The following is a 574,240-nucleotide window of genomic DNA, read 5'->3' as shown; positions in this document are numbered from 1 at the left end:
AGTATTATTAATAAAATGGCATTTACTCAAAATCGTTGTTAAATTGAAGGTAAGCTAAGTGAGTAAATACAACTTTAATGAATTTTTCTAGTTAATTTGATTGCGTACTTGTTTTTGAAATTCTATGGAAATTTCTAATAAATTCACTAGAAATTGCTTTAGATTTCTATGCGTATTTCTGTACGTACTTATACGCATATATTTCAAGTAAATAAAGAATTTAATCTTTTACTAAATATGTTCTCGGAGTTAGATTATTCACAAAACCAAATAAAGGAGGAAAATATATCTGCGCAAATTGGACCGTAACTACGATTTAATACATACAATACTGGTAGAAAAAAATGCAAAAAACTCTATTTACATATTGTCTGTATATTTTAAATATCTTATTTCAATGTCTTATGCTGAGAATTTTTGCTAAAATATTTATGATAGTTTTTAGAAGTTTAAATAATTCTTTTAAAAAGGTGCTTTCAGTTTGCTTAATTTTTATAAAGACTGGTAAAACAGGAACATATGATTCTTCTTTCGTTGCAAACGCGTCAAATTTAATTAATAGCTAGAAATATATTTTACATATTCTTTTTGTTACATTGCTTTGAAATTAAAGAAAATTATTATTAGTTGAATTTCTCTGGAGGAATTTTAATTTTTAATAGAAAATCACTAGATGGTTTTGATGAAATACATTTTCTGAAAAATCTGTCCAATATTGATATAAATTATCTAGAATGTTATAAAATATATTTTAGCTATGTAATATATCAATATTTCTATCTCAAAGAGTGATATTATGTAAATTTGCTTCAACTTTAACAAGGTGTTAAATTGAACCTTTGTTAAGTCAAATTTAAACCACAGTATTGTATTAGCAAGTTCAAGAATATTGTACAGAGCACATAGGTTCATTTCAATTTTGGATTAATAAAACAGTCCTTAAGGCACCAAACATTTATTAGCAGAAACTTGTAGAAAATTCAGCTATTTCTAGCTCTCAAGTACAGCTTAGTACACAAGCTTTAAGACTTCAGAGGGTTCAGTGAACTTAGTAGAGATTCGCAAACCAGAACACTATTGCAGTCTACAAACAGACTAATACTCTAGTATTCTGCTCTGCGAGGCACACTCCTATTTTTAAAGGTTTGGCGACGAAACACCAGAACTTTCGATATGATTTTAAACAATTCTCGTATAACTACGTATAACTATTAGTCCAACCGCTACGAAACTAGATTTTTTCAGAGCTATCATTTTGTCGCCAAAATGGTCTCAAAGTATCCCTAAGTTGCCATCAAGTTGTCAAAAATGTCACCAAACAGTCTTCCATTAGATTAGAAATACATCAGGAGCTATTTTCTCGCCAAATTACGTTAGAATTTGCAATCTTCGTGTAAATTTTCTAGTTAACCGAAAATTTAGCTACTAAAAAGGAAATCAAAATTTATTCACACATTTACAAATTTATAACAATATACACACGCTAGCCAATGAATCGGAAACCTTAGATTCAAATCTTATTTGATCTCTTTTTACAATAATAAGAACCCCTATTGGCTAGGACATTGATTCTACTGGATGATTCATTTATAACCAGAGAATACCATACATTGGTTACGCAAACTGTAGCATGATGAGATAAGAACATGTAAATTTGATCGAAGATATTTCTGTCATATGTGCCTCTCTAACACACTGTAAAAAATTCTGGATCAAATTACGGTATAAAGTACTGCCACTTTGGGTGCATCATCAGTAAAATTCATTTTAGCACAATTTGTCTTAATTAGAGTGATTCAGTGATTTTACGGTATTTATTACTGAAAAAATTTCGGTATACCAAAGTCTTGTTCTTTAACTTGGCCCGGTGGATTGTATTTTTGCCTCTCAGTTTCAAATAGAGGCAATCAATGAATCAAATCTAATCATATCTAATCTGAACATATTTAATTTATTTCCTCTACTATCGCCGAACCCCTATCAGCACATTGGATAGTTATTCTAAGTTAAAATTTGACTCCCCTAATAGCAATTATACTGATAAGATTTTTGGTATCACGATGTATTGTAAAAAAGCGATATTTTCTAAATTATATATATAAAGGTCCATATTCTCGTTGCTTTAAATAATTCACAATATCGTATACACGATCGTGATACTAAAATTTTCGTTAGCTAAAGTTATAGTTTATAGTAGTTATAGTTTAAAGTTATTGTTCAAATAATGATAGACATTCAATAGCTATTGTTATCGATAATATTCTCTTATTTAATGCACCTGTGTTGTATTGCAAAAATATAAATATTATACTTCAACTAGTTTCTTATCTTTACAGTTATCAATTTTTTCGTAGATGGGATTCCGCGTACTACGCAAATGCGTTAGAGTAAGCATCCGCTTTAAATTGAACGTTGATTTAATGAAAGATAGTAAAAAATTCTACGCCAAACAAACTCTTAGCACAAGCTGTAAAGATATAAATACAGCATTAAGAGTATAATTTAATTGTATTGTTTGAATGCGCAAAGAGTCGTTCAAATATTACGAGAACATTAAATGGGGGAGAGGTTTGTGTTCTGATTAAGTTTGCTTGCAAGGGGAATGGTATCTGCAACGCTAAAGTAATACATTAAAACTTAATTTTTCAAAACTTTGGTTAAACTGTAAAATTATAGAAGAATTTACATTTATAATTATAAGTGGAGAAAAGTGGAATAATTTTTTAATGTATCTAGATTTATCAAAATTTCAGAAGTTTGAGTTTAAGAGTTTTGGCCATTAAAGGTAAATGCAAGATTCCTAAAGAATACTAGGCTCAAAATTTTATAAAGTGAATTGAAACACGAATTTTAAAAAGTTCCATCCTTTAAATTTAATCCGGGATTTTTCACTGATGTATTCTTGGTTTAAGCTGAAGTTATTTTTTAAAAGACTTTCTAACTAAGCCCGGTTACACTTAAAAACAGATACTCAAATTTCAAAAAACTTATTTTTGGCAAAACAGTTACCTGGTATGATCCGAGCGACCATTTCGTCAAAGTGACTAAATAACTATAGACAGTTCGAAGAAACTAATTTTATCAGAAGTTAAATTTTTAGTTTCGATCGTTTAAATTCGTCATTCCGGTTAACAATCTCCCACAATGAATTTGTGATGAGGCTGCGAATTGAAAAAATTTTCATTATACATTTCAGAGTTAGTCCTCACAAATTACGTGACGAAATGTTTCTCAAAATTAACGAAATAAAGCTCAAGGATTGCTGAATCGTCAAACGGGAATGTTTTATTTTGAGAATGGAGAGGGTTGCGATTATTTTGCAGACAAGAGGGGTGAGTAAAATTTCCCCAAAAAGCTTACGTGATATTTGAACGACTCTAAAAGAATCGGAATGTGCTATTTAGAAATAATGTTGAGCAATACAAAAAAAGTTTGCCATTCAAAATTACACAAGTTTATTTAGAGACATTCACAGGAGTTTAACATTTACAGGAGCAGTTTGGCATTTAATAAATGCAGTTTATGTAAATACACGAGAATTGTATTTCCTAAAAATAAACTATTACATTACAAGTTTTGGAAAACAGTAACAAATTTTCCGTAAGAGAACAATTTCTATAACACTTTTCATTCTATTTGCAAATGTTCATGTGCAAATCTCAACTGCCATCTCGAAAAGAAATTAAATGTATGTTAATTTTTTTAATCATTGTGAATATTCTTAAATTCATCATTCAATTTAAAAATCTTAGTTTACATGCTTTGTACAAATTTCCATCTTAATTTTAGACAGCAATTTGAAGGTTTTGCATTTGAGCTTCTGAACTTTACAGTAGTGAATTAGTATACATAGAATTAAGAAAAGAATTCAAAATACTAATAAAAATAAAAATAACAACCAAATGGAAAAAATGCGCTAAGCAGCAGAGAAACCAAGAGGAATAAAACAAATGAGACGAAGAAAAATTAGTAAAAATTTAAAAAATATGACAATCAAGGCTGATGTCATCAGCATTTTTGACATTTGTCTTAGCTTTCTCGATAGAAAAAGTTTTGCATTTTTATGACAATTCAGGGATGGTACCCCCTGATGACGTCAGCCTTGATTGTCATATTTTTTCAATTTTTACTAATTTTTCTTCGTCTCATTAGTATACGTACATAGTTTATTTCAAAATGGACAATACCTTAAAATTGTATATAAAAGTATGGAAGTAAAGCTTGAGTAAATACTTAGATGCTGTAAGTTCATATATTTTAGCTTTTTCACAATAAACGACTTAACTAAATAGCTTCTAAACAATTTTACAAAACAATTCTACAGGTTACAATTTCTTCTAGTCAATTTTACAGGTTACAAATACTAAATTTTGAAGTTTGATATTTAAAACAAATTCTAGACACAGGTAGTTTAAAGAAAGCTTATTTTTATCAAATATTACTGTCTTAAAACAACTAAGTATGAGTAAATTGTTAAATCCAAAGCATTTTATATGCGGTAACATTTAGTTAAATTTGAAACCATTTAAGCAGCTTGGCATTTAATTTTATTTAAGATTTTTTATTCTTTCATTTTCGACCTAAAAATTCCAGATTAAAATTAACATCTTACACCAAATTTGTTAGATCTTATTTAAAAGCATAGGATATACAAAATATTTGTAACTTTAGCAATATTTAATATTAAATGTTTGATATGAATGCAATATTTCTAACCGAGAATTGCTAATAATCGCACTTTTTCTAGAGTTACTAATTCTCTTAAATTTACCAGAAGCTTTCTACAGAGTATGAGGTTATACTGCTCTGCTACAGAAGCTTGCATGGATGAATCGAGTAGTTCCGAAACTGCTGAAAGAGCGTGAAACAGGAAAAGAAAGCAGAACGACAGTCCACCACTTCCAATTCTTACCTCACATTCTCCCGGCAATGACGAAATTTCACTCGCGAGCTTCTATAGTAGATAGTTGTCCCCGTATCGGGTAGACTTCAGTAAATTTCAGAGTTATCGAAACATTAAAAATCTAAATATTTGATACGGAATTTTAAGCTTTGAGGATTGTAGAATGCTTTGAGTTTAACTATCCAAATTTACTCTGAATATCAGTTTTTTAAAGATGTATATTAATTAATTTGCACATTCTAAGTTTATATTGATTATAACGGATAGCTTAGTTTTTGTAAAGGCCTATAATTCCCTAAATTTAAACATAGTTCATAAAATTTTGTTTTATAATTTCCTTGCCTACTTAATGTAAAATTACCCGTGATAAAGTTTTACACACCAGTAAAAAGTAGGCATAGGTTTAATTTAAGCACGATAAAAATTATCCGTTAAGTTTAATATTCTGAAAGTTAGGATTTCATTGAAAGTGTTTTTCTCATTTTTGTTAAACAGCATTTAAGAATTCAGAGAAAACACACGCTTAAGTCAAAAATAGTTTATCAGCCGATGCATCCTTTCAATGTTATCGAAAATTCATATTACTGAAATCATTTAGTATAAAAAATTCTTACGCATAAATGTATCAAAAACTTTTTTTTAAATAAAAAAAGTAATTTAGTTAGATAGAAATTTCCTGTTTAAAGACTAATGTCATTTTAAAATTCAGGGTTTTTAATTTAACGCGTTTAATCCCATCCTGGGGAATGAAAAATTAAAATTTCACAATTTAAGTCTCGCTTCAATGCTTACATGTTTGAAAAATTAAATTCTAACAGATATTTTGTCAGGTCGATATTTAAGTCTAATTTTAGTTAATAAATAGTACTCAATTGCTTTAAAAATTTAATATATCAGCACCTTTTAAACATTTATGAAATAATTCGCTGTCTAATTCTTATATATTTTGACAAGAATTTACAAAGCATTTTAATCTTCATTATACCTATGAAGCTAGACTTATTTTAGAAACGGCGAGTGTGTTGAACTTTAACAAGACATTTTTCGAAATGGACAAGATATTTAATATTTTACAAATCATTCTAAGTTGACTTTATATTCCTTGAGGCGATTTTTACGAATAAGAGGCTCCGTAGTTGAAATATCTCATAACTCCTGAGTCAATAAATGAACATTTGCTTAAGTGTTATAGATTAGAAATTAGTAAGGAATTGCTAAAGTAGCGAAATTCCTTAATGAAGCATCAGATATTTTAACAATTACCAAGCGAAAAGTCAATTATTAAATAATTCTATTATATCATATTTCTTACATAATCATAAATATAACTAATTTATAAATTATAGCTACATCTAATCAAATAAAACCATACTATGATTAGATCTAATTATCTTATATCATAAATCTAAATATGCTTTAACTTAAAGTATTATCGTATTTCGCAAAATATGATTTATCTTAGCCATGGCTTTTTAATTAATGTGGGCACAGGTGGTTCTTCACAGGAATTTCGCTACAAAAGACTATTGATCTCGGAGTATAAGATTAAAATATTCATTTTTTCTAGCAAAAAGTTTATTGGGAAAATATTTTATCCGTTTGATTTGAAAAAAAAATTCAGGAAAACTATTGATAAAATCCACTCGTTAAATTAGGAAATGATTCCTAATTCTATAAAAGGTGTGTTTAATTTTCAAAGATAAAGACAGATTTAACGGACAATATCAAAATTTCCTTTCACGCATGCAAATGCTGGACTCTCAATTTAAAATTTTAGTTAAAAATATAACTACACTAGTGCAGATAGACTAAGATATTCGTAATTTTTAAATTGGTTTTTATGACTAAGTTATAACTTCCAGATTTAATGCTCTTTCAAATTTTACTCTATAAGTTACGTAAACTGAATGAAAAACGTACGATGTATTTGCTTGCAATGATGCTCTGTAAGTAATGATAAAGTTGAGAATAACTATAAAATAATTGAGAGATAAAAATACAAATATTTAAGAAGGTGTTGATGAATTTCAACAAAATTGGATTTGCACAATAGTAAGGGACCACACTCCCCCCCCCCAAAACCCCCACTTTCAATTTAAATGTTTTTGGTCTTTTATATTCTTACTTTTAACATATTTGAACCATTTATTCTATTAATGTTATGCTAAATTTTGCGGATTGAGATAGATTTTTATAAAGTAAAAAAAAAAAGGCTTAACTATAATTTTTGATTTATAAAGCAAAAGAGTGTAGAAAGAGTGAGATTTCAAAATGCTACCCGCAGTAAGGAATTAACCAAAAACTTGAACTTCAGACCTGATAAATACCCGAATTTATAAAATTTTGTTTGTTACTTCAAATAAACAGAGAAATTATCTTTTTAACGAACGCATAACGCAAGAGAAGATAGCTCTTGAGTGTTCAATCTCTTGATCCCGCGCTAAACTTTACTGTCACATACGAATGAAAACAAAGACAACAAACAACATACATTAATGAAAACAAAGCCCTAATTGACATTTTGTTTAAGTCGCCAGCTCATGACTGCATAAATCATAGGCGAGAAAATAACTTCTCATCGATATTTTGAAATTAATGAAGTGGGAAATATCCTTCCCAAGACCTTATATAAAACTCGTTTAAACTTTTATTCTGCTGTAATTCTAAATATTTTGTCTACTTTTAAATACTTCATATTATGACAAATAAAAGGTAGTAAATAGTTATAGCTCCATGGAATGTAGGGAAAACTAACGCCAATAAATCAAAATTTGTTCCATCGGAACAAAAGTTAAGCTTCTGTTAAGTTTACTTCTTAAATCTCAACTGAAAGTTGTTTGTTACTAACTATAAGATCTGATTTGAAAGGCCATAAAGAAAGTTTTAATTTCAAATTAAAAAGTTAGTTAAAAAATAACTATACCATATTAAATCTAGTTTAATTTTGAAACTTCAGGCTTAAACATTTAAAAGTATTGTTGCAAAAATTTAATTAAAGGTTTGAATTAACAACCAAAATGTATACGCCTAATAGTATGATTAACAAATGTTAAAGCTATTAATACTAAAACAATGAGTAATAGATTTGAAACTAGGTTATTGATTTTAAAAGAAACAGCTTTAAAAATACAAAGCAGGTATTCAGAGCAGTTGAACTTAAGTAATTTGATTAAGCTGAAGTAAATTTTTATTTGAACTCCTAATTTACTTAAATTTTAAAATTTACTTTAATATTTAAATATAGAACAGTTAGAAAATTAAAAGGTTATTAAAATACCAACGTTTAGGTTTTACATAATTTAATGAGTATAATTTTGTGAGACTTCCGTAATTTCGAGAATACTGAAATTAAGTTATTAAATTAAATGCCATTAAAATTATAGGAGCATTAAAACAAAATATTCTGATAAGTTTGAGTAACCTGTTCGCATTTAAAATACTTCTAATTTATATTGATGACATGCGGGCATTTAAATTACAGTTCTATGTTTCTGAAACTAGGAAGTGTTTAAGCAAAGTTTCAAACAGTTGGTAAACAAAAGTCTAAAGAACATAAAATTTAATGAGTGTTTCTAAAAATGGTGACATCACGATGATCATCTTGAATGGACTAGATTGTGATCACGGTTTTCCTACTAGGACAATACTGAGTTACTTGCTAATACCTGAAACAAAAAAAGGACATCAAGAGCAAATAGATATGTTAAATACAATAGATTTTTTTCAGTGTAAATATAATTAACACCCTACCTTTTAAGAACATCTCTCATGTTTACCACTTTCTGATAATTTTATGATCAGGTGTAATTTGGATCAGGGATTTTCAAACTTTTGTGGGGACTCTTTAAAGTTTGCAAAATTTGTGGCACCCCATAAACATTCCGCAAATCTGACACGCGTGTGAAACTAAGCTTCTTCATTTGAACTGTAATGTACTATTACAGTTTTAGGTCCCTAGCTTTAATTTTAAATGCACAGAATAATGAAAATGTCAAATAAAACTTAAATATATTATAAATATATTAAATTACTTTGATAAATTCTCATTGGGCAAAAATATTTGGTAAAATTATAAGCTAAAAGAAACATCAATATTGCTAAAATTTGCGACCCTCATTTGCGAAAATGTTTTTAAACAAGAACAGTTGGAGGGAAGGAGATTTTTAAAACTTTTTACATCTCATCTATACAGCAGTTTCAGAAATTTTCAATTCTGAAAATAATCTTATTTTTAAGACAAACTCGTGGCCATAAAACTGAGTCCTAACTTGAGAACCCCAAGAAAATATTTCTTGGGAGAAACTGGAAGGGGGGGGGGGCTAGGGCATTTAGGAGTTAATTAGGATCAGCAGGGATGGGCAAATGCTTTTTAATGCACAGAAATGTAGATTCAAAGCTTTTTATTCTGGATTTTGCTCAAATAAGTAAGGAAAAAAACGAAACTCCAAAAGCTCCTTTTCAATGTTCAACCCAAATATAACTTAAGGATGAATTTTATACTGACATTCATTTTTTAAGCATAAGCATTACGGAGTAAAGCTCGGGGTGACTAAATATATTAATTTTCACGTGATTTCTTAGTGTTTAAAATTCTAAAAAAAGTAGTGTTTAAAATTAAAACCTAAATTTCTACAACGTCGTTTTTCAACTTTATAAGTCTACAGCACTCGTGGAAACATTTTCGAAACTGATCAATCTCTTCAAAAATATTCAACTTAAAAAAAAATTTATTTAGTCAAATAGGCACTACACAATACGAATTCGCATCCATTAGTTCAGTCTTTATTAAAATAACAATTTCTGTAAGTTTGGAAAACTGAATCAAAAGCCAAGTCCCTTTTTTCCATAGCAAACATTTTTAGTTACGCATTTTGATCTATGCCCAGAATAAGCTTGGCGACGCTTTTAGAGGGATATTTTAGTAAAACTGATGAACATTTATTAAAGGTTTAGTAAGGGTTTAGCAAATACATTTTGGAGATCAAAATTTCCTTATGAAAACATTGAATATTTCATTTTCTAGGCATATTTAATTTCTTAGCTAACAAAAAGAAACTAAATTTACTTATTTTGAATCTGGATTGTTACATATCAAGTTCGTCTTATGATTTGAGTGGCTAAACTTAAATACGCTAAATTGGGCTTTGTTTGCATTTTCAAAATATGAGATTTGACACAAAGCACTTTTTTAATGCATTCGGATATTCGAAATCTAAAAATGGCAGTTGTTATCTGAAAAAATATCATCTCAAAAGTTTAAGCAGGAGTGTAGTCAAAAACTTAGAAACCTTAATGTTAATTTCACGTTATTTACATGCTGGATAGCGTTGTAAAACTTATTTTCAAATTCTCAAGAATATTTGGATGATTCCAATAAGACTGGATATCATTTAAGCAAAAATGATTTCGAAACTTGCATCTTTTAATCCAAACTATCGGTATTAAAATAGGACATTTATAGAAATTATCACACCGTCAAAAATCCAAATCCATAAAATAAACAGTATGTTTAAAGAAAATAAGTTTTCGTGCCCAATTTCGAGACTTTCTTTCAGATTAGCTTAGTTAATTGTAGGCCCCTAAAGCTATCAAGATTGAACTTTAATTCCTAAAAATTCATTCAGTAGCGCAAAAATAGTTATAGTTCTAATTTTTATTTTGCGAATTGTGCAAAATGTGTTTCTAAATCCTCCCCATTTAATACCTTCCCTTTAATGTCTTCAATTATGGCAGAATTTCAGATAACTAACGTAAGCAAAAAATTAAAAATTCGCTAAGACATCACTATACCCTAGTCAGCCTGAAAATAGTTTTATAATTGATCACTTAAAATTTTAAAAAGTTTCGTAGTCTTAGAAACTTAGTCAATAAAAATAGATCTGAACTACTCAGACTTACAATTCTCTACTATACTAGTGGGTTAAGCCCCATTGTCGCTACCGCTCACCAACCCTCACGACTGCTTTGTAATGATTGTTTCTTTTAGTCCTTAAATAATTCCAGATAAAATTACGGTAGAAAGTACTGGCATCGTGAATGCAACATCTGTAAAATCAATGCTACCATAAAATCCATTTTTACCGTAAAATTTAATATCGTAGTTTTAGCAGTATTATTTATTTAATTAGAATGATTTAGTGATTTTAGAGTAAATCTTTCTGCGTTTTTTATGCAGAAAGATTTACTGTAAGATACACTAAATTGTTCAGTAAAATAAAATTTTTACTGTTAAAGTTCTGGCATACAGAGTGCCAATCACTTAACGAATCTTATTTATAATAGCATAGTTTGCATTAAAACCGTTAGCAAATTTAGACAAAAGTTCAAATAAGTTTCTTCAAATGTAACATAAGATAATAGACTATAAAAAGAAACTCTCAAAATCAAAACCGCAATCTAGTAGAAAAATCAAAATAATATTTTTAAAAACCACGTTTTTGTAGTGGAAAATAATAATTAAAAAACAAAAATTTGAAAACGAAAAAAGTGGGGCGCATGCAATACATAACAGTAACATTATGTGTGCTCATGAGAATATGTGTATGTATATCTGTAATTGTATCTGAATGTGGATGTGTATGTGGTTGTGCATGTGTATGAGTAAGAAAATCTGTATATGGGTGTGTATATGTATGTGTATATGTACTGTTATGTATTTCATGCCCCCCCGTTTTTCGTTTTTCAAATTTTTGTTTTTTAATTATTATTCTCCACTACAAAAACGTGGTTTTCAAAAATATTATTTTTATTTTGATTTTTTTTGTATTTACTTCCAAAATTTCAATTTTTTCACTCACTGTTCACAAAACTTTTCAACTGATATGTGACACTAATTTGAAATAATCGAATCGACAACAAAAGACAATCGCGAAAATATTAATTTTTCTTTAATTTTAATTTTATTTTATTTTGAATGCCTTTCTTCTCTTCATTTTCATGCATTGTCATCCAATTCTGAACTATGTGTCAAATTTGAAGTCGGGAAGTTAGTTCAAAATCGGACATACACGAAGACATACACGAAGGCAAGTTGATATAAACGTGGTAATAAAAGCACTGCCGTGCAAACGAAAGATCAAAGCAAGCGAAAAAAAAAACACATCAACATTTAGATTTTTATATATTTGGCATCTTTGTATGTTAAGCTACGTACAGCAAAAAGACTTTTCAAAATAAAGATTTTTCTTTCGAAATTCTATTTTAGAGTTACTAGGTATAAGAAAGAAAATAAAAAGCATTAAATTAAGACTATGAGCACTTTAGATACTAAGGAAGGTTTTAATAGATCTAGAACTATATTACTGGTACTTATTGGTTAAGGGGACCATGCGTTGGAGACAGCTCTGAGTTGTCGCCTACCCAAACATTGTTCAATGTAACCTACGAGTAAGAATTTTGGTATGTTGTATTATTTATAATCTAAATTCTTAATTTACCATGATATTTTTTAAATTTGGACATTATTTCAGTTTTCCAAAATGGTTGAAACCTGGAAGTCACCGAGGTGGAACAGCTGATCGAAATTAAGTTTACGAGTACTAATGTTCAATTCCGTAACCTTGTAGTTTTGAACTCCATACAGAAGACAAGGGAACTCCTGGATCAAGAAGAAATGTCTTTGTGGAGGTTTTGATGGAACTAACCTGCATTTGCGTTACATGGAAGATTCACGTATACTTCCCACGGTTAGCCTGTCAGCAAAGAGATTAACCCATGACTTGTCTACCTTTCAGGATATTTTACTTTAGCACGGAGGTTGGAGTCTATATTATAGTTAATGATATTATATAATATTGTCCTATTTGATGCGTACTATCAATAGTCTGACTTGCGCAAAGCAGAATCTGGCATTTTTACGTGTAGGAGAACATAGCTTCCTTGTCTGTTCTACAAGTTCCATATTTCTGTATCTTTATTTGTGCTGCAATCAAGTTTTATTCATATGTACCACAGAGTAACTTATTCTCATTTAAACTAGACAGGTGCCAAATTGCCAACTGATACGATAGTTTGGAAAGATTTTGTTAATTGATTAAAAGAATAAGACTTATAATTATAAAGAGTCATTTCCTCATATATAATAAAACTAAGTACTTATTTCCCATTTGTTAAAAATAAATAGAATGCTAACGAACTTGTAACATTTTGATCATCGAAAGGAACAAAAACCTACAAAATCCATGAAGCCATGAAAAGAGGCCTCTTATGAGGACGCTATACTGTGGTAGGAACTACTTGTAACAAACTAGCTTTTACCTAAAATTTAAAGTTTGGAGAAAAGTGTAGACCTAGAGTAAAGCATGAAGTTTCAAATGATTAAAATGTTTTTAAATATATCACAAGTCAAGCAAATTATGGGCAAAATTTTAAGCAATCCTGCCCATTGCGGAATCCTAAGTAATCCCGCCATAATTTGCATTTTGATACATGGAACATTTAAATTACATAGTTTACCTCTGCTTACTTTCTATACTTTAAATTTTATGTTACGTATGTTACGTAGTATTTTATGTTACGTAGGTGAGTGATTTCTTCCGCGGTATAACTTTCTCTCGAAGAAATTTAAATTTATTGCATTATAAATTAGATAAACATAAAGTTTTCCAGGCTTAAGATTGAAAGGTAGTATTCCGAATTCACAAAACTTGCGAAAGTCAGGAATCTGACTGTTTAGTTATCGTTGATTAAAATTTAATTCAAATCTTAAAGTTTGTAAGTTTTGCAAACGGCATGTAACTTCTATTGCGCAACATGCTATAAACCAGTTTATCTTCTAAAATTCAAATTATAGAACCAAAAATATTTTGCACAAGTTACACGATAAGAATTTGTTATTTAAGCTCTAAAAGCTTAAATATTAAAATTGATATTTTTAAGAAATAAAACCGAAATGCTATAAGTTTTAATTCTTACGAATAAAACTTAAGCTACCCAATATTGGTTGAAAATTTACAAAATTCATGAATAATTTTAATGTTTATAGATTTTAAGATTTGTATAGCAAAGGTTTTATTTTTACTTAAAGTGTTAAGAGTTTATTTAGCTTTAGTATGAGACTAAAAAAATACTCTTAACCATAAAGTAAAAGCTTAAAACAGTATCATTAAAATATAGGTTGAAGTTTTTACGTTATATTTTAAATTTCAAACACCTGAAAAATATTCTAAATATTCTTTTAAAACAATCTTCAGTTCTCAATCTTTCCAGAATTTAAAGTTCGTGAAGTTTTCTGGTTATGCTAACATTAAATAAAATCCTTCAATAATTGTCTAAAATGAAGCGGAGCTAAATTTCCTTAATTTGTTAAGTAATTTCTAATTATGCTGCTGTCAGTCGGGAATAAGTTTTAAAAAACTCAAATGTCAACTGCATCAGTCTATCCGGATTCGTTAAATATTAAGATTACTAAGTGCTACATATTGTGAAAGAAATAAGTGTAAGAGGAGAACTAATATCATAACTTAATTCTCAAAATTTAGAATCGATAATTAATGCTTCCAGATTTATTGTACAAGATTAAAAATTAAATGTTTTGAGAGTGAGAAAAATGTTTGAAATCGAAAATGCGTATGTTCAAAGTGTAACTTTTCATGAATAATACACGTTTCTAGAAGAAATCATATTTAAATTAAAGGCCACGAAATTTTTCTTTCCGCAATGAGACAGTGAGCTCATGATACTTACCATAAAATTATGCCTTAGGGCAATTAACAAAGTCATTCTAGATTACCCGATTTGGAGCACAAGAGTCACAGTGAAGCATAGAGGAATATTAGAGGGAATTTATAAAAATTATAAATATTTAAAGATTATGCCGCAGTTAAAAACTTCACCAATATCGACTAATAATCGGGGTACTGTATCAGAGATTGATCGTGCTTTGGTTCAGGTTAAAATTATGATCTGCGGATGAATGGCTGGCATGTGAATGTATCGTCCCTGTAAAACGGGATGTGACGTGTGTATGTTGTTTGCAGATCATCCCTAGGGACATCCTCTTACTTTGCATCCAAGTTATTCCACGCTTTACCAATGACGTCAGTGAGGGGGCATAAATAATAACTTGTTCAATTTTAAATCTTCTGATCAAAATAAATCAATCTGTTATGATCGATTTGTCAATTTTGTACTGCGTTTGATTTAGTTTTATGATTCTGCCTTATGTAAGTATGAATTTATAACCCTAATCGATTTTTTGGCTGAAATATTTATTTATAAATTAAATAATTGAAAGCATTTTATTTCCATTGAACAGAACAAAAAAGACATTTATAAATTATTTGGTGAATACATTTAGAGGTCCAAGTTGAGGGATAGTAATGTCCCATCATGTTTTGATAGAAATGTCTTAATGTCTTAATAATGTTATGAGATCGTTTGGATATGCACATTTAACTAAATAATCATTATTCTATACGCATTTTTTTAACATCTGCTTTAATAATTTTTATTTCCATTCATTAATACAAATAAAACTTTTAAGGATATAAGATTCGAATAAATTTTTTTATGGTTACTATTTGCATAAAAATTCCATCTATTCTTTTCAAACTGGTACCAAGGGATTTAATTCCTCCACCATAATTGAGGAGTTAACTCGTGCTTGGTACTCTGTGAAACCAACGGCTTCTATGTATAATTAATCAATCATGAAATTGTAGAAACGCCCTCAGAATGGAAAATGTCCATTGTCATTTCCATCAGAAAACAAAGAAAAAGCTAGTTCCATCCAGTGCTACATATGTATTTTTCTTACCAGTATATCTAGTAAAGTAACGGAAAAAATGTTTCTGACAAAACATTATTTCTGGGTTTTAACATTCTGATACTCTTAGCAATACGGATTTCGAACAGGGGACAGTACCAATGTGCAAGTTCTCGATTAGTTCTCGTGGCATACAGGTGATATAAAGATACAACCCTTATAACCACTTCTATGATCTATGGCATTTGATAAAGTTTGGAAAGATAAGCTTATCATTAAATAACACGATGTCTTCATTATTAGAGAAAAATCCTTAGTTTGGATAGCCGGTTTTCTGAGTCTCAGATCTATTTGGGTTAAATTCAATAACACCTTCTCCTATCCCATTTGGCTCAGCGAGGGTATGTCTTAGGGTTCAGTCCTGAGCACAAAATTTTTTTTCGATTTATTTTACCGGCATTGAAAGAAGCATACCAAATAATGTGGAGATAGGTATCTTTGCCGACGATATTTTTCTATGGAGTTCAGAAGAGCGGAAATAATCCAAACATGGCGTTCAATTTAAAGCTGGCATAGTTAAAAAAAAAAAAAAAAAAAAAAAAAACAACTCGATAAATTCAAAATGAAAGTGAAAAGAAAACTATAGCTGAAAAAAAATCTATCGATGAAAGCGAAATAGAAAAATTAAATTATAGTAAATAGAGGCAATTTTAAAAATAATTCAATTAAGCAAATTAGCAATTAACTCATACATATTTGATGCAATTTCTATTAGTTTTAAAACCGATAAGTTTCATTCTTGATTAGTTAATTTTTTTCCCTTCTCTTATTTGATTTGGGGGAAAATTTCAAGGGGAGTTTTTTCAACTCTGCTGACTAAACATTTTTAATTATAGTGTAGAATCTTTTTTCACTGTGCAAAAAATATTTGCTTTGTTTAAACTTTGACAAATAATACTTCTTTTAAATTCAAAATGTCTGCTAGCGTTTACTTTAATGTGACAAAAATAGTGCTTGCTTAAATAAATAAAAAAAAAGACACTGATGGCAATTAGTAATCAAAGTAGACACTGATTTCATGAGTCATATTCAGAAAAAAAAAATAAAAGTAAAAAAAAAACAAAAGCTAATATTTTTTAAGTGTGCAGGAGACTTAAAAATGTATTTAGGTTTTTTTTTTATCGCCAACTTAAAAAAAACACGCCATGCATTGTCATTCTTTTTTCTATCAATTAATGCCTTTTAAGCAAATATTATAACGTCTATTGTTTCCCTTTTTTTGATTTAAAGTTCTCAGATTTGTATCTTTTTGGAGCCTGCTTTGTATTCTTTTTAACAAAATTATTCTACATATGGTTTTATAAAATATTTCTCTCCTCTTATCATCATTTTAAAATTTAAATAAACTGTGTTTAAAATTTCAAAAAAGTCTAGTAAAACATTAAGCACAATTATTTACATAATACAGATGAAACACATATGATGATGTTTTTGACACTTACTAGGCTTATAAAATGAAACATTTTCACAATTTTTTGAGTAATTTAAGTAAAAAACTTTTACAGAATAATTTTTTCTGTATTAGAAGATTAGATTATGTTTCTTTATTTAGTTTTAAAGCTCTCTGATTCGTATCTTTTTGGGAGCTGAATTCGTGTTCTTTAATAACGAAGCATAATATTTTTTTTATTATGTATATCATAATATTTCCGAAGCATAAGCTTCTTTTATATATAAGAGGGTCCACATTTTAAATCTCAATTTAACAGTAACAGCAATAATTTAATAGTATGTTGAAATAACGATGAAAAGTTGTTGAAAAGTATGTTAAAATAAAGATCTCACAATTTACTAATTTTTCCTTCACTTCGAATATCTGAAAAAGAAAAAGAAACAAATGAGAGTGACAGAGAGAGTTTATTTTTATTTCTTTTTTTATATTGTTTTTCAAAGTTTAATTTTCTTTTCAAGCACTGCTGATTAATTTTCAAATCTAAGAATGATGAATGAGAAGCAACTACAGAGTTCGGTGAACGGAGCGAGCAAAGGATGGAATCCCCTAGTTATTAAAATTATACAAAAGCTTTAGTGCAAAACTTTGAAACCAACTTGCTTTATTTTCAATTTGATGAAAAAATTTACATAGTTGTTGAACAGCTGTTGTCTGTATTTATCAGCGTGAATATGTCTTTTGATGGCTCTGTCATCAAAGCTATTATTTTTCTGAAAACAAAGAATAAAATTATAAAACAGTGTTAAAAAAGTACAGAAAATTTATTAAAAAAAGGTCAATATTCTCAGAACTTTCAAGGTAATAAATGTATTATTTAAGATATTGATGAATGTATTTAATGCTAACTCATTACTAGCCGTCTTTGGTGACCATCTTGGTCACCTTTTAAAATTAAGTTGCACAACAAATAAGCTTTAATGGTAATCCAGCCGAAAGCACAGCGCAACTGTATTTGAATATTCAACCCCTCCTCCCATCTTTCATTAAATTATTCCAATCATTATTGTCCTCCAATCTTTCTTTCAAACAATCATTTCAATTAGTTTTAAACATTATATTAAGCAAAATTTTTCACCGTCTATCAGTTATCAGTGGCTTTGTCGAAACGAAACTATTTATTTCGATTAGATGTCTGCGATATTATCAAAGCTCTTTATGCACTGAATTTCAGTAATAATTTAAAATTTGACCGGCAACCTTTAAATCTCACGAACAACCGTAGGTATGAGTTCATGACATTTCAGCATTTTAGGCTGAAGATAGAATAGACATTTCACATTGAAAAATCATCCCAATGCTTCATTACGCACTGTACTGCTTTCTCACCCACTTCTCTATTCATAACATGAAGCATGGTATAATATATATATATATATATATATATATATATATATATATATATATATATATATATATATATATATATATATATATATATGCTGTTGATTAAAAGAGGCTATCTTCGTCACCAATGATTGGTGTATGACTCCATAGCAATGCTTATGTTTCAAATTTTTACAGTCATTTTAGAGAGGATCAAAAATAAATTTAAATAATTGTTTGTTAACTACACTACTAAAATGTTACTTTAGACATATCTGATATATATATATATATATAAAAAGAGAGTGGAATGATAACACATAGCCAATCACAAAAGACTTCCGGTTAATAACGCGCAAAACAGCCAAACAAAATTGAGAACGCATGTGTGCGAAAAAGTAATAATTTTTAATAATGCTGTCTGCAGAAATGTTACAACTAAACTTACCAGCTGAATCTTGTTGCGATTTTTATTTTGTATTTAATGTGTGAAATATATCGAACAGTGTTTACTTTAAAATACTTATATCTTTTATGAAAAATGGATCGCCGTGAATATCTTAGGCGATATCAACAGCGGCATACTGCTGAACATAATTTAGCAGTACAAAATTACCGGGAAAATAATCGTAGTGCTATCAATACGCGACAGCAGAATGCACGGCGAAGAAACGTTGAAGAGTCAAGACGTTCAAATGAAAACGAATAATATGGAAAAGAAATTGATAAAAAATGTTGTATATAAGGAGGTTTTGTAAATAATTTTTAATTTCATCATTGATTTTCCTTACTTTTAATTGTTTTTTACTTACTTTCAAAAAATCGTTCAGTCAGAAATATTAATTAGCAGTTCATATTTTTTGAGATGTTTCTTAAATAATGCATAAAAGTGCAAATCATTGGTACACAAAATGATGTGAAAAGAAAAATCTATGAGAAATGTACATAGCTAGGTTTTGTGAATATTCAGAGATCTATTGCAAATAATTTTTTATTTTATTGTTTTCATCTTATTTTTTTATAACAATTCAGACAAAAATATTATTCTTTATATTGTAGTCATATGTTTTGGCAATCCATTAAACATTCAAAAATTATGAAACATGCTAGATAATTCATCGATTTTCATTAAAATGTGAGAAATCTGTGGCATATTGGAAATGTGACTAAACAATCAAATTTTATGAAAAGTTACAGCACGATCAGTATAACATTCAATTAAAATATGATAAGATGATCTATGATACTTTGAGACATATGCTGGAAAAGCAAAAGTGTTAGGCTGAATGTAAAGTTGAACAGCGCAAAAGCTAAAACGTGAATGGTATTGTTTAATCTATTTTAGTTATTTATTTTATTTTACTTTACAACGGCAATTCTAGCCACGAATCGAAGTAATAATATATTAATGTCATACTCAATAAAAATCTATGTGACGAAACCTTTTTTGTTTTATATATTGACAGTTCTATTTTCTTTTCTTTCATTTTTCTTTATTTTCATATTTTTTATCTATTCAATTTTTACTTTTACTTTGAAAGTAAATAAAATCGTAAAAGAAAGTAGATTAAAGTAAAATATAAAATGTTATAGGGGGAACTTGTATGATTTATTGTATAACCAACCAAATGGGATTTGCATTAAAATTGATCTAAAATCTTACCACACTTTTCTTTGCACTCCTTCATCGACTTGAAACTGTTTTCATTGCCACTGCAACCATTCAATATGAATCGACGGCATAGATTTTGACTTTTATCATATGCAAAACTTGGTGGTGGATTCTTGCATTGACTTATCTTGATTGGCAAATTACAGACATCATCATCTCCTCTTACTATGAACATCACCACATAAAATATAACTTTGTAAATGTCCAATAAAATGAAATAAATACTATACTCTGTAAAAAGTTTCAGTGCATCTCAACATCAAAAATTAAGGCAATTACTTTTACATAATGGCGCAGTGAAACATCGTACACTGTACACAATTATACACAAGAAGCACCGTACATAATTCTTGGTTCTTAGTGCAGTAAAACACCAATAATGTTCTTTTACATTATTTGATGTTAAGTAGTTGCCACCATGTTCGTTATACAGTAACAATAAAATTTATAATTACAGTAAAATCTATAATTATGATACACATAAGATTATGATACGCATAAGGTAGATTTACAATACAATATAAAGTAAGAATCATTACTTTAAGAAGCATACCTACATACTAATTCTTAAAATGAAATTAGTTTGTTAATCAAACATACACACAGTACAGAGACAGTATGATGAATTTACTGTGTTGAAAAAAACAGAAGTGAATAGAAATAAAATGTTATAAAATTATTTAATACTAGTGACAGATTTATGTAAATCTTCTTATGTGAACATAATCATATTTGCTATGAAAAACACATCTTCCTTTTATAATAGTTTACTTCTAATTCTGAGGAATGTGAGGCTTAAACAAATTTTCAACTTTACAACAAACTTTCAAAAACAAATTTTAAGGTTATTTTCTGACGATTTCCAAACGCATGCCAAAGTTAGCAAAAATAATTCATGATGGGAATAAATACACCAGACCCTATACCTCCTAGAAAAGAGAAGGTCTCAGCACAGGTTACCATAAATAAGAAATTTGATCCTTTAATAGTCCAAAGGTGAAGACATCTTGCAGATCACTACTACGAGCAGATCAGCACTACTTAGTCGTTATAGATCCTTACTACTTAGTCACTACGAGGCAGATCACGGCGCAGCTTCTAAGCTGCGCGGTGATCTGCGCGTAGTGACATCTTCCACTTAGGTCATTAAACCTCCACTGCGCAGTTTACGTCATTACATCGGAATACTAAATTGATCCGTGCTGAGGCCTTCTCTCTTCTAAGAGGCTCTTGTCTAACCTTGGAGTAAGCTATCTCAATAATTGATGTTTAAATTTAACCTCACCCTCTAAAGTGCGTATGAACCCTCGATTCGGTATTTTCTTAAAATAAAATATTCATTCACACAATTTTTGGAGCTTTTCAATCTCGAAAAATTTTGTTAAAAATAATTTAATAGTAAAAACGCTATAAAAAGCAAGCTGGTCTATAAGTTATTTTTTTTCAAGACTGTACCAATTAGTAGGTCAATTTAAAAACATTAGGAAGGGCCTCGGAAAATTTGGTAGACCTAATGCTCACTTTTGGTCATAATCGGTCCCTTTTTAAACCCGTCTATCATGTATTATTATGTATTAAGTCACGTGCTTGTCCTAATTCAAGCCGATCTTTTTCAACACAATTAATTAGAATGAAGGCTTGTAAATATTTTTATATGCCTTTTTTCAGTATCTTTCAATTTCGTTTTTCCTATTTATTAGGATAAAAGTCCTCAATAAGATTATGAATCCAGAAAAAATATTGTACGAACACTAAGAATGAACGACCATTATATTTAAGGATGGACGAGTGAGATAATGAATCCAGGGAAAGCATTATACGATCACTTCAGAATATGATTTCATTTCAGTCGTCACTGTTTTAGTAGAATGTATGGACATAGTTTTTAAAAAAATAATGTGAGGGTTCATGCTGTTTTTCAGTTTGCTATTTCAATATTGAGAAATAAATTTAAATATCATTTTAAGGTGCTCAAATAATTTCGTTTTGATTCATATTTCATTTTATACCACCAAAAAATCCCTCTCAAATATTTATGCAGGGTGTCAAAAAAGTATGGAAACGATTAAATGTCTAAAAATTACGTATTGGATCAAAAACTTAAAACTACACGTGGGAAATTTATTCAGCAGATGTATTTAATAATAATATATTCAACTTATGAATGCTCCTTTGAATATGAGCAACTTAAAAATTTGAAAAAGGTTGGAAAAATGAATTATTAATTTCCATTGTAGATTTGGATTATCCAGAAAGCTCCGAAATTTGATTTTCGGGTTTTTATTTCATGTTTCAGAGATAACACTATAATCACCAAATGAAAATGGAGTACAGATTGATTAATATGGAGACATTTCGAGAAATCCATGCCAGATCGAAAAAATAAAAATAGATGTGTTTTATATTTTGAGAAAATCGTATCTAATGATATCAAATTCGTGGTTCCCAAGGGTTGGGAATTTTGCAGTATATTAGTTTGGTGTATTATTACCCGATTCGAACGGAAACACTTCTTTTGACTTCATTTTTTTCGAAAATTTAAAAAATACATATACGAAAATTTAATGCGCTCATTATTGTACCCTCAGTAAAATATTTCAGCAAAATTTTTGAATTAAAGAACTTTTCACTGATTTCCAATCGCAAAATTGAAAGCGAAAGCTTATACGACCTTGAATTAACAAATGAATAATCAAATTATCTTAGTAGACTTTGAGAATTTACATGACGTGAATTTAGCAAATTTCAATAAATTATTATAATATCTAGTATACTTCAAGAATTTACATGACGTTAATTCAGCAAATTTCAATAAATAATCAAATTATCGAGTATACTTCAGGATTTTTGATATTTCTGAAAGTGAGCATATTAAAAAAACTTCCATTTATTTAATTTTTTAGGATTAATTTTCAAAAATTTTTTAAATCCATTAATTTTGATTGTGTAAATTATAATTAAAATTTTCTGCTTTACTCACCCCATGTTATAGCGCCTATTACACAAAAGAGAAAGAAGAGAAACTTCATGATAGTGACTTGGCTATATTTTAAATTGATTATTGAGTTTATGAAGTCGGATTTTATAAGAAAATATTTTATAAGGGAATTGACAGCTGAAAAAACTGCTTAACGATAAAATACATCTTTGCAAAAAACCAGGTAATGGAAAAATTAATAAAAAAATTGCTTTTAGATTTTGATTTATTTGAGCAGTTTTATAACTGGTCTATAAATACAGTTTATGAATGTATGTGAAAGAGTTTTTTATTTGAACCATAATAATCTAACTACGTCCTAACTTGGTTTGTTGAGGAAGTTTCAAAATAAAGTAGTTTCACACGTCTTTAACCCTTTGACGCAAAATTTTTACTAAACATGCTTTTCACACTTCTTTTATTATTTTATTTTATTTTATAACCGTCGTTGAACAGCCGAGCCAGTTTTTGAGTCTACGACTACTAATGTTCAACTCCGTAGCCTCGTAATTTTAAACACAATCCAGAAGACAAGGGAACTCCTGGATCAAATATTTATCTGAAATTTGCCTTCGTGGAGGACATTTTCAAGGAACTAACCCGCATTTGCGTTGCATGGAGAGGAAGACTTCGAGAACCACTCATGGTTAGCCTGACGGCAAAGGGACTCTAACCTATGATCCGTCTACCACTGAGGATATTTCACGTCAGCACAGCGGTCAGTGCAAGCTGGATGCGGATTCGTATCCATCGCTAGGGATTCGTGAATTAGTTAAGTCAAAATAGTGAAAAATATTGCATTAATATTTTAATAATTGATGATTATAAAATATAGCAATAAACACCCGTGTCTATTTCTGCTTTGAAGGTAAAATCTTCCAAACATGGATCACTTCTAAACAGTCATTTTTCGAATTTGAACTTATTTGCTGTTATTTAGATCTAAGAGAAATAGTTATTCCTCTTTGAAATTTCTTTGAACAAACAGTTATTGTTACAAACAGTAACAGCAGTTACAAACAGTTTGAATAAACTGTTTGTAACAGTTACAAACAGTTTTCTTCAAAAACAGCTATTGATAAATTTCCGAATGTGAAAAATTTTTTTTTTTCAAACTACGCTTTTTAGATTTTATATAGCCGACCGAACTGTGTAGGGGTTAGGGAACTGCCCTTGCATCAGAAAGGTTTTGGGTTCGAATGCCGGGCAAAGCATGGATGTTCTTTCCTTCTCTGTACTATCTGTCCTTACTGTGGGAGCAACGTTGGCCCACCTAATATGGTGCCCCTGAAAGAAAGGCCAACAAATCTGCACTGTAAATGCCTGAATTGACACAGGTGGGCATTGAAAAAAAAAAGATTTTATATTTTAGCACAAATGCAGTTTCGATATTCTAACAGAATTTTTAGCAACTATTCAACTGTTTTTTATGATCATAAAATACCAAAATATATTTTTGCTTGTAATTAGAGAGTTAGAAAAAAATATGAAAGGGGCACCGGTATCCAATTTGCGTCAAAGTATTAAAGTGACACTTTAGTATGTTTACAAATAAACAGCTTTAAGTGTCCGAGACGCCAAAAAAACCAACGTTGGCCTACTTTAGCTATCACCAAAACTTTATTAACATCGAATAAGAGTTGACGAGAGTTTGTTGTTGTCATCAATGCTACTATACACTTACTTAAACATAAATACACCAAATTACATCATTAAGGTATCCGACTACCTTAAAAAAGAGGATTTTCACAAAAAATCACTTTTTTATTTTATTGCTTTATAATAATGCCCAATTTTTCTAGTTTTAAAAACTGTTTTGTTTTTGAATGCACGTCAAGCAGAACTTTAGTTATAGCTATTTTAGTAACAGATGACAGCTGTCCAACTTACCGGAAATTACAAAAATGAAGCCGGTAGTAGGTAATAGTTTCGGTTCCATTTCTATTTGTGTGTTTATTTTTCTTAGATATTTAATTTTTAAAAGCTCTTAAACTCACGGCTAATAATCTGAATTATATTTTAATTAGATTTTACGTCTCGTGGTTACTGTTTGTGGGTAACATGAAAAGTTAGCATATTTTCTGATAGTTTGTTTACATTTGAAGCGTACTTTCTATATCTTGATTTTGATTTGTTTTGAAGAAATTTATTGATTTCTTTCAAAAAAATTTGTTATTTATTTTGATGAATTTATTGAAATGGGTAAAGGACGTACTTCTCGATCTAAGAAACGTAAATATTACGGTAATCAACATGCCACCAAAAGCGATGATTTGAGTAAAGTTGATTATACCATTTATTCAAAATTGTGTAAAGCAGATGAATCTATTACTTCAAGCTCTTCAAATTTATCGATTTCTATGGATGTCAATAAAGAACTGATGCCTTTGGATAAAAACAATCTGTGTGGCAATCGAATAATTGATATTGAGATCCTAATGGTGATATTAGCTTCATTATGTTGTCCGGTTTGCTATGATAACAAATTGCACTTAGAAGAAAATTCTAGATTTGAGCTATTATAAATATTATAAAAAATATTTTTTACTTCTAATTATTAATAAAAACTATATTTAGACATATATATTAAAGTGTGAAAATACAGTAAGATGGTTGTTTAATAAAAAATTGTTCCTGTGTTAAATGCTTTATAAGTAGTAGAATTTTGATGTTATTCACTAAATACTTTAAAATATCGCTAAATAATACGTTAAAATATCGCTACGTTAAATAAAACTAAGAAAATGTGTGAAGGAATGTGCCCCCTATAAAATATAATAACTTCCTACTGACAAACGTTCATAGTTTTTAGAAAAAATTTAATTATAAACTTTAATTGTGTTTTTCTCAAAATGACAATTTTTCTGTTTTTTGTCTACGGAAAACAAGATAACTCAACTAATTATAATAAATTTGTCTTCAAACTTTCAGAGATTGTTTCTTGTATTGGTGGTTATGTAACAGACCTCCAGAATTCAGATAACTGTATTATTTTTTGTTTTATGAGATATTTTGCAGTAGATAATGTGAAGAAAATGTGAAAAAAATGGAAAAATATGCTTAACACTCCATAAATTTTTTTAATTTCATGCTATCATTTAAGTTGAGGTTCATAACACTTCAGAGGGTTATACGAAACGGCTCAAAAAGTTTGATAGCTGCATGTATAATAGTTTTTTGTGTAGAGTGTTTTCCGTTAATGAGTTATTTTCATTAAAATTATCTAAAAAATACTCTTTAAACAAAGAATTTCCTGTATATTAATATTTTCTCGATTAAATATGTTTATTTAAATTAATATACAATATAAATTGCAATAATGTTGTGAAAAATAATTATTTTTCAAAAATTTTGTCCCGAAGGTAGTCGGATACCTTAAAATAGGTAAGTTTTCAGTTGTGTAATAAGGAAATTCTCATTTTAGTTTTTAAGTTTGTCTTAACTGTATTAAATAATTTTACAATGTATAAGTTCAATTTGCTTTGGTCCTTTAAAGCCTAATTTGAATTCGCTTTAATATACTTTCTCTATTATACATATGTTTGATTTACAAACTAATTTTATTTCAAGAGTTAATGATTATATGAATCCTAAATTAATGATTCTTACTCAATATTGTCTTGTAAAAATAACTTTACGGTATCGTATCTTACTGTAATTATAAATTTCAGTGCTACTGAATATCAAAAATGGCGGCAGTTACTTTACACCAAGTAGTATAAAAGAATATTCTTAGCGTTCCACTACAAGGAACTACAAAGAATCCTTGTTTCTGCAGTACTGTGGTGTAAAGTAGTTGCCTCGATTTTTGATGTTAAGATAAACGAAAACTTTTTACAGTGTACCTCTTACATAGTTAAAAAAATAGAAAAATTTGGTTTCAGCAAATAAATTACCATTAAACGAAAGTTACTTCTTTTAGTATATCCAAAGATAAACATTCTTTACACAAAATTGAAATTGAAAAATAAAATAAAAAAATAAAATTCTTTCAATTAGGGAAAATGAAAATCTACACAAGTTAATAAAAATTTCATGTTAAAAATAGACTATGATTCGGTAGAATTGGTAAATGAACTCAGCCAATGAAAGAAAACACATGCTTATTTAAATTTTCTTTTAATATACAGTCAATTCGCTATAACTCGAAATACGATAACTCGAATATTACTATAACTCGATTTTTTTATAAGGTCCCGACCCTTTTATCTTCAATTTCATGTTAATTATTCTCGATTACTCGAATTTTACTCCCTTTAGCTCGATTTTTTTTGTGTGGATCTTTTAAAGCAAGAAAAAAAACCTAGGAGCTGATATCTTGCCGCCTCCTTTGCAACACGCACACAATGTCTTTCGGGTGACATGGAGAAGCTAAAGCTGTCTCTTTTGAAGTATGTGAACAGTGGTAAATGAAACGTTACCAAATTTACTTCAAGGATACAGTTAAAATAATGTTTTCAATATTGATAAAATGGGTTTATTTTTTAAATGTCTTCCAAATAAGACTATGATGTATAAGGATGAAAACTGCTCAGGGGGTAAAATGAGCAAGGAACGTCTGACTGTCCTAGTTGAAAGAAATGCGTCTGGGACAGAGAAATTGCCCATACTTGTTATCGGAAAATACCGAAATCCCCGATGTTTCAAGAATGTAAAAATGTATCCTTTGGATTACAAGTCTAACAAAAAGTTGTGGATGACATCAGTTTTATTTGAAGACTATGTAAGAAAATTGGATCGGAAATTCTTCGCTAAAAAAAAAAGGTGATACTCTTTATGGATAAATGCACAGCGCATAGTGATCTACCTAATTTGAAGGCAGTAAACTTGCAGTTTCTCCCGCCAAGCACAACAGCAAAGTTGCAGCCGATTGACCAGGGTATTATAAAGTGCTTCAAACAGTCTTATCGTAAATGGCTTGTCAGAAAAATGATCTTAAAGATTGTAAGCATTTAGAAGATTTGTAATTAATAAGCATTAATTAAATAATCCGAATTTGAAAGTCCAAAACCGAAACTAACGGTAAGTCGAACTTCCGATATGTCGAAGTTTTTCGTCAGTCCTATCAGATTCGAGTTATCGCGAATTCACTGTATTTTCTTTTGCAGTTAATTTTTCACGCTATGCCTTAAATTTATTACACCTATTTCTCTATTTAACATAAAAACATAATGGCTTAACACAGTTTTTCATTCTTATTGGTGCTTTTCTATTGGCCATAAAATCACATGATAGGAATCAGTTTTAGTACAGTAATTTTCAGATCTTTTGGTTGTCATAAGCATAAAGTTAATAAAAGTCAGAAAGGTACTTTCCTATAGAATATTTTTATTACTAGTAATAATAGGTTCTGTAATATTTCTTTTCCTATTCAGTTTCTGTATTATTATTATTATAATTCTGTATTATTATGTTTTTGACTTTGATTGCATTTTAAGTTAAAAGTTTAAAAATAAAAGAGCTGTTTATTATTATGGCATAAATCTATGATTTTACAGCTACTTTTTAATAAAACACTTGTTTAAATCATTGTCGAAATATGTTAATCGTTTTATAAATATTATTTTTTGGTCATAATTACATGAATAAACTATTATAAATTACAGATAAGAGCTTCGTTAAATAATTAAGAACTTAACTACCAGCTTCAAATACAATGCGATGCACGCGTAAACTGTATTTAATGTATAACCCTGGTTGAAAAGCGAAAATATTAAATTACCGACGTGAACTCTCCAAATTTGTTTTAAAAATATGCTTTTAATTTCGAATGTTATTAAGAATGTAATTAAGAAAAATCATTATTAAGTAAAATTATTTATGCTCACCTTGCAGTAAATCGTACTTGCGAAGACTGAGTAAACCTTGGCTTGTGCTATGCTGTAGTGTTGAAGAATAAGAATATATTCTAATCATAAAGAAAAAGTTTGGACGTGGGAAGTAAGATCACAAATGTAAGCAAACAGAATTAATTTTAGAACATGTTTTTTCTGTTTTACGCCAAGAAACAACAATTAATATGAAGCAATAATCGGGGTTGGCGAGCAGCAATGAACGGTGAGCTTAGCCTAAAAGTAAATTACATAAAGACAAAGGAAGCTAAATTATAGAAGAATTATTCGTTCTCAGTTTTTCAAGAATAACAATGTTAGTATTTAATAAACATAAAAGCAAATAATAATTAATATTAGAAACCAAATTATCAGGAAAACTTAGTTTTACATACTTAATCAGATTTCTATTTTCTGATACTTGAGTAAGACACTGAAAAATACAATAAGTCAGATTTGTTACTATGTAATGCATAATAGTGTAAATAAGTGGAATAGAAAGGAAAGTAAATATACAGTCAAACCCCGCTATAGTGAACACGGTTTTTAGTGAACTCCCGGATATAGTGAACGAAATGTTCGGTCCCGTGCCATGCTATGCACGTATAATGTTATTTTTTGTGGATATAGTGAACCAAAAAAGTGAGGAAGTTGGATATAATGAACTTTTTCTGTCTTCGACTGATTTTTTTCTTCATTTTTTTTAATAATTTTGAAATTTCTACTTCAAAATAAATACATATACAAATGTTTAAAACCATCTATAGAATGGAATGTAGCGATAAGCATTTTTTCTTGTTTGCTTCGTTTATTTCACTTTCCAATCCCTAAACAAACCCTGGCAGATGATGCACCTGTAAGGTGTCAGTGGGATCAATATGCATTTTCTGTCAGAGGGAATGAGTAATTATTGGTCAAAGGGTTGGACAATAATATGTGTTGATAAGGACCTCATTTCAACTCCTTTTTGCTCTCAGTTCAGTTAAAAAAATGTCTGCAAACAAGTGTCTCAAATTTGACTATGGTGACCAGTAAACTTAAAACGTTCTCCATTGATGATAAAATGGGCATAATCTGAAAAATTGAAAATGGATGCAATCAAGTTGATATTTGCAGGGAATATAAACTATCCAAATCTGCAGTTTGTAACATATGGAAAAATAGGTAATTAATAATTTCTGCCCATGAACAAAATTTGGATAGCAGAAAAACGTTGAGAAAAGCAGATCACAAGGATGTTAAAGAAGCATTACTGAAGTGGTTCACCATTTGAAGAAGCCAATATTCCAATATCTGGACAAATGTCGATGAATTTGCTAAGCGATTTTATGAAACTATTTTTATGTTCTCGAATGGCTGGTTAGACAGCTTTAAAAAGCGGAATAATATAAATTCAGGAAAAATTATTTGAGAGTCAGGAAGTATTTCCATATCCGATGTTGAGGATTGCTCATCAGCTAAATATTACTAACTTTTGTTTTTGCTCGCAAGACGAAGAGTAATGAAAAATAACTAATTTTTTGCTACTACATAATATTTTTCAGTCATTTATTTGAATAATGTGCAATAAAAGGGCGGAGTTAGGGAACCATTGGTTAAATTGCCTGCTTAACGGATATAGTGAACTCCCGGTTATAGTGAACCAAAATTTCAGGCCCCTGAAGGTTCACTATAGCGGGGTTTGACCGGAATTGATAATATTTCTAACAATTAAAACTCTTTGTCTTATACAAAACATTTTTTTAGAGAATAAACACTTTATTCACTGTTTGAGTATACTTGCAACACTTTAGAGCCAGTTTCTTGACTGTATCGCAGAATGTTTTGTAACTACCGTACTTAATATATATATTTTCAGAAAATTTGCCTAAAATAAAGATAAAAATTATGCACATTAGATAGATTTCTCAAGTTGAATACCAAGTTTCTCATTTCGTTTTTCGCTCATCCCACTCGAATGGTTTGTCGTAGGATGTTTTTATGTCAACAGTGACCTTACTCGTGCTTTTAAACATCTGTATGACAAATTTCATTAATTTTTATGTATTAATTTGTTTTTATGTATTTAGACGACTATATTTTTGTCAGTATTTCATATGTCTGATATCTGAAAATATAACGACATTATTAGTTTTCAAGTTGAGCTTAGTAAGGAAGAAGTAGCAATGCACAATAGCCTCCCCCCCTGTAAAAAGATGAAAAGCTTTAATAAATTTTTGATTTAATGATCATATTCAATCATTATTAATATCCCATATTACCGTATGTTTACAACACATATTACGATACACACATATTACGGTAATATTGTCATACATACATATTACCATATGTATGTATGAAGAATCTTCTTTCTTCATCGAGCAAAATTTTGCTTCAACTCTTTCTAGTGTATGTGTAAATTGACCTTTAAGAAAACATGGTTGGGAAGTCGGGGAGTGAGGTACGGATATCAAGTCCTTCCGACATTTGTTTTGTGATGAGTATAATGCACCTAGGAATCATTACTGATGTTGAATCCCGGATTGTCGGCATTTACTCATTAGTGTAGATGGAGCATTAACAATTAAATGTAATTAAAATAAGTTAAAATAAATAAAACCAAATTGTGTTTCAATATTTATTTCTGGCTTTTAAGACTGAAGCTGTATTGAATGAACTAATTTTTTAATTTGAATAAATGTGATTCAATATTTAAGTTACTTTTCAAAATTTCAATTGGAAGGCGAAACTAATAAAACATATATTTTAAAATTTCCAACAATATATTGATTCAATATTGAATTTCAAAAGATGAAGATTCCTTAAAGTTTTCATGCATTGCGAGCAAAGTATTTTAAAAGTTTTTGAGTTAATCTGTGCAAAAAAAATACACATTATGCGGTCTACTCGATTTCATAAACGCGAGTTAATAAAATGGCGAAATCTGAAGATGACGTAATTGCGTCTAGACCTACAAAGACGAAAAGGTTTCCAAACTTATATCTTAACCTCCGCTAGAAAGTTAAGATAAATATTTATTCAATTTTTGCTGCATTGAAAAATATTTTACTTAAATACAAAGTATAGTAAATTACAAAGAGGGTGTGCTCTCACAATCTCCGGACAATTATTTTAAAATCGTTTTCATTGTGTTAAACTACGTAGAGTGATTATTAGTTTGAAAAATAATCGAAACGTGTCTCTGAGTTTCCAGGAACTAACGAAAGTAGAAATCTGGATGTAAATAATAGGAATCATATTTTAAAATGATGAAATAAATGATAAGGAATGGCTATCTGAAATGCAATGTAAGACTTTTTTTAACATGACAAAAAACAAGTACAGTGCATTAAATTAAAAAAAAAAAACCGAACAATCTAAATAACTTATAAACAATGCAGACAATTTCTTAAAATAGAAATTAGGCACAAAAAGTATGCTCTCTTAATAAACTTGTCCTTACTAACGGAAGTAGAAATGTGTATCTATATAATAGAAATAGTATTACAAAATGATCAGATCTATCATAAGCAATAGTTAAAAATCTAGAATGTAATGTAAAACAATTTAAAGGTGGCAAAAAACGATTACGTCACACAATATAAGGAAAAAAAAACTGAGCATTCTAAATAATTTGTGATTTAATGATCGGATTTCAGGGTATTAGGATGTTATTTTAATGACATGAAATGTGAATGTCATATACGCTAAGTAATTAATGTAGAAAAGTTTTTAAAATAAGAAATTAGACTCAAAAAGTACGTTCTCTGAATAAACTTTCCCTTAGAAACGGAAGTAGAATTGCTGGTGTATATAATATAAATCGTATTATAAAATGATAAGATAAATGATAAGGAATAGTTAAAAATCTAAAATGTTATGTAAAGTTTTTTTTAGCGTGGTACAAAACAAGTACAGTGCCCAAAATTTGAAAAAAAAAAAAAAAACTGAACATCCTAAAAAAATTGTGATTGGATTTTTGGGTGTTATGATGCTATCTTAATGATTTAAAATGTAGAGCTCATATAAGGTTTACAATAATTCAGAATAGTGTGTAGAAGAAGAAAGTAAGCTCAAAAACTTACGTCCTCTAAAAAAAAACTTACCTCTTTCTTTTACGAAATCAGATTTTTGACCTTTACATTAAGAGGGTAGTTAAATTTAGAATATATGTTTCCAATAGTTAGTCATCTTTTTCATCTTTTAGTCAATTGAATAATATTTGTCGTTAGTATGAGAATCTTTATTTTAATTTTATAGAATCCAATTGAAGTTTTAAATTAAATACGATTCTCTACAAAATGAAGAAAATTGTGATCGTCGCAAGGTAATCATAGGTTACCCATTGGCTAAATGGTTGTTGTCTAATTTGTTTAGAAACTTTAGAACATTTTTAAGAAACTTTATTATATTTTCATCTTGGATATATTTAACTGTTAACCCTGAACTGCGCAGTACACAATTTCGTAGTCATATTTAAATGCAGCTCAGACATATTCTGTGCAAATTCTTTTGATGAGTGAATAGACATTGAACAGTCAATCGAGATCAATATTAAAATTTTCGGATTGGTAGAATGGTGTTTGATGGAGATTGTAAGCTACATCATACACTCGTTTCGGATTCACAAGTTCATACATGAAATATGATTTGAAAGTTAGGCTTTTTTTTCAATTTTACATGAATAGTGAATGAATCATTTATATTGCATGGAAGACAGTCTACGGTCTTGTGCAAGTTATTGGGTACGTTGACAACGGATCCTTTTATCCCTAACTGGTGATCAACACCCAGTTCTCGTATTTGCATGAAAGGGGTAACATTCGCTCTTCGGTAGGGTTCAATTCTCTCAACCACATTGGTACTTTTGTGAAGGTCACTTCGTTAATTTTGTTTCGATTCATGTTTGCGTTTGTGAACGGAATCCTTTCGTTTTTCAGTTAGTGTGTAACGCTTAAGGTTTCCCCGTCTACGTTCTTTGGCTTTTTCATTCTCGGTAAGTTTAGGCCTTGGCATCGCTTTTTTTTTCTTGCTTCAACTCTAACTTTTGGGACCATGTCAATCAGTTTGGACCCTCTTTATTTGTGATATTCACCTGAATTAGTATTGAAAACGATCCAATTTGAACTGTAGGTTGGAATTTCTGATTCTTAATTAAAACAATAAAAACAAAAATATCATTCAAACCATTAAATTCTCTTTTATTCACAAATCAAGAAGTATTTATGGAATCTCTCTGGTCCCATATCTCAAAAATAAACTCACCAACTTAATGCATAAAAGAAATTAAAAGTGAAAAAAGGAATTCTAAAAAAATTATCAAACAGCAGCGGTCGCCATAGCCTCTCATGCGCACTGTTATTCTTGATTATTGTAGTTGAAAAGTGAGGACGCCATGAAATCCAAACCAAGACCTATTTTGCTAACGGTTAATAAATTTTAAGAGTAAGATTTATTTTTTCGAAAATAAGTTATATAAATTATTTATATAGTTGTTTATTAGTTGATTAACTTTGTTTAATAATGAATGAAAAGTTTGTGAGTTTAAGTTATACGAAATATTAAGTTATTTGAAACAATGCAAATTTATATTACAGTATCAAAATTTTAATGGAATTAATCTAGTAAATTATGAGAAATAAAAACCTAAAAATGTGACTCCTTAAAAGTTTTATTGCAACCAAAATTATTCCACTAATTGTGTTCTAAGTTTGTAATTTCGTAAATATTTTTTCAAGAAATTTTATATAATTTAAAATATTAACCATCCAACGAAAAATATTATATGTGAGTTGTGAAGTTATTTAGAAATTCTTCATCTAAAGTCGAATGGAAAAAAAAGGTTTAGTAGTTTTATAAAAAACAATAACATTTATGGAAGCTATCTTTTAATTCGATCCATTAATTTGAATTTTTTTTTAATAGGACTTTCTAATATAAACAGCTTCTAATTTTATATGTTAGGTGATTAATACAGTCAAACTAATGTTTAAGGTAGACAAATTACAAGCCAAGACCTATTGGAATTTGTTTTTAGAAGCCTCGTGATGCCGCACATGAAAATCCTACAAAATTATGTGGCGGTTTTTCTGCAGGAGGTGGAGGGAAGAGGTATAAAGGATTTAAACAAATAAGGTATTGTTTTTGATATATTTTTTTTTAAGTTGAATGCAATTAGACCTAACTTAAAACGATAGGGCAGGATAATAGTTAAGAAGTTATACAAATTTTATACACAAAATGTACTTGTTTGGACTTCAAAGTAACATATCTATCTAGACAAGTAACATATCGTTTCTTATGTATTTTTTGAAGTTAAACTGAATGAGACTATTCCCAAGTCAATAGAGCAAGTTATTCAAAAGCTAAAGCGTTCTTTTAATTATGTATCCACTTAACATTGCTACCGAGGAGTTATCTGAACATGTAAGGTATAATTTCTTTGTGTACTTTTTACGCTGAATTGAACGATTTTAATCCCAAAATAATCGGACATATTATTAAGAAATTATAAGAATTTTGTGTGCAAAAAGTACAATCTTGTACTTGCACTCTATCTGCGCCAAACAAGTAAGATTACATAATATAGACCAAGTCTTTAACTTATACGATTTTCTGTTAAATTAAAACCCTGAACATTATTAAAAATTCAATGTAAAATTGATCTTCAAGCCACAGGAGGGGATTTTAAACAAGCAGTCGATGATGTAAATACTTTAATTATATTAGAAGCCATCAGGATAGCAGATTCAGGTTCATCCGTACTTGTTGAAGATATTGATCTTTTTGCTTTGTTTTAATTAACCATGCGACATACAAAAAAAACTTTTGATGTTAATGCCTGAGAAAAATGGAAAACATGATCATGGAAACAAATCCCAAATGGGTTTCTCTTGTCATTTTGAACGGTTGGGTTTGGTCAAATTTTAGCCTAATTTGACTGTAGTAATGGTAAAAACTTTTTTGATATTATATTATAACACTTGTCTGTGCAGCAACTTTTAGGTTGTGTGAAGTGCGAGCACAGAAAATGCACTTTTTGTACATAAAATGCTTGTAACTTCTAAATGAGCTTATAACTTCCGATTGTCTCAGAATTGATCTCATTCAATTCAGCGTAAAAAGTTACATCTATCAAAAAATATACCATGCATGTTCAGATAGCTACAGGGTAGCAATCTAAAGTATAAAGAACGCAATAGAAGAATACTTTTTATGCATAAAGAATCCTGTAGATTTTGAATTATTTGTTTTATTGACTTGTGCTTAATCTCTTTCAATGCAGCACGTAAAAATACATTAGAAACAACACTTAAATTAGAAACAATATATTACCTAGACCAGTTTGATGTAAAATGCTTAAACATGTACAAGTACATCGTGTACCGTACCATTTTACCGTACGCTGAAAAAAATTCCGGATCAAATTACGATATAAAATAGCTGTACTTTGGGTGCATCATCCGTAAAATCCATTTTTACAGTTAAATATTATACCGTAATTTTTACAGTAAAATTTATTTAAATAGAGTGACCCAGTGATTCTAGGGTAATTATTACTGTTGAAATTACGGCATAACAGGTTTTTTTTGTTCCGCAATAAGCTCTGGTTAAAATGGATTTTATCGTAAGAAGTTCCGGCACTGGTACTTTTTATATAAATATGATTTGGAATTTTTTACAGTCTTTGAGACTTGGAAGCTGTGAACCTGGCTCGTTTTTAGCTTGTTATAGCTAATTCAATGGAATTTTAGTGTATGTAATATGCTTAACTTTTTATACGCATGTTTTATAATATTTTTTGTCAGTTCTATTATAATGATACTAATATTAATATCAATTGAACTAATTGATTCCAATATATACTAATGAAAAAAAAACCACTGTACTAAAGCATATAGGTTGTTACGTAACTATTCCAGTTCATATATGTTTTTTGAGTTCTTTTACAAAAATAAAGTAATAGAAACTCCGCGTTTTAAGGATCACAAAAGTTAAAATAATTATTGTTGATTTAAGTGAGAGCAAAAAACTAAAAATCCTTAAAATTTGTTTGTGCTAGTAGTTTGTCTAGTGGTGCAGGAGTGTATAAATCTTTGGCTAAACGCCATTTTTAAGTTTAAAGGATTAATTAATTTAATTAATAATGATGAATTAATTTTACCCTTCCTTATCTAATTTAAATATTAATTTTATTACCTAAATTTTTTAGGATTTTAAAAATATACACAGAGAGATCTATATGTAACACTCTGCATATAGTGTGACATTTTTTTCTAATGGAAATTCACTAAAAGTAGATAAACTTGTACTTTCGATTTATTTTGATGAGTTATCAAAGAAAGGTGATATGAAACACAAATAAGCCAAATTATCGACATAATATCCACATGTTTTATTAGAATTAGTTTATTTATATTGAAAATTAGAAAAAAAACACCAACATTTTTTGAGCATAATAATTCAATTTATGTTAAAAATACATTCAAAAGATCAAAATATAACATCTTTTTTTTAAATGGTGAGATTTAAAAATTTTATTGAAAAATACATAATAATTCTTTTCTCTGAACTTTTAACATTAATTAAAGAGTTTAATCAATGTGTTCAAGGATATATTGTGGTATACAACCAATGCTACACAAAGTTTTTTATTGTTTGAAAACAAAACAAATTTAATTAATTTTAAAAGAAAAACAACGTCTTACATAATCTCTTATTTTTAAATTACATTGGTGAAAAAGATAAATTTCTGTTTCTTCTTTTAAACCAGATAAATTGAGAATTTATTAAATAAATCAATAGTGTTATGCAATATTTCATGCTTGATAAAATTTCTAGGAAATTAAATGTATAATAAGAGCATGATAAATAACAATTACATTACATATCAAAATACTCTGTATCTATGACTTCTCTTAAAATTGGATGATGCTAATGCAAATTGAAGAGCTTAAAAGAAAAATATGTTAAGTAAAACATCGAAAAAATACTCAAAATAACCATTTGAAAACATTTTGCACAATTCTAGGCATTGAATATTACTTTATTTTTGCGCAATTTTAACGTTTTCATTTCCATGAAAATTATTTGTTTACAGAATTTAATTGCTTTCATAAAGATTTTATTTTATAAGCAGAAGTTTTACAGATTTTTTCAAGTGTTTCTGAACAAATTTTTAAATTTAGGCTCTTCAACTAATATTAGGCCAGTGAAGAGTTTTTTTTAGACACAATTTTGACTTTAAGAAAATTATTGACTTCAAAATTATTATTGCTTGAATAAATTCCACATGCTTTACTGTAAATTTAGTTAAATTGTAATAATATTTAGATACTTTAAGTAAACAACGGATTTTAGGCGAAGCTTTTAATTAACTTGCACTTAGTTATTACGGAAAGATTAATTTTACTTCAAGATACTGAAAGTAACTTGAAAAAAAGATAATCTATAAGAGAACTAAGAGAAATGCTTCGCAAATTTCTGTATAGTATTGTAAATAAAGTCAGAGGAATATCAAATTCATAAAAGTAAAAAATAAAGAATAGAGGGATAATTAGTATATGAGACAAACAAAAATTATAATTTCGAATGATGTATATGTGCTTTTAGTAAACAATGAGTTAATAATTAAATTAATATTGGATAAATAATTGGATAATTGGATGAATTTTTAATAAAAAAAATTTCTGAAAAGGTAGCTAAAGTAGAATATTTTTTAAAGTTTCCAATTTTAGACTTTAAATTTTCCTCAAAGTTGCTTTTAGAATAAGCAGAGCTTTCTCTAGTAGCAGACTTTATTATAAGTATTAGAATCCTTGTAAAAATGAAGTAAAAAAAGTATGCATAATACGGGTCACAACTTAATAATTAAAAAATAATAAAAAAATGTCATGGAATTTAAAGAAATATATTTATACGGAGAGCGGGAGTAAAAGAATCAAAATCTGTTTGATTATTGGATTAAACAATGAAACAGGGAAAAGGGGATTACTTTAAGTACCTTCAAATTTCATCTGGCAATCAAATTTTTTTTGATGTTTTCAATACCATCTACCTCAACAGTTATTAGTAAGATATTGGAAATTTTTGGTGTTTTTCTCGCTGATACATTAACCCTTAACGGTCCGGAAAAATTTCAAATTTACTTCTCACCTGGTATAATTATAGTGATTAATTATAATTATAATATATTAGTTAATTTCGTTAAAATTAAATATATAATTAATATCTAATTAATTATAATTAAATTAATTGCAAATATGACTACAATAAGTGTGAAAAAATAGCAAAATAGTTTTAGCCATCATATGCACTGTAATGGACTCAATAATTTGAAATGTTATGCTACTTATGTGGCCACATTGGTTCGTTAAAGGTTAATATGCGATCACAAATGTGCATACTTTTTAAAATCTTTTTTGACAAGATTTCTAAAATGGATAATGAAGCTGGGAATTATTAAACTATCTTCATATATCTGAACTTCATATAAATTTAATGTGGACAAGATGGCTAACCATAATTTAGTCTTGTAAGATCATGTCTCAAATATTCAAATTGCCTCTTTAATTTTTAAATCAAAATATGGTATTAACATTTGGATTACGCTGGCCTAATATTATAAATGCTATAAATAACTAATATAGACTCTAAATATAAAATTTATTTTTACGAAATAGCACACAGAGAAAAAAGTATGGTTAAAACTACCAGAATATGGTAAAACTAACCATGTTTATGGCTAGGAGGGAACACCAAAGAGCTCCATATTTTTTTCCGAAGTGCTCTGGTAAGGATTTTTATAAAATTAACAATAAAATACGATTTAATATTATATGATAAAATTTAATAAATGCTTTAAAATTTGGCATTTTTATCTTGATATTTTAGATCATGGTATAAAAACTATTTATTCGGGGAAATGCACTTTCAAGTTTCATTTTTTACGAAATGTGTGGTAATAAGAGCTATAATTTTGAAATCCAGAATTTTTCCGGTAAATCGGTACCATGTAAAAGGAAAAATTGCCAAACGAATGGTTTAAATGCTGTGTATTTTGGTTTTAATAATCAGAATAGTACGTTTTTATTTTTTTTGTTTCAGAAAATGCCATTACTATATAGTACGGTAATTTTACCAGAATTTTTTTCTCCGTGCATTCTCTTGCTTATAAATGCATTAAACAGTTTTTTCTTTAAGAAAATATTATCATTTACAAAAAAATAAGCTACTTTAGCAAGAATATTTCTCTCTACACAATGATCATTTTTTGATGAATTTTTATGAACAAAGGCGTTATAATTTATGTTCAAAATATCTTGAAAATGTTAGTTCATAGTAAACCAACAAAATACATAGTTACAATATATGCAGCACACTAAATTGATTGTTATAAATTCGTGAAGATATATAATATACCTGAGGTGATTAGAGAACATAAACCTTCAGAGAATGAAAAATTCTCCCTCATAAAGAAATTATTTAATAAACGACAGATTTTCCTTTATAGATCTTTAATAAGGTAAAACTAATAAGGTAGCTTTATAAAAATTGAAATTCAATAAATTGAATTTTAATAGTTTCATGAATTGAGTACTATTTTAAAGCATAGATTTATTTTAAAGATGATGTAAAATTGTGCTTATAAACATTTCAAATGCAGTGAAACGTATTATATTAACATCGAAATGTTTTAAGACTCAAACTATACACGTAGTATTATATTTACAAATATAACATAAAAAATCTATTCTTTTGAATAAGTGCTATAACTGCAATCAATTCTTACATTCTAAAAAATTCCGGATCAAATTCCGTTAATAAATATTAGCACCCTGAGTACAACATTGTTAAAATCCTTTTACACAGTAAAATTTTATGCCGTCATTTTTAATTAACCGCAATTCTTTTTGCCGTAATTTTTACAGTAATATTACTGTAATTCAGTGATTTTACAAAATTACTGAATATCAGAAAAATTACTGAATATCAGATTTTTTAGCCCGTAAAATTTTTCGGTAAAAATTTCTGGCAACGTAAGTGCCGGTACTTTTTATCATAATTTGATCCGGAATTTTTTATATTGTATTTGGTGTTTAAATAAGATTAATTGACAGTATTTTAACGACATAAAAAGTTTAGCACAATTATTATATTACATTTATAGTTATAAATTCATAATTCTTTAATAAACTTGATAAAATGTAAGGGAAAATGGAGCATGTTGGCAAAATGGATAAGGTGGCACTGCTCTCATATTTTGTACCACAATGAGCACTGAAGGCTAGTACCTCTAAGTCTAGCGATTTTATGGTACTTCTCAGTCAGTAGTTTCTGCTTGTTTATAAAGAGAGATAGGCTGTACTTTTCCGATTTTTTTAATAGGAAATTGTACTTGAACAAAGCTAAATCACTTAGAAATATCTCAAATAATGCCAAGGACCAAAAAATATAGTTTTGGTACAATAATAAAGAACCTTCTTTAATATTGAAACACAGATAAAAATTGGGAAACACAGGTAAGGAGAAGAAAATTCCATATGAGTTACAGCAATAAGAAAGAGGGTTGATCAAAAGCGTCTGTGGAGGTGAAGAGGATTAAACAAGATAAAAGTCTTCTTCTCCCATTAGTCAACCTCTTTTTTTCTTGTTGTAACTTATTTGTAATTTTTTCTGTATCTCTGTGTCTCGACACAGAGGAGTAGTAGAATTGAAACTAAAATTCAAAATAAAACTTGAGTATGTTTGTTTATTGTATCCTTATTTGTCCTATTTTTATGTTATGTAGTTTCATTCATATATAACACAAATTTGAGTTTTTTCTCACTTGGCAATGTTCTTAATTTTCTGAAAATTAGTTAGTTACGTAGAACTCTAAAAATTTTTAAGAAGTGTTTTAAACAATTGGGATAGGGTAGAATGGGTAAAAATAAAAGCATATACAGGGCTCGCGCTTAGGATTTCAAATTATTAGGCAGTAAATTAGCCAAATATCGAAAGTATTCGCCAAATCTAAATCTTAAAAATTGTTTATGATAAATTTTTTTCATACAGAATATTTCATTTTACGGTAGTTTGTTTCAGACTTATATTATTCGAACCCAATTCTTATTGGTTATGTGGTGAAAATTACTGTAATCGAATAAAAAATACTGATTTGTTTAGAAAAAATCATTTTGACGTCATTTTGAGGATTGAGTTTATAAATTTTTATTTCCAGTGGAAAAAGTCATTCACCAATCTTTTCGCCAAAACAAAATTTTATTCACCAAATTTATACATATATTAGTTGAAATGATACTAAAACATTTTGAGCAATAGTGATTCAGCTATTTGGTAAAGCAGTCATGTTGGTGTATTGAAATTCTAGTTGAAGGATAAGTTGACATAGTCAGAAGCTAGGATTCATCAAGCAATTTATATGGTGATTTTCTTAAATTTAATAAAATTTTTTCTCTTCGTATAAATAATTTATGTTCTTTTATTGCAATTTCAATAAATTTTCATTTAAATTACATTTTTTAAACTTCCAAATAGTAACTTTAGTTCTTCGAGTTCTTGTTATTAGTAATTAGTACTTGCTTTAAATTAATTACAAATATGCAGTTATTTTACTGGTTCTATATAATGATTATGCTATACCAATTTACCCGTATCTGGGGTAGATGGCACAAATGCAACTTCCTATAGATTCAAAATTAAGATAAATTTCTTTCATTATTATTTGGATACATAATTAGCCATATTTAGAGAAATACTATGGAAATAAAAATACAGAAACTAATAACTAAAAACCATGTTAGCACACGCCGCCCTTTCCTTAACACTAGATTGTCCAAGGAAGTCATTTTGACTGCTTCTTAATTTCAATTAGAAAAACAATGGTGTTAAAAAGGACACAATTTCTTAGAATTTTGCGACTTTTTGTACAGCTTATAGCTTTTTTATTGTTAATATTTTCTAATAGCTTGTTATGTAACTGTAAATAATATAAAAAATATTAAAAAATAATTTAAACAAATTTCTTTGCTTTTGGGCAATATCGGTAAAATGTTTTTGGGCAATATAGGTATATACTAAGTTTCAGTCTCTCTAGTGTTAAAAAAAGATATTAAAATTACAGCAACAAATTTTGTTTCCTTTAATTTATATTTATAAATGCTTTTCTGATCTGAAACAACAAAATATTTCGAATTAATCTTTTCAAAAACATTATAATTAAAATATTATAACGTATTAAAACAGTTAGCTTTTAAAGCTATAAAATAAATAAATTTTCATTTAGTAGTTTCTGAATTTATCAAACATGCAACTTGAGTTTTAAATTAATTTAAAAGCAAAACAAAATCTATTAGTAATAGCAATTAATAAAACTATCATATCTAAGAAGATTTAGATACTAATTTTATAATTGTTGCTAATTGTTTACTGTTTTATGAAACTTTTCCTTACAATAAAAGGAGCTTAATGTTTTTTCAACAGTTTAAATTCAAACAGCTTCTTTCAATTTACGAAAAGTTGTGAACATAAATTTTAATTGATTTATAAAATAAAGAAGTGAGGCTTTTGTGTTCTGCAGAACGCGGAGCAATTATTCATTTTTAATAATCTAGAGGCGAGAGTAAAATCGCAAAATATTTCAATTTCAGCAAAATCGTTAATTCCTTTTTCTGAATATAACGAACTTCTTAAAATATTCTTTTGATATATGTGGATGATAAATAAAAGTATACAAAAATAGACAAGTGCAAGATAAAGGTGAAAAATCTTTATATACATATGCACATTTAATTTATGATTTATTTTACAAGAATACAATATCAAGCTGAACACTTTTGGTAGCATATTTGTATACTTTCAATCAGATTTAACGATTAATTATTTAGATTTATCTTTTAAATTTAGGGTGGTATTATTAGGAAGTTATAGGAAAAATCCCCTACCTGATAAAATTCAATAATAAAAAAAAAATATTGTTTAAAAACATTGCTTATAGCAAATAAATCTAGCATAATCAAGTAATAATACTTTAAAAGGTTTTCAGTTTACATTTTGATTGGTCCTAAATCTTATAACATATTTGAATGAAAAATTTCTTAAAAGATATGAAATTTAATATTTGTCAATTTATTATAAAATCTCGCGACTACCTTCAGATATTTTTTTGATGGGCTTTGCTTGCCAGTTGGTTAAAGCATTAGTTTTTTGTGAAGAATATTGGATAAATAGCATAGCTAAGAATTTTGTACTTTTAAATGTTTTGTTTTTGGTTATGATTTTCTAAAAAAATTAAAACGTTGAAGCTACTTCATTTTATGATAACTTCAGTGCTTTTATTGAGTGCCTATGACTTGAAATAAATCCTCAACTTTAAACTATATGTAATATGGTGAAAAAAATATTGGAATTTTTATCAATTCATACAGTTTAAATATTTAAAAAATATTAAGCATTTTAAAATACACCAATGTGGAAGGGTTTGTCCACCTATATGGATATTATTATTACAATGAATAACTTTAAATATTCCCATATTTTTATGACATCGAAAATGTATTGTTGGTGTACCTTTCTAAATATTAAAACATTAGAACGCTTTTCATTTTCATAAAACTGTAGTTTTTCTACATATTGATGCTTCCTTCATTATTATAGAGAGTGAGACAGTTGGTAAAGAAATGGAAAAAATTAATCTAAAATTCATAAATAATTGGTACAAACATACAACAGTTGCAAAAATATCATATTATTATCAAAAAGATAACGGAGATATCGAAGAAGTGTTTTAATGAACAGTTAATAATCTTTTTATTTTATGACGAAGTGAAATTAACTTTTATCAGAGATCATTTCAAAAACGTAAATGTTTGCTACAACTTTGCCTCGAATCTAAGCAAGTGTCGTTTTAAAGCATGATTGTTCCTCTCACACAAGCAGGGTTCGATACCTAACAGATCTGGTTGAGCCTTTTTCTTGGCTTCGAAAAATCAACGAAAGTTGAGGTAAATATTTGCAGAGAAAACGAAATGGTTAAGAGGTTTCAGCCATCAGGCAGAAAATTGAGAAATATTACTGAACTTCTTTTACTTGAATGCAAAGTAAGCTATTAAGGAAGGGGAAAAATTCATTAAAGGTTTGACTGCTATTTCATTCAATATTTACAAGTATTATCGAAAAGTGCAAAAAGTTGGACGAATGATAAATTCACAAAAAATGCTTTTATTTCACATTGCAAAAAAATTAAGAATGAACACGAAAGAAATCTTTCAAAATGTATAAAAATATTTCACACATCGACTTTTTACCCGGTTGTAGAGATGAGTGGGCTAAATTTTAATTCCGCATGCATATGAAGTTAGTTATTTTAAGGATAAAGTATACGTTTAAAATATACATTTAAATGATATTATCTATTCTTTTATCTTTTCTTAAGAAAAATAGGTGTTTGTTTAAAGTAAAAGTTTTGTGGAATGCTATTTTACAAAAACAGTAACAGCTATGAGTAATGATTCAATCACAGTGAGGATTTATTTTGCAAAAAAATGCATCGTCGTAAACAAAGTCCCCGTGTTTATATTAAGAATCATGAGTTATGCAAAGAAAAAAATGTATATTCGTAGGTATAATTAAAGAAAAGATTAAAATTTCGCATAAACAACGAAAGGATTACCTTTTCGTATAATAAAAAAATTATGCATTTAACTGATGTCTATGCGAATTAATATGAATGCACGATTAAACCTTAGTATTAGGTACAGTTCATAAGTAACAACCGAAGAGATATTATACAGAAATAATGGTATTCAGAATTATGAAATCAGGCTTCAAATGTAATACTTGATGTGACGAAAAGATTTTTGTTTGTTATGAAGCAGTACTTGTGACAAAAAGGAAATAACCGACAGCTTTCAGTCCATTTATTTTGTTTCTTAAAGTCCAAATGATGTCCCCCCCCCAAAAAAAAAGATCTGCAGGTGGAGGGTAATATACCCGAGAAATGTGTGTAGGAAGTTGTTAAATTCATCGGCAAATAAAAAAAATTAGTATGGGAAATAATAAACGGAACTGTCAATGATTCCGAAGAGGAGCAAGAACTTTAATCAAAAACGCATGTCGCGAGCGATGCATAAAATTTAGTAAGATCAGCATGCTGCGAAAGTTAACTAAAAAAGAAGGATCATCTTGTAATAGTAAACGATATTTCGAGAGCAAATCTTTGGTGCTGTTTACGTAAGGAAACATTGAAATTTCAGTAAGAGAACGTGCAATGGATCCATCAATACTTGACATCAGAAGAAGACCTGTGGTCCATATTTATCCTCATGCGACTTCTACATCTTTGACGCAGTCAAAGAAGCACTATGGGGACAATTGTTTCAAAAGAACGATGATGACAAAGATTACATAGGCAAGTTTTCAAATAAGCAATCATTTTTTCACCATACATAGCATTGTGCTATTAGTTGTACAATGTGATCCAGGTTTAAACAGTTCAAGATCAAAGGGGCAGAATTGCTTATGTCCATGAAAGCTGATTCTGAGAAGAAGTGAATTCAGAACAAGAGTAATTTGTTTTTCAATGATGCAGGAGAGAAGTAAGCATTTTCACGAAGGACACATCTCACTAGCGATGCGCAAAATGTGGATCACAGATCAGCATGCTGTGAAAGTGGATGAACTCATACAAAAAGATCGTCGTACAACAGTAAACGACATTTCTGGAACAAGAGAGCTTTCCGTTGAAGACATCTTTGGCGCTGTGTACGTAATCACCAGGGACACATTGGAATTTCCTTAAGTGCACGTGCAATGGGTTAATCACAACTTGTCAGCAGAATAAGTCCAAATGTCCAGATTTATCCTCATCTGACTTCTACACCTTTGAGGAGGTCGAAGAGCACTATGGGTACATTTGTTTTAAACGGTCGATGAAGACAAGGATTACGTGTGCAATTTGCTTAAATAAGTAATCAATGTTTTTACGACACATGGCATTGTATGATAAGTTGTACATCAATTGAACAATTGAGGTTCAAAAGAGAAGTATTGTTTACGTCCATGAAAGCTGATTCTGAGAAAAAAACAAATTCACGATAGGACAGGCGCCGTTATTCTACAGTACGGCCCATCTTCACTGTCGTACAACTCTGGTGGAGAATGAATTTTCCACGTTATTGATTTGTCAAAACTTCTTAATCCTCAAAATGCAATACATGGTGATCAAGTCGTCATTTTTGTGAAAAATGAATATAAATATTTCTTTCCTCTTGATATTCAATTGGGAACAAATTCAATTATGAATTGTGTTTCATTAAAGAAACCGTATGATATAGCATATCACTCGTTATTTATTGGCTATATCCAAAATAATTAAAGTTATCAACTATTATAAGAAATAATAAGCAATGCGAATAATGTTATCTAAATGCTAGTATTTAAAAGGTTGACTATTTTGATACGAATATAAAAAATACAGATTAAAAATTTCAACTTCTTTTTAACTATTAGTGATAATAATAGCTCAGAAAGGACTAGCTATCTATTTATATGATTATATATTTATACAAACAGTTCAAACAGAAAATATTCTCAGGTTGCTAATAAATGGGAGGGAATTGTATTGGTAGAAAAAATGTATGAAGTTTGTACTTAGAATGTTTTCTTATGTTTGGAACTTTTTATCTGGAGTAAAGTAAGAAACAGGTATTTACTTAATTTGATCATTCCCTTGTATAAAATCAAAGTGAATGTTGCTGGACGTAGTCAAGCTAAATCAATCAATATAGTTCTACTTCAGGCGTTTGAGTTGTTGGTATTTGTGATTAGAGTATCTCATTACAGGTTAAAATTTCATGCGGCTCTAATTCTTTGATGAGAGCAATATCCTTTTGTTTAAGGCAAATGATTCAACATAAGCGAGTTTGACTTATAGTTCAGTAACTCTTCTTGACTCTAGATATGACATTAGTTCAGTAATTCATGAAACTTGATGGAAAAACATCTGGTTTATTTGTAAATAACAGTTGGTGAGAGACACAGACCTTTTTTCATGAGATTGGCCTTGTTTTCATCAACATAATTCACCATTTCGCCAAGATTTATCCTCGTTGTTGAAGAACGGAATATATTATACTTTAAAACTTCCTTTTAGTTAATAATATAATGTCAAAAGCAGGAAAGACCGGTAATTTCCAGTTTAGAAAGTAGTTAAGAATTAGAAAGTTTCAGTTCGGAAAGTAGTAATTTCAAGTTTAAAAAGTATTTAAGTAATTATATCGTGGTTAAGTATGATGTATCTCTTATAGTTTTTAATGTATCTTTAGACTTATAATAAACATATTATTGTATACATATTATACATATTACAAAAATGCGTAATTGTATCTTAATATTATACCTCCTCACATTATATATTTTTTTTTATTCATGAATTTTTCGGGGCTTTCTAAACCAAATTCTGTTTGAAATAGCGCAAAATTTTTCAATCGACAGCTAAAAGACTATATTAAATTTATTCCCTATTACTACGCTTATTTCTACACCTTGAATATTTAGTTTTTCTGAAGATAACTAAGACATATGTTATAAACATTTAAGACAATATTAATTAATTTTAAATTAATGCTGAGAAAAAATGGTTAACGAATAAATATATACTATCAAATAACTTGGGTACCTTCAATTGAAAAATTCTTCATCAGAATTTTTATCAAGGAATAAAGTAAATTTTGAACCATTAAAAAGGAACTATCAAGGCTTATGAGGACAAGTAATCTCAGAATGTTTTCGATTTTAGACTATATCACATGCAATAAAGGAATAAGGAATACTGCAAATATTCTCTTATCTTTCTGTTTGACATTTGAATGTATAAGTAGAAATTTAAATTAATATTTAGGGTTCATTTAATCGAAGATTTAAATGTTTCTCTTTCCTCCTCGATTCGAAAGGATTATAACCAATAACAGAGAAATATTTCAAACAATTCTAAACGTGGAATAGTACTAATATTTTCCTTATCATGTAGATAAATTCTTTACATGTTAATGCATTAAATAGTTTAAAAAATAACTACATTTTAAGTTTTTGTTATAATCATTTAAACTATTTCATTAAAATATTTTGAAAAATGCTAACAAGAAATGCTTGAAAGTGCACTGAGTAAAAAATAGAGTTTAAACTACCAGAATATGGAATAATTTACCGTGTTTCTGTTAACCGAAGTGGTTTGGTAATGATTTTAATTAAATAAAAATAAACATGGTTGATTAAATTTGGTAAATTAAGCAATTGGAAAGCTGAAGTTATTCCAATAATAGAATTATCAAAATAATTATTAGAATTTTGATTTAGAAAAAAAAATAAGGTTCAGTGTTTAATTTTCATACAATAAGGATTCGAAATAATTTATGTTCTGTTAAATTGATTAATAATATTGTGCGTGCAATAACACCTAATATAAATTTTGTTGCTTTTATGTGTTTTAGCGAAATGAAATGCTTTTTTTAAAATTTTTTTTTCAATTTCTTTAAATTAATTTTTTTAATATAATTTTTTTGTAAAGAGTTAGGTTTGTCAGTGATTTTGCAACAAGCACTTTCCTCTTTTTTTGTAGCATTTCAGTGAAATTATTTGAATTTGAAAGTGAAATTAATAGTAAAATTGAATTTGAAAGCAACCCTTTGCATATTTTGTAACGTTTCTGGGTATTACTGAACTATAAAAAAGAAAACCAAATTCTGAGGGTTGTATATGCCAAGAAATAGGAGCTCAGAAAAGTTTCTAAAATCTAAAATATTTATTTTTAGAAACAAGTTTAAAAAATAACTCCTTAAATGTAAAACAATGACGACCGATAGAAAAAGAAATGAGCTAGTAAGTAGTTTGTGAATATGAGAACTATTAGTGGATTATTTCCTCTTTTAACTACCATTTCAACTTTAAAAACTCATGTCAAGAGAGTTTCTATATCATAATAAAATATTTCAGGTAAATATGAATATTTTACCTGCTGTAATTTCCTCATAAAACGATTGAAACAGAGAAATTTTACCATCCTTGTTTCAGTTTAGTGTCATTGTCTTCAAACAAGCAATTCAACCATTAAGTAATCTATTCGAAAACTTTATATAGCTGATTGATAAAAAGTTTCAGATGCAAATATATCCAAAGTTAATGAATACCAGGAATTAATCATTGATCACTTTGATTATTACAAAAAATATGGTCTAAATTTGATTGAAAATTACATTAGATTTTTCTCAAATATCAAATTTTTAGTATCTGCCATTTTCACACTTTGGCTCGGAAAGTTTTTATCTCGACAATCTAAATATACAGCCGAAGGTGAAGGTGTGACACATTTCTTCATACATTACTACAGAAGTGTTTGAGACGGATTGCAAGCAGGTGATGCATAAGTTATAATGTTTGCGAATACACTGTTAGAATTTCCATTATAAAATTACGGTGAAATTACTGGCAACAGTTTGTCCATCAGATAAACCGTAAAATTAACGAGTCGGAACATTTCTCTACCTTTACGGTTTACAACTGGTATGTTAAAAAAACACGAATACTAAACTATATAATTTTGTAATCATTTACAACTAGCATTGTTTCAAAACCGTAAAGTTTAAACTGAATTGAACTTTGGAGTTAGTTAATGTTAAGGAACGGATATCAGATATAGGTTATGGTTGAGTTGTATTTTGTCAAATGATCCGTAACATGTGGCATTGTGGTGTCAACATTATGATTCAAGCCCTCGTTCATCCAGTCATGAGATTAACAGAGTGGCTTTTCGGCTATAGTGACTTCATAAAGTAACTGACATCATAAGATGGGCCTAGTGGCATGGATGAATCTCTAGTTGTTTCACCATATTTGGTGAAAAAAATCAATGAGCAATTTTTCTCACAGTTAACACATTGATAACCATTTTTATTATGGTTATTTGACTGTATATGCTGAATATGGTAAAATAACGCTTAAATAAATTGTTATTTGAACTAGATATTTCTAACAGTGTGTGAGGAAAGATAAAGTTAGTGTTGCAAAGAATGTGTTGTAAAGGAGAATGACTTCATGAGATTAAAAGGTAAATAAAAAATAGTCCAATGAAAAATAAATTAATACCAGATGATAATTTCAAAAAATATAACAATAAATTACATTAGACTTTTCTTAAATATCAAATTTCCGTAACAGTCGTTTTTACACTTTTGCTTGGAAAATTCTTGCTTCTGCAACCAAGATATATAGCCGAAGGTAAAGGTGTGCCACGTTTCTTTTTGCAGCATGAAAGAAGTGTTTGAAACTTTTGCCTGAACTTCTGGCAAAATATGCTGTAAAGAAGAGGATTGCAAGCAGATGATGCATAAGCCATAATGTTTACAAATATGAGAAAAGACCAGGTTTCCTTGAATAGTGTTGATGAGAATGTGTTGTATAAGAGGAGGACTTGATGAGGAGAAAAGCTTAAGAAATAGACGGTGACACCAGCCACCAGCATTTTTATGACACCTTTTCTTGCTTTCATGGCTCCGGCAAATTTGTCTTTTCCAACATTTGGTTCCATAGCTCTTAAAGTTTCCGAACTGAATAACCGAAGTCCCATGCGGATGTACAATACAACCTGAAATAAAAGTAAATTTAAGTCAATGATAGTAATTTGATTGTTATGACTCATTATTCAATACTAAGATTAGTTAATCGCATCCGGATGTTGGGTCTCCATATTTATCTTAAGGGGACTGCAATTGAGGTGATTCGGGTCACTGTGACTGGCTCGTTGACGTCCGGGAATGACCACCGATGACAAGCTCGTCATCGAAGTGGACGGATCGGTGATGGATTTGGATATTCAGCAAGTTTAAAATATCTGGCAAGGTATCGGTGATTTTCTTTATTTGCCATCATACTTTTAGCGTCTGGCAGTCGAATGCTTGTTTACTTCCATAGTTGTCTTGTGTTTGTTATTAGAATACTTAGAGAAAGAAGAGTTTTCAACTTCCGAATCAGAAATGATAATTGAACATTACAGAAGTGAGTTTAATATTATTAATATTATTATTGATTTTAAAAGTCACAACAATATTATGATCAGTTGAATAATTTCAGTTTTTGAAAATTTTTGTCAGTTGAAGTAAAATCGTTGAACTAGCTGCTAAAAGGCAGTTCTTTTCGTTATCCAATTAAACTTTAATATGAAAATAAATAACTAAAAACTATTTCATGCTTGCAGTGATGGAATTATATAGATAGTTTATTATTGAACGAGGTGATGTCTCTTGTTTATTAATCCGATTGTGAACTGGAAACTAAATTCTTTTTATCACTGAATCCGTCAGTACGTCACAACAAAGTACGAAATGACTGGGATTATTGTGATAGAATACGTATGCTCGATTTGCTTTTTTTTTAAAATTGATTTCTAACTAGCGAAAAAATTAATTATTAATTTCTAATGTTACTTATTATATTACAATTTAAAATAATTTTTTTTATTTCTTTAACCAATATTTAGCCCGATTTTTTATACTCTTGTGATGTATCTATCTTACTGTACAAAATACTATTGCGTATGTATGCAGATTGCTACTGAATACTAAACACAACTAAATGTTTAATGTATCATTCCTGAAAAGTTATAGAGTCATTACTTTATTTTATAAATGATTTTTTCCCCAGAAAAAGTCAAATCACCAGATCTTACCCCTACACACTGTAAAAAAAAAATCAATCAAATTTCGGTGAATGTACCGGAACCCAGGGTCAGTACTTTTTATCGCAAAATCCATTATTACCGTAAAGTTTTACGAAACAAAAAATTTTTATATCGTAATTTTTACCAGTAATATTTATTGTAAAATCACTGTTAAATGAATCACTGAGTTATTACTGTAAAATGTACGGTATAAAATGTTACGAAAAAAAAAAGATATTACGGATGATGCACCCAGAGTGCCGGTTTTCTTTTCCGGAATTAAATCCGGAATTTTTTACAGTGTAGTAAAATCTGTCTCATTCAAGTCTGTCTGCTAGAAAGCAGAATTAATTTCGTCAGAATCGAGCAACCCGGTTTCATCCCACTACTTATACTACCCGGTATTTCCTACTCTTCCGTAAATAAAGAAATGTGGAAATTTAAACTGTGTTTTTGTTCCTTTTTTTGAGATAAAGAAATAAAACAAGGTAGATCTTGTATTTGTAAAATTTTTTTTCTTCTAATGTTTCTAAATATTAAGCGAAATTAAAACCAAAATCTGATTTTCGTTTGATTTTTGTGTAAACTTAACATATAACGATCTAGATTATCATGTTTCGTAATTATTATAAAAATACATTCTCATCTTCTTTTACATAAAGCAATCTCTCTTTGTGCAAGATATACTCTGAAATACTCTAAAAACACTCTTTGTGAAACAAATGAGTATTTTGCATTTAAAAAATAATCTTTCATATTTTATTTTTTAATTGATCGTTTATGCATTTTACCGCAAATATCCAATGATAAAACTAAACTAGTTTCTCATTTGAATTAAAAGGTTTTGGGTAATATAAAGCACATTTTTAAATTATTGAGGAAAGGATATTTTGGTGAAAAACGTCACAACTTCCATGATAATAAGATGTCAATGTATATTGTACTGTTATCCAGTTGCAATTTTAAAAACTTATCTGTAAACAATTTGGTTAAAAAAATGTCAAAAAGCGTGACTTATCACTATAAGACCTCAAATCTTTCAACTGTTTAAGCAATATACTTTTTAAAAAGTAAAACTCTTAAATAACAGTAATTATTTTATCAGATGTTAGTATTAATAATACTTTGCGATGGTAAATAATGGTAAAGCAGTGTTTCACTTCATATATTCTTACTCTAATATAAATGTAAATAAATGGAAATAAATAAGAAACGCATAAATTAAATGTTCAGTCCTCTCTCGACCTTTAATTAAAAGATTTAAAAGTTACATGTCTGTGTTAATGAAAGCATGGAAGCGATAGTTTAGATAAAATAAAATTTATAGCAGAGAATAACGTTAACAAATGATTTGGGAAGAGAATAAATTTATTCTATTATTTCTAGTTTTTAGATCATTACTTACACCAGTTTATTTATATTTTTAATAAAACGGGATATTAAAAAGCAGTACTAGATCTATATCACAATGAATTACTTCATTGAAAAATTCATTTCCATTAAAGTTAACTGAAATTAGTTCAAATTTGGGAATTCTTTAATTGAATGATTTCTTAGAAATGTCATTTTGGGTATCAATAAAGTAAAATTAAAATAAAAACGATTTTGTCTTCAGCAACACAGAAGGCAAGTCAAATTTATTTTAAAAAATAACAAGGACAATCATTTAATATTTGTAAAAGATTTAACAATTTTCCAAAATACATTGTCCACCATTTTATAAAAAAGGAAATATGGCGTTAGTTCAAAATTCAGGTTTATTTTATCGAATCAGCTGTTTAGATATGTTAAAACTATTTTATCTTAATGGACATGAAGTCAAATTTAATTTATTAAAAGAAAAAAGGACAACTATTTAATGATTTTTAAACTAGTTAGCAGTTTTTCCTGAAAATATTGACCACTATTTCATGGAAAAATATTATGTGAGTTCAAAAAATATCATTATTTTAAATCAAAATATCATGATAGTTTAAATAATACCACTATTTTATAGAACCAATTGTTTTATGTATTAATAAAATAATATTTATGTTAAAGCAATTTATCTTAAACAACACTGAAATCAAGTATAACTTATTTAGAGAAACAGGGACAAATATTAAAAAGACATTTTAAAACAGTTTCCAATTCACACAAAAATAAAGTGCAATTACTTAGAAAATTTTAACTCTTCCACGTAACAGTAAGCAAAATAATTTCCATAGATTTCACTGAATTTAAACATGATATATTATTGCAGTTTCATCTGAAAGGTTTGCTAATTTTGAAATATGGCTAACTGGTCAACTGCGAATTTATTTAATTTTTATTTCAGTAAAATAATAGTATGAAAGGTCAAATGTTTATAGAAAACATTTTACTGCAACTGGTCTAATTTGAGAGACTTAAAGACAATATTCTTACTTAAAAATAATTGTCACGAGAAAATAATTTCAGTTTAGTTAAAAAGGGGAGAAAATTTTTTACAGTACTTATGATCAGTCATTATGGTGCATTGTGGGAATTTCGCGGAAATTGTTATGTAAAACAAATCATTTTGCTAGCAAAAATATTTTGATTTTATTGCAAGTTTCATAAATTGAGCACTAACGTCGGTAATACTTGATAAAAAAAAATTAAACCCAATAAAATAATGAAATTGTTAAACTATTTTAATGCTGATTTACTTCTTAAAATAATTATTTGTGTCACGGCACAATGCGTAAAAATTATAATAATATAATTATAAAATAAAGCTTATTAATCTATCTAGATTTTTCAAGATTTTAGATTATAATATTTAAATCCGTATAAATTTATCAAATATTTCTTATCAAAATTTGAATGCTAAACAGATTTTTGTATTAAAAAATGCTTATTAAAAATAATGAATATTAAACATCTTGTTTTCTGTAGCTAATATTAAATCTGTGAGAAATGAGACTAGTAGCACAGATGTATAAGATAAATGCAAATATATTGAAGTACATTTTTGTATTTTAAACGAAACAAATATTATGTAAAATGTGTAAAATTTCATGCTTGAAAGGAAAGTAAAAATAATCCAACAGAAAAGCGCATAGTAAGGAATCTTTTTCGCATTATAAATAAGGCTTCTAGTTTCAAAACAAGTATATAAAAACTTACATTTATTATACTTAAATTTAAGCTTCTGTATTTAAGATAATTATTCATAGAGATTTAGTTTAGCTTAGTGGATTCAGTTTAATTTATTAGCGAAAAAAATATTAATGGGATGAGTTAAAACATAACGTATTATATATTAACCGTTTCACTTGATTGCTTATGAGGGCTAGTTGGAGTGCTGTTAATCTAGAAAGTTCTAATTTTAGCTTGTAGGAGGAAATTAAAAGCTAAGTTTTCTGATTACTACAAGTAGAATTTATCTGCAATCGAAATGTTTCCTACATAAATCAGTAGGTTAATACTCTAAAAGATTCATGTAAAATTCGAACTATTGACTGTTAATTTATACGGGTAGCTCTAATTTTTGAGAAAAAAAGTCCAGTGACCGCAATCGTGATGAACAATATAATTGACCGTTAATTTATACAGTAAGCTATTTGACAGAAAAATTATTATTTATTTCCCTAAGAGTTCTAAATTGTGACAAACTTCACTAAAATTATTATAATTGACTGTTAAAGTATACGGTTATTATGTAAAGTTTCTAACTCAATTAGGGAGTGTGCACACTTTTCCATGGTGGTTTCAGCATCATGATGCGGACTCAAAGGTTCGGGTTCAAACTCAATCAGTGCCAAAGAACATCTCTCTCCTGCATTCTATCTTCGATAATGAATTGATCGTTGACAACGGTTACGCAACTCTTACACTCTTCTGCAGATGGCAGCACTACAATATTGCGCTTCGTGCCACGGTTCGCTTTAATTCGACAAACAAATTGGCCGAGTCTCAAAGAATGTTCAGGTCCGAATTGAATATAACTTTTATGATAATAAAATTAATTTAACGTCAGTAGTCATGCTTTTTCAAAGAAAAAACTTACAAGTAGACCTGTATATTTACGGTCATGATAGATTTAGTTGGATGTTATTTTTACGGTCAATGGCTGAAGCAATTTTTGCCGGACCCTAACCGTAATCTAGCGGTGAAATTTCTTGGAGTTAAGTGAAGAAAATTATGCAATATGATAAATTTTTAATTCTCTTTGACACCCAATTAAAACGAAACACATTTAGCTTATTACTTTCACTGAAATTTTTTTTGACGATGATTGCCTTTTGTTTTAGATTAGGAAAAAAAAAGCAGAAATATTTTAATAATCGGATCATTATGATCCCTTAACAATGTAGTTTTGAAAACTTTATTTTTGTATTTCATAACTGCTTAAGTTGTTCAAATTTAAGCTTTTATTTTTGGAAAAATAATTTTTTTCGATGTAATTTATCCCATTTAGAAGTTCTTGTGAAATTGGGTAAAACACAATGGTTGGTATAACAATTAAACGGCATAATAATAAATTATAGTACTAAACCAATTAAATATAGTGTTAATTTTGAATATAACTTTTATTATGGTTTAAATAAAGCTTTTGTATTCAGAAACATTATGTTTATAAATATTGATTATATTTACCTGAAGCACTAGAGGGATGAGATAAAACAGAAAGAATTCACAATATTTGAAGATAACAAAATCTATCAAATCTGGGAATTGCATTACACATGGAGTAAATTCTTCATCTGCTGTCATTATAACATGGAACACAAGGTTAGGAGACGCACATATCATGGCTGCTGGCCATATGATGGAAATGACATGAAGTATTCTTGTCCTGCAGCATACGATGTGAGCTTTGATAGGATGCATAATGGCGACATACCTGACAATAGATAGATTTATTAAATACAAATTCGAAACTGATTTTTTTTAATGTTAAAAGATGAAAAAGTAACAATGAGAAAAAAAGCATGGTCAAAATTACCAGAATATGGTAAAATATACCGTGATTCGGGCTCTAAGGGAACACCAAAAAAGCTTGGTAATTTTAACTGAAGCGCTTTGGTAATGATTTGGTAAAATTAACAATGAAGTATGGTTTCATAATAAATTATAAAATTTTGTAATTTTATTATGATATCTTAGAACATGGCAGAAAAACCATCCAATCGGTTAAATCTACTTTTCAGGTTTGTATACTTACTAAATGTGTAATAATAAGAACTATGATTTTGAGAACCAGAATTTTCTATAAACCATTATCATATAAACGGAAAATTATCAAATGGATAATTTAAATACCGTATATTTTGGTTTTATTACCCAAAATTTATCCACACTTGAGGTTGTTTTGTGGTTGATGGAAATCTACTTTGGAACAACCAGTTTAGGTAGGTTATTTTTGAGGTGAATTGATTACTTTTTCTACAATTCAAGCAAATGCGTACATTTGAGGTGTGAATAATTTCCACCGATTTCAAACTAAAATTACTTCTGAGTTATATATGAGGTAGATTTTGAAAAATGCAAATGAGGTTGAAATTAATACTTATTGAGGTTATTTTTGGTCCAAAACATAACCTCATTTTTTACTTCAGGTGCAATTTCTCCCATCTGTCCACTTCACATCAACCTCAAAAACATCTTATTAATTTTTACACCTTATTTTCCTTAAAAACACTTCATTATTGTTTATAAAAACACCTTACTTAAGGTTCACCATACAGTACCATAATTTCACCAGAATTTTTTTCTCCTGTGTATAATCAATGTATTAGATTATTTCCTTTTCTAAATTAGATAAGCTTTTTCTATAGAATCGATGAGGATTATGATCTTAAATTACCTTCTTTTCTTACGATTTAAAATCATTTTTTAAAAAGCTATTAATACAGATTTAGAATTTCTTTAAAAAAGGGTAGAAGATAGTTTTTAAAATAATAACTCCTAACTACCTAATGACAAATTGAAATTATTTATCATGCATGCGATAATTTACACCATTACGAACGACATAGTTCAAGAGATATAGGAGCACATTCAGTCATTTTAATAATTTTATTCGTTATATTTGTTAATATAATCTGTGAACTAAAACAAAAGAAATGCATACGTCTAATGGTCTGAGCACGTTGCGTTAAAATTTGAATAGAAAAGTTTAAAGTAACTTTGTAGGTGGTGGATCTTATGCAAATGACAGGATAAAAAAATGACAGGATGCAAATGACAGGAAAATTTGCTTGCTGCCCCGTCGACGGTTAATTTCCAATTAAATTAATCGTTTCAAAATTGCTAAGAGTGTATAATTTATATCAAACATTCATAAGAATTAGCAAAACATAGCAACTGCAAATTTTAAGTTTTCTCTTAAAAGTAAGCATCTTAAAAGGAAAATTTTTTAAAATTTTAATCAGAAGCTTCACTATAATGCTCATTAAACCAATTTTTTAATCAATTATTTATAATTAATTTCCTATAGCATCCTAAGGGTCCACCACCAATTGAAATAATTTAAAAACACTTAGTTTTAGCACTCATAATCCACAAAGGTCAGATATAGACCACCCTTATTAGTTTTATTTTTGTATACCTATTATATAAATACAAGAGATTAAGAAAAATTAAATTATTCGTCTTATTTACAACGTGTTATTTCAATTCTGGCTATTTTAGAATATTTTAAAAATAACAAATTAAAAAAAAAAACACTTTTATAAATGTCTTAATAAAATATAATTTAATTTCTCTTCTGTAATTTATGCAATTTAGTAATTATATGCCTCTAATTATTTTTAATTAATATAATTATTAATATAAGCATGATTATAGATTTCATCCAGATTTAGTATCAATTGTATACTTTACGTCTATATCCCATAAGTTTACGACCATAAGTATACATTTAACATTTCCTAAAACTTAAAAGTTAGAAAAATAAGTATTTTGTCAACATTTATTTCTAAAAATTAGAGTTTTATAATTCCTCTGAGTCGATAATTATCGATCTAGAATATGTTTAAAGCAAAATTTAAAACTTATTAATAGAATTAGTTTTATTAGCAGTAAAAAGCAAATATATTGAATTATAGCTTAATTATTACCGCTATGTAAGTTATATTAGAAGGAGAAGCGAGTTTGCATTTTAATTAAAAATAATTAAAATGGTGTTCAGTTTCCCATACAAAGGAGTCAGGGAATATTTTAATAATAATTATTGAACGGAGTTGACTCTTTTTATTGGTTTTGAATTACGAGGTGAAATTAATGATATAGTGGTGTTTAGTAACCAAAACATCTAAGTAGTAACCGAGTACACCCGTATCTACTAGACGTAAACGAAAACCTAATTAATTTAGGTTTAAGGAAATATAAAATATTCATATCGATTTTCTTTTGAGTATAAAGATTAAAAATTAATCGATAATTATTCTTGCATATTTTTACACATGGTATTTTAATTCCATTTAAATTTTTTAGAAATATTTTATATGTTTTTCAGAAGAATAGATTGTAATTAAATATTTCGAAATATAATCACTTCCAATTATATATTTCTTGATAATTTTCCGTGATAAATTATACTTTTTAAATTGCAGAAAAGTCTCAATCAAGAAACTAAATAAAAGTTTGAATGCACCATAATAGATGCCATATGAATATAGTATCATTTAGTTTGAATGTTTTATAAAAAAAATGATTGATAGTCATATTTGTAATTGTGTGATATTTTAAATAAGCGCAGCTGATTTTAAAATAAAAAAAAATTAAATAAATAATTAATTTAACTAAAATTTCATTAGAAGAAGTTCGAAGTTAAATATATATTGTGAAAGAAAACATTGAGATTAAAAACATATGCATTAGATCAAGTTTTATGAGACTTAGATAAAACTTTGTACATTAGTCATTTCCTACTCTATTTTTCAATTTAATTTGGATTTTACATCCTTTACAACGGTTTACTGAAGTTCTCAATAAAATACTCTTCGTATTTTAAATAATATTTGATTAATAATATTTGATAATTTGTTTTTTAATTTTAAAACTTATAGTTAATTTAGCTGTTTTTTTTCAGTGAAAGTGGTAGAAAACTTAATTAACCGAGCAACATAGAAAAAATTGTTCAATGAAATGTAATAACAGCTATTATGCATAGTTAAAGATTTTATGGAGCATTGTATCGTGAATAATGTTGGTATCATTAAAAAATAACTCTTCACAATTTTAATAAAACTCAATAAATACAATAAAGGTTAGGATAAAGTTAATAGAGTGTAAATTATAAATATTAAAAAAATTATAAAAAAAATCACAGCTCTAAACTTACTAATTTAGAATTTAAAAAAAATTAAAATCAAATAAGACTGAATTCTTCAATTGGTTACGCTGACAAAACTACAAAAAATTAATAATGAATCTCAGTATTATTAAAAATTTTTTCTTATGATATTTCTAATAATAATTTATAAAACCGGAGGACTGGCAGATCTCTTATTTTGGTGATCGCCATATAGTTGTGGCTGAAATATTTATCTCCAGAGAAATTAATAAAATCGTTTAAGCAAAAATTTGATTTATTAAAGTAAGAGTTAGTATATTTAAGAAAATGGCCATATCCAAAATATACAAATCATAAAGACAAATTCCCTTAAAGGGATCAAGACAAAACACTCTCCTACATCGAGAGTTTTTGTTAACATGAATATATATAACAGTTGGGACAAATTTGAAATTGAAAGTGAATGAATTCATTCCTAACGGACATTAGAAACATTGAGAGGAGATCCCAAATTGGCGAAATATAACATAGCCAAAATAAAGTCAACCCCGCATAATCAATATTAGGTTTGAAAATACCTTGGCGATCGCGAATCGTCAACAAGACTGTGAGAATTATTATAATCATATAACTGAAACATACACCGAAGAGCCATTAGATTATGACCACCCTCCATCTATAACAATGGTCTCGCCCAGGTTTTCATGGTTTCTCGCCCAGGAACAATGTTTTCATGGGGCACATTAGGTTCCATAATCCTCATGGAACAATCCCTGACGTCTGTAAGCTACTTGAACATAATTGCAGATCAGGTTCACCCATTCATGGCAACAGTTTTTCCTGCGGGGGAAGGAGTTTACCAACAGGATAATGCACCATGTCATAAGGGTCGAATAGTCGAGGAACATTCCAGTGACTTTCAAATCATGTCTTGGCCCCCAAATTCACCTGACCTTAATCCAATAGAGCATTTGTGGTCCTACTTGGAAAACCAAATTCGTGCTGCCATGCTACCCCCTCGCAATGTGAGGGAATTGCAGGACCAGTTGGTGAGCGCTTGGTACCAGATATCTCAGACTACCTATCAGCACTTTGTGGAATCAATGCCACGGCGGGTGCTAGCAGTTTCGAGGGCTAAAGGTGGTCCTACATGTTATTAGCAGAGTGGTCGTAATGTAATGGCTCTTCGGTGAATTTGCAGTAAGAAATTAATAATAAAGAGTTATAAATAGATTTTTGTTTTCGATTAGGTGTGACAATGAATTAATGAGTCTACATTAATATTGAAATAAAAAGTTAGCCGTTACACTGATCGACAAGAAAAAAATAAAATATTTCATGTCTCGCTTTTATAAAGGTTAACTTATTGATTTAATTTAAATATAATTCGATTAATATGATTAGAAAAATAAGTTTAAGTTATTATAGATATTTTGTAAGGTTGGAAATATGTAATGCCAATTTCCACAGCTCTCTACTCGCTTCACTCGCCAACACCCGTTATTGTTTCTTATTCATCATTGTTTTTTTCCTTTTGAACGTCAAATTTTTCTAAACACAGAATATTTTACTTTTAAAATATATAATTATGTAGTTTTATGTTACATGTTAATCTTAACGATATGGATGATTACCTGGATTTGAAAAATAATAATAAGAACTGGAGAAAAAGTTTAATCTGAAGATCGCAGAATGTATGACTCAGTAAGGAGAAATAAATGAGAATTTTATTCGTTGAAGAAACCTTTAACATTTTAAATAGGGAACGTTTCGAATCTCACTTTATTATATTTGTCTTTATTTTTAAAAATTTCGTCATAAATTTTAAGATCTGGCAACACATGATCTTCATCTTACTCTCTCTCTCTCTTTTTACTACTTTTGATTGATATCTACTCAAGCACAATAGGTAACTAGGTAATATTTCAAGCAAAATAGCAGAAAAAAGTCACGAAAAAAAACATAAACTTGTAAAAATTTTAGAACAAATTGAAAATTTGGAAGCAAAATTTGCATTAATTTCTCAAATATCAATGGTACTTTCAGCACGTCAAATTTTAATTTTGTAGTTACATTTCAGCCAACTACAGATTAACTGAGCATGGTATTTTCCCCCTATAAGTTTAACAGCTAATAGTTTTCGAACTAGTTGTCGAATCTTAAATTTTTATTCCGTCATACTCCCTGCACTTTTTTCTACATACATAATTAATAATTTAATTTTCTAAATATTATAGATTTTGTTCAGCAAATTTACATAGATAAGTAAAAAAATAAACGCCTAAAATTGCAATAACTCTTCCTAATAAATTGGAATTAAAAAAAAAACTCTGTGTTAAGTAAATATGGCCCTCTGTATTAAGTAAATATGGTCTAAATAAATATGGCCCTTTCAGCAAACCAAATTTCAACTTCGAAGCTGCATTCCTGTAGCCTGTAACGTAAGTAAGATAAAGTAAAAATGATAAATAATTTAATAAATAAATAAATAAAAAATAAACACCTAAAACTGCAATAATTTTCGAATAAATAAAAATTTCGAAAAAAAAGACTGTTAAATTATAAATAAACATGGCCCTTTCAGCATACCAAGTTTAAGCTTCTAAGTTACAGTCCTGTAGCCTGTTGAGCGGTTCGTTTAGTGTTTTTTCTAACAGTTAATAATTGTAGAATGTCAATTTTTTTTATTTCATTGTACTTCCTATGCATTTTGAGACACGCCTTTGTAGTTTCAAATTTCTAAGTTTTATAGATTTTGCTTAGCAAAGACAATATAACGTAAATGAAAACCCTACCTGAAATTGAAGTAACTTTAAAATAAATAAGAATTTCGAAAAAATAGGATCTGTGTTAAGTTTATAAATATTCAAATATTCCTTTTCAGCATACCGAATTTCAACAGCGAAGTTTCATTTCTGTAGCTTGTTGAACGGCTCGTATGGTCTTTTTTTATAAAGCTAATAATTGTCGAATTTTAAATTTTTTTATTCCATCGTACTTCCTATGCATTTTGCAACACATTTTTGTTGTTTCAAATTGCTAAGTCTTATAGACTTTTCCAACAAAAAGACAAATGTAACGTAAAGAAAAAAAAATAAATAAATGAACCCCCCCCCCGCCTAAACTTTAAATAACTTTCGAATAAATAAGAATTTCGAAAAAAGAGCCCTGTGTTAAGTTCATAAATAAATATATAAAAATTTTATTTAATTGTAATTCCTGTGCATTTTGCAGCACATCTTTGTTGTTTCGAATTTCTAAGTTTTATAGATTTTGCGCAACAAAACAAAACGTAACGTTAAATTGGACACCAAAACACCGCAGTCGGATTTTGCGATATTTTAATAGAGAATTAATAAATTAATAATAACAATTAAATATAGTAATAAATATGAGTATTAAATCAACTATTAAATGTAAAATGTGGTATAATGAAGCAGTTAAAATCCACCATCTAATCAAAAAGTTATTTAATGACAAATTTATGAACGTGAAATTTTCGTTGAAACAAAAATTTATTTCATCAAATGGTTTTATTTAACAACTTTAAAACGTTGCTTCTTAAAACGTTTTCAGTGGTCACATCATAATTTAGCTTAATCTTTTTCTGAGTTTAACTTTTTCTGTTTTGTAACTATAAAACTAATATGAGGATATCCAATGAATAAAAGCAATCGTAAGATTGAAATACCCATGCAAAATTGAAAAGTTAAACTTTCATTATGTTATGCGTTGAAATAATTTCCACTCATATCTATTGACTTTGCTTTTTAGGTTTAATTAATTTCCTGCCTTATTGTGTTCCCACGCAATTTATGCTATTAGTATATTTTTTTACGTAATTAAGGATCCTACGCAACTACAAACAAAATTTAAATGCAAGAACAACAGAATTTAAGTTTTTATCCAAATTACAAGCTTCGAGAAAAAAAGTTCTTGCGAAATCATTATGCTTTTATGGATCTATTTCTATTTATGGTAGAAATTCTGGTAAATAAATCAAAAATTATGGTATTTAAATCACTCATATGGTAACTTACCCGCTTGTTATGGTGATGGTTTACTAGAAATTTTGGTCTTCAAAATTATAGTTCTCATTACCATACATTTAGTAAAAATACAAAACAAACAAATAGTTTTCGTGCCATACTGTGGAGTATCATGATATAATTACGAAAATGTTCTTCTGAACTATTATTTATTTTATAATTTAGTTGGTAATTTTTATCTTTTGATGTCTATGCCTTATACAAATTAGAACATAATTAGATCTTATAATTTTTTTTTTATAAATCAGAACTGAATCATGACTGAAATTATACAATTTCAGTCAATATTGTCAATCTTTGTTGTTTAAATTAGTACATTTACTAACAAACAGCATGATAATAAAGCCATACTTTATTTTTATATTTACCGCCTCGCTGGTAGGGTGGTGGGCCCATGTCCGAGAGGTCATGAGTTCAATCCCCGACAGCCGATGACTCCCTTTGTACAAAATGGTGAAAGGTGCATGCTAAATCTATCGGGTTTTCAAAGTCCTCCAAGTTTCCATAATAAATAAATACCTCTTGGGGTACTGGATCAGAGATTGATTGTGCTCTGGTTCAGGTCAAAATTACGATTTGCGGTGCGACATAAACAAAAAAAGTACCAAATAATTTTACCAAAAGTCATCACTAAAGTGCTACGGTTATTATTACCTTATTTTTTGGTGTTTAAATCGAGTCAGGAAACACGGTAAATTTTACCATATTCTGGTTTTTCTACTTTTGATCACATTTCTTTTTCACAACGTATTTTTAAAAGTTTATTGTACAAATATTTCGTTTTAAATTTCAAAAAGCTGAAGTAGAAACTTCAATTATTTATCTCTGACAACAGGGTGAAAACATAATTTCATTTAATTTCTCTGGTTAGAGAATAACGGTAATTTCTCTAACCAGAAATCATTTTACCGTATTTCTACTTTAGTAAAACTTGGCTTTCGGAAAAATCTTTTTTACTTTTACTCAATTTTTTGCTTTTCCCTTCTTTATTTATAATGACAAATTTCTTTTCGGCCAACCAAATAGTGAAACTATTGTGTATAACTATTGTACTATCAAATCAGAGAAAGTTCAATTTTTTTTAAAGTATCATTACCTACATTTTTTACACCAATACCGCTTTTTGTTGTTCTCCACTCAGTTTTAAATAATAAAAGACTCTTAAATGTCAAAAACATTTTTTTAAAGTCGTTCATCTGATATTTTCTAATTCAATTAAATTTTTTTAAAAATAATACAGCAGTTAATATTTTGCTAAAATTAAAAAAAAGTTAAACATTCTTTTTCCTAATCTTTTGCCAGTATCATTACACAATCGTCATTATTTATTCAAAAATCATTATAAATCTTCTTTCCACATAATGATAAAACAAACAAAATAACAAAAAGTATAGTATAGACAAAATGACTTTTCGAATCGCTGAAAAGTTGAAAAGTCATTTTATCCTCCGTCCATATCTTTTCAACCAATACCTATCTAGTTTTCTCTTTTGATTTGGAAACTTTTCCACCTCGTTGTGGTTTCCACCACCCACGCAGTTTATGAAAAATAAATAAATACGAGTTTAAAGTTACTCTAAAATGTCAAAGGAATATTTTCAAAGTTACAATAATGAAAAAGAATTTTTTTTTACTTTCAATTTTAAAAGATGTAAGACAAAAATTTATTATCTTTTGATAAAGAACAAAAATTGTTTATTATTTTAAATTTTCTAAAAAAAAAGAAAAAAAAAAAGCGAAATTAACTAAAAAGATCTCGGATTATTTATATTGAAATCTTTTACTATTTTAATAAATTACTGGAAATTACACTTGACTTATTATACATCACAGGAGAATAAAGCTTTGTTCGTTTCTATTTAACAAAATTATTACTGAATAATATATATTTCATTTACAACAATTCTTATTACATTTTAGGTGTTAGTGAAGAATCTATTTTAAGATAATTACATTTCTATTTTAAGCACGCAAGTTAAATTTAGATTTCTAAAATAAGAAATGATAAATTTGTGTGGGCGACGTTATATTTCGTTTTGCTTTAAATAATAAATGATTTGATTATTTCAAATTTATTTGAATGTTGAATTAGTTGAATTAATTGCTTTGTTTGCTGTGATAAATCTTTTATTTTGTGATCTGATAGTTTTTTATTCTTATGTGCATGAATTAAATTTCTTGAGGGTATCAAATACAGAGTATCAAATACATTTTTCAAAAGTATTTCTGCTATTTGATTTTATTGAGAGCAATTTTCTAAATCGATAGACATATAATATTTTAGGTTTTTGAACTCCACTGACACCGCGAATGAAAAAAACAGGAATTTATTTCAATGCAAATAATGTAATATTTTTTTCGATTTTCTTAAGTTCTCTTAAAACATGAATTCTTATTATTGCGATACATTTTATTTTGAAAAAAATCTCTATTTAGTTAAAGAAAATGTTTTCAGATTTAGCAAATATAAAAATTTTCATAAAGCATGTTTCAATAAAAATAAATTCATTAAAGGAAAAAGTATTTGAATATCTTCAGTCGGATGATTTTTGACAACTGTCATACTTGTAATTTTTCTTCTAAAGTAAGATGTACTTTAAGAAACTCAAAGCTTTTTGGATTAACTAAACAATAAAATTAATTAATAATGCGTACTTATGTATGATATACCTTAATGAAATAACATTTCAAGTATGATCTAGTTTCACGTGTTTTATAAAATTTATACAGACTATAACTAATATTTTTATTGTATTTATATTTGAATTATGTATAATTATACAAATATGCAATTATATATTTTATTTACTTAATTACGCATACAAGGAGAGAGTTCTGTAGAAAATATTTGATCATATTACGGTATAAAGCACTTGTACTTAGGGTACACTATGCGTAAAACCATTTTACCCTACATTCCATCTTTACAGTAAAATGTTATACCGTAATTTTTACAGTAATAATTATTGTAAAATCACTGCATCTCTCTTGTTAGATAAATATTGTAATTATTATAGTTTTTAAATAAATAATGTATTTATTGTATTATTAAATATCATTGTAAAAATTACGGTATTTCAGATTTTTTGTTTTGTAAAATGTTCCAGTAATAATTGATTTCACCCTAAAAAGTATCGAAAACTCAAATGCAGGTACTTTTTACCGTAATTTGACCCAGAATTTTTTTCAGTGTAGTTAAGATATAGTAAATTGAGTTTATCTCAATTTCAAATGTGGCAAAAAGTTAGCGCCTGCAAAATATTGTATATTATCATACCATTATAAACATAACACATTTCGTAGCTTTTTAATTTCGCTTAATTTTTAAATTTATCCATAGCTCTACAGCTTTTTTCCATAAAAATATATATCAAATATTTTTCGCAGAAATTACTTTTAGCAGAAATCTAATTCCATAGATAATCTTTCCTTAACTTGATAATTCATCAAGTTAAATATTCAATAGCGTTACAGGTTACCAAAATTAGCAACAATCACTGAGTTTTATTTTTCGATAAATATTTAAAATTGACTTGATATTTGATAAAAGACGCAATAATAGATCTCACATAGTATTGAGTGGTCGCTGCCTTCCCAACACTTATTAATCTAAACTTTAATAAAGCACGTCCATCGGTTCTAGTTTTCCGTAACGATCTTTACTCTAAAAATAAAAAAACCTCTGACTTATGACACTTCCGCAATCTTGAGTTATATTTCATTTATTTTGAGAATCATTTTTTCATGAAATCATGCGATTTGTAATGAAACACGAGCTCAAATATTTGACGAAAATGCTCCCTTAACTTTGGAACCTCCAGCAGTGCATTGCGGGAGATGGTTAATTAGAATGACGAATCTAGAATGGAGAGTAGACGATAGAAACTAGGATAACTGCACAAGTCGCTCGATCTGTACGGTGGTCAAGGAATTGGCTTCATACCAAGAAGATTCCTGGTTCGAATCCCGCTACTGTCCTGGATATAATTTATCTCTCTGTTTAATCCGTCCTTTTCCGTTGTTAGGTGATGTTGATCTACCTATATGGTTCCCACGTAAAAGTGAAAAACAATGGAGTCAGTTAGATACCATATGGCATCACGAGCGCTTCATGGTATCTTTTTGAAAAATCAAATAAAGTGGCAAAATATTTCCTTACTTTTGACGAAATTGATTTCTTCAAAAAAGTAGCGATAGTTATTTCGCTACTTTGACGAAATGTTCGCTCGGAGCATGTACCTGGAAATGGAGTCGTCAAAAACGAAGAAAGTGTTTCACAGTGAGTGTTGCCATAAAAAACGTTTTTTAACCAATTTTCCGTATTTAGAAAAGGCTGTAGAGATCTTCAGGTAAACTTCATAGAATTATACTGTTTTTAGAATAGAGATAATTTAATGAAAAAAAAAAGGAATCCAAAAATGATTCTTTATTCTATATTTACTCTGCATTTTCCCGGCAGAAATAAACAACCTTTGACGTTTCATTGTGACGTCACTTCTGTCCCTTATACCACAATATATAAACAGGAATATTTTACAAATAATGAATTTTTATTTACAGCATAGATGATAATTCTCTTCAACGATATTTATTTATTACATACGACTTAAAATGCGCTTTTCTTCTGTTATATTTTCACACAATTGAAATTAAGCTCTTGAGGTCACTAATTTGTAATTACAACAGATTAATTTGTGTCTTCAAATGTTTCATTTGTACATAAATTTTAATTATATTTAAAGAGATATATACCAGCTATTTTCAGTTTTTATTTGATTTCAAATGAAAAATGAGAAATATTTCGTACAAATTGCTAAGGGCATTGTTAGTTTATATTGATATATAATTATTTTTTGTAAACTAGAATAGGCTATTTATTATTTCTTTTTGAAAGAGTCCAATAGAATTTCCTATCATTTCTGACACAGTTTGGGGGCACATACAAAAGGAATAAAAAAGGAAAATTCAAGTGAGGTAAAAAAGAGAGGATGAAGTATAACATTTTGTTGAAGATCCAAATGTTAAGTACTCTAATATTTTATTCCCTGAAAAGTTTTTTTTAACAGAAATATACAGCAATGTTTGCAATTTAGACAGTTAATTTTAAAATAATTTCCTCAAAATTGTGTTTTTTCATTTGTTCATTTTAATAGTTAGTGACATTTTGTTCATTTTAATAGTTAGTGACATTTTGTTCATTTTAATAGTTAGGAGCATAAAATATACTGGTTCTGCTTGAAACACAGTTTACCTATTTTAAATCTACAGAAGCTGCTTATTTCTTCTTTAGAGTATGAGTCAAAGTTTGATTACTTTCTTAATTATTGGATTGCTTAAAAATGACTTATAATCCCTTGCATTATATCACATTAGAAGTGCTATTAAAGCAATAACTTTAGTTCTTTTTTAAAATTTCAATTCAAAATAATTTAAGTTATTAAAGTATAAATAATTACAGTTCTTTTAAAGTATGTATGTAATTGTGCAATTTAATTTTATCCGCTTCAAATAAACTCTGTAAATTCTTTCTATTATTTTGTACGAAGGAAATGTTGCAAATTCAAAGTTATTGCTAAAAAAAGAATCTTATTATTTTCTTTAGTTGCACGATAAATGCAAATTATTTTCGGTATAAAAACTTCTGTGATGTTATGAGATGTAATTTTATTTTTTAAATGAGAATTAAAATTAACTATTCTTATTTAGAATTGCATTGTATGTTTTCTTTAACAAAACTCGACGTTTGAGAATACTAAAATATATCTTCGGTGAATAGAGAACGTTTGTGCCACTTGCGTGCGAAAACTATATATATATATATATATATATATATATATATATATATATATATATATATATATATATATATATATATATATATATATATATATATATATATATATATATATATATATATATATATATATATATATATATATATATATATATATATATATATATATATATATATATATATATATATATATATATATATATATATATATATATATATATATATATATATATATATATATATATATATATATATATATATATATGTAGCTGAATAATGCAGCAGTTAGGTAGTTAGCACAGGTATAGTGCTTATGGATCCCGCATACAGCCCACGGCTGAAACCAGTATCTGTCCCGCATGCAGGTTTGACATGCTGAGTATCTGGAATTGTCACAATTTACAAATTGAGCTTATTTCAAAATTTGAAAGATGAATAAATCTTATTAAATAATATTTTGAAGATATTCAGTAATTGATCTATGTAATGATATTTAGCGTTTTAATTGTAATTAAGACTATAGTTTTTTTTAAAACGTTGAATATGTTATGTAATATGATAATATGGAAAAGCATACGTTATTGAGAATTATGCTTAACGACAATTTGTGATGTGATTTTTTTCCTGATTTCACGCGTTTTTTTATATAGGTATTAGCTAATAGTGTTTAAATTTTTTATGTTGTTTATGGTATTCATAGTACAAAACAATAAACTTAATCAATATAACATGACTGGAAAATTACGGCGAAAGAAAACACAATTGAATTGTACATTGATTACAAAGTGAATTTTTGAAAGGACGAAATTTTAGAAAAAAACTACTACTTTCTTAACTACTTGTAAGTGTTCTTTCCAATTCTAAAATTGACACAAAAAAGAAACTACGTAAAGATATTTTTAGTTCTCTTCTTAGAGATACTTTATCTTAAAACTTGCTCCTAATTTTTGTTGTTTTTTAACTCATCGAATTTTTTTTGAGTTAACGTTATTAGCATTTAAAAAACTATTCACAATAAGAACGGAATAAATAATATTTATCATTTTTAAAGAATTCTTTGGCAATCAAATTTAATTTATTTGTCATTAGAAATTAAGGAATTGATCTTTTAAAAACAAAAGTTTTAATAGGGAAAAAGGAAATATAATTTTGCTTCTCTAGCAGCTATAAATTGCATCTTTAAATAAAATAAGGTTTTATTGAAATTTAACAAATTAATTAGTAATGACAATTTAAAGTTGATTTATAATAATTTCTGTATTTAAGAAAAAAAATTATTTAAATGATATGTATTACTATAATTTTAAGAATTCTCTTAAATAGATTTCTTTATTAATTTAAAACTATATTAAATTTCCCATTAAGACACTATTTAATGTTCACAAAGCTCATTATGTAATATTTTTGCTGAATAGCACATTCAAGATTTCAGCTAACAATAAACTATACTATAGTATAATAATAATTTAAAGTTGATTAATAATGATTTATATACTTTACCAAAGGATTTAAATCTTTATTACTATAACTTTTAACGTGTTTAAAAAACAATTTTCTCCAAACTAATTTGAAAGGTATTTTAAGTTGAATACACTACAAAGCACTATTTAAAAATTCTAAAGCATGTTATATAATAATTTTGCTAATCAGTACTCTTCACTATGTCAATTTTAAAGATTCATCAGCATAATTTCCTCTTATCTTTAAACTCGAATCAACAATTATTGCCCACGCCAGAAAGAAATATAACACTTATTAATTCCACAGATTAATTAAGCTTGATTTTTGAATTTTAGATTCGGGAACATTTTGCTAGGTTTATATTGACTTAAGTATTGAATTTAATAACTTCAAAATCGAAAAATGTTTCTTAATAACTGAATATATCTGAGGCATTGCGAATTTTAGTTTTTGTAATTAAATGTATTGTTAAGTTACTATTTTAAACTTTTCTTTGAATGACTAGTTTATCAAATTGAAATGAGTTGAAAAATATCGAAAATGAGAATATTATCTAAAGGCATTATATATATTTGAATACGGCCAATTACATAAGGAAATATCCGCTTGCATTGTATTTCTATAAGATTCGAATTTTCCTTTTAAATTATTTTACTGGAGCGAAAATAGAAAATTGTAAATTTATTTTAAAAGTAATAATAACAAAACAAAATAATAAAACAAAAACAATAAATTTTGAATTATGGAACAAAAATTCTAAGAACTTTGTTATTTAAAAACTTTGTTTCAAGTGAACTCAAAAGGTAAAAAAAAGAGAAAATCTGTTTTTTTTAAAAATTTTTTTAATTTTTATTTATTTTTCTTTTTTTTAAAATCAGACCTAGCTTTTCCTTTGAAAAATATAGGGGAGAAGTTTCGTTGGAGACAGAGGTTCATCTCAAAAATGATGCGTCTTTTGATTTTGGAGTTCTTGATTTTTTTGTCTACTTGAAAAACGTTGATCCCAAAACTTTTAATTAATTTATTTATTTTCCTATTAGTATTATTTTACGCTTACGTTTAGGTCGAAAAATACTCGATTAACGACAAAAATGCCACAAATTTTACAAGAACTATTTAGGAAACAATTTCAATTAACCAAACACCGAGCTCAAATTAAAATTTGAGAATTATGATATCAATTGAGAATATGGACAGTGATCATAAAAATCGATCGACTAAAAATTCTATAGAATAGCGATATAAATCCTACATGTAGTCGTCAGAAAACGATTACTATTAATATCAAGCAAAGAGCTATGGATACTAATTAGTTGAAAGTTGATTGGATTTTTAATTGATGATAAGTTCTACTTGGTAATAAAATAATGATAGATTCTGCTTGTTATGGTAAGAAAAAGTTAAAGTCGAATTGGAGTGAAATTCTAAATTAAGTTAAATTTTCGATGTAAAAGTCCACTCTCATAGGCACAAAAGCTAAATATTTAAACCGTAAGAAGCTAGGAAGGGTAAAGCTAGGCAAGACTGCCCTCAATTCAATAAAATAATAATAAAACATTTATAAATTTTTTTTGCTAAACTAGCATTTAATAATGGTGACAACATTAGCTTTTAACACATTTTTATTGGTATTTAATTGCTATGCTTTAATGCATTAGTTGTGATCCAATGAAGAAAACTCTTTTGTTCAATCTGTCTTTACAGGCTTAATGTGGTTATAGAATTGGGTAATCAAGATCTCAATTAATTCGCTACTGTAGTTAAATCGCTAACAATATTAATTCTTCCTTAATGACATCGCTGTAAGGTTTTTATGAACAAAAGTAACAGAGTTAGGAGTAAAAGTTCAAAGTATTAAAAAAATTAAATATTTTCAACAAATTAAAAGTATATTAAATATGGAAAAAATTAAAGAATCTAAAAAAATACTTTTGCTTAAATGAATTGGTGATTAGTCATCATACTTTTGCTATTCTATCTTTTGACTGCCTGAACATTATACTATTAGAAATATTTTGGTAAAAATGGTTAAATAACAATTTATTTAATAGTTATTTAACCATATTTAGTTAAAATGGTCAAATACCCATTAAAGAAATGATATTCAAACTGTTAACTGTGAGAAAAATAGTTTATTGACTGTTTTCACCTAATACTGTTGAACAACCGGATTTTAATCCGTGCTAACTAGGCCCACAGCAGCAAGAAATAAGAGCACGTTTTTTGGAAGCTGGAAGTAGAACTGTGTGATAAGGATTACAAATTCTTATTTTTATCTTCCATCATCAGATGACTAACAGAACAACGAATAACTAATTATCTCACAGTAATAATTGTATAGGGAACCCCTTTTGAAGCCACAGATTGTTTTCTTTTGTGAGGAAGAAGGTAATTTAGTCGTTGGTCACTTAAACAAGCATGCTTTATAAACATATGAAGATCAAGGGTGCACAGGTTTTGTTCATGAAAGCTCTGGTTTTTAGAAAAAACGAATTTCAAGGCTATTGAATTTCATGAGCGATTGAAATCATAAAAATAGAAACTTACACGGATGTCGTAAGTACTTATTTACATCCCCTGAAATTTTAAAAACAAAATTTGCAATTTTCGATATTGCAAAAAAATAATAATAAAATAAAATAAATAAAAATAAATAAATAAAAATGAATAAATAAATAAATAAATAAATAAATAAATAAATAAATAAATAAATAAATAAATAAATAAAATTTGGAAATCGGGTTGGAGTAGAACCGCTTATCCCCAAAATTCCCCTCCAATTTAATACTTTGTCACTAGCACTCCCATTGTCTTCTTCACCATGCATTCTTTGGTTTATATTATCTACCCATGGATAAGAACCGTTTTTCCCCAGCACGGCTCAGTTTCACCGCGTAATAACTCTCAGGAAAAACTGATATTCTATGTCATTGATATATCAAAACTTAGAATTCCTCAAAATGCAACAGATGGAGATTCAATCGTTATTTTTGTAAAAAATGGACAGAACCCATTCTTCACCTTTGATCTTTATATAGAAATATTTTTCGCTTTTTTATACTGACACAAATAAAATTGTTTTCCATTTTCCCCTTTTTTGTAATATTTCTCTCAATCAGTGAAAAAATGTATTTCACGGGAAAAAAAAAGTCTAGAGGTTAGTAAATTTTGACTCGTTTGAAATACATAATTCTTCACGGTGACTTATAAACTTGTCATATAATGGCTTATATCTTATAATATTCCCTACTTGTTTCGTAGAGCTTTTTATTACATATATAATCAAAATATTCAATAAATTCCTCTTCAAGTAAGAAGAGTGTAATTTTTCTTCATATTTTAAAACTTTTGTCATATTTCCTTACTTTTTCCACGAGTCACGAAACTAGAAGGCTTGTCAAAGATAATATTAAGTTAAAGTATGAAAGAATGAAGTATGTTTCGTATTTTGGCTTAAAGCATTCATTTAAATATACAACTTATACCAACTAATTCTATTAAGGGAACTATCAATTAATGGAATTTTTAAAACTGCTTATAATTAACCATATGTCACATTTATGCAATATGTCACATTATTTATTCATATTTGAAAACTACTTCGAAGAGCCATATTTTTAATAGCTGTTTGCTTTAAAAGTTAAACTATATATTTGTTATACTTAGTTATTAGAAAATGTAAATAAAAGTGTAGTCTGAAGAACATAAAGCGAGGCTGAATTTTAAAGATAATTTCATTTCCGTCTCTGATGTCGAAAAGTCATATAGCGATATTTCAATTATTCATGATATTTACAGATTTTTGAAAGTCTTTTAGATATATATGATCAAAATGGTTTTCAATAATTTAAAACCAAATGACTCTATTAGGAAGCTATTAATCTAAAAAAATTCGAAAGTACTAGAATTGACGATTGTAATGACAATGTAATTGACAATTGTAACATTTTGAGACATGATTCATCAAAATTTGAGAACTGCTTCGAAAAATTCCGTTTTACCTTCTAAAAAAAACTAAAAAGAAATTTGTTAATTCATAAGTAGTTATTAGAAATATGTGAAAAAATGGAAATGTGCAGAATATAAAACGAGACAAACTTTTAAGTTTGAAAATAGATTGCATTTAAATGTGCTATTTTTATGTTATTCTTTTGAATTGCTTTTTTTGTTATTTTATAGAGATCGATTTTTAGTAAATGATTTATTTTAATGACTATAATGATTTTCAGTACGTTCGGACTTTTTTGATGGTTTTAAATTTTTTCAAGCCGCAATATAGCTAAGTAGTTGCGATTTAGGAAATGTGGCACTCTTTAGTTTTTAGTCAGGAATATGGCACTCCTAATTTAGTTTAGTTATTTGGTTTTATTATGTTATTTTACAGAAATTATTGATCAAAATGATTTTAACTAAAGTTTGGTAAAACATTTTGGGTTTTAACGTCAGACTTGCAGCGTAAGACTGAGTAAAAACAACAATTGTACAAGTTTACTCTTGTAGTTCGTTAGTTCAAAAGACTAAGATCGTGTTAAGAAAAAAGATCTAGAAACAATGTACAATTGAAGAAATTAGGTTAATAAAATTAGGCAAAAAAATGCTACTTTCCGATCTGTTCCTTATGATGTTCTGACTTTTTTGACGGTTATAGACGGTAAAACATTTTGGCTTTTAAACGTCAAATTTGTAGCGTCAGACTGAGTAAAAACAACAATTGTACAAGTTTACTCTTGTAGTTCGTCAGTTCAAAAGACTTAGATCGTATTAAGAAATAAGATCTAGAAACAATGTACAATTGAAAAAATTAGATAAATAAAATTTGGCAAACAAATGTTACTTTTCGATCTGCTCCTTATAATGTTCGGGCGTTTTTGACGTTTATAGATTTTTTTAAGCTGCAAAATAGCTGAGCAGACTAAATTTAAGAAATATGGAACTCTTAGTTTAGTTAAATGCACAAGCAAAGCTTCTGAATGTGTTTTAATGTTATTTTTACTTTTGGACATTTTTCTATATTTATGTTATATCCCAGGTATGGAACACAAAACCTTAAAATAAATTTTGACCAAACATTTTTATAAAGTGGGAGGTTATTTATTGATTAGATACTTTTACATTGATTAGACAGTCAATACTTATTGATTAGACAGTTAATTATCCATTCCTATTAATCTTTAATATTTTTGTGTAAGTTTTCTTAATTATACTTGGTCCTACTTTAATTTCGGAATATCTTTAAGTTACCATTTATAATTTTTTCCACAATAATTGCTCTTAAAATATACATTGAATAAAAAGTAATGTCAAACACCATGATATTTTATGGCCAAGTAAATATTTTATGTTGTTACTTATTTATTTAACTAGAATTGAAATTTTTCAACTTTTTAGAATTAAATTATTAAAATTTTCCTTTTCAAAATGGAATCAATTTAAATATATTGCATTAAATATGAAATGCTTGAAACTATTTAATATATTTTCCAACAAACTCATATAAAAATTTTATTGTATTGGAAAAATATTTTTTAATTTTATCAAAGAGATAAATATGTATTTTGCTTAAAATAGCACTTCCTCAAAAATAAATAATCAACTAATAAAAGAATAGATATGTTTTAGGATAGGGGCAGTTCCAATCTCAAAAAATAATAATTTTTTGATGGAATTAAATTGATTTAAAAAGCAGATTGTGTCTTCAGAGCTTAAACAAAATCTTACTGTAAGGCAAAAGAAATAAATAAAGTTTTATTGACTCTGAAATTTAATTTAAGAATGCATTTGCTTTGTTTTAAAAGAAAACATTCAGTAACTAAATAAAAACACAGATAAAAATATCTCAGAGTAACATTTCATTTTGTTTCAATGAGATAAAGTTAAAAATTATTATTTACCTTGTTTAAGCAAATTGAAACGCATTTTCCAACTTCCTGTTCCTGAGAAATTTATTTGGAATAATTCAACCTTACAGAAGTACTCGAAATATAAATTTATCAAGTTTTTGTTGATATGTCGTTATTTAGAAACATTTTTCCATTTCTAATTATTTCGAAATGTTTGAAATTTATTCTACATCTAGTTTTGCAATGTGGAAACATTATTTGGCAAAGAAATTCTTAATTGTTAGTGATTTTGAAAATGATGAAACGTAATTTTATTATTTCCAAGTAAAATACTTTGATGTTGTAAACAAAGCTTTTTAAATACATATTATTCAGATAGTGCCTAAAGAAATTACGTTGAATCCATTTGTCTTAAGTTTAGTTTAGTTGGATTCTATACGTAAAGGCATATATTTTTAAAATTTGACTGGAGTTTTGAAATTTGACCAATGGATGTATCAGAGAGATAAAAGGTTTAAGATTATGGAAACTTACCACGGAACATGTTTGAACCATGCCGAGAGGTTGAAAATGATGAAAAAACCAAGCAGGTTTCTACGTCATGCTGGAAAAAACTGTAAAAGATACTGCAGACTTTGAGATTACAAACCATTTGTACCGTACAAACGAATGGACAGTTGAGAGGTTAAAAATGAGAAAACTTAAGTAGGTTTCGTCGTTACTCTGGCTAACAACTGTAAATGGTTCTACAAATTTGGAGACATTGAGAATACAAACATTGAGAGGTTGAAAATGGCAAAAAACCCAAGCAGGTTTCGACGTCACTCTGGAAAACAACTATAAATGATACTACAGACTTTGAGATTACAAATCATTTGTTCCGTACAAACGAATGGACAGTTGAGAGGTTAAAAATGAGAAAACCTAAGTAGGTTTCGTCGTTACTCTGACTAACAACTGTAAATGGTTTTACAAATTTGGAGACATTGAGAATACAAACATTGAGTGGTTGAAAATGGCAAAAAACCCAAGCAGGTTTCGATGTCACTCTGGAAAACAACTATAAAAGATACTACAGACTTCGATATTACAAACCATTTGTACCGTACAAACGAATGGACAGTTGAGAGGTTAAAAATGAGAAAACCTAACTTGGTTTCGTCGTTACTCTGGCAAACAACTGTAAACGGTTCTACAAATTTGGAGACACTGAGAATACAAACATTGAGTAGATGAAAATGAAAAAAAACCCAAGCAGGTTTCGATGTCACTCTGGAAAACAACTATAAAAGATACTACAGACTTCGATATTACAAACCATTTGTACCGTACAAACGAATGGACAGTTGAGAGGTTAAAAATGAGAAAACCTAACTTGGTTTTGTCGTTACTCTGGCAAACAACTGTAAACGGTTCTACAAATTTGGAGACACTGAGAATACAAACATTGAGTGGATGAAAATGAAAAAAAAACCCCTATAATCCTATCCTGTCCTCTAATTTTATTTTACCGGATTATTATTTTTTCTAATCCGGTTTCGATATTATGCTGAAAACAACTAAAAAAAATACCACAAACTTTCTGACGTTGAGACTAGAAACGTTGAGAGGTTAAAAATGGCGAAAACCCTAAGCAGGTTTTGACGTCAGGTTGTAGAAACAGCTATAAAAGATATTACAAATTTGGAGACGTTGAGAATACAAAAATTGAGTGATTAAAAATGGCGATAATGGCGAAGACTAAACGCTTTTCCCGGACTACAGCTTAATTTTAGTGCAAATTAATGAAGCCGTGGTGGCTCAGGGGATAGAGCGTGTGCCTTCCAATGAGGTGAGCCAAGTTCGAATCCCAGCGATGGGTAGTCGATACGAATTCCACACCCAGGTCCCTCCGACCACTGTGCTGACATAAAATATCATCAGTGGTAGATGGATCATTGGTCAGAGTTCATTTGCAATCAGGCTAACCGTGGGAGGTTTTCGTGATTTTCCCCACAACGCAAATGCGGGTTAGTTCCATCAAAGAGTCCTCCATGAAGGCTAATTTCTCCCGATACTTGAGTTCCTTTGACTTTTGGATTGGGTTCAAAATTTCAAGGCTACGGAGTTGAACGTTAGTAGTCGTAAGTCCAAAAATTGGGTCGGCTTTTAAAAATGCTAAATATATAATATAAATAAAAATACTAAAAATACTAAAGAAAATAAGTAAAAAAAAAACATATATTTTTTCGACAGATTCGGATTTTTGCACCTCAATATATGGAGGCAACAGCAGTCTGAAAAAAATGGTCCCATTAGTTCGGTCAGGAAGAAAGGTCCAAAGTTTGGATCTCTTAATGTTAATTTTATACTTTGGCAAAATTCTCCATGTCTCTAAAACTTTTTTATCGAGTGAAAAACTTTTTGCGCTAAATTTTAAAGTTCATTTATCCAAAGACAATTCCATGCGAAAAATAATTTTTAACAATTATTCATTACATTTTAAATTTTCTTTAATAACAGTCGAAAAAATTTTGAATTGCAAGTTAAAAAAATTTTTTCATGATTTTAAAGAATGTAATTTTATATAGAAATTGAAATATAGAATTTTATATAGAATATAGAAAATGACGAAGTCTTAATAAAATTGATCGAATAGTTTCTGCTTTATCAAATTTTAAAAAAAGTCGTATTCTTAAGTGTATATTATTTTGCAGCTGTTTGACACGTTACAGAAAAGAAACTCTTAGCCCTTAGAATCAGGCATGTAGGGCTATTTGCTGTTGAGTTTTAGCATATTTTTATTTATATATCTTTTAAAATGTCTCTGCGGTGCCCTATTTTAATAAGCGAAAATTTTTTCTGTATCATACAAGTTGGATTATGAAAATTAAATGTTTTTGTTACAAGCCAACATAAGGTTTTCTACGTTATATTATAGTGTTTATAACTAATTAAAACTTTCAGTGTATTCTAAGGAATATTTCAAAGAATAGATTGGAATACGAAAAATATTTTCGAAATGTATATTAAAAATATACTTTTCAAAAACTTAAAAAAACTTCAATTTATATGGTTCAATTTATATGATAAAAATACTACTTGCTATGTATTATTTCAAACATGTTTTAATATTGTATATTGAACCATTTCTTGTAAAAATATCAATAAATATTTACAGACTTTAAAAATGCTTCCTGTTTATTTTATTGTTGATTGGTAATACATGTCTTGCGTCAGTCTATCGAAAAATAAGATCCTAGAAAGATTTCATGAAGTTTTGTAAGGTTATTGATTTTTATTTTCCACCTGGAAAATAGTTTGGAGATTTTTCGTTTTCAATTTTATTACAAAGGCAGTGAAGTCTAAATTTTCAAAAATGCTTTCGAAACATTTTATTTAGTCTTTTGATGTGTCAATATCTAGAGTAATAGATATTATTTTCCGCTATAGTCTGTCCCTTTACATTTGTTAAAATCATCCGAATGTTTTTGTATTAAACGGTAAAATTTTTCCATCACACTTTAGAAGATAAACTAAGTTTATCCACGCATAGTTTAAAGAGTAAAACTTTAAGCACCTTCATATTTGAATTTCTTTATGTGGGATAAACATGTTTTTTTAAAAAATTCTATTATAATGTTTTCCTATTCTGTTTTTTCATTAATAAATGAGACACAATAAAGGTAAAGACACAATAAAATTTAAGGTTATTGTACCAAAATATTGAAATCGGAAAAATGTAAAAGGTATAGCATAATATGTCGAGTGCGATGCTTAACGCTAGAGTTGTTGAGACATGTATGAGCAAATGATCTTGTGTGCTCAGTTGATTAATGATTTACTCACTCCTATAAAACATTTTAGTAAAATACTATCATTATTTTATTGAAATATTTTGTATAATTAATGTAAGAAAAATAATTAATGGAGTTTTCAATATAAATAGTTGAAATTGTTACTTATTTAAATATAATAATTTTCAATGAAATTTGCAAAGGGTTATTGACAGTTCAGGAACAATTAGAAATAAATGTAGGCCTAGCAACCAAAGAATATGCTCAAAATAAGGATGTTTTCAGAATTTTCACTGCTTCTCTAAAAACGTATAAGGCGTCAAATGATGGTAGATTGAATAGAAAAAGAGCTGGACTAGCACTCTAGACTGCAGAAAATTAGAAAAAGAAGCATCTTATGGGGATCTGGTATTGATGCATTATAGTAAGTTGCAAAATTTTATCACGAAACTTCAAACGCTATTCACTCGAAACTATTTTCTCTTTTTTTCTGTATTTCCAATCAGTGCAATTTTCAACCGATTTTATGTCAGATTTAAAACGCCTATATTTGGTGGAATTGTTTTTTTAAAAATCCTACGTGCAACATAACTACATTCATGCAGTTTCAAGAATCAAAATGGAATCAAGTTTTGGACGATTTTTTTCTATTTATAAGTACAGCAAGTTATGAATAATTAAAAAAAATAGTAAGAAATATTGTAATATATAAGCAAATTTTTAAAAGTTTTGTATTTGCAGCATGATAAAACGAAAATTAAAATCTGTACAATAGGATAAAAAACGTATTAAGTTTACAACAGCTGTTGAGGAATTCATTTTTCCTTTTCACAGGCTTCCATTATGCTGTTTCTTCTTAAACAATGTTCATTCTAAATTATTTTGTAAGAAAACTTAAATAAAATGGGAGTAACTTTAATGAAATAAATATTATGATGCGGACCAGTTTGCCAGTTCCTTAAAAACCAAAGCATTTCCCTAAAAGAAAATTCAGTTTTTGGAAAAGTTCATTAGCTTTATTGCTTGGAAAAAAAATTAGAAGTAAAAGGGCTAAAATATGAGGAAAAAAATGCGAGAAATGGAAATGTAGTTACCAAAGATTTGGATGAAGTCATTTATTTCCTAAAATTAATTTCCGCAGTATTTAAAATTTTATATATATTTCTAGAAAAATGGAATTTTGTTTAGGTGGTTTTCAACATGCATAGCTTTTTCTTTTGTTTCCAAGGTTTACAAAGATTGAAAACAACTAATTTAACTCATCTTGAAGAACTATCTCGTTTATGTTTAAAAAAAAGTTAATACTGTCGTCATCACTGTTTCAGAAAATTTAAGGCAAACATACCATATCTCAAAAAATGTTTACTGAAACAATATTAAATATTACATATTTCTAAAGAAATGTTCAAGGAATATTTTGATATCAAAATGTTTTTGATGCTGTCAATAGTTGAGTTATTTAGTCAAACTTGAGATTTTCTTGCGCCACGTGGTTCAGTTCAGCTGAAACTATTGGTGGAAGAATTTTGATTTTTTTTGCTGTCACGTAATCTAGTATCTGAAAAAATTCTTGAATTTATTTTAGAAAAATTGAAATGTTTATATTAATGGGCTTTGGGATGCTCGATGTAAAGGAAATACTAATCAGAGTACAATTATAATTTTTTAGCCACGTATTCTGAATAATAATAATAAAAAAAAACTGCAATTTTGTCATTTTATCAGTTACTATCTAAAGTGTGAATTGGTTTGAAAAGAACTTTGGAAGCAGTTTTAAAAAATGATGAGTTAAAGCAAGTAGAAAATATGACTTATTCTTGTTTTACTTTAAATTATATTATCTTGATAATGTTCACTATACCTATCCAAGTATCTGCCTTAAAAACAGTTTTGAAAGGTAGTTCTTCAAAAATGAAATAAAAAATTACTTTGCTTGTTACACTGAAAAAAAAGTACGGTAAAAACTACTAAAATATGTTAAAATTTACCGTGTGTCTTATTTTATGAGAACAACAAAAATCTCAGTAATTTTTATTGAAACGTTTGGTAATGATTTTGGTAAAATTAACAATAAAATATGGCTTTCTATTTCTTTGTCAATCATAATGAACTATTCACTGAGGACTATTCCATTCCATGTTGTTTCGTTATTATTATTGAATTTCAGTTATTGAGAGTGTTGAAAATTTCTATTTAATTTCTTAAATTGAGAAAAAAAATTATGGCCAAAACCAACAGAATATGGTAAAATTTGTCGTGATTGTGACTCTATGGTAACTCCAAAAAGCATGTTAATTTTTATTAAACTTGATAAAATTGACAACAAAATATTGTTTTATAGCATGCTTTAAAATTTGAAAATTGTTTTAAAATTTGGTAACTTTATTTTTATACCTTAGAAAATGTCCTAAGATTATTTTTAATATTAGCCGAATAAATTATCATCGCAAATTTATTCGGTTAAAATTTTGATATTTTTTACTAAATGTAAAGTAATGAGATCTATAATTTTGAAAAATGCTATTTCCAGTAAACCATTACCTTGTGAATGGAAAAATTGCCAAATGAATGGTTTAAATACCATATATTTTGGTTTTTATTACAGAATTATGTTTTTTTCTTTACCAGAAATGTAATTACCATACAGTACAGCAATTTTATCTGAATTTCTCTTTTCTGACTAGAAAAATAAAAATAATATTTCTATCTTTTTCTTACAATATTCCGATGATCAAAAGCATTAAAAATGATATCATGCTACCATATTAAGTATAGAAAAAAATATAAGTTCATACAGATATAAAATATTTCCAACCAATTTCTTTTCCTTTATAGTGGCTATTTTATTTAAGCTCTATGTATCATATTTCTAAGAGAATATTCTCTTCTTTTCACTGATTAAATTGTTAAAAATTCAGTTAAAGAAAATAGGAAGTTTCAAATATGATAAGAAACTTAACATAAATAATAAAACTGTATTGTGAAACGGAACAGAAATAAATGTTTCATTTGCCTTTGAGGGAAAATTCAAATAATAGTTTTTCTTGCAAAATTTATATGCAGGTTTACGAGATAAACGATATGAATAGAATTTGAATCTATCGAATATTGCTTCAAATATTCGAACGTGAAGAATTGCTATTAGAGTTTCTATCTCCCTTACACACTATTCAAAATAGTGTTTTATTATTTCTAATTAAAATTGCTTATTAATTGAGTCTTAAGTACTACTGTCTGCAACTGGCTAAAACTTTTTTTCGAAAATTAATTCATCAGTTACTGAAGACGAATGCAGTCTGTTTCAATGATTTACAATTTCCCCCCAAGCTTTCTAGCATCTTAATATTAAATCTGAAGCATTCAACCATTAAAACTAGAATATTTAACTGGAGTATATGTTTTTTTTGGAGTATTTTACCTTAACAACATATTATCGATTACATTATTCATTATTTTATCCATTATAACTATAAATAACGTGGATAATAGAGTTTAAATTTTTTTAAAATGACTAATAATTAAATCTGAAAAATACTGTAAAGTAAAAAATGGCAAAAAAAGAGAAAAAATTAATCATTTGATCTATATTTTTATTTTTAGAGTATTCATCGAAACCTATTCATCAGACTAAAGATAAAAAACGCTTTGCCACCACCATCACCATTGAAAGATATGGGGTGATTTTTGGGTGGTGATAGATACTTATAACGAAATTTTTGTGATTTAATATGGTTCGCTTTGCGAACCGAACTCACTTCACTCACTACCAAGTATATAGCTTCAAAGTATTTAAATGTATCCTAGTATTTAGCTACTTACGTTAGTAATAATACATACTAATTTAATAACACACAAAATAACATTAATATCTTAAATATGAATGCGCCGACCGGCCTGTGTAGGGGGAAGGGAACTGTCCTTGCATCAGAAAGGTTCTGGGTTCGAATCCCGGGCAAGGCATGGATGTTTCTTTCGCTCTATCTGTGTTCTATGTCCTTTCTCCTTTGTGAATGTGACCCGCCCTATAAACGGGTTGTGGTAGTGCGACGTGGGCGACGCTGCTCCACCGCCGTGGCTTCGCCACAGGTGCTCACTGGGTAATGAAAAGAGAGTTAGCAGTTTTGACATTTTCTGTGGCCGATGGACAATAGTTCCAAGTGCCTGCCATTAAAAAGAAATATGAATGCAGTTTTTTTAAATCTTAAAAATTTGATGAAAAATAAATTTACTATTCTGTACAGTAATAACTAATTGAAATACTTTGTATACTCAAATAAAAATTTACTAAAAAATGTTATTTATACCGAGGAGCAGAAGTCTGTAATCAAAGGAGATCTCGAAAAATTTATGTAAATTGCATTTTTTTACGTACCTAAAAATGTGAATATTTTTTGACGAATAACAGATTTTTCTGAACCATCTGACCAAATCATTCATAATTGTCTTCAAGAACTAGAATGCATGTTTTAATTTGTGATTTTTGTAAATGTCTGTAAATTAAAACTTTATATCAAATACCTGATCACTTACTTATTTTTTGATCATTTTGAATGAAAACTAGTAATATTTTTACGTTATTTTCAGAAAAAAGTTGCTATTCTACTTTCCATTCAATAACATGCATCTAAAATTGATCCTATGTGTTACAAAATTTTAAATATACCGGCGTATAGATACAGCAAATAAATGAATAACTAAAAAAAATATATAGACATATAAAAAACAAATTGTTATAATTTAAGTTTTTCAGTCCATATTTCAGAAAGTTTTTCCACATATCGTTCAAGAATTAAAACTATGAATTTGGTATATTGATTTTTTCATTGCGAGGTAGTTTACAAAATTTCACTTATCTGTCAGAGCAAACTTCATTAGTAAAGTTAAGTCAAAGAATCTTTACAAACCTAAAATTTGTTAACGAGCTTTGTAAATTATACAATGCAATATGTAAATTTTATTTGGGACCAGCAGTTTGTAAGCAGTTAGTGGATTGATTTGTTTCAGTTTAAGATTAAGTTCACTTTATTCAGTTTAAGTTCACTTTATTTACAATTTAAAATGACCTGTTTTTAAAATATGAATTTCTTAAAGAACAATCTGCTATATAAACTTTATTTTTTATTGATTTCATATTTGATTTATGAAGTTTTTGACGTCAACTGTACAGGCTCTTAACGTACTACCCTACTTAAAAAAATTGTTAAGTCTAAAGATTTTCTGGATGATTTTGTCATAGAAAATTTCTCCCACCTTATGTCTTGTAAGTAACATATTTAAAATTTCTGGCAATTTTGAAGACGGAGATTTTCTGTCTTAATAAGGTATTTTTTTGCAGTAAAGTTTTTACATTACGTCAAAAAGACTCAAATCATTTCTGTTTTGATAACGGATCCTGACTCTTAGGTCTTTTGCACTTTTCTTTCTTGCACTACTTATTTGTATTAGTGTTAATACTAAGAAGTTAATACTCGTATTATGTCCCAAAAACTATTCTTGAAAAAGAAGTTTCTCTCGATTTTATCTGCACGATCTAAAACAGTGATTTATAACAGTTTTCTTCTATGATAAATAAGCTCCTTAATTCGAAAATACATTGATTTCGAAATTAAGAATTCGATAAGATAGATGCCCAAAATGTCACATTTGGCATAAATGTTTTGATCCTATGTGTGAAAAACGAACTGTAGATTCGGCATTGATTGTGAAGATATTTGTCATCGAAAATGTATTTATCGCATAAGAACAACTGTCTCTCAAATTTAGTTGGAGCTCTTATAGAAAAGTAAATATGATTTTCACGTGATTGTAAGTACTGCTTTTCTCGTATATCGGGTACTAACAGTGAATAAAATTTTGAAATATGCATTGACTGTTAATACGAAATTTATTTTTCGTGTATCATATCAGATACGTAAATTAACTGTAAAGCAATTACTGAAAAGTTCTGAACGTTGGAGATAAAACATTTTGAAATGTAGTAGACATTATTAAATTTCCTTAAAACTGAATAGCATAAATGAAATTTCCTTTTACGCACGTAAAAGTACTAAAATTTTCCTTATCTGAGGAAGTATCTGAAGAAAACAAGATTATGAAACAAAATATTTGGTATATATATTTGGCAAAAATAAAGTGTGAAGAGCTTTTTTTAAAAAATCCCCGGTTTCCTCCCTTCCTTTTTTTTTAAATCAAAATCAATAGTGATTGTTTTCATTTCGTAAGTCGAAAAATATTAAAGGGCAGAGAAGAGTTTTTTTAAAAAAAATATTTGACTTCAGAATTTAGAAACAGAAATCGTTTTTTTCCTGACACTCATTCACATAAAAATCTTTGAACTTCTTTTTCATTTGTCACAAAATACGTCTCAGAATAAAGGATTTGATGCTTTTTCTGTTTACTACAAAGTTTTGATTTCCATTCACGTTTCGAATGTTTTTTTCTGTAAGACCTGTAGCAAAGTTAAAAATAGATGTGTGTCTGTTAAGAACATTTGTTTTAAGAAAAGATTTTTTTGAGATTTGATTTCCTTCCATTTTTATTGCTTTAAAATAGAAACATCAGTAGGAAGTTGAGTATATTTTTAGAAACTGAAGATAAAAATTATTTTATACAGGAAAATCATATCTGTCATAAAACAAGGAACTATAGAGAATTTGTTAAATTTTCTATTTTAATGTTAAATTCTCTGTAACATATGACAAAACATGGTTGTTGTCACGTTACGATAATAGCTTAACTTTAAAGCTCTTTCATTCAAATTCCCTAAAAAGTCACTTACCTCATTCATTTTAGCTAATAGTTCTAATTTTAAAATGTATATTAGTGCTTAAAAATAATTTATAAGTCATTATATTTTATAAATTTTTTTATGTGAAAATGGTATAAACTAATTAACATGAAGGTACTAGAACCAGCAGTGGTAAATCAAAGTCGAAAAAGGTTTTTGTCAGTTTCTTCATGTTAAGAAAATACTTTATTTTTAAAGGTACATCAGAAACTAAAGATGTCGATGATTAAGGTTCTGTCATATCTTCCATATTTTACTTCTTCTAAAATTTCACTTTTTTAATTGAATAATCACTTTATAAGTGATAAACATAACATTCTTAGCTGAATTAGTTGATTCTAATTCAGATGTGTTGTGTGTAAGTGAAATATAAGTGCTTTGAAACTGATTGCGGAAATTCATTTAGTTAGATAGAGCATTATTTGATTATATATTTACAAACAAATTGTATTTGTGATGTTTAGAAATTTGTGTAACAATTCATTTTAAATGGAATGATCTGGTGTATTGGCACTTCAATTTATCGTAGTTATTATTAAAACCCCTTTAAATTAATATTTGTGCCTAAATCAAGTAAATAAAAATATGTAATATAGATATGTAATGTATATATGTATAATCTTCGAAGAATATATAATTAAATTATGCTAAAAATTACAGTCAATAGAATAGCGTATAGTCAAAGAAAAATAAAACTAATGAGTAATAAGGTCGAGATAAATTGAAAAAAACGCAATTATATCTTACATTAACGGTATTCAAGAAAAATAGTGAGAACATAAAAATTCATATTATTATAAATACTTAAAAATGAACAAAATAACTTTATGCTATTTAATACATTAAACAAAAAATATTCACCCAGGAAAGAATTTACCTTTAACATAGGATATACCTCATATATTTTATGCTATTTATTTGAACTTTAAGGGTAAGCGTGTATCGTATGAAAACTATTATAATTGTTTGAATATTTAAATTTGCGTAGGGTGTATTTAAATTGACGTAAGTTTAAAGCAATTAAATTGCATTTGAAATACGCTAAAAAATAACACTCTTAACTTTAAAACTATATTCTTGAATTACTTCAATTATTACGCAAAATAGTAATATCTTTGTTAGCATATTTAATTAGATTATTTTTATTATTTATTAGAAAATTCAAATAATACAATTTTCTTTATGACTATAGAACATATAATTTAGTTTTTAAAAGGATCGTGAAACAAATTGAAGTTTATCTGAATATAAATAACAGTTTACTTAAATTTAAGTCAAATTTCTTAATATGTTAGAAAAGAATTTGGCGCATTTTTCTTTCTAGCTGAATATCCGTTCTATGCACATGGTGAAAAAAAGGTGGATAATCAACAAATAAGTTTTTTCCAAATTTTTTTATTATTTGCTGCTTTTTCCAGTGGCTTTATGTTATGAGATTAAGCGAAACATGTTTTCAGAAGCTTATCCCTTCAAAATAAAGATTAATTGCATTCAATATCATTTGCCATGATGCTGTTACTTGAGATCAACTGCTGATTGTCAAAAATTACGGTAATCAAAATTTTTATCAAATTTTGAATAATTTTTTTTCATTATTTCTTGCTTTTCCCAGTGGCTTTATGTTATGAGATTAAGCAACTCATGTTTGTAAAAGCTCATCGCTCCAAAATAAAGATAATTATATTCAATATCTTTTGACATAATGCTATGTCAACTCCTGTTAGCTAGGTCATGCTATGTCAACTCCTGATAGCTAGGTCATGCTATGTCAACTTCTGATAGCTAGGTCATGCTAGGTCAACTCCTGATAGCCCGATGCTAGGTCAACTCCTGATAGTAACTCCAACATAATGTAGACTAAGAATTCCTAATTTATGATGCTTACATATATGATGTCTGAAAATGAAATTAGTGTATTAATTGGTAATACACACTGAACAGAGAGAATAATAATATAAATTCGAACTATGCTAAACAAAACAGAAGAAATTAAAAATTAAATATTATAGAATTATTTAATATAACTGACAGATTTATAAAAATTTCTTTATGAGAACATAATTATCATTATTACAGAACTAAGAATACACATGTCTGTTATAGAAGTTAACTTTTGTTTCTGCGGAATGTTCAGAAGCGACAACAAACTTTCACCTTCTCATCCTCGATTGCGAACAATCTACCGTTGTCATTTAACGGTTTCCTAACATACACAAAATCGGTGAAAATGATTCATAAATGGGGTAAAGGCAGAAGAGCTTTGTGCAAGCTTTCTCAATTTTTATTTATGTTTAGATTTAAGTAGGCCCTTTAAAGTGTGTGTGAACTCTTGATTCGGTATTTACTTGAAACAAAGTATTCCTTCGAAATTTTTGAAGATTTTAACACCAAATTTGGACAGTTTTTGCAATGTAGGTTCTGAATCTTGAAGAAACTGAAAGTGGAGTTTAGTTGAGGGATTTCCGATTGAAATTAAGCACATTATGACATACAGGTGAGCAATTACCTCTATGTTACATACTCAAATAAGGGTGAGTAGGACTTATTGAATTGCTATCATGCTCGATAGCTGCATCTCCGAATAACTTTTTCCTTTGGATTTACTTTAAATCACCAGTTTATACGATGCCTGCGAACGCACCGGAGGATCTGAGCATTGAATATCATCGCTTCGGTAGACATAAAAAGCACATCTGGTATCTTCGAGTGTTTCCGGGAATCGTTTATACGTCATTGTAGATTGTTCAAGGGTGCAAATGGACGTCAAATTGAATCACTCTTGTAGTCATCACTTTTAGCAGGCTGTAAGTTTGTAGTGACTTTTGTAGTTATTTTCTAGCATGAAGTCGAAGTCCACATTGACCACTATGACTCAGAGAATAAAGCGTTCAATGGATTAGATAATTTGAATCAATAGAACAAGACTACTTGAATCAATTGAACTTGGGTCAATGAGGTGACCCAAGTTCGAATTCCAGCACTGTCTGGTTATTATGAATTCTTCTCCCGGCTCTCACCAACTACAGTGGTAGATGGTTCATAGGTAAGAGTCCCCTTGATTTCGGATAAACTGTGGGGAAGGTTTCGTGATTTTCCTCTCCATGTAACGCAAGCGCGTGCTAGTTTTATCAAAAAGTTCTCCACAAAAGCTAATTAGCCTCAATGTATGATCCAAGAGTTCCCTTGTCTTCTGGTTTAGGTTCAAAACTACAAGGTATTGGAATTGATTATTAATTGTCGTACAGTCAGAATCGGGTGGGCTGTTAATTATAAAAAAATAAATAAATAAAACTGCGCACGATAATATGGAAATATAGTATAATAATATAAAAAATAAAACTGGGTGTAATAATACGTAAAATAGGGGTTTTCTTCGATTTTTACCCTTTCAATGTGGTTTGCAACCCTACTTTCTATGGTAAGATATTTATATGGTTAAATATTGATAAAAAAAATTTGAATTTGCTTTCTTGTGTTTCTTTCTATTAAAATACGTCGACGCTATTGTGGGTGTTTAGAGTAACACAAGTTTTTGATTGGAACCCTAAGGGAAATAGAAAAAGAGGAAGACCTAAAAATAAGTGGCAAATAACGATTTTAAACGAATTGAAAACAACAGGAAAGGCATTGAGAGAGGCAAAATATCTGGGTACAAATAGAGGTAGATTGAAAGCTATGACAGATGTGATAATGGTTAGAATCCTTATTCTCAGAGTAAAAAGGAATATGGGTATGGGTGTTTTCGGTGTTCAACTTTACGTTTCGAATTGGTTTACAAAGAGATTGCTATAAAATTTTAAAAATTAAAATTACAATGATGCATAGAAAAAAGTGCAGGGAGCGCGATTGTATAAGAAGAGTTGATATTTAATAGCTAATTCGATAATTATTAATAGATAAATTCGTCGTATAAAATACAACACTTCCCACACTGCAGCCCACAGAAATGCGACTAAGAAGTTAAAAATTACACGTGCTGAAAGAGTTGTTTTTATTTGCGAACTTAACTGGAGATTTTTTAGAATTTTGAATTTTTTCGAGAGTTATTGCAATTTATAAGTGTTTTTTTTTGTCACACTTTGCTTTAAATAACCTTGTGTCACATTATATTTTTCAGCATAAACGCTGTAAAATTTAGAAACTTGAAATTAAGAAGATGTTAATAAAATGTACAGGGAGTATAGTGGAATAAGAAAATAATATTTGATGGTTAGTTGTAGATTGACTAACCTATAGATAGATAATGCACTTTAGCATCCAAATAGAGTCTCGGTGCTGCCATCTAGTGTGGCAGAAACTAGACGTCCAAATTAACATGGCCAACGGTATCTCACCCATTGTGGTGGTCCTGAAAGAGTGGATACCACCTCTGGAGAACGCACTAGGTCTGCTCATCGGCAAGACCGATTGTGCAGCAAATAAGAAATAAAAAAAAAGTTATAAATTAACTGTAGTAAAAATAAATCATATGGACCGTTCTGCGACTCATAGGCATGCTACAACAAAAATAAAATTTGACATGATGGAAGATCCATTTTTCTTTATTGAGTTGCTTTTTTAATATTCTAATTTGAGCCGCTATGGCTCAGGTGATAGAGCGTTCACCTTTCAATGAGGTGAACCGGATTTGAATCCCAACAATGGCACTTCGATACGAATCCGCATCTGGCTTGCTACAACCACAGTGCTGACGTTATATATCCCCAGTGGTTGACGGATCATGGGTTAAAGTCCCTTTGCCCTCAGGGTTACTGTGGGAGGTTCTCGTGGTCTTCCTCTCCATGTAACGCAAGCGCGGATTAGTTTCATCAAGAAGTCCTCCACGAAGACAGATTTCTCCCATTACTTGATCCAGGAGTTCCCTTGTCTTCCGGATTGGGTTCAAAATTACAAAGCTACAGAGTTGAACATTAATAGTCGTAAACCCAAAAATTGGGTTGGCTGTTCAACGACGTTTATTAAATAAGATATTCTAATTTGTTTCGATTTCAACTGCTTTTAGAATTTATCACATTGCAATTTTAGATTTTTTTTACACCGAATTAATGGTGTTTTAATAGTTTTTTTATGATTAGACTCTAAAAGTATATAATTATTCTGACTTTTTATATGATATAAATGTGTCTTTTTTATTCACTAGTAGCAAAAATACTTTAATATTGTATCATATGTGGGTAAAAAAAAGTTAAATTTTACATTAGTTGAAAAATAATCATTTATTTTATTTAAATCAAAAAGTAACAGGTTTACTCTACATTAATTTTGCAGAATAATTCATAAATTTTTTTGAAGGTTTTACTATATTTTTAAGAATAAAAAAGAAACATTCCTTGTGAAATTAATATTCATAGTTTCAAAAGAATTGCTAATTTGATTGAGGATATGCATATCTAATAAGTCCGATTCTAAACTTATTAATTAGAATGGTATTTCTTATAATAATTCAACTATTTTTTGCATAAACTTTTCTCCTGATTTCTTTTTTCTTTAATGTAATTTCCTTGGCTGTTTTTTTTCCCGTTTTAACAGTATTATCATTTCTAATTACAACTTTAGTAGAACACCAAATGGTAAAAATAACAGAGCATATTCTAATGGGGTCTAGGTATTAATGTGTAATGTTTAGTTAAATCTAAATATTTAATCGGGAATAGTATTAATATTAGCTTATTATTTCGCTTGTATTGAGAATGAAAGTTTACAAATAAGTTCTGAAGCAATAAACAGTTTTTTTAAAAATATTTTTAAGCATTAAATTTAAAACTTATTACAATGTTTCCTTAAGAACATTGAAGAAAAGATAAAATAAATATTTATGTGAATGGTAAAATTGTACTTTATTAAATGAAAAATGAAATAAAATTAGTAAATATTAAAGAAAATATATTTTTATGGTAAGTTAATATTTTTCGGACTCATTCCAAAATCTGGTTTTATTCAAACTGGTCAAATATATGTACAAAAATATATGAAAACTAAACTTTCCCTACAAAAATATTTACTGATAATAAAAAAATAATATTTTGATTCTCCTATATTGAAAGAAATATACTGGGTTTTTAAAGTCAATAGATTTATTGGAATTAATAGTAAATTACGCAAGTTGATAAGTTTTAAAAACATAAATCGCAAATTAAACCTTTATCATGCTCCTTTGCAATGCTACAAGCTTCATGTGGTCATTATTTACACTTGAGACACTGTATCCAATAGTCTTGGAATTTTGACTTGCGGAATATAAATATTGTGAAATAAAGTTACCCTGTTCAGTCCAGCTGATCACGTGATAATGCCATTTAACAGAAAAAAAACTGAAATACGGTAAATGCTCCCATGCTATGGTAATTTTGTGTAGAATAGCCTCATCACCTCAGTGCAGAATAACCTCATTTTGCTTAATATATTCTGAAGTCCTGTAGATACATGCTCAGTAGCAAACTATTCCTAGAATTTTCAACAATTATGTCTGCTTAAATGAGCTCTAAAAGTTTGAAAAAAAGGAATACTAATAAGTAACCTAGTAACTATTTCAAAAGCTGTACATTAAAGCGGCATTCAAGTAACCTGACAAAGATATTCAAACACAAAACCTAATTTATAATGTTTTGAAAATGCTAGATATTATAAATATTTGCCGTGCAATTCAAAAAATAACGATAAGTGCCTCACAGAGGACTGCAAGAAAAGTGGTTTGACAATTATTTTCCTTCTATTGCTTATCCTTTGAAAGTCAAAATAAAATTTAAAAAATAAGACAACAATTTTGAAATTTTTTTTTTTCAATAAGTAGCTTATTATACAAAAATGCCGAATATATTAAAATATCAATTTTGAACTTTTTGTTGCTTATGTTGATTTTTCTATTGCACATCAGACATCTCAATAATAAAAGAATTATTTCTACGCCATTTTGTTTGAAATCATTAAACTAAAAAGTTTTAACATAAAATTTTTTTTCATTAACCTGCATCGTAATAGAAAATTCTATACAGAAAGTTAACACATAATTTTTCTAGAGGGATACTCTTATTTGGAAATTAGAACATCGTTTTTCAAGTAATATTATTCGAATTTGTTTAGGTTAGCTTTTTAAACAGATTTAGTACATATAGGTTTATTTACACAAAAGAAATACATGAATAGTTAGAAAATGTGAAACAATTTGGGAGAACTTTATTTTTATAATGATGACATATTTCTTATTTTAAGTGGTATATTATTTTGCTTCTTATTTTGATGGGTTATCTTACCTGGAAATAGAAATAAATATATCTTCGTTAATTGGTTTACTATTCAGCTATATTTATCAACTATATTTTCACATTTTAATCCAGATTAATAGCATTAATATCAATACTCTATCATACTTCTTTTCAAAAAAAAAAAAAAAAAAAAAAAAAAATGGGCCACCTTGTAATGATCAGCATTTTGTAAAATGTTTCCAAATATTGTAGGAAATGGTTAATGGATTTCATGAACTTCAAAAATATCTGTGAGTGCTGTCTCAGATAAACGTGTTTTTCAATTGTATTCGAACTGTAGATTGATAAATGGGACAGAATGCACACAGAATGCAGATCGACGTAACTTAACTTTTTGTTTGTTACATGAATTTAAATAATAGTTTGTTATGAACATTTTTCACTGATTTCAAATACATAATGACATTTTTCTTGAAAAATCGAGTTACTAGCATGAACACTGCGGAAAAAAAGAAACTGTTAAATTTACGGAAAAACTGTTTATTTTGCAGAAAAATACTGTTATTTAAAAACAAATGCTTGGTTTTAAGTAGATATGTTCGGTTATTTTGACAAGCAAACTCTGTCATTTAGTAAGAAAACTCTATAAAATATCTATGTCAGTGCGATAGTAGGGGTCAGCATTCGTACGATCAGTCGACACAGGGATTCGAGCCTTGATCACCTCATTGAGAGGTGAGCGCTCTGTCCTCTGAGTTACCTAGTGTCTTCGTATGAAGAAAAATCAAACCATTTTTATCGTAAAAATCTTACTTATAGAAATAATATTTAAGGGTAGAAACGTTTAAAATAATAGCAGCCAGATCGTATAAAAATGTTTGGCAATTTAACTTACTAAAAAAGCGTATCTTAAGAAATATAATAATCACGTAGTGTATCAATTTTACAATAAAACTGAAACACGCAGTTTTACTTATACGATGTTCAAAACCATAAAGAAATTGCTGAACCATTGAAACCATATAGTAATTGCTGAAAAATAAGAGTAACTAAAGAAAATGATCTCAAAAGGATGTAAAGCAAGGTGTTAAACAAAGGGGAGTTATCGGTTAGAGGAATTGCTTGACATAAACAAGAATTTGAATTGATGGTTTTTATTGGCTTAGGACCAGGTTAAAAAAAAGAGAAAAAACTTTTTGTCAACAAAAAACAGCTTAAACCGTCTAATATGCGAAGGAAGTCAGTAAAATGAATGTGATTTCATTTTACGGTGTATAAATACGATCCGAAATGTCATTTGCAACAATTTTTCTATTGAGTTTTGCTTGCAAGTGTATTTGGATTTCAATTTGCTTGATATCAATTTTCCAATGTTGAAATATCTTGGTGGAATCGTTTCCACTTGTTTACCTCTCACAGTGTGGAGATTTCGTAGTGCGGAGCGAAAAGAATAAATTCTAAACGTAATTCTAGAAAATTTATCATTTGAGACATGTTATATCTCAGAACTTTAAAGCTTTGACGGAAAACAGTTCTCTATAGTTTACAGCTTTGCTATTGCCTAGCCAAAAAATTTGGATGGTTTTCTCAATAAAAAACAAACCTATCACAAGACACATTTTTTTAATAAATATTTTTAACAAAAGTAAGAGTAAATTTAAGACCGGTGGCTAACTTTTGTAGTTATATTAGGATTTAGCATAGAAATGAGACACTGCTGCAATAATTCTTTTAACAAAATCATTGGGGACCAGTGTAATGTAAAAAAGTGGCCAAATATTAAACATTTAAATGATTATTATGATCTGTCAATTTTTTGAGGCCGTTGGGATACCGCTGTCTCTTTTATAATTTTTTCTAACACTCTAATTACTAGAATAATATATTTTGGTACTTTTTAAGAATAAAAAACACTCTAATAGTTTCTAAAAAAGCCTGTTGGACTATCGGAATTATATTTGTACTGAAATATAAAATCCAAAAAAAAAAAGAGTTAGAAATTCATATTCAAAAGTCAATTTATGATTGATTTTGCAAATGAAAGGAATTTTAATGATGAATAACTGTATCTATTAGATCTAAATAACTGCAAATAAGTTCAAATTTAAAAAATTATTATTTGGAAGTGAGTCATGTTTGAGAGATTTTACTTTTAACACAGAAAAAGACACCGGTGTTTTATGCTATATTTCATAACCATAAGTTTGTTAATTGTAATTGACAACTATAAAAAATAGCAATTAACGCTTTTACTTATAGTTTGACTTTTTATGCTTTTTAATACTTTTTATGTCAAATCATAGAAGAAATAAAAGTTTGGTTTTAAACATGGTATCTATTAATGAAAAATCTAAAAAAATAGTCTCATTATGAAAAGTCTAAAAATAAAAGATAACCGTCAACAAAATGTAGGCAAGATTCCACATTCTTTTATTTACGACTTCTATACGTATTTTCCGTTTTATCCTACGTTGTAAAGAAAAAACAATATACAAAGAAAATAATTCTTTTTTGGAATTTACATTAGAGAAATAATAAATATTTATTGTCAAGGATATAACGTCTAAGTTTTTTTTACACAGTTTCTTCGTAATAAAAATGTTAGATACTTATATAAGGGTTCCTGTTCTCAAATAAAACCTTATCGAAACTAATATTTTAGCTGCGATGTATATATATTTATGTATATATTTTTTTATATTTTATATATTATATAGAATTTATTTTATTTGTAATAGCTTTCAACAACTAACCATTTTTAGTTTCATTTTCCCTTTTTTTTGTGATACAATTCAAAAGGTAGTTTTTTGTTCACTGCAATTCATTTCACTAATGCATTGACGAACTTTTTCAAGTACAAAGTTTAGAATAATTTATTAATATTCATTTTTATTATAAAACACATAAAAAGCACTGAAAGAAATACAAATGGACGTGAAAAAATATGTAATACTAGTTCATACTTTTTTTACTTGATTTTCAAGGGAATGTTCAGATTAGAAGTTACACAGTTAATTGATAATCTCGAATATTTTTAAAAAAAAATCGTCAGTATATAAAATTTTGATCATCTTTTAAAATTTTTTAATCACATTGTGTAATTCAAGTATATCTTTTATGCACACTGAGAAAAAAATGTATGGTTTAAGCTACCAGAATATGGGGAAATTTACCATGTTAATGGCTCTACAGAAACACCAAAAAGCTCGGTAATTTTTACCGAACTACTTTAGCAGTGATTTTTGTTAAAATTAACTGCAAAATTTAGTTTTACAATATGTGATAAAATTTGGCAAACGTGGCAAAATTTGGTAATTTTGTGGTATCTCAGAGCATGGCATGAAAACCATCTATTCTGTTGAATTTACTTTTCACTTTTGCATTTCCTACTAAAAGTGTGGCTACAAGAACTATAATTTTGAAAACCAGAATTTCTGGAAAACCGTTTTTAAAGGATGGAAAACTTCCAAATGAATGGTTTAATCACAGTATATTATTTTTATTTTTATTGCCAGAATTATGCTTTTTTTTCACCTTTCTTCTGTTTTTTTTCCTTTTTTTTACCACAGATTATATAATCTTACACTGTTAATTTCTTGGAAAAAATGCCAAAATAACAATTTATTTAATTGCTGTTTTACCATATTACAATTAAACAGACAAATAACCATGATATAGTATTCAAACTGCTAAATGTGAGAAAAATAGGTTATTAACAGCTTTCCCCCAATAGCATTAAACAACCAGAATTTTATCACACCAACTAAGTCCACATAATAGAGTAACTTAGTTCCTTGCAGCTGGGTACATATTATAGCCAAAAGGGCTATTCTGTCAGCCTAATAACCGATAGAACGGGGGTTCGTGTTCCAATGTTGGCACCGAAATATTTTCTCCATTTCCTCCGATAGATGAAGAGTTTCCAGTGTCTTTCACTCCCCAATTTGTGTTCTGAACTCTCCAATACCCATTATCTAATGAAGCTTAGCTCCATTGTCCAGTAATTTGTTTAACAGTTTTGAAACCATGTTAGATGCAAATGGTTGCAAAACCGTAAACCATACAATTATATATAAAACCATACAGTTTTGCAACCATTTGCTTTTGCAACCATTTGCATCTAACATGGTTTCAAAACTGTAAAAAATTGTTGCAAAACCGTATGGTTTTATATATAATTGTATGGTTTACGGTTTTACAACCATACTAATTGTAAATGGTTTCAAAACCATAAAAGGAAAAAATGTTTCTGGACCTCAATTTGTATCATATTTAAGTTTTGTTATTGAAGACATATTTTTTAAAATTTTTTTTCGATTGAAGTTGTATGTTTGATATCTTAAGGTAAATCTGTCTTTTTTTATAAATAAAGGCTGCGTGTGAAATATTTTCTATAAAATTCGGAGAATACTGTGATTTTCAATAAAGTTTGATGCTCTTTCAAAAACAATCTTAAAATGTTTACCCCTCAGTAGAAAATGAAAACAATGCGGAAATAGACATTCTACAAGAAAGATTCCATAAAAAACTTTAAACTTTCATTTGAAATAAAACATGTTCGTAGGTGTTGCTTAGTTTTTCGAAATCATCCCACAGTAAGAAAGAGAGTACTATATTGTTTTTGTCCGCTATTGAAAGAAAGATTTTTTTTAAAATTTTACTTTTTTTAGCCATAAAATAAAAGAGGAAAGAATCAAATTTTATAATTTAACAATGTTTTTAGTTTTAGAATTAATAACATCCCATCAATAAGTCATCAATATCATAATTAGGTGATTTCAGCTGCAGAAAGATCTAATTTCTTTTAAGCATAAAAATTAAAGTTACTAATTTGTTAAAGTTGTAACGATTTATGATAGATTATTTAGTTTTTAATAGTAAATTTGTGATAGTTTGAAATCAAAATGGGAAGAAGTGTATTCCTGTTGAATTAAAAAAAGCTGATACATTAATTTTGTTAGTTTTTAAATAAGTAGAGATTTAACATTTGAGTTACTATTTTTTTAAAAGTACAAGCTGAATCTAATCAAAACGTAATTAAAGACTTAAATTAAAAAAAAAAAACTATCATCTTTACTTTTATTTTACTTCCATAGAAATAAGAGACTGAACATTTAAATAACTATCATCTGAAAAGTGTAAGCTGAACCTCATCAAAGACGTATATTAAAAAAACTAACATTTTTATGATAGCTATTTTTTGAAAAGTATAAGCTTAACCTCATTATAGACGAAATTAATGACATAAATTTAAAAAAAAGTATAACATCTATATTTCTCTATTTTATAAATGGGAAGTGAACATTTAAATTACTATCTTTTTAATTGTATAAGCTGAATCTCATCAAAGTCGTAAATTAAAAAAAAAAAAACGCATTTATGTTTTTTATTTTTATGTAAACAGGGACTGAGAATTTAAGTTGTTATTTTTTTAAGAGCATAAGTAGAAACTCAGCAAAGACGTAATTAATGCCATAAATTAAAAAAAATACAAACATCTTTATTTTTCTATTTTTATAGAAATACGGACTGACCATTTAAGTATCTATTTTTAAAGTATAAGCTGAAGACGTAATTAATGGCGTAAATTAAGAAAAAACAGACAAGCATCTCCATTTTTTATGTTTATAGTAATAGGGACTGAGCATTTAAATAATATATTTTTTTAAAATTATAAGCTGGACTTCTTCAAAGGCATAATTAATGACGTAAATTAAAAAAACAAACAAGGAAAAACAAACATAAATATTTTTTTTATGTTCATGGAAATATAAACTGGGCATTTGAGCAACTCCTTTTCTTAAAGTATGAGCTAAAACTCATTAAGGTGTAATATAATTTTCCTTTACACACATATAACTTGAATTATTGTCAGCAGACTACAAATATTGTTTGTTTAAATCAGTGTTTTATAAAACCTAACTCGCAGTTATGTTTTTTTTAAAACGCATGCCTTAGCTTTCTAATAAAAAAAAAATAAAATTTGATAATATTGATTTGTAGTAATAAATAAAAAAAAAAAAATTTGAGTAAGAAGAATCGTAAAAGTGTTTGATAGCTTACTGAAATACTTATAAGGACTAAGTATCAAAATTTAATAAACTTTACTTTAAGAGACAACTATAAAACATTAAATTATTTTTAAACTTTATAAGACACCAGAAAAAAGTTTTGAAAAAAAAAAAACTTTAACGTGGGCGTTTATATGATTATTACTACTTTTATATAAGCAGTTCTTTACAATGTATGCAAATAATGGAGTTTAAATAATAGTCAATGTTTATTTTTTCTATTTAATTTAACTATAATGAGAAAGAATATTTTATTTGCATTAACTATTTTGAATAATGTATGTTTTATGTCAAAGCACTTTTGTAAGGAAAAAAGAACTGGAAATTCTCTAATGTATTAATTCAACTTAGAACTTACACCAAAGTTTAAGAATTTAAAGTATAAATTTAATTTAATTTTAAACGCTAATAGTTAAAAATACTTTAAATCATGGGATTATATTTAAAATCTCAATCTTTATAAGTTTTCGTAAAACTAAGCTTTAAATAGTAATTTTCATTTTAATTATTTACTATTATTTTGCTTACTGAGTTTCTTCGCTGATATATTACTCACAATCTCAAAATCAAAGAATATAAACGATCAAAAAAAATTTCCAGTCAGATTTTTGTAGAATTTTCTTATTCTTAAAAGTACTTATGAAAATTAAAATTTTGAAATTTAAGAAAATAAAAAAATGTGTAATTAAACTTTGAGTTTTATTGAAGCATTTTTTAATTGATTAAGGTTTAAAAAAATAAGAAATATTCTACTCTCTAAGAAATATTTGTTTTATATTTAGCGAATGGATATACAAGCAATAGAAACTGATCTTTAAACATAAGTAATTCTTCTTCAGAAAAGCGTTTTCACTTAGCCGATCATAAATTAATGTGCTCAAAGTCTATAAACGAAGGTTTTCAAATAATTGAAAGTAAATTTTTTACCTAGTTGAATGCAATTTTGCGTTATAGAACTTTCTCTATTAAGCTCTTTAAATAATTTTAATCATTATATTTTTTATTCGGTAGGTTTAAATAAGAAAGTTTTGAAAAACTAAATGTTGATACATTTAGTTTGATTTCATATTGATGAAGGATATGGTAAAGGATTTTAGAACAAAATAATTAATTTTGTTGACTAGTGAAGCATAGGTGAACCATTGTTTTTTATTATAGTTATTTAACAGTAGTGCTTAAAGGATTTAAAGACATATTGAATCAAATATACGTTTATATAAATCAAATATTCATTAATATTCTTTTTGTCTTTCATCACAATAAAATTGTTTTGAAAAATTGATGAAAAATGACATAATTTACTATAGGTAATAATTTTTAGATATTCATTATATTTCGCGCTTTATGTACTAATAGTACCATTTTGTGCCTATCTTACAATACCATACAGACATTTGAGGTATTCCTTCCTATGTATAATAGGTATTGCTATGTAGTTATGTTTTTGATTTATTCGGATGAGACAAAACACTAAGAAGTTAAAAGGGGTTTTTCCGTATAAAAAGTAGTAATTTTGAATTACTCTTATTTTGAAGGAAACCCTTATAGTTTCTAAACTATTAGTTTTGTTCGATACATCACTCCTTGTTAAATATAGGTAGCTGTCTCATTGGTAGTGCTATAAACTTTAATTGTGTTGTTGAGTTTCTAAAAAAAATTAACTTCATTTTTTTTTCTCGCCACCCTTCCTTTTCTAACTCACAATTCCTCATTTAAAACAGGTCAAATACAATACTTATCTCCAATAGGTTTATTTATCACTAATAGATTGTTAAATAACTTCGATTAGTCTATGACGAACTGTTGAGTTTGTAAAAAAATTTAACTTTATTTTTTTTTCTCGCCACCCTTTCTTTTCTAACTCACGTTTCCTCCTTTAAAACAGGTCAAAAACAATACTTATCTCCAATAGGTTTGTTTATCACCAATAGATTGTTAAATAACTTCTATTAGACTATTACGAGCAACATGATACTGTTCAGAAGCACAAAAATAATTACAATAATATTTATCAGTTTTGGCTACTGCTTCTTTGCCAAAGTCTTGACACTTGTTTTTGCCCATCGATTGCTATTACAATGATTGCTATTAGTCAATGACGAGCAGCTGTTCAGGAACACGAAAATAATTACAACTTTGATCACAATAACAAAATAATTACGATAAACAAAACAATTACAATAATAAAATAATTACAATAATAAGACTTTGGCCAATGATTAAAACAGTTAGAAAAAAATTCAGTTTCATAGAAAAATTAATTAAACATTTTCAAAAGTCTATTATTATCAACATTTCGAACCTGGAGTAGGATTTCAATAAAAAAAATTAAACTTAATTTTTTTCAAAAGTAAATGTTGTATTTTTTCTCAACTATTGTTCTAAAAACAATGGTTAAATGTTTCATCACCAAAAAAGGATGCGTGGGTTTTAACGAAGAATTTATAATATACTGTTTCATTTTCTGGTTTTCTGAAAAAATCTTCAATAAAAATAAAAATGTCTTAAACGTTTCGCTTCATTTCAGTGAACAAAGAATTCTTTTGAGCCTAACAGAAAACTTTAAGACAGATAACTTTGTCGGACATAATTTATTCATGAGACTTTTTACAAGCTATTAATAAATAAATAAACAGAACTGGATATTGATATGTATATTCTGTTAACATTTATTGAACATATTATTAAAACATACCTGGGAAATATAAAAATGCATTACCTAAAATCGTCCTTTTAGAAATTTCACAAGATTTAAATCTGGGTCATTCTCAGATATTAGGAAATTTGCCTTTGGATAGAATGTTTCAAATGGGCAAGTCAATCATAAATTTTTAAGAAATTTATTATCAATTCCTTTCAAGCACTACTTTGTGCTTTTTCCTAGACATAAAAAGTAAAATTTAAGTGAATAAAATTTTAATTTTATAATTGTTATTGTTTTATAAAGCTTAAACAATATTATATTAATCTTTAGTTTAATAAAATTATTAGAGAAAAATTAGAAAAGAAGTAAGTGTCTAAGAATATTTTGTATATTTACTAAAATACAATTGCTTAGACACATTTGAAAATTTTTCGATTGATTATTCTTAGTTACAATTTGCCAGTAGAGTTAATTGTCATTACAATAATGCGTGATTTTTTTCAGTATTTGTCAGCTAGATGTCGTTGTGTTAATTATCAAAGTGATGAAGGTACCAAACCACATGTTCTTACAAGCAGATAATATCTGCTTTAGTTTATAAGTAACACTATTACATTTGGAAGTTTTTGTTCCAAAATTATTGATCAATGTACTGTGTGTCATTATCGAGCTCATTATGTATTGAATAATAACTCTCAAATTTGTAAAATGATTTAAAAAGAGCTAAATGATTATATTCAGATTAAAAGATAAATAAGCTTAATGCTTATTTATGTTATTATATTTGAACTCTAAGTAGTCTTAACAATAAGAAATTCAGAAAAATGGTTGGTATTTAGAAGGCACTTAGTAGATTACCTAGATGCATAGAAAACCCGACGATGATGCATAAAGACATTGAGAATTTTAATTTTAATTAAGTAATTAAGAATTTTAAATAAGAATTTAATTAAGAAACGTAATGAAGAATTTTAATTAGTAATGGAGAGTTATAATTAAGCATGGTAATGATGCCTAAGGACACATCAGTGGCAGTTTCAAATCTTTTTATTTAAGATGTGGTGAAATTGAATTTCTCAGAGGCTAAAATTTCTCTAAGAATCATCAAAATATTGAAGTGTCAACAAGTCTATTTTAGTATTAATTGTAAAGACATTAAAAAAGTAAAAAAGGCATGAAAATTTTTAAAAAAGTGAAAAATAAATTTAGTGAATTTTCTTCAAAGAATGTGAATACGAGAATTAAAATTAATACTGTTTGACAACGCTGACAGAATAAAGAATAACGACTTGTGCAAGTCTTTTTATTTATTATTATTTTTTTTTTAATGTTGTGTTGTGTTAAATTTCTAATTATTATGCGTCAACAAAATAATTTCTTAAGAATAAAAAAGTTAAATTTCTAATCATTATTGCCAACAGTCATGTCTTAATTATGATAAAAATATAATTAAGACATGACTGTTGGCAATTTTTTCGTGGTAGCATGCATAAATGCGTGCGCTAACATCAAAAAACTTAAGAATAAAGTATAATTTTGTAAAGTCAATCTTTCCTATTATATGAGAATGACAGATTTATGTTGATTTGGAAATTTTTATTAAGACATCTTTAACCTCATGCAATAATAAATTTCATTCAAATCATTGGTTAAATAATTAGACATTACAACTTAATGGAATATTATATTTTTGGAATCAAGTTAAAAGTTATGAATAATTTTTAAAAGAACTTAATATTTACGAGTTTACAAAAGTGGTCAAGAGAGTCTAGTCTAAAATATTGCATTAATTTATCTTAAAAGCTACAAATTTGAGATAATTATTTAAATTTGGTTTCAGAGAAGTTTTGAACGTGTTTAATTTTTTTTGAAGAAGATTTAGAAATGTCTATGAAAAGCACATATTTTAAAGGCATTCACAAAATTTACGGATTTATAAACCAATTCAGTCTTATAAGAGTTCTGCAAATGAAAACAGAGGAGGAAGAATAGTTTATATCCATTTTTTTCAAAACTTACGATTGAATCGATATCTGTTACTTTCTGAGGATTACTAAGTTTTGACAAATCAATAACGTGAAAAAACGGCTCTTTCCGAGAATTATTACATTTTGAAGATTGGCCTCCTGATTACAAGGCAAACCAATAAAAGCATGGTGAAGAAGACGAAGAGAGTTCTTTTGAGGAACTATTGATTGGAGAGGAATTTCGAAGAAAAAACGGTTTTTGTCCAACCCGATTTGCATACTTAATTTTTTTCTGGGCATTAAATACAGTAAATTTTGTTTTGAAATTTTTAAGGGATGCAAATAAATACTTGTGATATTCTTATATATTTCTATTTTCACGATTGCGTATGCTAGCTTCTGAACATTTTCAAACCTTTAAATTCTTTTCTTCTCAGAATTACCTTTCATGGACATAAACCGTTTACCCCCTTGGTCTTCAAAAATTGGTCGTTAGAATATTTTACGTCTAGTTGATAAAGGTTTAAATTCATTTCCACCTGTCACTTTTAATTTTAGTGAAAACTAGTACTATATCAAACATATCAAGTTCATCCGAATTTCTGAGAAGGAAACTGAAGATGGCAGCAGCGACGAAATTAATCTAAAAGTATACCATTTTATGCTAACGAATTTCAAGAAAAAATAGAATTTCAAGCCTTACAGCTACCATATGATTATATGTCGTAATAAGTTGTCAAAATAGATTTATGCTCGAAGAAGATTTTATAAGTTATAGTTAATTTCAATAAATCTGATTTATTACTGAATTCGCGATAATTCAGCGATCTGTTTAAAATAGTTTTAATTAAAATTTTGAAAGCAAATATTTGTATAGCACCAGAAAAATAATCAAAATATCCTTCACATTCAATTATTCTACATTAGAAATTATTTGTATGGTTGAATTAAGTTTCAGGTACCATCTCTATTGGTTTACCTATTGAATTATAATCATTATTCTCAATCCTATTAATAATTATTAACTGCTAAAAAAAGTTTTTTTAATTCAGAATGTGTATTCTTATACAATATCTTGATAATTTTATTGATTAGAAATACATTTAATTAATTCCACATAACACTTTTTTCTGTTTTTTGAAATACAATAGAATCTTATTACGAAAAATTGATTCTTCAAGCATATTTAATTTCTATGAGGCATATTTTAATTTGTATAAAGCCTTAGGAAAATTCTTTTGTTGAGCATTGTTAAATTAGTTTTGGAAATATTGTTTTCAATAAGTAGATTTAGCGAAATAGAATTAAATACTACAGAGTAAATACTCAAACTAATAAATGATTTTTAAATATATTTATGTAACGAAATTGTTAATGTAGTATTTATGAAATTTAATTCTAATATTATTTATAAAATCTAAATAATGTAGTATATTTTAATAAAATAAGGTGCAATTTACTGACTTCATTAATTTCGTGTTTTGTTCTTCATAACATCATAATCTCCACAACCAACCGTCACTTTCACAATAAAAAGCACTTTAACAACGCATAATGATTAGAAATTTAACGCAACACAACATTAAAAAAAAATGAAAATAAAAGTAAAAAGACTTGCACAAGTCGTTATTTTTTATTCTGTCAGCGTTGTCAAACAGTTTTAATTTTAATTCTCGCATTCACATTGTTTGAAGAAAATTCACAAAATTTTTTCTACATGTTTTTTGGTTGAGGATAGCTAATTTCTGCTAAATTAACAAACAGAAAATAAATTTTAAGTCACTTTAATTTTAATAACCAGTTTTAGCTTGATGTTGACATAGTCGGAATGGAGATGGGAGTGCATGACTTAGTGATATTTTCCTCTCTAGACAAATCTCAAGATGGATTTGAAAAAGAAAAGACGGAACCGTTTGATAATGTATGGCATGAATTATGTATTTCAAAATGAATCAATGTACGACAAAACTTAAATGTATACCGAAACTTTGTTTTATTCTTTAATTTATCTACTTTTAATTGAATTCTTTTTAAAAGTTTGATGGAACATCTTCGTTAAATTTCTCTAAACGTTCAAAAAGGGAATATAAAGGTCCCGTGCTAAGTGTTTTACTTGAGATTGGAACTAATATTAAAAAAGGTATATCATTCTGTAAAATCAGTCTAATTTAGAAAATAAATAACATCAAACGTGTTAAATTTGTAACCAATTCATATTTTTTCTATTGAAAGTTTAATGGAGTTAAATTGGGCATGTCCACAGTAGCTCTATCCCCATGTGTCTGCAATAGCTCCACAAAGACATGTGTTTGTTTATGTTTAATGCAGGTTAATTGAAACTATGCAAAGCAAAAGTAAATAATAAAATAGGTATAAGTTGCAACCTTTTTAAGTCCTAAAAATAAAATATGCTAATATAAGATTAAGGAGAAAATTTGAATATTACTTTTGCACCTTAACTACCTTCTGTTACAAATACCTATTTAAGTATTTACGGTGTGATCATGCAACTACGCATGCAAATGTACATCAGTGTTGGCTATCTACTATATTTCGCATAGGAAACGTGACCAACAAACAAAAAAGTTATTTAAGATATTCACTTCAGCTCCATGTCTAGTCCCCTCTCTCCTCTTTCGATTTTTATTTTAATTCTGTATTACTCCGAATTGACAAATACGCCAAAATAGTTTCATTAAAACGTTAGCTCAATTAAATAATATATTTAATAATGATTAGTATAACAGTTTGTGTATTAGTACTCAACTAAAGTTAGCCAAATTATGAAAGTAAAGGAGCTAAAAAACATAATCTTTTTCTGAAGATCAGAAAAGCATTTATTTTTAAATTAAAGGCATTATTTTTTTCAAAGTCTTAAAAAACCATATGACTTGAGTGGGTGTATCTTTTAGCACAGAGTTTTAATCTCCGTTTTTGTACATTTCGATAATTAATTTTCGTCTATTGCCGGAACGGAAAAAAATCAAGTTTTAATTAATTATAGTGTTTTTTTTTGTATAAAAAAGTAATTCAAATAAAATTATTGAAGAAACATCAGATTCAGAACGAGTATTTCTGGAATGTCATTTAGGTTTTATAACTTTAGAATCTTGCGTAAGCTGACCAGCGTCCTCAAGAAACTAAAACACTCGTAGTAAAATTTCTATACGAATATTTGAAAACCAACTACTTTATTTTTCAAAATTAATATTCTTGTAACAGAGATTCCTCGCAGGGTATTTTCAAGCAGAAATAATTTGTTTAAAAGGGTAGAAAAAGTGAATTTTCGAATGTCCTTTTGAAAACTTTGAGAACTAGTTTTTTTATTTTTCAGTCCGCTGGTCACCTTAACCTTACGTTCATAGAATTTCTTTTAAATATGAAGAAGAAAATTAAAATAGGCAAAGAATAAGCTTTTAAGTCAATTAATTCAAAGATATCGTCCTTTATTGGGAGATTTTAACCGATACGTGTTAGGAACTTACATCCAGTAACCTCTATTTTATTTAATAAACGCTTGTTAGCTCTCTTTTTCGTCCATTAGTTGCTTTTATTTCTATGTAAGCTATAAGCTAACTCTACCAACCTTTTAAACAGTAAAAAATGTGTTTTTGTAAACATGCAAATAGCTGGACTAAGATAAACGATATTAGTAGCATAAATGTTACGCTTCAGAGCTGAACATCCTAAAATGAAAGCGTAGAGGTAGCGGGTACGAAACCTACAGCAACGCTAGAAGTATCCATTTATTTATATTTATTTATTTACATTTATTTATTTATTGTTACACATACTTATACATGCTAGTGTATTTATTTCAAAACTTAATTTTATACGTCCGTGTCAATATGAAATACAGGTAGCACAAGATAGAGAAGGCATCACGAACATATATTTAGGTTATATGGTGTATTCTGAATCTGTTAAATCCACGCTACAATAGATGTAGCTTTATAATGTCCTTTTCTAATTTGAGCTCTCTGTTCATCAACTCGAACAGAGCTTATAATTATAATCGTGCTTTGTAATGAGCATACGAACCTGCATATGTATGTATATCAATAAATAATGCTTGGGATAGTAATTTTTTTATTTTAATCATTCGTTTTTCAGGAGCCCCCTGGGCCCACTCTCACTGTTCTGGCGAACGAGCATTATGTAAAATATGAGCAGCGGGTTCGAATACCACTGTAATCCTGTATGTGTAAGACAGCACAATAATATTGAACCCACACTTTTACGCTTCGCAGCGTTTGGTTTAGGGAATCGAACGCTTCAGTAATGCCTGATCGTTTTACTTACAGAGTTTTCGTGGGGTACCGCTATTCCGCTAACCGCTCTATAGGTTGTGATTAGAGGGACTGTACCCTGCGATAGCAAGGGATGTGTATTCTTGCGGTCATCCCAAAACTTGTGTTATCAATTTTTTAAATTCCACAAGCATTTTTTTTTGTACTTATAAGGAGACCCACATATATAAGTAAGTAAATAAATAAATAAATCTCACTACCTTCATAAGATATGCATACAACAGACACCATAGATTGATCTATTCGAGTATGGTGTTTTCAATATAAATGTAAACAACAGCAGTCTCGAGCTCTTGACCTGCTCTAGTTCCGGTTGGAAAGTATACAGCTTCTTACTACAGCTCATTCTGCGAGGAGATATTTTCAAACAGGTAATTTTGTTTTTAATAACAGAAATTAGTTACATGGTTTTTGAGCACAAATCTGCTGCATTTCATAAGATATTATTAATAATAAATAATTCTGTTGAGTTTGAAGAGAAAATTTATTTAGCTATTTATAGATGTATTTTTAAAAAAAAAAACGTGATAAGGTTGCTTGATTTAAAAAGAACTCGCTTTTTTGGTAGTCCCGATTTGGCCTCTTTTTACTTGCTTATTATCGCTTGTTCTTGCTGCAAGCCGTGCGTCATTATACGCTAGTGTTAACATGTTGTTCGAGCAGCGAGATTAAGTTCAACCAAGAGATTAAGTTCAGAGATTTATTCCTTTCTGCCATTTAAATAAATCACCACTTTAACTAAACCATAGAAGAGTAAATAGTCTACTACTATTCTATTTGGTAAAGCACATAGAAATCAAAAGGTTTAAATTACCATGGTAGAAATAGTAAAATAAAGGACAGTTGTGTTGAAATTGTTAGTAATTTATCATATCTTAGAGCATGGCATAAAAATAATTTATTCGGTTAAACATTTAATTTTTAGTTTTGTATTTTTACTAAGTGTGTAGTAATAAGAACTTTAATTTTGAAAATCAGAATATTCTGGAAATTGTTGCCACAAAAAACGGAAGAAATACCAAATGAATGGTTTGAATACCGTATATTTTGCTTTTACTGCTTAAATAATGCTTTTTTTATTTTATTATTATTTTGTTTAAAATTAGAACTAGAAATGTCATTTTTATGCAATTATTAGTAAGTTTACCAGAATTAATTTTTTTTGTTCCTGTACTAAGAAAATTTTCTGTTGTTTATTCTATTATCATCAATTCTTATTTTAGATGAATTTCATGTGTACGATGAATCGATGAAGTACAATAAATAGTTTCATGTGTGTACGAGAAAGAGAAATTTTCTGCAGCTGGATTAAATATTTTCTTTTTTTGTTCAATGAAACAAATTAAATTCATCTGCTATTATAAAAAAACTAAAAAAACAGTGATGTTGAACAGTGCTAATTAAAAAATAAAGATTAACGAAAGAGCGAAAGACAGTTTATGAGAAAAATGCATTATTTTTGATCTTACAATCATTCTTTTATTTTTTGATGAATCATGCGTGTTTCGTTTAAGAACTAAATCAATTAGACTTTTGTTACAATTACAAACACGAAATTATGTAGATGAAAAACAATTTAGATTTTTTACATGAATAGAATTTTGTTTTTGTTTTTACGGTAAAAATGCAAATTACTAAAAAAAATAATAAAATTTTGATTGTCGTGATAGTTAACTGCTCTAATATAAAATGCAAAAAAGCTAGAATGTATTGATGAATCAGACGCGTTCTACTTACACTCAGTAAATGATTCTTTCGAGCAGGAAAACATATTCTTATATAGATACAGTGAAACAGTATGTTGAATTCACGTTGAAGTATTGCATTCCAATTTCTAATTCAAAATTTCCTAAAGCAATTTCATTGAAAGTTCAATGTGATTAAAGGACATTTTGCAGCAATTAGAGATAATGTCGAGAGGGAGATATTAAATGCATTTGTGTATATATATATATATATATATATATATATATATATATATATATATATATATATATATATATATATATATATATATATATATATATATATATATATATATATATATATATATATATATATATATATATATATATATATATATAATATGAACATATATTAATTAAGCTATATTATAGGATGCGTTCATTTCTATCATGTTCTACCATGACGAAATCTAAGCAGATGGTTTTGAATAGTGTAAATATTTGCTTAACTATAATAATGAGTGGTTTGTATTGCAACAAGTAGGAGAGGGAAAATTTATATCGTTATTACACATTAAATATGCTTGTCGGCATGTGAATATATTGTAATCCGTCAACGATTTTGATAAACTGGTGCATCATAACTGGAAACTCACCCTAAGAATAAATATTCGTTAACTGAGATAGTAATAATAATAAATGAATGGAAGTACAAGCATTGTGTAACTTACATGACTTCTGTTTCTTAACCCTTTCGAATATGATGGGACATATACACCGAAGAGCCATTACATTAGAAAGATAAAATTAGAAAAAAAGATCTTTTAGAATCTGAAGTTGGAATTCGTAAATAAGTACCAATGCACAGCAAAAACTAATGTTATGATATTTTATTCGATTACTTTAATGAAAAATTCCTTCCATTTCGACTTATCTATGTAGGGAGTATAATTGCTGTTTCCTGATCTTTATAAAGAAAAATTATATGAAAATATTTATCAGAATCTAAACTTGAAGTTTGTAAATAAGCACTAATGTGCCTCAAAAACGAATGTTAAGTAATTTTATTCATTTATTTTAATTAAAAATTCTTTTCATTTTGACATGACTATGATTCAGTACAGTACGATCCCCTATAAGGAACATCCTGTTCGAGAGCCTTTGATTTGGTGCTAAACATTATAACAGTGTGTCCCATAAATATTACGTCAAACTTCAAGGAGAGGTAGGGCACATCATTAGGACACGACCAGAAATGTCATTGTACGCCGCTAGGAGCGGGACAGTATTATGAGCTGTTTTTTTTTAGTAGGTACTTCAGCAGGTACTTTTATTTATCGAAATTATTTTAAATTCATATTTTGCCATTTGTCGAAAGTTGTATTCACTTAGGTTCAATATAAGCTGTTTTATCGTAATTTCATAAAATAGCTAATGATGAGCCTATTTGGGTGCACTTTATGACAACAATTAATCGAAAACAAAATTAACATAAAATTCAGGTATTTTAAGTGAATAAAAATGCGCAAGATATGGACATACTATGGTCATGTTGCTTCCAGTAAGAGTGGTTAATGACGTTAGACGTCATTTCCTGGCATGGTTCCTGTGGTTATAAGTTTGGATAATTTCACTTTCTATGTATTTCGCCAGATTTTAGAATAATTTTAAACGAGTCGAAAAATTTTGAACCCTGTAATAATTTAACATATCTAAATACATTTTCATGTAAAAATCATTTTTAATATTATTTTGGCTAATGAAGGTCGAAAAAATACTGAATTTTTACGTCATTTTAAATGGCAAAATGCAAAATTTTAACAAAAGTGATCAACTAGTTCTTAAATATATGAAATTTTAAGAACTTGGCTCTTTTAAAAATATAGAGATATGGAAAATATTAAGAAAATTAAAAACTGTTCGACCAATTTCCATTAAATTTGGCTTTTGTCATTTAAAATTTTCGAATTATGGATGTCATTTGAAATTATGGGGGAGTTTAAGATTTGCATACTTTCCAAATTAATAGTTTTGCAATCCTTACTAAAAATAATAAAAAAAACCTGTTTAATATTATTTTTTTTAACTTTATATAAAAGATTTATCCTTGGATAAACGGCTTTTGTAATTGGGTGCCAAAATGTTTTTTGAGACCTTCGGAGATATGGGGAAAGTGAAGTTAAAATTGAAGAACCCTGAGTTTCGACACCTTTTCTGCCGAAACTATCGGCACCATATTTTCCAAATTGCGGCTGTCTCCCGTGTTTTGACAGTAAAAAACAAACCCGTTAAAAAAGGCATGCTTATTTAGAGAAGATGCATTTCTTGTTAATACTGGTAGAAAAGTGACGATTTCAATTATTCTCAAATTCCCAATTACACTCAATACTCAAATTCAACTTAATAAATAGTTGAATAGTTGAAATAGAATTTCTGAAACTCAATTAACAGTTGGTGCTAATTAATTATACATTTTATAACCGTCGTTGAATAGATGACCCAATTTTGAGTTTATGACTACCAATGTTCAACTCCATAGCTTCGCAATTTTGAACCAAATCCAGAAAACAAGGAAACTCATGTACCAAGTACTGGGAGAATTTCGCCTTCGTTCAAGACTTTTTTTGACTAGCCCACATTTGTGATACACGGAGAGGAAAACCACGAAAACCTTCCATTAATAGATTGTCGGCAAGGGGACTCTAACCAATGATCCGTTTACCACTGAGGATATTTTTCCGTCAGCACTGTGGTCGGTACAAGCCGGGTGATGAATTCGAATCTACCAGTCAAAGCAGGGATTCGAACCCGTTTCTCCTCATTGGAAGACGAGAGTTTTATTCCCTGAGTCACCACGACTCTTGGTCCTAATTATTTAGCGTATTTGAGGTTACCTTTTATATCCATTAAGATTGTCACTTTGTGAAATTTTCACTATTGGAACAAAAATTGTTTAATGCGTTATTATTAATATTTCATATTTTTTGCACTTTGTGCACATTTAAATTGCATTCCATATAATTTATATTAAATTGAAAATATAAATTTCTCTAAATTAATATTTCGAATGTTTTTCTATAACATGTTATTATTTTTATTATTATTTTGATTTACGATAAGGAGTAAAAAGTAATTTGAATGTTAGATTTGAGAAAATGAAGAAAAAACGTATTTATACCATTTTTTCCTTCTCTTAAAGTAGAGTCATTTGAGAAATTCAAATAGTTTCCTTTTTTATTTCTGCTCCAAAAGTTTTTAATTCGAGAAATTTTTTTTGGAATCCATACAAAAAGTAAATCCGGAAACATGTTTAAGATTCAGGTGTTTATAAGCAACTTATTTATTTTTTTCCGCCTGTGTAGTAAAAATATTTTATACTTTTTCAAATTTTCTCTAACTTTACGTTTTAAAAAAAATAGGATTTTGAATTACAAAATTCATTCATTTTTTAAAAACTAATTTTTATTACTGTTAATTACTTAAATAGAATTTTTTACTTATTATTTTTTTTAGATGTTTTCGTTTTCGTTAATGCGTATATGAAAAATATTGCTCTTATTACGTTAAATGTTTTATTTGAATGTTTTTTTTAAAAATTTATAATGTATAGGATCAAAAAAAATTAAAAGTTTAAGTATATTAAATGATAAAATAATGAAATGAAATTAGCTCTGAGAATTTTTGAAAGGCTTTGACGGATTTAATATGTTTTTATCTGCTCTAAATCTATTTAGAATTTCCATTCAGAAATTTTTCAAAAAAACTATTTAATAATATTTTATTTATTTTTAATTTAAAAACTATGATTTAAGATAGAAAATAAATGTTAGATTTAAACTTTATTTAACATAATATTAAATTGAATTATTTCTTAATTTTTTACGAGGGCGTTTTCGGATATGCTTCTTCTTAATTATCTTTCTTTAATGAATATTAATTCGCGTTCTTTTATCATTTCTTTTTCTCATTACTTTATCTATATTATTCATTGTTCTGTTATTATTTTCTTATAATCTAATTTGCTTTTTCCATAAATTATTTGCTATAAGCAATTTGGTTAGTCGCTAATAATTAATAAAATTTCAGTTCTAAATTAGGTACTTGCACTTCATGAAGAAGACCACAGATTCACACACATGTGATCTATGACGTGCCAGTTGATCGTTTATATGCAAACTGGTTTGTTAAAGTTGAGCTAACTTTCTCTACATAAGTTGGAATGTTAATTAATGTGAAGGTTATTAAATACTGTGCAGAATCACGCATCGAATTCGATGAAATATAATTCTTTCTCGTTTACGTCTTTTACCTAACTTAGATTTATTATTAGTTTATGTATTTTATTGTAACAGTGATATATTTTTGTTTTGTGTACCTGGCAACTTCGATGCATAATTAGTTTGTTTAGGTTCTACGTGTCTTCGCGCCTGTCTTTGTGTTAAGTAAGAAATATATAGTAAAAGAATTGAAATAACGTAAGCAAATGCCACGTTTCAACAACCAATCAGGATCGAGATACGTCACTTGCTGGTATCCCATTGTACTGAAATACCATTTTTAAATTTCAAATGTCTTAAGGTTCTCAGGGTTCAAATGTTCAAATGTCGATTTTCATAGAAGAAAATCTAAATCTTAAATATTTCGGAACAAAAGTGTCTCAACATTTGACTTTTGTGTGTAATATCTTCATCATGAAATAATATTTTGACTATACTAGATGGCTTTACGTAATCGTTTACTATCTTTGAATCGGAGAATATCTCAGTGATTCGTTCTTCATTCTCAGTGAATCACTTTTTGATTTTTCTCTTCTCGTGTTTTTATACACTTAAAAGTATTTTAATGTACTAACACCGAAATTGGGGAAACTGCTTTACACCATAGTGGTATAGAGCATAGTGAAACACCAAGAATGTTCTTGTTTGTCTTATATGCAAACAATTCTACACTAAATGATACACGAAAACTTTTTACAGTGTGGTTATCATGGTGAATTCGTTATTAACAAAGCTTTATTGCTCTGTAATGTGTATTCTAATATTTAAAAATATATGTATGCAATTCGTTTCATGGTGTGTTTGAAGAATATTAAAACCAAAAATTCTACGCATGGTTGAGTATTTGTGGAACATGGCTCGGAGGAAATGCGATTACTACCATTATCTGACCTCGGTCCTAAACTTTTAGTAAGGATTTCCAATTACAATCCAACTAAGCAAAATACTTGGTTTCTGTTGGTTAACAGAGGAATGGAATTCTCGATGAATGAGAGAACGATAGGTTATCCTTCAAAACAGAGGTGCTGGAAACGGGATACCTGCAAGTGACGTAGTGTGGATATCTCGATCCTGATAGGTTGTTGGAGCGTGGTATTTGTTTACGTTTGCAACTGTTATTTCCATTCTATTTCGAGTAAGCCAAGCCCGTTAAGCATCAATTCTCTTAAATGATGCATTCTATATTCTCACACAAAGATTCTTTCACAAAGATTTCAATTATTTCACCATATATTTCTTACTAGAAAATAAACAAACTAATTATGCATCGAAGTTGCCAGGTACATAAAAATATCACTGTTACAATAAAATGCATAAGCAAAAAATAAACCTAAGTTAAGTTGGAGACGTAAGAGAGAAGGAATTTTATTTCAATCGATTTAATGTGAGATACGGCACTGTGTTTAATTAACTTCAATAATTAAGCACGTTAATAAACATTCTAACTTGTGAGCAGAAACTTAGCTTAACTTTAATACTCCATTTTGCTTCTAAACGATCAGCTGGTGCTGACGTCATAGATCACAAGTGTGAGTGTCCTTGGTCTTCTTCTTCTTGAAGTGCAAGTTCCCCATTGAAGACAGAGAGAGATAGTCATTTTTTGATGAGTCATGGCGAGAAGTTGGTTACTCTGTAATTTCGATCTAATCTGTTGAAATTCTTCAACGGTGTTCAAAAATATATTTTCTTACTTGTAAATAAATGATTTTTGTTAAAATAAAAATTTATTAATTATTTATGGAATTAAGGTTGATGCCAAGCTGAGATATCGAAGTTTTATGTCAAGTTCTCAAAAGAAAAAAAAAGAAACAGCTCTACCGTTCCGACCTCACAGATAGGTGTCCTATTCGGGGTAGAAAATCCACAAGAGTGAATAAAAAAAATCAACTACGTTTCCATGGTGTTGGCGAGAATATCAAGTATGTTGCCATGGAATTGGTTAGCATTTTTTTTTGTTGCACCAGGAGATGCATATAGCTTTTAAGGATAACATTATAACCTTGTAACGATACACATTTTCGGTTGCCATATTTGTGGGAATTTGTGGGATATAAGTTTTAGTTTTTGTTTATTAAAGTTTACCACATTTATGGGGACAAAAATGGCGACATTGATGATCTACATTGGTGGAAATGATGGAAAGTTGTTTCGATAAATAAAATATTGCACATCCATGTCGAATAAAGTCTTATTTGCTTCTTGTTATCAAATAAAAAATATTTGTTGGTGCAGAGAAAATTGAAAATTTTAGGGTAACCAAGAGCTTATAATAACAGTCAGTAGTAATAATTGTTTAAGAAATAGAAATTGCTTTAAGATTAATAAAGGGGTTAAAATATACGTGGAATAATAAATTTGGTATCACCGAAAACGATGTTCTCTAAACATGATACGAGATAGCCAGAGACTTGAAACGAATAGGTTTAAAAAAAAATGAAACAATTTTTGAAGACACTATAAACAAAAGTAAACTTATTTCAATGAACGAATGTTCAACTCCTTTGACTTGTAATTTTGAATCCAATGCAGAAGGCAAGGGAACTCTGGGATCAAGTATTGTAAGAAATTTGCCTTCGGGGGGGGGGGGACTTTCCTGATGGAACTAATCCGCATTTGCTTTACATGGAGAAGAAAATCATCAAAACATCCCACGGTTAACCTGATGGCAAGGGGACTCTAACCCATAATCCATCTACCACTGAGGATATTTTACGTCAGCACTGTGGACGATGCGAGTCGGGTAAGGAATTTGAATCAACCAGGAATCGCTGGGATTCGAACTCGGTTCCCCTCACTTGAAAGTGAACGCTCTATCCCCTGAGCCAAAAGTGAACTAGTCGAAAATAGCCTTTGCTAAAAAACTAATCGCTGCCAAAAAATCCCCTTTTTGAACGTTGGGCAAGAAAATAAATTGGTAATTCGTCTAAAGATTTAGAATGATAATCCGCAGATACAAATCAGAATAAAGATACTATCAAAACTAATGCTGAATTTGGCAAAGGAACTAAGAAAAACTGAGCTCGGATGAAAACCGCGCTACTCAAATTAATGCTGAAGGATCTAATATGTTAGTTGAAAATAAGGAAAGCTTAAAGAGATTAATAGGTGGTTTTCAGGATGATGAAGTCATCCAACTATTCGTTGATAATGAAAAAATACAAATGAAATGCCTAGAAAATATATGTCAGTAAAAGAACTAGCCCTAGAAAATATATGTCAGTAAGAAATTTCAAAACGTCGGAGGAAGGAATTTAAGAGAAAAGTTATGAAAGAACTAACATTACTTGAGTGTAAGAGAAATAAGAAATTAAATCGCATCAGAAAAGTACAGCATATGGTTGTAGTAGAATTAAGAAACCGACAAGCAAAATAAAGATTGGTGACAAGTCCAGTAAGATGGGAAACCTCAATATGACGCCAAGAATACCAGCGGCAAGGAATCATGTTGAAATTATGTAGAAGGTACGATTACGCAGAACGTGGACACAAAGATGGAAACACGGTGAATATTGGGTAAGGTCAAGAAAAGAAAAAAATGGTTTGATTGGTTAATACACACAAAGGTTAAACAGATCAAAGTAAAAAAAATTACATTTGACTAAGAATGCGAGTTCATCAGGAAACAAAGGAAATCGAAGTATAATAAGTTTTAGCAAATTTTCCATTGAGAAGGTTAAAAAAAAACATAATTTTGATCAAGAGTTAGCTGGATATACTACAAGTAGACATGGGAAATTCAGAAAAAGAAATGTTTTTAGTGCTAGTAGAAAACAAAGAATTGAAGTCATTAGATTAAGGTGTTGGAAATATAGGAAAAGAAGTATTGTAAGAAACCAAAAGATTTCGAAGCCTCATGACTAGGACTGGGCGATATTAGAAATTATATATCGTGATATATCGTCAGTTTTGCATCGCGATATAGCGATGTATCGCGATATAGTATTTTTGAATTTCATTTACTTTAAGGCACAGAAAGTCAGATTTCTATCAAGACTTCATACGCATATTGATTTAAATCAATTTATAAATTTGAAAATATATATGTTTTGCTAAAGAAAGATATTAAATAAATTGACTAAGATGTACAAATCTTACTTAAAATATTTATTGAAAAAATGTGTGTAGATACAGAATGAAATATTTGCACTTCTTTATCGTTTATAAGGTATAAGCAGTCTTAATTTAAGTTAACCCCTAAAACACCCTTAATGAAAAAAAATATTGTTATTAAACAAAAGCTGATTTTAAAATTTCAAAATATATTTTAATTAAAATAAAAGTTAGATTGACTAAAAGCCGAAGTTTAAAATTAAAAATGTTCGAACTTTAAACTAAAAAGTAAACATAAGATTTGTAATAATTTCTTAAAATTTTCGTTCTCTGAAAGATTTCTCAGTTTAAAAATAAAAAGGGAATTTTATAAAGATATCTAGCTGAAATTATTGAAAGAAAATTTAAAAAATTAAAAAAAAAGCTTGTTAAGAAATTCATTATACACTTAAAACAAAGTGTTAAAAATATTTTTTTTTTTTAAATACAAGAAACTTTTTTTAACAAATCAATATTTGCTTGTACTATTATGCGTAAATAATTACAGATATATTAAGTTCGATCGTAATGTTCAAATTCTTAATGAAGAAGTAAACACAAGTTTTGTTATATTTTCTAAAAATGATCACGTAAATAGCAAAAGATTTCTTAGTTTAAAAATAAAAAAATAAATAAAAGTGAAATTTATCAATATATTTACCTAACAGCATAGGAACAAAATTTAAAAAATAAGTTCGTTAAAAAATTATTTGTATGCTTAAAACAAAGAGCTAAATAAATTTAAGAAAAAAAATGCTTCTTAAACACTATTTTTATTATTATTTCATATAAATAATTAAATTAAATTAAATAATGACCGAATTATGAACGAAAAACAAAGTAAGGCAAAGTTTCTTAATTAAATTCTTAAAAATAAAAAAAGAATTGTGATATTCGGTAATATATTTAGCTAATTAACTAATAATATAAAACGAAAATTAAGAAAAATTAATGATTTTACTCTCTAATAAAACGAAGTAGTAATTGATAAAAAAAAAAAAAAAAAGAAATGAATAAAATTCGCAAACTTTTCAAATTCTTTTGAACAAATAAAGCTTATTGACTTATGTCCAAAAAATAAGTTTTGTTTTAACTTTATTTCTAAAAATAAAAACAACTCAAGATTTATAAATTTAAAATCAGTAATAGAAGCCCATTAAATTATTAGAAGTTTTATCCGAAAGGTTTTTAATAAATTAAAAGAAAGTAAAAAAATAACCTAACAAATTTATTTACTTTGTAATTTAATTCCTTATGGGTGCCTTAAATTAGATTTCCGATAATTTTCACATTTAAAAATATAAAAAAAGTTTTGTCAGAAAATAAATAAAATACTTACCTAATTAATGAAGAAACTTTTCTTTATAAATTCTTTTCAATAATAGATTGCGTTCAGAACAAGGTTACGACGGCGATCACGAAGTTAATCCCATTGAAAATAATCTACAAGAAACGATTTCAAATCGCGAAGGTGCGAAAACGAACATGTGATATAACGATATAAGGTCTCAAAAGTGATTCTGATTCTACCGCTCATCAGTCAAGGCCGTCTCAACATAACGAAACAATATCGTCTTCCACAGCGCGAGTTGGCATCGGAACGTAAGAGAAAGTCCTTGCGTGTATCGCTATATCGTTATATCGTCTTCTTCACTCGACGGCTTAAATTAGATTTCTGATGCATCGCTTGGAATGAAAGTTGCTGTATCGGTTTGCCGATATAGGCGTTAAATCGATATGTCGCGATATATCGATTTATAGCCCAGTCCTACTCATGACAAATAATTAGAGAAGGTTAAATGGGAGAAGGAGTTGACAGAAGCCGAAAATTTTTTTGTTAAATTAAGAATAATTTGGAAGGAAAAGAAATAAAAATTGCAAATTTAATATCACCGAAAGATTTAAAAGATACCACTATAAGTCAACTCTATTTAGGTGTTGCCAAAAGATTTTATAAAATAATAATATGTTTTAAAATTTTTTTTCATTTTCGTTGCGAAGACTTTAATTTAGATAGCAGGAAAAGGTTTTAAAAAATAATATTTAATTTTTCACTAGTATGCGTCACATCAAGGTATTGGATTTCAGATAATTTAACTAGATAGTTTGATAGTTTTGTGCATATTTTGTGCAAATAAGAGTCATTTTAATCTATATCTAATCCATATGGAAATTTTCATAATTTTTATTTAGTGTTATTTATTTCGGTGAGGTTCGAAGTTTTAATGATATGTTTTGGCTATTAAACTAAAAACGTCTGTTAGAGATAACGTCTACTAACGTCTAATCTTACATTGGAATAATGGATTAGATGGAAGGGTGACATTCACGAAGAATTTCAAAAAAAACTAGCAGTTTTGCCAAGAAAACTAGCCCATAAAAAAGGCGTATTCTTCTTTTAAGGGCAGCATGTAAAGATTCCCAACTGTAATCCAACTAAGCAAAGGACTTGGCTTCTATGGGATAGACAAAGAACGAAAATAATGGGCAAAGTCTCGAGGAATGAGGGAACGAGATGCGAAAGGACGACTTTTAGAACAATGGTGCTGGATATTATAGATCGAGAGTCATTTTTTCCTGATGTTCGACTGGGAGAAGCTTGTTACTCTGTAATTTCAATCATATTTGTCAACATTCTCCAACGATGCGCAAAATGATATTTTCTTATTTCCAGATAAATGTATTTTTTTCCATAAAATTCTATTAAGCATTTATATAATTAAAGTGAACGCCAAGCTAAAGTATGGAAGTTCTATGTCAAGTTTCCAAAAAAAGAAAAAAAAAACGCTCGACCGTTCCTGCCTCACATTTTGATAGGACAATGTGCCAGTAATGTCTTCGATTCATCATTTCAGATGAATCTCAGACCGTGTTTTACGTCCGAAAATTAAAATTAGTGTATGACCTTTATATAATGCTTAATTGGTAATTAAAATAGACCTTTTTTAGTTAAATAGTTTATGTTAGTTAAGGTTTAATTAAAATATGTTAGTTAAATTAAAATGAATTTTGTTAGTTAAGGTTTAATTAAAATATGTTAGTTAAATTAAAATTAATTTGGTTAGTTAAATTTACTTAAATAATTGCAGCACAGAAAAAGTGAACTTTTGTTGTTGAGAATTTTTATCTTAATATTGATATCCAGGAGGTAGAACACAACTAATATAAATTCTAAATGGGTACGTAAACATATTTTCAGAGTAAAAACTTACTATTACTGTAAATATATCAGTTGCCTAACTTTATATATTACGTTGGTGAAACTGTGGTGCAATAATTATCCGAATTTAGTGTTAAAAAACTATAAAAACTGTGTAAGAGATGGCTATATTTCAAGTTAATATCAAATCATGTATTTTCTTAGCCTAGTTAAATCTTAGAGAGAGTAGTCAAATATTAGCATCAGTAATTGATAATACTTACACTAAGCTGCAGCTCGTTGGTAAAGAAGTCTTATTTTTCGGAGCTTCGTAAATTTGGGGAGTAATTGTGTATTTAAACTCTTTAACTGAAAAGTGTGAAATGGTGATATAGTATGATTTGAACGTAAAGCAAATGCTTTCGGAACATTTGTAGAAATTCAAAGTTGAATAATTGTGCAATTTCAAGATAGTGGCAGTATAGTCAGGATAGCTGTCTGTTTACGTTGTTGGCGTTGGCGGCTACCTTACTCTAAGAAGTATAAAAGAATATACTGCATGTTTTTCTACACCAGGAACTTTTCTCAACTTTGGAGGAACAGTTTATGAAACACCCAAATCACTATTTTTGATGTTCAGACACACAAATTTTTTTATAGTGTAGGTATCTATTAACACACCATTTATTATCTATTCCCTCAATGCTATTCCTATAGCCAAAATTAAAGCATCACAGCCATCAGTAATAGTTAAGCGATTTATTTCGATCCTTTAAAGATATCTCTAGGTACCTTTTATAGTAACTCGAGCGTATAATTTATGTACATTAATTTAATGCATGTAAACTTCTTTCATGTCCGATTTCTCTCTTAAAAAATCATGTATTTCTTCTATAAAGTTTATATTTTATTGATATATATGTGATATTTTAAGGAAAATAATATAGGGTTCGACTCCATTTGATTGGCAGTAAAAACTGAAAATTTTATTGACGTGAATTGTATTTTCACATGTTTATGTGGCGTCAAATGCAGTAAGAACAATCATGTCTCCTTAATGTTGGAAAATATTAAAAATTTTATGCCTCCTCCAAGACTTAATAATTTAGGATTAGGATAAATATCTCAAACATTTTTCAAAACTTTTTTCAGATAACTGTGTCAATAATATATAACTGTGTCCATGGTAGCATTCACTGCAATAATAGTAAAAGGAACACGATTTTTACAATATTGCATGCTATGTAGAGAGAAGTAAAATGTTACGAAATGATTCAAAAATACTCAGAATCTCGAAGAAAAATCACTGGGCCGATAGGTGAAGATATTAAGAGATTATTAAGGAATGTTAAATTTGTAATAATGGGTTTCAACAATACGTTTTTGCAGTTTTAATATTGCCCATGAAATACACGAAGACGTTGATTTGCAAAAAATACCGTGAAAACTGAAGATTCAAATAGATCCAAATCGATGCTCTCGTTCATGAGTTACTAACGTACATACATACGGACAAAATTACGCTGTTATATACAGAAATGATAACTACGATATTTTTGTTGTAAGAATACTTTAGCTTAAAAAATATTTTTTTGAAATAAATTGCATTATCATAAAAAATAATAAATGCGAAATTTTTGGTGCTGTCCAGCTGGTAAAGTTTAATTTATCTATACTTTTAATGCAATAAGTTAGAAATTATATTTTAATACAGCTTAAATTTGGTATGGCTAGAGGTTCTAGCACGGTTTTTAACTATGAATTTCATTAAAATATATATCTAATAAACATGCAATTCCAAAGAAACTTGAATATCGTATTTTTATATTCTCATTTACTTTAAATTATTTTTGTTCATTTCCAGCACTTTTATGAACTAGTTTCTTATCAAATGAAGGCTTAATAAATAAATAAAAGAAGCCAGTCAAGAATTCTTCAAATATAAATTAACAGATTTAATATATTATCTTATTTCTTAATGTATTGCCAAAATTAGTACATTGCCATTTACCTCTTAACTCAATAAATCAACACTCTTAATTAGTTAATATTTATTTACCCTCGAAAATATAATAACTGAATTGTCTACCATGTACATGATTTCAATGTTATTCGATTTGTTGTTAATAGTAACGTCAAATACTTTTAAAAACATGCATTTGACAGTTTGACGAATCGCTACAGAAACACGTGGTTGGTAAGTTAAGTGATTTCAGAACCAAGCATTTAATTGTGGAGATAAATGGTTTGGAAGTCATGAAATGCATAGTGAAAATTAAATTACTTCAGAACTATTTAGCACTGAATCAAAAGAAAATTATCATCAGTTTTAAAACTTTTCAACTGTTTAAGATAATAGGTTTACAGGTATATATATTTTTATTGAGTTAAGTAAATATATAGCTAGTAAAGAGGAAAATTATTTTTAAGATCAGCTGACTTAATTGAAAAAATAATCGGATATCGACTATGTATCTTTTACGTTCCAATAATCATAACCACAATAATAATAATAACAACATTATTATTATTATCATTAATAATATTAATAATAATAATAATTTCATTATAATTGATTGTGGTAGCGCAATTCATAGGTTTTGACTTTTCCATATATTTATGGAGTGGTTTTGTTGATTCAATGATTTCTCCTTTCATTGATTCACCGATATACCCTTTCCTCATAGTTTTCCTTCTTTTTACTTAGACATTTTATTCCTTTACTACCTGACTTCCTGTTCTTTGCACACTACTTTCGGTACAACTTTCGGGAAGCAGTAAGAAACTCAATATCACAGTACCTTATAGGTACCTTGGTTACAATAATAAATATCCTAATTACATTTGGTATGTGCTTAAATCATAAATATTACCACAATGCCAGTAGTGTCTACTTCCAAGATTATATAAGTACTAGGAGGCTCCGCCCCCTGCTCGCTAACGCTCGCCAACCCCCGAGAATTGCTACGCAATCCTATGCGGTTCACGCCGTGAACCATGGCTCGCTGCGCTCGCTTGCCAATGAACACAATGTTCTAGCACAAAGACATAGTACACTCCTCAAAAGTGAAATTGCAACACGAAGAAATAATGCACGTAGCGTCATGCAAATTTCAGGAGCGATAGTAGTGAGATGGATATGCAAATGATTAAAAAAACAGACTAATAAAATCATTATAAAGCAATTTATTCAATATCTAACGTGGCCACCTCAGGCAGCTATACAGACCTCAATCCGGCGAGGCATGCTATCAATGACTCCATTGATGGTTGCCTGAGGTAACCTTTGCCAAGCCACATCCACTGCTGTGCGCAGATCATCGATGGTTTGTGCCATTGGTCCTCTGTTCATGCCACGTCCAATGAGATCCCATAGGTGTTCTATGGGATTCAAATCTGGAGAGGCTGCCGGCCAGGGAAGGATGTCAAATCCAGTCAGGCTGTTAAGAGTTCGCCGTGCTTCATGCGGCCTGGCATAGTTTTGCTGGAATAACGTGTTGGGTGCGCCCTGCAGTAAGGGCAGATCAACGGGATACACAACTTGTGTAACGTAGCGGTCCGCTGTCAAACTGCCGTGAATGTGTACCAGGGGCGTTCTGATATCAAACATTATGCCACCCCAAACCATGATGCTCGGTGTAGGACCGGTGTGACGCTCGGCGTAATGGGCTGGTTCATAGCGTTCTCCGGGTCGCCGCCATACCCGTCGACGGCCGTCATTTCTCCACAGACAGAAACGGGATTCATCCGTGAACAATACCCGATGCCATTGGATGGTTCAGGTACGATGACAATGACACCACGCCAGGCGTCTAGCCCTGTGTAAAGCAGTCAACGGTACCCCAGTTGCTGGTACCCGTGCACGTAACTGTACTTCATGCAATCTGTTGCGTATGCTTTGGATGGACACAGATCCACTTGCTCCTGAAGGCAACCGGCTTCGGATGGCACGTGCCGTGGAGAAAGGGTCTCTAATATTCAACTGGCGAATACGCCGGTCTGTGCGCTCTGACGTGCACCTGTGCGCACCACTTCCTCTTCGGCGTGCACGTAGACCTTCCTGAATCCATCGTGTGACACAACGTTGGATGGTACTCACGTTGTGCCCAACACGAGTTGCTATTGTGCGCAGCGACAAACCAAGTTCATGGAGTTCGATAATACGGTCACGTTCCCCGGTCGTTAACTGATGGTATTGAGCTCGCCGACGTCTCAGAGGCATTTTCTACGCTTTTTCGAAAGTCGCAAATGCTACGCAAAACCTCAGATGCCGTTTATGAGAAGGGAAAGTTGCTGGCCTTTATAGCCCGAATATGCGTACCACGTGATCTGTTGCGTGCGCAAATTTAATCATTTGCATATCCATCTCACTACTATGGCTCCTGAAATTTGCATGACGCTACGTGCATTATTTCTTGGTGTTGCAATTTCACTTTTGAGGAGTGTATATTATCATCAAAGACATAGTATTTTATCATCAAAGATATAGTATTATACTTATGTAGAAGAATTCTATCAATGTTCTTATTGGCTTTTAAAAAAGTATATTAGCTATTTAGATTGTACATGGTGAAAAAATCAAAACATTAGCTAAATGAGAAACATATTGGCAAAATAAATTATCAAATATTGCAGTTACTCACCTAAATTCAACTAAATGTGTATAATAGATTAGTTAATGCTAGAAATTATGAAAGTTTTTGAAAAAAATTTATTATTTAAAAATATAAACTTTAAACCCTAACTTTTCCTTGTGAGATAATAACCCTCAAAAAGTCCTTAATTTTCAAGAACACAAAAATTTGTTTTATCGCCAAATGAAATATTTTTTGGTGATCAGCATTATTGAAATCAATTTCTATATTAATTAACATTTGCGTACATAACATTTTAGAACAAAATAAGGATGTTTTACATACAATAAATTAAAAAGCATGGCTGTTAGCATTACCCGAGAAATACCACGTGGAGGTCGCCATGCTGCATTTCTAATCGGGGAGTTTTGATTTTGGCAGTTCCCTTTGCCTACTACCAATAGAAGTTTCAATTAAATTTTACCAAAAAACCATTTCATGCATTATCATGTTTTTAGGGCATGAATCTGAATTAAACAACCTGATAATGCTCACTCTGGTTATTGTTTCCGTTTTTAAAAGCGCTATGTGTTGAGCCAGTTTAAATTAAATATCATGTTTTTAGGGCATGAATCTGAATTGAACAACCTGATAATGCTCACTCTGGTTATTGTTTCCGTTTTTAAAAGCGCTATATGTTGAGCCACCTCATCTTGATTTGCCATGTGACATTTTTAGCTGCAATCATTGGTCGATTTTCTAACGTTGCCATTCGGGGAGTTGTAATGAGGCTTTTTTTTGGTGCCGTGTAAGAGAAATATATATATAGATTATTGTCGTCAATAATAGTATAGCAAATTTTTATGGTTTCTCGAAAAGAAGAAACGGAGAAGTTACTTTTCTCCGTTAAAAATTGCTTCGTTGTACAAAACTTGTTTTTAACTCAATCACCGTTGATTTTAAATTGTTTAGTTTCATAAAAACATGTTTCAACAGTGTAACTTTAAACAAAGTAAACACGTGATACTAATTTGGGGGGGGGGAACTCGCAAATCTTACCACGTTTATAGGATGATTGAGGTAATATAACATAATGGATGAAAAATAGTTAAATATTACTGAACGTGCGTTAAAGCCTTTTAAATTAGAGATTTTAATTTTTTTAATAATGTTATTTCTGAAATATTTGAAGAGAGAGAATCGTCTATAGTTTAATTTAAAACAATGACTAAGGCTAAACTGATGAGAAAATTCCAATTTTTAGATGCTCTTCTCGAAAGATCTAATCAAAAAAAAAATTTTGATATTCTTTTTTGGGATCGAAGACTAAAATTTTTCCTTCTGCCTTCTGTTAAAATTTTTAGGGAGATAACTCAAATTAATCTGGAGTTATATGAGAGACACACACACAGACACGCAAAGTCTTCTATTTATTATCATAATATTTGTTTTACGCATTCTTCCACGCGCTGATGTATAAATTAATTCATGATCTCATTGTTACGTTTCTTAGGTTTTCTGACTAATCTCATTTTATCATAAATTATTTTTTATATTTGAAATGAGAAAATATTGCTAATATAGAATTATAATTATGTAATAAAGTTGGAGTTTACTCATTAGAATGGAAAGAAAATGTAGATCAAACTTAAAAAAAAGCATAATTATCAATATAGTTTACTTTATTACTTGTTTTTAGAGTTGATTGAAATACAGACTGCTTAAAATTAATCTTCATAAGGCTGAATAACATATAAGTTGCAATTAGCTATGTTTAAATAAATAAGTATATAATATCATTGAATTTCATGAATAATATGAATATTTTTTTAACATACATTTCGATATTTTGTATTGATATATAAGAATATGGGGATTTAGAATTATTTAAATATTCGTAAATTTTTTTTAAATGTTTAAGGTACATTTATGCTTAAGAATGAATTAAAATTTGTTTTTTAAAATAGTAAGTTAAACAGTTCATAGAAAATTTATAATAAGATCAGTTAGTGCTTATTACTGTCACTTGTGAAAGTACTAATCTTATTTTTTAACAAGAAAATTACTATTTAATTCAACCTTTTAAGAATGAAATTTGAGGAACAATTTTATTCCACCTAAGAAAGGAATATCACATAAGAAATTAACAGCAAATGTATCGCGTAAAAATTAATTGTCAGAAATCAAAATATGGTTAATTAACTTTGTTTCCTTTAAATTTATAATTAAATTTCCCTTTCATTCATAATATAATTCCTTATTTTATTTATGATTTAATTTATTAGATTCGTAAAAAAATAAAATTCACAAGAATCCCCCATAGCTTTAAGTTACAGCCAAAAAAAAAATCTTAAATTTACTAATAATATGAATTACTTCAAATTTTTGTGCTCATGCAACTTTAATTCACGAGATTAACTCTTAACTTTAACTCAAGAGACTCACAAATTCATAAGATTCACCAATAACTTTAATTCGTGTGATTCTCAGAATAACTTTTATTTCCGAGATTCATAAAGGATTAAAATTTACGAGAGTTTCTAAAATATACACATATCAATCTTAAAAATACCCTCCTTAAATAAAATACCCTTCTTAAATAAAATACCCTTCTTAAAAATACCTTAAAAATGTCTTAAAAATACCCTCCTTAAATATCCTAAAGAAATTAAATTCACTTACCTTTCGATGCAAACGCTCACAAGAGTCATAACTGAAGCATAGAGTGCAAACACTTCTGTGAACCTAAGTGCCTTACAAAGAGGGAGTCCCAACTTCCAGCCTTTGTTTCCAATAAACTGAATTATGTCTGGAATACATGAAATCATGATGATCAAGTCACTAAAAGCCAAGTTCATAATCAGTAGATTAGTTACTGACTTGCGCATTCGCTGATCACCAATGATTGCGAATATTACCAAAAAGTTACCAGCGATGCCAATAGCACCAATCACGAAAAACAGTACAGATAAGCATATTATGGTGCTTTTAGTTGCTGGAGTAAAAGTTCCATCTAATACAGTAGTTGAGTTCCATTCATAGAAAAGTGAGTCAGAAAAATTGAGATCTATCTTGAAGATATCTACCATTTTAAAGCAAAGTACTACAAGTTCAATAACTATATCGAAATAATGGTTCCAAGAAAAATATGACGATAAATATATATTTCAAAATATTTTATTTTTAGTTATTATGACTACTTAATTACATTAAGTTTGAGAAATGAGGACCTATTAACGAGAAATTAATTATACCGATATTTAAGCATAAATTTTTAGTTAAAGTGATATTAGATGAACAACTTAAATTTCAATTAAAGTCATTACCATTGAATTAAATAATCTATAATAAATGAATTAATATATAGATAAAAAGCTTAAATAAAGTTAAATCTCAAGAAATGAAAAAGTATTTGTACTTTGTTCAATATTTCACAGTTTATTATATTACTGAAAAAATTCGGAATTTTTTTTACCATAAACATTTATCATAAAAGCTGCTACTAATAAAATATTAAAGCTAAGAATGACTTTATATTAAAACATCATGCTTAACATTATTTGTAAAAGTTTTTGAATTTCACGAACTTCAGTTTTTAAAATAGATACAGCTCTTGAAAAAATTTTCCACGGGTAAAACTTTTTCTAACTTATTTAAATTTTTTTTCACGAAATAAACTGTCTTACTTAGATTTACACAATACCGACGTAATGCTTCAAATACTTTCTTTTCAACATAGAATATGAAACGAAACTGTCTTAATCCTTTGACGAGAGTTTCTTTTCGTAGTACTTGAAAGACATTCAAAACTGTGAATGAGAGAACGAGTTGCGTGGGAAAGATGCTCCCGCCACTAAAGATGAAGAACAACACCGTCGCCATCTACAGAATTTTCTAGAGGGGCTCCTGTAATAAAACTCTAGTTCAGAGAAATAAGTGGTCTCATATTCAGGAAATAAAACAGTTATCATTATTTGTACATTATGTACACGTTTGGTTTATGGAAGATTTGCTTTATTAATCTTCTAAAAATGTATATGCTTGAAATTTGAAGCTGTCCTCAAATGCTTATAACTTTACGAAAATTGAGAGTACTTAAAGTTATTTCGGATAAAGGTATTTCTACTTTAAAGTGGTCGAATTCTTCTACATTAATATTAAAGTAGATTGTCTCAGTGATGTAACTCAAAGAAAGCTACTCAAAACGTAATTTTTGATAAAAAAAATAAAATTTGATAAGGTGGTATGAAAACTTTAAACTCCGACTCACCGTTGAATAGAATTTTAATTACAAAATCCCTCCTATAAAGAAGTATTTCTGATAAACATTAATGGCTTTAATAGTATAGTTATTTAATAATTAGTTAATAGTTTAAAATTAACTTTTAAATAATGGTCAGTAAATTTTATTTTGTTCAAGGTCATGCCTGAAATAGCATGGTTTAATATTAACTTTCAAACAACGGTAATAAAATTTAATTATGATCAAGCTTACGCATAGAGAAGCGAAAAATTACGCATAGCGATGTACTTCGGAAAAAAATTAATTGCTTAAATAATGCTGTTTAATATTAACTTTTAAACAATGGTCTGTAAATTTGATACTGATAAAGGTCATGCAAAAAGAAGTAAAAAATAAAGCAGAGAGGATAAACATTCATGGCTTAAATGAAATTGTTTAGTTATACATTTTAAGCAATGGTCAGGAACTTTAACATTGATGGAGGTGATAACTGTAAAACTGTTTAAACTTTTTATTCATGTTGCTATCCAGGAATTACTTGTAACATGTAAGCTATATTTTCCTACATAGTTTTCCTGACTAAATTGAATGAGACCAATCCTATGGACTAATATGGATTAGTATAAGCTTTTAAGTTTTTTTTTCCATAATAAGTGCAATTCAAAAATAGTGCTTTTTGTGAAAAAAAAAACATTTCATTTTCTGAAATATCATATCATTTTGTTCATGTTTAGTCTAGTTTAATTAAATGAGCAAAAATACACAGAAAACAATGCCTAAATTGCCTCCATAGCAATGTAAGATTTGTAAATAACGGCAAGCACAAAATTGTACTTTCAGTACATGAAAGGGTTATAATTTCTAAATTACCTTTTAATTCGATCCTCTCTTACTTGACTTCATTCAATTTAGAGTAGAAAAATTCATCCTTCCTATACTTAAATTAATCGGACGATTAATATAATAAGCTTTTAAGTTTTATTCATTTTAAGTGCAATTCAAAAATAGTACTTTTTAATGAAAAAAAACATTTAGTTTTGCGAAATATCTTATCCTTTTGTTCATGTTTAGTCTAGTTTAATTAAATGAGAAAAAATACACCGAGAACAATGCCTAAATTGCCTCCATAGCAATGTAAGATGTGTAAATAACGGCAAGTACAAAATTGTACTTTCAGTACATAAAAGGGTTATAATTTCTAAATTAACTCTTAATTCGATCATCTCTTACTTGACTTCATTCAATTTAGAGTAAAAAAATTCCTCCTTCCTATACGTAAATTAATCGGACGAAATTATTTCAGTATATTTGATTAAACTTACTATTCTTATGAAGATATTTATTTACTTATTCCAAGAGAGAGAAAAGTGCTAAAAAACATTTAGGTAATGAGACGTCTGGACAGACAAGTAGTGACATAGTAATAATTGGTCAATATAGTGATTTGATTGACCAATCTATCCCAGAACCTCTTATGGAAAAGACTTATCAATTTATTTCTCAATTTCTAAAAATTAAAAAAGGAAAATTGGTTATAAATTAAAGAAAAAGTTGCACTCTTAAAAAAAGCAATATAAAATTTTCAATTGAATCTCATGATGTTACCAAGTAAACTCATCTTCCTTTATAAATTTATAAGCTTGTAATATTATACCTGTAACCAGCTCAAAAATTTTGAATCTCATTATTGATTAAGGTAAAAATTTTTTTTTTGGACTGCTTAGTCTCTTAATTATAAAAATTCAATATTTTTGAAGATGATATAATTTAATGAACAGATGGTGCGTATGAGGCAAAGGTATCTTATATCGTATTACTTTTCAGACCTTGATCAAATAATTACTTAACAGTTAAATATTAACAGTTAGAAGCTACATATTGTTATTTAAAACAGTTAATTTTAGCATTAAGAAAAAAAATTCAAAATAATTAAAGCAATTAAAAGCTATACTTCCTGTTTATAACCTACCTGACTATCTATACATTTGATTTTTGTGAGAAGTTCAGTTGGAACCGGGATTAAAGAATTCAAAACTGGTTAAAAGTTTTGATTATCACACTATGGAAATGATAGTGCGATATTCCCTCCACACAATTATCGAAGGATGATTGTGTATGAAAAATTTCGGTAAAAATTATTGGCATCCTGAGAGAAGCATCTGAAAAAAATCATCTTACCGTATAATTGACTTTTATCTTTTTATTTTATTATGTAATTTGCAAAGTAGTATTTGTTTAAGTGCAGTGGTTTTGTGATTTTAAAGTAAATATTGCTGTAATAAATACGGTAGATAAGATTTTTTGTTCCGTAAATTTTTACAGTAAAACGTACCAGTTCTTAAAACGTGAGTACTTTTAACCATAATTTAATTCTGAATTTTTTACAGTGAGTAAAGAACAAACTCCTAAACCAAATGTTAGTAGTTTTTGTTTGATTACTCATTATCACAAAAGGCTATGAGGATTGGGAATGGGAAGATACAGGATTGTTTAAAAAATCAAAATTACAATGAACTCGAGAATTTTTATAAACATGACTAGGAAATAGACTTGGAACGAGTTCAGTCCAGTCGTCCTCATAAGTGAGCTCGAACTTATTAAAAACACGTAGCTTTCACTATAAAAGCCTAATACGAAAAGTTTAAGAACTATTTTTTTATTAAAAAAAATACAATAATACGATAGAACTTTTGATCTTTCTTTAATGAGTTTTTGAAATAACAAGGACAGAATTTCCTGAACTGTCAATTTTGAACTAATGAATGTGACAGTCGACTGAAAAACAATGACAGCTAATTCTATTTGTTTTATTTTACAATATCTTTATTGCTTATTATAGATACTATTTTCAGTATAAAGTATACTTGACATTTTGCTACGATCTGCAATATTCTTATTACATTTTATTTTGTTTCAGATAAACATTATACATGATGTGGTTAGTAAAGCAAATCTTTTGACTTCATTATCAATGTTTTGATAAATTATTAAGATTAGTGAAGTTTAATGTTTATTATAATTAATGTTTAAGATAAGTGAAGATGCGGCTACTTTGCTTCATTTTATAGCTGGCATTGAATAGCCGACACTATTTGGAATTTACGACTATCAATGTTCGAGTCCACTGACTTGTAAATTTGGACTCAACCCAGAAGACAATGGAAATTCTGGATCAGGTATTGGGACAAATTCACCTTCGTGGTGGACTTTTTGCTAAAACTAAAAGCATTTGTGTTACGGGGAGAGGAAAACCCTGAAAACCTTCCTCAGTTATTCCGACGGCAAGGAATTCTAATTCATTATCATTTGTAACTGAGGTTATTTTATGTCAGCAGAGTGGTCGGTACGATCCGGAATGGAATTACAATTGGAAAAATCCAAGAAGAATATGAAAGTGAATTTGTGATCGAATTTGACAACTCATTCAAAATAAATCATACATTCAGTGCGGAAACGCACATTGAAGGAAGTCATATTAAATTATCATAGTTTGAAAAATAATAATGAATGTTTCTTTCTTTTTAATTACACCCATTCTTCATTACCTATTTTCTGCTTGCATTTATTCTTCAAATGTTCTAAAATATACGTAAATCATAATACTCATCATAAATAGATAAATCAGAAAAAAAATAGAAATATTCAATAATTGCGCAATCCTGTTTGCAAGGACAACATAAATTTATATTATTCTTTCTCGAATTAAATATAAATGATATATTTTTCAATAACACATTCCTAATTGTGTTTGCAGAAAGCTATAATTATTCTAATATTCAGGCTATTATCGACACTCTATATCAGGGAACGTTGAAAAGTAATCTATTTATAAGGTACTTTAGGTATTAATATTTATTAGTCTCATGGACATAGGGATTAAAGATATAATATTACAAATTATTCTAAATTTATTGAGATCTTAAAGAGCATTTCAAAGTGAAACTTGATAAAGTTTTAAGTAAATATTTCTGTTTTTCATTAATTAAATTTCAGTTTAAATATTTAACAATAGAATTTTTTAGAAAATAGTCATTTTTATTAAACTTGATATAATAATCTCAAAAAAAAAAGCTTCAACAAGTAAATGCGTTTAAGAAAAATATGTATACTATTACTTTTCAAGTTTAAAAAAAATACAGCAAACACAGCTATAATTTTTACAATTATATTTTCCACAGTATTTTTCAGACGTTATACATCTTTATTTGTCATTCTTTTGGCATATTTGATCATCCCATGAATTTTTCTCGGAGAGCTTTTTTATTATGTACACTCTGTTAGTGATGAAGTGTTATTGAACTATTGTCTTATATCAGAAAAATGCTTTTCCAGTTCTTAGAAAACATATTTCATATTACTTTTTGTAATATAAAGCAAATTATTAGCATTTTTATCCAAAATAGTTTTAATTAGAGATTTACGTATAAGTGTTTCTCTTATGTTTCAGAAACACTTTTAAAACTATTTTTTTTTCTTCATTTTTCAACATTTAATAAATTTAATACATATCTTTGTTACCCTATATATCAATTATATTTGAGTAAAACGATAGCTATTTTATCATAGTATTGTAGTACATAACGGTATTTTTAAAATAACGATATATATTGAGACTTATATACAAATAGTATTAATGGAAAAAAGCTAACTTTTTATTTACATTTTTTGTACTTAGTTGCAATTTTGGTAGTTAGAAAACACTACAAACACGTTTTGCAACGGGCTACTTATAAATTAAATTGAGAGAACAGACAAAAAATGTCTTACTTGATGACAACATTTCTAAATAAATATACTTTTTACTGATGATTTGATTTTCCAAAAATTAGAGGTGACTGACAATTGGAAAATCTGCATGCAATAATTAATTCAAAAATAAGGCTAAAAGTGAGATTCCAGTGAGCGCATAGTTTTTGCTTTCATAATTTTGTTGAAGTCCTTAAACAGAAAAAAACATTCTGGTAAAGTTACGGAACTGTATGGTAAAGACATTTCTGGTAAAAAAAAACATAATTCTGCTAATGAAAGCAAACGGTATTTAAACTATTCATACGGTAACGATTTTCATTCATATCGTGACGGCTCATCGGAAATTCTGGTTTTCAAAACTTACAGTTCTTATTACCGCACAATTAGTAAAAATACACAACTGAAAAATAAATTTAACAGAATAAATGGTTTTTATGCTATGCTATATAGTATCATGATTAAAATTATCAAAATTTATCACGTTTATTAAGTTTTAGCCCATCCTAAAAAATAATAGCTTATTGTTAATTTTTCAAAAATCTCTACCAAAATACTTCAATAAAAATAACCGTGATTTTTGGTGTCCCCATGGAGCCAGAAACATGCTAAATGTTACCATATTCTGGTAACTTTGACTATACTTTTTTTCTCATTGTAAAAAGGAAATGCTGAATCTAAAATATTTGACGTTCTTATAGGGAATTTAAAAAATTTTCTAATTAATATTTTATCAATGAATTTTATAAAGATTTAAAGTAATAAGTTATGAGGTGAATATTTCACAGGAAGTCAATGAATTCGTTTTTTGTCACACAATTGAACTACACTCAATAAAGTTGAGTACTAGCACTACAGTTTTTAAAGCATAATTCAAAATTAAAGTGAAGTACAACGCACCCCTCATGTAGAAAAATCTTTCTGAATTGGAATTGACTTTATTTAAATCGATGAAAGGAAAAGGGGTGCAGATGTCGATTTAAAATAGACAGCATACCCCTAATGATCTTTGACTTTGCATTAATAGGATTTTGAAAGAATGTAAGCTTACGAGTCTCAGCATGAAATGATTTTCGTAATCTTGAAACGTTCTGAGATTTTAAGTTCCTTTTGAAGTTTGTGAAGTTAATGTCTGAAATGGAAAATTACTTAACTTTCATGTTACTAAACAACCATCGTCCATGATTCTATAATTATCTAATTATAGTATTGTAACTTTAACTATTTTAATAAATACTACATTTAAACTAATACTAAAACATATTCTTGCCTATAAGTAGATAATTATTTCCTTACATGATTTAAAGTATTTTACACTTTAAGTGCATAAAGTACATAAAAGCATTATATTTATTGAATTCTTATGCATGCTATATTTTGTATTGAAATTAAAATCATATTCAGTAAGAAGACTGATTGGTTATACAAAGTGGCAATTAATTAATATATTATTAATAAATTGGTACTTTATTAAACAAGCGAAAGATGAGAAAGGGAATTTCTTCTATACCCAGCATTGCTTGGTTTCCAAGACTTGAATTAGCTGAGTTATCTTGAGTAATCTGAGTTATTCCAATGTTATCTGAGATGAAATATGGATTGTTTGAGATATATTTATAAATAATGCATGCGCTGTAGTGTCAAAGAATACTTAGAAGCGTGATTTTATCAAAAATATACCATTGTTGGTCAGAATTACAGCTTCATGGGGTTTGGTCAAAAAAATATTATGGGATAATCAGAAACCTCTAAAAATTTATGGATTTCGAACTTAAATTAACTAGAATTTAGCAAAGCATGTTATACAATAACTTTTTTATAATACAAAGAGATTTTCAGTAAAAATTAAATGCAATCAGTTTGCCCTCATATCCCTCTGAAATTTCCCTTGAGGTAATTTCATCCTGCCTCAGTATTTCACAGTCATTCGACTATGACAAATAAAATTCTTTACCAGGCACAGAATTGTCATTATACGGGATTGGGGTTCGATCCCCAGGGACGGGCTTATACCATCCCAACCCGCAAGGGTGGATTATGCTCACCCAACTTCAGATTAGTTAGTACCAGCTTTTCAGTGAAGTACAGCTGGTGTTTGTGACATGAACTTGATTTAGCTTTGATAACAGTTGAGGACTAGAAACAATAATATGATTGGGGAAAAAATAATGGAACTGAAATCTTCACGGGCTTCCTGGCCTACAACGGGCTGTTGCGGGAATGCTTTATATACAGTTTTTGAGGCATTCTAAATACGTTTCGAAAATTTTATGAAGTAGTAATATAGTCCAAGAAGTTCTATAAAGTTATATAACGTAAATATATAGTTACATAATTTTATAAAGTATTAGTCTTAAATGCTTTAGACGAAAACAATTATTGTTATTTGAATAAAATTTTATGCACTTTTCGACGGTTTATTTAATATTGCTTTTGAATGATACAGAAATTAAGTTCCAAACACGATGTGACATGAATCCTCGTTTATAATAAATTTCAACTAAATTCAGAGTGTTCTATTATTGTAAAGAAATTTTTGAACGAGTTATATTTATTTGGAGAATTGTAAATTCTATTCACTTTAGAGAGATAAAGTTTTGAATAATAAGTAAATATTGAAATACCTATTTCAGTTTGCATGAATATGATGTATTCTTTTACAAATTCACCACGGTATCGATGCGAATATGTTTCAACTAAATCTATTGCAAGGAAACGTATTCGAAAAATATTTGATGTTTTCTATTTTTAAAAACCTGCGTGACTCGAAACTTCGTGTAATGTGATGCGTGTGACATTAAAAAGAAATTGCAGTAATGTTAGAGAAGGTTTTAAAATATAAATACAAAAATTATTTGACTACATCATATAATTTTGTATACTTGATTTAAAAGATAAATATAATTATTTAAAAGAATAAAAATCCTATTTATTACTGTTTGATATACATAATAGCGAAATGCATAATTTCAGTTCCATAAGAAATTATTAGAATATCTATAAAAATATAATATTGTTCAAGAAAAAAAAAACATTTCTGTGTTAGTGTGAAAGAAAAGGTAACAATCTAACATTTTTCATTAAATGAATTTGTTGTCAGTATCATTTGATGAATAAAATGTCGTTAATGAAACGAGCTCGAATTTATAATTAAAATAAGAGCAAATAAATCTTTTTTTTTTTTTTTTTTAAAAAAACTGTATTTTCCAATACCCTTTAACAGTAAGTTTGATAAAAGCTTTTTTCCATATATAGCTTCTAATAAGTTTTTGAAAGTTTAAGAGAAGAATCATTACTAATTACAATATTTTTCAAATAAAGGAAAAATTCATAAATCATACATGATGCACTATTAAAAACGTATATAAAACATGAAACAAAGTTAAGAAAACAAAGTTATGAAACAAAGTTAGATTGAAAAGAAATTATTTTAAAATTTTTTATCAGTTCATAATGGATTATGATAATTATGCCTTATTCATGTTATATAATAGATAATTTTCTTACGCAATTCATGCTTTATTCTGAGATTGTTTTCTTTTTATAATCTGATATTTTTTATTGATACTACTATATTCTTAAGAAAAAGTAAAAGATTTGTATAATTTTTTTTACATTCTGTTTTGAATGAAAGAGCTCATAATTTGCATATATTATATTTGTTAAGTTCATTTATTTTTGCAGCATTTTTAGAAACAAAACACTAAACATTGTTTTACCTAATAACATTGAAAATATCAATATTTTATTAAATAACACGGGAAATAAGATTGTTTCACTTAACACAACATTAAAACAAACTTGCTCACATACATAAAAATGAGTCTTATTGGAACTTAAAATTTGCAAATTTGATATCAACCTCAATCTTACATTTGAAAATAATGCTTAATTTTTCTTTTACACTAATTTATGTTACAGCTTGTCCTCAAACGAGATTTTAGTCATTAAACGTATTAAAAAATACTTGTCGATTTTTATGAAAAGAAAAATTTGAAACAGATTCCGAAATAGTTTCATGAATAGAACGTTAAGCTAGCTAGGTTGATTCGTGCACTAGAAATTATTAATTTAAAAAAAAAATAATGTTAATTTTTTAAAAAAATAATTAATAAATTTTTTTCTGATAGAAAGTAGTTTGTTTCAGGCTTATGTATTTGGATCAAATTCTAATTGGTTATGTGGCGCATCCAGCTAACATTACCGTAATCGAAAAAAAGTACTGATTTGTTTAGAAAAATTTATTTAGACGTAATTTTGAGGATCGAGATAAATATATATATTTTTCTTTCAAGTGGAAAAAATCCTTCGCCAATACTTCAGCCAAAACTCAATTTTATTCTCCAAATTTGCGATTATATCGGATTTTTGGAGATGGTGAATGCTTAGCGCGGGCCCTGAGAATATTATTAGTTATTACGTATCGTAGGGTAGGAAAGATATTTTTTTTGAAGTTCCTAGATTTATTTTAAACACGACTATCGACACTTTTGTTTTTCTAAGACATATAAAATATCGTTTTGTCTTTCAGGCGTAACATTTGTTTAATTCATATAAATAATTAACTTAAAGATGATGCAGCGTAGAAAAATGCAATGGTATAAAATTCTTTATTAAGGTTGAGATGCAACGGACTAACAACTTTCAAACGGTCTTGTAATAATAAAAAAAAAAAATGAAAAAATTAAGAAGCATAGTCTATAAATTCATTGAAATATATAATTTACTTACCCACAATCGAAAGTTTTCTTAAAAATAGTTTATGAAATATCCTTAATTTAAAACGATGTGCTCTTGTAAACGTTCCTGGAAGTCACCAAACACCAACTTCAACACGTCACTTTTAATGGCTGCAACTGTATCAACTATGGCTTGTTTAGGGCTCTATGTTTGAGATTCAACATATAACGTGTCTCTCAAAATTTCTCCAACAAAGCCAATATAGTATTCCGAGACGAATTCTTACCATGGAGACTAATATTCAAGTGTTTTTGAGAAAATGTTGCACTTCTGTCTCAGACTTAGGTTCGTAATAATAATGAATTGAAGTAACGGAAAGAATGGTCTGTGCTCTTATGTAATTGACCACACAACGTTGAGGGTTTTCTTTACCATTTTTCAGAGCGTCAAACTTTAAAAGTAATTACAAAAGCGCAATATTCAAGCATGGTATCAAGTACGGTTTGTTAGCCGATTCGGCATGACGATGTCGGCTTTTTTTGATTTTTAAAAAATTGCATGCATTTAAAATACACAAGGACTCTATTTACTTAAATATTAATGGAATAATGACGTATTTAAGCAGCATCGCACTTTTTCTTATTGGGTCCCATACCGTGTATTTTTGGTCAAAAAAAACTTTTTTTTATCCCATCACTCATATCGTTGTCCTATTTATAAATGAATTCAATTAATAATAAATTAATTATAATTTTTAATTATTATAATAATGCCTGAGAACTAAATTTAAAATACTTCTGGGAGTTAATGGTTAATTTAGTTGTTCGAAAGGAAGTGTTCCCGTATTTTCAGATGCAAAGTAAATTCAGGGAATCATAAAAAAGTTAGATAAAGTTTTTAAATATTATTGAGAATATTGTAGAAATATAATATTTTACATAGATTCAAGAAACATTTTTATTAATAAATGAGGTTATTGATGTTTTAGTTTTATATTTTGTATTTCTTATTAAACATTTGTATTTGATCAAACAGTTCTTATTTTGAAATAGTAATTGAATTAGGTAAAAAAAAAGGAACATATAATTTTGGTCACACGTTCAATAATTAATTTTTCAAATTCTTTATGGAAATTTTTCAGATAAAATATTGTTAAAAAACGTAACACAATTTTTATTAAACATTTGTTTTATCAACAGAAAATAAAAAGTTTTATAAACAGTAAATGATGGTTATCGGTAAAATGTACTGAAGAAACAATTTTTTTTAAATAATCATAAAAATCAAACGCATACAGTTTATCAATTGAACAAGAAATACATATATATTTAATGACACACACAATGAAAATTTTCATTACATATAATTTATTTCATTCACTGAGTTTTCTTCAATAACTAGCTGAAATCCATATTCAATTACTCAACGAAATACAGAATCTGAAACTCTTCAACAATATAACATTGGCTTTATAGTGGTGTTGAATTGAACAAACTATTGTGGGAATGTTTATATTATATTAGACGCGACTTTAAATTAAGTCAAATAAATCGATGAACGCATTTCAATGATCTGAAAGAATTTGTTTAGTATTCTATTCATAAATTTATGAAAGGATATAGTTTGAAAAGTTTACAAATCACCATTATAAAGTTCTTATGAAGTTTTAAAACTTTTTGCAAGGCTTGTAGTTTACGAAGGTTATTTACGTTACTTTAAGAACGCTATAGTATACCACCAATACCAAACTGATTAATGTAGATTAACCTTTTTCGGGTATGAACCAAAAGTCAACATCAATCATTACCAAACTCATGAGATGACCTACTATGGCTTGTTTAAGATTCAAAGTGCAACGTGTCTCTTAAAACTTTACAAACAAAGCCAATATAGTATTCCGAGGGGAATTCTTACCATAGCTACTAACATTCAAATATTTTTGAGAAAACATTGCTCTTCTATTTCAGACTTAGAATTGTATTAGCAATGAATTGAAGAAAAGGAATGAATGTTCTATGCTCTAATGGGATCCACCATACAACGTTGCGTTTTTGTTTTTCGTTTTCAGTAAGTTAATCTTTAAAAGCAATTACACCTGTGCAATATTCAAGGATGGTATGTCAGTCGACTCGGCATGTAGATGTCAGCTTTTTTGATTTTCAAAAAATTACATGTATTTAAAATGCATATGTACTATTTATTTAACTATTAACGGAATAATGTCGTATATAAGCAGCATCACACTTTTACTTATTGATTCCAATTTCGCTTATTTTTCGTCAAAAATCTTCTTTTATCTTTTCACTCGTATCGTTGGCATATTTATTATTAAATACAATCAATGTTCATTAAAACTAAAAAGTTTGAATAGCTTCATTGTAAAGCAAATTTGTAAATTAAAAGCAATTGAGATAAAAAAAAACTTCTGGGAAATTTTATTCATTATGTTTTTGAGATTCTATTAAGCTGCAATTTGTTACATCCCATTTAAATATTGGACTGTGGAGGCATCATTTCAGTTCTTTAGAAGAATTGGTTGAAGTAAGTGGGATTTTTGGTACATCTGCGTATCTTATGAAAGATGGCTTACTTCAAAGATGCATCAAATGAAATTGCTTCATTTAGGGAATATTTTTAAAATGAACAAAGTATGTGAATATGAACAAAGAAATAATAAGAAACATATATTTTTAATCTTACTTAATGGTTTATCATCTCTTCGTTCCATCCTGGTTTATTCAAAAATATTAATTTTATTAAAAGGGAAAAGAAGATTTAGTACTAATATTATTAGTTAATCTACTTGATGAAGAATTTGTTTTGAAACAGATACATTCTTTCATTTAATTATGAGATGCTTGTATCTTCAAAGGAAGAAAACTTAAAGCAGTACATTTTATTCCTTTGCTTGCTGTCAAATGCATCCGTAAGAAACTAATTCCTTATCTAGAAATGGACTGGATTCTTTGAATAAGTTAATATAATTACTTCAACTTTGATTGCGAGAGTTAGTTCGAACTTAGTACTTTTTTAAAATAATACAGTTAGTATAACGACAATTGCAAATGAAGAACGTTTTCAAATAACTTTGAAAATTATCTATCTTGGTGTTATTTCAACTTGAAGCACAAATATCAAACTAGAAAATTAATTAATAGTTGAACTATTTAGATAATCACATTTCTTAGTTAAGAAATTCATTCTAATTATGTTTTTTTTATTATTATCTAAATTTTGATTCAAATGACTTAATATATCAATTAATCACAATGTGTTTAAAATTATAATGAATAATTATTGGGTTTTATAGAATGACCATCAATAATACAGATAATATTTAATTATTGCCAAAAAATACAACGCATTAAGGATCGCAAATGAATATTTAAGTTTCGTGAAAAAACATGAAAAATCAAAGTTTAGCGAATTACTACTACAAAAGGTAAATGAATCAAAACCTCTTTTATTGCCCATGAATACAGAAAGAAGTTCGGTGATCTGAATATACGTCTCAAAATTTTACTAAATAGTAAAACTGGTTTTGATGTTTTCCATTTCTCCTTCTTTACTAGTAATTCAATAGAATTCGACATTATTTTTTCTTCTTCAATATAATGCAATATCAGATAAACATACGTCTTCGCTATTTCTTATAAATTTTCAAAAATTCCTACGATAGCAAATAATTATTGATCAATCTGCATAAATATATAAAATTAAGTATTTTTTTATAAAATATTTAGCAAGACAAATTTTAAAATGATTGCAGTATATTCAAATATCAGGAATGCAAATGCAGTATATTCAAATCAGTCGATCAGATTTATTTTATAAATGCACATCATATATAAATAAGGTAAGTCTATAGAGATGGCCATAGTTTTTTTTTAAACAGAATAGAAGTGAAAGAAGTGTTTGTGTATATATGGTGCAATATGGCATACAGCTTTTGCTGTTAGTCAAGCTGCTATAACGAAATCCAACACTTCTTCCTTCAAAAGGTATAAGGTATTACTGGCTACCACATTTTATTGTGTATCAAACATACAGGTATATTTTAAACTAATTAAATTGTATCGCTTCTGAATTATAAATAATTACATCAAATAAATCAAGCATGTATTTTATGAATTTTAACTATTGTGAATATAGATAGTGTACGTTATTTCCGTCATCAATATACAGGTGATTATCAAAATAATGGAAACACTTGTGAATAAAAGGGACATTTGAGAATTCGCTTCATAAGCATTAAAATATAATCTAAGCTACCAGTTTTTTTTAATATAAAAAGTACATATATTAGGTGGTATGAGAGAGCTTTAGCAGAGTTGTCTACGTTTTGATTTTTTGTCAGAAGCATAAAATGTCAGACCTCACAGATTTTCAGAGAGGCCAAATTGTAGGAGCCCGACTAGTTGGAGCAACAGTGACCGAAACATCCCAGCTTTTAGGCGTTTCTAGAGGTACGGTGTCTAAAGTCATGACAGCATACACACAGCGCGGAAGATCACAGCGTAGCATACACACTGCATACACACAGCACACTCACAACAAAGCAAAATAGTGGACGGAAGGAGAAGCTGAGTGAAAGAATTCGACGGGTATTGAAGTGGATTGTAATGTCTTAAAAGAAAACAACTGCAGCCAAAGTGACCGCAGAGCTCAATCAGCGTCTGGATTCTCCAGTGTCAACAATTACAGTTTAGAGATACCTTCATAAAGAGAACATTTACGGCAGAACAGCAATTCCCAAACCACTTGTCACTGATGCTAATGCCAAAGGTCATGTAGAGTGGTACCACAATCACAAAACCTGGTCGATTAATAAGTGGAAGTCTGTTATATGGTCAGACGAATCATCTTTCACACTTTTCCCCACAACAGGACGGGTACATGTCTGGAAAACACCTGCACAAGCGTATGATCCTGATTGCCTCCGTCCAACTGTCAGGCATAGAGGTGGATCGGTCATGGTATGGGCAGCCGTGTTATGGTTTTCTGCTGGTCCAATCATAACCCTGAAAGGAAGGATCACTGAGGAGAAGTATTGAGAAGTTTTAGCTGACCAGATCCATCTTTTGATGCAAATTTTGTTTCCTGCAGGAGATGGAATTTTCCAGGATGATAATGCCCCTATTCATGCAACCAGAGTTGTCCAATCATGGTTTGATGAACATGAGGATGAAGTGGAGCATCTACCTTGGCCCTCACAGTCCCCAGACCTCAATATAATCGAACCGTTGTGGTCTATTTTAGAGCTTTCAATCCGGAATCGATATCTTCCACCGGCATCTCTCACGGAACTTTCCCAATATCTCCATGAAGAATGGTACAATATTCCTCTGAACACTATTCAGAATTTGTATGATTCGATTCCTAGGCGAATCCAAGCTGTTTTACATGCCAAAGGCGGTCCTACGCCATATTAATAACGGATTCCTTCAAAATCTAGGGTGTTTCCATTATTTTGATAACCACCTATATATATATATATATATATATATATATATATATATATATATATATATATATATATATATATATATATATATATATATATATATATATATATATATATATATATATATATATATATATATATATCTATATCTATATATCTATATATATATACATATATATATATATATATATATATATATATATATATATATATATATATCTATATATATATATATATCTATATATATATATATATATATATATATCTATATATCTATATATATATACATATATATATATATATATATATATATATATATATATATATATATATATATATATATATCTATATATCTATATATATATACATATATATATATATATATATATATATATATATATATATATATATATATATATATATATATATATATATATATATATATATATATATATATATATATATATATATATATATATATATATATGGCATACGCTTGCACACACACACACACACACATATATATATATATATATATATATATATATATATATATATGGCATACGCTTGCACACACACACACACACACACATATATATATATATATATATATATATGAATATTTGGCCAAAAGTGTGGACAGTTTTTGAAAGTTTCATGTTTTTCAACTTTGTGTGCATTTAGAATATATTAATTTTCACTTAAATACAAACTTTTATATATCAAATTGAAGGTAATTTAATGTGAAATTTAAAAACAAAAACAGAATTAAAATATCTGTATTACAAAAAAAGTTATGCCCATTTTAGTAGAACAAACAAACACAAATCGTTTTGAATAAAGACGTGTTTTGTAATAAAAGAGTACTAGCCAATCGCAAACACTGTTCTCAGGACCAATAAAATGTCTGTAACTATAGTTTAGGTTATTTGGATGGCAAAAGAGTTTTTGTTGTGGAAATATTTTGCGGAATGATGCATACTAGCACAATTAAATAGAGTACTGCTGTTTTTGAATATTTAAAGTCATTTTTTTAATTGAACTAATTTTAAACAATGTCATAAACAAGAAGAACTAATTGGATATCTACAAAAAGAAGCCGAATTGTCATATTGAGAGAAAATGGCCTCTCTTATGCTGAAATTGCAAGACAAGTTGGTGGTTCAGTGACTTTTTCTGGTGTACGAAAGTTCTGTTTACATTATGAAAAAACGAAATCAATGGAAAATAAAGCCAAATCAGGCCCAAAAAAATGTACAAGTGCTACCGCCGATAGAACAATTAAACGGCTATGCCTTCAAGATAGAAAAACTTCATCAGATACCATTAGATGTGAAATGAATGCAGCGGGTATTCCAATAAGTTCAAGAACAATAAGAAGAAGGTTATCAGGATTTGGACTACAAGCTAGAATTCCAAGGAAAAAACCATATTTAAATCAAAAGCAAAGCGAAAAACGAGTTAAGTGGGCAAAAGAACACATTAAATGGTCAGAAAATCAATGGAAGCAAGTAATCTGGAGCGATGAGAGTAAAATATCGCTCTTTGGTAGTGATGATAGAAAATACGTGAGACGTAGAGTAGGTGAAGCACTTCATCCAGATTGCATTAAAGCAACTCCAAAAAACCCAACAAATGTTATGATTTGTGCACGTATGTCTGCAGATGGTGTGGGCCGAATTCAAGCGATTCTTGGCATCCTGAATGCCAAAAAATACATCGAAACTGTCCTGAAACCAAAATTGATACCTTCCATCCGGGATCTCTTCCCCAAAAACGCACCATTTATTTTTCAGCAGGATCAGCTCCATGCCACACAACAATAGTATGCAAAGCATGGTTTCAAAATAAAGACATAGATATATTACCATGGCCAAGAAACAGTCCTGATCTCAATCCAATTGAAAATTTGTGGCGACGTTTGAAAATTCTTGTACGAAAAAAACTTCCATCCAATAAAAGACAACTCATTGAAGCTATAATTGATTCTTGGCTCCATGTGATTACGAAAGATTAACTTCAAACAGTCCTTCACTCAATGAAAAGAAGCTGGGAAGCTGTCTTAAAAAATAAGGGTTATCCTACTAAGTATTGATTGTGTAAGTATCACTTTAAAAAAATGCAAATCTAAGATAGATCTTACTATTAGTTGCATAACTTTTTTTGTAATACAGATATTGTAATACTGTATTCATTATTTTACTTTTACATTAAATTACCTTCAATTTGATATATAAACGTTTGTATTTAAGTGAAAATTAATATATTCTACAAGCACACAAAGTTGAAAAACATGAAACCTTCAAAAAGTGTCCACACTTTTGGCCACCACTGTATATATATATATACACAGTCCAGTCACATTAATGTGACCACCACCTACTTTCGACGTCAAAGTGAAATAACCAATCGCAGAGTGTAGGTGGCAGCACATTACAGTGTAGTGTTTATATTGGATGTCCTAAGGCATCGAAAAGCATTTCAGTCGTTGGCGCAATGCAGAAATGTAGCGATTTATCCGACGTCCAAAAGGGCATGATTATTGGCTTTCGGGCCAAGGGTGGAAGAATTTCGGAAACGGCTGATTTTGTGAACTGTTCGTGTACCGCCGTGGTAAAAGTATACCGTGCATGGCAAAATGGCACTATACAAAACGAGCGGCGTGGCACATGTGGTGCACCACGGGCCAAAGATGGCAGAGGCGAATGAAGGCTACGGAGATGCGTTCAGACGAATAGACGTGCAACTGTTGAGCAACTGACCGTCCAGATGAACCAAGGGGCTACCAAGAGTGTATCCTCAACAACTGTTCAGCGAACGTTGCTGCGCATGAGCCTCCGCAGCAGACGCCTGTTTAATGCACCTATACTGACTGCTGTTCATCGGTGACGAAGGCTGGAATTTGCACGCCAGTACCGCAACTAGAAGTCCACAGAGTGGCAACAGGTGGCGTTTTCCGATGAATCACATTTTATGCTCCATGGGACAGATGGACGTTGGCGTATACGGCGTGAAACGTCTGAAAGCAACACCCTGCAACAATTGCCGGAAGGCTGCAGGCTGGAAGAGGGATTGTTATGGTTTGGGGAATGTTTTCCTGGCATTCGCTGGGTGCACTCATCATTGTGGAAGGCACGATGGATCAGTACAAGTACGTATCTGTCCATGCGGACCAAGTCCACCCCTACAGGCAAATGATTTTTCCTCAGAAAGATGGCATCTACCACCAGGACAATGCGAGGTGTCATACAGCTCGCAGTGCATGTGCGTGGTTCGAAAAGCACCAGGATGAATTTACCGTACTCCCCTGGCCGGCAAACTCACCGGATTTAAACCCAATCGAGAATCTGTGGGAACACCTCGATCAGGTTGTTCGTGCCATGGATCCTCAACCGCGTAATTTAGCGCAGCTGGCCACGGCACTGGAGTCGGCATGGCTTAACATCCCAGTGAACACTTTCAGAAACCTAATTGAGTTTCTTCCTGCACGTCTCGTAGCGGTCCGCTCTGCCAAAGGTGATTATTCTGGCTTTTGACAGGTGGTCACATTAATGTGACTGGACTGTATATATATATATATATATATATATATATATATATATATATATATATATATATATATATATATATATATATATATATATATATATATATATATATATATATATATATATAAATATATATATATATTCTATAACAAAAAAATCGACGCACCAAGAAGCAATCATCCGATTGCTTTGAAATTTCGTATGCGTGACTGTTTTGAACAGATCAGGCTGGAATGATACCGACTGGGGACGTATAGTCTTTAGCGACGAATCCCGCTTCCAACTGTGTCCTGACCATCATCGAAGACGTGTTTGGAGACGCACAGGGCAGAGGGGGGATCCTGCCTTCACTATTGCACGCCACACCGGCCCTCAACAAGGCATTATGGTCTGGGGTGCCATTTCCTTTGACAGCCGGACCTCTTTGGTCGTCATTAGAGGTACACTTACTGCACAGAGGTACGTCGACGACATCCTAAGACCTCTTTTGCTACCGTTCCTTTTGCAGTGCCCTGGGCTGGTTTTTCAGCAGGACAATGCCAGATCACATGCGGCACGTGTTGCTATGAACTGTCTGCAAGCTTGTCAAACTCTTCCTTGGCCTGCCAGATCACCAGATCTCTCTCCCATCGAGCATGTCTGGGATATGATGGGAAGGCGATTGCTTCTGGCACGGAATGTTGATGACCTCGTTCGACAATTGGATCGAATTTGGCAGGAAATACCGCAAGAGACCATCCGGGAGCTTTATAGATCTATGCCACGCCGTGTGGCAGCTTGTATACAGGCTATAGGCGGGTCAACACCTTATTGAACTTGTTGCCTTAACTCTGCAATAAATTATTCAATTGTTCTGAAATTTTAATCATTTACTATTCTGTACATTGACTTCCTATCCACCAATTTTAATTTTAATCGGACAACTCCTTCTTGGTGCGTCGATTTTTTTGTTATAGAGTGTATATATATATATATATATATATATATATATATATATATATATATATATATATATATATATATATATATATTTATATATATAAACATAACATAACTAAAAAAATATTAAACTAAAATATTTATGAAAAAAATATTTAAAAAAGAAATACTAAAATACTAAAAATTGAAGACTACTAAGAATAAAAAAACACAGAAAATAAAATAATAGAAGGATATCATCTTGTCATCAGCTCATACGATTATATCCGCAAAAAATCCTTTTTGGTGATATAATCGTGTCAGCTGAGGATGAGATTATATCATTTTATTATTTTGTTTTCCGGCTAGTTAAATTTTTCTTTTAAATAAATTCTTTTTTTAAATAAATTTAAATATATATATATATATATATATATATATATATTAAATAATAATATTAATAGTAATAATTACATATTTTTTAAGTATTTTAAATGTCATCACAAAAGCTGAATTGAAATAACTTGCGCAACTAAACTGAACTTGTGTAAATATTGAAATGTATTACTTATTTTCAGATATCATTTGAATAATGTTAAATGCTTTAAAATGCTCTACTTCCCTTCAAAGTATCTATTATTCAAACTATTTACAAAATATGATTGGATGTAGAATCGACAGACAGACGCTGACCTGTTTCGACATTTTGAGCAGATGTGCGCTCCATGCATCGCAAAAATTGATACGTTCAAATTCTTGAAAAAAGTTATTGAAAATCTCTGATTATGTGTTCGTGTAACACTTTTATCAAAATTTATTTAAAAAACAAACTAAGCATATCTTTCGGTTAATTAAATTTGTTACGCTGATGAAACAAATGCTGATGAAAACACGTATCTAACAAACGCTGATGAAAACACGTATCTAATTTCAAAATTTTTATTAGATAATGAACAATCACCGTGCAATAGTGTCTGAAGAAGAGCATTTGCAAAGCTTACATAGCAATAATAATAAGAGACACGAATAGTAATTTAATTTTTTAGTTTCATCTAATTCATAATAATATTATCTTGTCGAACTTGTCAAAAATAAAAGGCAAGAAATTAATAATGACATTTCCTTTGCTTCGAATGAAGCAATACACAAATGAGCATCGTTTCAAACTTGATATTTAATAAATTATTCAATAAAAAATAGAATACTTTAGTATTAATTTGAAAAGTAAATATTTATCAAATTAATAATTCTAAGTTAAGTAGGTATAATAAATTAAAACATAGTTAAATACAATATTGAAGAAAAAAAATAAATGCAAATGATTGGATATGTATTTTATATCAACTATTATTTTTAGTAATATACTGTATAATAAAAATTTGAACTTTTTTCAATTTTTATTTTCCAAATAAAACAATTGATTAGTAAATTTCTTATTTTACTTGAAAAATTAAAAAAAAATCTTCCTCTAATGAAAATGAATTTCTGACTATTGTTTTTACTCATAAAGTAATTTTAGTTTCTTTATCAATCATCATCTTTCAATCTAATATTACTTTCATCCGAATATCCATTATTTATTTTTGTCAGTTTTATTCTACTATTTTCTTATTTTTTATTTCCTATTTTTGGGTTTAAGGTGGGTATATCCAACATTCATGTAAAGAAATTCGCAGATTTTTTCCCCTCTCATTCTTAGATAACGATTTCCGATACATAGTGCTTGTGATCTAATATCGATATTTCAGATTAATAGGTATTCACACTTCAAACTTGTTTTTTAGTAGCTTGCATAAAAGTAAAGATATTTAATGTGTTATTTACAACAGATATTTTATATAGCAGATGATATATACTTTTTATAACTTTTATTTATAACTGATACTATATACTATTAATGACGTTTATTTATAATAGATAAATACGATCGTAACATGGAGGTAACTGGTTAAAATCCCAATGGCATGAAAGCCAAGTTTTGTACTGAGCACAGAAGCCTACGTACATAAAAGTAAGCTAGTAAATATAAATAAATATACATAAATAAAAGCACCTGTGGTTGTTGAGTGATTACACTATCTCTACGCTTCCATCTTTAATCTATTGGGACAGTCCTGTTGCTTAACAGTTAAGCTACTGATTTAATTTATCCATGTCCAGGCATTAGGTACATTTGTAAATGCATTTTTCTAGTTTTAAAGGTTGATAGGTGTTAACTTATAGCTTACATAGAAATAAAAAAAATTAACCTATGTTTACTGTTTACCAACTGTTTACTAAATAAAATAGAGATTATCAAATTGTACGTTTTTGCGTCATCTCACACTGTACTACTGTTAAAATTACCGATTTTTGGTTAAATTACCACATTTTACCACATTTACTACCAAACAGCATGGTAATGAAAACCCATTTTTTATTGTCAATTTTACCAGAAAGTCATTACCAAAGAGAATCAGTAAAAATTACCATGCTCTTGGTGTTCCCATAGAGCCAGAAACACGGTAAATTTTACCATACCTTTTTTCCCAGTGTAGTATCTATATTTGGGTCACTTACCCTTGAATTTTTTGCGTCCTAAGTTATTCACGGTTACGTTGTAGTCCTGTATATGACAAACTAATTTATCTGTCTTATGATCAATAAGAATTTTTATTCGAAAATTTATAGTTTCACTGATAAATGGTTCACAAGGAAAACTATGATCCCACAATTATAGTTCACACATCGTAGGATACGTTTTCCTGCACATCACCAAAGTCAAGCATTACTGGCTTTGGTCAGTGAGAGGAGATTACCTCTTTGATTAGTCCACGAAGGGACCGAGAGTGGGCAGTATAGATACGCGTTAAACTATTCCACTGTAAAGTGCCGATTTCACACACAGCTCGTCAGGTTATTAAAGCGGGGTAGCTATCTCCTCTGCAGAGGATCAAAATTTTTATGGCATGTCCACTGATCATCTTCAGAAATGTTGCCCAGACCACCGCCAATAGCCCATTGTCAGTGCAATTTAAATAAAGTACTACTTTTACTACTTGAAAAATTAGAGGAATATTTTTCAGATATTTTATTTTTAGATTACCAAATATAAGAACTTTTTTAAAAGAAAATTCTAGACCCTATATTATAATGAATGCAAGTCATATGCTAATTAAAATTGAAAACTTTCGAGAAACAACAAATGTCAATCTAACAATGAATCCTGCTTTAGCTTCTTAAAAATTCTAATATTTTTTTAAAAAGAATTATTTATTTCATGACAAGAAAAAACTGAAGCTGATAAAGTTTGGTTAAGAGGTTTCTATCAAGATTAATCTATGAAACGTAATTATAAATTTAAAGGATTTCTCTTTTACCTTTTATGCAATGTTGATAAAGCCGTTTTTGCGTTTGACGAAAAAAGAACTATTAATTAGTCTGAATGTGGAAAATAACGCATTGTTTTTGAATTTTGTTCTCGTTTTTAAATGGACAAGGTTTTTTCTGTGATCAGTAATTGCATTTGAAGTTTTTTAAAGGTAATGTTTTGAATATATTTTAATGAAACTATTCAAACTAGAGAAAGACGGTTGAGGTTTAAATGAATGTATTTTATATTCAAATATTGAGTAAAATGTATTTTTTTTAAAATTACTTGTTTAAACTAGGAAATAAATAATGCGTTCTTTTTAAATTTAAGGAAATCATTTGTTATTTTTATATGCTTAAAGTAAATTTTATTTATTTATTTTTCACAACTAAACTCCAATCTAAAATGACTTAGAATAACTTTGATGCTTATAATAGTTATTAATCATCATCAGCATTGGCACGACAGCTCCTTGTGAGCCTGGGCCTTCCTCAGAAGCTTTTCCCATTCTGCCCTTCTCCCAGCAATTGTTTTCCAGTTCTTTACTTTTAGGATGGCAAAATCCTCATCTACACAGTCCTTCCATCTCTTTTTGGGTCTTCCTCTTGGCCTTTTATTGGAGGGGGTTGCATTAGAGACTCTCAATGCTGTTCGTTCTGGGCTCATTCTCACTACATGCCCGGCCCATCTCATTCTACTTAATTTAATAGATTTAATGATATCATCGCCATCAAAGATCCTATATATTTCAAAATTATATCTTTTCCTCCAGTTGTCGTTATCGAGTATAGGAACAAAGATGGTTCGTAGGACCTTCCTTTCGAAGGTTGCTAATAACTTTTCTTCCCTTTTTGTTAAAGTCCATGTCTCTGAAGCATAAGTCAAAACTGACTTGATTAATACCTTATAAAGTAAGATCTTAGTCTTTCTTTTTATTAAGTGAGATTTCAATAAGGATCTTAAACCATAGAAGCAGTGATTGGCTGCGATTATTCTTTTTCTAATTTCAGGATTGATGTCATTTTGATAGTTTATTTCTGATCCTAGATAAGTAAAAATTTTTACAGATTCAAATTTAAAAGAATCTATTTTAAACAATTTAGGGATGGTTTCCTTTGTACCACAATACATATATTTTGTTTTCTCTACATTCACTCTTAAGTTAATTTTTCTAGCTGATTTTTCCAGTGCCAAAAAATTTTCACTCAGTGCTGTCCTAGATCTTGCGATGATATCTACATCATCGGCGTATGCCAAAATCTGCACTGATTTATTAAATATAGTACCTGTAGTATTTATGCCAGCATCTCTAATAACTTTTTCTAAGGCTATGTTGAACAGAAGACATGCTAATGCATCTCCCTGTCTAACTCCGTTATGAATTTCAAAAGAAGTGGATAGTTCCCCCTGAATTCGTACTGTTGAAATGGTTTCAGTGAGTGTGAGCATTACAAGTCTGATTAATTTTGATGGAATATTAAAATTCTAATATTTTTTTAAAAAGAATTATTTATTTCATGACAAGAAAAAACTGAAGCTGATAAAGTTTGGTTAAGAGGTTTCTATCAAGATTAATCTATGAAACGTAATTATAAATTTAAAGGATTTCTTTTTTACCTTTTATGCAATGTTGATAAAGCCGTTTTTGCGTTTGACTAAAAAAGAGAACTATTAATTAGTCTGAATGTGGAAAATAACGCATTGTTTTTGAATTTTGTTCTCGTTTTTAAATGGACAAGGTTTTTTCTGTGATCAGTAATTGCATTTGAAGTTTTTTAAAGGTAATGTTTTGAATATATTTTAATGAAACTATTCAAACTAGAGAAAGACGGTTGATGTTTAAATGAATGTATTTTATATTCAAATATTGAGTAAAATGTAATTTTTTTTAAATTACTTGTTTAAACTAGTAAATAAATTATGCGTTCTTTTTAAATTTAAGCAAATCATTTGTTATTTTTATATGCTTAAAGTAAATTTTATTTATTTATTTTTCACAACTAAACTCCAATCTAGAATGACTTAGAATAACTTTCATGCTTTTAATAGTTATTAATCACCTAAGCAGAATCTCTTTCATAAGAAGGATATTTTATGATCCTTTATGGAAAGGACACTTTCTGGATTAATCTTTGATAAATCAGTAGAATTCTCTGATAAATCAGTAGAAAATTTTTAGTTCGAAGCATACTGATCAAAAGTTCTTATTGACACAAAATCCAAAGTTGATACTCTCCGTGATACGATAAACTTCTAAATAAGCATTGAAAGTTAGAACAAGCAAATGAAAGTGCTAATAGCATGCCAGAACGTCCAACGCTAAAACGTCCAACGCGGAAACTATCAATTTTTAGACTTAGTGCCAGTGAAAACTTTAACTCAGACTGCTTTGAACTATTTGAATGTTTTGAACTACAGCACATATTGACAGATAATTATTTTCATAAACCATAAGATTTGCGTGGTGTTGTCTTTTATAAAAAAAAGTTTTAGGTATCCGTAAAATCGCTTCGCTGCGTAACCACATCGCATTAAATTGCTAAAACGGAAGACTTGTACCTCCTTCATCTCATTTACATTGTTTTGAAAGTATATACTGCCCTCTACATTTAAAATTATAAACTAAATTTTTTTATCCTACGATAATAAGTGTTTGGCCCTTATTTGGTAACTTACCAGATTAAACGTGTGCAAAATAAAAGTATTCAAAAGTTTCAGAAGAAATCAGAAAGAATAAGAGTCATGTGTCTAAATATATGATAAAATTTACTGCAATTTATATCAATTTAAAGCAAGTCCTGCAATTTAAGATTAAATTATTAATATATGAGAAAATACTAAAGATGTGCTTCATAGATCACAATTTATTACTGAGAAAATACATTCGGCGCTAATATACAGCATAAAACGAAAAATAAATACTTAAAATTTTTTTTTAAAATTTCGTTTCTATATTTAATGTTTAATAGTAGTATTTTTAATAGCAATATTTAATAGTAGTATTTTTAATAGCAATATTTAATAGTAGTATTTTTAATAGCAATATTTAATAGTAGTATTTTTAATAGTTCTGCCAAATTTTGAGAACTAGTACTTTAATTCCCATCGAAGACATACTATTGAAACGGGATGAAAAATTTTTGACTATTGTAATTGCAAAGTGATTTTAATAATTGTAATTTTAACATTTAGTTTTGCTCTACTCTTTAGGTATTACAACAATATTTATATCATTTTATTTCATTTGAAGCATATTAGAATTTTTTTTGGGATGAGTTTTTTAGTTGTCCAGAAATGTTAAAATATTTTGTGTGTTAATGTCAAATGTTAAAACAAAATGCTAATAACAGGATAGATAACTTTACATTTTAAACATGACTGCAGATTTTAAGTTTTGTAAAAGGAAAAAAATTGTTTTAATGCTTCACAAGCGTTACAAAGATTAAAATTCTTAAGCGTTATTAAATGGTTGTGAAAAATAAAGAAAATAAGTAAATTTATGATTCTGAAAATCAACTATTCAAGTTATTCAACGATTAATATGTTGATAGACTGTTGAGAGTAGTTGAAAACATCCAACTTCATAACTGTAAAATTAAAAATTATTCACTTTAATAACTGCAAAAAAATTAGATCTTTAAAAGCAAGTCAGTGACACTAAGTGAATAAGGGCGCTTTTTCATTACACGACACGATAACGACAAAACGGATCCGATTGTCGGCGAACGACATAGGGTCAAGTAAAATACATGGTCAGCAACGGAGCGCTTTTTCACTCACCGATACGATAACGATTATGTCGTATCCGACAAGACGATAACATTTGTCGGAATCAAATGTCGGTTAGGCAAGAAAATTTCTCCTCAAATCGTGGCGATTTTATTAGTTGTTGTGTATCTTTCCTGTTTTATCTCCTCTTTTGATATCATTATTTTATTCTTTTAATCAATTTTAATATTTTATTATATCATGTCAAATGTAAAATTCGAAAATAAAAGTTTTATATAATTTATTCTCATGTCTGGTTATAAATTTTTAATTTCATGAAGTTGCATTTTTTACATTATAATGAGGTTGAAAGACGTAAACATCATAAAAGTTTCATTGGAAATTTTTATAAATTCATTATATGCTTTAATGAAGGGATGGTATTTTTTCTAATAGTAATGGTTTGATAAAAAGGCAAATAAAGACCCTTATGTATTTCAAACAGAACTCGATCTAACTACTGGTTTCTGCTTGATTGAATAATAAAAAGTCTGTTCCCTGATTCAACTGAAACATTTTTTTGAAACATGATAGAACGGCTTCATAAGATAAATTTGATATAACTCATTTAAAAAATCATCTAAAAAGATTATTTTAAATGAAACTAATATTTTAATTCGATTTGAAAAAAACGTTAATACTTTAAACATTTAAAGAATTTAAGTAATGTTAAGTGATTACAGACATAATTTTAAGTGTAGATTGGCGGCACTTAAAAACCGCCAAATCTGTAGCTGCTGTGGCGTTAATACGTAAGTACCATTTCGTGCACCCAAAAACGTTTCTGCACTGCTAGCTTTTTTCTTCTAAAATAAAGTAAGAAGTTTGAGACGACGATTATCATCCGGCATATTTAAAGTCAAATCACAGCAGAACGCAAGCAACTGCTCACTTGTTGGGTCTTTGTGCCAACTAAATCAAATGAACGCCAATTTACGATACTACCAATAATTTTATCAAAAAAATAGCATATTTTATTTCTTAAACATTTTAGAACACAACAACATTTATTATGTATCTAACTCCGTTGCCAAAACGAATTCAAAACTAAAACTTATAATTTTTCGAAACACGTTCAAATAAATTATTTAAATTTTATGTCTCTACACGATCAAGTTCAAAACATTGAATGAACAAGAATTTCTACTTCTCGGACTAACGATATCGGACAAGTGAAAAAACAGTTGCATTAAAGATCCGGCAACGACATTGTCGTTCACACATTTGTCGTCCGATTTTGTCGGTATCGTGTCGTGTAATGAAAAAGCGCCCTAATTAAGAAAGAAGAACAAAATCTACCAGTGTTTTATCGATTGTTTAATGCTGTTAATAACCTCATTTTTTAGGATTTTTTAAAAAATAATATTCTTTCGATAGAAATTCAAAGGAAGTCAAGTTTATGAACTTCGTTTGCATAATTGCATATTTAAAAAAAAGTGGAAATTTGACAATGAATTTGATTTTTAAAATTAATCCCAATTTACTTATTTCCGCTTATTATTGTCGAATTATTAAAGGATTCAGTTATCCAAGGGTTGTTCTAAAACCATACAATTTTATTATTATAATTATACATATATATATATATATATATATATATATATATATATATATATATATATATATATATATATATATATATATATATATATATATATATATATATATATATATATATATATATATATATATATATATATATATATATATATATATATATATATATATATATATATATATATATATATATATATATATAAATTGTGTATATATATATATATATATATATATATATTTGCACCATTATTAATTGTATAAGAACATTCTTGGTATTTTACAGTACCAGGAAGTATTCCTGGGTTTTGGTGTAGGAGAACACTTAGTGGAACACCACTTGAGTGTGAAGAAGTTGCCACCATTTCAGATGTTCAGCTACATGAAATATTTCTACAGTGTTGTCCATCACACAATAATAACGGTTATAATAATTTTTTTTACCTTGTCTCCGAAATTAATTTATAACTATAAAATTATCAGAAAGCGATAAAAGCAAGGGAGGGATATTTTCAGAAAATGATGGGCGTTGGGAGAAAGCAGGGTGTCTCTTTCGAGTACAAGAGTTCATTTTATTTAAGAATCAGCTGGACCGGTGAGCTTTTTTTTCATGCTGAGATATTATTGGGGAAACATTTCATAATTGTCACTTGCCAATCTTGTCGTACATATTGCTCGAAGTAAGGAAAATTAGATAAATAATTAATAAAACGAGTTTCTTACTTACCATCGGCTGAGAATATACTTTTGGGAACTTATAAATTACACTTCATTAAATATTGAAAAAAGTATTGATAAAACAATATATATATTTATAGAAGATTGTATAGGAGATGTATTTTAGAAAAATATGGATCCAAGTAAAGAAACCCATATATATATATATATATATATATATATATATATATATATATATATATATATATATACAGGGTGTCTCAGTTAAGCGTTTCAGAACTTTTAAGAGGGGTAGGGGGCATCCTGACGACTCGAAATCATATAGCAATGTGGGGTCGGAAATGCTTTCCTGAAGCGGTGGCGTACACAGAAACACCATAAAGAAAAGAGACCGTAAGTGAAAAATCGCTATAATAATACATTGAAAAAATTATATGGCCTCCTCGGTCACCCGACCTATCATGTCTTGACTTCTGGAGTCATATGAAAACACTGGTTTATGACACCCCTGTTGATAATGCTGGTTGCAAGAATCGCAGTAGCTGCCTGCGAGATATGCCTGGAGTATGGCAGAATGTTCGAATGTCCATCCGCCGGAGATGTGAGGTGTACATTGTAGCAGGTGGCAGAAACTTCGAACACTTACTTTGGCCCATGTACCATATAATTTTTTCAATGTATTATTATAGCGATTTTTCACTTACGGTCTCTTTTCTTTATGGTGCTTGTGTGTACGTCACAGCCTCAGGAAAGCATTTCCGACCCCACATTGCTATATGATTTCGAGTCGTCAGGATGCCCCCTACCCCTCTTAGAAGTTCTGAAACGCTTAACTGAGACACCCTGTATACACATACACTCTATAACAAAAAAATCGACGCACCAAGAAGCAATCATCCGATTGCTTTGAATTTCGTATGCATGAATGTTTTGAACAGATCAGGCTAGAATGATGCCGACTGGGGACGTATAGTCTTTAGCAACGAATTTATTTGCCCGCTTAACCCGCTTCCAACTGTGTCCTGACGATCATCGAAGACGTGTTTGGAGACGCACGGGGCAGAGGGGGAATCCTGCCTTCACTATTGCACGCCACACCGGCCCTCAACCAGGCATTATGGTCTGGGGTGACATTTCCTTTGACAGCCGGACCCCTTCGGTCGTCATTAGAGTTACACTTACTGCACAGCGGTACCGCGATGATATCCTAAGAACTGTTTTGATACCGTTCCTTTCGCAGCTCCCTGGGCTGGTTTTTCAGCAGGACAATGCCAGACCACATACGGCACGTGCTGCTATGAACTGTCTGCAAGCTAGTCAAACTCTTCCTTGGCCTGCCAGATCACCAGATCTCTCTCCCATCGAGCATGTCTGGTATATGAAGGGAAGGCGATTGCATCTGGCACGGAATGTTGATGACCTCGTTCGACAATTGGATCGAATTTGGCAGGAAATGTCGCAAGAGACCATCCGGGAGCTTTATCGGCCTATGCCACACCGTGTGGCAGCTTTTATCCAGGCTAGAGGAGGATCAACACCTTATTGAACTTGTTACTGTAACTCTGCAATAAATTATTCAATTGTTCTGAAATTTTAATCATTTACTATTCTGTACATTGTTTTGCTATCCCCCAATTTTCGTTTCAATCGGACAACTCCTTCTTGGTGCGTCGATTTTTTTTGTTACAGAGTGTATATATATATATATATATATTATTCACACTGCTCTTTTATTTCTAAAATAAAGCTGTTTAAAGGTTCTTGTGGAATACTGTCGTTTTAAGAGCCTACGAGTGTTCAAGTATGTTTTTTATAATTCAGGTCTTGAGAGCAGACTTGAGAATCCATCTGAAGAATGTGTTGTCGTTCGTTTAAATAAAATCTGGGCAAGCTGTCTCTTTGAAATGGCTGGAGTAAAGCTTTAGAACCGTATCCCTGTGGCGTCTTTTAAAAAAATGTAAGCGAGTACGTTAATCCAACATGCTAAAATGCTTGTCTCCAAATCTCCATTACTAAAAGGATTGATTTCTCACACATTGAAGGGAGGGTAGCAAGCCTCCGGATTTGTACGAAATGTACGAACCATATAAGCGAACCATAGATTCACTTCTTCACCTTTAATGTCCAAAATGTTTGAGTTTTGTTTGAATTTAAAAACCAGACTTAGAAACTAGAGTCCTATACTCGTTTTTTTAAGGGCACAGCATGAAAAGACTCCATTGACATCTAAAGCAGCATGCATTTACCATACATCTCATCTGGTCATGCCTGTATGTACTTCTTTGAAGAAAGTTTATTTTTTAATCGAAGAATTTCAAACTTTCCTCTCTTTCGAAAGGCTAATGATGGATTTTAAATGAAAAAAAGTCAATTTTGATTAGATATATTTTCGTAAAGGAAGTGATAATGTATCTAAATGATCTTTTGGTGCTATGGACGAGCTTTATTCTCAGCCTAAATTTTTTTTTTCCGATTTGTTCTTTATATTTTCTCATAATAATTTGTACTTTATATCTTCTCTCCATTAGCACAAGAAATTACCTTAAAAACACCTTCTGTATAAAATCATGTCCAAGAAAATATCTCCTGTCTCTTAATTCGTTGCAAAAATGTGCGTTAAAACACTTAAAAACTGTCTCATTAAAGAACGACTTTGGAGAAGAAGTTTAAGAAATTTCTGGCATATTCTGTTAATAAATTGAAAAAAATTCTTCGTTGGAATACGATTTTAAATTACTTTATTTTACCAGTCCTCTATATTAAAAACCAAACAAAAAATTCAAAAATATAATTTCAATAGTTTGACTGTAGCATTTAATGTTATTTTTTATCAAAGAATGTCTGATAAAATACAAGTTTTAATATACATTTCAACTCCAAAGAAAAAAAAAAGGGAAGAGAAAAATCTATATTATTAAAAGCTTTCTTATTGATTATAAAAAATTTCTATTCATTTTACATTTCCAGCATATTTATAACAAAAATCTATATTATAAAAACAAAAAGTTTGCTTTTAGCATAGTATTTTTCTTGTACTTAAAAGTGTTTAACGATTAGAAGCTATGAGGAAATACTTATGCCTGATAAATTTTTTTCTGTCAATATTTTCGAAAGAATATTTTGTGTCTACTTTAATCCACGACTTTAATTGAGCCGATGTCATAAAATATTTATTCAGTTTTTTTACCTGTGAAAATAATGAACGTTAGATTAAAAAGTCGTTTGAAAAAAAAAGTTTTATTAAGAATATTGTGTTTGGATAAAATTGTTTTTGTCCACAAAGAACTTGATGCTACGCCTAGGGGTAAATGAGATATGAATTACTGCTTAACTTCTTGAAAATTGTTAAGTGTTTAAATAGCACTGATAATACATATAAATATATATATATATATATATATATATATATATATATATATATATATATATATATATATATATATATATATATATATATATATATATATATATATATATATATATATATATATATATATATATATATATATATATATATATATATATATATAAATATATATATAATATATATATATATATATATATATATATATATATATATATATATATATATATATATATATATATATATATATATATATATATATTCATTTTGAAATTACGATAAAATAACCAAGGAAGCAGTATTTTCTTAAAGTTAACGGTGAAGAGTATTTTTTAACTTGGAGGTTTTGAAATCTTTTACAACATGTATGATTAAAAACTCATAATACAACACTGTACGATTTTATTACCATTTATAACTGACACGGTTTCAAAACCATAAAAAAATTAATTGCGCTTTTGAGATTTTTTAGGCTTTTGTTATGTTTTTTGCTAGTTAATGAGAATTACAATTAGGTTGCGGTTGAGTTGTGTTTAGTCAAGCAAACCGTGAAATGTGGTTTAATTAGTTTTTCAATCTGTTTAACCTATCGTGAAGAGATGATACATACTAGACATATTGACTAATGTTAAGTAGGTTTATGGTGCATTAGCGTGAATGAGAGTATAATATTCGAATAAATCAGTTTCATAAATTGGGTAGTACCGGACACTGGGAACTCTTTATGTAAAAAAAGGAAAGAAAGAAGTATTGTGGTGTCAACGCTGACACTCGAGAACCCATTCTGTCGGTCATGAGGCTGACAAATTAGCCCTCTCGGTTATTATATAAACCCAGTTGAAAGTGGCTTCATAAGGTTGTGTGATAAATTTCTGGTAGTTTGATTAATAAATAGTTTTTCTTACAATTAGCAGTTTGAATACCATTTTCTTTACGGTTATTCATTTATCTGTTTTGTTTCATTATGGTTAAATCATAATTAAAGAAATTGTAATTTAATTAATTTAATTGTAATCTTTATTACATACATATATATATATATATATATATATATATATATATATATATATATATATATATATATATATATATATATATATATATATATATATATATATATATATATATATATATATATATATATATATATATATATATATATATATATATATATATATATATATATATATATATATATATATATATATATATATATATATATAAATGTATATATGTTACGGTGAAACACCAAAATATGGAGAATGTCAGCATTCACGGAGTCGCTTTGTGTATGTCCGAAATATTTGCTAAATACCCTTATTTCTGTATCTCTCTGGTGAACGTTAACAACCACATGGTCGTTTTGGTGAATGTCCAAAATATTTGCTATATCCAATTTTATATTAATTTATTCGTTAATATTATTATATTTATTTGATATATTTATATTTATTCTATATTTTAATACTTACTGATTTGATAGATTAGAGGAAACATCAGTGTTTGGAGTATCGGGCAAGTATATACCGGGCAATGGCACTTGACCTTAAAAAAACTTCAGTGTAGGGTATACCGAGCAAATGTATACCGGGTAGTGGCACTTAACCTTAGAAAAAATATCAGTGTAGGGTATACCGGGCAGTGGCACTTAACCTTAAAAACACATCAGTGTAGGGTAAACCGGGCAGTGGCACTCAACCTTAAAAAAACATCAGTGTTGGGTATACCGGGCAAATGTATATCGGGCAGTTGCACTTAACCTTAAAAAAAACATCAGTGTAGGGTAAAAATATCGAATAAATGTAATTATATCCACGAATAAATTCATATCAAATCGAATGTAATAAATATTTCGGACATTCACCAAAGCATATCTGTGATTGTCGACATAAACCGGTGAGGGTCCGAATGTACAAGAATGTAATGAAATATTCGTCAACAACCACCTATTTCGGTCTATTATATATATATATATATATATATATATATATATATATATATATGGTGTGTGTATATAAAGATTCCTCTGAAGTAAGAAGAAAGTAGAGTAGTATTTATTCCAAGTGATTCCCTTTTAGTTGGTTTCCTCACAGTGTCAATCCATTTCTTTCTCTGGCGTGCTCCTCAGATTCAGAAAAATAAAGTTTCAAAGGAGACGTACCCTTGTGAGTAGTACCTCATTATAACACCTAAGCTTCTTCCTAAGAGCTTTTGCACAAAGAGCAAAAAGAGTATGTCGGTTGATAAAAGCAATTTTATCCATGAATTTTTTTGTGGTTTTTCCGTTTTTTTCAACAGCGCTTTTAAAAAATGAAGTTCAAAACACTTCAAAGGGACAGAAAGTCTATCATATGGTATTTTATATCACGAAAACTTTAAACTGTTTGACATTACATTTTTATAATCTAAAATATATATTTTTAATTTTAATTTTTTATAATTTAAATGTATCTACTTTCTAATCTGTTGACTTGGATAAACAGTTTTGCTTTACTTTATATAAAAATGGTAATTAGCGTTTAGTGTTAAAACTTATATTATGACTTGAAGATTTTAAAATTATGCTAGCGTCTAATTTTCTATTAAAATTTTTGAACCTTAAGGATTGAAATATTTTTTTAAATAAACTAAATACCTATTTTCTGCATACTTAGAACACTATAGACTATTCTATTCATGTTTAAAAAGTATTTTTTAACTTAAAAATCGTTAAAATGTATGGTTTAAAATTTACAAATAAACTTAAACTATCGTAGTTATTTTAGGATATTTTTGAAATATATTAATTTTATATTCTATGGAAAGCCTTATCCTATTATTTTCAATAAAAAATATTTTTAATCTCATCTGTTAAAAATTTAGACAACAAGTATTTTTCAATGATGAAATAACAATTTCACAAATGATGTATTACGAATTTTAATTTAAGGTTGTAAAATGCTGTTTTTAGTGAGGAAAGAAGGAGGTGCTTAAGAAATTTATGTATATAAATCATTCTTCAAGTTGATTGTTAGAGGTTAAGAAGCTGTTATATATATATATATATATATTTCTCTTACGCGGTTACAAAAAAAAAGCCTCATTACAACTGCCCGAATGGCAACGCTAGAAAATCGACCAATGATTGCTGCTAAAAATGTCACATGCCAAATCTAGCTGAGATGGTTCAACATATAGCGCTCTTAAAAGTGGAAACTGAAGTAACCAGCGAGAGCATGAGCTAGGCAGAAGTGAGTAGTCTTTGTCGATAGATCTCTATTTTAGTATTTTGTCGTAAGCGCTTTTTTTCACGAATTTATATATTACGAATTTATTTGACAATTTTTGATTTATATCACGAATTTATTTGTTTTGCTGGAATTTATTTGTTTATGCAGGTTTTCCATTGCAATTCACTTATTTCAATTCTTAATAGACTTAATTATAGCCAAAATTTTGACTTTTTTAAAGAGAAATTTTATCTTAAGATTTTATACTAACGCACATTTCTAATAGGTTTAACGAATTACTTGTCATTTATTTGAATTCAAATTTATTTTAATGACTTAGTATTTACTAAGAAGATGTAATTTTTTTTTTAAAAAAAGTTGATATATGGATTTGAATGATTGTTTTGAATTCTTAGAATTTTGTGCATTTGCAATGTACCTAAGTTAGTAGCGAGCGAAGCGAGCTTGGTTTGCGAAGCAAACCATATAAGATTGCGTAGCAATTTTAGGGGGTTTGCGAACGTTAGCGAGCAGGGGGGGGCAGCCCACTAGTTTTCATCATTTACGAATAAATTGATTTTGATTTTGAAAGAATAAAATGCAAGAAATGAAATTCATTTTTTAATTATTGAATAAATATAAGGCAAACTTAATTTACGTTTATTTTTGTTACTATTATTGGTAAATGCTCAGCATGATTTGTTTTTTGAACTTCGAAATCAGGATTTGATTGGACCTTAAAGTTTTTAGTTATTTTTTTCATTTTTAATGTTCAGTTTTGTTTTTCGCGATGTCATTAAATGTTAATCTATTTTCCACAAAAATTATACAAATGCAGTACGAGGTGTTTAGGCAACATCATGTACCTAATTTAAATGAATAAAGACAATTACCTTGCCGAAAAGAGAATCTAGGAATTTCATAGAATTACGTTAATTATGTTTTGAATATGAGAATTATAGAATATTCGTAAGTATTAATATTTAGTTTAAAAATAAAAAAAATTGCTATAAATAAAATAAAATAGCCCAAATTTTGAAAATTATATTATTTTGGTCACAATATACCTATTTTTTCTTAATTCTTTCAAAATAATATAAATTTGAGGGTAAAGTTAACGATAAAAATAGAGTTGCAGTTTATATCAAACAAAATAATGGAAGTATTTTTTTACTGAAGTCTTTTACATTTGAATAAGTGCTAGACTCGATGACTTTTCAAACTTGAATTAATCCAAATTTTTTAGTGATAAATCGAAAGTTTGTACTTTTTAATGCAAAATAGATCTCTTCAAGGGAATCTTATTATAATTTATGAAAACCTTATTTAAAAGATTGTTATGCATGATTTGAAAAGTTATGAGATTGAGATACTTAATCGTTTTTTTAATTTGTGTACTTTAAAAAGAACAGGGACTCAGTGTGCCGCTACTTTCATTGTCAGACGTGAATGAAAAGAAGCAAAAATTATTTGAAATAAAAAAAAAACGTTAAGTTGCCAGCGAAAAAGGAAAAAAAAAAGGGGGGGGAGGCAAAACTAGAAAAACCACAGATGCCTAGAGAAAAAACAATGAAAAATAGAACAAGAAAACTCACAGTTGCCGAGAGGCAAATCAGGGTATAATGCATTTCCACGTATTATGGAGAGGAGGGACGGAACGAATGTCGTTAACAAGGGAATCAGAGTTCAAGTGAATAAAACAAGATTCCAAGGCATCAAGATGAGCCCTGCTTTAGCTCTGATTTCTTTCCTAGTCACTGTGATTTTTCTTGTTCTGTTGTTCATATTTTATCTATCTCGGCTTGTGTGCTTTTTGTAATTTTGCTTCTCACCTTTATTTCTACATTTTTCATTGGCAACTACAAGTTTTTTTTAAAAATCATTTTTGTTTTTTTATATATTCACATCTGACAAGTCTTGAAAATGGGCTCTGTCACAGTTACACTTTGTGTAATGTTATAATTACTCTTATTTAATACTCATTTGCTATATTATTTCGCTATCTTATTTAATACTTAGATATACTTTATTTAACTCTTATTTTATAATTATTTAAATATTTTTTAAAATTTTTTTTAAACCTTTATTAACTTCTAATTTTATAACAGTTTTAGTCAATTCTACGTGGAATTTTGAATTGATTTTTCTTAAATTAAGGGATTTTTTTCTCAATGTAAGCGCAAATATATTGAATATATTTTGTCTGCCAAAATTTCCCTTTTCTTTTCAAAAAGAATCTCTTCACCCGTTTTGGTCAGGTCAACGGTCATTACACCTGCAGTTTGATCTTAAATTTCCTTTGGGGAGAAACACCCTCTCACCTTTCCTCTGATGTCTTACCGTCTTTTAGAAGAAGATGTCATTGAAAGTAGTTTAATACCTTATTTTTCACTAAACCACCACATTAAGGCCCTATTTTTTTCTTCATTTGTTTTGGAGTGGGAGGGGCTTACTTAGCCAATCTTAGTCGTCCCCTTTTTAAAATCTCTGCTTCTTGAATTTTAATCGGTTATCGCTTATCTGGATTTTTCTCAGTCAACGGTCAACGAATTTTTCTGAATATTGACACTCTCTGACTGACTCGTTTTTGTGTACCTAATGCCCTTTCTGTCCGAGATGAGGATTTAAATCCTTTTTCTTTGGCATTTATATTGATACAAATTCTCAAAACCATTTTTTTGCTAATTTCAATATCCTTCATATTTACCTTTTTAAACCTTTGAAAATTTCTTTAAATATTAAAGATCCTTTCAATTTAAGCAGCGTTTTTATCTTCTTATCACCATTTAAATTGATTTTTCGTCCTTATTTTTTATACTGTATTACGTTTAAATGCTAAACCTTTATAAAGTTTAAAAAACTACTGTTCTGTTACCCATTTCTCGAAAGATTTTAGGCATTTACTAAAATACTTTCTAACCTCGTGTTTCCTGTTTTGGGAGTGTTTTAGTCTTTATATATTTTTTATTTTAAAAATTTCGCCTGTTTGTGATATAAAGAAATATAAATCAAAAATTAAAGAAAACTGCTTTGAATCAAGCGTGTTTTTTTTCGGTGCATCCTTTTTCTTTGTCTCTTGTATGCGGTGAGTACATATTTTGTTTCATGGGCATACTTTTATTTCTGATTGGAAACATCACTCGTCAGTGCGTCAAATCGTATGCTTGTATTTGGAGATGTCAAGTCATTTTTTTATTATCCAACATCTAAAATGTTGATTATTTGTAGCGTTCAGCTTATTGTAAATAAGTGATACCAATCTGTTCAATGCTTACCTCACATTGAGTGACCATTGAACCAATTGGGTATAATATGAAAAAAGCACAACTACTTCCACTTACTAGGCATAACATTTACCTTTTAGTTTAATTAAGAAACTGAGTTTTAAATATGCTTACTAAATTCATAAACTTCGGTAAAATAACAATATAAATTATTTCCAAAGGAACTAGACTAATACAATTCCAACCTGGCGAGTAGCGACTTATAAACAAGACACTTCGTTTGATGCTTTTACTTGTTGCTAGAAATCAGGTTCGCAGAAAATGCTGTTTACTAGTTAAATTTAGTAGGAATAACAGGATCTGTGACGTAGGCTATAGTATACCCAATTGGGTTAATGCTATTCCACGATGTTTTTGTACTACCACTTTTCATGAACAATCACGTTCCCTTTAATTTAATTACTTTAAATCCTATTTCCGACCTTTTTTTGCTTCTTTTTAACTTCAAAATCAATATTTATTTTTCTCCATTTAATGTACAAATCCAATTACAATATCTTTCCCTTTCAATATACCCAGAAATCATGTAACCTTATGGCAACCTTTTGCCGGAATTTTCCTTTTATTGTCCCGAAAATGTTTTCACTAAAAACCTTTTTTCAATAAGGCAAAAATATTGAAGTTTCAAACCTTTTATCCTAAAAGGATTAAAAATTATTTCCTAAATCTTTCTTAAAAAGAATTACCCCTTAGGTCCATAATGACGTCTTAGCTGACGTCACACTAACGATACGCTAAAATTGCCTAGTCCATTAAAATTTCATGACAAGGTGGATTTTAGCCGAGCATACCTGCATACAAGACTTTGTGAAAAGAAACCTTATAATTACCTAGGTTTAAGATTATTTTCACCTGAGACTAACTTTATTAAAAAAAAAATTTTACGCCAACCTTGTCAACCTAACTGAGTCAACCTTGATTTAAGGTTTTTATATAGAAGGTTGTTTTCCCTGGTTTTGGATTAAGGTAATGTGCGTAGAATGGAGCAGATTGTCACATATCTCATTTTAAGGTTAGAAGGTTTACAAGTAAACCGCATAACAAACCTTTTTGGGTTTACATTAAAAGATTTTTGCTCAGTGAAAGTAAATCTTATTTTGCTATCTGGGATATAATATTATTATTGTGAAGTATCCTTTAATACAATTCTGAAACCATCATGTAATCTATCATCAATCAAATTATCCATCTCATTATCTTCTATAGTAAAATAGGATATTTAATTTGTGAAAATGTACAATAGTTTAATATTGTTTTTACTTTCAATAAGCGCCTACTTTTAAGCGCTTGAAACATGTCGATTGTTGTTTCATATTTGTATGTTTTTGAAGCAAATGAAGTTTTCAATCGGGTCATGTCGTTCCGCTTCAGTTTTTTGGGACTATTTATTTAAAACCCATCTAATTGTCCTAAAAATAACTTCTTTCTGAAAATATATTTCAAGGATATAAGTTAAAAATGTGATAAATACACAAGTAAAAGTTTTTGTTTTATAAGTCACCTCTATCTCATATCATTTATTAATAATTAAGTTTTTTTCTGATAATCTTATATGAACTATACGGTTTTAGCACAACAATCTGAAATCAGAAATATCTAACTATATAAATTATTTATAAACGACGCTTTTTCTAAGATCTGACTTGATCTTCAAAAAATTCGCAAATTTATTAATGATGACTGCAATTCTTTTCTCTCCTAAGCAGAATTGTTTTGTTGGGTAGGGGGCAAATTATTATATCTTAATAAGTCAGAGAATAACATTGTTTGGTTTCGTTGCATATAGGTTCTCAAGCATCAGAACCTTGAATAATAAAATTGGCAGAAGTCACTAAATAATAATATTTTTATCACGGAAAAAGTAAAACATATTATTATATAAAATGTCCTCTTTATTGAGTATGTTTAATGTATTGAAACAAGATATAATTTTGATGGTACATAAAGTGAAATACAATGCATGATGCGTAAGATTTGAAAAGAAATGTCCTTTTTCGTGAAGACACTTGGATGTTTTCATTATCTTACTCTTTCTGAAAAAAAGAAAACATAACTATTTTATAAACATTGAACGTATCTATTAATAAAAAAAATATCTTGGCAAGACCTATAAATGTGTTGGAGTAATGTTTCTTTTCCATGTTTTTTATTAAAAAAAATTAAAGTAACATGAGCCTATTTCGAAACTGTGATCTGGCTCTAATATTTCTACGGCGAACATTAGGAAAACAAAACCAATGTCTCTAAAAATAATTACAAAAAGAATAAATTATATTCAGAAAATGCCAATATTAATGCCAATATGAAAATTAAAGTAAATTATGCTAAATATCAAGGTTAAGTGAGACAAGTAGATGAACTGAAATTCAAGAAGGACCATTATGTATCATTGTACTACCAGTAGACTGAGTGTATGACATGGCTCCTAGTAGTTCATCGAAGTCAAACATCACTGGTTGCGGTGAGTGCACGGGCTGGTGTCCACTTTGATAAAAATGCAAAAAGATTGAGGATTCATTGTATTGATCCTCGTTAAACTGTTATACCGTTAATTTTTTCACTCCCACGCAGGTCTTTGGGCTACGAAGGCGTCATGTCCTCTGCAGACGATCAAAATTGTGATGGCATATCTTTGAATCATCCTCAGGTATGTCTCTCAGGTCGGGACTAAAAACGCATTGTGCTGCTTCAGAGAGACGTAAAAAACGTACTAGTCACGTATCGGGTTTTACCAACCTTTGTTCCATCTAGTAATTTGGAATGTATGGTTGACAGCTTCAGATTACCTTTTGAAATTTACCTTACATATTGAAATTTTTGACTTAGTCTGTAAAACAAAACACTTCAACCCTTTATTAAAAAACGTAACCATATTTTTTGCCACAACTGAACTTAGCCAATGCGGGCTTTCAATAGATGCTTAAACCATAACTAAACACCGAACCCTGTCTAGATACTGAAGCTGACATTCGTCTCCGTTTGATTAAAGTTAAATGAAGTGTTCCAAAATTTTGTCAAATAAAACGACGTCCTTAGTTCAGCTAACTCGATGTTCAAATTGTTAATTTTGATATTTTTTCGTTTTGCACATTTTAGTCTTTTAATTTTAATTTCCGTCTTTAAATTTCGTCAAAATTAGGTTGAGGTTTCAATTATTTACCTAAGGTTTATTTATATAGTAATATCATCAAATACCACCTAATTAGTACTTCATGGTAATGACATTTCTGGTAAAAAAAGAAGCATAATTCTGGTTTAAAATATACGGTATTTTAGCCATTTATTTGGTAATTTTTCCTCTCATCTGGAAGTGGTTTACCAAAAAATCTAGTTTTGAAAATAATAGTTCTTATTACCGCACATTAAGTAAAAAATACAAAACTGAAAAATAAAATTATCCAAATAAATGATTATATGCCATTCTTAAAGATATCATGGAAAAACTAAGTTTGATCATATTCACTAAGTTTTATTACATAATATAGGATCATATTTTACTTTTAATTTTATTAAAATCATGACCAAAGGACTAAGTAAAAATTTACCTAGCTTTTTGGAGTTCCCATAAAGCCACAAACACGGTAAATTTGATCATATCCCAGTAGCTCTGACCTTACTTTTTTTTCAAGAGTAGGAATATTGTAAATTTGTTTAATGAATGGAAGTTTGTTAAACTTTATTTCGCAAATATTTGAAGGAAGGTGTTTAGCACTGATTTTAGTTCTGTGAGAGATTTCCGTGTGGTAAATTTCTGGGAAAATGCTGGATTAGAGTATTAAAATCATTACCAGTTCATATAAACATTTTATGAGAAAGTGCTCAAACTGTATTCGAAGATATTCTTATGATTTTTTGGAACAACTATTATAATATAATTTATTTATATAATACATAAAAATGATATGCAATAGAAATCTTATTGCTTCATTTGTAGAATAATTTCTGTACAAAAACTCAGACTTAATTTTTTTTTATCAGTTTAGCGTTGATTATTTTTACGTGCAGTTAGGTTTAGTTTTGGTACGCAATGCTAGGTTTAGTTCAATATCTTATGCCTCATTCTATAACGAAAAAAATATAAATAATATTTGAATTTCAATCTTGAATATATAGACATGCATGGCTTCGACATGCCTCAACCAATTCAGTAGAGAAAAAAGAGCATAAATATTGATGAAAAATAGCACTCAAATTTTTAATTTTACTCATTAATGAAAAACCCTGTTATTTTAAGGATGTATTAATTAAAAATCTGCCTTTTTAAAATGTTAAAATATTTTTGTATTTTATAGCAACATATACAAGCTAAAATTTAATTTATACGCTAACATAATTTAGCTAATCAAATCTATTAAGGTAAAATAAAGCAACTTTCTAAGAAAAAAACATTTTCAAAATAATATAATAGTGGTTCGATGTTGAATTTAGTTTCAGAGTATAAGAAATGGTAATAAGAAAAGTGCTTGAAATAAATTAATTAAAATTTAATATGAGCATAATTTCAGATACACATTACATTATGCAAAATTTTTTTAAATGTTTTATTATCGATCTTTTTTTATAATCTTTTGCTTTATTTTAATATATATATATATATATATATATATATATATATATATATATATATATATATATATATATATATATATATATATATCAAAACTATTTGATACATATATTAAAAAAATTCAAATTATCTATAATTTGAAAGAAAAGTATTGAAACTAATGCTTAAGAAATAGATTGAAAATTTCTTGAGATATATATTTGCGTTTTAATAAATGTAATTACATATTTTTTTATTTAAATGATCTAATACGTAAATATGAGTAAATTATTTTAAAGCAATCGTGACAGTTAATTTAATACTCAGCGTAGTCCGAGGTTAAGTAATTTTCAATGTTGAAATAACTAAACTTTGTAAAATATTGGATTTCAACAACTAATTGTTAAAAGTGTGTTGATTTATTCGTATTCCGACTAGACATACATAAGTTTTGGAGTTACTTTCTTTAAAGAATAATTTCTTTTAAAACTACTTTAATGGTTATTTTATAAGATTATATTTCATTAGATTTGTTAATATTTAATCAAGTTTGTTTATGTCTCATTCGAACATTTATGATAATTTTAGAATGATGTAACTTTTTTAAAACTTACGATTTGGAACAGATTATTCAAAGTTTTGTTCTTAATGTTTAGTTATTGACAAAAAATATATCCCTCTGTAAGAAAAAAACATCTACTATTACAAACTATTGATGCATAAAAAGTTGTTATTAATAATCATAATTTATTATTTTCATTGCGTAATTTGTTTGAAAATTGCTTCAATATTTTTTTTTAGATTTTGGTTAAATTTAATTTGATTATTTTACAATAAACTTAGAATGATATAACTTTTAAAATTTCTTTTATTTAGAATCAAATAGCGAAGGCTTTGTTCCCAATGTTTAATTATTGAAAAAATATACATTCCTCTATAAGAAATATGGTAAATATTGTATTATTCTTTCAGTTTTCAAACTATTAATGTATAAAAACTATTATTAAAAATTTACAATTCGTCATTTTCATCACACAATTTCTTTAAAAGAGTTTTGATGATTATTTTATAAGGATTTGGTTAAATTTAATTAGGTTACTTCACAATAGTTTTAGAATGATGTAACTTTCATTTCCTAACTTACGACTATGTACAATTTAGTAGTAGTTAAGTTTTTGTCCTACAATGATAAGTAATTGAAAAACTATATATTTCTCAGTAAGAAAAACGATAAACTTACTTAATTTTTTTCTGGTTACAAACTATCGGTTTATAAAAAGATTTAATTAATAATTTATTAGTTTCATTACATAATTGTATTAAAAATAATTGTTATTTTATAGGGTTTAGGTTAAATTTTATTACATTATTTTACGATAATTATAGGATATAACTTTTAAAACTTAGGATTCTATACCAATTATTAAGCTTTTTTTCTACAAGGCGAAGTTACTGGAAGCATAATAATTCCATTGTAAGAATTATGATAAGCTTAGTTTTTTTTCTTCAGTTAATAATCTATTGTTGGATAAAAAGTTATAATTTACAATATTCATTTTACCCCAGAAAGCTCAAGTTCTAGATATAGAAAATGGTTGAGAGATTATGTTTGTTACAAATGCTTAAGTTTCAATAAGTCTTAGAAACATTTTTATTTTCTCAAAAATGTTGGAGTATCAACATCTTAAAATCATTATAAAAATATTCCATTTATATTTATGAGACAACTCAAAAATCTTGAATAATGCTTGAAATGTTTTTTATTTAATCGATATAATTATTTCTATTAATCTATCATTTTTTCTTAAAATTATACACTTTAAATATTTTAATGCCATTTATTTATTTGAAATCAAAACTTTCAGTTTGAAGGGATCAGATATTTTTTTATTCTTTGTCTCGACACTGAAGATGTTTATTACTTTTGGTAATGACATGATCAAATAATAATCTTTCTTCCTAATTTGTTTATTTGTGTTTATTACGTTGTTCCTAATTTGTATTTCTACAAGAATAAAAATCTGTTGCTCCTAGGGAAAAATAGGTTTTCTCGTTGGGTGCGAAAAAGGAAATTATATCTGTTTTATTTAAATAATCTTATTTGCCAACAGCTCCATTTATTAAAATTTGCTCTTAAAAGAGCTCAAGTTCTAACCAATCTCAGTTAATTACATTTTATATTTGATTACTGAAAACAATACTAAAAGAGAATAAAATTTTGCGAAAAGAAAACTTGATGCATTCATTCAGATGCAATATCGACTGAACTTTTGAACTTTTTTGGAACTTAATTGTCACTTAATTCGATTTAATTATTTACTTTTTAAAGCAGCAAAAAAAGCATTTTTGTACGAAAAATTTATTTTGCATTTTAGTATAAAAGGTTCATAGGTTGTAAAAAAATAAGATTATATTTTAAAATTTTCAAGGAAATGTAAGTGATTCTAAGCAAGGAAATAACTTATTTGGAATATATACTCGGGGGATAGAGTATTCGTCCCTCAATGAGGTGATCTCAGGTTCGAATCCGAGTGGTGGCTGGTTGTCACGAATTCTGCCAACGGCTCGCATCGACCACAGTGCTTACGCAAGATCTTCTCGGTGGAAGACTCATCTTGGTCTCGAATCCCCTCACCTCTGGGCTCACCGTGGGAAGTTTTCCTCTCCAAGTAGCACAAATGTCCTCAACGAAGGGTTGGATGTCTACAGGCTTGATTCAGGAGTTATCTTGTCTTCTGGGTTGGGTTAAAAATTACAAGGATACGGATGATAGGTGTAAACTCCAAATTGATTAGGCTGTATAAATCCGGTTATATAATAAACTATCATTTATTTATTATTATTAACTAGTTGTTAATTTTGGACCATTATTTCATTCAGTATAAAACTATATATATATATATGTCTAGAACAAAAAGCATCAATAGCAGGCTGGATGTATTGAAGGTTTATGAATGACTTATGCGTTGAATTTCGCCTTTTTTTAATTTTTTTTATATTCATAAAAGAAATAATGCAGTCGAATCTCAATCTATTCTTCCCGCATCTTTAGTTTTCTCGTGTGCATCGTCTTGTACTAACGGTCTCATCAGAAATGCCATTTTTACAATGTTCATAAAAACCATCTGGATCATTTTGAAAACTAACGAATTCCCACGTCTATCATTCAGAAATTTTAGCGACATTTAACAACATCGAAGTTTTTTCCATTTTGAGAGGAAAAAAAAATTGCAACTTCTCATTTTAAGGATGAAGAAAATAAGGATGTGTTACAGTTTAGGTAAAACAAAAGCATGCTGGATGTTAAGGTACTAGTTGATGAAAATGCTGAATCATGAATCATGTTAAGTTCAGAAGCGGTTGTAAAAGCTACGGCGAACAATAGCTGGCGAAATGGAACAGCATGCAATGCCAACATTTGCAGAAGGCTAAGAATCAATGAGCAATGGCATGTCTCTTATTCACGCGAGTATGTACAAAATGAATAGCAATCTTTTACAAATATCATAAATTTGTTATTAGCACAAAGAAGAAAATAGAACATTCAAACCAAAATTTTAAAATTTTTTAAATAAATAAATTTGCTTATTCTTTAGCGTCGTAAGTAATTTTACAATATGGTCATAATTTTTTCAACTAAATTTTCTTTTGCTTATAGTAAACTAGTTTTCTTCTATATTTTCCATGCTTTTTCATGCTTTCAAGTCATTAATTATTATTTGATTTATACACGCATTTACCGTTTCTCCGTATCTACTGCTAACAAGGAACTGTTCCCATGAGATACGATTAATTGAGGTTCTACTGCATAAACATGGGGAATAACAAATAATATTGATATAGTAAATAACATTATTTAGCTTCTATCAGTTTAAAAATATTATATGTATATAGGTGCAAAAAGTTTATTCATATTTAAATAACTAAGAGTAATACCTATATTTTTTTCATTAAGTTGAATCTCAACATCATCAGTAATTTGTTTTTCTTCCGGAAAGTGAAGTTCTATAGCCAAATAATAGAACCAAGCCCCAATAATGCAGCCTATATGGGGACCCAATAAACCAATCCACCAATAACCATAGTTTCTTATGCTGCAAGAAATAAACAATACAAAAATTGAAAGTCGGTTTTCATTTTTATTTGTTTAATTACAAGAATAATTATAAAATAATTTTCCTTATAAAAGCATTTCCTTATATTTTTTACAAAGAGATAATTTACCAGTTTAAAAATGCTTCTATTCTAAACATATTGTTCCTTATTTCTTTAATTTATTTGAGTTTAAGAGAATGACTGAACTGCAGAAAAACATAAAACTAAAATGCCCTGAGCTTTCTATAATAGACTAATTAAAATTCTGGGTTTTATTAAACTAGGTTTAAATTAATTACCAGAATCTTAAAATGAGGCACTATATAATTTAAAAATTAATAGTGAATTTTAAAATGACGTAACTAAATGATAATGAAATTGGTTTTTGGTCATTCATTCAAATATCACTCAAATATCGATATAACAAAGTCTTTTAATTGAAAACAGTTGTACAATTTGTGTATTAAAATAAACAATGTATTACTTAGAATGAATAACGCAGAGGGACGAGTTTTTCTTTGTATTTATGTAAATACTTTATCTTACCTAATCGAGTGTGAATATTTGAAATCTGTAAATCAATCTTCGTTAAAATGTACAAGATAAAAACCGTTATCTATAACAGTGGGTCATGCAAATGTTGCAACAAAATTCTAAGTGAGTTAGGATACATCATCAATGTAATAACTCATGTCACCGTACGCGGCTAGTGGCGCTTTCCCTACTATGACCTGGTCAGAAGAACATCAAGAAAGAGTTCATAATAGGAAAGCGTCCGTAGGGGCGTATGACGTCATTTCTGGGAATGGGTTCCGATGTAATTTTGGTTGGTTAGTTCTAATGCCACTTGCCATCACAAGCGCAAGCCTGCTTGGTGAAACCGAGCAAATTTAAGGCAAAGTGTGCGTTTCTTGTTTTTCAGTGGCGCCATCTATGGCCAGGAATTCGATTTCTGCCACACCATACATCGCACCCGCTTTCATCCACAGATCGTAATTTTGACCTGAATCAGAGAACGATCGATCTCCAATTCAGCACCCCAAGAGGTATTGATTTGTTATGGGAACGTGGAGGACTTTTGCGACTCAACAGATTTAACGCGCATCAGTCACTTTACTACACGGGGAGTCTTCTACCGGCGGGGTTCGAACCGACGAACTCTCGGACATGGGCCCAGTGCCCTACCGACCAGGCTATCCCGGCCACTATGCAATTTCAATCCTGATGATGAGCCTTAACTCTCCTAGAAGTTTATCGTAACATTTACGCTGGCCCCTGTTATAAATAAAGCTCTTAAACTTACACATTTTGACAAAAAATACTAAAGGTGTCATTTAAAAAATATTGTGGTTTGAAAAGAGAAGCCGATTTCAGATTTAGAACCAGTGTCGTAAAAATATACAAGTTCGTTAAAAAAATCTCATTCGAAAAAAATATGTTCCCTTATGTTGTCATCGAATAATGTAAAAAATATGGTATAAATATCAAAAATTTTAAAGAAATATTTGTATCACATTTAATCTGTACTCAAGTAATTGAAAATGTAATAATCACGATTGTTCAATTTTTGCGCTAAAATAATTTATGTATTAAGTAGATCATAAAAATATAAATTTAATCTGAATTTAGTTAGATTTAAATTTAAAAACTGCATAAGTTAAATTTATGCCAACTTAAAAAATATTACCTGAATGTTTCCTTTCCCCAGCCAGCTATTGCAGTAAAAACTCTTGTTGGAAAATCACGAGCTGGATTGATTGGAGCCATGCAATTCAGCCCAAACGTCTGAGCAGTTGTTTGAATCATAAAACCAATGAATATTGGCCATAAATATTTAGGAATGTTTAAGTTCTTGGAGTCTACAATTGCCATGACAGTGAACATTAGCAGTCCTCCAGCAACTAACTTTACAAGAAAAAAAGAAAACTATGATCAAAATGAAATTATAAATTACATGTATATTATGAATTCAATAGATTGAAAAGTAAGTTACACATGATGCAGATAAAATAGCTTAAGCTGCACTATAAAAAATTCCAGATCAAATTACGGTATAAAGTATAGGCACTTTGGGTACATCATCCATGAAATTGATTTTACCATGAAATATTATACTGTAATTTTTATAGTAATATTTGTTTAATTACAGCGATTCAGTTATTTAACCGTACTAATTACTGTAAAAAATACGGTTTATCAGATTTTTGGATCCTTAACGTGTTAGGGTAAAAATTTATTTTAAGGTAAAATGTACCGGCACTGTGTGGTTTCCCGTAATTTGATCCAGAACTTTTTGCACTGTATGAAAGTACTAAAAATAATGCATATACACATTGAAAATAACACACTTGTTACACATGAATTATTATAGATAAATATAAAAAAGATAATTCGTATAAAATAATAAAATCCATACAGATATATAACTAATACCTGTTATGTTTTTATGAAAAAACTATGACGAAACAGAGTTTGTCATTTTTTGTTTTTATTTTAATCTGAATAGACAATTTTATGAAAAAAGTTTTCAAATATTGGTTATAATTTAATTGTAACCTAGTGAGGAAACAATATTATGCATCATGAATAAAACTTGAATTTAGATGATACTTCGCGATGAAAAATCTTTAAATTTTAAACTAATTTTCATGATTCGTTGAGGAAACGAAGGATAGTTAAATGATATTAAAAAAATAAATTATCATAAATTTAAAATAACAAATAAATAAATTTCTATCCAAATAAGTTGGCTAAAAATATACCATTTTTAACTAAAAAGGGAAAGAATTAAGCACAAGGTCTTATTAAGGGACATTAAGTTCAACAAGAATTCTTATTTCATACTATATACAGCCTAATTAAACCAATTTTTTTAAAACATGATTATAAGTTAATTAATGATCTTTATGTATATAAAAACTCCCAGTCAAAGGTTTGAAAAAAATATATTTCTTCCATTTCAATTAATTATTGTTCAGAATTTTAAGATTTTAAGAATGAAGCGTGATTAATAAAGTCTCTTTTATGGGCTTTAAAACTATTAACGAGTAAATAATCTATAATTACCTACTTAGAATAAAGGTGCATAAATCTAAATTTGTGAATCCAAACATGATCCAATAAAAAATACTTATTTATAATTTATTTTAATTTTCTAAAACATTATTTTAGAGCTTTAAAAAATTATAAAAATGTATATTTTATCTTTTATTTGACATGCTTAATTTAACGTTGATTTTAATATTATCCAAGGGATACAAGATTAAATCAGTGACAATCTAAGATACATTAAAATACTGTAAAACAGGTAATATCTTTCACTCTAGAATTTAAAAAAATACCTCGTGAAAAAATATGGAAATAAATTTTATCAAAATTTAACAAACTCATAAAAATACAATAAAATCTTAATCAAGATAAAATAAAATATTTTCAGAAAATTAACAAATAAACATAATTTTGACTAACCTCACCAAAAAAGCAGTCAAATATAGAGATTCCATCCCTTGGATATGTTGCAAAAACCCAAGCAGTCCTGGTTTCTCCAACAACAGTTCGCGTTGGATCATAGAGCATAAAGGCATCTAATGATGAAGTATAATTTTGAAACAAAATGTTTTAGAAACAAAGCATGCAATTTAAATTGATTTATTCTACCTTTAATTATAAAATTAATACTTTTTTGAGTAACAACAATATTTTTAAATATTTATAAAAATATTCAGGTGAAATTTTTTTTTGCCTTGAGTCTGTGTTATTCAGCTTTCTTTAAACTGTACCATTTTTAAGTGTTATGAAACCCATTTTCTATTTCCCTTGCTGTTGCTACAGTTGCTATTTAAACAGATCAATCTGAGCTTTGAGCTTTATTCTGTTTAAAAGCAAAATAAACAAGCAAATCAATCTTAATTAATTAATTTTTATTAATCAACTTTAATTAATTAATGTAAAAATATAGTATTTTCAGAACATAGTATTTGGTATAAATATAGTATATGGTATTTCAACCTTAAAAATCCATAGTATTATTTGATTTAGACGGTGATTTATAAGTAAAATGCATGATTTGATTTAGATGGCAATTTATGAGAAAAATCCATGATGATTTAATTTAGGCGGTGTTGTATAAGCAAAATCTATGAGGATTTGCTTTAGATGATGTTTAAGCAAAATTCATGATGATTTAAATTAAACGGTGATGCGAAACAAAACGCTTGATGATTCAATTTGGACGGAGATGTATAAGCAAAATCCATGATGAGCTTTTCATGAAAAAATTTTTGGTACTGGCACTAAAAATTTCCAAAAGAATTCGTGATATACTTTTTTTGCCGGTCTTAAAATTAAAATTTATGTGTAGCTGAAAATATGAAGTTTATTAACAAACATTGACCCAGAAACAGTGAATATGAAAAGTGAACAGTTGAAAAAATCTGGATTGAATCATAATATCACTCACAATAATTCCTGAATCATAATAGCAGCAATGTAAATAATTCTTTAAAACGGTGATAAGAACATTCAAATGAGCAAAGACTCAAAATTCATCAATACTACTCTTAATTTCTTTAGGATCCTTATGGATTTATGTTAATAAAATTTTGTAGTTTAAAGAAAATGAACAATATTTCGCATTATTACTAATATATCTAAAGTAAAATTTTTTAAAATAAATCATAGACTGTATACTTTAAATCAGTATGTTATTTTAATAGTATATATTTTTAATTAAAAGTTATTAAGATTTAATAAAAATATAGGTAGCATATTCAAATTAAAATATACAAGTTCAAAGTACTTGAACGTATTTTTAAAGCAATTTTAACTCAAATTAAAAACTACTTTCCAGTTTTTGTTTATAAGAAATGACGTTTGAAAAAGAACTAATAAAAGAAAAAAATATTAAATTACTTTTTTTTTTTAAAGTTGAGTTACTTTGTAAAAATAAATCCCACTGCCTCTTTGCATTTATAATAAAGTTTTATCATAATGACTTTCAGCTTAACGTTTCAGTGAAAATGTAAAGTTAAAGTAGTGCCATGGGTAAGGCTAAAAATATTTATTTTATCATAAAAGTAACTAGTATATAAAGTAATGAGTTTAAAAGTTGAGTTTTCCTTTTTTTCTGCTTTAGCAATTTGTTTCATTTTTTGTGAATATTTTTTAAAACTATTCCACTTTTTGAGTAAAAAAAAAAGTAAAAAAAAAGCAAGTTCATTTTGATATAAGTGTTTTTTTGCAATTAAGTAAAGAATAATTTGTTTTAACTTTAAAATAACGAAATACTTTCTGAAGAGTAAAATGTTCTTCAAAAATATGTGAAACAATTTTCTTTTATCCTTGAAATTAACGAAAGAACTGTGCATTTAATTTATAAAAGTAACTCTCCCTTTGGGAGTACTATTTAAATGTAGTTGATGTTGACTAAGTCAAAATTAACATTATTTTCAGTGTAGCAATGTATTTTATGTAGATATTTCTAGTCAAGTTTTAGAATTTCTGTTAATTTATTCTGGGTAGCTGCAAGCATTTGAATGGTATGTAGAGTAATTTAAACACATACCCAAATAGAAGTGTAAAATTGATGTTAATGTCAGTAACTAGTCCAACAGGATTTATAAATGATTAGCAAATAAATGAATGAATAGAATATTTGAATTTGCCTTAACAAAATAAAGCTAGTAAAGTCTTTTGAAATCGAGAATTAATCATCATTCACAAATCAATCGTAAAAAGTGTTCTCAAAATAAGAAAGAATTCACCTTCTCAATTTTTTTTAAAGATTTTTATGACCATTACTGAAACAAGGTTTACTCGTGCAGATTTTTATATTCTGGATAGTTTTCACTTTAAAAAAGAAAGTTGGCCTAATCATTAAGTTTTCAACACAAACAAAAATGTTGGATTTGAAAGCCTAGGCAAAGCTAGAACGAAAAAAGGCAAAAACAAGGTTATATAAAACAAGGTTATATATAGATTAGTGAAATCATCTTTATTGAGAATACCCAGTAATTAGATAATAACTGTTATTCTCTACCCAAATGTTTTTTAGTTTAAAAAAAATTTTCTCAACATAATCTACATTGATTGTTTTTTTAAAGTTAAGTGCCATTTCTCTGCATCATCCAGACTAATTTTCTAAAGAAGTTAAGTGCCATTTCTCGGAATACGCTTGCTTGGTATTTCTTACACTAACGTTTTTTTTAGGTTATGTACCATTGCTTATTATATAATCTATATATTACCTAGTATTAATCAGTAATAGTAAAAGTTAAAAAAGTGACTTCTTTTTTGTAAAGTTTTTGCATGGCTTTATTCAATCTTTAAGGAAACAAGCTTGACAAACTAATATTTCTACTAAGTTTAAAAATGATTAATTAGTCCACCTTTCTATGCCACCCAAATGAAATTCAATATGCGATGTTTGCTGTAAAATTACCTGCAATCTGGGATATAAGTTCTCTTTGGAATTGTTTAGATTTTAATATAGGTTAGTTTTTTTAAAAAGACAGTATTACTAATGTGTCTAAAATTGACTTTACTTTCTAATGACTTTTCAGGCATTTAAGCTGCTTCTTTTCTTATTTTTTGATGCATAATTATAAAACTAATTATATTTGATAAGTGCGTCTGATGTATAATTATATTTGATACGTGTGTCAAAACAACAATAATTGAGCTCAATGCCTTAAAATATTAAACAACGGCTCATTTTATAACAGAATTTATTATTTTTACTCTAACCTGATGCTACCTAAAGTTTATAGAATTAAATTTATTTTCAAAAATCTGTTTTTAAAACAACAAAATGGATCTTAATGATTAAAATATTTTACCATAGTAAGTGAAATATAAAACAGCTGATGCTAAAAATCCTCCAAGATGTTGTCCAGCCAGATAGTGAGGAACTTTTCTCCAGGGAAGTTTACCTACGGCGGCGAAACCAACAGTGACTCCAGGATTAATGTGGCCACCTGGAAAAATAAGTTATTGAAATTGAATGTTACGCATGATAGCTTATGAATGATACATATGGAACATTTAGTGAAATTAAAGTTTACAACTGATGATATATTTATGGAATATGTATGTTACATATCAAACATTTAGTGAAAGTTATAACGGATGACATATTTATGAAATACAATGTATACATATGTGTACATTATGTTTCATAAATGTCTCATCATATTTCAAATGAGTGAAAATAATGACATCTTATAAGGACTTATTTAGGAAATATGATGACACAATCAATTACAAATTGACAAATGTATAATTAAGATGATGAAATATTTGTAAACATTTATTAAAATTATAAGTTATACCTTAAATTATAAGTAAAATTAAAATTATAAGTAAAATTATAAGTTATACACATTTATGAAACATGATATACACATGTATGAATGATAATGCTGATACACTTACGAATATATAGAGATATTTATCAAATATGATGACACAATCATGAAAAACATTTATGAATTCTGGATCTCTGACCCTTGCATAATTTAGGTCTAGCATTACTTTCATTAATGAAATTATATTTCGTTAAATGATTCCTTTTTTAAATCTTTAAGACGAAACTGCGAATATTGAAAGTAATCGAAACATACTTAAATAGGAAATCACAGAAACGTTTTAAGACTATAACCACTTAATATTTTTTTTTCTAATCACAGCGATACATCTTAGTCTTGTAATTTTGAACCTGAACTTGAAAACAAAGGAATCTGAATTTGCTCTTGTAATTTTAAAATTTTTGTGGAGGACATTTTATTGGAACTTACTCACAAGTGAAGGAAAACCACGAAACTTTCTCACTGTGAATCAGAATGTACAGTACATCGGAATGCACAGTACAATTTACACAGTATGCAGGAATGCACAAAGCACAGCAAGGAGATTTTATGCAATGATCTGCTACTAACTGGAAGCAATGAGACTCGAGATCATCATGCAAATCAATCAAAATATTTATTTGCATAATGATGTCGAGAGTTGTGTGTACTGGGATGGTTTTTATTTGATGTCTATTTTTTACTAGGATACTAAAAACGTATATTAATAGGAAACTAGGACTGTAATAAAAGCTAGGACTGTAATTATTGAAAAGCCTTGTAGTTTTATTTTTATTCAGAATCTAGATCGAATCAAATACTTTATCAAGCAAAATTAAAAGAGAACAAAATTAAAACCTTACAAATGATAAGCATTTTTCCCAAACTTAAAGTTTGCTTTACTAAAACAGTTACCATTTGGTTCACATGCATTTATTTCCGTACTGTGTACATTGTAATCGTAAAGAGGTTTTAAGACAAAGAAGAGATTTAACATGCTTTTGAAATTCAAATATGTAAAATCAAGCATATTAAGAAACAATTGTCTAACTTAATTTTGACTGTAATTTTAAAAATTAAATTATGACTGTTTATTTAATTATATGGCATCAATTCCGAACACCTATTTTTCATTATAGTATTTTATCAACAAAAAAAATTGTAATCATAATACTAATCATTTAACATGGAGGGAAAAAGATGGTAAAATCATCATACTGTTTAGTATGACCTGTTCATTAAAAAAAAGAAAAACAACAACAACAGCATTATTTTGGTTAATAAAACCTAGATACACAGTATTTAAACCATTTATTTAGTTATTTCTTTTTGTATTGGTTTTTAAAATGATGATTCTGGATATTTTTCAGGGTCAGCAATTTACTACAGAAAAAATAAATTTAATGGAGAGAGTATTAACTCGGATATTTTAATTTATTAATTTTCAACCCTGTGTTTTGTTTAATTTCTTGAAGGAACAGAAAAAAATCAATATCATTCAATTTAATTTGAATTCAGCTAATTTTTTTACTGCTCCAATAGGTGGCAACAAATTAAGATACAGTGCCACACATTTTGTAATAATAATTACAAAACTGAAAACTTTAGCCTAATAAATGACTTTTATGTCATGCTCTAAGGTATCACAATAATTCCTCATTTACTACCAAACATAGGATAAAAAAAAAAAAACATTTATATTGTAAAAAAACCCACATTTTATTGTTAATTTTCTGAAAATCACTGTCAGTGTGATTCGGTAAAAATTACTGAGATATTGGATCTCCGATAGAACCAAAACACGGTAAATTTTACCATATACTGATAGTTTTGACTATACTAATTTTGTCAGTGAAAGAATGATATAGTTAACACCATTGTTTGAATTAAGATTAGAATATATTATGAAGTTCTCAACTGGGGTTTAAAACTAAACTAATTTATTTCCTTAAATATATAAAGTGTTTAAACTTGATTCTAATTTAGAGTAAAATTAACTATTTCGAAAAAGTTTTGGTTCAATATAAATTACTTTTGCATTCATCATTTGTAAAAGTTCAGCCAAGTCTAATACAATTTCCTCTGTGTATCAACATTTTTTCGAAATATTCCAAGGCATTTTAAGAACTTACAAGTTGATTCTTTATTTTTGATTTTTGACAATTAAAACTTGTTCCGCTAAAACTCTACTCAAATCTTTTAAAGCTCCACAGTACTCATGCGAAAAATCAATTATTGTAATTTAAGAAGCACAGTTCCAGAACTTTAAACGCTTTTAACTCAGTGCTCAAGTCAATTGTCATACAAACAATCTCCATTCTAGACTGAGTGATTCTTCGGTATACTTGTAGCAAATCCGTAGGGAAACTCTCGTGGCAGAGTTTTATGTATCTTATAGTTAGTCTTTTAAATGAAACTTAAATACTTTTCTGTTGTATATTTTATGTATTCAAAATTGGACGAAATAGTTAAAGGGTATGCAAATGGGGGAAATAATATATAATGCAATTTGAGCAAAATATATTAAAACTTAAAGTATCTTTACTTACTATCTCTACTTTGATTCCGTATTTTCTTTAGAATTATCCATTATTTAAAGGATTTCAAATTGTAGTTAATGATAATGTCAGCAAATTAAAGCGTAAAAGCTATTCTTTGTATTCGTATTAAGAATCTGATTAGAACATTTTCTGCAAATCCTAATATTTATGCTCGAAATGATATAGAAGTATAAGCATTCATCTCAGTCTCATTGCTTGAAAAAAAAAAGATAACATGTATTTGCTTCTCCAAAGACAAGAGAATGTCGACTTTGATTGTTGAATGTCAACAGTAACAGAGTACCTTTTAAGAGTGCCCAATTTGTTATGTCCGATATAATATTTATTCATTAATATTTTAGTTTCTAATCGATTTGTTATTTCAGCATCCGATCAGGGAAAATTAGTAAAAACAGTGTTGAAATTAAAGAATAAATGTATAGTGGGTAATGACACTTAACCTTAAAAAAACGTTAGTGTAAGAAATACGAAGCAAGCGTATCACAAGAAATGACCCTTAACTTCATTAAAAAATTAGTCTGGATAATACAAAGAAATGACACTTAATTTAAAAAAACCCCATCAATGTAGATTATGTTGAGCCAATTTTTTTTTATCTGAAAAACATTTGGATAGAGGTGAACGGTTTTTATCTAATTACCGGGTATTCTCAATAAGGATGATTTTTTCTAATCTATTCTATTTGAATATTCAACTATTGAATAAATATTTAAATACTAATGAATAAATTAACATCAGATTAGATCTATCATAGATTATAGCAGAATTAGATCTCGAATCAGATCGAATTAGATCTAACATAGATTACAGATCTATCATTGATATTAAAGTTGAAAAACGACAACCACGAATCACGGCCTTTTAAAGTGATACATCGATTTGTCACTATAATAATTCGTCATTAATGAAATTGTGTTTACTGTTTCATGACGGTAGTTTAATGAAGGTCAGTTTGTTGTTGTCAGTTTGTTTGTAGTTCACAAAAAGAGAAAAAAAAACGAAACAAAAAAAGCGGACCAACCTGAATAACTTTTGATCTAATAAACGGATCTTAACGTTCTAGGACTCAATCTTAATGGCTCAAGAGAGTGATCTGAAATATATTAATTAAGAAGTGCAGGCGATATTTTAAATTACGAAATCAGACACAAAAATATACTTTCTCTGATTTCTCTACGAATTTGCATTTCTGACCACCAAAATATAGGGGGTAGGTGCAATCTGGAAAATATGATCCCCTTAGTTTGGTTACGGAAGCGATTCAATTTTTGGACTAATGTTAATTTTACTTTTTACGTATTTCACCAAATCTCTTAAACTTTTTAAATATTATTATTATTATTATATTATTTTAATGAAAACTTCTGCACAAAGCTATAAAATTCGTTTATCCAAAGATAATTCAATACAGAAAACAGATTTCAGTAAATATTTATTAATTTTATTGTTTTATTTAATTGAAGTCGAAAAAATTTTGAATTGTAGGGTATACAATTTTTACATCATATTAAAGTACTAAATTTTATATGGTAAAATGCAAAATTTGACTGAAATCCGTTGAATAGTTTTTTTTTAATAGTTTCACGAATTTTACAAAAAGTCGTATATTCAAAATTAAATTTCTCAGAAACTATTCAACCGATTTTGTTTAAATTTTTTATTTTGCCATATGAAATTTAGATACTTTAGAATTATGCATTTAAAATTATGTGCCTTACAATTCAAATTTTTTTTGATTACTATTAAATTAAATATTAAAAACAATAAATATTCAATTCAATTCGCGTAAAAAGTTATCGAGATATAGCGCAAAACGCCATAAAGTAAAATTAGCATTAAGGAGTCCAAGCTTTGAAGTGCTCTCCTCATCCAACTATTGAGACTATACTTTCTGGATTATTTTGGAAGTTAGTCCAAAAAGCATGTTTATTCAGAGAAAGTTCTTTTTTTCGTCTGATTTCGTTAGTTAAATTATCATCTGCACTAAATATTTGGCATATTTGAGATCACCCCTTGAGCTATTAAAATGGAGTCTTAGAATGTGAAGATCCGATCATTAGATCAAAAGTTATTCAGAATGGTCCGTTTTTTTTCGGCACTGCGGCCTATAAATAACACAGCGTTTGAAAGTGAAGTTTTGAATTCCATTAACACAGACGTGTATCCAATGTTTTTAAGGAAAACATCGAAAAAATAAATATGCTGAAAAATTAGCATTTGTTATGTTGAAAAAATTCATATTTTTGAAAGATTTTTTTTTTTTTGCTGTTTAAGACGACAATGATTTATTAATTTCTTAAATTTTAAGAATTTTTAAAAGTTACGAGTCAGGTGAAAAACTTAAGTTACGAAAAAATATAGTTAAAATTTTCGCTTGGGAATAAACATTTTGTCACGTGAGTTGTGGAATGCGCATTTATTTGCTTATATAGTGATGACATCTATCGGGAGAAATGCGATATATTACTTGACATTTTGTGTTGAGCAGCTCTGCTGTGCTGCCATCTACGCGAGTATGAGTGTTTCATGTTTCAATAGTCCTAAGTCACCAATTGAAAAGTGCAGGACACTGTTTACCCCTCATGTTTTAAATAAATGGAGGAAATACTGTGGTATCATCGCTGGAATTCAATCTGTTCAGCTGTCAGATTATCTCTCTCAGCTAAACTATATATCCAGCTGCAAGGAATGAAGTTGCTTCATAAAGTGTTCAACACATATTTAACGCTATAAGTTAATAAGCCAACAGCTGTTTTGTTCGCATCCGATGAGGAAAAATAGGAATAGATATCTTAAACCTTATCACTTGGCAATCATTTGGATTTCGAAGAACGTGCGTCCGATACTCATTTTTTGCGAGCCTACACTGTAAAGAATTCCGGATCCAAATACGGTATAAAGTACCGACATGTTGGATGTATCATCAGTACAATGAATTTAACGTAAAATCCACTTTTCCGGTAAAATATTACACTGTTATTTTTACAGGAATATTTATTTACTTAGAGTGATTCAGTGATTTTACAGTAATTATTATTGCAAAAATTACGGTATATTTAATTTTTTGCTCCATAAGATGTTCTGATAAAAATTGCAAGTACCAAAACACTGAGTGACGGGAATTTCAATCAGGAACTTTTTACAGTGTTGTTGGAGCTAGAAAAATACTAGGTGTTTAACCGTATAAGGTAAAAACTGTCAATAATCGATTTTTCACGCAGTAAACGCGTTGAACACTATCTTCTTCACCATCTTGAATATGGTAAAATAATATTCAAACAAGTTATTATTCAACCATTTTATCAAAAAATTTCTAAGAGTGTCGTTATTAACTGTGAGAAATTTATTTATTTGACAGATACAAAGAAAGTTTTAAATGGAAAAAAAAGTATTGAAGCTACTATAATAAAAAAGCATTTTCAATCTTACCAGAAATGCCTCCGGCAGTAGTTACTCCCAGTATCACTCCAACACCCCAGGCCCAAGTAACTCCAAACACATCTGGAACACCTTTTCCTTCTAATATTGTTGTTGCAAAAGCAGCATCACCATATATCTGGAAGAGATGCATGTTTATTCTTATTTAAAATGTTTCGTGAGTTTGTGGTAAAGTAAATATTTCGTTTTTTTGCCTTTGGATAAACTAAATTTGCTTCTTCAACGTAAATTCCTATTTTTAAATTTATTGCATTGTAAGAAAATATTAGTTAAAGTAATTATAAATTTTAAATTTACAAATTATGTTTGTAATTAGAGGTATCATTAAAGATTGTTTTGTGTTTCGCTTTTAATTAGTTCAATTAAAATTTAATTACACGCGTTTCATTCATAATGAGTTCCTTTTTACACGATAGTAGCTTTTAGTGTTGTTTTAATATAGTGTGAAGTATTCTTTCTTTTTTTTTCAAAGATAATATATATTTCTATCTAAATACCTATAAATTGCATTTTTACTGTTATTTGATAAAAATGAGTTTGGTTCACTTTTAATTCATTAAATTCATTCGAAATTTTACAAATTATTTTTTTAAATATGCCTTTTATATCGATTGGAGATAAAAATTGGTTATCTTTATAAGTTCTTAGTAAAATGACATTTTACATTCAAAGAGTGAAGTTTTTTTAAATTTATAAGGGTAAAAATATTTTATGATGTGTTGGTACTCTATTTTGCAATAATAATTTCTCATATGTAATATTACTGTGAGTTAAAATTATAGTTATTATATAAAAAAACTTATATAAATCTTTTGAAATTTAATGAACGAAAAATTAAAATTATGTTTTTTAACAAGTTATAGAAATGCTAAATTTACAGTATTTTTATCATTAAAATTTAATGCGTAAGTATTGGCTGCAATAAATCTCAAGTTATTCAAAAGGATTTTTCATAATTAATTCGTTTTTCTTGTGCCACAAGTAACGTGAAGTAAATGTTTGATTTTTTTTCCAAATTTTGGTTTAATCAACACTAAATTGATGCTTCGAAGTATCAATAGAGAATATTCGTCAATTGTTCATTTTATTTTAGATATTAGAAAAGTAGGCTTTTTTTATTTGAGGAAAAAAGTCATTTTCCTTATAAGTCAAAATTAATAACATATTCTCACACTGTGAAAAAAAATCGAATAGAAATTTACAAAATATGGTGAAATTTACAGTGTTTCTGGCTTTATGGGAATACTAAAAGGTTCAATAGTTTTAACCAAAACGTTTAGATAATGATTTCGGTAAAATTAACATTAAAATATGGTTTAATAATCTGTGATAAAATTTGGTAATTTATCATAATTCTTTAGAGCATAGCATAAAAACCATTCATTCGGTTCATTTTTCGTTTCCGTTTTGTATTTCCTACTTAATGTGCGGTAATAAGAACAATAGTTTTGAAAATAATAATTTCTGATAAACCATTACAATATGAACAGAATAATTACTGAATGAATGGTTTCAATACCATATAATCAAATCTTGATAATCAGAATTACATTTTTTTTAAAACCAGACATGTCATTTCCATACAATACTGCAATTTTGCTGGAAATTCTTCCTTAATGCAAATAAGGATTTTCTCAGAAACAATTATAGTTTTATAAGTCAAGTATAAATAATTTAAATTGTAATAATATTACAAAATATTTAAAAGGTTTAAAATTATAAATTGCCCCTGGCATTTTATCCCTTTTTAGGATAGAAAGATAGATCTCTATCGTTCTGATCATAAGATAAGTTACTTAGAGAAAAACGTAAAATAAAAATTTTTATGGTGTAAGTCTAAGCGCAATTTGAGGAAAATTACTTGCAATCAATAAAAAAAAATAATATGCTATCCTACAAACAATATTGGGCATTTTCCGTCAACGGCAGTTTAAAACTAGCTGAATACTCACTTTTCGTACTGGTTGAGAAAAGTAAATCTATACATAATAATAAACGCGGCTGTGTGTGTGTGTGTGTGTGTCTGTAATCACAATATATCGCCCCAGAAGCCTCGCCCGGGCACGAAACTCGGCCCATAATTGTGTTTTGACATTATGAAGAAGTATTTTTTTTCTTTTTCAAAAATTTTGATTAGTTATTTAGTTATCAGTCATTTTGTAAGTCTATGCTTTTCGTCTGCTTTTTCGTCTTCAAAGAGCCATATTCAAAAAACTATTAAAAAATGCATATACTTTTCCCCACTCTTATAAATGTATGCTAATGCGAACCTCACAATTTAAATGTTAATTTTCGACAACTTAAACCAATAATATACGAAGGAATTAATAATTTAATTGTAAAGTTCGCATTAGTTTACATTTATTAAAGTGGAGAAAAGTTTAACTTTTGTATTAAAAATGTGGCAACATATTCGATACGTAAATAGAACGCTTCGCTTTGATATATTTGTCGCTGTTCATAATTGTTATAATAAGTTTTTCTTCTTCTTTTCACGCTCTATTTTTTTTTCTTAAGCGAAGACGATAATTTTTATAGCGATATTGTAGTACTTTGTACAACTAAAAATTCTTTTCACAACACTTTAAAAATATTTACTTTATTTTCCTTATATATACAGAGAACAGTCGGCAAAGAATTCGATTAGGTTGAAAAACATTTCGCTAAAAAGGAACGAATTCCAAAAGAAAAAATAAACAACTTAAAGAATAAAAATGCTGATGCCAGCCAATTTTTTGAAAGTTAACTTAGAAATAACAAACCAAACGATGTTAAATAACAAACCAAACGATGTTAACAAAATGACGTAGAAAGCGCAACTAGATCAAAATTATACAAGCACAACTAGATCAAATTATAATACCTGAGTGCTTGACATAACAGATATAGAAATAGAATTTGATACTATAAAAAATTACATAGAAATAGAAATTGATAGCATAAAAAATTTATTCGTTTTCGTGTTCTTTTCATGTATTTAGCATTTTAGTTTTTTTTTTCTTAAGCGTTGTAGCTATATAATTTCAAACATCCTCAAGAGCTATAACACATCTGCAGCAGAACTGGATATGAAGACAAAATTGCTGGACAGGAACACTTTAATTGTCCACTAATCTTCAGATTTCCTGCTATGTTTTAAAAAACTTTATTTGTGAAACCTTCAGAGTGGCGGACAGCTGGCCGCCTTAGGTGGCTAGTAACCAATAAAGCAGGATTATTTAACACTAAGAAATGATGCACAAGTGACATAAACTGACATAATTAATTAAGCTTAAACAATTCCATTTTTTAATTTTATTATTTTTTGCTTTTTCCGATGGCTTTATGTTATCAGATCTTTATATTCCGATGACTTTAAGTTCATCTCTTCAAAATGAAGATTAATTATGATCAGCATTATTTGGCACAATGCTGCTGTTTGAGGTATATTTCTGATAGTCATAAACAACCATTTATACACTTATCTAAGGTATCTATGATTTACTTATGCCCTTCCTGGTAGCTTTATGTTATCAGATTAAGAAAATCATGTTTTTTGAAGTTCATCCTTCGAAATAAACATTAGTTATATTCAGTATCATTTGGCGTAATGCTATTGATCAAGGTCTCAAGGTCACATACATCAAGGTTTTCTACATAATAGTAAAAAATTATCATGATCAACAATTTTTGTTTTAATTATCATATTAGAAACTTTTTCCCTTTCAAGGGTCCATAAAACCCTATTTCCACACAGGTATCATCACTGAAATTAAATATGCATCATTGGTGTCATAAGGCAATTTTTATAGTTTTTCTGGAGGAAAAATTATAGTTTCTCCGTTATTTTTGCAATATAAAAAAATTTTTTTTAAATTTTTATTTGTACCTATAACACTAAAACTAGTCAATTGTAATCCCTGTCATAAAAAATCTTCAAACTAATATTGAGTTTAATAATGTTTAAGTAAATATGATATTAATTACTTCAATATACATTTTAAAGGAAACCAGAAAACCAAAGGAAACCGACGATAGCAAAGATAAATAATTAGTAAAAACATGCAATAAAACTAATTAATAAACTGAAGCGCGGAATTTTGGTGCAGATTGGTTCAGAATTCCGGATTTGTACTATATACGTATAGAAAATATTAATATTCTGCTTTTTTTATATTGATTATTAAAACTTTCAGATGGTTATAAGTTTTTCTGGTTCACTATAATTTGCTTCTTACCATCTGCAAAAAGTTTTTGTTGAAAATCATCAGTGAACAGCAATTTGGCTGATATAACTATCTTCGCTGCTAGATATCATATATTTTTTACTTTATATCAGGCGTTGAACAGCAGACAAAATTCCGAGTTTACGACTATCTATGTTAAACTCCATAGTCCTGTAATTTTCAACCCAATCCAAAAAAATAAGGAAGTTCTTGGATCAAGCATTGGGACAAATTAGTCTTCATGGATCACTTTTTAATGGAACTAACCTGCAATCGCGATACATGTGGATGAAAACAACGGAATTCCATGGTTAGACAGATGACAAAGAGATTCTAACTACTAATACATCAGCAACTGAGGATATTTTACGTTTGTACTGTGGTCGGTGCGTGCCGGGAAGGGCAGAATTTGTATCCACCTGTCGTATCGATCACTGGTGTTCAAACATAGGTCAACTCATTGGCAGGCGAGCCCTCCATTACCTACCACGATTCTGTTGGATATAATATGATCTTAATATTTCTCTAAATACAATATTTGTTATGAAGCAAATGATAAATCAAAATGGTAGTCATTAACCGACTGAAGGTTCTGCGCGTAAAAAGTCGTATTTTAACTTGCTGTCCTTTCTGTATGGCAAAACCTGTATTTCCATGTTACTAGATAGAGAAAGAGAGTATAGGGAGAAACATTCTCTCAATTTTGTCATTTTACTAGACCACCAGGGAGTTGAAATCACAATAGAAAATTTAAAAAAAAGAGAATTCAGCGTTGGTTAGGAGAAATATCTGTTTAAGCTGTGTTTTTATCGGAAAAAATCACACCTTTTATTAACTTCCTATCAATAGCATATATCCATCAATTCACACACATTAAAGAAAAAAAAAGTTGAAGAATTTTTCTTTGTGATAATAAATTTTTCATAATTCTTATTTTTCAAATTTTTTTTTAAATAACTCAATATTATAAGGAGAATCTTTCAAGTTCTATTAAATTATTTTCAGAATTTCTACATTAAACGTGAATGGAAAACAAATTATTTAATATTATAAAAATATGTCTTTACAATAATTAAAATATTTTTCTTTGAATCAAAGGGAACTCTTTTATTGATCGGATGGTCATTGTTTCGAATATAAATTTTTATTTTGTATTGAGAAAATAAGACTTTCCATTTATTTCTATATTTTTCATATTTCAATTCCTTTTTTGTGTTTTTTCTAAATCTTACGTTTCTCTTATAAAAGTAACTATTATGATTAGTTATTAGAAATAAAAATAGGTTTATATGCTTTTTTCTTACATGATTTTTATTTTGTTTCATAAGGAAAGAATTTAAAAAATCTATTTTAATTTTGTAACAGGAAATTTGAAATATTGCGAAATAAAGATGATATTTATTATGCTTTATGCACTTCAAATAAAGTTCATTTTTAATATTTATTGTGTAAATGCACTGCAATTATTTTGATTGAAATATTTGTATTGTTCCTCATAAAATTTACATTTAATTATACTTTACAAATTAACTTTAAGAGGTAAAGTTGAAAACAAAATTAAAGTCATTCAATCGACAATTTTGCTTTTGGAGATTCGAATTCATATCCAATAAATACAAATGTGGTAAGCTCAGTTTTCTCTAAAAGCAGCAAAAAGTATATTTTTTTAATAATTTAAGCCAATTATAAATTTTTTAATTAAGCATGACTCTCAGTCAGAACGTATTAATACTAAAAAATGGAATAGCATAAACAATTAATATTTTATTTTCTATTAAATGCTAGAATTGATTTATTTATTTTCTATTAAAGCACTTTTTTGAAATATTAAACAATATACATTTAGAAATTTGTATTTACTTTATAAACAAACAAAGCGATCTGCTCCAGACTTACAAAAAATTTCTGATATTGCTCGGATTCTTTTGAAAATATTTTTTTTCCGTTTTAGTTCGAAATTAATAATGGTAAAGTTTTTTTAGTTAAAAATGATTTTTGTATTAAAACTATGCTCTTGAGATTAAAAAGTAACGTCATGGTTTGTATTTAGATTTGGTATGAATTTTTAACTGAGAAAAATAACCTTGAGTAAATAATTTGTTCAAGATAAGTTTTTTTCATTGATTTAAAATTTTGAGTAAGAACATTAATAATGAGGATTTTATTAGTAGATATTTGTTTTTACATACTTTTTACTCTTTAAATAGCTAATAAGGGAAATAATTCTAAAATTAGTAAACTGTTAGAATTTTCATTTTAAAATTATGATAAATTAATCAGTAACAGTTTGCCCATCAAATTAATAATAAAGAAAATATTTTACCGTTACGGTTTTGAAACTGTTTACAAATAGTATGGTAAAAAAAGCATGGTTTAAAAACCATAAAAAAAAACTTAACTGAACATTGCATCAAGGCCCTTCGTTTGGCAACGGGAGTTAGGCTTAGGTTTTGCTTGAGGTATGCTTTATCAAATGAATTGTGGAATGTGGTTTAATTAGTTTACATGCTTGTTCCACATATCTTAAGAGATAGAAAATACTTGATTTTTGTGTTCAGCAGGTTTATGGTGCTGTCATCTATGTGTGAATGAGAATATCGTATTCTAATAATCCAGGATAGCAAACTGGGAAGTGCAGTATACTAGAAACTATTCATGTGTTGCAGAAAATGGAGAAAAAAATGTGATGTTAATGATGGGACTCGAACCATTGATCTGTCGGTCATGAAATTGACAGATTTGACTTTTTGGCTATAATATGTAACCAGTTGCAAGGACTAAATAGTCTCATAAGATGGGCCTAGTTGGTGCGATGAAATTCTGTTTGTTTAACCATATTAGGTGAAAGCAGTTAATAAATTGTTTTTCTAACAGTTAACAGTAGAATACCATTTAATTTACGGTCATTTGACTGTTTTGTTCGATATGGTAGAATAACAATGAAATAAATTGTTATTTGATCATTTTCCCAAGAAATTTCTAACAGTGCAGCTTAGTATCATTAATTTATAGATTCTGCGCAATATTTTCAAGGATTATTATTTGGAATACTGATGGTGATTATAAAATTATTGTAAAGCACGATTCATAGTTAAATAATTAAATAATTGAAAAGTCGACACAACTAATTAACTAAACTAAACGTATTTATTAAATTGATAATTGTTTGTTAACCACTTGAATGTGATGTTTCATAAAAATGTATATTTTATTAGCAATAATTATTAATTTGTTTCTATTTTCCTTGATAAAAATTAAAATTTCATTTATTTATTTCTGAACTCAACCTTATGTTGCTAGTCCGTAATTATTTCTAAATTAAAAAGTAAGTTTGAAAAAGATCTACAATAGCTATTTAAAACAATTATTTTCTTATTTAAGTATTTGTTTGCATAAAATCTTTAGCTAGAAGGTCTCAAACCATATTAAGTTACTGTACCCTTAAAAGATTTAGAATTGCCTTATGGCATCCCAATTACTTGATATTAGTGTGGTGTATAATATTTAACATATAATTTTAATTTATGTTGTATAAATGTAAGATGGGGGAATATAAACACAGGGAACACAACTCACACTTAAAATGTACTTTTAAGTATTTTAATTGTAATTAATAAGGATGTGTTAAGAATAATATTTAATATTATAAGTTATGCTAACATAAGAGAAAATTAAGATAGATTACCAATCAAACTCGAAGGTACATTGTTGGAAATTTCTTTTAAAAAAAGGTTAAATTGTTATTTGGTAAATTAATATGTTACCATACTCAAACAAAACAGTCAAATAACAGTTAATAAGATGGTATTCAAACTATTAACTGTGTGGAAAACCATTTATTAACTGTTTTCACCTAATATGGTTAAACAACCAGAACTTCAATGCACCAACTAGGCCCATCTAATGAGACCACTTAGTTCCTTGCAAATAGGTGCATATAATGGTCGAGAGGGTTAATCTATCAATCTCATGACTGACAGAACGAGGTGTGAGTCCCAGTGTTGACAACACAATATTTCCTCCATTCCCTTCAACACTTAAAGAGTATCCAGTGAAATGCACTTCCCAATTTGAGACCCTGTGATTAGAATACGATGCATTCATTCACGCATAGATGGCAGCACCACAAAGTACTAAACTATCTCCAATATAGTTTAACATTCATGGTTTTTAACTATACTAGCTGTAAATAGTTTCAAAACCGTGAAGGTAAAAAATGTACTATACCTTGAACTTTACGGTTAATTGAACGTACGGACTTCTACTGGTTATTTTACGATAATTTTAGAATGAAAATTCCAACAGTGTATACTAATTAGTTTTGTGCGATTGGTTAGCCCTTGCTGTTCATTATATTAGGAAGACAGGAAAATAAAGTCATTTCGGCTCATTAAATATTCGTTATTCTTAAAAACCAATTCATTTTTACGATCCATTTCGATTTATTTTCGATCCTGAATTTAATGGTTATTGCTAATATATTATTGAATAAAATATTGATATATGAATATATTATTGAATAAAATATTGATATATGAATATATTATTGAATAAAATATTGATATATGAATATATTATTGAATATAATATGGTGAATATTGTATTATTGAATAAAAATAAAATCTTGATAACAAATATCAAATGCATCGAAACTACATTACTTTCCGGTCCCCCTAATATAAAATTTTAGACAGTGGATAAAAGCTGTTAGCATTTCTATTTCTTTATTTATTTTTGGGCGTTTTTTGCTCTTTAGACACAGTTAAAACACCAGCTTTGGACATACTTTGGAGTAGCACAGAAAACGAGAGTTTCCCCAGTTTCTCAACGTATAATATAAAATGCATATTTTGCATAAATTTAAAAATTTATCAACTTTATCAATTCTACCTTGTAACTATTTCCCCCTCTTTTTAAAATGTAAGAGGTTATTATTGAAATACAAATATTAGACTTAAGTCTAAAAACACTAAAGTTTCTTTAACTTCAGGTCTAATATTCTTCGTAGGTTTTCTTCGTGTAATTAGTGGTCTAATTTTCGTCTAGTTCTAATATTCTTCAACGGCTCTTTTTCTTTAGCTCTATTGCACCTCAGGGTTACGGTAGACACTTTGGAAACTTCTTCATTATTACTATTATTAAACATTAATTTAGGATGCATGCACACTAACTTTTGAACTAAAATTAATCTTTTAATCAAACATGAACGAGCATAGAGAGTATATTGATATAAATTCAAACTAGGCATGAAAAATGAAAAAGTGAATAGGAATTAAATGTTATAAAATTACATTACATATATATATATATATATATATATATATATATATATATATATATATATATATATATATATATATATATATATATATATATATATATATATATATATATATATATATATATATATATATATATATATATATATATATATATATATATGTAAAATGTTGCAGTCGGACCGAGCAGGAAAACAGACACAGGATTTTAATTAAATCAGAGTAACTTTTATTTGAACATTCTTAGTTGAGTGAGAGCGAAGAAGTGATGTTTACTCCATCAGCAAACAGTCTTTCTGGTAGGGAAAATCTTGCAAAAAATCCTAAAATGTCTCTATTTAGGGAAAAGAGGGAAATCTCAGAAATTACAATTGGTTAATGAACTTGCTCGAGTGATTCCCACGGCTTAAAAGGGAAAAAAGATCTTTATTTAAATGTATGCATACTTTGGCTAAAAATAGATTTAGAAACAGGATGTGGCTTTTAAAAGTGTGAGAAAGTATTTCAAATAGAATAATTAATTAGTAATAAAGTAGGAGTTGTTTTATAGCAAAGAAACTAACATAAAAAGATTAATAAAAGCTTTTTATGTTACATCCCCCCTCGCCGAAAAATTTTGACTAATATCTAAAATTTTTTAAAATTATCCCTTTGCAGAACTTTCCCTATGATGACACAATTAAAATAAAAAAATAATAATAATATTTGTAATATCAACAAGATATAAAGTAACATGAATCATAAAAAAAAAACACACACTACTATTAAAATGAAGTGTTAGATCTCCATTTTCAATAATTTTTTGTGATTAAGTTTTTTCAGTCTTTCTTGATAATCACAGTAAATAAAGTTATTATTCCTACTAATACAATTAAAATAAACTTTTCACGAAGACTTTTCACGACAAGAAAATCTATAAAAATTTTCTAAAAGATGTAAATATTCACATTCAACAACATGAAAGATAAAAAAAAAATATGAAAATGCAAGTGAAATGAGATATCAAAATACAAATTGACACTTTTTATCAAAAAAAAATTTCAATAAAAAATGTAAAAAAAATTTGACACAATGGTCTTTAATCTGAAATTTAGGATTTCAGTGTTGTTAGGGGAAAATTTTGTATGCTCGTAAGGATACTGGTAAGTCTGATGTTAATCTTACCCTTTGAGGTTCAATTCTTATTGTCCCTACATCATATTTATCTTTAGCAAATATATCTGAAAAATCTTCTAAAATTTCCTGAAGTTGGAAACTTTTTCATCATCTTGAATTTGCATAATTCCGTCAACATGGATTTGACAATGTTGCGCACCATTATCACGTTTAGTCTCAAGAACATTTGAAAACTCAACATTATTTTCAGTTTTGCTATTTAAATCTTTATTTTTAAGTCTATTTTTTTTATTTTTGTTTATTTTTACGTCCAAAATCTTATTTTCCATAACAAATTCTTCCTTTTGTTTATTTTTATTTGATTTAACATTTTTTCTTTTATTTCTACTTTCCTTATTTTTATTCTTAGCTTTATTTTCTTTATTGATATTTTTGTTGCAATCATTAACCTGGATTTCAGGAGAAATGTGTAAAGACAAGTTGCTTTTATAATCCGAAAAAGTGATCAGTTTTTTCTGATTTTGCATTACAACTCGTTCAACACAATCTATCACAAATTTAAACCCATTACATTCCTTTAAACCCAATATGGCATAAGGTAGATCAGTATTTAAAATGTAAAATTCCACTGACCTAGCTATATTTCCAATTTTTAAATTTAAAGTACAAGTGTGGTTAAGTTGCAAAATACCTTTTGTTTGTTTTACATTAACAAAGTTCTTTCTTTCTTTTCGGACATTTAGTTTTTCAAAAAGTTTAGTTGGGATGATATTTAAAGTACTACCTGTATCAATATTTAACAAGATAGTTTTATTTATCAAAATCGGGTATTTGTCACTTTTATAGTTTTCATCTTTATTTTGTATGTATCCGGATACTATTAATTGTCAATTTTGTGGTTGTTCACTTTCTTGTTTAGGCTGGGTTTGATTCTCAGCCATAAAAGAATTAGGTTTGTTTACACAATTTTGGCCCCAATGATAAGCATTGGTTATACCAAGCTTATCACAGTATTTACATGGCTTAGGAGGCAACTCCTGGGAAGCCTGGGCGAAATGACTAGTTTGTTGATTATTTCTTTGAAACTTTTCATTTTGAATTCTAGGTCTAAATTGAGATTGTTGGTTATAACTTTGACTAGGCCGGGAAAAATTTTGATTTTGTCGAGGATTATAATTTGGATTACTTGAGTTGTTAAAGAATGGCCGCCTTGGTACCCAGCCTTGATAGTGTGGTCTATACCCATTAAATTTAGACTCTGGTAATTTTTCAGTTTGGGGTAAGACCGTAGGTACATCATGAATTATTTTCGAAACAATAGTGAGCCATTCAATCGGGGTTTTAGGTTCTTTTAAAACCAAAAGTGCTTTAATTTGGGGAGGCAAACCTATAGATAGACCCTCAATTATATGTTCATTACTTAAATTTATTTTTCGACCTAACTCTACCTTTTCGGTAAAATATGAATTTAGGTCTTTAGCTTGGCCAGAAAATTTTAAATTTTGAAAATCATTAAAGCCAAAGGGAGGTGAAAAATAATGCTCTCTAAAAATTTCAACTATTTCTTGATATGAATTACAATTAAGACAGTTATTAATATACAATTTCAAAGCTGAACCTTTAATGAATTTTTGAAAATTTCTAATTTTCCATTCGTCATTACATTTAGCATCTAGAGTTTGTTTTTCAAAATGTTTGAGCCAGGATGTGAATTGAACACCAATGTCAGGCTCAAAGACTAGTATGTCTGGTTTATCTTGTACACTTTGATCCATACTTAATTTTTGTAAATTATCACTCAATTCTGTTTCAGAATTATCTGTATTGCTTTTAGCGTTTTCATCCATGTTAAAATTGTAGTTTTTGCCACTCCGTAAGGGCATTCAAATAATAATCAAATTTCAATAATTAAATATAACATTTAGAAGGGGAAAAAAAAACTTAAGTATATGAATAGCACATCTTTTGTTTTTTTAAACACCATAATAAAATAAAAATTTAAATTTCTCTTCTACAATTAATATAATATACACTGTGATATATAATGCAAAAAAAAGAGTGATTCCTTAAATAATTAAAATTATAATCATACTGAATCAAAAGTGAAAAAAAAATATGATGGAAATACTAAATTTTAATATTATTTAATTTAAACAAATAATATGGTAAACCATTGAATAATAATATCAATAAATTGAAATATTATCAAAATATAAATAGCCATAAATTTGTTTGTTTTAATTTCGAGATATGAGCGTGAATGATTAGAAAGCATTCACGTTTAAAAATTTCATCATTAATATCAATCATTAAAAATATCAGAGCACGATTTGTCAAGTAAGTATAATTGATATAAAATGTGTAAAATATTAATCCCCCCAAAGAAGATTTTCATAGCATTCATCTATTTTTGTTCACAAGTTTTCATCACTAAGCACGATCCACTAAAGTTCACACACTGAACACATAGCACCAACAGTTGAGGATTTTGTTAACGGGTGTTGAAAATCATTCAAGGTTTTGTTTTTGAACATATGAGCAGACAGACTATCTGACCTCTGACGACGCATCGCGTTGCACAAACCTATCGTAAAATCATTTTCTTTTTATTATTATTTTATATGATGACATTTCCATCAAGTTGGTATACACAAATGGGATTCCGTCAAAAGAGAAAGTGCTTCTAGCATTCAAGTGGGTGAGTATCAAACCAGGCAGCGTTGAGATCCACTTCTGTAATAACGGAAACGAAGACGTCAGGCACTGTTAAAATACAGTTGAGACCACTCCAATGGATACTTGAAAGAGAAGTCCCAAAAATCTTCTTTTAATTATTTTTGGCATCAAATTCCTTTAGTCCTGTTTCAAAAGAATAATATGTGTTTCACGAACAATGTCAGTTCAGCAGCAATTTTATGATTCCGACAATTGTATTTTTATTTTCACTTTTGAATTATATTTTGAAGAAGCATTTTAGCAATTATTATCCTGCGCCCATTTCATCAGTTCTTAATATCCTGCTCGGCTTGTAAAATGTTGCAGTCGGACCGAGCAGGAAAACAGACACAGGATTTTAATTAAATCAGAGTAACTTTTATTTGAACATTCTTAGTTGAGTGAGAGCGAAGAAGTGATGTTTACTCCATCAGCAAACAGTCTTTCTGGTAGGGAAAATCTTGCAAAAAATCCTAAAATGTCTCTATTTAGGGAAAAGAGGGAAATCTCAGAAATTACAATTGGTTAATGAACTTGCTCGAGTGATTCCCACGGCTTAAAAGGGAAAAAAGATCTTTATTTAAATGTATGCATACTTTGGCTAAAAATAGATTTAGAAACAGGATGTGGCTTTTAAAAGTGTGAGAAAGTATTTCAAATAGAATAATTAATTAGTAATAAAGTAGGAGTTGTTTTATAGCAAAGAAACTAACATAAAAAGATTAATAAAAGCTTTTTATGTTACATATATATATATATATATATATATATATATATATATATATATATATATATATATATATATATATATATATATATATATATATATATATATATATATATATATATAAACTCATGTTTGTGAAAATTGCAACACAATGAAGGACTTATGCGAGTGAGCTGAAATTTTCAGGAAAGGCAAAGTAGAGCATGATACGCAAATGATTAAAATTTCTGATCCGTAGCGCATGCGTATGCTGAGCAGCGAACTATGAACGGCTGATGGATCCGAATAAATAGACGGCTGTAGTGAGGCGTGTATGGTTATCACTGGTTATCTGCTTGTGGTAAACGTTAGCTTAGTCGTTATTTATGCCTCTTCGACGAAAGAGAGCGAGTTTTCAACAACTTACGGAGTTAGAAAGGGGGAGAATCATCGACATTCAGGAAGCTGGATTATCTTATCGTGCAGTAGCCGCTCGTGTGCAGCGTAACAGCAGCACAGTGATGCGTGTTTGGAAGCAGTGGACAAACGAGTGTCAGATAACTCGGAAATCCGGAAGTGTACCCCGAAATGTCACGTCAGCTCGCGACGATAGACACCTGGTCCGCATGGCGCTGACGGACCGTACGGCTCCCTCTACACAACTGGCAGCACAGTGGTCAATAGCTACAGGTGTTTCATTGTGTGCTTCATCAATTCGTAGACGTCTGCTGCAGCGTGGACTGCGCGCAAGGACTCCTTTATGCAGGATCTCCCTCACGCTAAACCATCGCCGCCTGCAGCCGCAATGGGCCAACCAGCATAGAAACTGGAGTGCTGATTGGCAGCGTATCGTGTTTTCTGACGAATCCCGCTTTAGTTTGTGGTACCGTGATGGCCGCATTCGTGTCAGACGCTATGCCGGTGAACGCCACCTTCCGAAGTGCGTTATCGAAAGCCACGGTGGACGAACACCCTAAGTTATGGTCTGGGGTGCCATAGCATATCATGGGCGATCTCAATTGCTACAAATTGTGGGTCATCTGAACAGCAACTGGTACATCAGTGAAGTTCTACAGCTCCAAGCTGTTCCCTTCCTTCAAGCCTTGCCAGGATTTGCATTTCAACAGGACAATGCCCGCCGTCATATTGCTTGGACTCTTCAATCCTTCCTTGCATCGAGACGGGTACAACTTCTTCCTTGGCCTGCGTATTCCCAGGATATGTCACTGATTGAACATGAGTGGGATTTCGTTGGTCGGCGTCTCGCTCGTGATCCAAGTCCTGTTGCTTCTACAGACGAACTTTGGGTACGCATGCAAACAATATGGAATGCTCTTCTACAGACAGACATTCAGAATTTGCTTGAGTCCATGCCACGTCGTGTAGCAGCACTTGTTGCGGCTCGTGGTGACTACACAAAATACTGATTTTGATCTCTTGTTATTGTTTGTTTGCTTTGAAAGTTTAATCACTTATTTGTACCACTACCACTCAACTGTGTATTAAATTTCATTTAATTATGACGATTCCCTCTTGGTGTTGCAATTTTCACAAACATGAGTTTATATATATATATATATATATATATATATATATATATATATATATATATATATATATATATATATATATATATATATATATATATATATATATATATATATATATATATATATATATATATATATATATATATATATATATATATATAGTGCTGCTTATTTCTGTATTTCTTGTTCGCATAATTTTCCAATTTATAACAGTTTGGAAATGTATTATTTTAATGAAATGTTTAATACTTCAAAATGACTTGTGTTAATGTTCCAGTTAAACTTATATTTTTATGGAAAAAAAAATGAATATTTATGATTCAAAAACATAAATTTAAAAAAAGAACTAATATTGTAACAAAGGTTATGTAGAGATGTATAAATCAATAACTGAACCATGTTAAAATATTGAAATATTTTTTTAACTATTTCTATTTATTTAAAAAAAACTTAGTTTTTTTAAGCTGAAGAAAATCACACCATAAAACATATCATGAAAGAAAAACAAATCATATCTCAAACTTATAGGAAAATATAGTAATGTGTCATTATATTAAATTTTATTTATCAGTAATTACATTTTACAATTATCTATTTTAAAAGTGTATAATTTTTTAATCTGTTTGATTGCAGATTAATTATTTTTTAGAACAGTGCTTAATGCAATTTTGTGCAACCTAAACCTGAAATTAACTTTGAGAAAATACCATTTTTTTTCAAATTTATATATTATTTAATCAGTAATAAAAATTTCCACCTAATAATTCACTTCCACTGTTCTGATTTTCCCATGTCTTACAACATAATTAATTATATTGGCGATATTAAATATAACGTCATGTCTATATTCACTCACGTCAATGATTACAATTAATGATCTAGTAAACATTTATCTCGTTCGAAAGTGATATGGCGTGCGTTTCCTCTTCAATGATAATTGAAACAGTCAAGTTGTTTGAGGTGTCAATGTAAACGAAATTATTCACGATTAAGCGAATAAACATATCAATTTAGATAAATAAACTAGCCTTCTAATTACTTTTACATATATTGAAGAACTAGAACATTCAAATAAGCTTATATACCAGCTGTGTTCTGACTTAATATTTAAGGACTGTATTTAATCAATGTAAGCTAACAATATTTTTCAAATAATTTGTTTTATTTATACTATTATTTTCATCATGTATTAATCTTGTTTTGTGTTATATTAAGCCTGTTTTGTCTTGTTAATTATACATCAATTGTGTTATGTTTGCATCAAGCATCGTATTATAAACACTAAGCCACTAAGCGATTTTATATAAAAGCAATTTTTATAATGATATCGTATATGTTTTCAAAAGAAAAATGAATTAATTCTTGAAAATAAGAATTAAAATTTCATAATTAATATTTTGAAGTCTAAAGTCGGGACTTGGTAGCCCAGTGGTTAGAGATTCAGGATCCGGCCCGGAAGGAGTTTGATCTTTGACTTCGCTAAGGCCCACCGAGTTCATACGATTTAAGCATTTATAAAATCTGTGGAATCCATCGAAAGTGACTGCGCACTATCATGGGTGCAGAAATCTGGCGAAAATTTCTTACCCCTTCAGATAGGAAGTGGTCTCACGAATGAGTGGTGCTGACATCTATCCGTGAGGTTCTAAACTAAGATGTACTTTCACCCCTGCGACAACAATAGCAATTCTGAAGTTACTATTGTCTTAATTATTTTTGACAATACAACAAACGAATGTTAGAAGAGGAAATGCCGACATAATTTCCAAAGAGACAGGAATGTTTTGAAGCTGTTGAAATGCTTAATGGAGGAGTAATTCACAGGCGAGTTCGTCTTCCATCCACATTTAGCGTAATGAAAAATATATACAAAAAGTATTTGCTGACTGAAGTTCTTTCGTAACAAATGTGGTTTATTTATTGAAATGAGTAATAAGAGACGTTATAAAATCTATTGGCATATAATCTCAATTTCATTTCAAAGAAATAAAATAACAAATTGAATGTACTAAATTCCATAATTCGTTTAAATCTGTAAATTTAAGTAAAGATAACTTTTTACTTGAGAATATATGATCTTTTATATTGCTATGACAGGAGAAGTCACCTTTTTTATTTCTTATCACCAGAGAGTTGATACGTTATTGAGATAATAAAGAATCTAATTAATTAATAATTTAATTAATACATGATTTAATTTATTAATAATTTAAGTAATTAATAATTCAATTAATTAATAATTCAATTAATTAATAAATCAATTAATTAATAATTCAATTAATAAATAATTCAATTAATTAATAATTTAATAATTTAATTAGTTTACATTTTAATAATATAATTAATCAATAATTTATTATTGAATCTTCTTTTTAAGTTTTTGTTAACAAAATATCGAAACATGATCTTATAATGTTTTAAAAAAGTAACACAGTAACTTTTACATTACATGAAATGCTTTTTAGTAAAACATTCAACTTACTATTACTTATTATATTACATTAGTTTACTATTTACAGTAGTTTTGTCTTATTTTACTATGCATGAAAAAAATTTTCCCCTTGAGCACCGTTCAAGATTCCGCATGAGTATTTTAAACTATATTATAAAACTATACATATGTATTTATTTTTATAACTATAACAATTTTTTATATATTTAAAATATATAATTTTTTCAATCATAAAGTTTTAAAAAAGAGTGTCTGTTGTATAACTTATTTCCAATAAAACACCCTCCTAAATTCTAGAAAAATTTGAACTTAATTATTAGCGATATAAAATACTTTGATGATGTTAACATAAGGGTAATAGATCTTATATAATATTGGTTATTCAAATGAGCTTCTTTATAGAATCTTGTTGATATTAATTTAAATTCAAAAGATTTCGTCTCAAAGAATCTTAAATCTACAAAATAATGGTTATGACATTTTGTTCATTAATCTACATAAGTGACTTTTGAATAAATAATGAAACATTACTTTTAAGAAGCTATCTTTGGATGATTATTCATTGTTTCTTGGAACTTAAGAGATCAGTTTTCTGAAAGATTATTTTATCTAGCAGTATAAAAGCTGGATCAATGAAATGAACTTTTTTCTGAAACTGAATTGTTTGAGAATATTTTTTTAAATTATTTCTGTTAAAAATTCAAGTTTCAATCGGAAGCATCTAAGAGAGGAATCTAAGGAACATCTAAAAATTCCTTACATGTAGTGCAAGTGAAATAATAAATTATTGTCTTTAACCCATTACACTGTTAGACGGTAAAGCAACCGGCAGCTGTTCGTCCATCCGATTAATCATAAATTTTATGCTTAGGAGCATTTTTTTCAGCTTTCTGGTTTTGAAACTGCTTACAATTGACATGGTTTAAAAACCGTGAATACAAAACTATACTTTTTTCTCAGTCTACTAACATGTCTACTATTATTTCCTATTTTTATTTTTTTAAGCGAAGGAAGTTTTTAATCAAGTAATATCTTATCACTTCAGTTTCTTGGTAATATTTAGCACCCTATTATTAAATACTTTTACTTTTGTTTACATATGATTTTACTTTAGATTGGAGCTGATGGTTAGCTCATATTGTTTTCTCTATGTAAGGTTATTCATTTTCCAGTTTGACTTTCTTTCTGAAGTCACTACCTAGCCACCCGGAACATTCTGGAAGTAAACAAATTTAAATTTACGTTCTAAAATAATTCATAAACTTATATTTTAAAATATTTTAGAGTTTGGCTAGAATCATGCTGTTCATATGGAGTATGTAGAGAAAGATATATAGAGATAATATAATTGTTGCTATGAATAAGGTTTAAAACAATTTAAGAGTTAATTATTTTTTCATTACTGAGTAGATATTTATAAGTCATCAGAATAAGAACACATTCTGTTAATAATAATGATTATATTAAAATTGGGATTTCTGTACAGAGTCAGAAGTACAAAATGTGAAGTCGTGAACAATTTACTTAATTTATATTATATGCTTTTTCATTTACATTTGGAGAATTTCATGCCGAACTAAGCTTTTTAAATATACATAAATTATACATAATTTAGAAGCTAAAAGACAATATGACTAACCTAATTTGTTTTCATATTGTCTTTTAGCAAAATAGTAATTGCATTTCCCAAAATAGTAATTAATTAATTAACTAACTGACGTTGCGAATAGTTTAAAGACATAATTGTAAGAATATTTTTCCTTTGAATCAGTTATAAATGCAGAATACTATTTTTTTCGTTACTTAAAAATTTTAATAACAATGAAAATGAAATTTTTTCTGTTCTATAGTTGATTTCGTGAAATGTTGAGCCAATCATACATAATATTATTTCAAAATAAGATTAGTACATTAAAAAAAGAAAGGATTTTTACAAGAAAATGCAAATAGGTAATAAAAAAATGAAAAATAAAGGAAATGAATTTCAAGGAAGCTAATAAAAAAATCGCTAATTACGCACAAATCTTTTATTTCCTCCAAATCTATTATCTATTATAAATAGTTTGCTAACTCAAAGGTTTAGGGAAAAGTACTTTCAAATGAATTAAATGATAGGAAATTATAATTTATATATTTAGTTCCAGTGTCATTTTTTGCTATTGCTTAACAATGTGATGGTTTTTTATTTTGTTGAATAAATAGCTTCAAATTTAAAAATATTTAATTTATTTAAAAAAATTAAAACTTTTTATGTTATTGGTATTTGTATAGATATAATTGGGGTAAATAGATTAGAAAACAAATATATTAAATGACTGTAGTTGGTAAATATCCTGAAAATATATACTATAAAATGCATTAGGTAATTCAATCTTTTGTTCATCAACTTCTTGTAAAATCAACTAAATTCAAAAGAAAATCATAATTTTCCTATTTTATTTTGTAAATTTATTTTTAAAAGACAACTATATCTTATTTTTTTTAACTGATAATTCGATAAAGCTTAGTTTATATTTCATAATTGATACAACGAAAAGATCTATTCATATACAATCAATCTAAATATATATATTTGTGTTTATATGTATATTTACACGTTTTGTTTATATGTTTATTAAACGTTTTTCCAACGGAATGTATAATGCAATTAATACTACAGCTAAGAAACATTTTCCCTTGTTTCATTAAATAATTTATCTGGAAGTGTTTTTGCACTCCCTAAATTTTTAATCGTTGCTTTCAAACCTGTATTTTTATTATTTCAAATTTTTGTTCTTTTTGTTCCTTTCAGACCTGTACCGCAACGACTTATAGAGTATGTGTTGAATCATACCAAATTAAAAAATGCATTTTTCTGAAAACAATTACAATATGCAGTTAATATTTTAACTTCGAAATATTCAGTTTGTGATGAGTTCGGCGTAATTTACTAATTAAAAAATACGGTTTGTTTTAAGAGATATTTCATTCATTTGGATTTAAAATAAATTTCATTTTCATAAAATATTGGAAGTGAAAGTAAACATTATTGAGTTGTTTACGTATAAGCAATCAATGAAAACTCGCTTGTAACGCTTATACTGTTTACTTTACCAATAAAGGATCAGTCAACGAATGATGAAGATAAAAATCTCGCCTCTAGCTACTTTTACAAACAAAGTGATGGGAAACAGCGTTGCTCATGAGAAAATGATAATATCTCTTTCACTGTTTATTAGAACTTAGAACTTGCACAGTTTTTATATATATATATATATATATATATATATATATATATATATATATATATATATATATATATATATATATATATATATATATATATATATATATATATATATATATATATTAGATAAGTTCAAAATGTAGAATAAAACAAAGAAAAATTATGGACATATGAAAAAAAAGGGGGGGGGGAATAATAAGTAAAAAATAACAAACAACAGCTTAAAAGAAAAGAAAAAAAAAGGATGAAATTTTAATTAAAAAACCGGAAAAAAAAAGATTTAATCATTTCATCAGCCCACAAAATTATATTCGCAAAAATTTCATCCTTTCTTTTCTTTTCCTTTTTTTTTTGAAACTGTTGTTTGCTATTTTTTACTTATTATTCCCCCCTTTTTTTTCCTCATATGTCTATAATTTTTCTTTGTTCTATTCTACATTTTGAACTTATCTAGTGAGTTCTGCAGCTTAAGCGCAATACACTTAAGCGCAATAAATGAGACTTACTGTTTTTCTTAACTTTCTTCGTGTTTTCTTGTATTTATTATATATATATATATATATACCCAGAAGCAAAAAGTGCCTAAAACTGTGACGTACTACGTCGCAGAACAAACGAAGTCCTGCAGAACAATTTGTATCTTGTATAAGTGACAGCGTTTTCCTGTGATAATAATTTATTAATAATTCATCGTCATTAACAAAATGCTACACGTCATTAGTGATTGAAAAAGTAACAAATCAAGAATGTTTGCCTTGATTTAAAAATAATGTAGAGTATCTGCGTATGATCCTGTATTTTAATGTAAAGCTGACTTTTTTTCGCTGCGAAGTGCTTGCAGAACATTTCAAAATATTCTGCTTCTGGGTATATATATATATATATATATATATATATATATATATATATATATATATATATATATATATATATATATATATATATATATATATATATATATATATATATATATATATATATATATATATATATATATATACTCTCTTAAAATGAACGAGTGAAAATAACTCAACTTGAGTGCTATTTAACTCTTTCATCTAGAAAAAACCGGCCTTCTCATCTTGAGTTAAAATCACTCAAGTGAAAGAGTTATATGGAAATAGCTCAATTTGAGTGAAAAAAATTTCACTCAAACTTGAGTTATTTTCACTCGAGTTAGAGTGATTTTCAGTATTACCTGAATGAATCGTTTTCACTCAAACTTGAGCGATTTTAACTCGTGTTTGAGCGATTTTCAGTATTTCAGTTTGTTAATTGCAGTCAAAATTTTTACTGTTAATATTCGAAATTTTTGTATTTAGTGGTGCCATCTATCGTAAGCGATAAAAAAATACTATAGTTTTCGTTTCAAAAAAATTCCTTTTGATAGAGAAAGCCTTAGATAGGAATTTTTTTTATCTTAATGTTTATTGAATTTAAATATCGAATTAGATAATACAGTACTTGCGAAAGCTTTCGCTGTGAGCATATCGACACTGGCTGGGATTCGAACTGGCTTCCCGTCTGTCGTGAGATTGACCGATTAACCATCTCGGCTGCAGTCCTGTGACAAGACGGCTACAAAGAACTAATTAGTTTCATGAGCTGGGTCTTGTTGGCGAGGATAAAGTTTTAATTTGTTAAATCAAATAAGGTGAAAACACAGTTAAAATTTTTTTTCAGAGTTAGCAGGTTGAATAGCAGCATTTTGTGGTTATCCAATTATTTTGATTGTATACGGTAAAACAACAATTAAATTAATTATTACTTAAGAGGTTTTTTTTATGAAAAATTCCTAACCACTGTAGATTTGAGTTTTTTTTTTCTTTCCCCTAAGTTACGTCATTTTTCTTTGAAGTTTACTTTTTAAAAGAAAGGAGCTCTAAACGAATTTTTAAAGTAAGCAGTTTTATAAATATTATGCTCCTTTAGGTTCAAATGAAAATACTATGAGTCATTTTTTTCGAACAAATTTATTCGTTTAATTTATAAAGCTTTATTTTCAAGCAAAAAAAAAAGGTATATTGTTTTAAATTGCCTAAATTTTTTTAAGACAAATTTCTGAAACTAAGTGAAATTAATAAATTTTTGAAGAGGACGTTAAAAGCTAAAAAACCTGGATTAAATACCATTTTTCAAACTCAATTTTGCAAACTCTTTTGATATAAATTTGTTTAAAATCCAAACTATATATTTATTTTGATTAGAAAAAAATAAGTATAATTTTTGTTCTGCAATAATCCTAGTTTAGTATGAATTCGAATAAAAAAATTAACTAATTAACATTAACTACTTGACTTTACTTTAATATTGTTTTCACCATAAACTTTGCTCAAACATAGTTTTCTCAAGTCAAAAAGAAATAAATAATAAAAATTCATGAAAACGACATTTTTAATAAAATTACTAAAATACGGAAATATTTAAATACCTAATTTTAGGCATATTTTAAATTAATTAAATTGCATCGCTTCTGAATTATAAATAATTACAATTAAATCAAGTATGTATTTTATGAATTTTAACTATTATTGTAGCAAATCTGTAGCAACCAAGCGATGCCCTGTGGTGTCACCTATGTCCTCACCACCGAGACTCAGTTCAAGTTCAGATATGAAACCTTAAACATGACTTTTCCCCTATCCCCGAGTTTTCTTAAATTTTAATTCTTTCTTTTACTTTTTGTTTAAGTGTAATTTATGTTTGTGTCTGTGGTTATTAATTAAAATTCTTTATTAAGTGCACTTTTAGTCACTTTTGTCGTAATTTACAACGTATTTGAGCTAGCCGATATTCCGTTACACTACATAAATGGCCCCCAACGTGAGGCGCCAGTTGTAATAGACGCAAGATGATGAAATAAAAATATCATCACTATGAGCTCAATATTTTTAATTATAAAATCACATTGAACATTTAACAACGAAGAGTAAAAAAAACGTAACATTAACTAACAAAAAGAACTAGAAAGTGTTTACTCAAAATGAGTAGGAAAAGGGGAACCAGGATGGTTCACAGAGCTCGTCCTGCGTCATCTCATATTAAGTCAGAAAAAAATAGTTGTTGATATCGTTTTTGGGATAGAGGGGTAGCGCCATCTAGTGCTACAAATAAACTACCCGTTACATGATAAATATAGATAGTATACGTTATTTCCGTTATCAATATATATGTTTAGAATTTTTACCTAATTGTAAGAAATTAATATATAATCAAAAAGAAAAAACATTATAAAAATTTAATATACCAGCCAGGAAAGCAAGATTGAAGACATCAAACTCTTTCAATTTTACAACAATGCAAAGTAACTGCAGTTTTTCTGCAGATTCATCAGAAAGTATACTTCTGAAACAATGACTGCATAATTACTTCAAATTTACTGCAGAATGACCACGGATTTAAAGTTTCAGTTTTTTCTAAATTTATGATTTTCAAGTGACCTCACTTAAACTACAGTAATTTTGTAGACAATAGCTAAAATTTTTTCGAAATAAATGACTGAGAAATTACTTCGCATTGGCTGCAAAATAACAGCAGAGTTTTTACAGTTAAGATTGCACTACAGAAAATTTGCAGTTAACTCTAGAAAAACTACGAAATTACTTCAGTTCTGTAGAATAACTACAGTTTATTTTCAGCTGGGATATAGGTATATAAATTCAAATAGAACTATATCTCATAATAAATATTACTTTTAATTTTGCTCCTATTTTTTTACTATTATTCTATAACTATTGTAAAATTCTAATTTATTTGCATTTTCAAATACTTTAATTAGCATAGTACTTTTAATTAAATATTAATTCTGCCGTTTCAATTTTGCCTCGAAAAATGAATTTGAAGAAAAGTGGTAAGAACTTTTATGCTAGCAACAAAGGAAAAATAGTTTGTATAATGTGATAAATACTTTATGAAATAAGAAGATAGTATTGATTCTGAATTCCAATTAAATAAAAGCTAAAAACAGGATAAAAACAGAAAAATTCAAAATGCTGCTTAATTTTTTTAAATATAATATTTTCCACTTTTCCTTTGAATGATATATTTATAATAAAATACATTGAACATCTGAAGATTCTGATTTGAATGAATGGATGTTGCAGACGTGAACTTTCATAAATTAAAGACAGTCAACTTTATTAATAGAAAGCAATTTAAATAACAGCAATTATGGACTGTATGAACAATAATTTCGTAAATATCCTTTATAAAAGAAGTATAGAATGATATGAAATTAATTATCCAGAAATGTTTTGTACCAAAATTATACATCAAAAAAACTAAAACATGGATATAAATTTATAATATTAAAATAAAATGTTAAAACTTTAATATGAAATCTGAAAAAATTCTAAAACTCTTATCAGATGTAATATATTCCCTCATGCTTTGACAAAGATTCTAGCAAGGAATCAAATTTTTTTAATATTTCATAATCATCCACATTTAACACTTTCAATTTTAAAAATTTTTTTTGACAAATAATTTAAAAGAATAGTATATTTTATTAAAAAAACGCTGAAAAACAGCTAATTTAAATGAAATGTGTATATAACACATTCAAAATAAAAGTATTTTCAAAATAAAAACAACAAAGTATATCTACTTACTGAAAAGTAAAACAGCGTCTTCTTCAGAAATACCGCTGTGAACTAAAAGTTGTTTTAATTCTTCTTAATTCAAAATATTAAATGACATATTCTCCAGAAAAAAAAGAATTAAACGTAAAATAAAAAGGAAGACATAATCTATTTAGATCACAGAACATAACAATTTTATTTAGATTTATTACTGTTTGCTTTCTAAAATAAAACGATAGAAATTCCAGCTTATATCTCGCACACAATTAAATAATAAATAAATCACTCAAGTTTGAGCTGAAAGCACTCAAATATTGCTTAATAAATACCACTCAAGTTTGAGTTAATGCAAAGCAAGAATTTCGCTCAAATAAGAATGTATTTCACTCAAGTGGAGTTAAAACAATTTAACTCTTTTTTGAGTAGGGGAAATAACTCTTTCATTTTAAGAGAGTATATATATATATATATATATATATATATATATATATATATATATATATATATATATATATATATATATATATATATACACACTGGTTATCATAAATTAAGGAAAATTCACAAAAATCGCGATAACTCAAGAAATTACACATGGAATTTTATGAAACTTACCCACAATATACAACACATAGTAAGGTATTAAACAACATAAAAAGAAATTATCAGACATTAATAGTAGTATAGAAATTAGCACATGTATAAAATAAACAAATTGGAAGTATCGGTTTGCAATAGAAAAAGTACCTTTAATATGGAATATGATTGCCTCTAGAAGCAATACAGCACAAACAGCGATGTGTGATGCTTTCAATTATGCGGTCTATCAGTTCAATAGGAAGTGAGAGCCATTGCTCTTGTAAAGCAGTTGCAAGCGTGGCAAGGGTCTGAGGGGGCGGATTGATGGCAGATACACGCCTCCCTAGAGCATCCCAAACGTGCTCGATAGGATTCAAGTCCGGGGATCGAGCTGGCCACTCCATGCGAGTAATTGTTTCCTGTTGAAGATAATCATCAACAATGCGAGCTCTGTGTGGTCTTGCATTATCGTCCTGTAACAGAAAGCAATCACCAATTGCCCCGGCATATGGGCGCACATAAGCATCAAGGATGTTGTCTCGATAAACCTGAGCATTCACGGTTCCCCTTGGAAAGACATGGAGGTATGTGCGCCCTCCTAAGGATATGCCTCCCCAAACACAGACACTGCCTCTTCCGTATGCATCTCTTTCACGGATGTTTGATGGATGATAACGGGTCCCAGGTTCTCTCCATATCAAATAACGTCTACTGTCACTTTCTAGACTAAACCTGGACTCATCCGTAAAGAGAACAGGCCTCCATTGATCTGACGTCCAGTGGACATGTTGTCGGGCCCACTGCAAACGGTCTCTCCTATGGCGTGATGTGAGCGGCACGCAAATGGCTGGTCGTCTCGCATACAGACCACCTTCGTGGAGCCTTCTGCGCACAGTTGACGTTGACACCAACCTTCCGGTGGCTGCAGCAAGAGAGGATCTAAGATGTGTCGGAGTAGCGGTTCTATTCCTGCGTGCACTTAATGTCAAATATCGGTCATCGGCACTGGTCGTAACAGTTGGCCGTCCTTGACTGAACCTCCTAGATGCCGAATCTGTGGTTTGAAATTGCCTCCAAAGTCTATGAACCACAGATGGACTCACATTTAGCCATCTGGCCACTTCTGATTGACTCTGCCCTGCCTCTAGTCTCCCGATGGCTCTCCATCGTAGTTCTTCAGGCAAATGATGCCTAGAGGTCATTATTACGAATTGGCTATCTCAGATTTTCAATGTCGCAATCACAGTAAAATTTGTGTGCTTTCTCTCAAACTTGGACTTTTATGCTCCAGGCAGATGACGTAAGCCGAGTGCAGCGCCACTAATTTGCATATTGCAATTTTACTCAGCTACTCTTAGTGGACAACATATGCAAATTTTGCACGGTTTGGCTTACTTTTGAAAGAGTTATCGCTATTTTTGTGATTTTTCCTTAATTTATGATAACCAGTGTATATATATATATATATATATATATGCAGTTACCTTTGGCTTAATATGCATTTAAGGTGCTAGTTTTGAAGGAGGTGAAGGAGGAGTTAAAAATTAGAATATTTAAGTGCAGTTGTGCTGTGTAATAATTTATTTATCAATAAAGTTCATTTGTTGAAGAAGACGATTTTGAAAGGTGACCAAGCTGGTCACCAAAAGTGGCTTGTATTTTCACATAATTTTCAGAATTTTACATAATGCGTATTACTGCTTTCAATAACTTAAGACGCATAAGTTTGTCGCCTAATGTCAAAATGCCAGATGATTTCGGTCTATGTAAGAGAATTTTGCTGAAATAAGAATACTAGCCTTCTATATTTTGTTATCCGTTCAGCTTGCAAAGCGAGCACAGATTACGCAGCTTTCAAAAAGGAACAGCAATATTTGTTCCTGGGGTTTAGTTCGGTAGCAAATAGGATCGGTAGACTTTTAGTTGGCAGTAATTATTTTAGTTGGATAATTTATACGCGGGAAGAACACTGTTATAAATTTGTCCGAAAAAGATCATATGACATTTTATCTAATTGTTATTTTACCATGTCCAACCGAAGCAGTAAAACAACTGTAAAAAGTGGTATTCAAGCTTTTAACTGTGAGAAAATTCGCTTAATGACTATATTTCTAAAATAGTGTTAAACAATAAAAATTTTATTTGTGCCAACTAGACCCACCTTATGAAGATACTTTGGTTGAACGGAGCTTTGAATCCCAGCGTTGATACCATATTATTCTAGCAACGCATGAAAAGTTTCCAGTTTCCTGCATTCTAAAATTGCTGACCTTGAACTGAGAGCATACGGAAGTCTCATTCTTGCTTTGATGGCAGCACCACAAAGCTGTTTAACACGAAAAGTCTAGTATTTATGATCTTCTATAATAGATGGCACCGCTAGAGATAATAGTTAAACGGTTCATTTAACAAAATACAACTCAACCGTAACTTAACTTCAATGCTCATTTTTTAGCGAAAAGCGTAGCCCAACCCAACTCTAATGTCCATGTAAATGGTTTGTTACGGTTTTAAACGGTTTCTTATGGTTCTGGTTTTGTATGGTTACAAAACCGCATTGTTTTGCTTTCATGGTTTTTTCAACCATACTAGTTGTTAATGGTTTCAAAACCGTAAAGGTTAAGAAATGTTCCTAACTGTATGTTTTTATGGCTATTTGGATAGACAGATTGCTACTGGTTATTTTATCTTAATGTTAGAATGGAAAGCTCCCCAGTGTTCAAGACAATAAAGAATGAAAAAAAAACTTTTTCGCTCTTGTCTAGCATATTTTTCCCATGCTGAAAGTTATCGTTATAAGCTTGGTTTCAAATAATAAATTTTCGTATTTTTTCTTCAAACACAAGAGAAAAGTTTTGTCTGTTATCTGTTTAGTTGCATTTAGTTACTGAAAATATTACAAAACTAAATAAACGACTAAACGGGAGATTAAATAATAACATATTGCAAATCAATAAAACGATATTGCGGTATCTTTTTATCAGCTTTCTTAGTATATACATCATTAACTGAGTTCAGCTACAAATGAACGTCGGAAATAATTATGAATAATAACTATTAACGTTGTATTTTGGACTTTGCCAAGGTTTCCAAATAATCTAATCTACGTTCCTTGAAATATTGAATGCATAGATAGAATAAGATAAATTTCCTAATAATCTAATGACCTACAAAGAAAACGCTTAGAGCTAAAGTGGATCAAGTTGAAAAGTATAAAAAAAAAGTTTGTTTATTAGGGATTAACAGTTGATAATGATTTATTTTCAGAGCCCTGGTGAACCAAGTTCATTAAATGAAACAAGTTCTTGAACCAAGTTGCAAAAAATCACTGAGAGATTTAACTAGTCTTAATAAATTATAACCTTGATTATCTCCCAACCATAGTTTATGAACATCAACTGCTTTATCTATAAGCGCCTCGAATGATGATGGATTTTTTATCTTTTGATATTGTTTGTCTAAGAGAAGATCTTCATTTTTCATAATAGGTTTTATGTAAACGTTACGTTGTTTAAGATGTCTATTTCTCTCAATCTATTTTGTTGAGAAACTGGAATTACGTGGGGAAATATCATATTTAGACCGTGAAAGATAACTCAAGCATTTTGAACTGTATTTGAATGATTGAATAAGTTATTCTTATTTTTAAGTAAAAGAAATTATTTGATATTAAAAGAAATATTTTTATTTGTTGCTTAATTAATATTTAAACACAAAATAGTGAAAATAAATAATATTTTAAATTTAGAGGCACAGTTTGAAAATTTGAAATTAAATATTTATTTTAATAATACAATTTTCAACAATCACACTGCGTTAAAACTGTTCATGGAACTGAGTGAACGTGATACGAAAAACACGAGTTTGGTAAGGTTGAGAAAAAAATTTAAAACATTTTAATGAATTTTAATATTATAAAAATACAATTAGCATGTAATTATTTATGGTATTTATTTTAATGTTGAAATGTTATAAATGTGAAATTTTATATTTATAATTTGGCCGACCGACCTATGTTGAGGTCAGAGAATTGGCCTTGCATCGAAAAAGTTCTGGATTCGAATCCCGGGTAAAGCATGGACGTTCCTTCATTCTCTGTACTATCTATCATTACTGTGTACAACGTTGGTGGCCCACCTAATATACGCCCCTGAAAGAGTGGCTAACAAATCTGCACTTAAAATGCCTATATGATGTAGGTAATTCTCCAGCTGGGAATTGGAAAAAAATTATAATTTTCTTTTTTTTTTATCGATTAAACACACCACGTTTTATCGATTAAACACACCACGCAAAAAATAATTAAGATACGACTTTGCTTAAGTCTAGGATCTCGCATTCAAAATAAATTGAATTGTACAGTTATCGTTAAGGAATGCTGGGTTTTAATGAAAAAAAATCGTATCCAATTTAAAATCCATAATGAAGATTAAAAAACAAAATAAAGTGTTCGTACATTTTAGACAGAATAACAACTTCATAAAATATTTTACGTTTTAACATTTTGTATATATAAGCTGCAAGTTAAAACAAATCACGTGCTGCTAGTGTGCTAGTTCGAGTGATGTGCGTTGAGTGTCAAAACTTAAAAGCGTTAAGAATCTTTTTAAAAGGCGGAAGTCGTAAAATCATTGTAATAATTATATTAATTACATTACGTTATAATTATTAATCAACTTATTATCAACTAATTTTGGTGTAAATGGACGGAAATTAAAAATAATAAATTTAAAATAACATTCATCTGCAACCGTTTTGAAACTTCAAAATGCATCTACGCTGCTTCGCTTCACCTAAATTATGGATGTGCCTTATGCTGGTCATCTGCAGCTTCAGGACAACGAACCGGTACGGTCCATGGATCTCAAATAGTACCAGGCTGCCTAAGGATCATTAAATTTATTTTACATTTATTTATTGAGGCATATTTCTCTTGGGTTTGTGTGATTTTCCATGGGCGAGAGGTTAACCCTGAGATTGATACAGCAGATCACAACCAATCTGTGTGAAGCGGGGATTTCTGCAGTGACAGCAACTAAAGCGAAACACCGGAATATACTGGACATAAGCAACACAATTCGGGTGCCATTGTCTCCTATTACCCTTAAATGGAATCGTCTCGTTACAAAAAACGAGCTCAGGGTTCTAATTGATTTTAACTTTCTAGTGAGTTAAAATATTAAATCACTTTAGATTCATTTTTCGATGCAACTGTATTTTACTTAGAAGGCATACATGTTTAAATGTAATTAATTATCAATAAAAACTATCTAAATTATAAGTCATCAACGTTTCCTCCCCTCAGTGGGCCGTGATTAAATTATCAAATGATGACCACTTCCCGATAATAAAACGGTTGGGGACCACTGCCATGGGATGTAACATAGAGTTAAAGGGTACATCCATTCATGAAGGGAAAGATGATAATTATTCAGTTGTTTAGAAGCACTTATTCAGTTATCGTTGCAAATAAATAATTTAAAATAGATGACTAAATTTGGCTAAATAAAAAAAATAACGCAACAGTAAAGGGTTAGTGCATGTAACTGATGATTGGCTTAAGGAATTTCATCGTATTCATACAGAAGATCTCTATGAAATATCACCCAAAGGGACACCAATTTATCACCAACTACTATTTATAAATCATGACGCTTCAACATGCAATCATGATTGTTTGTGTTTGTGTTTGATTTAAGAAATCAAATAGTTTAAGAAAAAAAAACTGATGGCTACTAATTTCTTTCTTTGAGATTTCTGATGAAACTACTAAATTAGGGTATTGTAGATTTCTACTTCTTTCCCAAGTTTATAAGGAAATTGAATCATTCGATAGTTCAGAAAAAAGCATTGAAAAAGAGACACAGTGAAAAAAGCACAGTATAAAAAGCTATGTCTTAGAACTTCCGAGTAAATTATTTTTTTAAAAAACTTCTGTTGTATACCGTTGAATTTAAGTGAAAAAAAAATCTTCTCGCAATAATAAATTGCTTCAAATTGAAAGTTTAATTTAAATACATGATAGAAAATCTACATAGAACAAACGATAGTGCTAAAACTACAGCAATCCATGGTAATGACATTTAAAAAACTGTAATGTAAATTTTACCAAATAAAAAGTTTTTATTTAGTAAAGCATCTGTGCTACACAATTTTTCCAAATATATCAAATTTTACCGTACTTTATTGTTAATTATAAAATTATATCTTATTGTTAATTTTAAAGATAATTACCAAAGTGATCTTCGGTAAAAACTTAGCAAGCTTTTTATTCCCATAGATCCAGAAATACGGTATATTTACCATATTTGGGTAGTTTTCCTATCGTTTTCTTATTGTAGGTTAACCAGATAAAATTGTTACGTTTATTTAAAAGCCTTATTCATATTTATTTAAAAAAAATAATTTATGTTATTATAAATAGTACACTTTATTCGTACGTAATCATTGTTTAAATTTAAAAATGGAAATATATATATATATATATATATATATATATATATATATATATATATATATATATATATATATATATATATATATATATATATATATATATATATATATATATATATATATATATATATATATATATATATATATATATATATATATATATATATATATATATATAAATATATATATATAAATATATATATATATATATATATATATATATATATATATATATATATATATATATATATATATATATATATATATATATATATATATATATATATATATATATATATATATATATATATATATATATATATATAGATATATATATATATATATATATAGATAGATAGATAGATAGATAGATAGATAGATAGATAAGTGTGTGTGTATATGTAAATATAAATAAATGTATATATATATATAAATATATAAATAGGATATCATTGCTTAGAGATTTCCCTCAAAGATAAACAACTTTTTAATAAAGTGATTTTGGTGTTAAAAGCACGGCAGAATTTGAAAACAAGTTCTAAAGAAATATATATTGCCATAATACTCTACTATAATACTCTAACACAATAACAGAAATGAAATAAATGGACTTACTATAAGAATGAAAGTCCCAAAAAATTCAGCGAGAAATTCCCGAATTGATTGATTCTGAATTTTAAGCTTTTTCAGGAATTGATACCCGGGTGGAGATCCCATACTCTAGCTAGAACAAGAACGTTGCTGTGTCTGTTGATACCGAAAAAGCAATAAACCAATCTTAGAAGATGCGACTGTTAGACGATTTATTGGATATGATTTCAATCAACGCAGAAGGTCAATTGGGCGACACATTCGTGGAGGAAAATTTTATCTTCTTTGTGAATTCTTTTTGTCTATTATATCACAGAAGTGTACTCTTGATTTTGATTTGGTAGAAGAGCATTAACCCGAGACTTGATTTCGGCACTTTGAAGACTATAATAGAAAAATTGGTGTCGTTCATTTCTCTTTCGTTTTGTCAATTGTGTTTAATATTAACTGATTCTTGTGTAATTTTGTTTGGTATTTTTCTCTCGCTTATAGTTTGAGGATGTTTGAAAAATACAGAGACTTAATAAAAAAAATTTTTACTTTAAAGAAATTATTTCACTTTGCTGTTTTCAATTACTTTTTTAAATAAAAATATTCACATTACGAATAGAAATTTCCTTTTCTTGATATACTGGGCAAAAAAATGAATTAACCTGTATACCTTTTAATTTACTGTTCGGATTTTTGAGCACTAGGGCTAAACCTTATTGATTTGCGGGGTTGACTTCAAGTAGGCTAATTAATTATTCCAGACGATATTTTAAGTTACATAATCGAATCGAATTCAAAACATAGTCTCTCTAAAAAAACATTCCATTTTTTTGAAGTTTTAGTTTTTTGATCCCCAAAATAAAGAGGACCACAGTTTCAATGGTTCGTACAAGAGAACAGTCCAAAGTTTAGATCTCTTAATGTTGATTTAGTTTTTGCGTATTTCGAGATAGATCTGGAACGTTTTGAGAGAATCTAAAAATTTTTGCGCACAATTATGAAATTAGTTTATTCAAAGATAATTCCAGGCAAAAAAGCAACTTTTAGTAAATATTTATTATTTTTCATTATTTTATTTAATAAAAACTGAAAATATTTCGAATTGCAAGGTATATAATTTTTACAACTTTTTAAAGAATGTAATTTTAGATGACAAAATACAAAATTTGTGCAAACTCACTTAAATACTTTCTTAAAAATTGAGTATTAAAAAGTCGTATTTTTAAAATGCAATTTCTCAGGAATTATTCGATTAATTTCCCTGATTTTTTTTTTTTGCCATGCAAAACTTCATTCTTCAAAGTAATATAAAAATTGTATAATTTACAATTCAAAATATTTTCGTCTCGCATTAAATAAAATAATTAAAAAAAATAAATATTTACTAAAAAGTGTTTTTTGCATGGACTTATCCTGTGATAAACGAAGAAAGTAATAATTAAAATAGCACTGGTTAGTAAAAAGTACATGTTCTAATAGAGATAACCATGTCATCTAATTTTTGCTAGAAAATTGGATGTTTTGAACTTCTAGATGTTAAGTAACCAGTACCCTTAAGATATATTTTTCGAGTCCTTTAGTATGAAACTTACACTGTATTGGTCGAATCAAAAGACGGAAATGCTGTCATAATTTGACAGTTCGCTATTGAGGAAGGAGAGATTTGAAAAATAAAAACTGGTTTGATTGTATGTCGAAACTTGAAATGTTTTTACAGTCGCCTTTCATCATTTCTTAGCTTACTTCTGTAATTAAAAATATTTTGATGCTTTTAAACCAGCCTTTCTTCTTAATGTTTCTTCAAGTTTGGATAACGTTTTCTTTTCATCTTTGCTTAAATATTTATTTTCAAACCCTATTATACAAATTATTCCAATTTCAATGTAACAAAAATTCTAGAGATATTCTAGAAGACATTCTAAAGATAAAAGTTGTGATTATAGAGAATTCGGCATATTCTCATTTTTTTTCTTAAATCATGCGTTTAATTCAATGAATTATAGAGCTTTGATTTAAAAGAAAGTTAGAAATAAACTTCAGTACGGGCGCATAAAATATTCAAAGAGTACTCTTAACAGAACGTGCAGAGGAAAAATGTATGAAAATAATGTATGCAAAATTGCTTTTTCTTACGAAAGAAAATGGAAAAAGTTTCTAGGATACAAACATCTTGAAAGCTGAATTTTAGATGCAAAATTTATCAAATGCATGCAAAAGAAAAATTTTACTTTTTGTACATTCGAGTTTCCATTTGCATGAAAGACAATGTATCTGCATAACTTGCTTTATGGATTTCATAACATATTTTATATTCGTGTCTCAGCGAATAATTTTCAGAAATTGTGAATCAATTTGAATTGTTGAGTGTGTTCTTGTGTCCTTATTTAATAAATGTGGTTTAAATGCTGATAGGTCTTGACAAGTCCTATTGATGTACTGAGATACTTAGGAAATTCCAAAGGGGAATCGGAATCGGAAGTACTTTAAAAATTTGTATAGTCTTGAATGATAAAAAGTTTATTTCATAATTTTAATCACTGATCTTTTGTTTGTTTTTGTATATTGTAAATAATGCCGCTAAGTAATTTCAGAAAACTTTTTAATATGCTTTTAAATATTATTGTAAAAGAAACATTTAAAAAAACTAATTTATGGCGTTAGTAAAACTTTATGATAACATATAAAAATAATTATATTTAATTAAAGAGAAAAAAAATAACTTGAACACAGGGCTCGAAAAACCACCCGTCCGCCCGTCCTCGGCGGTCAAAAATTCTCCGCGGACAACGAATATCTCGAATCCGACGTCCGCGCTGACGGCCATTTTCCCGTTAATGTTGTTGATAAATTTTCAATTTTTGTTATCTTACAAGAGTGTAGCGCCTCACTTCTAAAATGACCCTCTAATCTAGAAATACAGCAACATACTGCGCATGGTGGAATTGATGTTTTCTCTGTCTCGCGTACTGCAGCGGTTGAAAGGGACTTTTCAACTATGAACATACAAAAAAAAAAAAAAAAAGGAAACATTACGTACTGGTCTTAAACAAGAAGCGTTAAACGCAACTATGACCATCTACCTAAATGGAAATCCCCTTTCAGATTTTTGTGCAAAAACCTCTGTAAATCATTAGCTTGATTGTGGAACTGGCAAACGTCATATTTGATTCATTGTAAAAACGCAGTACCCTCGGATAAATTGACATTCCAGATAACTTGACATTTGTCATTTAAATTATTTCATAAAAAAAATAAATTATTTTATAAAAGAAATACTAGGTTCCTATTAGTAACCTAGTATTCCTTTTATTACTGTATAATGCAATCCTAGTATTTGTAATCCTAGTAACTACCAATTCATTGAGCAATTTATATAAATGTTTGTAATAAATAAGAGAAAATTATATTTTTATTTATTTAGAAGCGACGGGTTAGTTTCAAAAGAGGACGGGTACATTGTTGGGCAAGCCGTCTTCGGGGACGGGTAAAATTTTTGAGTTTTTTCGAGCCCTGCTTGAACATTTTATAATAATTGTTGAATAAATTTTTGTTAACAAATTACATTTAAAAAATATTGCGTATTGTTATACTATATATTTAGTTTAGAGGAGCACGGGGAACTGCAAATAGAATAGTAAAAGTAACATTTGGATAATGCATAGTCTGTCTATGTAACGAATTAATCTCACCTGCCATCTGGAGCACTAAAGATAACTATGGCTGCAAGGTAAAGCTATTTCAAGTTGCTGTGGGAGGCAAATATTTTTTCGACCCATTTTGTCAGGGATCTGTGGAAGAAGCATCGAAATCTTTCACAGATCCCTGGCAAATCGAATCTTCCTAAGAAATATCGAAATCTTCTTTCCTGAAATGCACTCTTTCTGGTTTCCATTGCAATAGACAATTCCAGACTCTATGGCGGAAAAGTATTTTAGGTGGATTTGATGCTGTGTAATATATTCAAAAATTATTGAACAATATATTTGTTATAGATAACTCACAAAAGTTTAACTCGCAAACATTTGTAACTTGAACATTACAAGATATATTTTGCAAAATATTTTAATCAAAAAAGTTTGACATCCGGTGAGTATGAAGTTTTATTTAACCTTATAATCTTCACCTATTGCATGGTTACTTTTCTTAAATATTTTTATATTATATTTGGATTGGAATGGCTCAAGAAATAGAGACAACCCAGTCCAATGAGGCAACCCAGGTTTGAATCCCGAGAATGACTCTAGTTAATATTATGGTTTTGAAAGTATACTAGATGTAAATGGATAAAAACAGTATAGTTTTCTATTCCTACTTTTTAACAACAGTAGTTGTAAACGATTTCAAAATCGTGAAGGTAAAAAGTGTTCTTTACCGTAAACTTTACGGTAAATTGGATAGACAAACTGCGGCTGGCTATTTTACCATAATTTTAGAATGAAAATTCTAAGAATGATCGTTGAAAAGTGTTTAAAAAATGAAATTTAAAAGAAACTGCGTATTTAAATTAAAATTTAAATGTTTCCTGAAATAAAGATTAAAAAAAAACATTATTTTCTTCTGATACTGAAAGCGCTCCGATCAGTTTGAAAACAACAATACCGATAATTATCGTAAAAAATTTCTATTCAAATAATTTATTCAACAAAATGAGTACAATACATATACAAGTCAACAAACATACGATGAAACATCAATAAACTTTCAAGTACATTTTGAAAAACTGATTACAAATTTGCAAATATTTGGCAAAAATTACAACATTATCTATACTATGAAAAAATTCACTTTACCAAAGTATTTTTTAAATCGGTTGGCACATTGGCTTTTTTTAAAAATTCTTACATAAACAGTGAAACAACAAACACTGTCCCAAGCAAATTTACATTGAACAAATATATCAATATTTTATGTGTACATACATATTTATATACTTGATATATCAACATTCAGTTCTGAAGGCCATTCATGTAGAAGCTTTAATGTATAAGCGTTTACCATATACTTTTAAAATCGGAAGAAAAAAAGTACGCGTACAAATTGTTAAGTTAACCGAATTCATAATTAAAATGCATAAAAAATAAGATATTAATAAGCTATTATGTTGATTTTTTATTGTGTTATACACTGCCTTGATAAAAAAAAAGCAACACAGCATTTCATAGTTTTCACTTTTAGACATAAAGCTTTTATTTTTGACTGTTAGAAAATTCTACGGCAGATTTTCGTAAATGTTTCATGGTAGATATATAAGGAAATGCTTCGTTATTTTTGCCAGTCTGGTGATTTCTTTTCTTTCAGATTTCTTTTTTGGGTGTTCTCCTACATTTTTATTTCATTTTTAAAATCAATTGCTTTTATATAATTGAATCCAATTGATCTTAAATTCAAATGAATCCTGGTAATGATTGAAAACTCGTGTTGTTTCCCATGACACATGGGCAAGATAAGCACGCCAGTCATTGGCTGTTGCGAATTAAGTCATGAAAGTGCGCTTTTCGTTCCATAAAAGATCACAGCAAGGTGAAAGTACGTTTTAGCTCAGAATTTCACTGATAGATGGCAGCACCACTGATTCGTGAGGCCAGTTCCAAAATTTTGACACAGATCTGAATTTGATGAAAATTTATTACAGAGCCCTGTACCCATAATACAGGATGCAGTCAATGATGGACCACAGATATCGCATATACTCGGTGGGTCTTAGCGGAAACGCGGATTGAACCCCGGTCCTTCTGAACCGGAATCCGATTCTCAAAGCACTGGGATAACGTGGTCTTGTAAACTCATTAATTCATATACAATTCTTTTATTTTATGTTCTATTTTATCTTGTTAATCGCTTTCAACTCCAAGCCAAATAAAATTCGCGTCCTCACACAAATAAAGGTAGCAATTTTCTCCTTAAATGAAATGGTTTAATCAGAAACGAAGAAATTTCGTGAATTCGGAGTATCCACTTTTTACAATGTAGTTAAGGGAGGAAAATTCTGTTCAATACCATTACTTTTATTCTAACTGAATTAAAGGGAAATGATCTGTCTTTCTTTTTTACAAATTGCAAGTTCTATCAAAACATTTCATTTTTTTATGTTTACTAACCGGTTTAATAATCTTTGCGGTAGATTAAGGATTCTAAAGAATAAAACTCTTATTGGTTTTACGATCAACTATCTTAGATCTGTATTTCATCTCTTTTTGTCAGTCATTTCGTCCCGAGATCACACAATTTGTGACTAATCATAAACTAACAAATATTTATCAAAACTGCTTACTCACTCATACAAGGAAAGATTTCACAAAAGTTAGTAAAAATGTGTCAAAATAGTTCCTAAGCAACAATCTAATTATAAAATCCTATGTATTTGAAATGGAACAGCATATACTCTTTTTTGAGCAAAATTCATAATGAGAGAGAAGCTCATTATTTGTCGGTGATATTTTGGTTAATAATTTAGGCAGGGACAGTATATGCAAAAGTATGGACAAAATTACCACATTGTGATAAAATGTACCGGATTGAACCCCGGTCCTTCTGAACCGGAATCCGATTCTTAAAGCACTGGGCTAACGTGGTCTTGTAAACTCATTAATTCATATACAATTCTTTTATTTTATGTTCTATTTTATCTTGTTTTATGCCACTGTAGAAACATCGGAAAGTACGGTACTTTTAACCGAAGTGCTTTGGTAACGACTTTTTGATAAAATAAGCAATAACATAAGGTGTTATTACCAAGCTATTAGGTAGTAAATGTGATAAAAATATACAATTTAATTATGATAAGAAGCATAATTAGGAAATTTTTATTTACGAATAAAATCTGGTTACCTAAATCGCTGCCATACGAACGGAAAAATTACGAACTTAATGGTTTAAATATTGTATATTTTGATTTTATTAGCAATTTTTAAAATTTTTTTTAATCTGAAATGTTATTACCATACAAGTGTAGTAATTTTATCAGATTTTTTTCTCCGTGTAAAAAAATTTAAAGTGAATGGAATGTATGCCATGATGTGTCATTGTGGCGACCACTATATAAAGCTTCCCATCTCTCCCCAAACTGAACAAAATTACATACAAAATTATATAACAAAAATTCACTATGGTGGCTAGAGTCGGTGATATTCGAACTGATATTCAAAAACTGGTTACCCAAATCATTACCATACAAGTGGAAAAATTACCAACTGAATGGTATGAATATTATTTATTTTGAATTTATTAGCATTTTTTAAAAATAAAATGAAAAATAAATCAGAAATTTTATAACCATAGAATTGAAGTAATTTTATCAGTTTTTTTCTTCTCCATGTTAAAAAAAAATTAAAGTTAATGGAATGTATGTCATGATATGTCAATGGGACAACCTGTATCTCGCCCCGAACTGTGGTGGTTAGTATCGGTGATATTCGAACTGGTTTTCGAAAACTGGTTATCTAAATCAATACCATACAAGCGGAAAAACTACCAACTGAATGGTTAAAAATATTGTATATTTTGAATTTATTATCAATTTCTTGAATTTTTTTAATCAGAAATATTATTAGTTATTACCAAACAAGTGCAGTAATTTTATCAGATTTCTTCCTCCATGTGAAAAAAATATTAAAGTGAATGGAATGTATGCCATGATTTGTCATTGTGGCGACCACTATATTAATCTTCCCATCTCTTCCCGAACTGCAGTGTATAACTATGGTGGTTAGAGACGGAAGGCCTGGGCTCGGCAGCCAACAAACATTTCTTCCTCTACATCATTTTAGAGACTGTTAATTTTGCTCAAAAATGGATATAGGCTGTTTCATTTTGAATACATTAAAATTTGACTCGTACGTGTTTCGAAGTTATTTTGACACAATTTTGCCTTATTTTAAGAAAACCTTTCTTGAAAGTGTTTGCCTTCTTAACGTGCATTTTTATATTTGAATTTAAAACCTATTACAAAAAATTTATGTCGGGATGATATAGGGGCTAGCTCTCCGTATAGTCAATAAGGCTAATGAGTTTGGTCACTACTGATGACTGAGTGCTCGTTTACTCATAGTCCTTTTTTTATTTTTATGTTGTACTTCATAAAATAATAATTTTTCTTTATCATCCCTAATGTTTTTGACTGAATTCCCAATCTTATATAAGTAAAGATAGAAATATCAGGCATCTTCATGATAGAAATATCATGAAGATATAAATACCATATCATCTTCAAACACTCGAAGCACTTCTCAGAAAACAATGACATTTTCCTGAATCTTAATAATCCATTTCTTAAAATAAGTAAAAAATTTTATGTTGTATTTTTTTTTCATGGTTAAAAATAGCACGCTAACGGTTCATAAATTAATGTCAATTATTGCATTAACTCATTGGTAGATATTATTGTTTTTATTCTGAATTATATTTTATGTAACATCCTATAAATAAACCTAAATATCCATAATGTTGGAAATGATATAATAAGGATTACGTTTGCATTATGTGGGTATACTTTATGTTTATGTCTTTATAACTCATGTATGAAAACTCACATAGTGCAACATATTTTTTTTTACCAAGCAGTGTATTTTATTTGTATGTGAACTGTCGTAAAAAAGCACATATAGATTATTAAATACTAAGCGGTATGCTTTAATGGCTAAAAAAATAACAAATCTAGTTTTCTTAGTTTTTCATAATTTTTTAGTTAATTAATGTTTTTCTTGTTAATTAGTGTTTTTCGTTTTAATTAGTGTTTTTAATGTTAATTAGTGTTTTTCTTGTTGATCAGTCTTTTTCTTGTTAATTAGTGTTTTGTTAATTAGTGCTAGTCTTGCTATTTATATGCAAAACAAAAGCAGAGAAATATGTTTAATAAGTGAAATTTTTTTATAAAAATATATTATCAAAATTGTCCTTATAATACAAACCAAATTCTAATTCTCAATAACACTTATAAAACACTTCGATTTCTAGAAATTGAAAAAAAAAAGGTATTATAAGCCTTTTATTATACTTTTGAAAAATTTAAATAAACTAATATCATATATTTGTTACATTATCCGTTCGAATTCGTTATAAAACTGCCTTAATGGGAAAAATTTACTAATATGTTCAATTTTTATTTAATTATTATTTTTTAAAGTGATATTTTATCGCTGAAACATATTAGCGTATTTAAACCAGAGCTAATATATTCGTATTGTTGCGTTTAGAAATTTCACTAATATTTTTATTGTTAGAAATCGCTTTTTAAAAATTCTATAACTAATACTGGATGTTTTTTTTTATGTATATTACAAAAAGTTCATTAAATCAGTATTGTTTGGTTACTTTTATTGTTTTGTTAATTTTATTGTTTTGTTACTCGTATTGTTTTGTTACCTTCAACAATGCATTTTGCATTTCTTGAATTAACAAATTTAGACGAGTGATTGGCAACGTAGAAAGCAGGAATTAAATTATATTCACCAAAATTCCTGATAATAATGTGACTGTTTTGTTTTCAGGTTGTATCAAAAGAAATAATGAATTTAAAAAGAAATAATGAATTTTTAAGTTTGGATGTATAAGAATAATAAGTTAAAAATTTTGGGAAAAGATGGAAAATAATATAATAACGATTAATGAAAAGAGAAGAAAACTTCTTAAAGTAAGATATTTTTAAAAATCTTTTACAAAAATCTTTCTACTTAAAAAATTTATTTAAAAGCCGGAAAACAAAATAATGAAAAGATATAATCTCGTCAACAGCTAACTCGATTGTATCAAAAAAAAGGAGTGCTTTCGAATATTGTGTTAATATAGGCAAAGCAAAAATTACCAGTATGAAAGAATTATTATTATATGATTATTATTATTATTATACACATTATTTTTTTATTAAAGATTACATTAAAAATTATTCTTCCTAATTTTCTTCTTTTAAAATGAAACAAAGCAAAATTCTTTGAACTAACATTTCTAGTTTTTATGTCCCTTGGTGTTCCAGAAGAAATGAAAACTGATTGAATGTAAGAATGCTTTAGGCATATTTGCAATTATATTTACAAAACAAATTAATATTATATTATTTCAAATTCATTTAAATATGATATAGAATGAATAATAGGTAGATATTAATGATTTTGGAAATCTTCTGCATTATTTCGTATGCAGTGTATAAATCGAAATTTACTTAAGAAATAAACATTTTATAGTTCATGCTACGATTCTGTTAAATTCTCAAAATATTTACTGTAAAAAACTTTATTTTAAAAGTTAAATTTAATATTTTACCTTTATAGACGATTTTTTATTATATTCGATGATTTTTTTAAATATTGGTCTTACGCTCGTTAGGTTATAAATAAAAGAAAACAAATTTATTCTTACAATTTACTTCCTGGGTAAATAATATGTTATGAATATAATAAAAATATATTAATACCAATTAAGTGAAATTGCCTAATTAAGTGAAATATTGTTTCATGCAGCAATGTTTCGTATTGCATGACCTGAAATTTTAAATAATATGCAAATTATGATTTTTTTCTCACAAACCGGAGAAAATAATATCCTCCTGTTTTCGAAACAGTTCGGAACATTCTTTTGAAAATTCTGTTTCGTTTGAAGATTTAAATATTCCAATTTCATCTTCTCTTGGTTGGAAAGTAAAGTTCATGTGAGTTTTGTTAATTACAGATGAGCCGCAGCATGGCTTTATACCTTGTGACTTTCACTGAAAGAAAATAAATAATTATAAAAACATGGTTTTCAGAGTAGAAACTCTAGATGGCGCAAAGTATCGCATTTACATTTTGGGAGCATGTTTTTAATAATGCAGGAATGTACTTTGATTCAGAATTGTTTCTGGAACGTAATGTTGGCAATGTAGCATATGTTGACAGCGATGAACTAGATCCTTAATTAAAAGCGATGAACTAGATCATTTCTTTGAAAACGACTATAAAATAAACAGTGATCCAGTTTCGACATAGTTACGATGGGTGATCTAGTTACGCCACTGATGTAGTTTCTGACGCATCAGCTAGGTTAACTGTTACTGTATATTAACTATTTATGTTTAGTTTCAGTTTGTATTTATGTTTTAGTTTCAGTTTGTGTTCTATGGTATAATTCTTTCTTTGCTTTACGTTGTTATGTTTAAAATAATAAAACGTTGTTAAGTTTAATAACGCTGTTTTTCTTTCAAAAATAGAGTTGTGTTGCAGTTCTAATTTTCGTGTTTTAACAGCATATACACTGTTAGAAATTTCTTGGAAAAAATGGTTAAATAACAATTCTACCATTCCGTTCAACGCAAGAAGGGTTTCCAGTATCCTGCACTCTCCAATGCCCATTACCTAGTGAAAAGTCTTTCGCCTATGTCCGGTAAAATTTGTCTTTCGCGCTTTTTAAACCGTGCTAGTTGTAAATGGTTTCAGAACCGTAAAGGTAAAACAAAATGTTACTTACCATAATATTTACGGTTAATAGGAAGGAAGGACAGCTTCCGGTTATTTTACCGCAATTTTAGAATGAAAAATCTATCAATGTATGTAAAGGCAAAGATCTATTTGTGAACACTATATTTGCAACTACATTTTACGGAGGGAGTTCTCTCTCGGATATTGCCTTTCCGATTAGATTCCTGAGTTTAGATTTCCACTCATCCTCTAAGTATATTGATGACTTATCTCTTACCTTGATAGCAATAACGAAAGTCCCATGTTTATACCCGATTTCTTATTGATTATCCAATTACCCAATATTGATTATCCAACTTGCATTGATCATCCAATACATGCTGAATAAATGTATGTCAAAAATTTAAAATAACATAATCAGGGTAGTTTTATTAGGCATATTTTATAAAAGCGCAGACATTGTATTTTTATGCTTATAGAAGTGACTAAAATTTAAAAACAGAATATAAATATTTTACATAACATTTTCTGCTATCTTTAAGATTCTTTTTTATTATTTTTTTAAATTTTCACTGTGTGAGAAGCTTTATGCTTAGTATATTGCAAACTAGTTCAATTATTGAACGATAAGCATTATTATTTTTTACTAATATAACAACTATCTTTTCAATGCCACCAATTTACTAATCACAATCTACTTTTAAATTGAACGTATTTAATAATAGATTTGTAGAAAAATTATTTCTGGTTTGATTTGAAAAAGTCGCGGGACAAAATTCTGTCTGGGAGGAAAAAACCTTCGTAACGAGATCACCGTTATGAAATGTTTTACGAATAAAATATTGTTTTAGCATGAATGCAATTTATTTTTTCCCTATTCTTTTTTTTACCCATTTGCAAAATGAGTCTCGGTTTGGATTTCATGGCGTCCTCACTTTTCAACTACAATAATCAAGAGTAAAAGTAAACAGTGCGCATGTGTTGCTATGGCAACCGCTGCTGTTTAATAATATTTTCAGAATTTTTTTTCCACTTTTAATTTTGTTACGCATTAAGTTGGTGAGTTTATTTTGGAGATATGGGACCAGAGAGATCCCAAAAATACTTTTTGAGTTGCGAATGAAAGATAATTTCATCATTTGAACGATATTTTCGTTTTTATTGCCTTATTTAAGAATCAGAAATTCTAACCTACGGTTTTAAATGGATAGTTTTCAATGCTAATTCAGGTGAGTATCACATATAAAGATTGTTCAAATTGATTTACACGGTACCAAAAGTTAGAGTTGAAGCAAGAAAAAAACGATGCCAAGGCCTAAAATTAACGAGGCTGAAAAAGCCAAAGCCAAAGAACGTTGACTGGAATACCTTAAGCGTTACACACAAACGGAAAAACAAAAGGATTCCTTTCGTAAACACAAGCACGCCCGTGGCACACAAAAGTACCAAAGTGGTTGAGAGAATTGAACCCTACCGACGAGCGAATGGTGACTCTCTGAACTCCTTTCATGCAAACACGAGACCTGGGTGTTAATCACCAGTTGCAAGTCCCAATGACTTGCACAAGACTGTAGATTGTCTTCCACGCAATATAAATGATTCGTTTACTATTCATGCAAAATTGAAAAAAAATACTAGCTTTCAAATCATATTTCATGTATGAGCTTGTTAATGCGAAACGGGTACAGCTTATGATCTCCATCAAACACTATTGTACCAATCCGAAATGCTAATTTTGATCTCGATTGGCTGTTCAATGTCTATTCAGTCATCAAAAGAATTTACACAGAATGTGTCTAAGCTGCATTTAAATATGACTACGAAATTGTGCACCGAGCAGTTCAGGAATAACAATTATATATGTCCAAGATAAAAACACAATAAATTTTCTTTCCTAAACAAAATTAGACAACAACCATTTCGCCAATGGGTAACCTGAGATCGCTGCAAGGCGATTACAATTTTCTTCATTTCGTAGTGAATCGTATTTTATCTAGTGTTTCAAAGTTATTTTTAATTTTTACTTTTACAAAACTCTGATAGAACAAAGTTTCCCGTGTATAAAACTCATTTAATAATACTATGAACTAAGTTCCAGATATATTGTAAATATTCCAATTAACAAATTATTTTTTGAAGTGAATAAGTCATAATTCATAAAAATATGTTCCTTAAGAAAATCCCTAAAATTCCCTACAGTCTGTATGGCGCCATATATACTCCATAACAAAAAATTCGACACTCCAAGAAGCAATCATCCGATTGCTTTGAAATTTCGTATGCATGAATGTTTTGAACAGATCAGGCTGGAATGATGCCGACTGGGGACGTATAGTCTTTAGCGACGAATCCCGCTTCCAACTGTGTCCTGACGATCATCGAAGACGTGTTTGGAGACGCACAGGACAGATGGGGGATCCTGCTTTCACTATTGCACGGCACACCAGCCCTCAGCAAGGCATTATGGTCTGGGGTGCCATTTCCTTTGACAGCTGGACCCCTTTGGTCGTCATTAGAGGTACACTTACTGCACAGGGGTACGTCGACGACATCCTAAGATCTGCTTTGCTACCGTTCCTTTTGCAACGCCCTGGGCTGGTTTTTCAGCAGGCAATACCAGACCACATACGGCACTTGTTGCTATGAACTGTCTGCAAGCTTGTCAAACTCTTCCTTGGCCTGCCAGATCACCAGATCTCTCTCTCCCATCGAGCATGTCTGGCATATGATGGGAAGGCGATTGCATCTGGCACGGAATGTTGATGACCTCGTTCGACAATTGCGTTGAATTTGGCAGGAAATACCGCAAGAGACCATCCGGGAGCTTTATCGGTCTATGCCACGCCGTGTGGCAGCTTGTATCCAGGCTAGAGGCGGGTCAACACCTTATTGAACTTGTTACTGTAACTCTGCAATAAATTATTCAATTGTTCTGAAATTTTAATCATTTACTATTCTGCACATTGTCTTCCTATCCACCAATTTTCGTTTCAATCGGATAACTCCTTCTTGGTGCGTCGATTTTTTTGTTATGGAGTGTATTAAAATGAATCGAGATAGTTAAATTTTCCCTTTTGGATGACTTTCGATTACGTTAAGGATAATCTTCCAACTCATTCACTTTCAGAATCTCTAAATGTAAGTCGGGACAGACCATTTTGCGTAGCTTTTTCATGATGTAACTGATAACAAAACTACGGCCCAATTATTGTAATAAATTATTTTTGTTTTTTTTGGCAAAAATGTGGCTCATAGCTCCCTTTGTGTTCTAAGTTTATGTAAGGTAACCCTTATGAAAATTCTCATCATATTTGCTATATTCTAAGAAAATGGAGCTATAGTGAAGTAAATATGTTTTATTATTTTTACCCACTGTTACAAGCATATGTGTTTAAAATTTATGGTTTTATTGTTAATTTATTTTTTATAATGGTAACATAAAGTTATGCCTGTTAATTTTGTGCAAGCACTTCTGCTTTTCAATGGAACCTATCCAAGGAAATTGACTAGCAATTTCCCTTTTTACCAATTTGTTGCTTTTTCATTCTGTTACTCTTCCACTCTATTGCTTTTCCACTCTATTACCATGCACATAGTAGTCAATTGTATCGTAGATTGCTTTAAGTTAAGGACTAGTTTCATCATTTTTTATCTTGTAATTGTTATACTGCTAATTTTTCTAATTATATTTAAATTATAGAAATAAAAAAAAATTAAAAATGGCTTATTTTCTAATACTGTTTTAAATTTTATGAGCAAGAAGCATTTCTGCAGCAGCAGAAATTAATGAATCAAACGTTGAATTTAAAAAAAAAAATTCTATATTTCTTTCAATTTTGAAAATGTCTCATGTAGGAAAAATTTGTTCAGATACGATGACGCTAGAAAATTTCTGCGTTGTTAAAACTGTGAAGTTTATATCACACGTATTTTTTGATTTATTAAATACTTACAGATCTTTAAGAAGCGAAGTACTTTTTCACCTCTGAGAATATCGATAAGATTTTCTCTGTCCACCTGAGTGACTGCAATCTGCACAAAATAAACAATCATGAAAATTAAATGAGAAAGTAAATCGTGGTTAGTTCAAAATATGCTTAACCGTTTATAATCTTAAATGATATTCAACTATAAAAATTCATGTTCTGTATTTACTTAATTCACAAGTTCTAATTTGAACATTTGCTTGAATTTCGATATTTTTTTTTAAATCAAAATAACGCAATTCTTTGAGGTATTAAAGAAAAATTTAAAATTTTTAGTTTCTATCTTTTCTTATATAAAATTTTTAGTCCTGAAAAAGCATTCTATTAAACAATATATACCAGTGAAAGAAATGGAATTTTCAGTTCAGTTGTTAATGGAAAATTCTATTATTGATTGAAATAAACAGTGCTTTTTTGCAGTTTCACATCATATAAAATAAATATTACTTTTCTGTAAAGTATTTGAGATTGAGAAATTACGTAATGTTGTTACAACAGGTTTTCTTTAACTAATTAGCGAAAAATTAGTTAGATATTTCGCTGCTAAGTTGATAAAATATTTAAAATAGTTGTTAAGACATTTAGAATATTAGAATACATATTTAGAATAATTGCTAAGATATTCAGGTTATTAGGATAGATATCTAGGTTAAAGCTAAAATATATTATTACCGAAAGACTAAAAGTAAAGATTAAAAGTAACGACTAAAAGAAAGATAAAAAGTATTTTAATTTTGAAACATAAAACGGTGTAATCTGAATAGCAATTGCAATAATAAAGTAAATTCTATACTCTTTATAACCTCTAGTTAAAGGTACTCATTCATGGCTTAAATGGCCACTTAAGATATGCTAAAACCTAATGCAATTGTAACATAAATTAGCATTAATAAATCTACGCAGTAAGACAAAATCCTGAAAAATTACGATAAGAAATTCAAGCACTCAGGACGTAAAATCCATTTTCATAGTAAAATCTTATATTATAATTTTTACAATATTATTTATTGAATTACAGAGATTCAGAAAATATTACTGTAAAAATTACAATAAAATTTTTTAAGGAAAAGGTGGATTTTACGGTAAAAAGTACTGGCACTATGAGTACCAGTATTTTTTACCGTAATATTTCAGGAACTTTTATTTTACCGAGCAATGGTGCATTTCAATTTTTGTTGAAACTTGATAAAGAGTCGATATTTTGACAGTTGACATAAAACTCTATATTTATTTGTATATAAATATATATTAAAGTTGTTCTTTTCCAAAAGGGGAATTTTATTTCATAAAAATGGGAAATAGATTTTTTTCCCGTTTGACGCATCGTGTGAGTTTTATGGGGACAAGTGTAAGTAATGGATGTTTTGTTTTTGGCTTCAACACACAATAAATACTTTTTTCAGGAAAAAAAAAAACATTTTTCTATTATTGATCATTCAGGCAAGAAAAAAATCTTACTGTATGGAATCAATTTAAAACCAATAATATTTTTTCAAACGACATATTTTTTACTAGAAATGCTTTGTACTAAAAAAATTGATGTTTTAAAAAATATCTTTATACTGGATAGTCAACTTTATTTTACTTTATGGAACATTTTATCTCATAGAAAAAAAAATAAAACTATTAACAACAACAGCAGACAAAAATATTTCACCTTGCAGCATTTGATCGCTTTGATAATCGTCCTTGAGTTTTGTATCTATCGATTCCTTCCAAAGTAAGCTACTTGATGAGGCCCCGACTTCATCTAAGCACGATGCTTTACTAGCTGGAAATAAAAAAAAGTAGAAAATTAAGATCTTGATTCTTTTCAAGTTGGAAATTAAAAAGAAAATAGAAAATAAAAATCATGATGTTTTACGAGCTAGAAATGAAAAAAAAAATTTAAAAAATTGAACAAAAATTTAAAATTAAAATTTTGATACTTTTACAAGTTGGAAATAAAAAAATAGAAAATTACAATCTTGATGCTTTACAAGCTGGGAATGAAAAAAGTAGAAAATTAAAATCACGATGCTTTACTAGCTGGAAATAACAAAAAAGAAAACGATCACGGTAGAAATATCATATGTCAAACAACAATCTAAATTCTCAGAAATGATCAGAACGTTTTTATTTGTTTTTGAAAATATTGTCAGGCGTAAGAGAATATTTTAATTAGCTTAAATAGGCAAATAGGTTAAGAGGAGTCCATTAAATCATTATATCCAAACTGAAATTATCCATTTATTAGAGAAAAAGGATAATGGTTTAGTTTGAATTAATAACTGTTCTCTGTTTTTTATGTATGCATTATATTAAAAGATTAAATATGCATTAAACTTATTATGTTATGAAGTAGTTTACTGTCTAATAATTACAGAAATATTACAAAATGAAGTAATATTACTCATATTTCATTACAATATTATGTAATATCTGCTTCAATATATTTAATATAGTTAATGCAAGTTATAAAGTACATAATTATTTCTTAACACGTTACATTTTTCTGAGAAATGTTATTATATAAAATAGAAAAGCATTTTTCTTTAAATTAAAAAGAATTTTTATTTCTAGATTTTAAATTTTATATATAAATATATAAATATAAAGAATTTGAAATTAAAAACGTTTTTAAATATGTAAAAGTGACTAAAAATAGAGATTAAGCAATAAATATACTTGTTAATAATAAGTTAGAGTGCGCAAAGTTTCCATTTGATATTATTAAATTTAGAGCCTCGATAGCTCAGTAGATAAGGCACTCAATTCTATTGTGAAAGATTGGAGTTCGACCAAAAGTAGTGATTTCAAGCCAACTCAGCTTCAGATATTTGGGCACCAGCTTATCTAGGAGGTAAAGGCACTGTGAGTGTCGTGCTGTCCACATTGCCGCAATCATGTTGTAAGTCATGAAATTGTGGAGCTTCAACTTCTATGCTCCTTCTGGTCCATAACGGAATGCGAATGATTTACTTTTATTACACAATATAAGTCAACTTATTTACGCTTGAGATATTTTTATAAAGTTTTTTAAGTTTTTGTGAAGTAGTATTTTGGAATAAATGCATCAACGTTCACACTTTAAATATTTCAATTATTTTAAAATAGGGAAAAGTTACGTTTTTTAACGTATGCTTAAAGATCTATTTATTTAACTAAAAATATAATCTTATTGCATCAATGACATTGTTGCAATGAGATAAGATAAGATACCACTCTTCATTTTCATGATTTTCTTTATTTCGAAGAAGGTATTGACTTCGATGAAACAATTAAATTTTTTGACAGTTAATTTGTAATTAACTAAATTCATTAAAATATTTAGCTGAGATGTGATTTTTTTTGAATTGAAAAATAAATATTGGCAATTAAGACGCATATTGGTAATTGAAATGCTAATTATGAAAATGCAAATAAACCACATTCGATAAAAAAATAGCGTGCGAAGTTCTTACCTTGAATGAAAAATTCTGGCATTTCGCCTGAAACAAAATAACCAAGACAATAAGAAAATAATTAAAAAAAACTAATACTATTCTAAAATTTTGGAATGCATACATTTGGAGTGTTACGTCAAAAATGTTTTTAAAGTTTCGCAGACACGAAACATTTCTTAAAATGAAACGTTTTCAATATATTAGGGTTTCGAAAAACAACATACTAAACCATGCCCAATTATAATAAAAAAATGGTCACTCTTCATTTAGTATATGGTCAATACGCTTTCATACAAGCCGATTCGAAAACAGCTGTTAACCACCATATTATTCTCCTACGATATTATTAAATATTTAAAAATGAATAAAGTTAGATTTTCTTTCATTTTAGACGTTTAAGAACACGCATTTTTGATGTAACAACAAGAAAGGGTAATTAATTACAATTATTTTTCTTCACAGAATGTATAATTTTTAATACTCAAATTTCAGATTTCATATGGTCCAAACAAAAACCAGATCTCACATGTTTTAACAACTCAAATCAAGGACAACTACTTGCAGAATAATGACATCATGCTGTATCTGTGTCTGATATGCATTCCCAAGAATGAAATTTAAATTGAAAAACTTCCCTAGCCACAATTTTACCTTGGCCCCAGTTGGGCTCAAAATTGGCTCAATACGGGTTCTATAAGAACATGCACCGAGGGATCAATATTGGCAAGTCAAGATTTTTCAATTTTGTTTTTAGAATAATCTATATAGGGCCTATATTGGCTAAATAAGGAATTAAAAATATCGAATAAATCTAATAATTCTGTCTAGAACCAAAATCAGAAAAAGAACTGCCTTTTGCACTCTTATTTAGCGAAGATTCGTGAATATTGGTCCAATGACGGCCAAGTTATTTTGCCTGCTAGGTTAAATTTGCCGATTAATATACACTGTTAGAATTTTCATTCTAATATCATGGCAAAACAAACGGTAGCAGGCTGTACATCCGATTAACTGTAAAGTTTACGGTAAAGAAATTTTTTTACCTTTGTGGTTTGGAGACCGTTTACAACTAGTATAGTTAAAAAGCCATGAATAAAAAACTATTCTAATTCGCCACTTACAGTTAGCATGGTTTTAAAATTGAAAAAAGAGATGTAGCTGGGCGTATGAGTTAGGGTTTTTGCTGGGTAATGGGCATTGGAGATAGGTTATGGTTTATTAACAGAAAAAAATTGTGGTGTCAATGCTGGGACTCGAACTTACGTTCTGTCGGTCATTAGATTGTCAGATTAGAAATCTCAGCAATTTGTACGTAAGTACTAGAAACTTAAGTGGCTCCATTAGGTGGACTTAGTTCGGGAGATAAAAGTTGCTTAACCGTATTAGGTGAAAGCAGTTAAATAACGGTTTTCCTCACAGTTAATAGTCTGAATACCATCTTATTTATGGTTATATGCAATTTCACTTTTGAATATAGTAAAATAACAATTAAACAAATTGTTATTCAACCATTTTTCAAAGAAATTTCTAACAATGTAATAGGCAAATAATTCAATAAATATTTGTTATACCACTATGCTGAGAACAATATATCTATCAATAGAATGGTGCCCTTGAACCCAATGTATATTTTTAAAACGTCCTTGCTGAAAAGAAATCTTGATAATTTACGGAAAAAATAATCTCTAAAAGTGTCATAACTTCCTACCATGAATTTATTATTTACCGTAAGAATTTGTTTAAAAAACAGAAAAGGTTTGCGTTAAATATTAAGTACTCATAGCCATGCCAATGTTTAACTGATTAAAAAGTCCCAGCATAAACACTTGTACAATTTTGATACAGATAGTGTTCGGTTTTAAAATCAGGTAGAATGTTTTAGGATAATGTAATATTAGCAAACAACACTATATCCCTTAATGAACATTAGTCTTAATTACTTTTTACTTATAAACTCCAAAAGTTAAATTGTACTTAAGAGACTACATTTTATAGGAATTTACCTTAAAAGTTTTAGGAATTACTTAGTTTTCATGTATTAAAATATGACTTACCAGGATAATGATACACATGGAAATCTGATCTAGGTGGACGAGGGGTTCTTTTTACAGTTGCATACAATGGTTCTTCCATTGCTGCCTGTACAGAAAAAAATGATCCATATTATTATTTAATGACATAAAATTACTCTATTTGAAAATTAAATATCAAGAATTAATTTTTTAAATTTGACGTAAGTAAATGTTGAGTTAAATTTTTTTAAAAAAAGTATCATGCTGTAACATAGTTTATAAAATTGCAATGTGTATAACTAAAAATAGTTGTCTAATCTGTGAGATCATTAAGGAATGGTGTAATTTAATATTGGCATCAGTTTTCTTAGTTTTAATAATGTATAGTTTAATATAAATGAACTCTATCAACAATGACTTTTTAATGATCTATTGATTATCATGCAAAATGATTTAAAATTTGAGTAAAAAAACTTATAAGAAGAACAGGGTACACATTGACAACTCAGAACCACACAAACAAATGCATTATTCTCGACTAACAATATACTATACATAACAGTATAAACAAAGGTTGTTAGGTACTTTCGACTAAGTATTACGATGTAGAATATAAATTCCTTGTGAAATGGACTGATTTTCAGGGATTTTCACATAGGTATTAAGATGTAGAATGTAAATTCTTCGTGAAGGAGAAGTAGTTTATGGATTTTCACGTAGGTATTAGGATATAGAATATAAATTTCTCCTGATAGACAAATATTTTTAGAGACTTTCACGTAAGTATTAAGATGTAGAATACAGAATTAAGATGTAGAATAAGTATTAAGATGTAGAATAAGTAATGAGGCTTTTTTTGTCGCCGTGTAAGAGAAATATATATATAGATTATATACATTTTTTATACTTAGATGTATGTTTTTTGCTTTTCCACTTCTGATAAATACAATTTTTTAAATATCCAAAAAAATATTTTGTTGTATTAGTAGACGCATAGGTTATAAGTAGGTATGAAAAATAAATTAAAATGCAAACTAAGAATGAAATTATTGTTTTTATTTATGAGTAAATTATTCGTATTATTTAAAAGCTTTATTTTTGAAGAACTTTTCTACTCTTTCGTACAAAATAATGCAAAAAGTTAATTATAAAACAATAGAAGAGAAACTAAGTAAATATTTTGGTCGTTCGCTAAAAGAGATTTCAATACCCTGAAGCCAGATTCGGGAAAAAATGTATTCATCATAAGAAAAGGAAGTAATCCAGAAAAAAAAACTTCACCTTTTTTCTTACTGAGACCACCAAAACAATTTGCAACATTAATTGAAGAGTTGCATGTGATCAAAATGTTATTTTAGTGATTTGTAGGAAATAATCTCTAAAGTTTTTCGTGAACAGAAAGCAATGTCAAATTCGTCTTGCCATTATTTCTTGTTTTCAAGCTTTAAAATAGACAAAATCTTTAAATCCTTAACTTTCATTTAAGCTATCTGAGTCAACGATTTCACATGTTCGGCTTTTTAATTTGCAGCCAAAAATGTTCTCTTAGTCAATTATAGTTTCCTAAGTCAACTTTTTTAAAGCCAACTAGTAATCATGATTTCGGACCACAAAACATGCAGCATTAACTCATAACATCAATGATAAAACCTTCATTTTAAGGTATTTGACATAAAAATAGGGTTTGGTTGTAATCCTGTGTGCATAAACGGATTCTGCCCGTATAAGAAAGACGGAGGTGGAAACTAGTTATCATGATTTTATCAATGCATGGTCTGGTTGCAATGCATGATTTTATCAATGCAAAAGATCTGGGTTGTTCTTTTATACCTCACTGTCAAATTCTTATTTGAAGGTATTTGTCAGAGAAGAAAAAAGCTCTTGGCTGTAGATATGAATATCCTGAGTGTATAAACGAACTCTACCTCTAGAAATAATCTAGCACACTACAGTTATATACTAATAACGTGAATTTGTGAAACTTTATCGTTCAGCTTAAAAAGTGGTCCTTGTTCATTAAATTATACGGTAAAGTAACGGTAAATTACATAATTTTGGCTGGGAAGACAACAACACTCAGGCCTTCATAAAATATGTCATAAAGGAAACCATGGAATATAACTTATTGGATTCATATTTCATTCATTCATTTGAATGCATTTGACAGAGAAAAAAAGATCTGGGTTGTAGATATGAATACTCTTGGGGCCTAAACGGGCTTTGCCGGTATAAACCAACACCTACTAGAAAAGAGCAGGCCTCAGCACGGGTTACCATAAATATCCTTATGTAGTCCAAACGTAATGACATCTTTCTTATTTTTCATCTACTGCGCAGTTAACTTCGTTACATCGGAATTGCTACTAAATTGATCCGTGCTGAGACCTTCCTTCTTCTAGGAGGTGTTGTATAGACACTCTAGTGCGCTACAGTTATACACTAATAACATACATTTTTAGAACTTTATCATTTAGCTTAAAAAGTACGCATTTTTCTTGAAATTATATGGTAAAGGGACAGTAAATGCGTATTTTTTGATAATTCAGACTACACGCGTTCGTAAAATATATCGCAAACGAAACCACATTATCAAAATTATTGGATTCATACTAATGGGATTATCTGCCTGATTAATTTTGTAAAATTGTTGGTTGAATTTTTATTTTGCATTCTAAAATAATAAATTACACTAAAAATAAAAAAAGCAACTTTTTTTGTTAAATTTTGTAGCTGAATGTAAGATTGTTTTGTATTAAAGGCACGCTAAATTCCTCTATAAAACTCCTCATTACTTTTGACGAGAGGTTTCAAATATTTGCCTAAGGAGATAAAATACCGCTGGAGTAATATTTCCATTTTACGGCATCAAATCAATTCACTTACATCATGTCTAAAATAAATAAAACTCTCAAGGTTATTTACCGACTGATAAATATATCAAAGACTTTTAATCGATTATAGTTAATCTTAAAGTAGTTAGAGAAAATTATCAGAAATAAAACTAATAAAGCTTTTAACTTCTTTAACGCTTGAGAACAACTTTTTAATTAATTAACGTAATGAGTCTAAATGGATCGAAGATTTTTGCACTTTTATTCATATTTTTTCCTAACACCGATCAAAAGTGGAGAAGGAATGTTATTGCTCGAAGCAGGTGCTATAATAAATTTCGATAACTATTTTTCCTTTAGTTTTATGAGTATAAAATTAAAAATTAAACTTACAAGATATGGACATTCTTAATTTCCTCTAGAAGTTTTATATGAACTCTGTTCATAAAAAAGATTCAGCTTTTAAAGGGAAAAAAAAGTCAATCAAAAAATTTCATACTTTAAAACTTGTTGGATTTAATTATACTCGTTGGATTTTCTATTGCTTTTACTATTTTTTATTCTATAATCTAAAAGCCTAAAATTTAAAGAATTTGATTTGAAATTTCAAAATTGGACTATATCGTTTAATTTTTATAGATCTAAAAATCTCCTACTTGATGCTTTAAAGTTAATCCCATTTTTTTATACCTTTCTTTGGAGTTTTATACCTTTGTATCTAGTGAATAAGCCTATGATTCCTTTCTTACAAAAAAGAAAAAAATCCTAGAACAAATGTCTCATTATTTAGAATTTATTTTGAAGAAAAAAGCTGGTTTAGTCTACGAAAATATATTATCTTTCCTGTGCATATAAGAGCGAAAGTTTGGAATATTCTCTAATAACACGAGAATGGGAGCACCTATTTGAAAAAATTTTTTCTCTGTAGTTTACAAATTTTTATGGGGCAATTTGTAAGCAATCACCACTTCCTGCCTTCATTTGTTTCGAGTGCAACATAGAAAATACAAAATTCTATTGTTGAAACCAATTGTGTAATTACTGCACATTGTTGGAATACCAAATACCATTATTAATCGCTACAGTAAGGAAATTACCGCAATTTTTGGTGTTTGTATAGAATCAAAAACATGGTAAATTTTGACATGTTTTGAACATGCTCTTTTTTTCAGCGTGATTAGTAACAGAAAAAAATATCTACAAACATGGATTTTTGTTTTCTCGAAGCGAATATTCAATTTTTCTGCAATGTAGCTTAGTTGTTGTTTTTTTTTCTTTTCTTTTTTTTAAATTTTTCTATTTTCGATGCTTATAAATGTCTACAAGAATATGTGATTTTCTTTCTTGTAGAAAAAAGTCGTATACTTGAAATTTGATTATTCAGGAGCTACTCGACCAATTTCACTCAAATTTTGTATTTTGCCATATAAAATCATATTCTTTAAAATGATGTGAAAAACTGTATACCTTAAAATTCAAACTATTTTTTTGACTAATATTAAATAAAATAAGAGAAAAATTATAAATATTTATTAAAAGTTAATTTTTTGCTTGGAATTATCTTTGGATAAAGGAGATATGATGAAATGTGAAGATTAATATTTTAAAATTAATATTGAAGGGTCCAAGCTTTGGACCGCTCTCCTAATCAAGCTATTGGGACCATATTTCTCAGATTGCGGTTACTGCCTATATTTTGGGGACTGGAAAACCGAATCTGTTGAAAAATGAGTATGTTTACTAAAAGAAAGTACGTTTTTGTGACTGATTTTGCTACTTAAAATATCGTCTGCACTAATTAATTAGCATATTTGAAGTTACCCTCTCGAGTCATTAAGAATAAATAGTAAAAGGTGAAGATCCTATATTTAAATAAAAGTTATTAAGGGTGGTCCGTTTTTCATATTGCGTACTGTACATTCTATAAAGCTTCTAAATGTCCAATACTTAATTACTTAATACTTAACTGTCCAATACTTAATACGTAATTATCTGCTATCGAAAAAATGCGTCTTTGTTAAAAAAAATAACAGAAAGGTACCATCTACGAAAAAAATTTTGATAAATTAAAATAAAAAGGAGAAAATAACAGAAATATACAGTTGCGGAACAACTGTTGCAGAAAATTGCATGTAATCTAAGAAAGTAAAGAATAATGCAACACTTAATACGTAATTATCTCCTATCGAAAAAATGTGTCTTTGTTAAAAAAAAACAACAGAAGGGTACCATCAACGAAAAGAATTGTGATAAATTAAAAAAAGAAGAAGAAAATAATAACAGAAATATACAGTTGCGGAACAACTGTTGCATAAATTGCATGTGATTCAAGAAAGTAAAGAATAATGCAACACTTAATACGTACTTATCTGCTATCGAAAAAATGTGTCTTTGTTAAAAAAAAACAACAGAAGGGTACCATCCACGAAAAGAATTGTGATAAATTAAAAAAAAGGAGAAAATAATAACAGAAATATACAGTTGCGGAACAACTGTTGCAAAAAATTGCATGTGATCTAAGAAAGTAAAGAATAATGCAACACTTAATACGTAATTATCTCCTATCGAAAAAATGTGTCTTTGTTAAAAAAAAAAAAACAACAGAAGGGTACCATCCACGAAAAGAATTGTGATAAATTAAAAAAAGAGAAGAAAATAATAACAGAAATATGCAGTTGTGGAACAACTGTTGCAAAAAATTGCATGTGATCTAAGAAAGTAAAGAATAATGCAACACCTAATACATAATTATCCGCTATCGAAAAAATGTGTCGTTGTTAAAAAAAACAACAGAAGGGTACCATCCACGAAAAGAATTGTGATAAATTAAAAAAAAGAAGAAAATAATAACAGAAATATACAGTTGCAGAACAACTGTTGCAAAAAATTGCATGTGATCTAAGAAAGTAAAGAATAATGCAACACTTAATACGTAATTATCTCCTATCGAAAAAATGTGTCTTTGTTAAAAAAAAAAAACAACAGAAGGGTACCATCCACGAAAAGAATTGTGATAAATTAAAAAAAAGAAGAAAATAATAACAGAAATATGCAGTTGTGGAACAACTGTTGCAAAAAATTGCATGTGATCTAAGAAAGTAAAGAATAATGCAACACCTAATACATAATTATCCGCTATCGAAAAAATGTGTCTTTGTTAAAAAAAACAACAGAAGGGTACCATCCACGAAAAGAATTGTGATAAATTTAAAAAAAGAAGAAAATAATAACAGAAATATACAGTTGCGGAACAACTGTTGCAAAAAATTGCGTGTGATCTAAGAAAGTAAAGAATAATGCAACACTTAATACATAATTATCTGCTATCGAAAAAATGTGTCTTTGTTAAAAAAAAAAAACAACAGAAGGGTACCATCCACGAAAAGAATTGTGATAAATTAAAAAAAAGAAGAAAATAATAACAGAAATATGCAGTTGCGGAACAACTGTTGCAAAAAATTGCATGTGATCTAAGAAAGTAAAGAATAAAACAATTACGAAAAAAAAAATTATTATCTGGAAAATTTTGTCGAATTCAGAAAAAAGTAATGGAAAAATACCACTAGTCAGAATAAAGACAGAATTGTTCAACAAGCTAATCAGATAATCTTAACATTACTTAATATTCATAGCCGTTTACCAAATCGAGGCTTCGTTTGTCTTGATACTTCTGTAATATCCCCAGAGAAATCCGTAATGCTAGTTCAGCGTTAGTAACAGAACTGGGTAAAAATACTTTCAGATTACCTGACTAGTGAATTCATTCTCACAGAATATAGATGATATCAGAGAGTAAAAATTTGAACTACAGCTTTTTTAGAAATTGTTTTACTTTCTTGATTTAGATATTTATAAATTTATCAAATCTTAAATGTAAATTATTTGAATTTCATAGCGAATCAGCAAATGGTAAGTTGGAGATAATTCCCTAAAATGGTGTGTGCATATTTAACCCACGAGTCAAAATGATTTAAGTATAAAATACAATTGAGTGGTATTAACTAATGTAGAATTAGTTAAAAAAATAATAAGTTTCAAACAAAGTCTTTTTTTTTTCATTTGCCGAGATAAAAAAAAAATTTATGCAAATTTGTAGAATTATGTTTTGACATGCACAGTACCGAACTAAATTTAAAAAGAGAAATTAGTTACATTCTTAAATAAAACAAAAAATACAAATTATTTTCTTTCTAATTTAAACTAATGGATAGAAAATACTTAACCGTAGTCTATTCCATGTTTTCTAAATATCAATATTAGAAATCAGGTTGCTATTTAGCAGAAAAATGACCTGATTTCCTAGGCATGTTTAGTTATTGTATGTTCAAAAAATATTTCCCTTGTGTAAGTTCCTAATGAATTAATATATGCAAGCATAAGCACTTTTTTTTGTTTTAAATAATGACTATTCATCTAAAATTGTTGAAAAATGTTTTTAGTTCTCTAGAGACTCTTTATATATATATATATATATATATATATATATATATATATATATATATATATATATATATATATATATATATATATATATATATATATATATATATATATATATATATATATATATATATCGCATTTATTTCCTTATTTCTTCGTATTTATCACACATTAAAGAGTACAGTTTTTTTCAAATCCAGGTAAACTTTAATTTTGTTACGATTAACATTGCGAAATGTAATCGTAACAAAACACTAACAGCAAAAGACAAGAATATAAAAATCACGTGAGTTGGAGTGAGAAGTGAGCAAACGGTGGAACTTCGCATTAAATTTAAATAATGCTCTAAGGAATATGTTGGTAATTATGTTATAACGTCATTTGTTATAATAGAAAAAAAATTATAAAATTTAATTACTTTTGTTTTAAGAAGAAATTTTTATATCACTACGTGAAACGAAGATATTTATAGCAAAAGACAAGAACACAACGTTCATGTGGTTTGGAATGCAAAGTGAGCAAACGGTGGAACTTCATATAAATTTGACATAATGCTCTAAAGAATAAGTTGGTAATTATGTTATAACGTCATTTGTGATAATGTAATAAAGTTTATAAAATTGAACAACTTTTGTTCTAAAAGGAAATTTTTATATCAATTTAAGAAACAAAGATGTTCATAGCGAGAAATAAAAACACAACACAGACGGGTCAAAATGCAAAACGAGCAGAGAGCTGAAATTCATATTTTGAAATAATTCTCTCAAAATAATTCCATTAATTGGCTCTTTTCGTTTTTAAATGAACTAGTCTTGCAGTTTTCAGCGTTTTCATTCATATTAATGAAAATTTTAACTAGTATTCACGACCTGCTATTCAGAATTGTCCTGAATTTAAATAGCTTATTTATCTAGAGATGAATAAGCTATAAGCAGATGTGCAAGGCGACTTTCGGAAATTGTTTTTTGTGGTATCAGGTTCAATATTTTGCGATCAAATTTTGTATTAAAGCATTTAAAGCTGACGGAGTGCTGCGTGTCTATTTCCTGGAATTTAAGTGCAAAATTATATTTGCAGACATAACAAAAAAATGAGTATTTGTTACCGTTAAAAATGATTAAAATGCAGCATATTTATTCTTCATTCTAGATATTATGCTTTAAGGCATTTTAGAAGTTCTTACATCAATATTATTGAAACTTATTTTAACATAATTTAAAATTACTGATAAAAAACACGTTTATAAATAAAAAATATATTTCTTTTTATTGTTCGTTTATTACGTTTTGTATTCACATTTATATAGATATCAAAAGACTAGTTTATTTTTAGATATTTTGCAAAAAGGCAATGTCATAGCAAGAAATTTTCGTTAGTTGACAGTAAACGATCTAACAAAACAAACAAAGCAATTGAAATTCCACGGATCAGTCTAAATTTCTTTTACTTCAGATTCAGCTTTACAAACACATTTTTACTGCAAATATATGTTGCAGAAAAATAGAGAAAATAGAATTTGATGGAATTCTTAAAGGAGATTATCAATTCATAGAAGATGTTAAAATAACTACCCCGTGGGGAGATTTCCAGAAAAAAATGAGTAATTTGATCAAATACCTTAAAAAGAGGAAATAAACAAGTCTGATGAAAGTAACAATGATCAAATAAATGAATAAAAAATGCAACATTTCAGTAACAGAAGTTTCTTCATCTGTTTCTTTAAACAAATTTTAGTTACTTGTTCGTAAAGTTTGACAAGATAAAAATTTTATTTTTGTATTAAAGAAGTAGATTCTTAAATCGCTTAAATAAATACTTAATTACAATTGTTGCTTGTAAGACTACTACGAGTGCTTGTGATATTTATCAAATCCAGAAAATTTTTTGTATCTGTCACTGTACTTAACAAGCATATATGTGGTCCTTGTTCAAGTCTCAGGCATCATCTTAATAGTATTTGATTGATTTGTTATTATACAAACGTAATGACATAAACGTAGTCCTACTTGAGATTTTCTTATGTAAACGAATGCAACCCAACTAACTAATTTGAAATCAGAAATCGGGAAGTCTCTCAAGGAGTAGTAAAGTAAGATTAGTGCTTTTAGTGTAGAATGTGAGAAAATGGGTCATTATATTCGGTTAAGTTGATCGATCATCTGCCATGAGTAACATGGAGAATTTCATTGTTCAAACAGCAGAACTGTCTCTTTAATAGCATTTTGAAAACAATTTAGAAATGTAACTAATCAACCCAGGTGTTCTACTGATAAAGAGAATACTTGCCTTTAAAATTGATTTAATCATATTTTTTCTACTCAAATTATATTTAAAAAGAGTCAGAAGAATGAAAATATTAAAAATGTCTTTTATTAAGAAGTATTTCAAAACTGTGCATTATTTGGAATTATATAAGATGTTTCTACAATATAATTAATACATACTTTAAGAATTATTTAGAAAAACATTTTTAAGTAATTTATATAGCTTTTTTTTAAAAAAAAATTTGAAGGATAACTTAAAGTTATATTCCTAAATATCTACACTACTACACATTAATAATGCATCGTGATACAAACGAAATTAATTTACTTTAACTAATTTAAAAAATAAAATATAGCTCAGTTGATTTTGTTTTGTCATTAAATGTGTATTTTTTAACAAAGACATTTTTTATCTATGGCAGTTCAACATAATATAAAATCAGATATAATGCTAAAACTTAAAAAAATGTTAAAATAATAAGAAAAATAGGGAATAAAACCAAAATTGCAAATTACTATTAAAAATGCTCATTTAGTAAGGGCTAAGAAAATTGAATGATAAGCCATACTTTTTCCGAAGTGACAGTTTTTCACTAGATTTTACTTATTAACGTTTTCAGTTAAGTACTTTGTAAAGTAATTTTCAGGAATTGTTACTGTTATTGTTATTGTATTCTATTTTATTGTTATGTATTTTAAATATTGCTATTGTATTGTGTATGAGGAATTGTTATTGTATTTTAAATATTGCTATTGTATTGTGTATGAGGAATTGCTATTGTATTTTGTATAGTTATTTAGAAACTTGCAAGTTTTCTAAATAACAATACAATACACTAGAACATCTCGCAAAATTTTTATTTTTTTAAAAAAAAATTTTTTTTTTACTTGCCTGCTGTTTTTTTCTTTCTTTTATTGCTTCGAGCCCTTACGTTCTATTTAATTACTTTTACAGAGTTTTGAGTGAAAACTATCAAAACATTTATCAAGATATTGCTTAAGCTTACACTGTAGAAAATTCCGAATTAAATTACAGTAAAAAGTAATGGCACTTTGGGTGTATCATTCGCAAAATCGAAAAATCCATTTTACTGTAATTTTTACAGTGATTTTTGTTTAATTAAGTCTATGAATCGTACTTTGAGAGTGTATGTGCGGCCATCTAATAGTGCAATAATCGTAGCTCATTAACTAAAGTACCTGTAAATAGGCATTGATGTTCTTCCAGCGCACAGAGTTGAGAAAGAGGGCTCAACTACTATCTCAACTCAATGTTCTCGCGCGGCAAATGTGATTGAAGACTGACAAGGCAAACGGTCTCTTCTTTTGTGTTATTTGATTTGTGCTCGGTCCTGTATTTGTTAATAAATGTTTGATTAAATTAGTTACGGCCGTTGCCTTTTCCCACGTTAGAATGATAGACTGATTTAGTGATTTCGTGGTAATTATTACGGTAAAAACTGCTGTGTATCAGATTTTTCTTTCCGTAACATAGTCCGGTAAAAATGGATTTTACTATGAAAAGTACCGCTACCCAGAGTGTCGAGAGTTTATACCTTAACTTTATCCAATTTCCTTTTACAGCATGCGTCTAAGCATTATCTTGCTAAATGTTTTGATATTTTTATTTAAATTTCTTCACAAGTTATTGAATAAAATGGTAGGGCTTGAAGCAATATAATAAAGAAGAACACAAAAAGTATATTCAATAAAAAACTCTACACGATATCATACATTGAGGATCTATAATAAAAGAAGAAGAATTTTTTCCTAATACATTGAATAGCCTAATGTATAGATTTCTGAGAAATCTGTTGTTTTCTTGTCAATTCTCGTGCTGAAAGTGTCTAAAAGAATCTGTCTAGTTTAAGTGTAGAATAAAATAAATATTATGTACCTGTCTGGCTGCTGCTTCTTTTTGTTCTTCTGCGGAAATGCGCGTGGTAGCGTATGGTGTTGGATAATAGTCGCTACGATTTACTGGGCCAGACAGGGCTTTCTTTAGAGAACTTTTTTCTACTTCTGTCATTTGGACGTTTTCGTGAACTTGGCATTTGCGATTGCTATATGTATCGCTGTTACCTAGTATAAAAATGAAAAATAAGAAAAAAGATAAATGTTAAACATGTTTTAATTGAATAAAGTAATGCTTAATGTTAAAAATCACATAAAGAGGAGATTTTATTAAATAGCATAGTTTGATATAGATATTTTAAAAAAGTTTTGTGCAGTAGTGATATGTTTTAAGAATTATTTTTAAGCATTATACAATTTAAACTACTTCATTAGATTTAATTTTATTAAAAACAAAAAGAAATAAAGCACCTTAAATCGGCTGGTTGCGGTTTTTATGATAGTGACGTATGCCTTCAATATTTTCATTAAAAAATTTCATAGAATGCGTAATTTAAATGTTATTGCATATGTGTTGGCAACTAAGTTCCCACTTCTTATGTTAATTTTGTGTGAGCAATCCTTTTATCCACAAGTTCCTTGTCACTTGATTCAAATTTTCATACAAAAAAAATGGCTTAATCATTTTTTGTCGAACTCAAAATTAGAACCTGAACTATGTTTAAGGTCGAAATTTTCACCTTTAAACTTGGCATAACTATCACAAGTGATTCTTTCAGCTATTTCAATTTCTCTATACACAGCACAATTGCCACTAACAGCTTTTATGGTCCTAGAATCCTGATTAATCTTGATTAAAAGCTAAAAGAGGGAGGTGTCTGATATTTTTTTATCAATTTGATATTTCTTTTTTAACTAACAGAAACATAATACAAAATTCATTCAAATTAACTTGAACAAAAAAAAGCAATTTATAGGTTCTGGTAGAATTAAATATTCTCTGCATACATTAAGCAAATGAAATTAATGACATGAGAAACGCTAAGATTTAAAAAAAAATTAAAAAAATAAATTAATAAAAATAAAAAAAAACAGAGGGAGCTTAGTTGCCATCTTAATGTATTTTAAATTCAGAAAATAAATTTTTTTTTCTCAAATTTACATGCAATCAAAGTCTTACGAAGTCTTAGCAAAAAGAAGGAAATATTGCCTCCATCGAATTAACTCAGTTGTAAGTTTAAGCTTTTTTTAGGAATATATAAGTTTATAAAACGATAAAAAAAACAGTTAATGATCACCTGTTTGGTTTGTATCTTGAGAGTTTCTTTTATACATAATGATACAAACTAATATTATCAGAGCAATAACCACAGCTAAAGAAACTGCAGCAGGCACAAGTATATTAATGTCGAGGTATAAAGGAAGTTCTTGGGCACTGTCATCACTTATAGGGTATATTGGAGGTGAATCTGAAAAATAAAACTTGTTTTGTTATTTAATGTGCCTGGGGTTAATGTTATAAAGACGAATAATAAAGTGAACTGTATTAATCCTGGTTGTTATCATTAGCTCCAGACTTTGTTTATAATCAAATCAAGAGCAACTTATAAAAGTTACATATAAAATATCCCATATATCTCTTTCATAATTGTATTATGAAAATTGAAAATGCACTTGAAGATATTGTATTGTCTAACATTAAAGTTTAAAGATAAAGTGAAGTCGTGAACAGTTTATAACTACAATTTTCTCAGGAACAACAAAAAATGATAAATGACTCCATGATCAAATATTATATTCATACTCTTAATTTATGAATACTGCTACACTTTATTCATTGAATCCAACATTGCTTAGTAGTTTACTTATTCAGCGCGTTTAATAAAAAGCAGATGTGTTTTATTCCTTTATTGAATTTAATTTTTGGATCGTAGAATAATTGATGCAAAATAAAATGAAATCGTTCCTTTTTAGACATTGTCAAAGTCATAGATTTTGATAATGCCATTATAGGAACATAAAAGCAGTACCTAACATCCTAGTACAAGACATGAAATCCTAACATCTTAGTACAAATCTGTCACAAAAAGCACACTTGACACAAAAGACGAAAGCACTTCCGGAGAAAACCTACCCCTCAACCAGCTTCCAGATATTCTTTTGCTAAATGTGAGTGTACTAAACTATTTCTCAAGGTTAAAAAAATTTGAGTATTTAATTTAATAATTAGGTAAGGGTAACTGTAAAAAAAAACTCAGATGAAATTATGGTAAAAAGTATCGTCATTCAGGGTGCCAGTACTTCTTTACCGTAAAATCCAATTTTACCGGAACATGTTACGGAATAAAAATCTGATGAGCCGTAATTATTACAGTAGTAATTACCGTAAAATCACCGAATCACTAATATTAAATATAAATTATTGTAAAATTTATGGCATAATATTTTACGGTTAAAATGGGTTTGACAGTGAAATGGATTTTACGGATGATGCATCCAAAGTGCCGATATTTTATTTAGTAGTTTGGTCTGGAATTTTTTATAGAGCAACCTTTACCGTATTATAATAACTGCAATCAGGTCTGAAGAATTGATTTTAAAATGAAATTTAAACTTTACAATGTTTTGAAACTTTTTTATGCAAACTTTTTGGGGCTGAACAAATATTTCGAATTATCCATAATTTCGAATAAAGCACGTTCGAATAATCTACGAATTATTGAATATGGCTTAAAAATTATCTTTATACTTTACTTCTTGATTGCATTAGTATTATATCAATTTCATTTAATAAAATATCGCAGTGAATCGAATTGCGCATTACATCTTCTAAACTATTTTTAAAATACCAGGTTATAGTTTTTAACTAATATTTATTAATAGCATCGATTTCAATGCAATTCTCACTTTTTACAGTTCAGTTTTCAAGTATTACAGATTGCCAAGATTCATAAATGTTTCGAAAATAATTCTTCTTCAGCCTCTTACGGGAATTATGTATAGCCGTTTGTACACAGATTTGTAAAAGTAACACATACGAGGATTAAATTCAGTTTTATATGATTTGCTTATAACTCAACATTTATATGATTTTTCGATAGATATTTCTCAAGGGATTTCTGTTTCATATATGTGGAGAATATGTGAAATTTCTTGGAATATATTTTTTTGTATATTTTTAAACACATTTTCAACTTATTTTAACATATTTTAATTTTTGTATTTGATAGGGACAGATAAAATCTTGTCTTCGATGCTCATACGATTTTGATATCTGATAATCATATATTAGTTTTTTGTTGATACAAAATGCAAATTAAATGAAATTACTTAAAAAATATTTTTATTATGGATGAGCATGAATGGAAGTTAAAACATAATGAAAGATTCTAACAAGAAAATGATTTACATTTAAAGCAAAATAAAATTCTCTCAAAACTGCATCGGTCATCATTTTCTAAGGATAAAGAAGGAGTTTCAAAGTAAGTCTGTAATTGTTATTACTTCTACAATCGGGTTTGTTCCTCAATTCATAAAAACATACTACATTGAAGTCTACTAACTACAGTTACATGTGATATCTATTCTTATTTGAAGGACAACACCTTCCACAATAAGCAGACATACTCCGAATATTGTAAATAGCACTCATGTTAATGCGATAGTAAACAAGTCTTTTATTTATAACAATAAAATGTTAATAACGATGTCTTTTGGGGATATATGTTCCCGTATTTAATACAAAAAGCACAGCTTTATATCAATTTATCATTTAATGAACAATAAGGTTTTGAAATATAAGTTTAAATTACATTATTTCATTTTATAAGGACAGTAATAAATTCACAGCTTCCTTTCTATCCATAAAATTAAAAGTAAAGCTGTTTTAAAGAATTAAATAGTGAATAATTTTAATAAAATAATAGTTGAAAAGCTTATTTTATGCACATATTTTTGTTGTAATATTCTCTTAGACTTACTAGTACTTTATATTACATCTATATAAAAACTATATATTGCATTGTCTAGACACCGCCAATGATATTAGCATAAATTTTATGCAACAATTATAGTTTTATTAATTTTATAGAACTTCATGTCAAAAAATAAAATTATTGTAATTTTATAACAGCGTTGGTTTGAACGACTTATTTAAGTAAACTGTTTATTTATTACGTTACTCTAAATCCTATAAACTATAAATGCATAAAAATTTTGAGAAAAAAAAATAACGATAGTTATTTCAGTAATTATTTTATAGCTTTGAAAATTCTTAGATTAAAATATGAATTTTACATTTAAAAATCGTTTTATTTAAATATTTTTTAATTTTCTTTAGTGTATAATGTAATTACAAAGCTATTTTATAAAGGTTTTATAAAATCTTTTTTCTAATTCTAATATTCCTAATCTTAAATGTTCGAAAATTCGCTCCTATAGACTTCAAAAGATTTTTCTTCTTGGCAATAGCCCTTATTTTCAAATCCTGTTTCTCAAATATTAAATTAATTCTTTTTTACATTTTGCATAGTGAGTTATAAACATATTGAACAAGAAACTGTGAAGCGTTGAAGAAAAATATTGAAAAGTATCAGATAAAAATATTTACTTAAGCTGTACCTCTACGTTAATATTTACTTCTGCAACACAAATTATTTTTAAAATAAACTTAAGAAGCTCACTTGTACTTTTACGGTATTAAGAGAATAGTTCCTTAGGTAAAAGCTTTTATTATATAATGCTTAAACTTAATGTTTCTTTTTTATTGGAAGCTTTTTAGGAATAATGACTGTTGCTAGGGCTTATGTAACGATAGTTAGATATCGACCTGAACATAATGAATAGTAAATAATTTTACATTTATTTAGTTCAAGGATGAGTCTATATCTCCGATTTTTATTTTAAGGTTTAATATATGCTTAATAAAATAATAAAAAGTATTGGAAAATTACATGTATCGGATAGAGGTCTTATTCTTTCGGAAAAGATTCCCACTCAAAGACAAGAATGTATACCGGTATCAATATATACAGGTTATTGGCTTTTTGAATTTAAAAAAATGTAAAGAATATGAGGCAAGAGTATATCAACCGATTCCAAGAGTATATCAACCCTGTATAAAAACAATGGCTCACACTCGATGGAGTAGTTATTGTGATATTGTAAACAAGGTATTTTCAATTATTGTTATTTTTCACAAATCCTAGAGCCATATCATTGTTTAGAATATTAAGGAAAAATAAAAGGTAATTAATTTAGATCAATTCGCAGTTTTGTCATATTCACGTTTTTGTTCCTTTTGAGGTTTATTCATTTTACAGGATAGCGATTTTCTAATCCAGTTTCTTTTAGCAATCCGCTCTCCTGTTTGACATTTTCTTAAAAAAAAGTTAGGAATCATTTGATTCTTGACTTTGTTTTAGTTTAGGTAGCAAATTTTAAGAGAAATAAAAGTTTTCATTCTAATTGTGACAAACTAAACCCAAGAAAAAATATCTAAAAAAGAGAGTGAGTCGTTAAAGGCCCCTGGATTGTAAATTAGCAAACGAACCTCATAGAGAAAGAATAATATGATTATCTCTGCTAAATTCATAGATTCGGCCATATAATCTTCATAATTTCTTTAATAGTAAGAGTATATTATTTTAATCGAAACAATAATTAGTACCAAACCATTGCTCACCAGCACTTAATGGGCTGGTGACGAATGTATATTCAGCATCAGTCGATCCTGCTTCATTGTGTGCTGTTACTTGAAGTCTGTACCAAGTTCCTGGGCTCAAATCGTCTAATATTACTTGGCGCTTTAACTTATCCAAAGAACGTCCACTGCCTTCGGGAGCACCTTCTGTCACTAAATTCCATATTTGTTGACGCTGTTGTCTGTATCGAACCACGAAAGATTTTAATGGACAGCCGCCATCATGCCACGCATCCAAATGAACTGCGGCAGAAGTTTGATTTGTGCTTACCATTGACTGTTTGTCAGGAGCTACGGGAGCTGTGGGATGATACAATAAATCAGGTATATCAGGATAATCAATAATAAAATTATCAGGACAATCAGCATCAAAGAAAGAAAACCCAACTGAATAATAAGTATTCTGGGTGATCTAAGAAAGACTAACCATTTGGAAAAAACAAAACAAAACTATAAGTCATAGAAATTTACTGCTTTAAACTTAAACTTTAACTAAGGATTCCTCCTGTATAATATAAAAATTAGTTACAAAGTTAATCAAATGGTGTTACTACATGAACAATAAATTAGTGTTTTCAGAACTATTACAACAGAATGAACTAAAATCCGTGCAAATATATCAGTTGGAATGGTCTATAATGTAGCATAACATAAATTTTTCAATCAAAGGCACTAGCTGTTAAAGAGCTCTGCACTTGAAAAAATTCTGATTAAAAGTACCGCTGCTAAGGGTTCCAGTACTTTTTACCGTAAAATTTATTTTTATCGAAACATATTAAGCACCAAACAATCTGATAAACCGTTATTTTTCCAGTAATAATAAAAGTAAAATCACTTAATTTCTCTAATTAAATAAATATTCCTGTAAAAATTACGGCATTCTATTTTACGGTAAAAATTGCCTTGATGTTGAAAAGAATTTTACGGATGATGCACTCAAAATGCGGGTATTTTATACCATAATTTGATCCGGATTTTTTCGCAGTGTGCAAATACGTTTTAAATATGAGAAAAAACCTGAATTCCTCACAGAACGCAGCAAACAGTATGCTTCCATTTGTCCTAAACACATTTTTCAAATCCTGATCTCGTGATTGCTAGAATAAATTTTACGTTGCTTTTGTTAATTAATGTTTTCCTCTAAAAATGAGTATCGTCCTAATTTAAAATCTTCTTTAATTTTTTGATATTATTATTCTATTCTCTTTGCCTAAATAAAAATTAAATAAGTCATGTATAAGGTAGATATAAGTAATAGTAATAGTAAGTATAAGTGATTGTATGACATACGTAAAGTCCTCTCGTATAAAAATTAAAGAAATAAAGAAAAGATAAATTCTGTTATGTGAAAGTTTAAAAAGGCAGTACATTTAATAAGGAAAACGTTTGAGCCTTACATAATTTGTTGCTACATATTTCACTCTAAAAAGTTTAAATTTCTACAAACATTACACAGAGTCAATAAAGCTTAACTTACTTTATAATGCAGAAGAATAAAAAGAAGCTTACTTTTTATTCGATTCTACAGAATATTTAAATGAAAGCTGTTGGATTTCTTTTTTTATAAAACTAGTTTTAAATTTACGATAAGAAAGTAAAATAAGCAAAAAAAGGAAAAATACTTCTTCATAAACATACCGTAAAATCGTTCAAACAGTGAATAAAATATGTATTCCTAATTTATTATTCAAATTGTATGTTTCATGTAAGTTCTTTCAAAAGATAACAACATGAAAATAAAAATACCCTTGAAGATTTTCTATTCTTTCTTTTCCTTTATTTTTTTGCTTTGTAAGAGAAAAATCAATACATACTTCTTTCCGTGTGATATAGATAAAAATATTTCTGTTATAGAAATATTTTATAATCAAGCGTATTAAATATCACTTTAAATTTTTACAGAAAAGGTTTTATTTCATATTTTTTTGAAATTGAAAATTTACGTCGTGTAACGGGCATTTTCTTACTGTTAATTTCAAGTATAAATCAGACTTTTCCCCAGAAATATTCAGTCGTTTGGCATTAAATGGTACTAAATAACTAGACCATTAGCAGAATTTAAAAAGTTTTGTATTTTTAATTTCGCAATTTGAAGCGTTTAGTTCACTGAATTCAAAAAAATATTTTTAGTGCAAATTTTTTCAAAGTTGTTTTTCAGCTAATGAACTTCTCTAGTTCCAAACGTGCTTGGAATTGAAAATTTTTAAAAATAAATTCTTTGAGCTTTAGGTAAGAAGTTGATAAGAAATTTTGGCGTTAGATAGAAAATAAAATAAAATTCTTTAGCAATCAATTTTTTAAACTTTTTTTCGATTTCATCAACTAGTGCTTCGATTTCTTTAAACATATCTTTATATAATATAAAAACAAAGTAATATAGCAAAGTTTTCCATTGTCGGTGCGTTTCTATTGGCCGGAAAATTATATGGTAGGATCCAGTTTTCCCACATTAATTCTCTATATGTTTAGTTGTCATCAGTATAAAATGGATATAAGTCATAAAGGTATTGTTTTCTTATAAATATTTTTGCATTCCTCTATTAAAGGTATTTACCTGTACTATCAATATTGCGATTTTGATTTTGTTTGTTTTCTAAATTATCAGTTAAGAGGATTTTTCTTCCTATTATTATTAGAATAATATAATTCTACGTTTCATTTTGAGACAAAACTATTTAAATTGGTGTCTGATATTATTAATTTTTTACAGTTATTTTCCGGTGCAAATTACATTAATATACTATGATGAATTACCATTAAGGAGATTCCTTAAATGACTTAGAACTTCATGCACAAAGTGATAAATGCAAAAATTGTTTTTAAAATATAACATCTGTTCTTTTGATGATTAAAAATATTAAATTAACGCTGCAAACTCACGAAATTTGTTTCAACAATTTAGTTTCAATTCTAAATGTTATTTCAAAACATGACTTATGTTCACTAATAGATCTTAATGGTATCATAAGAGAAATATTTGGACGTGGTAAGTAGCGGGACAAATGTTAATTTTAATACATATATGTATAGTTCAATATTTTCAGCTGTCTTACGCCAAAAAACAGAAATTATTGCGACGCAAACATCGGGGTTGGTGAGCGTCAGAGAGCAGAGGGGCTTAGTCCCCTAGTTGTTTAAAAAAGTTTTATCGCTTTTGTCAGGTGTTCATAAGAGTTTTATTTTATGATTTCTTTCATAAGATTTTTTTTGCTTAAAAAAATTTACGAAAAAAAAAAAAAACAGGTAAAGAATGTTAAGATTGAACTTAATTTCTTTTTTCTCATAATTCATAGTTTTAAAATGAAAACATTTAATTTTAAATCAAATAAAATAAAATAGAAAAATAAAGTGAGTTGAAAGAAAGCAATTCCATATTTAAAATATTTAATAATATTTTTTAGTGTGTACTGTATATATATATATATATATATATATATATATATATATATATATATATATATATATATATATATATATATATATATATATATATATATATATATATATATATATTTATATATATGTATAAAACTTGTTTGAGTAATAACGAAAATAAAATAAACATCTACTACGAATTTTTTTTTTTATCGAGAAAAAATAATTCTGGTTAAATTGTCATTCTGTATAATAATGACATTTCAGCAAAAAAAAAAATTTGTTTAATAAAAAAAAATAATATAAATAAAATATAATTTTATATTTGAATATAAATATATATATATATATTTTTTTATGTTTAAATATATGAAAAAATATATATTTAAAATATTCATTTGGTATTTTTTCTTGTTGTTATGATAATGGTTTATCAGGGATTCTGGTTTCAAAATTATAGTGCTTATTGCTACACATTTCGTACCGAATACAAAACTGAAAAAGTAAATTTAACCGAATAAATTGTTTTCATGGCTTTTTTTAAGATACCATGATAAAGTTACCAAATTTTACCGCGCTTACCAAATTTTATCACAGATTATAAAATCGTATTTTCTTGTCAATTTTACCAAAATCATAACGAAAGCGTTTCGGTTAAAATTACCGAGCTTTTTAGAGCCAGGAACACGCTAAATTTTAAACTTATTCTGGTAGTTTTGACCATACTTTTTTTCGCCGTGTAAAATACGCAAACTGAAAGTAGTATCGAATATGTTCTAACATACATTAATCTTGCTTATTATTTCCTTTTAGTTTCTTGTCAAAAAAGTATAAACATTAGGTGCCTCAATAGATATTTGAAAGAGCCGGACAAAAACTGATACCAAATTCATTGGAAATGCTAGAAAGATAGTCACGATAACAATGAAACTAGTTTTAATTACTGATGACAATGTTTCTATTAATAGCTTTCAAGTCGACTTCCAATAATAGCTTTTTTTTATCAAATTGGCCTCAACAATTTTAGTCTCACCTTTCACTCTATTGATTTCCTGTATTTCAATAACGTTTTATTACTCTTTTAAATAGTAATTAGTGAGACACAAGACGTGATTTTTTAATATTATTTTTGTCACCGATTCTAAAAACAATAAAAGCCACTTCACGAACAATTTAGGATTAATCCATAAATTTAGTAATACTTATAGAAGCCAGTCCTTCAGATCTATGAGAGTTTTTAACGTTTATTCATCATATTCATCCATTGAATGACATCATATGTCTTTGATTTTTGGTATTCTTTCTCAATCCCTTCTTAGAAATTGATAATACCTCATTCATCTTTCACGCTCTGAATAATATTTCCTTCACCTATTGATTCCTTTGCAATAAGATATATTTGCAGCTTAGGTAAGTTATAAATATCTTCTTTCAACCATATCTCTTAGCAATTACTGCAGTACGGAAGCCATACAGTCTTATATAAGAACTAGAACTTATAAAATCATTACCTATCGTTACACAATGACGAAAAAAAAAGTGCAATGTAAATAAAAGGTTTGTTGAGGGAATAGCACATTTATTTGATAAATATATAGTTAAGATAAGAACGTTTCTTAAGTGACTGACAATAAATAATGATATTTTATAGAGAAGGTTGAAACAACACTATTTGACTTCTCGTATCAATGTACATTTAAAGCTTTCATTTATACGAAACTCAAGTTCAAATTTGAATAAGATTAAGTAAAATTATAAAAAAACTATTATTACTGGTAAAAAATGTTTTGGAGAGGATTATCGAAGTATAATTGTATTAAATTGAGAAAAAAAGACTCCACATTATTTTTCGTTTAATGAGATTTCCTTAGACGGAGAGTGCCACGATATTTTATTTATATAAATTTATAATTTCATGAAATTTTAAATATATATATACATAATTTCATCATCAGCTCACATGATAATATCAGTTGAAAATAGTGCTTTCTAGTATTGAATTAATATAGCCAAAGCAAAATATATCAATACAATTGTGAGAGGAATCCCCAAAAAATCGAAACAAAAATAGATCATATTAAGTAAGAAATATACTAAATAAAACTCATCGAGCGAAAATAGAAAATAAAATTTAAAAAAAAATACAGAAAAGTATGAAATGTAATCTATAAAGTGAGCAGCAAATTCAAGTGAAATTACTAATGCTGAAATCTTTCAATAATGATTTAAAATATTTTCGTAACAAGTTTAGCAGATTACAAAATATGAAAATAGAAGCGTAACAAGAGGTTAGAGCAGGGTTTCTTAACCTGTGGTTCATGAACCCCTAAGGGGTCCATGAGTTATATTTTGGGGGTCTGCTGACTACTCCTAATTTTTAAAACGTTTGGAAACCTACCCATTGCTTGTAAAGCGAGTTATGGCAGCTATAATTCCGTTTGCTACAGTGTATCTTTGCGATGCGGGATTTTCCACAATTGTGACAGTAAAAACATAACATCAAAATCGATTGAATGTTGAACATGATATGCCTGTTTGCTTTGTTGAAAACCATCCCCCAATTCAATTTGTTAAGTAAGGAAAAGCAGCAGCAGCCTTCACATTAAAAATTTTAATTTTAAAAATTTTGTATACTATTAAAATAATAAAATTAAATGTTTTCTAATAATTGACGTTTTTTGCAATTATTTTCTTCACAGGGGGGTGGTCCGTGACTTCTTAAAAATTTTTAAAAGGGGTCCATTATATCAAAAAGGTTAAGGAACACTGGGTTAGAGGCTTAATTAGAGGGTTTTTTTTTTGACGCGTTCTTACTTCAGTACTGAAGCACGTTCGATTTTTCAGTTACCTTGGATTGGCCCGAGACAAGATGCGGGACAAGATGCGAGCAAGGGACTAATATTGTACTGGATAGTTCAAAGTTTATAATTAATAAATTTGATATTTAATAATAAAATCTTAATGATTTTAGAAAATTAATTTTTAAAAGAAAAATTATTTGCCCTCTTTACACAGATTTCTAGTCACGGATCACTAGTCTAGTTTAATATCAAGATTATAATTTTTTTCATAATAGTACAAAAATAAGTTATCTAAGAGATATGAAAAAATAGATCCTTGTGGTATTTCGTCAATTTGAATAAAAATATGTTTTCTATTGTGAAGATAATTGTTAAAAAGACAAAAATTAATTAGAATTTTCCTATGAATTTATCTTCTTTTCCTTAATAAGTTCTAAAATCTGTTGAATATTAGTGATAAGCCAAGATAAACCTTCTTAAATATTATTGTCATTAATTTTATTAGAAAATGGTGCCTGGCTTAGTTAGGTAAGTATTAGACCCACATGTGATGGCTTTGAATTTAATAGGAATTTTATGAAATTTTGGACTGATAATTAAGTAAGGATATTGTATATTGCTAATTATAATTTTTAACCACTTATATAAAGATAAATTTTTTTAATTATAATGTTATTATTTAAATTACTAAGCCTAAAGTTTTTACTATTCTTCAACTCCTTATTTAAAAGTTCAACATATATTTTTTTGACAGAGGATTGCATAATTACTGTTCACTTTGTATATAGGGGCAATTAAAATTTTTTTTGCAGTTTAGTTTATCAATCAAATTTAGAAACATTCGGTGGTTACTTAAAGTTTCCTTATTATTGAATACAAAGGTTTTAAAGTAATAAACAGTCCATTTCCATTTTGTTAACATATCTAAAAGTAAAGAGAATCTATTTGATATTTTTAAACAAAAATTTTTGAAATCATTAAGAAAATATTTTCAAATATTATTAATTCATGTATGGTAAATGAAACTAAATTTGTGCCTTTTGTCATTAAATTTCTAAGCTCTCAGTTTTTTAAAATATTTAAATTACCAGTAATAATATGCTTATGATGTTTATCAATAAATTCAAAAAATTTCTCTTCTTCACAGTGACATTCGTAATCGAATATATTAAGTTTCCCTAAATTTTTGCAAACATCATTATAATTAAAAATAGTTCTACCAAGAGATCTATTATATTTAAAGCTCTTAATTAAGTTAAAATCTTTTAATAGAAATTCCTTTTTTTAAATTTTAAAAATATTATGAAATTTAATCTTATTAAAAATAGGATTTTCAAAGTCAACCTTGAAATAAAAATTATCTAAATAATTTTTTTTTTTTGGGGTAAAATTCTACTTATTTTAGCTAATACGAGTTCGAAAAAAAAAGAATTTTGAAGTGCAAATTAACAAAAGAAAAGTTAGCAATAAGATTTTGAAGCTTATATACATCATTATACTTAAGGAAAAAAAAAACAAAATGTTTCATTGGTTTAATATTATAATGCTTATTGAAATCTTTTTCCATATTAGAAGTAAATTCTTATTTTATAATAATATTTATGTACAATAATACTTATATATAAAAATATTTATATATATTAATATTTTATTTACAATTAATTTGTTACTATTAAGAGAGTTTTTATTACTTCCTGGTATCCGTTTACCACGATTCGTACGCCTTTCTTTAATGTGAAAAAGCGAGTTAGTTAAGGAGTTATCTAAGTTAATCTGTGTTTGTTGGAAGGTAGCTTTCAACCCATATGGCAAAATCGTTTTGTATAAAAGCATGCAGTAATTTTTTTTGTAGTCTTAAATCGATAGCTTCTAACTATACTAAACTCAGTGGCGCGACAGCTCATAAAGGGACCAAGGCCTACTGTGCCCATCTCAGTCTTCTTGACCTTAGGCTCTGGGGTGCAGGATAAAATGTTTCGGACAGGTGGTCAGTCGAACGTGGAACCCCCAGTGCTTAGTTCCCAAGCATGCTTGGTATTCATTTATCGACCCACTGAAGGGATGAAAGGCTGAGTCACCCTTGCCCGGCCCGAGGATCGAACCAGGGACCTGTGGCACGACAGCGCGAAGGGCTACCGCTCAGCCACCGGGCGTCAAGCTTCTAACTATACCTAAAATATTAATTTTATTGCTGTTAAAATTATGTACTCTAAAATGATTCAATTCTAGTTTATTGATAATTTTATTACTGTTTATATCTGAAAGATGTTGATTGTTTTTAATATTAAGAAAGTTCCTTTTTTGTTCAGCAGATTTTAATTACGAAATCCACAGGTTATCATATAAATAACATTTTTAATTTTACAAAGAAATTTGGAGCTATAGTTATCCTGAATCATATTTTTTTTTTTATCAATATTAGAGCAAGTTTTACATCTTTTATCAGCACACGCTTTATAAGATGGAGAAAATTTTGGATATGAATGCAATTCAAAAAATCTTCTGTTTTCAGAGTGGCAGATTGTTGATCCGAATTTCTCCTCTGAATCAAGAATCGTCGCGTATGGCCGACATGGTACAATATGTAGAATAACTAAAATATTCAACATATTTTTTACCAGGTGCTTAATTAATATCACTATCTAAATCCATGAAAATAGGCTCAAAGAGCTACGTCCTAAATACACGAAAAATAGTTTGATATATATATATATATATATATATATATATATATATATATATATATATATATATATATATATATATATATATATATATATATATATATATATAACGAAAAAAACGTTAAATGTTTTTTTCTGAAATAAATCATTAATTATTTTTATTAATATTATTATTATTAATTTGAAGTTATTTATTAGCTTTTTATGAATAATTAAAAAAATATATAATATTGTATTAGTAGTTAGAAGAATTTCACAAATTAAAGATATAATCTCGTGATCAGGTCAGGCAATTATATCCTCAAAAATTGCGCTTTCTTATGTTATATTAATCTAGACAAGTTAAAAAAATATATCAATACAATAGTATGAGTAGCATCAAAAGAAGAGTGTCAGGGAAAGATTGATTCGCAAACATAATTTTATCAAGTAAAATTGCAAGAAAAAAGAGAAATAAAACGCAAAGAATAATGTAAGAAATAATTAAGTATCAATAGGTATCAAAAATCATAATGAAGTCTTAAATATCTTTATCTAAAAATAAGTGGTTTCTAAAAATGTATTTTAATTCTAATCAAAATTCATTTAAAAGCTTCTTTTTCTTCTCAGAAATGGTTGATTAAATATAATTAAATTATGGCTTATTACGTTATCATGAGAGGAAATTGCATTAAATACTAATAAATATTCCACCGACGCGTGTAAGATATTTTGAAGTAGAAGATTAGTTGTCAAGGTTAAATCTTTCTTTTTAAATCTTAGGACGTTTTAGAATGATTAACGGTGATTTGAGCTCCTGCTCCGATCTTAAAAATGCTTTAAAAATTATTCTCTCTCTCTCTCTCTTTATATATATATATATATATATATATATATATATATATATATATATATATATATATATATATATATATATATATATATATATATATATATATATATATATATATATATATATATATATATATATATATATATATTCCTAAGGAATAGGGTTTCTTCGCAGGGGCTTGGGTTTGGCCACTCGGGCCGTAGTTTTGGTAGCAGTTGCATCATGAAAAAGCCACTCACTTTTGCTAGCATCCTGATATTTAAATAGGGATTCTGAAAGGGAATTGGATTCAAAAATATACTTAATTTAATCAAGCGTCATTCAAATGGGAAAATTTAGAGATTTTGATTTGTTCCAAAGATGACGCCAGTCTGACGAGCGAGAATTTTTCGAATTTTCTTAATGCCTATTTTTTTCTAAGAATTATTACTCATTAATTTCATAAATAATCTTTTAATTGGAATCTTGACTTCTTATGGCTCTTTGTGAAAGAACGACTTCTACATCTTAAATTTAATAAGAGAAATCTATCTATCTATCTATCTATCTATCTATCTATCTATCTATCTATCTATCTATCTATATCTATATATATATATATATATATATATATATATATATATATATATATATATATATATATATATATATATATATATATATATATATATATATATATATATATATATATATATATATATATATATATATATATATATATATATATATATATATATATATATATATATATATATATATATATTAGCAATTCTGTGTGTGTATTGCTTACTTATATTATTATTATTAATTCTCTATAGTCTATTTTAATGGGAGAGTTACAGATGAAAATACAATGCGTCTTTCAGATCCGTACCTCTACCATCGGTTTGCGTCCGAAGTATATCAGTTGGAGTTCCTCGTCCAACAGCATTGAAGGCTGCAATATAAAATTGATATCGAGATCCGCATCTCAAATCATACAGAGCATATTCAGACTCAGTAGCAGTCATCTCAATTTCTTGCCATTCACCCATATCATACTTATAATACAGGACGTAACCTTAAAAAAATAATGATACATAAATAAATAACATCTTGAATGAGTACTTTAAAGATTAATCTCATCTTACAAAATCATACTTTTCTCTATATGTGAAAAAATTACACTGAATTGCTTTTGAACTTTGATTAGTCAATGCTGTGATTGTGTAAGTTGCGTTTCTCATTTGGGGGAGCTATTTTAGTCTTTTCAATTACCAGTGTATGCAAAACTACAGAATTAAAATTTTGATTTCGATAGTTGGCAAATATAGATGATGAGCGATTTTATCTTCAAAAGCGCTAGAGAACTTAAACTTTCCAGGTCAGCAGTTTCAAGGCTAGACCAAAATTACAAGGATGGTAAAAAACTAGCAATCGGGCAAGCAGCAAAGGATTATAAGCCATGAATTAACTAGGGGTGAAATGTCCCAGCCGTATTGTATGTAGCCAAGAAAGTCAAATATTTGCCGACATTAGCAATAAACTATCTACCAGCTATAAAAGCTGTAACCTCAACTACCTGTCGTGTGCATAAATAAGCAACAATTAATGTTATATATATGCAATTAGGGGGTACACAGAGTGAATCAGAGAAGTATCTCAGTTCTACGCAATTTGAATAGCATTGTTTATTCCTAATTCAGAGGCACTTTAGAGTAATTATTTGTATTAAAACTGCAAACATTCAATAAAAATATGCATAAATATATATGAAAAATATACATAATATACATAATAAAAATATAAATAAAAAATATAAATAAAAATATAAGTATACATAGCATAATCTAACAAAATTTAGCATATCTAACTTATCCGATTTTCTTTCATTTTTTTGTATTTAAAGTAGTAGTTTAATTAATGGTTTTTTATTTTATTCCAGATTTTATATATTAGCTATAAATTATTGGCCATTTTTGTTCTTAATTTAAACGCAAAAAAATTGATAATTATTTGCAAAGTGTGAGGTTTTGATGAATTTAAAAAAAAAATCTAATAATCGAGGGTCGTTTTGAATAAAAGCAAATTTCTTTCTTTAGGTAAGTTGAAAAAATAAAAAGAAAGGAAATTTTACAAGAGTCGTAAATATTATGCAGCTTGCAGAAAGTAGGATAATGAAATGTCCCTTAAGGTTTGGGTGATAATGAACAATAAACAGAAAATTCAGAAAGCTTTTAGCCATCAAAATGGTGGTTTCAAGTGTTTAATATAAGAGTTTATTTTTCTTTCGCGAAGTTTAATACGACTTAGTCTTAACGAGCTTATAAATAAGTCTTATTCCCTATTATTTTCTCGTGTTCCATACCGGGTCGACTTTTCATATTTTAGTATATTGCAGATTTTATTCTGCAGTAGAAATGTATAGAATAGATAGAAACACCGGCTAAAAAGGGCTTATAACATGTACCTGAAGAAATAATCAGAATAAATCTTTGTAACACAATATACATCATCATCATCATATCTGGTTAGACTGCCCAGGGTGGGCCAGTGCCTTCCTTTGAATTCAAATCCACTTCTCTCTACTTTTGACGCTTGTTCGCCAGTTTTTCTCCTTTTGAGTAAGGAAATCAGTCTCAACTAAATCCAGCCATCTTAGCCTGGGTCTACCTCTTTTCCTGTTCGTTAGGGGTTTGTGTAATAGGATTTTCTTTAAATTTGAGTCATCATTCCTTCTGAAAATGTGAGCTGCCCAGTTCATTCGATTTATTTTTATGAATTTCACAATATCTGGCTCTCTGTAGATTTTATACAGTTCAGTATTATATCGTCTTCTCCAGGAATTATTTATTTTTATCCCACCAAGGATGGCCCTCAAAACCTTTCTCTCAAAAATGGCAATATACAAGGAGTACAAGGAGAATGGCAATATACAAGGAGTACAAGAAGTACGTAATATACAAGGAGTTATAATTGTACTATTCATATCTCTCCTTAATAAAACATCGTAAGTACCAATGCAACTGTTGTTTTGGGTTTTGATCTTAACGTTACATTTTGTTTATCTCCATAAAAACTATAAAACTTAGTAACTTGAAATTATGAAAATGTGCAGGAAAATGTACAAAGAGTACAATGAAATAAAAAAATTCCCATTCGATACTTCGAAAATTATCAACTGTTAATCTCGTGAGGAAAAAAAGTATGTAGACTGCTCTATAGGGCACAGGAATACAACTAGAGTTGAATTTTGTCAGACTGAAATGGCTATTCTTATTTATGAACTTAATACGGGCTTTTTTTCAAAATTCTAATTTGTACGAAAGTTATTTCAATTTTAGCTGCTTTGTGATTTTTTTTCCTTTTTTTGAATTAAATAATGATTATTTATTCATTATTGTCAAAATTTTATCACTCATGAGATTTTCATTTTATTTGATCGCACTTGACTTGATGACAAAAGTGTTAATTAAATAAATATAAAAAGAAAAAAAAAACTAGAAAAAATGATCAGATGTTACTAGATATAAATCATAACATTAATATTTATTTTTTTCTGAAAATTATAAATGTATCAAGTCAGATATTTTTTCCCCGTCTGAACTGTTATATGATATAAGATTATCGTTTTAGAGTTGTAACAAATAAAATTAAGTCCCCTTTATTACTTCTTACTGTGTCTCCAATTTCGTATTCTCAAGTTTAAATTTTTTTTTTCTTCCAAGAACTATTGATTAATTTAAATGCCAGGTAATCGAAATGTTTTCTCATAAAATTATATATTTTATAAACAAAATTATATATTTCATATGCAAAATTACATATTTCATAAACAAAATTACTTTTTTTTCGATTGAAAAGTATCGAAATTTAAGAAAAAAAAAGTTTAATTAATGGTATTAGTGGTCATGTTAGCAAGCGAAGCGAGCAGATTGTGGAGCCTAATAATTTAGGAATAAATTAAACTTTGGTTTCCGCCATATTTAAAAATAGCTAATTAGTTTCAAAAATATTAAAAAAAGGAATACAATACGGAGTGGTATTTATAACAAAGATTTTTTTTAATAAAAAGGATACATCTATTGCATAGTTTTGAGATTATATTATTCAAAGTCTTAGCAAGTTTTGTTTTACCTTGGACTGGATTATCTTTTTCAGTTTGTTCCCAAGATAATCCGATAGAAGAATGATTTGTGAACATTACTTTCATGGCAGGGCTTTTTGGAGGATCTGAAAAAATTTTTTTAATAACATAATCATAATATTAAATATTATAGTTTTATACTCGACTATTATAAAACTATTGATTGACTTAGTAGTTTTTGATCAAGTTAAATGGTTTTTAGGAGTTTATATGAACTATAACTTAATATGCAAGTATTTTATTCGTTTTAAATTAAAATTCTAAAATACAATAATTAGAGATGTTTTTTTAATATATTTTTGACATTTGAAGTTTCATTAAATTTATTTACTTAAAATTTCCAAAAATTAATTCAATAATTATTTCAATAATAAGGGAATAATATATCAATTCTATTTAATAAAAGAATTAGCTTAATACTAGTGTACCACATTAGTTAGCAAAATTAGGTATTAGTAGCACATATTAAGAATTATAATATCCAAGCATTATTTTTAACATTTGCCCATTATGAATAAAAATTTAAAATTACAGAGTTCGTCCAAAAAGCAATATAAGAGATTATACTGTGAAGCGAATACGCAAAACAACGTGCTTAGAGCAGTCAAGATTGATATGAAAGTGAATTAGATAAAGCTTGCATATAATAATATCTAGAATATTTGAAACAGCATTAATCTAGATTTAAGACGGAATGTATTTTCTTACAAACGATGACGCATAGTCGTTTCACATCAGATATTTTTAACTTGAGTTCCTAATTACCGTTGAAATTCTAAATTTATTTCGATTTTTATACTACTTTATTGGGCTTCTTATAGTTTCATCATAATAAAACTCTATTTCAATAAGAAATATAAAATTACGAATTTTAAATAAAGTAAAATTTGCTAATTAGTTTAATGCAAAATGATATTTTAGAAACGCATATAGTTCATCATTTAATTTCGTTCTTATTCTTGTTTAGACTCTGAATTTGAAGAGAGGGATTTCTATACTAATAGATAAAATAATATTCAAAATTTCGTTCCATGAAACATATATTATTAACTACTTAAGCCTGTAAAGCTATTTCAGGTATTTTTTTACAAAGTAAAGAAAATGATATAGTTCAGATGAAGAGATTTTAGGATTGGAGTAAGTAATTCACGTTTAAGTTTTCAACTTTAATACTTTGATATCAAAGCGAATGAAACTTCAGTTTTCTAAATTATATTATACTTCAAGTGCAATTTATTTTATCACTCTCTTAAATAAGTAGTTGGAAATTTTATATTAGAATATATTTATCAATGTTTACCTCATAAGACTTAACTATAATAAAACTTAAACTTCTTTATAATATTTGCATTAGTAAAAGCTTTTAAAATTGCTGATAAAGTTTATTTGATATAGTTAAGAAAATATCATGAAGAATGATTTTGTTTATGTAAATTTCCTGGAAAGTTACATTTAAATATTAATATTTCACATACACAATAAAAACTCTTTAAAGTGTATTAATACTTATTTTTTCTTTTAGTTCTACCAACAAGTCAAATTTAGTTTAATAATATTTTGAATAAAATAAATGTATAAAACGGGATGAAATATATAAAGCTGAATTTTGAAAGCTTATGCAGTATCCAACCAGCCTTAAAATATGAAATGGAATTATATGATATAGAAGTTTTCAATATTATGTTTAAACTCTTTAGAATTGGAAATCTTCATTTTTTCAAATAAGTCCGTCTTCGAATAAAAAAATGTGCATTAATTGCAAATTTAATTAAATCTTATATGCTTATTTTACGTTGATCAATAAGTTTTAAATTATACTTGAAATGATCAGCTGTTATATAACTGGCGAATTATTTCTCATTTCGATCTTGACGATTAATTGAATTTTCCTTCGAATTACTTAAATTTGAACGGCAAGAAATATTATTATTTTTGTACTTGAATTTTGTGTATGATTTATTTTTTGCAACACAGAAATTTAAAATAAATAAACAAAATTGTGACTCATTTTAGAGAAGCTAAATAAAAGGTAGACTTGTCACACATTTTTAAACACGCGTTTTACAAATAAAATTTCTAAATAAAAGCACCTAGTTTAAGAAGTGTAAAGATTTTTCTAAAATAAAGTAAAATAATAGCATAAATATTAATATTTATTTTAAAAATCTTACAAACAATTAAGGATCTATTTTTTTGATAAATCAGAAAAGTTTGGTAAAAATAAAATCACTTAGATTTTGCATGCGATATGTAGAAATTGATTATTAAAATTTCAGTTATCAGAAAGAATAAAGGCAATTTTTTTAGCATTTTCATACATTTTTTGTATACGAATAAAATTCCTTTATCTGTAATCAATATTGTTTCGTCTTTAATTTCTTGGTAAATCATTATGAATAAAATATTTTAATTAATAACTGTGCATTTTTTGGAGAATTGTATTGCATTTTTTCCAAAGGGACTTAAATTTTTGTGTATCGTTTTGTTTTTAAATTAATATTTAAATTTAATTATGTCTTTCATCGGATATTTATCTAAATGAACAGAAGAATAAAGTAAGATCGAATAATCTGAATTCTAAGCTAGCCTTAAGCGAAGGGCAACGCAGAGAAATTTGTAAATAAATAATTATGACTGAATAAAGAAAAGTTGGTTTTCAACTCTGAAATACCAAATAGGATTGCAATTAATGACTAAGTAAGTAATCAATAAGTTTTAAATTACTAAGCAAAACGGTTTTCTTTAGTATTTAATCTGCCATATATGTTTTTATAAACATTTCTGTCTGTATATTGTCAGAAGAATGACTGAAAAATATCTGCTTTCTCGCTATCAAATTGTTAAAACAGTGTTATCTGAAAAAATTTACAAATTTACTTACTCCATTGGATAGATGACAGCTAATTTTTAGCAATTAAAAACTGTTTTTTGCTGATGCTGATATTGTATATTCACAATTTTTATTTCAATTGTTAATTATCGTTAATTATAGCACAATAAAGACAAAAATGATAAAAAGAGAAAAATAAGAAAATTAATAAGTTTCTTTTATATATATATATATATATATATATATATATATATATATATATATTGTATATATCGTATTTCGCTATCTAAAAGTTTTATTTCGAATAAATTGTGCCTAAAAAATTGAAGAAGGTTCACATAGCTCATCTCGTATGTTGCTCAAAAAGGGGGACTTCAAAAGATACTGTTTAACTTCTAATGTATTATTAATTAGAAAATAAATTTCATACATAAAAATTTAAACATTTACTTTTTACAGATATATGCAATATTTTTAATTATTTTAATTGATCAAATTATTTTTGATAAAATTGTCTCAGTATGAGCACTTAAAAAGTAATTATTTTGCATTAAGTTAATTATTAATTATGTACATTTACCATTTTCCAAGGTTTTCACTATGACTTGGTCAGACGGCGGTCCTGCACCCTTTGCATTGAATGCTTGTACAATCACAGCGTATTCCGTGAATTTCTTAAGATCTGTGAGTTGCGTTTCCTCGATGAAATTTTCTCCACCTTTTGCATTCAGCGTTTTGTATATGAACGTTTCTTTAGACGTCGATTCTTTGTATCCTACATAATAACCTTTAATAATTCCAAATTGGAGATCTTTTCTTGGAGGCTGTGGTAAAAAATGCAAACACTGTATTGTTTTGAAAATATGAAATGATATTTACCTGGCATGCAATATTTGGCATGTTTTTTGTCGAAAAAATTACATATGCACGTAAAACTGATTGGGAGGTTCAAATAAGAGGTGGAAATTTTTTTCACCCTCTCAAAAGAATTTATTGTAAGCAATGCATTATTTGTCATTATTTGAAATGAAATTGAGCATTTGTGATGCGAAAAACATCCTTTTATTAGTTGCTTTAACGTCTAAGCAGTCATGCTCAAAACAGAGTGGGTTGGTTATAGTGATATTTATCACAGTTTTTCTAATTTAAGAAATATTCGGTGACTTTGTTTATACATATAAATGTTTTGGAGAAGAACTCAAACGGAGAACAATTATTTTTTTCTCTCAACAATAGAATTTAAGGCAAATAATTTAGTATATCTTATCTATTTGTGTGCATTATTTCAGTATAACTCTACAATTGTTTTTATGAGTCAATTCATTTATTTTTTCATTGAAATTTTGGTATTGTAATAATGTTCTAACAACGGATAAAATAATTGAAACACTTCAGGGTCATGAAACGGTTTTATTTCCTTTTAACTTCAAATAAATAAATGATTACAATTCTAATGAAACTTTCCTTTATCCTACCTTTATCATACAGAATTTTTCTGTTCATAGGCAAAGAATTACAGTCCCAAATTGCTAGAAATTTGGATAGAAAAACTCATCAAATTAATATTTTATGTCCTTTTTTATTTTGTAATAATTATAATTCTGTAATTAATTATAATTATATTAATTATATATTATAGTTATATTAATTATATCTTAAAGTTATATTAATTATATATTATAGTTATATTAATTTTTATATTATTTTGTAATAATTATAATAATTACATGAAAAGAACTTTCTTTGTCACCACATTAAATACTGTACACTATCAAAAATTCCAGATCATATTACAATATGTCGTCACTCTGGGTTAATCATCCGCAAAATCGATTTTACCATAATATCCATTTTTACCATAAAATATTATATTTGACTTTTTACAGTAATATTTATTTAAGTATAATGATTTAACCGAAACTTTTTCTGCAAATCAGTTTTTTTTTCTGGAACGCGTTGCGCTAAAAACAAATTTTATGGTAAAAAGTGTCGGACCCCTGAGTGCCAGCATTTTTTACTGTAAGTTGATCCGGAATTTTTTACAGTGTAGCATTTAAAACTCTGTTAAGCTGACGAAATTTAAGTACTGGTATTTGAAGAACTCACTTTCCATGATACTTTGACAATATGAGCTCCAACTGCTCTTGCCTTCAGTTTTTGAGGTGGTCCTCCGGGAGCTGAAAATGAAATATTCATCCATTTTAATAATGGTTTCTTACAATGTCTAGGAAAAAATATAATAAATCCTAACAGTTATTGAATGCATTTGCAATAGTGATTGTGAAAATACAAAACAGCAGTTTTTTTTTATTAGTGGAACAAATTATTCCGCTTAAAAAAATGAGTAATAGTTTGTAATTAAAAACTTTCAACTCTCATTTTGTATGTAGTAAATATTTTCGCATTTCGCTATAGAAAATATATGATAGAAATTATTATATTTAAAAATGATATTTAGTTTCTTTAATACATTGGTTTCATCGGTTCATTTGAATGTTTTGTTTTTTAACTAAGTTTTATCTTAAACGTTTCACGATTGCATCTTAAAAAAAGACTAAACTTTAATGGTTTCATTGTTTTAAAAAATAAATACTAATTTAATAATTATATTGAATTTTAGTCTGACATAGAAACTTATCTGACATTTCCACTCTAACTAACATGGAGTCTGATAAGCATGGATAGAAAGTAGAATGCTTTTAAGCTAAAATAAGTAAATTAAGTTTTTCTTCTCTATAAATCTAAGAAATGTGTAAATTTTAACGTTTTTTAAATATTAAGATCATTTACAGAATGCGTAGCAATTATTTTTTAAGCAATCATAGTTGTATTTAACTTATTTTATTTATCTCAAAAATGCATCAGTGCTCATTAAAGTAAACATTTAATTTCAGTATTTAAAAAGATTATTTTTTAAACATTATTTATTTAAAAATAGTAGATATTACTTAAAGGTATTAAATTATATTTTGAAAGTAAGTGTATTAAAAATGCTTTTAAGTGACTCAATAAACGAAAATGATTAAATTTCCACAGTTGTCATGAGCTTCGAAAAATATTTCTTATTTCTCGTTATACAAACATTCCTTAATTTATCAGAACATGCCTGAAAAGAAACCAGTATCATTCTGCTATTTCATTAGAAAACAAAGTTTTGGCGACTTTTTCTTTAAATGCATCTGACATTAAAATAAAAAAGTAAATTAAAGATGTTGTTAAACTATAAACAAAGGGCTTTTTCTGAATTCATTTTAGCTTTATTTCCCTCGGGCCAAAAAACACTTAAAGAAATCTAAGAAGATTTACCATAAAAGGAAATAATGAATTCTGTAATCGCATTTACGACACTTTGTTTATTCGCATGTACTTAATTTTTTCAGAGATTAAATGTTTAAAATATATTAGAATTAACTTTTTAGCAGTTGGTTCTTAGTTTCGAGCAAAGTGAAACATATTGTTTTTCCACCTATTTTGAGAGGATTATAAATATAATGAGAATATGATATCCCGAATTCGAGGATATTCTTTATAAATATATATTACTCATAATAGTTATGTTGGCTTTCTAAAAGTGAAATAGAATTAAACATAATTTATTAATGTCATACATTTATTCCTAGATATTTTATCATTATTTTAACACGAATGATTTACTTAGATTTTATTATATAATTCAGACTTATTAAACATTTTTTTACACTAGAATTATGTTTATTTTTTTATTTTATGTATTTGGCAAAGCTCATCTATTATATAACAAATATAGATTCAATAAATTTTCTGAATGTAGCCATGGACGTTCATGATTAAATACTTTAACTTTGATTATTATTTATGAATATCTTTCATCATTAGATACTGTAATATTATAGTCTACATTTACATTTTTATCTATGAGTTTTACTTTGATTCAACAAAGACTTCATTTTTATGAGTGTACCTTCTTCTATAAGAACTCGTATGATTCTCGTCAATTAGCCTATCAAGTTGTAGATAGCTCTAAACGTTTTATGCCTGACCTGGACTCAACATATTTGCTGACTGTAACCCTCGTCTTTCGATATTCTAGCCTCATTTATTATTTCTGAATCTCTCTCAGTTACTGCAATATTATTGTCAACTCCTGGTAGTACCACCTTGGATGTGAAGGTCATTCCATAATGCCCAGCTAAAGTCTCTGGACGACAGAGCTGAGTTAGTTAGGGCCCAGATGTCTTTTTCCCCCGTCTACTTCTACCCAATAATGTTCTTGTGAACAGTCTTCTTCCAATCACATTCTTGTCTGCTAGGGGCTCTCCAGTTAAGACAATATCAGTAATCCATTGGTGGTTTTAGATTTTTTTTAGGGTTTAGAAAGTCATGGACATGATTCAGCACTGATATGCTTTGGGGATGGAAAACAAAAAAACATTTTCCAAAAACCATTCATTCGGTTAAATTTACTTTTCAGTTATATAGTGTTTACTAAATGTGATTAACGAGATTATATCGTTTCAATACTTTGTTTTCCGACTTTTTAATATACTTTTTGAAAAAAAAATTTTACAAATATTTTTAAAAATATTTTATTTCAATAATTTTCTTCTTATCTTTTCTTTTTATACTATATATATATATATATATATATATATATATATATATATATATATATATATATATATATATATTGTATATATTTATATATATATATATATATATATATATATATATATATATATATATATATATATATATATATATATATATATATATATATATATATATATATATATATATATATATATATATATATATATATATATATATATATATATATATATATATATATATATATATATATATATATATATATATATATATATAATACAAATATATTGGAAGATAGCTGTTAAAGTTTTTAAGTGCTATCTGAAGAAATCTTAAGAAAATAACTAAAACTCAGACTTTGAAAACTTATACATCAATTTTTTTATGAGAAAAGGAAAAAAACGTAAATCGGGCGCTTGCGAAGTAAGTAAATCTGCAGACTCTCACTCCGTTCCGATTTTTCCCTTCCTGTTAAGGACCATATAAATCACTGCTTAAAAGCTCCTATTACTTATTTCTTGCATCGTTTCTTGGATCATTAAATGCTGAAAGAAAATGAATTTGCGAAACTGCCGAAAGTTCGACAAGTAGTATGATGTTTTTATGATAAACTGTTACATGAAATTATAACATAAAATTTCATGTTAATATTTTTTGTCATTCGTGAAAAGCGCCTTTTAAATAATATGAGATACATAGTAAAGTTATTTTAATATTTTTGAAACACATTGATACGTAATTAATATGTATAGATAATAATAGTTTTCGTGCATGATTTAAACAATTTCATAAATGTAACGGGAACTGCGAGAGAATTTTGCATCTAAAACATGAAAATATAATTTTTATTTAATAACTAAATTTCTATTGTTATCATGTTTTAAATAATAATGAAATGCTATCGCTTAATTGATTTGTTTCTGCGTTGGTAAAAGGTTTCACGTCTATGTATGTGTTTTTAAAATACATCCTTCTACTACTCTTTAAAATTCATTCTTACTTTTCATCGCTGATTTTTTTAAAAATTAAACGAGAAAAAATATTGTGGAAAAAAATTCTTTATTTTAAAAGGAACCGGCACTCAGCGTGCCGACAATTTTTACAGTAAAATCCATTCTTGCTGGAACATGTAATGAAACAAAAAATCAGATAAACTGTAATTTTTACAGCGGTAATTACCGTAAAGTCACTAAACTACTCTCTAATTAAATATCTATTGCTGAAAAAATTATGGTGTAAATCTTACGGGAAAAATGAAAGTTACGGTAAAATGGATTTTACGGATGATACACCTAAAGTACCGGTATTTTGAACCTTAATTTGATCCAGAATTTTTAAAGTGTAGGTCAAAGATTAAGTAGGCAACAGCCATGCATATATATATTCTTAATTTTTGAGATATTATCATTATTTAACTCCGGAATTGTAAAAATTAATCAATTCTACCTGAATATAGGTCATTTTTGATAAATTTTACGAAAATATGTTTTTGTGGAATCTTCCTTCCCAAGTGTCAATCGCTATGACAAGACTACCTTTAAACACCCGTCTTGAAAACTATCTATTCTTTACTAATCAATATTGTTAAATTTTTATGATGTCATTTAAAATGTTTTTCAGAATTCCTACGTTAAGGGAAATAAAAAAAAGTTACAGTTTTAGTGCTTTTAATTAAAAACCGTTTCATAAAATACCATCTTTTCGTCGAAAAAAAAATAATCTGGACCTAATATCGAGGAATTTACTGACAAGTTTAACAGTTTGTTTTTTTAATATTTAAAAAAAAATCTTTTAATCTTGTTAAAAAATGGCAGATACGGCAAAGTTATTTCTGTCTAGAGAAAAATTAACGAATTTAATTAAAAACTTAATTAATTACTGCAAATTTTTACGAACCCACAAAATACAGCTTTTAAAAAAATAATCAAATATTAAAGGAATGAAATCATAAATTCATTTCATTTTCACGAGATTGCAGCTTTTCTTCATATTAACAGTTTGTGTCGTTTCCATGATTACGTTGATGGTGCTGGTTAAAAATCTTAATCAAACGTCATAAATAACTATTACACACTCACAACAGTTATAAAAATAGCACATTGCTAGTTAATAAGGGTGATTTCGAGTGAGCTTAGAGCCTTGGAATGACGGCCTCAAGGTCACTGAATATTTCTCAATTTTTTTTGCTAATTTTTGTGATCAGCATTTAAGTAACTTTTTAAATATCAAAAAGTTCCATTGGAAATGCCTTCAATTTGCACAAAAGCTGGTTTTTCTTCATACTGATATTTTGCACTATTTTCGTAACTAGTAAAGAAGCAACTGGCTAAATGTAGAAAATACGTAATTTAACTGTCAACAGTTGTATATTATTTGTTAAAAAGTGTTATTTCAGATGACAACAGTTTTCGAGACAAAAACTTAAGGTCACTCAATAATCCCCGATTTTTTGCAAGTTATTGTGATCCTAGATAATGCAGCGTTTGAATAACTTTTTAAATAAAATTTTTTTTTACAAATGCTTTTCATATTTGCAAAAAACTGATTTTTCTTCATATTAACACTTTGCGCAATTTTTCTAACCATCAGAGATGAAACTGATTAAAGTTATACTATATTTAACCTAAGAGTTCGGAATAATTAATTAAAAGACGACCGAAAGTAATGATATATAAAACAATCATTAGACCTGTCTTAACCTAATCTGAACTTAGGTCCAGATCTGAAACCTGTTCTTTCACTAAATCACTAGTAGGCCTGTTTCCTGTTTTGAGAAAAACCTTGAGAAAAATTTTCGGTGCTATAAATGTGGATGACTTATGGAGACAAGGACATAATTTTGAACTATAAAGGCTATTCAAGGAAGCTGATTTCAACAAATGCATCAAAACAAGTTGCTAAAAGCTTTGGGTCACATCTGTGGACTAGACCCTTATTCCTTGACATTTAAAATCTTCAATTACAAACAAATGGGAACTAGAATTAGAGATAGGCCTAAGATGAGATGGCTTGAATGTGTAGAAGAGGATTTTAAAATCCTAAGAATTACCACTTGGAAAACAATCACAAAGAAATGAGTAGAATGGATGAAGATTCTAGGGAAGGCTCTGGCCCACAAAGGGCTGTCATGCCAACAGAAGAAGAAATAAAATGGAATTATTTTAATGTTCCTTGGGAGTCCCGTTACTATTTGAGTAACGAATCGGTACCGGTCTTTAGCCCAGGGGTTGGGTACTACTGCTCAAGGACAATGGTTACACACTTTTTCTGTTTAACATTAAAGAATTCACATTTTTGAGCCTTCTCAAGACTAAATTTTGGGTCGGTAAGATTACTTTTTAGTGTGAGAAAGTTCAATGACTAAATCAAAAGTTATTAAGTCGTTCCATTTTCTTGTGTTATACAGACAAATATAATAGATATGACTGCATTTATAAACTTTTTATGAGATTGCATCTAAATAACTAAGTTGAAATATTTTATAATAAATCGGTAAAAATTACATTTTTGCTGTTTCAGCCAAGTTTACAAAGAAATACATTATATTTTCTTGAATCTAAAATATTTTCATACATTAAAGTAAGAAAGATATTTTATTTTGTTTTAATTCGGCACAGACTAAAATACTGATGGGATAATAAAATACCGAGACATCTAAACCTGATTAATCTGAAAATAGATCTAGGTAAGTTATAATAAACTTGTACTGCAAACTACATTGTTTTTATTTGGGATAGGCTCTTTTCGAGTTTTCTCAAGATACATTTATTTAATTTAAGAAATCAATAGTTAAAGACAAGATCAATGATTTACAATAGTAGTCTCCCAGAAACAAAAATTCCGGTGTTTCATCTTATTTAATTTAATGTATTTAGTTGATAAAGAATATTGATTTGAAAGCTTAAAAAGCATCGAATATTTGCTTTTACTGTTTGCTCTTAAATGCGTTGTAGATAAAATAAGTAATCGTCTCTATTGATTTAATTTTAGTTTTGGTATAATAATATTTATTCCTCATAACTTTTTATAACCAATATTTATTTAGTCTATATAATCTGATTATTAAATAGAATGTAGAAAAAATAAATAATTTAGAAAGAGCTTGCTTACTGGTATTTAATTCTATTTGGTTAATTTAAATTAAAGATTGGCATGCTAGCATACGCAAAACATACTTTTTATAATTCAAAAATTAAATAATATTTCCTTCAATCCTCTTATCTGTAGAAATAATCAATTGAAACTTTTCTCAGTGCAAAATTTTTCGAGTGAAAATCAGTTCTATAAATAGTTTGTCTGTCTACAACTGCTTAAAATATTTACATAAAATTCGAGAACAGTTTCATAGTAAATGGTGCAATGTTTTGACTTTAAAACTTAAATCGTTATTAATTTTTTGGCAAGAGAAAAATTAATAGCGACTTACACGTTTAATTTTCCCTTGCCAATACATTGAATGTTTAAAGCCAAGAAAGGAGATCTTGGTAATAGTCAATAACTATTACTAATCTTTTCTCAGATCACCGAAGTCAAGCATTACTGGCTGTGGTCAGTGTGCTGTTGGGTGACCACTTGGATCAATCTGCGTAGGGACCGAGGGTGTGCGGTATTGGTCCTTGTTAAACTGTTCTACCGTAAAGTGCTCGACTTCACGCGCAGGTCGTTGGGTTACCGAAGCAGGGGTACCATCCCCTCTGCAGAGGATCAAAATTGTGATGGCATGTCTTCGGATCATCCTCAGGGATGTTTCCCAGACAGTCACCAATAGTCCATTGTGGAGGTCTAGTGCGACGTAAGTAAACTACAACAACAACTACTAATCTTTTCTCATACTTGGGGAAATTTCTTACATCTGAAATAGCGGACCTTTATCTTTTTGTATCAAACCATAGAATTGCATACCGCAATCGTCGCATTGTGTAACTCGATGTTGTCTTTAGTAGTTAGCGCGTTTTAAATCTAAAGCAAGGGGAATTCTTATATTTATTATGTACAGTTCATTAAGCTCAGCAGCTTTGGGTAAATTTACCATATTGCAATTTCTTTCATTATTTCTAATGCAGTTTAAGTTCCTTCGTTAAAACTCATCACATTTGCGGACTTTCAAAGAAAAAACCAGTCTTCCCTTCAATATAAACTTCGATAGAGGGAGGAAACATTAAACAAACCACGTTTCTCTATTGATTTGTTTAGTTTTGATACAATAATATTCATTCATAATAACTATATGTAACAATTGTTTTCCAAGAAGCCAGTTTTCTCTTCGATATAAACTTCGATCGAGGGGAGAAGCATTAGACAAACCTTGTTTCTTTATTGATTTAATTTTAGTTTTGATACAATAATATTCATTCATAATAATTTTATGTAACTATTTTTCTCCAAGAAGCCAGTTTTCTCTTCGATATAAACTTCGATCGAGGGGAGAAGCATTAGACAAATCTTGTTTCTTTATTGATTTAATTTTAGTTTTGATACAATAATATTCATTCATATAATTTTATGTAACTATTTTTTTCCAAGAAGCCTCTCTTCGATATAAACTTCGATCGAGGGGAGAAGCATTAGACAAATCTTGTTTTTTTATTGATTTAATTTTAGTTTTGATGCAATAATATTCATTCATAATAATTTTATGTAACTATTTTTTTCCAAGAAGCCAGTTTTCTTTTCGATATAAACTTCGATAGAGGGGAGAAGCATTAGACAAACCTTGTTTCTCTAATTGATTTAATTTTAGTTTTGATACAATAATATTTATGCATAGTAACTTTATAAAACTACTTTTTTCCGAAGAAAAAAAAAGCCAGTCTTCCCTACAACATGAACTTCAATAGTAGGGGGGCATTCACAAAATTAAAATATATTTCTAATGCGAATACTAATTACAATTGAAAACACATCATTGCCTTAAAAATTAATTTTTAATCTAGCTTTTTTTACCGAAAAGTGAATATGATATCTTTAAAAAATCTGTTTTTTGTTACGTAATTAAGAATATGAAATATACTTAATATATTTTAAATTTTCATTACGAAATAGATACAAATTTAAAAAAGAAATAAGATTTTTAAATTTCAAAAATGAGGAAATGATATGAACTTATTTTTAAAATTAGAATCTTAGGATTATTTTTATCAAAACAGTATTTTTTTAAAACTTTTTATTCATTTATTCATTTTTTGCTTGATGGTAAATTAAATTTTGAACGCCTAAATTTCCATTCCGAAAATTTTTACTTTAGTCTCATTTCAACTGTTAATTTTTAGAGAAAAATTGGAGTCAATCTTCAAAGGAAAAAAGAATATATATAAATCAAACCTGGTAGTTTCAATAAATCCAATGAGTCTTCTGTCAATTCTAACTCAAATTTTAGCTGATTATATCAATAATATTTTGTATTATTATGAGCGCTAGGCATATCCTTTTACTACATTATGGGAAAAAAGATTAATTAATTATTTTTTAAAAAGTGAACCTCTCATTGAAAATTAAATATGTCTCGATTTTTTTAAAGTTATAACGTCTATTTAATACGAAAAAAGTGAAAAGAGAGAATTATATTTCTTATTTTATATTGTGAGCTGATTTTTATTATTTTTTTTTAAATGACCTTTTGAAATCTGTTCAGTTGCCTTAAGCTCTAACGCGATTACTTTATTTAGTAAACAATCCTGCATAGGGACAGCGAAGACTTTAGAAACTGTTGAATGACTCTTTACTTTCCCTCTTAAAGAAAAAGATGGTTTAACTCAATAGCCTTGTAATTTATCTCAATTATATATAATAGTGATCACAGTCACGTGATTGAAAAAAATATTTTTTTCCTATCCATCTTTAGTGTGTCTGTGAGGATAATAATTGGAATTTTTTTTGTAAAATGCATGAGGGAAGAAATGGACGTTTGATAATATTTAATATAAGTGCTGATATTTGGATGTTATTGTTAGATTTAAAGTAGACGAAAATAATTAAAAAATAAATTATTTCATTAAAATTAATAAAAATTAGACCAGATTTGAGGTTGTCGAAATGCTGAAGACTATTTAGTGCGTTTTTTTAAAGTTAGTATGGATTTTTTTTAAATAATCAAAAAAAAAAAATTTTTTTTCCGTGAAAAAAAATGATTATTTAAAGCTTGTTTTAAAAAATAAATTTTAACTATGTTGTTATCTTATTCATTAATTACTTTTTACTTTTTTCTTTTCTTGAATGTCACGTTTATAGTTCGGTTTAGTATCAATTATACTAAAATCTATGTGTGGAGAATTGATTTGATTTTTGAAAATGATCGAAATTGAGAATTGATTTTTTTCTAAATTCTTATCAAGAAATTATTCATTCTAAAACTAAAGTTTATAGTTTTAAATTTGACTTTAAAATCTTTCTTTTCATTCGGTAATTTTAATAAATGGAAACAAAATATTGTTTAAATAACTTTATTTTAATATTTTCTGAACACACGTTAAGAAAGTAGAAAACTGTAATATTTAAAAAAATTAGAACACATAATAACTTCTTGAATTCACCTAGAATTGATTTTTAAAAGAATAATTAGGGGAAAAACAATTAAATAATTTGCATAATACTTAATAAAGTCCTTATTTGCGGTTTTAAGGTAAAACAAAGTCATTAATATTCGTCAGGTTTCGTAATCGGGGAAAATATGTTCACATTTTGAACAGTAGTTAATTAAAAGGGAATATAACCTATTAGTGTCATGAAACAACTTAATTATTTATCATTATTTATGAAACAACTTAATTAATTATTACAACAAAATTATTTATCATAATATCTTTATCATGAATTTTTAAAGATTGATTTGCTACATTTTAGAATTCATAAGAGGCTATTTGATGTAACGATATAGTAGCTATGTTTCCTCTCTTTCGAATAGAACGAAGTATCATTCTAAATCCTCCCCTTACTGTTCCCAAATTTTTAGTAAAAATAACTTTTGTAGTATTTTTTAATGTTTTCGATGAAATGAGGTCATCCTAGCAAAAAAGACGTATAAATGCTGGAAAACATAATTACTTAAAATATTTTAATTTATCAATGAATTCTAATTATTTAAACCATTGTATTGTATGTTTGAAGTCGTCTACACTGTTTCAGAGAGTAAAGATATTTTGTGATTACCTAAAATGCCTAACCTAAATAATAAAAAAATTTATTTTATTTTTTATAATTATCTTATATATTTTCATTCTGTAACAGATATAATTATTTCATTCTGAAGCTCAACTAAATTTTGAGCTGTATGATTTTAGGAAGTCTTTTAATTTTCTTTTCAAAGTATCATTCTTAAATTCTTAGTAATACTTAATCATTCTAATTTTTGTTCTATACCTTCTTGGTCAGTTCGAAGATGAACAACATTGCTGGGTTCACTTCTTCCCAGAGCGTTCTCTGCATACAGTCGGAAGTGATAGAAAGTTATGGGAAGAAGACCTCTAACGACGACACTATGCTCTGTTCCTGAAATCGAAATATTCCATGACTTCTGCTGCCATCTATCTGCAACAAGGAATAATAAAATGTGAGCAATATTAAGTAAATACTATCGTTTTATTAAATAGAAATAAAATGAAACATTATAAATACACATAATTACTATAACTGGGATGTAAAATCAACACACGAAATTTATAAATACGAAATAAGTAATTTTGTTAAAATATTTTTTTATATGTTGTGATAATGAATTAAAAAACACAAACGTATAAAAAGTACAATTTAAATTCTTCCAACTCAGTATCACAAAAATTGGAAAAACAAACTGTAATGATAAATAAATGAAGAAATTACATAAAACAGACTGAAATGCATTGTTTTACAGCTAGTTTTGGAAACAACTATAAAATAACTAATAATTAGGAAAATCAAATAATAGAAAAACAGTAAAATGCCATAAAGCATTCAAACAAGCAATAAATGAATAAATAAAGCTCGGGAGTTGATCATTTCTTACTGTAGGTAATACTGTTAGATGCGAGAATTTTTAGATAGCGATATAAGAAGTTCTGTTGCGAAAGATATCTAAAGATACTAAAGATATCGAATTATGGATACGAAATTTTCGAGATGAGCATAAAAGGTCTTAAAGTCTTAAAATAAAGATTTTATAAGCAATCAACCATAAAAAGTAGCAAAAACTGTTAAAAGGATACAATAAATTACTTAATCAATATTTTAATACAAAAATGTGTAACTCTTAAAAGCATTAAAACATCAAATTCTGTTACTTTTAAATAATTTTGCATTATGCATGCCTTTTCAAACTGCTTTAGACAATTAAATAAAGTTTTGATTTAAAGAAACAGTTCACACAATTACCTCCTTCTTCCTTATAATGTAAGATGTATTGAGATATTTGACTGTTTCCGCTGTAAGGCGCAGCCCATCCTATTTTAGCAGATCTGCTACCGAATTCTAGAACTTTGACATCTTGTGGTGCATCAGGTGGCTCTAGTGTTTAAAATAATAAAGTTAAAGAAGTAAAAACAAGTTGAAAATAAATACACATAAATCTTTTCAGTGCATAATATTTATATAATTAGTATCTGTATTTTAAACATTGAGGCATTGAAAAAAAATCCTATTAAGACAATACCACCTAGAAGTGAAAAGTCCACCGTATGGATAAATTTAGTAGACCGACGTAGCGAGCCTACATTGCGTAGTGGAGAAAAATAAGAAAGACGTCACTTCATTTGTTCTTCTTAACTGCACAGTGGAAAAATATACGAAAGATGTCACAACGCTTGGAATAATAAAGGATCGGATTTCTTATATATGGTAACCCGTGCGGAGGCCTTCTCTCTTCTTGGAGGTGTAGATTAAGAGTGTCTTGTTACCGTTTTAATTTCCATATTTACGATCCTTATCAATATGGAGAATCACTGATTATATTACAGAGGGAATTAAAATCTTTACACTACTTTCACCAATGGTATGTATCCTAAAGTATTTCTTGATTTCTGTCAGTTATAATAATTATAAAAAATATTAAGTGAGAATTGTCAATTTTAGATTTTAATTTATAACAGACGCATTTAAATACCCTAATCTAACTTTAATTTAGAGATAGGGCATTATTTGTTATAGAGATTTCAGTTAATAAAAAAAAATTTTCCCAACAACTTTGCAGGTTCTTTTTAAATTACTTTCGACAAATATTCGATTAATGTATTTCAAGGATCAGTGTTTAGAAGACATGTTTAGATGGTGTATAATTAAGTTATTTAATGTTTTTAACCTTGCATTATTAGCTGTATATTTGTATCATCTTGTCCGAAGGCGTTGGAAGCTATACATGTATACAGTGCTGAATCCCGTCTATCTGCTCTTCGAATCGTTAGCTGAGATGTTGTTCCTCCTCCAAGAACTGTATCTGTTAATTCATATCTGTAAAATAAAAACCGTATATTAAATACCCAGTGTCCCGAAAATTATTAATGGTATGAAAGAAAAAACTAAAAGGAGATAGAATTGTATGCTTTCTGCATTCTTACTATACTACGTTGCAAGTTAAGAAAAGACTGCTGAGGTATGGGATTTATGTGAGTATCCGTGTTACGAATTAATTAATTTACAGCGGAGCCAATCCGTCGCCAATCAAAATATTCTTTTTTTAGTTGTCCGTCGCCAATCAATCCGTCGCCAATCAAAATATTCTTTTTTTAGTTGTTCTCAATACACTCATGCCGGAAGGAATACATCTCGAAAGCTCCTTTTGTTTTATTCTCATGAATATTATTTTGTTTTCAATCATTTCAGTCTAATTGTTATTTTTTTGTTATTTTGTTTTGTTAATAAATATAAAAAGCACATATTGACTGTTTATTGATACTAACCAGGGCAGATAATGGTAGAAATATAATGTGTATGTCTTGGCAGTACGCAATATCCGAATCTCGAATTAAGTTTTCTATCAATCCGCGACTGTATATAGTTCCGTTTTATTTCGTTATCAAGTTATACAAATATGCTTTTAAGAGGTAAAAATGTCAGGTTGAAATTTAATCCATGATATCTTTTATGATATAGAATAATTTAAAAAAAAGGGCATAGTTTCGTAGCCTTACTGGTATTCTAGACTTGGCGACATATTTCGAAAAATAAGGAACATTCGTTCTTGAAAAAGAAACAACTATATAGCATAGCGAAATCGTTGGATTTTTATTATTTTTGTTTTATAACCATCATTTAACAGCCAATTTAAGGTTTACAACTTCTAATGTTCAACTATGCAGCCTTGTAGTTTTGAAACCAATTCAGAAGACAAGGGAGCTCCAACTCATGTTCTTAACATATCTGATGCGGGAATTTTTACTTTTGTTTCACTGTAGAAGAAAATCATTTGCAAGAAAAAAATATTTACTATTCTTTTCTCGCTTTCTTCAACTAAGAACAGACAGACTTATATTTGTTACGATTTTTAGATATCCTTTTTATTCTAAGTTGATTATTGTTGTTAAGAACTATAATAATTAATAAAAAAAGCAAGCGAAACTTAGGCTGCTCAATATTGTTTGAAAAGTTGGCAATATAGATATACGTTCGCGCTTAAAATTTAGCGTCCAATCTGCGTGCTCTTAGATGCAAACAGACACTCTCCATAAAAATAATGCTTTTTTCTTAACTTGCAACAGAGTATAGGAACCTCTTTATTCTTCCCAAGTTTCAAAATTAGTTAAAAAGTTCCTCAACAGATGACGCTGTTGATTTAAAAACAATATAGAAGTTTTTTTTTTGCTTCCAATAAAAATTTATTTGCACCAGAGACTGCTAAGTTTGTCTTCAGAACGCGTTGCATTGCTCTAACATTTAGTGGGCGTTTTTAAGCACTATTTTATTAATTTTAAAAATTTATTGCCCTCTAATGAAGATATTTGCAACTAATTTAGGACTAGCTGAGCGTAATAGAAGGTTTTCTAAACAGAATGCATGCCTATTATCCCATATTTAAAAACTTTTCATATTGTTGGTTGTTCTTCGAGGATCCGGGACGTTGGTATATATGTAGGTTAAATAACTTTGTTGGCTAGTTAGGTTGATAGTGTTTCTAGTACTATTTAAATGGAAAGAAATGAATTGTGGATGAAGCATTAATTTATTAAATGCTCATTGTTTTCTTCTCCTTTGAGTTTTAAGGAATTTGGTAAAAATTCTAAATACTTTTGATTGATGCAAAAAATAGTTGTGATTACAAAGAAAGGAATGTCACTAAAATGATGGACAATTTTACGAAATTAATTTCGAAAACTTACGCAGAGTTTTAAAACTTCTTTAAAAAATCAAATTCAAATAAATGTTTGAATTAATTATTTGTGCAGTATAAACTGAATAATTATAAAAATCTTTTTTTTCTATAATTAATAATTTTCACTTTATATAAACCAATATGTCAAGTAGTACTGGATCAACACTTAAGTACTGGAATAACTAAAATCTTGTTACTGTACTTAAAAAGTACTGGAACAAGAATTTACTTGTTCCAGTACTTAACTGTTATGCATCTGAAATATTTGGTACTTTCTAACATAAGAAATCAGCATATTTTTTAAAAAAAGCAAGTGATTTTCGATATTTTATCAGAATTTAAGTTCTCATGCAAAGTAAATAAGCTTGTAAATTTAAAGATTTTAAAACAATTTTCTCAAAACATTTATTTTAATTCCTAAACATTTCTTTACTTCCAGAAAAATTATTTAAGTGAATTAATACTATCATTGGTTTTGCATACAGTCATATAAAAATTAGTTTCCTAAAATGCGAAACTAATTTGTTTTTCTAAATTCTTTATAAGTTAAAATAAGCATTGCGTTTTAAAAAATAATTAGATTCAGTACTGTAGAAAAATGCAGATAAATTTGAACTTTTCATACCTTAGATCCGTCCGTGGTTCAAAAGATTGCTTGTCTTTTAACCATGTAATTTGGAGCGGACGATCACCTATTGCTTCACAAATCAATTTAGCGTCTTCTCCTTTACGAACGCTTTCTGCTCGGAATTTGCTTTTAAAATGAGCAGCCACTATAAAAAAAATTAAAATAGTTCTAAATTCAAAATAAAAATAAAAAACTGAGTGTAAAAAGTTTAGTTTAAGATGAATAATCCCAAAAATTGAGTCCCCTACAGTCTAATTTAAAAATTTGTTTACTCATACTAATCTGAAAATTAATTATTTACCTCCTTAAAATTAAGTATTTTTTGCTCTTGTATAATATTAATGGTTATATAATGTAATTGGTTTAAATATACATTTTTTTCTAAATTAAATTGTCAAACAGATACGCAAAAAATTATGCACAGTCAAAAGAAAAAATATCTTAAGCAAAATATAATGGTATTTTTTAAAATTTTATGCCAAATATATGCTTTTGTGCATTATAAATATTTTAGCAAGGTAAAAACAATGCATAAAGAAGCAATAAGATAAATTATTCAAATGAATCGAGCTACTTCATACCAGTAACAACAGGATTTGCATATGTAATTTGAAAAGTTTAAAACATAGAGTAAAGGAAAGAGTATTTATTATTTTACAATTTTCACTTTTTATTCGAAAATTAGATAAAAAATAAATAAATTTAGACTTAAATTTAAAAGAAATAAATTTTAAACTACGTATTTTCTTCCAAAAAGGTGGCGTACTTATTTCTTTCTGCTGTATATTTTCAGCATTCATATTACAGCAAATGTAACATTGGTATTGGCTCTGGTTTGGCTTTGATATTAAACATATTCTGTTTATTTTGCTTCTATATTCAAAATATTCCAACGGATTTCTGCTTCAATCTGCTTAGAAATATTTCGAAATTCAGATTTGCGTTTTGTTTGTATTTAATTTTTAGTGCACATTTATTTCGATTTATAATATTCCTTATATTTAAAAATATAAATCTTTAGTTAAAACTGCCGGTTTAAAACTGTAAACGTTACGTGATAATTCATAATGTAGATTTTAAAAATATTCTGATTTAAAAGAAGTGCGCAAGAGAGATTTTATTTACTTATTTATTTTCTTGAAAACTATTTTTCTTTATTTGCTTATTACTGTTAAAATTTATATTATGTAACAAACAAATGTAATAACGAGTACAGGAAATTTCAAATTGATCAAAATAATACGAAAATAGGTCAAAATCATTCTTATGTTTCCCATTCTCTTTTTAAAAAAAAGTGAAATATCAGTATTATTTTAAAATATCAGTAATAGTTTAAAATATTTTGTCTCCTTAAAATTTGACTATTTACAACAGATATCGAGATTCAAATAATTTTTCAAGTTATAATTTTAGGTTTTGTTAACTGTTTTATACCAATTAATGGTTATGTTTTAATACCGTGAACGGAAAGATGAATGACTTTGCTAAGTCCTTGACCAATGCCATTTGTAGCTTGACAGAGATAGTGTCCGTCATCTCCCTCCTCAACGCTGTGAATAACAAGGGAGCCATTTTCGAATACATGCAATCTAGAACTACTGCTGATTGGTCGAAATTCTGATGCAACATCTCCTGTAATAACAAAGTTAAATATTGTTATTTATCTTTATAATTGTCTATTATGCACTTTACATGCGGAATAAAGTTTACAAAATTTAAATTTTCTAAATTAATTAAGTCAAAAATGAATAATTTTAAAATTACTCGTCAGAATGACCTGATATTTTAGCAGAACAATTGTGAGACAATTGAATTTTGGTAAAGGAAAAAAATAGTTGACAAAACCATAGTTCACATTGTCTGGAGATAAGCACTATAAAGGATCGCGCTGTGTTCTTGAATCTTTTTAATAAGAATGATGAGTGTGCATTTACAGCTATTAAGAAGTTTCGGACAAAAAAAAAATAAAAAAATAAAAAAAAAAACGTAAAATCGGGTTCAATACTTACAAATGGTCTGCGCAAAATGATTGCCAAATTCCAAGAGACCGGTTCATTTGACGTGAAAAGTGGACAGTGATGCTGGAATCAGCAGTGCACAGGGAAGTGGCCGAATGCTGGGTATGCCAGTCAGCACGTTGCGTTAAGTCCTACGGAACATCTTGAGCTGTTACCCGTACAAGATTACTCATGTAGAGACGTTGTTACTTGTTGACCTGGAAGCACGCGAATCTTTTGCACTACGATTGCGTGCCCGGATGGAAGTTGACAGCGAATGGTCCTGAAATATTCCGTGATCTGACGAAGTCCTCTTCCATTTGTATGGTTCTGTAAATACGCAAAATTGCAGGACATGGGTTACGGAGAATCCTCTTCAGCTACAGCCATTACTTCTTCACTCTGAAAAGATCGCTGTTTGATACCGAATAACGGCAACGTTTATCTTGGGTCCGTTTTTCTTCGAGGATATGTGATAAAATTAAACTTATGCAAACATTACATAAGGTATCATGAAAAACTTACCAAATTTTACTACATTTTCCAAATTTTATAGTATATTATAAAATCATATTTTCAAGTTAGTTTTACCAAAATCATTACCAAAACTCTTCGGTAAAAATTTCTGAGATTTTTGGTGTTCCAATAGATTCAATAGTTATAAGCATTACAAATTTTACCAAATTCTGGTCGTTTTCTTCTCAGTATACCTATAAGCAATATGGAATTAGAGAAAGACGGAAGGAAATAATAATTTTTTTTTTTGTATATACTCTATTTAGATTCAAAATGCATTTTCTTTTATTGTGATTTTTGTTAGTTTGTTTTATATACGATAGTTTTACATTGTGTCTTACACGTTAACCAAATGTGTTAAGTTTGAGTCATACTCCTGTTCTATTGCTAACGGCATACAAATTGTTTGGTTACACAATATCACCACGCAGTATCTGAAAAATAGTTTAGTCAAGGGATGAAGTTGGGTAAAACTTAGTAATTTTTTTCTTGAATACTCGAATATGAAAAAACAGGTTCATGAATGATTGAAGAATTTCATAATTAATTATTAATAAGTATTTTTTATGCAATTTAATTTTAACTTTGAAAAATATCAATGGAAAGAAAACAATATACACATAAGAAAATACTTAATAATTATTTCTATTCTATTTACTTTACTTTAATTATAATTGAAGATGCTTTATTTAAAAAAATATTTTTATAAATAATATAATATTTTAAAATGACATATTTATAATATTTATCATAAAAAACATTGGATTTACAACTTACTTTAAAAATGACTTTAAAGATTTAACAAGAACCTTTATTTATAAAAATAAAGTGTTTTAACAAGGTTATAATGATATTGTAATTTCAGTTATATTCTTTTACATAATCTCAACTACACGCTACTTTAAAAACGTTGATCTCTAATGTTTAAGTGCAGTTTCTTTCTACAACAAACGTTAGTATAAATTTTTAATTAAACACTCGTTTCAAGTAACAAATGGAAATTACTTCTGTCAAAGAAGGAAATTTGTTTATTTTCTTGAAAGTAAAAGTCTTAATTAATAGATATTTAAATTTCAACTTTACCTATGCTTTTAAATATTTTGTAAAAAAAAAATGCTCCATGCATGTGAGAAAACGACTAATAATTAATCTTCTTTCATTTAAAAAAATACGGAAAAATCCTTTAAAAATTATATTATCATATTTAGAATATTTTTCATGAAATAAATAAGGGATTACCATATACTTTAAAAATCAATTTAAAGCTTTAAGGAGAAATCTTTTTCGCATAAAAAAGAATAATGCATTCTTAGCGAATGCATCTTTTATTTATCGCCCCCTCTTCCGAGAAAAACAAAGACATAAATCAAAACGTAGCTCGCTTTTAACTCTCTGTGGACCATCAACGTCAATTAACAGTGAATAATGAATTGCTTCAACTGACAATAAATACTAAATCATAATTTATAAGAAAGAAAGAAATTTTTATCTCTTATATGACGTCCTTCTAATCTAAATAGTCATAACGTTTTAAATGGGAAGTAGTTTTGACACCTTGTCATTTCTTTAAAGGGATTATCCAAGGTATTTTCTTTTTGAAAGGTATATCACCCATCTGTTTGAACATTATCTTAAAATTGATGACTTTTTAATTATAACAGGTTTCCTAAAAAGACATCTTCTTATTATGATAAACATAATTAATTAATTTAGTGAATGGAGATTAGGTTAGGCAATTTTATGGGAAGTTTTAATAAAGAGGAATTAATATTTAAATATAATTTATTGAGAATTTCTTGCATTCTTTCTTATAGATTTATTAACCTATGTGCGTCTAGGAAGGCTGTCGCCATGAACTTGAAAGCATTTCTGTGAGTTATTTATCTCTGTGATCGATTAAAAGAATAATAAAAGAAAACAAAATGAATCAGAGATTTATAGTGTTAGTAAACTAGAAAATTGGTGAATTAGTAAATCGGCTAATTAATAAGTAGAATAAGTGAATTGGTGTATCAGCAAATGATTTAATTATTGAATGAATAAAATAGTAACAGAAGTAATTAAAATAGTTTTAAATATCTATATATTTACATCATTAGTAAATATTTAAATCATTATAATATTGTTTATCGTGCTTTAATAATTTGCACAAAAAATACAATTGGTAACCGTTATAATGAATGAATTATTGGATAAAATACAAATAAAATGTATTAAAATACAGGCGAAAGTTAATCGAAGCGTTAGTAAATTAACAAATCAGTGAATTAGTGAATCGACAAATCAGTGATAGAACAAACGTAAATAGACATAGTAAGTGAATCAATGATTTGTGGAGAGAGAAAAAAAGATCACTGAAATGAAAAACCATTGAATAGATCAATTTAGTTTTTAAATAAATATTTAACAAGTTTATTTTCATAATATGTTATAAAACACTTTTACTGAATAAAAATAATGAGCAAACTGATTTTATGAAGAAAATAAATTTTAGACTCACTAATATTATTACTGTAGTTATTTTTTATGAAATTTATCGCTGTATCAAAATGTAATTAATTTCAAAGTTAATTATTCATCGAAATTTGACATTTCTTGGTTTTTAATCCTCTAAGTGCGTAATTTTTGTTACTTATTGCTTTTTGTTTGAATGATTATTCAATAGCTATTATTTTTATACGATTGTTATTATTATTATGTGATTGTTATTATTTTTATGTATAATAGGGCAAATTCCTTAATTTATTTATGTTTTGCTGATTTCAATGATTTGATTTTAGATTTTCATATGGTATGGAATGGACATTTTTTTCCATAAATTTATTTAATTCTGTTTTGAAAAATAATTATTAAGACTATTTTCTGTTAAAATTTTCAAGCTTACTCTTAAATTCTGAATGAAAATTAAAATAATTTTTGTCATATATTATGTATACCTTTTCACTTTAATCCTGTTGCTCTTGTATTCTCTTTGAATTTTAATATCAGCAAACGACTCTAAAACTTTTTTTTAAAGTATATATCTACTTAAAATTGCAAAACTGCTTAAATCGATCAGTTTCCTGATGTGGCTTAATATTCAAAAATAAACTATTTATGAAATTTATTTCAATCTTTAATACAGAACACATAAAAGCGTGGTATGCAAACGCTAGTGAATATTTTACCAGAATTATTGATTAAAATGAAAATATTTTTTGACGTAACAAGAAAGAGGTATGTAAATTTTTTACACGTGATAATGTTCGAGAATCATTTTATGACTTTTATGAAAGAACTAGTTTTTTTTTTTTAATTTTTCGTGGTTTGTTTTCTAAAATTATATTTTTCTGTAATTTTCCTCTGTATTTAGAAAAACTATATTTGAAAAGCAAATTATGTATTACCACAGACGAATATTAGAAAGCGTATTAATTAAATCAAGGGGAAATTTTGTGATTTTTCAAAAAAGAAAAATATTCTTAAGATTTTTATAACACGTATTTGATGAAGGAGTGAGAAACAATGAAATGTAAAAGAAAATCGATACATAAAAAATGAGAAGTTAAGCAAATGATTTTCCGCCAAATAAAGAATTTACCAACAAGATTTGACTTCTAGCCCAAAATGGTAAAAAAATAAATAAGAAAGGATATTTTTTTCAAAATAAAATGGTCATTTTAGAGTGAGAAATGTCCAAAAATTTTTCCTGATCTTAATTGTTTAGAAAACAAATGTGTTTCTGAAAGATTCTCAAAAATAGGCTTTAGAAAAGAAATATAGCATTATATTTGTTCAGGGATTCAAGTTTAATAGAGGAATGAAGATATTGTAAAAAACTTTAAAAACTTACAAAAATCTGTGGCAAAATGAATAAAACTAGATCTGAAATTCTGAATTATATTGAATACGAATTAAGAAGTGAAACCATTAAACTTTTGTTTTCCAAAATGCACTTTTATTCAATTAATGCACTAAGAAAAAAGCATAGTTAAAACTACCAAAATTTCGTAAAATTTACCCTGTTTTTAGCTCTTTGAGAATTTTAAAAAGTACGGTACTTTTTATTTAAGCACGTTAGTAATAATTTTGGGGAAATTAATGGTCTTATAGTAAGAGATCGAATTTCGTACATGCTGTACAATGTTTTAATTTTATCACGATATCTCAGAAAAAGGCATAAAAACCATTTATTCGACTAAATTTATTTTTCAGTTTTGTATTTCTTACTAAATGCGAGGCATTAGAACTATAATTCTGAAAACCAGAATTTCTAATAAACCGTTTCCATATGAACGGAAAATGTACCAAATGAATGCCTTAAATACGGTATATTTTGGGTTTATTAGCAGAGTTATGATTTTTCCAGAACTTTTTTCTCCATGTGCGCTGCATTATTAAAAATGCGAATGTAAATAATTTTTTTTCCTACCTTCTGCTTTTGTCCATCGAATTCTCGGAATTGGAAATCCATCGGCTTGACAATCTACAACTGCAGATCGAGTTTTGGTGACACTTGTATCACCAGGTTCGATTCTCCATCTTGGTGGAACTAAAATGTAAAGATATATGTAATGGTTGGCCAAAATTAAGTATTAAACTTTAATAATAATATGTATGAGATATAAGATGAGTTCAGTCTAAGCAGGGACTCAGGTTTATCAGCCTGCTGCAGTTGGCTCATGATAAAACTTTCTCAAAATTTCATTCTATTTTCAAACTAAAGTAAAATACAAAAACGCGTATCTGTAATTTGAAATGTAAAAGGTAAAGGAGTATAATATTTCTTTTATTATATTTTGAAATTAATATGATACATATCTGTATTTTTTTCCTTGCTCAACTCGATTAGCTGGCATGATTTTTTTTTAAAAAAAGGAAACTCTATGGATCTGGAACTTATGGAAACAGAGTACAGTACAAAGTACAGTTAAGACCCGTTATAATAACTATTCGCAACACGAAATGAAATTATGGTCACAGTGAGCATACCGTCAAAAGGAAATACACTTTTTTTTTAGCAGAATAAAAAAAAACCTAAAAATTAAATCTTGTTCAATATTTGTTGATACTATAATAATAATACTGAAATACTGATAATACTGAAAGTTGATTTCAATAGTAATTTGGCAAATGGTTAACAAATATAAATGATGAGGGGTATGGTAGGCATGCGGTCAGCAAATACTCGTACTCTTTTGAAGTGTGCTGCAGGTTCAAAAACAAAATTCAAAAGTTCCTTACATAAAAAAAGGAAGGTAACTTGAACAATTATTGCCCAAACGCTTATAAGCATGGAGAGTCAGCATAGGGCTAAGCGTAGAAAGTCAATATTGAAGGCAGTAAATAAAGTGAAACGATATTCGTTTTGCACATTTTGGTATTGATACCCGAAAAAAAAATGCTTTCCAATTAGCGTTATTTATGTAGTATTCCTCACTTAAACAGCAGAAAATGTAGTTTCGTTTGAAAAAAGAAAATGGTCGCAGTAGTGAAAATCTAGCAATGTAGCGTTGAAATACACTATTTTCGTATTTTTACTAGTATTTTGATAGTGGGAATAATTGACGCAATAGCAGACTTTTCGTACTCGTTATATCGAGCGTTTACTGCAGTAAATGAGCTCGAAATAATAAGCGCAATTCGTTTTATTTTAATAAGAAATAAACTCAGTTTTGAATTCCTTGAATGCACTATTAATAATTGCAAGATTCGTTAAAAAGGCTTTTATTTAATATGTTAATGCTAATACAGAATATAAGTATCTAAATAAATTTCTTGTATTACAGCTTCTTTTTCAAAATTGCTACTAAAAACAAATAAAAAATCTATTTAGATTTGAAATATTCCAAATTTACTAAGCAAAAAATATATTTTGTAAACTTTTTTGAAAATAAAATGTGAAGTTTCTTCAAAGTGGTTATCAATCGTGCTGCCATCTACTTTAACGTCGCAAAGATAACTCTTAACTGTTGTTCTGAATTCATAAAACAAATAGATAAATTCTTCACACATATATAAGAAACTCTAAGCGTAATACAACATAAATAAAAGAATAACGTAACATTCACATTTTATAATTTTAATTTTCGTTTTTATGATTGTTTCACATTTTTCATTTTAAACCAACAATGTATTTTCAACACTTTTTAATGGGTAAAATGATTTTCTTGTGTTTTTCAATTGGGCAAGTTCATGAAAAAGCCATCTACAATGCACAACTTTTGTATTGAGATGAACAACAGATGAACTTATGCAGTCTCTCGAGAATGTTCTGTTGCTAAATAAGATGGAAAAACTATGTCTGTAATTCATAGTAATCAGCATTTGTATTTTTATAATTTAATAATATTTTTAAAATGCACTGATTTTAATTATTCTTCAAAATTACTTAGACTGAAAAATATTTAATTATTTTTTAAAATAGCTAGCCTCTATGTTCCATTTTAAATATTAAAAAAGGGTAGATTATAAAAATAATCTAAAATATTCTCTGGAACACGTGTTTCATCATCGGTTCATGCATTTTCTCTACCTGGTCTTGCAAAATAGATTTTGACTGGCGAATGTGGTTCAAAATGTATCAATTAAAAGATTTTTTTTCCAAAGGCAAAAAGAAAAATACTTAAATTAATGTTAGTTATTAGAGTTATCGAACATAAAAGAATGATCATTAAACTAAATAAAATCCTAGTTCATATTTCAAATTCGATATCTGAAATTTATTTTTCTAAACATTTTAACATTTAACTAATAAGCCAAATTAATCTCATATATTTTCAATTAAACAGCTGCGTTTGTTTAATTTTTAATTTGCATAGGAAGCTTTTATCTCTAACTAAACATTACAGATTAATTGGTCCAATTAATTATTCATTTAAATACTTAATTAGGTAATAAAGACGAAAATGATCTTATTGGAAAAAATAAGCATAGGAAAGGATTTTTAAAATTTAAATTTAATCTACCTTTAAAAAGTTACAATTAATTATAAGTATAGGAAATAAAATTAAAAATTTTGAAATTAAATGTAATTTCTTTTTTGAAAGATGACGCAAGTACAAGCAAATATACAAATGCAAATTAAAAAATATAGCATTGCCCTTCACATGCAATTGAGAATGAAAAAATTAAGCAGTCTTTCGCATCGTTTTCAATATTAGTTTCAATATTTCAATATTAGTTTCAATATTTTAATATAAGTTTCAATATTTCAATATTAGTTTCAATATTTCAATATTAGTTTCAATATTTCAATATTAGTTATAAATGATTGCAAATTTTATGAACCAGCAAATTACTAGCAATAATACTAAAAATTTTATCATGCCTGCATTTATATCAGTCTTTGCTTTTTTAAGAAAGTTAATAGCTACACTTAATTACATTTTATAATTACGACACTAATTATCAAGAGGCTATTATAATAGTAGTAATGGTTTAAGCAGGTAATAAAACTTATAGAAATTTTAATGAAAAAATATATCAAAAATTTAAAATTTAAAATGTAAAGAAGCAGGAACTATAGAAATTTGATTTGTAAAAAATTAATGTGAATGAATTGTTCATAATATGTATTATATCAATATATTATGAACCTTAACCAGAAATTGTTTAAAATAGTTTACAGATTATACCATATAGTTCCATATGATAAAAAAAAATCTGTATACAATTTAAATCACTGATTTTTGAGAAAAAACAATTATTTTGAACTGATGGTAAGGAGCTTGAATTTGAAAATATAAACTTTTGAAATTGCCAAAGATCGGAAGGAGTACAAAATCAAAAAGAGTAGTGGTAGTTCGACGTTAAAGACTCTTCGGTAAGAATTAGTTAGAAATATATACTTTTTTTTTTAAATAATTGTAGAAATTAATTATTTCCACTTCAATAATCCAACTTTGATGCAAGCTATAAAGCTTTGCGTAGGTGAAGAGTCAATTATGCTTATAAGCTCGTACTTATGAGCTTACGCTTACTAAGTCAGAGTTGGGCGTCGATTGCAGTAATTGACAACAAATATTTGCTGTTGCGTTATCCGTTATTTATAATCACGAAAAAGTTATTCTGATTACACGTAATCATGATATTAGATTGCCTGTCTTCATGATTACCTGTAATCATAACAAGAATCGATTATACGTAATCAGGATTACAAGCAATCATGATTACAAGTAATCAAATGAAGGATTACAATATGAATTCCAACTATCAGATATGTTTATGATAGGACATGTACTAAAAGTATTCATATAAAATTTATGTACATACAATGTACATATGTACCTTGCACCAAAAAAAAATGAAACACATTGAATAACTTTTGATGTAATGATGTGATTGTAACGTACTAGGAATCAAACTTATTGGCTCACGGGGACAACTTCGAATTTTCTAATCAATTAGTGCAGATTAACGATATTTTGAGTTAGGAAAGTAGACACAAAAATGTACTTTATCTGAGTAAACTGATTTTTTATTCATAAGAATTTCTCAAAATGTGGGGGATCTGGTTGACTCCTTAATGTTAATTTTATTTTTGAGTATTTCACTATATGTTGATTTTTCTTTTTGCGTATTTCAATTTATGTTAATTTTAATTTTTCGTATTTCACTCGATGTTAATTTTAATTTTTGCTTATTTCACTCTATCGCGAGAACTATTAAAGTAATTTAAAAAACCTTTTGCACTTAATTATAAAACTCTTTTACCCTAAGGGAAACACGATTCTTAAGAAATAATTATCATTTTGAATTATTTTTTAATTAAAGTCGAAAAACTTTTGAAATGTGAGTTATGAAAATATTTATATTAATTAAAAGATCGTAATTTTAAATGAAAAAATTACAATACGTAAACGAACATGGTCGAGTAGTTTCTGAGAAGTCGAATTTTAAAAATATGTCGCATTTTTTCAGAGTGTTATATCTATTTTAGCGTAACAATAAATATTAAACAAATTTTACAAGGATTTGAAGGAAAAAAATATGTTTCAAAATTTCAATTAATAGTTTTTACTACATATGGTTAGAATTTAGAAGGATATGGTTAGACATTTTACATTCGGTTACAATTTTCCGAAACTGTATTATTTATTTATTTACACTCTGAAATTTTGCATTTATCTTGTAACTTTTTAAAGATTTGAAATGAACTTTTAAAAATGATATCACGTAAACTTTGCATTCAAATGTTTTCAACTGAGAAATGCAATATTCCAATGAAATACTTATAATCTCCATGGTAACAGAAAATCATAAGGATTCTTCTTTTCAAGATGAGAGTTCCAGAAAACTTATAAGACGTTAAGATATTAAATGGCAAACATTTTTAAAGCCATATCTCATCAAAATTCTAATAAATATTTCTATACTTGTTTTAAATTCATAGAAATGATATATATGTTTGGATGATCTTTAATTTTGTATATTTGGATAGTATCTTATAAAAACCTAAAACAGGATTAGTTTTATAGGAATTTTACATGAAACTTTACTTAGCTTTAAAAGAATTATTTTATTTTGTTATTTGATTTTACTTTATATATTTTGTTTATTAGTTAAAAAAATGTATTACAGCCTTGTTCTACGTCAAAGACATGCCTTTATATTTGGGATATTTTTATAAATTGTTAAATTTATTATAAAGCATTAAATAAAAACATGAGTATGAGACATTTGGTTTTTTTTTCAGAATTATTAATGCAAATTTTTTTATTTAACACTTAATTTATAAAATTAATTTGTAATTTATTGTACCACATACTTCATATTTAAATTCTTTCGGGATTTAATTTTATTTCTTTTTATAGCATTTGACATTATATAAGACTATTAGAATAATCGTGTTCGGACAGATTTATGATGTTCCAACATAGAATAGCAACTTGTTTTGATGGTGTGTTCATGTTGGACCATCAGAAATTTCCATCATATCTTATTGGAAATCTAATGTTGGAACCATCATGAGCCACCATCATCTCAATATAGGAATTCGGACAGATTTATGATGGTCCGAAAATAAGAATAGCATCATATTTTGATTGTTATTGTTTATCTAACATTAAAATAACATAACTTGTTGGTTGACCATCATAATGGTGAGGCAACATCTGCCATCAAAATATGAAGGCTTATGTTGGTCCATCAAAAATCAAACATTGCTTGATGGTTTACCATCATAACATTAAGCAACATTTTCCATTTTGCAATAATGGAAATTTGTTAGGCCATCAAAAAAAATCAAAATAAGACGGAAATTGTTGTATGATGGTGAGTATCAGCACATGTTGGACCATCAAGAATCTTACTTAAACCAACATAAACCATTATAATTCTTTGATGGTATCATCAAAAATTTTGACTTGGGACTCCAAATATTTGGGAATATCAGTTTATAACCTAAGCAATATTTCGGATGTCCTGAAACTTATGAAGTAGTTTGATCATTTGAAAACAACATATAAATAGACCTTCATCAACATAAAAATATTCTTTTGTACTACAATTTCAATCTTAAAATAAATCCCAAAAAATGGTTCGAGATACAAAGCCATACCATGAATTACCATTGGCGCAGTATGGCTTGCAGTTCCAGCACCATTAGAAGCGACACATGTGTAGTTTCCCCGATGTTCTGGAGCTAAAGATTCGAAAACCAAGGATGAGGAAAAGGGTGAAACAGCGACGGATCTGACATCATCACTGGTGGTAGAAGGTTGGAAAGACTGTTGACCATCTTTTATCCATTGAATTCTAATTGGCTGATCACCTTCAGTTATGGTGCATAAAACACTGAATCGTTGGCCCTGTTGCAATGATTTCGGAAAAGTAAAAGGCTCGATGAAAGGTTTAACTAAAAAGAATAGGAAGAAAATGTGATATAATAATTTATATTAGTATCAACAATTCATACAATGATCTAGTAATTCATATAAAGATTAACAAAATTAATCTTTATGTGCATTATTAAATCTCTCATTTGAACTCAGATCTGTTACTTATCCAGATAAGGGAAAATATTGGTAGTAAAAATATTTTATGTGTTTCTTGAGAGAGAAGAAAGGTTAGTTATCAGCGGGAATTTCTTATTTTTTTATTACAACATATATATTTACACGAAAGTTTATGACAGACAAATGTATTGCATAAAGTTAATGATTCATGCTATTCATGTTTGTTCACTCTCTTTAAAACAAGTTAGTAATAAAATGTTTTTACAATCAGTTTTTTTTCCTTTTGTCTAGTGTGTTACAGACATTAGTTTACTTAAAAATGTTTATTTTTTTAAAAAAAATAATGGCTTAAAAATTCAAAATGGTTGCATGAATTTTCTCTTTCCTGAATTATTTAATTGACTATTTTTTTATATTACATCTTCTATATGATGTGAATGGCAGCTAATTACTTGAACTGTATCTTTCTTCTAAATAGTACTCAATTAGAATAAATAATTTTGAATATTACAAAGAAATTCAGAATTAAATAACACCAAAATTGTTTATTTATTTTTCCAACATTTTTTATTATATTACTTCATTACTGTAAACGCATATGGGGTATTACTAGAATTTATGATAGATTTTAAAAATTAACGCCTACTAATATGCGTTGTCCAAGAAATATGCGACATCCTTTTAGAAAGTGATCGTGTCTGCAATGAGAACGAAACAGGAGTTGAATTCTACCCGTAAGCGGAAAAAGCTCAGCCCCTAATATTTATAAGGATTTATATTCTATAGTTCCCAGGAAAGAAAAAGAAAGAACAACAGTTTTGGCCAACATTTCACCTAGTGGAAAAGAAGTACCTCCAATGATAAACTTTCCTTACTGAAGAATTCTTCGAGGTATTGCAGTATCAGTACCTGCTATATTTTCCGAGGTAATGCAGAATCAGTACCTGTTATATATTTCATGGGAAAAAGTGATTTTGAATTGATGACTGAAGCAACATTTTATGAATGTATTCCAAACTGCTTCTACCCATGACAAAGTGAAACTGCTATCAAATTCCATATTTTGCTTCATCTAGATGGGAATAAATCTCATATAAATTTAAAAATGAGCAAGTTTTGTTCATCAAAATAAATTCTTTGGTTTATTTTTCTGCCTAATACATTTAATGTATTCTTGTGATTTAGACCTACTTCGAGCTTTAAATCTTCACGGAAATTTTCCGTTAGATCTTTAAAACAAAATGTCTAAGGCAGTGCTTCCCAAAGTGTGGTACGCGTACCCCTAGGGGTACGGGAACAGTTTAGCGGGGGTACGCGTTCTTATGCAAAATATTTTGTAACAAACGAAAATTTCGAAAAATTTTATTTCAAAACAAGGCTAGCCATGAAAATTTACGATTATGTATTTTTCTATTGGCTATTTTTTGCAGATTTAACAGTTAATATTTAGTGGTATCAACAGCCAGTTGTGATTTTTAACTTTTGTGAAATTTTTTATTGTAAAAAATGCATTCATTTTTTATTAGGGGTACACAGAGTTACGAAAAATTTAGAAAGGGTACACAAAAGTCATAAGTTTGGGAAACACTGGTCTAAGGAATTTTGCACACATTATTATTTATGCTTTTGAGGCATCAATTGATAAAATTAAAACTTAAAATGATTTTAAGAAATGTGGTATTTTTCCATTTGATGTTAAAAACGTTAACTTTAATAAATACATGCAAGACAGACACAAAGAGTTAATGAGCAAGAAAACTTATCAAAAAGAAACATATTTCGAGGGAAACGATGCATAATTTCTTCAGAAGCTCGAGAATGAACTTTTTCAAGATATTTTGCAAATTTTTAAGGCAACATTGATAGAAGAATTTAATCTTCCGAAGATCCAATATCCTGTGCTTCGCTCAATATAGAAGAATTTATTACAAAAAGGACATTCGGTTACGTCAATTTTTGACACTGATGCTAAAACAACTAACATTGATAATGAAGTATCTTGAAAACTGATTTTGAAATAAGTCCTTTTAAGGCATTGCTAGTTGAAAAAAAAACAATTGATTCTGTAAGTAATCAAAGTCAGAAAATGGTAAGTACTGCTGAAGAATATTCAACACCGCGATACTTTCCATTTCATAACTGAAAAAAATGTAAACTTTTCCTCGTTAAATGTGGTTAGATCTTATAATTCTAAGAAAGGTCCTGCTTTAAGATGTTTGTATGACTTAAGAATTCTTAAAGAGCATCAAATATTCACAAAACAAGGTTTTCATTTACTTGAAAATTTAGCCGAAGGCTTAAATCAATATTAGGTAAGTTTCCTACATTTTTAAAACTTAATTTGCAGTTAATAACAAATATGTTGACACTGTCATTTAACTAATATTACAAAGTTTGAAATTGTTATGGTTTTTTTAAAGACAAACTTAGCTTAAAAACTTTTTAAATATTATCTCTATCAATTTCTTTTATTCAATGTAGTCTAAATGCATTGCAGACGGAACAATACTTCACTTGTCAGGATGAAAAATAATGAAATCAAAAAAAATTTTTTAAACATTATTTTGACTGTTAATTCTACTAACAAATAATATAGAAAGGAGAAGTTCAGCTCTTTTAATACGTAACCAGAAAAACAACTTACAGGTCGAGCAACATACCCAGATACAGCAGAATGTAATATGTATGTACCAAGATCCAGCGAATGCACGTGGGAAACAAAGTGACAGTCCGGTGGTGTGTCACCGCCGGAGGTCCATAGGTCTCCCACCAGCCGCCGGAGGTCTCCCACCAGCCGCCATTTTATTCTTTCTTTCGATTGTTTCGTTTCTTTCCCTCGATGTTAACAGATTTAATCAACATGGATGATATGAATGTATTTTCAAAGAAATATCTTAATTCATAGTTCAATACTGATAGTGCAAAATTGCAAAACAAACCAACAATAAGTAAAGCGAGAAAAATTCTCATCTCCTCCTCAACCCCAGAAGTGGTTGGGAGGGGAGGGAGATGGAAACCCGTTTCAATAACTTCGGCTGTGCCTCTAAATGTTGCTTTTTCCGTTATACACAGGGACAGCACCAAGCATTGGGATACCGGTTAATATTATGTCTATCGAAGCAAGCCTTCTTCCTCTAGGTATATTCTTTGCGATTGACTTAATTTTAATCTCCCTTAAATCAGAAAAATAAAGGAGTGAATAAAAGAAAATATATCTATTTCAAACAAGAAGTCTAAGTTTCCATCCCCTCTGGGGGAATGTCTAAGTTTCTACTGCACTCTTTTATCGTTTCCTTCTTTGTAAATTGAACATGATGGCCAAATCTTACACCGGGGAGGAGACAAGCTTTAGAAATCTATATTAAGCTTAATTCACAACTTTCGAAACAGTTTCCAATTTTCTCCTAATTATTTTCGTATTCTTGTACTACATTACTTAACTGGTCTACGTTAACATATCACTCAACTAATCAAAACAGTTATAAAAGTTACTCCATTTATCTCATTATTTTGAAAAGTCTGTAATTTAATGCTTTCAGAAAATTAATGGTTTTAAAATGCTTAAAATGTTAAGAATACTTTCTTAATTTATTTAATTAATATCAACAACGGCTGACATAATAATGACTGACACTTTAAAATCTTTTCAGAACGAGTTGCTTAAAAAAATAATAAATTAATTAACAATATTTCAAGAATAAATTTTACCTATATGTCAAAATAAGTTATGAATAAATTAATAAATTACAAAACTTTTCTTCATGAAAGTATAAGTATGAGTAACAATTTATGATTTAAAATAAATTCCTTTAAAAATAGAACATCATTTTTAATGAATTAGAATATGAATTCTAGCAGAAAACCTGAAGGAAAAATTAGAATAATTATAAATAAAGCATTTTGAAACTTATTGTATAAGTTGAAATGATTAAACTGAGAACAGATGAAGTATTATTTACAGGTTTTCCTATTGATTCAACTATAATCAAAGCTTATAGCTTACATCCTTTACTTGAGAAATTACATTACTTAAAGTGTAAAGGAAGAGTTTGGAATTGTATCTCTTTAGCATTATTTTAATATGCAATAGAACATAAATAAGCATGACAATTCCAGTCCTATTTTTCTTTCTAAATTACTTAATAAATCAAAGCGTATTATTAAATTCTATTTCGCCTGAGTTAAAATGCAAATTAGAAAATGTAATTTGGTTCAGAATTTTACATTACTAGGAATGAAATGAGTTTTCTGTGGAATAAGTTACTTTGATATGAAGTGGAACAGAAAACGTTTCACATGAAGGGAAAGAGAAAATAATGCAATGAAAACATTTTTAATGTATGTGTCGTCAGAATTATTAAAACCATTAATCATACATGAACATGTTTAATTAAAACTGGTGTTTAAATGTCTGCATAAGTTAGAAGAGTAAACATAGCATTTGCAGAGAAGTAATCTACATATCTGAAACTGTCATTCATACAAAATTGGATATGAAATCTTGCCAATTGCCAATGAATAAATATAATAAATATAATATGGATAATATAACAACCTATTATATAAATATATATATATATATATATATATATATATAACCTTTAGGTTATATATATATATATATATATATAACCTTTAGGTTATATATATATATATATATATATATATATATATATATATATATATATATATATATATATAACCTTTCATATATATATATATATATATATATATATATATATATATATATATATATATATATATATATATATGTGTGTGTGTGTGTGTGTGTGTAATACAAAAAGTAAATACTTTTGTAATAATAAAAGATTTAAATCTCTTTCGTTTTCATAAAATGTCTTTGTTAAAGAATAAGCGTAGAGCTATTCTATTTTGGGAATTCAAGGCTGAAAACATACCATTGAAATATAAATAGATTTATATTTCAATGGAAGAGTTATTTTTAGAATCGTTCCCTTTTTCACTTCCATATAAGGAAGCAGAAATGCTTTTCCTTAATGCGTAAGGTTACAAGGAATGTACGACAGTGCGCCTTTTTACCTAAAATCTGTGTTGGTATAAAACGTAAGAACGCATGGTTTTGCGTGCATAAGAACGCATAGTTTTGATATATATATATATATATATATATATATATAGGCAGATCTCTAAAACCTTTAACTTTTGATAATAAGAAAAAATAATAAAAAATAATAGGCACACTATTTTTACATCTCCAAAATTGTTTGAAAATGTATGAAATATCAGAAAATAATCATGAACATCGAAAATTTGATGCCCTTATAAGTATAAACAAAAATTTAAAATTTTTGAACTAATTTTTTTAGGTTTATATAGATTTCCTTAAAAATCATAAAAACGACAAAAGTATCATTTATTTAATAAACATATAAACTTATTGAACCTATTTTTCTTTTATTGATCATTTTTTTTCTTTTTACTAATTTCGTCCATATTTACCCCTCAATTTTCATCAAAAATTATTAGTGTCATAATGAATTGAAAAATTTTAATATTAAGTTAAATTGTTATAAAATGTATCAAATGGCTTACTTTAATTATTTTCAGTCAAAAAATATCTTCAATTAGAAAAACATAGGGAAAAAACTAAGTTCTGATATGTTAAATTCAATTAATTAATCCTGAGGTTACGGTTTGACAGGGTTACGGTCTGGACAACCTAGAGAATAGATCGAAAACTTTACTCAGATGCAACGCAATGTGATGCACACAACACAGAAAATAAATTAGGCAATCACAAACGCGTGATCAAAATTTTGATTGATTTTAACATTCACTTTCTAGATCTGAGTCTGATTACGTCTAGACATCGTAACTGTAACCTCACCGAATGATAGTTTGTGATTATAAACCTAGAAAAATTAGTTCAAAAATTTTAATTTTTTGTTTATACTTATAAGGGCATCAAAATTTTCGATGTTCACTATTATTTTCTGATATTTTATACATTTTCAAACAATTCTGGAGGTGTAAAAACAGTGTGCCTATTATTATTATTATTATTTTTTTTTTTTATTATCAAAAGTTAAAGGTTTTAGAGATCTGCCCATATATACATATATTATATATACTGTTTGCGATAAACATTACGATAGATTTCAAGATTCACGAAAATGGCTCGACTACTAATTTCTTTCGATTGACATTCACTATTATTGGCTACAAGCGATAACGTAGAATTCTAAAAAAACATATCTAACAAAATGTAGTTTTGAAATTTTTATTAATAAGTACCTTATATATACAAAGATACCAAATATATAAAAATCTCAATTTTAAATTTTCTGCCACTTATGTTGATTTTTCTACGCTAAGAATTGTATTATTGTATTGATATATTTTGCTTTCTATTTATTAATACAATATTAGAGAGCACTCTAATTTACAGATTCAATCGTGTGAGCTGACTGAAGATTATATCCTTTTGTTGTTTTGTTTTGTGGCTTTTTATTTTTTATAAGAGCGTTTTTGAAACAAATTTGTTATTATGTTTTTCTTTTTCCTCTTTGTTTTTTTAAAAATTACTCCAATATAGTTCTTCGAAAACGCAAAGCTAATGGTACAATAACTGAATTGCTATTTGTAAGTATTATTTATTATCTAACCCAATTATTGGATATTTTTCTCATTCTCTTGTGAGAAAACAAATTAAATGGATAATTGCTTCCAGACGTCGCCAACTTCATTTTAGGTTTCCAAGAAAACATGTCAAATTATTCTTTGATAAAGGAAACCTTAGTGACAAAACTTTGTCCTTAATGATAAAATGAATATAATTATAAATTATTTTGAAATTTAACTCGTTACATAGCTATTATGATTGATCAAACCATTTTAAACATCGTTGCTACACGATCAGACAGAAGTATCCTTTTTACAATGATTTTTATCATTCGATGATATAGTCATTTTAAAGACTTTCTGTATTTAAAAATAACAAATATAAAATAAATACTCTATTAAAAAATCATTTTTTAAACATTTATCAAAGGGAAAATGAAAATGGAATGTTATACAATATACATAACAGTATGGCCATCATAATGTTAAAAGTTATTTTGAAAAAATACAGTAAAATTTTCTTACCAATGATTTTAATAAATAGAGAATTTTCAGCGCTTATTCCATCTGAGTTTGAAGCAATGCACTTGTATGATCCAGAGTCGGAATTTCTTTCCAGGTTTCGAACGATTAATGTTCCATTGGGAAATATTTTTTGCCTGTGGTTGTTTGGTAATCTCACACCGTCTGCGAAAACACTAGCAGTCAATAATTGATTCATACAATAATCTTTAAGTTTTATAAGGATATTATCAAAGTGTAACTAAGCAGAATTGCATAAATAAGTCATGAGTGTGAATTCATAGAGAAAAATATAATAATAATTTTTTTTTTATTTAAAAAAAAACTTTACGTATCACATTATTAATTTACGTATCACATGCAATAGCTAGAGGAATCGATAAAATTCATTTAATATTGGCTAGAATTCTCCATTTCTTCTTTAAAAGTTAAAAGATAATAATTTAAAAATAATGTTCTTGAAAATTTTTAACTTACCACGTATTGCAAATGTTTGCAATGTGAAGAAAGACAATAGGTAATAAGTATACAATATTAATAATTTTATATTATCTATATTATAATCAGTATTTATTTTAATATTAATGAATCGTAATATACTTTTAAAATAAGAAAAAACTAAAAAAAATTTTTTTAAATTCTTATATTTTTTAAATACAAATCTAAACTTTCCTGCAAAATGTTCCAGTATAAATTGAGTTCAAAAATTTAACTCTCCTAATGAACAGAATGCATGCGAATATTTTTATTTTACAACCGTCGTTGAACAGCCGACTCAATATTTCGGTTTTCGATTATTAATGTTCAACTCCGCAGCCTTGTAATTTTGTACCCTATCCAGAGGAAAAGATACTTTATGGATCAAGTATTGGGAGAAATTTGCTTTCGTGGGGGATTTTTCAGGTGGAGCTAACCCGCATTTACGTTGCATGGAGAGGAAAACTACGAAAACCTCCCACGGTTAGCTTGATCGCAAAGGGATTATTACCTGTGACAGATATACCACTGAGGATATTTTACGTCAGAACAGTGCTCGGCGTGAGTCGGGTGCGGAAATCATATCTACCAGCAATTGCTGGCCTTCGAACCTGGTTCACTGCATTGTAAAGCGACAGCTCTATCCCCTTATCTACCACGGCTGCATGAGAATTTATATGAAAAGGCAAAGTGTTATTGTCATTTAGTGAGGAGCAGAGCTTCCAATTTAGAAAATCATATAGAGAGACGCTAAATTCCAAGTTAGCAAACCTACTAGTGAATTTAAATTATTTTGAATTCCCTTGAAAGTTATTTTGAATGTCATAGTACGTAAATAACCCAAAAAACTTCCAACTGAATTTTAAACAAAAAAGTGTTAGAATTTAAAATGCGTTTTCGTCGCTTACCATTTTTAAAAAAAGAAATTCTTCCGTAATTTTTATTGTTACTCTGTGGTTATTATAGTTGAAATCAATAACCTTAAACCTTTGATTACGGCTGGTACAATAAGTAGACAAGTATGACCAATATAAGTATGAAAATTGAATGAAACAAAAGTGAGGACCAGCATTTAAGTAAAGAATGACCAGAATTACTTCATCATGCTGAGCGCCGTAAGAAAAAGGTTAATCAAATATCAGAAGGATTTCAACCATTGCATTTTTAAAAAATAACTATATAATATGAATTTTTAAAACTAATTAATAAAATATATTGTTACTTGCTTAGGGTTAATAATTACGTTTAATAAAATAACTTTAATTAAAAAGAAAGGAAATAATATCACGGCAGAAATAAAGCACCAAAGATTTTGTGAAACAATTTTAAAATAAATTAAATAAAGCTTTAAATATTTCATCGTATTATTAAGGAATGCTAGTAATATTGTAGTAAAAGATATAATTGGAAATAAGATATAATTGGAAATAAGATATAATTGGAAATAAGATATAATTGGAAATAAGATATACCATAGGGAGAAACTAGTTTCTTTGTTGCATTCTTGAAATCAGAGAATATTTGTTTGTATGGTCCAACTATATGATCTTTAAGTATGCTATTTGGATTAAGAAAAATGCCTGAAAAATTGGCTAGAACTGGTATTTGTAGAGGTATCAGTTATAAAAATACTAGGCATCATCCTTAATGTATCACTCATGGTAGCAATTCTGAAAAATTTAACTTCGACTAGTTATTTAGCGATACTAAAAATTTTAAAAATAAAGTAAATACTGAAGATAATCCACTCGAGATTGATCGCTACACTGTAACAAATTTTGGTGATCGAGCCCGCCATTTTTCTTGTTTCTTGTTGAAGAAAACTAAAATTTTTTGCTGTGCATGTAGTCATATTTTTTCTTTACTTTTTTACTATGATAGTTTTATTTATTTGTATACTCATTTTTTGCTTGTTTACGGAAAACATGTATTTGTGTGCACATTTCAATTTAATGCAAAAACATTTTATTTGGAAATCAAATATATTTTTAGTAACATATTCGTACTAATTTTTTCAAACATTTGTTATTTTGTCAATTTCATATTATCTTTTGCACGATAATTAAGATTTTGCTCTTGAAAATGTATTTAACGTAATTGTATATTAACTCAACATCAAAAATGGTGGCAACTATGCCCCAAAATATTTTACAATGTAGCTTATCTATCATATAAAAAGGAGATTTTAGTAAAAAATATATTTTCATGATATTGCAGTGCTTATTTAAGAGCGCAATAATTTAACCAGTAATTTTCTCACCAGACTTGCAACATTTTACAATACATTTTTCTTGAAAAACAGCGTTTATTTAAAAGAAAAAAAACTGTTTTAAATTCAACTCCTAGCTACAGTTTCTTTCCGTAGCAGCTATTTTTACCTGGCATTTCTATAGTTGAAAATGAAAGTGAAGAAAACATATACATATATATTTCGCAAAATTCTTTCTTTTTCTAGAAATTTTACGCGACAGCATGCAAGAAATGCTAAGAGATTGGGTTTGAAAAAATTCCCTTTTTTTTGCTTGTCGTGAGGAAGAAGGGCAAGTGGGTAAGATATAGGTCCTATCACTTCGGCATCTGGTTTTGAAAGCATTCCTCTTTTCATTTACTCTCTTTGTGCAGTTTTTTTTTTCTACCAAAATTCCCACTCTCATTCGTTGTATTCTTTCTTCGTCTGCTCATCTTTATCTTCGTCACCTTCGCATGACGTCAGTCAAAAACCGTCCTATCAAATTCCCAATACCTTCTTCACTTCAGTTTTGACGTAAAGGCGAAAGAGTAGAAATGGGAAGAATTGGGCAGGCGAAGACGCAAAAGTTTTGTCGGAAAGATCGATTGGCTGGAAAGACAGATTTTTGTTTTTCTGTTCTAAGTTATGCGTGGCTTTTATAAATATATTAGAGAAAAAGAGATTGAAAACCAAAGTTGTTTTCTTAGCGAAAAATTACTTTAAGTTAAGAATTGCTGGGATTAAAGTTGAGAAAGACATTTTTATCGAGAATTGTTTTAAAATTTCATGTATTTTTTTTTTAAATAATAAATTAGTGTAAAATGGATTATAGTTGACGTTTTGTTAAAAAAAGAAAATTGTCTAAAGTAAGCACATTTTAAGTTTTAAGAAAAATTGTTTGTTATTATAATATTACGTTTCAACGAAACATTCGTTTATTTACGTAGGTAAAATTGAAATATAATTTTATTTTGTCGAAACAACTTTGTGAATAAGTAAATGCATAGTTCATAAAAAGAATAAAATTGTATTATGTGTGCCTTAAAAGAAATAAAGCTTTTATATGTACAATAATAAAAAACTGTTTTTTATTGTCATGGTAGGTTTGACTATATTTTTTTTCTCAGTGTGTTTCTTGCTTTGGACAGTATAATGATGAAAACTTAACCTGGTTAAAAATTATGTTGTTGTTCTTTCCAAAGACTCATGTGAACGAAGCGCAGTTTTAAGCGCTGATTTAAAGATCCAAGTACGATGATTATATCAGAAAATAATGTAATTTTGATCTTTGGTTCTTTTTCTAAAAGGGACTCATAAAGAGACAAAGACAAACCGAACTTAACAGAGAGATGGGTCATAGTTCAAATTTGGATAGGTAAGAGAATATTACAGCAATTTTTATTCAATGCATAAAATCAAGACGAAAGATCCAATATAGCTTTGGAAGTAACAATTTTTCATGTCTTATGAAAAAATTGAAGAAACAATATTTGCGATAGCTTTGTCTTATGTCTGGATTTTTTCACAGTTACAGCTAAGAAACTAGAAAATAAATCTCCAAACATCCAAAACTCCAAAACAACAGAAACTAGGAAATAAAAAACTCCAAACATAAAATATAATTTTAAATATTAAGTATTTATTTGAAATGAATTTTTAATATGATAAAATATTAGTTCGAATGCATGCTTTTTTAAAATATTCATCAAGAAAATATTTTTAAGAGTTTATATCTAAGTTAACTTTCCTTATATGGAAAAAAAGATTAATTCCCTGCAGTTATGTGTAATGTTAAGTGTAAACTATTTTTAACTAAGTTTAGCAGTCAACAATAAATCTAATAAAAATCAAGAAATTTTTTAAAACCAAATAATATGCGCAAAATTATTCCTTTCCTTATATTTCCATATAATTAGTATCTCTAATGGCTTATGAATACTGTTAAAGATAGTCTTTTATCTGCTTAAAACCAAGAATCTAAGAAACAGCAGATTTTTAGGGGAAAAGAAAAAAAAAGATTCCTTAAAAGAATAAGCTTAGGGACTTAAAGAAGGATTTAAGTATTAGGAGAAAATGTTACGAAAAGAGAAAAATATTTACCGCTGTAACACCTCCTTTAACACGCATTTCAAAATAATAATGAGTGGATTTCTCTTTGTTAGAATTCCGAAAAAGGTTTTCTTGTGTAAAATTACATTTAAATGTATTATAGCTAATATAGTTTACATATATAGGGGAGAGTGGGGTCAATTGTATAATTTTTTACTTAACTATTTTTAACTAACAAAAATTCCAATATATTATTAGTATTAATTGACAGACGAGTAAAGTAGACTATCCTCTACTAGAAAAAAAATTAATACTTGATTTTAAATATTATTATATTAGTTATTAACAATTTTTGACAGTCGTGCAGTTGTTACAATTGTCCCCACTTGCGGGGTCAATTGTAACAGTTCATAAATTCAACTAAAACATAGTTAATTATACATATTATCATAGTTGTGATATATTTTTTTATTGATCAAAATAGTAGTGATATTTTAGGAGTAAAAATAATAATGAGCAGAAACCTAAAGGGTTAAACTTTTAACTTTAAGGGGTTAAAAATTTTAATTTATGCTGTGAAAGGTGACAAATAAAATAATGCACATGCAGCATAATATAAATGATATAGGAAACTATTGGTGGTTCTTAAAGAGTTAAGTAATGGTTTGTAAACATAAGATTATTTATTTTCAGCTGTTACAATCGTCCCTTTACTAATTGTTACAATTGTCCCCAAGACGCCATTTCAGCTTCATTTGTTAAAAACAATGCTAGTTAATTAGCAAAACTAATCTTTTTTTAATTGAAATGTCAATTAAAGTGTCCACTTACATATTCGGTTACTAATTTTTATTTGTTTAAACAAAATTACTTTGTTACAATATAATATTTCAATACCAAAAAAAGTACTTGCGTGGCGTGAAAATATCTTTTGTGATGTAACTCTTTCAAAAGTACATAAAAATGGTTTCCAGCAGGGGTGTACATGTAGATTTATTAAATACACCTTGTGCGCCACCTAGGAGCCAAATCTAGAACCCGACACTCGAAATTTTTGCTCTGTTACAATCGTACCCTGTTACAATTGACCCCACTCTCCCCTACTTCAGTGACGCTGATTCATTTGTTCAATTCATCATCGAAGCATATTTTAGCGAAATAAAATGATTTTGTGTTATTTTGAAACATGCGAAAATTAAATCTATCAAACATTGTTAGAATTTTCCTTCTGAAATTATGGTAAAATAACTGACCGCAGTCTGTCCATCCAATTCAATTCAGTTAACAGTAAAGTTTACGGTAAAGAACATTTTTTATCGCTACAGTTTTAAAACTACTTACAACTAGTGTGGTTAAAAACGATAAACACAAAACTATATAGATTTTTTGTCATTTAAAACTAGCATAACTTCACTGCGAAAGAGAAATTTAACTGAGCATTAGAGTTTAGTTTTTTTTTTGTTAGGGGATGAGTATTGGAGTTAGAGTGTGATCGAATTGTGTTTTATCAAATAAATCATGGAACGTGGATTAATTAGTTCATCTTGTTGTTTCATCTATCGTAAGAGATGAGAAATACTAGACGTTTTGCGTGAAGGTGCTGCCATCTATGCGTGAATTATAATACTGTACTTTAATAATCCAGAGTCACAAATTGAGGGTTGCAGGACACAGGAAACTCTTCATGTGTTGAAGATAATGTAGGAAATATTATTTAGGGTTATTTTTGTTTAGTTTGAAGATGGTAAAACAACAATTAAAAAAATTGTTATTTAGCAATTTTTTCCGAGAAGTTTCTAACAGTGTATAAGCTTAATAAGCAAAATGGAATATACTAGTAAAAATTAATTTAAAATCTTCCGAAATACTATTTCTAAAATTTTCGTTAAAGTATTGAATAGGTGATCAATATGTCATTGGTATCAGTTCAAATGAAGAGAAAAGACATACATTGAAATTTGTAATGTGTGGAGTGTTGGAAATTAATAAAATTTCTGGTTTAAGTAATTAGCATTTCACTCAAAAGAAGAAAATAAAAAGAAATGAAAACTTTGTAAATCAAATGAATTTTACGTTATTTCAAAAAACTGGTTTTAAAAGCAGCTATAAAAGAGGAACTCAAAGAAAATACGTGTGAAAAAATAATATGCTTTGAACGTAATTGCTTTGAACATTAGTAAATAAAAACAAAAATAATTATGTAAAATGACCAAAAAATTAAGCTAAGGTGGATGTCTAATAATATTCAGTATTTTGATCTCCAAAAATATAATTCTTAATCAAACTTTCTGCATGATATTTTAAAACCCTGGCGTTAAAAGCAACTGGGCGAATAAGGAAATATGTTGCAAAACGATGTAAAAATAAATTAAAAGGAATATTTTTTAATGAAGAAATTAGTAATTTACTAAATTATGTCGTATGACTTAGGCAATTATTAGCATGATAAATCGAGTAAAATTTTGAAATTCCTAATTAAACAATTTAATTAGTTTATATGAATTCTTTTAAGAATACATCAGAGAGTTATTTAAGTGAATGACATTTGATTACATTAGAAATTCTCTTAAGTTTAAAAATGTGTTCTACTGTATTAATATTTAAATGTAATGCATGATAGACTTTCAATATCTAATATTACGGTCGCTTACAAGAGTATTGCAGAATCCTGAACGGTAAAAAGTTTTCTTTCTTCCTATTTCATGTTTATGAAGTGAAAATGTAAACGATCCAACCTTTTAGGAATAATTTAGTACATCAACAAATATGGTTAATTTATAAAAAAAAAGAAAGTTAACAATATTATGGTATTAGTAAATACATTACGAATATTAGCACAATTTAAAAGTAGTATAGTTCCGCAACTTACCTGCTTCTAAAATATCAGATTCCTTATTTGAGGTGATCAGAATAATTAATTACCTAATTTTATATTAACTTAAAAAAATAATAATTTCATTCAATATTAAGCAGAGTTGTCTCAAATTTCTCGATTTACTATTTCTGTTTTTTGATTTTATATTTACTGAAAAATTAAATTAATCTAATAATTATGATTTTATACTTTTACTTATTCAAAATTTAATAAAAACTAAACTATAATTATAACGCGAACTTTTAAAATTCATGGTTTAGTAATAATTAATATTTAACGTTTTTACTTAAGGATTTTGTAATCCAAGACATATTTTCTAACTACAAATAAATTCCCTTATTAAAGCTATTTTATGAAAGAAAAAAAAAATTTCAAACATAATTTTCATTTAAATATCCTTCTCACAGCGAGAAACATAAAACTTTCAATCATAAATCCTTCTTTAGTCAAGCCATATTACAATCAATCAAAGTTAAGAAATAAAACTAATTCTTATGTCATACCAGAAACATAATGTATGAAATAAGATTCCGAATAAAATAATTGCGAACGTTACATAACCAGAAAGATTCAAATCTTACACTCGCTGAACAAATTTCTTAGATTAATCTAACATTTCTGAAACATAAATCCTAATATTACCTTTCTCCCATTTAATATTTTCAATCGGATGCCCGCCAACGGGACACTGTAACCGTAATGTTTCTCCCGCTACTACAGACATATTAGCCATAGTTCTGACAAATGGCGGACCGAAGACATTCAACCGATCTGAATGGCTTGCTTCTCCGACGTCATTTGTGGCCACACATTTGTAAAGTCCACCATCTTCGGGCCTGACGGACGTGATGTTGACATAACTGACCACTTCTGTGGATCCCCCACCAGTTCTTACATAGTCACCCAGGCGAAAGCGTGGATTTTCTGGTATAATATTTGAGTCCAAGGTCCAAGTGATTTGTGGAAGTGGATTTCCTTGAGCCACGCACTTTAGTGTCACAGATGGTCCAGGCTCCAGAGTCTGATCATTGAAGCTTTCTAACAAAGTTGGTGGATAGTCTGAAATGATAGAGAATAGAAATAAAAAAACTTATCATTCAGTGGAAAAAATAAAATGTAGGACAAAAAATGTTCTTTTTTATTTGGTTTTTAAATAAAGATTATTTGGAGCGTGATTATCATGTAAAGGACCTTAAAGTTTGACAAAAATATAGATATATTTTTTTAAAAAAATAGGGATTTTTATTATGGGTATAAGTATCTATCGATGTTAAAGAGGTTTAAATTGAATTTATACTTTGTATTAAGTGGAAAAGTATTGAAATTGAAAGCTCACAAATCATGAATGACTTTAAAAATATTTGGTTTTTAAACATAATTATCTTTAACGTATATAGATTTGTTTACAAAAAGAAAAAAAAACTAAATTAACCATGTTTTGAAGTGGGATGCATTTAATGTGCAAAAATGAATTAGAATTAATTTTTGTACATTATATTCAACGGCAATTCACACGGAGCACTTCACATTTAATCACACGGAATAAAATTGCCATCCAGAATGGTAATGACGTTTCTCGCAAAAAAAAAAAAAAAAAAACGACAACATTATTCTGGTAATAAAAACCAAAATTAAACCATTCACTTAATAATTCTACCGTTCACATGGTAACGGTATAACGAAATTCTGGTTTTCAAAGTTATAATTCTTATAACCACACATTTAACAAATACAAAAACTGAAAAGTGAATTGCATTGAGTAAAAGATTTTTATACCATGCTCTATAGTATCATGCTAAAATTGTCAAATTTACCCAATTTTATCACATATTATAAAACTATATTTTATTGTTAATTTTATTGCTAATTTTATTAACATCATAATTGAAGCACTTTGGAAGAATTACTGAATTTTTCGGTATTCCATAGATCCCGGAGCACGGTAAATTTTACCATATTCTGGTAGTTTTCACAATAATTTTGTTCTCAGTATAAATTTTCAAAACACTTAAAGTGGACATTTTTGAAGCAACAAAAATTGATCTTTCAAAAAGAAATGTTTCAAAAGTTAATTGCAAATTTTAAGCATCGTTATTTTATATGTTTAGTACGAACGCTTAGATGTAAGAAATATAAAACTTCTTCCAGCTATAGATATCGCAGTATAATTCTCGATATAGTTTTGTTGACGCAACAAATATTATTCAGAAATAAATGAATAAAAAAAACGCTTTCAAATACTTTGGCTAAGTTTCATTAGCTAAAATCACAAGGAAAAAGAGTAATTTTTTTAGAAATAACTATTCAAATTTTAATCTTTTTGAAAATTCAATAAAAATTTTTAAATAAGAAAAATCGGCAATAGACAAATAATTTCACTCATGTCATCATTATAATTATGCATGTTAAGAGACACGCATAAAAAATGGTTTGATTCAATTTGTTAGAAAATAAATGTATAAGGGGTATATGAATTTCATAATTTTTTTAAAATTATAATTCGTCTAAATTTCAATTAAACTAAATTAGATAGCAAAATTAGCTCATTTTTTTAACGCAACATATTTTTTTATTTGATAAAGTATATAGCACAAACTGTTTTATTAATAATTGTTCAAAGCTCCAGCAAAATCATATTAATATTCATTTCATCAAATTATGGCTTAAATTTGACATTATTGCATACAATGAGAAAATTAAATAATTTACTTGCATATTAATATTCAAATTCCGGATGATATATGGATCTAGATTAAAAATACTTACCATTATTTTATTAATTAACGAAAGTGAATATAATGAATATAATTAAATAGTTTCAGCAGAAAAGGATGAATATTAGACAATCACCCTTGTCAATTTTCACAAATTAGTTTTCTAGGTATCCAGAGCAGTGAAAGAGCTAAATATGAGAAACATATATTGTGCCTTGTTTTTTTTCATCTTTATGAATAACCCGAGAAGGAATTTATTAATTAACCTTTTTTACTTTACGTTTCAAAGTAGAGCTAATAATCATTTCTTCGTATAAAACAAAAAACAAATAAAGATAAAAAAATAATAATACCTTAAAGAATAAGGGTGATGCAAAGCTATTGCTACTTTTTACATTTTTTATATCTTTCAAAAGTTTTGTTAGAGAAAAAAGTGTTTTAAATATTTAACGAGAACTAAACATCATTAATATATTTTTTACATTAATGCTCCCGGAATACTCTTTTATACCTGGCGAAAAGCGTATAATCAATAACAAATAGTTCTGGAAATTTAAGTGGGGCACACACGCACAAATTCTTCTTTTCATTATTAAATAATAGATTTTTTTAAGCATATTGCTATTTTGGCGTTGAAAAATTAATACTTTCTTTATCAGAAAATGTAAACACTGTTAGAATTATTAAAGCTTCAAAATGTATAAGGTTATGTGATTTTTAAAGTAAAAGTTTTGAATATTCGGTAATTTAATTTTTTATAAATATCTCTCAGAATAAAAACTGATTATAAGAAGACAATTCCAGTGTTAATAAAGTCCTTTTTGTAACTTAGTTTAGATTATAAACAATTATAATTAGTTTAGATAAAAAAATAATAATTCTGGTGAAATTACCGAACATTACAGATTTAATAAAAAGCCCCACTTTTGGTTAATGAAACCAGAATATACTGTACTTAAACCATTCATTTGGTAATTTTTTCGTTCTCATGATAACGGTTTATCAGAAATTCTGTTTCACAAAAATCTAGTTCTTATTTCCATACATTTAGTAAACAAATTCCATTTTGCAAAATAACCGAATAAATGGCTTTTATGCCATGCTCTCAGGTATCTTGATAAAATTACTAAATTTTATTACATTTACCCCTTAACGATTGGGTAATTTTCAAGAAAACGGTCATAAAAGTGCCTAGTTTTTTCTTCTACCGCAAATACACGTATTTGATTAGTGCTGATATCTAGTTTAACATAAACTTATTATCTACAATTACCTTAAAAATATTCTGATACTGCTATCTGGTGTGTAAAATGAGAAATAAAATGAGAAATAAAATGTTTTCCGGGCAAAAAAAAATTGATTAATTTTATTCTTATTGGCGCGTTACTACTGAACACTCCAGCCCGGAAATATCACGGGAGCGAGAAATAGAGGGCGAAACCTCATTCCGTCATTTTCATGGGAGTCAGAAGGAAGGGGTTAACCAATTTTTTTTCAATCATTACAAAATATTGTTTTTTAAATTTTACCAAAATCATTGCAAAGCACTTGGGTAAATTGAAAGATTTTTGGTGTTCCTAAAGAACCGGAAATATTGTAAATTTTATGATATTCTTGATAGTTCTGTCCATATTTTCTTCTCATTTTAATAAAAGAAATACATCTCTTATTAATAACTGATTGAAAGTATTTATTTATATTACTCTTATTAATAACTGATTGAAAGTATATTATTTAGTTCATCTTAACTAAGTTTATAAAAAAAGTTTAAGTTTTGAATAAATAGATAAATGGAAATGAAAAACCACACTTAATTTATATTGAACTATAATAAAGCTTTTTAAGAAGATTGTTTAATAGTTTTAAAAATATTTTTGTGAATTGAAAACATTCAAGTATTATTTAAATTTTTCTTCTAAGAGTTTTATTAATAATGAAATTACTTTAAGCTTTAAAGCTCATTATTGGCAGTAGACTATAATCTTCGGATGATGTTTTTTTCATTTATGATTTTTTTTATTTTGCATAAAAAAATAATGATTTATGAGAAACTCATTTGTTTAGAGATAAAGAAGCAGAGGAAAATTATTTTTATCCCAGCTGTTTTTTTCTGAAAGGCTCACTTAAAGTTATTAATATTTATTTTTATAATTTACGAATAAACGAAAATGTAGGGATTAACTATAAGAAATTCTTAAAATTATTATTCTTGATGATTTTTTAAAAATATTATTAAATATAGAGTTTTTATAGAGTTTTTTTATATCTTTTTTATTACTTTAGTTTAGTTTTCTCCTAAAATTTTTTCCATGAAACAGAAGCAATACTATTTTTAATATATTAGTTTTCAAACTGAAATAAATAAATTAATATTGAAATTTTATTATCTTTTTTACTATATTTCTAATAAGATAATTTTTTCGCTTTGTTAGTTTATTGAAATATTTCTATTAATTTATCCCTGTGATGCAAAGCTTAATAAGAAAAACGAATTAGTTCAATTTATGTTAGACACATATTTCAATTGATTTTGAGAAATATATGTTTTATATTTCATACGGTTTTTGCGGCTCATATTTGAGGTATACTTAAATTTTGTGGTAGCAAAATTTCTTTTAATTACAGAAGCATGTGAGATTCATTGCAAAAAGTACCACTTTCCTCTTTTAAAACTGTGTTAATGCAAAAAGGCTAAGCGGCAGTCATACTAAATTGGAATACGTATATATTTTTTTTTAAAAAAAGCAACAGCAACAACTAAATTCCTTTCTATGCATTACACGAAACTTAATTTTAATGATTTTAATAATCTTGCTTTATTCGGGTTTGGAAATTTCAAATCTGACATTAGTTTTGCTTCTATAGCTACTTTTTTTAAAACGACATTTTTAGTTCATTTTTGTTTGTCGAAATGTTCAAGTTTTAAAGCGTTACATATTACAGGGTATCTCATAAATGTTGCAATAAACTTCTAGGGCAGTTAGGGTACTTCCTCAAGAGGAAAATTGTTCAATTATCCATACTCGGAAATGTCGAACCCAACTAGGGAGGCTTTCTTATTATAATCTGTTCAGAACATACGAGTTTCAGAGTTTTGGTGGCATTTCTGGGCTTGGTTACTTGTGTATTTTCGATCCTGATGCTTTGACTTAACATCACTAAAAGTTTTTAAGACATCCATGCTACTCCTTGTTATGTATAACGTTCTTAAACTTATACATTTCGACACAAGACACTCTAAGAATATCATATTAAACAAACTGTAGCTTGGAGAATGAAACTGATTATAGATTTGAAATCAGTTTTGAAATCAGTGTCTACAATGGGTTAAGAAAATTTCATGCAGTAGAAAAATAATATTCCCCAGTGTTATTCAATTAAACTAAAAAATGATTTTTTTTTATTTTTTATTTTCGACAAATCTGAAATGAAAAGACTTAAGGTGAATTTCTTTTAAAAGAAGTTGTGATAATTTTCCCAGTAGAAAAGTGGTGCACCCAGCAATTTTCATTTAACGTATGATAAAAATATTTACTACTTCTAAAAGTATACTAGAAAAGAAGGTAATTTTGAAATTTCTACTTCTTAGTTTTGCTTCTTCTAGTCTGAAAGTGGTCGTAAATTTGACAGGCAGTAAGGTTTGATTGTACTAGCTGACACTGAATAATCAGACACTGAGTTTCGGTAGGTATCTAAGAGTTAGTTAGCAATGGATTGAAGTTTCGATTGCAAAATTTCACTTTAAAAATAATCAAAAACAAATTAATAAACGCACAATAAGAAGGAACTAAGTCTGCTCAGGAAGTATTTTTATCTGTAAACATATGAAATAAAAAAAATGATTGATTTGAGAATTTTAAACTTTGTAATAGGACTAAAGGCATATGCATTAGAAAAAAATGACTTAAAATTAAAATTCCGAATAATTTCTCCCTATACCAAAAATAAACAAAATTTAATTGTTTCTTTATTTCATCAAGTTGAAATTAAATACATACCGTATTTGATGCTCATATATATAATTAAGCATTTGTAAATGTGAATATAACTTTTTTTAAATAATAATTTTTCGTTAAAAAACAATTTGATCAATTTTTTATCGAAAGTATTTTTCTGACAGTAATTTTAAGCTCAAAAATTGATAATTTGTGCTATTTCAACAATATTTTGCTTTATTTCAAAATCTGTCAGAGCAAAGTCTGTGTGTTGGATATTTTTTGTTTAGTAAAAATTCTACATATAAGTTGAGATTTCTCTATTTTTTTCTCGTGACACAACTATGTAATGAATGTGGCTTGCATTTTGCAAAATAAAGTATCACTATTACGTAAATTTAACAAGAGTAAGCAGGTACTTTAAAATTCAGTTATAAAAACATTGATATTTTTTTACAAAATATCAAATTCCTTCATATAAATTAAAGTTATATTTCTACAAAATGTTAAACGAGTGCTCGTAAATATGCACTATATTAATATTTCTGCTTATCTCTAACTAACTAAACTCATTGCGAACACATAGTAAAAATTAACATTTAGAAAGTTCCAGAACAGGAAACTTTGGAAAGAGTAAAAACAAAATCGCTTGTTTGCTTGTGACTGGAATATTCTAAAAAGCCGTCTGCTGACTTCTGAAAGTTATAAAAATTATATGCTCAGGTTATATTTATCACACGTAAAGCATTATGATTCAACCATAAATTCTAAATGAAATTTTAAAAAAAATATGGATGAAGATAAAAAATAGAATTATAAGTAATTAAATAATAATAAATAAAGGTAGAAAATGTGAAATAAATAGAAATTATTAATAAGTAACAGTGTAATAATCGCTTACTTTCTAACAAAGCAACTAGGCTGCGAAATTTCCGATCTGTTTTGCTTAAACTTTTCTTATGTTTCACGTTCTTTTATTCTTTAATTCATCAGACATCAAAAAAGGCAATACTATTCGAAATGCCCAATTATAATACAGTTTTTAAGAATGTATCCTACAATACGTACATCAAGCGTTCATTCAATAAATTAATAATAAATTGTTCTAAGTAAAAGAACTTTACATAAAACCTTTTTCTATTGGAATCGTTTATCCAAGTTATATCTACATGTGTATGGGTGCATATTCAATTAGTAAATGATCAGTATCTTGGCATAAAGCGCCTATTAACGATGAAATATGGAATATATAATGAATACTTGTTTTAGATACGTAATTACATCTCGTATTTCATAACCTCAATTACATTTAATGAAAACGGTTTGTATTTCCTATATCCATCGATATTTGCCGTTTATCTTCTATGCTTTGACAGTATTTATGGCAATTCGTAAAATCTAGTTTCTGTTTACCTGATATTTGATGCATTGGATAGTTGTGTTTATCTTGGGAATATTTCAGGCTTTCGAAATCAATCTTTTAGTTAGAATTTATTATAGGATTTCGTGTATCCGACATCTGTTTGCATAAGCTATTCCCATATGTGTTCCTCAAAATCTGACAGTGATTTATGTAATTGAAATTTGAAAAGAGGTATCGAAAGAAATGTTAAAAAAATAGTATCGAAGAGAGAATTATATTTTTCAAACTTTTCTAAATTAATGTAGTAGATTTGTTTGATAAAATATAATAACATGGGTCTTAGGAAAAATTGAGAATATGTTTTAAAAAATGGTCTATATTTTTCAATTAAATTTAATAAATAAATTTTCTATATTGGGTCTATAATTTTCAATTACATTTACAACCTCAATTAAAATTAATGAAAATTTGCATTTCCTGCATCCATCGATATATGCCATTTCTCTTACATGCTTCGACACGATTTATTTCGATTCATGAAATCTCGCTTTTGTTTATCTAATGTTTGATGCTTTGGATTGTTGTGTTTATCTTGTGAATATTTCAGGGCTTCGAAATCAAAAGTTTAGTCTGAATTTATTATAGTATTTTGTGTATCAGACGTTTGTTTAAACAAATTATTCTCAAATGTGTTTCTCAAAATCAGACGGCGATTTATGAAATTGGAATTTGAAAAGAAGTATCGGAAAGTAGCATTTTTTCAATTGTAAGGAAAATGGAGAAGGAAATTTGTTTAAAGTTTTTTAACTTAAGTTTAAAATTTATTTCATGTTAATATAAATTTAAATTTTTTTAAATAAATGTATACATTATTTGAAGTATTTTTTTAAAATTAATGTATACAATTTTCTTGATAGAACATACTAATATATAACTTAGAAAAAATTGAGGATAGCTTTTAGAAATTGGTTTATATTTTCCAGCTACATTTCATGAATATATTTTCCCTATTAGGTCTATATTATCCAATTACATTTACTACCTGAGTTATATTTAATGAAAAAGGTCTGTATCGTCCATATTCACAAATAACTGCCGTTTCTCTTACATGCTTTGACACAATTTATGAGAATTCGTGAAATGTCGTTTCTGTTTGCCTGACAAATTATTCATCGGATAGTTGTGTTTATCTTTGAATATTTCAGTATTTTGAAATCAATCTTTTAGTCTGAATTTATTATAGGATTTTTTGTTTCCGAAATTTTTTACATAAACTATTCCCAAATGTGGTTCTCAAAATCAGTCAGAGATTTTTGTAATTGGAATTTAAAAGGAATTATCGGCAAGTTGCATTTTTTTAAAATTGTATAGGAAATAGTGTAGGAAAAGGAATTTATTTTAAACCTTTCTAAATAAATGTATAAGATTTGTTTGATAGAACATAATAATATAAAACTTATGAAAAAGTTGACTACAGCTACTTAAAATTGGTCTATATTTTTCAACTACATTTAAAAAAAATTGTTTTCCTGTGTGATGTTGCTACATCACACGTGCGCTGTTTTTCTACTCCTCAATAGTTTTTTCAGTTTTCGTTCGTTTAACCGCAATAGCCTTTCCCTACTTTAACTTGATCAACTAATTTTTCTTATCGATTATCCCCACCCTAACTTTAACCGTATTTCACTTTGCTCCTTTCCGCGTGCCTTCTTGGCGGCAGTCGAGGAAGCCACCGTGAGAGAGAAGCATCGCTCTCGTTTTTTTGATAGCTTCAAGGCTCTTGCCTTCCTGCTCAGCAATTGTCCTTTTTACAAGAAATAATTCCCACGTTGACATCTTTGGAAATGAGCAAGCGGATCGCTTGGCCAAGGAGGGTTGTAGTCATTTAACATCTTCGTCCTCAGCCCCTACCTTTTCAGAGTATCAGTCCAAAATCAAAAGCCATCTATCAAAAAAGTGGAGGATCCCCCCCTCTCATCATTGGTATGCGGCCAAGGAACCGGGCTCTTCACTTGTTCATATAGGTGATAGAGCATCTCAAACAGCTATTTCCAGACTGGCAAGTGGACACACGAATAGTCTCTCGTACTTTGAAGGAAGAAAGACTTATGCAGTCTGCTCTAAATGTGAAGCCCAGCAGGCCTCAGCTGAACATATCCTCGACTGCTTGGGCCTTTCCAAGGAGGACTTATATGCTTCTCCACTTCTTATACTCGACTTTTTGAGGGTCAACAGCCTACTGGATCTTGTCTGACTTCGTCAGACAATTAGAGGATAAGAAACAACAACAAGAAATAATTATGGAGATTCATTAAGTCAAAATTTAACAAAATAATTTCAAGACACCATCACGTTCCATTAGTATAAAAAGATGAAGTTTAGCACGTATTCCTGATTGGGTGCGATTTCCACAGCCAGGTTGTGCATGCGGCACAACTCAGATAATTTCTTTCATTTTCTAAGAATTGGAATCCATCTTCCTTCGAAATGAAAGTTACTTTTTTGTCTGAGATGTGAGTTTTTTCCCCCCACGAGATCCCGCATGTGTTAACACCACCGGTCCGGAGCCACCTGCACCTAAGAACCAGTGATGAGAAGTAGAAATAAAGTTGCTTAAATTTCCTAAAAAAACTCTCGTAATTTTTTCATATCCAAGGTGCACCATTAGACCACACGATCCTGGAGATCCTTCTGGAACGAAGGATCAGGTAAATCCATTTGAACACTGTTTTTAAATATACGATCGCATTTTATGTTTTCACTTTTATATTATACATTGCCATTAGTGCCTTAAATGCTTCCTATTATGGTATTAATACCTTAATTTAAAATTGTAATTATTTATTTATTCTAAAATTTACTTTGAATCATATCAATACAACACCCTGTTACGTCGATTTGAGTACTAATAGAAAGAGAGAGAGGAATGTTATAAAATAGTTTAAAATAAATAGTGTTAGGGATTTATCTTACTAAATCTATCTTTCAGCATTGAAGTGTAATAGATAACGCAATGGGTCTACATTTTTTATACCACCAACAATGTATAGGTCTACATTTTTTCCATCATTAATGAAATTGGTCTATTTTTTTAATTAAAGGTTCAAAAAATTGGTTACATATGTTACGTCGGTTTGAGAACCAATAAAAAAATCTTATAAGACAGTGTAAAATAAATATTGTTGGGAATGCCTCGATATTTTTATGGTCTATATTATTATTACTCCATTACTATAATGCTCTATTACTGTAAGGGTCTATATTTCTATGAAATTATTAATATAATGGACTATAGTTTTCTATTAAAGGTAAAAAAAATAGTACCATCGACTATAGAAACTATAAAAAACGAATGGTGTGGAAATAAATATTGGAGGTAAAAAATTTCTCATTAAATATATTGTTCAGCTCTGAAGTGTAACAGGGAAACTAAATCGGTCTATATTTTATGCTGTAAAAGATGCAATAGGACCATATTTTTTAATTAAATGCAAAAAAAAAATAGTTTTCCTTGTTACATCGGTTTGAGATACAATAGAAAAAAAACAATGTGAGAATAAGTATTGTAATGATCTCTCACTAAATCTATCTTTCAGTATTGAAGTGAATAACAAACATGTGGGCTAGCTGACCTGATGGACCCTTAGATCGGATTTTATCGAAAATACATTAGGAGTAGCAGATGGCTCATGGGATGTTTTCTCACATGCTCATTCTAGCTCGTAAATGCTGGATTTTTATAGTACGTGGTTGTTAAATCTGCTTTCCTTGATGCAGTGGTGATACAAAGAAAATTTGTTATGAACGTAATTTGTTTTGATAAACTATATTAAATGAAATTACCAAATTTGAGGGTTAACACAATTTTCATTAATATAATATTTGTATGTATCAATAGTATGTAATGAAACGGTTTTAACTTTCGTATTTCAGCTATAGGTGGTATTTATTTCCCTTTGGTGGAATTTGATTCTATAATCAAACAAGATTTTGTATGATTATCGAATATATATTGTAATAGAATATAGTGTATACGGGCAAAATTTGTCATTTCATTTACATCAAAACTTGCTTTGTCTGAGTTTTCTTTTGTAACCGTTTTAATGGGGAATTAAGAAAGGGTAAACCAAAAAATTTGAAATTAGATTAATTTATTACTAAATAGTACCGAAAAATAATAATAGAAAAAAAGAGTGAAAAAGCTTTTAAGTTCGTTTTTAACGATGTTCTTCCATTTTTGGAACGTTGATGTTTGTCAGTAGAATTTAAGTCTGATGGTGGTCATGATTTATTTCAGTTGTGCTCCAGTACTTCGCTCAGAATAAAATGGTATCAACTTAAAAATTCATGAAAATTTAAAATATCATTTTTTGTATTATATTAAAAGTTAAATTCTTTTTAAAGCATAAAATAGTTATATATATCGACAAGACGAGAACAATTCATGCACTTTTGACATTTTTAAAAAACTGTTTTCGTCTTTTTCAATTCTGCTGCTTATTAAATTTCACTTTCGATTTTTTGATTGAGCTTTCAGTTTTTTTTTAATTTCAATTGATTTCACTATTTAATTTTACTCTTCACCTTCTGCAATATTACTTTTAGAAACAATATTCTACAGATGCATATATAGAATGGAATAATAGGTTCTACGTAGTCACATATTTTTAAGGCATCCACTAAAAAATTCGTGAAAATGTAAAATAGCATTTTGGGTGATGTATTAAAAGTTAAATTCATTTTAAAGCATAAAATAGTTATCTATATATTGGTAAGAAAAGCACAATTCATGCGTTCTTGACATTTTTCCCGATTTTTTCAATTCTGTTGTCTCATTAAATTCCACTTTCGATTTTTTAATTGAGCATTCAATTTTTCTTCACTTGACTCTAGGATTCAAGTTCAATCTTTATCTTCTCCAATATTAGTTTTGGAAACAATATTTGACAGATATAGAATAGAATAACTGACTTTAAGTTATTTCCACCTATGTTTTCCGTATCAACTAAAATTCCTGGTTTATCAGGTTCGATCTGATCTAGATCTACTAAATATCAATCAGATAATGCTTCTAACAAAATCATTGTTTGTTGCATCGTTTTGTATCTCTTAGAAAATATTTAGTAAAATATATAAATTAGTCAAATAAAAAGGGCCCACACTTTTATTTAACTCACTGGGTAATAACAAAATTATCATGGAAGCATAATGAATCAGAAGAATCAGAAATGAAGAACTATCAATAGCAGGAATTATTCTAGCTATTCAATCTAATTAATTCAAGAAGTATTCTATCTATTCACTGGTATTGAATCTGATCAATACCATTGTCGGGATCATATTAAAAAATCCTTTTGATCTTACATTTTAACTCCATAATTGTTAAATAACACAAAAAAGTATCACAAGTACCTTAAGGGCATCACCTTATCAGAAATATTTTATTTTTGATAGTTAGAATTTCCACAAAAGAGAAAAACACTGATTATGAAAGAGTGAATAACTTGCATTACTTTCTAAGCATTCTGTCTTTATTCATTTCTTATCAAAAAATTACAAATTCATGTCAAAAACGGGGAACTAAAAGACATTCATCTGCCTTTTCCCATTCAAACATAATTATTTAACTTGAATAAATATCATAATACCAATTAAATGAAATTCACACATAATTCTCAATGAATCAGTTGAAATTTAAAGCTACTTGAAACAACAAATTTCACTAAAAAGGAGCATTTAGTTTCAAACTAATATTTTGACTTCAGCTCCTGACAGAGAGGGATGTCTTGCCCCTTTAAAAGCTTGTAAGTATTGTAAAAAAAGAATTTTACTAAATAATGAATTATGAATAATGTAATTATGTATTATAATTAAATGTATAATGGGTAATTATATGACATGCCGGATAAAAAATTACGAATTATATCAAATGTATAAAATTCCTAAAAACGTCAAGTAATTTTTATTACATTTTATAACTGTCTTTGAACAGTCGACCCAATTTTGAATTTACAACTACCAATGTTCCACTCTGTAGCCTTGAAATTTTAAACCTGATTCAAAAGACAAGGGAACTCCAGGATCAAGTATTGGGAGAAATTTGCTTTGGCGGAGGACTTTCTGATGGAATTGACCCACATATGCGTTACTCGGAGAGAAAAATAATGGATATCTCCCACAGTTAGCCCGACGGGAAGGGGATACTAACCCATGATCCGTCACCACTGAGGATATTTTACGTCAGTACCGTAGTTGTGAGTCGAGTGCAAAATTTGTATCTACTTGTCATGGCTCGGATTTGAACCCGGTTCAGTGCACCACAGCTCACGTCAAACAATTTTATAACCGTAGTTGAACAGCCAACCCAATTTTGGATTTACGACTATTCATATTCAACTCCATAGCCTTGAAATTTTGATCCCAATCCAGAATATAAAGGAACTCCTGGATCAGGTATTGGAGGAAATTTGCTTCCGTGGAGGATTTTTTTCATGGAACTAACCTGAATTTGCGTTACAGGGAAAGGAAAACTACGAAAACCACCCACGTATAGCTTGAATGCAAGGGGGCTCTAACCCATGATTCGTCTACCACTGATGATATTTCACGTCAGCACTGTGGTTGGTGCAAGCTATATGCGGAATTCATATCGACCTGCCATCGCTGGGATTCGAACCCTGGTCACCTCTTTGAAAGACGAACGCTCTATTCTCTGAGCCATCATGGCTCACGTCAAATAATTATGGGAAATACGAAAATTTCTTTCGTTGGATTAAATATTTTCAAACTAATTAGCTGTCTATTCCAAATAATTTGTACTAGATTTGGTTTGTATATTCAATAAAACTCATTAACACTATGTTAATGAATTTTATTTACGAAGTTGGGGCTCTGCTGAAAGAACGAAGATTATTTTACGATTCTATAGCGGAAGCATTTTTAGAACACTGCTGATCTAGGAAATGGGTCATCCTTTATCTAGTATTACATAGAATAGTTCTTGAAGACATTTGTTTTACGACGTTTTGATATAAATTTGACAAGTTGGTTTAAATTTTATAGGTAATTATGTCAGAAGATTTTTGAAGACGATAATGCTTTCATGTCTACTTTTTAGATCTACTTTTTAGATCAAACGACTTCATAATGTATGCTTTAGAGAGAATAAGGATTAAGTGGTCATTTGACAACTACAATCAACATGCTGTAATCTAATAAGAAGACAATCACGTGGGATGCCACCAGTGTTTTCTGTGAAAAGGAAACTTTTCTTTTTAAAATAGGTTTGATTGCTTATTCATGCGAAATATTTTACGTAAGTGGCACATTGTTTATTACCGCTAAATGATTAGTCGCGTCATAACTACTAGTAGTTATGTCTTTTAATCGGAACTATATTGTCTTTAAAACAGTAATTTTAAACTGACAGCGATTCCTTACTTGAAGCAAATAATTTTGCTTTTCAATTCATTTCAATTCAATTCAATTTCAATTTCCTTTGCTGCAAAGAAATTTGAAAGTAGAGGATCTTATAAATACGAATAATCAAAATGATGAATATTTTCAACATTTACCTGGTTGAAAAGGTATCGTAAGAATTATTTGAGCATTAAATTTGCCATTTTGCATCCTTCCTTCGTTATATATTAACTTGATGAGTCTACACACATATCCTGACTTGCGTTACTTACCAAGCAAGTATTGGGATACATTATTTTTAAACTCAACTCTTTAATTAAAATATCTTTTTTAATAATTGATGCATTAAAATTCTATTTGATATTCACATTTTAATAAAATGCCACAAATACGTTTCGAGGAATGCAGAACATCTAGAAAATATTATTTCCAAATAAATTACAAATTTCTTAAATGTCATGGTCTCAGATTAAAACAATTCACAATATGCTACCGCTAATGTAAATGCAAATGGCATTCATTTCAAAATGACATTCACTTGCTCTTTAAATATTTCATTTCCAGATGCAGAAAATGAATGCAATCAATTTTTTTGATGTCCGAGAAAATAAAATTTCCTTCAATTGAAAAAAAAAAGAAAGAAAGAAAAAAAGAAAGTAATAAGAAACAAAGCTGAATCTAAAGAAACAACGAGTACTTTTTCTCAAGCAGATTCTGAGTTGTTTCTTCTTCGTTTAGTTGTGTGGTCGGCTGAACATCCGGGTCTTCTCCCGCCTCATCAAGTTTTGTTTCCTGCTGTCTCATTAACTTCTACCTCACTTTTCCGTCCTGTTAACTTGATTATGTCGAGACTACAGTTACATTACGAAAAAGTAACTTGCGTGTCAATGGTGATATTGAATCGAGAGGAGACTCAAATTAAACTGATAAACACGAAATGCGATTTAGAGAACTTTTCGTAATTGAATAAATACGCCAACCTTCCTAATTATGGTAATTTAAGATGAAGCATAACTTGCTGTACTAAAAACGGCTATTGAGTGTGTATCATAAATAAAATTAACAAAATATATTTCATTAAAGTGATCGAAAAATAAAATGATTGTTTTATGAAAAAAAAAATCGAAAACAAAACTGATATTTTAGTACGAGGAACAAATTTACAACAAATATGAGTTCTATTTATTTTTTTGTTTTAGTTTTTTGTTAATAAAAATAACATGTTTCTAATTATTAAATAAAGACTACAAATTTGATATTTAGTAATATATATATATATATATAGGGTAGAGTCGGGTAGCCCCGCCCAGCGGGTACCCCCGCCCACAGTCAATTTCATATGTATAGAATATTTTTTCAAGTCAATGGGTCATCGGACATTAATTGTTATATTAAAAAAAGATTATTTTCGAAGTTTCAAGTATTTATGCAGCTGGTAACATGGTAAACAATAGTTTTGAAAATATGTTGAATACAGTAGTCATGAAATTAAGAAACATTGGTTGAATGTTTCGATTAAACTTCATTTTAATACTAAAAAATAATTTTTTCTATACATACAGCATTAAAGTATGTAGTCTTAAGTTTAATTTGCACAAAGAAGGAAGTTTGTATGTAAAAAATTGTTCGAGTAATTACAAATTTACAAAAAAATTGGATTTCGGGTAGCCCCGCTCACATGAATGTCGGGTATTATTACCGCCCAATTTTATTTCGTCGATAATAGATAATTATTTTATTGCTTCAAATATGAATGTTATATGCATTTTTAACAACAAATATATGTTTTAATATTACATGAAAAATAAATTTATATATTTAAAAATGAAAAATTAAATATTTTTAAAATATAATTGATATATCCAAATTAAATTTCATATCAGGAAATCATAAATACTATTATGATAAGCTATTTGCTTACTTATTTATTTTCACTTATTTGTGAACAAATCAATCTACAGAAGCATTTGAATGCAATCAAAATACAAAGCGAATTTGTAATTTTATAAGAAATATTTTATATTAAGTTTATAAGAAGAGATCAACCAAATAAGTTTATATTGAAAAACAACTATTGTTATTAATTATTGTTACTTAAATTAAATTATTTTCGTTAAATATTTAATATAAATATGTATTAATATTATAATATATTAATATACATTAATAATGATAAAAAGTATGACATTTGTTGTTATTAAATAATAGAATTCACTAAAAGTATATAAATATGTAATAAATAAAATAATTTTGTGATAAAAATGATAAATGAGGTTTATCTATTGTCAATACATTGGTCATTCTCATTTACACCTGAAAAAATAGCCAAAAAACACAATTTTTGTAACTGGGCGGGGCTACCTGACACATTTTGAAAAGAGCTGAAAAACATGTTTTTTTTCATTTCTATTTTTTTAAGTTTAACTATTCTTTTTTTGGTTTATTCCTTTTGCATTATTTAATTAGATGATAAATCAATAGAAACATACAAAAATGTTGATTATTACTCAGTATTATACAGAAATATAAGCAATACTCCTTAAGTGAGCGGGGCTACCCGACTCATATATATATATATATATATATATATATATATATATATATATATATATATATATATATATATATATATATATATATATATATATATATATAATGTAGCTTTTATTTAATTTCAATTTCATTTGACCGTCCTGCTTATTTATTTACGTCGGGACTCTGAGGCTATTAAGAACGGTAGTTTTGATGTAATTGGTGACTTTAAAGCCACAAAATATTCATATAAACTGATAAGCATGAAATCCGATTTAGCAAAATTTGGGAAATAGAATAAATAAACGTCAGTTCCAAGTTATGGTAAGTTAAGTTATGTATAATTTATTGTATTTATTTAACTTTGCAACATCAACAAATGTGATAAAACTATGTCTGTTAAAAGTTTTGTGAAGTAAAAGAATTATTTTAAGTAAAAACCAAAGATAAATATTAAAACTTTGGTACATGGATAAAAAATATGCGTAACTTAAATTGTGAAATTTTTTCCTCATTTTAAACTTTTATAATCATTAAAATTTACATATGTTTATTTGTTAAACAATAGCAACATACCATATATTTATCAAAATATAAATTTTCCAGATATTATTTAACTCTGGAATCTCTTTACCACCCTGCTAATTTGATTACGTCGAGTCTTCAATGATATCAAAAGAAAGGTAATTTGGATGCTAATGATGATATTGAATTTACAGAAGATTCGGATTAAACTGACAAACACGAAAGGAGATCTAGTAAAATTTGGATAATTCAGTAAATAAGCACCTCTCTTTAATTTTGGTAATTTAAAAAAAAGTGTAATTTGTTCCACCTAAAAGTCTATTAAAAGATCAAAATAAATATAAAGGTAATATAATTTATATAAATTTCTGGGAAATTAAATATATTTTGTCGTTAAGATAAAATGTTACTCAAAACTCACAGTATTGTATTACAAGTAAAGAAAAAACAAAGCATTATCCCAAGAATTTGTTTGTGGACCAGGTTGGTTATGGAGGTTAAGGCTCCAAAATTTCTTTATCAACAGCATGATTTTGGCAATTTGTTTTACATGGCACACCGGCCAAGGAATCAGTTTGTTTACTTTTTTAACTAGCTGCTACCCATTATACTATAGGTGGTTTGCAAGTCGCCATTCAAAATCGGAACCTGGTTAGTGTCATAATGTTACCTCAATGTTGTCTTAACCATGGAGACATTGCGGCTCTCTAGTATATAAGGATTAAACATTTTGAAATATTATGGGTTTTTACTTTAAATTTTTATAACTAAATTTTTTACTTACGGTGTCCTCATTTTCTTGTTCTGTTGTTGTTTTGTTCGTGTTGAAGGATGAGGGTTGTTCTCTAGATATTATTAAAAGAGCAAGTTGATATCTTATTTTGTTCAAATTCAATTAAATTACTTTGTTGCCGATAAACCAATAATGAAACACTAGGTCTTAAACTGATATTTATACTTAAAAATTTCAAAATAAAATTTTGAATTTGATGAATTAACAGATGGTTACATTATTGTACAAAAATTTTTAATATTGTTATCGAGTAATAAAAAGTATTTTTTGATAAATTGTATTACAAACAGCTGGTTAATTAACAAATTATATATTATATTTCCAAAATTTAACAAAAATGAAATATTTACTGAAAATTATTATTAGTATTTACTGAAAATTACTAGTACTGAAAATTACTATTAGTAATACTGAAAATTATTAGTATAAAATTAAAATAAAATAAAATTTTCTTACTGTTAATTTGAAATGTATGTAATAAATAGTATTCCGACTTAGCTTGTTAATTGCTCAGACTTTTCTTGGAACTGCTCATTAAATTCAAACTCATAATCCATGTTCAATTATTGGAAGTTAATAGTTAATATTATGTAGTAATAACAGTGCATATTATGTAGTAATAACAGTGAATATTAAGTAAATTGCTATATTATGTAAATTGTTATATTATGTAAATTGTTATATTATGTAAATTATTATTTTTATGTAAATTGTTATATTATGCACATTGTTATATTACACAAATTTCTATATTATGTAAATGTACGAAGCAATGTTCTGATGTTCATAAACATTTATGTATTGGAGTAGAAGCTAATGTCTTGCTCATCCACTTCAATGTCTCAGCATCTAGTTTTAGAAAAGGTAATTGTTTCTTTCAAAGATATCATTTCATACTGTTAAATACCATGTAAAAGCCTGTAAAAAGGATTGCTCTATGCGCTATCGCGTAATTGATTGCACGGCCTTTACCCAGCGGTTACGTTGGAGTTACTGTGGTTGTGATTAGCTCGTGATTTAGGTTGGTGTGGTGGCGGATCGAGGTTATTGTCTTTCTAGCCACAGCAAATATCTGGATCATAGTCCAATTGGGGATATAAGTGTGGATCTGTGTGCTGTGTGGTATACTTACGAAATAGTGTATGCACGTAGTAGCAAATGGATAATACGCTGTGTAAAATCTTTAATGATTTTGCTTTTGAACACATAGCTTCTATGGGAAGGGTGTTGAAAGAAAAGATTTGTGGAAGTGGTATGAAACTAGACTCAAGTGATAATTTTGCTATTTTTTTCCACATTATCTACATATTTTTGTTGAATTTTAAAATTATTTGCATAAGTAAAATAAATGAACAACAGAATAAAATTTTAGCTTCATATAATTAAAAATAATTCAAAATAAAATTAATTTAAAGATACACAGAAGCCAAATCCAATAGTTTCATTCTAAGCAATCTTATGCTAACAGTTTAACATCATTTGCTTAATTTCACCCAATTTAGTGTAGAACCACAACAGCTTTTCTGTTCCGCAAAAACACATTAAGCTCGCATGACTTGAGATTTAAGTGAAACAAAGATGTAGGCCATCAACAATAAGGAAATCGAGTTGAAAATCCTCCTTCCTCATCTAGATCCCCGATACTTGATGCCCAGAGCTATCAAAATACAATCATGCATCTTAGAAGGCTACAAATCATCCTCCCAATCATCCTCATCTTTCAGAGAAAAGCGAGAGAAAACGTAACGACTTTCAGACATCCGTTTCTCGGGAAGGAAGATGAGGATGAAGATGGTGCGGGGTGGGATGGATAAAGATTGATGAGAAGACGCTTCCCTTTTCTTCGAGTTACCTCTCGGACCGATCCATCAATGATTTTTATTAGTGTCCAATCCCTCCACACCACTTCCTCGGACGGGCTCCACTGAGCTGCTGCTTTCATAAGACAGACTGGAATTTGTCGCCAGGCTAAGAAAATACCAGCCCTTGCCTCTTGAAAGATTAAAGTTTTCTTATAAAATATTGATTACAGCGTGTGAACGGAGGATAACGAAATGATTGAATGTGTGGGTTTTAGATGAAAGCAACAGGTACATTGAAAGAAAATAAAAGTTCCATTTCGAGAGTCTTTTGAAATCCAGTTGAAGAATTATAGTCCTGGCAGTGCTTGTATAGTGATGTTTTTTCCCATCACTCATAGCAGTAGGATAGCGAGATTTCTAATGCATTAATTTCTGAAAAATAGCATCATCATCAAACATTTTAATTAACTTTTTAATAGTTATTTTTATTATAATATTTTATTTTTTTAAAACTGATCTTGGATATTTTCCTTTTGCTGATGTTATATCTGTTATTAGTTAATCTTTCCAAGCGATACTTTTAAGACCATTTTTTGTGGAAATGTATAAGTTTAGAAACGTTATAAATAACAGGGGGTCGCATAAGTGTTGCGACATTCTTCTAAGGGAGTTAGTGTTTTTCATCGGGATAAAAACTGTACTGGGACCTATGATTAGAAATGTCGTCATATACCGTTAGGGGCGCTTTTCTTTCATGAACTATTTCTGCAATTGTAGCAGTTAAATAAAAAACAGTAACACCGTATGTAATTTCAGTTAAGAGCAGTCTGGGAAAAAATAATAGTAATCCGTTTAAATAAAATAAACAAATACCTACTCAAAAAATTTCATTTGAAAATTTTGATATGGAGAAGGAAATATTACTTCGCTGTTTTTTAATTATCTGGCATCATTTGATGCCATATTTTTTTACTAATTTTGAAACATTGGAAAAAAAGCTATCGATATGCAACAAATCACACATTTCTGCCTCTTCTATTTTTCTTTAACTGGTATTTTAAATCATTGGGAATCCCGAATTTAAATACAACAGTAGAAATAAAAAATGTTAATTCATTACTGAAATGTTTAAATTTTATAACTATTCAATATTTTTTTCTATTAGGATAATTCTTCAATAGCTTTGGTAAGTGTGTCTTTGCATAAGCGATGAGCAATCGCGAAAGAAAAAAAAGAGCTATTTTAAACGCTTAACAGGCTTTCATTGTTAGAGTAAGTCAAAGTTCTAATTAAAAGTAGTGAAACTTTATTAGAACAAATAGAATTAACATCATACGTTTGTTCGTAACGGAATCTATAATCGGAATCGTATTTTGCTCTGTTTTTTGTACGGAGTGAAAATAGCTGTTTAAAAAAAAGAATAGTAATATAAATACTGTTAAAATATTTAGAAAATATGGAGAATAATGAAGATTCATGTGAAGAGAAAAGGAAAAATTAATAAAAAAATTACTTTAAAAAAATTTTTTTTTTATTTATCTGAAAAAGAAACTCTGAAAATCGGGAAAAAAATAAGGTAGTTTAGCATTGAGTAGCGTAGTATTGTAAATAAATAATTTAGCTGAAAATCCGGACAAACAGAAAACATATAATCTCTTCATCAGCTCGCACTATAATATCAGCGAAAAGGAGGGCTTTCTAATATTGTATCAATATAGTCAATACAAAATATATCGATACAATAGTGTGTGGAGCACTCAAAAAAATTGAAACGAAAATGGAACATCTTAAGTAAAAAATATATACGAAATAAAACATATTAAACAAAAACAGAAAATAAAATGTAAAGAAAATACAGAAGAAAACACGTAAGGGAATCTACACAGCGAGGAGCGAATTCAAATAAACTTACGCTTACCGGAATGTTTAAAGAATAATTTAAAATATATTCGTAATAAGATTGAGAGGTTACAAAATATGAAAACAGATGCATAAAAAAAGTAATCTCTTATGGCACGTTCTTACTGAAGCTCGTTTAATTTGGCAGTTACCTTGGATTGGTCAGAAAATGTATGTGCGCAAGGTACTTATACTGGATAATTTAAAGTTTGTAATTAATAAGGTTGATATTTAACTATGCAGTGGATAATAAATAAATATTAAATATATATATATATATATATATATATATATATATATATATATATATATATATATATATATATATATATATACACCTGGGCACACTTATAAACATACAGCCAATAGAAAAGAGTTAAAAGATGGAATTAGACTAATCGATGTTAATTTAGACTGAAGAACCAATTAGAATCTAAATTTATCTCCATGATTAAGTCTCTTAAAGAAAGTTTATATATAACATTTATATAGATCGATTATTTTGCATGGCAGCGAAACTTGGGAGCTTAATAAAGCAGGAGAAAATAGATTATTCCCTTTTGAAAGAAAAATCCTTTAGTCAATTTTTGGAGCAGTGGAAAAAAAATACATGGTGAAATTTATGTAACCATAAAATGTATAAGCCGACCAGGTGGCCGAGTGGTTAGAGTGTCTGAATGAGGAGCCATTGGCAGCGGGTTCGAATCCTGCTCAGGGCATGAATGTTTCTTTCTCTCTCTGTGTTCTATGTCCTTTTCTCTTTGTGTGATTGTGACCCGCCCTATAAATGGGTTTGTGGTTGTGTGACGTTGGCGACGCTGCTCCACCGCCGTGGCTTCACCACAGGTGGCCACTGGGTAACGAGAAGAGAGTAACAGTTCTGGTATTTCTGTGGCTAATGGGACAAACCCCAAGTGCCGCCATTAAAAAAAAATTTATAATAAATATAGGCAACTGAACATTTTGAGAGTTATTAAGATATACAGGATCAGAAGGTTAGGACATATTTTTCATTGTGAAGATTTCAATCCAGCAAATTTTCGAAGATTAATCGTACAAGGAAGAAGGGGAGACCGGCAACAATGTGGTTGCTATGTGTGGAGAGGGATCTAAAACTATTGGGAGTGAATAGACGGAGAAATCAGCAGTAAAATTTTACCTTAAAAAACAAATAAATATATTTATTAAAAGTTTATTTTATACATTTAAAATTTTTGCTTTATTTTAAATCAAACATTTATTTGATCAAAACCCTGATACACTTTGAACTTAAATTAAAATGTTACATTGAATGTGTAGAAAATAACTGATTTCGTTTATTAAAACTTGTCTTTGTATTTCAGAATAACCCAGGGATTAATTAAATATATTTCTATGATTCTTCGGGAACGTATTTTCTCGGAATTAAAAGATATACAGTATTTTAAAGTGTATTTTAGAGAGAAACTCACACTCTCTTAGCTACTTAGCTGTATGTTTCAATTAATTTTAATTAAGAAAAACAATTTCATTAGAATATACAATTTCGTTACCGTAGGAATGTAGTATTCAGAATGTTTTCTGAGTTTAGATTTAGCACTTAAACAATGAAATAACTACTTTTTTAAAGAGTTTTTCGGTTTTTTTCTGTTAAATTTTTTTAAAGCAACAAAGAAGGAATTCATTAGTTTAGGCTCACAAAAATAATTGTTTATTTTATTTGTGTCTTAGTATATTAAAATTATTTAAACCAAATTTTAAGACAACAAGTGGTATCACGGCTTTGGTTGATTTCGGATTACCTTTATAGCTAGTTGACTTGCACAGTTGCTGGATTTTGAAATAAGTTACAAAGTATTGTCTTAGTACTAAGTTGGCAGATATGCATTTTAATTTAAATTTAAAATACAATTAGTTTCGGCTTGTTTTTATCTACTTTAAGGCTATGGTAATAAATTAATTAATTAATTAATAATTAATAATAATAATCTTAATAAATTAATTAAAAAAGATGTCTTTATGACAGGAGCGGACATTTGAAACAAAAACTTTCAAATGATAGATAAATATAAATGAAAAGGGGGCTCGCGTGTTAGTGATGAAAATTTCATTAACTATAGAAGTGATCTCTTTCGGGAATTTGAATTAAATGAAAGAGAGTGTACCATACTTACCGTGCAAATAAATAATAATCATATATGTTAGCATTTAAAGCGAATGTAAAGCCCTGCTAAGATTGCTGAATAAAAAAGTAAATAAATGAGCAGTAGTATTGTTTTTAGTGGTAAAATGATGGAGCTATTTATTGTCAAACATTTGCTGCTGATGGCGAGCACTAAATAAAATATCAGTTAGCAAAGGATGTAAAAGCATAAGAGAAATGCGTACATAAATATCGTATCTGCCAAGACTCAAGGTGAGCAAACAACATTATCCCAATTATATCAATGCTGCTGTTGATGAAATAAGTGGAGGTATTTAAATATTTGAGGCTAGTGACATCGGTGAGGCTAGTGTGTGCACAAAGGAATGGTGTAATCACCTAGCTATAATATAAATCATACTACTTCTACGTTGCTCTGTTTTAGTAGCATCATTGCTAGCTCAACTTTATAGCTACCTTAAATGCTTTATGCGAACTGGTTAATTAGTCCTATGGAATTTGTGGTGTACTTTTCTTATTTTATCTTCTAAAATTGAAGGGCTTCTCTTCTATGCTTACTATATTGTGTTCACTATAGAACATATCTGCTTCTTATCTGGTTAATCTGTTTGGAGTGAAAATTTTATTTAATATTGATAATTTTTTTTACAAAAATTAGCTAAATTCTAATAATATCATTAATTTATCACAAAATATTAATATTCAACTTATTTGAAATTACATCCGTTACTTATCTTCAGGAGATAATTCTTATAGTAATTATTAAATATTATATTTTTTAGGAATAAATGCATAGTTAGATGTTTTAAAGAATGAATGAAATATTATATATTTTAAAATAAAATATTGTATACCTTTTAAAAATAATTAATTTTACAATTATTGAGTTATATTTTTATATTTGAAGATGAATTTATAAGAAGAATTTATTAATATTATAGATGCATAGAGATATGCAAGCTCATTTTTTTATTTTAATAACCATAAGTCATTATTTGTTGATAAATTTGTATTACTATTTTATAAATAGCCATCTTGTTAAATTTGTTATTGCCATTCATCATTATAAACTAACATCCATTAAAATAAAATGATTATATGATAATATTTCGAAATTTAAAAGCTCTAATTGGCAGATTAAAGTCATTGTAACAAGGGATTTTAAATATCTCAATGAAATTTTATGCAATTTCTGTTACGAACAAAAGGTAATTACTTTTAGATGAAATACTAATTCTAAAAATCATAAAGTAGTGTAAAAAGGTTAACGGAAAACAATATTTTTAAAAAGACAATATATATATATATGTGTGTGTAAGTTCAAAATGAAGATAAAACAAAAGAAAATTACAGACATATGAAAAAAGGGGGGTAAAGAAAAATAATGATAAGAAAATAGCAAAACAACTGGGGAAAAAAAGGATAAATAGTTTTCAAAAAATCCGGAAAATAAAAGATATAATCTTTTCATCAGCCCACACGATTATTTCCGCAAAAAAGAGTGCTTTCTGATATTGTATCAATCTAGCCAAAGCTTGTTTTTCTTGATTTTCTTCGTGTTTTTGTATTTATTTTGCTATATATATATATATATATATATATATATATATATATATATATATATATATATATATATATATATATATATATATATATATATATATATATATATATAATTTACTATGAATTAATTCATGCAAGGATAACGCCATTTTTAGCCAAGTGCAAAATAACTCCATTTATTATTTTTTTTCCTTTGAGAGCAGGAACTGAACTTTCGTTCTTCTCCTTGGAAAATGTCGGAAGTACTGTTCATTTAACGTTACCCATTGGGCATCTGCGAACCTAAGTCACGAAGGCGAGAAACATTACTCACGCCACACTGCCACAGATATCCGTTCATAGCTTGAACTGCATTCACACAGTACACAACAGAGAACAATACACAGAGAGGGAAACATTCATGCCCTTAGGCGGGATTCAAACCCGTAGAAGCTGGCATCACAGTTAGGCACGTTGACCGTTACTTATAATAAATCATATACAATGAAATATCTTTTTTTCCTCTGTAATTTCGTTGTCTTATTCACTAATGCAATCTCACGTTTTAAATTAAAAGTCTTAACCCTTTGCCGTTGTATCAGTGCTTTCAGGCACCAATTCATAGTTGCAGGGATGTTGACTGCTTCACTTCCAGATGACTTTAGTTTATTTTATTTCTTTTTTAAACACACAAAAATAAAAAAATATATAAAATATTCTTAAAAAAAATTTTTTTTCAGAAAAAAATTTAATTTTGTTGAGCCCGGTTCACCAAAATGTACCAAAAGAAATTACTTTATTTGGAGGTTTCTGCGCCTGTGGAGACAAATTAAACAACATCGCTCATCCTTTCAACCATTTTAGTTCCTTTAATAGTTAACATAAAAAATATATTTCAATAGTAGAAGCTTTGACATATATTTTGGCACTATCAAAGATTTTAAAAAGGATACTTGTCTAAAAACAATTTTATTTCTATTTATAAAAGACTTAAAGAACCAGTTATTAACAAAATTCTCCTGTAGCTCGTTGTAGAGAAATGCCTTCACAAATATTCTAGCATAAAAACTTACCGCCAAGAGAAAGTTGAGCTGTTCCTTGAGCTGCATCGAAATCATTGGAAACAAAACATTGGATCATTCCTTTGTCATCCCTCTGGACTGAGGTCATATGAAGGACGTCCTTGCTGGGGAATTCAATCCTAGAGCTTGCTCTCAAGGGCTTACCATCTTTCAACCATTCAACTGTGATCACAGGATGGCCGGTTGAGGAGCAATTGAATGTGGCAGATTTTCCCACATCTACACTTTGAGCTTTTGGTATCATTTGTACGGAAAGAGGTGCTAAAAGAAAATAAATTTATATTCTACAAAAGTTGATCATTTTAGAATTGAATAAAGTTTTCGCGAAACAGTTTAAGGAATTAAAATAAATAAAAATATGTATGGAACAATGAGTTAATTAAGGTATTTAATGGTGAGCATAAAACAATCGTAGGAACTGCTGCCACTGTTTTGAGAGTTCAAATTAACCTGACTTTTTGTTTTACTTCTCCAAATTTATATATATATATATATATATATATATATATATATATATATATATATATATATATATATATATATATATATATATATATATATATATATATATATATATATATATATATATATATATATATATATATATATATATATATATATATAAGGAAAATTACAGACATATGAAAAAAAGGGGAGGAAAGAAAAATAATAATAAAAAAATAACAAACAACTGGGAGAAAAAAAGAAAGATAAATTTTTTTTCAAAAATCCGAAAAAAAGATATAATCTTTTCATTAGTTCTCGCGATGATATCCGCAAAAAAGAGTGCCTTCTAATGTATCAATATCAGCACTCAGGCACTCTTTTTTGCGGATATAATGGTGTGGGCTGATGAAAAGATTATATCTTATTTTTCCGGATTTTTAAAATGTTTTTATCCTTTTTTTCCCAGTTTGTTATTTTTTTTTATTATTTTTCCTACCCTCCCTTTTCTCATAACAGCTTCAAAGTTTTAATGAAAGCGTATGTTTAATCGATACAAGCAGAATGAGATGAAATTTTAAGTGAGAATTTTTTTAAATATTATTCATAATTGTTAATAATATGAGTATATATTGGATTCTTTCTTAATATAACCTGTAAAATCTAGCACCTCAAAATCGTTTCATCTTGTTGATGGCCCATCATGATTGGACTGAAAATCTCATGGTAAAGTTCCTTATTTAACAAAAAAAAATATGTGTGTCTATTTAAATGTTGTCAAGTTAAAAAATATCTTGTTCTTTGGGCATACTATTCTGAATTTTCATGTTCTCTTTACATAATGATCTAAAATTTCGATGACGTGTGTTACCATGAATCGAAGTCACTCCTTTTCCTAATATTGCTCAAATCTCTGTATTCATTGCACTTTGCATACTCTCCAATGGTTCTTGACCTTCATCATTAGCGGAAAGAGACGGTTCCTTGAAATCAGAAAGCAACAGGTACTGCATACTACTGCATACTTGTTTTGTCACTTTGTTAAATACGTGGCCATGTATATATATATATATATATATATATATATATATATATATATATATATATATATATATATATATATATATATATATATATATATATATATATATATATATATATATATATATATATATATATATATATATATATATATATATATATATATATATATATATATATATATATATATACCGAAGAGCCATTACATTATGACCACCCTCTATCTATAACAATGGGCTCACTCAGGTTTTCATGGTTTCTCGCACAGGAGCAATGTTTTCATGGGGCACATTAGGACCCATAATCCTCATAGAACAATCCTTGACGTCTGTAAGCCACTTGAACATAGTTGCAGACCAGGTTCACCCAGTGATGGCAACAGTTTTTCCAGCGGGGGATGGTGTTTACCAACAGGATAATGCACCATGTCATAAGGGTCGAATCGTCATGGATTGGTTCGAGGAACATTCCAGTGACTTTCAAGCTCCCATTCTAACCATGCTCCCATTCCATGGGAGAATTCTTCTGACCTTGTTGATCATAAGCCAATTTAAATTCCAGTATTCAATCGACACTTTTAGTACAGGAAATATCATTATAGGCACGTTATAAAAAGAGATACAGTCAAAAGTGAAGCCAATTCAGTCAATCCTACAATATCTAATATTATTATTTAAATAATTTGGATTAAATTATTAATTACTTACATTATTTAATTAATTAATTTATTTATTTATTTAAATAAGAGTTGAGAGTTAAGGAAGATTAAATATGGTTATATATTTATAAAAGAAAGAACATTTAAGAGTTATGTTAAATTCTTGAATTCATATAATTAATATTTTTTTTGGAAATGATACACTTCGATGCTCCTGAATTGTTGGATATGATATGTTTCGATAATTTTTTTAAAAATATACTTGTGTATTTTAGCTGCATTCAAAAACAAGACAGGAACGACAAAACATGACCATGACTACTAAATATATTGGTTGTAAATAAAGTCATTACCTCAACTAAAGTATTTTGATGACTAAATAAAATTCAGTATATACTAAAAGAGGATGTTATTAAATATGTATTTAGCAAAGAACAACCTTTCTCAAGTATGTATCACTGTGCTCTAAAAATGCGAAATCAATAATTAAGACATGCCGGCCAGGTGGCCGAGCGGTTAGCACGCCGGACTGCGAAGCCAATGGCTGAGGGTTCGAATCCCGCTCTGGGCATGCATGTTTCTCTCTCTCTGTGTTATCCTCTGTTGTGTGTGATGTGTGAATGTGGCCCACCCTAAAAACGGATTTGTGGCAGTGTCGCGTGGGTAATGTTTCTCGCCTCCGTGACTTTGGTTCACAGGTGCCCACTGGGTAACGTGAAATGAGTAACGATTCCGACATCTTCTAAGGCGAAGAATAATGTTCAGTGTCTGCCATTTGAAAAAAATAATAATTAAGTCGTAAAATCGAAAGTTTTTATCATTTATCGTCAAGGTATTATGCTTCAAAAAAAAACTCTCTTTAAAAGGTGAGTACGTAGATTTTTTTTATCCACAATCATTAGGAAAAACATTCTCAAGTTACCAAATCAGAAAACTACCAATGCAATATCTTAATTTACATACATTGCATATTTACAACCTTCCCCAAATTTCCAACTCGCAGTAAACTGAGAAAATTATAACCATTTTTCAGCTTTAAGAAGACGCAGAGAAATTATTCAAAAAGGAGAAGTCAAGGAGTAACGAAAAATCACTTTTAATTAATCTCCGTGTTCGTCTTTTCGTAACCTAAAACGCGCCACCAAGACCTCTCAAATTCCCGCCATTTATCGTGCACGGTCAGTACTTCGTAATTCGGTGGTACTTGTTTACAAGGTTCCGATGTCTCGCGGCGTTACCGAAACTGCGGATTCGTTCAGAAAGGGGTTTTCGGAAAATCATTTAATATGCAGCCAATATCTATGGTGCTGCTTCGATGGGTTTGTGGCAGCTGTGTTCATTTACATGCTGGAGTGTGTGTGGGGGAATGGAAAGTGTACTTGCGATGAATCAACGATGTTTGAAATGCAGGGGGTCAATCTGTTATTGAGAAATTGATTAATGAGCATGTTATGTGGTAATAAGAGGTTTCCCTTTCGAGTAAAATTTAGATTATAGTGAAACGCGAAATTGGAAACAATTCAATATTGAGTTAAATTAAAAATGATATCGATGTTGTAAACATGCGATACGAATGACTAGGGAATGTTATTAAATTGCATTCAATATCGAATTTCGATAAATGCTGATGTCTTAAATGTTATCCCTTTTTTCGTATTTGCTCAAACACTTGGTTATATAGTTATTAATAGATATGTTGAGTAGGATTTTTTTTTAAATTTATGAAAATGGTATAAATGTTTGACATCGAATAGTTTTGAGTGAACTATGCTCTAAATTATAAAATTTCGTTGATGTTTCTCTGTTTTTACAAAAAAATAATATTTTTTTCCTAAATTTTTGTGTGAATAATTATGAAAATCCAAGAAACCTTTCGATTTTCACTTTTCATAGTTCAATAAACAATTTCTGCAACATTGAATAAATTTGCCCCTTTCAAGACCGAAAATAATTACAGTATTAGTAAATATTACATTTTTAAACATCTACATTTAAAAAAAAGGCTTTTTGGGATTGTTCCGTCAAAGAATTTTAAATTTTCATACGAGCAGCACTTTAAGTGATTACATACATGTTCTGATATTACGTACTCTCTTATTGATATACATTGTATATATATTATGAATTTGTACTTGTACAATTGCGCAATTAAATGTCTTAGGCAGAATATTTTTGCTTGTTATTTTTAAATGTGCTTTTAAATAGCTATCTAATAAATGTTTATTTGTTTTGTGTAAAATTTAAGTTTTTTAGCTGTTATTTCTATATTTTGATTTTACATTAATTATTCGGTTATGTTTTGTAAAATTATTTTAATTGAAAAGTTTCCATTTCAGTTCTTCTTCCTATGGTGAGAAAATAAACTATGCTGAAATTAATCAACATTTTAGGAATTGGAAAAACTAATGAATTTGCTAGTAAATACTTTAAAAGTATTTCAAATAGATAAATAAAAATATATTGCAAAGATAAATTCCTGCTGAATAACTTGCTTACTGATGCTGTTATTATTCGTGATTATGTTCATTAATGCATTTTTATTTGAAACTTACATGCCATTACCTGACCAAATTATTATAATAATTATAATACCATTAGTAAGGAATAGTATGTTTTTTTGAATGGATATTATTAAACGGATATTTTTCAAATGTTTCCAAGGTAAAGAAATATTTCGTATTTCGTTATTCTAGTTTCGTCAAATTAAGAATTACTTTCAAAGATTTGAGGTAGTATAAGGTAGTGAGGTTCTGAATTGAGAAAACATTTTTGTCATATATTTGAGAGTTTGTGCTTCGCCTGACAAGAACGTCATGACATGATTCGTCCCGAAATCACATGATTCTTATAATTAACAAAATACAACTGAACTGCTGAATCGACAAAAGTGAGAGTTTTATTTCAGAGAGTGCAGTAAGTTTATAAAATAATGAATTCTTGCTTTTTCATATCGTTAAATCATTGGAAAAATATTTTTATATGAAATTTTTCTGTACTGTGTTAAATAATATTAATGTCTGATGAAATTTTGAGGAAAAGAGCAATCCCCTCTAGGAAAAGTTGTCGTAAAATTTTAAAACAAACATTACAAGAAATGCTAATACAAAACGTTGTTGTGGTTTTAAGTCCCCCAGGTCTAAATCTAATATAAAATGTAATTATTTGAAGTATCATAAAACGCACGAGAAGCAATATGTTCTAAAAATAACTCACCTGTGACTAAAATCTCAGTTTCAGCTGAGTCCGATCCCGCAGAGTTATGTACTTTGCATAAGTAATGTCCTGAATCTTCTATTTTAGCTTCTCGAAGCAGAAGTGTTCCATCAAGCTGTAAAAACCTTGTTCCTATCTGTAAAGGTAACATTCTATCTCTGTTCTTTTTCTTGAACCATTCGTAAGTGGGAATAGGAAACCCCTGCGATGCACAGGGGACCTCTAAAGTTTCTCCCTCCGGAACCTTTAATAGACGTTTGCTGTCCGTTATTCGTGGTGCTACGTCTCTAAAGGTCTCTAAAAAAAGAAATTTCTAGATCTATAAAACTGTAAGTTACACAATTCACGATGAAACGTGCTCTGAAATGTAATTTTGTTGTTGAAGTGGTTATAATACGTGAAAGTTAGTTAAAATAAGATAGAGCATTCTTGGTACGATAGTTTTTAATGATTCTCTGCATGATAAAAGCGAATCAATAGGAATGCGAATCAATGAGCCAGTTCATAAATAATCCGATGTATCAATGAGTTAGAGAATTTATAAATCAATGTAACAACAAAAACCAGAGAATCCATGATTCAGTAATTAGTTTATTTGAAAATTCTTTTATTGATTCTCATTTGTTAAGTGGTTGGTTTATTGACTTTATTAATAATAGATTCACTAAAAACATTATTTTGCTTATTCCTGGATCAGCTGACTCATTAATTTGCGTATTTATTAGTTTGCTAACTCTTTGGTTTTCCTTCATAGATTTATTGATCTGATGGTTCATAGATTTATCCATTCATTTATTTGTAGCATGGTTGACATTCTGTTTCGTTTCGTCTTGTGGTTCATTTACTATTCGAGTCTTTAATTCGCTAATTCACTTATTTATTGCTTCGTAGATTTGATTCATTCATTCGTTTATTGATTTAATTGATAGTCATCGTTTGATTGCGGTTACAGCTCATTAAGGTTATTTGCAATCGCAGTTTTAATGAATTACAGTTACTGATGCCTAGTTCTTGTTATTAAGTATCAATGTCGTAGAAATATTTACCGTTTTTAAAATATTTGGAAAAAATGAAAGAATTAAATAACGTAAGAAATAAGATTTAAACAAGCACATTTCATGCTGAATTCTTAATCCAAATTTTTTTTACATGAAATTTTGTTTAGCATTGTCAGAAGCAGTTTAAAATTATTTGCAATCCCTTGTTTGGTTGCAATCCTACGCTGATTGCAACCAAAGAAGCTGTTTGCAACCAAAAACTAGTTCTCGTTGGACTATTGTTAAATAACGTGTTACTACATCAGAAATTGAGATTTATTTAAGTAATACTTGCAGTTAGGTAGTTTTCTGGAGAATAAAATAATTGACAAAACTCGTAAAAAGTTAAAACGTACAGTATTTTTGAAAGCAGGAAGTTTTGCACAATTCCTGGATGTAAAAGCAAACTTCCTCTGACATTAATATTATTTATTAAGTAAGTTTACTGTAACGACTTCAAGTTTTACAAGTTTTAAGTTTAGCTTTTTTTTATAATTCTTGACATCTAAGTTTTGTATTATAAGAAATAATAAATAAAGCACGAATGATGGACATCAAGAGGAAAAAAAATGTTCTTACCTGTTATGAGTAATCTTCCCGATGTTGCACTTCGAACAGTTTCACCTGTTAAACGATGTCTGGTTTCACATCGATATTTCTGATGACCATCAGAGTGATCTGCTCTTCTTATATGAAGCTCGCCAGTCAAAAATATACTAAATCTATCACCTGAAATCAAATTTGTTGGAATAGATTTTTATTAAGGATTTAAACGTTTTAAACATAAGTTGTTCGGTAATCAACGAAAAAATAAAGAAGAATTTTATTTTATTCTCTATAGTTTCGATATTTAATGCCTAGCTCTGAAGAGGTACTGCAACCTTTCAGATGGGAAAAAATATTTTGTAAGAATTTAAACAAGTGACAGTGCTTTTTTTTCTTTCTTTCTTTAGGATATAGGAGGCATGTTCAACTCATACATCAGCTGCGATACATATTCAGTTAATACGTCAAAAGAGATAATACAGGATATACACTCATGGACAAAAAAATTAGCGCACCAAGAAGGAGTCGTCAAATAGAAATTAAATTTTACATACGTAATGACTACTTTGATGTAAGTAAATGATTAGAAAATCAAAGATTATCGTTTTTTTTTTGATTTTCTAATCATTTACTTATATCAAAGTAGTCATTACGCATGTAAAAGGCAATGATATAAAACCAGAAATAATAATGAAGTTATATAAGTTTGAAGTTATATAAGTCTATTGAAGTTATATAAGTTTTCAATTTTAAGAAATATTTCTGAATCATGTTAATTTTTGAATATTTTAAATATGAATTATGTAAAGTCTACTGACACGAGTATTTGTAATTTAAAAACAGATCATGTATGCAATAATAAAAATCTCAAATTTATTCTTTAAGTCCTAGGTTCTTATTAAATTTGCACATTATGTTTCAAAATTAACAAGATTTATTTTATTTGTTTTATACTTCGGAAGTTATCCTTAACTATAAAAGACAATGATATGAAACCAGAAATAATAATGTAAAGTTACCCAAAGGGAAAGAGGCAGTATGACTTTAATTAATTTGGCTCATTATTTCCTATATCTTCACTTTTATTAGAATTTTCCTAGTTAAATTTAATGGAACTTATATTTAATATTATGGATATTTAAAATTATTTGGATACAAGTAATGTTGATTAATATGTGATCAGAAATAATTATTATCATTATTTTAGGAATATGACAAGGATAATGAATGAAACAAGTTATTAGTTATAACGAGGAGAAGTTAAAATATTTTAGAAAACTCAATATTTTTGGAGTTTCCTTTTGAGATATATTGATTTATAAAAATAGCGAGGGCAATAAATAATTATCTTTCTTTTAAAAGAAACTTTTTCAATGAAGAAGCAAATCAATGAACTTTTTCGTTTTGTCTTACTTCAAAAACCATATTTTTGAAGGAAAAATCCTCTTACAGAGGATAAAATCATCGAAATAATTACAATTTAATATCAAAACGAAGCAATTGCATATATCATCACTATTTTGCCAACTTATAAAAATGCTTTTTAAACAATTTGATTGCCAGAACTTAAATGAAATTTGTGTTTTTTTTTTCAAAACATCAGCCAGTTTGTGCTTAAGATTTTCAGTTTTACATGAGAGCTATTTTAACCAGTTTATGACTGGCAATTGCTCATCAAATATGTTCTATTTTTATAGATTTTAAGAAGGAAATAGTCTGACTGAAATTTTGGAACCGGTGAAATTATAATATGCCTTAAATTTTTTGCAATTTAAACTGTGTTACGTTGAATCATAATACACTAAAAAAAAGTATGGTCAAAACTACAAGAATATGGTAAAATTTACCGGAAATACTAAAATGTTCGGTAACTTTTACCAAAACACTTAGGTAATGATTTTTGAAAAAATATCAATGAAATGCGGTTTTGTAATATGTGATAAAATTTTGTAAATGTGGTAGAATTTGACAATTTTATTTTGAAATCTTGGGTCATGGCATAGAACTCATTTATTTGATAACATTTACTTTTCAGTTTTGAATATTTGATAAATAATTGGTAAAAGAAATATAATTTTAAAAACCAGATTTGCAGTTAAAAATGTTACCATAGATATATCGTATGATAGACCGTTACCATGCAATATATTTTGATTTTATAAACCAGAATTATGTGTTTTTTCCCCAGAAGTATCTTTACCATACTGTATGGTTATTTCATTTTTCTGAAACTTAATTTCAAGATACTATGATTAAAACCGAACATGAGCATGGTTCCAATCAAAACCAAAATTAAGAAGCGATCAAATAATAGTTCGAAATACATATAATATAGTCTAATGTTCAACCCTACTTTTTTAAGATTGTAAAGATGCAAGATGGTGTTTTTTTATAGTTATTTGATTTCACAATTTTAAACTAACTCGATATGCAAAATAATTACTGAAAGTGGTGAATTTATCTAATTTTATATTAGTCTTCTTTAAACTTCACCTTTTTAGGTAAGCGTTTGTTTCACGGCGCTTTGTATTTTCCAAATTTTGTGCCGATTCAAATCAAAACGTCGTTTAATAAACTTTCTCAAAGTGCGTAATATTCTTAACTATGGCACAACATAGTCTAGTCTACTCATGTTTTTGTACATAAACCTAACTTTACATAGCTTTAAAAAATTGATTGTTATTAAGTATATTTAAGTGGAGAACTCCTTAACTTGAACTAGACTCGAAAAGAACGTTAAGAAAATGCGCGTAGCTTTATTTTTTAAAGAGTTACCTTTAAATGTGCATTTAGAGAAAGAACATAACTTAAAACGTGTGAGAAAAATATAGACAGTATAAATATGTACAGAAAAAAAATGTTACAATGCCATACCGTATGGTAAAGACGATCTGATTAAAAAAAAACATATTTGTGCTAATAGAACAAAAATATACGGTATTTCAGCCATTCTTCTGCTAAATTTTCCTTTCATATGTTAATCATTCATCACAACGGATTCTGGTTTTTTAAATTGTAGTGCGTATTACCACACATTCAGTATAAATACAAAATACAAAACAAAAAATTAGATATAACCGAATAAATGGTTTTTATGCCATGCTCTAAAGCATCATGATAAAATTATCACATTCACTAAATTTATCACAGATTATAAAAGCATATTTTATTGTTAATTTTCCAAAATCCTTACTGAAGCAACGTAACTCAAACTGTGTTTTTCAGATGTTAAACAATGAGCTCAAAGCTTTCGCAACTTTTTGAAAAGATGTATATTAAATAAACTTCCTTCGATGTTTTAATTGACTACGGATGATCATTATTCCCTAGTTAATTTTTTTCAATATAATATTCTAATAAAATTCAAATGCTAAGCCTAAATTTTTTAATCGAAATTTGTTAATAATACAAACGTGCTTTTTGATCAAAGTTTCTTTTTTTTAAACGAAACGAGCATATGAAGTTATATCTCAAACAAACATATTCAACTACATTTTTTTACACGCACCTGTTTTAAGCTACTTTCATTTCTTTAAAAGTAATAGTTAAGATATTTCAAAAATATTGTTTGCCATAATCAGGAATAATTGATTAAAAAGGAAAACCTTCATAATAAGAAAAACAATATATTATTTTATCATTTATGAATCGCTTATCTAGACCTGCATACATCCCAGTGCATTCTTCAATAAAATAGTGTGCAAAGAAATATTGAACCATTAAACTGTCGTAAATTCTCAAGAGATTTAATTATTTCCTTGCAACGTTAACCATTAAACTCTTATACAAGTCCTATGAATGAAGGAAAAGTAATATAGCTTTAACAGGGTAAAGGAAAGGACTTACAATAATCTTATTGAATTACGAGCTCTCCAAATATAAAAAAAAGAAATCATAGTTCAACGAAAACTCGCATAAATTACGTTAGAACATCATAATTGGGAAAGTTGATTCCTTAAGCTTTTTACCGTACTCTGTTTCTATCTTTTGTTTTAACGAAAGCGGAACATCATAAAAGAAAAGTTGCAACGTAGCTGAAAAGATTAAAGAAAAACTTTGTTTATAATTGAAAGATTTTACTTTCTTTGTTAAATATGCCTATGTAAGAAAAATATTTCTTTTTGTTGTTAATCTCCAATAATTTATTTTTGCAATTTAGTAATAGATATATTTTTATACTAAGAGTACACTAAAGAATAGTAATAAGCAAAATTAATAAAAACTAATTTTAAGCTCAGTACAACAAATAAAAAATGACTAATGCAATTATGCAGTAGCTAAGAGTGTAAGAAAATAAATATTTTAAGAACTACATTTTTCATTATCACTAAAAGCACGGAAATTTATCAGATATTTTTAGAACCCCCCCACCAAAAAAAAAAAAAAATAAATAAATGAAAAACAAATGTGGGGAGTAGGGGATTTTCGATGATTACTTGTGTGTCACAGATCATACATCTTAGACCGTCAGAATATAACGAGCAAAAGTGTATTAGGGCGATTCTTTCGTTACGTGTGTTACTTTTACACGACATATTTCAACTTTAACACTTATTATAATAAACTTGTTTGATATTTTTTATGTTTTTCTTAATTTGTTGTTAAATCTATATGTGTTGTAAGTTTTCAAAACGAAGATTGAAGGCGCAAATTAATTTGATGTTGAAAAAAAAAATTTCTGAAATTTTGTTATGTGTGTTACCCTTTATAATGCTAGATATTTGAAACTTTGAATATATTCATTTAATTCTGTGAAGTATAAAGGCAAAAAATTAAGATATTTTCTTTTATAGAGAAATACAATATCGAAGCTGTGTTTAGTGATTTTTAAAAATTTCTTGCAACAGTAAAAACTTCTTTATTTTGGTGAAATTGGTGCGTTACGTGTGTTAACTGAACGTTACGTGTGTTACCCTCTGTGAATATTTCAACTGAGAAGTCATAAATGTTGCACTAAAACATTTATTTATTTTAATTTAGCAGAAGAAAAACAGTTTATTTTAGCAAATAAAATAGTTAATTTTCTGGAAAGATGGTTGTAGCTCTTCTTTATACTGGTTTAGAGAGTAAAACATAGCAAATCTTAGGCACACCTATTCCTTCAAAATCATTTCTGTTTGGAAACAAAAATATGCATATTTTCCAATTATTTTATGCAAATATTGCATTTTAAGTTTACAAGCATGTGCATTTGCGTCCATAATGTTCCCGAGATAGAGCATATGTCGTTTTAATTTCAGTTATAGGCGCACTTCTGATCAGGAGGGAACAGAAATTGACTTACTGACTATTTGTGTGCCACAATGTGCATCTATGCATCTTATTCAAGTATCTAACGATACTTATGCATAGATTTTATGCTTTGTATTACCGTTGCCATGTATTGATCTTTTCAATTAATATCTTTATTCCCTTTTGGCTAATATATAATACTGTTGTATTAGGCATGAGTTGATTGGTTAGCTTTGCAAACAACACTGGTTAGCAAATAAATTTTTTTGTATAACAACACAATGATATAAATAACTTTGCTTTTTGCTTCGCTTTCAAGATTTTGTACTACACACCTATCCCATAGAAGGAACTTCTGCATGTGATATCGTAAAATATTTCCAAATTAATTTCTTTTTTTATATTTTGATTGACAAAATATGAAATAATTCAACCATATATTTATTTTTAAATTCTTAATTTGACTTATTACTATAGAAGGTTTCTGTTAGCTCATCTTCTGAAGTAGAATCGTTTTTAAACAGCCTTAAAATAAAAGTGTAGACATTGTTTCACCTTTGTCTTTGCCTTAGGAAAATATTGTAAAGGACTCTATTTTAAACTCTTTAGGAGAGTATCGTCTAAGGAAACAGCTGCTGTGAATAACGGAACTGTGGCTGGATAGCATAATGCTGATTGAAATTCGTTTTTATATTCAAAAGAATATGCCATTGCAAAGTCAACTTGAATTTCCCTGGTTTTAATGCTAGATATGTTTGTTTGGAAAGTATCACCTCGGATTCTTTTAACTCTTACGTATTATTGAAAGTTTGTCCAATTTTCAAGAGTTATTTCAAAACATTCTTCTTGCACATTTGCCATTATATATTTTTTATTGTGAGCTATTGTCATATTTTTCTCATCGTTACCAAACTACAATAAATGATGGTTAGAAACCTATAACAAGCAATGAGAAATTTTTGTAAGTATCAGAAGCACCCTTCCAACAATTAGATCCAAAATTTCTTTTACTTTATATACATAAATACTTCTATCATCACCATGTATTGTCACAAACTTAATTTTAGCCTTCCAGTTAAAGAATAAAAATTTCATAATATTTGTTTTGATTCTAAGTTTTACAGTAGCAATAAATTTTTTAGTCATAAAGCACTAAATATGGAAAATTAAACAATGTTTAGGATGCAACTGACAAAAATCAGTATAAGCCTCTCTTAGAAACATTGTTAGATAGTTCTTTCGTTTTATTGCCCGCTTTTCCCCGTAATAATCCAGAGAACCAGCTCTTGTTTCAATACAAGCATAGTATAAACAATCTAACTTTTGAGGAAAATCCATTGATTAATAATTAAATTCATCTGAAATATTTAGTGGTGAACCTTTTACATCATTATCAATCTGTTTTGAAAGTTCAAGTCTAACTTTCATTATTTCCTTATTTTCTTTCCTTTGAAGTGCAGAATCTTATGCTCTTTTCTTTTTTCCTTCATCTTCTTATTCTTTTAAATCCAGATAAGGACATTATTTTAAGCTTATCCATTTTATAATAATCTAGCAAATGTAGTCGAAATATTCTACTTAAACATAAACGTATAACAAATAGAAGTTTGGGAAAACAATTTCCAAAAGTTTCAAAATTATCGTCTTATTATGCTGTTTTTTTATTAATGCTTATACCGACCTGATTTTACAAAAAACCACAATCTTACAATTCCGTATTTGTGGCATTGAAGTTGCGTGGCGATTATAAAAAATGTCCGAACATGATTTAAATCTTTTATTGAAAATAAATAAATAATTAAAGTGTATAAGTACCTCTAACACACATAACAGTAACGCGCGTAACTTCTCGTTACGTGTGTTACCTTGAATAAAATTAATTATAAAATTTTAACTATTGGCAGTTTTAATTCGAGAATTTTTTCCGTCGCATATCTTGCCTTCTTAATTTATAAAACAAAAAATTTTTAAATTTTCTTTTTTACTAAAGTTTTTACAGAAAAAAATGCAAAATTATGTTACGTGTGTTACTGGGAAATTAGACTATCTTGATTAATCGACTTTCAAACAAGCAAAAAAATTTAGGCCAAATTAAAAAAATACATTAAACAATGATAAAAGAGTAAAATAGTTATATTTATTACTAAAAACTATTTTATTGCTCTTTAATATTTTAAGAACTGCATTGGAATATAACATAACAAAGAAGAGAACTCCTGTTAAAATTCATAGTGTTCCACCTTTTGTTAGAATTCACATAATTATTTTTTGTAATTCAAAAAATTATCTTAACTATTAAAAAATGTACATCTTCTAGTTTCCGAAATTGTGTCATTTTTGATTTTACGATAATTTTGAAAATTTAGTCACTCAGGACCACTTTTCGTGGAATCGCCCATTACAAAAAATATAAATTTTGAATGTAGTTCCTATAATCTAAGAACTTTTTCTGCATCGGAACACCAGAAATGGTGGCAGCTACTTAACACCAAAGTTTTGTTTTACAGAGTGTTCCATTACACAAAATTAAGGATTCAAAACTATTATTTTTAATTTATTTCCAATGGCACATTAAAAGACAATTAAATATAAAAAATATAACAATAAATCAATAAATGAGACCGAGCAGTCTAGAAGCGTTCCTAGATTTATGTCGGAGGAAGAACAGAGCTTCTAAACAGGTGAGACAAGTCCACCTCTTCGTGGAGATCCCACAAAGTACAAAAAGGATCAGGAAACACGTTGATGTGACGTAGATGTTTATTCAGGTAATCGTTTTCAGACATCAGACGAAACACGGCGAAAGATTTCATCCTATGCCACTGAAAAACTCTTTAGGCCTTGGTTTATTGGAATCGCGATTTTTGAATTTTTCGTGGAAAGAATCCCTGAAGATATTCATTGTCAGACATTTGACATTTCTGGAGATCAGTGACCTTTTTTTTTGCCAGCCAGGAAATCAACCGCTTCTTTTTTCAGGATTCCACAGTGGGCCAAAATCCATTGAAGTACTACTGTCTTATTATAACTATTAATTTATCTCCTCATTTAAATAAAGGGAACCAAATTTTTATGCTGTGCAAAAACTTTTCATGTATCTGAACATTAAAATCCAAAATGGTGGCAATTACTTTACATCAACGTTGTTCTCAACTTCACCATATCCAAGGATAGTTCCTGGTATAGTGAAATACCTAGAATGTTCTTTTACACTACTTGGTACGAGGTAGCCACCACCATGTTTGTTATTTAGTAACAATAAAATTTATAATTACAGTAAGATGCGATACACTTAAGAAGCAGCAAAGTCGCTTTTACGATGCAATCAAAAGCAAAAATCATAAATTTATGCAATTGACAGATTTATGTAAATCTTATGAAAAAAAGCTAACTATTGATTTGACTGGTTTATCAAATCACTCCGACAAGAAGATTGAAATAACTTGGAAAATAGCAACCACAATGAATATCTTTATAAATCAGTTACGGAGATTGAAAATTACCTGGTTTCGACGAGTTTGTCAATTAAATCCAAAATGACACAAACCGCCATCTCGGAATCCAAATTTTCGCTATCATAAAATTGTACAATTATTCACCTTGAAACTTATAATAATGGTTTAAAAGTATTTGTTATGCATCTAAATCATGTATACCATCATTTCAAACAGGAATTTAGCTAAACAGTTTAAATATTCAAGCTAATTTTTCGATGGGTTTATAGAGCTCCGAAAAACACAACCTTCTTCACCAACGGGCTGCAGAGTGGGGTAATCTTTATCAACTACTAGTGTTCATACAAAACTACATGTTTTGAAATGCGTACGAATGCTCAATTTGGTATAAACTTGAAATAACGTAATCATTATTACGAATTTTAGAGTTTTTCAAAGTTAAGTTAGTTATTATACCACAGTTTTTGCAGTGGAGGTACATTTTAATACTTTTAGATGTATCTTAACGCTAAAAATATGAGTAATTACTTTGCACCAATGTGATGTAGGAACTCAAAAATCAAAATATAAATATCTTTTTCACACATGCAAAATCATATATATATATTATAATAGTGAACTTTAATTTCAGTAAATATATAACAGAATTTAAGACAACTATCTCACTCCAAAATGTATTCAAATGTAAACAGTTTATTGATGATGTCTAAAGGGCATCTACATTGGTGTTTTCGGATATTTCACGTATGGTGTGTAAGCGCGTAAGCTTGGTGTAAGCTTTCCTCATTAATAGAGTTTTAGATTTATTCTTATCATTAAAATTGTATAGTTTTGCTTGGTGTTAACTTGAAAAAAAAGGTTTTCCTTCACAAATTTTTTTTAGTGGTTATGCAACATCAAATTCTGAGGCATAGTACACCACAGTTGTCACAATGTAGAGATTAGGAACTTTTAGTTTTAATGTTTTCTAGAATAGAGCTCCAGTTAAAATTTGAATGTTCATGCTAGTTATAGAGTGGTTCGGAAAAGGTGCTAGATTCTTCTTGTACTGGACGGGAAACGGCAGAAATGGTTTTTCACCCTTTTCGGTGAATTCCTACCCTTAAAACTGCATATGAAAGTTTGACTTGGTGGTAACTTGAAAAAAAAAGTTTTCATCACACTATTTTTTGGGTTATTCAACATAAAACTCTGAGACATAATACACTACAGTTATTACAGTGTAGAGAGTGGGAACATTAACTTTTGATACTTTCCTGAAGAGAGCTTCAGTAAAGATATGAAACTTCATCATAGCTATAGAGATGTTCGAAAAAAGTGATATATTCTACTTCATCGGACGTAGAGTCTCTGTCATCGGGCGAGAAACAATTGAAACTTGTATTGTCATCAGGCGTGGAGATACAGTTCAAATTTAAGCAGATCACTTTAGCTAGTTAAAAATGGATCGAAGTTTCGATTGTAAAATCTTATAGTTTAAAACGCAGAAGTTATCTATTAAATCGCAGTAAAACAGGTTAAGAATCTTCTTACATTTCTGATAAGGAAAAATATGATCTTAAATTTAATTGAATCCCCTGGTATCCCTCAATTGGAATAATCAATATTTAAGCAGATTGTCGGAAAGCTAAATTTAAGAGGCTATTAATTTTAAAAAAGGAACATTTTCCATCGTTAAAATATGGATTAAAATCATGTTTAGCGAAAATTAGTAAAATCTTAATAAAAACTCTGAATCGATATAATTCTTGAAAATATTACTAGTGACAAACCTACTCATAAGTCTTGAAAGGCAATATGAAATATGTTCTGCCAATATAAAAGAGATTGCAGTATTATTCTTTTTAAATAAAATAAAATAGACGACATTAAATAAATGACAGATTCTATTGATAAAACTGGTAGCAATTATAAAGAATTAAATCAGAAAAAAAACCATCAAAATTCTTTAAATATTTATTAAGAATCATTACTACTTTTTCGAATGTTAGAAATACCCAAAGTTTCTCCTTGGTATATTAAGTACACATGATAGTGCATGTTTCGACTCACTCCAAAGCTTCAAACAAAGTATTAAAGATAGGTCATACATGGAAAATATAAGTATTTCTGTTTATAGTAAAAACAAATCAATTCCATTTTTTAAAAATAGCATATAAATCAATAATTTTAGTTTTTATTGCTATTTATTCCACTGCACTTTATAAATAAGTTGTGTAATTTTTTAAATTAAAATTAAAATTTATTAAATTTTTAATGCATAGAGTGACCTAAAAGAAAAAAAAAACTTTTTGAAAAAATAACGGAAAAGGAATTGTTTCTAAAAGGAATTGTTTTTAAAAATGCTTTTATTTAAATAGCAAAAAATTTCCCCCTTTTAAATTGCAAATGTTTTGTAACAGCAGGTAAAAAATGAATATGATAAATGTTAGCAAATTTGAGAATCCTAAATTTAACATAAAAATTTTCAGAAGAACATTAAAAAATGAAAAGCAAGTTTCTTTTTCAAAATTTTTTCTATGATATTATAAATAAATGGAGCCTTGACCTTTGCTGTTTTAAACATGATATAAATTATACTAATCCTACATTTTAAGAGATAATTAACTACTTAGTTTTATATAATATTATAAAATGGTTGATTGAACTAAGTTTTAGATAAAATTTTAATTTGGATATGAAGTATAAGCATTTTATTTGGAAAATAGAATATTTAAACATTTAAAAGAAGCTTTAATTTAGTTAAAATGATAAAGGCATTAAATTTTACATATATTTCCTGAACTGTGTATATTTTAGATTGTTTTTCTTATACAGCAATATTATAAAATATATAAGTGTTTATGAGGACAAAATTGAAACTATTTAAAAATCCTTACACGTAAAAAGTTTCTATATTCATAAAAAGTCATTATATTATTTCATTCTTTATAAAAATCTAAATAAATTAAACATACTTATTTGTAATTAAGATTTTCTGCTGTCTATTTTTTTAATTTTTTTTATTTTTCAATTTCTGACGAATTTCATTGTCGGAGTTTTATTTTTGCATCAAGAAAATTTATTTTAGGAAAACAATGTGATTTAAAAATCACATTGACCAAAAATTGAAAAGAATATTGAGATAAATTTAAACTATTAGCTCAATAGTAAACGCTGACATATTAATGCTCATATTAATGCATTCAATAGTTTAGTTATTATTTAAATATAGATAAATCCCAAGAAAATCTCAAGATAATCTATAGATAAATCTCAAACTATTTAATTTAAATAAAAGATTTTGTAACTTTGAACGTATAATATTTTATTTTGAATAAATTTAGTTGTAATTAGTTTGTTGAAATGTCGGGAAAAACTTGAAAATGGGTGCCGATTTTTTAAGTGCTCGAAACATGCCGATTTTTATATTTTTGTAGCGAATCAAGCTTTTTAATCAAGTAATACTATGTTCTCTAATTTAAAAATATTGATCAATATTAAATTTTTACTGATTGTAATGCAAAAAATTATTCTGCTATATTAGATAAACTGGTCTATAAAATATCCTTTTTCGTTGTAGCAGCGTTAAACTGTTGAAAATATTTATTTTAATGTCGTTATTATGAATCACAATTATTTTTAAATCTTAAAATGGCGGAGTTTTCAGAAAAAAATGACTAGCATTCTATTTACACTGCACCATTTTTGTATTCTATTAAAAAATGGTTTATACGGATCATGATTTCCAAAAGGCGTCTAAAATACTATTTGTAGACTTTTTTTACAAATAAATTAATTTTGAGCAATTGACACATGAAGACTGACATACTTTTTATGTGTAAATTTGCTTAAATTCTAAACGAAACTATCCTCTTCGATTCTGTTAAACTTACATTGAATTCGTCTTATAATCTTTCTGCACTACGTGAATGTTCCACATACTAAACTATTTTATTTCTAGATTTAGTGTATATATACAACTGAAATTAATGATTCTTTCTTCATATTGTTTCGTGAAAGTAACAGACTCCTATGAATACTTTATCAAACTGTAGTAATAGAATGTGTGATACTGAATACTGAAAAAATGATACACAAACATTTTTACAGTGTAGCCCAGACCATTATGAGAGTGATAATTAAAGAGAGAGATTTCGATTATAATTAAGAGCGACAAATTAATGTTTCTTACTCTATATTGTCGCGTGAAAATAACTGACTTCTATGAGTATTTTATCAAACTGTAGTCATAGAATGTGTGATAATGAACACTGAAAAAATGATACGCAAATATTTTTGCAGTGTAGCGCAGACCATTGTGAGAGTGATAATTATAGAGAGATATAATGATTATAATGAAGAGCGACAAATTAATGTTTCTTTCTCTATATTGTCGCGTGAAAATAACTGACTCCTATGAGTATTTTATCAAACTGCAATTATAGAATGTGCATTACTGGATACCAATAATGGTGGCAGTTAATTTACATCGAGTAGTGTAAAGAACATTGTTTTTTTAAGTATACCTGTATTTGTCCTTGTGGCACTACACCAATTTGGTTTAGAGTAGTTTGACGTAAAGGAGTATCTTTTTTGATGTTATGATACACTAACATTGTTGCGCAGACAATTTTGAGAATGATAATGTAACTGAAGTTATGTAAGTAAAGTACTTACAAGGGTGTGAAATACCAATATTTAATGGAAACCACATCTTAATATGGCCAAATGTGCGGCTGAAAATTCATGACTCGATAACGATGTTCCTAAGGATTCTTAATTTAGTTTAAATTCGAGGTAGGGGAATGTGGCATAATTATGCTGGTACTCTTTGAAACTCAAAAACACACCAGGACCTGCTAGACACGTCGTCATTGTCCTGTTGGTAGACACTATCATACTAAATAAAAACAATCTCCGCATAGTTGCTTACGTGGTCTGCAAGGACACATGCCGTTGTGTTAATTCACTATATCTTACACAATGTTGACTGCTTTTAGAGAATACTATGGATACTTTTCTCAAACCATAATGTTTCTTTTTATAGTTTTATTTTTTCCGGGAATTGTTGAAGATTGTATTTTTCTGATATTTCACATTATATATCTTCGTCACCTGTCAAAAAAGGCTAAAGAACATCAAAAAATCTATTTAATTTTGCACCCAATTGTGGTACTGAGGCTTAAAACCAGCTTTAATACACTGCAAACAGCAGTTAGGGTACTTGATTTAACAGACATCTGCGGTGGAGACCTATGCAAATTTGTTTCGCTTGACAATTGCTTAGGAAATAGTTGGTAGCCCATTAGTTCATTTCGGCGACCAGTTGGTGACCGGTAGCCCATTCCCCTGCTACCCTGGCTCACTATTGTTCTCTATGACCCTTGATGCACTGCATTTACCACATGCCATAATACCATTTTGCCATGCACAGTATACGCGGAATATGGTCACAAGTATTTAATTTTAAAAAAAATATTTCCTTCAGAAATACTTTTTTTTGCTCGGGAGTAAACAATCATGAATTTCTTAGACATCGGGTAAATCGCGGCATTTTTGTGTTACGTCAATAATTGTAAAGTTTTGATAATTGAATAATTGAAAATCTAAACACCACATATTCACCCTTTCATTTCTAATGCCATTGTCTTCTGAAATTAGTTTACTGAATTTAATTATCATACTCAATACACTAATTTTGTCCTCCATTAGCTTTAAACTTTTGATCTCTACTCCTCCTTAAAGTTAACGCTATAAAAATATTTCAAAACGCAGTTAACTTTTAGGCTATTAGGAGAATAAAAATATTTGTGAATCATAAAAGCAAAATTTTGTACCTTATAGATAATTTGAAAAAAAAAACAGTATATAACAGAACTGTAGTTTTACCTACCTGCTAAGGCTGTTGGTCTTATTACAAATGATTCATCACGGATCCACGAGGTAACGGTCACATAGTCTTGTACGAGGCCAGGTAAGTGACACTTTAACACAGCAGTATTTCCAAGAATCACAAATTCATCATAGACATCTACAGCATAGGGCTGATGCACAACTGTAAAAAATATCAAAGAAAACATTATTTGCTGTGCAATAGTTAATGACTGTGTTATCTTTAATGTAATCGTTTTATAACATACTGCGCCTCACATAAAAATTGAAAAAAATCTAACTAATTTGATATATCAATAAAAAAATTTTTTATTCTGTTATAAATAATAAAGACTGCTATTAAAATGCTATGTAAGATGAGCAATTTAAATATAAATGAAAATATTTGTGAATACAACTTTGAAAATATTTTTAAATTTTCTATCTTCATCTCCTAATCATGCTGGCGTCTAGCTGGCGTCATTTCACTTACTTGTGCACTCGAATTTACGCTTAGCACCCGTTCACGAGTTTTATGTAAAATAAATATCGATCTTCTATCATCACTGTCATGTTATTCCTATAGTGATTATATTTTTGCGGAAGGAATTTATTTGGATAAATTTCATCTGTATTTAATTATGTTTTAAACAGGAAAAAAATATTTGTGCATAAAACTCTGTTAATGATAATCATGAAAGCAGATTATTAGAATTAAGTAATTCCATATTGCAGTTAATAACACAAATATTTTATATTATTTTTAATTTTTAAATTTCGAATATGCATATTTTAAATCTATAATGAATGTTAATTATGGGGTTTAAATTATAATATTAGAATTTACGTCGTTTGTAACTTTGAGTATTAGAATATAATTTTATTAGGGATTAATTCTACAGTAGAATACTAATTGTTCATTTATAACTACATTAGTTCGACTTAATTAATTATTTATTGAAATATAATATAATCATAATTTAATTACGAAGGCATTTTTAGATTATTGATTGATGTATATTTTTCAGACACTTTAAACATCATACGTGCTATTGCGTATGTCTTAAAATTGGAATTTATTGTAAAGTTAAAAAGAAAAAAAATGCAGAGCAAAAACAATAGTTTTTTAGAAAAAATATTTTTTTTAATATTTAAAAGTATTTTCCGCTGCCATCCATGGTTATAAATAAGAACTTATTTTTTTTATGGACATTGACTATCCAGAAATGCAAAATTTTCGATACTTTGTATTGTTTCAAAATTTTTTTTATCAGATATGCACACTCTTAATTTCATTGCATGCATATACATAGAAATTTGAATTAGCAAGAATGAAACATAAATAGAGTGAAAGCGATTTTTTTTTTGTGCAAATTAAAAAAAAATGTTTTGAAAGAGTTTTTTCTGCATTGCGCACTTTAAATAATATTTACCCTTCTGAATATTAATTACTCAAAAAAAATGTTATCCTACGCATTTTCTCTTCCATGCAATTTATTTCGAAAAATACAACTTTCAGCAACTCAAATTCAACATCTATTTGGCAAACAAGTTTCAATTTCAAAACTCTCATATTCCCAGGTGTGTAACTAAACTCCCTTGTCACAGTTTACCTTCAAGAAATAATTCATCAAATTATCGTTTGTTCATTTTTTCCTCCAAATTTGCGACATAAAATGAAACATTCTGAATCATGACAGATAGCTTTAATTAGAAAGAGTAGAGTGTTGAGAGTTTCTCTAGAACAATTTTCTACCATTTTGGACAAGAATGCTCGCTAGATTACTTTAACTAAGTGCACATACTTTCGGTAAATTATGCTGAGAGAAAATTCCTCCTAATTAAATTAGGAGATAGGTAAAATTATTAAGGAATTCTCTGTCTAGAATAATTATTTTCAGAAACTTGAGTTTAGTGTTAAGATGTTTTTGTATTTTGCTCTCTGTTTCAGATTTCTCAAGGGGAAATGCATTTAAAGCAATATTTCTAAATGACTTTTTTACGCATTTAGCTGAATTATTTTTTAAAGTGTTTTTCAGGATTTTGACTAATTAAGATTTTTTAACTATCAAATTAGAATTTGACTTTAAAAATTTGAATAATTGAAGTCAAAAATATTCGAAGCCGTGCTTTTTGTTCAAATCGTTTTCCAAATCTCTCAAATATTTATTCTAAATTTAAAAGCCGAGTTTCAGAAACGATATTATGACTTTTTGGAAGCTTTATGAATCTATTAAATATTTAATTTAACTTAAAGTAACAATGCTAAATGCCTCCTGTATTTCAATAAATGTTTTATAATATCTTTCGGAAATGTTTGATATTATTTTAAAAATGTTTTATATTTTAATTATAACTTAGTTTAAAGAGTAACAATGAGATAATAGTAACCAAATATCTGTACTTGAAAAGATGAAATCAGTAGATTTAATGAACTTTTAACATTAGAAAGCTCTGCAATAGCATTTTCTATGTATGCTTATTTTTTTCTTATATTTTCTGTTGCTTAAAGATAAATAAACTATAATAATAATGTGAAAAATTTAACTATTCAACTAAAACGGATTATACTTAATGGAGATCTGGAAATCTGATGTATTATTTACATAATTTACAACGCTGTTTATAAAAGGAGTTTCGTAATCTAATAGGAACACTCTAATAGGATAAACCTTTCTTTATGCAAGTTGTATTGCATGGCATCTATTACGTATGGCAATTATTGGCATCTATTGCATGTTAGCAATTATGTATTAAGTGTGCAGGATTACATATTTATGAGCCATTTTCCTAAATTATTTGGAGTAATTTACTGAGATTCTCTCATTTTTAACATTTAGGGATGTATACCATGTTATACTCTTCACAATATGTTGATATTCGATGTTAAATTCTTCACAATATGCTGTATCTCCATGTTATATCTTTCACAATATAATGCTTCTTCATGTACTCTTTGCAATAAGTTGCATCTCCTATACTCTTCACAATATTTTTTCCTGATACTCAATAAAATAATTCAAATAAATAATTTCAAACAGACGATGCAAGATGTTTTAGAGTTAGAGCAAAGTTAAATAATATTTTTATAATCAATTGTGGGCATAAATAAATTGAAATTCACCCGTTTTAATATTTAAAAACATAGATAATATTATTCTCTTCATAACGTATTACTTTTTCATGTTATACTCTTCGCAATATATTGCCACTCCATGCTACAGTCTTTACAATATATTTATAGCATACTGCTCAGAATAATTCAAATGTATAATCTAAAGCAGATGATGGAAAATGTTCTTCAGATAAATCAGAATCATACAATTTTTTTTATATTTTTTTCTCACGTTATGTGGATAAATTAATTGAAAAAATCCAATTATATAATTTAAAACTATGTACAATGTTATATATGTTATATGTATGTTATTCTCCAGAGACAGAGTCCCAGACCCCTATCTTGAAATAAATTCTTATAGATTTGAAAAAATAAGGAGTTTTATTTACTTAGGATCAATTATCACCGTTGGCAACATAATTACTCCTGAAATAAAAAACCGACTCTACCTGGCAAATAGGGCTGTTTATGGGCTGAGAAGATTTATTAAATCTAGGTTTATTTCTTGCAAAACAAAGTTCCTAATCTGCAAAACTCTTGTCCGGCCAGTCTTGACATACGCTTCTGAAGCTTGGACAATGACGAAACAGGAGGAAAATTGTATCGAAGCGTTTGAGAGAAAGATTTTGCGGAGTATACTTGGTGGTGTAAATGAAAACAATAACTGGAAAAGGAGATTTAGCTTCGAACTGTACAAGATTTATAAACAACCTGATATAATTAAATACATAAAAATAAATAGAATGAATTGTATGGCCCACGTGATTCGAATGAGTGATGACAATACAATAAAAAAGATACTGCTTTTTAGACCCACTGGAACAAGAAAGCGGGGAAGGCCGTGGTTGAGATGGGCTGACTCAGTGGAGTCTGATTTTCTCGTAATTAATGAAAATAAGTGGAGATCAAAGGTAAATCGGAAGTCGTCATGGAGAAATCTTCAGAGGAAAGCATTGGCTCACATTGGTCTGTCTGGCCAACTATGATGATGATGATGAATGCTATTCTCTTCATAGTGTGTTACTACCCCATTGTTATACTCCTTCACAATATGCTGTTTCTCAGTGTTATATTGTTTGCGATATATTTATGCCATACTCTTCATTTTGCGATGCAAGATTTTCTACCTATAAATTAAATTAAAATGTATTTTCTTCTTTCTTTATTTCTTTTTACTATTATATTACATTCATTTTCTTACTATTTTAATTTAATAAATTTCCCATAAACAAAGTATCAGCTTAAAATAAGTATTACTCCTTTAATTAGGTTGTACCCGTGCATAATAGTATAAATTCCCTTCCATATTGCACATGCACTTAACTCTTATTGTAATTAGAGATTAATTGAAGCATTATATATATGCATCTGTATGAAATGCAGGAAAGGGAATTTTGTTATATGCAAGGTTTCACACCATAAAAATAAAGTTTTGACGTAAAAACTCATTTTAATAACAAGAAAAAATAATCGGAAAACAAGGTAAATCTTCACAAAAGTACAAATATTTTTCAAAAAAAAAAAAAATGGAGCCTCCGGAGTGGGTGTTTTTATATTGAAACTACACTCCCCAGAAAATTTTCTTAGACATTGAAAATTAGATCAATAAGGTAAACCAACCAGTCAATGAACATTTGATAAATATTTTTTAAAATTTAGATTTCAAACGTTTTTACTTAGATTGATTGGTAACAGTAATTTACGATAGGAAGTCATCCAACAACGCATTGAGTTGGCTGGTACATATAGTTTCCTCTGGAAATTTTATTGAATTTGTTAGTATCTGCTCAGCACCTTGTTTCCATGACGAAATTATAAGGTCAGTGTTTGTATTAATCCGTTTAAAGTGCAATTAATTGCATATAATAATTTGATTTTTCTAACTGTGAAAAAAAGAATTCAAAATATGGTTATGAAAGTTACGTCTTATTTATTTTAAGCATCATAGCATAAGTAAATACAGAGATTAGGGGATGTTTATTAACTGGATTACCAAACGATGAAAAACCAATGAGAGAACAAATGCTCCTTTACTGGGATTTTTTCAAGTTAATGAAAATAAAAGAAAATTTTTAATTTTTTTGTGCCTTTAGTCATATTATGCATCAAAATTATGTTGAAAATACAAAAAACAACTTCTAAGCAGTGAAGGAACAGGCATGTTCCTTCACTGGGAATAGATTTCCCAGTGAATGAACAGTAGGTGTGAAATATTATTTTACATGGCTCTAAGATAATTAGCAGTCCTGCGATATAGAGGGCACCTAAAATTCTGCTAAATGCTGTATGAATAATTCCTAAAATAATTTAATTTCAAAATGCTAATTTAATTGCTAAATTTATGAAAAGAATTATAATCATAATTTATTTATAATTTATCTTTATAAATGTAGTGGTTAGTTCCATCATGCGTTAAACAGCTTAATAAATTATGTTTACTCATCGAAAACTAAATAAATATAATTATAAAAACTTGAAAAGAACATTTCTTTGCCGGGTTTTGAGAAAATAATAACTAAATTATTATCCTAATGCAGTCTTTAACGTCATGACGGAAGCTGGTCGGAAACATCCATTTAAACACAGCCATCCAGGAGAAAAATGGGTGAAGCTTTTTTTAAGTCGACATCCACTGATAACTCAGTGCAATTCCAAGATAATTTCAAAAGGTGAAACTTCCCTTTCTTAAACTGAAAATAATATTCGAGAGTGGTCTAAAGAACTTTGGAGGAATCTTAAGGAGGGGAGTAGAAGGAGGGAGGTAGCCATCGCATTCTTTTAAAATGTGATCGCATCTACAATGCGAACGAAACAGGAGTTGAATACTGGCCTTAAACGGGAAAAATATTTGCCCCTAAAAATTATAAGGATATATATTCTATAGTTCCTAGGAATGAAAAAGAAATATCAACAGTTTTGGGCAACATTTCAGCTAGTGGAAAAAAAGTACATCCATTGGTAGTTTTTCCTTACTGAAGAGTCCATCGAGGTATTACAGAATCAGTTCCTGCTATATATTTCATTGGAAAAAGTGATTCATGAAGTAAATCGATGACCACAGCAACACTTTACGATTATATTGCAAATGCTTCTTCCTACCCATGGCTTACGATTATATTGCAAGATTAAACTCTTAAGCATGTTCTCCATGTCTTCTCCATGTTCCCATAGGCGAAAATTCTATCAAATTCCTTATTTTGCTTCTTCTGGATGGGCATAAATCTCATGTCACTTTGAAATTGAGCAAGTTTTGTTTATCAAAACAAATTCTCTGGTTCAGCTTCCTACCTAATTCTACTAGTGTATTCCAACCTTGTGATGTAGGCTTATTTTGATCCTTGAAAACTTGAATGAAACTTCCGTTAGATCCGTAGAGTCGTAAAACAATATGTAGAGGTAATTTTACACCCATTTTTAATAGGCTTTTGAAACATCAACTGATGAAGTTAAAATGCTTTTATAAAATGTGGTATTTTTCCATTTGATGTTGAAAACGTTGACTTTAACAAATGCATGCAAGACAGACACAAAGAGCTAATGAGCAAGAAAGATTATCAGCAAAACACATATTTCGATGAACGAGAACTTCGAGTAACGATGCACTATTTCTTCCGAAGCTTGAGAATGAAATCTCACAAGATATGTTGCATATTTTTAAAGGAACATTGACAGAAGAGTCTAATATCCCAAATATCCAATAGCCAGTGCTTTTCCAAAAATGGAAGAGTTTATTACAAAAAGAAAATTTGATTAATTCATACTTTGGCACTGAAGCTGAAACAACTAACATTGATAATTAATGATAATGATATCTTGAAAACTGATTTTGAGATAAGTCCTCTTGTGGCATTGTCAGTTGCAAAAACAATTCGTTCCATTAGTAATCAAAGTCAGAAAATGGTAAGTACTGCTGAAGACCCACTAGATATAAGTTAATGAGAGATACATTTTCCTCAAACTTCGAAACACCCCCCCTCCGCAGAGGATCAAAATTGTGATGGCATGTCTTCGGATCATCCTCAGGGATGTTTCCCAGAACGTCGCCAATAGCCCATTGTGCAGCTCTAGTGCGACGTAAATTAACAACAACATTGAAACACCCTTTTCCCATCAATTATCTAGTGAAAAATTCTAGAAATAGTATTGAAAAATCAGAAGAAATTTCGAAAATACAATAAATTGGCCAAATATTGGGAAAAAGGAGGGAGATCAAATCAAAATAAAAAGAAATCAATCACCTTTTGCATTAACTTCAGAAAAGGAACGAAAATTTTAAAAGACTGAAAGAGCTGAAAAAAGAGTTAAAGCAAGAAATTATGATGAAGAGAAAAAAATATTTAAAAAGATAAAAAGAAGCTTAAAGAACAAGGGGAAAAAGATTAAACGAAAACGCGATAAAATAATAGTAATAAAACATCATCAGATTACACAATGATAAACATTCATGATTTAGATTCGACTATTAAACTGTGAGAAAGAAAATTAAAGACATTTTTTTTTAAATTCTGCATTCAACCCCGTTTTAATTTCCATTTCCTGACTGAATAGAAAGTAAAATTTTCCACTTTCACTGTGGTTAGATGCTATAATTCCAAGAAAAAATCCTTGTTTTTAGGCATTTGTATGGCCTAAGAATTACTAAAGAGCATAAAAATTCTCAAAATTAACTGTTCATTCACTGGAAAATTTAGTGTTCATTCACTGGTAAGAATTGTTCCTAAACTTGGTTATCTTACTACTTATAATTTGAACCACTAAAAGCGTAAAACGATATCATGTAAGTTCTTTAATTTTTTTTACACAATTTGCATTTAATAAAAAATATGTTGGCACTGTCATTTAGCTAAAATTACAAATTTTGAAATTTTTATGATTTTTTTAAAGGCAAGCTAAGCTTAAGCGTTCCTTCACTGGTTAGTTTACCCTTCTTTACTTAAACTTTCTCTGTGCCATGCAATCATGAAACAATCTTAATTAATATTGATTGTTAATTAATGTTAATTCTTAACATTAATTAACAATCTTAATTAAGTGTTGAATTACACCATATGACTGATGAAGTTGAACTGTAGTAAAGTGAATTCACGTTTAAGAATGAATAATTAGTACCTGGAAAATTATGGAGGAACTAAAACATTTTACTCTATTAGCATGCTGTGCATTTGGACTAAATTATGGTTCAGCCCTGTCTAATTTTTTTAATACTGTCCTAGAATAGCTAATCGTAATTGCCGATCTTAATAATAAAAATGTACTTAACAAAACTAAAAACAAAGATTTATAAAGGTTTTAATGACGTAGTATAGTCTTAACATGGACGTCCACGCTAGAAAGAAAAAAATTCAAAATGAATAAATAAGTAAAATAAAGTAAAGCGTACTTATTTTATCAGAAGTTATTTACCTATAGTTATTTTTTACTGGCATTAGCAAAATATTTATTTCCAATGCTGCTCTTTTTAAGGTAATAAAAATATAATATACTTTTAAATGTTTTCAATTTATGTTAATAAAACAATTTATAGTTGTTTATTAAAATAAAATAAATATTCTTTTGGCGCATATTAATTCAAATAGTTTGCTACGCACGACATTAATTAGACAGAAGATGATTCAGTGAGATAATATATTCCTGCACAAGCAAACTAAAATAGTACAATAAAATTTATAGCTTGTGATAATATTGCTTTCTAGAACACGTTTAAAAGCTTGGAAATGAGTTTCTGTGGAAAGGAATGTTAAAAGTTTAAAATAGTAGTTATAATGCAAAATCTACTAAATATTTAAAATATGTAAAAATGCTTATTTTTATTCGAGAAAACGTATTAACGTATATTTAAAAATAAAGTGTTTCAATTTAGAAAAATGAAACTAAATTGGTTTTAGCTATTAAAATTTAGAAAACTCATTAGAAAACGAGGCAGATTAAATATTATTCTTTTAATGCTTGTGAAATACTTTTATAAATGATGCTAATTAAGCTTTTTTAAAAAGTCTAGAAACAATTACAATACGAGTTTAAAAATTGGATGAGAATAAATATTTAAAATCTCGTTTAACAAATTATAATTTAGGAACTAGATTTTTTCTATTTTTAAAATTATTAGATGTTTGAAGAATTTGTGGAATATTTTTAGAATAATTTAAATCAAAAACTGTTTTGAATCAGTTTCTTCTAAGTTATAAATTTAAGACCAGTTTTATCAATTTTTGTAAGAAAAGTCTTTGCAGATATACGAGATATTTTCTCTTTATCACCTTCCGTAAAAAAAAAATTTACATAAATTCATAAATCCATTTGCAAGTTATAGAAATTTATTTAACTTTGTCACATTTACTTGCTGAAATCCTGAATTTAAAATTTACTAAGAGGCTCAATTTTTGAAAATAAAAATTAATGTTTCATTATTCCATTTCAAACCAAAATGATTTCAATTGTCTTATAGATGAATTCTAGGATAACAGAAGTCTTAGTAGCAAATTTTTAAATGTTTTTGGTTAAACTCTATTTAAAATCAAAAATTTCATTCTTTATTCCCTGCTCGTTCTGCTCACTAGGCTCTGCACTGTAAAAAATTCCTGACCATATTATAGTAAAAAGTACCGGCAATTTGGGTAATCATCCCTAAAATTCATTGATATCGTTAAAGATTATATCATAGATTTTTATAGTGATATTTATTTAAATCGAATAATTCACCGATTTTACGATAATTTTTACTACAGAAATTACGATATATTAGATTTTTTGTTCCGTAACATTTTCCGTAAAAATGAATTTTCCGGTAAAAAGTACCAGCAACTTGATTGCCGGCACTTTTTACTGTAATTTGATCCAAAATATTTTCTGTATGTAATTACTTTTAATCATTCTTTTATTCCCTAAAATTAATACATTTCAAACAATAAAAGATCATTTTGCTTTTAAAATATATAATTATCTAATTTCTTGAAAGCACATTTTGCTAATAAGTGCTTACGAAAGGAATGATTACCTAGACGAAATAACAAAATGAATGATTACCTAGATTAAAAAAAAATAACAAGGGGCATAATATTTGAAAATATTTAAATTTAGGATCAATTCAAATAGAAGAAATTGTTTTTATTTCTCTTCATCTTTCAGTTTATATTTTTGTTGTTGTTGCTGTTGACGTATGCCTGTTTAGGCAGAGGGAGTGCGATTGTTCTTTTTTTTCCAGTGGCGCCATCTATGGCTAAAAATTCGACTTCTCCCACACCATACGTCGCACCCGTTTATAGGGCGGACCCATTCATACATCCATTCATTCATCCACAGATCGTAATTTTGTCCTGAATCAGAACACGATCGATCTCCAATCCAGTACCCCCAGAGGTATTGATTTGTTACGGGAACATCGAGGACTTTTGCGACTCGACAGATTTAACGTACACCAGTCTATATTTTTTTAAAATTCCATTATAAATGTTAAGATCTGTTATCTGGCAGCCTCTAACCACTCGCTACGTTATTTGTTGTTACTTCCAATATTAGCATAAGCTCGAGCATATTTTTCACTACAATAGATAGATAGCCATTATTTAAAACAAAAAGAAAGTGTACAAAAATTCCCGGATTAAATATCCTAAAACTGCAATAACTTTCGAACGAATTGAAATTTTGAGAAAAACAAAGACTCTTCGTAAGTTCAGAAATTTAAATTGCCTTTTCACCCCCCCCCCTCTTAAATTTCAACTCTTTAATTGCATTCTTGCAAGCTGACGAGTGACCCACAGACTATTTTTATCCCAAACGCAGCAGTTAACAATTCTCAAACTATCAATTTTCTACACACCATACTAATTTACAAACGTAAATTAGAACACCGAAAAAAATAACAGTGGTGCCACTTACGATCGTTTAATGTAGGTAGATATATGATTTATATTTGCTAAATGCACGTATAAACATGCCAAGTATAATTAAAATATGCATACTATTTTGAATATAGTTTAACTTATAAAAGTTTTCTAACAGATATTTTCAAAGTAGTTGTTGAAAAAAGTAGTTTTACAAAATTGGTATTAGCAAGAATCTATGTAAAATGTTTCTTATTTATTAATGAAACATATGAATGAAATCTCATAAATGAAATGTCAATCTCTAGGTTCTAAATTGTCGTATTCACTTAATAGAAAAAATATCAAATTACAAAATGCCATTAATTATTGTCCAAGCCCACGTCGTAAACTTGAATAATATCTAAAAAGATGAAGTATTTTAATGGCAAGTTATTTTAGACAAAAATTATATTGAAGTCATGTTTTACGGGAAGAAAGAGATAAAATAAAATGATTTAATATATTTTTATCTCTTGTATAGCACTTTAACAAAACTAAAATACAACAAATAAGAAGAAGCTACGCAGTCAAACAAGAAACACTTAGAGATAAACAATAAGATCTTCGCCCATTCAAGTCAAAAAACTTTTTTCTTTAATTTGCTTAGTCAAAGAGATAGAAAAAAATATCCTCCGTTTCTCTATCTTTAGTAGAAAGATTTCAAATGAGTTTAGGGTTGACACTTAATCCTGTACATTGGAGAGGAAACTTCCAAACTATATTCAAGAAAATCCAATTTCCGTATTTCACTTTATCGAATTCCGCTATCGAATATTTAATTCAATACCAAAATGACTTTAAGATGGTCTTCTAGGAGAAATCCAGGAGTAAAGAATCCTGAGTAACCAAGCTTCAAATATGAATGCATTGCTTTTCAATTTACACCAGCTTCGCAGACTGAACTGAAAGTGATATCACTACTCTCTTTTAAATTTTTCTTGGATTTCAATTTAGTAAAGAATGTAGTCTTTTTTTTTTAATCTCTAAAAAGACGAAATGAATGAATTAAATGAGATGGAAAGAATCTTCAAATGTGAGACGATGTAATTAGAAAATATTTGATTCAAAGGAATAAATTTTGGAGAGGTGAAATTTGTTTTCTCTGATTTGGTGTAATTTTTATTTAACAGGGAAATCTATTGTGAAATGTTCAATGATTTTTTTTTTATTTTAACTTAATCCTTGGGAATATTTTTGATTTTTTTTTAAAACAAATTCTAACTCTTTTTATATAAACTATTTCATTTCATTTTTATATTTTTTGTAAATGGATAGTTTTTGAGTTTTAGGTAATATTTTTTACGATTCCCTCACTGGAAAAACTACAGCACAAACTTTGATAATAAAAGAGAGATCATTAGAAATAAGGATTTATACTTTTATTCTATGAAATTATATTAATGCCAATATACAGCACCGTTATTACTTATACCTTCTTTAACAGTTTGTGCGTGACGATTTGGTATTCTTTTAAAATGCTAACTGTGCTAAATCAGTGCTATACACTAGTTTCTTCTTCAAAAAGCTAGCTTGAGTTAGCTTACCAGCAGTTCCTTCAATACTAATGTGATTGTAAGATGGTTTTTCCCGGAAAAAAACAGGAATAAAGAATACAGAGTAACCGAGCTTCAGATATGAATGCATTGCTTTTTAACTTGCACTGACTTCACAAACGGAGCTGAAAGTGATGTTACTAGTCTGTTTTGCATTTTTTTTGGATTCCAATTAATAAAGAAAGCATTCTTTTTATAATTCCTTTTAATCTTTAAAAAAATGACTTCAATGAATTAAATGAGATGGAAAGAAACTTAAAATGTGAAATGATGCAATTAGAAAGCATATGAGGTAAAATCTGTTATCTTAGATTTTGCGTAGTTTTTACTTAGGAAAGGAAATCTATTGTGCAACTTTTGACGAAATTTTTCATTTCACCTTAATCCTCGAGAATATTATTGAATTTTTTAAAAAAATGCTAACTTCCTTACATTTACTTTCTTATATTTTGATATTTAGGTAATGTTTTTTTACGATTCCTGCAATAAAAAGTTAACATAGAAATTTTGGTAATAAATAAAAAGATATTAAAAGTAACGATTCATATTATTTCATAAAATAATATCATCGCACCAGTGTTATTCTCAGCGTCCTAAACAGTTGGTGAGTTCGAACGTGATATTCATTTGAGATGTTAACAGTGCTTAAACAGTGTGACACTTTTTTTTAAATCGAAAAGCTAGCTTGTGTTAGCTTAAGAACAGTTCATTAAATACCAAAATGGTCTTAAGATGGTCTCCCAGGAAAAATCCAGAAATCTAGAATAACCAAGGTTCAAATATGAATGCACTGGCTTCGCAGACTAAATCGAAAGTGATACCACTTGCCTCTTTTAATTTTTTTTTTTTGATTTCAAGTTAGTAAGGAATATAGTATTTCTATTCTTTTTTAGTCTCTAAAAAGTTGACTTTGATAATTGAAGTGGAACGAAAAGAATCTTTAAAATGTGAGAAGATTTAACTGAAAATAATTGATTCAACGGAATAAATTTTGGACAGGAGAGATTTATTCATTTGATTTGGTGTTATTCTTATTTAACAAGAAAATATATTATATAATTTTTGAAGAAAGATTTGATTTTAAATTTAACGTGATTTTAAACTAACCAAAATGTTAACTTTTCTTCATTTTTTGTTTTGAAAGTTTTTGTAAGTGTTGGTAAATTTAGACTCTTAGATAATGATGTACTTCATGTAGTACAAAAAAGTTGTATGGTTCCTTCATTATAAAAGCTCTATTAACACGTATTTGGCAATAAATAAGAACATATTAGAAATTAAGGTACATATTTTTATTCCATGTAATAATATTATTCGCCAATATATTGCACCAATATAACTACAGTCCTAAACAGTTGTTACTCACGGATTAGGTATCTATCCTGTACAAAATGATTTCTTAAAATTGAGTAAAAATGTGTCAAAATAGCTCCTAAAGAATTATATTCAAATTGGAGTGTAGTGACATGCTCAAAATCGAAACAACAAATACTCAATATTGAGAAAATTTTATAATCTCAAAAAGGGAGCGTAGAGAGAAATGTGTGTGGATGTCTGTTGGACGCTGGTAGGATTCAAACCAAGAACCTTCGGGTTCGTAGCAGGCAGTGCTAACCACCAAGGAAAGGGCTTACACATTACTTCAGGGGGAGTTAAGATTTATGCAGAGGCTCACATAATGACACATCATGCACTCATTTCTTAGACAATCGCTGTGTAAATAAGCATAATTATGATTATAAATCTTCATAAATTATTCATTATTTTATATAATAAGGGTTGTGGAAATTTTAAATCGTGCATTTTTAACTGTTTATTAAACAGGTGTTAACTGGACTTTGAACTATGCAATTTTAAATAACATAATTCACAATTTGAATGAAATCCATCAAATTGAATCCATCAAATTGAGTCCATCTAAGGTTAATAACCTTTGATGGACTAAAAGTTAAAAGTACATATTTTATTGACCATCTTGAGCCGTGGTGGTTCCAATACGCTGAAATGGGTTCAAATCCCATCGATTCAAATTCTGCACCCGGCTTGCACTGACCACAGTGCTGACGTAAAATATCCTCAATGGCAGACGGATCATGGGTTAGAGTCCCCTTGCCCTCAGACTAACCGTGAGAGGGCATCATGGTTTTCCTGACTGTGTAAAGCAAATGCTGGTTAGTTTCATGAAAACGTCCTCCACTGAGGCAAATTTCCCCTCAATACTTGATCCAAGAGTTCCTTTGTCTTCCAGATTGGGTTGAAAATTTCAAAGCTACGGAGTTGAACATTGGTAGTCCTAAGCCCAAATTGAGTCGACTGTTCTTTGACGGTTATAAAATTCGACCATCTTTGTTCAAGTTTTTGATTTTATTATTTAAAACTATAAATAAACTGCAAAAATTGTTTCCTTATACTTCAAATACTTTAAACTTATGCAAAATAATAGGTCATTAAATAAAATTATAAATTATTAGTAAAAATTATTTTTACCATCAAGCTCACAACCGAGATGAAAAGAAAGAATGCATGCTGATTTTAATTTTGAACCCTCTATACTGAACAACACCCACTAGTTATTGGTAATGAAAAATCTAAAAATTTCTCTTGAAAATTGCATTCACATTCATTATTTTATTAAAAATTAAATGCTCCTTTTTTAAAAATTAATGAATTATTTTATTTTCGTTTTATTATATATTTGATCTTCAAATAATTGAGAAGAATTGCTATTTTTGTATTCAATTTTTTTGTCTTTTAATAGTGATTTCCCAGAGGAATTCAATGATAGCAACAAAATACATAAAATTATGCGTAATTTATTTTCCTCGTAAAACATGAAATGAGAAAAAGTAATATGAACATTCTTGAGATGTTGACTTATCCTCCGAAATTGCTCCTGAGATCCTAACATATTTATGTAGTCAACAGAATTATAGTTTCAAAGAGCTATAAAATGTCTTCATTTTATAAGAGTTTCGAAATGTCACCCCGAGAGACTTATCCATGTGCTTACAAAAGCATAACATTTGCAAAAATATGGTATTAGTTTATCCGTCATTCGGATATATTGCTCTGGAGTGTTAAAATAAGATTGAAATTTTTGCAGCAAAGTGTTTTATGCACTTAAATTATCAAAATTATGAAAAATTTATCTGTTTGTCACGTACATGTAGTTACTCTCATGTGATATTTGTTTGTAAATAAAGTTAAAAATAAAGTTAAAAATAATTAATTTTAAAACTAGAGACCATGGACTGAAAGGGTTGGAGATCTGATCATTAAAGAGTAAATAAATATGAAAAACACAACTAATAATAAGCTATAGGAATGCTATTCATATAAATGTGTTTAAAAATGGGATAGTTTCAGGATGTCAATATTTATGGGTACTTTTGGATATTAACGGGTACTTTTGGGTTAGCCGAGAGCAAGGAAATTCAACTATATTTATCTTTTTTTATTTAATATTTTTGTAAAAGTTTATTTTGCTTAGAGTTTTAAAAATAAATAAAAAATAATAGAGAAAAAAATATGAATGAAAAAAAGTTGGTGGATGTTTACATTTTTATGTGACTTTTCGCTTGAGTCCGGCTAACTAAACCTGTCAGTATTTTTAACTAAAATCACTTTCCTATTTATTTCTTGTATGTCATAATCTTAGACTCTGACATTCTGTAGAATTATTTAATTCTTCAGAATGGCTGAAGAAAAAACTGAATAGAATCAGGTAGGAAAAAACTTTTGTAAATATATAGGTTTATCAGGTTTTAATGATAAATAGCTTTAAAATTTATAACTTTTTCATTTTACACAATTACCCAAGATCTTAGGCAAGTACTAGGGTATTGTTTGCTTTATTATAAGTTCAGATGATATATTTTAACAGCATCCGAAATTAATGATTGAAAATTTAAAATAGTACAATATATATTTTTTAAAATGCAATTTAATCTTATACACGTGTAAGTAATTGCCATTACCCACAATATTCTCTAATTTATTTTGAATAAAACGTTTTTTTCGTAAATTGATATACAGCAGTTATAAAAGTATTACTTATTCTTGTCAATGTAACTCATAATCTAACTATTTTTATAAATAAATGCTTTAGTTGTATTCGTTGTATTCAAACAATTTATCAAGCACTGGAGTGCTTAATCCCCATGTTCTATGCTGAAACTGATCTATATTACTGTAAAACATTCGTAACCTTTCCAAACATGACAGAAATACATTAAAAAATAATCACAAATATTAATAGAACTAGAAAAACAAGAAAATAGTGCTAATAAAAAGAAATAGCAGTAATTAAATAATGTAAAAATAACATAGTGCTCCACAAAAAAAAAGAAGGAAAAGAAATAGAAAATTCTCAATACTACTGGCCCCTTTTGTTAACACATCAAGTTATTGATAATTAACTAACACACTTATAATTGGAAAAATATTGAACCAAATAATCATTCACTCCGTTGCCTTAACTATTGGGACCTAATTTTCGAGACTGTTGCTGTCTCAAAATTATTAGACTGTTGCAGTCTTCTCAAATTTTGAGGGTTAACAATCCAGTTAATTTAGAAAAAAAAAGATTGTACGGTTAGTGCAGAGAAAGTATGCTTCCTTACTCGAAATATTGTTTACTTTAATTAATTAGCATAGCATTAAGCCTGAATTATGCACTAAGAAAAAGTATGGTTAAAGCTACCAAAATATGGTGATGCTGGCTTAATGTGGCAATAAAAAAGCGTGGTAATTTTTACCGAAGCACATTGGTAATGACTGTTTGTAAAACTAACAATAAGGAATGATTTTATTACCAAACTGATTAGTAATAAATGTGGTTAGATTTTGTAATTATATCATAATAATAGTCCTGGCACAAAAACTATTTGCTTGGTTAAATTTATTTTTAAGTTTCGCATTTTTATTCAATTTATGGTAACAAGAACTATAATCTTCAAAACCAGAATTTCCAATAAATCGTTACTATACAAACGGTAAAAATTATAAAATGAATTTTTTAAATACAGAATATTTTGATTTTATTATCAGAATCATGAACTCTTCTTCAACATAAATGTCACAACCATAAAAGTACGGTAAAAATTATGAACTTTTCATTTCCAGAAATGTCACGACCATGAAATTATGGTAATTTTACCGGAATTTTTTCTCCGTGCAGTAAGTAATCCACAGAAAATCCGATCATTAGATCAAAAGTTATGTAGGGTGTTATCTTTCCTTTGTGCATTGTATGCATAATTTTTTTACTGTGCATTATATAATTAATTTTTAGTACTTTGTCATAAAATTTAGCAAATCAAATAGATGAAATTGCTGTGGATTAACTATGTTTTTAAAATGTAAAATACATTTATTTTTCTCAAATGAAAACTAGCTTATGTTACAGAATTTTTTTTTAAATGAGATGTCAGTCAAAAGGTGAAAAATTTTTAAGCGGATATTAAGCTCCGATGAAATTATTTAAAACATACACTCCTAATGCATAAATGTTTAGAAAAAAATAAGTGTGCAATTTCTCAAAATATTGCATACGGATTGAAATATTTTAAAAGCAATAAATAACAAACTTAAAAATTATCAATATTCAAGAGCAGTAAAAACAATAAAGGATTGGTTACTGGGACTCATTAAAGTAGAATATTCCCAAATGTAAAATATTAATAAATTTATATTAAATGTAAAATATTAAATGTAATACTATACGTTAAAAAAATTTGTATTTCGAAAAATATAAAGAATTCATCAGTAGCTGAAATTTTGCACCAGTTATTTTTTTCCAAACTAAGTCACATAATTTTCTGATTTCAGTATTATTAGGAAAACCCCCATCGAATTGTTTGGAAAAGAGCCTTAAGCAGAATGCTAGAGCACAACCTTAACAAAACCACCTCTTCGTAACACATCTTTCAAAGTAGATTTGTAGTCGTAGTATATTCGAAAAGCAGAGCAAAAGGATGTAAAACTTTATTGAATTCGATGTCACGTCTATTCCAGAGGAGATAAGTCTCTTGATTTCTTATGGCAGTAGTTTCTTTGAAACACAAACGAAATTGATAAAGCAATCCACCTTCTTGTACTTTATGTCAGGATGTTTGGGGCTAAAGTAGCAATTTCAGTAACGATTGGAACCTGATTTGCTGTGTAGGCATTTTGCTTGATTTTTCTCTGGAACGTTTTTTTCCCCAGTTTCAATCTCGCGAAGAAATGTGGATTATATGACGATGAAGTCTGAGATTTGAAGTTTATGTTTCTTTTTCGACTGCTGCAAGCGTAAAAGAATTTTTTCATGGAACACGAGTTTATGATGAAAGGTGTACATTTTGAACAGTTTTTTGAGATAGGTTCAGGTGCTTTTGTAGATTGAGATCATTAGTTTTTAGGTGCTGAATACTTGGTTTTACTAATAGACACTTTTTTAAAAAGTATTGGTTATGCATTTTTATCAGGAATAGTTTATTAATCTCAATTATTTTGAGGTAATAAAATTATTAAAATCATGTTATTTTTCATAAAAGAAAATTTTATAATTATAATTCAAGTAGATATTTTATCTACGTCACCCTAGAGTTGCACGTTAGGCTTTTGGTGACTGTTTAGGAAACATCCCTGAGGTCGATCCGACGACATGCCGTCACAATTTTGTGAGGCTACTTCCTCAATTTAAACACAGATCTGAAGAGGAAGGAAATTTTCTCCATATCTCTGTACCCATGAAACTGCTTTACAACCGACTTTCGATTCCACAGATTTAACGAGCACGGATATCGCATGTACTCGGTAGGTCTTAGTGGGGTCGTGGATCGAACCCCGGCCCCTCAGGGCCGAAGTCCGATTCTTTAACCACTGGGGTACCACTGCTCTAAAATTATAAGATTTTTTCATTTAATTTCTTAAATGTGAAATTTATTTCATATTTACTGAAATATATTGCAAAATCTTAATACTCTGAGGTATTCGAAATGTGATTTTGAACTCAGCTAACAAAATTAGGGCACTTTTTTTTATTTATTTTAAAGAAAAATTAATATGTAAGAAAATAATACAAGAAGTGTTACAAGATCGAAAGCTCATTTTTCCAAATATTACTTAAATTTTTAAATAGGTCATCATTACAACTTTGCGTACTTTGAAAAAAAAACTAATTAATCTTTTTTCCTGCTGTAAATAAAAATAATGAAAATAGTAACATCTTCGTGACAGCTCTTTTTTAAAGTTGTTCAATTTATTCATCGGATTGAAAATAGCTCAAAAGCCGAAAAAAAGGCTTAGAAAACATTAGGTATGAGTTTATGAACCTACATATTTCTATGAAGAAGTAAGCAAATCTTACTACCAATATAAAAGATGAATGAAACTGACACCTTAATTGATCTATCAATATTTAGTATTTTAAAAACACTTTAATTAAACATTAGAAGCCTCATTCATGACCCTTCACTTCCCTTTATAGTTAAAAAATTTATTAGAAAAAAAATGATTAATAGTCATCCAACTTCAATCTTCAATTTATCCGCAATATATTAAAATATGGTTCTTATTAACTTCTATCAAAAATTTCACTATAGAATCATTTTAAATAAATTATAGCTGGGTAAATAGAATGAGGTCTTTTATTGGTAAAATGCATAACGATCAAAATCTTAAAATTAGGAAATAAATTGTAAAAATATATGTTTGAAGAACAGTTCTGGTAATTTCACAGTGATCTTTCAGAGTATTGCGTGAAAATCTTCTTCTTTTTTTGTTTTATTTGTAAGATCTATTTTTCAGAGTTGTATTTTTACAAAATGTTTAGTTAATAAGAAGCAAAATTTGAAGTCCAGACTTTCCGATAAACCATTATTATAACGAACAGAAAAATATCGAATAAATTGTTTAAATACCATAAATGTTGCACGGAGAAAAAATTTCGGAAAAAGTTATCGTACTGTATGGTAATTACATATCCGGTGAAAAAAAAACATTATTCTGGTTAATAAAATCAAAATATACGGTATTTTAACCATTCATTTGGTAATTTTTCCATTTATATGGTAACGGTTTACCGTAAAAATTGGTTTTCAAAATTAGAGTTCTTATTACCTCACATTTGGCAGAAAATGCCGAACGGAAAAGTAAATTTATCCAATTAAATAGTTTTTATGCCATACTGTAAGATATCATGATAAAATTACCAGATCTTAGCACATTTACCAAATTTCATCACATATTACAAAATTATATTTTATAGTTAATTTTACCAAAATCATTACCAAAGCGTTTCTGTAAAAATTACCGAACACTTTGGTGTTCCCATGGAGTCTGACCATACTTTTTTTACACAGTGCAGTGTTCATTTTTTGAGTTATCGTAATTTGTTTTTTAAATAAGAAATGTCTTTACCCTAAAAATATATTTTTTCTGCCAGACGTTTTCTCAGTGTATGAATTATAATCCTTAATTTATTTTTTTTTATTATTGAAACAAACGAAATGAATAAATAAATAATGAAATATTAGTTGCGTTAATTACATTAATTTAATTACTAAAAATACTGCACAACGTAAGTCAGTACCATAACTGACATAAATTCTATTACTTTAAATAGTAGCTTTTGCAGTTGTTTAAGAAAAATTATGAAAAAAATTCTATAATTGGTTAAGGATTTCAAGAATATTTATGTTAATGACGGTTGATTAAATTTTTTTCGTCAATTCACTATTATTATTTTAAAATGAACTTATTCATGTGGGACTGAATTTCCCTAATGAATTTCCAAACAATTGGAACAGTTTTCTGACAATATTTGTAAGAAAAATTTCGGTGATTTGGACTGAAGTAAGTATATTTTTCTATGTTTTGTTTTTTAAATTATATTATTTTCAATATAATTGATGAAATTTATAAGTTTTTGGTCAGAGTGTACACTAATAATTATTCCGAATCAAATTGCGGTAAAAAAAGTACCGGCACTCAAGGGTGCCAGTACTTTATACCGTAAAATCCCTTTTTACTGGAACAAGTTACGGAATAAAAAATCAGCTATATCATAACTTTTACAGAAATAATTACCATAAAATTACTGAATCAGTCTAATTAAATAAATACAGTAAAAATTATGGTATAATATTTTAAGGTAAAAATCGATTCTACTGATGATACACCATGATTCCCGGTTCTTTATTTCGGTATTTGATTCGATATTTTTAACAGTATTTATTAGGGTGGGCAATATATATATATATATATATATATATATATATATATATATATATATATATATATATATATATATATATATATATATATATATATATATATATATATATATATATATATATATATATATATATATATATATATATATTTGATATTTAGTAAATTTGTTAGCTTGTAAAATATTTCATTAACTTTCACCACTGCAGAATAGATTCATTATTCATTTATCAGAAGAAAAATATTTTTTTTTGAGGCTGATCAATATACAAATAGGATGCACCCAATTTCTAGTAACGGAGCTAACAACTACTTAAAAGAAACATCGCATTTCTCAGGAGAAAAGACACATTTGAATTTTTCTAAAGAATTACCATAAGATACAATTTGACGTGCAACTGGATAAAACTATTTACAAGTTCTTACAAATTTACTCTTTTAGTTGAAGAAAGGAATATTTATTCAGTGAAAACTTTTTCTTTTATATATCTTTTGTTATGTATTTAAATGAGATATTATTAAGTTATATTTTTCATTAGGGAATTAATTTAGTATGGAAAAGTTTCCAATTAATATTTTAATACGTTTTTGCAATTAATGATGTATAATGTTTTTCTTGGATAAAACTTGAATAAATTGCTTGCAAATTTACTGTTTTAGGTTAAGAAAAGAATATTTACTGAGAAAAACCATTTTTCTTGTATGTATCTTTTGTTGGGCATTTAAATTATATATCATTAAGTTATATTTCTCAGTTGGGAATTTATTTGGAATGGAATTATTTTCAATTAATATTTAAATATATTTTTGATAAAACTATTTATAATTGCTTAAACATTTACTCTTTCAGTGAAGGACAGGGTTTCAATCAGTAAAAACTTTTTATGTTACATACATTTTGTTACGCATTGCTATATTTTACGTATTGTTATATTTTTTACTTCGAAAATTATTTACTAAAAACTGCTTATGAAATTATTTGCAATTAATATTTTAAGATATTTTTTCCAACAGAAAACTAATATGATGTGTTTTCTTAACGAAAATAATTTAATATCGAAGCAAAAAAAGTTATATTTGAGATAATTTTAAATATTTCTAACACTTCAAGTAATTAAAAAGATTTTAATCAAGAGTGTGACTACTTTAGAGTATAACGTATATTTTTCGATAAAATATTTCTGCTATTTTTCTTCCTCTGAGAACTCAGTTTGTATAAATTATACTACATGCTGAAGCTGGTATTTTTCATGTTTTTGCAATAAATGTACCGATTTTATTTTGATTTCAATGATTTTAACAAGGAAGATGATTATTATATTTTATGATTTATAAAAACAGTTCACAGCGGAGTCAACAATTTGCAACTGGTGTCCAATATTTTTTGTAAAATTTAATTTGTTTGTTTCTATAATTTGGAAATAGGAAAATTTTCCGAGGTATTATGTCTTAAAAATTGTTCCTGGTTCTAAATTATTTCGAATTTTTGTAGACCCTTGATTTTATTGAATTATTTGAGTAAAAACATCCAAATTAATTTATTAATAAATATTTCAATAATACCTGAGTATTAATTTTTTTCATAAAAAATGATAAAAACCAATATTTGTCCAATTAATATTTATTCAATTCTTAATTTCAGCAAAAGCAAGGTATAACTGCTTGTTTTTTTTAAAAATATTTTGCTTTTTGAGCTTGTAACAACGTGTCGAGCATGAGCGTAATATTATAATTATAGAGCATCGCTCTTTATTAAGGATGTTGCATGTCAAATAGCTCAGACGCATATATTTTAATATATGCCGTGGTTAAGGTCAGATATAATGGTTGGTAGGGCACTGGGCCCATGTTCAAAAGTTCGTGAGTTCGATCCCCATCATCCGAAGACGGGGATCAAACCCACGAACAATGCAAATGGTGACTGATGCACGTTAAATCTGTCGAGTCGCAAAGTCCTCCAGGTTCCCATTACAAATCAATATTCCTGGGGGTACTGATCAAAGAGTTTCCTTGTCTTCTGGATTGGTTCAAAATTACAATGCTACGGAATTGGACATTAGTAGTCGTAAGGTCAAAATCGGGTCGACTGTTCAACGAGGGATATAAAACATGAACCAAGTTGGTTCAGGGGATAGGGCGTTCACGTTCTAATATGGGGAACTGGGTAAAAATCTCTGCGATGACTGGTCGATTCAAATTCCGAACATGGTTAGGAGCCGACCACATTACTGACTTAAAATATCTTCAGTGGTAGACAGATCATGGGTTAGAGCCCCTTGCTGTCAGGCTAACCGGGGGAGGTTTTTCCCTTCATGTAACGCAAATTCGGGTTAGTTCTATCAAAAATTCTTCCACGAAGCCAAATTTCTCTCAATATTAGAACCAAGAGTTCCCTTGTCTTCAGGATTGGGTTCAAAATTACAAGGCTACGGAGTTGAACATTAGTAGTAAACATCAATGTGTAACAACGGTTATAAAATAATTCAGATTAATCAAGAAAATACAAATGATTGTTTAAGTATTTGTTAATTTTAATGACTTGACATAATATATCATAGGCTTTTGAGAAAATGTTATTTGCCAATTAAGAATCGAATATTGATATATATATATAAGCAATGGATAATTTAATATATGAAAAATAAATGTCAGCAGTTTTTGAAACAAATGATACATTAAAAAATAAAATATATTAAATTTGAAAATTGTTATTCCGCTTCAACAGAAAATATTTATTTGGAAATGAACAAATAACACGATATAACACATAATTTAAATTTGAGAGAAAATATTTGTTTTGGTAATCCTGGCCCATGAGTTATATTAGTATAATATATTAGTTATAATTTTATAATTATTATCATAATATATATATATATATATATATATGTATATATATATATATATATATATATATATATATATATATATATATATATATATATATATATATATATATATATATATATATATATATATATATATATATATATATATATATATATATATATATATATTATGCTTTTAAAATTGCTAAAATACGATGGAGAGTATAGTTTAACAACTATAAAATTAATTAATTAATAATACAAGAAATTAATTTAAATAGAATAAAATAGTGAAATGTGCTTCGGTAGTTGTTCATTTACGTCGCACTAGAGCTGCACAATGGGCTATTAATGTGTTTCGGTAAACAACATAGCAAACTTTTACAGATATAACGGGTAAAAGTAAGTTTATCTGCAGTCTTCTAAAAAGCAATCTCTAGAAAAATTGGATCAATGATTAGAATTGGCAAATTAGAAAGGTTTTGATTATTTTATGCAATTGACGGTGAAGGTTTGTTAATTTCAATTGAAGTTACAGCCTCATGGAAAGGACTCACTATATTTGTTACGATAACCGAGATTGATTGCGTCAGGAATGAAGAACGCAAAATATAACAAATTTTGTTTTTGAAGGACATAAATTGTTTTTAATGAGATACAGAGTTCCTAATTAATTCCTTGTTTTATTTACTTAATTTACTATTATATTTACTGTTAATTTACAGTTTGTCTTATTTACTTAATTTACTGTTAACTTAGTTTACTTATTTTACTGTCCAGCTTGCAATAACAGCCATTTTTAAGCATCACTGAATAGATTATGCTGTAATTTTGGGAAATTGTTTCTTGTAACAATAGACGTATCTTAGATACGTTGTTAAAAGCAAATAAAAATTGGAAAAAAAATATTTACATTTCTTTGTAAATTAGCGTCAAAATCAATTCCTTTAGAAATAATCTTAATCACACGAATCAGGAAGAAAAAATACATAGAGCACGAATTTATTCGATATTACCGTAGCAAACTCACATAAATAACGCAGTTAAAATTTCTTCTCTATCATTGTCAAATGGCATGAAAAAAGAGTTACATCCCCTGAAAACTATTATCGTATCACACTATTAGAATTTTAATTCAAAAATTATAGTGAAGTAACCGGCAGCAGTTTGTCCATCCGTAACCGTAAAGTTTATGGAAAAGAGCATTTTTTACTTTTAACGATTTTGAAACCGTTTACAATTAGAATAGTTATATAACCATGAATATAAAACTATATAGTTTTTTTAACCATTTACAACTAGCATGATTTCAAAACCGTAAAAAGAAATTTAACTGGACATATGAGCTAGGATTTTCGTTAGGTAGTGGGCAATGGAGAGTGTAGCACACAAATTCGGGAGTACAGGACACCTGGAACTCTTCATGTGTTGAAGAAGAGAATAAAGGAAACATTATGGTGTCAATGCTGGGACTCGAACCTTAGTTCTATTTGTAATGAGACTAAGAGATTACCTTCTCTTCTATAAAAAGGGCTCAGTTACAAGGAATTATATGGCTTCATTTGGAGGGCTTAGTTGGTGCAGTAAAATTCTGTTTTTTTTAAAACTGTATTAGGTGAAAGCCATTGATCAAAGTTTTTTCTCACAGTTAACAGTTTGATTACAATTTCATGTATGGTTATTTTACTGTTTTGTTTGAATATGGTGAAATAGCAATTAAAAAATTGTTATTTAACCAATTTTTTTGAGAAAGTTTTAACAGTTCATAACGGGAAATTTGTATGTAATGTAAGAAATTATGCAAAGAGAAAAAATACTACCTGATTGAATCATGCATTACTTTCTAAGTCAATAGTTTCCTTATCATTTTGTTAGCAGCAACCTGAAAACACATTTTTCTCTCTTTCCCTGACATGCATCGTTAAAAGAAATAAAATATGCACGTATCCTTAACTCTTTTCTTATTTCAACATCATTGCACTCTTAGAAATTTCTAGGAAAAAATGGTTAAATGACAATTTGTTTAATTGTTATTTTACTATATTCATACAAAATGGTCCAATAACCATAAATAAGATGGTATTTAAACTGTAAACTATGAGAAAAACCGTCTATTAACTGCTTTCACACAAAGCGTTAAAACAACCAAAATTGTATCGCACCCGGGATTTCAAGTCAAGAGCAAGTCACAGTATTTTCTTCTGATAAACTACAACCTAACTCCATTGCCCATTAACTAAGAATAAGCCTATCTCCAATGTACTGCTCATTTCTTAAGGTTTCGAAACCATGCTCATTGTAAATGGTTAAAAATTCGTGTAGTTTTGTATTCGTGATTTTTTAATCATACTAGTTGTAAACAGTGTCAAACCCGCAAAAAATGTTCTACATCGTAAACTTTCTGTAATTGGAAGGACAGACCCCTACCTGTGATTTTTCCATAATCGTGGAATAAAAATTCTAACAGTAAGTTTTGTTTAAATAATTGCCAAGATAACAAATAAATAAAACGTACACAGCTTAACTCAAAACAGTATGCGAATCCTGAAAAAAATAGAACTCTTGAAAAGTCAATGTTTCAAAAATGAAACATCGAGTTTCAAACTAATATTTTACTTTAAAATTATGAAGAAAAATGGTTATAAAGCAAAAATATATTCGAAGATTATCCGTAAGTTATATTGTTCTTTAATTATATCTGAGTATTTATTTTTCGTATAAAAATTTGATATTGGATTTTTGGTATTTTTAAATGTATGTGGGAGTAAAATTCACAACTTGTAACGAAGTTCAATAGTTCATGAAACATCAAGATATTATTGAATTAAAAAAAAAAAGCTTCTTAATGTGAATTTTAAAAGTAGGCCGGAAAAATACAATTCTGAATTTGAGTCGTTATTGAAATGAAACTCTAAATCCATGACCCATTATTGGCCCCAATGTCTCATTATTTTATTTTATAACCGTCGTTGAACAGCCGACCCAATTTCATGGGTTTACGACTACTTACGTTCAACTCCGTAGCCTTGTAATTTTGAACCAATCCAGAAGACAAGGAAACTCCTGGATCAGTACCCCCAGAGGTATTGATTTGTTGTGGGAACATGGAGGACTTTGAGACTCGACAGATTTAACGTGCATCAGTCACCATTTACTACACGGGGAGTCTTCGGCCGGCGAGGATCGAGCCCACGACCTCTTGGATATGGGCCCAAATGTCTCATTATTAGAATATTTTCAGTTAAGCACTTTGTCTTAATTTAATCAATTGAATTTTCTTATAATTTCATTTTAAACGCTAAGACAAAATTAAGCCTGTGTCATGGTAAAAAATGTGGTACTATTGTTTCATCTTTTACGAAATTAGTTTAATTTCGAAATTTTATTTTGAAATTTTTTTAAGTGATTTAATATTTTTCTAACTTTATCAAACATGGCATTTTTAAGCATGGGTGTAACAATAAATGCAGAATATATAGTAAATATATTAGTATACTTGGAGGTGACTTAGTGGGGGTACCTCAATCTTGATTGGTTGTTGAAACACGGAATTCGTTAACGTTATCAACTGTTATTTTCATTCTATTTCGAGTGAGCCAAGCCAATCAAGTATCAATTCTCTAAAGTGACATATTCTATATTCTTTACTAAGATTTCAATACTTTCAATACATATTTCTTACTTTAGCACAAAAACAGGCACGAAACTATTTAGAACCAAAACAGATTAATTATGAATCGCAGTTCCCAGGTGCACAAAACAAAAATATATCACAGTTACAATAAAATACTCACACAAATAATAAACCTAAGTTAGTTAAAAAAGATGTAGAAGAGACATAATTATATTTTAACAAATTCAATGTGCAATACGGCTTTGTATTTAGCTAACTTCACGTTTATTAACAGCCTTACTTGTGTGGAGACTTAGCTGGACTTTAACACGCCATCTTGTTTATAAACAATCAGCAGGAGCTGATGTCGGAGGTCACGTGTCTATGTATCATTGGATATCTTCTGTTTGAGTTGCAAGTACCCAATAATATATTTCTTTAATTTACGAATGTAACAAGATTTGCATAAGCAAGATTTTAACGCTAAAATGTTAAAAAAGAATGTTATCTTTTATTTCAAAAAAAAGAATGACGAACTTGAATATAAATTAGAAGTGTAAATATCCAATATTAATTTCAGTGGGAGAGTTTTTAAACTATTCAAAAATGTAAGAAATATTAGAACCATCTTAATTTTTGTTCTTTATGCCTTCAAGTTACCAAATTTCTGTAAAACTATCCCATGGTTTCAAAAAGAAATTTTTAGTTTTCTAAAGTTTGTATAAAAAAATAAAATAAATATGCTGCATTCATTTTTCCGTACACCTCAGAAAACAGAGAAAACATTTGCCGCCACGTGAACAATGCTCATATTTTAGAAGACATGAAAGATGCATACAAAAATCCTTTTTGCAAACACGTTCAAAATAGTTGAAGGAAATATTTATTTCTTGAAAATGAAGGGTTTTGAAATTTTCATTTCCCTTTCAACGAAACTTTTTCAGGTAGTATTTATGTCAACGTCTTAGGAAATATAAAATTTCATCTTGAATAAAAATAAATAAATAAAGTTAAAATATATTCCAAATACTTTTTTCGTATATTTAAAATATATTTTATTACCTTTAAATAATCAACCAACTGCAAAATCATTTAAGTTACATAGAAAATAAGTGTATTACTTATTAAAAAAAAATTAAATAATTTGTATTAGGGTTATGCTACAGATTTTGTTAAATTTAAATTATTCAATGTTATTGTTAGATCAAAAATTCAGTAGTTTTTCGTACTACGTTGCTTGTATTATGTTAAAAAAGCTTTTTCAAATTTTCAAAACAATATGGAAAAAAGAAATACCGGTAAAATTACAAAACTGTATAGTAATGAAATTTCTGGTAAAAAATACCTGGAAAATAAAGCAAAAATATACGGCTTTTAAATCATTCATTTGGTAATTTTTTCGTTCATATGATAAATGCTCACATGAATGTTCATATGATGAATATTGTTGTTTCCTAATTATAGCTATTTTTTTTTACAAATATACCACATATTTAGTAAAAAAAATACAAAAATGAAAAGTAAATTTAACCAAATAAATGGTCTTTATACCTTGCTGTGAAGTATCACAATAAAGTTACGTTGTTTTATTACATTTTACCAATTTTACTGCACATTAAGAAGCCATATTTTATTGTTCATTTAAATCACTACCAGAGGGCTTCGATAATAAGTGATGAGCTTTTTTGTGTTCCCATAGAGTCAAAATCTCGGTAAGCTTTACATTATTCTGGTAGTTTTAGCCACACTTTTTTCTCAGTGTATATTTACGATTTGAAAATTAAAATACATAAATGTTTATTAAGTACAATTGAAATACAATAGATAGTTAATATAAAGTTGAATTGACTTCCCATGTAGAACAAAGTTAGAGAAATGCAGCACACAGCTAACATTCTCTAATGGGTTGCTAATGAAATTTTACTGAAAATGAAAGGAAAAAATAACATTTTTCACACGGAGTCATTATCACGGTAATTTAATCCTCAACGATCTTAACGTTAAACATTATTTTAATTTTTTTGCTTTTCAAATTATTTCTTAACTAGTAAATTTATTTATTTTATCTAAATATATTGCTAAATAATATATTTTGTAAATTATTTGGTTATTAAAATAGTTATTCCTATAGTTGGCAATTTTATCATGTTATTCTTTGCTACTATATGCGAAGTAAATAGTTAATGTTATGATAAAATGTTAGATTTCTATCTAAAAAGTTATTTCTTGCAGACATTTTTACAAAAACGGAAGGAAGAGACTTTTATTTTAACACGTAAAGAACTGAATTATCGACTAAATAATTTGAACAAATTTAACCGTAATTTTGTGATTTTTGACTGAGGAAAAAGCGAAACATAGCCGACCGGTGAAGTTTTTTTCCGTAATTCTTTAACTTTAGAGAACACCATGGCAGGAATAAAACGTTTCATATCAAATTTTGTTTTATCTCCATTGGTATTTTGAAATCTAAAGTTTGGCAGAAAGTAAGTTCAGATAAACCTCGAATAAACCAGTAAGTTTTAAACGCTCTTTTCATAATTTTGAAATGCAAGTAAACGAAACCCTAACCCTAACGAAATTAATATTCCAAAACCCATCACAACCTGATTTTTGATATTTAACAACCAAAAAAATTTAAATGTAACGATATTTAATTCTAAATGTGTAATACAGCATAAACTCACAAAAATTGAGAAAAGCTTAAATACATTAGCCGAGGAATAATTTTTTTATTTCTGAATCACGCCTGGCAAAATATAAAATCTCCTTACTTAATTTAAAAGAAACGTGCTATTCCTTGGAAGTAAAAATTTTTGTTGCTAATAATATTAGGTAATATCGGCTGCGTTTAGACTCCTTCTTAAAAGTTTTAATATTATCTGACCCAAAGACAAGACCTCCTCAATGGTTTGCCAGTAATAACAAGATAGTGGCTCCCTCTCCCACTGTGGAATCCAAGGCGACCGATCTCCTGGCAAAAAAGGGGGCCTCTGTCCTACGGAGATCTAATTCTTGACTCCCTTTCTATAATATCAAAAGTTTCATAAGAACATCTTCAGAGCCTCTTTTCACGAGGAACTCAAAAATCGTAATTCCAATAAACCATGGCTTAAGCAGATTCTTAATGTCCCTCAGTGGCCTAGGATGAAATCTGTTGCCTTGTTTCGTCTGATTACTGGTCACGATTGCCTGAAAAAACATCTATGTCGTATCAACGTGTTTCCTGATCCTTTTTGTACATTGTGTAACCACCACGAGGTAATGGACTTTCCTCATCTGTTTAGATGCCCTGCTCTCCCTCGAAAATCTATCTGGGAACGTTACTGGATTGCTCGCTCTTATTTTTAGATTTATTGGTATCTTTCTGTTGTTCAATTGTCTTTTAATGTGCCATTGGAAATTTAAAAAAAATATTACCGTCAAGTGGGGCTACTTTGTGCGAATTCGAATTTGGCACTTTTCAAGTGCTGTTATTCAGTATTATGTCTTTTTCACGTTAAAAATGTGTGTAGAATTTGAAGATAGAAGTTTCCTCTATTACTACAAACATTTTTTCGAATTTTAAAACAATCTCAGAGTGTGTTTTGTTTATCCAATGTTAACAACTTTCCGAGAACGTCGGACGTCGAAAAGTGTGCGTGGAAACTTTAGCTGTAAAATGCAAAGACGTTGATAAAACAATTGTCGTAAGTGCAAAATTTTTTATTTATACATTGATAAACAATTATATCATGTTAGCGTTAAAAGAATTTTAAGATTAATAACAAATAAACGGACTGCGGGGCTTTGTGCAAAGTTTCATTAGTTTTTTTTCGACAGAAAAATTGTCACACGTCATAAAAAAAAATACCTCGAACGAGAAATTACCGTGATTACACTTTAGAAAAGCTGCAACAATGTTTGCAAGCAGTTGCTGGTGGTATGTCGATTGCAGAAGCTTCTCGGAAGTACAAAATCCACAGAAATACTATCTCTAATAAAATTCACAAGAAACACGTGAAATGTGCTGGTAAACAATTTTTTTTCTTCCACAAAGGTTTTCTAATGAATTAATCAAATGATTTAACACATAAAAATATATTTTATAGGACATCAGGTGATTTTGACAGAAACTGAAGAGCAAGTTCCGTCGTGTTCATTCAAGCCTGTTATGTTCAAATTTATCAACAATATAAATGTTAATGAATATGTAATAATTATTATTTTTGAAATTTCATCCATTTCAATGTTCAAAAATGTATATGGTTTCCTTTTGTCTAAACTCAAATGTTTTGAAATAAGCATTATTTTTAAGAAAAAATTCTTTATAAAAAATGGTTTTTTAACGCTGAAAATTATTTTCAAACTAATATCTTTACATATCTTGATGTTTTTGTTATTAAAAATGTCAACAATTAACTTTTTTAACAATTCTATATCAATATTTTACTAAAAACATGATTATTAAAGTTTAAATTTTTATAGGAAAAAGTAGTTGTTTGTTAAAAATAAATAAACCTGCATTAAATATATTAATAAAAAACAAACAGTTTTATCAATAAGTTATCTATTAACGTTATTTCCCACAGAAAATATAAACTTATTTATTTTATTAAAGCTAATAATATTTACATTAAAATATAATAACAAGTAACTTATAGATTTTAAAATTACCCAAAATTGCTTAAATAAATGCTTCTTACTTGCTGAAATGTTTCAGAAAATAATTTATTACATCATCTATTTGCTTATATTTTCAGTGATAAATGCGGAATATGTTCGAACAATATTTGAAAAAAACTGTTAATTGTCTAAAAAAAGGAATAATTAAAATATGAAATATTTCAGTGAAAATGTTTTTTATGAATAGGAATGTTTAGCTCCTGTTTTTGTTTCTAACATTAATTATTCCCATAATTACTTCGTTTAGTTTTTTTTTTCTTTTCCTTTTGGAATAATTTATCTTTGAAAGATTACAACGCTGCTGTTGTCCGTAGAAGAAACAAAAGTGGAGTACTTTTCTTTTGAAAGAATTATTTCTATTTCCTTAATTCTTAATTAATTTGTAATCGTCAGGAATGCATGTTTAAAATATCTCATTGTGAGACAGTTTCAAAATTTATAATTGCAAGTTTATTTATGCTTAATTTTTTAATAATTTCCTTGTCTAATCGTATAAAATACGATTCTTTTAACTAGCTTTTGTAGTTAGAAACAGTCAACTAAACAACTGAAATCTAAACAACAAATGAATTTTCTTTGCAGTAATAATTACTAGCATAATCGTGTTAATCAGAATAAGACAAAAATATATCGCAGCACATGATGACCATTATTATGCCCAAGATTTATGATAACACTGTGCTGTTAAAACGCTATTATGCTACATGCATTTTGTACTTTTAAATTGAACAAACACATCAACTAATAAACTGCATTCATGCTTAATTTATAATTTTATTTTACAAATTTTTAAATAAATGTAAATTTATTGGGAAAATTTTCTTGCAAATCGCCATTAAATCATGAAAATTAAAGGGTGGTTAATAAATTCTTACTTCCTGAGAAATATGTTGGATCAGCGGTAGAGGACTGAACTTTCCCGGTGAAGAACTGGGTTCGATCCCCCGAGGCGGCTTGATTTATCTTTGAAATGTTGTTGTTGTCGAATGAAATGTCGATGTTGTTGTAAGTAGAAAAAACAAGAGCAGAGTACTTTTTTTGAAAGAGATATTTCTCTTTTCATAATTATTAATTAGATTTTAATCCTCAGGAATGAATGTTTAAAATATCTTATTGAGAGACCGTTTCAACACTTATAATTGTCTGTTTACTTTTGCTCAATATCTTAGTATTTTCTTTTTGCTAAAGTGAATAAAATTAGATTCTTTTAACTATCCTCTGTATTAGTAAGAAACAGTCAACTAAACAACTGACATGTAAAAAAATTAATTTTCTTCACAATACGAATTGTAACGTACAATACTTCCTTACAATACGAATTTTGTAGCATATTTCAATAATTCCTAGATTTATGGTACACTGAGTTGATAAAACACTACACGCGTTTTGTAGTTTTCAATTAGATAAACACAATAACTACTATATTAATATTTAATTCATAGCTTTATTGTACGGACTGATCACTAAATTTGTATTTATTGTGAAAAACTTGTTGAAAAATTTCCATTATTTCATGAAAATTGAAGGGTGGTAACTTACTGTTGAATATTGAGCCTGGATGGACCAGTGGGTAAGGTACTTAATTATCATTGAGAAGAATTGGGGTTTAATTCCCTGTGGTGGCTTGAAGCAAAGTTTCAGATCGATGACTACCAGCTTTTTTCATAACTGAAGTAAAAGCAGCCCGTGTGTGGTGCTGATCACAACCATGCGGTTGGTCTCGAAATTGTGGGACCTTTAACCTCCAATTTACCACGGGCTATTGCGGCAATTTTTTACTTACTCACTGATGAGTGAAACAAGAATCACAGTGAAGCTCAAAAGAGTACACTTACAATTATCGATGAAATAGAGTCCTATTCAATTATAAACATATCTAAAAAAAAAAACTTACAGGAAATATTTTAATAAAATAGTAAATGATGAGATAGTAAAATTATTGCGAAATCAATAATAAAAAAGTAACAAAAACTTTATCTCAAGAAAGTCAACATACATTATCGTCACGTGTTAGTAAATACTCTAATATTTCATTAAAATTCTATTTAGTATGTAATCCCCTAGAATCCTCTACAGACTGTGCGTAGAGTAGGTCTTTTGCGGTGAATAACTTGCACTACACTATATAAAATACCGAATCAAATTAGTGCCTGTTCTTTTAGCCGCAAAACCCATTTTTCGCTGTCTTTAAACAAATCATTCTAATTAAACAATTGTTATTTTTAAAATTACAGTGTAATATTATTACAGTAAAAAATGCATTTGACGGTAAAACGGATGTTACTGTTGATTCAACTAAAAAGCTGATACTTTATACCAGAATTTGATCTGAAGTTGAAGTAAATGTAGAGAGCATTCCTCTTCATACGAAACAAAAGTATTTTAATTCTCAAATTTTTTGACAAATAGTTTTAAAATACCTCTTGCAATATTTAAATAAACATCATGATTCATCGCGATATTAATAAGTACCAAATAACTTGGTATTGATTCCGGCTTACATTTTTACTTAAGAAGACTATGCCGTACTGTTCCTCTTAAGTGTTTGGTCACCTCCCAATCAGGCAACCCAGGTTCGAACCCCAGGAATTGACTGATTGGTACGAATTCTGCTCAAGGCTCGAACTGACCCCAGTGTTGACTTAAAATACCCTCAGTGGATCATGGGTCACCTTGACATCGGGTTAACCGTGATATGTTTTTTTCTCTCCTTGTAAAATAAAGACGGGTTTATTCCATCAAAAAGTCTTCCATGAAGGTTAGCTTGCCCAATAATTGATACAGAAATTCTCGCGTCTTCTGGCTGGGTTCATAATTAAAAGGTTAAGAAGTTGAATATTATAGACGTGACCTCAGAATTGGGTTGTCTGTGCAAATAATTTTGGAATTTTAATTACGAATTTATGCGGAAATATTTCAAAGTATGACAGATTTCTCCCTTGGCTTCCTTCCAATTTGAAGAGAAAATAATTCAATATTTAAAAAATAAATAAATATAAATGTGGTTTGTTTTAAAATCACTTAGAGATTAGGGGAAAGTAATGACATAAATAGTAATATAATAAACAATAATAAAATAAATAGAGATGAAATAAATAACTTAGCTGTGTTCATGAAGCAAACATATCTTTCAATAATGCCATAATTAAAATAACATCAAATCATAATCAACTTAAAATTTTATTAAAAATGTGCAAGTGATTGTTCATTTGTAAAAAAATAGTTTCTAATTATAAATCACAATCCACTATCATCGATTGTGATTTTGAATATGTGTTTCGATTTTGAACTAAATTAGGTAAGGTTATTGAAAAGAAATGTTTAATTGAGCTGGAATAAATATATCAAAATACAATAGCTTAGCGAATATCGACGCATTGGAAATGGTGCTGAGTTTTGTTAAACTAAATATAGTTATCGGAAAAAGTGGGATTATCGTTGTACTGGAATAAATAAAGTAAAAGAAAAATGACAAAAATACTTGTATACACAACAATATCAATAATATTAACAAGTTTCTTATTGTAGTTTTTTAAAGTACTTTCAAAGTGCATGCCTTAAAATCAATATATTGATTTTCTGATTCTAGGTTTAGATTAATAGTCGAGGTAAGATTTTAATGAATTAAATTTTTGAAACCAGACCTTAGTGTATACTTTATTGTCATAAATTGAAAAAAAAATATTTATATAGCTTAAGGTCAAAATTAGATATTGTTGGGTAACTTAGAGAAAATAAACTTATACTAAGTTTAAATCAATATAGAGAGAAATTGATTTTTAATCTAAACTTTAATGGGAAATTCAGATAAAAAAGTACTCAAAAACAGTATGAATTATCTAAAAGCCGTTGAAAAATATATGCCTCATTAACGTAATTCTTTTTAAGTAGTTTTCCTTTACTTAATTAACAAATTTTTATTATCAAGTTTTGAAAAATGTATCCAATCGTATTCATAATTAGTGCTACGACTTTGTATAGACAATAATATATTTTACATATTATTTAATGAGTAAATTTGGTATTATACCAAATTTACTAGTGTTGAGAAATAATTTTCTATATTGCATTTGATATACATACATTGCTTTGATTATATCTAATATTACTTCTAAAACAGAAAATTTTGAAAAAAGACATTAATTAATACTAATAGTTACCACAGCTATTATAATTACTTTGTAAGCCAAAAATATATTTAATGCCATAATTCAGATATTAACTATGACAATATATGAATTGTATTAAGAAAAAAACTCATGCATTACATTAGTTTTATTATTATTAATTGTATCGTATATCATTTCTGAAAGAAAGAAATTGATAGAAATATAATAATTGAAAATAATTGCTTTATAAAATTAAATCTATAATATCCATAACTATTACTAGTACATTGAGTGGACAAAAATATATTTTGTGTCATAACTTATTATGTCATTAATTTGACATTATACGAATTATATTAACAAATAAACTCATATATTTCTGTAACATTATTCGTTCGGATTATCAATCTTAAACAATAAATTTCGGCATTTCTCTATCTATTGGCAACAGTGTAGTTATTGTTCATTTTGTTAATTTTTAGGTAAAAATTTAAGTAGTATAAGAATTAGTTAAACGTTAAGTAATCATTTAGATCCATTTTGTTAAGTCGCCTTAAAGTAATAATTTAAGTAGTGTTGATTTGTAACTTATATGTTAAGTTTATAAAATAATTGCGTATTTTGAAAGAAATAAAAACTTATTAGTTATGAATCAATTATTTAGAATTTTTTTCGATCCTTTCTAAAATGGCAGTAGATATTTTAAACATAAATGGTGCTATGGTGCCATATACTGTTGTACCTATTATAGGTGACGGAGATTTCTTTTTTTTTTTTTTTGCGATATGAATGCATCGAGAGTAGGACACCACTCATCGTTTCATTGGTTTGGGTTTGCTATCTTATCTCACTTCAGATATAGAATTAATTTTAATACTTCTTACTATGCTAAAATAGCCCAATTTCATACAGGTATATACCGTGGTTTATGTAATTTAATTGCTGCCGAACAGATTTTAAATTAATATTGAAATTCAATACAGAAAAAACTTTTTCAATGTCACTGACATTTCTTGTAAATAATTAAAATTCAAAATAAATATCAAAGTTAATAGTTAAATATCGAAGTACTTCCACACCAACAGTGCTGCGGGCAGCAACTGAACGGTGAAAGATTTTTGTTAATACATTTTTTGAAGCTAATTAAGGAGATAGGATTGGAAGGACTGAAGAATTCGAATATTTAACTACACTTGTTATGTACAGTGCTAAAAAAATCGGACCACCCTGAATAACTTAGGATGTAATGCTCGGATCTTCACGTTCAAGGACTTATTCTAAATTTCTTGATGGGGTGACCTTAAATATGCTAATTAATCACTGCATACGATATTTTAAGCTACGAAATCAACAAAAAATCCTAATTTTTTTTGAATAAACATACCCTTCTCTCAAGGGAGTCAGATTTCTGGCCCCCCAAATTTAAGGGGAAGTCGCAATCTGAGAAATATGGTCCCCATAGTTTGGACATGAGAGAGTTCCAAACTTTTAACCCCTTAATGTTAATTTTATTTATCCTCAAGAACGTTTTAAGCGAATTGATAAACTTTTGCACACAATTATTAAATTCATTTATCCAACGATATTGTATTTGATATATTATTATAATATTTGATATATTATTATTAAATTTAACAATAGTTGAAAAACTTGAAATTTAAGGTATACAATTTTGGCTATACAATCTTGAATCTTGAAATTTAAGGTATACAATCTTGAAATTTAAGTTATACAACTTGACTGGAATCGGTTGTATAGTTCTTGAGAAATTGAATTTATAAAAAGTCGCAACTTCTCATGAACTGTTTGACCGATTTTGCTAAAATTTTGTATTTTTCCAAATAAAAAAACATACTTTATATTCATATTTAAAATACCATACAACAGGATATAGCGAAATACGCGAAAAGTAAAATTAACACTAAGGAGTCTAAACCTTGGAGAGCTCTCCTGAACTATAGAGTCCATATTTCCAAGATTCCCGTTTCCCCCTATATTTTGGTGGTCAGAAATCCGAATCTGTCAAAAAAAGGTATTTTTATATTTAGAGAAAGTATGTTTTTGTTCCTACTTTCGTAACTTAAATTTTCGTCTGCACTTATTAAATAGCATATATGAGGTCACTTCCTTGAGGCATTAAAATTGAATCCTAGAACGTGAAAATCCAATAATTAGATCAAAAGCTCTTCATGGTTGTCCGAATTTTTTAGCCGACTGTGCATTCGGCTTGGTTACCATTAAACTTTACAAAATGATTACTTAAATAATTTTGAAAAAAGAACTAAGCTGGTCTACAAATGAGGCTAATATCATATATTATTCCTGAAATAAAACATTTAAAAGAAAAAAAAAATTAAAAATAATTGTTTGAACTTCTCTTTCAAAAATAAAATCAATCAGAGCGAGATTTTTTACGATTACTTCGCATGAACAAAAACATATTTTCTGTTTTAACTGAATATGTCATAAATCTGACATTACATGAATTACATACTTTAACAAATAAATTCATACATTGCTTTAGTATTACTATTATTTTTGATTATTCCATATATTATTCGTGAAAAGGAAAGTTTGAAAGAAAGATAATGATGTCATAAGAGGCTTTCTTCTCCTCTTTGCCGAGGGAGCTGTTTCTTATCAGTATGCCACACAAGCCTTGTCCATCTGATAACAATGCTCTGTCTTTTCAAGAACCTTTGGCATATTCCCCAATAGAAATGATAACGATGCCGTATCCCAGAATATGTCAGATAAAATCGGTGTATCAAGCAACCGAAGTAGTAGAGAATGGCTACTCCTCTTCCCCATAGGGGGGAATCTCATTTTCCCACAGAAGGATAAGCAGACGCATGTTAGTAATCGAGTTTGGGATATTTTCAGGACGTGTTCGGGACCTTTCGGGAAATGGGGTATGGGGTAAATTAATTCGAGAGGAGAAGAATGGTTTGTTAATCAGATACATTTAGCGATTGGAGACGGAAATTAAGAGAGCAAAATCACCATTTCGAATGATGAGGAGGAAACGGAAGATCTCGGATGAGTTGTGGAGAGAAAGAATATTAAATTAAACATTGATTATTGCTGTTGAATAATCTCAAAAGAATCTTTCCCTGAAGTAAAATTGAGCACTTTATATAAATTATGCTTCGATTTCCGATGGTATTAATAAAATGCTTCCATTTAAAGTTTTCCTGAATGGCGTCTTTCATAAATTAATAATATAATTTAAAAAGTCTCTCTTCCTATGGATTTTAACGGGGATGTACTTGATGGATTTAAGTGAAGAAAAAAAATAAGGATGTAAATACATTTTCTAAATTTTTCTCTCGTGTTACAGTTAAAGAGGTTTTAACAAAGCCGAATTATGTGCCGAGTTTCGTGCCTGGGCGAGGCTTCTGGGGCGATATATTGTGATTACAGACAGACAAACAGGCACACACACAGCCACGTTTATTATTATTATTATTATTATTAATATTATATATATATATATACAATATATATATATATATATATATATATATATATATATATATATATATATATATATATATATATATATATATATATATATATATATATATATATATATATATATATATATATATATATATATATATATATATATATATATATATTGCGATTTCTCATAATTATCAATAAAGTTTAAAGTTTCTAGAGGTTTAATGAACCGACAATAAATTACAAACAGAAAATAATGTTCTTGAACGCTCAATGCCGAAAAATGTAGAAGCAAATTTGTAACTCGAAACAGTTATTTTTCTTATTGTATGCAATAATTGCACATAATTTCGCATATTATTCTTCATTTATGAAATTTCAGTAATAATTTAAGATATGTTCGGCAGCCATTAAATCACATAATACCGTACGTATGAATTAGGGCTATTTTAGCAAAGCCATTTCAGGCAGCTGAACTATTAAAATTAATTCCATCTCTGAGGTGTCACAAAATAGCATATTAAAACCAATGAAACGTTCCGTGCTGTCTTACTCTGGATCCATTCATTACTGGAGTATCGTGTGATATGTGCAAGCTAAAATATTCAGGGAAATATGGACATTTTTTATAAAATAAAATTTTTTTTGTCTTGAGTTTTTTTTTTTTTGCTGTAACTTATGAAAATATTCGATAAAATTAAACAAATGCTTTGGAACAATTTAAAATTTGAGAAAAAATTGCTGGAAAAAAATGCGCGAAATATGAGTAATTAAAGTAGTTCTTTTATACTGTGCATGCATAATTTTCTTGCGTAATTTTGCAGTGAATCGTATTTGGAAACTAATAAAAAAAGCCCGATTTGAATATCTTTTGTCTTTGTTTTGGACAATTATTTTTTTAATTATTTCTAGATAAATATGAAAAAAATGTATTTGTATAGAAGTGTTTCCATTATTCTGTCCTCCCTGTATACAGCGAAATTTTCTTTTACCATACCTTCAAAAGAGCAGGTCAATTTTTTTAAACACTGTACAAATTTCCAAATCAAATTACGCTAAAAAGTACCCAGTAAAGTCACTCAGAGTTCCGGTAACTTTATTTTTAGAGTAAAGTGCATTTTTACCAGAACATTTTGAGGACCAACAATAACTGCTATACTGTAATTTTTAAAATACAATGAATCACTCTAATTAAATATATATTTCAGTAAAAAATACGGTTTAATAATTTACGGTAAAAAGGGATTTTATGGATAATGCACCCAAAGTGCCGTTGATGTAATTTGATCCGGAATTTTTTAGAAGGAAATATATAAGATTTTATGCATTTTTTAAATGCGATCTATGACTTACGAGTAAGGTACCCAACAAGTCCCTCGTGTTTCGAGCTGTTTTTCTTCTTTTTTCTCTTCTTTATTTGAATATATTTTAGGTTGGGAAATAACATATAAGACTAGTTTCCTTTATTTAAAGCAATCATCAACTCATAAATCATTAAAAACTCTAGCTATCTTCCTTAAACAACTATCCAAACTCTTTTTTATCCTGGAAATGAAGTGTTATGTTCGCTTTAAAGAGGTACTTTAATCTAAGACTTTTTCACTTTAATGAGTAACTTTAATTTTTGAGTGAATAAGTAAATAAAATGCATGAATAAATATGAGTTTTGCCAAACATAATATGAATGAAAGTACGTTATAAAAGCTTTTGCATAATTCTGTCTTTTCCTTCATTTGATCTTTCTGTAATTCCGTGTAACTCCTGAACGTAAACAAAATAGAAAAGAGGTTTTATGTTGTGAGCATGGTTGTAGTAACATGACAGGGATTAGTATTTATTAAAAATGTTTAATTTAACTTGGAACTTTTTACACGAAGAGATTCATTCTTTATAAAATTTTAATATGATTTATTTTAACAGCGGTACTCTTTCTTAATAAACTTTAAACGAAAATAGTGTCTCATATTTCGTATTATTAAGATTTTTATTAAATATTTAAAATGTCATATTTACTGTAAAAATGAACTTAAGGAGTGAGTTTGCTTAAATGCATTATTTTTCAGACATACTAATTCTTTTAAATTACAATAATATATGCATTTTAGGAATAAAAAAGGCCTCGAATGTTTCTAATAATAAAGTAACGTATGATCTAAAAGTAAGAAAATGTGTCGTATTTTCCTCTTATGCAGAAAGCTGAACAAATTTACTGTCTCATGTAATAAATCTGTGAAAACAAAGTTAGACTAAAACTAGTTAGGATTAAAATACTTTTCAAGTTGAAGTGTAAGTAAATTGCTCTGAAACAAGTAATAATATGCTCAAAAATGTTAAACTAAGTAAGAGTCAAACAAGGCAAGATATATTTTAACTGGATTATAAGTTAATAACAATATTATATTAAATAGGATGAATAAAATGAATAAAAGTAATATAAATGAAGTTTTAATAAAACTCTAATGTAATTCTTCAACTAATTATTAAGGCAATTTTATTAAATTACAGCAAATTTGCTAATAAAATTGCAGTGAAATATATTTAAAATATCATAAAATTCTTGTTAATCTGAAATGATATTACAAAAACTTAAATTCAATAATTTTTAATAAAGAATACTGTAGAGAAGTAATATAACAGCATGCTTATAAAGAGTTTAAAATTAAAAGGAATGGATAATTTAAATATTATTCAAACATTATTAATTGAAAATTCTGAGGTAAAAAAAAATTACATAAATCATTTTTATAACATTTTTCTCTTAAAACTACTTTTTTTTAGTTTTTATGTAAATTTTATTTCGCTGAAAAAAAACAAGAACAGGGGATTAAGAATTAAAATAAAATTGAGCAAAAATTGTAGTATAAATATGAGAAGATAGAAACTTTGAATATGATTTAAGTAATGTAACGTAGTTTATATACTGCACATTATATGGTGCATGTGTTTATTGAAATACCAGTTGCACATGCGATATTAATTTTTAAGAATGAAACTAAAACCAAGTAATAATGATTTTCGTTCGTTACAAAAGCAAATTTTAAACTGATTTTTTAAACATGTGATTTTTAAACATTCATCTGTATAAGATATTTTGCCAGTAGCAGAAACATGGCGTAAAAAAAGTCATGGGTCAGAAAAATAAGGAACAGCAGACATAGGAATGCTAGAATTTAAACTGTTATACGAAAATATCATTATTAATAAGGGATAATTTTTATGAGTGATTATAATTTTAAATGCAACATAATAATGACACAATTTTGATGCAAGATGTTACATCGTTAGTGCATCAAGTTAAATAAAATTTTGAAAATATTTCTAGAATAAAATTAAAAAGTGTATAGTAATCAAAACAAAAGTGAAAATACATTAAAAAACAAAAATTAAATTTTGAAATAGAGATCAAATATTTACAATAAAACCAACTTAAAACCTATTCCTTACTAGTGTGTATGAATACTTCCAGTTAAAAAATTTAAAAGAAAAATAAGATTAAGGGGGAAAAAAAGTTTAAAATAAAAATATGGTTAAATAGAACTCAGATATTTTAGATAAAAGAGAGAAAACCAGAAATCATCGTCCGATTTTTAATTGAAAAGACTGAAGAGTAATCACAAAAATTAAAATATTTTTCATAACACAACAATTTATTAATTAAAAAAAATAAATACATTTTTACATCTTTTATAGCTCAATAAATATCTTGAAAATGACATTACAAGGGAATTTCTTAAAAAACATTTCTCGTTTAAACATGTTTCCCGCAAACTAAGTAAGTTTGAAAAGGCCATAGACTAGAAAAATAAGGAGAGAAATCTTTTTATACTGCTTTTACAACGGAAATTCAAAGTTTATTTCTTCACCTCTAATGAGCAGTCCCGGCTAAGCTAAACTCAGCAGAGAATTCAACCATCTAACAACCCCCTTTTCCTCCCTCCTAAGTCAAGGACCTGTCAAGATCACTTGAGGTTCCTCCGGACCTCCCCACACCATCACACCACCACCACCTTCCATTTCTGAATTCTTCGCCCATTCTTCCGTCTCAACTATTTCGTTAGAACGGAATGCCGAGTTTGCTGCTGCTTTCTCAATAAATTTACTCACCCTCCCTATGTGGAAGACAATAGAACACGAGGAAAACGACGAATTTTGACGAGCTTCAGGTTTTGTGCGAAGCAATAAAGGTGCCCCCATAAGCTCTGGAGGTGCCTTTAATTGTGCCAAGTGCCACCCGTGCCGATGACGGAATTTCACCCCTTCGTCATATCTCATTTATTAATATTCGACGAAGTTTAAGGTTTTGTGCGAGATTAGGAAGAGAAGAATGGGTCTTTCATTTTAAGATGCCAACGGAAAATCGTGTTTAAGTGGGAATTCTCTTTTGTATCGTTGCCTATTGACTGAAATAATGCTTAATAAGACTTGCTGTAAGAAGTCTCAATGCAAATTATTTCATTTATTACTACATATATCGTTTTAATTGTCATAGATTTCACTAAAATGGTATCGGATTATAGAATTTAATATCTTTCTTCAGTCTGAAAATACTTTAGTACCTCCATTAATTAATATTTTAATCAAAACGAAAAGTATATGCAGTGGGCTCAATTGTGTAAATCCTAATAAATTTGTAAGAAATCAATGAATATTTTTTTTTTACGTTCGATAATATTTGCTGTAATAAATTTCAGTTAAAATCATTTCAATTACTACTACTAGTGTTGTATTTTAATTGCAATTTTTTTTCAATATATTTGCTTAGTATAGAAAAAGAAATTTAATAGAAATTTTTTTAATGATCTAGCTCTTAATTAATAATCTGAATGTATTATGATTCCTCATTAATACAAAAGAATTTCTTATCGAAGGCGTTAAAATGTATGCTTTTACTTTTAAAATATGTTCTGAAAGTTGGTTTAATAAGGAATTAATTTCATTTATTAATACGCTAATTGTTTCAGCTTTAGTAGCTTTATAAAATAAAAGCATTGAACAACTATGGAATTACATTATATACAGAAATAATATGTAATAAGGGGACTCACACATTGTTAAAAAAAAAAACTGCAAAATCTACAGCAAAAAACAACCCTCCATTTTTCATAGAAAAAAAGTGTTTAAAAAATGAAGATTTAATTTTCTGTTTTTAACCACTATAAGCGCTCTATAAAAGATTCTCGCTTTTTTGCGGAATTACTCCGTATAATTGATGTATGAAAGATGTTTTTTTCTTAAGATGCTTTTCTTCATTTTTAATCAAAAGCAGTTGTTTATCTAATCAAGGACAGGTACCGTCAGTTAAATTTTAGCTTTTCTCTTGCTTAAAGCATATTTCGCTATCTCTCGAGAGCTTTTTTTGCGAATTGAAAGTTTTTGCAAAAAATTGTAAATTTCATTAACTTAAAGATAATTCCACGCCCAAAATAATTTTTAGTTATTTCTTTTTATTTTTCTACTTTATATAATGAGTCTTATGAGTGGTGGAAAACATTTTGCATTGTAATGTATATAGCATTGTGAATCTTGCTAAAGAATATAATTATGCATGACAAAATCTAAAATTTCAGAAAAAAGAATATAATCATTTAATAGTTCCTGAGAAATCAAATAATAAACATCTGGCTTTTTTCTCTGGAGTTATTTAACCCATTTTACTCAAATTTTGCATTTTACCATGAAAATTATATTCTTAATTAAGGACTACGGAAATATCATGTCTTGGTTAAAAAGAATCTCATTTGAAGACAATCTTTAAGTACTTTTGGACAACTGTGGAAATTTTCAGAAAATTGGACAAACATATTTTAACATGAAACCAGTTTTAAGAGAGTCGCTCTTTTTATAGAATTTCAAAAAATTCGCAAAGTTTCTGCTCTATTGCTTCCTTAATATGGACTGTGGAAAAATAATGTTTTAGTAAAAAAAAAATCTTATTTAAAAGCATTCTTTAAGCACTTTTGGGTAAATGTGGGCATTTTCTGAAAATTTGACACTCATATTTTAACATGAAATCAGATATAAGTGTGTCGCTCTGTTCAAAAAATTAAAAAAAACAATTTGCAAAGTTTCCCTTTTATTGCTTCTTAATATGGACTGTGGAAATATCACAATTTGGTTTAGAATATCATTTAAAGACTTTTTTGAGCACTTATGGATAAATATGGGAATTTTCAGAAAATCTTTCGCACATATTTTAATATGAAACCAGTTTTAAGAATTTCGCTCGTTTCAAATTATTTAAAAAAATTCACAAAATGTTTGCTTTATTGCTTCTTTTATATGGACTGTTGAAATATCACGTTTTGGTTAAAACAAAATCTAATTTAAAGACATTCTTTAAGCACTTTTGGACAAATATGGCCTTTTTTAGAAAATTTGACGTGCATATTTTAACATGAAACCAGTTTTAAGAGAGTGTGTCTTTTCAAAGAAATTAAAAAAAAAATTAGATAAGAACTTCTCAAAAGCTCATTCAAAGTGCTTTATTGCTTCTTTAATATGGACTGATTTAATATCATGTCCTCATTTAAATACATTCTTTGAGAACCTTTGGGGCATATGGGAATTTTAAGCAAATTTAAAGTAACTATTTTAACATGGAATCAGTCTTTAGAGAGTAGCTCGTTTTAATCAATTTCACCAAGGAAATATCATGTCTCTATTGCTTCTTCAATATGGATAGTAGAAATATCATGTTTAGGTTAAAGCAAAATCTCATTTAAAGACATTCTTTAAGCACTTTTGGATAAATATGGGTATTTTCAGAATATTTAACAAGCATATTTTAACATGAATTCATTTTTAAGAGATTTTCTCTCTTCAAAAAATTTAAAAAAAATCACAAAGTGTTTTCTCTATTGCTTCCTTAAAATGATACAAAAAATCGTATATCTTGCAATTTAAAATTTTTTCAAACATTATTAAAAAAGGGAATAAAAATTTTTTTTGTGTGGGATAATTTTCGGATAAATGAATTTTATAATTGTGGGCAAATTTTTTCAATGCGTATAAATAATTCTCGAGATACAGCGAAATACGCAAAAAGTAAAATTAGCATTAAAGTGTCCAAACTTTTGAGCGCTCTTTTGTCCAAACTATTTCCTTATTTCTTAAATTGCTGCTACCTCCCATATTTTGGGTGTCAAAAATCCGATTTTGTCGAAAAAAAAGCACATTTATTCAGAGGAGGTGCGCTTTTGTGTCAGATTTTGTAACTTAAAATATAGTCTGCATTAGTTAATTAGCATATTTGAGGTCATCCCTTCGAGCTATTAAGATTGAGTCTCAGATTATGACGTTCTAATCATTAGATCAAAAGTTATTTAGTGTGGTTCCTTTTTTTGGAGAACTGTGCATAAAACATTATTAGAAGAAAACTAACAACTCTTTAACATGGTGCAGTCATTAATTTTAAAATTTAGTTTCAGGGAATTAAAATTTTGTGTTCATTTAATCTCTGAATTGTCTCTACATTTTGCATATTTTTTAGAGATGATTCAATACTTTGAAACTTAATGTTTAAGTAGTAACATTGTTAAAAAATCTCTACGTAAAAATATTTTAATGAGTTTTTTTTTCGTGTTATTTATGAATAAAAAAATATTGCGTCTTCCTTTTTTTATTGAAAAGAAATATTTTAAACGATATTTTTAATCTGAATAATAAAATCATTTTATTGGAAATAATTATTTTATTCGAAAAATATTTTCAAACGGTAATTTTTAATCTGATTAACGCAATATTTTTTGTAGTTTTCCTAAAAACTAGTATTGTTGAGCAAAAATACTAAAAATTAATCTGTTTTGGTTCGTTAATCGTATAGTTATTTTCGAAAATTAATGAAATAATTTTATTAGCATTGTACCATTTTCTACCTAAAAATACTTATTTTTTTATCAGTTTTAATATTATTCTCGCATTAAAACTCCTTTATGTCTCCACATATATATACATATATATTTTTTTAACATGAAAGAGTATTTTCAAACAAAAATAGTATGTTTTTAATCTATTTCTGATTAGCTCAATATTTCTTTTAGCTTTTCGAAAAACTAAATAAATGCATTTTATAGTCAGTTTTGAATCTCCAATTCTTTCTCTTACGAGCAAACAATGATTACTTTATCAATATCAATCTGAATCTCTCGATGGAAAATAAATATTCATTATTAGTCAGCCGCATCTTAAATCCTAATAGACTGCTAGAAATGGTTCTTTCATCATGCCTGGAATCATTGATTTAATCTCCCTGATGAGGATGTAAATTTCCAGAAGTTTTAATCTTTTGAAAATATTTCTTGGCAACTGAGCAATGTGAATGAGGAAGTTTTAAACTTCTTGGAGATTTTGCAAAAGAAGTACAAATAAAACTGTTATTTCTCTGTTACTTTTTCTAGCGTTAAAAAAGGGTCATCCATTATGTAGCTGAAAAAAATCAAATGGATTTAAAGCAAATAATGGGACGAAGAGTGTGTTAATAGAAAAAACATTAAGCAGTTATTTGGAAGCAAATTCATTCCTCTCTTTTGGCCCACATCCAAAGCGTTGGATGAAAAAAAATGGTGCAAAAATAATCAACCACAGAGCTTAGAAGAAATCACTACTGATGACATGCGACAATGAATGGCTAGCCCACCCTTTTTAAGACTATCTCAAATGTATTTCAAACCTGCCTCAATTTATCTTAGGTGACAAGGGTGTGTTTTTAAGCTGCCAATAGCCTTTAACAAATGCTGTTTCTTTAAAGAAATCTTTATTTTTTATACTTTTCGATAGAGTTTAAAGAAAAGAAATTTAAATGAAATTAATACAAAAGAATATTTTTTTCTTCTATCTTAGTAAAATAAAATAATAATCTTTTCATTGTCATTTCAATGGAGAAAGAAAGCGACTAATTGAAAAGGAAAAGGGATTTGCTTTAGTTGGGAATAAATTGAAATTTTTTCAAAGTCCTAAAAAAGACATAGAGATGCTAAAAAACATTTTTGACGACTCTGTCACATGAAATAATGATTTTAAGCGTTTACTTTTGACGTTTTTTAATGATTATCATTAATGATCATGGATTTTACGCAATTATGGTTTTCAGCGAAGAAACTAAGAGTAAGAATATTTTTTAATTTATTAACGGGTTGATTAATATTTCTCATTTTTTCCAAAAAAGAAAGAAAACAAAAAATTATCTTTTAAAGAATTTCTCATTAACAGAGCAAGGTACGAGATGAATATGTTAAGTTGGATATTTATTATTAAATCACAAGGACTTATAGTTTTAATTACCAGCAGAATTTGAGAAGTTATGATACTGTAACTATTTATGAATAATAATTGATACGCCACAAAAAACTACTATATTAAGCTGAAACATTTCAAAGATTCTTAGAATACTTTGTGGTTTTTACATTGCATGTTAACTTAAAAACTCCATTTTTTGATTTTTTTAAAAAAATTTTTAAATCATTGAATGAATAATGAAATGTTTTTGAATATTTACATTTCATATGTAGAAATATTGGATCTTAGCATTTAGAGTGCTTAAACTGTCTTTCTTATACTCTCTCATTTTTATCTGTTTTTTTGTTTAGGCATCACATGCTTGTGCAATTTTCATTATTTTTCAGCATGCCTCCATAGACCGATTTGCTGAAATAATTACCATGTAAAACGTTCTAAAAACTCAAAACAAATTTTATCAAAGTTTGTAAAAAGATGTTTAGTAAATTACATCATTAAAGTACATTAGATTATTGAAAGCTCCAACTAAGCGTGTGTCAGTATATCGTGATATATAGTAAATCCTTGCACTAAAGAATAATACATTTGATTGTTGAAAGCAAATGTATTAAGGTGTCGTGATATATAATAAATCATTGCAACCAAGTACATTAAATTGTTTAGATTGTTGCAGACTCATACTGTGTCTGTGTATAAATCAATAGAATAGTGAAAATTCTTTAAAAATTTTCGAACATTTAGAAGATAAAAATTAGTTAATGAAAACAGGAAAATATACACAGGAACCAGGAAATTAAAATCGATGCAAGAATCAGAACTCTTACATTCTCAATGCCGGGCAATACAATTTTCAAGTCCCGATAAATTTATTGCAAATGATAGTTAATATTATGGTCCAACGTTGAATTTTTCTATATGTCTAAGATTGTTGATTCTATTAGCTTTTGTTTGAAATGAAAAAGAAAAAAAAACAATTAATGAAAAGCATCTCCTTAAGTACTAGATTGCAAACCTGTTTATAAGGATGTTTTTCTTTTACTAGACTGTTAACTTCCCGTATCTAAAGAAATCATTAGATTTTTATCTTCTTTTCTTTAATAAATAGGTAGATAAAAAAATATAATAACAACTCTTTGAGTGCTTTATCATTATTATCGGTAAGCTCAAAGCTCACTGATAGTAATGTTGAACTGTTTTCTAGACAAACAATTTAGTTGTATCTAACAAAATTGTCTGCTATTTTATTACTAGCATAGTTATTAGCATATAATAAATATTAAATTTAGTATGCATTATTGGCAAGAGCAATCCTTTTAATATGTTACTTTAAGCGATATTATGTTTCTTATTCACTTTAAGCACAGTGATTTGGATATTTTTGATAAAAATAAACATATAGATAACGAATAAGCTAACTTAAGTTTTCATTTATTTAATTCTTAATTATTTATAAAATTAAGTTTAGTAACGTTTTAATCGTATTAAATATAGTTGGTTTTTCTTTCTTTTCTTTTTTGATCCCGCTTATTCATCCCACCTGGCACCTTATTGATTTTCGTCAAGTTGTGAAGAATTATGAATCAATATTTTAACGAATTTGTAATAGGAAATTTACAGGCCCCATCCGGCATTTAAAGGTAAAAATGCATAGCGGAATAAAAAAAACATGCCAGAAAATGAGAAAAAAAACATGCTTGAAAATGAAAATGCGTACCAGGAAAGGAAATTATATGCTAGAACCACAATTTTTAAATTTTTGTTGACAATATAATTTTTGATGTTGGGTACAAATTAGTTTAAATAACAGCAGAGATTATGGTTCAAAAATTCAACCTTTTTTATTCAGATTGTTGAGTTTACCAGAGTTAGTTTAAAAGGAAAAATATAATAATAAATAATCAAATAACACTCTAAGCGCTCTATTATAAACCTGCTTAGATTGATGTTCATTTGTAAATAGATAATAAGTTCCCCTTATCTAATGAAATCACTGGCTATTTTTCTTTTCCTAAATAAATAAGTAGATAAAGAAAATAAAGTAACAACTCTTAGAGTGCTTCATTGTAAGCTGCAAAGCTCACTGATAATAATGTTGAACTGTTTTCTAGACAAACAATTTAGCCGTATCTAACAAAATTGCCTGATACTTTACACCAGAAGCATCAATCAATGGTATTGCAAATTAGGTTCCGAAATACCTGAAACGAAAGACAAGGCCTGTCTTCCTTTTGTTGCGGACACATTAATGCATTTCAGGCTAGTGCACATTTTCGATTAAGTCAGCAGGCTGCAGTATGTCACCGTATGTTCCACGGATGGTTCGATGATAGGGGTTTGGTTGTAAACACGACGAGCTGTTCGATCTTCTTGAGTACACAGATTAAGTCTATGCTAATTAGAGAGCTTAATTAGATCGGCTTCCAGAAAGGGACAGAGACAGTGCCCTTGCCTTATCTCCTTCTAATTATTATTCATTGAAGTAAAGCGGTTCATTTGACCGGAAGATGATCCAATCTTTTCCATATGAGACGATGCCAAAATTCGTATCGATTAAAATTCTAACCTTGATTTCGAAGAAATTAAATATTGGTTCGGTATTAAAGTACAAGGGGGCTATCAGATATCTTTAAGGTGAGGAAGAAGGGTAAAAATGATACCAAGTTTTAAAAAACTATCAAAGATTAAAATACTTTCTATTAAAATTATACTAAGTTTTAAAGAAAGAAGTGAAATTTGTTATATGAATTAACGGCTCTAAAGGAGACAAGTGGTAGCACTTTTTCAATACTGCTTAATTTTGCACAATCAACTTGCTAAATTTTCGACTGCTTAATTTATGTTTGAGAAAAAGAAATATGTTAAGTTATCATTATGAAATCAACGCATATCGATTATTCAATATGTTTGAAAAACAGGAGTTGGATAAATTCTATCAAATTTCTCGCCATTTAATGACTTGATTAATCAGCCGCCATATTAGATGACCTCTGGATGGGATAATACGTAGTGCGTTTAATTCTGACTTCTTTCATGTTTCCATGGTCTTGAAAAAAATGAAAATGTTGGCAAATTCGTTACAAGACATTCTTTATTTATTTTTTTATAAATTTCACTATTATTTAAAAAAAATATCTTCACAGCTGTAACTAGCTGTGAGGTATTTAGTAGTCTGTTAATTAACTACTTAAAACATTTTTATTTTATCAAAATTCTACTATGATTTAAAAAAAAAATCATATCCACCAAAATTCTACAATGCTTCCAAAATTCTGAAACATTTTAAGCTATTCCACCATGTTCTAAATTTTTTCAAATTGCAGATGACTTTGTTTATCTTATGGATAAGTTAATTGTGTAATATCATTGATAAATTTGATATTGTTTTTTTTCTGCCCTTGGTGGAATAGAATTTTTTTTATTAAAAATAAGAGCCAATAAGCAATAAAAGTTTAAAGGTATAATTATTGGACAGAATTCTGAATTTCCCACAGTTGGGCCTCAAGAGATTTTCCTACTGAGCAAACTACCGAAGTACGAATGCTTTCTTAAACGCTTTTATAACGATAGATTCAAATTGAAAATTGAAATAAATGAAAAATTTTCTTAAATTTCATATAAGAAGTTGCGATGGTACTGGAAAAAATAAAACGACTGAATGACAAAGCATCTATAGCCCTTAATTGTTGAACTAAAGAACTGTTCAACTAGTAGTGCGTGAAAAATTAAAAATTTTTACAGATTCATTTTGGCAAGAGCTTGACAATTTTAAGTTAAGAACTGCTTCAATTTATGTCACTGCTTGTAAACCACTGTCAACTGCACTTTTAAAATAATAATAATATTAATAACCTGATTCTTATAATTAAGCTGATTTTATTCAATTGTACTAAATAATCCTTGGCACATTTTCCACTTTCTAGATGATTATCTGCATCCAATATTTATGAGGCTGTAAATAATGTCATTTCAATCATTTTTTGAGAATTTAAAGGAAAAAAAAAATTACGTTTATCTTGAATTCATTAATGTGTGCATGTTTCGATATAAGAAGGAACAAGCAATTTACTGATGATTAACATCATTTTCTAGCAATACGATTATCGCTATATTTGATGATTTGCACTTCAAATTGAGAATCCAGTTAATGCATGATGTTTCTATCGATCACATGGAAATTTTACTGCTAGCTATGATTGCAAGTAATAGGAAATGCATTCGAAAGCATGAGTGTAAAATTTAAAATTTGTGCACTTCCTGGCAACTAAAATAAATTTTGATGTTATCGATTAACTAAAATAATTTTCGGAGAATCACAGCAAAACCGTTCTCAAATGCTCAGTTAAATTTCATTCTTACGGTATTGAAACTATACTAGTTACATATAGTTACAGACTTATAGTTTTGTATGCAACTTTCCAGTTATTGAATTTTAATATTTCCTGTTCAAACCTACGATGGTATAGAAATGTCTATCTGACTAACCATAAAATTAACGTTTAACTGGATGGAAAGACTAATTTCACCAAAGGCTCATTTTACCGTAATTTTAAAATAAAACTCCTAAGAGCGCTAGAAAAGACTAAGAAAATAGCCATTTTCGTACATTATTTTAAATTCTTTCTTTTTTAATTGAGATTCGAAAGTCTATTATGATATAAAACATGACTATTCCTAAGCTGTTTTTAAGTGGTTCATTAAAAGTGATGTTTTTTTAGAAAACAGCTATGCCGAAATAACTACAAAATATTATTAGGTGCATCATCAACTTCGTAAAGTATAATTATGGTTTAAAGTACTTGTTTATCCCCAAAATCCAGGTAGTTATTGGGAAAAAGTAAAAAAGTTCTTCTTAAAAACGTATTTTAAAAACGCTGCACTCCGAGTTTTCATCAGAAAACCATTAGTCAAGTTTTGTCAAATACAGACTCAGATTTAAATCTTTGTTTCTAAGCATTTAATATTTCTTTGCTTCAAATCTGATTGTTCTCCATCAATAGCAGACAAAATTGAAAATTTCGTTATTAAGTACTCATTTATTTCTAACAATGTATTAGAACTCTTTTTGAAAAGAATAAAAGATTTTACGAGGAAAGATTCATTAAAACAAAGTATTACATTCGATTTTTAATTTTTTTAAACCTTTTTACAGTTTAGTATAAGTGGAAGAATGAATAAAATGTATTTTAAATTTACATTGAAAAGGATAATAATGCCATGAACTGATAAATCGTCAGAAATTTAATATATCTACAATTTCCATAAAACAGTTTAATTAAAGAACAGTTCAGTTTTGGAAAACGTAATAAGATTTAAAATAAACTACATACTATTAGTATATTGCTCTAGCTCATGTCACATATATTATATTATTTTTTACATATATATATTCACATATATATACATTATATATTATGTTATATATTATTTTATATTGTCACATATATTTCATTAAATTATTTCTAAGTATAAGACTAAGCATAATTTTTTTGCAATGTAACTAAATAAGAAATATTTTATTTATTTATTTAAATTTTTACTTAGATGTTAATGAGGTTATGTTATTTCAAGTAAAATTTAATATTTTTCTTTTAAAAATTCATGGTAATATTTCACCTTTCATCAGAGAAAATGTTAGAAAAAAACTAATAAATATTTTTTTTTGCTTTACTTAACACGTCAAGAGATATAAATTAAAAACGTTTTTGTAAGGTGAATAAAATGTTACTAATTATGAAAGAATCAAATCTGTAAATATTATACTTATGAAATCACTGTAATTGCATATTGGGTCGCATATTGTATTAGAATTTTCATTTTGAAATTGCGGTAAAATAACAGGAAGCAAATAAATCGTAAAGTTTATGCCATTTTTTTAAACTTTACAGTTCTCAAACTGTTTAAAACTAGCACGATTATCCATTTACCCATATCATTTTTTCAAAACCATGAAAAAGAAATTTAACTGAATTTTAGAGCTAGGTCCTTTATTAAGTAATGGCCATTGGAATCAAATTGTGGTTGAGTTGTGCTTTGTCAAAAGAATGTGGTTTATTTAATTTATTTGCTTGTTTCACCTAACGTAAGGGATTATCGTATTATAACAGCCCAGGGTCACAAATCGGGGAGTTCAAAGTACTGGAAAAGCTTCATGTGTTGAAGGGAATGTTGAAATGTTGTGGTGTCAACGCTGGGACTCGAATCCCCGTTTTGTCGCTTACGACATTTACATATTTGCCCTCTCTGCCATAATAATTACCCTGATGCAAAGAACTAAGTAGCCTCCACAAGTGGGCCTAATTTGTGCGAAAAGCTAGAATTGGTTTACAGTCTGATGAATATCAATCAGTCCACAGGGGGAGAAATTTCAATTGGTCCACAGTATGAGTAAACGCAATATAAAAATCTCTTCAGCCACTGAATTTAAAAAATCGACGTGCTAAATCTAAAAACATATTTAAGGTGCTACCTAAAATGCCTATAAACACAATTAGTTACATTTTTTAATCTATATATTCTGATTCCACTTATAAGTAAATTATGGCTGAATTTTTTATTAATGCTGATATATTCTTTTACAAAACTTTAAATAATAACTAATATTTTAGGGAAAAAAATTTATTTTATACTGCAGGAAAGATATTTGTATGGTGAATCTAAGATGAAAGGCCACAATTTTTTTTTTAAAATCGAAATAAAGGCACTAAAAATAGCGATACAAAAATGCTTATGCATATTTTAAGTTATCATATATGTACTCAACCTATTTTAAGCAAACAATAATGGAATATTGAAAACTGGGGAAAGTGAAGTTCAAATATAGAAAATTACACATTACATGTAGTTAACCATGGAAAACTTACAATTGGATGTAATTAATAAATTTTATCTTGAAAAATTAGCAAAAAAGAATCTAATAAAAATAAGAATGAAATCAGAATCTAATAATACTCAACCTATTTTAAGCAAACAATGATGGAATATTGAAAACAAAATTTTAACGAAGTTGTTTAAAATTAAATATACAAGTAGCCAATTCTTCTTAATTTCGAGGTAAGATGACCATCTTTTACTGTAAAGAAAAAGTGAAGTTCAAATATAAAAAATTACACATTCCATGTAGTTAACCATGAAAAACTCACAATTAACTGTAAAGAATGAGTTTTATCTTGAAAAATTATTTGAAGAAATCTAATAAAAGGGAATCTAATAATGTACCTACAGATTTAATAAATCACTTTCGAAAAAAAAATTTACGACATTATAGGCAAACGACTTCAAAGTTTGTACAAGTTTCAAGTATCCATCTATCCATCTATGGTATACACCTTCTTTATCTCATTCTTTCATAGATTTTATTTGTGGTATTATATTCTTCTGAACCACTAACATATTGATGTTTATCATGTTATGAGGGAGTAGAATCAGATAATATGTAGTGTAGTATCAATTATGTTACAGTTTTGAAAAATTTAAATGTAACATACAGGGTTCGTACGGTATTCAAAAATTTGAAAAGGGATTTCAATATTGTAGTAAGAAAGATAAGGATTTCTCTTTATCTTTCATTAGCTTCGTTATTAATATTACTGAACGAATATTACCTAACCAAATGAAAACCAGTAAGATACCCTAAGATTTTGTAACTAGATTTATTCACTTTGAGATCATAAGCATAGTGGTTAAGACTAATTCACTTATTTTTTTTACTTTTGAAAATTAGTTTTAAATTTTCTGAGGACCCTATCAGCCTTGATGGATCTAAGCATGTTGATTAAAAGTGGCCATCTCTCCTAAAGTTAATGATGAGATGGCCACCAAATTTACAGACTACATTCCTTTATATTTCTCTTCTATAATATTCCTCTGCTCTATAAAAAATTCCTTTGCTTTGCAAAAAAATAATTGACCCCTAGATAAAATAAACATTAAAACTTCACATAGTTTTTGTTGTCACGAAAAATATTACTTTTGAAAAATTGTTAGACAAGTTATACTGCTTCCTGCGAAACTGCATCTGCTCTAATATATTCAAATTAAATATAGGGAAAATTTAACAGGCCATCTCTCCTTTATGGCCATATAACCTAAACATATTCCCATAAAATCATATCAATGTTTGTATGAGACTGCATTGTCTGAAATTGACATTTAGGCTAACAAGCATGAAGCAAATTAAAACTGTTTTATTGATAAATATTACAGCAAACGAATTAATTATTTTTAGAAATTTAAATTACTTTGTTTGAAAGAGTATAAGTTTCTTCGGCAACATTTCAAATTAATTTATCATATGAAGAATGTAAGAAATGTAAGAAAATAATTCCTATAATCTATAAATAAATAAAAATGTATTGATGAAAATTCAGCTCTCTCTTAAATATATATACCATCATAAATTTTGAAGAAGAAAATGTTCTTTTCTATAAAAGAAGTGTAAAAGAGGAAAAAGAAGAAAAATATCCAACGAATGACTGTGAAGCTAGAGAAGAGAAGTGATACGGAGTAGATTTATTGCATCGACCTCAATGAAATTTATGGAACCCTGCCGCCTTATCGACTTGAAAAAGATAGCCACAGCCACATTCCCTTATCTGAGGGCTCACAGTCGACCAGATGCGGGTTTTCCAGAATAATCAGGAACCGCTCTTTTCCCGTTTTCTTCTTGGATGACAGCCACTCACTCCTTTTTCAGATAAATATTTTACAGGTTTTCCTTTCCTTTTCAGTAGCGGCAGGACCCTTGTCCTGTTGCATTTTCCCGGGAGAAATTGGACTCCTATTTTCTTGGAGTAGAGTAAGAGGTTTTATTCTGTGATTGCCTCTCCACCTTTTCTGTGTACCCTTTTCGGGAGGTTGACATGTAAGTGCAGACTTGAAGTGATTGGTAGCTGTTCAGATTTATTGATGATAAGGTTTAACATAGCTTTTACTGGTCAATCACGCGGGTTGATTGCAAGATACAGTGTGATAAACTACAGATTTTTAGAATATCTTAATGCACGAAAAAGTTGAAAAATTGTTTTTAAAGATTGCAATTTTTCTCTGCAATGAAAGTAATTTTCGTAAAAACTTTTTGTGGATGTTATTGATTCTTAGAAAGTATTGACGGATAAGAATAATCAAAGGTTTTACCACACAATTTCGCGAATTGACTGTAAGACACAATATGATTAACTGTAGATTTTTAAAATATCAATACAAACAAAAAAGCTGGAGAAATATTGATTTGTCTTGAGGGTGATACGCATTTATTTACATCCCCTAAAAATTTAAAAATACTAAGCAAATTTTTTGAAGTTGAAAAAAAATTTTTTTTTTTGGAAATAATGTTACCGTTTTTTCCTAAAAATTCCTCCCCACTCAATTGTTCTTCAGTAATTTTCCCTTCGTCTTCTTCACTATTTTTTTCTTCGTTTATCTATTGTCAACTTGAGAACAGGAACCCTTTTTCACAAGAGCGGTCTATTTTCTCTGAATAATTACTCTCGGGGTGAGCCGATTTTCTACATGATTGATTTGTCAATGCTTTATAATCCTCAAAATGCAACAGGTGGTGACCCAATCATCATTTCCCTAAATTTATAGACAGGAACCACTCTTCCCATTTGCTTTTTAAATAGGTTCTGAAATTGAATAAAAACTAACGTTCTGAGATAAATAAAGTTTTTAAATGATTGCACTAAATTCAATTGATGATACAGTTCGACTAGTGTATGTACAAAGAGATAGATGATTAATTTACATGAAATATTTTGCTTTGATGTAGGCATTTATGAATGCATTTAAATATTTCGCTTTTGCTTTTATTTGTCATAAATTGAATTTCTAAGTTTAAGCTAAGGAAAATGAAATAAACACTGTACATCTTTTAAAAACACATTTTTCTCTCTTTCAGACAGTAAATCGGACAATAATTTAAATCGGAATTGAGAATGAAATACGCAAATGAGTCATTTAGTTTTTTTTTAAATTGATTGATAAACCAAAAGGTGATGAGAATTCTGTGTAGGATATAATCTTTAAATAGTTAAAATAATTATTAGTTTGATAAACAAAGTATATTTAATAAAATTGAAATTATTTAGTGTTTTTAAATCATACGAATCATTAAAATTAATTTTTAGTGCCTTTTAGTTACATTATTACAATGAAATTAGTTAAATTTGTTATTTAAATTATTACAATATAAAATTAGTTAAATAGTAAATTGTAATAAATTAAAGTAATATCAAATCGAATAAATAATAATCGAATAAAGTTATTGATATTTTTACACAAATATTTTTTCCAATGACCACTTAATTGGCACTCATCGTTTAAGTAGCAGATTTGTTGGATATTCTTTTAGGGGCACCGTATTAGGTGGCCCAACGTTACTCCTTAAGTAAGAAAAGATAGTACAGAGAATGATAGAACATCCATTCCTTATTCGGGATTCGAAACCAGGACCTTTCTGATATGAGGTTAAGCTACCTGACCTCTACATAATCCGGCAGGGAATTATATAATTTTGTATTTTATTTGTTTGTACCACTAGAGAATAATCAATAAATCCAATATGTAATAATCTGTAGAAATATAATCCATTATTTAAGAAAAAAAACTTTTTAACAATTAATATTCATTTATAAAATTTAAACTTAGATATCTCAGGGATTTTCCTTCAAATGATAATAACAAAAAGCGACAAGATTAAACCAGAATGTTAACGTTAAAAGTATTATTTATTTTTTACTGAAGTCTGTTATTTACTTCTCTGTTTCATTATCCTCTTTCGTAATCCGGAAACAAATAACTATATCTTTACATCTTCGCTTTCGTTAATTTTTTTTTCGTTATCATTTGAAAGACCAACTTTTAGTTTTGTTTCGAAATTTTTCCTTTTTTATAGTAAAGCTGTTAGTTCGCTACGATCTGTTAAATACCTGGCAACGTTCCTGAAAAGTTGTTTCCTGTGGAGTAAGCATTTAAATGGTTTTACAAGGCATTTGGCAACATTCCTTTTCCAGTTTTTCGGATTCCTTTATTTCTAGAAATATGATCGAATTCCTTTTGCTAGCTTAGATTTTACTTACATTTGGAAAAAAAAGAAACAAATAACAAAGGTTTCCTCGTAATTTGAATGTTCTTCGTAAAATTAAAAGGCTTTTCATGTTTAAAGTATATTATTTTCTTTTACTACTATCGGAAAATTTTAAATGTTTTGAGTTTTAAATGAATTAGTTGAAGATTGTTCTGATTCAATATTTTAAAAAAAAGAAAGAAATTGTTAAATTATTCCTTAAAAACATATTTTACATACTGCCATTGTTCATCCACTTTTTTTAAAATGAAATTTAAAATTGTAAATTTAATTAAAAATATAATAAGTAACTAAGTACTGTAATATTTGCTTCATTTAAATCTTTAAATTTGTTTCGTTATTAAAATCTATTCTAACATTTTGTATTTTTAATCTATTTCTACACTTCACATATGTTTCTTTAAACTAAAACAAGCTTATATCTATAAGAAAATTATGAAAAATTGTTGATCATACAATACACAATTTCTTCATAGTCCTTAAACATACACATAATACCTTAATCATACACTTCAGTAATATATATATATAATTGTAAAATTTTCAAATTTAACTTCATCCTCCTATAAAATTTCGAAGAAATATTAAGAGTGTACACAAATTTATTTCAGTAGGGTATTCTTATATACAATTCGAACAAAATATAAATGAATTATTTATTTACTTATTTTCGATAGCTATATCTTTCGTTTTATTTGATAAATGTATTACATATAGTTTTCAAGTTAAATATATTTATTACGTATATTTTTATATGGTAGATGTATATACAGAAAATTTTTTTATGTTGAAATCATAGATTAGATGCATTTATATGTTATGTCAATTACCAACGATTTATTACCACTTTACACTTGTATCTCAATTTGGAAAAACCGCAAATAAGTTTAAATTCTGAAAAATGCATTATTTAAACGTTTATATAGCACACATTTTTCAGTTTTTTTTTTCAATCTCAAAAGAAAGATAAATAAAAATATTCAAAAAGAGATTGTCTCAAAAATCTATCATACTGCCCGAAATTTTACTCCATCAAATTTTTTCTTTTTTTTTCTGCTTTCCATTTTCTGAGCAATCTCCTTTAGGTTGCATGTTTTTGCCACCTGTCAATCAATGTGAAAGAAATTGTTTTATTCTGAGCAACGTACCATTTATATTTTCAAAAGATTTATAGGCAATCGATACTTTTGTTTATTTCTTCATTCTCTTTTCATGAAACTTGAGATTACAAATCCTTGGAAGCTTGAGAATAGAAATTTGCTGAAATCATAGATAGGCAGAGGGAGAAGTGAATTTTGTTGGAATTCTTAAAATCTTATAAATTTTTTACATTCTCGTCAACTAAAAAGATAAATTCACATAAAAATGCATGGGTTCTTTTTAAAAAAAATAAGCAACAATTTTAAATAATAGGTAACATTTTAGACAATTTAACTATTTTTATGAGACCGTAATCCAGTTTTAGTTAAGTAGCTATATTTAAAAAAAAAATTTCTATTACTTTGAAAATATTTTAATCATTACTGTTGAATGATTCTGTCAGTTGTAATTTTTTTTTATCCAAAGTCCACCTGGAGAATGACCTTTCGTCATACAGGCATCTGTAGGGCAGATTTGCTGACCACTCTCTTAGGGGCACCATACTAGATGTGCCAGCGTTGATTTCACAGTAAGAACAGATTGTATACTGAAGGAAAGAACACCTATGCCCTTGGATTCGAACCCAGAACCTTTCTGATGCAAGGCCAATTCCCTGACCATATTCTCCAATTTCTCAAAAAAGGCCGGTGCCAAGTTTATTATAATATTAGAAGTTTAATTCTTAATGCTGTGCAAACTTTCTTAAAGCCCAATCAATCGTTTTTTTGGAACCATAATATCGTGCAATCAAACCTTAGTAAAGCCTTATAATTCAAGTGATAGTTATCTGGTTTCGAGATGTTACAGAATTTGTAGCAATGCGAAAGGTTCATGTAACGTATTGTTCCTATTCTTAATTTAAGGCTGATACTTTTAAAATCAATGACATAATTGGCAGACCCTTTAATTACTTTATTTAATTATTAATAAAAAATAGAGCTGCTGCTAAAACTTGACAGATATATTCAGCCGAAATTTTTTAAATGAACGAAATAAATTGTTATCTAATTTCTGTACTTTAGTAACATTGTACCAATTAAATAGAAAACTTGTTTTCAAATGTTATTTAATTGTTTTGTAATTTAAATGCGAAATACCTATAAGGTAGGTTAAGTTAGCGCAATGTTTAAACTCGTGTTGGTAAATCCTACTCGGAGGAAATAATTCTGGCAAAATTGCCGTACTGCATAGTATTCACATTTATATTAATTTAAAAAAATAACTCTTGTATTGAAAACCGAAATATGTGATGTTCAAACTACTCATTTGTTAATTTTTCTGTTCATATAATAACGGTTTACCAGAAATTTTGGATTTCAAAACTGCAGTTCTTATTACCACACGCTTCGTAAAATATATAAAACTAAAAAATAATTTTAACAGAATAAAGTATTATTATTTTTTATGTCATGCTCCAAGGTATCATGATAAAATCCCGATATTTACCAAGTTTTATCATATTTTATAAAACAATATTTCATTGTTAATTTTTCCAAAATCATTAAAAAAGCACTTTGGTAAATTTTGATGTTTTCATAGATCCAGAAACATGGTAAATTTTACCATATTCTTGCAGTTTTGACTATAGACTTGTTTCTTAGAGTGTTAACTTCAATTTTGCTTAAATACACAACATAATTCTCACACTGAAATATTTCTGTTGCTAGTAGTGATGTGCTATTTAAATAGAAATCACATAAAGTAATTGTTCCCTGAAATCAAAAATGATATCATTTGAATACTGAGAAACTTGGTATGATTTGAATGGTAACTCACGCTGGATGACTCCATTATTCTCATTTCGAGAACATCCCTGGAGTGCAATGAAAATAAATTGAGATAAATTTCTCGGCTGCTGCTCTGGTTTTACACTGGATTGTAATAAATCAGTTTTCATCTGATAGGGATATTGGATACTAGTTCATTAGGTGGAAAGTTTAAGAGGATATTATGCTTAAAACATATATTTTTGATTTTAAATAATTACGTGTCAAAACTAGAGTTTTATGAAACAATACTAAATGAATGCATGTAAAAGTTTAACCAAATGCATTTTTACATATTCTACTAAAAGATATAAATTTGATAAATTACAAATTTAATAAAAAATGCCATGGATGCAGAGATATAGCGCTAATAAAATATTTTGTTCCTCTTATTATTGTCACATTCCAAATTCTCTCTCCATATATATATATATATATATATATATATATATATATATATATATACAGTCCAGTCACATTAATGTGACCACCACCTACTTTCGGCGTCAACGTGAAATAACCAATCACAGAGTGCAGATGACAGCACATTACAGTGTAGTGTATATATTGGATGTCCTAAGGCATCGGAAAGCATTTCAGTCGTTGGCGCAAAGTAGAAATGTAGCGATTTATCCGACGTCCAAAAGGGCAGGATTATTGGCTTTCGGATCAAAGGTGGAAGCATTTCGGAAACGGCTAATTTTGTGAACTGTTCGCGTGCAGCCATGGTAAAAGTATACCGTGCATGGCAAAATGGCACTATACAAGATAAGCGGCGTGGCACATGCGGTGCACCACGGCTATAGATGACAGAGGCGAACGAAGGCTATGGAGATGCGTTCAGGCGAATAGACGTGCAACTGTTGAGCAATTGACAGCCCAGTTGAACCAAGGGGCTACCAAGAGTGTATCCTCAACAACTGTTCAGCGAACCTTGCTGCGCATGGACCTCCGCATCAGATGCCTGATTAATGCACCTATGCTGACTGCTGTTCATCGGCGACGAAGGCTGGAATTTGCACGCAAAAAAACGCAACTAGACGTCCTAAGAGTGGCAACAGGTGGCTTTATCAGATGAATCACGTTTTATGCTCCATCGGACAGATGGACGTTGGCGTATACGGCGTTAAACTTCTGAAATCAAACACCCTGCAACAATAGCCGAAAGGATTCAGACTGGAGGAGTGACCATTTTGGTTCGGGGAATGTTTTCCTGGCATTCACTGGGTGCACTCATCATTGTGGAAGGCACGATGGATAAGCACAAGTACGCATCTGCCCTTACGGACCTTGTCCACTCCTACATGCGAATGATTTTTCCTCAGAATGATGGCATCTACCAGCAGGACAATGCGAGGTGTCATACAGCTCGCAGTAAATGCGCGTGGTTCGAGGATGCACCAGGATGAGTTTACCGTACTCCCCTGGTCAGCAAACTCACCGGATTTCAGCCCAATCGAGAATCTGCGAGACCCCCTCGATCGGATAATTCGCGCCATGGATCCTCAACCGCGTAATCTAGCGCAGCTGGCCACGGCACTCGAGTCGACATGGCTCAACATCCCAGTCAACACATTCAGCAATCTAATTGAATCTCTTCCTGCACATCTCGCAGCAGTCCGCTCTGCCAAAGGTGATTATTCTGGCTTTTTTGGCAGGTGGTCACATTAATGTGACTGAACTGTATATATATATATATATATATATATATATATATATATATATATATATATATATATATATATATATATATATATATATATATATATATATATATATATATATATATATATATATATATATATATATATATATATATATATATATATATATATATATATATATATATATATATATATATATATACATTTTAATTGAATGTGACTCAACAATAATTTTTATTTTAAAAGGAAGGGAAGGTAAAATTTAATTACTATTCAAGACAATTGTATGTGAACAATTAAATATCTGAAAAATTTTACTTCTTTTAATGTATGAACGTTTACATCCATATTTTTATGCAAAATACTAGTAATTTTATTTCTTCTCTCTTTCTAATCTAAATAAAAGAAATATTAAAAAAATCTTAAATTCTTAGAATCAGTTTCAATCCTTAAAAATATTTCGATAAGAACATAATAAAATTTCATTCACTTTAAAAAGAATCTTTTAAACTCTTGGTGCTTTATTTTTATTAAAATAAGTATACTTGAATTGAATTATCTTTTTCAAGAATTACTTACATTATCTTTATATATTGTTCATCTTCCATGTTTAATTCTTCAAGGAATTCTAATTTGTTTCTCGTATTTAGAAAATATATTTCTTTGTTAAAAACAAATTAGTTAAAGAGTACCTCTTATTGTTTAAGCATATGTTCTAAAATTTTTTGAGTACTTTAAAGAGATAACATTTAATATTATATAATTAGCTAAAATCCCAGGAACCGTTTATTAATCTTTTTATCTTGTTAGTGAATATTTTTAAGTAATGTTATTTTTAATATTGGCTTGAGAATAAATTTCAAATGATCTTAATACATGAAAATTTCTCGATAGGGACCACTCGCTTTTCCACAATAAAGACGTCGTTAATGGAGGTTGCTCGTTCTTACGGGTTATTTGAATTGACTTCAAAATGTTATCGAAGCTACATGATTTTTCGTGAGGAATTTTATTTTTAGTCCGTGTCATTTTTTTAATACAGAAATACTGTGTTGTTGACGTGAAAACAGGATCAATGAACAAAAGTTAGCGTGAATAAAATTGACTATTAACTATGTTTTATTATGAAAAAAATTATGCATGTATTATGAGATTTATGTATTATTACGTGACTTAATTATGTAAAAAAAAAACAAATTTATCAATTATAAATTATAGAATTATTTTAAATAAATAAACAATTATTTTTTTGTCTAAGTTTGCATTTATCATGAAAATTAGCTTAAAATGAAGAAAAGGTTTGTTTGATTGAGATGCTTAGTTTTTTTTCCCTAAAATAGCTATTTTTTCTAGTTGAACTTTCAACAAAAACATTGATAGCGTCATCTTTAGTGTAGTCTGACTGCAACATGAGGTTGTAGATCTCTCTCAGATATCGTCAAAAGGACCTCTCTAAAAAAATTTAATACGTTTTAACCTGCATATTTGTTTTGTTAATATTTAATGTTTTGATATGTTTTTGTGTTTCTTTATTATACCTTTTCCTCATTTGGTTTGAGGTTTTGATGCACTCTTCTAAACGTTTTCTTCAACACAAAATCAATGGAAAAATTCCGTATCTTCCAAAAATAGAGGAAGTAAATAGAGGAAGTCGCTACGTAGAGCTGGTTTTTCGTGGAGGTTACATTGTATTTGAATTAAAAAAATAAGCACAGTTCACATTAATTTACCGTAAACCTTCTCTAACAATGACGAAGTTAATCACTGCTTGATAAAAAAAATTTATTTAGACGAACGCGCATTTTGTAAACTCATGTTTGTGAAAATAGCAACACCATGAAAGACTTATGCGAGTGAGCTGAAATTTTCAGGAATTGCAAAGTAGAGCATGATATGCAAATGATTAGAATTTCTGACCCGTAGCGCATACGCATATTAATCAGCGCCCTCTGAACGGTTGATGGATCCAAATAAATAGACGCCTGTAGCGAGGAGTGTATGGTTATCGGTGGTAATCTGCTTGTGGTAAACGTTAGCTTAGTCGTTTCTTATGCCTCTTCGACGAAAGAGAGCGAGTTTTCAACAACCTACGGTGTTTGAACGGGAGAACCATCGGCCTTCGGGAAGCTGGAATATCTTATCGTGCAGATGCCGCTCCTGTGCAGCGTAACAGCAGCACAGTGATGCGTGTTTGGAAGCAGTGGACGAACGAGTGCCAGACAACTCGGAAATCCGGGAGTGGACCCCGAAACATCACGTCACCTCGCGACGATAGACACCTGGTCCGCATGGCACTGACTGACCGTACGGCTCCCACTAGACAACTGGCAGCACAGTGGTCAATAGCTACAGGTGTTTCATTGTGTGCTTCATTAATTCATAGACGTCTGCTGCATTGTGGACTGCGGACAAGGAACTCCTTTATACTGGAGCACCCTCACGCTAAACCATCGCCGCCTGCGACTGTAATGGGCCAACCAGTATAGGGACTGGCGTGCTGATCGGCTGCGTGTCGTGTTTTCTGACGAATCCCGCTTTAATTTGTAGTACCAGATGGCCGCATTTGTGTCAGACGCTATGCCGGTGAACGCCATGCGTTATCGAACGCCACAGTGAACGAACATCCGGAGTTATGGTCCGGGGTGTCATAGCATATCATGGACGATCTCAATTACTACGAATTGTGGGTAATCTGAGTAGCAACCGGTACATCAGTGAAGTTCTACAGCCCCAAGCTGTTCCCTTACTTCAAGCCTTGTCAGGCGCTGTATTTCAACAGGACAATACCCGCCCTCATATTGCTAGGACTGTTCAATCCTTCCTTACATCACGGCAGGTACAGCTTCTTCCTTGGCCTGCGTATTCCCCGGATATGTCGCCGATTGAACATGTGTGGGATTTCATTGGTCGGGGTCTCTCTCGTGATCCTCGTCCAGTTGCTTCTTCAGACGAACTTTGGACACGCATACAAACAATATGGAATGCTCTTCCTCAGGCAGACATTCAAAATTTGTTTGACTCCATACCACGTCGTGTAGCAGCACTTATTGCGGCACGTGGTGGTTACACAAAATACTTATTTTGATCTCTTGTTACTGTTTCTTTGCTTTGAAAGTTTAATCATTTATTGTACTACTACTAATCAGCTGTGTATTAAATTTCATTTAATTATGACGATTCCTTTGTGGTGTTGCAATTTTCACAAACATGAGTTTATAAAATAGGAAAATTTCGATACCTTCATTCTAGAATAACTGAATATTTTTATGTGACTTGAAAAAAAAGAATACACGGAAAGAGAAAATTCTATCAAAATCACTATACTGTATGGTAATAATTATTCTGGTTAATAAAACCAAAATTCTGGTAATAAAAACAAATTATAAGTTATTTAAATAACTCATTTGCTATTTTTTTACGTTCATATATGGTAAAAGATTACCGGAAATTCCACCCTTTAAAATTATTGTTCTTATTATAAACATTTAACAAAAGATACCAAGCAGAAAAGTAAATTGAACGGAATGAATATTTTTTAAAATTCTGGTATGGCTATACTAAGGTAAAATCATATGAAAAATCATAGCTTAAACAATTATGGAAATATGGACATCTTCATAAGAAAATATATATATCCCTTACGTTTTTTGCTATAAATTTAACAAAAATTCAGTAAAATAAATCGGAATTTTTTGAGCGATTTAAAATTGAATGTAAAATTCTTGCTCTAATATTCAAAGAAGCTTTTTTTTCAATACTAATCAAGTACAGGAAAAATTAAAATTTGTCTTTCTAAATTTTGCAGCTAATCGTGTTTAGCAACTAATAAAATCTTAAATATCCTAAAAATTTAAAAAAATTCAATCATTTTTCAAAGTAGATTTCGTAATTTCTTAAGTAAAGCTAAAAATTATAAGGAGTCTTCTATAAATATTTTTTTGTATTATGAGACAGAATTTGACCGAAATTTATTTTTTTGTCTACTTTTTACCTTCCAGTGTTATATCTTGTCTCAGCCACTACAGAAAAAAACTCATAGTTATTTCATAAAATTGAATAATAATGATCACTTACGCTGATAGCTTTTAAAAGATAACTATTTACAGAATAGCATTTCGCAAATTGTAGTAACTGTAGATTTTTTTTTCTTCTTATTTTCTATTTTTTTCCTTTTTATCCTGTATACTATGGTAGTTTAATCAAAAACTAATTTTGTTTAGCATGCCAGCTTCGCTGTTAGAAATTTCTCGGTCAAAATGTTTAAATAGCAATTTGTTCAATTGATTTTCTTTTACTATATTCAAGCAAAGTAGTCAAACAAAGATAAATAAGATGATATTCAATCAGTAAATTGTGAGAAAAACAGTTTATTAACTGTTTTTACCAAATATGGTGTTATCGCACTTATTAGACCCACCTAATGAAGCTACTTAGTTCTTTACAACTGGGTATATATTATAGTTGAAAGGGATAGTCTGTATATCTCATAACCGACTAAACGGGAGTTTTAGTCCTAGAGTTGTTACCACAATATTTCCTCTTGATAAACTACAACCTAACTTTAACACACATTACCTAACGAAAATACTAGGTCCAATGTCCTTCTTTACGGTTTTGAAACCGTGCTAGTTTTAAATGCTTAAAAAACCGTATAGTTTTGTATTCATGTTTTTTTTCAACCATGCTACTCGTAAACGGTTTCAAAACCGTAAATATGAAGAAATGTTCGTCACCGTTAACTTACGGTTGATAGGATGAACAGACGGCTGCCGGTTATTTTACCACAATTTTAGAATGAGAATTCTAACAGGGTATAAATCAACTCAATAAGGTCTCAGATAGCTAGTTAAATTTATTTATTCGTGTTAAAAATTTTTTAGTCTTAATTTCTAATTTAGTTGGTTTTTTGCAATATAATAATTTATTATTTAATTTTTTACTAAGTATTGCAAAAATAATCAAAAAAACTTAAAAACAGTTATTGAAGGAAATAATTGTTGATAGAAATGTGCGGTTTGCTGCGTTTCGTGTTGGGAACAAGAATTCATTCTCATCAATTTTTAAATTTATTTTACATTTCAGAAGAACTACCATAAATGAATGTTTTCTATTAAATGCAGGACCATTCCGACCTTTAATTGTCTACGCAGTGTCCACTATGTTGTTACTACACTTAGAGTATATTATTACGGTCAAAATTGGATTATTTTGACAAATTATTATTTTTTTTAAAAAGTCAAAATTGCTCAAATATTGCACGCAATTTACCTCAATATTAGGAACGTCACTTTGACTGACCGATTTTTTTTAACAAATTTTGTAATTTAACGGAAATATATTCTCTGGAATCCCATGATATTAAAATAAAATATTTTATACTGTACTTCTCTATGTCTGTCACTTTTTATTCAGCTGATTTTTGAAATAAAACACAGAAATTTCAATAAAAAGTCTATTAAAAGCCGTACATTAAATTAAAGTTAATTAAAGTCTGGAAACTTACTAATTGGATAATGATAACCTAGATGATGTTTTTCGTAATTTCTAGACTTATATTTAGTTATACTGTATATACCAAGCATTTGATGAAGTATATTTAAGCATGAAACAGTTTTAATATTAAACTAAATATGGTTTACTATACTAAAAACATCTTTTAGGATGATAAATTGAAATATTTTCTAAAGGGAATAGATTTATATGGAGGTAAAACTGTGAGCTCAGCAAGTATTTGCTGCATGGAAAAGGCGTAAATCAATTCAGTGTCTGACATTTCGCTTATGTATATCAAAATAAAGATTATGTCCTTCTTATAACTGGAAAACTATCAAAAATTAATGATGAAAAATGAAATAATATCTATAAAATAAAATAATAAAAGTTGTTTTACATTAATAACGCTGTTGAAATTTAGAACGAATTTTGATAAACTATTACAGATAAGCACTATTATAATTCAATCCTTTTACTAATGTTTCATTGCTTGCGTAAAAATAATTGTTTAGTAAATGAATCTTAGAATTCAATTTTTGAAAATTGGCTATTTTAGTGATAAGAAATTAATCATAACTTCTGTGAGAAAAAAAAGATGCTCTTTTAATTATTACCTTTGATTTCCAGAATTACTGTAATAATTTCGAAAACTGACCCTCTGCATAATTGAATGCTCGTCATTAGAGGTCATAGGGAAGATTATTTTATTTCAACATTGTTAAGGTAGATACTGGTACTAGATAAAATCTTAAAGATTGAACTTTTCAATTCAACACTTTCTAAGGCTTAGTGTAATATAATTTTCCAAACTATATTTGACGTAAAAAATAGCAGTCAAAGTATAATTCTTCACCGTTTCAGTTATTACCCACACCCAAACTCGTATGAAAAGAATAATAACCTATTTTTACATGAGTGCAATTTTAAATGTTTTTTTGTTGTTCCTTTGCTTATATTGCTTTTCTTTATCAGAGCCTTCAATAAGCTCAGCTTTCGGCCTTTCTTCCAATTTTAACCCATAAAAAATTCTAAATTTTTAAATAAACATGATTCTAGCTGATGCAATAACCAAAACACTTTTTACAGGTTCCCTGTACAAAAAATATTTTAATAAAGTGGTAAAGAATTTGGTGGCACTAGTTAGAAAAATGTGTCTCTTTTAAGCGCTATTTCTGGCTTGTGAGATATTGCTGTAGACGCATTTCATTAAGTCTAGCAAGGAATGCACTCAATTGCTACTTGAAAATTGGGATATTTTTTTCACATGAAATTTTCTATCTTCTTTTTTTGTTGATCATTTGGAAATCATATATAAAATTCTTTTTGTCCATTTTAAAATGATTATTAAGTTATAAAAACTTTATAAAAAAGAAAAGATAAAAAATAAGCTTGAGTTTCCCTTGGAATGCGTAGCCAATTTATATTTATCTTGCCGAAGTAGGGTATTGCTGGCTGCAAAATCATGGGTTTTCTCTTTGATTGGAAACTTTGATATTCACTTTTTAAAATGATGAAACTAAAAACATTTATTTAAAAATTATATTTCTGAGTTTGAAATTCCAATGCTTATGAATGACTACGCATTTTACTAATAAGACAAAATTTTATTTGCTATGTTAGAAATCTTGAAATTTTTAATCGTTTAATTTTATTTTAAAGTATCTTAAACGTGATTCTTTCAAATGTAGCTACTACGTGAATTTCGTAAGAGCCTTTGATTCTTTACAAATTTTTTCATCCACAGATGCATTTTGAATACTTTACAAATAATTATTTCGTAACCAAAAAGGAAAGTTAATAATTAAAAAAAATAAAAGAAAATGCATAAATAAATTCAATTTGACCTTCGTGTGTCAGTTTGGGTACCCTACTTGCTTGATGCACAGAAAATGAGTTTCATCTAATCTTATTATTCAATTAGCTTATGCAATAGTGCAACTTGGGTGATAATGATTGTTCCGAAAACATGCAGAGGTTCGTTAACTTTCAAAGACATTTAATTGCTTTCACATTTTATTAAAATCTTCATTCACTTTAAAAATATACAAATTGAAAAATTACAGTGGTCATTTTTCAGCCGCTTGAAAACAGGCGTCCATTTTTAAGACTTGCCAGTCCTGAATGTGAAGAAACAAAAGTGATTCTTTTTTTTTAATTATTTTCTTTTTTCCCTTCTCAGGAACGGTGATTTTTCTAATTTTGCTTTTTCTCTCTTATTTTTCCATTTTTCGTAGGTAACTTTATGTTTCACATTTCTAATTACTTTCGTTTCTTCTCATTCACGTCTGGCAAGTCTAGAAAGTGGGAGCTTGGTTTTGAGCGCTCGAAGCATTTCGACTGTTGTTTACAATTCGTATTATTTCTGAAGCGAATGAAGTTTTTAACCAAGTAATACCTTACCACTTCAGTTTCCTGGGATTATTTATTTAATAGGTTGCTTAGTTCCTCTTCGATATTTTATTTCAGTTAATCATTTTTAGTCATTTTAAACTATACGTTGCATTATTGGCACTAACTTCTGTAATCCTTGACGTAATTTGTAATTAAATAATATTTTAAATTGAATTAAGTAATATTTTACCAAATCTATAACTCAAAGATTACAATTAAAAGCTTGTAATGAAAATAAAAAAATAACACGTCGATAAGGTTTTTAATAACTAGTAACGAAATCCTATTATCTCTTGTGACGGTCAATTTCTCGTTTTAAGCAATTTTTCAGTCTCAAATTATTTAAAAGAAATCAAAATTGGTTTACGTGTTCTGACGACAATTTTTCTCCCTTCCAAGAAATCAATGATGTAATCTGACGCTGTTGCTTCAGTTGAAGCAGTTAAGGGACATAAATTATTACCATATCCGTACGTGTTCAAAATGACCTCCACAGAGTTTAATTTCGCGAGGCCTTTTCTTCATGAGCGCTAAAAATAAATGAGTCGTTGCGAGAAAATTGACCTCGTGGTGGCACGTAAAATGATGAAGAGTCGTACTTTTCTTTTCACTTTCTTTTTTCCACTGACTTTTTCTGTTACTCTTCGATGAGGATTCAGCGATGCTGCTCTTCATCTTCCTTTTTTCCTTTCAATTCTAGATGAGAACGGGATTCAAGTAAAGAAAAAGAAGAGGGTGCATTACCGAGATTACCCGTGGATGTTGCTTCCGCAGGTGAAGGTGATAAATAAATTATGTCATCTACCAACCAAGAAGAGGATGCCATTTTTCCTCTTCTTCATCCCCATCCCTATGAGATGATCCCCGGTAATGATCAAGAAAAGTTCCTAAAAAGTTCGAAAGGATTTTCTCTTTTTTCAACCGAATCATTTCTTTATTTTGAAGAGACTTGGAAGTGGAAGTCGTTAAGAAACAAAAAGATATGTGTTTGATAGTTTGAATCAAATTATTTATTAAGTTTATAAATTGTATGAAAAGGAAATTTTATAAAATACGTGAAAAATATATAAATTTTTCAAGTCTAAAAAGAATTAAAATTACGGTAAAATATTCGACAGTATCTAACCCATTTGCCCACCCAATTAACCGTTAAGTTTACGGCAAAGAAAATTTTATACCTTTACGGTTTTGAAACCATTTACAACTAGCATGAACTTTTTTAACCATTTACAACTAGCATGGTTTCAAAACCATAAATCAGTCATTTAAACGAACATTGAATTTAGGCTTTTCGTAATGGGCACTAGATATAGATTATGGTTGATCTGTATTTTATCAAATGAACGGTAGAATGTGGTTTAAATAGCTGATCCGGCTGTTTCGCTTAGCGTAGGAAGTGGGAAAGGAGATTAACTGTTTTGTCCTCTCAGCTATAATATGCACTCAGCTGAAAGGAAATAAGTGGCTTCAATAGGTGGGTCAAGTTGGTGCGATAAAATTCTGGTTGTTTAACCGTAATAGGTGAAAGTAGGCTTTTCTCCCAGTTTACAGTTTCAATACCACCTTATTTGTGGTTATTTGAAAGCGTTGACTTATCAAACACTTGTACATTGAGAAGTAAAATACTTGAACAATAATAAATAATTACAGAGTAAATTATTGTAGAAAAAAACTATAGTACAGATAAGTTTCTGACAAATGAACCATGCGATGAGAATAATATTCACCAAAGCAATTTTATTAAATCTTTTAGAAATGTCAGTGACAAAAGTGGTGGGCAATTCATTTTTGATCCAAATAATTTGATAGATAACAAATAATAAATAGCATAATTTGAAAAGAACAAAATTATTTTTTACTGAAAAGTAAAAGAACTGCTGCAACAACTGCGAGAGTAAGACGTAAGGTAAAAATTAATGAAAATTTTTCCGAAGTTATAAAAGTAACACCAATATTTACAAAGAATGATCATTTTTAGATTGTAATGTCAATTTTCCTTAAACTATATGAATTAACAATCTAAATATAATTTTTCTGTTTTGAACTATTTGGAATTTTATTTTGCTGGATTCGTTTATGTTGCATTAAGTTATCGTTTTTGATTTGCAAATTATATCTCTTTTATAAAAATCAATTTTTAAATTTTTAACCAAAGAGTTAGATCATGGAAATTTTTTAAGACCTTTTAAATTTTTAAGCTGATTAATAAATTTAAAAATATTAGAAGAAAATACCAAGCACTCTTTTACAGGCAAATGTAATTACTTACTTTAGAATCTGCAGTATTGTAAATTTACTGTAAATAGAAAATTATTATTTTTCGTTCGCCCAAAATATTCGTAATTTAAATTTCATATTTAACTAGATTACAATAAAAATGCTTAAAATATTTAAAATACAGAAGAGGCATTTTTTAGCTGAAAAGTAACTTCACTTATTACTTTGAGTCAGTTTCTCATTAATGTATTAAACGACATATTATTACTCATTAATACATTAATATATCAATATGTAAACACACAAATTAACTAATTTTTTTTATTATAAATAAATAAATTGATAAAGAAAACACAAATTTGAAAAGAAAACTCTTTTGACTTTTCGTACACTTCTGTAATTGGTTAGTTCCTGTTCTCACAATATCTCTCTGATATATTCATACTTCAAAACTTAACAACTCTAACATTTAAACCAAAGTGTATCTTTTTGAAGTATGGCATCTATTTAATAGAATTGGTTTAATTTAATTCTGTAGTTAAAATTATCTGTTACAGATATAATTCTCAAAATTAAAAACAAAAGTATAATAGATTAAATCTAAAAAAAATGGCAGTGAAATAAATATTCTAGATTACACATTCTAGTTTCTCAGAAGAAATCTTTTTTCAAAATCAATTTATTATTTGGAAATGAAAATCTACGATTATATCGAGAAGATTAAAAGCAATGATTTAGGGAGTAAGTGTAATAATCATATATTTAATGAGCACATGTAGAAAGATTACTTTTTTTGATAATGGAAACAAAATGAACTCGCGATATTTTAATGGTTCATGCCGTTACAAATAAATTAAAAGTATATTTGCGTGAAATGGTGAAAATATACGAACTTGCGAAATAATAATTTGGATAATAAGTATCGTAATTACATTTTGAATCATTCATTCATTGAGCTCTACATTAAAAATTCCTGGAGCTGGTTGTTCTGAAATGAAATTAATGCAGACAACGAATTTATTTATTTATTGCTTTTGCATTTCAGATTAATTTTTCAGTCGGAGTTGGCATCTATTCAGTGTTTAAGCTGTAGAAGTAGAAATTTCAACAATGTCATGCATAGCTTCTGAAGTATTTGGATTTTTTTATTATTTATAATGTTAAATAAATAATTTATACCATTTTTTCTTTGAATTTATGTGTCTAATTATTGTTGGCATAATTTGAAATTGCTTTTAAAATGCGTAAAACTATTACTTTTAAAACTAGCTTTAGTCTCATTTTAATTAAGATTAAATTTCACAATGAAATTTAAATAACACACAGTATGTATTAATGATATTCAGCTTTCAACATTTAAATGATACTAAAAATACATATATATATATATATATATATATATATATATATATATATATATATATATATATATATATATATATATATATATATATATATAATAAATAAATAAATACAAGAAAACACGAAGAAAGTTAAGAAAAACAATAAGTTTCTTTTATTGCGCTTAAGCTGCAAGTAAACAAACCCATTAGATAAGTTCAAAATGAAGAATAAAACAAACGACGGCTTTAAAAAAAAAAAAAAAAAAATTATTTAAAAAATCGGAAAAAAAAATCGGAAAGAAAAAGATATAATCTTTTTATCAGCCCACACGATTATATCCGTAAAACAGAGTGCTTTCTGATATTGTATCAATAAAGCCAAAGGAAAATATATTAATACAATAGTGTGATGATCACTCAAAAAAATTTTTTTATAAAAATTACAGCAAATAAAATAGAACACAAAAAGTAAAAATAACACGTAAAAACAGAAAATAAAATAAAATAAAAAACAGAATAAAAGGGACTATAAAGCGAGTAGCGAAATCAGATCAACTTACATGGACGGAAATTTTTCAAGAATGATTTAAAAATGTTTTCGCAGAAAGATTGCCAGATTACAAAATATGAAAACAAAAGCGCAAATTGAGCGTATAAAAAAAAATTTTGAGTGCTCCTCACACTATTGTATTAATATATTTTGCTTTAGCTTTATTGATACAATATCAGAAAGCACTCTGTTTTACGGATATAATCGTGTGGGCTGATGAAAAGATTATATCTTTTTTTTCCGGTTTTTTAAATAAAATTTCAACTTTTTTTTCGAATTTTTTATTTTTTTTTATTTTTAAAAACCGTCGTTTGTTATTTTTTTACTTATTATTCCCCCCCCCTTTTTTTTTCATTTGTCTATAATTTTTCTTTGCTTTATTCTTCATTTTAAACTGGTTTTGCACAATGTTTTTTTCTTCAGTAAATTAAGATAAGATTACATATAAAAATTGATTAAGGTAAGATTAAGAATTGATTAAGATAAGATTGCAGATAAGTTATGATTAAGATAAAGAACTAATCAAGGTAACATTAAGGTAAGATTTCGCCTAAAAATTGATTACGATAAGATTAAGATAAGATTATATAAGGGCAGTTATAAATCAAAATTCGATTATGTTTCTGCATTTCTACAAGCTTTCTGTTTCCATTAGTTATTGTTGATACATTAACTGCATCTAATCTTCTTGGGATTTAGACTTAAAGTTTTGAATCCATTGTCTTTTTGACTAATTTTTTCAATTGTACTGTTGCTTATCGACTTTTGTAACAAATTTCAGGTTTAACCAAGCAATGCCTTTTAACAAAAATGATAAGTCTGAGAAAGTTTTAAATCCGGTACAGAACTTTCATTAATAATTTTAAATGGTATCTAAAATAGGGTTTATCAGATGTTGAACTTATTGAAAACGAATCCTCAAGCAATTAGAAACTACAAACTAAAATCGTTGGTGTAAAATTAAAAATTTATTTAATTAGAAATTAAGCAATAATTTACTTAATAAACAATAATTTACTAATAACCAACTCGCCTGAACTGTATATCATTCATCACTAAATAACTTTTACCGTAAAATCCATTTTATCGTAAAATCAATTTTTACCATAAAATTTTGCATCTTAATTTTTTAAGTTATTTTTATATTACTTTAGTGATTCAGTGATTTAGCAGTAAATATTACTGTAAAAATTAAGGTAATTCAGTTTTTTTTCTGTAAAATTTTGAGATTAAACAGGATTTTACGGTACAAAAATACTGACAATCTGAGTGCTGGTATTATTTCTAATAATTTGATCCAGAGAATTTTTACAGTACACACTTCCCTAGGATGGTTAAATATTCCGGCTAAGGTCCAAAACTTCGGAGTTTAAGCCTATAAACCGTTCCTATAAACCTGCAATATAGTTTAAACACTAGATAACGTTTTAGAAATCAAATATTGCGCAAATACACCATCACTAAAATCATATTTTATGTGTACTAATATTCACTAGCAAAAAGAGATTTGCAAAACTCATCTTTATAGTTCTGAAATTAATTTCCTGGAAATAATTTTAATTGTTAGTTAACTTTTTCTTAAATTTAGATTTACACCAAACTATTCCATATCAGTGATATTGAATAATCATTAAACGCAGTATAAACAGCTTCCTAACAGATTAAATTCCGAATGTCGCAAAGATAGAACCTTCCTGTTCAGGCGCTGCACCTGCGTCTATGAAGATTAAGAGATCAGGTACAGACCACATCTCTAGATTTATCAGATCGAAGTTTGTGTTTCGCAGAAACATTCAGCGACGTAACGACTTTCATTATCATTAGATCCCTGAAATTCCAGGTCTTAGAAAATAAATTATTAGATATATATCATTACACTCACTCGCTGCTATTCTAATAAATTGTGATGTTTGAACTGCGACTTAATTAAGAAGCATTGCTATTTTGAATATAATAAGACTTTTGTATAAGAATGATTCAAAATAAGCGTGAGCTCTTTGTCTATTGAATTAGTTAAAAGCATATCGTCTATTTGTAATCAAAATTTTATTATTTGTCCTTAATCTATTTTAATTAATATTGCAAGATTAATTTTTAAAAGATTATATTTTAAGACTTCGCCATATAAAGATCGTATGAATGCTTACTTAAAATTTGCGAACAATTATAAACGGTAATTTTTTCCTTAAACAGAGGAAGGGATTATAGGATTTAGTATGCGTAGTTTTTAATTAATATTTCTTTTATGTAGAAGTTTATTTCGTTTGTTTTCTTTTTCAGATGCAAAAGAAAAATCTTGCTGTTAATTAACGACTTAAAGAAAATAACAGAGAGAGCATCTTAAAATATAATATTTATAATTTTTTAGTTGATTGTTATTAATTTATTACTCATTTTTATCTACCATTTTGAAATGTTTCAAGGCATCTATAATATGCTTCATTTAGATAAAAAAAGTATCTCAATTAAACCCTGAAAATAAATAACTTAACGTCTTTTGATTAAAAGAAGCGTGTTTTAAATTTGTTAATTCAAACGAAAAATATTTTACAGTGAAAATTTCATTATAGAAATAAATAATTTTATAAAAATTAAATTGTTGGTAATTATTATGATTTAATGATTCTCTTCACTGGTTGATATCTTTATTTAAAAGGAAAGCGCACACATTTTTCGCTCTTGTTTATGTGATATTTTTACAGTTTAAATTGATTATTTAATTTAAAATATAAATGTTAAGTTAAACAGTTTCTACAAGTAATTTAATTCTTTATTCGACCAAAAAAATGGAATTTTTGCCCTTTTGGAATTATTTTCATAATTTAAAATTTTTTTTTTGTTTTTTTACGAAATGAGAAGAAAAAAAATGTTAGAGCTGTAACATAATCTATACATGGAGATTGCTTCTGTTACTGATTCGTTAAAATATTATAAGTGAAATAAGCTTGATTTAAATAAAGATTTAATTAAAGTGAATAAGCTTGATGAAATAAGCTTGAGTTGTAAAACCTATTTTAACCGTAATTTGAATAGCAGATTGTTATCAATGTTCAATCCCTGCACAACAGAAATGCTACTAAGGGAATGAAATGTTTGATTAAAAATAAATATTCGTGTTTCTCAGCTTTTGGAGTACCATAGTATGAATTTGACTCCATGCTGAGATCTTAGATTTTTGGACATTAAAAAAAGCCCTTTCGAAATTCTTTAACACGCTCAAAATTCATTTTTCTCTATTTTGAATATGTACTTTGTTTTGTTTAAAAACCCGAACTGTCGTAAAATTTACCCAATCGTAGGAATTCACGTAATGTGTTTGAAAATGCTACAGCTGTATAGTCTAAAGCTGTATGTGTTTTCATTCTTATTAATTTATTGAGGATCTAGATTTCACTCTAAAGTTCAAACAAATTTATCGTTGAAAGCAATATGAATATAAATTTAATGTAATTTTATCTGGATCAGAATGACAGTATCACTTTCAGAACATGGAGGGAAAAAATTGATAAAATTAAATACTGTGCTGTAATTACATTTCTGGTTAATAAAACCAAAATATATGGTATTTAAACCATTCATTCGGATATTAAGTTCCGTTTTCAAAATTATAGTTTTTTGCCACACATTTAGAGAATAATGCAAAACTTAAAAGGAATATTAACTGAATAAATGATTTTCATATCATGCTCCAAGATATCATGGTAAAATTACCAAATTTCATCCCATTTATCAAACTTCATCACATATTATAATATTATATTTTATTGCTAATTTCACCTAAAATATTTTCAAAACATTTCAATTGGAGTTACCAAACTTTCTGATTCTCCCATAGAGGCAGAAAGACTGTAAGTTTTACCATATTCTGATAGTTTTGACCATACTTTTTTTCTCGATGTGAAAGTTTTCCATCATAGAACTCCAATATTTAAACATAGAAATGTTTGAGCTCAGAAACAAGTTAGATAACTGCTCTGAAATTTATTAGCAACGCTTAAAAAGTAAAGTCGTAATATATATATATATATATATATATATATGTATATATATATATATATATATATATATATATATATATATATATATATATATATATATATATATATATATATATATATGATCATGAACCAAAGTATAAAATTAATAATTTTTAATAACAACATGTAATTAATTAATAAATTTAGATAGTATTTCAGGTTTTAGTCGGGAATACTTAACACATTATACTATATTTTAAATTTATTTTCGCCTGTTATCGAAAATGCAATAAATCATCTATTACAGCATAATGTTGGAATCTTGGGCATAATTTCAGTTTTAATAATGTCAAAATTCTTTCCACTTTTGTGACATCATTGAATTGAGATGTTCTGAATCTTTTTTTACTCGTATGAATGACTACCGAATTTCTTGTTAACGGCAAGTTCTTCACCTTCTCTCCTTACTGAGTGGAAATGCATTTTGTTTGATTTGCCTCTCTCGGACACAGCAGTTTTTTTTTTTCATTTTTTTTACTTTTCCTATTTTGTTTCACTAATGGCTACCGTGGTTTTTGTCGCTTTAATTTTTAATTTCATTTTCCTTTTTTTCGCCGGAATCTTTACCTTTTCTGTTTCGAATCCCTTTTTTTTATATACGTCTGGTCGAAAGGGTGCCTTTTTTGACAACTCGAAACTTCTCAGCTTTCAATACCACTACCATATATTTTGAATTAAATAAATTGTTATATCATCAAATCTTTAAGACAAGTTTAACAACAATATCTTACATTCCAACTAATATATCCTTACTCAATATAAATTCAAATAAACATTTCTCGTTACACAGATTGTTTGAATTAAGTATCTTATAATGAAGTTGTTATTAATTTGACCCCTGATTGGAGGATCCAATGCATAACTGTCACTTTGTCTATCTATTCACTATTCCAGCAGCATCTATTCCAGTAGGATTTACCTTAGATTACTGTGAGATCGATGGGAGACAAATATATTAAGAATCTAAGAGAGATCATGAATGGTCATAAGGAGATCAGCAAAATGTAGTTTATCACTCAGCTGGAGTCCAATGGATGGTCTTTCAAGGACTCAAGCGTGATACACTACATATCAATTTTGTTTTGCTTCATAATTTTTGCTTAAATATATAGCGCAAAAAATTCAAGTGTAAATGTAAGCATAAAATGTAGTCTCTAGAGAATTCAGCTTTTACGTAAAATTACACGAGAAAAAGTAGTCTAGTTTACTGTATATAGAGGTCCATGATAGCTTTTTTCTCAACTACTAAGATGCCATGACCTTTTTTCAACAAAATGTAGTTTATCACTCAGCTGGAGTACAATGGATGGTTTTATAAGGACTCAAGCGTGAGCTATTATAAATTAGATTCCTTTCGCTTCATACAGAACTGAAAAAAATTACTTATATACCACGAAAAATTAAAGAAATTATTCTGGTAAATCTAAGCATAAAATGTAGTCTCTACAGACTAACTTTTCTTAGTCGCTGCAGAAGTAACTTTAACAGTACATTACGCGGATAAAAGTAGTTCAGTTTACTATCCATGATAGGTCCATGATAGCTTTGTTTCTCTTCTACTGAGACGCCATGATTAGTTTCCAAACATTATTTTACATTATTACATTGTTTACATTATTGATTATTTCACATCTGTTCACATTGGTTGAAGATATGATAGAGGAGCTGGTATAATGATTTTAAAATAGCTTCTCCAAGTTCTTATCTTGCCGGTAATTGAGTGCTTATTTACATTAAATAAATATATATTTTTTTCCAATGCCCACCTGTGTTAACATATATCAATTCAGGCATATACAGGGAGATTTTGTTAGCCTCTCTTTCAGGGGCACCATATTAGGTAGGCCAACGTCGCTCCCACAGTGAGGACAGATAGTACAGAGAAGGAAAGAACATCCATGCCTTTGCCCGGGATTCGAACCCTGAACCTTTCTGATGCAAAGACAGTTCCCTGCCCCTACACAGGCCGGTCGGCACGTTAAATATTAAAACTACAGAAACAGTTAAGAAATATGTAAAAAAATTTTTTTTTTATTTCAATATTGATTTTTATCATAATTTTTTCAGGATTAAGATCGTTATGAAGTAAATATATTAAGAGTACAAGAAAGAGCATGAAAAATCATAAGGTGATCAATAAAATGTATTTTATCAAGCAGCAAGAGACCAATGAATGGCTTACTAAGGACTCAAACACGATACATTTCATATTAGGTTTACTTTCCTTCAAACGAAATCAAAAATTTTTTCTTAAATATATTCTTCAAAAAATTCAAGAAACTGTTTTTGTAAATGTTGTCTCTACAGTATTAAACTTTTATGATAGATTACAAGGAAAAAAAAGTTAGTCAAGTTTAATGTTAGTAGAGGTGCATTGTAGTTTTCTTCTCAACTACCAAGATGCGCCATGACCTGAATTCTAAAATATTAATTATTATTTTAAAGTTGTTCACATTGTAGGAAACGAGTTGATAGAGAAACAGGTGTAATGATTGGTAAATAGGCCCTCGGAGCGATATTTGAGCGGTAATTGAGGATTATATTTTTTCTACTGTAAATTTTTACAGGAAAATGTTCATAATTTTTTAAAACTTTGCATTTTTTCTTATTTGTTTTTTATTCTTATTTCTTAGGAATGTGATCAATATGGGACAAACATAATAAGAATCCGAGAGTAATTATGAATGATTCTAAGAAAATCAGCAAAAAGTAGTTTACCACTCAGTTGGATTTAAATAGATTCAAACAAGATTCAAACGTCTTACAGATTCAAACGTGATATATTATAGACTAGATTTATTTCTCTCTATTGAAAAGCAAGTAATTTTTATTTAAAAAAACACTTTAAGAAATTCTGGAAACTAATGTGGTAAATATTAGTATGAAATTTAATATCTATAATATTTACATTTTTCATTATAGAACATTGACAAAGTAGCACATATTAATGTCAATGCATTGCCCTGATAACTTTATTTTCATCTAATATGACGTCATGACTGATCTTCAAAGATAGTGTTAATGATTTTATGAAAGAATCATAGAGAAAACGGTGTACTGATTCCTGATTCAACAGGTTTTGAACAGGTTCTGAACAGGATTTCAGAGTCCTAAGTCTAGCGTTTACAGAGTGCTTACTTACTTTTATTTTTTTATATTAATTCTGAATATTGAAGCTGTAGTCAATTTATTATTATATAAATTTATTTATTTATTATTATATTCTACGAAAGGTCATGAGGACATTACCAAAATCATTTATCACCTTCACGGTAGAATATTTTACATTCAGACATGAGGACATTAATACTCCAACAAATGGTCTTTCAAAGACTAAAGCGTGTTAAATTAAATTGAAGAGGTTGGGTGTATTTTGTTTAATTCAAAATCTATTTGGTTTTATTTATATTGCACTATGAGCAATTCACGAAAAATTTCAAACTTTCACTTAACTTTACTGGAAAAATAGTATAGATTAGGGTCAATGGAATGCCTTGGAAGCTTTTTTCCCGAGATTTTATGAAAATATACTCCTTAAAATATAATATTTTATTAACTTTAAAAGTAAATTACACTGTAAAAAATTCTAGATCAAATTACGGTATAAAGAAATGGAACGTTGATTACACCATCTGTAATATCTATTTTAACCGGAAAATATTATACAGTAATTTTTAAAGTTATATTCATTTAATGAGAGTAATTCAGGAATTTTACGGTAATTGTTACAGTAAAAATTGCGCTATATGATATTTTTTGTTCCGTAACATGTTCCAGGAAATCAGATTTTATGGTAAAAAGTACCGACACCCTGAGCACCGATATACTTTTTACCGTAATTAGATCCAGTATTTTTCACAGTGTTAAAGGATAAATCAGATTGATATGAAACTTTCAATAGAAGGGCATAGAGTAGAGTAGCGTTCTTTTTCTCAATACGGCTTCATGGCTGTTCAACTAACATATTTCATTTGCTTTAAAACTGTCCGGATTTATATGAACAAACAGTAGAGGAAATGGTGCACTGAATTATTAAATGGGTTTCCGGGTTTTTTGAAAATATGTCTAAACTAATTTATTATCCAAAAAGCATACTAAATGTTCCAAATTGAGAAAAAAAGCTTTTTTCTCCATTTTTCTTTCAAAAAACATGAATAATCTTGATTTTATTAAGAATTGCGATACGAAAATTGATAGAGAATTTTTTTATTTTATTTAAACGCTTTTTCCTATTCGATACTGAATTACAATTGCATTTAGTATTTAAATTAAATTCTTATCATATAGAGTTTTTTTTAATTAATTTGAAAATTTTGGAAACCAGGATATTTGTTAATATTTAAATAATAAGGAAAATGGCTTAATTGTTAAATCTAAATATTGTTGTATATCTGTTCATTTCTGCTTGTTTCTATACTTGAAATTGTTAGCTAAAATATATTATTTAAAAAAAATATCTAAATAGCATATATTAATTTATAAATTATACACACCTTGGAAGCAGAGCTTAAGTAATCATGAAACCAATTTTGCTTTAATCGAAAAATTGGGAAAACTTTATCACATATTAACTAATATAAAAATTGGATAAAAATTATGGTCGGTTAGAGTATTATGCTTCGGCATGTAGATCCTGATTTCGTTGATTGTAATTAAATTGAAATTTATAAAATTTATAAAAATATTCTTTTACTCTTAAATTATTTATTTACTCCTAATTTAAAGTACACATTTATCTTTCATTCTTGTTCAGTTTTCTCAATTGTAATTATTTTTTTTTATTTCTAATTAAAAGCGTATAAGTAAAGTGTATAAAACGTATAAAACGTACAAACGATATACCTTTATTATTCTTATCTAAATTAATATTTATATCTTATGTTATTACATTAATACACAACATGTTTATCTATGAAAAATATGCTTAATGATTAAATGTGTTTTAAACAGTATCAACTTCATTAAGTGTTTTATAATTATAAATAATGTGTTATATTTACTTGTAGTATACATTCCGTGCAAAACTTTAAACAGTCAACGTCAACGAACAAAATTGATAAAGTTTATTCGAAATCAATTTTTCATATTATTATTGAATAACATTTTTGAGAAAGCACATAGGAAATTTTCAAATTAACGAATCGAACCGAAAGATTCAGCTTAAATTCAATTCAAATAAAATCAGAATCTAAAAACAGCGAAACCAAATCTTTCTTAATTCAATAAAATGTTTTGGGATCTTTCTTTTTAATTGAGTAATTTTTTTTCTTTTAGAGAAAAATTTTCTTATCTCTAAGAAATGAAACAAATTGTTGGTCCAAAAATAAATTAACTAAACAAAACATAGGAAAGACATTTATTCATGTAATATAAGAGAAATATGAACACCAAAGAAAAGTGTTTATATTCGCAAATTTTCGTAACTTAGTAAAGTGCAGATAATAACATTTGATCTAATGATCAGATTTTCAAGTTAGAATATTTTAATATATTACACCTCACTTTTTTAAGCAACATAATTCATGGCGATATTTTGAATTGGCAACATTGGCGTACTGAAGGGGGATATATTGAATTTTCAAACAGCTTCATGAAAGTTTCTAGTAAACATTATTTACAGTGCCAGTAAATAGGAACCTTCAGTGAATTAACTGCATGATTCGAATATGTCTTATCAAAAATATTCTACAGTTAAAAAAGCATTGAAAAAAATAATTTTTCTTTCAGGGGTTGCAAAATATTTGTCTGAAAAAGTGACCAATGAACCAAAAAAGGTTCGGAAATTACACGAGAAAAATAAATCCCGGTAAAATTACCATACTGTATGGTAATAAAATTTTTGGTTAAAAAAACAACATAATTCCAATATTAAAAACTTAAATATATGGTATTTAAACTACTCATTTCGTATTTTTTCCATTTCTTTGGTAAAGGCTTCCCAGAACTACTGATTTTCAAATTTATAGCTCTTTTTGCTAGAATTTTGTTATAAATACAAAACTGAAAAGTTAATTTTATTGAATAAAAGTTTTAATGCCATGCTCCAAGATATTATTTTAAAACTACCATATTTTTCTACATTTAGCAAATTTATCACAGACTATAAAACCGTATTTTATTCTTAATTTCACAGAAATCATTACCAAAGTGCTTCATTAAAAACTACTGAGCTTTTTAGTGTTAAAATAAAGTCTGAAACATAGTAAATTTTACCATACTCAAGTAGTTTTGACCATACTTTTTTCTCAGAGTATAATCTAGAGTTAAATCTTACATTAAACTTTTTGTGTCTTAATTTCATTCACTCCTTTCTGACTCTATTTCATACATTTAATTAATGGATCCGATTTATGTTCATTATTTCCTGTCAGTGATAATAACAATAACTTGATAAATGTATAAATATCTAAATAAATTGAGCAAATATCATTTTAAAAAATGTGTTTCCGCAATATTACAAAAATGAAATGTGAAAAAAATTATTAATAACATATTTTTCTAAGACAATTCTAGAACAATGTAAAAGGAAATTAATTAAATCATTTCTGCTTGGATTAATTATTATTTTTTGTGTTAAAAAATGTACGCTATGTCTGGTACACTGAAATCTTATAACCCAAGAGTTTTTTTTTATTAATTATAAATAACCGCAATAAATATTTTTAAGTGGGGAAAAGTTAGGTTTTTATTTCAATAATAATTGGGATTTTTGTGTTTTCCTCATATTGAAGTTCCAGTGATGCGGAAACATTGAAGTGTTTTACTCTTAGCTATTTTTTTACATATATCCCAATGCTAAAACACCATATCTCAAAATCTAATGAAGATAATTCTCAGAAATTCGGAACATATATATTATTTTGTTACTTTCTTTTAATTTGTTCTGAGAAGTGTTAGGAAAGATTTTTTTCCAGATTTTATTTTATATTCTTAAACAAGTTATAAGAAAAGGGAAATTTCAAATATTAATATTTTTAAATATGTAAACGAAAACAATAACTGGAGAACAGTGATGGGCATCATTCACGAAAATTTTATTCATGACTAAATTTATTCAGAATAAATTTATTCTGAATGATTATTCATATGAAAATTTAGTCATTATTCATCATTCATTATGCAAATGTATAAAAATTTTTGAATAATGATTGATGAATAAACTCATTAGTCATGACTAATTTTTCTGAGTAAAATTTTAATAACCAGCAAAAATTGCAATCGATATGTCTTTGTCTATAAGGAGATGCAAAACATCGTTTGCTCTTAAACGTCTTATTTTAGGAATTAAACTATAAATCTAAGACAAGTATGATTACTTATTTTTATGTTATTTTAACTTACTCCAGCGTAACATGCTTAGTTGTGCTAAAAAGTAGGTTTATAACAGTTTAGTTACTTAAGTTCATTTTGAAATTTTGTTCTAAAATCTATAATACGCTATTTTTTATAGTTTTTGAAGGCAAACGATAATATTATTTTAAGTTTTTAAATCAAATTTTAATTAAAAAAATTAAACCCTTTTTTGCCATGTAACCATTTCTCAAAAGTATGCATTATGTTAGACAAAAGTAAATTTTCTTAAACATTACATAAATATACATGAAAAGGATTAACGTTTTATTTGTAGTTGTCATAATCGTAGTCAATTAGAGTATTCCGTGCCCATTTTTGTTGACCAGTGAAATTATTCAGTTATTCTTGACTAATGAATAAAGGATACTGAATAACGAATAATGAATGATTTATTCCTTATTCAAAATATTTCTGACTAATGAATAAATCTTTATTCATCATTCATTATTCAGATTTTGAATAATTATTCATCATTCTTTATTCATTATTCTGAATGACAAATGACCATTTCTGCTGGAGAAGGAGATTTAGCTTTGAACTGTACAAGATTTATAAACAACCTGATATTATTAAATAAATAAAAATAAATAGAATGGATTGGATCGCCCACGTTATTCGAATGAGTGACGACAACGCAATAAAAAAGATACTGCTTTTTAGACCCACTGGAAAAAGAAAGCGGGGAAGCCCGCGGTTGAGATGGGCTGACTCCGTGGAGTCTGATTTTCTCGCAATTAATGAAAAAAATTGGAGATCAAAGATAAATCGGAAGTTGTCGTGGAGAAATCTTCAGAGGAAGACATTGGCTCACATTAGGCTGTCTGGCCAACCATGATGATGATGATGAATATTTTTATAGAACTATTAAAATACTAACAGAAAATAATGAAAAAAATCAAAATATCTGAAATAAAATTATTCTTCACAATATATATTTCCTCAAAATAAACTGAAAAACAATTATGTTGATGCATATTATTTGCAGTTTTATCAATTAATTTTCAACTGTAACATAAGTACAACAGAAATTTAAAAAAAAAATTAATTTCCATATTTTTTATTTTTAAATGACGAAAAACGGAAGCATTTTTTTGTGTACGATTTTTTTGTAAAACACTATAAAGAATGTAAAAAAACTGAACAATTAAAATTTCTTTAAAAATGAGTCTCCGACCTCCAGAAGAATATGTTATATTTATTTCTTTAAAATGGCTAGTACGTAATAACATATAACTGATGTTCTATCACCCCATTTTAATTGTCTAACTATGCAAAGTCTTAATGAATGTGAAATATCAATTTAAAACGAATGATTCTAAAATTAAAAGCAGAATAAAACACATAATAAATCACAAATAAATGTACATAAACTGCCATAGCCTTAATAAACTCAAGTTTCTTACCAATGCTGTTCTCTGTTTGAATCAGATATAACTAATGTTCCAGAACCCAAATTTAATCTATTAAACATAAATTAAACTTATTGAGAAACATCAGTTTAAATACAAGAACTTTGGCTTCGTAGTTGAAGGTAGTACAACGTTATTTTAGGAATTAAATTAATATAACTGGTGTTGATTTTTAATCGATTAATTATGCAATATTTTAATGTAAAATATCAACTTACCACCACGAACTTTAGCCTCTCTGCTGAGAGTAGTGCCAACACTATTAGTCGCTGCACATCTATACACTGCATCATGAACATCTTGGCGGTATTCTTCAGGTCTAAAAGGCAGAAAAACAAGGGAACCGTCTGGTCGAACATGTCTTAGTCCTGGTACATCAGACACCGTAACTCCACCTCCCGTCTGCCATGTTAGATTAGGTTGAGGATTACCATGTGCACTACATGTTAGCACAGTGCCAGTGCCATTTGCAAAGTCAACTCTATATCTAGGTGGCTCTTGGACGAATCGTGGACCTTGTCGGCTATCAGGTGACACTACAGAAACTGGAAGAAAGATATTAAAACAATTAAATCAACTTTTAAGTGCATCACATTAATTTGATTGCTTACAAAACATTTATCATAGTATAGCGTAGCTACCACCACAATTATTAAATTTCAATTCAACAGTATATAAGATAAGTTAATTCGATTCTATCAGGGAGTATCTTTATATTGATGACGGTTGACATTATTTGTAGACTCTCTCCACATTTGCGACATTTGGGCGCGATCTGAACACGTCTACCTCAACAGAAGCGACCGCTTCAATATGAGGGCGCCTACTTCGGAACACAGCAAGCAGTTGACCTACTAATTAGTGACTACGACATTCTCCTTCCCGCTCTGTTGCTACTCAGTCTCGAACACACACGACGTTGGACTGTATACACTCGACTATTATCGGCAACACAGGAGCGAAAACGACCGTGATCTTAATGCAGCTCTTACGGTCAGTCCTCAATTCTAGTAATCCTAGTACAGCTCTCCCGGCTTATCATAAAGCCAAAATGAATGAGCTATTGCCATCCATTCATAGAATTCTATCCCGGATAAAACTCTGGTGGGGGATTATTGTAGCGTAGCTACCACTACAATTATTCAATTCCAATTAACTAGTATATAAGCCGCGTCAACTCGATTCTATCTGGTTGTACCTTTAGATAGATTACTGTTGATGTTGTTGGTAGTTTTGCCCCACAATAGGAACTTCACTACAGTTATATGTCACAAAAAAGAGTATAAATTTAAGATTTAATAAAAGCTTTTACTGGAAAAAATTGTCTAGCGAAATAAAAATACAATCTAAGTGATTGGGGTAAACTATGCATATGCAGGTTTTTAACGTAGCTTTGGAAAAAGCGCGGATATTTTTTTTCACCTTTGCATTTGAAATGTCATCAACATGGTGGATATTCTGATAATGGAAGAATGAAAAACTTTTGTAATATTAAAATATTTGAACAACCCATGATGCGTTTTATACAAATTATTCATCAATTTGTAATAATAACATGGATTTTTTTTTGTGTCTGAACCATTCAGAACGGTTTGTGCAATAGTAATGAAGTTAGGAAAACGGCTTCAAGGATCAATTTTGGTCCCCGATCCTAAGATTTGTTTGAAATTTTTAAATAATTCGTAAGGAAAAGTCGTTTGCGTTACTGTCATTGGCTTAGCGTTAAATCATTGTCTTAAATTAAATTATAATATATGATTCGTTTTTCCCCGCATATTTCAAAGAGAACATCTGTGATGTTTTCTAGCTCATAGCTCGATTTGATTAAAGAAGAAGTTTATTGGAATAAAAGTATTTTTAAAATTATCCGTAACTGCGTGTTAATTTTAATTATAGTTATGCTTTTGAAACATGCTTTTATGAAACTAATTAACTTAAAAACTAAGTAAATTAAATTAAAACACATATACGTTATGCGCAGAGGAGTAAATTAATGAAAGAATGGTATTAATTCATTTAGGAGAAACATAAGAAGTCGCCTAACTATTATTGACGCCAATGATGATTAATTAATTTTTGTAATAAGTAATAGTTGAAATAAAAAAAAACTCTATACTAAATGGAAAAACTAAGAGACACAATATATTTAATCAATTAGGGGAGTTTTTGAAAGCATCAGACTATTATTGACGCCAATGATGATTAATTGATTTTGGTAATAAGTGTATTTGGTTAAATAAAAAAATACTAAGTTCTAAAAGGTAGAACTAATGGAGAAATGTCACTATTTCGTTTAGAAGAGAAGTAAAATAGCACCTTACTATTGACGCCAGTGATGCTTACTTAGTTTTGTAAACAGGTACCGATTTAAACAAAGCATAAGTTATGTACTAAAAAGCAGAATTAATTTGAAATTATTACTAATTTTACTAAGTTCTAAAAGGTAGAATTAATGGAGAAATGTTACTATTTCGTTTAGAAGAGAAGTAAAATAAAACCTTACTATTGACACTAGTGATGTTTATTTAGTTTTGGAAATAGATACCGATTTAAACAAAATATGAATTATGTACTAAAAAGTAGAATTAATTTAAAATTATTACTAATTTGATTAAAAAGAATCTAAGAAAATCGCATTGGTATTTTTTACGGCAATGATGTTCAATTAAATATGGTAATGAGTATTATGGTAATTGGTGCAGTTTGAATATGCACCAAATACACTAATACTAGTACTAAGCATTATGATAAAGTTTTGGTGCCCATTAAAACTTCACTAATTCTGTTCAGTTTTAATATTGAAACTGGGGAAAAAGTTTACATGGCTCAGTAAATTTGCTTAATTGTGGTAAATTTAGATTATCATAAGATGACTTCAGCCTACAGCATTATCCGAAATGATATTGAAATAGTTACTCTATATTTTGATGGGAAGAACTTTTAGAAAAAGTATTTTGTTTATTCTAATAACGTAAAGTCATCTGAATGGATTCAATCAACTTATGGATTCTTTTAGATTTTGGAAAAGAATTCTTTCTTCTCTATTGATTTTGCCAGCATAAAACTTTTATTTTTGTGCATGATTTCGTTTAGTGATGATGCATTATTTATTTTCATTTTTTTCACCAGTACAAAGAACGAGTATTCAGCTATCAAGTAATAAAATGGAACTTATAGAAAGTACAAGTACTTATAAAAAGTATCGAAAAGTATATCTGTATTTAAATAAACTAATATAACATTAACTTAACATTTCGTTTCAAAACAGAATATTCATTTTATGAATTTTTTAATTTATCTGAAAGTAAATACTACTGAAATAAGCATTAAAACTTATTAAATGAATTTTTCATGAGAAAAACAGTAATAAAAAGAATCGTATTCTTATTTATTCTCTTTTAGATACTCATTTGAACTTTTTTAACATGATATCTAGTTATAATTACAAACAATATGAAAACAGTCAGTTTTTAGTTTCAACAAAAGGGTGTTAGGCATCAGAATGGAAATTTTCATTGTTATATTATGTCTAATGATATTATATACTAATGATACTATGATATTATATACTAATGATATAATAATGATGCGTTGAATGATTATTCTGTTACTATATATCTGCTTGTCTGAGTCTTACAATAATTGCATGTTTAACGTTATTTCGCAACTCTTTCACTGTTTTAAAATTCTTAGAAAGAGGTGGACTTATCAAAGCTTAAGTCACGCATTTTCAATTTTATAAATAAATATAGACATATTGTTAAGTCAATTCAAAAATTATTTTATGAAATTCCTACTGAAAGTGTTTATCTATTCCTCTCCCAGTATTAAAAGATCGACATTTTTATCTCTGTTGTTTTGGGGGTTCAACATAACGTTTCATTTGGTTTTTCTGAGCAAAGACAATAAAAAAAATATAGAATCCGTAATTACGAAGGTCAGTAGAAAAGTGAGTAAAATACCCCATCCAGAAGACAAGATAGGTTTAGTTAGGTTGTCTTTAATGAAGATTTAACTATTGTTACATAGTTATGATGTAGTGTTAAATAGTTATATATAACGATTTAGTAGTTGTCCGTCAAACATTTATTCAGATTCATTTTGTTAGGTAGTCTTAAGTGACAGATTTATGAAATGTGGAATAGTTAGTTATATGTTAAGTACACATTAAAAGTAATTTTGTATTTTTATGGAAGAAAGAAAACTTAGTTACGAAATAACTACTCAAATTTCCTTCTAACCTTTCCAAAATGGCAGAATACATTTTAAACTTAAGTGGTGCTATGGTGCTGTATACTGTCATTCCTTTTATTTTGACGGTTCTTGCCTTTTTTATCATATATATTATACGATATCCAAGTTATGGCTAGAACAGTGCGTGAGGAAGTTGTACAGCATGATATTATTTTCCGATTGAGAAAGGTTTTATGTATACAAAATTAATTTTTCAATAGAAAACAAACAGAATAGCGTAGTTTGCTTTTGGTAAATCCATTACACATTTATGGAAAGTGGAAATGTCGATATGCTTATTATGAAATTATTACTATCTATAACTTAAGACATATAAGGCAAATGCAAGCAGTTTTAGTTTATAGACGGAGAAAGAATTTCTGATAAAATAACTAAATTGTATGGTAATATTTCGGGGAAAAAATAAACATAATTCCGATTAATAAAATTAAAATATACGGTATATTAACCATTCATTTGGTATTTTTTAGCTCATATATTAACGGTTAACTGAAAATTTCCAAATTATAGTTTTTATTACCTTACATTTAGTAAAAAATAACAAACTAACAAGTAAATTAACTTAATAAATGGTTTTTATGCAATGCTCTAACGTAATGAAATATTATTACCCAATTTTACCAAATATAATAATCAAATTTCACCAAGTATAATTACCCAATATTACCAAATATTTCAAATGTTTTTGCATACTATAATACCATATTTTATTGTTAGTTTTAACAAAATCATTACTAAAGTGCCTTGGTGAAAAATGTTGAGCTTTTCAAAGTTACAGTAAAGGCAGAAACACTGTAAATTTTACCCCACTCTGTTTGTTTTGATCATACTTATTTTCTTAATTTACACGTTTCACCATAAAATTAGCAACCAATTAAAATTGTCTCATTGGTGCAGAATTAAACTTAAACTGTTATCTAGTTAATTAACACGCTGTGCAATTTCAACTAAGTTCATTAAATATCAGAAATAAAGTACATTTGATCGAAGAAAAAATAATATTTGTAATTAGGAAGGGTAATGGAAAAAGTGTTAATGGCAACGAAATTTGGTTAAAATTACTTTTCAGTTTTTCAGTTTTTACCAAATATGTGTTAGTAAGAGCTATAATTTTTAATATCAGAATCTCCAGTCAGTCAAAAAGCTACTAAATTAATAGTTTAAACAGCGTTTATTTTGTTTTTGAAAGCAAAATCACGTTTTTTTTAAAAAAAAAATTGGAATATCACTATTTTTAAGTACGATAATTTTCCAGAAATGTTTTCTCTTTGTATAGATATTAGAAGTATTTTGAAGATAATAGTATTCAGAACTATTAATTATTTTCATTTAAGAAAAAAAATGGATAAAAAAAATTATAACGATAAACGCAAAATTGCAAAATTCTTTAACTTTATTTTTATCCTTAATTGGAATATTTAAAAATCATCATTTCATCGGATTGAAAATTAATGCAATTCAGCAATTTTAGAATAAAAGCTATGAATGGCAATTTGCACAGTATATTATGACTTTTATACTGAGAAAAATAGAGCACTTTTTACAGAATTTTTTAAAATAATTTTAAAATATTAATTCTTTTACTGCATTTTTATTTTAAAGGATATTTTCTGGAAAAATTTTTAAAGATTACTTGGTATTCCTTATCATTTATGTTTAATACTAAAAATTTCAATATCTTGAATTTTATAACCTGTTCTAAGTACCGTTGGGTTTATTAAATTTCATTTTAAAAAATAAAAGCATGCTTTGCTTTGAGCTATAAATACTTATTTTTAAAGCTTGTTTAAGATTGTTCGGTGTCACGTAACTAAAATATGAATAAATCCTTTATTTTTAAAACAAGTTGTGTCGCTTCACGTTGAAAAGTAATTAACTTTCACCCGAAAACGAACAAAAACTGAATTCTTAAGCCAGCTAAAATAAAAGAGATGATTTTTTTTCTGACTCAAACTTTGTTAGGAAATGGATTATCTGTGTTAATAAAAAATGTCTGAATTTCTGTTGATTACTCGACTATTAAAAGACCATTAAGGCTTCTAATAAAACGCTTAGAAATTTCTTATCTCTTTCAAACACTTCTGAGATACTAAAGTTTTACGGATTCAATTAAACATTTCGAGTTATACTGGGCTTTCATTGGCAGTTTAATACTATTTTATCGTGTACAGATAATCTAAAAAAATGCTTCTAATGTAGTTTTTTGACTTTTATGAAAGATTTTATACTGCATTTTTAAAGTCTACAACAAAAATTTAATTTATTTTGCTATAAAGTAGTAAACAGCTAATGAATTTTCAATTGTATATTTATTTGTAAAGAAATAGATTTTTTAGGAAATTCCTGAGTATTAAGTGATTATGTAAAATTCTAATTGATGTTAAATAAAGATTTGACATCAATTAGAATTTAGAAATTTGAAATTAGAACAGTTTAGTTAAATAAAGATTATTAATGAAAGAAGTTAAATACCACATTAAAAATTTTAATAATATTGCTGATGTTTATTTTAGGTTTTACAATATTATTCAGAAGCAATATATTAATATTTATGTAATTTTATGCTTTCTATTCATTAAAATTGTCTAAAAATTTTGTTCAACTCTATATTATTGTTTAAGGTATTTAATTTATTTTAAATTTTTATGAAAGAATATGAAATTTGTATACGAAAATATAAGTACTATTACCTTTCTTAGAAAATGTATGTATTATTACAAAAAAAGCAATTTGAATTAATGAATAATTTGGTACATTATTAAATATTATTAATGATAAATATTGAAGTGTTTATTTTATGTTTTACACTATTATTCATGGGCTTTATGCTAAGAATTAAAGAATTCTTTTTTACCTTCTCTTCATTAAAATTTCAAAAATTTAATTCTATGATATATTAAGAATAAAAATAATATAGATACAATTTGCATTCTTAGAAAATGTAAGTACAGTTTAAAATAAAAAAACAATTTAAATTTATAATATTTTTGTTAATCATTAAAGAAAAAAATAATGATAGAAGTATTTATTTTTTGTTTCACACTATTATTTAGGGGCTTTCTATTAAAAGTTATCTAATTCTTTTTTACCTTCTCTCCATCAAAATATTAAATATTTTTTAATTCAATTATAATTAATTATTAATAAATGATAATCAATTTTAATTCAATTTCGAATTTTAATGCAATTATATGATAATAATTAAGATAATACAATTGCAATTAGCTTTTTCGAAAATATACCTGCAATTATTAACGAAAAACAATTCAAATTTATGAGCATTTTAGTTTATCTGCAAGGATCGTAAATGAAAAAAGTTCAGGTGTTTATTTTATTTTCAAACTATTATTTTATTTTCAAACTATTATTTAAAAGTTATCTATTTTTTTTCTTGTATACGATTCACTAAAATTTCAAAAAAAAGTGATCAATTGTTTATTAATAAGAAAGATATTTCAATAAATTTTTTAATCGTAGAAAAAAATAGATTATATAAAATTTGTCTTACAATTATTTTTTTACAGTATACTATGTTTCGAGGAAACACATTTATGGATTGTTAATAAGTAAGAGTAATACTATATCATAAATATCACAATTTAATTATTTTTAATAAAAAGAGAGCTTTTGTTATTAAAATTAGAAGAAAGTCAATCCAATTTTTCTAAGAATCTAACTTTTCTAAAATTAAAAAAAAATACTTTGAACATGTTTATTTTTCACAAAAATCTCTCTGAAATCTCATACTATTAATAATTATTTGAATACTTTTAAGATAGTTATAATGGAGATAAGAGGCTTGTTAGCTTGGCATAGATAAGCGTTTTTGCTAGAGTTGGCGAAATGTTATCGACTTTCATACATCTTAACAATTCTAACAAATTCGGTTGGCATTATTAATAATTGCGTGAAAAATTTTAAAATTTAAATTATGGTATGAAAAGTAATTTATAATTTAAAGCTATTAATATTGCGGTATTCTTCATTTGATGTAATGATAATAGTAGTACATTAATATTGGGGAATGTGTTTTGGATGTGAGAGAGAAGAGTAAAAATTTAAAATGAATGTATAATTAAATGTCTATCTAATAAAAGTAAAATTTTTCTAAAGTAATATTTTAATGGTTTTAAACATTAAATGGAAACAAACTGAGTATTATGCACTTTCTGTTCTTTTTTATTGTTTATAGTATTAGATCTTAAAACAAAATAAGTTTCTTGATTAAAATGTATATTGTTTTATTTAATACTTTAAAAATGAGTTTTTTTTACTTATAAATTCTGATTAAAATGTTTATTCCCTTAAAATTTGAAGAGGAATATAAGTAACGATACACAAAAATAAATCCAGCTTCTTTCGTAAAAGAACTGAAAAAAAAACATATAAAACTGAAAATATTTCTGTTACAATCCAGCTTCATTACGAGATCGGCGGGTAAGCGGAAGTTTCGAACAAAACTCATTTGCAACACACAGAGTTTAATCATTTTCTTCTCAGTTTGATAAATTGTGGGAAGCTCGTTTAACAAGCTTTTAAGCATCAAATACAACAAAATGATTACAAGTTTGAAAAAAAAAGTTCTGAATGAGATAAAATACGAATAGTTTGCAATTTTATTGCCATGAATGAATCAGGTGTTATTTTTAAACTGCGTTATTAAAAAACATTGAAAAATATAAATGTAATATTAACTACAAACAAATAGAAAATATTTAAGTACTTTAACTACGTAAAAGTAGTATTATATATATTTTTAATTCCTTAAGTTGCAGTTAATTATTCATAGTTCAATTATGAATCATAGTTTATCTATTCTTAAGTGTTTCTAGAAATACAGCACTGATAATATACGCAGATATAAGCACTAAACACATGAAATTAAAAAAGAAACTAAACAAACGTTTTAGGTATTAAATTTAAAGCAATGTGCGATGTATAATTTAATGTACAATGGCAGAAAAAAAGTATGATTAAAATTTTTAGAAAAAGGTAAAATTTTCCGTGTTTCCGGCTCTATGATTACACCAAGAAGCTCCATAATATTTGGTAATTTCTCTTAGTAATGATTCTGCTGAATTCGGAATAAAATATTGTTTCAAAAAATTAGATAAAATTTGTTAAATAACGTAAAATTTTGAAATTTTTTATGATACTTTAGAGCAGGGCATAAAAACTTTTTTTTGTTAGTTTTGTACTTTTTACTAAATGTGCGGTAATAAGAACTATTATTTTATAAACTAGAATTCCCAGTTAACTGTTACCATATAAATGGTACAAACTACCAAATGAATTTTTTCTATATAATATATTTTGATTTTATTAACCAGGCAGTATGATAATTTTTCGAGAATTGTTTTCTGAATAGCTTAATGTAGTGTGCAAAGTAATGTTTAGTTTCGAAATTTAAAGTAATTTTAGGGCAAAATTAATTTTTTCTGTCCTCAAATCTTAACTTTTGGTTCTTAGTAGGGTAACGCATTATCCTACTTTTTTGAATTATTATAGATATATTTTATTTATCTGCCTAAAATATCTATGGATAGTGTTTAATACATTGCAATGGCAAAAGCAATATTGTATAATATTGTTGATGTCAAAATATAAATTAAAAGTTAGATAATTAAGAACTACTTTGTACAAAATAAGTTTTAAGTCGTTCTTTGATAAGATAATATTCATCTACCACATTAAGAGAACTGCAAATTGAGTTCCGAATATTTAAGTTATTTTAAAATTTATTATAATAGTAGTGTACTTTAGGTTTTCTATGAGATTGAAAACAGGGTTTGAAAAAAAAATTAGTCGATTTGAATCTTGCTTTTTCTAAAAATGGCCAGGTGTTTTGAATAACGAGTTTATTGAAACTCGCCATTTGTCTTCAGTTTTCGTTCTTTTTGCTTACAGTTAGTTAAAAACACGAATTCCACCCCTTTTGTAATAAAGTATTTTTAGTTTTATATAAATTATTTAAATCTTAATTTTATTGACATATTGTAATCCATTTGACAATTCCGTCTGTTACGATTTGTTCATATTTAGATAAGATACTCATTCTGCGAAATTTGCAACTGTTTTGAGGCTGTTTTTCATTTTAATAAAAATCATCCTATTTTTATTTAATAATATAAACTATACATTAAAACAAACAAAGTGAATTCGCCGTAAGCTGTCAAATAAATCTAAAGAGAAGGGAATTAAATTTAAAATTATTTAAGACAAAATGAAAAATAGCGTTTCAGTTAAATAAATGGTAGTATTGAAAAAAGAGTAACAGTACAAATAAAAATTTACCCACAACGCTAATGCAATAAATTACTTTATTACAGTTTCTACTCAATTACAATCAAATGACAAGAATAACCTCTTTATAATTTTTATGTTTTCTTTCATTTAAATAAACGAAATTAAATGTTTTAACATTACGCCATCCATTAGCAACTAAACGATTGTTGACACAGAAAAAGAAAATCTCGTTACAATTTATTTAAAAGATTGTCATTAGAATTTGCTAAACTTTGAGTTTAAAACGAGAAATCGATTATTCCTTGTGATGCCATCTTCCAACAACAAATAACTTAAAAAATATAAAATGAATGGTTGACTTCAGATGAAAAAAAAAAACAAAAAACACAAATACTGTCAGTTGAATGTATACTAACAATCTACGCGGTTTAGGAGAGTTCCCTTTCCAGGAGAATCGGAACGAAAATTCTAGTCAATATTTGTTCGAGATCATGTTTTCAAAGAACAAAGCTGTTTGTTAATTTGTAGTATTGACGTTAGAGGCTAGGTTTGCTGTTTTACTGGTAATACAATAATGCATTCTACCTCTTGTCTCATTAGTGAAACACATTTATTTTGTAAGACTTGCTCTTATGGTAGAAAGGAACAATATATTCCCATTAAAATATTTATTTATAACTAGAAAGAGATAAATATAATAGAAAGATATAACAATGTATCTAGATAAAAATAAAAATAATATTTTTTAAGATAGTGATATAAATAAAATAAATTAAATGTTTTTAAAAGTTATGATTGCAAACAATTTGCAACTTTGCATTGCATGATATTTGCTTCCATTTGCGACGCATCTTGTTCTAAATTAATGTTAGAAAGTAGTTTTTTTTCCAATGTCCACCTGGAGAATGACCTTGGTCATTCCTAGGTGAATGACCTAGGTCATACAGGCGTTTGAAGGGCAGATTTGTTGGCCACACTTTCAGAGGTACCACATTAGGCTGGCCAATATTGCTCCCACAGTAAGTACAGATAGTACAGAGAATGAAAGAAAATCCATGGCTGTGCCGGGAGCACTCACGGAAATGCTCACGGTTTCGGCACCGCTTGGCATTCTTGGCGGAAACTTTTAAGTCAAACCTGCTCTGTCGCCAAATTGCTTTTGCGTAGCGTTTATAAACAAGGGATAGAATTGTTTTCACTATTTTATTACAATTTTTTTAATTGTTTTTGTGTTTTCATAAGATCATGTAACTCAAATATTAAAACACAAAATTCTATTTGCAATATTTAGTAATAATTTTAATTAAATCTTTCAAATTTAGTTTTAATCTGAACTTCTAAGCTGGAATTTAATTTTAAAATTTTATGACCTTGAAGGGCATTGACCTGATGACGTATTCTGATACATTGATTGTATTGACTTGCTTGGAGTTTTCTCAGAAGTGTTTTTTATTTTCCATTTCTTAGTTTAAAAAAATAATAATTAAATAGATAAATGAAATATCATTTTTACTGATTTGATTTAAATTTTTATAAAATCATTTTATCACGTTTAAAGCTATAGTTTTTTTTTTAATTAAACTTCAAATTTATAATTTAAATGCGTGCAATGGAAACTAGTGTTATACTTGCGAACAACTTCTTTTCGAGTGTAAGTGTTGTTAATTATGATGAAAGTTGACAATGTAATTTTCTCTATAAATCAACTATAGATATTTTTTAAGATGCAAGCAATCACGGTGGATAAAACAAATCAATTAGGTTAAAAATAGCATAAATGCTAAAGAACAAATAAAAGCAAAAGTTCTTTTAGAGCCCTGAAATATAAATTATATTTTTCTTTTATATATACTTAAGTTTAGATTGGTCTAATCAAACTGAAGAAACAAAGAAACTCTTATGTCAAGGAATTGTAACTAATTTTATTATAAATATTTATTTAAGTTTTTAAAACTATTTACAAAAACATCTGAAATATATTTCATATTAACAAAATAGTTTACTGTTGCATTCTAAGGATAAATTATTTTAATTGTATAATTTGCTTTTGTAGATCCATTTCCTAAGATATTCCCCAATTAATTATTATTTGTGTAGAAATATCGATTTTTCTGTGAAGTATTTCTTATTATTTATTTTGAATCTACCATTATTTTTTTTTCTTATACTTTTATATAATATCTTATTTAGTAATGTTATAAGAAATGGCAAAACTTTTAGTCGTATAATTATAAAATAAAACTTGGTTCTTGTACTTCATCATTTTTGAAATTGCATTTGAGTAAAATAATGTTAAAGTAAATTTGATCGGATTAAAATTAAATAAAACTTTTTTTTCTGTATTTTTATAATTTTTGAAACTTTCAAAATATTGAAGTAGTGTCATTAAAATCTTCATCTTATTGAAAATGAACAAAATAATAAGGTTAAAGTAAAGTGCTGCGTATGAGAATGAAATAAACATTTTTTTTAAAAACTTTTATTACTTTTGAAACTGCAAACAAATGACTAAAATGATAAGGTTAAATTAAAGCACTTTAAATGTATTAATTGCTTTCTCAGGTCTATTTTTTCAGATCTATCTTAATTTATTATTTGCGTAAAAGTATCGATTCCTTTGTGAAAAATTTCTTATATATATTTCCAATTGAAAATTATCACCTTTTTCTGATTAAATGTTTTATTTGAGAAAAAACGATTTAATAAAATCTCCTCCATCTGATAAAGCAAACAAGTGAGGCAATTTTTTTTAACTGTATAAAGTTCTTCTTTAACTCATTTCTCAAATCTATTATAGTTCATTATTAGCGTAACAATATGTATTTCATTGTGAAGAATTTTTATTACGCATTTGGAATAAAAGAATTAATTTTTTTTCCTAATTACGCATCTGAAATGCTGAATTTAGCGATAAAGGTAATTTTTGTAATGTACTGCAATAAAAATACCTTATATATAATTTTCTTACATTTGAATTGGAAACTGAATGCAATATGCCTTAGTATATAGTGAGCACACAAGCCTTTATATATATAGCATAGTAAAGAATGGTAAACTGTCTTAGCAAGTAAAATAATAAAAAAAACAATAGATTTCACACTTTCAAGAACAATAATAAAAAAAAAAGAAGTTGAAAAGTAAAATATTTACAAGAATCTATTTTTAAATAAAATTCTGAGACATAAACATTAAATTAAGTATGAATTTTTCATTCAAAACGAAAACCGCTTATAAAAAATACACGAGCGGTGTGAAGATAGAAGTGAATAAGAAAGAAATTTTTAACTAGAATAGAACCATCATTTTCCTACTCAATCAACGTAATAGGGTTGCACGCTGTAGCAAGATGTGACGCATAGATCGGTTGGGTTACCATATTCTTAATTTTGCGGTTTTCAGAGAGCTTATTCTCGACCGCGCCAAGCGGTGCCGAAACCGTGAGCATTTCCGTGAGTGCTTCCCGGGATTTAAACCCAGAACCTTTCTGATGCAAGGCCAGTTAACTGCCTGCACACAGGCTGGTCAGCCATGCTAGATGACATATTTAACATTTTTTTAAAATTTAGTTTTAAACTGATGTTTTTAAGTGATAACTAAAGGATTATTACATGGGATTTGATTAAGATTTTTTTTATTTTCTTTTATTTTAGACGAAACAAATCATGCAAATACAAAAGAAATGAATAAGAGTTTTAGTTGTCAAAGAATGAGAATTTTAGCTCCGTGGTTCAATCACACAGATTAAATAAATTCTTGTAAAGTTACCGTACTGCAGAGTAATGAAATTCCTGATAAAGAAAAAGAAGGAAAAAAACGGAACTCTGATATTGAAAGTCAAAATCTATAGTATTTAAATCATTCATTTGGAAATTTTTCCATTTATATGGCAACGATTTACCGGAAATTCTAGTTTTCAAAATCACAGTTTTTATTACTACGCGTTTGGGAAATAATACAAAACTTCAAGGAACCAAATGGATGATTTTTTTGTGTCATTCTCCGAAGAATCAAGATAAAATAACCAAATTTTACCAGATTTTTACCAAGTTTTAGCAAATTATAAAAAGATATTTTGCTGCTAAATTTACCAAATGCTCTTTGGTAAAAATCACCGAGCGACTTGGTGTTCCCATGGAAGCAGAAACACACTGTAAATTTTGCCATATTCTGGCAATTTTTACCATAATTTTTTATCAATGCAGGAACAAATATAATAAAATCGAGTTTAAAATTGTTTGCTTTTTTCTTTTAATTATTAATTTGAAACCCCATGATAAGTAATATTTTGAGATAATCTTTCCATGAAAATTTTAAATATAAATATTTTTAGGAATCATAACAGAATACGTTGAGTAATACTACGTATATTTTATAGCTATATTACTATAAACAAAAAAAATTAATATATAATATTATTAGAGTAAAAAATAGGTAAATGTTAAAGGAAATAAAAAAATGGTCTTTTTAAATTAATGGATATTTTAAACTAAACTTTTGCTTGTAAATAGTTAAATTAGTCTTAAATTCAGTATTTTATTATAACTTTTTAGATGGAATTTAAATTTTTACATTAACAGTTTACAATTTTTACATTAACATAACAAGTTTAATTTGACGTTGAACTGACCTTGGTACGCATTTACGGGAGCAAAAGCTGAATGTTACTTCAAATTAAGAGATTATTCTACCCGGAGAATTTAGTAAAATTTTCGTACTGTATGATTGTAACATTTATGGTATAAGAACTATAATTCAGGTATTTAAAGTAATTAATTTCGTAATTTTTACCCTTCGCATGGCAACGGTTTACAGGCAATTCTGGAAAATAACTTTCACCAAATAGGTATAAAAAGGTATAAAAAAAAAATCTTGTATGAAAAACTTTTAACAAATTTCATCATATATTATAAAAAAATTTTTTTTGTTACTTTTATCAAAATTTTTACCAATGCGAATTGGTACAAATTATTCAGCTTTTCAATGCTCCAATTGAGCCAGAAAGACCATTCAAATAGAGCCCGATAAATTTTACCATATTTTGGTAGTTTTGACTTTTCTCATTGCATTACTACGCTACCATTGAAGACAAAATATTCCTTGGTAAAATTTCCAAAAGACAGTCTGTAAATCATTACATTCTGGTATGATTAGTCACATTAATTACAGATGCATTTCAAATAGAAAAGAACTTAACTCATTAAATGTGGTATTTAATATTATCAAATATTTAATATTATTAATATTATCAAATTAGATGTGGTATTTAATATATCAACAAAAACAACAGTATTTTTTTCTCACATTTTCCAATTGATGCGCATTAATACAAACTATATGAGCGTAATATAAAGCTGGTCCTACTTAAAATTAAATTTAAAATTTTGATGTATCATTTATTTCTGTAAATGACTACGATAGAAATAAATGATATAAAAAGACGCAATATTATTTGAAAAATAATGAATTGATATGAATTTTGAATGATTTCTTTATAAAAGAAATCAAAAACACCATGCCTTTATATCTTTTATTTAAATCATAAATGTATGTGTTAGGAAGTTTATATATTTTTTTCTTATTCCGTTTGAGTATATTTTAAAAAAAGCATGATAAAGAAATTAATTAAGTTAAGAAATATGAGAAATGGATTATTAATTCAAGATAATGCTTATTTTTTTAATAAATAAAAAATGCAGTGCTGCTTAATTTTTTTAAAACTTTGACTACAATGCATGCATTTTTATTAAGTTCACAAAAATTTTATTATTTATTAAAAAAGTTTCCCAAGGTAATCCTACTTTTATGCATTGCCTTTGGGCAAAACTTTCTTTCTTTTCTTCTCTTTGAAGCTGAACAAAAGATTTCATTAGAAAATTAAAGGAAGTGACTTCAACGAAAATATTGAATTCCCAGACACTGAAGTCTTATTTAAGTATTTTAAAGTACGTGCATATTTTTACGATTCTATTTAACCATTACTTTTTTATGCTTTTAAAGGCCAAATTAAAAATGAATTCTTTTCTGGTAATGTAAAACTAATTAGATTTTTGCTTTAATTTTTTTTTTGTTGAGAAAAGTAGCTTAGAGGTTTTTTTTTTGAAATAAAAAAAATCTGAAGGCATTATATATATATATATATATATATATATATATATATATATATATATATATATATATATATATATATATATATATATATATATATATATATATATATATATATATATATATATATATACGTAGCCCGGAATCTGGTAATTCCGGAATATACTTTATTATTATAAGATTTAAGAAAGGCTTTGCGTTTAAAGCTAGGAGGAGTTATTAACACTTTCCGAAAAAAGTTCAAAAAACGGGATTTAATGCGATCTTGAAAGGACCTTTTGTGCACACAAATTTCAGTGTAACATTTTTATGTCACCAGGGACTTTCTAGCTAGTTAGGTAACAATTGAGGGACAGTTTCATTGCCATAATAAGTCGTGTCTTATTTTAATCGTTTTAACAATTTTTATTACCTACTAAAATATTAAGTTTGTTCAATTAAATATTGAACCAACTAAATATTAATCATAAGTGATACCCTAATTAGGTCACTTTTAGAATTTGCGTTTTGTATTTTCAATACTTTTTTTAAACCTTTGTGAGAATCTTTGGACACAATATATCTGCAAATGAAAAATCCTATCATTAGAAATCTTTCGTTCCGAGATATTACCGGAAGACGTTGGTAACATCTAGGTTTTGTCATGCTTGGTAAAAGTCTGAAATGAGATATTATTACATTATACTTTGGACTTTTATAAAGTTATTTTTTTAAATCCAATGTACACTATCTACCTATCGTACTATGTACACTATCTACCAATTAGTATTTTGATACCTGTGTAAATGACTAGATCTGTGGTCCTGAGATACGTTACGCCCTCTGCCGGTATATATCGTGTAAAGAACAACATCGGCATTAGTTCCATGCAAGATACCTACTACACTGTTTTGGATGACGATGTGCTTCCTACGCTGCTGCAGTTTTACGGGGTGAACTCCCCGTAAAATTAAAAGCCTTCCAGGACGCCAATGCCAGCTGTAATTTTCGAGGGTCACCAAGGCTTGGTATGGTGCCAATGGGGTTAATCGAATAGACTGGCCTGTCCAGAGCCTAGACCTGAACCCTATCGAAAACCTCTAAGACGAGTTGGATAGCCGAATTAAGGGGTGTACTACCAGTCCAAATACTGTGAAGGAAGTTACACGCTTTCTCCAAGCCGAGTGGAAGAAAATACCACTAGCCGGCACACAAGGAATTGTGGAAAGTATACCCAAAGGGTTTACGCTGTAATTGCCTCTCGTGGAGACTCTACCAACTATTGATTATGAATATATTTGTCTTTATTTTCAATCACGGATGTTCAAATACTTATTGTTAGATTGTGTACATATATATCTATACATATAGTAATTTGTACATAGATTATAGCTTTATGTAATAGTATTAAATGGCTAAGTATGAAATGGAAGAAATGTTACATTCTTTCAAAAATATTACTTACTATGTTTAAAAACTAATTTAGTGAAGAAAAAAATTCGAAATATCTTTATGGCTAATGAGTTTTTCCGATGATTGTCATAATTAAGGAAGAAAGAAAGTGTAAAAAAGCAAAATTTAACTAAACAGAAAGTAAAAATAAAAAGGCAAGATATGCCGATTCTTATCAATATTCTTTCTCTTACAAATAAATGTTAAGTGCTTTTGTTGCGAAACAAAAAGAGCCACGGTTAATTATACTTAAGAATTATTGACAAATCTTTCCTCAATTCGATATTTCACCACTTGAAATTAAGAGAAATTATAATAACTATTCAACAAGACGGGATCTTTTATGCCAAGATCATCAAGAACTATTTTTTTTATTGCGTGAGTGAATAAAAAAATGGATTATCTTTTTCTGAGTATAAATAAAGTATAACTTTTGTTTTTTAGCGTTAGTATATTTATTCAATACAGACTTTTCAGAAAAAAGATTGCATGCAAAAGCAAAAGTTAATTATTGAAAAACTATTAATCGAAACCCTATTATTGGCTGAGGTTTCATTTAAAGCAAAAAAGTCAAATTGAAAAGAAAAGTGCTTCAATATCATATAAAATTAATTTTAACAAAATAGATTTTGGCTAAAGTTATGAAACGCTTTTTGCTTGGAATGTTCATTACGTTAACAACGTTTAAAAAACATGATTTTAAGCACTCTTTATTTTGAATATTTTAAAATGTTTTAATTATATGAGTGCTGAATTTCACCGGAGTTCTTTGTCAATGGTTTTTGCAAAGTTAACAATAAAATATGATCTGTGATATAAAATGTTATACATGTGGTAAAATTAGGTAATTTTTCATATCTTAGGAGAATAGCATGAAAAACATTTAGTTGGTTTAATTTACTTTTCAGTTTTGTACATTTTACTAAATGTGTGGCAATAAGAACAAAAGTTTTGAAAATCAGAACTGTTACCATATGAACTAAAAATCACTTAATGAATGGTTTAAATACTATAAATTTAAGTTTTAATAATCAAAATTGTGTTTAAAAAGAAACAGAAATGTTGAAAAACAGAAATCGGCAATTTCGCAGGATTTTTTTTCTCTTTGTTTATGTAACTTTAAAACATGCATAAATTTTTATACGTCTAAAAAGTTACTGCATTAATAACATGTAGGATGGGTGGAGATAAAGCAATTTAAATTGTGATATAATTCATTTTTTTATTATATGCATAAATATTTGTTCTATAATAAAGAAATGCATATTATTTAAATTATTCAGGAATTTAGCAGAGAAGATATTGAAGTAAATTCTAAAAGAGTGAAGTTTTTTTTTCAATGAAAAAAAATATTAAATTTTTCCCAGGCTGTTACAAGTAAGGAAAAATCTGTATTTAATTTGTTTTTGATTAAGGAAATTAGACAAAAAGCATTTCATACACTGATATAGGTTTTATTGAAGCATGTATCTAATTAACCAATTCTGAAATTGTTTATCCTAACTAAAATTATTCGAAAAAACAAGGGAAAAATATCATTAATTTTATTTTAAAATATTTTTTTCTTATTTATTTGTCTATTTATTTATTTATTTTCTGAATAAACAGAACTGTATTTGTCTATAAAATGATTTTTCTTCAAAATGCTTTTTATCACTTTCTTACGAAGAAAAATACATATTTAAAATATGAAAAATTTTCAATATGATATTGAATTCTATTCAGAGTAATTGATATAATAATTTCAATTGAACGAAATGCACTTAGGTTTAATTTAATCAAACTTTTTTATAATGAAATTGTCAAGTTCCTTAAAAACTTCCTGCTTCAATACTATCGTTGATATTTTTTCTATAGTATTTGTACGGTAAAAATATATCTTCAAAAATATATATTTATCAAACTATAGGTATCTCGAATGTTAAATTCCTTAAAAACCATTGAATATAATAAAAAAATCATATTTGCAATTCAAGCAACACTATCTGAAATTTATGCAGTTACATATTTTTATTTAATGGCATGGAAGTTAAAGATGGAATGACGATTTAATACTTTTAATATTTTGCGAAAAATGTTTAAGTCCTTACATACAACATAATTTTATAACATGTATTCAAACTAATATCAAAATTATCCGAAATCTTTGTTTACGCATACCTTCTATGTTGAAACAAAATCCATCTATGAAACAAAATCCATTAATATTTGTGCACTCTTTCTCTGTTAAAACATTTCATGAAAAAGTTACAGCGAATTAAAAGACTTGAAGTAAGTTATTTTTTTTATTTAAAATGACTCCATCATCCACTTTTATTCAGTTTCCTTCTGACAATCAACAAAAAAAAATGAAACAAAATCTATTATAATATATTTGTGTACTCTTTCTCTGTTAAAGAATTTCGTAAACAATGTAAAGCAAAATAAGAGATTCAAAATGAGTTATTGTTTCATTTAAAATGCCTCCATCATGCGTTTTTATTCAGTTCCTTTCTTTCTGACAACCAAAAAAGTCATAATAAGTACATTATTTTATGCAGTAAGACTAATTTTAAATTATGCATCACCTTATATTTTTTAAGAAATAATTTTCATCCTTTTAATATTCTAATATATGAATACATTTCAATTAAAAAGCACTGATCAGCATAATGTACCAACCAATTTATATTTCAGAAAACAAAAGCTCTTCTAACGATACAAAATAGGCAGCTTTTTAATATTCTAATAAGGTATATAATTCCCTGCAATAATTAGAAGATCAAAACTTTTAAACCAAAGAAAAATTTTATGAATGTCATTAAATAATTAATTGAGGTTTCAAAGTATGAATAAAACTTAAGTGTTTTAATTAATGTCGTATTGAGAAGTCACAGTAATTTAAGAACAATGGGTTAATAAAGAGTCCCCATAGAAAACACTTTCTTAAGTGAGGAAATTGAATGGATTTAAATTAAAAGTCTTATTTCATGGTTTGAGCTAAACAGTAAACGCATTAATCATTTAGAAGTTGACTGACGTCAAGAACACATAAGTATTGAAGTTTTAATGCTTAAAAGTTTTTTTGCGAATCAGTGAATAAATTAAATACTTTGCACTAGTATTAGCTTCAGTTTGAAAATAGCATGAAAATCAATTTTACTTTCTATTAAATGCAAATAAATTGAAAACCAGGTTTATAGTTAAAATAGATCAGTGAATTTATAAATACAATCTGCATTGTATATTGGTTATTTTTCTAAACGAATATCTCAAACTCTGTTATATATTATTCTGCTTCATCTTATGTTTGTTCAGTAAAAAGTATTTTAACCGTTTTAAAAAGAGAACTTCTTACTAATCTTATGTTCAAAACTATTTCTAAAAATGTAAATATAAGTTTGCCGAAATAGATTTAAATGTATACTTCTTTTAGTGATGTAAATGAATGATACTTAATATGTCGCTGTTGTGGGTGTATATAATGACGCTTGGCAATTTCAAGCTCGCCAGCCATTGGCTTTTGCTATGTTGTATTGGCATTATGCCAAAAAGTTGCTCCTATAGTTAAACAGCGGAGCACCGCAAGGGTGAAAGTAAGTTTTGACCTAGAAACCCACAGATAGATGTCAGCACCACTCATTCGTGTGTACACTTCCTTAATTTAGACATAGATCTGAAAGGGAAGGAAACTTTCTGCAGATCATATACCCTGGTACTATACAACGATCGACCACAGGGCTTCAATACAAAACAGATTTTACGAATACGTTTATCGCATGTACTCTGTGGGACTTAATTAAGTCGAGTATGAAACACTCGCCTCTACGGACCAGATACCAATTTTCTAACCACTAGACTACCTCTGTCTACTTGATATAATAGCTTGATTTAAATACTTAACACTAGTATTAGATTCAGTTTGAAAACAGTATAAGAATTTATTTTAATTTAAATTAAGTATAAATAGAGTTAAAACCTGGTTTAAAATTGAAGGAGATCATTGAATTCATAAATATTATCTATGCTACATTTTGGATTTTTTTCCAATAGAATGACTTATATTAGACGTTTATTTTATACTAATAGTTCAGAGATTTTTGATGAAATGGTTATTTTCTAAAATATATGTGCAGTATAGAATGAAAACCTTTTAGGGTTAGTAATTATTTTTGCTATATTTTCATTGCTGAAATTGACAATAATGTACTACTAGTATAAAATTTAATGCTCATCTTTTATACTGCTAATTTTGTTATATAAACTAAAATTCACACTTTGCAGGCCTGTCGTGTATACACTTTATATTCGTCGATTTTTCTAAAAACTCATTTGTTTCGAAAATTTCTATTCTGAAATATTAAAAAATTATTTAATAAAGTTTTATTTATACTAACCGAATTCTACTAGTTTCTTTTTCGTTCTTCACTTGCGCAGAAAAGAAAAGAAATCGCGGCAAATTAACAAAAGGGATTGGTTGAAAAACCCATAGGAGAGAGCCGGGTACTTTGTGAGGAAATTTGTTCAGTTTTCTAGCAGATAAACAGTGGACTATACTTTAATAGTCAGAAGGACCTAAAATAGTGGGTCCCAAATGGTGTTCCGCAGATCCCTAGGCTTCCGTGAAAGGATCACTGAGTTTACGAGAGTTAAGACTTTTTTTTTACTTGTTATTATTTTGGAAACTTGTGGCAAGATCAGTATTAAATTAGCAATCTTTCATTTATTTAATATTTCTGTTATTTTAATGAAATTATATTAATTGATAAATATGCTTGTGACGAATGAAAATTCAAATCAATATTTATTTCTAATAACAATGTAATGAATGAATTATAAAAAAAATGATTTTTATGAAAAAACATTTGTGAAACATTTCAATCATAAACATTATAAGCATTTATGAAAAATTTCAATAATATTTGCTATCAATAAAAATTTGAATTCAAAGATGAAGAAATATGCTATCTTATAAACATTTTCTACGTTTATACTTGTCCATTTCAATTTTTATTTTAACGGAAGCCATAATTCAGCTCATTCATTTTCAGTTTAAGCATATACTAAAATCAAATTAAGAACTAGACTAGACTTCGCTCCAGACCTGTGAATTCAACTGTCTGACATAAAATTAAATTTTTAGATGGATCGTAATAGTACTATATCATAAGAAAAAATCACTCTTCATTAATTTACTGCAGATTAACAAAATAGCAAAAAAAAATATTTAAAGAATTACATCTTATCAAAATGATTAATGCTCTTTCGATATCCTCAATCACTGATGAAAATAGAAAATATTTTCTGTAAGTCTTAGGGTTCCGCGAAAATAAGGTCGATTATTTTGGGTTCTATATCAAAAAAAAAAAAAAAAAAGAAATTGGGAACCGCAGACTTATTATACAGGCGACTTCATTAGTTCACGACGTTTGTGTAGATAAATTTGTTCTGCTATATCAACTCTCTAATGTTATTAAGTCTCTCTTGGTATTTAGCTATCCTTATTTATTAGTCTTAATAGCTGTGAAAATATTTTTAGTCAAGCTTATTATATGTTTACATGAAACTCATACCCTAAAAAACAAGGAGAATTTAGTTTGATAGTACTGTTCAGTTTCGTTTCGATAACCTCTACTTTCAGGGTAAGACCGGGTAAATACTCGTTTTCCCCCTCTCTCTTCTTAACGTTTATCTATGTTGAGCCCACGAAAGATGCAGTGCTGGGGAGAAAGAAGGTAATTATATCAAAGAGTAAAAAAAAATTTTACAGGCCCATTCATCAAATCACAAAAAGCTTTATTTTCATATTTTGTACAATTTTTGTGGACCCTCTATACATGTAATGAAATTCTCTTCAATTTTCTTCGAAAAAAAAAACTAATTAATAACAATGATATATTTTGTAAGGAATTTTGGCCAAGTCTTAAGCATTCCGGAACCGGAAACAATGTCCATTCTCTCGCTATTCCTTGAGAACATTTTCACAAGATGACACGTAAGTTGCATGCATAATTTTCTTAAACTGTCATATAAAATTGACATTCCCGAAATACTAAGATGTGCAGCCACTCTCACCCCATTATTGAGTTGAGAAAGGTGATTTGAATTTTTCTAGAAAAAAACCATTAACAGAAAAAAAGTACATTATTGACTTTTTAAGAATGACTTATTATACACAACTAAACATTGTCTATTCTGATTTAATCTGATTCATTCTACGTCAAACAGTTTAGCTACAACAGGCCTTCAAATCTCAGTTACCTGATCTTATCCCCACAGTCAATGTAGTATAAGATTTCTTCCATTATAAAACATATAAAATTGTAAATATTTCAGTTCATTGTAACAAACAAGCATACATATAAACAATTATGTATACAAAACATTAAAAAAATAAACTAGTAAACTCTAGAAGCTTACTGCCCACGATTTTCTAGGAGTATTACATCGTAAGTGAAAATTTGCATCACCATTTAAAATAATAATTTGTACGATTTTCTTAATAGAAACGAATGACTGCTTTATCTTTAATGTTATCGTTTTAACCAAATTATTTATTAAAATTATGCTGTTTATGCAGTACAAACCTTAAATTAAACATTATTTTCATTTGACAGTCATAGTGTTATTTAGATGAGTAAAATATAAATATTACGGAGAACTGAGAATGTATATAGTATAAAAAAATGAAGATTGAATTTATTGGAATTCATAAAAAACGTTAATATTCTGTTGATTTTTCATTAGTGATTGTAATTTCTATAATGTTGAGCATAACGTGAATAAAAAAATCGTATCTTCCACATCTAAACTTCTTAAATCCGTTAAATAAAAATGAGAAAAATGAGATATAAAACAAAATTAAGAAAATGATATTAAAAGTATTGCTTGCCTTATAATATCGTATCACCAGTTGCATGTTTTTATATTGTGGGAAAAATTCAATTAGAGTCAATAGTTGTAGAAGCATGGAGAAATAAATAAAAATTTAGCGTTAAGCATAATGTTTTGCGGTTTGTCATGGTGTTTTTGCCTTGAACGCTGCGTTGAAAACTATGTGAACATTGAGTTTATTTTCGCAACCACATTTTCCAGATTGTAACAGGACCCCTCCATTGAGGACGAAAGTTAAAAAATGCCAAAGGAAAAAAATGCTACTCATTCAGAAAACATAAGTTTTTGTAACTAGTCTTTTATCTTGAATTACTATTTTCATTAGTTAATTATTATATTTAAATTAAACCCTACGAACCATTATAGTTTAATGTTAGACCATGTAAATCTGATCATTAGAGGAAAAGCTTTTGTTGATATTTTAACAATAGTAAAATAGTAAATTTCTGGATACACTATTGAATTACTTTTTATCTCCATTTTGTGCCGTAGTGAAATATAGAGTGAAGTTTTTTCTTATCAAGTTTTTATTCTTCGTAGGTCTTATTCAAAGTTTGTAATTATTAATAAATGATGTATTCGAAATATTAAAGAACCTGTTATCAAAACACAGCCCACTCAACATTTTCAGCTACCTTTCACTAGTAGTAAAAATTCCGTGGTGGCTACTAAAAATATTTAAAAGAAATATTAGAAGGTCGAAAAACAAAATAATGAAAAAATATAATATTGTCATCAGCTCACACGATTATATCCACAAAAAGAAGTGCTTTTCAATAGTAAATTAATAAATTCAAAGCAAAATATATGAATACAAAAGTGCAAGGAGCACCCAAAAAAAATGGAAAATAGAGCACATTAAGTAAAAAAATATACGATATAAAACTTTTCAAGCAAGAAACAGAACATAAAATGTAAGCAAAATACAGAACAAAATCCAGAACATTATCTATAAAGCAAATAGCAAATTCAAATGAACTTCACGCTCTGGAATCTCTCAAGAGTGTTTGATTTGTTAGTTGCCTGGGATTGGCTCAAAAATGGATTTTGTAAGCTATCAATATTATACTGGAAAGTTTCAAGTTTATAATTAATAAGGTTGATATTTAATTACACAAACTAAATGGCTTAGGAAAATTACCATTTATTAAAAAAAGAAAGATTTGCCCGGTTTGCAAAAATTTTTAGTCACGAATTTATCCGAAATGAATTTACTCATGATGAAAATATAAATTTAATATCCTTGAATTTATATTTTACCAATTTAATTTATATTTTACCAATTCAATTTATATTTAATTATTCAGTTTGTATAATTAAATATCAACCTTATTAATTATGAACTTGAAACTTTCCAGTATAATATTGCTATCTTACACAATCCATTTTCGACGAAGGAGTTTTTATTAAATTAATTAATAATAATAATATAAAATTAATTTAATAATTCCATAAAGAAAGTCTAAATAAAACACACGATTACATCCGGGGAAAAATTTCTAAAATTGTACTAATATAGCCAAATCAAAATATATCAATACAATAGTGTGAGAAGCACCAAAAAGTTTCAACGGAAATAAAACACATTAAGCAAAAAATAGAAAATAAAAAATCATGAAAAACACAGACTAAAATACAAAACGTTACATAAAAAGCGTGTAATGGTTTCAAGCGTCTTTCCACTTACCGAAATCTTGCAAAAATGATTTAAAGTTTTATCGTACAAGTTTTCAAGATAAGTTTGCAAAATATGAAAATTAAAGCGTAAATAGAGAATAGTGGGATGTATTTTTGGGAGCGTTATTACGGTAGTTCAGCATCTCCCGTGATTTTTCCTAGAACTGACCCGAGAACTAGGATTTACCGTATCTTTAAGTCACTTATAAATCAAATCAATAAGGAGGAAAAATTATTATAAAATTACTGTACTAGTGTAAAAAAAAATTAAGATATAGGGTATTTAATGCCTTGATACCTGCCTTTAATATCTTTATTACGTATTCATTAGGTAGTTTTTCGTTCATATGGCAACGGTTTACCGATTACAAAATATAGATCTTATTACCACTCATTTAGTGTAAAGCACAAAACTATAAAGTAAATTTAAACGAATAAGTTGTTTTTACATCATGCTCTATAATAACGTCATAAACGTACCAAATTTTACCCTATTAACCAAATTTTATCTGAGATTATAAAGCTTTATTTTATTGCTAATTTTATCAAAATCATAAACAAAGACCTTCAGTAAAAATTAACAAGATTTTTGGCGTTATTATAGAAGCAGGAAAACAGTAAATTTTACCATATTCAGGTAATTTTCACCATGCTTTCCTCCTCATTGAAAATTTGCAGTCAATAAAGTCATTTCTATTATTAACAGTTTAAACTGAAAGTAACGAAGAAGAAAAAAAAATCATAAGCAGATATCCTTATCAAAACTGCTTAATTAAAAATGTCAATTCACTTACGAAAACAAACCTCAGAGAAACATTTCTGCCCTAACTTGACGGTAAACAGACAGCATATCACCAAAAGACATTCATGTCTCGAAAGTAAATAGGTTAAACTGCGTCACGTTTAAGACATATAGGTATACAATTTGCTGATGGTTGTTCACAAAATCTCTGCGTCTAAACTGCCTACACATCCCAGCGTGTTTAGGCAATATCGATTAAGTCTTTAGCCGTTAATTTCGAGTAAAAGCGTGGCAGAGAAACTCAAATTACTTTACCAAGTAATTGAAACTTCGCTTATTCCCTTAAGTATACTTACCTTCATCGTGGTTATTGTTTACTATGACAAACCTCGCAGCGCCTCACGTCGTTTTAGCTTTAGGCGAGACGACCGAAATTCGAGACGATATTTTCCTTGAGAAAATTCGAAAGCTCTCAGAATTGGCGATGAAATTTCATCACTGATGTAAGGTTTTAGGGTAATGATTATGTTGATGGTCGGATAACTTCAGAAAAAATTTAATGAATATCTAGTCTGAAGAGTAATTTAGAAAAGAGTTCATTTTCGATGGATGTATAAAATTCCAAACAATCTATTTTATTAATCCCAAACTTTGTATACTCTTCATCTACAGCTTTGAATCTCTCGGCATCAATAACTTAATTAATATTGCAATATATTTTATTAAACCGAAAAGAGCAAAAACAAATGTAATTTATATAATTGGTATTTCTAATAATACATTTTTCAATATTTTCAAACAAGTTTGCAAACAGTTTAAATGGAGACAGGTTAAAATCAAAATAAATAATCATGTTTAGTCTTTTTAAAATATTATAATACATAAATACACATTGCAATCATGATCTGCTACCTCTGCAAAAACATACTCTAATTGCAGGCATCAATATATATATATATATATATATATATATATATATATATATATATATATATATATATATATATATATATATATATATATATATATATATATATATATATATATCTATATATATATATATCTATATATATATCTATATATATATATATATATATATATATATATATATATATATATATATATATATATATATATATATATATATATATATATATATATATATATATATATATATATATATATATATATATATATATATATATATATATATATATATATATATCAGCTTATATGTAATATCCAGATTTCATTATCAGTCCAAAAAATTTCATAAAATTCCTGTTAAATTTGGAATAATCACTTGTGGGTCTAATACTTACTTAAAACCTGGTAGTATTTTCTCAAACTACATAAATAAAATTATTATCAGTATCAGAGAAGAAGAGTTTTCTTGGATTTTCACTAATAATCAACCTCTTGTAGAATTTAATTAACGAAATAAAAATACATTAATTGCGACTTCTAGTTTCTAAGATCTCTTCAATTTCATTCACCATTCTAAACAAAAAGATGTTCTTTCGAGTTATTACTATGTTAATAAAAATATCCTCAATTGAGGATTAGATTATACAGAATTCTGTTTAATAATTATCATTATAATGGAAAGCATATTTTTATTCCAATAGATGAAATACCACAAAGATCTAATTTCTGATCACTTCTAGCTAACTAATTTTTTCACTAACAGGAATTCTTTTTTTTAATATATAATTTATTTTTAGAATTTTTGATTATTTAATTATCGTTTTTCAGAATTACGCACATTTGTTGAACAGTATTTACTCCGTGGAATAATCATACTTAGTGATCAGGACAATAATATTAGTTTTAATTTTTTGTATTTAAGTATTAAGAAAGGAGAAAATATCTGCATTGTTGCCTTATACGAGTATGATAAAAGAAAGGATTTTAAATTTAATATAAAAAACTAATTACATAGATATTTTAATGTTTATAAATACATTTATTAAATACTATTTTTAACCAAATGAATAGAATAAAAAGTGTTTGTTGTAATGTTTATTTATATAAAAGACAAACTCTTTTTAAATTCTATTAAAAAAGCAATCCAAACAATGGATATCTAACTAATGTAATTAAACTTTATATAAAATCATTGAGTTAATTGTATGGCATAAATTTTATTGAATTTATTAAAAATTTCTTTACTAACTAAATTTATATTTTTATCATGTGCAAATCCAATTCGGGCGAATCCGTAGCTAAAAATTTTTTAATATTAAATAAAAAAAAAATTTCAAATATTATTTTTTATTTTATTATAATAATAATTTTTCCAAAAATCAACAAAATTAAAATTTTAAATTAAATGTTATATTAAATCTTGCTTAATATTAAATGTTGACCTTGTATCAATTATAAACTTTGAAATACCCAGTATCATATCGCAAATTCTAGGACAATGTTTTGAATAGACATTGAGTAGACAGATAAACTGGAATCAGCACAATTAAAATAAATTGTAGCATGACAAAGAATTATATTAAAATTTTATTGCTGAGAAACTGAAATTAGCATTCTGATACAATTTTATGAACTGGCATTTTGAAATTAAGACGCAGCCACTATCAGCAGTCAAAAAAGTGACGCGAGCATGACTGTCCGTTAAGATTTGAGTTCTTTTATTAATATCATATTGAAGTCTGAAAACTTTTTATTATTGATTGCATTCCTTGATTACCTTGATTACCTATATAGATTACCTTGTACCCTCTGTTCAATTTTCTTTTCAATAAAGTCATGTTTAAGAATGAAACTTAGCAAATTGTGGATTCTTTTTTCAATGATATTTTTTTAATGTTTTTTTTCAACATCATAAAATACTTTGCATCATATAAAGTTTTTTTCTTTTATATTTATGATTATATAATTAATGCACCTGAGTTTTGCTTATATTTGTCATATAAATATTTTCGATAACATCTATGAAAAACTAATTCGACTTTAAGGGAATAAATAATGGATGAGTACAATATTTGTTGCAGTTAATGTTAAAAGGAAATAATTTGTTTAACATCGAAATTTACTAAACGTGCAAGCAATCTGATATTGTTAAACTCACAAAAAGTAATAGACTACGATGCTTTGGACATCTATTATTATCTGATAATACAATTCTAGTAAAAAAGCACACACTAATTATCCTTTGGGAAACAGAAAATGAGGAACAACACCGATTAGGTGTGTGGCTTGGGCTTTCATATAGTAAATAAGGGAAACTGGATAGGACCAGATAGCAAAAAATACTTGGGATGGCAATGGCCTATAATAGGTTGTAGTGCCTTAAATGAAGAAGAATAAAAGTAATTATAGGGTATTTTCTTCAAGGGAACTAATGAAAACGGACACTACAATTTTTTTAGGCATAAGAATGATTGAAGAGAATGTTTGGGGTGGGATGGCCTGGTTGGTAGGTCGTTGAGCCCTTGTTCAAGAGGTCGTGAGTCCAATCTCAACCTGCCAAAGACTTTCCGTTTAGTAAATGGAGACTGGTGCCCGTTGAATCTGTCCACTCACGAAGTCTTCCAGGTTCCCATAACAAATCATACATCTAGGGGGGTACTGAATTGGAAATTGAACGTTCCCTAGTTCAAATTAAAATTACTATCTGTGGATGAATGAATGGATGTTTGAATGGGTACACCATATAAACGGGTTGTGATGTATGTGTGTGAGAGCACGCCCATTGTCTTAATGGTATACGGCAAAGCAAGAGAATATGTTTTCTGAATATTGCACTCAGATATTGTTATTTATGTTTTACCATATGAATTTTGTTAATTTTTAAGTCACAGAAAAGGAAGAATGCTAAGAAATTGCGTAAAAAAACTATACTCCTAAATTATCCAATTAGTTTTATAAAGTTAGATTTTCAAAATTATTTAATATTGCCCTGCAATTGATAATCGTAATATTATGATATATATTTTATTTAATTAGAAATTTATTATTTCCTTTTCAGAAGCTTGCCTTTATATTTTATTTCATATAATTTAATTTCATAATTTATTAAATTTCATTTTAATAAATTAAAAGGAAAATCTAACGACATAAATCGACATAAAATGACATTTCCTTTTAATTTATTAAAATGAAATTTTACCAACATAATTAAAAAATAAGTCTTATACAGCAGGAATTATATCTCATTTGTGAGATACAAACATGTCTAGAAAACTGAGTAATAAGGTAACAAAATTGATTCAGTCAAGACAAAGCTGAATTTGAAAATACAGTAAAAGATTAGATAATTATCTAAATTATCGAATGCTGATAAAGTACAAGTACCTCAAACATTCAAGAGAAAACATGTTTCAAAAGTAATACGCTGAGCTAATGACTTGTATTCCCGATAGAGTCTTCCCTATATCAAATTTCCAAATAAGTGAATTCTGAAATATTACTTTTCAAAAATATTCAACTGCAAATAGAGTTGTACGCTAATTAGATTTACTCTGAAGTGTCTTTTCTTATTTCACTATTTACTCAAAACAAAATTACTTTTATACTTTCACACTTTTTATTTACTTATTTTTTCTTGCAAGTTTCATTTTAACAGAAAACGAAAAAAAAATCTAATTTAGAGAATATGTATAACTTTTTTTTCCTGTTTTCATATACAGTGAAGAATATTTTAGAACCGAATATTTATTATTGTTTTAAACAAGACTTGGAAGAGCATAACTTAAAATATCAAAATAATAAATTTTGATGCATTTTTTATTTTATTTTACATATTTACATATTTTTATTCTATTTTGCCCCCACAGTTTGCATCATTGTATCGATTTTATAGTAAATGCAATTAAAATAAATACATTAAAAGAAGTTTAAGTCTTATGAAAATATGAAATTATAAATGCTTACAATATTTTGGCGAGAAAGTAGCGTATGTATTCTAAAAACAATCATTTCAGTTCGTAATTTCAAATTTTAAACTTTGCATTGAAAATGCAGAAACCTACCGAAGGAAGTGAAAATATAACTAACATTAATATACAAAATGTTTCTCTATTATCATTCAATCTACAATTAATTTGACACTAATAAGAAAATAGGAGTATATATAGGAGAACATCGCACAAATATACTACAGTTATAATGGGATACCATACTTAGTTCCAAGTTTCTTTTACAATTAGAATATTGAAATTGATTGCCAGAGTGATTAATTCAGATTGAGCGAAAGTAGGTAGGTAGATAGGAACGTTAAGTAAGTCGCACTAGAGCAGCACAATGGGCTATTGGCGCGGTCTGGGAAACATCTCTGATGATGATCCGAAGATCAAATCAGTGGCGATCAATCATGCAGATTATTAAAGTATTCCTGATTTTGATAATCTGCAAAGGGAATGGCTCCTCTACATTGGTAGCCTACAATCTGCAAGCTTAGACAAGCACTTAACGGTAGAGTAGGTTAACGAAGACCGATAACGTGCACCCTCGGTCCTTACGCAGACTGATCAAAGTGGTCACCCACCCGCTTACTGACCGCAGCCAGTGATGCTTGACTTCGATTGAACGGAAGTATGATAGACTTTACTATTTTTATGTTTGCTTTATGTTTATCTGGCATTATGATTTAGCGTACCGAGACTACATATATAAACAGTATAACAATGTTTAAAGATAATGTTAAAATGCTTCAATTTTTTATGAAATTAAAAATTTAAACTATTTCAATTTGTTATTCAAACTAGAGGGCACTCTCCTCAGCTTATAGATTAACAACAAGCAAAAATCACTTCCCATTCATTACTACTTATTGTGTCACACATTCTGTATTTATAATTAATCTATATAGATAATTAACAAGCAAAAAATAATTATCATTCATTACTATTTATTATGTCACACATTCTGTATTTATAAATTTAAATATCTTTTTTCCAAGTACAATTGATTATTTTTCAAATGCATTTAATTCTTCATTTTATTACGATTAACATATTAGCAAAATGTTCCTGAACAAATTATAATAATAAATACACTTTGCTGACAAAATTATCCTTTTGTTTAAAAATACACCGATTTTTAAGGAAAAAGAAAGATAAATAAATGAAAAGCAACCTTGAGAGTTAGTAAGGAAGGTAGCGAGCAAAGTGTATAGTTATTATAATTTATGTTAGAAAATTTTGCTAATATGTTAATCGTAACAAAGGAAATAATTAAATGGATTTGAGACATAATCTACTAGAAAAAAAAAATATTTAAATTTATAAATACAGAATGTGTGAAAAAATCGATATCAATGTAAAGATTTGCAGCTGAGCAATGTCAAATCTTATTCTCTTATTTTTTTTATTTTATTGTATTTATTTATTTATTTTTAATTTTGACAATAGGTCAATAGCATACTTATAAAATGAAAATTTCGAGAGAGATAAGTTTATTTTTCGACAACAATAGATAAAGAATAATTTAAAGCAAAAAAAGGAAAACATGTTCTTGAAAAACACTTAAAATTATAATTATATCCAAAGAAATTGCAGTTTTGGTTTAAAAAAAACGCGTGTTAAATTTATAAATGGAACTGACCCATTCAGCACATCCGATTGATTTCAGCTCTGTAAGTGCATTTTAATGGGCAAAAGAACAGCTCACATGGTCTTTCAGCTCATACGTTTGATAGTTAATAAGTTGATAATTTTGCCCAAACGATACATTTAGTTACAAAATAAAAATTTTAAAGGAGACTTTTTGATAAGCATATTTTTCTTTCACTCCACTCAGATATTTGACTCTCAAACATTTGACTCTCAAATATTTGACTACAACTATTGCCCTATCCGGAAAATACTTGGATGGTTGTAATATTAAAGACAGGAAAGTTAGTTTCTGTTAATGCTAATTTAAATTTTCACGAGTTTCTCCATGATTTCTGGAAATACCATCATTACTTGAAAACTTACAGCAAAGCTATAAGGCTCATTTATTGAAAGATAATTTTAAGGATTTTTTTATGATTATTTATTTATTTTTCTAATATATTTTATAATTACAACAAAATGCAGAGGAGAATAAACAAAGCTTTCAAGTATTTAGTTCAACTAAGTTAAACATACTCGTCGTTTACGGACTCTATTTTGTGTAGTGGATAATAATCTATATTATTTCTGTTATTTATGTTTATTCCAGAGATATTTCTCTAATCTAACAATGAGAAAAAGAGCAAGAAATATGCTTTCAATTATTTGATTCGAGATATTTAAACTTTTTAGTCTTCTGTGGATGCAACTTTGTGGAGTGGATTTGTGCAATTTCACTTTGGCTTAAAGGAAAATAAACTAATGACTAAATAAAAAATTTTGTGTGCAAATGTTTTTCTTTATAAATTTTGTGGTACTAAATTGAAATACGATACATATTTTGAAACCACTTAAAATAAAGAGTTGACTTAAAATGAGTCCATTCATGAAAGCTTTTCAATCGGTATATGCACAGAGAAAATAAAAGTTGTGGTAAAATTACCGTACTGTATGGTAATGATATTTCTACTAAAGAAACAATAATTCTGTTTAATAAAATCAAAATATACGCTATTTAAACTAATCATTTGATTTTTTTTTCTTTATATAGTTGCGGTTTACCTGAAATTCTGATTTAAAAGCTTATAATATTTTTCAAATGTAACAGAGAGAAAAGGAGCAAGAAATATGTTTTAAAATGTTTGATTCAAGATATTTAAACCTTTAAGTCTTCTATGGCTGCGATTTTGTGAAGTGCGTTTGTTTTTATACATTATAGTATTTATTACTACACAATTAGTAAACGTACGAAACTGAAAAGAAAATTTAACCGAATAAATGATCTTTGTCATGCACTAAAGTATGAGTATGAAATTAGCAAATATTACCACCTTTACTAAATTTTATTCAATATTATAAAACCATATTTCATTGTTAATTTTACAAAAGCCGTTACCAAAATATTTCGGTAAGAACTACTGAACTTTTTGTTGTTCTAATGCTGCCAATGGGCAACTATTTGCTTTAATATTGCTAAACCAACGTAATATAACCAACGTGAATATTGCTAAATATTGCCAACATCAAAACGCGTGAATCATTTACCCAAGGAGATAAGGATTCTTATCCGGTGCTTTCAGAAATTTTTTACAAGGCTTTTTTTACTCATTAGTTATTATTAAATTAATTTTATATTAGTAATATTTAAATTAATTTTTTATTAGTAAATTAAGCCATAATTTTCTAGTAGTTTGGACCATAATTGTTTCTCAGAGTATAAAATGTATGCTACATCTATGAACAAATAGATTTTGTAATTGGGTGAAATAATTTTTCGATTCCATTTTGCTAGATGTGACTAAACATATAGTTGAAATGAAAACTAAAGGAGACTCTCTAGAATAAACTACTAATCAGACAATATTTTTGGTATAGCAACTCCCAATACTTTGGTGATTTAGAATGTAATTTTAATGTATTTTTGGATTAAGGATTGATTACTCAATTCATCGAAAAAATGTATGTTTATTTAGAGTAAGAAGGTTCTTGTGCCTGACACCTTTCCACACACATGAAAGTTTTATCATAATAAAAGAAAATGTCGCTATTTTAAATGCCTTGATCTAAATTGAACCCGATCTAAATTGAATTGAATTTAACTCATTTAGTATATAGAAAAAACTAAACTAATATTTTATAAGAAAATGTATAGATTAAATCGAAAATTAATTTTAATTCCCTTCGCAAAAGAAAACAAATCCTAATGCATAAAAAAATGAGGAAAACATATTTCTGAAATCAGATTCTGAGTAATAACTTGTAATACAAATGAATTAATTGCATTGTTCTCATTTTTTAATACAAGAAAATGCATTCTAATGACAATGAAATGAAGCGATGCGTAAAAAAATGCCTAAAACCCTTTCATTTATTTAAACAGTTTATTTCTTGGATTCCATTAGCAATAATACTTATTTTTACTTGCTAATAGGATGATAAAACTTTATTAATGAATTAATTTCTAATTCTTAACTCTAAGTTAATTATATTTCTTCTTAATATTTTAAAAAGAGCGAACACATTTTGAAAAAAGAAAGCTTGGAAAATTGCTACTTTAAGATTTAAATACCAAATTATGTAAAGGAGAACAAAGAAAGTGAAGGTATAATTAATTTTACAATTGATTTGCTCATATTAATAATTTAATAATTTTTAAATAAAAGAATCTCTTTTACACTGATTATATAAGTTATTAGATTTAAACAAGATAATTCATTAGATATTTTAATTTATTAGATTTAAATTTATTTGCTAACAATAAAACCTACTTTTAGTTAGAAGTTTTACATTTTAATAGTAATATCTAATCATTTTCCAGTTAATTTTACTAATCACTTGTGGCTCAATTAAAATTTTAGGTTTGCATTTACTCTTTTGATGTTTACAGTGTCATTAAGACTTAAACCGTAACCGACAATATTAATTATTCATGATTCACCATCTTCAATCCAATAAATTGGAAAGATGGCTGTTGATCCTGTTGTACTGGTGTATGACAACCTGGAAAAAACAGTCGGTTTTTTATAATTATAAGATCATTAAAATTTATTCAGGTCATACTTAAAATGTTCTTCAGATTTTTTAGTTCTCATGTTACAGTTGTGATAGCAGGGTCCAAATAATAGTAGCATGGCCTACAGTTTTTGTTGTTCGCCATGTTGTTTTAACGAATTCCAGCTATTATTTTTTTTAAAAAAAAAGTGATAAACTTGGCTGCTGATGAGTGACAACACTTTTTATTTTATAAATGGAATTATTTATAATATTACGTTAATAATTTTATCTTATTGTATTGTATTGTATTATATTATATATTATTGAATTATTTAAAATTAAAAAAAACTTTTTTTTAGCTTGGTTTGGTCTCGTTTCATTTTACACGGAAAAACATGCACAAAAGCAACCTCACTTTCTGGATATTTACGCTATATGTGTAAATTTGTGAAGGCAAATATCACACCTTCCGTACAGAAAATATTAAGGCTTTCGAACTATAAAATTTATCGTACGGAATTTGGCTTCATTCAACTCAGCGAAAAAAATGCATGGAAAATTTTGCATCTTTTATTTCGTTAGAAATATTTAAATTTTTGACCTGATGATGTTTTTTCTTTTCGCCTTTCATCATAACGAGCTAAGTCATATATATTTTTACTTTTTTATATATTTTGCTATTGATAAATTTTTCCCATTAGTAAAAGCACGTTTATGGTTTTTAAATCAATTTTTGAATGCAAACAATTTTTTTCTGCTAATTGAAAATTGAGAAGTGCATTAAGATCAATTTTACATTCTCGAAACTATTATAATTGTATAAGTATAAATCAAAAATTTGAGCTAAATTGTTTAAAATATTTTCAATAAGAATACAAACAAGAAGTTGAAATAATTTTTCTGAAGTACGAAAAGATTATAAGTGGTTTTATCCTAATTATATGGTGAAAAATGAATGTGACGGAAAAGCATTTAATAACTTTTTAGCATCTTTTTTCCACTACTACTTATTCACTTAATTAACACGTTGACGCACACTTTTAATTTGATCGTGCTCAGAAAGCTATTTGTTTAATTTTTTAAGTTTGCCCCGTATGAAATTGAGGGCCACTTGTATGTTTGGAAGCATAAATTATCACATTTTGTCAGAGTTTTTCCATGAAATTCTCTCGACGGCTATAACCATAATTTTTTCACCACGACATTTTTTATCTGCGAACAAACAAAATAAAGAACTTATATGTTTTGTGTACTGTTATACATCTCCTAATAATCTCTTAATCAATGTATTACCAAATAATTAAAAACATAAATGCTTTAGTTTACTTTATACAAATAATTTTTATTTTTTATTAGTTAAAATGTGTAGGAACAGGATGTTTACCGATCACGAAAATTTCTGAGATCTTTATTCCAAATTTGAAGATTTTAAAAGATTTTTGCACTAACTAATTTTTTAGATACAATCTCTCTTATGAATCTGTTATTGAAGAATAGGAATTAATTTTTAAAATGAAATGGTAATTAACCGATCCACAAAAAAGAATTTTGTTTGAGACAGTGATATCCTAAGGACGGCTATAGTCGTCATTTGTGGTGACGTGTCATTATATATTTTATGCAATCTTTTTCCCCTGCTCTTTCCAAGGAAAAACATTCCTACTGATAACATTAATTAACCATTTCCTCAAACAGTACTTTTAATATCAGGTACACTAAATTGTTTTGCTAATTTCCATGCCTACATAATGCAAATATTCAAAAAGCTTTGTGCAATAAATAAGTTTCAAAATGCAAATAGGTTTTTATTTTCTAAACAGAAAAAAGAAACATAATTGCAAACATAATCTCATGAAAGGTCTTGTTTAAATATTTGTTACAAAAATATATCAATAGAAAATTTACAAAGGAAAAGAATTTTTTTACGTGCAAATATTATATTATTTTATGCAAATATTAATAATTGTTTAAATTACAATTTAAAAGAAATACATAATTTGCTTAAGACTGTTGTTCTTTAACTTCTTATTTACCATAAGTATGGTTTATTTACCATATATATATATATATATATATATATATATATATATATATATATATATATATATATATATATATATATATATTAGACTGAAATATATATTAATAATTCTGCGAATTTTATCTAATATACAAAATAACCTAATTTAGCGTTAAGATAATGTTAGATATAGCCTTTTGTTCTATTTAACAGGCTTATATTAATTTAGACAATTTTGCCTAAAATATTAAATCCTAATTTTATATAAACATTATTAAAGACTAGTATTATAAGAACAAATAGCCATTAATTTTGTCACCTTTGACTATTACGGAATTTTAGCACATTATAGATGTTTGGACAGAATGATAACATTCTTAAATCATGATGAATTGATATTACTTATAAATTATGATTTTTTTTTAAGAAATAGTGAATATGTTTTCTTCTTTAGCAAGCTTATGTAGCTACAAGATTTTTATAAATATTCATTTGAGTATAAAAATAATTTCTGATCAATTACTTCTTGAAACACACTGTGTTATTATAGAAAAATGTTTTTTCTTCGTATTTTTGGAAGAAAAATATCTTTTCGATTTGCAGGACGATTTTAAAAGGTGTATATAGATGAATAATCTGTGTATTTCTATTATATCAAACTATTTCCTTTTCACATTTTACGACATTATATCTTCATTTCATATTGATAAATGAAAAGTCAGTACTTACCTAATGAATAGAAAAAAACTATGGAGAATATTTCTAACAATGAAAAGCCCATTTGTACAATATATTGTTATGGTCTTATAAATTAATAAAACACATATTCACAGATTCACTTTAATTAAAAAATTAAATTAAGTTCATGTTGTTTTCACGTTTTGCAGTGTTCGAAATATTAATAATGTTTAAATAAAAGCACACTAGTACATCCACGTTCGTATTTGTCATTTTTATAAAAAGCAAATTAGAGTATACTGTTTATTCTTAATAGTCTTAATATAGTTAAACTATCATAATAATTATTATATCCATTAATGTTTTCTTTCAAATGCATTTAAGAGGCATGAAACACAGAATACTATGTTCAGCACACGTGGATAGATAAAATTAATTTTATTCATGTATTTCCATAACATTTCATGAAAGAATGTGACACCATTTAATAATATTTAATTAATATCCACAAATAAAGAATATGTTGCGTTTGAGTTAGACGAAGCACTAAACAATTCAGTTGTTTTCGATTAGAGCGGCATCAAAAAACACGTGGTTTTTGAGTGTAACAAGGGATGAAAATCACCTTAGCTCAACACATCGTATCAAAACATTCCACGCGGTGGTTATGGATCTTAGTGATCCTTGTTCAAGACTGCCAATCGGATGAAGTGAATGTTTTCGCCAAGTATAATTCCTTCACGACTTTGGCGATGGCGGGAATGCCGCCAAAGTCAAATACCTGTCACAAACTTGTTTACTTTCAGCGATCTCTTTAAATATTTGATTCCCTCTGAAATTGTTTCAAATTTATCGTAATTATCATCGGCTCTGTGATAGTCTATGTTTTGATTTCACTTGCAAACTTTCTTCTTTTTAATCATAATTTAAAAACTTAACATTTGATCGTTTTTTCTAAAAATACACAATTTTTTTAAAGTAATTTCTTGTAAAAGGAGTTAAATGCTAAAATTAAAATTTAAATTTAATGGTAATTTAATAATTTTATCATTTATAAGAAATGGAAACTAAAAAAAAATAAATAATATAACAGGAAAAAATAAATAATGTAACAAGAAAAAATAAATAAAAGAACAAAAAATTAAAAGCTTAAATTTTCAGTTTAAGAAAATCGTAACCTGTCATTCGTTTACGTGAAACTCTTGCCTTTCCTCCTAGAAAATATCTAAAAAAATACAAATTCTGTCTGAAATTTATTCAAAAAACTAGTTGTCATTTAAACTTTTGTATAAATTTATTTGTGAACAATTTAATTTAAATAAGATTCATATTGTCACAGATTTAAACATCATTAAAATTCCGCTCCGAAATTTCCAAAGTAACTTTGGTTTGATAATCGTCATCTCACATATGTCGAGTTACACATTATGGGGGAGACAAGTATCGCGTTCAGAGTGTGATCTGAAATCTCTATGACATTTGAATCTAACAGTGTGAAAATAACATAACTGAGACAGTGCAGAGGCAGACATTTCGAAATTAATAATTCCATCAAGTAAATAAAATTTTGCTTTGAGCAATAAAATAGTGCAATTATAAATGTTAGTTAAATTTCTTCTATTTCTTCACTTTTAATCTACGTAAAGAGTCAACATTCCATTTTTTGAAAAGTGTATATTTTTTGTTAAATGGATATTTTTTATAGATTTAAGAGTTTTCTTCCATATATATTCAACCAGACAATAAAATACAAAGCAGTTATAAACAATAATAAAAACAATGAATCAAAAAAATGCAGCACTACATAATATTTCTATTCTATAAATATTTAGATTTTTCTGAGAAAAATTTTAATTTAAAGCTTCAAAAGGTTTTATATAATATGACCAAAAATAATAGTAAAAACTGCAAAATTGGCATGATTTCTGTTCACAAAACTTACTATTCTAGCATATATCATAACCAGTTCAAGTTTTTTTCTTATCGAAAATAATATTAAAACGTAAGAATTTTCTACTGGCAAGAAGATTGCAAAGTTTAAATCTTTTGTTATGTATCAGAATGGTTTTTCATACAAATATAAAAAGTAAATCTGCATTGGGTATTTCTGGGAAAATCGCATAGTTAAGATAATGTATGGAAAAGTTTTTGCATGTTTTGCATTATATTGGAGAAGAAAATAAAAAATATTATTGATTGTTCGCGAGCCGTCATTGTGAAGAGGATCGATCAAAATCGTAAACTAAAAAATTTATTCTCATAAATGTTTTTTTCTCATTTATAAATAAATAATTTGATACATATTTTTTAAAACGTCATATGTTTATTTTTAACACCGTATAATTTTAAATAAAATTTTATAAATATTTATCTGTATTTAAATTTTTATTATTACAATTTTACGATGTGGCTTGAAACAAAGGAGTCCTTTAACACAGTCAATAGACATGTAGTGACTCTTTCTCTTTTCAAATGATATATTTTTTGATAACAGATAACTTTTCGTTATTTTAAATAGAGGAAAAAGATTTCTCTTATATACATGGATAGTAAAATATTAAATATTAATACAAATGCTTACTATATGCCTAATTATTTTCTTGGTGTGCTTCACTCCTCTCCATCAGCAATTAAATGTATAATAATATAATCATATTTAAGTAAGTTCTTAATATTTTTTTTAACTTTGAAAGGGTTGTTTTGTTGTATAGTTATACTAAGTTTCTTTATATAAATAAACAATGCACTTAAGTATTAAATAATATGCAGTGGTAAAAAGAATATGATTTTACAACAAACAGTATTTTGTATTAAATACACAAGTGGGCGACCTTGCATTGATGAAGGTAGTCCTTTGAGCATCCGAAACAGCTGTCTGCATTTATAAATACTTTTTGTGCTCTAAACGTTGTTTACCTTAGTTAGTATTTCGTATTATCCTTTAATTGTTTGCTACATGACAATTTTCGTGAGTAATTAAAACATACTATCATGGGTTTATAGTTTTATAATGAAATCTGACAGTAAATTTGAAAATTAAAACAATTAAAGATATTTTTCATTTTGAAAAACAGTAATAATTCAGAATACCTTTAATTTTTATGCATCGAAAAGCATATGAGACAGCTGAATTATATACCGTTTATTAGAAGGCATAACTCCCCGTTAATTCTAAACATGGCATATTAATACACTTGGTATACAGAAATGCATTGCAGGGATGAATTTACAATTATCTATAATTTGTAATCGAAGCTATTCGAACAATTTCGTATTTTTTCCACCTTATAATGCATATTTTAAATTTATATAAAAATTTGTATACGATATAGTTAAAATAGTTTTCGATTATTTTTAATTAAAATAATAAAGAAAAATAATGAATAGTTACGAAATCTTTTAATATTATATGATATAGATATATTTTATCTTCCATGGATATTGAACTAGCTATCTTTAAAAAAAGAATTTCATTGATATGAGTAAATTTTTTTATTCACTTTAAGTTCCTTGAAAATTAACGTTATGCACAAAATCTGAATTAAGCGTTAAAAAGTTCAATTTTTTGACTGCTTCTCTCCCACCATTTCCAAATTAGGCCTACCCCAATATTTTAAGGGTTAATAATCCATACCCATTGAAAAAAGGTATGCATATTCATAGAAAGCCCATTTTTGTGTCATATTTTGTAACTTCATATATCGTCTGCACTAATTAGAAAACATATCTAAGAATTGCTTATTCGAAAGCATATCTATATCCTCGAACTATTAAAATTGAAACGTACTACTCAAAAAATTGATCATTAGATTAAATATTTATTCTGGGTTTTAATTTTTAACTCTCTTTACTCCTGTAGAAAACAAAAATTATCATATTTAAAATTAATTTTAGACTGTGGTGAAACAATCTTGAATTGAAAGACAAATAACTGACATTTACTCTATTTTGAAATTAAGAAAGTCTAGAACACATTTTCACAACTTTAAAAAACGTACTTTTTTAACACGTAATTTATATTTCAATTTTCTGAATCTTCTAAAAATACTATATTTTGAATAAAGTATATTATTTTGAAATTTTTCATACTTGTGTATAGAGTGAAAAATAAATAAAAAATTTCTTAACAAGTTTGATTGATCAAATTTTAACGAGGTATGATCAAATTTTAACTGTCAGAGGATCTAACCTTAAATATGCTATCTAAACGTTTGTATTGTATTTAAAATTATAAAAATCAGAAACAAAAAATGCTTTTTGAAGCCTAAACATTACCCTTTAAAGATTTTTCTGCATTATTGATCATTGCATCCTTAACCATCAAAATATGAGGTGTAGCCACAATATTGAAATTGTGGTCATAATAAAATCAGGAAAGTGGACAACATTTTATTAACCCTGTAAGAAGCTAAGTTTAAAAAAAATATCTTATTACTATTTGTTACTTTTTGTTCTTAAATTTATCAATGGTTGAAAATGCTTAAACTGTAAAAAATGAATTTTTACACCATTTTAAACTACGTAATTGTAAGTGACAATATCTAAATTTTTAAGAAATGTATTGTTCAGTTTAATAATATTAACGAAAATTGGAGGTCGTATTTAAAAATAAGACCTCTTTGCGACGGCAAAATATGCAAAAATCGAAATTAATATTAAGGGTTCATGCTAATATGAAGAAATTAATATTAAGACAATTATATTAAGAAAATTATATTAAGAAATTAATATTAAGGAATGGTCATTAAGATTTTTCCTTAAGATAATGCTTACACGTCTTCTGATAGGCTTTATAAAAAATTGAATTTTCTTAGAGAAAGAACTTAACTTGAGGAAATACTAGCATTTTAAAATGTTAATGCTTTTTTTATATAAAATCATTTATTATTCGTTAATACAAATGCTCTATAATTATACAAAAATGTCCCTATCGCTAAAAAAGTGGTAAAAAAATTCTGGTTAAAAAAAAAAACATGCTACATTATAAATTTTTTTTAAATAAAATATGCATCTCAAAATTACAAAATATATTTTTTTTAAATTTCCCGAATATAATTTAGAGTTAAATAACTAAAATATGTAATTTTTAAAAAAATTTTATACAATTGTTTTTAAATGGTTTGGAGACATTACATTGTTAAATTATAAGAATTTAAGGAAAAAATCCGTTGAAGTTTCAGTATAATTTATGAAAAGAATTGTGAGAAAAATCAAGTCCTACTTTGACTTTCTAAACAATATAAAATCACAAGTTCATTCATCATCTTAGATAGAAATTATTCCATAAATATTTATGCAATTAACAGAACTTATGATATTTAAGGTTATTTTAAACAAACCTCTTTAACTTAGTATGTGTATCAAAATTTAATTGTGTAATCATAGTTAATAAGAAACCCTCATATCTTTCATTATTAGATAGATTTTATAATTTACTAAGACAAGTATGAAAACTTTAATATATTATTTTATACGCGACTTATACTTGACTATCTAATATATTGTGTTTCGACAGTAATTCCTTGCTTAAGCATTTTTTTCGAAAAGCTTTCAATATTTTTATTTTTAAAATTTACCTTTATTCGAAATACGCTACCGCATGTCTGAGGATTGATTAGTAGCATGATGAAAGGTTATATAAAAGGAAATAGCTCGTTAAAAATAGTTTAAGATTTACATTAGAATTAAATATTTGTTTTAAAATGTGATGTTCTAAATATATAAGTTTGAAGTGCCAAAGTGTGTGACCTGGCGAACCTGTAAACTTGAATGTATCTTCTATATATTCTCTGAAATCTTCTTCCTGAAGTATAACGAACTGAGCTGAGAAAAGATTCACCATATGATGAATAAAATAGTTAAAGGTTGTAAGAATCGTCGACAATAGATGGCGCTGCGAGATAAAAAAAAACTTAAGAAAAAAAAGAAGCTGGAGGCTGTTCTCTAGCTTGGTGTGAGGAGAAGGGAATGTTCTATGATGGAGCGCGAAGTTTCATTGATTATGTGATTAATTACTATTATTTTCTATATACTTCATGTTTGTGCCGTGGCATAAGAATGCATCTAAATAAAATCGTTTATGCCAAGAAAGGTTTATGGTGAAATCATTTCACATTGAAAAATCTGAAAAAGAACCTGCGAAATATTACTGGCGCAGCCGCCGAAGATGATGCAGAACCAAAAACCAGGTGAGAGCTCACTTTATATTTGTAAATGTATGCTCCCATAAATAAGTAATTATAATTATTTGGGCGAAAATTATACAAAATGGAAATTAAATGTTTGTGTTCCGACATGGAACATTAATTTAGTTTACTCGTCAGAGTACGAACACGTCAGTGTTCTAAAGTGAATTCTTTTACTCGCCAGAGTACGCAGATAGCATATTTCTAAAAAGAATTTGGTTGTTCTTGTTGTTTTGATTTTCGTCCCAGATAATTGAAAATTTTATTTCATTATATTGAATTTATTGTGGTTTTTAAGTTCTGTTTTGGAAATTGTTGGAAGCACGCCAGTGCATAACATATAGCGTGGTATCGTGATTGAAAATTTTATTTGATAAAATTGAATTTATTGTGGTTTTTAAATTCTGTTTTGGAAATTTTTGGAAGCAGCATAAAATATAACATTGCAATCGTATTTCGAAAATAAAGAATGCTGAATGATCTATTATTTATATCAACTAAGATTTATTAAACCAAACAAAAAAAAGCATAGGTTGTATCAAATAACGGAATATAATTTGGCGTCAACCAACCTTGGAAGTCTCATTCTAAAACGATTGTTTTGTTTCTTTTATTTTTTGCATAAAATGTTTTTTTTATTTCTGAAAGAAGAGGCAAGTGTCTTTTAATAAGAAAAAAAAAATACAAAGCTGAGTTTGTTTTATTCTATTTGATTATTTTGATATTGAATTGTATCATTGTTGAATTTTTTTATACATATGATATATTTTGTTTTCGTACATTTTAAAGAGAAATTTATACGAAAGTTATTTATAAATTTCTTATCGCATTTAATGATTTAAAATATTCAGTTAAAGTTTTCATTCTCACGTAGAATTTGATTTTTGTTCTAAGAATAATTATTTTGGTTAAAATAATTTTTATGTTTTGAATTTGTGAACTTGTAGGAAAGTATATATTATATCTAGTGTAAACAAAGTATTGATTTAAAATGTTCATAAGTGTTAAGGTTTATTATATAAGGTTTATTATATAACAAATCGATAACTGAATATTACAAAGTATTCTCAGTATTTTGAGGTTGTTAATTTCGTTTTGAGGTTGTCAAAAATAGACATTTTCTATAGATTTGTGAATGATGTTCATTTATGTGTTTTCTTTTAAGAAATTATTGGAATATTAATTAGGAAGTAGTCAATTTTTTCCGTTAATTTTTTTTTATGATTGAGAATTATTAAATTTAAGCCATGGCATTTTTGGGAAAGGGTAAGAAGGAGGATTTGTTAACGTTGGCCACCGAATTAGAAATTGATGTGGAGCCAAGTATGAAAATTATAACACTTAAAAACAAAATAACACAAAGTGACACATATGATGAAGCGTTTGCCAGAGAAATGTTTTTCTCAATTGTGGAAGAGAGGAAAAGGAAGGAAGAAATTGAGGAACAGCGAAGGAAGGAAGAAATTGAGGAACAGCGAAGGAAGGACGAAATCGAAGCTCAGCAGAAAAGAGAACAAATGGAATTTGAGTTGAAAAAACTTGAAATTGAATCCCGTACTCAACTAACTCAAACTTCATCGCCCAATGGAAACGGACAACATAACGTTGACTTAATTAAGCTCATTCCTAAATTCAAGTTAAAGGATGACGATATCGTGATTTATTTATCTTTATTTGAAAGACAGGCTAAAAGAACAGGGATTGATTCTAAAGACTGGGTGTCATGTTTATTAACTTTATTGCCTTCTGAAATCATTCAACTAATTGGTAGAGAATCTGAAGAAAAATTTGAAGACTACGAATACATTAAGGCCATCTTATTAAAGAGATTTAAATTGAATCCTGAAAGTTTTAGAAAAAAGTTTGTGATGCACCAGAAAAGCACTGAAAAATCGTGGAAGGATTTTTGTTATGAAATCACGAATTATTTCGAAGAGTGGATTGATGGACTTGAAATCAAAGACTTTGCCAGTTTAAAAAATCTCATTATCACTGATCAACTTAAGAAAAAGGTACCTCATGAAGTAAGAGACCACCTTCTTGATGAGTGGGCAAATTTCGTTTCTCCAACCAAAATAGCGGATAAGCTTGACGAATATGACAGTGTACGTAATGATTCAAGGAAAACTACTGGAATTCCCTCAAAAGACAAAACTAATGAAAAGTGGCGACCACGTTCTCCACCTTCAGAAAGAAATTCAAGAAACAAATCATTCTACAAACAGGGCTCATCAAGCACATATACACCCCGTAAGAGTGATGAACTACAGAGGTCGTTTTCCAAACTATCTTGTTATACTTGTGGAAGAGAAGGCCATACATCCAGATTTTGCCTTAAAAATCGACAACCTAGAAACACTCCTACAACTGCCCAAAACAATTTAATCCAATCGTCACCACTCCCTTTAGAAAAAGAAAAACCAGAAGTGCTAACTGCCAAGATTTCTATTCCTGTCTCAAAATCCGTGGATATATCTGGAAACATAGATGATTTAAAACTCGTCAGAGTTAAATGCGGAAACGTGGTTCTAAATGGCATTGTAGACACAGGAGCCCAGATATCGGTAGTCCGCGAGAAGTTAGTCGCCGACATACCTTGTGAAGGAGAAAGTAAAATAGAGATATCTTCTGCTTTCGGAGAAAGCGAAGTCACTCCACTGAAAATTTTCCAAATGAAAATAAATGACGAACTTCATGGTAGTGTACCTATCACCTGTGCTGTTTCAAAGAAGCTGGTAACCGATTTGCTGCTAAGTTCTTCAGCTTATGAGATACTGTGTCAAAATATTGAGCTTTGTCACAGTAATCTTCAATGGAATACCTCTTCAGAGGGGGAAGACTCTAGCGACGAACCATCACCATTGGAAGAAAATACTTCAAATTGTGCTGTCATTACCCAAATTTCACAAAAAGACATTAAGAATGCAAAAATGGAAAATGACACTAAATTGGATTTTAAGACTCTTCAAGAACAAGATGAGAGTCTAGAAAAATGCTATGAATGGGCGAAAAGGAACAAAAATGCTTATACAGTTCAAAACGAAATTCTACTTCACTCGGAGAACATTTGTGGCGAAAACATCAAACAAGTTGTTTTACCCTTAGAGAAAAGAACAGAAGTTTTGAAAATGGCTCATGAAATTCCTCTTGCTGGTCACCTCGGTGAGAAAAAGACAACTCAACGAATTAAATATTCATTCTTCTGGCCTACTATCAAACAAGACGTTAAGAAGTTCTGTGAAAGCTGCAAGGAATGTCAATTGAAGCGAACAATCACATATAAAGATAGAATTCCAATCCAACCTATCGTCAGACCAGAAACACCCTTTGAAGTATGGAGTGTTGATTGCATTGGACCGTTAGAACCACCATCCAGAAGAGGTCATCGGTTTGTGATATGTGCAATTGATTTATGCACTAGATGGGCAGAAGCCATCCCTGTTAGAGAAATAAGTGCAAAGACCACATGCAACGTCCTGATGAAGATTTTTTCTCAAACCGGATTTCCGAAAATGATTTGTTCCGATCAGGGAACTAATTTCACAGCCAAACTCACCCGATCTTTTGAAGACTTACTTGGCGTATGTCCCAGATTTTCCACTCCCGGACACCCCGAGAGTATGGGTGCTGTCGAACGATGGAATAGGACTTTAAAAGAAATGATGAATAAAAATATCCAGGAACATGGAAGAAATTGGGACCTACACCTTCCCTATCTTCTGTTTGCCTACAGGGAAGTGCCACATAGCACCACTGGTTTGTCTCCCTTCCAGATGGTGTATGGAGGACTGCCACCGGGACCTTTATCCTTATTGAAAGAGATCTGGACAGGCGAACGTAGCGTTCCAGTCACTGCATCCCGCTCAATTGAAACTTACCTACATGATCTTATCGGAAAAATAAGAAAAGCTCATGACATTGCAGCTGAAAACTCCAAAATCTCTCAAGACGGATACACATCAAGAATACAACTTACGGTCTAAGGATAAGACTTTGAATGTTGGGGGACAAAGTCCTCGTGCTAATCCCATCGTCATCTCACAAATTGCTCAGTACTTGGCAAGGACCAGCAACTGTAATCGATCTTGCCAGACCTCACTCTGCCAAAGTCGAAATGGAAAACAGGAGTATAAGGGAACTCCACATAAATAAATTAAGGCCTTATATTGTTCGAGTGGATCATATTGGTATCATTTTCGACCAAGATGAAGACTTTGGAGATATCCACTATGCACCAGCGGATCTTATGGACAAATCTACTGAAGACTTATGGACCCACTTGCAAAATATGAAAGGTGACCTAAAATATTACCAGCGAAAGGAACTATTCAATGAGTTAAAATCATACACCGATGTTTTTAGTAGCAAACCAGGTCAAGCCCATGTCGATGGTCATGACATAAAAGTTACAGCAGACTGCAGTCCGAAGAGATTAAAACCCTATCGTGTCCCCATTTCGCTACAAGACGAAGTTGATCGCCAAGTTAAGGAATTACTAGAATGGGATCTAATAGAGCCCAGTGACAGTGAATGGGCACATCCTGTGGTATGCGTTGCAAAAAAGGATGGTAGCGTTAGACTGTGCATTGACTTTAGACTTCTGAATAGCTTTACAGTTCCTGACGCATATCCAATGAAGATCGCAAAAGACCTACTTTTTGAAATAGGTAAAGCCCACTTTATAACAGTAATCGATTTAACGAAAGGGTACTGGCAAATCCCGATGAAGGAAAGCGCCAAACCATATACAGCATTTGTCACTCATGCTGGCCATTACCAGTGGAAGGTCCTTCCGTTCGGTTTAAAGAATGCTGGAAGTACCTTTCAGAAATCCATGGATAAAGTACTAGCTCGCCATAGACGCTACTGTCGCTCATATATTGATGATGTGGCGATATTTTCTAGATCCTGGGATGAACATCTCTACCACATCGACCAGGTGGTTCAAACTCTGCGAAGTGTTGGTCTAACCGCAAATCTAGAAAAGTGTGATTTCGGAAAGAGTCACGTGAAGTTCTTAGGCCATATAATAGGTTCTGGCACTCACTCTCCAGATCCTGAAAAAGTAGAAGTCATCCAAAATTTGTCTAAGCCTACCACCAAAAAGGAAGTTAGAAGTCTATTAGGGCTGGTGAGCTATTATAGAGAATATATCCAAAAATTTTCTGAAATAGTTCTACCTTTAACGAACCTTACTAAAAAGAATGTTCCGAATAATATTTCATGGGACTCGAAAGCAGAAGCATCCTTCAACAAACTTAAAGAAGAGCTGATTAAAATGCCATCACTACATACTCCAGACATCGATAAACCTTTTCAACTCTATACTGATGCGTCTGCGTTTGCAATTGGAGCATGTTTAGCTCAAAATAATGAACAAGGGAAAGAGATGCCCATCGCATTTTTTAGCAAAAAACTGAATCCTTGCCAACAACGATGGTCAACCATTGAGAGGGAAGCGTTTTGTGTCATCGAAGCGTTGAAAAAGTTTGATACTTGGATTTTCGGTGCCAAGGTACAAATTGTATCAGACCATAATCCCCTTACTTACCTGACCCGAAGTACCCTTCATGGGGCTAAACTCTCTCGGTGGGCCTTAGCCTTACAACGCTACAATATGACTTTAACATACCGTAAGGGCAGTTCACATGGAAATGCCGACGCATTATCAAGGTTAACAGTTAATTCCTAAAGAAATCATGTATATATATTTGTCTTAAACTCGGAACAAAATTTAAATGTCAGGGTTGTTTAAAAGAAAAAAAAAAGTGTTTTTTTTTACATTGATAACGTGTAAAAGGAGAAAAAAAAATAATTTTTTTTGTAATATTTTGAATTGTTTATATTTATGTTTTTATTTATCATAAGGAATATAGTTTTTTTTTATATACTTATATATATATATATTTATGATTTTTGGGAGCTGCATATTTTGGAGCTCTCACTTGAATTTCATCACCTGAATAGAAGCTGTGTTGCTGTTTTTTTTTGTTCATTGTATTTTTCAGGTTTTCTCTCTCTCTCTCAGCAGCATTGTCTCTAAGGTGACGAATGTGCTTCCTTTGGGGGGACTTGTAAGAATCGTCGACAATAGATGGCGCTGCGAGATAAAAAAAAAAACTTAAGAAAAAAAAGAAGCTGGAGGCTGTTCTCTAGCTTGGTGTGAGGAGAAGGGAATGTTCTATGATGGAGCGCGAAGTTTCATTGATTATGTGATTAATTACTATTATTTTCTATATACTTCATGTTTGTGCCGTGGCATAAGAATGCATCTAAATAAAATCGTTTATGCCAAGAAAGGTTTACGGTGAAATAATTTCACATTGAAAAATCTGAAAAAGAACCTGCGAAATATTACTAAAGTCAATGAAAAACTCTCTTAAAACTACTCTCCTGATGGCTTATTTATCTAAAAAAGAAATACTACTTGTTAGTATTTTAAAATTATGGTTTTTAAGGATTGTCAACTACTGTTTTTTTGAACATCAAGTATACTGCTTTGCAAAGAAAGTTGCAGCTTTTCGTTTATGTATTCATCATAAAACAGGAAATGATACTTAAAAGAAAAAATAAATTCTCATTAGATTTAAATAATTGTATAATTCAAACAGCAAAAAGTTGATAAAATTTTTTTTTCAAACAATTACATATTGTTTTATTATTTAAAATTTTATTTGCTCCTATTTTCTTGATACTTTGTAGTTTTTTATAATTTTTAAAACAAATCCCATTTTTATAAAAAGAATTAATTTAGTTTATTTATTTTACTTATCCATACAAAACTTTTCCCCATGAGATTTAAAAGTGTAGAAAAATCAGAAAAGTTATGTGGCAGGTCTTATCTTTCTTGTTGGTCCAGTATAATATGTGACATTCTTCCTAAACTTATGAACAAGGTGTTTTTGCCGTATTGAACTCAACAAATTTTTTTCAACAAAACTATATTTTCCGAATATGAGTTTTCTGATGCTCAACTGCACTCAATTCTTATTTTTATTTTTGAGAACATGTTGAAAAAGAAAATTCAACTTTCGAAAAAGAATTCACCTGCTCACGGCAAAAGAAAGAGAGTGAAAAGTCTTAACTTTCTGTCGTATTTTTCTACAAAACTTCATTTTTTCTTGTAAAATGTATTGAAGGATCTTTCGTTCGAGTCGAGCCTTCGAACATATATATTCTTTTTTACTTTCCAAATCCATTAACTGATAAAATTTCTCATTCGTGACATAAGATCTTTTTTTTCTTAGACTTTTGAATAAACTTTGGTAATCATCTTTACGACAGAGTGTAGAATTCATAAAAAAACGAAGGGTTCAAAGAAATGCTTCCTTTCGATATTTTTTAAGTTATCTTTGAAACGTTGAAAACTTGTACAACTCATGTCTTTAATAAAATAAATGATGTATAAAAAAATTTTATTGACTAATACACTGTTCAAAATTTCTAACTAGAATTATTAACCAAATTAATATATATATATATATATATATATATATATATATATATATATATATATATATATATATATATATATATATATATATATATATATATATATATATATATATATATATATATATATATATATATATAGATAGATAGATAGATAGATATAGATATAAACAAAAGGCATGTGAACATTTTTAGGGATTTTTATTTTAAAATTTTTTCAAGTAATGATAACATAAACTACTAAAATATTTTTCTAAATATGCAAACGCTCAGATACGACAGGAGCATTGTAAGAATACAATCTGCAAGTGAATTCCGATTGTCTCAAAGCTTATGTTTTATATTCTATAAATAAAGAATATGCCTTTTCATGAAGTACTAAGAAACTGGTCTTAAAATGTGATTTCTAAGGAAAATTTTATGTTTGGTTCATTTCAATGCAAATTTTTTTCAGTTTTTGAAAATATATTTCATAGGAATAAAATGTCCGGTGACATGTTTTCTGTGAATGCTGAATAAATGAACTAAAAACTGAATAGTTTATTTGTATTTTTAAAAGTATTTTTGGAATTTGTAGGCATATTTTTCCAATTTTATTTATGACAGTGATGTCTTGTAACACATCACTGTGCATGCATCATCTTTTTTTGAAGTAAAGTAATTCATTTTTGTTCACTAAAGTATTTTCCCTATTTGTAAAATCGCTTAGGCATTTTTAAAAAAATGTAATACTTTTGTAATTGCTACAATGTTTAAGAATAAGAAACTTGATAAAAACAGCTTGACTTGTTCCCATAATAGCATATACGCATCTAAATTATTTCAATTAAAGAGATAATGGTGCATTAAATATTGAAAAAGAACTTTCTCTTGTTTTTGAAGTTGCTCTAAATAATAATAACAATGTAATTCTATGAAAATATTATAGTTCTAAAAATAATATAATTAGAATAATTCTAAATAGTATAGTGCCAGAAATTCACTTAAATACTAGCAATACACAGACAAGATTTTTCATGGGCCAAATTTCAAATAAGGTATAAAAACTGAGTTAGATATTAGTGATTACATTCTCTATCAAATAAATATGATCAAAAATGTATGTTGTTCAACAATTCTTTTAAATTACTTTTCATTTTTAAAACTTTTGCTTATAAATAAACACAATATGTAGACTTAATAAATTAGAGATTATTCGTGATGTAAATAAAGAGAGTAGGTGTAATCGAAACATTTTGTACATTATATGTGTACAGCTGAGACGCACGATTATTTTGTTATTCTATCATGTAAAGAATCAGTTTATAATCATACTATCCTCTTAAACCTTAATTTTATTTGATTCATATTTTTTTAAGTAAATTTATAATTTTTTTATGAAATATTAAATTACAATGCGTACGATGCGATACATTCTTCTGTAATATTATTATTCAGTAAAATGTGTCTGTAAAAGTTAGAACTAGTGTAAAAATAAAGCTGACAGTTACAAAAAGTTGATGCTAATCTACAGTACTGAAAATAAATTTATTAAAACTTAGTAATCTGGAAAAACCTTAAAGTGTTATTGAATAAAAGAAATATCATTTATATAAAAGCATTTTTGACTGTTATCTCAATATTTTATTATTGTTTTTAGAAAAACTTAATTTACATAAAAATCCACATAGTAATCAGAAGTAAGTTTCCAAAAATCATTATTCAATGTGCATGAAAATAAAAAATGATGAGCAATATTTTACTTAATTGAATATATTTTTATAAAAACTTTGAAAGAATTTAAAATTTATACATATTTTTTGCGGTTCATTTACTGCCAAGACTTCAGGCAAGTAATTTAGCTCCCTTCGTTTTTATACCATTTTCAGCGTTGAAAAAGTATTTAATTGCTCTTCCACTCTAATTGAATTCCATAAGGAGTTGACAGTTCCGAAAAATGAAACTGACATTACTGAATTCTTGCTTAGATGGGATAAGGTTTTGAGAGTTATTAATATATAATTTAAATTCTTATCATCTTTTAAAATTTATCTACTTTATGACTTTGTTTACTGTTAGAATTTTCTTTCTAAATTTATGATAAAATAACCTGCATCGGTCTGTCCATTCGATTAACCAAAAAGCTTACTGTCAAGAACATTTTTTACGTTCATGATTTTGCTACCGTTTACAGCTTGTATGGTTATAAAACTATGAGTACAAAACTATACCATTTTTTAACCACTTACAATTAGCATGGTTTGAAAAATACTCTTAACTGGACATAGGAACAAGGCGTTTCGTTAGGCATTGGACACAAAATGGGGATTGCAGGACACTGCAAACTCTTCATGTGTTGAAGGGGATGGCTAAAATATTGCGCTGACAATGTTGTGGCTCGCACCCCCATTCTGTTGATCATGTGACTGACAGATTAGCCTTCTCAACAATAATATGTACGCAGTTGCAAGGAAGTGGTTCTATTAGGTGGGCTTAGTTAGTGCGTAAAAAATCTGCTTGTTTAACCGTATAAGATGAAAGCAGTTAATAAACGGTTTTCCTCACTATTAACAGTTTGATTACCATCTTATTTACGGTTATTTAACTGTTGTGTTTGAATATGGTAAATTAGCAATGATAACTGTTTTTCTTAGATTTTTCAAATAGTGTCAAATGAGTTTTGAAATTTAGAGTATTTCAGTGAGAAAAAATCTATTAAAAACTGCCAGAATATGATAAAATGTACCGTATTTCTTGTTCTAAAAGGGAACACGAAAGAGATTGGCAGTTTTCACCGAACCGCTTTGGTAATGATCTTGGTAAAATTAACATAAAAATAGAGTTTTTTGAAGAGTGGTAGACTGGTAGTGGTTTTTAAGGAGCGAGAGTATAAAAACAATTTATTTAGTTAAATTCACGTTTTTGTTTTGTATTTTTATAAATGTATGGTGATAAGAACTAAATTTCTGAAAACCAATAATTTATGATAAGCCGTTCCTTTATGAATGTAAACATTACCAAATCAATAATTTAAATAATGTATATTTTGGTTTTACTACTCAGAATTATGGATTCTTTTTTTATCAGACAAATCATAAACATCCAGCATGGCACTTTTTTTTCTTTTAAGTTATGATCTAAAAAATGTATCCATTTGTGCATGCACCTCTATTATAAAAATTTATTCTCTGTGAAAGATTATATTAATTTAAGCTATTGTATCGTTTAAAAAAGCTAATGAGGTTAAACAAATATATTGATGAATACATTGTTATATAAAGGTTATTTTCACTTAATTATTCTTATATAGAGGTGCAAATATTTTTTTTTCTAAAAAAGTGTCTATTTGCAATATAAAAATGCTTCCGCAGAGTTTTTCAAGCAAAACTGAACATGTTCGCAATTCTAAAATACAACTTATATCATGAATTTAGAATGAGCAGTATAAAAGCAGATAAGCAAACTGTGATACTTTTAAACTTCAAGCAGACTAACTCGACCTTGAATTTCTGAATAGGCAGTAGATGACTTCTTATTCTTGAGGGAACAGAGAGTGCTGGAAACTGAACAAAAGTCATTTTCAAGTTAAATGAAGGAATGAATTCACATTTCTACCTAATATTTACAAGTCGGATTTCAGTTGTTAGAAAACATGCAAAAAAGTCAAAATATTAAAATATGACGAAATAAAAGCAGTTTCTTCTTCTTACTGGCATATTTTTACAATGAAAAAAATAAGATATTGACATTAAAAAACATTTCTTGAAATACTGAATTTCATATCAGGGTAAAATATCAAAAATAATGTTTAAATTACGAGAATTAATAAATACAGTTACTTTGGGATACTTTGGGGAATTTATCGTTGTATCTGTTATTTTTTAAGCAATTATCTCTTCATGTAACAAATTTTAAGAATTTAGAAGTTTTGCAAAGCATGTTACGAAAAACAAATATACTTTTTATTTTTCAAGCAAGCGCACAAATATGATTTTGTAAAAGCAGTTCAGAAAAAGCGATGAAAATTCCATATATATAAAACTTTGCAGACTATTAAATGTAGAAAAAAAATGGAAAATAAAGTGAATACCTCAATTTTATAAAGTTAATTAGAGCAATATTGCAATAAACTTTATTGCTGCTGGTGTAGTAAAAATCGAAGTTTGAAGGCCTAAAACTATAACGTTACTTCTCGCCCAAATTATAATTCTATTGGGCTATTAAACTTCTTAATATACTTATACAAGGCAGGAAGTATAAAATACCATATTACATTTTTCGCCAAAAATTATAACGTTTTGATCAGGATTCTTGTCGCAATAAATACTTATAGCGGTTCAAATCCCAGCGATGAACGGTCGATACGAATCCTCATCCGGCTTGCACCGACCACAGTGCTGACTTAAAATATCCTTAGTGGTCGATGGATCTTGGAGCCCTTTGCCTTAAGGCTGATCGTGGAAGATCCTCGTGGTCTTCCTCTCCGTGTAACACAAATGCGAGTTCCATCAAAAAGTCCTCCACCGCGGCAAATTTCTCCCAATATTTGATCCAGGAGTTCCCTAGTCTTCTGGATTAGGTTCAAAATTACAAGACTACAGAGATGAACAATAGTAGTCGTTAACCCAAAAATTGAGCCTGCTGTTCAACAACGGTTACAAAATAAAATAAAAAATTCAAATTCAAAAACTTTGGTCAAAATGATATTTGATATTTTCTCTTCATTTGTAAGTATATAATAAAATAGATCATTAAAAAATAGTGCTTTATGTAATTTTTTTTTTATTTAATTTAGAATAGTTTTTGACCATATTATAAAATTTCTAATTTGACAATAAAAACTTGAGATAAAATTATAAATAGATTTGATTAATAAGGGATTCCGCAAGCACTAAAGCCGCTAGGCGTTTTTTCTTCTTCTTTTTTTTTTTTTTTTTTTTTTTTTTTGAAATATTAAGTTTTCCCAATATTTTTTTTAAAAAAAAATGCTTCATAAAATTTGACATAGAATTAAAAAAGACATACCATTTAACACTGCATTGATTTAACACAGATTTAACTACCTGCAACAAAAGCCGATGTTTTTTTCATATTATGCAAAAAATAAGATACAAAAAATTAGTTTTCCATTTTAAGGTAAACATTCTGCAAAAAATATCACACTTTCCTTGTTGTTTTTTTATCCCCAATATTTCACATAGATTGTTACAAATTCTTAATAAATAGGAAAACATTTTTAATAATATGCTAATGTAGCCTCTTTTTTAACTGCTACCTTGAATGAAAGTTTTTAAAAGACAAATTAGGATCAGGAAAGAAATCGCTTATGTAAATCCAAATAAATTAATTATTCCACAGCTAATAATCTATGGATCACTTTTGATGAAATAATATTTACTTTTTCTAAGTAAACAAGAAATATAATGTTTCATTATCTTCTTAAAGAAATTACTAATTGTATCGTAAAAAAGCGTGTAGACTTATAAAGCACAAAAACTTAGCGGAAATCTTTTTGGTACTTCATCTATTTATGTACAATATCTAATAAGTCGGAAGAAAAGTTTTTCTTAGAATATTGTTTGAGAAATAATTTGCGAAATCAAATTAATTTTACGTAAAAAAAAATATTCCTATCTTATACCAAACAGATTACTTTAATTGAAAAATATAAAACAGATAAATATTTATTAACAACTCCTAGGACACCATTTGCGGAATAAAGTATAATAAGTACTCTATTGTTTAACACCTGTTTTGTATTATTTAATTATTTCTGGAATTATTTGATACTTATAGATATATTTTTTGGACTTGTTTTTTCTCATCTCTCTACAAATTACTTAATTCTTCACTTAATTCTTTTACCAATCCTTTTCCGCCATTTTAACTGCACTGCCTCATGCTGGAAAGTCCGTTTTTTTCTGAAACACGATTTTCAAGACGTCGAAATTCACGATTTTCACGACGTTTCTGGAACATCATAAAATAAATTTTATGATGTTCCAGAAATTAATTTTTTATGGCATAAATATTTCTTTTATCTATTCTATACTTACTCAATATTTTTCTAATACTATAAATATTCAATATAATTATATTTGTTCTAATATTTACACAAAATATTCATTTGTTAAACAGTGTAATGTATTTTAAGTCAAAAATATCTAAGTAAAGAGATTCAATCGTATTTATCTATTTTCAAAAAAATAATTGATTCTTAAAAATTACTTACTAAAGTTATTTGAAATTTGGGAAGAAGGCACACTTTTCTCCGAATAACATAAACTCTTAGAATCAAAAACAACTTGACTTAAATCATTTCTTTTAAAAAAGTATAGGAAAATAAATTGTTTGCGATGATGAAAACTATGATAAAATAATCATACGTTTTGAGTATTAACAAGCAAAACAAAAAATATATTTAATTTTGAAATTCAATATTTAAGATTTATTTTTAAAATCCTTCCTGAAATTTCTGAAGAATCAATTGGTGTATTTAAATTGAGAAACACATTTGACATTTTATGAATCTCTTAACAATACAATAATAAGGTCGAAATATAAATATTTCAAATGATTTGAATGTTAACACTCATGAATAACAAACTTAAAGCTAGTGCTATTCATATTTAAATGAAAGTCGCTTTGGAGAAAGACATGGTTCTACATATTGACAACTAGAGTAATTCTATGTGAAATAGTGAAAATGCTTGTAATGCAAATAGTTCGATTTTAAATCATTCGGAAATCATGATGTAGAATGCAACATTTAAAATCAGTACACAGTGGAGTAAATTTGATTGAAGCGATATAAAATTTTTATTCAGTATGAAAAGGATATGTTTCTACTCAGTCCTTCATATATTTTTAATTTATTATAGGTATCTTAGATTCTCGTAAAAATGAATTTAATCTATTATAGAGTTTGGAATTTTATTCATTATAACATATGTAGGGTCCCTTGGGCGCATGATAACCATAATTGAGTTTTAATATTTTTATGAAGAACTGATGATATTTTTATGAAGAATCTAACTAAATTTTTAATAAATTTAGTTAGATTATTTTAAGTTTCTGAAGATTCCTGAGAGAAATTGAGTAACATATATTTTATAGCTTTTAACGATCTCCCATTACAAATACATATGAGAAAATAAGCATTTCTCATTATCAAATAATTTAATAATTGACCTTATATTGAACTAATATAAATTTGGAGCAAAACATTCTTCTGCATTCAGAATTACAATGCGAAAGATAAAACAATCAATGAATGTTAATATTTATAACGAACAATGTATATTGTACAAAAAAATATCTTAAATTTTAATAAAATGCATTCAATACATTATAAAACATTTGAGTGGGAGAATAACATCATGCCTTGAAAGATTGTTCGTATCTTTATTAATTATTCGACGTTTTCTTTTAAAGAACATTGAAAAATATTTAAGGTGTACATATTGCTTTTAATCTCATAGGTTTCAAAAGATCAGAATAAATTATAAACATCGTTTGAGATTAAGAAGAAGTTTTGGCGTACCTGCTATTCTTTTGGTAAGAAAAAGGCATAAAAATTTTATAACGAGAAAATAATTAAAGATCTCAAAAAAATTTATATAAAAAAATCATGAATTAATATATTTTCGGAGTATTTTTTTTTCTTATTGAAGAAAATGTGATAACGAAAGAAAAGATATCTTTTAATTTATTTTTTATGCTTACAAAAATTTTTTAGTTCTCCCATTTATGCTTGTCAAAAATCTTTCTATCGTTGAAAAATAAAGATTTTTTTTAATTAAATGTCCCTTTTTATTGATATATTATTTTATATCAAAGATTTTCTGTGAACTAATGACAGTTTCCTGTCTCTCATATTTTTCATTTGAATTTCAAACTACATTCAAGATTTCATTTAAGATAAAGTATGAGGAATTGTAACTTTTCTATTCTTCACATCGTAAATGACAGCATGAAATATCATATGGTATTTAAAAATATCTTGAATATATTATCCTAAAAACACTAGCATGTCCCTACCCCTGCTCACGAAATCCAAGATATTTAAGGATTTCAGTATCACTTTGTATGGTAGTCTTGTAAAAAATAAAAAATAAAAAAAAACCCGCAAATTAAAGTATTTGGTAAAAATTAGTAAATATATTTGGTTTATAAGCATTTCCTTCAATTTACATACACAGAGATTTAATTTATGTACAGTTCAATGATACTCGTAAATTATTATGGTTCAATGATATTCGGAAATTACATTGTGGTTATATAAATCTCAGCATATGGATGCACAGCAGTTTCAATTCTTTTCGAGTCCACATTTAAAAGCATCACAATTTAAGTTATGTGCAGTTCAGTGATGCTCGTAAATTATTATGGTTCAATGATATATTCGTAAATTACATTGCATTGTGGTTATATAAATCTCAGCATATGAATGCACAGCAGTTTCAATTCTTTTCGAGTCCACATTTAAATGCATCACAATTTAATTTATGTGCAGTTCAGTGATGCTCGTAAGTTATTATGGTTCAATTATATATTCGTAAATTACACTACATTGTGGCTATATAAATCTCAGCATATGAATGCACAGCAGTTTCAATTCTTTTCGAGTCCACATTTGAATGCATCACAATTTAATTTATGTGCAGTTCAGTGATGCTCGTAAATTATTATGGTTCAATGATATATTCGTAAATTACATTACATTGTGGCTATATAAATCACAGCATATGGATGCACAGCAGTTTCAATTTTTTCACACAATTTAAATTGTGTGCAGTTCAATGCTACTCGTAAATTATATTTGGCACAAATTATTCTTAGAATTTCCGTTTATGCATAGCTATGATTTTGAGTACCACCACTAAGGCACAACGCCTCACACATGCTTGGGGAATCTATCAGTTGATCGAGATGGTCATAGAAAGTTCAGCATATAGATTCACAATAATTTTAAGTCCTTAATATTAACATGATCTGGTAAAATGTGTGAAAACGGAAGAAAGTAAAAAATGCACAAGGGCAACTAAGACAGGATACAGAGACAGCATGCCAGAGCTAAAAAATTAGGTTGGATCAATATAAAGCGTATTTGTGGCCGATGTCCATTGATAAGATAGCAGCTCTCTCCCTTGCGTTAATTTGTAAACATCAATAAACTAAAACGTCGATCTAAATCATTATGTTACTTACGTAATTAGAATAAAAATACAGAATACTTTGGTAAAACATATCAATTTAATCTTTCATTAGTGCACAACTTATGACATAGTTTGCTTTATATTTTCGTTAGCAATGCGATAAAATAAATTTCATGGGATTTGCGATGATATGCATTTGTGTTTTATATAACTTCAGAGATGAAGTTGTATTACTGCTGATAATAAAATAACTAATTAAAAATATTCCTAAGCACATATTGACTATCAGCTTCATGAATGCATTCATGAAGCAGATTTCCGATTGACTACTAAACATAAGTAATACATTCTCTGTTTTAGGTACTAGAAAGAAAATTGCACAGTATTAGAATTTTAGACGAAAAACATCAATGAAAAACACAGTTAACAAAAAAGTAGTCGTGCGTAAAAACTAAAACATTTCTCCCACTGCAATAACATTTAAATTAATTTCCTATTATCAAAGTTCTTACAAAAATTAAATTTTTAACAATTTTCTTAAAATCTAAGCATTGGTTTTCAAAATGCAAGAAAGACAAAAGATAGAAGAAATTTTGTTTGAATTTCTACTTACTTCAGAATTTAAGCATTGAGAATAAATATTGTAAATATTTCACTGTTTTCAAAAAGCATGTTTGTTTGATACTGGCCTCTAAATAACAACACAATATATATTTATGTGGTATGAATTGAATGAATTTACTTGCAACAAATATTTAATTAATCCCAAAAGCTACATTACTAAATTTTGCTTTGCTTTTTTTTTCTTCGCTATGTACTTACTTGATGCATTAAGTGTGATAGCAAGTTTCTATAGAGAAGACATCGACATAACTCAGTGTTATAAAGACAGGTAAGATAGATGCAAAAACATTATGAGTATAAAATTATTAACCCGCTCATATGGGAGCATTTGAAGTAAATGCAAAGTAAATATTTAAGGGATGTGCCCAGAAAAGAAGAAAGCAAATTTTTATGACTTTTAATACCGAAGATTATTGCTGCATTCCCTTACTTATGTCTGACAAAGTTCAGCGCATATGTCAAAACTTATTTAGTTTCGATTACCTTGAATCTTTTCACCAACAATAGCAATAAATTCATAATAGGTAATGGCATTTTCTTGCCCAATATTGATACACGCCATCGTTAATAGTTTTACATTGTCCACAAACATTTGTCATAGAAAATGTTTATCACGTATAACAAATATTATAATGATAATTGTTTACCTTAAGCTCATCTTTTATTACTTAAAAATCATACTAGCGTGAGTTGTAGCGTTTCGGGGACATTTATCTTAGAAAAATGTTATATTTACTACAAATGATCTCATTCAAACTGGTAAATTCGGAGTCTGTAGTATACTCTTCTTATCTAAATTTTAAGCTAAAAATGCAGAGTAGTGTTCAATTTAGGCGGCACATTTGTTTTCAAAATGCAATATATTCATATTTCTTAATCAATATAAATGATTGAAACTAATACCAAAAAAATTAATTTTAACTGCAAGTCATAATTTGATGCAGTTTAATATATATATTTTCTTATGCAAGGATTTTACATACAAATTTTAAAAAAAATATTCCGAATTTCATGGAATTCATAAGTGATATCTCATACATCAATTAATTCAATAAAAACTATGGAAACATATATTGCGTAGAGACAGCAGATTCCTTGTATAGAAACAGCAGCATCCCGTCTCAAAGCCATCACGCAAATATTACAGTCCATTGAATCATAAAAGCCTATTTTTGAAAAACCTTCAGCTTATATAAAATTGGAATTGAGAAATATCTAAGATCAGCCATCTGTAAATTTCTTCATTTTTTGAGATGAGAGGACAGAGTTCTATTTTCGAATTTCTTTCTTAGAATTGTGCATCAACAAATAAATATGAGAAGAAATTTCTAATATTTTGATTGACTCAGCTGTACAATTAGAACATAAAAATATTTATTAGCATTAATTAAATAAGAGTCATTAATATCTATCTTAATAAATACACTTTTAAAAGTTTTAAATATTTATTTCCCAGTCTTTGAAATGCCATGTAACAATAAAAAAATTATATGGAAATAGATTTATCATTACATTTGTAATCAAATGTTGAGCGAAAATCGAAGAATGAACTACTATACTTGCTACTCAACTTATTATCCATTATTTCAAAATTAAAACACAAATAAATAAATTTTTTACCTTCTGGTGAAACAGAGTAATAAAAATCCGAAAAATAAAAATTATCTAGTTAAATTAGAAAATTTTACCTTTTGCATTTTCTGAATCTGCTCACAATTTTGAAATTTGGTTGATTCATTTCGTTAATTTGAATGTTTAAAACATATACAGAGAAAGTCAAAACATCTATTAATTTTAAACTCATGATTATTTATACAACACCGACTAAAAAACCATGGTCAAAACTTCCAGAACATGGCAAAATTTACTGCGTTTCTGCTTTTGTAAGAACAACAAAAAATTTGATAATTTTTACCAAAGCGCTTTGGTAATGATTTAAGTTTAGCAATAAAATATAATTTTATATAAAGTGATAAAATTTGGGGAGCGTGGTAAACTTTAATAATAAATTCATCGTGATGATTTAGAGCATGGTATAAAAGCCCCTTTATTCGGTCAAATTTACTTTTCAGTTCGAAATGTGTGGTAATGACAACCATAATTTTGAAAAACAGAATTTTCGGTAAACCGTAAAATATATGAATGGAAAAGCTGCCTAATGACCGGTTTGAATACGCTATATTTTTGTTTTATTATCCTGAATTATGGTTTTTTCACCGGAAATGATGATACCATACCGTATGGTAAAGTTACCAAAAGTTTTTTACTCCGTGTATGCAATTACGTTGTTAAAAATTCTGATTGCGTTTTTAACGTACAATCCAAACCAGCTGTTAACTAATTACACATAAAAATAAAATTCAGGTATCTAATACAAAATATTGCTAGTGCTACTCATTTTATTTTAATCTCAGATTCTTCTTTATAAAGTCGATGTTCTTAACTAAAAGAATCATGCAATTATTAAAAAACTCAACAAAAACGATATATTTAATTTTCATGGAACATAGCCAGAGTTGCCACTCTCTCAACAGTAAAGCTTAATACGAAAATTACAATCACTTTTGATCACCTCAATTAATAAATAAAAAAATGAATCATCTGTGAACCATATTATTGTTTAAATTTGCCACAAAATTTACAAGGAGTCAAGCTAAACCATATTTTTCTAAATTTTAAATACTCAATTCAATGGTTCATCTTGAATGGAACCAAAATTTACCACCTTATTAAGTAAAAGAGTCCGGAATTAGGGTTTTCCTTCAAACTAATTTTTCAGAGGTAGTCGATTATATTGTTTCACTATTTGTCTATAAAAGTAACACATTTGTATTACAGTGAAAACATAAATATAGCACAAAAACTAAAATTGAAAAACGAAAGAAAAAGAAAAACACCAAGAACATAAGTGCAAAATTTTCAAATTTGAAAAATTGAAGAATAATCTTACTATGACTAATCCAACAACTACAATGGTCGGTGACGTTTTTGTCAAAAATATAAATGCAGTTGATTTTCATCTACTTTTCTTCTCTGAAACCTAATATGATCACACGGTTTTCTTTTACATTTATTAATAATATTAAAAAAATGTATTCAATAGTTTTATATTGTTGAATCTCCAACTTTCTTGGAAATAGCAAAGCTAAGATCTATGGCGGAATTCTTTTAAATTTTAAAGCTCTGGGTTGTAGAGTTCTCCAAAAAATACATATTTTAAGTTAAGGCCGTAAATCTCGGATTGTTAAGTGATAAATATTAATAATGATTTCATTATTAAATTCATTAATTTCATTATTATATTATTTCAATATTAAAAAATCGTTTTCAAGAAAAATAGAACCAAAATATGCTTGTAAACTATTACTGAACAAATTATGAACTGATTAAATACGAATTATCTGCAAACACAGTAAGGTAGAAATAATTAGTAATAAAAACTTTATTTGGATTAATACGCGTAAGTATTTAAAGTACTAACAAAATAACGCACAATACTATAATACTTTTAATTCCGCATTGCAGAAAACCTTGCGGGTTGCAATAAAGACTTATATATGTTTGAAATAGCAGCAAATTATTCCATAGGAAGGAATTCTTCATAAGAAGGAACAAAAACATTTTTTTTTACTTGTGCTATTTATTCTTAAAAATATTGTTGATCTACTATGATTTTTTCCCCCCCAAAAAAGCTCTATCACAATTTAAAATAGTCAGTTATTTTTAGAAAACTAAGCGAAAACTTCTCTTACTAGAAGCTGTCATTTACTGATTATTATTGAAATAAATCAATACAACATTACTTGAGTGATTTTTATTGCCACTTTTGTAATAAAACTAGCTGCTAAAATTATTATATTACTTTGCAAAATATGTCTTGCAACTGAAGTTAAAACTTATTTAACATTAAACAGGCTTCTTTGACTATATATTGCGAAACTTAACTAATAAATGCTTTCCACTGTTTTTAACTAAATTGTTATTTTCCGTAACATAACTGCAACCTTATCTCAAAAGAGGTCTAATTATTTTGAAAGCAGAGATAGTGATTCGCTGTTTTCTAAAGGCAATCAAGTGATGTATAATATTACACTAGTTCCTATTTATAAGCATAGCATTTCGAGGGTACGTACTTTATCTTGAAAATATGTATCTTAATTTTAAATAATTCATAACTAAATAGATTCAAGATTATAATTTTTTTAATTAAGTTTCCAGGAGCTGAAAATATTTCTCGTAATTTTAATGATCAAATTTATTTTATTTCAAATTTTAACCCCTTGCATCCGAAGCGTCATGAAAAGACATTTACAAGCAAACTACGGCAAGTGTCGTTTCGTGACGGTCTGGTTTTTTTGGGGTAGGGAGAGTAGAAGAAAAGATTCTTGGGTGGGGAAAGAAATGGGGGTCAGCTAAGGGGAGGACGAACAAAGAGAAGGGTTGGCAGTTTACCTCAATTACTCAAACTATTATCCTTCCCCTAAGTTTCTTCTGAATGGGTTGCTTTTTGCTTTGAAATTTGGCCTTCAAGAAAAACGCCAATACTATCATTTTACTTACATTGAAAACTATTTTGTAAAGCACAACTAAGAAGCTTTTTCTTAAGCAATGTTTTTTTTTCTTAAATAACATTATTAAAAATATGTAATCTAAGATTATGATTATTCGATAATAATCTACTTCAAATAATGTTTTATTTTTTTTATCCGCATTTTGTTATCATTAAAAACAAATAAATAAATAAAGTAAAAAAAATTGATAATAATATTAAAAAAAAAAAAAAATCAGTGCTTTTATATTGTTTTAGTTACCTAAATTTTTACAGATTTCAATTGTTATAAAACTTTTTATAGTTTTTCGGCAAAGAATATAATAAAGATTCTTTGAATAATAAATTTTTTCTTCATTTTCTTTCTATTTTATCAGATAAGTGATTCTTTAAATTTTTATTAATCGAGGATTTATTCATCAAAATATTAAACAAAAAATCTGATTATAAGAACTTTACACAATTTTATAATTTTCAAGATTTTTTCGTTTAATAGAAATACAAAAATAATGATTAATAGATATGGCGCGAAATATTAATAAAAGTTTCATTTTATTTTACTTCATATTTATATTATATTTATTTTCTTTCAATGCATGTAATAAATTTATTAATATTATATTTACCGATTTACTAAAAGCAAAAAATTTAAACGGAACAAGGGATGTTATTTTTTAAATTATTTTACCTGCCTTTTTTCAAACGAACCTTCAGCGAAGAATTAATAAGAGTTATTTAAAATCAGAATCAAATAAAAGTTGTTTAAAACCAGAATAGTTAAAATCCACGAATATTTGATACGAAAAAGCTTCTCGACTAATCTTTCTAATCACTATAGAAGGGGGAAAAAAACTTGTTCTTTAACTATAAGTTAGATGTTTTTGACATAAAATTTTAAAATTCAAGGCTTGCTAAATCACGGTAAGCATCTCAGGGTACCAGAAAAAGTATAAATAACTTGATATAATCATATAATTACAGACTTAGTCATACAATTTAATATGATTTATTATTTATTATATAATATATTCATATTAATACACAATTAAAAGTTAGCCTTTCGTAAATTTGGTCTTTTTGTAGATAATTTAATGTGATTTAAAAATTAATCTGGTCTGGATCAGCTTGAATTCCTGATTAGTCAAATTTTAAAAGCTCAGTGGAAATTATTTAGTTCTTGAAAAATATGCATCAATAGTAACAATATCGAATGAACAGGAAGCATAATTTGAATTCAGATTGACCATCATACTATCGCGATTATAAATAATTTGAAGTACTGAGTGTATACTAAGAACATGGTTGAGATCTAGAAATATTTTGTTACGAGAACAATAACAGTACTATTATTCATGCTACAACAGTACTATTTTTGCACTAAAAGAGAAAACGAAGTAATTTCCATGCTATTCTGTGATTATTATTACTATTTTTGGTAAAAAATTAAATCAAATGCGGATTCATTTGCATCAGTACTATATAAAGAAATATGTTTAAAATTTATTATAAGTGTTATTAAAATTTATTATATATAAATTGAGCAGATTGATTTTATTGATTGATTTTATAATCCTTAAATTTAGTTTTTAAAAGAAATCAGGACATGGATTGCACAAATTTGTAGTAAATTATTATTTTTTAGTTATTTACTTAATTATTATTTTTCATTATTTGGGAAAAAACATCCTACTGTAAAAACAGCTTAATTGTGAAAACAACAGTTACAACTCCAATACATATATTAAAAAGGATTTTTTTAAGGGAAAAAGAACTTTTAACAACAAATTACATTAACCACCGAAACTGACTTTAAAGTTAGCAATCAGTGATGTTACAAATGGGTAAATATAGAGCATTTTTGCCATTATCAAATCATAATATTTATAACGATTACGGATTAAATCAAAATGAAAACATAAAACTATGAAAAAAATTGTTTCTGCTTAATTATTTATTCACACAATTCATATTATTAGGTGTAAGTATAATATTTAAAAGGAAAAAAACCTGTTTTTTTTGTTGTTTTTCTTGCTTTTGTTTTTTAGAATGAATGGACTTTTATATCGTAAGACCAAGATATAAGGAATAAAAATCAACATGAAAATAAATTCATTAATTTTTGAATTTTCCTAAATATTTTGAAAACAAAACTCGTTAGTTATTTGTTGCATCTTACTTCCCCTGTTTCCGTAAAAATTAAATATTTTTTGCAATTACATTGAATTTGAAAATAAATTAATAAATAGAATTAAAAATAAACCATCTATTGTTCTTGAGTTCTTGTAGTAAGCACTTCAAGAGAATATTACTAGAAAGAAAAAGTATGGCGAATGGAAGAAAGTAACTAATTCCTTGCAATACGAAAGCATTTCCTGTATCATATTATAGAATTCACCGGAATCATTATTTTTAAACAGGCTGTCAACAAGTAAATAAGTATTGTAAAAACTACACAATACACGTTCTTGAAAGGATAATAATATACAACAAAATATAGCTCTTGACACTTATGACCGAGTTATACCATCCACCACTCCCCTTTGTGTGCTATCGGCATCACAGAAAGGGAAATACTTCTGCATTTACAGTGAAATCGTGTGCTTACTCATTAAGTATTAGCGAACATATTACTTTGATTATTACATATTTCATAGGGAAAAAAAACGGAATTTTGTTATGTTGAAAGAAAGATTGAAGTTTTTCCCAATTGAAATTTCGGGTAAAACTTACACGACCTTATTATAACATATGGTCTGGTTTGAAATAATTAAGTAAATTAATGTTTTAGTAACTTACTTTTTATAATTATCAAAATAAAATAATTATCAACAGTGAAATCTTAAACATTTGGAATGTATCCACATATAAAAAATAACCACACAAAAAAAGTATTACACCATATTCATCTTAATCATAAAATGATTCTTAAAATATAAGTTGTAAGTTCAGGTAATTTTCATTCGCTTTAAGAAAACTCTTAGGACAAAAGGATTTCTATTTTACCAGGACTGTAGAATCTGTAATTAATAAAAAAAATAATTAATCAATATAGACAGGGACGAATCAAGACAAATACGAAAGCACTAAATTTTTTCCGCATCTCAGTAAGTATTTTAAATTTACTGTAGCAATAAATGACATTTCTAATACCGGGGAACTTCATGTAATAAATTTAACCAGCTTTATGTAATAAACTTTTGCTATAATAAAAACGAAATGCGCTATTATCTAAAAATTGAAAATTCTCAGCAAATAAAGCATTTTAATTTTTTTAGATTTGAAATAAAAAATAAAATGCAATATTTTTAATGATAGTAATATTATTGATCCGAGCTGGTGACTGGAAACCCACCCAGTTTTGGAGGGATGAGTACCAAGTAGCAGCTTGTCTAGGAAGTAAAGGTGGTTTGTGCGCGATAGTGACCATATTGCCGCGATCATGCCATCGCTGACAAAACACAGCTCGTGAGCTTCATTAACTATGTATTTGATTCTGAAATACGTACATTTTTTTAAACTTTATCTGCCTCGATGCCCCATTTTAAACATAATATTTATAAACATTATGCCAAATTTATGAACATAATATTTTATTTTTAATATTAACATCGTAAATCTTGGAAAAAATATTTCCCTGTGACTTGGACTTTTAGGTTATTTTACTTTCAAAATTTGTTTTCAGTTTTTTTTTTAAATTTAAAGTCTAATTATTTTTAAACTATTTTTATTTTCTATGATCATATATATAAAGAGAAGTTACGCCTTATACATGTTTCAATTGTCAAATTTCCACCGGATGTTCAAAACATTATATATTTCTGGAAAGATGTTAGAAGCTTTCCTTTTCAAAAAATATATAAGTGTGAATAATAAATAAAATAAAATAAAATGAACATTTCTTTTTATGTTTTATATAGAGTAGCCTGTGTATAATATAGGGAATTGAATATTAGATTTAATAAACTTATTTCGTATTGTAACAATTCTCAATAAAGCGTCAAAATTTATTAAAGATATTTAGCACCGAAACGATTTTTTAAAAATTCGTTTCCATCTTTCCTATTCGAGAAAAATTGCTAAAATTCCGATTCTTCTTTTATTCTCCCAATCATCTTTCTATTTTTTTAATTTATATTTAGATTATTTTAATTTTTTTATCTATCATATTGTCTCTGTTTCGGTGAGAAACTGATAATTCTGAAACTGAGTTGCTCTTAGACTATATGACAGGAGAGAGAGAGACAGATGGAAGGAAGAGCCCATTCAACTTTTCTGAGAACAGAAGCAGGGAATATTTAGCGGTTCTCTTTTACCTAAGCTAAACGGTGAATTCCAGCCGTGTTCCTGAAAAGGCAGCACTATAACATGACACCTTTTGTCACACTCTATTGTAGAAAAACGCGTTGCCCATTTCCTTCTTTTCTACTTTACTTAAAGATTTATTAGAAAATCAACCTAGTATCTAAAGACAGTTTTTTTTGTTAATCAAAATTGAATCTTAGATTATAAATCAACCGCTAATGTAACTTAGCTTTAAATGTAACGACTAAGGCTAAATATTCTGTTTAAGTATTACGTAAGCGAAGTAATTACGAAAGTATTAAGTATTACGAAAGGAAGAAGAAGGAAGTTTGAGGTCTCATTTTTCTAACAAAAGGGGTGAGGTTAATGAGCAATGTTTACAAAAAATATTATAGTCACATTATTTTCAATTTTTTTAAAATAAAAAATACATTTTAACGAAAAATTGGGAAAAATTAAATGTCCTAAAAGAAAATACTAGAATTTCCTGAAACAATATTCAAATTTTTTTTGTTCCTAAAAAGTTTCTTAAAAACCCAAAAATATGATCTATTATAACATTTCTATATAAGTTAAGTTAATTATTATTATTATGTTAATATATATATATATATATATATATATATATATATATATATATATATATATATATATATATATATATATATATATATATATATATATATATATATATATATATATATATATATATATATATATATATATATATATATATATATATATATCTTCATTTATTGTGACTTTCAGAACATAATCTTTTTTTTTGTTCCACTTATATTGATTTTAAATTATTTTGTATTATAGAAAAATATTTTAAAAGTATAACTTTGAACAAAATAAACATGCGATTTCGGAAAACTTACTAATTTCGAGACGCAGTCAACCATAGTTTTGTTCATCATTGGGTTTATCTGACATTAAAAGATAACACTTGAAAATATCGTGCAATAAACACTTTTTTATTAAATAGAGCTATGAGCTAGCAAACATTACTGATGTTTTATCTTTAAAATATATATATTATAAAAATACATATATTTAAAATTGTTGAATTATTGTTTAATTTATAGCAAAGGTATCTGTAAAACCAATGAGTAAATTCTATTTTTCAAACTCTTGAACGATGTAATTAAATTTTTTAGAGAATTTTTAAGATGAGTGGTAGATTAGTTTCTTTCATCTTCTGTCCAAATTTTAAAATGCACTAACAGTCCTAATTAATACGAAACACAAACTCATAAATTAAATTGATAGTTATAGGTGTATATAAATATAGATCCATATAAATATAGATGCAGAGAAAAATAAAATAAAAAACGCACAAAATAAATATACTTAAAATGTTTTATATTTCAGTATAAATTACTGTCGAAATTATAAAAAAACTTTTTTAACTTCAGTAAGTAGATTTTACTCTTTATAATTATGACAATCTATAAAAATAATTTATTCTAAAGAAATACTTTTAATTATATCAATCCCGCTACATATGAATGACTGATTTATGAACATACAAGAATAATAATTACTATTATAATTTTTATATTTTTATTCAACTGTATTCTTCAGTAACGTAATTACAAAGTAATTATGATTGCAAATCCTGTCAATTTGAACACTGTTGATTTGAATTAAGAAGCAAGTCGTGAACAATTATATTGCATGCATCTTAATTTTTATTTTCGGCCAGGACACTTAATAAAATGAAATATATGTTTCAGAAGCCGTTTCTTATTATTGATTTATTTTAAAAGCTAATACTCTTAAATTTACTAAAATATAACTCGGAACCGTTTAGTATTAATTTCTTTATTTAAGAAATAAATTTAAAGATAACGCAATCATAATATTAGATTTCATAAACCATGTTACATTAAATAAAATTAATAAATCGCTGTACTTATACAAAAATTAAACGGATGAGATAATTTGAATATTCGGCACTTATCAAAAGAGTCTTCCTCTCTTATTTAAAATTTCGAAAGAATAGAAAAAAAGGAAAAAAGAACGAAATAAATAAAAGAAAGAAAAAAATTAAAGTATAATTTATTACTCCTCTACTTGAAAATCGCCAATAAGGTGCTAAACTTTTATTTTCGGAAAACTTATATTTCATGTAAATGTTCTAATTTGTCAACAATTCCCCTCCTTTGCCGCATGAGTGATTTTGAATACTCAACTGCGAGAAAACGATGACCCCTCCTCAACCCCTCACAGGAAGATAGTTTTGGACGAGTTCAATCATAGAAACTGCTTTCAGAAAACTCCCGTAATGAAGGGACACAAATTCTAGGACTCGATCGGAATCAGAGGGTTAAACAATAATAAAATGATTTAATAAATCCATAGTATTTTCTCAGAAAAATGGATGGATATATTGTCAGTTAAGGTACTAATTATACATTAATTTGCAATAAATTGGACTAAATTCTTACTTATATAATGATTTATTCAATTATTAATTATTATTCGATATTTCATTATTTGAGTGAAGCATTTCAATGCATAAAAAATGTAAGAAATACACACATAAAAGTCCTTTAAGTTAAAAGAAGTTTCAGAAAATCGGTTTTCCTGTTAAATGTTTGTATTTGATAAAATATAAAAACTGAAATATATGAGTTTCGAAAAATAAGTTTAATTTAATTTAACTCAGAATAAAAGTTTTTCAGTTTCTCAGAATAAATTCTTTTTTAACAAGCAAGCTGTTGGAAAAAAAATCCTTGTAACAATAATTAGAAAAATGTTTTTATTATTATTCTTATTAAAAAAAGTTTTGCCTCTAAATGCTAACTTAACTCATTTAATAATAAAGTTATTCTGTGACTGAGTAAAACATTCCCTCGTTTTAAATAAGAAATGAGATTTTACATGTTTCAAACGCTTAAAAAAGGGCACCCGTTTTCCAGACTAGCCAGACGTGAATGAAACGAAACAAAAGTGATTTGAAATATAAAACGAAAATTTACCAACAAAAAATGGTCCTTATTAAGTGTAGAAGTGCATTTCAAATTGATATGCCCCTCTCAGTCAATGCGGTTTCTCTTATTCTGTTTTCATCTTTTTTTCTCTTTATGGTTCTTCTAGTTTTGGTTCTCAGCTTTATTTTTTTCATTTTTCGTTGGCAACGCTTTGTTTTCTATTTCAAATCCCTTTTTCTTCGTTTCTTTTACTTTTTTTTCAAGTCATGAAAATGGGTGCCAGTTTTTGTGTGCTTGAAACATTGAAACATATTGACTACTATTTACAATTTATATATTTTTGAAACGAGCGATGATAGTAGATATCTAATAGTTTAAGAACTTAATCCAAATTTATTGACATTTAGAATACAGTGTCAATGTATAGTTAATCACTTGCAGATTGATTTTTGTGTCCATGGATTTAACGTTTATGTCTAAATAAATAAAAAATATGAAAGTAAAAATGGGTTGCAAAATTTGAAATATTATACACTTATGTACTCAATATACAGTGTGCCAAAAAAGGATAACCCTGACTCTTAATGACTAGAGGTAGTGACCTCAAGTAACCCAATTAATAAGTGTGGACAATATTTTAAGCTGCGAATCAGACGCAAAAACGTATTTTCTCTGAATAAACATAACTTTTTTTTCAACAGATTTGGATTTTTAATTTCCAAAATATAGGGGTTAGCCACAATCTGGGAAATATGGTCTCCAGAGTTTGATCAGGAAAGTGATTCAAAGTTTGGGCCCCTTCATGTTTTATTATTTTTTGCATATTACGCCATATCACGAGAACTTTTCAAACGAATTGAAAATATTTTGCACACAGATGTAAAAGTCATTTTTCGAACGATAATTCTTCGCAAAAATAGATTTTAATAAATGTGTTTTCTTTATTCTTTAATTATTTTATTAAATAATAGTCGAAAAAATTTTGAACTGTATAAACTTTTTTACATAATTTTAAAGTATGTAATTTTACATTACAGAATACAACATTTGCGCGAAATAGGTCGATTAGTTCCTGAACAATCGATTTTTAAATGCTTGACTTTACAGAAATTCAATTTCTCAGGAACAATTCAACCAATTTTGCTCAAATGTTGTGTTTTTCCATGTGAAATTATATACTTTAAGATGATGCAAAAATTTGTATTCCTTAGAATTTAAAATGTTTTTGACCATTCTTAAATAAAGTAATAAAAAATAATAAACATTTACTAAAATTACCTTTTACATGGAATTATCTTTGGATACTGAGTTTTATAATTGTCTGCAAAAAGTATCAATTCGTTTGAAAAGTTCTCTTGGAGAAACGAAATACACAAAAAGTAAAAATAACGTTAAAGTGTCTAAACTTTGGAGCTGTTTGCTGACGTAAAAATTGCTGACCTTACAATTAAACACTTTTTTAGACAATTATTAAATAAAGTAATAAAAAATAATAAATATTTATTAAAATTTACTTGCATTATTCTTGGATGAACATATTTTATAATTGTGTGCAAAGAATTTCAATTCCCTCAAAAAATTTTTGAGTTATGACGAAATATGCAAATTATTAATATACGAGGGGAAGCCCCAAAATATAGGAGGGGGTCAGAAATCGAAATACATCGGGAAAAGGAATGTAAACTCATGTTTGTGAAAATTGCAACACCATGAAGGACTTACGCGAGTGAGCTGAAGTTTTCAGGAAATGCAAAGTAGAGCATGATATGCAAATGATTAGAATTTCAGACCCGTAACGCATGCGTATGCTGAGCAGCGCCCTCTGAACGGCGGATGGATCCGAATAAATAGACGGCTGTAGCGAAGCGTGTATGGTTATCGGTGGTTATCTGCTAGTTGTAAACGTTAGCTCAGACGTTACTTATGCCTCTTCGTCGAAAGAAAGCGAGATTTCAACAACTTACGGAGTTTGAAAGGGGGAGAATCATCAGCCTTCGTGAAGCTGGATTGTCTCATCGTGCAGTAGCCGCTCGTGTGCAGCGTAACAGCAGCACAGTGATGTGTGTTTGGAAGCAGTGGACGGACGAGTGTCAGACAACTCGGAAACCCGGGAGTGGACCCCGAAATGTCACGTCAACTCGCGATGATAGACACCTGGTCTGTATGGCGCTGACAGACCGTACGGCTCCCTCCAGACAACTGGCAGTACAGTGGTCCATAGCTACAGGTGTTTCATTGTGTGCTTCATCAATTCGTAGACGTCAACTGCAGCGTGGACTTCGCGCAAGGACTCCTTTATACAGGATCACCCTCACGCTAAACCATAGCCGCTTGCGGCTACAATGGGCCAATCAGCATGAGGACTGGCGTGCTGATTGGCAGCATATCGTGTTTTCTGACGAATCCCGCTTTAATTTGTGGTACCATAATGGCCGCATTCGTGTCAGACGCTATGCCTGCGAACGCCACCTTTCGGAGTGCATTATCGAAAGCCACAGTGGACAAACACCCGGAGTTATGGTCTGGGGTGCCATAGCATATCATGGACGATCTCAATTGCTACGAATTGTGGGTAATCTGAACAACAACCGGTAGATCAGTGAAGTTTTACAGCCCCAATCTGTTCCCTTTCTTCAAGCCTTGCCAGGGGCTGAATGTCAACAAGACAATGCCCGCCCTCATATTGCTAGGACTGTTCAATCCTTCCTTGCATTGCGGCAGGTACAGCTTCTTCCTTGGCCTGCGTATTCCCCAGATACGTCACCAATTGAACATGTGTGTCATTTCGTTGGTCGGTGCCTCGCTCGTGATCCTCGTCCTGTTGCTTCTACAGACGAACTTTGGGTACGCATACTAACTATACGGAAAGTTCTTCCTCAGACAGACATTCAAAATTTACCTGACTCCTTACCACGTCGTGTAACAGCGCTTATTGCGGTGCGTGGTGGCTACACAAAATACTGATTTCGATCTCTTGTTATTGTTTGTTTGCTTTGAAAGTTTAATCATTTATTTTTACCACTACCACTCAATTCTGTAGCAAATTTCATTCAATTATGACGATTCCTTCATGGTGTTGCAATTTTCACAAACAGTAGTTTATATTCAGAGAATGTGCGTTTTTGAGTCCTTTGTAACTTAAAGTATCGTCTACACTTATTAATTAGCATATTTGAGGTCATGAGATTTGAGCCCCTTCGTGCCATTGAGCCCCTTCGTGCCGTAGAAGGTGAAGATGCTCTTATTAGATCAAAAGTCATTCTGGGTGGTCTGTTTCTTTTCAGCAATGCACATAATAATTAAGAAGAGTTTAAGTAAAATTCGTAAAAACAAGTTTTATCGCATTTTTTTTTTTTTTAAAGTTTCAGCTACAGATTCTTAAGCAAAGTTCTGAATCAGCTAAAACTAAAAACATATTTAATTCCACAATGAATATTATTCTGGTTAAAAAATTTCGTATTATTTTAATTCGGGGGTCAGAAATCAAAATCTGTCGGAAAAAGGCATGTTTAGCAGGGAAAAGTGCATTTTTGCGTCAGATTTTGTAACTTGAAATATCGTCTGCACTTATTACGTTTATTTTTTACTCGCTGTGCAATAATTAAGGAGATTTAAGTATAATTCGTAGAAACAAGTTTTATCTTATTTTTTTTTTTATTTTAAGTTTCAACTGCATATTCTTAAGCATAGTTCTGAATCAGCTACAAATAAAAATATATTTCTATCTGTAATGAATATTAATCTGGTAAAATAATTTCGTTATGTTTTATTTAAAAACAAAAAAGAGAACCTTAAATATTTTAACATACAAAAACTCCTAAATGAATCTTAACTTTGCTGTCAGAAACCCAGGAACTAAATTAATTGCTCCTTTCAAACTACTGAATTATTTTGTTGCAGTCGCTTTTGTCGAAACTGTTATTAAGAAAAAAAAATATTTTTCAGAGCTCTTGATGTACATATGACAAACAAAACTGATATTTATTAGGGAGTAAAAAATAAAGTTTCAATAAGTTTAAAAAAAAAAAAGACGTAATTCCGAATTCTGAAGTGTATACTTTTTTATTGCGACCATCAGATTTACAAAGACAATTTATTTACAATTTATTAAAACAGTAAACTTATACTAGAATAAACTCGCATCAAGTTGAATTTTTTGTTATAATAATAAAGAATTTTAAGAAATGAATTGGAAAAGAATTTAATACAGCTATATTGTATCTTGTTTAATTCTAACATTTCGTTTAAATAAGAAACCAACCTGTGTTTAGAAAATTTTTTCCTAACCAAAAGCAAAAAAGAGTTTTTGCTAAATTCTGAAATTGTTTTGATAGAATACTAAATACAGTTAACGAAAAATATCATTCTGAATAACCTTGAATGAAAAAGATTTAATAAATTAAAGCCTATATTAAACGAGTTAGAGGTTCAAAAATTGGACCATTCTTTGCATATTTCAATAGACCTTAAAAATTTTTAAATTGACCAAAACAATTTTGTTTACACTTAGGGAGATAATTTTTAGCCAAAAAACATTTTTAATTGTTATTTCATATTTTTATTATTTTATTCAATAATAGGCGAAAGAATTTTAATTTGTAAGTATATAAAAATTGTACGGTATTTAAAAACTAAAAGAAAAAAAATAATGGACTAGGTCGAATTTTTTTTATTGGGATCTACTTTTGTTCCTTCAGTATCCGATCTACTTAGAAAATATAATTTAGATTTATTATTTTAGCAGAAAAGTGCTTTCGATTTCCTTTATTCCAATAAACAATTTTAACAAACATTAACAAGTTCTAAGATATACTTTAACTGCAACATAAATTTTAACTCAATTTGATCTTCCAGATTCTGCTTACTTCGTATACTTGCTATTTAATTCCTATAATTTTTATGTACATTCTAATAAATGTTTTAGAACTGAAACACGAACAGATACCAACAAATTTTTAGTTAAATTTGCGCTCAACTTTATTCCCCGCTTGTCACTTAGTTTATATACATTCTATTTAAAACCTGCAATCTTAATATCCATTCCAATAAATGTTTTAGAACGTAAATTAAATAAACAGAGCTCTCCAGCTTTTAATGAAACATCATTCACTTAATATGTCAACTCAACAGTTGAAACTCTCTTTCGCTCAAATACCTGGAAAGTTTCAAGCGCAGCGAAGGAGGCGGTACATTAGTTTGATATGCTTTTCACGTCTAAAACTTCACAACAATGCCCTGAAACGGGCAATTTATTCTTTCACATCATCCTCAGTTACGTGGATGGGGAGGAAGAGGGGGGAGGGGTGCGTGGCAATATTACCTTAGCGTAACCCTTTAGTGTTCAGCGTTAATCTTGGGAGACTTCAAATCTGAGCATGAGAAAAGAGGACTTAAGATGGTAGAAAGCCAATAGAAATCAGCAGGGCATAAACATTAATCCCCCAGCGAGAGCTAGGGCAATATGCCGCCCTTCCCATCAGGTGGGCCGCCCCTGCATGGCTTGCTTTTCTTATGCAATGAAAAAGAAGCTTAAGATGGGAAGATGTTACCCTGAGCTTATAAGGCAAGGAATGCGTGTGTCACTTTCTATGCCTGCTATGAAAGAAACGCAATTAAGAGCCTCTTTTTATGCACTGTTATAGCATCTCTTTTCATGCGGGGGCAGTTTTATGGTGATGTGAGATTAATAACGGTTTATTTTGGTAGTTGTTTAGAAATAGTTATAAAAAGTATTTATTATCATTTTAATATGATGAATCGGACCTTTATGTGTTTCTGTGCTTTATAGCGGCACGATGTGCTTTATGTTTAAAGATTTAATAAACTTGGCATGTTGTTAGAAAATATTGAGTTACAATTTATGATTAATAATATATTATTTCAAAAGAGCAATACGTCTTTTTTTATTTAATGTAACTGCTATAACGCACTGGATGTTCCAATATTCAGTCCCCTCTGCAGAGGATCAAAATTGTGATGATATGTCTTCGGATCATCCTCAGGGATGTTTCCCAGACCGTCGGCAATAGCCCATTCTGCAGCTCTAGTGCGACGTAAATGAACAACAACAACAACAAATCCAATATTCAATCGACAATTTCATAAAAGGTGAAAGGCATCGAGGAGATAAACTTACCATCGAGCATGAGTTTGAAAACTATTTTAAGATGACGAAAAGCGCAACAAACGCAGTAGGCTCTGCATCTAGAGGAGACGAGAGGTGAAGATTTGTTAAGGTTTGGTTCACCCTACTTAAATAAAGCGCTTGTATGCTATTTACTTCACACGTATACCATTCGCTTCAATTGTATACTATTCTCTTTATTATATATGTTCCCCACATGCATTATCACGGTAATGTAGCACACTCAAAGAAGTAGATTGGGCACATGTGATCCATATTGCATGACCGCTTCTATATAACGACAAAGTATATCACTTCCAAAACAGTTCATTGTAGGCCAGGGGTTTGATAGAATATTAGGAATAGGAAATTTTGTGACTAATGGCATGATTGAGGCAATATGCTCATCCATGCGCACAAACCACCTTTACACCCCAGACAAGTTGGTCCCGATTGATTTGAAACTGGATGAGATTTAAACCAACATAATTCTGGTTCTTCATAATGTCAGCTCAGTGGCATAACATCGTTATTCAGATCTTCTTCGCCAAGAAAAATAAAAAAGTCACAGTTTACGTGCCTTTCATTTGAAGCAAAGTTATAATTTTAAACTGTATATGACATCTAAAAACTATGACATCCATAATCATGAAACTTTTTTAAACATACCAATCTGGAGACATTTTCCACCTAGATTAAAATAATCAAAATCAATTACTTGTTCCCTTCATTTGCAAATTTTTAGGTGCTCTGATAATCCAGCACTGGGGTAAATTTTTAAATATTAAAAACAAACGTTTTTCATTTTCTCAAATTACTGTTCTTTTAATATTGACGTTTTGCTCAAATTAAAAAAAAAACGGGAAGCTGGTTAAGACGAGTAAATGTTGCAAACTCACATAAGTTATGAAAATAGCACATGACTCTCAAAAATGCATTATTTCATGCTACTAAAGAGCCTTTGAAAAACAGTCTTAAACTACCTAGCTACAATGGCTTTTTTTAAAGGTAATGCGAGTGAGTTCCACTGTAATATTTAAAAATGTGTAAGGAAAAATTATATGAGTGGAAAATTGTATAAGTGATATTAGTTTTCTAAAAATGAAGTATGACTCATCATTCGCAATTGAAATTTAAAAATTTGCTGCCTTCCCCCCCAAAAAATTTTTTAAAAAATAAAGTTTTTAAATATTAGTGCTTGATTGGTTACTATCATCTGAACTAAAAACTTATTTAATATTTTATTAAAACTAATTTATTATATTTCTGTAAGTAATAATTGAGGTGGTACGTGGATGTAAAAGAGAAATGTAGCACTTTTGAAATAAATGGGTAACAGCGCTAGCTATTTGTGTAGCTCTTACTAAAAGTTTAAACTCTTTTGAAACTATACATTCCGGGCACAACTATAAATTCCGGGATATGGAGATTTAACTGTTTTATTATGCTTTTTCATTACCCTTTTTGTTTTACAAATATTTTTTGTAATACGTACTAATGTATTAAAATTTAATATAATCTTTTGCTATAATTCTAAGATTCACTCCCTACTTGTAATTTAATGCTCAATTTTATTCAAAAAATAACAATCAATTTTCCATAGAAAAACATGTAAAGATATGATAGAATTTAATATATACATGTATATATTGAGAGAGGTAAGTAGGTAGGCACTTTATTTACGTCGCACTAGACCTGCACAATTTGTTATTGGCGACGGTCTGGGAAACATTCCTGAGAAAGATCCAAAAACATGTCATCGCAACTTTGATACTTTGCAGAGGGGGTGGCTCCCCTGCTTTAGTAGTCCAACAATCTGCACGCGACGTCAAGCACTTTACGGTAGAGCAGTTTAACGAGGATCTATACCACAGACTCTCGGTTCCTACTCAAGCTGATCAACGTGGTCACCCACTCGCTTACTGACAACAGCCAGGGATGCTTGACTTCGGTATTCGGTATTCTACTGGGAACCGTGTCTTTACGATCAGTCCTCAGGGAGACTATATATATATATATATATATATATATATATATATATATATATATATATATATATATATATATATATATAACGAGAGAGAGAGAGAGTGAAAGAGATTTTGTCATTAAATTCTTCCATCCAATTTTCCTCCATTTTCTAGATTTTTAATAACTAAAAAATGTATGCATTTGGGCAAGTAGCACCGGTCGAGTTTCTTTTAATTTATAGAAAAAGTGGTAAAACTAAAAAAAACACTTCTATATGCATTTTTCAAAATTGTTTGTTGAATGTAATAAGCATTGGAAGTCAAGTTACCTTTTTTTTTGCATTATCTAAACAAAATGCCAAAATACAAAACTTTCTCGTTTGGTTTTCTTACTTTTTCATTTTGATATACCCGTATATCGGCGAGAAAATTAAATAACATATTCTGCAGAACTTTCCAAGAAAAAGCATTTCCATCCTTTATTTTGGTAACACACATAAAATCCGCCGAATAAATCTTAAATAAATACATAAAAAATTCCAAAAGAATAATAAAAATATTCTTTAAAAAAAAAGTCGGACTCGTCTTCCGCAGCTGAAGAAATGAAATTTGTGTGAGTTGTTCCGCCGCTACTTGCTTCAAAATAATAATGAAAAATCCAAGAATGAAATATTTATTACTTTTTGATCAAAGGAACATCAAGCGTGGAACTGCAACTAATAGAACGTCTTCGCTGGATTTAGAAATTGTCGTTTCGGTACTACAGATCATTTCTTTGTAGAAGAACAACTCTGTTACCTTGACAACGGAATGGTGGGGAGACGAATTTCCTTTCTGAAACTTTTCTCGCTGTTTATATTCGATTTGTGATGTTAGAAAAAGGCAAATAAAGATGAGGTAAAGCTAAAAAAAATATTTTTTTATATTCCTTGCGGTTTGAAATTTTTCAATATGAATACATGAAGGCTTTATTTTTTCGCTCAAATTTATGTTTCGATATCATTAAGGTTGACTTTTATATCGGAATTATTTCAGAATGATAAATAACCTAAGGCAAGAATGGATTAAGGGTGATTTAATTTAAAAATATGATCTACAGCGAAATAAAAATTGTGATGTGTAAGTTTTGGAATACCTTCAAACTCATTTTCTTTACTGAACAATAAAAGTTCAAGGAAATTCACGGAATATAATTGAAATGTCATTCCAAAGAATGCATTGCTCAACTTTGTTACAAAAATAAATTTTTGCTTAGAATATTGGTTGAACAAAAGCGCTTTTATCTATTTTTTAAACATAATATTTTTAGTTATTTGGAATTGTAAATTTTACTGCAAGGACAGAATGTAAATAAATGTATAGAATTTTGAATGAACCACGCATGTTTTGAGTTAAAAAATAGGATCTTCATTAACTCAGAAAGAATGCAATATGCAGCCTATCTTCCAATAATATATGACGCAAACGGGTCCAGCTAATTAGCTGGCATTTTCTCACATTTTTCTTCAAATTTCCTATGACCTTTCTACAAAATTGTAGAAATGTTTATTGACTGCTGACGAAAACATTTTAGGTTGTTACACAGCAAAAAAAGGTATTTCAAAATTGAGCAAAAGTGTGTTAAAATAGCTCCGAAATAAATGATAATCGAATTTCAAAATTCCAAGCTATTATTGAGTGTAGTGACTTGAAAATTGAAACAGCATATTCTTATAATTTTGAGCAAAATGCATGGTCTCAAAATGATGTGGTGGGAGAAATGTGCAAGAAAAATGTTTGTTGGCCGTCGGCAGTGTTCGAACAAAGGACCTTCGGATTGGCAGTAGGAATTTTCAACCATGATATTTAAATATATATATATATATATATATATATATATATATATATATATATATATATAGATAGATAGATAGATAGATAATATATATCTCTTTCCTATATGTATATATATAGAAAAGATAAATTACATGAGATATTACATGTAATTTATCTTTTCTACGCGAATTTCATTCGATATGTTTTCGACTGAAGAATTTCTTATCCCGAAAGTTTGCTACCATACGTAAAATTCTATCTATTTAATAATAAGATCATTCAAGATTTTATATTTGTAATAATTTGCTTACTGAATAATTTTCCTGTGAACTTTTGTCTAAATATGAAGTGGTCTCTAGATGTTTCCAACTAGTTAAATATGCACATTTGATGTTTTTGACTTCATGTTAAGTATGCGCATTTGATACGCAATGAAGATTAAACATAGATAAATAATTAGAATACAGCAAATTAAGCATATTTTTTTAACAAGTATTATTGTTGCGTCAGTTTCAGATATTGTAACACATCAAAATTTGTATGCTGGGGAAAATATTTGAACCTCCATCATTATTTAATTATTAGTAATTTTACAATAAAAGGTAGTATTTTCAAGCGCCAAGAAAACCACCTAAATACTAAATAGTGTGGCTGATAAAAATCTAAGAAAAGAGCCACAATTCAGTTAGTTGTTTCGTAATTTATTTCCTTTTTAGAAAGTTGCTTCACAATGAGTCCAGTGGGAAAATGTACATTAGTGAAACATTTTTTTGCTTGAAGTATTTTAAGTGGACATCATTTTTTTAGTTCGCTTTTTTTTATTTGCTCCATATGTTTTGGTTCGGAAAATACATAACGCAATAAAAAACCATTCTATAATTGGAATTTTGTTATACGATAAAATATCAACAATTTCAATATTTTTTTTCTTTGCAGATTAGTTGCGTTGTCATGTGATTAAGCTATTATCCTTTTGAGCATTTTATTACCAATAAACATTTACAAAAAAAAAGACTGTTTTGAAAAGGAATGTAATTAAGTATTTTCTGGAGCAATTGGAAACAATAGAAAATATTAATATTTTAACAAAATTTAATGAAAATAATTAATTATCACAAAAATAGGAATAAATGCTTTACAAACAATAAATACAGATATTGATCGATTATGAAAAACGAAAAAAATATTTCATAATAGAAAAAGTAAAATAATATTAAATTAATTTCAAAGATTTAATTAAATTTAAGGAAAAAAAACATAAATTATTTTAATTTTAATTTCAATGATAAAATATACATTAAATTTGAATGTATAAAATTTGAAGTTAAATATAATTAAACAAGAATTAGTTATTATGTATCATAAGAAAATTCGCAATTTAGTATGATAACATTACTTATAAAAAATTCTGAAATTATTTAAAATTCTTTTTCGAGATATAAGTTATGTATAAATATGGGCGGATGAATAAAGTAAATATAACGATATCTACATAATGAATATCATCATTTGTGAACAAAAAATGTTGGGAATATTATTGGTACAAGTGCACTGATACTTCTGATACTTAAATTATTAAGTGAAGGAAAAAAAAAAACTTTAAAGTCTCAGTTTGTTTCTAACACATCAATTATACACGGAGAAAAAACTCTTACTGATAATATTACCATACAGGTAATGACATTTCTGGTCATAAAGACCTTCTGGTTAATAAAACTAAAATATACCGTATTTAAACTGTGTTTAAATCATCCAGTTGTTATTTTTTCCGTTCATGTGGTAACACTTAACCAAACATTCTGTTTTTCTAAATTATATTTCTTATTACCACACATTCGGAAAAAAATACAAAATTGAGAAAAAAATTTAACCAAATAAATGATTTTATACCGTTCTCTAAAGTATCACAATGAAATTACCAAATTTCACCACATTTGCCAAATTTTATCTCACATTATAAAACTATATTTTATTGTTAATTTTACTAATATTATTACCAAAGAGTTTCGGTAAAAATTATGGAAAATTTTGGAGTTCCCATAGAGTCAGATACACGGTAAAGTTTGCCGTTTTCTGGTAGATTTAATCACACCCTTTTTCTCAGAATAACAACGGTAATAACAATTAATGCTAACAATTAAATGTAATCAATTCGATGTTAATAATGTCAGTAAAAAACAAAGCAATGAAAAAATATTAAGGGACAGATTAAGAAAAGGAAAAAAATGCTTGAAATTTTTAAATTATACAAGTGGCTATCTTCAATAGTTATAAATAGACTGCAGATATGTTTTATATTTCAGTTTCCTGAAGTATCTTTCAACCAAATAGCTATTTGATAAATCAAGCATACAGTTGTGGGGAAACCATTGATTTTTAAGCCATACAAGTGGTTATCTTCAATAGTTGAAATTATATTGCAGTTATGTTTTATATTTCAGTTTCATGAAGTATCTTTCAACCAAAAAGCACTTTGATAAATCAAGCATACAGTTGTGGGGAAACCATTGATTTTTAAACCATACAAGTGGTTATCTTCAATAGTTGAAATTATATTGCAGTTATGTTTTATATTTCAGTTTCATGAAGTATCTTTCAACCAAATAGCTATTTGATAAATCAAGCATACAGTTGTCGGGAAACCATTGATTTTTAAATCATACAAGTGGTTATCTTCAATAGTTGAAAATATATTGCAGTTATGTTTTATATTTCAGTTTCATGAAGAATCTTTCAACCAAATAGCTCTTTGATAAATCAAGCACACAGTTGTGGGGAAACCATTAATTTTTAAATCATGCAAGTGGTCGTCTTCAATAGTAATAAATAGATTGCAGTTATGTTTTATATTTCAGTTTCATGAAGTATCTTTCAACCAAATAGCTCTTTGATAAATCAGGCATACAGTTGTGGGGAAACCGTTTAATCCTGAAACATTGGAAATTCTGTAGAACAGTAAGCTACGAAGTACTATTAAAAAAAGTTTTTCCTTCCGCAATCTGTAGAAAATCCGTATTTTATGGAATTCCAGAAAAATTTTGTCGAACTATGTAGCTTAGAAACGCTTTTCCTTCTGTAATCTCTCAAATAATAATAAAATTCGTTGAAGTTAAAATATTACATAATAGCTAAGTTGTACGTATATGACTGTATTCAAAGTTATTTTTGCAGAGTTCTCGCTTAAAAGGCTTTTAGTTAAGTAGAAAAACAAAAACAAAAGAATGTGGTAAAAACACTATAAAACGTCAACTAAACTAAGAAACTCAAACTCAAGAAACCGCACCCATGACGTGTTGAAAAAACGCACGCAATATAACGTTTTGGAAAACTATTTCTAATGTCAATCAATATATCCAACACATTTTCTTATTTGTAACCAATCAAGCACTTAATTTTCTTACCTTGTAGTTTAAAAAATAAAGAAAAGGTGAAGTAGGATATTTTATTGATAAGATAAAAACAAGAAATCAGAAACCGTACATACTTTATGTTGTATATTAGCTAGTTATTTATATGCAAAACGCTAAAAGTTTACTGATCATACGACAAGCTGTCAAACATATGGTTTAAAATATTCCTATAATATTTATGTATTCGGAAAAATAATAATTCTAACTATAGCATATTCTAACAATTCTCAACTATATTCTATTCTAATAATTCTAACTATATAAGTTATAAATGATTCTAATAAGAATCTTTATTTCTGAGTACTATTAAATTGATATTGCTAAAACTTTCAATTGTGTTATTTAGAATTATTTTATCAAAAAATAAGCAATTTTTTTAATGAAATCCAAAGGTATTTCCCAATTATATTAAAATTGAATGATAAAAAAATTATAATAAAATAGTTTTTCATGAAGTTTTTATCGGGTGAAAAAGTTTTAAAAAAGAATGCAGATAAATATTAGCCCCGCAGTAAGTTCTGAAATCTGAAGAAAGTGAGAATGAAAAACGAACTCAACGTTCATATTTTAGTCTATTTATGTATTACTTTCCATATTATTTCGAAATTTATAGAGAAAATGACAATTATATTCTTTTTATTTCTTTGCCCCGTGGCTTAGGTTAAATATAACTTTTCAAATTTTTCGAAGAAATATATAAATAAAAAAGTAAATACAAGAATTTTATCCCAAAAGAGAAAATATAATTGGTTAAATGTTGAATATAGGTTTTGTAAACAAATAAGAATATTTTAAAGTGGAATAATAGAAAATATTTGCCCTTTTTTTAAGAAATTAAATTCCTTCTCTAAGATTAAAAAAGGTATTTTACCAGGCAATTGAATATAATTCTAGGTGTAGCTAGTCTACATTTATAATGAAACAATGGTATTGATAAAATCGTATTAAACTATACAATAAGATCATTTATTTCCGGCCTGTGATCACAATACAATTTCATATTCAATTTGAGCACTTGATCACATAATTTATCAAATGTATATTCTAATTACAATATAAAGTGATATGTCTAGTTAACAATGTAGAATGCAGTTTACAAGCATTTGAAAGGAGTTATTAATGTTAATTTAATCGTAATTACATATATACACTTGTTTAACCGTACATACTATATGCTGTATATACATGGTGAAAATATATTCTGGTAAAATTACTGTACCATATGATAATAACTGGCAATAAAAATATGTGATTTTACAATATTACTTTGGTATATTTTTAGTTTATATGATAACGGGTTACCGTAAATTCTGATTTTCAAAATTGTTGCTCTTATTACCCCACATTTATTAAAAAATACAAAAACTGAAAATTAAAATTTATGAAATAAATGGTTTAATGCAATGCTCTAATTTATCATGATAAAATTAACAAATCTTACTACGTTTACCAAGTTTTGTCAAACTGTAAAAAACTAAAATTTTATTTCTAATTTTACCAAAATTGGTATTAAAGCCTTTTTGTACGAAATTGCCGAGCTGTTTGGAGTTTCCATTAAGTTAAAAACATGGTAAATTTTGCCGTGTTCTACCGATTCTGATGATACTTTATTTCTTAGTGTATATCTTGAAAAATTTTCAATTGATCGCAGTACTAGTCCTACCACTCTGCAAAACTTTCAGAACAATGAGCCATTTTGTTGCTCTATTCTGACAATTTCTTTGAATCAGCTGGTGTTGTATATATTATAATCACTCGCTTCTTCAAGTGAAAGCATAGTATAAATCAACTAAAAAGCTAAAATTAACTACTGCAGACCATTATATGAACATTCAGGTAAGTTTATGACAATTATTATTATTCTTTTACTCAATTAAAAATTCTCTATTTTTCAAGTTAGGTTTAAGAAAGATGATGGGGCACTTGTGAGCAAAACATCTGGGGCAGATGTGAACAGTTCACATGTGCCCCTACATAGTATTAAGATTATTATCCTCATGATATTACAAGTTTAAAAAATATGAATGCATTTAAAATTATTATTATTTAATTTTCCATAATTAATTCATTAATTGTTAATTTTTTCTTTTAATTTTTTTTTATTAAATGGGTTGATCACGCATATTAACTGATACACCTGAGAAAAATTGCTAAAAATTGCTAAAGCTACAAATGAAAAGATAGAAAAAATGAAGAAAAAAGCATGAAAGAGTATCAGAAAATAAAGAAAAATGCCCATTATAACTCCTGAGGAACACGAAATTGCACATGTGCTCCGCCCTTAGGGGCACATGTGAACGATTGAAGTCATTTTTCTAAAATATCATAAATTAAGGAAATATTTTATTGAAAAATCTCAAAAAATTCCATAAGACAAAGAAAAAACTATTTAAACATATGGACTTCTTTACTGTGAGGAATTGATGATATTTTTTGAAAAATAAAGAAATAAAAAAATTTGTTTGCATGTGCCCCTCACTCCCCTACACTATAATTTTTTGTACGATTACACAAGGTAATAATTAAGTTTACTTATTTGTTTCATTTAATAAGTTATTAAAATAGAGAAATATACTGTAAACTATATACTTTTAATGAATTACGAGCATAAAAAGTAATGAAAATACGTAAAAGAATTATTTCATATCATTAAATCTGGCAATTTGATAAATAAGTTTGATATTTCGGCAATTTTAAAGTACTTTTCTTTAACTATTTCAATAAATAAGCATGTAAATACAGACTGATTTGCTGAACTCGTAATAAAACAATGTTTCCAGTGTAGACTATTATACCGAATTGTTATTTAAATCAGTAGCTAGGCAAGTGTGTATAAATGAAATTAAATATTTTAAGCATCTAAAAAATTAAATAATTTATTTGTGTTCCTCTTGATTATTTTGGCATACATTTTAATTCTTACTTTGCAAAAAAAATTGCATTTTGTAATTCTTGAATGCAACTTTAATGTTTATGAATGAGAAAAGGTACGTAAACGATGCCTTTTAAATCTTGCACCTTAGTTTTTGACTTATTTGACCTAAACAGATGTCGAATATAACTGAGAAATTCATAAGAATATATTATATTTTATATAGCTTTCAGAGTCAAACTTCCACTGAAGTTTAATTTGTAACAGTTTCAAGTTGAAGTTTAGAATATAATGAAATCAAAATAACTTGAAAATATATATTGCATTGTAAGAGAAGTGATCTATATCTAATGAACATGCCATTTTGTAGTAACTATTGCAAATTTTACGACATTTTAGACGACACAAGACGACATAAGAGGCAACATATTGGCAATACATGAAATATTGGCAATATAATTTTAAAATTTCAAATACATTTTCCGAAAATTTGGAAATATATATATATATATGTAATAACAGGGCTCTAACCCTGTTATCAGTTTTGTCTTTAGCTTGAAATAATTGCAGTCATAAGCCATCAGACGTTCTAAACAGGTTTATTTAAATGTTGGCTGGTATTGCTAACAGCTCACGTCCCCACTGCTGCATAGGAGGGGGAGTGGACAAGACTCCGGACAATTCCGGCACTGCTTATCAGGATCACATAATGATGAAAAGGACACGCAAAACTATGCGTTCTTACGTTTTATACCAACATAGATTTGAAGTAAAAAGGCACATTCGTACATTCCTTGTAACCTTACGCATTAAGGAAAATCATTTCTGCTTCCTTATATGGAATTGAAAAAGGGAACGATTCTAAAAATAGCTCTTCCCTTGAAATATAAATCTATTTATATTTCAATGGTATGTTTTCAGCCTTGAATTCCCAAAATAGAATCTCTCTACGCTTATTCTTTAACAAAGACATTTTATGAAAACGAAAGAGTTTTAGTTCTTTTATTAATACAAAAGTATTTAATTCTTGTATTACATCCCCCCCAAAAAAAATTTCTGGTGAGCCAAAATAAAAAGAATTTAGAATACTTTAAATTTAAAATTTTTAGGTTGGTACAACTGTTCCCTTTTCCCTACTACAAACAACATTTTTTCAATTATGTAAAGAAGAAAAAAATTATTTACAATGACAAAAATAACAACATGATAATGCACTTCATCTGTTTAGACAACTAAACAGAAAAAAAATGAAACATGTCTATAAACTATTCTACTAAAATTTTCAAAAACATTTTTCACACAAAAATATACAAAACTTTTATGCGAAACGAACTGGACAACAAGTGTCATTTAATCAGAATTTAAGATTCTGAGTGGTTAAAAATACTTCCTAAGCTTTGATACATGTATTTTTTCAAAATTTTGTTTGCTTAAATTTCTTTTTATTTATTTTGTTTTTGTAATCAGTTTCTTGGTCCATTCTTTCTTTTTCCTATTTTTCCTTTTATTTTTTATTTTTGTTACCCTTTACATATTTTTTCGTCGATATTAACCTGATAATGAACGCATCCATTACCTAGATCTATCTTCGAATCATTTGAACTTTTTGGACATTCTTTCTTTCTATTTTTTTGATGTTTACTTTTACTGAAACATCCTTAACATTCATTTTTTCGATGCTTATTTTTTTGAAACATCATTCTTTTCTTTTTTCGATGTTTACTTTTTTTTTAAACATCTTTTTCACCATTTTTAACCTTAACATTTTGAGAATTCTGCTGTTTAATGTGCAAAGATAAGTTGTCACTTTTAGAATTAGCAGAGATGATCAGTCTCTTACCAAATAGAGTAACAACTGGCCCGACACAATCAATAAACAAACAAAAATCCCTGCAAGTCTACAACCCTACTAAAGCGTATGGTAAATCAGTATCAAGTATAAAAAACTTAACTGATTAAACAATTTCGCCTATCGTAATAAGGGAGTCTCACAAATTTTGTTAAGTATTAACTGTCCGTTTGTTTGGCTTTCACATTTTTTTAAAATAGGAATATTTAGTTTTGACCAAGTCCGAAAAAGTAAGAGAATTACAAATTTCTTTAAGTTTGTTTGAAAATTCTTCATTGTTAGGTTCAAAAGAAAGTTCTGAAAAATTTAATTTTTAATGTGGTTAGATCTAGAAAAATCATTAGGAAACAAAAGTTAAAAACTTAATTTAGTTTGCCGTCACTAAGTTGAATTGACGTTTGAACCACATCTATTCATTTTTTTTTCTGCAAAAACATTTCAAAATGCACGATAAATACAGTACTATATCATAATTTAAAAAAAAAACAATATAAACACTAGAAATGCAATCTAATCATTAATAATATACTATTCCATTATTCAAAATAAAATATTTAGATTAATACTCATATCTAATATTTCTAAAATTTTTAATCACAACATTGAGAAAGAAAATAAAAATGAGAGAGTAAAAAAAAAAAATATATATCTACAGTCAATCCTTTTCATTTGTCACTTTTCTTTTGACATTCATCCATTTTTCGTTGACGAGAGAAAAAAAAAATATCACTTTTTTTTTTTCGCTCTCTTAAATCGTAGCAATTTATAAATAATTCATGATTAAGATTCGCGCACATTCACTTTTTATTTCACAACTTGAGTAGTAAGAATTGTAGGATCACTCGGTGTCGAATCACTACTTTGGATGATGTTTCTTCCAACTTATAGGCACTATGGAATTGTAGGGTCATCGGATGGGATACTTTCACTGGTTCCAGTACATCAGCATTTCAGGCGCGACGAGGTACAAGTAGTACGGGTGGAAATCGCCCTTCCTTCCTTCCTTCCTTCAACGTCTTTTTCACTGCCGATTTTTTTCTATTCTTTTAAGTCCAAGGGGGGAGAAGCTTTCCGGATGGGATGAGGTTTCAAAATGGATGGGATGAGGAAAATTTAAACGTAGCCGTCACAACCGGTCCAAAGATTTCCTCAGCAAGCAACTATGCTGCCGGCTTGTAATAACAGGGTTCCAACCCTGTTATCAGAGTTGTATTTAGCTTGAAATAATTGCAGTCTTAAGCCATCAGACGTTCTAAACAGGTTTATTTAAATATAGGCTGGTATTGCTAACAATTCACGTCCCCACTCCTGCAAAGGAGGGGGAGTGGACAAGACTCCTGACAATTCCGGCACAGCTTATCAGGATCACATTATGATGAAAAGGACACGCAAAACTATGCGTTCTTACGTTTTATACTAACATAGATTTGAGGTAAAAAGGCACATTTCGTACATTCCTTGTATCCTTACGCATTAAGGAAAATCATTTCTACTTCCTTATATGGAATTGAAAAAGGGAACGATTCTAAAAATAACTCTTCCTTTGAAATATAAATCTATTTATATTTCAATGGTATGTTTTCAGCCTTGAATTCTCAAAATAGAATCTCTCTACGCTTATTCTTTAACAAAGACATTTTATGAAAACGAAAGAGATTTAATTCTTTTATTAATACAAAAGTATTTACTTTTTGTATTACATCCCCCCCCCCCAAAAAAAAATTTTTTTTGGTGAGCCAAAATAAAAAAATTTTTAGAATACTTTAAATTAAAAATTTTTAGGATGGTACGACTGTTCCTTTTTCCCTACTACACGAAGCAGTCAAAATGGGTAAACTTCCTCCGCAAGTATTAATCCTGCCGGCTTGTAATAACAGGGCTCCAACCCTGTTATCAGTGTTGTCTTTAGCTTGAAATAATTGCAGTCATAAGCCATCAGACGTTCTAAACAGGTTTTTTTAAATCTTGGCTGGTATTGCTAACAGCTCACGTCCCCACTCCTGCATAGGAGGGGGAGTGGACAAGACTCCGGACAATTCCGGCACAGCTTATCAGGATCACATAATGATGAAAAGGACACGCAAAACTATGCGTTCTTACGTTTTATACCAACATAGATTTGAAGTAAAAAGGCACATTCGTACATTCCTTGTAACCTTACGCATTAAGGAAAATCATTTCTGCTTCCTTATATGGAATTGAAAAAGGGAACGATTCTAAAAATAACTCTTCCCTTGAAATATAAATCTATTTATATTTCAATGGTATGTTTTCAGCCTTGAATTCCCAAAATAGAATCTCTCTACGCCAGGGGTGAAAGCGAGACGGAAAAGAGGAAAGGCTGGTAGTAAAACCATTTCAGTTATAGCTAGTTTTGGGGAGGAGTTTACTTATTCTTTTTTTAAATTTTTCAACAATATATACTTTATCTTGGAAAGGAAGCAGTTTTATATATATGCCAGAATTATAAAAGAAATCTTGATAGTTACAGATATTTCATTTTTTTCGAAAAAAATGCTGGAATGAAATGTTTTACGTACCAGGCTTTTCTCTTTTCCGTCTTGCTATATAAGGGCTTTCACCCATGCTCTACGCTTATTCTTTAGCAAAGACATTTTATGAAAACGAAAGAGTTTTAGTTCTTTTATTAATACAAAAGTATTTAATTCTTGTATTACATATATATATATATATATATATATATATATATATATATATATATATATATATATATATATATATATATATATATATATATATATATATAAAACAAGCTTAGATTAAAGAAGTAAAAATCATTTTTTTTAATTTTTATTCCACGAAAATATCAATAGAAACTAATTTAAGGAGAGAAAAAAACTTTACTCACGAGTTAAATTAAGGAACCTAACTTTTCTATGAGAAAAAACAATTAACTTTATGCGTATAATAATCTACGTTAATTTTTTTAGTGAAAGAAATGTTTTTTTTCAATAAACGAATTTTGTAAATTCTAACTTCCTTCTCATAACAATGACTTATTTTTAAAAAAATATCTAATAAAATTAAATCTAAATTAAATGCTTTAATATATTTAGTAAAGTATATACTAATATCAAATGTTATTGTGATGTAACATTAAAAATATAACAAAGTTGAATCAGATTAACAACGTTGTTTCGTTTTGATAATTACTTAGGGGTTGTAAAAAATTCTTTTAGGGAGTAGCTTGCCTGAATGAAGCGATCAAATGCAAAAATTCGTATTTTTAAAACGCTAATTTTATCAGTATTGAATTTTATCGTATAGAAATTTATCAATATTATTTTTGGATATTACAATAGGATTCCAATGTAACCCTGATTCAATCATGAACTTTTTTTATCATTTTATGCATCATACATCCTTCAGAATTTCGCATTAATTATTTGACAAAACACAAGAAATAATTCAAAATTTTTTTTCATGTATTTGATTAAAAAAATTATTAAAACTAACGATAATCTGCAACAAGGCATTTGTGGCGTTTTGTACAAGATTCTTTTTCAGTACATAAAGCAAATATATGAATTTTTTCAATACATAAAACAAATACACGAATTTATTACTACACATGACACAAATGCTTGAATTTATTTTCAATACGTGAAACAAATACATGGATATCTGTTCAATGCATGAAACAAATAAATATTTTCTCGATACATGAAACAAATACATGCATTATTTTTAATACATGAAACAAATACATAAATTGTTTTTATCAAATTCTCATTCAAAAAGGAATAATTTCACTCTATAGTTTCCTTTAAACATTAAAAACATTTTTAACGAGTATTAAATCTGAAAAAAAGAAAAATTAATGATAATGTAAAGTTTATCCACCTCTCTTGTAATTCAACACTGTATTAAATCAAACACATAGAATCTCAAGTAATCGAACAAAAAATTGAAGTAGCTGTAAGTAAAATTGTGTTTTCTTAAAGTAAATTGATTTTTCTTTAAGCCCGTCTTCGATCAATTTTGCAAGCATCAGTAAAATATGTTCTAACAAAGCGTTCGAAAATTGATTGAAAGCCCAATTTTTATCAGTTTTATTCATTTTCAAGAGCCTTCATGTACCGTGATGACACAAAGGAATTTTCAAGAGCGAAGGCGAGATAGCAGTATAATAAAAAATCGAAAGAAACATTCCATACTTTTATATTTTTTCCCTTCGATTCCCTGACCGAACAAAGTAGCGATCTCCTTTTGTTGAGAATCCTTCTGTCAACGGCACCATTAAAGAGAATGCGACTGTACGTTTTTTTTCTTCTTCTTTCTTCTTTTTACTTTATCCTCGCTCTTCCTTTTCTCTTTTAAGAAAAAAGATGAGGACGAGAGACGATGCTCATGAAAGAAATCAATTCGAAGACCAACCATAGCACACGTATAGTGATGGCTTCCACCCCAAAACACCCTCCCCCCTTCTTAGTATCGATTGGACCATGTATTTCCGATCCATGTGGTGATGGTTCGTTACGCGTTTCCGGCTATGAACCTTACCTTCTTGCTGCTTTTTTTTCCTCATGAAGGTTCTTTTTGGCCCAAGAAAACTTTAGTTTAGAGTGTGACACGAAAAGTCGTCCCTCCAGTAATTGCGCCAGTTAGCTGGATGAAAGTTTTTAAGAGATAGGAAAAAGCGGAAGTTAGAATCCCACAGTAATTGAGAATTTTCACATCTTACCATAGCCGTCAGGGCAGAAAAGTTAAGCGAATTATTTTTTCTACTTATTTAACTTTACCTTTAACGCCAAGAACATTTTTATTTCACTAAGTCTTCAAATAAGCTTCTATTAATTTAATGAAAACGAGGAAGGAAATTTGACAACTGAAAAGAAGTTTAAATTTTGGACTTTTTTTATATATCATTCACTCTTTTAATGCGCACCCCCTTAGTTTTACTTTGTTTTACTTCAATCTATTAATCAGTTTATTTTTTGTCCGAACTTTCATCACCGCCGTTCTTTCATGAGAGAAAACGTTTGATGTCTTCTAAAAGGTTTTTTCTAGGGTTAAATGGAATTAATTACATTTCTGGAATTATCAGAGAAAGTGAAAAAAAAAATAAAGAGCTTTCATTTAATTTTCTGTAAGTTCTGCATGACTACAAAAATTCAAGAAATCAATTTTTCGAAGCTATTATACTTTAAAGGCATGCAATCTTTTCAATTTATTAAATTTCTTTTTGAGCCCATTAAAACATTTTTTTTCTAAAAGCAGGCAATATAGTTTGAAAATTCAATCATGTAAAAATCACAATTATACTTAATGGAAAATGGTCGATTTTGAATGCTGCTAATTTTAAAAAGTAATATACGCTGTGTTTTTTTTTCTGAAGTTTAAAAGAGAAAAAAAATATCTTCCAAGATTTGCTTTAAGGCCATCAAATTTAATTATTGTTTCGTATTAAACAATGTTTCCAGCGAAAATACAATTAGCTCATTAAAATAATTTCTCGCTAAACTTTTATTGTTTCGAACTTTCAATAAACATTTTATTAGGTGGAATATTTTTGTTACATTTCTATTATCTGTTCACAGATGGAAATATTTTTTAAAGTAACAAAAATCCATGTTTCTTTCAACTGTGATATCTACAGATGCAAAAATCCAGATCTAAGGAAAATACTTAGGTAAGATATAATTGATGTTTATAGTGAATAGCGAAACGCACTACAAATTTCTTTATACGATAAAATTGTTATTATTATCAAACATACGTTTTATGTATATGTTTTAAAAATAAATACTTTCAATTCTTGACCGAACTGTTATTAAAAAAAAAATAAATTTCACCTGAATTTTATACCGCATTGCAAATTTATTTTTTCGTTTTATTATTCACATTGCTATGTTCTTCTTAATTCCATGAACACCAGTGTTATTGCCGCTGCACCCAGAGTGCAGCACGTCCAATCATCTTCTTTCCAAAACATGACTTAAAATATTTCCAATAAATAAACAGTACGAACACGGTCCTGCTTCATTTTAGTAACAAACCGTACATCGCTGCAGTATCTGTGACATGAAGATCTTTACCTCTTAGCAGCAAAAAATCTGTATCATCATGTTTTAATTTCGAGGTCTTACATTTTCAGTAAGTAAACTTAAAAATACATTTTTCACTGGGTTCAAAATAAACCATAAAGCTCATGTTGATAGATGGTATTCTGACCATACTGTATTTGATAAGACTTTTTATTATTATTAAAAATTTAGACAGTAATGATAATCTACTTACTTGTAGTCTTAGAAAAATTTAATGCTTAAATTGAAATGTGTTATTTTTTTTTTGAGGCTATCAGAATTATTCTGAATTTATCCTAATTAATGATCCTAAATCGTTGCCTTCCCCAATTAACAGTTAGTGCTGAAATAGCACGAAGAAAAAGATTGTTATCACTGTGATGCTCTACTAAAGGAAGTGGTGCCAGCAGGAAAACGTGCTTATAAGGTCGGGGTTCTTAAACTAGCAGTAGTCATAAGACTTGAGTAAGTATTTTAGTCATAATTTTTTTATGTTTTTCATTTTTAATTTATTCCTCTAATTTTTCGTATTTTTTGTTTGTGTTTTACCTTGAAATTTCGTACTTGTTTTTAGATTTATGTATTTTATTATATACTTTTCCATTTTGAATATTTCTTTTTTTGCGGTAAATTTATTAAATTGGAACTGTTAAAACTATTGCCATGCTTGGTAGACTTAACTTTGATCATACATTAACCGAATTAATTATCAAAACATTTTCTTAATACAATTTTTCCTAGTAAACAAAACGTTGTCCTAAAAATTACCTTTTTTTATATTCTTTTTGAGACTGAATGTTGGGTGAATTTTATTATATTCAGAGTGCTTTCAAAATTCTTTTTTTCTCAATGTAGATGAACATTAACCGCTTCCCTGATTATCCCGAGTTAACTCGGGTATGTACGTATTGCAAATATGTATTATCCCGAGAAAACTCGGGAGTAGCAGAATTTGTTAGTTTGTTTTGTTTCATCACGTTTTTATACTGCTAGAAGCAAACAAAACAAAATCTGCTGTGTTTGGAAATTCACCAAATTTAGGAATTTTATTGTTGGAATGGGGGACTGTACACTTTGTGCTATTGCATGTACGATGGTTACTGAATTTACATAGAAAAAAAAATGAACAAAAATGGCGTATTACTTCACTAGTGTTTGGAAATTATTACTTTGTGTTGTTACTTGTTTTAAAAACTACCATACAAAGACTAATATTTAACTTTTTTCATGTACCTGAGGTAACTCGGGATAGTTAACTGATGGTAAATTAAAAAACTTTTGCTCATAAAAAAATTAAAAAATTTGACTTGAAACTTGTGTATTATGTTTTGCTTTATTTCCTTGTAATTATTATTGAAATGAAGAAATATGTTAATTTTTAGCATATTTTTTCTAAAAAATGTTTTAGAAATATTTACACATATTTACATATTTAACATATTTACATATTGATAAGAAAACATATTAGTAAGGGAAGCGGGGTAAAATAAAATTAAAATTATAATTCTAAAAGAATAATTGACGAATATCTTAAAAATTTCATTGAAAAATATTTTAAATGTGTAGAATTATATTTGAGGTTATTCAAGAACCAAAGTATCTTTTTTTTTTGAAAAAAATAAATCAATTTTATAATTATTTAAAATTTAATATTTTTTAAACGAATATCATGCTATATAGCATTCATTTAAAAATTGCTAGTTTGCTGAAGTTAGCGTTCTGTTATTTTCTAGCTGTTTAAGAATGGATACTTTTTAAGAAAATTAATAAACTCTTTCTATTATCCTGCCATGAATTCCGGCATCCAATGAAACGAAGGCGCATTATGACGTTTAATATCTCTTCTAATTAACAGATTGTCACTTTCAGTTTAATAAATAATCATCTTTCATTTACCCATTTTATTGAGAAAAAGAAACCCGGCGCGTGATCATATTTCGAAATTGACGGTCGTCAGCCCGAATTACATGATCACACGTCGTCGAAAGCACTCGCAATCAAAACATTCAGCGAGCGTAAAAGACAACTTTTCAGTCGACAAGACACCTCTTTTCGATCGAGTTTTTCCTATCCAAACTCTCTAATCGAACCTGGAGCGTTGAAAATAAGAAACGAATGTGATGAGATTGGAGGAAAAAAGTAAAAAGAGTACCCTCCAAGACCGATAAACAAATTTCCTCGGATGTCAGGTAAAATTGCAAAGCCCCGTTTCAAGGGAAAGTAAACATCAGATTTTAATTAAAACCTTCGGCCTTCCAGCAAGAATTCAAATGAGGTCTGCCTTTCCGAGGAAGATAGCGCATTAATTAAGCATCCCTGATTCTTTTCTTTCGTCAAGGAAGACATAAAGAAAAGAATTTGAAAGGTAGAAAAAGAGAGTTGACTTATATATTTTTAAGGACTAGAGAATTTTATGCATGGTTTTCCGTATTCATACTAAATAACAAATTATTGCCGCTAGCGAATCTGAGATTCCAAAGTTTGTGTGTGTGTTTTGTTTTTTAGGTTGTTGAATTTCAAAAGTATGCGTATTTCAGATTTTAGTTAGATGCGCCCACAAAAATGCTGAAAGAGGATTTTCTTGTTTTTAAATTAATTTTGGCTAGCCTGAATAAAAAAAAACATTTTGGATGGTAAGGTTAAGAAAAAATCTTTATTTTTATGTTTATTTTTGTACATCTTTGTAAGAAATTTCAAAATATAATAAGTTATATGTTTTTTTTACAAGTTATTTTTTAATTTAACTTTTTACGCTTATCGTAATTATGATATTCAAAAATTTTAAAATAATATTTTTTAGGCTTTTAATAGGAAGATTTATTGATTAATGTTTAACGCGTCGTCATTATACGTACGATTATTTTCCCTTAATAAGAATATTTTTTTGGTAAAAAAACCTAAATAAAGTTTCAAAGACAGTAGTGGCGTGTTTCACTATTAGAAATTATATTTGACAGTAAATGAAATTAATTACCCGCGTTCAGAACCGTACTTTAAAACCGAGCGATTGAGTGTGAATTTTTCCGGTTCCGAAACAGGAAGAAAATAAATTAAATTAATTAAAAACACATGAATCAAATAATAATTAATTATTTAAATTCCAAACCAATAAGATATCGTCGAAGGAAATACAGTCCGGCTCAACATTCTTCTTTTAGCACGGGGAAATGAACTCTGGTGCCCAATGTGTAGTGAACGAAGACTAAACCCATTATGCTGATTGAGTGGCCGGGATGAAGCAGAATATGGTACCTATCAAGTCGTAGGGCGTTCTGTAACTGATGGTTACTAGATAAAGTAGGTTTAATAAAATTAGAACCTGTGTCATTTTCAAGGTTATTTTTCCCACTGAATAATTAGTAAGTTTTTGTTTTCGTGTTTGTTTATTAGTTTTACACTACATTGAAAAGGCTACTGGTAAGTTATAGAGTATTTTTCAACTTAGATAACTGAACGACAGATTTTGACAACTCCCCGTGCAGTAAATTGTGACTGATTCACGTTAAATCTGTCGAGTCGCAAAGTCTTCCATGTTCCCACAACAAATTAAAACCTGTGGGGTAATGATCCAAAAGTTTCCTTGTCTTCTGGATTGGCTCAAAATTACAAGGCTAAGGAGTTTAGCATTATTAGTCGTAAGCCTAAAATCGGATCGGCTGTTCAATGACGGATATATATACATAATGTATATATATGTATATATATATATATATATATATATATATATATATATATATATATATATATATATATATATATATATATATATATATATATATATATATATATACATATATATATATATATATATATATATATATATATATATATATATATATATATATATATATATATATATATATATATAATAAATACAAGAAAACACTAAGAAAGTTAAGAAAAACAATAAGTTTCATTTATTGCGCTTAAGCTGCAAGTAAACAGCTCTCATTAGATAAGTTCAAAATGAAGAATAAAACCAAGAAAAATTATAGACATATGAAAAAAAAAGGGGTGGGAAATAATAAGTAAAAAAAATAACAAACAACATTTTATTAAGAAAAGAAGAAAAAAAATGAAATGTTAATTAAAAAACCGGAAAAAAAGCCGGAAAAAAAAGATGCAAAACAGAGTGCTTTCTGATATTGTATCAATAAAGCCAAACCAAAATATATTAATACAATAGTGTGAGGAGCACTCAAAAATTTTTTTTATAAAATAACCACAAATAAAATACATAATAAAAAGTAAAAATAACATGTAAAAACAGATAATAAAATAAAATAAAAAGAAAAAACATTAAAAAGGGGGGACTATAAAGCGAGTAGCAAAATCATAACAACTTACATGGACGGATATTTTTCAAGAATGATTTAAAAATGTTTTCGCAGAAAGATTGCCAGATTACAAAATATGAAAACAAAAGATGAAAACAAAAGCGTAAATTGAGTGTAACAAGAGGGTTTTAAAGTGTCGTTCTTACTGCACTGCTGAAGTGATTTGTTATTCTGAGTTTTGATTTGTTAGTTACCAAGGATGGGTTCGAAATGGATGTGCGCAAGGTAATATTATACTGGATAATTTTAAAACTTGATCATAAATAGTTTTAGAAGATAGATGTTTATTTAAGAAAAAATATAAAATAGAAAAGAGAAACATAAATTGCCTGCTTTGCAAATAATTTTAGCCGCGGATTTGCACGATATGGATTAGCACATAGAAAAATTATTTAAATTATCAAAGAAAAATTTTAATAGATAATTTTAACACGGATTTGCCCGAAATGGATTTGCACATGGAAAATTGTATAAATTAATAAAGCAATTTTTAGCAAACAATTTTATCCACGGATTTGCCCGAAATGGATATGCACATGGAAAAACTGTATAGATTAACAAGGGAAATTATTTAGTAAAAGAATTTTTTTTTTAGTAAATAATTCTAACCATGGATTTGCACGATATGGATTATATATATATATATATATATATATATATATATATATATATATATATATATATATATATATATATATATATATATATGCCGGCCAAGTGGCCGCGCGGTTAGCGTGTCTGACTGCGGAGCCAATGGCCGCGGGTTCGAATCCCGCTCTGGGCATGGATGTTTCTCTCTCTGTGTTGTCTTCTGGTGTGTGAATGAGTGAATGTGGCCCACCCTATGAACGGGTTTGTGGCAGTATGGCGTGGGTAACGTTGCTCGCCTCCGTGACTTTGATTCACAGGTGCCCACTGGGTAACGATAAATGAGCAACATTTCCGGCATCTTCCATGGCGAAGAACGAAAGTTCAGTGCCTGCCGTTATTAAAAAAAAAAAAAAAAAAAAAAATATATATATATATATATATAAATACAAGAAAAGTCCCGGAGTGGACTGATCGTTAAGGCACGGTTCTTAGCAGATTACCGAAGTCAAGCATCACTGGCTACGGTCAGTGTGCGGGTGGGTGACCACTTGGATCAGTCTGCGTAGGGACCGAGGGTGTGCGGTATTGGTCCTCGTTAAACTGTGCTCGACTTAGCGCGCAGGTCGTCGGGCTACCGAAGCGGGGGTGCCATCCCCTCCGCAGAGGATCAAAATTTTGATGGCATGTCTTCGGATCATCCTCCGGGATGTTTCCCAGACCGTCGCCAATAGCCCATTGTACAGCTCTAGTGCGACGTAAATTAGCAACAACAACAACAACAACAAATACAAGAAAACACGAAGAAAGTTAAGAAAAACAATAAGTTTCATTTATTGCGCTTAAGCTGCATGTAAACAGAACTCATTAGATAAGTTCATAACGAAGAATAAAACAAAGAAAAATAATAGACATATGAAAAAGGGGGGGAAATAATAAGTAAAAAATCACAAACAACAGTTTATTAAAAATAATAATAATAATAAATAAAAAAAAATATTAATTAAAAAAAAAAGAAAAAAAAAAGGATATAATCTTTTCTTCAGCCCACACGATTATATCCGCAAAACAGAGTGCTTTCTGATATTGTATCAATAAAGCCAAAGCTAAATAAATTAATACAATAGTGTGAGTAGCACTCAAAAAATTTTTTAAAAAAATAACAACAAATGAAATATATATATATATATATATATATATATATATATATATATATATATATATATATATATATATATATATATATATTATAAAAACCGCTCGGGAATATGGCGCTCGCCTCCCAACAAGGTTACCCGGGTTTGAATCTCATCAATGGATCCTTGATACGAATTCCTCGCCGACCACCGTGATGAAATAAAAATATTCTCAATGGTAGACGGATCATGGGTTACAGTGCCCTTGGTGTTAGGCTAACAGTGGGAGGTTTCCGTGGTTTTCCCCTCAATGTATCTCAAATGCGAGTGAGTGCCATCAAAAAGTTCTCCATGAAGTCAAAGTTTTCCCAATACTTAATCCAGGAGTTCCTGGGATCCAGGAGTCTAGTCCCTGGATTGGTTTCGAAATTACAAGGACATGTGGATGAACATTGGTAGTCATAAACTTAAAATTGGGTCAGCTGTTCAACGAAGGTTATAAGGTTATAAAGTAATACAGAATCATTGATAGTCGTAAACTCAGAATTGGGTCAGATCTTTAATGCCTGTTATTAAAAATAACTGATACCGAAGGTGCCATGATGGCTCAGGAGATAAGGCGTTCACCTGGTGCATAAGGTTTGAATCCCATCGGTGACTGGCTGGTAAGAATTTTTCTCCAGGCTTGCACCAATCACTGTGCTGAAATATAATATCCTCATTGATGTAAGGATTCTGCATTAGCATCCCCTTAACATTAATCCCGTTAACCCTTGTGAGGTTTTCGTGGTTTTCCTTTCCATTCAGCGCAAATGCGGGCTAGTTTTATCAAAAAGTCCTCCACGAAGGATAATTTGTCCCAATGCTTGACCTAGTAGAGCCCTTGTCTTATGGTTTGGCTCAAAACTGCGAGTCAATGAAATTGAACTTTGATAATTGTAAACTCAGAATTGGGACTGCTGTTTAATTCGATATAAAAAAAATATATAAAAAAAAATGATACCGAAAATGATAAAGTGTCGGTAATCCTAAAACTAGAAAATTGATCCTTGTAACAAGATACTGTGGAATTAAGTCCGTGTTTTAACTATATTTTGGTTTATTCTGATTGCAGATGGTACGGACAATCTGAGAAAATAAAAAAATAAAAAATGAAGCAATAATCCAAAGTAAAAAATCGAAAAAATGTGAGAACACAACGATAATTATTGTAATCATTGCGGAAAGAATAGCATTTATTGTTCACATTGCGTGGAATTCGATTGAGACAATAATTTTCCTTAAATAAGAGGCAGGTGTTTTGAAAAAGTAGTCCCTATCAAATAACTATTAAGGAACGTGTTTAAGTAGTGATTCAGTAGTACATTTTCTTTAGTAAAATTGTAAAATACGAAATAATGTCGTCACAATACGACAAAATAAATTAGGCTGATTTAAAAAAATCATTCAAAAACAAAGGAGAAAAAAAAACATCGAAAATTCAAAAGAGATAAAAAAAAGTAAAAATAAAAGTAAAAATAAAAGTAAAATATATATATAGTTTTTTTAATTTATAATCAATTTACAAAAAATGAAAATGCATCTTGTTGCACAAAAATGATAATAATAATGCAGCATAATTATTCACAAATAACTTTACAAATAATACATGATCTTGTTTTCGAAGCATTCCTCCAGAATTTAAATTCAAGAATAATAAAATATATTGATTACATAACATTTAAAGAGAATAATTAAATACAATTTGAAAGTTGACCTTTCCTTAGTTGATTAGTTTCAAGATATTAGTTTAGATATTTTGATCAATTAAATCTGCCAAACCATGATTTGTATCTTCTAAATATATCCTAAGCTCTACCCATGGTATATATAGCTAAAATAAATCATCAACCCTATAGCTAAGATAAATCAGCAGTTTCAGTAGCAATCACTTAATTAAACTCAGTATTAGGAAGTGAACTTTATACTTTGAAAATATTTAAAGTTAACGTTTTGATTTGCTTGAAAATATATTATTAGAGAGCCTTCTTTATTTTTTGGGAGGTTTATTACATTGTTTGAAAGCAAAAATATACCTTTCTTTAAATTGATATAAAATATTTAAAACCGTGTTTTCATAAGTAAAAAAGATTTTAACTCAAAATATCAACAAAATAAAAGATACTTTGTGCTCTGTGAATAAAACTTTCTCAAAACAGTTTTTGAAAAGAATCTTACCATTTTAATACGTAATTTATTCTTAAATACTTCCTAGAGGTTCATTTTAATGGGAACCGTCAAAAAAGTTAACAGCTTTTCTCGAATAAGCCGTGAATGTAGACTTTTCTAAAAGTAGAGTCACATAAAAATTTCTTTGCAAACATTTTTCTGACACTTTCCAAAAATAAACTTAACGGCACAGAAACCACATCCATAAAAGAAGGCAAACAAATCAAGCCGTGAAAGTTCCAACACAACTGTGAGCTTAGTTTTCATTAAAATTCATTAAGAGATTATTGCGAGCATTAAGCACCCGGATGTAAATCATAATAGCTTCATCATAAATTCATTTAGTGGTAAAGAAACTTTCTCGTCTGCGTACAGTGCTACTTATAGACTGGCGATAATTACGAGGAAGAGCGCGGTTGCAAATGTTTAGTTGGCCATTCATCATCTATATTAGAATGAATAACTCCTCGGAAATTCATGTGCAGACGATAAAAGGGAAACAATGAAAAAAGGTGCTGGCAACAGATCGAAAGAGAAAAATGTAAGGAAAGTAAGAGATTAAATTGGAACTTCTATTTTCACTTTTAATACATTCACAGTTTTCAAACATAAATCGAAGGGGAATGTTTGCAAATGAAAACAGTTGTTTTATTGCTTAAAATCTTGTTTCAGATGGTTTGAATAATAAAGGAAATTTATTGTTTGATAACAATTTTATAACCAATTTTAGTTTAGGATAATTTAAAGAAAATAATAAATTAAATTTTTGCTACATAAATTTATAA

General features: G+C 28.2%; 5 protein-coding genes across 5 annotated transcripts; 1 reads left to right on the top strand and 4 right to left on the bottom strand.

Moving 5' to 3' along the window:
- Positions 1-17,352: 17,352 nt before the first annotated feature.
- Positions 17,353-23,235, bottom strand: LOC107449351 (trypsin inhibitor-like). The gene is made up of 3 exons (XM_087166626.1): positions 23,097-23,235; positions 20,108-20,281; positions 17,353-17,484 (listed from the first exon to the last, which is right to left on the bottom strand). Exons 1-3 carry the CDS (start codon positions 23,143-23,145, stop codon positions 17,450-17,452), a joined length of 258 nt encoding a protein of 85 aa, XP_087022752.1. The 5' UTR covers positions 23,146-23,235; the 3' UTR covers positions 17,353-17,449.
- A 26,784-nt stretch (positions 23,236-50,019) lies between these two features.
- LOC107449350 (neuropeptide receptor 15-like) lies at positions 50,020-132,343 on the bottom strand. Its single transcript, XM_021147456.4, has 3 exons — positions 131,209-132,343; positions 57,219-57,465; positions 50,020-51,545 (listed from the first exon to the last, which is right to left on the bottom strand). The coding sequence occupies exons 1-3, from the start codon at positions 131,613-131,615 to the stop codon at positions 51,102-51,104; spliced, it is 1,098 nt and encodes a 365-aa protein (XP_021003115.3). The 5' UTR covers positions 131,616-132,343; the 3' UTR covers positions 50,020-51,101.
- A 40,865-nt stretch (positions 132,344-173,208) lies between these two features.
- On the bottom strand, positions 173,209-227,024 carry LOC107457171 (aquaporin-7). The gene is made up of 7 exons (XM_071178552.2): positions 226,797-227,024; positions 193,309-193,435; positions 186,812-186,949; positions 183,444-183,559; positions 181,663-181,880; positions 179,817-179,974; positions 173,209-173,367 (listed from the first exon to the last, which is right to left on the bottom strand). The coding sequence occupies exons 1-7, from the start codon at positions 226,896-226,898 to the stop codon at positions 173,354-173,356; spliced, it is 873 nt and encodes a 290-aa protein (XP_071034653.2). The 5' UTR covers positions 226,899-227,024; the 3' UTR covers positions 173,209-173,353.
- Positions 227,025-237,075: 10,051 nt separating this feature from the next.
- Positions 237,076-506,609, bottom strand: LOC107457170 (cell adhesion molecule Dscam1-like). Its single transcript, XM_087165950.1, has 27 exons — positions 505,960-506,609; positions 466,556-466,882; positions 376,251-376,412; positions 361,722-361,871; positions 360,106-360,402; positions 354,741-355,010; positions 327,643-328,059; positions 319,373-319,534; positions 311,848-312,144; positions 305,719-305,838; positions 300,253-300,426; positions 298,792-298,939; positions 296,160-296,308; positions 295,238-295,369; positions 294,251-294,418; positions 283,415-283,485; positions 281,889-282,132; positions 278,469-278,564; positions 275,227-275,412; positions 264,643-264,960; positions 260,258-260,428; positions 259,003-259,187; positions 247,613-247,697; positions 245,577-245,603; positions 243,791-243,904; positions 242,101-242,179; positions 237,076-237,459 (listed from the first exon to the last, which is right to left on the bottom strand). Exons 1-26 carry the CDS (start codon positions 506,009-506,011, stop codon positions 242,127-242,129), a joined length of 4,575 nt encoding a protein of 1,524 aa, XP_087022076.1. The 5' UTR covers positions 506,012-506,609; the 3' UTR covers positions 237,076-237,459; positions 242,101-242,126.
- Positions 506,610-513,610: 7,001 nt separating this feature from the next.
- On the top strand, positions 513,611-516,076 carry LOC147808075 (uncharacterized). Its single transcript, XM_087166856.1, has one exon. It carries the CDS (start codon positions 513,611-513,613, stop codon positions 516,074-516,076), a length of 2,466 nt encoding a protein of 821 aa, XP_087022982.1.
- Positions 516,077-574,240: the final 58,164 nt, after the last annotated feature.

The sequence above is a fragment of the Parasteatoda tepidariorum genome, chromosome 6 (genome assembly GCF_982258835.1).
Source record: "Parasteatoda tepidariorum strain Cologne lab strain chromosome 6, Ptep-v5.0, whole genome shotgun sequence".
Lineage (NCBI taxonomy): Eukaryota > Metazoa > Arthropoda > Arachnida > Araneae > Theridiidae > Parasteatoda > Parasteatoda tepidariorum.
The sequence above is the reverse complement of the archived record's forward strand: the minus strand, read 5'-3'. Positions and strand labels throughout refer to the sequence as shown.

Coding starts and splice junctions, on each gene's coding strand:
- LOC107449351 (XM_087166626.1), bottom strand. CDS start 23,145: ATGAAGTTTCTCTTCTTTCTCTTTTGTGTAATAGGCGCTATAACATGG. Junction 20,282..23,096: donor AATAGGCGCTATAACATGGG/GTGAGTAAAGCA, acceptor TGATGTTCATAG/TAAGAGGAGATGATGATGTC. Junction 17,485..20,107: donor GGAGTGCAAAGAAAAGTGTG/GTAAGATTTTAG, acceptor TTTCTTTTTCAG/ATATTCGAAGTGAAGGAAAA.
- LOC107449350 (XM_021147456.4), bottom strand. CDS start 131,615: ATGGTAGATATCTTCAAGATAGATCTCAATTTTTCTGACTCACTTTTC. Junction 57,466..131,208: donor GTGAGCGTTTGCATCGAAAG/GTAAGTGAATTT, acceptor ATCTATTGTCAG/GTATGTCGCCATTATGCATC. Junction 51,546..57,218: donor TCATCCCTCTAGTGCTTCAG/GTAAATATAATC, acceptor CTTTTATTTCAG/GTTGTATTGTACATCCGCAT.
- LOC107457171 (XM_071178552.2), bottom strand. CDS start 226,898: ATGGGATCTCCACCCGGGTATCAATTCCTGAAAAAGCTTAAAATTCAG. Junction 193,436..226,796: donor TTGGGACTTTCATTCTTATA/GTAAGTCCATTT, acceptor CATCTCTTCCAG/ATATATGGTGATGCTGCTTT. Junction 183,560..186,811: donor TTTATATTTCACTTACTATG/GTAAAATATTTT, acceptor CTTCATCATTAG/ATGCCTTTATGCTCTATGAT.
- LOC107457170 (XM_087165950.1), bottom strand. CDS start 506,011: ATGGGCTTTTCATTGTTAGAAATATTCTCCATAGTTTTTTTCTATTCA. Junction 328,060..354,740: donor AGCTCAACTTTCTCTTGGCG/GTAAGTTTTTAT, acceptor CTATCATTTCAG/ACTATCCACCAACTTTGTTA. Junction 247,698..259,002: donor AAGAAGCAGCAGCCAGACAG/GTACATAATATT, acceptor TTTTCTGTACAG/GCAGCAATGGAAGAACCATT.
- LOC147808075 (XM_087166856.1), top strand. CDS start 513,611: ATGGAATTTGAGTTGAAAAAACTTGAAATTGAATCCCGTACTCAACTA.